Consider the following 576,716-nt stretch of genomic DNA (forward strand, 5'->3'; position numbering starts at 1 on the left):
GATTAAGGTTGCAAATCGTTTGCTTAAAATATTTATTTTCTTGGGAAAACATTTACTTTATGGAAACTTTTGCGTCATCGTGATCTTTTTAAAACAAGTAGATTTTATAAAACGAACCCTAGTGCTAGCCAATTTAATAATCCCCAAAATATAAGTAATTAAAAGAGCGACCTTATTACAACTTTAAGCATAATAAAATAATCCAAAATAAATATTAAACTTATTTAAAATCGGCAATCAATCTTCATGGCCACTCGAATCCCTTGACTCCAAGTCCACCAATTCTAGGGCTCACCGCAAGGATGGAAGAGGAAGGGGGTGAGTTTGGGAAAACTCGGTGTATCAGAAACCCATCCAAAGCCCAATTCAGCTCGAGCCCATTGGGCTGAGCCCTATTCAGATAATAAGACACATGATGGTCAAGCCCTTTTCGAATCTGATAGCAAGGCCTTAGCCCTTTTTACATAACAGTGTGGCCCATAGGCCCGTTCAAGAATATGAGTAACAACGGTAATAATGAATGCAAGCCCATCCGGGAGACTACTCAACCCACCAACCGCTACACCGCCTGTACCAACCCTACACACCATGTGGGAATATCTCAACCCACCCAAATTTCACACACCACAGTTGCACAGAACGCTCAAATTTCAATCGATTGAGGCAAAGCCTCCAAGACGTGGATGAACCACTTTCAGACTTCCTCCATTAATACCCCAATCCCATGCAATGAGATATTAATAAATGCATATCATGCAAAATACAGTAGTAATCAATCAAGCAGTTCACCAATTTAAAACCCTAGGGGTATATCGGTAATTATGCTCTTTAGGGTAATTTGGTAATTTTGCTCTTTAGGGTAATTTCGTGATCTACGCCATTGCACAAGCTAATTCATAATTTTATTAGTTTTATTCAATTTGATTCCACCATCTACCTAACAAGCTAATTTGCCCATCTCTTACCCATATTGGTCCAGTAAGCCCATTGGGCCCGCTTTTGCCCATCGAGCCCCTTTTTCTGAAATACGCTAAAATGTCACGCGAACGTGCTTACCACCTTGCGGTGCCAGATCTAACAATTACTCTATGACTTGAGAGCATTCGCATACCCACATGACCATGAAATGCCGGAATTTTGGCATTTCGGCTTTTGCCGAATTGAACTAAAGAAGGGTGTTCGGTACACACCTGATTTGCGATATTCTTTGACGAGATCTCCTATGCGATTTCCCCTATAATCAACCACTTATAGATTAGACCATGTTGTATTAAACCAAATCGAAACTACCTATTATCATCACTTACACATTCGGCCACCATCCACAATGGCCCTTGGGTACCTTACCTTTGTCGCCAAAATCGATAGCTAGCTCCGAATCCGATTGCTCCAGTGATTCACGCTTTCAATCCCACACTTAAGAAGGCACTAACCAATGAAAGAAAACAACCGTTAAAAACCCTTAGAGCCACATGCCCAAATCGACAGCCTCTCTATATTTTAGGGACTTCGGCTTTTCCTAACTTTGTAAAATATAACCAGATCTGAGATGATGAACACTTACCCCTTACTCCTTTTTGATCTCCACGCAATCAGTGCGATTTATCTTTCAAACGATGGTAAAACTCGACTCCGGAGTTCGAAGTTTCGCTATAAGCCCCCAATTCTATGGTTTTTCGGCTTTTGTGTGATGAAGGAGATGATAATGCGGGCTACAACCTTGAAGTAGAATTGCGTCAGAATCCGAGATTAAGAAAAGATAATTGTAAATTAAGAAAAACAAAAGAACATAAAAGAACACGGCTTTGAAGAAATCGCACAAGCAAGTGATCACGTGTTTTCGCTTTTATGGATTCGCAAAAGTGTTGATGAATAGTAGGTATGATGAATAGTTTGAAGAAGAAAAATAGAAGAAGAAGAATAGGGAGGTGGTAGTTTTGCTAGAGAGGAAAAGAGAGAAAAGAACAATCCTAAGGTGTAAAAGCGTAAGAAAACGACACCAACAATACCCTAAGTGCGAAATACTAACAACATAGCCCCTGCCGATTTTTCCCTCTTCAATTCCCATAATTGACCAACTCCTAGCCTCATCCAAATCCTTAAATCTCTCCCTTATCCCTCCTTAATCCAAGCATTTAAACCGATCCAACTCTCCTCTAGCAGAATCCACGAACTCCAACACTTACCCTCCCCGCACTAAAAAATAAATGCATCTATTTGCCAACAAAGGAATCGATCCTTGCCTTCCCAAAGCTCAACACGCCACTTTTCTAGGAGCCTAGTGGCGTCACCCTTGCCACTTAGCCAAGGCTCTTTTTGTGATGCAAATTACCCATCACTCCACTTAAGGCCACTTAGCCAGAACCTCTAACTCCTAAGTCTAAAATTCTAAAAACTCAACTGGGTTTTGGCCAACTCATGGGCCTTCTATAAGCCCATTTACCTACTCAAAATACTAATTCCACATCCAATTACAAAATTTTAAAAATCTTTACAAAATATTGAAAATCGCGAATAAACTCGAAACTCAGGATGTTACAACTCTACCCTCCTTAAAGAAATTTCGACCTCGAAATTTTACCTTATCAGAACAGTTGAGGGTACTGTTGACGCATCGCCTCCTCAGTCTCCCAAGTAGCTTCTTCCTTGCCATGGTTTCTCCAAAGTACTTTCACTAGTGGAACTGATTTCCTTCTCAACATCTTGACGTCACGATCAAGTATTTGCACAGGTTCCTCCTCGAAAGTTAAATCGATCTGTACCTCGATTTCAAGAAATGGTATGATATAAGTTGGGTCGATCGATACCTACCAAAGATGGATACATGGAAAACGTCGTGGATACGATGCAGTTCTGGTGGTAACTCTAGCTGATAAGCCACTGGTCCAACCCGCTTAACAATCCGGTAAGGCCCAATAAACCGTGGGCTCAACTTACCCTTCTTACCAAATCTCAAAATTTTCTTCCAAGGGGAAACCTTCAAGAAAACCATATCCCCACAAATAACTCAATCTCTTTGCGCTTCAAATCCGATACGACTTCGCTCATCGGATGCCTCCTTTAACCGACCCTTATCGACTTAACCTTGCTTTCGGTTCCGCCACCAATTTCGGTCCAAGCACTCGTCGTTCACCCAACTCGTCCAACACGTCGGCGCACGACATCTTCGCCCATAAAGCGCTTCATATGGTGCCATCTGAATACTTGCTTGATAGTCTGTTATTGTACGCAAACTCCGCCAATGGTAAGTAGTCCTCCCAACTTCCACGAAAATCGATGATACAACCTCTCAACATATCTTCCGAACTCGAATAACCCTTTTCGATTGTCCATCTGCGTGGGTGAAAGCGGTGCTAAAATCCAATCGTGTTCCCAACGCTTCTTGCAACTTCCGCCAAAACCTAGACGTGAACCTAGGGTCTCGATCAGAAATTATAGACACTGGCACACCATGCAGTCGTACTACCTCCGCCACGTATAACTTGGCCAACTTTTGCAGTGAGTAGTCGGTACGAACAGGTATGAAATGAGCATATTTTGTTAACCTATCCACAACTACCCACACCGAATCTTTCTTGGTGGGTGTCAAAGGTAACCCACTCACAAAGTCCATTGTTACTCTTTCCCACTTCCATAGTGGAATTTTCACTAGTTGCAATAATCCCGACGGCAGTTGGTGCTCAGCCTTAACCTGCTGGCACGTCAGACATTTCCCCACAAATTCAGTCACCTCTCGCTTTAATCCGGGCCACCAGTACACATCTCACAAGTCTCGGTATAACTTATTCCCTCCAAGATGCATGGCACAGAGTCCACCATGAGCCTCTTTTAGAATTAACTGCCTCAATTCAGGTCCTTTGGAATACAAACCCTTCCACGAAAACACAGAACTCCTTCTTCGTTCAACCCGAATCCTTGTTCTCACCACTCTTAATTTTTTGGAACCAAGAGCTAATGAATCGTCCTTCAACTGCTTTTTCCTTAATCTGCTTTCGGTCCAAGTAGGCCTTATTTTGCGTTCGCCAACAAGCTTCCATCATCGTATAGACTTAATCGTGCGAACAAGGCTCTCAAATCCGTAACAACCCTTCAACTCAATGCATCCGCCACCACATTAGCCTTTCCGGTGGTACTCTATCGAACATCGTAGTCTTTAAGCAACTCCACCCACCTTCGTTGCCTAAGGTTCAACTCCTTACGAGTCAACAAATACTTTAAGCTCTTATGATCGGTGTATATGATGCACTTCTCCCCATATAAATAATGTCTCCAAATTTTAACGCAAAAATCACCATTGCTAGCTCCAAATCATGCGTGGGGTAATTCACCTCATGAGCCTTAAGTCGTCGTGATGCATAGCGACCACCTTGCCCTCTTGCATCAGTCGCAACCTGTAACACCCGTGCAGAGACCGCTTTCGAGTCGAACACAAGGTGTTAACGGACTTAATTCATTAATTAAACAGCTCATACAATTCATTTTAAAATTTCCAGACAAAGTGGCTAACTGCATCACAGTCGCTTTAAAAATCATATCTCGAGTTACGAAACTCAAAATCCAATTTCGTAATTTTTCCTGAAACTAGACTCATATATATATCTACTAATTTTTTTCTAGAATTTTTGGTTGGGCCAATTAGTACAGTTTATTAGTTAAAGTCTCCCCTGTTTCAGGGTTCAACTACTCTGACCTCAGTGTATTACGAATCAGATATCTCCCTATACAGAGCTTCAATGACTATGCCGTTTATCTCTAATAAAACTAGACTCAATAAGGAATCTGTACATATAAAGCATGACTTCTAATTATCTTTGTAAAATTTATGGTGAATTTCCAAAGTCAGAATAGGGGATCCAGAAATCGCTCTGGCCCTGTTTCACAAAAATTTAAACATCTCATAAAATATAGCTCATATACCTGTTTCGCTTATTCCATATGAAAATAGACTCATCAAGCTTCGATTCCATAACTTATTCATTATTTAATTCCATTTCTACTATTTTTAGTGATGTTTTAAACTCACGTCACTGCTGCTGTCTGAATCTATTTTATGGTAAATTTTACCTATTTCATGGTTTCCATGGATTAGCTAGCAATTTGACATACATAATACCAAATATGATCATGATTAGCCATTCCAATGGCTAATCATTACCAAGCATTTCTATTTCCATACCACTCAATAACCATATCATAAGACCATATATACAAAATGATTATAATGCTATACATGCCATACTCAAAATATACAAGCCATTATGCCAAGATGGTATACGGATAGTGTGAGCGTGCCTCCGACCGCTTCCGATTTCGAGCTGGCTTGTCAACACTACAAGGAATGAAAAGAGGGAGTAAGCATAAATGCTTAGTAAGCTCACATGCAAATAGCAAGTAACATAACCATATAAGCAAACATAAAACATCATTTGCATAATCATCACCAAGACATTCATATCACCTTTTCATTTATCATCTTACCATATTGTTGTTATATCGAGTTTTCAACCCGAGGGTTAAGTACATACCTGTTCAAAGTATCCATTTCACAACACTTACCAATACGTCCCTTTCATCTTGAGTATTCCTCCATTTGAGTAGAACTTTACCCGTTGAACACATCGAATATAATTCGGATACATGGAAAGTTTGCACATAAGTGCCACATATGTAGCCAAGCTACCATGTAACCCGCCCATAAGTGAACTCGGACTCAACTCAACGAGTTCGGATGCCTAGTTACATCTCACGAACTCGGACTCAACTCAACGAGTTCGGACGTCGCATCCATAAGTGAACTCGGACTCAACTCAACGAGTTCGGATGCCCAAATATCCCAGTGACATGTCACTTGTATCCTAATCCATTCCTAAGGTTCAACGGACCTTTTTCCTAATCATGTGTCTCAACCATCTTCTACGGAATGCCGATATCTGATACTCGGTAGTATTTCATATTTTCCAAGTATATCACATAATTTGACATATTATCAAACAATTATCACAAGTATAATATTTCATAATAATTATCATATCATTTAAAAACATTAAAACATTTAAAATAATAACTATGTTACCAACATTTACATATGAACTTACCTCGTATGCTAAAATGGCTATTTTACCATTTCGTCCACCACTTGGTATTTTCCCCATTTTAGCCAATTTCAGTTTTCCTTGCTCTATCATTTAAAATATAGTCTAATTAGGACTCACATTATTCAAATTGACCCAAAATCATATTTTGGAAAAATTACAATTTTGCCCCTAAACTTTTGCATATTTACACTTTTGCCCCAAAGCTCGTAAATTAAAATTCAGCCTATTTTCTTATGTTTTATGACATTCTGATCATTTTTCCTTCTATGGCAACATCAAATTCTCACTCTAACATGTACTTATGACTATTAGGTATTTTTACCGATTAAGCCCTTTTGCTCGTTTTCACTTAAAACCGAGTAGCATAAGTTGTCTAACATAATTTAAAACCTCATATTCTATCATAAAACACCAAAATACACAAATTTCACCTATGGGTATTTTTCCAAATATAAACCCTAGGTTAAATTATTGCTAGCATAAGCTAAATCGAGCTAAGGGACTCCAAAAGCGTAAAAATCATTAAAACGAGGCTAGAACGGACTTACAATCGACCTTGGAAGCTTGAAAACCCTAGCCATGGTTTCTCCTTGCTATATTCGGCCATGGGGTTGAAGATGAGCAAAATTGGCTTTTAATTTTGTATTTTAATTCATTTTACCCTAAATGACCAAAATGCCCTTACTACTAAACTTTCCAAAAATTCCATCCATGTCCAATTTTTGTCCATAGACTTAGAAATTGGTAAAATTACTCTTTAAGGACCTCTAATTAATAATCTAATTCAATTTTATGCAAAATACTTCTAGAACACAAGTTTTGCAATTTATTCAATTTAGTCCCAAATTTCAAATTAAGCACTTTATGCATAAAATTTCTTCACGAAATTTTCACACAATCATGCAATCATATCATAGACCTTAAAATAATCATAAAATAATTATTTATATCTCGGATTTTGTGGTCACGAAACCACTATTCCGATTAGGCCCAAAATCAGGATATTACACAACCTAACCCCACATGCGACGCATCGCTATATACGGTGAAGTCCTTCCCAGACACTGGTTGAATCAACACTGGCGCTTCAGTCAATACCTTTTTCAACCGATCAAAAGCTTTTTGCTGTTTCTCGGTCCAGACAAATGGTACTCCTTTCCTTATGAGCTTTGTCAAAGGCGCCGCCATCACCGAGAAACCCTCCACAAACCTTCTGTAGTAACCTGCCAACCCTAGGAAACTCGAATTTCCGATACTGACCTAGGTGGCTTCCATTCCAAAATCGCTTCAATTTTACGAGGATCCACCTTAATCCCCTCGGCAGAGACCACATGCCCTAGGAAAGTTACCTCCCTCAACCAGAATTCACACTTGCTAAATTTCGCATAGAGCTCCTTTTCCCTTAACACTTGCAGCACAATACGGAGATGCTCATCATGCTTCGCCTCCGTTTCAGAGTATACCAAGATATCGTCGATAAAGACGACTACAAACCGATCCAAGTAAGGTTGGAATACTCGATTCATCAGATCCATAAAAGCTGTAGGTGCGTTCGTTAGCCCAAATGGCATGACCACAAACTCATAATGTCCATATCGAGTTCAAATCTTTGTCTTATGAATATCCCTTCTTTACCCTTAGGCGATGGTATCCGAAGCGAAGATCGATTTTGGAGAATACCGAAGCTCCCTAAGTTGATCGAACAGTCATCAATCCTTGGTAGTGGATACTTATTCTTAATCGTCCGTTTGTTCAATGGCGATAATCGATGCACATGCGCATCGTTCGTCTTTCTTCTTCACAACAGGACCGGTGCTCCCCAAGGAGACACACTAGGCCTAATGAAGCCTCTATCTAATAGCTCTTGAATTTGAGCCTTGTTCCACCAACTCCTTGAGCCATCCTATAGGTGCAATAGATCTGGAGCTGTTCCGGTAACAAATCGATTCCAAACTCAACTTCCCGATTGGGAGGTAATCCAGGAAGCTCTTCCGGAAAAACATCCCGGAATTCCCTAATAGTTCTGATGGTCTCCACAGTCAGATCCTCAGTTTCAGCTTGACTTACCAACGCCAGATATGCCTCGCATCCCTTGCGCATCAGTTTCTCAGCCCTCAACGCCGATACTACATTGGATAAGTAATCCATTCGTTCTCGAATAATCATAACCTTTTCATTATTGACAGTTCTTAACACCATCCTCTTAGCTGCACAATCCAAAGTTGCCTTATGCTTGGTCAACCAATCCATCCCTAGTATCAAATCGAATTCCTCAAACAGTAACTCCATCAAATCCCCACGAAAACCCCGCCTTGAATCTCCGGAGGCACCTCCTTGAAGAGTTTCTCTACCTTAACAGATCGACCTAAAGGACTTATCACGACACCCCACATACGGTCTCCTCGAAGTGCACGCAAAGTGCCCCGTAAATGTTATATGCCACATACGAATGGGTTGATCCTCATCAATCGAGAGCGATATAAGGTACACCATAGATAACAACGTATCAGTTATGACATCGGTCGTCACCCTCCTCAGCATGACGAGCAAGATACACCAAAGCTGGCTGACGAGCATCCGCGTTACCAATACCCCTGCCGGGTGCCCCACGTCCACGGCCATTACCACCGTGACCTTGTCCACGACCTCTTGGCAGCGGCGGTCCCTCCCTCACAGGTTGAGCCGGTCGCTCAGCCCCTTGTTCGGCCACCTGAGCCTGAGTGGCCCTCCTAGGACAATCCTTAATCCTATGCTCCTTAGACTCACAATGAAAACAAGCCCCAGAACGCTTCCAGCACTCTCCTTGATGCATTCTGCCGCAATCTCCACAAGCTTGCGGTCTACCTGTGTTCACCAGAACTGCTCGAACCGGTTCCTCCATCCTAGCTCTCTTAACATTCCGCTTTCTGACACCCGGTCCAAAGATCCCTCTGAATCGATTCCGATCCTTATCACGATTCCTCCGTTCGGTTTGCTTCACTTCCTCGGCTATCTTAGCCTTCTCTACTAGTGTGGCGAAATCTCGCTCCCTCTGCGGAGCTATGAGCACCCTTAACTCATCTCTAAGGCCATCCTCAAAACGTACGCGGCGCTCGTACTCAGTGGAAACGATGCCATTTGTGACATCCCTAATTTGACCCTAGTCGGGAAGTGGTGTCGGGACCATTAAACCGAGTCTTATAAGTAATTAAAAGTTATATTCTATGTTTATGATGTTAGCAAATGCATGTGTGAAAGTTGCATGCATTAATTTGATCATTTTTATGTGAATTTATTAAGATGGACTTATATGAAACATTGTTGAAAAGTGATAGGCCAATCTTCAATGGTCTAATAGTATATGCATGCAAAAGAATGGTTTTGCATGTCAATTTACCCAAAGAGAAGGAAGTGGCCGGCCATGGTGATGAAGATGGGCAAAAGAAAACATGTCTTAAACATGTTTTGCTAGTGGTGGATGTTAGAAATAATAAAATAAGAGCATGGGTAAAGAAATGAAAAAAAAATGAGTGTGGATGCTTTCCCCCCCTTGTGCCGTACATGAGAGAAACAAAAACAAAGAAAAAAAAAATTTTTGTTCATCTATTTTCACTCTCCTTTTGGCCGAAAATACTAAGGATAAGGAAGGAGTTTTGCTTCATACTTGGTTTGGAAGAGGATTAGGAAGAGGTTGGCTATACTTGCATCAAGAGTAAGGTATGTTTGAGGTTGTGCCATGAGATTCATGCATGTTTTTGGTTGCTAGATTGATGTTCTTGTTAGCCCATGGTTCAAATCTTTGTTATGTCATGGGAATGAAATTCGGCCCAAGTGAATATGGTGATAAAGCCATTGCATGCTAAGTGTGAAGCTTGATGATGATGCATGCAAAGATGGATTGTCTACTCTTGAAATTTCTTTGTAGCCATCTTGAGTAAGACTTTGAGTTTTCTTTTTGTTTAACCATGATTGAAGTTGAAAGGGCATGATTGTGATGTATTCGCCATGATGCATTCATGAGCATGGTTCATGCTTCTTGCATGATAGTTAAAATTTGTGTTTTGGATGGCTATGGGCACCTTGAAATTGACCATGCACATATATGTATATATATGTTTGCACATGATGTTTTGGTTATGAAGTAAGTGATGAATATGTTTGTTTAAAGAAGAAAATGTTGAAGAATGTTTGTGAAATTGCAAGTATAATCGGCCATATGAGTGCTTGATGCTATATTATAAGTATTGAGCCACAATATGTAAAACATTAACTAGTAAAATGCATGTTGTTTTTTGATGTGGTATTAAGTGGATAATTGGCCTCAAATTGGACATGTATATTCGCCTTAGGTAGCCTATTGATGGCCTTAGCTTTTCCTTGATGCTTGAATGAATTGTATTGAATTGCTTGATGTAGTATAAAATGTGCATGACCATTGTGTATTCAAGCTAAAGGGTGGCCATATGACCATTTAAACTCCTTGTCATATTCGCCATAAGCTAGCATAATGAGGTTTTAATAAATTAAATTTGTTTGAATTAGCTCAAGAGCTTAGAGGGCCACAATTGGACAAGGGAAGGAAAAAGTGATCGAATAGCCGTAAAAGCCGTTCGACAACATCCGAGGTAAGTCCTCAAGAAGTGACCCTACTTGAATTATGTGAAATGAAATATGGATGTGTAATGATTATCGATTTATGTGTGTATGAGTATTTGAATGATACGGGCTAAGTCCCGAAGGCAATTATGCTAGTGATTACCTTTGTGTTTGAGCCTTAGTGTGAAAATGAAACATGAATGTCTAATGATTATTGATGTATGTGTGCAAGAGCAATTGAATGATATCCGGGCTAAGTCCCGAAGACATTTATGCTGGAAATTATATCCGGGTTAAGACCCAAAGGCAATTGTGCTAGCGGCTACATCCGGGCTAAGACCCGAAGGCATTCGTGCACGTGGTTATATCCGGTTGTATTCCGAAGAAGCTTGGGCTGGAGGTGAGTGTTGGTTGCTGTAATAAATTCAATTAGTACGCTCGAAAAGCCCAAAGAATAAGGTATGTTTATATGTGCATTGGAAAAGTCGACATGTTTGAGCAACATTCGCTCAATCGACTAACGAATATCAACTATTGAAGTGGTTGATACCTTGTGAAAGTATATAATGATGAAGTGTGAAGTAAGAATGATTATGTGAATGTGTATTAATGAAATGATGCATTTGGCTATGTGAATGTATTGCTTTAATTAAAGCTGATTTTATTCCTTGAGACTTACTAAGCATAAAAATGCTTACCCCGTTGCTTTGGCTCTCTGTTTTATAGATTTTGCTCGATAGCAATCGGATTCGGGATCATTAAAGTCGAAGTCATCTACACTATCAAAGCCTCCATTTTGGTATAATTTTTGGTTGAACTTTGAAATGGCATGTATAGGACTACCCCTTGTCGGTTCAATTGTGTTGTGATGTATATGTGTACGGCCATGCGAAAATGGCTCGTAGAAGTCAAGTACGAACTTGGACCATTTGTGATTTGTATATATATATATATATATATGGTTTCATGATGTAATTATGGATTGGAAATGGGAGTGTTGGTCACATGATCAGCCATTGGAATGGCTAAAATGGTCATAGGTGAACCTATGTATGGCAAGACTAGTTGGATCATGGAGACTACAAATAGATAAGACCTACCTTGAAAACAGATGCTGGCAGCAGCAGTGGAGTGGTTTTGAAAAATCACCAAAATTTGTAGGAATGGTATTAAATAGTGAATAAGTTATGTAAATGAACCTTGATGAGTCTACTTTCATATGGAAGAAACGAAACGGTCATAGGAGTTACATGTTAAGAGATATTAATGCTATTGTGAGACAGGGCCAGAACGGTTTCTGGGTCCCCTGTCGCAACTTTAAAAATTTAGTATAAATTATCCAGAAAGAATCAGGAGTAATGCCTTATATGTACAGATTCCATTTTGAGTCTAGTTTCATTAGAAAGAAACGGCACCAGTATTAAAGCCCTGTACAGAGAGATATTCAAGTTGTAACGCGCAAAGGTCAGAGCAGTCGATCTCTGTAACATGGGTGACTTTAACTAATAAATTGTACCAATTGGCCTGATCAAAAATTCTAGAAATAAATCCATGGATGGATATATGAGTCTAAATTCAGGGAAAATTTACGAAAACAGTTTCCGAGTTTTGAAACTCGAGATATGATTTTAAGGCGACAGTGACGCAGTTTTCCAGCCTGACTGGAAATGTCAAATTGATGGGCTAAACATGTGGATTTGGCTTGTTAACCCCTCGTGTCCGATTAATGGCGATGGTCTTGGGTTCGGGTGTTACAATTTTATTGGTATCGAGCCACGGTTTAGTCGATTCTAGGACTACCGTGATGTGTTTGGGGTCTAGCTATACATGCCATTAAATGATGAATCGATAGTGTGGTGATTTCGACAATTTGACTTTGTGTTGTTTATAGTAATGGATCCCGATCCCAACCGAAGCGATAGCTGATGATGTGGAGAGTATGGCGCTGCTCGCGCAAGGGACAGCGCCGGCGGACTCTCAACCTATGGCCAGCAATCCGAATGATGAGGCTAGGCAAGCCTTTTATAGTGTGATGAATGAATGGTTTAACCAATACATTCGAACTAACACTACTGTTCCACAACCTCCATTCCCGACAAATGCAACCTCACCTACAATACCTCCCAGAATCGACCAAATAAGGTCAAGTAAGCCCCAATCGATAGGATTCAAATAATGGGGCCACTGAATTCAAAGCTACGGATGATGATGATGCCGAGCGAGCTGAATTTTGGTTGGACAACACTATCCGGTGCTCGATGAGCTATCTTGCACACCGATGAGTGCCTAAAGTGTACCATCTCCTTGCTACGCGATTCCGCCTACTATTGGTGGAGTACTCGACTTCGTGGTGCCTAGAGAGCAAGTGACTTGGGAATTCTTTCAAACCGAGTTCGAAAAAAGTATATCGATCGAGATTCATCGACCAAAAGCGAAGGGAATTTCTTGATCTTAAGCAAGGTTCTATGTCGATTCGACTACGAACGAAAATTTGTGAGGCTTAGCCGTGCGCGAGAATGCATTTCGTCCGAAGCTATTATGTGTAAACGCTTCGAGGATGGGCTGAATGATGATATAAGGATGCGGTTTGGGTCGTGGTAGATAGATTGACTAAGTCGGCTCACTTTGTCCCCGTACGTACGGATTTTTCAATGGACAAATTAGCCGAATTGTACGCTTCTCGATTGTGAGATTACACGGGTGCCTATTTCCATCGTGTCGGATAGAGATCCGAGATTTACCTCGCGATTTTGGAAGAAAGTTGCAAGAAGCTTTGGGTACCAAGTTGCATTTCAAGACCGCCTTTCACCCCCAAACCGATGGTCAATCCGGCGGATAATTCAGATACTTGAGGATATGTTGAGATGTTGCATCCTCGAGTTTAGTGGTTCATGGGAAGCGGTATTTGCCGTTGATTGAATTCGCTTACAACAACAGCTTTCAATCAAGTATTAAGATGGCACCCTACGAGGCTTTGTACGGTCGTAAATGCCGTACACCATTGTTTTGGACTGAGCTCGGTGAAAGCAAGATTTTCGGGTGGATTTGATTAGAGATCTTGAATGAAAGTGAAAGTAATCCGTGAAAGTCGAAGATAGCCTCCGATCGTCGGAAGTCGTGACGCGGATCTGAAGCGTAAGGATATCGAGTATCGTGGGTGATAAAGTGTTTCTCAAGGTATCGCCTTGGAAAAAGATACTCGATTCGGTACCGTAAGGGCAAGTTGAGCCCGAGGTTCATTGGGCCATATGAGATATCCGGCGAGTCGGTCCGGTGGCATATCGTTTGATTTTGCCCCCGAACTCGAAAAGGTTCACAATGTCTTTCATGTTTCGATGCTTGACGCTATAGATCCGATCCATCGCACGTGATTAGTCCATCGAAATTGAAATTCAAGCTAATATGAGTTATGAGGAAGAACCGATTCGTATCCTATCACGGAAGTGAAAGAGTTGCGAAACAAGCGGGTTCCGCTAGTGAAAGTGTTATAGCTCAAGCACGGGATAGAAGAAGCTACTTGGGAGACCGAGAACTCTATGAAAGAGCTATATCCAAACCTATTTACGGTAAGATTTTCGGGACGAAAATTTCTTAAGTGGGGAGAGTTGTGACATCCCTAATTTGACCCTAGTCGAAGTGGTGTCGGGACCATTAAACCGAGTCTTATAAGTAATTAAAAGTTATATTCTATGTTTATGATGTTAGCAAATGCATGTGTGAAAGTTGCATGCATTAATTTGATCATTTCTATGTGAATTTATTAAGATGGACTTATATGAAACATTGTTGAAAGGTGATAGGCCAATCTTCAATGGTCTAATAGTATATGCATGCAAAAGAATGGTTTTGCATGTCAATTTACCCAAAGAGAAGGAAGTGGCGGCCATGGTGATGAAGATGGGCAAAAGAAAACATGTCTTAAACATGTTTTGCTAGTGGTGGATGTTAGAAATAATAAAATAAGAGCATGGGTAAAGAAATGAAAAAAAAATGAGTGTGGATGCTTTCCCCCCTTGTGCCGTACATGAGAGAAACAAAACAAAGAAAAAAAAATTTTGTTCATCTATTTTCACTCTCCTTTTGGCCGAAAATACTAAGGATAAGGAAGGAGTTTTGCTTCATACTTGGTTTGGAAGAGGATTAGGAAGAGGTTGGCTATACTTGCATCAAGAGTAAGGTATGTTTGAGGTTGTGCCATGAGATTCATGCATGTTTTTGGTTGCTAGATTGATGTTCTTGTTAGCCCATGGTTCAAATCTTTGTTATGTCATGGGAATGAAATTCGCCCAAGTGAATATGGTGATAAAGCCATTGCATGCTAAGTGTGAAGCTTGATGATGATGCATGCAAAGATAGATTGTCTACTCTTGAAATTTCTTTGTAGCCATCTTGAGTAAGACTTTTAGTTTTCTTTTTTGTTTAACCATGATTGAAATTGAAAGGGCATGATTGTGATGTATTCGCCACGATGCATTCATGAGCATGGTTCATGCTTCTTGCATGATAGTTAAAATTTGTGTTTTGGATGGCTATGGGCACCTTGAAATTGACCATGCACATATATGTATATATATGTTTGCACATGATGTTTTGGTTATGAAGTAAGTGATGAATATGTTTGTTTAAAGAAGAAAATGTTGAAGAATGTTTGTGAAATTGCAAGTATAATCGGCCATATGAGTGCTTGATGCTATATTATAAGTATTGAGCCACAATATGTAAAACATTAACTAGTAAAATGCATGCTGTTTTTTTGTATGGTATTAAGTGGATAATTGGCCTCAAATTGGACATGTATATTCGGCCTTAGGTAGCCTATTGATGGCCTTAGCTTTTCCTTGATGCTTGAATGAATTGTATTGAATTGCTTGATGTAGTATAAAATGTGCATGACCATTGTGTATTCAAGCTAAAGGGTGGCCATATGACCATTTAAACTCCTTGTCATATTCGCCATAAGCTAGCATAATGAGGTTTTAATAAATTAAATTTGTTTGAATTAGCTCAAGAGCTTAGAGGGCCACAATTGGACAAGGGAAGGAAAAAGTGATCGAATAGCCGTAAAGCCGTTCGACAACATCCGAGGTAAGTCCTCAAGAAGTGACCCTACTTGAATTATGTGAAATGAAATATGGATGTGTAATGATTATCGATTTATGTGTGTATGAGTATTTGAATGATACCGGGCTAAGTCCCAAGGCGATTATGCTAGTGATTACCTTTGTGTTTGAGCCTTAGTAACGAAAATGAAACATGAATGTCTAATGATTATTGATGTATGTGTGCATGAGCAATTGAATGATATCCGGCTAAGTCCCAAGACATTTATGCTGGAAATTATATCCGGTTAAGACCGAAGGCAATTGTGCTAAGCGGCTACATCCGGGCTAAGACCAAGGCATTCGTGCAAGTCGTTCTATCCGGGCTAAGACCAAGGCATTCGTGCACGTGGTTATATCCGGTTGTATTCGAAGAAGCTTGGGCTGGAGGTGAGTGTTGGTTGCTGTAATAAATTCAATTAGTACGCTCGAAAAGCCCAAAGAATAAGGTATGTTTATATGTGCATTGGAAAAGTCGACATGTTTGAGCAACATTCGCTCAATCGACTAACGAATATCAACTATTGAAGTGGTTGATACCTTGTGAAAGTATATAATGATGAAGTGTGAAGTAAGAATGATTATGTGAATGTGTATTAATGAAATGATGCATTTGGCTATGTGAATGTATTGCTTTAATTAAAGCTGATTTTATTCCTTGAGACTTACTAAGCATAAAAATGCTTACCCCGTTGCTTTGGCTCTCTGTTTTATAGATTTTGCTCGATAGCAATCGGATTCGGGATCATTAAAGTCGAAGTCATCTACACTATCAAAGCCTCCATTTTGGTATAATTTTTGGTTGAACTTTGAAATGGCATGTATAGGACTACCCCTTGTCGGTTCAATTGTGTTGTGATGTATATGTGTACGGCCATGCGAAAATGGCTCGTAGAAGTCAAGTACGAACTTGGACCATTTGTGATTTGTATATATATATATATATATGGTTTCATGATGTAATTATGGATTGGAAATGGGAGTGTTGGTCACATGATCAGCCATTGGAATGGCTAAAATGGTCATAGGTGAACCTATGTATGGCAAGACTAGTTGGATCATGGAGACTACAAATAGATAAGACCTACCTTGAAAACAGATGCTGGCAGCAGCAGTGGAGTGGTTTTGAAAAATCACCAAAATTTGTAGGAATGGTATTAAATAGTGAATAAGTTATGTAAATGAACCTTGATGAGTCTACTTTCATATGGAAGAAACGAAACGGTCATAGGAGTTACATGTTAAGAGATATTAATGCTATTGTGAGACAGGGCCAGAACGGTTTCTGGGTCCCCTGTCTCAACTTTAAAAATTTAGTATAAATTATCCAGAAAGAATCAGGAGTAATGCCTTATATGTACAGATTTCATTTTGAGTCTAGTTTCATTAGAAAGAAACGGCACCAGTATTAAAGCCCTGTACAGAGAGATATTCAAGTTGTAACGCGCAAAGGTCAGAGCAGTCGATCTCTGTAACATGGGTGACTTTAACTAATAAACTGTACCAATTGGCCTGACCAAAAATTCTATAAATAAATCCATGGATGGATATATGAGTCTAAATTCAGGGAAAATTTACGAAAACAGTTTCCGAGTTTTGAAACTCGAGATATGATTTTTAAGGCGACAGTGACGCAGTTTTCCAGCCTGACTGGAAATGTCAAATTGATGGGCGAAACATGTGGATTTGGCTTGTTAACCCCTCGTGTCCGACACTGGCGATGGTCTTGGGTTCGGGGTGTTACACCATTAGCATACCAACTCAATCGTAGAAACTCCGCCTCATATTCAGCAATGGTCTTATTTCCCTGAGTCAGATTCAGGAACTCCTTTCTGCGTGCATCTACATAGCTAGCTCCAACATATTTTGCCTTAAAGGTCTGTTTGAACAGCTCCCATGTTACCCTCTCAGCTGGGGTACCTTCTCTCACAGTAATCCACCATTGATACACTTCATCCCGCAGCAACGACACTGCCCCTTTCAACTTCTGCTCTCCTGAGCAGTCCAGGTCGTCCATGATCCGCTCTGTGGCTTCCAACCAGTACTCAGCCACATTTGGGGCCACTCCAGATCGCCCTAAAATCTCAACTCCGTTGGCCAAGTCGTTGAAATGGACCCCCTATTCATGGGCCCGACGTTAGCTCCGGCCACCCTTTCCAAAACCCTCAACATGGCCTGAGACAAAGCGTCATCCCCTGCAGCCCGGTCATACGGCCCATTTTCATTAATCGGTGGTGGACGTACCCCGCCAGCTGGCATGTGTTCAGATGACGCAGATCCAGCTTGAGTGCTACCTTGGCCTTGACCACGGCCTCTTCCTCGAGTAGCCCTTGTACTCATAACGATTTATCGATTACGAATTTTATGACATTAGTTTCTTGGTTTCACTGTTTATTACTGAGAATATCTTATGAGCAGATAGAGTTTGAGTTATTTCGCATAATCATAATTTAGCTACGGTTTCGGTCTTGTAGTCCTAATACTACATCATCAATAGTTCTATCTCTAAGGCTCAAGACTATCTACGTTATTATTTACTGATGCAGTTCCATATAAATACTTAAAGCAGAAAAAGATCACTTACAGTTAAAAACCATGTTTTTGTTTACCGAAAATAAAAGATTTCATTTGGAAACACTTTTATTTTAAAACTATTGATTTAACCCCGTTTAAAAATAGAAAAACTTGAACATCTTGAAAATCTTACCATTTCCAAAATACCCTTCTTAGGCCCAAGTTTTTGAAAAGATTTTGGACCGATCCTGTACCGAGTTGTTGCAACCTAGGCTCGATACCACTAAATGTAACACCCCAAACCCGGCCGGATGTTATGACCGGATCGATGCGCCACATTGATGCGTTCAAAACACTTAGTTTGGAAAAATGAGTTGGTGTTGTAAAGACACTTTTAAAAGTAAGTTAAAGTGAATGGAAGCTGCGCACTGTAGGAAACCGGGAAGAAGAGGAGGTGAGTCCGTCGGATTGCTAAGTACCAAGCTCTCTTGGATCCAATCCTAGACATGCACACCGCCATTGCCACACTCTAACATCTCGTATAATTTTGAGAAAACCGTTTGATTATGACCACTTAAGAAAATGATTAAGGTTGCAAATCGTTTGCTTAAAATATTTATTTTCTTGGGAAAACATTTACTTTATGGAAACTTTGCGAGTCATCGTGATCTTTTAAAAACAAGTAGATTTTATAAAATGAACCCTAGTGCTAGCCAGTTTAATAATCCCCAAAATATAAGTAATTAAAAAGAGCGACCTTATTACAACTTTAAGCATAATAAAATAATCCAAAATAAATATTAAACTTATTTAAAATCGGCAATCAATCTTCATGGCCACTCTGAATCCCTTGACTCCAAGTCCACCAATTCTAGGGCTCACTGCAAGGATGGAAGAGGAAGGGGTGAGTTTGGGAAAACTCGGTATATCTGAAACCCATCCAAAGCCCAATTCAGCTCGAGCCCATTGGGCTGAGCCCTATTCAGATATTGATACAGTGAGGTCAAGCCCTTTTCGAATCTGATAGCAAGGCCTTAGCCCTTTTTACATAACAATGTGGCCCATAGGCCCGTTCGATAATATGAGTAACAACGGTAATAATGAATGCAAGCCCATCCGGGAGACTACTCAACCCACCAACCGCTACACCGCCTGCACCAACCCTACACACCATGTGGGAATATCTCAACCCACCCAAATTTCTACACACCACAGTTGCGACAAAGCGGCACTCAAATTCAGTCGATTGAGGCAAAGCCTCCGAAGACGTGGATGAACCACTTTCAATACTTCCTCCATTAATACCCCAATCCCATGCAAGCAGATATTAATAAATGCATATCATGCAAAATACAGAGTAATCAATCAAGCGATTCACCAATTTAAAACCCTAGGGTATATCGGTAATTATGCTCTTTAGGGTAATTTCGATAATTTTGCTCTTTAGGGTAATTTCGTGATCACGCTCATGCACAAGCTAATTCAAGTAATTTTTATTAGTTTTATTCAATTTGATTCCACCATCTACCTAACAAGCTAATTTGCCCATCTCTTACCCATATTGGTCCAGTAAGCCCATTGGGCCCGATTTTGGCCCATCGAGCCCTTTTTCGAAATACGCTAAAATGTCACGCTGAACGTGCTTACCACCTTACGGTGCGGATCTAACAATTACTCTATGACTTGAGAGCATTAGCATACCTACATGACCATGAAATGCCGAATTTCGGCATTTAAACTTTTGCCGAATTGAACTAAAGAAGGGTGTTGGTACACACCGATTTGCGATATTCTTTGACGAGATCTCCTATGTGATTTCCCTATAATCAACCACTTATAGATTAGACCATGTTGTATTAAACCAAATCGAAACTACCTATTATCATCACTTACACATTCGCCACCATCCACAATGGCCCTTGGGTACCTTACCTTTGTCGCCAAAATCGATACTAGCTCGAATCCGATTGCTCCAATGATTCACGCTTTCAATCCCACACTTAAGAAGGCACTAACCAATGAAAGAAAACAACCGTTAAAAACCCTTAGAGCCACATGCCCAAATCGATGACCTCTCTATATTTTAGGGACTTGGCTTTTCTTAACTTTGTAAAATATAACCGGATCGAGATGATGAACACTTACCCTTACTCCTTTTGATCTCCACGCAATCTGGTGCGATTTATCTTTCAAACGATGGTAAAAACTCGACTCCGGAGTTCGAAGTTTCGCTATAAGCCCCAATTCTATGGTTTTTCGGCTTTTGTGTGATGAAGGAGATGATAATGCGGGCTACAACCTTGAAGTAGAATTGCGGTCAGAATCCAGATTAAGAAAAGATAATTGTAAATTAAGAAAACAAAAGAACATAAAAGAACACGGCTTTGAAGAAATCGGCACAAGCAAAGGATCATAGGTTTTCGCTTTTATAGATTCGGCAAAAGTGTTGATGAATAGTAGGTATGATGAATAGTTTGAAGAAGAAAAATAGAAGAAGAAGAATAGGGAGGTGGTAGTTTGGCTAGAGAGGAAAAAAGAGAAAAGAACAATCCTAAGGTGTAAAAGCGTAAGAAAACGACACCAACAATACCCTAAGTGCGAAATACTAACAACATAGCCCCCGCCGATTTTTTCCTCTTCAATTCCCATAATTCGCCAACTCCTAGCCTCATCCAAATCCTTAAATCTCTCCCTTATCCCTCCTTAATCCAAGCATTTAAACCGATCCAACTCTCCTCTAGCAGAATCCACCTGAACTCCAACACTTACCCCTCCTGCACTAAAAAAATAAATGCATCTATTTGCCAACAAAGGGAATCGATCCCTTGCCTTCCCAAAGCTCAACACGCCACTTTTCTAGGAGCCTAGTGGCGTCACCCTTGCCACTTAGCCAAGGCTCTTTTTGTGATGCAAATTACCCATCACTCCACTTAAGGCCACTTAGCCAGAACCCCTAACTCCTAAGTCTAAAATTCCAAAAACTCAACTGGGTTTTGGCCAACTCATGGGCCTTCTATAAGCCCATTTACCTACTCAAAATACTAATTCCACATCCAATTACAAAATTTTAAAAATCTTTATAAAATATTGAAAATCGCGAATAAACTCGAAAATCAGGATGTTACAACTCTACCCTCCTTAAAGAAATTTCGACCTCGAAATTTTACCTTATCAGAACAGTTGAGGTCTTGTTGACGATCGCCTCCTCGGTCTCCCAAGTAGCTTCTTCCTTGCCATGGTTTCTCCAAAGTACTTTCACTAGTGGAACTGATTTCCTTCTCAACATCTTGACGTCACGATCAAGTATTTGCCTTTTTCTTTCTCGCTACTCTTTTCCTCTTTCATTTGGGTCTTGGCCGAATACTCTATCCCACCTTTCTATTTTTTTACCGTCAGTTAGCAAAGGGTGTGGTGTTCTGTTGGGTTGGACGATTGATTCTCTTCTCGCACTCTGGTGTTTTTGTGTTGGCTGAATATTGCTAGGTAACCTTAACTACTTTTTCCACCCCTTTCAATTCATCACTTTGATTGAATCCTCTTCTTACTACATTTATTCGTGTCGATTACTTCTTATTTTCCCTTCCAGATTAATCCCTATTCTTGGTTCTGTGTGTGTTACATCCTTAGTTTTTAATCTGCTCAGTCGTGCTGGTAAGTATGGTATGATTAGGATGGCATTATTATTACTTCAGTACGAGTCTAATATAGACAAGTGATGTCTTTTATGTTGGTGGTGGTCAAGTTGATTGGCACATCCCCTAGGAATCAAGGGTGCGACTATTGGGGCTTTGGTAAGATGATCGTGAACCAGCAAAAGCTGGAAAACTGTTACCATCGATTCCACATGGGCATGCGTTCGCTCATGTGGTTATCCATACACACAAGTGTGAGTATGTGATTGTAGAGACCACCACGAGCGATTTCATGGGTTTAGGTTGTTTTGGGTTGCAATGGGCCGAAATGGGCCATGTGGGCCTCATGGGCTTGTAGGCCCCACACGGGTAAACCACCTGGATGTGTGGAGTTTTGTGGACCTGGCTATGTAGTTCACACGGCCAAGGTCATTATTGGGCTTAATGGGCCACACGGGCGTGTGGCCCCACCTAGGCTGTGTTGTGAGCTTTAGGCCCATTTTCACTGTTTGATTGTTAAGGTCGCACGAGTCGCCTAAGACGACTACAAGCCTACTGATGGGTCGGTAAGTTCACTTAGACCCATGCTGATGGAATGACTATTATACCTGTAGAGGTAAGATGACTGATATACCCCTATGTTGTATATGATTGTATTCGAGCAAGAAATTTTGCATACACGTATATATTATGACACGACATTTTGCATAGGGGTGGGTTTGATATATATATTGGAGGAAGTGTACTGTATGGCAGCTTTACTGCAATTACTGGCAGCTCTACTACAACTACTGAACAGTGTCACAACCGGTGCTATATTTGGAGTGGAGGGATGGGTGGTCGATTTTATCCCCACATGGAGTGTTAGGCTGGACGGAGTGGAGTGTAGAGGATGGATGGGTAGGATCTTGGTTGTATTACTGATATTGTAACTGTAACGGGCTAAGGCCCACACTGATACTGTTATTGTATTGGGCTAAAACCCACACTAAAACTTGATTGTCATTGATATGGGCTTAAGCCCAAACTGTTTTGCCTACTATGTAACACCCCTATCCCGTATCCGTCGCCGGAATAGGTAAAGGGGCATTACCGGACTTGAAACTCATATCAGAACAGTAAAAATTTTTTCATTTTCTTGAAGTAAAGATCATTCAATTGGATAATTGCTAGACACAACCAGGGATAAAATTTTTAAAAAAAAACTTATAAAAGTAAACATTCAAAAGATGTCATATTCGCATAGCTTATATACATTAACCAAAATATCCTCCCACTACTAGTCTATTCTATACATGCCATAAGATAATCCAAAACATAGCAGTACCAAGCAGGTGGATAGTGATAGTGTGACTAGTTGTTGACGATCCCCGAGCACTGTAGCTTCCAAATGAGATCTATAAAACAGAGGAAACAAAGTAAACGGAGTAAGCATTACAATGTTTAGTAAGTTTTAAGCAGTGTCAACAGATAACAATCAAATTATAACATAGTTGTTCGTATTTTTATTTCACTCTTCCTTGGGCATACCATCCCTTTACCGAATATGCACATCTCATCATATATAATAGGCGATAAATTCTCACTTGATAGTGATCTCTTATAAACATAGGTACATTACATATTTTCACCTAACTTTCCACATTGACCAAATGCACAATAATCATAGAACAGTCTTATCTCTTTACTCACATATGCATCACATAACGACCTTGTGATTTAGTCCAAATCAAGCTTAAATATAATCTCAAAATACATACCTGACCAACTTAACGCATTGGACGTATTTATTACCAATTGTTACTGTGAAGTCGTATAATCTTATGCTTTACTCGAATCTTCAGCGAAACCTTTAGCTCGAATAGTCCCCATACGTAGTTATCGGGTCTTACCCGGACAAAATCTCTACACGTAGTCATCGAGTCTTACCCGGACATAATCTCCACACGTAGTCATCGGGTCTTACCCGTAATATCTTTCCGAGTTTCATGTACATTTAATCACATGTTACAACATTCACATCGACTGTCATATTTGTAATTCATTTGCCTCATCAAATATCTAATAATACACACCTTTCACATTTGGTCATTCGGCCACAATATACACACATCTCCTACATATTTCACATTAGCCATTCAGCTTTACTAAATATACATATCTCATACATATTTCACACTAGCCATTCTTCTTTACCACATATACATATCTCATACATATTTCACACTAGCCATTCGGCTTTACCACATATACATATCTCATATATATTTCACATTAGCCATTCGGCTTTACCACATATATATATATATCTCATACATATTTCATATTAGCCATTCGGCTTTACCACATATACATATCTCATACATATTTCACACTAGCCATTCGGCTTTACCACATATACATATCTCATACATATTTCACACTAGCCATTCGGCTTTACCACATATACATATCTCATATATATTTCACATTAGCCATTCGGCTTTACCACATATATATATCTCATACATATTTCACATTAGCCATTCGGCTTTACCACATATACATATCTCATACATATTTCACACTAGCCATTCGGTTTTACCACATATACATATCTCATACATATTTCACACTAGCCATTCTAACTTTACCACATATACATATCTCATATATATTTCACATTAGCCATCCGGCTTTACCACATATACATATCTCATACATATTTCACACTAGCCATTCGGCTTTACCACATATACATATCTCATATATATTTCACATTAGCCATTCGGCTTTACCACATATATATATATCTCATACATATTTCATATTAGCCATTCGGCTTTACCACATATACATATCTCATACATATTTCACACTAGCCATTCGGCTTTACCACATATATATATCTCATACATATTTCATATTAGCCATTCGGCTTTACCACATATACATATCTCATACATATTTCACACTAGCCATTCGGCTTTACCACATATACATATCTCATACAGATATCACACTAGCCATTTGGCTTTACCACACATATATATATTTATCTTGTACATCAATTTCAGCAATAGCTTATAAGCAACTCAAATAGTTTCATCAATGTTTACAACAAAATCACATATTCACTACAAGCTGTTTTCCTGAGCAATAGTCACTAAATTATTTATAACTGGAGCTGCAAAACTCAAAATCAATTGCCATTAATTTTCCCTGAATATAGACTCATATAACTTCCATCCATAAAATTTTCAGAATTTTAGGTTTGGCCAATCAATACCAGATTTTTCTTAAAGTTTCCCTGTTTCCTTTGTTTGACTAATCGACCAGTCTTTACTACGAATCAAATTTCTCATTGTACAGAATTCAAAATATGTTCTATTTGATTTCATTTGAAGCTAGACTCATTAAGGAGTCTAAGAATATAAATTTTATCTTATAACCATTTTTGTACAATTTATAATGATTTTCTAAGTACAGAACATGGGATTTCGGAGTCATTCTGACACTATCTAACACAACTTTAAATATCTCTTTATAGGAAATTTCTTTGCTTACACGGTCTCTTTTAGCTTTGATTACATATTTTATTCAGCCTATAATTCCACACCAACAATTTATAGTGATTTTCTAAAATCACGTTACTGCTGTTGTCCTAAGCAAATTATTACAATTTGCTCTTAAATTTCCAAGTCTGAACACTTATGAACTTACCATTTGAGTTTAAGACATATCATGGCCACATCATATCTTATTAAATCAACTCATTATGTCCTATTATGATTGAATTTACTCAACGTTTAATCACTTAAAACTTACCTCGGAAGTGGTCGACGACTAGATATCCACGGCTATTCGTTTACTTTCTCTTTTCCCCTATCCGACTTTGATCCTCTTTGCTTTTAAGCTTAAGTAAAACAATAGATTTGCTTAAGTACTTAACTAATATTATTCACTTAACAATCACATTTGGCAATCACATATCATTTAATCTATATCTAAAACAATAGATTTCAATATGTATCATATTTAATAAAACATGCCATGACTCGATTTCATGCTTATTTAATTTATATCTAATTCACATTCACAAGCAAGGAGTCACTTAATTTATCATGCTTCCTTATACATGAATTTAATCATATTGCGAATGTCCTTATGTGTACATGGTACATACATAAGGCATATATATATATATATACCTATATATGACCATTACAATTTAAACATTTAATCATAATCGGCAAGCTTTATTTCAACTATTTAAGGTGCAAACATCAATTAACAAACAAACATCATCAACCCATTTTTATTACATGTTTTCCCCAACTTAACACCCCCAAATTATCAAACTTTAACAAGTTTAAAACTCATCTAATGACCATTTATAAACTAAGGCATCAACCATTCAAATTCAACTCATCACAACATGGCCGAATACACATTTCTCCTACTTCCATTCTAAATAAAAGTTTATCAAGCTTCCATCTTCATTTAACTATGTACCATTTAGAACTATCAATACTTTACACCCTTTAACAAATTATAATCAATTGCCAAATGCATCTTTGACAATTTAAACCACGCAACTCAAATTCTTACAATTTAAGCTTAGAAATTTCTATTCATGTAAATTTTAGCAACATGGAGTCCATTAAACACTCCAAAATTCCATTTGAACAACAATTGTTCAACCTTCTAGCATAATTTCAATCTGACAGCAAGCATTATTTAACATTCAAATTTGTTTTATTAGACCATCCGAATAGCTTAATTAACACCAATTTATAGCCCCTTGAACAATGAATTAAACCCATTCGATTAGCAACAAAAACTAATATTTAACAACCATTGTTTTCTTTTATTTCAAACATGCAGCAGACCAATTCCTCCACATATTACAAACACATTCAAATCAGCATTTACATGCTGGAACAATTTGTTTTCAAGCTGCAGTTTCCAGCAGTCATTTATGCATTTAATTGTCAAATTGTTACGTCACTACTAACAACTGAAACTTAGTAAGAATAACATAATATGTTAGCTATTAGAATCAATTTATCAACCCCTAATCGGCATGAAAATAGAACCATTAATTTGTTCAAATTTTGGACAGCATAACGAAGGCACAAAATTGGACAGTAGTAATTTTTACAACTAATCAAAGAGCTTTTCTTTTCTACAACCCGCATTCATGCCTTCCAACCACAATCCATCATCATTTTTCTTTACAACAAAGTTAAAGATAGAGGGGAGCTTAGAAAGCTTACCAACTTAGGATACAACTCTTAAACAAGCTAAATCCTTAGTTTTCTTCAACATGCAAACTGTCTCCATTTTTCTTTTTGTTGCAGCCCTCTTCTTCTTCTTCGATGGATTACCGAGTTACTTGAAATTTCAGCTACCTAACTAGCTAAAATCATAGTTTTTCCTCCTTCTAGCCATCTTCTAAGCCAAAAATTAAAGCAACCCCAACTTTCTTCTTCCTCCCTCAAGTCACGGCAATGGAGGAGCAAGGGTGAGACAACTTTGGTTTCTCCTCCAATTAACTAGTATTTTATTATTTCTCACACAACATTTTAACACAAAATGTTTATAATATGTTTTAACCCATAGCATGGCCGGCCACTACCTAACATTTTGGGTAATTTGACATGCAAGTACAAGCATTTCCTAACATGCATTAATAGATCCTTATAGATTAACCTATCACATTTCAAAAGTGTCATACATAAGTCCTATTTAATAAAATTCACTTTCAATTAACAAAATTCAAACATGCAATTTTCACACATGCATAGATACATATAATAAGCATTAATTATGACGGTTAATTATTTTTTATGACTCGGTTTTGTGGTCCTGAAACCACTTTCCGACTAGGGTCACATTAGGGGTGTCACATAGGGTGGTAAGATTTTGTCGGATTAGGGTGAAACCTAATAAGGGGATCCATAAGTCGAGTTAATACAACACTAGGTGTTAATTAGAAAGAGATTTCAATTAATCAACCTAGGGTTAGACGTTATTAGTCCCGAGAGAGATAATAATATAACTTAGGGATTTCTACGGATCAAGTCAAATGAATAAATCATCTGATTCAGAGTCAAATAACAAGTGAAGTCTAGGTGGATTTTTCCTTGAGTATTGTCTTAATCAATCGAATTTTCCTAAAAGCTTTTCCCCAATTTCTCTCTGTGTACCCTTAGTTTAGTTAATTTAGATAAACAAATCCCTTAATTTTTGGGCTAGATAATAAAAAGAAAGTAATTACTAGTACTCGTGGTTCCTTTGGGTTCGACAATCCGTTCTTGCTGAAGCTATACTACTGTTTGATAGGTACACTTGCCTTCATCGTGATAATAGTTAGTTTCAAGAATGCTTAATTATAAATTTTTAAAACTTGTCGCAAATATCACGTATCAAGTCATCACACTAGCAAAATTTATATATGGCATGTATAGATAGACTCTTACACACACTACGCTAGTCCGAGAATAGACTAAACCATAGCTCTGATACCACTAAATGTAACACCACCTTACCCGCATTCAACATCGTAATAGGGTACAAGGCGTTACCAGACTTACAATACAATCATCCACACAATTCCGAGTCATAAATTTACATTCAAATTAAAACCATTTGCAATTAATCATAAAGTCCCTAATACGAGCCTACAAGGCCCAAAATATGCATTGAAAATGGTTTGGGACTAAACCTAGAACTTTAAAATTTTTTACAAAATATAGAAAACTTTTCCCTAAACAAGGGTCACATGCCTGTGTAGTTTGGGACATCCCGTGTGGGCAGGTCGTGTAGCTATACATACCCATGTCCCAACCCGTGTAACTCTCTGATTGTAGCCCATGAAAAAATTGAGGTCACATGGCCAAGTCACACGCCCGTGTGCTAGGCCATGTGGAAAATTAATTTTCATAAAATAGGTGTAGACTTCACACGGCCAAGGCACACTCTCGTGTTCGAGGCCGTGCCGTCCACACGGCTGAGACACACTCCCGTGTCTCTCCCCGTGTGCTCAATTTTGAGCATTCTGTTTCTTAAAATTTAGGTACAAGGGACACACAGCTAAAAAACATGCCCATGGGGCAAACCTTGTGTCACACACAGCCTAGACACACACCCGTGTGTCTACCAGTGTAGACAAAATAAAGGCTATTTACCAAGCCATTTGCCACCCTCATTTACACCTACATTTACACCAACTCAATAGCATAATTAATGGCATACTTAGGCAACCAAAACATTCACAATTATGACCAACACATGCCAATACAATAGCAATATCCATCATACTCACAACATTTATTATGCCCTAAATCAATCATGCAAATTTCACATTCATTAAGCCTCAATCTACTACTTTTAAGACACCTAGTTGTGCACAATTTTATCATCTCATCAATATATTACATTTCCAAACATTTCTCATTCATGCTATGAATCACATTCCATCATTCACCAAGCATACACTGACCATATCACCAAAGAAATTGGCATATATATGAATACTCTTAGGTTTACAACCATGTTAGCCAAAATAAGCCAATTAGCATGACAAGGTACCAAATCAACCAATAGTTATTACAAGCCAATACATTTGGCCAATCATAACGACACATATAACAAAATGACCAAGTCCCTATACATGCCCTACTTTGAAAATACTAAGATTATCAATATCCAAAATGAAAGTTTGATAGTGTCATTCGAATCTTCTACGATCTCCGATTCTGAGCTAGCTTGGCGACACTATAAAACATGGAAAATAAAAGAAGTAAGCTATATAGCTTAGTAAGCTTGTATGCAAGAAATAAGCAACCTTACCATGCATATAACATTCAAATAATATAACATAATTAAATGTAAATTTACCATAGTATCATAATTCATTTCATCACAAAACTTACCTCATTTTCATCATTTCAAGCATTTAATAAACATGAGCTTTACACACATACCTGAACCATCTCGAAATGAACTTACACATATTCTCATCTTTGACGTACCCGTGAACTACTCGGAATAACAATGTCGGATACTCGAGAAATTTGCACACTAAGTGCCACATATGTAGCCAATGCTACCTAAAATCTCATATCACATAGTTGCTCGCTCTCGAGCTATCAACAGGCCCGCTCACACAAGCTGAGTGTAACACCCCTAACTCGTGGCCGACGCCGGTGTCGGACACGAGGGGTTAACGAGACAAATCCTCTAAAAGTACCGACCAATTTGGCATTTCTGGACAGGCTGGAAAGCTGCGTCACCGTCGCCTTAAAAATCATATCTCGAGTTCCATAACTCGGAAACTGGTTTCGTAAATTTTCCCTGAATTTAGACTCATATATCCATCCATGGATTTATTTTTAGAATTTTTGGTTGGGCCAATTGGTACAGTTTATTAGTTAAAGTCACCCATGTTACAGGGATCGACTGCTCTGACCTCCGCGCGTTACAACTTGAATATCTTTCTGTACAGGGCTTTAATACTGGTGCCGTTTGTTTCTAATGAAACTAGACTCAAAATGGAATCTGTACATATAAGGCATGACTCCTAATTCTTTCTGGATAATTTATGGTAAATTTTCAAAGTCGCGACAGGGGACCCAGAAATTGTTCTGGCCCTGTCTCACGAGAACTTTAATAATTCCGGTATACTGCTCATATGGTCGTTTCGTTTCGTCCATATAAAAATAGATTCATCAAGGTTCAGTTCCATAATTTACTCACTATTTAATTCTACTTCTACTATTTTTAGTGATTTTTCAATCTCATCTCACTGCTGCTGTCCGCAACAGTTACTGCAGTAGACTATGCCAATTTCATGAATTTTTCCTTGGCCTTAATCATCCATCATACATGACACAAATTATGGCCACCTTGACAAAATTTGAGTTTCTAAGACTCGTGGCTATAGGTTCTAGCATCCCACTCGGCGACCACATAGGCCATTTTCACATGGCTTAAAGTTTACAATCCCACAAATCGACAAAATATAATAGCCTATACATGCCAAATGTTCTTCAACAACAAAAAAACGCAATACCACAAGGTTTCAGCGGTGTGATGACTTCAACGACGGTTCCGAGCACGCAACGAGACGAGTCAGAGACCTAAAATGGGTGACAAGAAAACACCGAGTGAGTTTACAACTCAGTAAGTCATAAGCATTCGTCAATCCACCGATAAAATTACTACTACATGTACAACAAATGAAACTAGGTACTCGTCCATATCGAATCTATACCATAATACCTCGAACCTTTCGGTCCAATCTCGTACCAATTCATACATCCACATTTCATATTCTACACAACAAGATAATCGAAGCATTTTTACACATTAACTCAATTTCCAGCACAACCATACAATTTCAATCATCACATAGATTTAAGGCTTACGAATTCAACCCCAAGCATGAACGTATTCTCTATTCGTCATGAGCTCGAGGTACTTACCCGATCCGCTGTCCGTGATCAACTCGATAATATCGCACACTCAGTGCCAATAGTGATGCAAAAGCATATAATAAGTCCGCACACTTAGTGCTATAAAATCAGCTCGCACACATAGTGCTATATAATCAAATTCGCACACTTAGTGCTGTACAAATTTTAAACCCGCACACTTAGTGCCAATCTTGTTACCGTGTCCATTTATACCCGCACACTTAGTGCCAAGACCAATACTTTATGCATTTTACTACCTTTATACATTCAACGATGGCATCATTCCATACACATACATTTCCACTTACACATCAATTCATTAAACACAATTGCATATATATTATGATCATTTAAATCAATACCAAATATATGCTTTATGACTTACCTCGGATGTTATCGCACGTCTTCAACGGCTATTCAATTACTTTGTCTTTCCCTTGTCCAACTTTGATCCTTTGAGTTCTTGAGCTAAATCAAACAAATTTACTTCTCAATCAAACACACACATACGGCAACCATATTTTGCTTTTAACACATTCGGTCACTTGGGTGACTTATTTAACTTTCAAACATTCATTTTCAATTCTTAGTTAAAATAATGCGAATACCATTAACTACTAATGCCACACACTCACGTATGCATAAAATTAATCCTTACATGACCTATAGCTAATTCGGTCATTCGTCTTTCAAGCTTATCAAGCTTCATATCATGCTTCCTTGGCGAATATACATATAAGCACAATGTAGCATTTTATTCATTTCATGATACATTCGGCCTTGGCATAATTTTCATTAAAAATCCCTATTAGCCACTTTTAAAATGCTAATGTTACAAGAAAGGTTACCCAAATTCACATTCGGCAACTACACATACACAAGCCAATTTTTCTTCCTATCATCAAATTTAACACGAATCACAAACTTAAACCCTCAATAGCTACTATGGTCGAATAGATCCTTTCAATTCCATTTAACTACCATAAATTTAAAGTATTTAAATCAAGTTCATGAGTTTCTAATGCAAGAATTAGGCCAACCTACTAACCTTAACACCCACATTGGCAAGTGACCACATGCACTCTCATAGCCAATTTCCATGTTACCAAAATCCTCAATACTCATATTCCCTTATTCAACTTTAATCTAAGCTCCCTACTCACAAAACACAAGGAATAGAAATCATCTTCTAAGTTTCCTACCTTAGTCGAATGGCCAAATCACCACAAGGATCTAAATACACACATGGGCTCAATCAAAGACCTATCCATCAACTAAATTTTATGAAATCTCAAAGAATTTACTTAAAACTTACCTCAATCAAACAAGTAGAAGACCGAATACCTAGCTTCTTCTCCCCCCTTTTTCTCTTCCTTTAGTTCATGACAAGAAGAACAAAACATAACCAAATTTCTCCTTTCTTCCCTTTATCAATTTCCCCTCTTCTATTCGGCCAAGACACCAAGGATGAGCAACAAAACTTTTTTTTTCTTTCTTTCTTTGCTTTTGTTTCTCTCATGTACGGCAAGGGGGGAAAGCATCCACACTTTTTTTTTTTGTTATCATCATTTTCCTTTTTTTCCATTTCTTTAATGCTAACTTTCTTATTTTATTGTTTCCTACATGCATCACTAGTCTAACATGTTGGAGACATGTTTCCACCCATAGCATGGCCGCCATCTTGCTTCATTTTGGCTAATTTGACATGCAAGGACAACACCTTCCCACATGTATTAATAGGCCACCTTACATTTGCCTAGCACATTTCTAAATTTTCTCACATAAGTCCTATTTGATAAAAATTCACTTACAATTAACAAAATCCAAACATGAAATTTTCACACATGCATGTATACATATAATGAGCATCAATTATGATGGTTAATTATTCTTATGACTCGGTTTAGTGGTCCCAAACCACTTTCCGGCTAGGGTCAATTTAGGGATGTCACAACTCTCCCCACTTAAGAAATTTTCGTCCCGAAAATCTTACCGTAAATAGGCTCGGGTATCGCTCTTTCATAGAGTCCTCAAGTTCCCAAGTGGCTTCTTCAATTCCGTGTTTATGCCACAACACCTTCACTAACGGGATTTTCTTATTGTGTAACTCTTTTACTTCACGCATCATAATGCGAACGGTTCCTCTTCATAGCTCAAATTAGGTGAATTTCAATCTCGGATGGAGCAATTACGTGCGATGGATCAGACCTATATCGTCGAAGCATTGAGACATGAAAACATTGTGAATCTTTTCGAGCTCGGGGGCAAAATCAAGCGATCTGCGATTGGACCGACTCGTTCGGATATCTCATATGGACCGATGAACCTCGGACTCAATTTGCCCTTACGGCCAAATCTAAGCACTTTCTTCCGGGGTGAGACTTTGAAATACCTTGTCTCCAACACGATATTCAATATCTTTTCTTTTCAAATCCGCATACGACTTTTGGCGATCCGAAGCAGCTTTCAAACTTTCACGAATTACTCGAACTTTTTGCTCGGCATCCTTAACCAAATCAACCCCGAAGATTTTTCCTTCACTAAGTTCGGTCCAGAATAATGGGGTACGGCATCTACGACCGTATAAAGCCTCGAAAGGCGCCATCTTAATACTTGATTGAAAGCTATTGTTGTAAGCGAATTCAATCAAAGGCAGATACCGTTCCCATGAACCGCTAAACTCAAGGATGCAACATCTTAACATATCCTCGAGTATTTGAATTATCCGTTCGGATTGACCATCGGTTTGGGGGTGAAATTGCTAAAATGCGTTTGGTACCCAAAGCTTCTTGCAATTTCTTCCAAAACGCGACGTAAATCTTGGGTCTCTATCCGACACGATAGAAATAGGTACCCCATGCAATCGAACAATTTGGGAGGCGTATAATTCTGCCAACTTATCGAGCGTAAAATCCGTGCGGACAGGGATAAAATGAGCAGACTTGGTCAGTCTATCAACAATGACCCAAACCGAGTCTTTCTTATTCTGAGTCAATGGTAACCCAGACACAAAGTCCATTGTTACTCGATCCCATTTCCATTCGGGTATCATGATCGGTGAAGTAATCCGATGGCACTTGATGTTCCGCTTTCACTTGTTGACATATCGGACACCTTGAAACAAATTGAAATGTCTCGTTTCATCTGGGCCACCAAAATTGGCGTTTGGTCATTGTACATCTTCGTACTCCCGGGTGGATTGCCATTCGGCTACAATGGGCTTCGTTCAAAATTATTGGAATAAGTTCAATTCTTTGGGACACACGACCCTTGAACCTCAAACAATCGTCATCATCGATTTGAAATTCCGAGTCCTTGTTCGGAACACACTCATCCCGTTTTGCAACCAACTCATCGTCGACTTTTTGAGCTTCACGAATTTGACGTATCAATAATGGTTTGGCTTTCAATTCAGCTACTAACACATTGTCGGGTAGGATAGACAAGTGTACATTCATCGCTCGCAAAGCAAATAGTGATTTCCGGCTTAAGGCATCCGCAACCACATTAGCCCTTCGGGTGATAATCAATGACGAGCTCATAATCCTTTAACAACTCGAGCCATCGCCTTTGTCGCGAGTTTAAGTCTCTTTGGGTCATCAAATATTTGAGACTTTTGTGATCCGAATACACATGGCACTTCTCACCAAATAAGTAATGTCGCCATATCTTTAAGGCGAATCGATGGCGACCAATTCGAGATCATGGGTCGGATAATTTTCTCATGTGGCTTTAGTTGCCTCGGCGCGATAGGCCACAACTCGCCCTTCTTGCATCAATCGCAACCCAACCCAAGTAGGGATGCGTCACTATAAATGACAAACTCTTTGCCGATTCGGGTTGCACTAGAATTGGGGCTTGGTCAAATAAGCTTTCAGTTGATCGAAACTTTTCTGACATTTCTCCGTCCATTCAAACTTAACATCCTTTTGGAGTAGCTTTGTCATTGGCGTGGCTATCGTCGAGAAACCTTTTACAAATCGTCGGTAATAACCGGCAAGCCCCAAAAAGCTCCTAACCCGGTAACATTCCTTGGTGGTTTCCAATCGACTATGGCGAATTTTGTTCGGGTCCACCACGACACCGATCACGGACACCACGTGCCCCAAAAAGCTAACCTCTTTCAACCAAAATTCACATTTACTGAACTTTGCGTATAACTGCTTATCTCGTAAGATTTGCAACACTAGCCTCAGGTGTTCAGCATGCTCAGTTTCATCTCTCGAATAGACCAAAATGTCATCGATAAATACAACTACGAACCGATCCAAGTATGGCTGAAAATTCTATTCATTAAATCCATAAACACCCGAGGGCATTAGTGAGCCCAAAGCGGCATCACCAAGAATTCGTAGTGACCATACCTCGTTCTAAAAGCGGTTTTGGGTATGTCCGATTCTCGGACCCTCAAATGATAGTACCCGACCTCAAATCTATCTTTGAAAACACCGAGGCTCCCTTTAATTGATCAAACAAATCGTCAATTCGTGGCAATGGATATTTATTCTTTATCGTCACTTTATTGAGTTGACGATAGTCGATGCACAACCTCATGGTTCCGTCCTTCTTCTTCACAAACAATATAAAGTGCGCCCATGGAGAAAAACTCGGTCGGCGAAACCTCTATCCGTCAATTCTTGCAATTGAACCTTCAATTCCTTTAATTCCGTTAATGCCATACGACACGGGGCTATTGAAATCGGCGTAGTACCGGTACAACCGATGCGAATTCCACTTCTCGAACCGGTGGCAATCCGGTAACTCCTCGGGAAAAACATCGAATACTCACAACCCACTTGGTACCGATTCGAGTTTCCTTTCCGTCTCTTTACTTCCAAACACATACGCAAGGTATGTTTCACACCCTTTTCACATACCTCCGAGCGGTCATAGAAGATATTATCATTGGCGCTCCTTTTAAATCGATGACTCGACTTGGACTACCTCATTATTTGCACTCCTCAAATCAATGGTTTTCCTTTGCGATCCACCTTTGCATCATGTACTGGTCACCAATCCATACCAAGAATAACATCGAATTCATTAAATGGTAAAAGCATCGGATCGGTAGGAAAAGCAGATTCTCGAATTATTAGGGGCATCTCTTGCACACTTTATCAACGAATGCGTATTGACCCAAAGGGTTTGACACTCGAATTACGAACTCGATGAGACTCAACGGTAGAGTCTTCTTGGATGCTAAAGTTTCACATACATATGAATGAGTAGGCGGGGTCAATCAATGCAATCACACTAGTATCAAAGAGAGTAAAAGTACCGGTGATAACGTCGGGGAGGATGCCTCCTCTCGTCTTGCTGGATGGCATATGCTCTAGCAGGAGCTCGGGTCTCGGATCGAACAGCCGTGTCGGTGGCTCCCCTCGATTACCACCCCTACCTCCTGAAACCCTCGGGGTCTACCTCTAGGCTGTCGCCCCACTAGATCTCGCACCTTGCATCTTATTCTTCTCATCTAGCTCGTGCAATCCCTAATGAAGTGGTCCTTGAACCGCATCCATAACAGCCCTATTAACAGACTTACCCCAACATTCACCTAGGTGTCGTCTTCCACATTGGGGGCATTTGGTCTCTCTTGGCGATTATTGCCCACACTAGCTCTGAAGTAGCTCGAGTCCGTCGATGGTCGGGTTCTAATGGAAATTCCCGATCGTCCTCGACTTCTTGGTGTCCTCCACGAACCTCTTTACTGCCGAGAACGGAGCTTTACTCGTCGATCTTTTACGGTAATCTCTTGCTTCAAATTCAGCCTTCTTCTTCTCCTTCCCAAGTTCTTCCGCCTTGCGAGCTCGTTCGACTAGTGTCACGAACTCCTTTATCTCCAAAATTCCCACTAGTAACTTTAACTCTTCATTCAATCCTTCTTCAAATCTTTTGCACATCGCAACCTCATCAGCCACACACTCCGAGCATACCGACTAAGTCTTACGAACTCATGTTCAGTATTGAGATCTGATCATCCGGCCTTGCTTGAGTTCCAAGAATTCCTTACGCTTCGATCGATGAACCGTTGACTAATGTATTTCTTTCGAAATTGGATTGGAAGAAATCCCAAGTAACTCGTTCATTTGGGACTATGGAAATTAAATTCCTCCACCAATAGTAAGTCGAGTCTCTTAACAAGGATATAGCACACTTAAGACATTCGTCGGTGTGCATGACGATTCATCTAACACTCTAATGGTGTTATCGAGCGAACTTCGGCCTTTTCGGCATCATCGGTAACTATGGCCTTGAACTCCTCCCCACGCTTCCTAATCAAGTCCACGGTGGTTTACTCAGCCTCACGGGATCGAGAATTGGAGGCATTGCGGGCTCTTGGGTGGAGTATTTAAATTCGGGAATGGTTGGACAGTAGGGTTGGTTCGGGCATATTGCGCGACCCACTCATTCATCATGGTGAAGAAGGCTTGTTTCGCCCCTTCATTTTGATTATTCGCAGATGATCGAGGCTCAGCAGGCGGTGTCCCTTGTGCAGGAGCAGCCGCTACACTTTCAACGTCATCCGCCAAGGGTCTCTCTACCCCGGGTTCCATTGCTAATCAAAACAAAAATTCCAACCGTCAGAAGTCATCACATTATTAAGTGCTAACAATTTGGCATGTATAGCTAGACTCACACGCGCTATGGTAGTCCTAGAACCGACTAAACCATGGCTCTGATACCAATAAAATTGTAACACCCCTAACTCGTGGCCGACGCCGGTGTCGGACACGAGGGGTTAACGAGACAAATCCTCTAAAAGTACCGACCAATTTGGCATTTCTGGACAGGCTGGAAAGCTGCGTCACCGTCGCCTTAAAATCATATCTCGAGTTCCATAACTCGGAAACTGGTTTCGTAAATTTTCCCTGAATTTAGACTCATATATCCATCCATGGATTTATTTTTAGAATTTTTGGTTGGGCCAATTGGTACAGTTTATTAGTTAAAGTCACCCATGTTACAGGGATCGACTGCTCTGACCTCCGCGCGTTACAACTTGAATATCTTTCTGTACAGGGCTTTAATACTGGTGCCGTTTGTTTCTAATGAAACTAGACTCAAAATGGAATCTGTACATATAAGGCATGACTCCCAATTCTTTCTGGATAATTTATGGTAAATTTTCAAAGTCGCGACAGGGGACCCAGAAATCGTTCTGGCCCTGTCTCACGAGAACTTTAATAATTCCCGGTATACTGCTCATATGGTCATTTCGTTTCGTCCATATAAAATAGATTCATCAAGGTTCAGTTCCATAATTTACTCACTATTTAATTCTACTTCTACTATTTTTAGTGATTTTTCAATCTCATCTCACTGCTGCTGTCCGCAACAGTTACTGCAGTAGACTATGCCAATTTCATGAATTTTTCCTTGGCCTTAATCATCCATCATACATGACACAAATTATGGCCACCTTGACAAAATTTGAGTTTCTAAGACTCGTGGCTATAGGTTCTAGCATCCCACTCGGCGACCACATAGGCCATTTTCACATGGCTTAAAGTTTACAATCCCACAAATCGACAAAATATAATAGCCTATACATGCCAAATGTTCTTCAACAACAAAAAAACGCAATACCACAAGGTTTCAGCGGTGTGATGACTTCAACGACGGTTCGAAACGCATAACAAAGACGAGTCCCGAGACCTAAAATGGGTGACAAGAAAACACCGAGTGAGTTTACAACTCAGTAAGTCATAAGCATTCGTCAATCCACTGATAAAATTACTACTACATGTACAACAAATGAAACTAGGTACTCGTCCATATCGAATCTATACCATAATACCTCGAACCTTTCGGTCCAATCTCGTACCAATTCATACATCCACATTTCATATTCTACACAACAAGATAATCGAAGCATTTTACACATTAACTCAATTTCCAGCACAACCATACAATTTCAATCATCACATAGATTTAAGGCTTACCGAATTCAACCCCAAGCATGAACGTATTCTCTATTCGTCATGAGCTCGAGGTACTTACCCGATCCGCTGTCCGTGATCAACTCGATAATATCGCACACTCAGTGCCAATAGTGATGCAAAAGCATATAATAAGTCCGCACACTTAGTGCTATAAAATCAGCTCGCACACATAGTGCTATATAATCAAATTCGCACACTTAGTGCTGTACAAATTTTAAACCCGCACACTTAGTGCCAATCTTGTTACCGTGTCCATTTATACCCGCACACTTAGTGCCAAGACCAATACTTTATGCATTTTACTACCTTTATACATTCAACGATGGCATCATTCCATACACATACATTTCCACTTACACATCAATTCATTAAACACAATTGCATATATATTATGATCATTTAAATCAATACCAAATATATGCTTTATGACTTACCTCGGATGTTATCGCACGTCTTCAACGGCTATTCAATTACTTTGTCTTTCCCTTGTCCAACTTTGATCCTTTGAGTTCTTGAGCTAAATCAAACAAATTTACTTCTCAATCAAACACACACATACGGCAACCATATTTTGCTTTTAACACATTCGGTCACTTGGGTGACCTATTTAACTTTCAAACATTCATTTTCAATTCTTAGTTAAAATAATGCGAATACCATTAACTACTAATGCCACACACTCACGTATGCATAAAATTAATCCTTACATGACCTATAGCTAATTCGGTCATTCGTCTTTCAAGCTTATCAAGCTTCATATCATGCTTCCTTGGCGAATATACATATAAGCACAATGTAGCATTTTATTCATTTCATGATACATTCGGCCTTGGCATAATTTTCATTAAAAATCCCTATTAGCCACTTTTAAAATGCTAATGTTACAAGAAAGGTTACCCAAATTCACATTCGGCAACTACACATACACAAGCCAATTTTTCTTCCTATCATCAAATTTAACACGAATCACAAACTTAAACCCTCAATAGCTACTATGGTCGAATAGATCCTTTCAATTCCATTTAACTACCATAAATTTAAAGTATTTAAATCAAGTTCATGAGTTTCTAATGCAAGAATTAGGCCAACCTACTAACCTTAACACCCACATTGGCAAGTGACCACATGCACACTCTCATAGCCAATTTCCATATTACCAAAATCCTCAATACTCATATTCCCCTTATTCAACTTTAATCTAAGCTCCCTACTCACAAAACACAAGGAATAGAAATCATCTTCTAAGTTTCCTACCTTAGTCGAATGGCCAAATCACCACAAGGATCTAAATACACACATGGGCTCAATCAAAGACCTATCCATCAACTAAATTTTTATGAAATCTCAAAGAATTTACTTAAAACTTACCTCAATCAAACAAGTAGAAGACCGAATACCTAGCTTCTTCTCCCCCCTTTTTCTCTTCCTTTAGTTCATGACAAGAAGAACAAAACATAACCAAATTTCTCCTTTCTTCCTTTTATCAATTTCCCCTCTTCTATTCGGCCAAGACACCAAGGATGAGCAACAAAACTTTTTTTTTCTTTCTTTCTTTGCTTTTGTTTCTCTCATGTACGGCAAGGGGGGGGGGAAAGCATCCACACTCTTTTTTTTTTTTTGTTATCATCATTTTCCTTTTTTTCCATTTCTTTAATGCTAACTTTCTTATTTTATTGTTTCCTACATGCATCACTAGTCTAACATGTTGGAGACATGTTTCCACCCATAGCATGGCCGGCCATCTTGCTTCATTTTGGCTAATTTGACATGCAAGGACAACACCTTCCCACATGTATTAATAGGCCACCTTACATTTGCCTAGCACATTTCTAAATTTTCTCACATAAGTCCTATTTGATAAAAATTCACTTACAATTAACAAAATCCAAACATGAAATTTTCACACATGCATGTATACATATAATGAGCATCAATTATGATGGTTAATTATTCTTATGACTCGGTTTAGTGGTCCCGAAACCACTTTCCGGCTAGGGTCAATTTAGGGATGTCACACTGAGAGTCAAGACGTAGCTACACGGTGCTGCTCACACAAGCTATCAAGTATCTGCAACATATGCCAGTATACTCAGCCAATGGTAGGACGTACAAGACCGGCACCCGGATCACATAATCATATAACACATAATGACCCTAGTGACATGTCACTTGTATCCTACCTTATTCCTAAGGTTCAAACGGGATTTCTTGCTTATCGATTAGTCATCGGACTCAATCATAGGATTAAGCTCATCCACATTTATCAAACATACAATTCATGCAATATTAAAGCAATGGAATACAATCATATTAAAACTTATTTTTAACATATGAACTTACCTCAGTACAAAATGGCTAATAGTTTGATTTAGTCCACAACTTTGTTCTTTACCCGATCTTGGTCAGAACCTCATCTTTCTTGATCTATAATACCACATTTAACTCATTCAATCATCACATTATTCAATTTAATCCCAAAAACACCTTATGGAAGAAATTACATTTTTACCCTTAACTTTTCAACTTTTTACATTTTAGTCCCTAGGCTCGTAAAATGATTTTCATTCAATTTTTTCATTACCCAAGCCTAGCCAAATATTATTAGTAATCATATGAGCCCAAATTTTTTATTTATTCACATTTTTACACATATTTTATCACTTTTACAAATAAGTCCCTATTTGACATTTTCATAAAAAATCACATGATAAATGTTGTTTACCTAACATCAAACATACATTTTCTACCATTAGACATCAAAATACACAAATATTCAACATGGGTAAAAAATTTAGACTTTGATTTTCTTTCAAATTAGTCCTTAAAATAGCTAGATTAGGTTACACTAATCTCAAAAATATAAAAATCATTAAAAACAGGATAAGAACGGACTTACAATCGAGCTTGAAAGTGGCCAAACCCTAGCTATGTCTTCTCTTGCGAAATACAGTTATGGGGGGACTAAATTGGGGAAGATGAAATCTTTTTATTAGTTTTATTTGTCTTTATTTACCAAATGACCAAAATGCCCTTCACTTAAAACTTTGAAATTTTATCTAACCATGTCCATTTTTGTCCAACTTAAGGTACAATGGTCTAATTACCATTTAAGGACCTCCAATTTAAAATTTCATAGCAATTAGACACCTCTAGCTTTTAGAACACACATTTTGCACCTATTGCAATCTAGTCCTGTTAGTCAAATTGGGCACTCTATCGATAAAATTTCTTAACGAAATTTTCACATGGTCATTCAATCATCTTGAAACCTAAAAGAAATGATAAAAATAAATATTTCTACTTTGGATTTGTGGTCCCAAAACCACTGTTCCGATTTGACCCAAAAATGGGTTGTTACAATTATAGATAACCGTTTTAATTCTGATAGTTTTTTGTTGATTCAATAGCCTTAACATAAGCATACCGGGGTGTGGTCATTGACCACATGAAGACTTTCTCTATAAATACCATAAAGGAAAATGATAAATGATCTTTCACCTTCTTAACAACCATAAGTACTTATCCTCAACACTCAATCTTCCTTGCCCTCATAGTTTCATTAAACCTCTCATCTCTTATTTTTTTTCAGCTCTCTACCACTTGGACCAAACTTTTAGTCACCAACCCTTAACATTTACTAGCTAGCTATATTCTTGTCTCAGCCTCTACCAGGGCCTTCTCCTCAGTTTTTAGAGAGATTCCTTTACAGCTCTACCAGTATATCCACCCATCTTGGTTGTTTTCTTTGCCTTTTTATGTCATTGTTGCTGCCATCCTTCTGGCTAAACCCTAATTTGGGACGTTACAATTCTCCTCCCTTAGGGATTTTTGTCCCCGAAAATCTTACCGGTAAAAAGATTTGGGTATTGGCTTCTCATTGTTTCCTCAGGTTCCCATGTGGCCTCTTCAACCCCATGTCGTTGCCATAACAATTTTACAACGGCAATATTTTTATTTATTAATTGTTTTACCTCCCGAGCTAAAATTTTAACTGGCTCCTCACCATAAGTCATGCCTGCTCGTATCTCCACATCTGTTGGTGAAATCACATGCGAAGGGTCTGATCGATATCGGTGCAACATAGACACATGAAACACATCATAGATTTTTTCCAACTCAAGCGGCAAAGCCAACCGATATGCTACTAGCCCTATCCTTTCGGTAATCTCATACGGTCCAATAAAGCATGGACTCAACTTGCCTTTCCGGCCAAATCCGAGAACTTTCTTCCATGGAGATACTTTCAAAAATACCTTATCACTGACTGAAAGTATACTTTCAAAAATACCTTATCACTGACTGAAAGTCGATCTCTTTCTGTTTAAAATCTGCACAGGATTTCTGTCTATCCGAAGCAGCTTTCAAACAATCACGTATTGCCTTTACTTTTTCTTCAGTTTCTTTGACTAAATCAACTTCGTGAATCTGATTCTCTCTGATTTCGGTCCAATATAAAGGCGTTCGACACCTACGCCCATACAATGCCTCATAAGGCGCCATTTTCAAACTCGACTGAAAACTGTTATTGTAGGAAAATTCTACCAACGGTAAATACTTTCCCAACTACCTTGGAACTCAAGAACATAACATCGTAACATGTCTTCAAGAATCTGAATTACCCTTTCAGATTGACCGCCAGTTTGCGGATGGAAAGCGGTACTAAAATTCAACTTTGTACCTAAAGCTTCTTGTAGCTTTTTCCAAAACTGAGATGTGAATCTCGAGTCCTTATCCAAAATAATCGATCAAAGGTACTCCATGAAGTCTCACAATTTCATAAACATACAACTCAGCTAGCTTATCGTGTGAGTAGTCGGTACGTACTGGAATCAAGTGAGCTGATTTCGTTAATTGATCAACTACGACCCAAACAGCATCTTTCTTTCTCAGTGACAACGGCAATCCCGTCACAAAATCCATAGTAATTCGGTCCCATTTCCACTCAGAAACCATCACAGACTAAAATAAACTCTGAGATGTGTCTTTTCATACCCGGCCACCAATACAACCTCCTCAAGTCATTATACATCATGGTACTACCCGGATGGATTGACATACAACTACTATGTGCCTCGTGAAGAATTTTCCCAATAAGCTCGTCATCTCTAGGTACACAGACCCTATTCTAGAACATTAAACAATCATCGGAACCAATCCCAAAATCTGATTCAACACCTGACTCACATTGAGCTCTATTGGTTTGCAAATCACTGTCACCTTTCTGAGCTTCATAAATCTCTTGGAGAAATGTCGGTCTAGCTCTCAGCTCCACTAGCATCGAGCCATCATCGGACACAGTCAACTAAGTATTCATAGCTCTAAAGACAAATAATGATTTCCTACTCAAGGCATCGGTGACCACGTTCGCCTTACCAGGGTGATAGTCAATCATGAACTCATAATCTTTTATCAACTCTAACCACCTCCGTTGCCGTAAATTCAAATCTTTTTTAGTCAACAAGTACTTTAGACTTTTGTGGTTAGTGAATACCTGACACTTCTCACTATACATGTAACACCCCACACCCGAGCCCTATGTCGAGATGGGATACAAGGCGTTACCACACTTAATCACATGCATACAATCATATCGACGTCATTAAGACTCGATCAAATTTAAAATTTTTTCAAACTTTGTTTAAAGACCTTAATATGGGCCTACGAGGCCCCAAACATACATTAGAAACCATTCGGGACCAACCCGGGTCCTTTAACTAACTCTAGAAAAATAACTCTTGAGACAAGGCACACACCCATGTGGAAGGGCAACACGCCCGTGTGCTCATTATAACATGGCCGTGCTAATGGCCCATGTGACACACACGGCCAAAGCATCTAGGGACACGCTCTTGTCCCATGCCCTTGTGAATTAAATTCTAAATTTGAACCTAAAGGGGTTTTCACACGGCCTAACACAGACGCCCGTGTCCTAGCCCATGTCTAAAAACATTGACATTCTGTTTCTGATGTTAGCATCCAATAAGAGGCACACGCCCATGGCCAGAGGCCGTGTCCTCCATACGGCTGAGACACACTGCCGTGTCTCTGCCCATGTGTTTACTACCATGCATTCTGACTTGCAAATTTTACGTGTAGGGGACACACGGCTGAACAACACGCCCATGGGGCTGACCGTGTGTCACACACGGCCTAGACACACGCCCGTGTGTCTACCCGTGTGGACAATATAAGGCTATCTACCAAGCCTTTGCCACCTTGAAACACAATCTATCATCAACCAACATATCAAAGTCTAACTTAAAATGATTTCTCAACCAAACAACCATAGCTAAGGCCTATATACATTTCTTATATTCAACCATACTGACAATTTCACATTCCTAAAAGACTATCTTGCATTCATATATAAACTTTCAATATTAGCCATTTTTCATAGCCTTATACAAAATGAATCAAACGCTAAAGTAAGGCAACACATTTGGCAAATTAACAATGACACAAAACTCAAAAGTCATGGTCCTATACATTCCATAATCAAAATAAAAGATCTAACTATACCAAGTGCTTCGAATGTAACACCCTTAACCCGTATCTGTCGTCGGAATGGGATTACGAGGTATTACTAATTCTAACACAATTCAGACCAGTTTTTTTATTATATACTTAAATAATTCATGTCAGATCTGTACAAATTTATAACCCAAATTTATAAGCAAAGTCCACATTATCAAGGTTATATATGAAATCTATATCATTAAGTAACATTGCATAATTAAAACATAATCCAATATATATATATATATATGAACATATAACGAAATAATTATTTCATTAATTGAGTATCAAACCTATTATTATATAACTTTTGCACATGTACAAATTAAACAACAAACGAAACAAATTTCAATACTATATTTTTCATTCATTTATGCGGCATTGATATAATAGTCAATATAAAATTTACATGTTATGCATATTAATGCAAATTAAAACATCTATTCAGATATATATGTATATATATATACTTAAGCACATTTAACTAAGCATTATGGCAAATCACATTTATAGTTTAATATACACCAAATATATATAAAAGGCGCAAACAAATTTTACCAAGTTCAAGCACATTACATCATACCATTATTAACCATTTTCGAACAAAAATAACAATTCATTTCGTATCAAATTCACAAGCTAAGAATTATATTTGAACATTATTCTAGATTACAAATAAACAACCAATTCACTTCACATCTATTCAACTATTGAATTAATCACATAAGATCATACCACACGTAATAATACCTTGACTAATTATTCCATTTCATAATTTTTATTTGGTCATTAATACACATACAAATAATTCACACCACTTCTATATAACTTAATAAACCAAATTTATAAGTATTAAGGCCAAATCAAAATATGCCAACTTCACAAGTTATACACCATGCTAAAATATCATACACAAGAATCATACCCATTTCATCTCATAAAATATGCCATAAAAACATATCATAATATTTAATAACATAAGCGAATATACATTACAACCATTATAACTTCTTTATCAAATTTTATAACAAACATAATTCATACTATTACATATATATCATAGCCGATTCACTCTACCACATCCAAAATCATCAAACAACTTCAATGCATACAACACATATCACAAATACCTTTCATCCATGACACATAGCAATATAACCAAAATGAACTTAAACCATAATCAAACATAACCGAATTCAAGCATGGAAGTTAAGCCATTTTCGTATGGCTTAATTTATACAAAACCAAAATCGAACATTTCAAAACATGATTCAGCCTATACATGCCATAATTTGAGTTTGATTATTTAAATACCGAAGCTGTAGATAGTGTGATAGACTTTGCTGATGATCCCCGAGCTTGTAACTTGAATCCAAAATCTATAAAATAGAAACACACATAAAAACACAGAGTAAGCTTTTGAAGCTTAGTAAGTCATAAGCAATTAAATATCCCAAAATTATTATCAACTTATTTAAACTAAACTAAATTATAGTATCATAATATATATAATATTCAAATATATGAAATTCATTATAAATATATATTTTCATACTCAATTATCACCCTGGCAGAATACTCATGAAGCCAAATTATCATTATTATAATTTATACTCCACAACCAACTAGTCACTGTAACTTACTTCACATATCCATTAACATATAAACTCATATGTTATCGCATAGTTTCATATGCATATATTAACCATGAAGCCGAATACATATAATCATGCATGCCTAATACTAAGTTTCGTTTCAATAATAATTTCAAGGCCAATTACACTTGATTACGTAAGCCCCTGTATCAAAATAATTCATCATATTCATATATTAAATATATAATCGGAATTACCTAATCATATATGCACATGTTTAAAGATTATTCAAGATAAACAAGTTACTAACTCACAAAGTCAAATACACATATCACATTTGCATATAGTCTTCATTTGCACCCTTTCAAAATTTGCAACGATTAATCAAGGAACTTACTTACTTCACCTCAAATAGGTAACGAGTTAAATCATACCTGGCATATAGCTCATTTTACACATTCGAACTAAATTTACCTTTGCCCGATGAACCATTCAGAATTGGATAGGACACTCGAATAATCACACAAATTGTACAATGCCAATGTCCCAAACGTGGTCTTACGTGTAGTCACATATCGATGCCACTGTCTCAGACAGGGTCTTACTCGTAAACACATATCGATGCCATGGTCTTACTCGCACACATCTATCGGAATCGTATGTCATGACATATGTATCCTAACTATTCCTAGGGTTCATACAGGGCTTTCAAACATCGTAACTCCGTCGGAACAAATTCGGAAATATAGTAGCCAAGCTTATTCACATTCGGCTATAGCATATACAAATTTACATATTTCATTTCAGCATATATATTTAGCATTTAATTAAAACTAAGTACATCTATTTGCTTATAAACTTAACTCGGACGATGAAAAACCGAAACGGAATAGCTAATCGACAACTTTAGTTTTCCCCCAATCCAAATTCGATTTTCTCTTTTCTTGATCTAAATTAATATAAATTAAACTTATTTAATCAAATATTCAATCAAATTCACCCAAAAACATATAAATGGGCAATTTACCATTTTACCCCTAATATTTACACTTTTTACAATTTAGTCTAAATTGCACAAAACACAAAATATGTAAAATTTGCACACACCATGCTTAGGCCGAATACTCCTAGTGTTCATACAAGTCCACACATTTCATTTATTTCACATTTTAGTCCTTAAATTTATTATTTTTTCAATTTATCCCTAATTACTTAAAATCATGAAAAATTCCAATACAAAACATGTTAATCTAAAACATATCTTTCATATTTCATCAACTATCATCATAAAGCTCAAATATTCATCAATGGCATAACTCAAAATATTCATGAAAATAAAAAACTCAAGCACGGGCTTTGTAGATAACATAGCAATTATCTCAAAAACGTAAAGTTATCAAAAACTGAGCTAATTACATACCTTGATTGAGCTTTACTAATGGCCAAACCCTAAACTTGTTTCTTTCTTCTTCATTTTTTATGTTTCAGTCAAAAAGAACATAAACCACTATGGCTTTTATTTTATCTTATATTATAACATATATTAATATATTATTTAATTTACATATTTAACTTATTATAAAATATGCAATCACTATGAATCATGGACATCACCATCCATGACTAATACATATGGTCATATTGAAACATAAATACCTCAATTTAAAAAGACAACAACAATTTGGCCCTTTTACAATTAACCATCAAATTTTTATTTTACGCGATTAAGTCCTTTTATTTAATCGGACACTCAAGCAACAAAATTAAATCACGAAAATTTCACACATATAAATTCACACATAATAAACACAAAATATAATTTTAAAATATTTTTCTGAATCGGATTCGTGGTTCCAAAACCACCGTTTCGATTAGGGCCTAAATCGAGCTGTTACATCGAATGATAGTGTGATCGATGCCTCCGACATCCAAAGATCCTTGAGCTAATTAGGTGGCACTATAAGAAAATGGAAAGGAGATGAAGTAAGCATAAAGCTTAGTAAGTTGCATGCAAATAATTATAATAGTAACTTTACCATTCATCATCATGCTCATAATACAAACGTAGGCATAAGCACAACTTACTCATCACTATCTAATAAAATTCACATAGCATATATTGAGCTCACATCTCATACATTTCAAATAGGTACCTATACCACTCATAACATGGTTATACTTTTCTTGTTTAACTTAAACTGTAACTCTCACCGTTGAACCATTTGGAATGCTATCGAATATTCATTAAGCCTCAAACATAGGGTATAATGCCAATGCCATGTCCCAGACATGGTCTTACACTGACTATCGAAATCGAGGCTGATGTTGTAATGCCCCAAAACTTTAGTAATTATTTTTGTGTTGTGTTACACAATTGTATATCTGTTTCAGTGGCTAAGTGTTCTGGGAAGTGTCTGATAAGTGCTAGGTTCAAGCCTGGGCATTTGCAAAAATTTTATTTTAATTGAATAAACCCTTGGCTTTAGAAAACTAGGCTTTTAAATAAAAATTGGGTAAAACTTGACACAAAAAGCCTGTTGGTCTAGGGGTAGTGGCATGTGGAGTGTTCCAAGGGTCTGAGGTTCGAGTCTTGGATTTCACAATGGATTTTATTTTGTTACAAGTGCTGTGGAAGTGTCCTAGATTGACCGAAATTGAGGTGTTTGAATGGAGTTTGAATGGGTGGTTGAGAAGGTTATGGTGGAGAGATTCTAGAAGAGAGTTAAAGGAGGAAAAAGTGGAATTTGAGATGTGATAGAGTTAAGCTGAAATTGAATAGTAGGTGCACAGGGATTTTCGGCTAAATGAGCTATTCACTAAAACGTTTGGTATTGTCTACTCTTTTGGTTCTTTTCTCTCCATTTCACATTTTGCCAAGTTGTTGTTCTTTTCATTTTCAATTCTGAAGCCGAGTAGTTCTATTTTGAGTACCTTTTAGGTGTAGTTGTTTTCGGTTTTACTCTCCTCTTCAACCCTTTTGTCCACAGACTTTCTTTTCCTTCACACCTTTTCCCAAATGGTTCTTTTCCTTTGGTCGAATATCTATTACCTTCCTCTCTCTCAAACTCTTTCAGTTTTAACCTTGGGTGATCAATTCTTATTTCTTCTTCCTTCTTCTCTCAAATTCAATTCAATCTTTGTTGGCCGAATACTTCTCTTTCATTTACGCTCTTTGTGCCGACTTTTTCTTCTACATCTTTTTTGTCGATCTTGGTGGTAAGTGCTGCTATTTAGATCTTTCTCACCCTTTCCCCTTCCTGTCGTATCTATAGTTCTCACCTAACACCTTCTTTTGCTGTCGACAATTGCTAGGTGTGTGGTTGCGCTAGCTCTGCCTCTGTCATAGCGGGCAATCTTTTTAGGGATAGTGGACCAATTGCCCTCTTTTCCTAGTTTCAGTTTTACACCTTCGGTAAGTGGTTGTACGCTTGGTTCAATTTATTTGGGTGTACTGTGTTAGTTAATAAGTTCACTCGGAACGCAGGTAATCTATAAAGGAGTTCGTAATCGGTCTCGTGTATCGATTTATGGGTGTGATCTTCATTAGTTCGACAAAGGCAAGTGTTAGTGAAATTTTTGCGATAAGTATTAAAAGGAGATGTTAACCCTATTATCATTGATTAATGGAATATTTTGATTGAATGTAGGCTTTGGGCTCGTGGGCTACTCGCACATCTTCGTCTAAGGTGTGTAATCACACTACCATAATCGTAAACCAGCAAAAGCCAGAGTAAGTGACCATCGACCCCACACGAGCGTGCACTCGTTCGTGTAGTAAACTGGATGAATAAACGGGGTCGTTTGATCGTAGAGGCCACCATGAGCGTTTTCTTAGGCTTAGGCTATTTTGGGCCACATTGGGCTGAAATGGGCCATGTAGGCCTTACATGGGTAAACCACACGGAAGGGCGGAGGTTTTTGGGCCTGGCTGTGCAGTTTACACAGCCAAGGACATTTTTGGGCTTTGTGGGCCCCATGGGCGTATGGGCTCGCATTATGGGCCTTGGGCCCATTTTCACTGTTTGACTGATAAGGTTGCACGGGTCGCATGAGATGACTGTGGACCTACTATTGGGTCGGTAAGTATACCTAGACCCCAAATTGTTGAAATTACTATTATGCCCCTATGAGGTAAAATGACTGATATACCCCTATAATATGTATGACTGTATTGTGAGCATGCCATTAGTATATTGCATATATGTATGATATTATGCCATGATGCATGACATATTGCATAGGGATGGGTTTATTATGATTGGAGGAAGTGTACTGTACTGGGAGCTTTGCTGCAATTACTGTTTAGTGTCGCAACCGGTGCTATATTCTGGAGTGTAGGGATGGGTAGGTTGATTTTATCCCTACATGGAGTGTAGGGCTGGACGGAATAGAGTGTAGAGGCTAGCTAGGTAGGATTTCTATTTGCATTTTATATTGATATTGTTACTGAATTGGGCTAAGACCCACACTGATACTGTTACTGAAAGGGCTAAGGCCCTAACTGAGATTGGACTGATACTGAAACGGGCTTAGACCCAGACTGGATTTGCTAAATACATGTTTGATTGTTTGTTTATTAAAGGATTACACACTGAGTTTCATAAACTCACCCTTCTACTTATCTGCTTAGGTAATTCTTAGGCAGATCAGTGCTGTGAGGGACTCGAAGGTGGCCACACATCTGCTCATGCCTCTATACTGGATTTTAATTTCTAAGTAATTTAAATTTGGGTTTTTTTTTGTAACAAGGCCTCTTTAAAGTTTTAACTTTTAATTTGGGATTTTTTACTTACATTGATATAAACTGCTAGATGTACGAAAAAGACGAGTTTCAAAAAGATAAATGGTTTCCAAAACACCACGTTTACATAACATAGTTTAGAAGCTTCTGCAACAAAACAATATTTTAAAAAGTAACTTCAATTCAATATGATTTTCATTATGCTAAACAACTTGAGTTTTACCAATAAACAAGACTTTCTAAATCATCGTTAGGAAAACGAAGAGGTTTTAATATAGAACGAATTTTATAACGAAATCATGTTTTTCAAAAAACACTTTAATATAGCCTCGTGAGACTCAGCCATAACGTCCAGGCCGAGTTTAGGGTGTTACAGACACCATGTCCCAGACATGGTCTTACACTAGCTCTCACATATCCGTGCCAATGCCATGTCCTAGGCATGGCCTTACACTGACACATCTTGTAGCTGATGCATGTCCCAGACATGTCTTACACTGGCTTACATCTCGAGGCCAATGCATGTCCCAGACATGTCTTACACTAGCTCTCGTCCCAATGCCGATGCCATGTCCCAGACATGGTCTTACACTGGCTCTAATAATGTGGCCGATGCATGTCCCAGACATGTCTTACACTAGCACACAAATAACCTGAATGTCATGGCATGAATATCCAATTTATTTCCTAAGGTTCAAACGGGAGTTCTACTATCTTAATATTCATCATACATAATCATTTCCACAACCAAGAAATTTATGCTATATCAATTCAAACACATATAATAACAATGTAGTTGTATTATTTACATACAACTTACCTCAGATTGCAAAATGTAGACGACTAGTTCGGCTTAGTCCACTTGTTTTGAGTTTCCCCGGTCTAGGCCCGAATTTTGTAATTCTTGATCTAAAATGATAAAAATTCATTCATTTCATCAACATATAAATCCAGGCACTCAAAAATTCACAATTGGGCAAAATAACCACTGTTCACAAAATGACCATTTTACCCTTGGGTCCGAAAATCAAATTTTATCACATTTTCTCACTAACCAATCCTAGCTGAATACCTTTTATAATAGAAGCAACCCAAAATTCTCATTATTTCACACATTTATCACCTATTTTACAACTTATGCAAAATGGTCCTTAGTTAGGGTTTCCGTTAAAACTACTTCACAAAAATTGTTTATTTCACAACCATAACTCATATTCTTCCATAAAAGTTCAGCAAACATCATAATCTCATTCATGGAAAATCCTTAGACTATCAACAATTTTGCAAAATGGTCCCCCTATTAGCTAGCTCATGTTATCAGGGTCCCAAAAACACAAAAAGTATCAAGAAAAGTCATTAAAATCACTTACTTGTAGAGATATTAAGTGGCTGAATTTTTTCAAGCTTCAAAACCCTCTTATGGTTGATATTTTCGGTGGGAAGAAGATGAGAGAAAATATGATATAATTCTCTCTTTGTTTTATTTTATTTTAGTCAATCTAGTCACCAAACCCACCAAACTTTGACTTTTTAACCATCTTTGTCTCCTATGGCTAACCAAGCCTCTTTAAAGGGTATAATTTCCCTTTAAAGACCCCCAATTTAGGTTATCTACCTATTTGACACCCTTATCTATCAAAAGAAGACTTTTGCACATTATGCAATTTAGTCCTTTTTCGCAATTAAGCTCACAAACGCTAAAATTAAACCACCAAAATTTTCATGCACCTTTATAAACATGCCATCACACATAAAATAATATTAAAAATAATTTCTCCGACCTAGGGTTAGTGGTTCTGAAACCACTGTTCTGACTAGGCCCAAAATCAGGCTATTACAATTCTCCCCCCTTAGGGATTTTCGTCCCCGATAATCTTACCGGTGAATAGATTCGGGTATTGGTCTCTCATGGTCTCCTCAGGTTCCCATGTGGCTTCTTTGACTCCATGTCTATGCCATAATACTTTAAGAAGTGCAATACTCTTATTCCTCAATCGTTTTATTTCCCGAGCCAAAATCTTAACTGGCACTTTTCTATAAGTCATGTCTGAGCTAATCTCAACTTCTGTCGGCGAGATCACATGCGAGGGGTCCGAATGGTAGCGACGTAACATAGACACATGGAATACATTATGTATCTTTTCTAACTCTAATGGCAATGCTAATCGGTATGCTACCAGTCCAATTCCCTCAGTCACCTCATAAGGTCCAATAAACCGTGGACTTAATTTGCCTTTCCTTTCGAATCGGAGAACCTTCTTCCATAGGGATACTTTTAAAAACATTTTATCCCTAACTTGAAACTTGATCTCTTCCGTTTCAAATCTGCATAGGATTTCTGTCTATCCGAAGCGGCCTTCAAACAGTCGCGAATCACCTTAACTTTCTCTTCGGTCTCTTTAACAAAGTCAACCTCGTGTATCTGATTCTCTCTTAGCTCGGTCCAATACAAGGGTGTTCGACACTTACGCCCATACAAAGCCTCTTTTTCTTTGTAAGTCTATCGACAACAACCCAAACGACATTCTTTTTCTTTGGCGTTAAAGGTAACCCCGATATGAAATCCATGGTTACCCGGTCCCATTTCCACTCAGGAACCATTACGAGTTGGAGCAAACCCCGAAGGTACTTGGTGTTTGACTTTCACTTGTTGACAAATTAGACACTTAGAAATGAACTCTAAAATGTCTCTTTTAAGTCCCGACCACCAGTACAATTTCTTCAAGTCATTGTACATTTTCACACTACCTCGATGGATAGACAAACAACCACTATGTGCCTCTCGTAAAATCTTCTAAATGAGCTCATTATCCTTGGGTACAAAAACTCTGTCTTGGTACATCAAGCATCTGTCGGTACTAATCCAAAAATCTGATTCAACACCTGACTCACACTGAGTTCCCTTGGCTTGCAATTCACCGTCGTTATTCTAAGCTTCGCAAATTTCTTGGAGAAACATTAGTCTAGCCTTTAATTCTAATAGAACTGAACCATCCTCTGACAAGGCCAATTGGGCATTCATTGCTCTCAAAGCAAATAAGGATTTTCTACTCAATGCATCTGCGACCACTTCGCCTTTCCTACATGGTAGTCGATAATCAAATCATAATCATTTATCAACTCTAACCACCGCTATTGGTGTAAATTCAGCTCCGTTTGAGTCATCAAATACTTTAGACTCTTATGGTCAGTAAATACTCGGCATCTCTCACCATACAAATGGTGCCTTCAAATTTTTAACGCAAACACAATGGCAGCCAACTCTAAATCGTGCGTCGGGTAGTTTCTCTCGTGTGGCTTTAGCTATCTCGAGGCATAGGCTATCACCTTGCCTTCTTATATGAGCACGCACCCTAACCCATTCAAGGATGTATCACTATACACCACAAACTCTTTTCCCGGTTCCGGTTGCATTAGAACTGGGGCTTCGATCAATAAGGTCTTTAGTTTCTCAAAACTCTATTAGCACTTCTCCATCCATTCGAACTTGACATCCTTTTGTAACAACCTTGTCATCGGAGTGGCTATCACAGAGAATCCATTCAAAAATCTTCTGTAGTATCCAGCTAAACCTAGAAAGCTTCGAACCTCTGTCACATTCCTCGGTGGTTTCCACTCAACGATAACCGAGATCTTACTCGGTATCAACTCTAATCCCATCACCCGACACAATGTGTCCTAGGAATCCAACCTATTTAAGCCAAAATTCGCTCTTATTGAACTTGGCATATAAATGCTTATCTCTCAAGGTTTGTAAAACCGTTCTCAAATGCTCTGCATACTCACTCTCATCACGCGAATAAATCAATATGTCATCGATAAAGACGACTATGAACTTATCTAAGTACGATTGAAAAATATGGTTTATTAAGTCTATAAAAACCATCGGGGCATTTGTTAAGCCAAAGGGCATGACGAGGAACTCATAGTGTCCATACCTCGTACGAAAAGCAATTTTCAGTACATCTTCCTCCTTAACCCTTAACTGGTAGTAGCTTGACCTTAAGTCTATCTTAGAAAACACGGTGGCTCCCTTCAAATGATCGAACAGATCATCAATTCTGGGCAAAGGATACTTGTTCTTCACAGTCACCTTGTTGAGCTGTCTGTAATCTATACATAACCTCATCGACCTATCTTTCTTCTCCACAAAAAGTACCGGAGCAGCCCACGGGGAAAAACTCAGTCTTGCAAAACCCTTATCAGTTAGTTCTTGCAACTGTACCTTCAGCTCTTTTACTTCCGTCGGAGCCATCCTATACGGAGCGATTGAGATAGGTGCTGTACCAGGGACCAACTCAATACCAAACTCAACTTCTCTAGTTGGAGGCAATCTGGGCAACTCTTCTGGAAACACATCCAGATACTCACATACCACCGGCACTATCTCAATTTTCACTTTAGATGCTTGGGTATTCAACACAAATGCAAGGTAAGCTTCACACCCTTTTCTAAAATATCTCTCCACAGTCATAGACGATATCACTATAGGTGAGTCATCTGATTCATTTGGTTCAACCCGAAGAACGTTCCTATCTTTACATTTCAACTCAATAGATTTCCTTCCACAGTCCACTACAACACTATGAGAAGTTAACCAATCCATTCTAAGGATTACATCGAATTCATCAAATGACAACAACATGAGGTTAGCTGGAAAACTATGACCTTTAATTGTTAAGGGACAATTTCTACATACTTGGTTAACTAGCACATGTTTGCCTAACGGGTTAGACACTTTTACTACAAATTCAGTAGGTTCAACTAACATATTCATACTGGGTACCAATTTCATGCAGACATAAGAATGGGTAGACCCTGGATCAATTAAAGCAACAACAGAAATATCATGAAAAAAAAAGTATCCGTAATCACATCTAGTGAAGATGCCTCTTCGTGAGCACGAATGGCATAAGTCCTTACAAGCGCTTGGCCCTTGGACCTCACAGCTGTCTCTCTAAGAGTACCTCTACTGCTAGCCCCACTACCCAGGTTCTTCTATGGTCTACCCCTCGAAGGAGCACTATTCGCCCTCATATCTTGCTTTTTCTCTTTGTCATCAAATTTTGGGCAGTTCCGAATGAAGTGGTCTAATGATCCACATTTGAAGCAACCCTTCTAATTCCCTCGACATGCACCGAAATGATACCTACCACATTATGAACACTCTAGCCTATTTGGTCGAGTACTACCAACACTTAAAATAGAAGCGGTTTGAGCTTTAGACGTCGTGTGCTACTTTTTCTTACTCTTGCTCGAGAACCCCACTGACACATTTGATCGGGTAGGAAACTCTCTTGATCTCTTAGATGAGGTTTACTGTGATTTTTCCATCTATCTTTTCCTTGAGTCTCAGGAATCGATGTCAGCTTTGCTCTTCTCTTTGGCCAATTCCTCGGCCTTACATGCTCTTCCACGAGCACCACAAATTCCCTCAATTCTAAGATGCCAACTAATAAACGGATATCTTTGTTCAATCCATCCTCAAATCTCTTACACATGATGGCTTTGATAGATACGCACTCCCTAGCGTATTTACTGAGCCTCACGAACTCACAGTCATACTATGTTATTGTCATTCGGCCTTGCTTTAGTTCGAGAAATTTTTTCCTCTTTTGGTCGATAAACCTCTGACTAATGTACTTCTTTCAGAATTCTTCCTGAAAGAATCCCCAAGTTACTCCCTCTCTCAGTACGACTAACACGAGAGTATTCCACCATTGGTAGGTCGAGTCTCGCAGGAGTGACACTGCATACTTCACACACTCCTCAGGCACGTACGATAGCTCATCAAATACCCTAATGGTATTTTCTAGCCAAAACTCTACTCTCTCCAGGTCATCATCAATATTCACCCAAAATTCATTAGCCTTTTGTTTTCAAATTCTGTCCACTAGAGGTTTCTCTCTCCCAGCCATCTCTGCTCCTTAAGGAGATATATGAATGGGTAAAGGAATTGGAGGAGGTGGAGGAGGTGGAGTATTCAAATTCGCACGAATGAACTCTGAATACCATGCGTCCACATGTAGAGGTAAGCTTCTCTAGCTCATCTACCCTGACTCATTGTTACGAGCACACTATCTACTGGCGCGATCCCTTCAGCAGGAACTGGTGCATTACTCTCCACGTCATCTGCCATAGCTACATCAAGATTCATTTACTATATAAATAAAAATACAATTCCTCTCATCAGGAGTCGTCACACTATCAATATACAATTATGGCATGTATAGCTAGACTCATACTCACGCTAGGTTAGTCCTATAACCGACTAAACCATAGCTTTGATACCACTAAATGTAACACCCCACACCTGAGCCCTATGCCGGGACGGGAAACGAGGCGTTACCACACTTAATCACATGCATACAATCATATCGATGTCATTAAGACTCGATCAAATTTAATTTTTTTTAACTTTGTTTAAACACTTTAATATGGGCCCACGAGGCCCCAAACATCCATTCGAAACTATTCGGGACCAACTCGGGTCCTTTAACTAACTTTAGAAAAATAACTCTTGAGACAGGGCACACGCCCGTGTGGTCATTATAACATGGCCGTGCTAATGGCCCATGTGTCACATACGGCCCAAGCATCTAGGGACATGCCCGTGTCCCATGCTCGTGTGAATTAAATTCTAAATTCTAACCTACAAGGATTTTCGCACGGCTTGACACATGCTCGTGTCTATCGCCTGTATCCCTCACACGGCCATGAAATGTCTGAGTCCTAGCCCGTGTCTAAAAACCTTGACATTCTATTTCTGACACCAGCATCCAAAAAGGGGCACGACCAAGGCACACACTCGTGGCCAGAGGCCGTGTCCTCCACACGGCTGAGACACATGGCCGTGTCTCTGCCCGTGTGTTTACTACCATTCATTCTGACTTGCAAATTTTACGTGCAGGGGACACACGGCTGAACAACACGCCCATGGGGCTGACCGTGTGTCACACACGGCCTAGACACATTCCCGTGTGTCTACCCGTGTGGACAATATAAGGCTATCTACCAAGCCTTTACTACCCTGGAGCACAATCTATCATCAACCAACATATCAAAGTCTAACTTAATATGATTTCTCAACCAAACAACCAAAGCTAAGGCCTATATACATTTCTTATATTCAACCATGCCAGCAATTTCACATTCATGAAAGACTATCTTGCATTCATATATAAACTTTCAATATTAGCCATTTTCCATGGCCTTATGCAAAATGAATCAAATGCTAAAGTAAGGCAACACATTTGGCCAATTAACAATGACACGAAACACAAAATTCAGGGTCCTATGCATGCCATAATCAAAATAAAAGATCTAACTATACCAAGTGCTTCGGATGATAGTGTGATCGATGCCTCCAACGTTTGAAGATCCTCAAGCTAATTAGGCGGCACTATAAGAAAATGGAAAGAATAGGAAGTAAGTATAAAGGTTAGTAAGTTGCATGCAAACAATTATAACAGTAACTTTACCATTCATCATCATGCTCATAATACAAAAGTAGGCATAAGCACAACTTACTCACCACTATCCAATATAATTCACATAGCATATATTGAGCTCACATCTCATACATTTCAAATAGGTACTTGTACCACTCACAACATGGTTATACTTTTCTCGTTTAATTTAAACTGTAACTCTCACCATTGAACCATTTGGAATGCTATTGAATATTTATTAAGCCTTAAACATAGGGTATAATACCGATGCCATGTCCTAGACATGGTCTTACACTGGCTCATCCATCAAGTTGATGTCATGTCCCAGACATGGTCTTACACTGACTATCGAAATCGAGGCTGACGCCATGTCTCAGAAATGGTCTTACACTAGCTCTCACATATCCATGCTGATGCCATGTCCTAGACATGGTCTTACACTGACAACTCTATACGTTCCGATGCCATGTCCCAGACATGGTCTTACAATGAAACATGTTGTAGCCGATGCATGTCCCAAACATGTCTTACACTGGCTTACATCTCAAGGACGATGCATGTTCCAGACATGTCTTACACTAGCTCTCATCTCAATGCCGATGCCATGTCCCAGACATGGTCTTACACTGGCTCTCATAATGTGGCCGATGCCTGTGCCAGACATGTCTTACACTGGCACACAAATAACCATGTCATGGCATGAATATCCGATTAATTTCCTAAGGTTCAAATGGGATTTCTACTATCTCAATATTCATCATACATAATCATTTCCACAACAAAGAAATTTATACTATATCAATTCAAACACATATAATAACAATGTAGTTGTATTATTTACATACAACTTACCTCAGACTGCAAAATGTAGACGACTAGTTTGGCTTAGTCCACTTGTTTTTCTTTTCTCCGGTCTAGGCCTGAATTTTGTAATTCTTGATCTAAAATGATAAAAATTCATTCATTTCATCAACATATAAATCTAGACACTCGAAAATTCATAATTGGGCAAAATGGACTTTCACAAAATGACCATTTTACCCCTGGGTCCGAAAATCAATTTTTATCACATTTTCTCACTAACCAAGCCTAGCTGAATACTTTTTATACTAGAAGCAACCCAAAATTCTCATTATTTCACACATTTATCACCTATTTTACAACTTATGCATAATGGTCTTTAGTTAGGGTTTCCATGAAAACTACTTCACAAAAGTTGTTTATTTCACAACCATAACTGATATTCTTTCATAAAATTTCAGCAAACATCATAATCTCATTCATGTAAAATCCCTAGACTTTCAACCATTTTGCAAAGTGGTCTCCCCATTAGCTAGCTCATGACATAAGGGTCCCAAAAACACAAAAAGTATCAAGAAAAGTCATAAAAATCACTTATTTGTAGAGATATTAAGTGGCTAAAATTTTTCAAGCTTCAAACCATTTTATGGCTGACATTTTTGGTGGGAAGAAGATGACAGAAAATATGATATAATTTCCTCTTTGTTTTATTTTATTTTAGTTAATCTAGTAACCAAACCCACCAAACTTTGACTTTTTGACTATCTTTGTCTCCTATGGATGGCCATGCCTCTTTAAAGGGTCTAATTGCCCTTTAAAGACCCCAATTTAGGTTCTCTACCTATTTGACACCCTTAGCTATCAAAATAGGACTTTTACACTTTATGCGATTTAGTCCTATTTCGCAATTAAGCTCACAAACGCTAAAATTAAACCACCAAAATTTTTATGCACCTTTATAAACATGCCATCACACATAAAATAATATTAAAAATAACTTCTCTGACCTCGGGTTAGTGGTTCCAAAACCACTATTTTGACTAGGCCCAAAATCGGGCTATTACAATACAAGTGATGTCTCCAAATCTTTAACACAAACACAATGGCAGCTAGTTCTAGATCATGTGTCAGATAATTTTCTATTCTTGTTCTTGTTTAAATTGGCTCGAAGCATAGGCTATCACCTTGCCTTCTTGCATAAGCACACAACCCAATCCATTTAAGGATGCATCACTATAAACCACAAATTCTTTCCCCAACTCGGCTTGTACTAATACCGGAGCCTCAGTCAACAATGCTTTTAATTTTTCAAAACTCTATTGGCACTTTTCTAAACATTCGAACTTGATATCTGTTTGCAACAATTTTGTCATTGGAGAGGCAATCATAGAAAATCCTTTAACGAACCTTCGGTAATAGTCGGCTAAGCCTAAAAAGCTTCTAACCTCGAATACGTTCCTCGACGGTTTCCAATTAACAGTGGCCGAAATCTTACTATGATCAACTTGGATCCCATCACCCGACACAATATGCCCTAAAAATCTGACTTCTCTAAGCCAAAACTCACTTTTTCTAAACTTAGCATACAACTGCTTATCTCTCAAAGTTTGTAAAATAGTCCTCAAATGATCGGCATGTTCAGATTCATCACGAGAATAAATCAGGATGTCATCAATAAACACCACAACAAATTTATCCAAATAAGGTTAGAAAATTTGATTCATTAAATCCATGAAAATTGCAGGAGAATTCGTTTGACCAAAAGGCATTACCAAAAATTCATAGTGACCATACCTCATCCAAAATGCGATTTTCAGCACGTCCGAGTCCTTAACTCTCAACTGATAATAACCATACCTCAAATCTATCTTGGAAAAAACTATGGCTCCCTTCAGTTGATCAAATAAATCATCTATCCTCGGCAAGGGGTACTTATTCTTTATAATCACCTTCTTAAGTTGTCGGTAATCAATACATAGCCTCGTCGAACCGTCTTTCTTTTTCACAAATAAAACTGGTGCACCCCATGGTGAATAACTAGGTCTCGCGAAACCTTTATCTGTGAATTCTTGCAATTGGGTTTTCAACTCCTTTAACTCAGTCGGAGCCATCCTATACGGAGCAATAGAAATGGATGCCATACCCAGAACTAGATCAATGTTGAATTCCACTTCTCTAATCAGAGGCTATCCAGGCAACTCTTCCGAAAATATGTCTGGATACTTGCATACTATCAGTATTGACTTAATCCTTAACTTTGACTCTTTTGTATTCAACGCAAAAGTAAGATAAGCTTTGTAATAGCCAATTTTGGCCCAGGTCAATAAAACAAAAATAAACCCAAACAAATAAATAATTAAATAGCCCAAAATAAATGTCCATTTGCATATTAAACCCAGCCTAAAAACCCAATAACCCAATCACTATAGGCAAGCTATAAGACTCATCTGATTCAACTCGAAGAATATCACCATTTTCACATTTCAGTTCAATAAATTTCCTACCACAATTTACTACTACATCATGAGCAATTAACCAATCCATACCAAGAATTACGTCAAACTCATCAAATGGAAAAAACATAAGGTTATCAGGAAAACAATGTCCTCTAATCATCAAGGGACATTTCTTGTATACTTTATCAACTAAAACATGCTTGCCTAACAGGTTTGACACTTTAATCATAAATTTCGTAGGCTCAACAGGCATATTCATGCTAGATACCAATTTCATGCACACATACGAATGAGTAGAACCATGGTCAATCAAGACAACAATAGTAGTATCATAGATAGAAAATGTACCCGTAATCACATCGGGGATGAAGCCTCTTCACGAGCGCGAATGGCGTACGTCCTTGCAGGAGCTCTACCCTTGGGTCTCACAGCAGACTCCTTAGGGCACTCTTGCTCACTCCATTACCCATATTCTTCTGCGGTCTACCTCGACTAGCACTGTTACCCGATCTTGCACTTTGATATCTCTCCTTTTCTGTCATCTCGGGGCACTCTCTAATAAAGTGGTCTGGGGAACCACACTTGAAACAAGTCATGTCAGCTCGACACTCACCGGGGTGACGTTCACCGTATTGTGGACATTCTAGTCTACTTGGTCGAGCATTACCAGTACTAGCAATTGAGGTGGTTTGGGACGTAGTACTCGAATACTATTTATCTATATTTCTGTTCGGAAACCCAATAGAAGCGGAGGAACGAGAATCAAAATCCCTCGACTTCTTCGATGTGGACTGAAACGACTTGCTCACTTGCTCATAGGCTTTTTCCTCAAACCCATCCTCAAACCTCTTGTACATAATGGCTTCAGTCAACACACATTCTTGAGCTGCTGAGTCTTACAAACTCAAGCTTGTATTCAATTACGGTTATTCTACCTTGCTTCAACTCAAGAAACTCTTTTCTTTTTTAATCCATAAATCTCTGATTGATATACTTTTTTCGAAATTCCTCTTGGAATTACCCTCTCCCTCGGTACTACCGAGACAAGTGTCTTCCACTAGTGATAAGCCGAATCTCTAAGCAGTGATACAACACATTTCATGCATTCTTCTAGTGTATTGTTTTTTATAAAATGTGGCAATCTTGGTGGCTTTCAAAAATTGGTTGTTAAAGTTCGATATGTGACAGCCCAAAATTGACCCTAGTCGGGATGTGGTTTCGGGACCACAAAACCGAGGCATAAAAATAATTTAAAATTTATTTTGATGCCTATGATATGTGTTAATTTGTGTGTGACATTTTTGATGTTTCGATTTAGTGTTATAAATGCGAATTTCACTAGAAAGGACCTAGTGGTGAACTTTGAAAGTATGATGGGGAAATGTGTGATGACTAGTTGCTCATGCATGCAAAAATAAGGGATTTCCATGTCAAATTTCCCCCCCCCAACATGAAGTGGCCGGCCATGGCAAGAGAGGATGGGCAAAACATGTCATGAAACATGTTTTGTTAGTGCATTAGGGAGAAATAATAAACAAAGGTGTATGGGTAAGAAAAGAATGAAAAAAAAAATGTGTGTGAGTGTGGTATTCCCCCCCATTGCCGTGAGTTGTAGAGAAAGAAAGAAAAATTTTGTTCATCCTTTCTTTGAGCCAAAACTAAGGAAGAAGGAGGATTTTTGCTTCATGCTTGGTTTGGAAGAGATCTAGAAGGAGATTTGGCTAAGTTTGCATCAAGATTAAGGTATGTATGAGGTTGTGTTAGGAGTTTCATGCATGTTTTGGTTGCTAACTTGATGTGCATGTTAGCCATGGCTCAAATCTTTGTTATGCCATGGAAATGGTATTTGGCCAAAGTTGTTATGGTGATAAAGCCATTGCATGCTAAGTGTGAAGCTTGATGATGATGCATGCAATGATGGATTGTCTACTTTTGAGTAAGATTTTGAGTTTTCTTTTGTTTAATCATGATTGAAGTTGAAAAGGGCATGATTGTCATATTCGCCATGATGCATTCATGAGCATGGTTCATGCTTCTTGCATGTTAGTTAAAATTTGTGTTCGGATGGCTATGGACACCTTGAAATTCGCCATGCTCATATATGTATATATATGTTTGCACATGATGTTTTGGTTATGAACTAAGTGATGAATATGGTTGTTTAAAGAAGAAGATGTTGAAGAATGATTGTGAAATTGCAAGCACATTCGCCTAGCACACATATGAGTGCTTGATGCTATATTATAAGTTTTGAGCTACAATATGCAAAGCATTAACTAGTAAAATGCATGCTGTTTTTGTGAGGTATTAAGTGCATAATTGGCCTCAACATGTACATGAATATTCGGCCTTGGGTAGCCTATTGAAGGCCTTAGCTTTTCCTTGATGCTCGAATAAATTGTATTGAATTGCTCGATGTAGTATAAAATGTGCATGACCATTGTGTATTCAAGCTAAAGAGTGGCCATATGACCATTTAAACTCCTTGTCATATTCGCCATAAGCTAGCACAATGAGGTTTTAATAAATTGAATTTGTTTGAATTAGCTCAAGAGCTAAGAGGGCCACAATTGGACAAGGGGAAGGAAAAAGTGATCGAATAGCCGTAAAAGCCGTTCGACAACATCCGAGGTAAGTCCTCAAGAAGTGACCTTAATTGAATTATGGGGAATGAAATATGGATGTATTGATTATTGATTTATGTGTGTATGAGCATTGAATGATACCGGGCTAAGTCCAAGGCGATCATGCTAATGATTATAATTGTGTTTGAGCCTTAGTAACGAAAATGAAATATGTATGTCCAATGATTATTGATGTATGTGTGCATGAGAAATTGAATGATATCCGGGCTAAGCCCCGAAGACAATTATGCTGAAAATTATATCCGGGTTAAGACCCGAAGGCAATTGTGCTAGTAGCTATATCCGGCTAAGACCAAGGCATTCGTGCCGGTTGTTAAATCCGGGCTAAGACCAAGGCATTTGTGCAAATCGTGATATCCGGGTTAAGTCCGTGAGGCCTTGGTGCGGGTTACCATAACGGGCTATGTCCCAAGGCGATTGAGCGAGTAGCGACATCCGGTTAAACTCCGAAGGTATGTGATTTGAAAATTATAAGCTTGCTGGAAAATTTCAGCAAATGCACTTGTGAAATTTCCCAATGACAAGGTAAGTGCGGTGTGTGCTTCGCGCGCTAGGAGTAAGAGCGTATGAATATCCGCTCCTATGATGGAACGAGTTATCGGCCTTAATGAAGCCGTTATTTGTGTATGAACATAAGAGTTGGGATGGTGAAGTAAGTATGATTATGTGAATGTGCATTAATGAAATGATGCATTTGGTTATGTGAATGTATTGCTTTAATTAAAGCTGATTATATTCCTTGAGACTTACTAAGCATAAAAATACTTACCCCGTTGCTTTGGCTCTCTGTGTTATAGATTTCGCTCGATAGCAATCGGATTCGGGATCAATAAAGTCAAAGTCATCCACACTATCAACGCCTCTATTTTGGTATAAATTTTGGTTGAACTTTGAAATGGCATGTATAGGACTACCCCTTGTTGGTTTAAAAATGTGGTGATGTATATGTATACGGCCATGCGAAAATGGCTCGTAAAAGGAAGCATGAACTTAGACTATTTGTGGTTTGTATGTATATATATGGTGTTATGATGTGATTATGGATTGGAAATGGGAGTGTTGGTCACATGATCAGCCATTGGTATGGTTAAAATGATCATATATGAACCTATGTATGGCAAGACTAGTTGGTTGATGGAGACTACAAAAATAGGTAAGACCTACCTTAAAAACAGATGCTGCCAGCTGCAGTGACGTGAATGTGAAAAATCACCAAAATTTGTAGGAATGGTATTAAATAGTGAATAAGCTATGTAAATGAACCTTGATGAGTCTATTTTCATATGGAAGAAACGAAATGGTCATAGGAGTTACATGTTAAGAGATATCAAAGCTATTGTGAGACAGGGCCAGAACGGTTTCTGGGTCCCCTGTCGCAACTTTAAAAATTTACTATAAATTATCCAGAAAGAATTAGGAGTCATGCCTTATATTTACAGATTCCATTTTGAGTCTAGTTTCATTAGAAACAAACGGAACCAGTATTAAAGCCCTGTACAGAGAGATATTCAAGTTATACCGCGCGAAGGTCAGAGCAGTCGATCCCTGTAACATGGGTGACTTTAACTAATAAACTGTACCAATTGGCCCGACCAAAAATTCTAGAAATAAATACATGGATGGATATATGAGTCTAAATTCAGGGAAAATTTACAAAACCAGTTTCCGAGTTTTGAAACTCGAGATATGATTTTTAAGGCGACGGTGACGCAGTCTTCCAGCCTGACTGGAAATGTCAAATTGGTGGGCAAAACATGTGAACTTGGCTTGTTAACCCCTCGTGTCCGACACCAGCGATGGTCTCGGGTTCGGGGTGTTACACGATAGTACTGTCGAATAACACAAAAATTTGATCTAGTCAGTGTGTTTTCAAGTTCCATCAGTTGAGGGTCGATTTAGTGACCGAAAAACTCAATTTTCAAGCTATTTTAGGGTGGTTTCGTGACCACATGAGTGGCCACACGGGCATGTGCCGATTCACACGGTCATGTGCTTTTAGGAGTTAGGGTTTTTTAGTAAATTTTGGTGCCACACAGCCGTGTGGTCGATTTGGGAATTTTGTCAATTTCCACACGACCATGTCCCCTAGGTACACAGGTATGTGCGATTGGGAATTAGGTATTTATCTTTATGGTGCCACACGACCGTATGGCTAATTTAGGGATTTAGGGATCCCACACGGGCGTGTGTTTTGGACACACAACTATGTCTAGTGGGTACACGAGCATATGAAATCCTCACATAGCCGTGTCTGTCCTGTACTCTAATTTAGCTCAACTGGACAGTGAGTTACACGGCCAGTTCACACAGTCGTGTCCCTGGTTTACACTGGCATGTGCCTCCGTGTGCCTTTCTCCACACGGGCATTTTGACCCTCACACAGCCTAGGTTTTTCCACATAGCTGTAGTATACGGCCGTGTGGTTCTAAGTCATTGATTTTGGTATTAGTGTATGTTTTGTTCCAAATATGATTCAATATGTTCCAACCCTTGGCTAGTCTTTAGTGAGGGTCATTACAAATTTGATCTGGGCTTCGACTTATGTGTTATCTGTGACTGTCGTGTGAGAGGTTTTATTCAAAATCTGATCTGTTGGGTATGTGTGTACATATTTCTTCTGTTTGATTGTCGATTGACGTGTTCATTATTTCTGTGGGATTAAATGCATACATACACTTGCATAAAGTAAAGTTTTGGGTGGGATTACGAAGAGAAGGGAGACTGATTCTGATCTGATCTGGCAGTTCTACTACAACTTATTCATACAGTGATTTATAGCATTGTACTGCATGCGCGTTAGCTTTGCTGCGTACTATTATATGATCTGGCAGTTTAAATTGTAACATGTCTATACAGCGAATTACCGCATTGCACTGTATAACAAATACGCCAGCTCTACTGTGTATTAATATCTGAGTGGCTTAGTCCACATATATGGTATGTAGGGTTGGATGGCCCTTCGAGATCCTATATGGTGTGTTTTGGTTGAATGAGCTTAAACAGCTCTTATGGGGTGTGATCGGGGGACAAAGAGGTGTGTTGGCTGGATGGGTGGGTTTTATTACTTTACTGCATTTCATACACATCTATTTGTGTGCTCTGGGTGTTAGACTATCTAACTGTATTCTGTCCGTCTGTGTGTGATTTGGTGTGCTTGAGTGTTATGTTCTGTTGGGACGTTAGTTCCAAGTTTTCTTTTTGACTCAGTGAATATCTGTAAATACGTTGCGCTATTGAATTGAATTCCGTGATTATATTTTTAGTCTCGATTCGAACTCACACTGAGCTCGAGTAGCTCACCCCCTTAGTGTTTCCCATTTTAGGTACTTTTCTGAATTTTGACGCTAGACTCGATATGCGGAGGTCTCAGACAGTCTCGGTGAAAAATAAATTTTCAGTTTGTATTTTTCAGTTTCTATTTTTTTAGTTGATTTTTGAACTGTGAGGTTTGTAAACACGGTGGCACTAGTTCTGTTTTTGGTTTTATATTCTGAATCATATTTTGTTCATAAATTAAACCTAACTTAAAATTTTTCTAATTGAAAACTAAATGGATAATTTTTTTTGGTTCGTAAAGAGATAGATATGTTTGTAAGGGAATTTAAGATAACTCGTATTGTAACATTTTCCTAAGATCACTTTGGTGATCAATGTAACATCCGGCATTCGGTCTAAACTTCTAGGCCGAGTTTAGGGTGTTACATTTAGTGGTATTAAAGCCAGGTTTGTAGAAACTCAGCCTATGTTTCTACATAATCATATGTGCATGTAATTGTTTTTGAAAAAAAATTGAAAAACTTTACCATGGTAAGCTGAAACGATTTGTGTTTTAGGAAATGTTTTACAGAAATGAAGTGTCTGAGACTCCAATGCTGGTCTAGGTAGAAATTTGAAACTGTAAGATTAGAAATGTAGAATTTTGTATTTATTCTGCGTTTGTCCTCTGAAAATGTAGATATTCTAAGTTAGGGACAACTAATATGGATTCTGAAGGTAAGCAAGGTCGTGAGGAGTCGTCTACTTCTTCAGGACATGAGTTTTTTCAAGAGTCAGAAGTCAATACGGTCCTGCCAGCTTCGGGTAGCGATAACCCGGAGGTTGGTACCGAGGCATGACTCGGGTGGTAAGAGAGGTGTTAGATAAAGTCTTCGAGGGTTTAGGGTTTAGGGAATAAGAAGGATCATAGTCCTTTGAGGTTGGAGCCTCAGCCTGCGAAGCGTATAAGAATGCAATTGGTGTTAGTAAAGGTCATGCAGATGGTTCTAGTAATAAGATGAGTGTATCGGTTTGTGGGCACTGTAAGAAGTGTCATTCGGGCTACTGTTGGAAAAATTTGGGAGCGTGTCTTAGATGCGGATCCATAGAACAATTGATACGAGAGTGTCCTCGATGATTTTGAGGTAGATATGGTGGTAAATGTTTTGATGTGTTGATTAGAGCATAGAAATTGTGTGTGACAATTGTGTATCTGCTTTAGTGGTTATGTGTTCTAGGTGTGTGTGAGAGGTCTTGAGTTCAAGTTTAGTGCAGTAGTGTTTTGGGACTAGAGAGCGCAGCAGGAGCATAGTAGAGTGGCTTGTGTTATACCCTCGCTCTATTAGTTGAAAATTTAGAGGACGAAATTTCTTTAAGGAGGGGCGAGTTGTAACACGCCGAATTTTGGGGTTAAAAGTTTTAAGCTTTTTAGGTTAGGGACAGTGAGAAGGTTGCGCTGTTGTGTTTAGTTACACGTTTTAGTGCCAAAATGGGCCTACTGGTTTGGTGGTTTGTTGTGTGTGTAACACCCCTTACCCGTATTCGATGCCGGGACAGGGTTGGAGGCATTTCCGGACTTAAACACATGCATTCATACAAAATCGAGACATGAATTTTTGTCCAAATTTTAAAGTTTTCATTTACATTCATATCATCTCTATTGGCCTACGAGGCCCACAACATCCATCGGAAGTGATTCGGGACTAAACCGAGAACTTTCGAAACTTTTACAACACTTAGAAAATTTTCATGTTTTGGAGAGTCAAACGCCCGTGTGGCTTGGGACACGTCCGTGTCCTCTGCACATGTAACTCTTTGTTTATGATGTCATCAGCAAAATAAGGTCACACGGTCGTAGCACACACCCGTGTGTTTAGGCTATGTGGTAAATTAAATTATCGAAATTAAGTGCAAACTTCACACGGCCAGGGCACACGCCCATGGCCCAAAGTCGTGTCCTCCACACGGCTGAGACACACGGCTGTGTCTCTACCCTTGTGTTTACTACTGGGCATTCTGTTTTGCATTAATTAAGGTGTAGAGGACACACGGCCGGACCACAAGCCCATGGGGTAGACCGTGTGTCACACACAGCCTAGACACATGCTCAGGTGTCTACCCGTGTGGACAATTTTTGAGGCTATTTTCCAAGCCAATTGCCCCTTTAATTTCACATACAAAAACATGACTTCAATGGAACCTCCCATGACTTAATTTCATGTACTTAAACCTTCATAAACATAGCTCATGTGTGACAACTCCTTATCACATTGTACTTGATTAAGACTCCGTATTATGGAAAAACCAATTTTACCAACACACACGTATACAAATAAACAATATTTCCTAGATTGCATGCATGCATTATCATATTAACTTATTCACACACTAAACTACCCTCATCATTCAACCATCAATAACCATGAGCCATATCATAATGACATTGGCATATACATACATAAATGAATTAGTTTAAAACCCAATATTCATTATGAGCCACATCACATGGCCTTATACAAAATGAATCAAATATCATCATAAGCCAATACATTTGGCTAAATCAATATGACATATAACAAAAAGACCAAGTCCCTATACATGCCATACTCAAAATACTTAAATTTACTATACCCAATAGATTATGTTGATAGTGTGAATGGAGCTTTGATGTCCTTTAATCCCTGAGCTAGCTTGGCGACACTATAAGGAAATGGAAAAGAAAGGAAGTAAGCATAAAGCTTAGTAAGCTTGCATGTAAATAATAAGTAATAAAAATATGCATTTTCATACACATACATAACTTAATTCATCTCATTCTCAATAATCATTGTAGTCATATCCTATCTCATTCAATTTACTTAATGTTCAATAGAACTCAATATAATAATTCCTTCATTCTCATCTTATCAAAGTTTTATCATTTCGTAATCTCAATAACTACGAGCTTAGCATACATACCTATACCCTTTCAACATGATCATACCTCTTCATTTCTTTGACAAATCCTTAGACTACCCGTTGAACCACTAGGAATGCTAAGGATACTCAAAAATTTTCATATACACAATAAGATACCAATGCCATGTCCCAGACGTGGTCTTACATAGAATTTCACATCAATGCCATATCCCAGATATGGTCTTATGTAGAATCTCATTTCAATGCCATGTCCTAGACGTGGTCTTTCACGAAATCTCATATCAACGCAATTTCCCAAATATGGTCTTACATGGTAATATATACCAATGCTGGTGCCATATCTCAGATATGGTCTTATACGGGATCTCATCAACCCAAATGTCATGATACTTGTACCCTAAGTATTCCTAAGGTTTAACCGCCTTTCATCACCTCAAATCCTTTTCGAACAACATTAATAATATTCACAAGTACAAATATACAATTCATGCAACATTAAATGTTAAATACATAATAAAATGTTGTATCAATTACACACAAACTTACCTCAGTACAAAAATGTAGCTAACTTTTAGATGTTCTTCCCTCAGTTTAGGTCCAGACTTCATTTTTCTTGATCTATAATAACAATTTCACTTATTTAATTATCACATTATTCAGATTAGTCCATAAATCATCTTTGAAAAAATTACAATTTTGCCCCTAATCTTTCACATACTTACACTTTTGCCCCTTAAGCTCGTAAAATGAAATGTGTCCAATTTCATTGTTACCCAAGCCTAGCCGAATCATATTCCATCTTATATCAGCCCACTTTTTCATCAAATCACATTTTTAACACCTATTTTTCCATGTTTTGCAAACAAGTCTTTTTAAGTGTTTTCATGAAAAATCACTTAGAAAAAGATGTTCATCCAACATCAAACATCCATATTCCTCCATTAATCATCAAAATACATGCATGAAACACATGGGTAAATTTTTGAACATAAATCCTAGTTCAAATAAAGGGTAGAAATGGCTAAATCATGCTTCAAGGATTTCAAAAATGCAAAGAACATTAAAAACGGGGCTAGGATTGACTTACTTTCAAGCTTGAAAAGTTGAAGAAACCCTAGCTATGGTGACTCTTAAAATTTGGCACAAGCTGTAACATCCTGAATTTGGGGCCTAGAAGAGTTGGGTTTTGAGTCTGGGATTCGAATAGAAGAAAACCTGAATAATTAGGAAGTTTTAAATATTATCGTTTAGAAAAAAATTTATTTTATTAAATTACCACTAGAAAATTTTTATGAAAATTATTATTATTTACTGTATTATTGATATTTGAAATTTTTATTATTAGATATATTTATAAAATTATTATTATTATTGGAAAGGAAAAAAAAATATTAGTTGTAACACCCTGATTTTCGGGATTTTTTTTGGGTTTTTGTGATTTTTAGTAAATCTTGAAATTTTCATGTTCTAAATATTAGAATTATGTTTAAATGTGTTAGTAGACCTTTAGAAGGCCAAAGACTAAGCTAAACACGGTAAAATATCAAGGTGGGATTTTTAAGTGAATAGGAGATTTGGTTAAGTGGGCTTTTAAGAAGAACTGCGTAAGTTATGACACAAATAAGGCCTTGGTAAAGTGGCAAGGTGACGCCACTAAGTTCCTAAAAAGTGGCGCCTGGGAAGGAATTGGAGGTCCAGGTTCAACTTGTAAGGTAGGCATATTGTTTTTCTTTTAATTTTTAGGCATGTACTAGGCATGTGATCACACAAGTAAATTTCGACAAGGGCCTTAGGGAGATGGGCGATTGCTCTAATTTAATATTAGGGTTAGGTTCTTTTCTTTTCTATCTTGGAGAATTAGGGTTAGCCACCTGAAAGCTTTCTTTCATCTTTTTTGAATTCTCACAAAAGCCGAAAACACAAGTCTATTTCTCATTGTGCCGAATTTTCTTCTTCTCTTTTCCTCCATGTTTTCTCTTCCTTTATGCTTCTCCTTCTAGCCGAAACCTTCTGACCATCTTATTCACCTTCTTTGTCGATCCCATCTTCCATTAAACCTTCATCACCAATCGCCATTAAAAGGTCGAAATCGAAAACTCCTACTTGTGTCGATTTCTCCAAAGCCAAATCCTTGATATTTTTGTTCCTTGTGATCAACATTCATCTTCTCTAAACCCTTAATATCTGTCGGCATCGTTACTCCAAGGTTATAGCCTCAACCCATCATCTTCTTCATCACCTAAAAAGCGAAATACCATAGATTTAGGGACTTATAGCGAAACTTCAGATCTTCTAGATTCGAGTTCTACCATCATTTAGAGGATAAATCGCATCGGATCTGCGTAGAAATCAAAGAGGAACAAGTGGTAAGTGCTCATCACTTCAGATCTAGTCTTATTTTACAACTTGAAAAGTCAAGTCCCTAAAATCTAGGGAGGTGTCGATTTGGGCATATGGCTCTAAGGGTCTTTAACTGATGTTTTCTTTCGGTGACTAGAGTCTTCTTAAGCGTTGAATCTAAGGCATGGTTCATTGGAGCAATCGGATTCGAGCTAACTATCGATTTTGGCAAAAGGTAAGGTTTCAAAGGTTTTAGGGATATGGTTCGATCATGGATAAGTAAGTTTTGGGGTTTAGTGATTATAGTTTGTAAATAAGAACTGTGCTAATAAATTGTAGGACATCGAAGGGATCTCGGAAGCGATCGTCGCAAATCGGTGTGTCTGAACACCTTTCTTAGTTCAATTGGCAAAAGCGAAATGCCAAATTCGGCATTTCATGGTCATGTGAGTATGCGAATGCTCTCAAGGCATAGAGTAATTGTTAGATCTGGCACCGCAAGGTGGTAAGCAAGTTCGTGTGACGTTTTAGCATATTTGGAAAAAGGGCTCGATGGGCAAAAGCTGGGCCCAATGGGCTTACTGGACCAATATGGGTAAGAGATGGGCAAATTAGCTGTTAGGTAGATGGTGGAATCAAATTGCATAAAACTGATAAAAATTACTGAATTAGCTTGTGTAGTAGCGTAGATCACGAAATTACCCTAAAGAGCAAAATTACGAAATTACCCTAAAGAGCAAAATTACCGATATACCCTAGGGTTTTAAAATGGTGAAGCGCATGATTGATTAATTTTGTATTTTACATGATATGCTTTTATTAATATCATTGCATGGGATTGGGGTATTAATAGAGGAAGTACTAAAAGTGGTTCATCCACGTCTTGGAGGCTTTGCCTCAATCGACTGAAATTTGAGCAGCGTTCTTCGCAACTGTGGTGTGTAGAAATTTGGGTGGGTTGAGATATTCCCACATGGTGTGTAGGGTTGGTGCAGGCGGTGTAGCGGTTGGTGGGTTGAGTAGTCTCCCGGATGGGCTTGCATTCATTATTACTGTTGTTACTCATGTTCTTGAACGGGCCTATGGGCCACACTTGTTATGTAAAATGGGCTAAGGCCTTGCTACTGTATTCTGAAAAGGGCTTCGGCCTACTGTGTACTTTTATCTGAAGAGGGCTTAGGCCCAATGGGCTCGAGCTGATTTGGGCTTTGGATGGGTTTCTGTATACACTGAGTTTTCCTAAACTCACCCCCTTCCTCTTCCATCCTTGCAGGTGAGCCCTAGAATTGGTGGACTTGGAGCTGGGCGGGATTCAGAGTGGCCATGAAGAGTGATTGCCGACTTTAAATAAGTTTAGCATTTATTGTGGATTATTTTATTATGCTTAAAGTTGTAATAAGGCCGCTCTTTTTAATTGATTTTATTTTGGGAATTATTAAACTGGTTAGCACTAGGGTTCGTTTTCTAAAATCTACTTGTTTTTTAAAAGAATCACGATGACGCCGCAAAGTTTCCATAAAGTAAATGTTTTCCCAAGAAAATAAATATTTTTAAGCAAACGTTTTGCAACCTTAATCATTTTCTTAAGATGGTCATAATCAAACGGTTTTCTCAAAATTATACGAGATGTTGGAGTGTGGCAATGGCGGTGTGCATGTCTAGGATTGGATCCGAAGGGAGCTTGGTACTTAAGCAATCGATGACTCACCTCCTCTTCTTCCTGGTTTCCTACCGGTGCATGACTTCCATTCACTTTAACCTACTTTTAAAAGTGTCTTCTACAACACCAACGAAGTTTTCCACCTAAGTAATACGGAATGTTTTGAACGCTTCGATGTGGCGCATCAGATCCGGTCATAACGTCTAGGCCAGGTTTGGGGTGTTACACAAGCGTAGAAAAGATGAATAGATTTTGGCTTTATTTTCCCTTTTAATTCATTTATTTACAAAATAACCAAAATGCCCTTAATGCCTTTCTTTCTAATTTTTCCTATTCATGCCCATTTTTGTCCAAAAATATAGAAATTGGTCAAATTGCTAGTTAAGACCTTATAATTAATAATCCATGGCAAATTTCATGCTTAAAGCTTCTAGAACTCCTATTTTGCATCTTATTCAATTTAGTCTTAAAAGCCAAATTAGACATCTTACACATAAAATTTCTTCATGAAATTTTCACACAATCATGCAAACACATCATAAAACTCAAAATAATCATAAAATAATTATTTTAATTTCAAATTTATGGTATTGAAACAAATATTCTGACTAGACCCTAATTCGGGATGTTATAGTGTGTTAATTGGTCTCTTGGTTTTGGGTTCAAGTCCTTGTGGGTGCGTTTTGTGAGAAATATTTTAAATTTTTTTTGTTAAATAGTAGTTTGTTTTAAGTTAAATTTATAACCGTTTATATTTATTTCTTTATGTTAATTATTATTATTTTTAGAAATTCTTTTTGCTGGACGTTCTCCCCTTTTCCTTGTTTTCTTTTTTTTTGTTCTTCATTATTTTTATTCTTCAAAACAGGTTTGCTTGTGGATTTTGGAGAGTCACTTCCTCGTCATCAAGTCAATGTTTGAAAGTCTCCGATTGCGAATCAAGTGTAGATTTTGAAACTTTCTATTTTATTTGTGAATTGTAGAATTGTTTTTGATAGAATGTGGCAATCTTGGTGGCTTTCAGAAATTGGTTGTCGAAGTTCAATAGTACTGTTGGATGAAATAGAAATCCATTCAGGTCGGTGTGTTTCTGAGTTCCATCGGTTGAGGGTCAATTTAGTGACCGAAAAACTCAATTTTCAAGCTATTTTAGGGTGGTTTCGTGACCAGATAGGTGCCCACACGGCTGTGTGCTTTTAGGAATTAGGGTTTTCGGTGAATTTTGGTGCCAAACGGCCTGGCCACACAGCTGTATGGCAAATTTGGGGATTTATGGATCTTACACAGGCGTGTGTTTTAGATACCTGACCGTGTCTAGTAGACACACGAGTGTTTGAAACTCTCACACGATTGTGTCTGACCTGTACTTAATTTAGCTCAATTGGACAGTGAGTTACACGGCCAGTTCACACGGCCGTGTCCCTAGTTTACACGGGCGTGTGCCTTTTCCACACGGCGTAGGTTTTTCTACACGACCATGTGGTTCTAAGTCATTAATTTTGGTATTAGTGTATGTTTTGTCCCAAATATGATTCTGTGTGTTCTGACACTTGGCTAGTCTTTAGTAAAGGTCGTTAGAATTTTGATTTGGGCTTAGGCTTATGTGTTATCTGTGACTATCGTGTAAGAGGTTTGATTCTAAATATGATCTGTTGGGTGTGTATGCGCGTATATTTGCTTCTTTCTGATTGTCAATTGACATGTTTATTATTTTTGTGGGATTAAATGCATACATACACTTGCATAAAGTAAAGTTTTGGGTGGGATTGCAAAGAGAAGACAGACTGATTCTTGTTTAATTTGGCAGTTCTACTGCAACTTATTCGTATAGCGATTTATCAAACTGTACTGCATGTGCGTCAGCTTTGCTAGGTGCTATTATCTGATCTGGTAGTTTAAACTACAACATGTCTATACAACAGATTACTGCATTGCACTGTATAGCAAATACGCCAGCTCTATAGCGTATTAATATCTGAATGGCTTAGTCAACATATATGGTCTGTAGGGTAGGATTTTCCTTCGAGGTCCTATGTGGTGTGTTTTGGTTAGATGAGCTTAAACAGCTCTTAAAGGATGTGATCAAGGGACGGAGACGTGTGTTGGCTAGATGGGTGGGTTTTATTACTTAACTGCATTTCATACGCATCTATTTGTGTGCTTTGGGTGTTAGACTATCTGGCTGTATTTTGTCCGTGTAACAGCCCGATTTAGACCCTAACCGAAACGGTGGTTTTGGGACCATGAATTTAAGTCAGAAAAATATTTTACAATTATTTTCTGTGTTTATTTTGTGCAAATTTATATCTGTGAAATTTTTGTGATTTAATTTTATTGTTTGAGTGTCTGATTAAATAAAAGGACTTAATTGCGTAACATGAAAATTTAGGGGTTATTTCTAAAAGGGGTTGAATTGTTAGTGGCTTTCTAAATTGAAGCCTTAAAGTGGTAAATAGGCCATATTTAATATTGTTGGATGGTAGTGGCCATAGTTTGTAATAGTTTTATGTTATAATAATAAGGTTATATAGGTAATTTAGTTAATAAACTTATATTAAATAAAACCAAAGTTGAAATACATGTTATTTCATTTGTTCATCCACCAAAACAACAAATAAGAAAGAAAAAAAATAACTAGGGTTCGGCTTCATTAAAGCTCAATCAAGGTAAGAGATTAGCTTGATTTTTGATAATTTTTACGTTTTTGAGATCGTTGCTAAGTAATCTTCAAGACCCATGCTTTAATTTTTTATTTTGATGAATATTTTGAGATATGCCATTGATGAGAGCTTGTGATTTTTTTTGTTTGATGATGAAATATGAAAAATATGTTTTAGATTAACAAGTGTTGTATTGGAGTTTTTAATGCTTTTGAGTAATTAGGATTAAATTGCAAAAAATAATAATTTGAGGGACTAAAATGTAAAATAAATGAATTATATGGGTTTGTATGGATATGGGTAATATTCGGCCTAACTTGGGTATACAGAAATGTTGTGTATTTTGTGTTTTGTGCAATAGGGACTAAATTGTAAAAAGTATAATGTCAGGGGTAAAATGGTAATTTGCCCATTTATGTGTTTTTGGACTAAATTGAATGAAAATATGTTTGAATAAGCTTAATTTGAATATGTTTAGATCAAGAACCAAAGAAATCAGATTTGGATCGGGGGAAAACGAAAGTTGTTGGCTAGCTGCCCTGTTCCGTTTTATAACGTTTGAGGTAAGTTTATAAGCAAATAAACGTACTTAGTTTTAATTAAACGTAAAATATAAATGCTTAAATGAAAGTTATAATTTTATTTATGTTATAGCCGAATATGATTAAGATTGATCACTATGTTTCCGAATTGGTTTCGACCGAGTTACTACATCCGAAAGCCCCGTATGAACCTTAGGAATAGTTAGGATACATATGTCATGACACAGGATTCCGATTTATGTGTGCGAGTAAGACCATGGCATCGATATGTGATTCTGATATATGTGTGCTAGTAAGACCCTGTTTGGGACAGTGGCATCGATATGTGATTACATATAAGACCACGTCTGGAACGTTGGCAATGTACGTTACATGTCTGATTATCCACGTGTCCTACCCAATTCTGAGTGGTTCATCGGGCAAAGACAAGTTGTGTTCGAATGTGTAAGATAAGTTAATTGGCCAGGTATGAATTAGATAAGTGCATTTGGCCTTGTGAATAGTATTAAAGTGAGTTTACTTTATATGTATGTATAAATACATGTATTTAGCTATCTAATTAAAATGTATATGAAATTATATGATGATACATGAGTTTGTGTATTTGTGAGCATGTGAACTAGGTTGATATTAATTATTTGGCTTTGGAAGTTAATTGTTAATTAGTTAACATGGATATATAAGTATTCGGCCAAGTGACAAATATGAATGAATATATATATTTATAATATAAATATTATATGATTAAATCTAAATGTTTTATAATAATGTGTTTTGGCTTAGTTTAATTAAATTGATGATATATTTTGGGTTGTTCATTTTCTTATGATTTACTAAGCTATAAATAGCTTACTCTATGTATATGTGTGTTTCTGTTTTATAGATTTTGGAGTCAAGCTACAAGCTCAGGGACTGTCAGCAAAGTTTCATCACACTATCAGCTATTTTGGTACCTTTATAAGTTAAACTTGAATTATGGTATGTAGAAGCTGGAATGTGTTTTGAAATGTTGAAATTCAGATATGTAAAGTTAAAGCCATGCGAAAATGGCTTATTTCTAAGTTTGGTTTTGATTGTGCTTGATTGTAGTTTAAAATGTGTTAGTTATTATGCTATGAAATGTGAATGAGTGGCATAGGTGATGGATCGTAGATGTTTTGAAAATGGATTAGTAGTGATATGAGTTTGAGCATTAAAATTGGTTAATGAACTTGAAAGTGGCATAAATGAATCGGCTATAAATAATATTTGTTTGGTTTGGATATGTTTTATACTAAAATCTGAACATGATATTTATATTTAGTTTTGACCTAGTATGTTTTTAGATTTAATGTTTAATATGTTAGGTGTGATAATTCGCTGATGGAAATTTTGGTGATATATGTGGGTATAAAATGATATGTTCGGTCATGGTATAAATATATGTACTTGTTCAAAGTATATTAATTGATTTGAACATGGTATTTATGTTATTATCGAATAAGTGATTAGTCAATTTGGTTCGGTTTGTATGGATGTGAAAATACATATATTAAATTTAAATAATTGATAAAATAGGTATGGTTGATAAATGGGTTTAATGTAGTGTTTGGATTATATACTTGTAAGACAAAAATGTTTGAAGTAAGGTGATTAATAATTCGGATATAATCTATGTTCTTTGCTAAGCATGAAACATTTGTATTTAGTAGTTTTATAAATCATAAGGGATAGTTTTATAAATGAACCATTACATGGTGTTAATATGCATAAATGTACGGCATTAATTGGGATTGTCACTTTATAAATATATATATTAAGATATGTGTTGGAACAACGTTTTGACATGTGATTGTAAGTATAAATTTAATTATTATTAGACATTTAAGTGATGCTTGAGCTTGGAATTTAGGAATGATTTCATTAATTAATTTAATAGTCAATATATACTCATGCATTATAATAATTGGATTATTCATTTAGATTTATAATCTATCTTTGTTAAGATCGGCATATGCTTTAATGTTTTAAATAATATATTACATATTATTGCTCATAAATGATATGACTGTATATATGTATGATGTGAAATGTTTTAAATTTAAGAATTGTGTTAGTTTATGAAATAAATTTTGACTGATCTTTGAGACTTATTCATGTGTATTTATATAATTTTTCGGAAATTGTGTTTTATTCTGTAATATTTAATGATCCTAATCCGGCGACGGATACGGGTTAGGAGTGTTACAGTCCGTCCGTTTGTGATTTGGTGTGCTTGAGTGTTATGTTCTATTGGGACATTAGTTCCAAATTTTCTTTCTGACTCAGTGAATATCTATAAATCTATTGCGCTATTGAATTGAATTTTGTGATTCTGTTTTTAGTCTCGATTCAAACTCACTTTGTGCTCGAGTAGCTCACCCCCTTAGTGTTTCCCCTTTCAGGTACTTTTCTGAATTCTGATGCTGATCTTGGTATGTGGAGGTCTCGAATAGTCTCAGTGAAAATAAATTTTTAGTTTCTATTTTCAGTTTCTAATTTGTCAGTCGATTTTTGAACTGTGAGGTTTTGTAAACACGGTGGCACAAGTTATGTTTTTGGTTTTATATCGTAAATCCTATTTTGTTCATAAATTAAACCTAGCTTAAAATTTTCTAATTGAAGAATAAATGGATAAATATTTTTGGTTCATAAAGAGATAGATATGTTTGTAAGGGAATTTAAGATAACTCGTGTTGTAAAATTTTTCCTACGATCACTTCGGTGATCAATGTAACATCCGAGATTCGGTCTAAACTTCTAGGCTAGGTTTAGGGTGTTACATTTTCAATCATGGTACTTCTTGTGGACTGATTCCACGATTAAGTATATTGTGAATTATCAAGAGATGCTTATGGACATAATTGCAATTACTATAGCCTAATTGTATATATCTGATTGGTCCCTCCGCTAGCTCAACAAAAGCTCGATCGAACTGTAGTTGAATCAGAAGTAAATTCAACGACTTTGAAAATAATTTAATTGATTCGATTTATTCGATGGGTAATTAAATTGGGTAGTGGTGAGAATTGTTCAACTAGAGAATTTGATTAAATAATTTTCTTGAAAAATTAATTTTAGAAAATCTCATTGATTTTTGAGAAATTAATTTTAATCAAGAAAAATTAAATTAATAAAATTAATTAAAATAAATATGACATTTATGGAAATTAATTTTCAAGTCAGACAATTGCCTCAACAGCCAATTGAACTTGAAACTTGAAGATCGAAAAGTGAAACCAAGAACCAAGTATCGTGATCGAGACCCAAAACTAGTTGAACTAGGTCGACGATCCAACCAGAGGCTGGACCAGATTGACCCGGCCATTACTGGTCTAGATCGAACCGGCAGCAGTCTAACTACCTCGGGTGTCATCAGGGTGCCACGCCTACGATGACATCACCAGGCACAGTGTGTCGGCAACTGTGATGGCGGCATTTCAGTGCTGACGGATGGTTGGCGGTGGTGATTCTTCTGTGGTTGAGCAGTGGGAGAACCACACCCCTATTGGGAATTTATCGGATAATTTTATTTCAAATTAACTATTCAAAAATAATATTTTTAATAAATTTAATATTAAATTATATTTAATACTTATCTTGAAGTATTATATTAATTTAATATTAAAGTAATTTTCTTAATATTAAATTAAATTAAATACTATAATATTTATCTTGATAAGTATTATATTTATTTAGTATTAAAGTGATTAATTTTGATATCAGTTGAACTCTCTAAACTCTCACAATAAAAAGAGATCCTTGAGTCTTTATTTTACATAGAATTGAATTCAAGAGAAAATTGTAGAGAGAAAAATCTATGAAGAAATTATTTTAGAAGATTTTTAGATTTGTTTTTCTTATTTACAACTTGGCCCAAAAATTTAGAGAAATTACAAAATTTCCCCACTAGTAATTTTGAGCAAAAGTTTTTGATTCGAAACGAATCCAAACTCAGTAAATGTGAGCTTGAATATAGCGAAGAAGACTACTTGTTCGAAGCGTTCATCCTAGACGAATCGAAAAGGTACAATTTTGATTAAGTGTTTATTACTCTAAATATCACAACCAAGTTCTTGTTTTTGGAAAAAAAATTAAAACTCTGGTCTTTCCTTTAAACTTATTTTTCGCTGCATTTTCGAAATTCGTTTTTCCAACGTGGTAGGAATAAAATAAAAGTAAAGAATTTGAAAAAAAATTATCATTTAATTGATTGGAATCCGATAAAGCCCAAGAGTTCAATCCTCTTCATTTACATAATCTTCAACAAGAAGAAAGAAATAAAACAACAAAAAGAAAATATATTCTAAAAAGAAAATAGAAAACCTAATCTAAAATGAAAAAAGAAAGAAAGAAAAACCCTAAACTATGAAAGTCTAATGTAACACCCCGTACCCGAGTCCGCTGCCGGAGTCGGACACGAGGGGTTAACGGCTTAAACCATTCACTTTCACAGTCCATTTTAAAAAAATTTTCCAGGCAGTTGGCTAACTGCGTCACTGTCACTTTAAAAATCATATCTTGTGTTCCAAGACTCGAAAACCAGTTTCGTAATTTTTTCCTGAAATTAGACTCATATATACATCTACAAATTTTTTTCTAGAATTATTAGTGAGGCCAATTAGTACAGTTTATTAGTTAAAGTCTCCCCTGTTACAGGGTGCGACTACACTGACCTTCATACATTACGACCTGGATATCTCCCTGTACAGGGCTTCAATACTGATGCCGTTTGTTTCTATAGAAACTAGACTCAAAGAGGAATCTATAAATATATGGCATGACTCCGAATTATCTCTGGTTAATTTACAATGAATTTCCAAAGTCGGAACAGGGAATCCAGAAACCGTTCTGGCCCTGTCTCACGAAAACTTAAATATCTCTTAACATACTGTTCATATGATCATTTCGTTACTTTCCTATGAAAATAGATTCACCAAGGTTCGACTACATAATTTATTCACTATTTAATTCCCTTTCTACTATTTTTAGTGATTTTTCACATTCACGTCACTGCTGCTACCAACATCTATTTTTAAGGTAAACTTTACTTATTTCATGATCCTCCATGGATCAGCTAGAGTTTGTCATACATATACCAAAAGTGATCATGAATGACCATTCCCATGGCTAACCGTTACCAACATTTCCATACCTCTTGACAAACAACATACAAGCGATTATAAAGCTATGATCAAAGTATATCTAAGCCATTTTCGCATGGCTATCCAAATTTACACAAAACCGAAGGGTACATGACCTACAACAAAAGGGTAGTCCTATACATTAACCAATATATCCTCTCACTACTAGTCTATTCTATACATGCCATAAGATATTCCAAAACATAGCAATACCAAACAGTGGATAGTGATAGTGTGACTAGTTGCTGACGATCCCCGAGCCTGTAGCTTCCAAATGAGATCTATAAAACAGAGGAAACAAAGTACACGAAGTAAGCATTACAATGCTTAGTAAGTTTCAAGCAGTGTCAACAGATAACAATCAAGTTATAACATAGTTGTTCGTATTTTTATTTCACCCTTCCTTCGGGTATACCACCCCTTTATCCGAATATGCACATCTCATCATGATCATAGGAATAGTCTCATAGATTGCTCTCGTATACATCACATAACTACCTTATGGTTTAGTTTAAATCAAGCTCACATATAAACTTGGAGTACATACCTGTTTAACCTTTCGCATTGCGTATATTTATAAGCAATTCTTATTACGAAGTCTTACCCGGTCATAATCTCCACACGTAGTCATCGGGTCTTACCCGGTCATAATCTCCACACGTAGTCATCGGGTCTCACCCGGAACATATTCCAAGTTACATTTAATCACATGTTACAACATTCACATTAGCCATTCGGCTTTACCACATATGCATATCACACATATATTTTACATTAGCCATTAGGCCTTATCACATATATATACACTTTCACATTCACCACATCGGCCATTAGGCCTTATCACATATACATACACTTTCACATTCATCACATCGGCCATTAGGCCTTATCACATATATACACTTTCACATTCATCACATTGGCCATACGGCCTTATCACACATATGCACTTTCGCATTCATCACATTGGCCATTCGGCCTTATCACACATATATGTATATCATACATATTTCATATTTTTCTTGTACATCAATTTCAGCAATAGCTTATAAGCAACTCAAATAGTTTCATCAAGTTTACAACAAAATCACATATTCACTACAAGCGGTTTTCCGACCAACAGTCACTAAGTTGTTTATAACTGGAGCTACAAAACTCAAAATCAATTGCCGTTAATTTTCCCTAATGTAGACTCATGTATCTTTCACCCATAAAATTTTCAGAATTTTAGGTTTGGCCAATCAATACCAGATTTTTCTTAAAGTTTCCCTGTTTCTTTGTTTGACTAATCGACCACTCTTCGCTCTGAATCAAATTTTTCAATGTACAGAATTCATAATGTGTTCTATTTGATTCCATTTGAAACTAGACTCATTAAGGAGTCTAAGAATATAAATATTATCTTATCACCATTTTGTACAAATTATAATGATTTTCCAAAAAGAGCAGGGATTCGAGTCATTCCGATTAACCGTGTCCGCACACTTTAAATATCTCTTTATAGGAAATTTCTTTGCTTCCACGGTCTCTTTTATAAGAAACTAGACCAACTAAGCTTCGATTATGTGACACCCCTAATGTGACCCTAGTCAGAGAGTGGTTTCGGGACCACGAAACCGAGTCACAAGAATAATTAGGTGTTATATTCCGTGCTTATTGTATGTGGAATTTGTATGCGTAAATATTTCGTGTCTCGATTTTTATTAATTAGGTGCAAATTTATAAGAAAGGACCCATGTGCTAGGACTTGAAAATGTGATAAGTGTATTTTTAAGTGGCCTAATAATGCATGAAGTGAAATAAATGGAGTTGCATGTCAATTATCCCATTTCCTAAGGTGGATGGCCGGCCATGACAAATTATGGGCAAGGGAAACATGTTCCCAACATGTTTTACTAATGGATGATGTTAGAAATAATAAAATAAGAGTATGGAAAAAAAATTAATGTTAGTAGGATGAGAAACAAAAAAAGTGTTCATCTTTCTCCATAGCCTTGGCGAATATCCTAAAGAAAGAAAAGAAAAAAATTGTTCATCTATTTTCACTTCTTGGCGAAAATACTAAGGAAAAAGGGGAGGATTTTTGCTTCATGCTTGGGTTGGAAGAGATCTAGAAGGAGATTTGGCTAAGTTTGCATCAAGATTAAGGTATGTATGAGGTTGTGTTAGGAGTTTCATGCATGTTTTGGTTGCTAACTTGATGTGCATGTTAGCCATGGCTCAAATCTTTGTTAAGCCATGGAAATGGTATTTGGCCAAAGTTGTTATGGTGATAAAGCCATTGCATGCTAAGTGTGAAGCTTGATGATGATGCATGCAATGATGGATTGTCTACTCTTGAGTAAGATTTTGAGCTTTCTTTTGTTTTATCATGATTGAAGTTGAAAAGGAGCATGATTGTCATATTCGCCATGATGCATTCATGAGCACGGTTCATGCTTCTTGCATGTTAGTTAAAATTTGTGTTTTGGATGGCTATGGACACCTTGAAATTCGCCATGCTCATATATGTATATATATGTTTGCACATGATGTTTTGGTTATGAAGGAAGTGATGAATAAGTTTTGTTTAAAGAAGAAGATGTTGAAGAATAATTGTGAAATTTCAAGCACAATTCGGCCTAGCACACATATAAGTGCTTGATGCTATATTATAAGTTTTGAGCCACAATATGCAAAGCATTAACTAGTAAAATGCATGCTATTTTTGTGAGGTATTAAGTGCATAATTGGCCTCAACATGTACATGAATATTCGGCCTTGGGTAGCCTATTGAAGGCCTTAGCATTTCCTTGATGCTCGAATAAATTGTATTGAATTGCTTGATGTAGTATAAAATGTGCATGACCATTGTGTATTCAAGCTAAAGGGTGACCATATGACCATTTAAACTCCTTGTCATATTCGGCCATAAGCTAGCACAATGAGGTTTTAATAAATTGAATTTGTTTGAATTAGCTCAAGAGCTTAGAGGGCCACAATTGGACAAGGGAAGGAGAAAGTGATCGAATAGCGAAAAAGCCGTTCGACAACATCCGAGGTAAGTCCTCAAGAAGTGACCCTACTTGAATTATGTGAAATAAAGTATGGATGTGTATTGATTATTGATTATGTGTGTATGAGTATTTGAATTCTACCGGGCTAAGTCCGAAAGGCGAATATGCTTGTGATTATATTTGCGTTTGAGCCTTAGTAACGAAAATGAAATATGTATGTCCAATGATTATTGATGTATGTGTACATGAGAAATTGAATGATATCCGGGCTAAGCCCGAAGACAATTATGCTGGAAATTATATCCGGGTTAAGACCCAAAGGCAATTGTGCAAGTGGCTATATCCGGGCTAAGACCCGAAGGCATTCGTGCGAGTCATTCTATCCGGGCTAAGACCCGAAGGCATTTGTGCACATGGTTATATCCGGTTATATTCCGAAAAATCTTGGGCTGGAGGTGAGTGTTGGTTGCTGTAATAAATTCAATTAGTACACCCGAAAAGCCCAAAGAATAAGGTACGTTTATATGTGCATTGGAAAGTCGACACATTTGAGCAACATTCGCTCAATCGACTAATGAATTTCAGTTATTGACTTGATTGATACTTTGTGAAAGTATATAATGATGAAGTGTGAAGTAAGAATGTGTATTAATGAAATGATGCATTTGGCTATGTGAATGTATTGTTGTAATTAGAGTTGATTATATTCCTTGAGACTTACTAAGCATAAAATGCTTACCCGTTACTTTGGCTCTGTTTTATAGATTTCGCTCGATAGCAATCGGATTCGGGATCAATAAAGTCAAGTCATCCACACTATCAACGCCTCTATTTTGGTATAAATTTTGTTTGAACTTTGAAATGGCATGTATAGGACTACCCTGTTAGTTTAAAAATGTGGTGATGTATATGTATACTGCCATGCGAAAATGGCTCGTAAAAGGAAGCATGAACTTAGACTATTTGTGGTTTGTATGTATATATTTGGTGTCATGATGTGGATATGGATTGGAAATGGGAATGTTGGTCACATGATCAGCCATTGGCATGGTTAAAATGATCATATATGAACCTATGTATGGCAAGACTAGTTGGTTCATGGAGACTACCAAATAGGTAAGACCTACCTTAAAAGCAGATGCTGCCAGCTGCAGTGACGTGAATGTGAAAAATCACCAAAATTCGTAGGAATGGTATTAAATAGTGAATAAGCTATGTAAATGAACCTTGATGAGTCTATTTTCATACGGAAGAAACGAAATGGTCATAGGAGTTACATGTTAAGAGATATTGAAGCTATTGTGAAACAGGGCCAGAACGGTTTTTGGGTCCCCTGTCGCAACTTTAAAAATTTACTATAAATTATCCAGAAAGAATTAGGAGACATACCTTATATTTACAGATTCTTGAGTCTAGTTTCATTAGAAGCAAACGGCACCAGCATTAAAGCCTGTATGAGAGAGATATTCAAGTTATACTGCGAAGGTCGAGCGATCGATCCCTGTAACATGGGTGACTTTAACTAATAAACTGTACCAATTGGCCCGACAAAAATTCTAGAAATAAATCCATGGATGGATATATGAGTCTAAATTCAGGAAAATTTACGAAACCAGTTTCCGAGTTTTGAAACTCGAGATATGATTTTTAAGGCGAAGGTGGACGCAGTCTTCGGTCGACCGGAAATGTCAAATTGGTGGGCAAAACATGTGATCTTGGCTTGTTAACCCTCGTGTCCGACATCGGCGATGGTCTCGGGTTCGGGTGTTATAATTTTATTGGTATCGAGCCACGGTTTAGTCGATTCTAGGACTACCGTGATGTGTTTGGGGTCTAGCTATACATGCCATTAAATGATGAATCGATAGTGTGGTGATTTCGACAATTTGACTTTGTGTTTGTTATAGCAATGGATCCCGATCCCAACCGAAGCGATAGGCGATGATGTGGAGGGTGTGGCGCTGCTCCCGCAAGGGACAAGCGCCATGGACTCTCAACCTATGGCCAGCAATCCGAATGACGAGGCTAGGCAAGCCTTTTATAGTGTGATGAACGAATGGTTTAATCAATACATTCGAACTAACACTACTGTTCCACAACCTCCATTCCCAACAAATGCAACCCCGCACCTACAATACCTCCGGTGATCTGACCAAATAAGGTCAAGTAAGCCCCAATCGATAGGATTGAAAACATGGGGCCACTGAATTTAAGGCTACGGATGATGATGATGCCGAAGCGAGCTGAATTTTGGTTGGATAACACTATCCGGGTGCTCGATGAGCTATCCTGTACACCGATGAGTGCTTAAAGTGTACCATCTCCTTGCTACGTGAGTCGCCTACTATTGGTGGAGTACTCGACTTGTGGTGCCTAGAGAGCAAGTGACTTGGGAATTCTTTCAAACCGAGTTCAAAAAGTATATCGATCGAGATTCATCGACCAAAAGCGGAGGGAATTTCTTGATCTTAAGCAAGGTTCTATGTCCGATTCTGACTACGAACGAAAGTTTGTGAGGCTTAGCCAGTGCTGCGAGAATGTATTTCGTCCGAAGCTATTATGTGTAAACGCCGAGGATGGGCTGAATGATGATATAAGGATGTTTGTTGGCATTCTCGAGATACGAGAGTTCGTAGTACTTGTTGAGCGAGCTTGTAAAGTCAAGAGCTTAGAAAGGAGAAACAAAAAGTCGATGTGGGAACCGGAGAATTCGAAGAGGTCCTCGGAAAGTCTCTTCAACAAGCATCGAAGAGATTTCGAGATGATGCGAGCCGGTCTAGAGGCGTTTCGGGCTTTTCTAGACGAGCACGCGATCGACCCCCTGTGACCACACGAGTCACTTCGATCGCCAGTGGTGGAAATGATCGCCGACAGAGGGCGGAGTGTGCACATTGTGGCAAATGGCATTCGGGGAGCTGTTGGTTTCGTGATCGCTCCTGCTATAAGTGTGGATCGACCGACCACTTTATGAAGGATTGCCCGAGGATGCTTGAACGGAATGTGAGTCAGAGTGGAAACCCGGGTGCTACCACTGCTCGAGGTAGGCCACCTAGAAATATGGGCAATGTTAGTGGCGGTCAGAGAGGATCTAGAGATGCTACCATCAGATCTGAGGCTAGTGCCCCTGTAAGGACTTATGCCATACGCGCACGTGAGGATGCTGCCTCTCCAGATGTCATTACCGGTACTTTTACTCTTTTCAATACAAATGTGATTGCTTTGATTGACCCTGGTTCTACTCATTCATATATATGTGAAACCTTAGCATCCAAAGAAGACTTTGCCTATTGAGTCTCTCGAGTTTGTAATTCGGTGTCAAACCCTTGGGTCATTACGTGCTTGTCAACAAAGTGTGCAAGAAAAGTCCCCTAGTGTTCCGAGGTTCTTGTTTTCCGCGGACTTGATGCTTTTGCCGTTCGATGAGTTCGACGTTATTCTTGGTTTGGATTGGTTGACCATGCACGATGCGGTTGTAAATTGCAAGAGCAAGACTATCGATTTGAGTTGCGCGAATAATGAAATAATTTGGGTTGAGTCTACGGACTTAAAGGGTTGCCACTGTAATATCGCGATGTTGGCCCGTAAATATGTAAGAAAAGGTGCGGCGTACCTTGCGACGTGCTTTCGATGACAAGGAATCGAAAAGAAACTCGAATCTGTGCGTGGTTTGTGAATACCCGGATGTTTTCCCCGAAGAATTGCCGGGTTTACCACCTGTTCGGGAAGTAGAATTTGGCATCGAATTGGTACCTGGTACCACTCCAATTTCGATAGCTCCGTATCGTATGGCACCAACGGAATTAAAGGAGTTGAAAGCTCAGTTGCAAGAATTGGTGGATAGAGGTTTTGCTCGCCCGAGTTTTTCGCCTTGGGGTGCGCCAGTGTTGTTCGTGAAGAAGAAGGATGGAACCATGCGGCTGTGCATCGACTATCGTCAGCTTAATAAAGCGACGATAAAGAACAAGTATCCGTTGCCACGTATTGATGACTTGTTCGATCAACTGAAGGGAGCCTCGGTGTTCTCGAAAATAGATTTGAGATCGGGCTATTATCAATTGCGAATCCGAGATTCGGACGTGCCCAAGACCGCCTTGAGCGAGATATGGTCACTATCGGTTCCTAGTGATGCCGTTTGGGCTCACTAATGCCCTCGCGGTATTTATGGATTTAATGAATCGGATCTTTAGACCATATTTGGATCGATTCGTAGTCGTGTTCATTGATGACATCTTGGTCTATTCAAGAAATGAGACCGAACATCTTGAACACTTGCGGTTAGTGCAGCAAATTTTACGGGATAAGCAATTATATGCTAAGTTCAAGAAGTGTGAGTTCGGTTAAGAGAGGTTAGCTTCTTGGGTCATGTGGTATCTGCATCGGGTATTCGAGTTGACGAATAAAATTTCAGCCATACTTAATTGGAAGCCTCAGAAATATTCTTGAGGTTCGAGCTTTTAGGGCTTCTTGGTTATTACCGACGATTTGTAAAAGGATTCTCAATGATAGCCACGCCGATGACGAAGCTACTCCAAAAGGATGTTAAGTTCGAATGGACGGAGAAATGTCAAAAAAGTTTCGATCAACTGAAAACTTATCTGACTGAAGCCCCAATTCTAGTGCAACTTGAGTCCGGCAGAGAGTTTGTCATCTATAGCGATGCCTCCCTACTTGGGTTAGGTTGTGTATTGATGCAAGAGGGTCGAGTTGTGGCCTATGCGTCGAGGCAATTAAAGCCACATGAGAAAAATTATCCGACTCATGATCTCGAATTGGCCGCCATCGTGTTCCCCTTAAAGATATGGCGACATTACTTATTTGGTGAAAGGTGCCATGTGTACTCGGATCACAAGAGTCTCAAATATCTGATGACCCAAAGAGACTTAAATCTGCGACAAAGACGTTGGCTCGAGCTGTTAAAGGATTATGAGCTGATCATTGACTATCACCCGGGAAAGGCGAATGTGGTTGCGGATGCCTTGAGTCGTAAATCATTATTCGCTTACGGCGATGAGCGATGCACTTGTCTGTCCAATCGATAGTGTGTTAGTAGCTGAATTGAAAGCCAAACCACTTGTTGATACATCAAATTCGAGAAGCTCGAGAAAGTCGACGACGAGTTGGCTACGCAAAGCGAATTTGAGTGTGTGCGAACAAGGACTCGAAATTTCAAATCGATGATGACGATTGTTTGAGGTTCAAAAGTCATCTGTGTGTTCCAAAGAATTGAACTCATTTCGATAATTTTGAATGAAGCCCATTGTAGCCGAATGGCAATCCACTCGGGAGTACGAAGATGTACAATGATTTGAAACGTCGGTTTTGGTGGCATGGTATGAAGCGAGACATCTCCGACTTTGTTTGAGATGTTTAATATGTCAACAAGTGAAAGCGGAACATCGGTGCCTTGAGATTACTTGACCAATCACGATACCCGAGTGGAAATGGGATCGAGTCACAATGGACTTTGTATCCGGACCGCCATTGTCGCAAGTAAGAGGATGCGGTTTGGGTCGTGGTAGATAGATTGACTAAGTCGGCCCACTTTATCCCCTGACGCACGGATTTTCAATGGACAAACTAGCCGAATTGTACGTTTCTCGGTTGTGAGATTACACGGGTGCCTATTTCCATCGTGTGGGATAGAGATCCGAGATCTACCTCGCGATTTTGGAAAAAGTTGCAAGAAGCTTTGGGTACCAAGTTGCATTTCAGCACCGCCTTTCACCCCAAACCGATGGTCAATCCGGCGGATAATTCGGATACTTGAGGATATGTTAAGATGTTGCGTCCTCGAGTTTGGTGGTTCATGGGAGCGGTATTTGCCGTTGATTGAATTCGCTTATAACAACACTTTCAATCAAGTATTAAGATGGCACCTACGAGGCTTTGTACGGTCGTAAATGCCGTACACCATTGTTTTGGTGAGCTTGGTGAAAGCAAGATTTTCGGGGTGGATTTGATTAGAGATCTTTGAGCAGAAAGTGAAAGTAATCCGTGAAAGTCGAAGATAGCCTCCGATCGTCGAGAAATTGTACGTGGATCTGAAGCGTAAGGATATCGAGTATCGGTGGGTGATAAAGTGTTTCTCAAGGTATCGCCTTGGAAAAAGATACTCGATTCTACCGTAAGGGCAAGTTGAGCCGAGGTTCATTGGGCCATATGAGATATCCGGCGAGTCGGTCCGATGGCATATCATTTGATTTTGCCCCGAACTCAAAAGGTTCACGATGTCTTTCAAGTTTCGATGCTTGACGCTATAGATCCGATCCATCGCACGTGATTAGTCCATCGAAATTGAAATTCAAGCTAATATGAGTTATGAGGAAGAACCGATTCGTATCCTATCACGAGAAGTGAAAGAGTTGCGAAACAAGCGGGTTCCGCTAGTGAAAGTGTTATGGCTCAAGCACGGGATTGAAGAAGCTACTTGGGAGACCGAGAACTCTATGAGAGAGCGATATCCAAACCTATTTACCGGTAAGATTTTCGGGGACGAAAATCTCTTAAGTGGGGGAGAGTTGTGACACCCCTAATGCGACCCTAGTCGGAGAGTGGTTTCGGGACCACGAAACCGAGTCATAAGAATAATTAGGTGTTATATTCCGTGCTTATTGTATGTGGAATTTGTATGCGTAAATATTTCGTGTCTCGATTTTTATTAATTAGGTGCAAATTTATAAGAAAGGACCCATGTGCTAGGACTTGAAAATGTGATAGGTGTATTTTAAGTGGCCTAATAATGCATGAAGTGAAATAAATGGAGTTGCATGTCAATTATCCCATTTCCTAAGGTGGATGGTAGGCCATGACAAATTATGGGCAAGGGAAACATGTTCCCAACATGTTTTACTAATGGATGATGTTAGAAATAATAAAATAAGAGTATGGAAAAAAAATTAATGTTAGTAGGATGAGAAACAAAAAAAGTGTTCATCTTTCTCCATAGCCTTGGCGAATATCGTAAAGAAAGAAAAGAAAAAAATTTGTTCATCTATTTTCACTTCTTGGCGAAAATACTAAGGAAAAAGGGGAGGATTTTTGCTTCATGCTTGGGTTGGAAGAGATCTAGAAGGAGATTTGGCTAAGTTTGCATCAAGATTAAGGTATGTATGAGGTTGTGTTAGGAGTTTCATGCATGTTTTGGTTGCTAACTTGATGTGCATGTTAGCCATGGCTCAAATCTTTGTTAAGCCATGGAAATGGTATTTGGCCAAAGTTGTTATGGTGATAAAGCCATTGCATGCTAAGTGTGAAGCTTGATGATGATGCATGCAATGATGGATTGTCTACTCTTGAGTAAGATTTTGAGCTTTCTTTTGTTTTATCATGATTGAAGTTGAAAAGGAGCATGATTGTCATATTCGGCCATGATGCATTCATGAGCATGGTTCATGCTTCTTGCATGTTAGTTAAAATTTGTGTTTTGGATGGCTATGGACACCTTGAAATTCGGCCATGCTCATATATGTATATATATGTTTGCACATGATGTTTTGGTTATGAAGGAAGTGATGAATAAGTTTTGTTTAAAGAAGAAGATGTTGAAGAATAATTGTGAAATTTCAAGCACAATTCGGCCTAGCACACATATAAGTGCTTGATGCTATATTATAAGTTTTGAGCCACAATATGCAAAGCATTAACTAGTAAAATGCATGCTGTTTTTGTGAGGTATTAAGTGCATAATTGGCCTCAACATGTACATGAATATTCGGCCTTGGGTAGCCTATTGAAGGCCTTAGCATTTCCTTGATGCTCGAATAAATTGTATTGAATTGCTTGATGTAGTATAAAATGTGCATGACCATTGTGTATTCAAGCTAAAGGGTGGCCATATGACCATTTAAACTCCTTGTCATATTCGCGATAAGCTAGCACAATGAGGTTTTAATAAATTGAATTTGTTTGAATTAGCTCAAGAGCTTAGAGGGCCACAATTGGACAAGGGAAGGAGAAAGTGATCGAATAGCCAGAAAGCCGTTCGACAACATCCGAGGTAAGTCCTCAAGAAGTGACCCTACTTGAATTATGTGAAATAAAGTATGGATGTGTATTGATTATTGATTATGTGTGTATGAGTATTTGAATTCTACCGGGCTAAGTCCCAAGGCGAATATGCTTGTGATTATATTTGCGTTTGAGCCTTAGTAACGAAAATGAAATATGTATGTCCAATGATTATTGATGTATGTGTACATGAGAAATTGAATGATATCCGGGCTAAGCCCGAAGACAATTATGCTGGAAATTATATCCGGGTTAAGACCCAAGGCAATTGTGCAAGTGGCTATATCCGGGCTAAGACCAAGGCATTCGTGCGAAGTCATTCTACCGGGCTAAGACCGAAGGCATTTGTGCACATGGTTATATCCGGTTATATTCAAGAATCTTGGGCTGGAGGTGAGTGTTGGTTGCTGTAATAAATTCAATTAGTACACCCGAAAAGCCCAAAGAATAAGGTACGTTTATATGTGCATTGGAAAGTCGACACATTTGAGCAACATTCGCTCAATCGACTAATGAATTTCAGTTATTGACTTGATTGATACTTTGTGAAAGTATATAATGATGAAGTGTGAAGTAAGAATGTGTATTAATGAAATGATGCATTTGGCTATGTGAATGTATTGCTGTAATTAGAGTTGATTATATTCCTTGAGACTTACTAAGCATAAAAATGCTTACCCGTTACTTTGGCTCTCTGTTTTATAGATTTCGCTCGATAGCAATCGGATTCGGGATCAATAAAGTCGAAGTCATCCACACTATCAATGCCTCTATTTTGGTATAAATTTTGTTTGAACTTTGAAATGGCATGTATAGGACTACCCCTGTTAGTTTAAAAATGTGGTGATGTATATGTATACGGCCATGCGAAAATGGCTCGTAAAAAGGAAGCATGAACTTAGACTATTTGTGGTTTGTATGTATATATTTGGTGTCATGATGTGGCTATGGATTGGAAATGGGAATGTTGGTCACATGATCAGCCATTGGCATGGTTAAAATGATCATATATGAACCTATGTATGGCAAGACTAGTTGGTTCATGGAGACTACCAAATAGGTAAGACCTACCTTAAAAACAGATGCTGCCAGCTGCAGTGACGTGAATGTGAAAAATGGTCATAGGAGTTACATGTTAAGAGATATTGAAGCTATTGTGAAACAGGGCCAGAACGGTTTCTGGGTCCCCTGTCGCAACTTTAAAAATTTACTATAAATTATCCAGAAAGAATTAGGAGACATACCTTATATGTACAGATTCCATTTTGAGTCTAGTTTCATTAGAAGCAAACGGAACCAGCATTAAAGCCCTGTACAGAGAGATATTCAAGTTATACCGCGAAGGTCAGAGCAGTCGATCCCTGTAACATGGGCGACTTTAACTAATAAACTGTACCAATTGGCCCAACCAAAATTCTAGAAATAAATACATGGATGGATATATGAGTCTAAATTCAGGGAAAATTTACGAAACCAGTTTCCGAGTTTTGAAACTCGAGATATGATTTTTAAGGCGAAGGTGACGCAGTCTTCCAGCCTGACTGGAAATGTCAAATTGGTGGGCAAAACATGTGATCTTGGCTTGTTAACCCCTCGTGTCCGACACCGGCGATGGTCTCGGGTTCGGGGTGTTACAGATTACATATCTTGTTCAGCCTATAATTCCACACCAACAATTTATAGTGATTTTCTAAAATCACGTTCTCGTCTGCTGTCCAAAGCAAATTATTACAATTTGCTCTTAAATTTCAAGTCCAAACACCTATGAACTTACCATTTGAGTTTAAGAGATATCATGGCCACATCATATCTTATCAAATCAACTCATTATGTCCTATTATGATTGAATTTACTCAACGATTAATCGCTTAAAACTTACCTCGGAAGTGGTCGACGATTAGATGTCCACGGCTATTCGTTTACTTTCTCTTTTCCCCTATCCGACTTTGATCCTCTTTGCTCTTAAGCTTAAGTAAAACAATAGATTGCTTAAGTACTTAACTAATATTATTCACTTAACAATCACATTTGGCAATCACCATTCAAATTCAACTCAATCACAACATGGCGAATACACACTTCTCCTACTTCCATTCTAAATAAAAGTTTATCGAGCTTCCATCTTCATTTAACTATGTACCATTTAGAACTATCAATACTTTACACCCTTTAACAAATTATAATCAATTGCCAAATGCATCTTTGACAATTTAAACCACACAACTCAATTTCTTACAATTTAAGCTTAGAAATTTCTATTCATGAAAATTTTAGCAACATGGAGTCCATTAAACACTCCAAAATTTCATTTGAACAACAATTGTTCAACCTTCTAGCAAAATTTCAATCTGGACAGCAAGCATTATTTTCTTTTATTTCAAGCATGCAGCAGACCAATTTCTCCACATTTTACAGCACATTCAAATAAGCATTTACATGCTGGAACAATTTGTTTTCAAGCTGAAATTTCCAGCAGTCATTTATGCATTTAATTGTCAAATGGTTACGTCACTACTAACAATTGAAACTTAGTAAGATTAACATAATATTTTAGCTATTAAACTCAATTTATCAACCCCTAATCGGCATGAAAATAGAACCATTAATTTGTTCAAATTTTGGACAGCATAACGAAGGCACAAAATTGGACGGTAGTAATTTTTTTTACAACTAATCTAAGAGCTTTTCTTTTCTACAACCCACATTCATGCCTTCCAACCACAATCCATCATCATTTTCTTTAAAACAAAGTTAAAGATAGAAGAGAGCTTGGAAAACTTACCAACTTAGGATACAACTCCTAAACAAGCTAAATCCTTAGTTTCCTTCAACATGCAAGCTGTCTCCATTTTTCTTTTGTTGCAGCCCTCTTCTTCTTCTTCGATGGATTACCGAGTTACTTGAAATTTCAGCTACCTAACTAGCTAAAATCATAGTTTTTCCTCCTTCTTGCCATCTTCTAAGCTAAAAATTAAAGCAACCCAACTTTCTTCTCCCCCAAGTCACGGCAATGGAGGAGCAAGGTGAGACAACCTTTTTTTTTTTTCATCACCCCTCTCTTTTCATTTCTTTAATACTAACCTCTTATTTTATTCTTTCTAACATAACACACTAACACAACATGTTTCCAACATGTTTCCACCCATAGCATGGCCGGCCACTATGCTTAATTTTGGGTAATTTTCCATGCAAACCCATCTTTTTCACAACATGCATTATTAGGCCACTTTACATTTGCCTAGCACATTTCTAAATTTTCTCACATAAGTCCTATTTGATAAAATTCACTTACAATTAACAAAATTCAAACATGAAATTTTCACACATGCATATGTACATATAATGAGCATCAACTATAATGGTTAATTATTTTTATGACTCGGCTTTGTGGTCCCGAAACCACTTTCTGACTGGGGTCACTTTAGGGGTGTCACATCTAAAGAGAGTGTTCAACCACCAAAAATCTAAAATCAAAGGCTTATAGAGTTGTATTTATAGCCTACTAACATGTAACCTATCATTCACCATTATATCCTTAATGTAACCTAACATTCACCATTATATCCTTAAATGAAAAATAGACTTAAGTTTGTTGGACATAAAAGTTCCCTTGCAGTTTTTTCACCCATCAGGCAGCGATATCGCGATACCCATAATAGTCTTGATATTGGGAGTCTTGGGGGTCTTGGTATCGCGATACCCATTACTCAGTATCACAATATCACCATAGTAGGCCTCAATTTTCTTCACTTCAGCACTAGTAGGGGTATCACGACTGCCATGCCTTGATATCACAATACCCCCCCTTCTAAGTGATGTTTTCTTCATGTTTAGGCTATTATTGGCTCTTTACATCACTCAATCTCATTGTTAGGTTCCCCATGACACAATTGGCCAAATTGGATCTAAAAAATGACATAAAACTACAAAAAACAATTTATTAACAAAAGAACTAAAAATAAATAAAACTAAAGAAAATACACCTAATTTACTTGAGAATAAGCTCTTTAAGTGTAATGGAGAGCCTAATTTGACATAACAAATTACGACAGATCAAACTCTCCTACATTTATATATTTGTTTGTCCTCAAGAAAACACCTAAGAAATATGCATAAAAAATTACCCTTGAACAATGATTGAATTTAAAAATCAATGAATGGATATTTACATTCTAATAAATTCTTTTACTATACAACTTAAGAATGATACATTGCAAATTCACAACTTTGGGAGCAAATCATTTTAGTTCAAAAAGTTACAAGATGTGACACCCCTAATGTGACCCTAGTCGGAGAGTGGTTTCGGGACCACGAAACCGAGTCACAAGAATAATTAGGTGTTATATTCCGTGCTTATTGTATGTGGAATTTGTATGCGTAAATATTTCGTGTCTCGATTTTTATTAATTAGGTGCAAATTTATAAGAAAGGACCCATGTGCTAGGACTTGAAAATGTGATAGGTGTATTTTTAAGTGGCCTAATAATGCATGAAGTGAAATAAATGGAGTTGCATGTCAATTATCCCATTCCCTAAGGTGGATGGCCGGCCATGACAAATTATGGGCAAGGGAAACATGTTCCCAACATGTTTTACTAATGGATGATGTTAGAAATAATAAACAACTAAGCATGGGTGAGAAAAGAATGAAAAAAAATGTGTGTGAGAGAGTAGCATCCCCCATTTGCAGTGCAACCAAGAAGAGAAAACAAAAAATTTGTTCATGCTTGCTCTCTCCTTTTGGCCGAAAATACTAAGAGGAAGAAGGGATTTTGCTTCATTTCCTTTGTTTAGAAGAGATCTAGAAGGAGATTTGGCTAAATTTGCATCAAGATTAAGGTATGTATGAGGTTGTGTTGGGAGTTTCATGCATGTTTTGGTTGCTAACTTGATGTGCATGTTAGCCATGGCTCAAATCTTTGTTATGCCATGGAAATGGTATTTGGCCAAAGTTGTTATGGTGATAAAGCCATTGCATGCTAAGTGTGAAGCTTGATGATGATGCATGCAATGATGGATTGTCTACTCTTAAGTAAGATTTTGAGTTTTCTTTTGTTTTATCATGATTGAAGTTGAAAAGGAGCATGATTGTCATATTCGCCATGATGCATTCATGAGCATGGTTCATGCTTCTTGCATGTTAGTTAAAATTTGTGTTTTGGATGGCTATAGACACCTTGAAATTCGCCATGCTCATATATGTATATATATGTTTGCACATGATGTTTTGGTTATGAAGGAAGTGATGAATAAGTTTGTTTAAAGAAGAAGATGTTGAAGAATAATTGTGAAATTGCAAGCACAATTGCCTAGCACACATATAAGTGCTTGATGCTATATTATAAGTTTTGAGCCACAATATGCAAAGCATTAACTAGTAAAATGCATGCTGTTTTTGTGAGGTATTAAGTGCATAATTGGCCTCAACATGTACATGAATATTCGCCTTGGGTAGCCTATAGAAGGCCTTAGCATTTCCTTGATGCTCAAATAAATTGTATTGAATTGCTTGATGTAGTATAAAATGTGCATGACCATTGTGTATTCAAGCTAAAGGGTGGCCATATGACCATTTAAACTCCTTGTCATATTCGCCATAAGCTAGCACAATGAGGTTTTAATAAATTGAATTTGTTTGAATTAGCTCAAGAGCTTAGAGGGCCACAATTGGACAAGGGAAGGAGAAAGTGATCGAATAGCCGAAAAAGCCGTTCGACAACATCCGAGGTAAGTCCTCAAGAAGTGACCCTACTTGAATTATGTGAAATAAAGTATGGATGTGTATTGATTATTGATTATGTATGTATGAGCATTTGAATTCTACCCGGGCTAAGTCCCAAGGCGAATATGCTTGTGATTATATTTGCGTTTGAGCCTTAGTAACGAAAATGAAATATGTATGTCCAATGATTATTGATGTATGTGTACATGAGAAATTGAATGATATCCGGGCTAAGCCCAAGACAATTATGTTGGAAATTATATCCGGTTAAGACCAAGGCAATTGTGCAAGTGGCTATATCCGGCTAAGACCAAGGCATTCGTGCGAAGTCATTCTATCCGGCTAAGACCAAGGCATTTGTGCACATGGTTATATCCGGTTATATTCAAGAATCTTGGGCTGGAGGTGAGTGTTGGTTGCTGTAATAAATTCAATTAGTACACCCGAAAAGCCCAAAGAATAAGGTACGTTTATATGTGCATTGGAAAGTCGACACGTTTGAGCAACATTCGCTCAATCGACTAATGAATTTCAGTTATTGACTTGATTGATACTTTGTGAAAGTATATAATGATGAAGTGTGAAATAAGAATGTGTATTAATGAAATGATGCATTTGGCTATGTGAATGTATTGCTGTAATTAGAGTTGATTATATTCCTTGAGACTTACTAAGCATAAAAATGCTTACCCGTTACTTTGGCTCTCTGTTTTATAGATTTCGCCGATAGCAATCGGATTCGGGATCAATAAAGTCAAGTCATCCACACTATCAACGCCTCTATTTTGGTATAAATTTTGTTTGAACTTTGAAATGGCATGTATAGGACTACCTGTTAGTTTAAAAATGTGGTGATGTATATGTATACGGCCATGCGAAAATGGCTCGTAAAAAGGAAGCATGAACTTAGACTATTTGTGGTTTGTATGTATATATTTGGTGTCATGATGTGGCTATGGATTGGAAATGGGAATGTTGGTCACATGATCAGCCATTGGCATGGTTAAAATGATCATATATGAACCTATGTATGGCAAGACTAGTTGGTTCATGGAGACTACCAAATAGGTAAGACCTACCTTAAAAACAGATGCTGCCAGCTGCAGTGACGTGAATGTGAAAAATGGTCATAGGAGTTACATGTTAAGAGATATTGAAGCTATTGTGAAACAGGGCCAGAACGGTTTCTGGGTCCCCTGTCGCAACTTTAAAAATTTACTATAAATTATCCAGAAAGAATTAGGAGACATACCTTATATGTACAGATTCCATTTTGAGTCTAGTTTCATTAGAAGCAAACGGAACCAGCATTAAAGCCCTGTACAGAGAGATATTCAAGTTATACCGCGCGAAGGTCAGAGCAGTCGATCCCTGTAACATGGGCGACTTTAACTAATAAACTGTACCAATTGGCCCAACCAAAAATTCTAGAAATAAATACATGGATGGATATATGAGTCTAAATTCAGGGAAAATTTACGAAACCAGTTTCCGAGTTTTGAAACTCGAGATATGATTTTTAAGGCGAAGGTGACGCAGTCTTCCAGCCTGACTGGAAATGTCAAATTGGTGGGCAAAACATGTGATCTTGGCTTGTTAACCCCTCGTGTCCGACACCGGCGATGGTCTCGGGTTCGGGGTGTTACAGATTACATATCTTGTTCAGCCTATAATTCCACACCAACAATTTATAGTGATTTTCTAAAATCACGTTACTGCTGCTGTCCAAAGCAAATTATTACAATTTGCTCTTAAATTTCCAAGTCCAAACACCTATGAACTTACCATTTGAGTTTAAGAGATATCATGGCCACATCATATCTTATCAAATCAACTCATTATGTCCTATTATGATTGAATTTACTCAACGATTAATCGCTTAAAACTTACCTCGGAAGTGGTCGACGATTAGATGTCCACGGCTATTCGTTTACTTTCTCTTTTCCCCTATCCGACTTTGATCCTCTTTGCTCTTAAGCTTAAGTAAAACAATAGATTGCTTAAGTACTTAACTAATATTATTCACTTAACAATCACATTTGGCAATCACCATTCAAATTCAACTCAATCACAACATGGCCGAATACACACTTCTCCTACTTCCATTCTAAATAAAAGTTTATCGAGCTTCCATCTTCATTTAACTATGTACCATTTAGAACTATCAATACTTTACACCCTTTAACAAATTATAATCAATTGCCAAATGCATCTTTGACAATTTAAACCACACAACTCAATTTCTTACAATTTAAGCTTAGAAATTTCTATTCATGAAAATTTTAGCAACATGGAGTCCATTAAACACTCCAAAATTTCATTTGAACAACAATTGTTCAACCTTCTAGCAAAATTTCAATCTGGACAGCAAGCATTATTTTCTTTTATTTCAAGCATGCAGCAGACCAATTTCTCCACATTTTACAGCACATTCAAATAAGCATTTACATGTTGGAACAATTTGTTTTCAAGCTGAAATTTCCAGCGATCATTTATGCATTTAATTGTCAAATGGTTACGTCACTACTAACAATTGAAACTTAGTAAGATTAACATAATATTTTAGCTATTAAACTCAATTTATCAACCCCTAATCGGCATGAAAATAGAACCATTAATTTGTTCAAATTTTGGACAGCATAACGAAGGCACAAAATTGGACGGTAGTAATTTTTTACAACTAATCTAAGAGCTTTTCTTTTCTACAACCCACATTCATGCCTTCCAACCACAATCCATCATCATTTTCTTTAAAACAAAGTTAAAGATAGAAGAGAGCTTGGAAAACTTACCAACTTAGGATACAACTCCTAAACAAGCTAAATCCTTAGTTTCCTTCAACATGCAAGCTGTCTCCATTTTTCTTTTGTTGCAGCCCTCTTCTTCTTCTTCGATGGATTACCGAGTTACTTGAAATTTCAGCTACCTAACTAGCTAAAATCATAGTTTTTCCTCCTTCTTGCCATCTTCTAAGCTAAAAATTAAAGCAACCCAACTTTCTTCTCCCCCCCCCAAGTCACGGCAATGGAGGAGCAAGGTGAGACAACCTTTTTTTTTTTTTCATCACCCCTCTCTTTTCATTTCTTTAATACTAACCTCTTATTTTATTCTTTCTAACATAACACACTAACACAACATGTTTCCAACATGTTTCCACCCATAGCATGGCCGGCCACTATGCTTAATTTTGGGTAATTTTCCATGCAAACCCATCTTTTTCACAACATGCATTATTAGGCCACTTTACATTTGCCTAGCACATTTCTAAATTTTCTCACATAAGTCCTATTTGATAAAATTCACTTACAATTAACAAAATTCAAACATGAAATTTTCACACATGCATATGTACATATAATGAGCATCAACTATAATGGTTAATTATTTTTATGACTCGGCTTTGTGGTCCCGAAACCACTTTACATTGGGGTCACTTTAGGGTGTCACATCTAAAGAGAGTGTTCAACCACCAAAATCTAAAATCAAAGGCTTATAGAGTTGTATTTATAGCCTACTAACATGTAACCTATCATTCACCATTATATCCTTAATGTAACCTAACATTCACCATTATATCCTTAAATGAAAAATAGACTTAAGTTTGTTGGACATAAAAGTTCCCTTGCAGTTTTTTCACCCATCAGGCAGCGATATCGCGATACCCATAATAGTCTTGATATTGGGAGTCTTGGGGGTCTTGGTATCGCGATACCCATTACTCAGTATCACAATATCACCATAGTAGGCCTCAATTTTCTTCACTTCAACACTAGTAGGGTATCACAACGCCATGCCTTGATATCACAATACCCCCCTTCTAAGTGATGTTTTCTTCATGTTTAGGCTATTATTGGCTCTTTACATCACTCAATCTCATTGTTAGGTTCCCCATGACACAATTGGCCAAATTGGATCTAAAAAATGACATAAAACTACAAAAAACAATTTATTAACAAAAGAACTAAAAATAAATAAAACTAAAGAAAATACACCTAATTTACTTGAGAATAAGCTCTTTAAGTGTAATGGAGAGCCTAATTTGACATAACAAATTACGACAGATCAAACTCTCCTACATTTATATATTTGTTTGTCCTCAAGAAAACACCTAAGAAATATGCATAAAAATTACCCTTGAACAATGATTGAATTTAAAATCAATGAATGGATATTTACATTCTAATAAATTCTTTTACTATACAACTTAAGAATGATACATTGCAAATTCACAACTTTGGGAGCAAATCATTTTAGTTCAAAAAGTTACAAGATGTGACACCCCTAATGTGACCCTAGTCGGAGAGTGGTTTCGGGACCACGAAACCGAGTCACAAGAATAATTAGGTGTTATATTCCGTGCTTATTGTATGTGGAATTTGTATGCGTAAATATTTCGTGTCTCGATTTTTATTAATTAGGTGCAAATTTATAAGAAAGGACCCATGTGCTAGGACTTGAAAATGTGATAGGTGTATTTTTAAGTGGCCTAATAATGCATGAAGTGAAATAAATGGAGTTGCATGTCAATTATCCCATTCCCTAAGGTGGATGGCCGGCCATGACAAATTATGGGCAAGGGGAAACATGTTCCCAACATGTTTTACTAATGGATGATGTTAGAAATAATAAACAACTAAGCATGGGTGAGAAAAGAATGAAAAAAAATGTGTGTGAGAGAGTAGCATCCCCCCCCATTGCCGTGCAACCAAGAAGAGAAAACAAAAAAATTTGTTCATGCTTGCTCTCTCCCTTTTTGGCCGAAAATACTAAGAGGAAGAAGGGATTTTTGCTTCATTTCCTTTGTTTAGAAGAGATCTAGAAGGAGATTTGGCTAAATTTGCATCAAGATTAAGGTATGTATGAGGTTGTGTTGGGAGTTTCATGCATGTTTTGGTTGCTAACTTGATGTGCATGTTAGCCATGGCTCAAATCTTTGTTATGCCATGGAAATGGTATTTGGCCAAAGTTGTTATGGTGATAAAGCCATTGCATGCTAAGTGTGAAGCTTGATGATGATGCATGCAATGATGGATTGTCTACTCTTAAGTAAGATTTTGAGTTTTCTTTTGTTTTATCATGATTGAAGTTGAAAAGGAGCATGATTGTCATATTCGCCATGATGCATTCATGAGCATGGTTCATGCTTCTTGCATGTTAGTTAAAATTTGTGTTTTGGATGGCTATAGACACCTTGAAATTGGCCATGCTCATATATGTATATATATGTTTGCACATGATGTTTTGGTTATGAAGGAAGTGATGAATAAGTTTGTTTAAAGAAGAAGATGTTGAAGAATAATTGTGAAATTGCAAGCACAATTCGCCTAGCACACATATAAGTGCTTGATGCTATATTATAAGTTTTGAGCCACAATATGCAAAGCATTAACTAGTAAAATGCATGCTGTTTTGTGAGGTATTAAGTGCATAATTGGCCTCAACATGTACATGAATATTCGGCCTTGGGTAGCCTATAGAAGGCCTTAGCATTTCCTTGATGCTCAAATAAATTGTATTGAATTGCTTGATGTAGTATAAAATGTGCATGACCATTGTGTATTCAAGCTAAAGGGTGGCCATATGACCATTTAAACTCCTTGTCATATTCGCCATAAGCTAGCACAATGAGGTTTTAATAAATTGAATTTGTTTGAATTAGCTCAAGAGCTTAGAGGGCCACAATTGGACAAGGGAAGGAGAAAGTGATCGAATAGCCGAAAAAGCCGTTCGACAACATCCGAGGTAAGTCCTCAAGAAGTGACCCTACTTGAATTATGTGAAATAAAGTATGGATGTGTATTGATTATTGATTATGTATGTATGAGCATTTGAATTCTACCCGGCTAAGTCCAAGGCGAATATGCTTGTGATTATATTTGCGTTTGAGCCTTAGTAACGAAAATGAAATATGTATGTCCAATGATTATTGATGTATGTGTACATGAGAAATTGAATGATATCGGGCTAAGCCCAAGACAATTATGCTGGAAATTATATCCGGGTTAAGACCGAAGGCAATTGTGCAAGTGGCTATATCCGGCTAAGACCAAGGCATTCGTATGCGAGTCATTCTATCCGGCTAAGACCCAAGGCATTTGTGCACATGGTTATATCCGGTTATATTCAAGAATCTTGGGCTGGAGGTGAGTGTTGGTTGCTGTAATAAATTCAATTAGTACACCCGAAAAGCCCAAAGAATAAGGTACGTTTATATGTGCATTGGAAAGTCGACACGTTTGAGCAACATTCGCTCAATCGACTAATGAATTTCAGTTATTGACTTGATTGATACTTTGTGAAAGTATATAATGATGAAGTGTGAAATAAGAATGTGTATTAATGAAATGATGCATTTGGCTATGTGAATGTATTGCTGTAATTAGAGTTGATTATATTCCTTGAGACTTACTAAGCATAAAAATGCTTACCCTGTTACTTTGGCTCTCTGTTTTATAGATTTCGCTCGATAGCAATCGGATTCGGGATCAATAAAGTCAAGTCATCCACACTATCAACGCCTCTATTTTGGTATAAATTTTGTTTGAACTTTGAAATGGCATGTATAGGACTACCCTGTTAGTTTAAAAATGTGGTGATGTATATGTATACGGCCATGCGAAAATGGCTCGTAAAAAGGAAGCATGAATTTAGACTATTTGTGGTTTGTATGTATATATTTGGTGTCATGATGTGGCTATGGATTGGAAATGGGAATTTTGGTCACATGATCAGCCATTGGCATGGTTAAAATGATCATATATGAACCTATGTATGGCAAGACTAGTTGGTTCATGGAGACTACCAAATAGGTAAGACCTACCTTAAAAACAGATGCTGCCAGCTGCAGTGTCGTGAATGTGAAAAATCACAAAAATTCGTAGGAATGGTATTAAATAGTGAATAAGCTATGTAAATGAACCTTGATGAGTCTATTTTCATATGGAAGAAACGAAATGGTCATAGGAGTTACATGTTAAGAGATATTGAAGCTATTGTGAAACAGGGCCAGAACGGTTTCTGGTTCCCCTGTCGCAACTTTAAAAATTTACTATAAATTATCCAGAAAGAATTAGGAGACATACCTTATATGTACAGATTCCATTTTGAGTTTAGTTTCATTAGAAGCAAACGGAACCTGAATTAAATCCCTGTACAGAGAGATATTCAAGTTATACCGCGCGAAGGTCAGAGTAGTCGATCCCTGTAACATGGGTGACTTTAACTAATAAACTGTACCAATTGGCCCGACCAAAAATTCTAGAAATAAATCCATGGATGGATATATGAGTCTAAATTCAGGGAAAATTTATGAAACCAGTTTCCGAGTTTTTAAACTCGAGATATGATTTTTAAGGCGAAGGTGACGCAGTCTTCCAGTCTGACTGGAAATGTCAAATTGGTGGGCAAAACATGTGATCTTGGCTTGTTAACCCCTCGTGTCCGATACCGGCGATGGTCTCGGGTTCAGGGTGTTACACAAGATAAACAGAAATAAAGGTAATATTATCAAAACAATAATTTTCATATTATTCCATTAAAATAAGGTATGATATGATGTACATATACATGAAAGAGTCTAACATATTCATTTCTTATTAAGTTCCACAAGTTTTGATTTTACAAACATTGATGCTAAGGTGATATAGGGCTTTTTGGCTTGTAATGTTCTGAGGCTTAGGTTGGTATGATTTCAAAGAAAAGATTAGCTTAAAATGGTTCAAGCACTATGAACAATATAACATGTGGCATTGCTCCCAATTCCCCCATATGTAATCATTAAGCTCACCGCCTTATTTCTCCTTCTCTCCCCTTCCTTATCTTTCCAATAATGTGGAAGAAATGATTTGATATTAGCTAGTATTTGTGCACTATGATATTGAAAACCTAATTTTATGCTATTTACTTGATTTCTCACTTTGAGCATGTTTTTTCAATTTTTTTTTCACTCACAATGCTTTTAGCTCTAACCATGCCTTTATTTACTAATATTTTTCCTTCTATGCACAATTTTTGATGAGAGTCTATACATGCCATACCGAACCATCTCTTCACTATTCAATCAATGCATTTTAAAGACCTCCAAAATGTTTCTACCTAACCCTCAATGTCCGTGGCCTAAAATCCATTCAATAGTGCAATTCAAGATTAAGGATTGTGAAGGGTTGAGTTTTTAAATCACTTTAGGCTCGAGGTCTAGAAAAAGTAGGTTTATCAAGCAAGGATAATTAAAAGCTCAAATCACAGGAACTAGGGATAACGTAGCATAACGATTGGTCATTTAGGGTTTAGGCTAATAAATAATGTCTTAGGTCATCCATTAACAATTCAATGAATATAAAACCAAAGCATGCTTCTATTTATTTCCATGAATAGTGTTGAATTCTAATGCATGCATTTACATATTTATCTACACACTTATTAATCATTTGGGAAAAATTTTCACACTTTTTTAACTACCTCTACTCTATTTGGCAATGTAACTAATTGAACTAAATAATTTATTCACAAAGAATAGAATCCATCAAGCATCATTCAAAGTTTGTACATTCAAATAATCAATTGCATAATAGTATACCTCAATTCACCAATTGTCAGTCCAATCATGTTCAAGCACCAAGTAAAAATTGAAATAAAACTAAGAGAAACACATAACCATAAAAATTGACTAAGCATGCAATTTTTCTATGAATGTCCCCCTTCTACATTCAAATTACACATTGTCCTCAATATGTCCCCTACTAAATATTTTTTGAGAAAAATCCCTTGATTTAAGACTGTGTGCAGCAAAATGGTGGAATAGTCCTCAAACTTTGTTAAAGCTCTCAATGTTGTGTAGTTCTTGGTCGAAAGACCTACACAGAAAAAAAAAATACACCAAAAATAAAATAATCAAAATATATAATAAAAATAAATAAATAAAATTTAAAAAACACATAAAAATTATTAAAGTCCTTCATTGTCGAGGCGAGCCATATCACCACTATAAAAGGACTGCATGAGGTCCTCGACACTTTGAATCGATGTTTGTTATTTATTGTCGAGACAGCAACCTCTCTCTTCGATTAAAAAACATTGCTTTCATCTTATATTCAATTGTCGAGATAGTCACATCATGAGCCACTTCTCTCTAAAGCCTAACCAATTCCGAAATTCATTTCGAGGTACTATAACTTCGGGAAATACAAACTCAATGTCATATAACGTCGTATTGTCCCGAACTGCAATTCCCACATCAAAAGAAAAATGCATGTGATCATTAAGTACATGGGTTGGTTCTTCCACAATAATATTAGTAAAGTGTGACGGCTCCTCCACACCTTCACTTAGTTCCTAGTTTAGCTCTTCCTCTACATCTAACTCTATTCCTACTCCTAATCCTATGCCCATCAGAGTAAAGACACCTTATTTGATTCTCATTAAAGTTGAGGGAAGCAATTCAAAGCCTTGTTGAGCAGCAAAATTTCAGCTTTCTTAATGAGATTTGTGCAAGAAAGCAAAGCAAAAAGAAGGAATGAAGGAAGCACGAGTAGAAAACACTGGATTTGTCTTCTTATTCTTTCTCTTTTTTACTTTTTATTTTGTTTTGCATTAATGAACATGATAGTCAAATATTTTTATGTTTTTAACTTAATCATAATGACTTAAATTTTTTGTTGTTAGATTGATTATGTTATTTAGCTTAGATTTGTTGAACTGTTGATAATGATGCTATGTGCCTTGGTTGTTCATTCAATAGGATATAATCATGACATGTTATATGCGCATTACGAATGTGTGGGTGCAATTGAATTAATTATTTAATCAGACCTCAATTGTAATTAATTGACACAATATTTTATTGGTGTAGGTTTGATCTTATTTATGATAAAATTAGGTCAAATTTAGTAATAATATTGAAAAACCTTTATTACATTGCATAACCCTAGAACTAATGTAATTAAACTATTTCAGAGAGAAATATTTTGTTACCTCACTTAATATGAATGACTACTTATGAAAATTACTAAGTTGATTTAGCATACACTTATATTAGAAAATTTTAATAATTTAATAAATAGCTAAGCCGTCATGGACTTTCTTAACATCATTACTGGGTTTTAATAATTCATAGTTAAAGAAGAAAATTAATCTAACACAGTTATGTTATTGAGATTTGTTTTTGTGAGTTGTTGTTTTTCTGTGTTTTCCTTTCATTTAATTTTACTTAGGTAATTTTTAGTTAATCAAATTAGTTAATTTAATTCACCCTTAATTATTTTCACTGCCAATTTGCTAAGTCTTTATTTCACAACATTTTCCTATATAGTCCCTATGGAGATAATACTCTATACTTACTACTTTATTACTTGTCAAAGATTGTGTGCACTTTCACATCACTCGCATTATCTCGAGACAATGCTCGTCCAATGACCTTTACATAATGTGTTACCCTCATATGATATCTTTAATCCCTTTGGGACAAATTTGTTATCCCAATATGATATATTTTATCTTATAATAATAATTAAATCTTCCTTCATGAAACTTCAATTACCATCAAATAGTAATTAAGCCATTCATCACAAAGACGAACGACCCGTGACCTGTAACAGCCCAATTTCGGTGAAATCGAAATATGGTTTCGAGACCACAAATCTGAGCCGAAAATAAAATTTAATTTAATTTTATTATATGATCTATATTATATTAGAAATTTCATGTGAAAATTTTTAAATTTTACCAATTATCTGTTTAATTACAGGAAGGACCAAATCGCATAAAATGCAAAAGTTGGATTCCAGTAGCTAGAAGGATCAAATAGCTATGGAATTCAAAACTTAATGTCCTTACATGGTAATAGACCATTAAAGAAAGTATGTAGATATTTTGGTATGACTCATCCATGGAAAAATAAAAAAGGCTAAGGACTAAATTGGAAAGATGAAAATTTATTAAATGACAATTTAATTAAATGAAAAAGAAAACAATTTTATATCATCTTCCCCAAATATTTCTATGGAAACCCTATGAGAGAGAAAGAAGACTTATCAAGCTTATTTGGGTAAGTAATCAAGCCCCATTTTTTTGTAATTTTTATATTTCTGAAACCAGGATAGTCTAATCTATCTATTTGGGGGACAAATTTGAAAAGTTATCAAAGTATGAAATTTGGTTCAGGGATGAATATGTTATAAATGTGAAATTTATGGTAGAAAATGAAAGGGCGTTGATAGATAAACAACTTTTACAAAGCAATTTTTTATGGAAACTTGATTTAGGGACTAAAATGAAAAAAATGATAAAACTCATGGAAAATTCTAAATTTTGTGAAATGTATGTGCTATAAATGTAGTATATAAATTTTAGTTAGGCTTGGAATAAGGAGTAAATTGCATAAATTTCATTTTCCGAGCCTAGGGACGAAATGGGAATTTATGAAAAAGTTAGGGGCAAAATGGTAATTTTACCTAGGATAAAAATTGATTCTACTTAAATATAAAATATGATAAATTGATGTCAAATTTACTCGTATAGATCTATATAGACCAAATTCGGAGCTAGAATGAGGAAAAGAGGAAAAAGTCGGATTAGTAGATTTTTCGTACACGAACAATTATTGAGGTAAGTTCGTGTAACTAAATTGTATATGTTTTTATGATTGAATTTAATGTTGTGTTTGTGAATTGTATAAATTCCATAAATATCTAAAATGATCTCATACTCATTATAGCCCGATAAATTAAAGGGCATGATCAATAATAATGCTCGATAAATGGTAAATGATAAAAATGTTACTTATATACTTGAAATGAATGTGGAATGTATCTATTTGAATTATATGTATGATTTAGATGTAGGAAATAAACAAATTTTTGTTAATACTTGAGAAATGTTAAATCTTGTTTGAATAAAAGATGAATCGATGGATAAATGTAATTTCTCGAAATGAATGAGGTCCTGCATTTGTTGCTGACGGGATTTAACTAACCTCATTTCTGAAAAGATTTAGCCCAGACGGGTAATCTTGATATAAGTCTTCTCGAGCATATGTTATGTATTGGATTTAGCCTAGACGAGTAATCTAGATCAAGCTCCTTAGAGCATATGTCATAAAAAGGATTTAGCCTGGACTGGTAATCTTGTTGTTTATATATATATATATATGGCTCAAGAGTGTACTCTCTAAAATAGTACCCTATAGGTACCATTGAATATTTGATGGATCCTAATTTGTACGCCATGAGTGTACCACCTGTGTATCCATCTATATTTCAAATAAATTCAACGGGTAAAGGTTCTTGACATGAGAAGATATGAAGAAGAAATGAGTTATTACACATATCAGCTTCAAATATGTGAAAATGACGATATGTGATAATTGATATATGGAAATATGAAATGATGATATTGTACAAGGAATTTATTTGATGAGTATGTACATATTTGATTATAGACTTGTCCATATCGTGACCTTGATATTCAGAGTAATATGAGTAAAGTTCTGACATGAAATAATCTGAATGAACTATTATGCAATTTTACTTATAATATAAAAGAGATGATTTATACATGTTAAATGAATACATGTTGTGAAAAACATATGTGCATGGAAGCTTGATGTTGTTGAGCCTATATATGTTTGATGATATTATGGAATATATGACTAACAAGGGCAATGAGAATGTGTGTAGGGCTTGAGGTCAAATTGATTGATTATGCCTTACATTGTTACCTCAAAATAGAATGAATGGTAAATTAAGTACCATGTTATACGAACTTGCTAAGCATTTTATGCTTACTTAGTTTTACTTCCTTGTTTTAGAGTAAATCGGAAGCTCATTGGATTGGAAGATCAGTAGAGATCACTCACACTATCTATCGGCCTATATTAGTATATATGGTAAATCAATTATGGTCATAATGGAATATATAGGTTATATTGGTCATATTGGCATGTAAATGTAAATGATGTTTGTAATCTAACCATTGGAATGGCTAGTAATGAGTCGTTTAGATATACTTGTAATGTTAAACTATGGTTGCTACCTATATGTTAAGTAGTTGATCAAAATATGTTTAATACATTGATTGAACTAAGGCAAGATTATGAACATGTATGCATGAATGATGTGCCATGATGAATGATGGAATTTTCCTATATTTGGATGCTTGAAATGGTTGGTATTTAGATATGTGATTCAAGTGCAGGTCATGGGTGTGATTTTGGGTGAGAAATAAAGTTAGGGAATGGCTTTATTTTTTCCACACGGGTAGACACACGGGCGTGTGTCTAGACCGTGTGTGACACACAACTCAGTATATGGGCATGTAGTTAGGTCATGTGTCCCCTGCACCTTGAATTCGAGAAAATAGAATGCTCAGAATTAAGCACACAGGTAGAGACACGGGCATGCATCTCAGCTGTGTGTGCTATACGACCTAGAACACGGGCGTGTGTCTTGGCCGTGTGAAACCTGCACTTAATTTCGAATTGAATTAATTAACCATATGGCCTAGCACACAGGCGTGTAGCATGGCCGTGTGCACAAGTCACGAGGTCAAACACGGCCTATAGCATGAGCGTGTCCCTTAGACCACACGGGCGTGTGAGCCGTGTAACTTGGAAAATGTTTGAAATGTCACGAAAAATTCTTAGAGTTCCCGATTAAGTCTCGACTCAATTCTAATACTCGTATTGAGCCTCGAGGGTCCAATTAAGGGACATTTTGAATAAATCTTGATTAATGAATAGTAATTTACATGAAATATCTGAAAGTGTTTCGAAAGTTCTCGGTAACGCTCCGTAACCCTATTCCGACAACGGACACCACTTTTACTTTTCATCTATCATGTAATGCCTACGAAAAGACATCATTTACCCATGTCTTGGCCATAAATTTCACTATTATGAATGATGCTACATACTGCAGAAGTCGTATACCTAATGCACTAGTTTTCGGTTCCTTATCTACTCAAACTCAAGCTTTTGCATACATCAAAGTATACGAGTTATGCATACATAGTCTATCATATACTCAGGATTAAGTTATGTCATACATGAATGTCAAAAGTGAATAAATCTATAAATGGGTTCAGGATCTATTTTTCTTGGGTTATGTTTGATGTACTGTTAGTCCAGTAAAGCACATCTATGTCTTTATTTTCTAGGAGCCCACTCCGATGCTCAAGACAAAGTATCTCTCCAATTGGACTTAATTGATGGCATATTAGTCTTTCAATCAGTTTGCTCATTTTTTATTAGAGTAAGGACAAGTTTAGTTTCATCTACTAATATAAGTTTTCTTTCTGCATTGCAATCCAACCACGTAATATCACTTAGTGTAACTCCCCAAATTTCTATAAATTCAGCTTTTGTGATGGTTGAGCATGGAAATATCTGAATAATTGGTTTTTTGTTATTTTGGGATTTAAATGTGTGGTTCAGAGGGTATGTGCTTAGGGGTGTGTTTGGGAGGTCCCAAGTTCGAGCCTTAACTTGGGCTAAATTTTGGTTTTTATTTGGATAAAGCTTGACTTTTGGTTAATGGGCTTATGAGAATTTATTGGCAGGAACTTAACAGAATGGGCCTGCTGGTCTAGTGGTTAAGTGGAGTGTCAGTCTACTTAGGGTCCTGAGTTCGAATCTCTGTAGTGGCTTTGGGATTATTTTCACTACAAGTTTCCGCTAAATTTTGGGCTTTATCAAAATTTTAAGTTTAGGGTTTAGTGAAATTAAGGGTTTGCGGTATGTCCTTGTTTTCCTTCTTTTTAACAAAAGCTTTTTCCTTTGCCGTTTTCTTCTCCCAAACCCTTGCTGCCAAAAATTATGTTTCTTTTTCCCCTCTCCTCCATTTTTCTTTCTTTTCGATTAGTGGTGACGTATTGCAAGTGGATTCGTCGGCTCGGTAAGTATGGTTTTATTAAATTGCGTGACTTTATTTAGAGATTTTTAAAAGGGATTTTATTTGTTGTTTAGGGGATTATCAAGGTTCTGTAGATCGCTAATCGGGTTCTAAATAACGAAGAATCACAGTTATTCGTTGAAGGTAAGTAGATCTCTCATTTCGAGAATTGCCTATTCTTAATAATCGGACTTAAGAGACTGATTTTGGGTTCGCTACGAGTGATTTTAGGCTTTGGAGTGCTCATTGTTGGATTAGCAGTGAAAATGAACCAAGTGTGTACTCCGATTACGCAAAAAACGAGTTTCGACGAAAGCCGAAAAGTGGCCTGTCGACACTACATGGGCGTGTGGTCTGCCCGTATGGTAGCCTGCATCGCGAGACACGGGCTTGTCACTGACGAGCTAGGTCATGGTGTGCCACACGGGCACAACGGACACGAGCATGTGAGGGCTTATAGGTCATGTGCGAGGTACAGGTACAGGCTCAAGCAAATGGGCCATGTGGGCCATACAGGAATGTGGGACCACACGAGTGAACCGCACGGGCGTGTGGGAATTAGGGCCAGGCCGTGTGATCCACACAGACAAAGCCAATTTGGGCCGTGTTGGGCTCACGGGCGTATAGGCCCACACGGGCAGGGCACACGGGTGTGTGAGCCCAATTTTGTTGAAATGTTCTGTAAGGTTGTACGGGTCGCCTAAGTTGACTGTGACCTGACTGTAGGGGTGGTAAGCGTTACTTAGTCCCCATACTCTGATTGGTTGCTGAAAAGTATATTAATATAAGCATGTGTATCTGTCTGATTCTGTATATCCACTCTGACATGATGTTGATATGATCTACTATCTGTACAATAGCCTGCCATGATATTTATGATGCATTGCATTGGTTTAGGATTGTTGTGGAGAGAAGGAAACCTGTTAGGCAATTAGCCTGTTATTTGACAGCGATGCTGTATATATATCTGCTATGTACTATTTTAGGTACCAGTTGGTGTGTAGGGTTGGATGGGTTGATTAAATCACCATACTTGGTGTGTAAGGTTGGGTGGGTCAATTCTATACCTACATGGTGTGTTAGGTTGAATGGAGATGGTGTGCAGGGCATGTTTTCTAATATCTGATCTGCTATGCATGTGATATCTATGCAGAAATATTTGTATTCTGTTATTTGTTTGTATGCATGCTGTTGTGGGGATGTACACACTGAGTTTGCGAAAACTCACCTCTTTATTTATTTATCTATTCAGGTAATCCCCAGCAATAGATGGATCGGTGTAACAGAGGGCTCGATGGTGACCACTAGTAGACATTTACGGATTTTTGAGTAACACTTTATTTTGACTACTTTATTTAAATATTTAATTTTGGTTTATTTTGGGGATTTTAAATTGTTAGATTATTGATTTATGAAATAATGATGTTTTAGCTTTCGCGTTAATGAAATGTTTTCACTTAACATTTGGAATAAAGATTTCACGATGTAAGTAAAGATAACAAATTGGATGATTTGTAACTTGCTAAGGTTTATCTAAAAAGCACTTCCATGTTGTGACAGCCCTAAAGTGACCCTAGTCGGAAAGCGGTTTCGGGACCGCTAAACCGAGTCACCAAATTATTTGAATGTGATATTTATTTTCTAAAATATGTGATTATGAATGTGTGAAAGTTTTAGGCTTCGATTTAGTAAATTGCATGTGAATTTAGTCAAAAGGACTTATGGGTGACATTTTTGAAATGTGATAGGCTAATCTACAAGGACCTAATAGTGCATGTAATCAAAAGGGAAGACTTGCATGTCAATTTTCCCCCCTAATATGTAGTGGCCGGCCATGAGCGTGGGTGGACAAGATGTTATGGCTAAAAACATGTCATAAACATGTTGGGGTAATGCATTATGTAAGGATTAATAAAATAAAGAGCATGGGCAATAAAATATTAGTGTTAGTAGGATGAGAAACAAAAAAAAAAAAAGGATGTGTGTGATTGTCCCCCCATTGCCATGAGTTGAAGGAAAGAAAAACAAAAAAAAAAAAAGTGTTCATCCTTTGGTTCATCCTTGGCCGAAAATTTTAAGGAGGAAGGAAGAAGAAAGGTTGAAGAGGTTCGGCCATGCATGTAACTAGGCTAAGGTATGTTTGATGATGTTCCATGAGATGCATGCATGTTTTAGTTGCTAGCTTGAGTTCTACCTAGCTCATGGTCTAAATCTTGCTATGTGATGGAAATGACACTCGGCCATGGATGCATCATTCTTGCTTGGTGTTGATGTTGTGTTGGTGAGATATCAAGTTATTTTTGTGACCAAGTTGAGATTTGAATTTTTGGAATGAGTAAGGTTTTCGGTTATGGTAAATATAAGGGTGATGGATGTTGTGTCATGCTAAATCTAGATGAACAATGTTAGTGCTTATATCTCGATATTCATGAGTTTCTTTCTTGGTTTTACCTCAAACCCATGAAGTATTTTAATTGGTGTTGTTAGAGGTTTCGGTCATGGGATTATAAGCTTGTTAGTTTTGATGGTGAAATTTATGCCTTGCAAGGGTAAATGGTGTCTTGATGCATTCGGCCATGGTAGAAAGTAGATGTGAAATGGTAGTAAGATGAAATGCAAAATGTTAGTATTTGATTACTAGTGTATAAATGCGTATTAGCGAGTTTTGAATTTGAAACGAAACGATATATAATCAATACAAGTAACCATACTTGTAGGAAGTATTAAGCATATAATTGGCCTCAACATATACATGCATACTCGGCCACATGAGAAGATTAGTGTTGCATGCATTCGGTTAGAGGCAAGCATATTGATGCCTTTATCTTGGTTAGGACAATCGGCTAAAAGGGAGTGTGGGTTAATATGTTGAGTTGATGCATGATTTCACATGTATGTGACTTTAATGTCTAATGTATAAATATGGGCTAAGTGCCTTGTGTTCCTCTTTTCGATGCTCAAATGATTAAATCAATTTATTTGTTTAATTAAGCTCAAGAGCAAAGGGATCTAAATCGATAAAGGGAAGGAAAAAGTGGTGAATAGCGATCGAAATCGTTCGACAACATCCAAGGTAAGTTCTTGAGTAATAGAGCTTAAATTATGATTTGATTAGATCATGTTTTAAGCAAATCAAAATCATGCTCTTTGTGTGTGGCTATAGAGCCGAAATTGCAAGTGTGATAAGTGTCTTGTGTTTGAGTTTTGCTAATGAAAATGAAATCTGAATGTGTCATGATTTATTGTTAAATGTGCATGGTTATTGAATGATGTCCGGGCTAAGTCCGAAGGCTTTGTGCTAAGTGACCATATCCGGACTAAGATCCAAGGCATTTGTGCGAGTTACTAATTCGAGGCTAAGCCCGAAGGCATTGGTGCGAGTTACTAAATCCGGGTTAAGTCCGAAGGCATTTGTGCGAGTTACTATAACGGGCTATGTCCGAAGGCATTTGAGCAGTAGCTATATCCGGTTAAATTCGAAGGTACGTGATTCGGGAATGAACGATCTTGATGTAAAAATTTCAGTTAATACGCTTGTAACATCCCAACATTGAGGTATGTTTCGTATGTGCTTTGAATTAGTTGAGCCCTTACAAATAAGTATTCGCTCAGTTGATAAATGAGCTACCGGCCTTTGGCTAAGTTGATCTTTGTGTATGAATATAAGGGTTGGTAATGTGAAGTAAGTATGATATTGAAAATTTGTGCATATGAAATTATTTGTTTAGCTACATGAATGCTATACTTTGGTTGTGTTTAAATTCTTTGCTCAAACCTTACTAAGCATTTAATGCTTACTCCGTTTCTTTGATTCTCTGTTCTATAGATTTTGGTTCTTCAGCTATCGGACTCGGGATTTTGAAGTCGAAGTCGCCCACACTATCAAAGCTCCTTTTGGTATACTTTTGGTTGAACTTTGAAATGGCATGTATAGGACCACCCTTTTGTTGTTGGTCATGAACCCTTCGGTATTGTGTAAATTTGGATAGCCATGCGAAAATGGCTTAAATATACTTTGATCATAGCATTATAATCGTTTTGTATGTTGTCCGTCGAGAGGTATGGAAATGTTGGCAACGGTTAGCCATGGGAATGGTTATTCACGATCACTTTTGATATATGTATGACAAACTCTAGTTGATCCATGAAGGATCATGAAATAGGTAAAGTTTACCTTAAAAATAGATGCTGGCAGCAGCAGTGGTGTGGATGTGAAAAATCCCTAAAATTAGTAGGAATGGAATTAAATAGTGAATAAATTATGTAATCGAACCTTGATGAATCTATTTTCATAGGATAGTAACGAAACGTTAATATGAACAGTATATTATGAGATGTTATAGTTTTTGTGAGACAGGGCCAGAACGGTTTCTGGATCCCTTGATATGACTTTGGAAATTCATTATAAATTAACCAGAGACATTTAGAAGTCATGCCATATATTTATAGATTCCTTTTTGAGTCTAGTTTCTATAGAAACAAACGCCATCAGTATTGAAGCACTGTATAGGGAGATATCCAGGTCGTAATGCATGAAGGTCAGTGTAGTCGCACCCTGTAACAGGGGAGACTTTAACTAATAAACTGTACTAATTGGCCTGACCAAAAATTCTAGAAAACAATCTGTAGGTGGACACATGAGTCTAGTTTCAGGGAAAAATTACAAAACTGATTTTCGAGTTTTGGAACTCAAGATATTATTTTTAAAGTGACAGTGACGCAGTTAGCCAACTGCCTGGAAATTTTTAAAATGGACTGTGAAAATGAGTGGTTTAAGCCGTTAACCCCTCGTGTCCGACTCCGGCAGCGGTCTTGGGTACGGGGTGTTACACATGTGACGCTGCCAGATTCAGCCATAGCGTTTAGGCCGGGTTTGGGGATATTACATTTAGTGGTGTTAAAGCCAAGTTCAAAACTCGGCTATGAATTTTGGGTTCCAAAATTGGTTTTAAAGAAACACTTTCAAATTTGGTTTGAAGAAAATATTTTGTGAAACAATTTGAAATATTTTGATAATAAGTAAGTGGTACACCAAGCCTCCAGCATTGATCCTATAAGTTCTTTGAAACTCTGATATGTACTGTTTGAGAGCATGCTTATACTGAAATTTTGTCTGTATCTGTCTAAAATATTGTGTATGTGTTATGAAACACTTTAGGTATTGTAAACTGAAAATCGTAGTTAGCTTACTACTCGTGATAACTAACTCTAAAACTCTGATACTGTTTTGCATAAAGTATCTGCTAATAATTATCTAAACTGTAAACTGATATGCATAAAACTTCTAAATACAGATCAATTTGATAATTACGATGAGCACACGTGTACTCATAGACGGGGTACTAGAGGCCGAGGTAGAGGCCGTAGAGGGATTCGAGCTGAGTCCTTTGCATCTGATATGATCCCTAATCTAGACACTAGCGAGATGCCAGTGTCACCTGTTACTAAGACAGGTGCTGAGTCTCAAGACCGTGCAGCTAGGGACAACGCATTGTCCCAGGCTATGCTGCGAATCTTGGAAAGGGTCGCTGGGCTAATGCTGGATCTGGAGGCCATGGGTCAGTTACAAAACGACTCCAGTCCAATGGGGCTGAGGTATTCAAGGGCATTGCTGGAGTTGCTCCTAATGTGGCTGAGTACTGGAAGGAGGCCACGAAGCGTATTATGGATGATCTAGATTTTACTACAGAGCAGAAGCTTAAGGGGGCTGTTTCGTTGCTTCGCGATGAAGCGTATTAGTGGTGGCTGACAGTTAGGGATGGCATTCAGCCTGACAGTCTGACGTGGGATTTTTTTAAGACGGCTTTGCAAAGAAAGTATGTGGGGGCTAGTTATATTAATGCTAGGAGTCGTGAGTATGAGCCTGAATCTTACTTAGGGAGATCGTTTGGTCGCCGAGTATGAGGGTAACTTTCTGAGGCTGAGCCATTATGCACTAGGCATGGTGGCAACTGAGTATGAGGGCTGTGTTCATTTTGAGGATGGCCTTAAGGATAACTTGAGGGTTCTTGTAACACCCCTAACTCGTGACCGACGCCGGTGTCGGACACGAGGGGTTAACGGCCAAACCCTCTCAAGATACCAACCAATTTGACATTACCAGTCAGGCTGGAAAACTGCATCACCATCGCCTTAAAAATCATATCTCGAGTTTCAAAACTCGGAAACTGGTTTTGTAAATTTTCCCTGAATTTAGACTCATATACCCATCCATGGATTTATTTTTAAAATTTTTGGTTGGGCCAATTGGTACAGTTTGTTAGTTAAAGTCACCCATGTTACAGGGACCGACTGCTCTGACCTTTGTGCGTTACAACTTGAATATCTCCCTGTACAGGGCTTTAATACTGGTGCCGTTTGTTTCTAATGAAACTAAACTCAAAATGGAATCTTTACATATAAGGCATGACTCCTAATTATTTCTGGATAATTTATGGTAAATTTTCAAAGTCACGACAGGGGACCCAGAAACCGTTCTCGCCCTGTCTCACGAGAACCTTAATATTTCTCAGTATACCGCTCATATGGTCGTTTCGTTTCGTCCATATAAAAATAGATTCATCAAGGTTCAGTTCCATAATTTACTCACTATTTAATTCTACTTCTACTATTTTTAGTGATTTTTCAATCTCATCTCACTGCTGCTGTCCGCAACAGTTACTGCAGTAGACTATGCCAATTTCATGAATTTTTCCTTGGCCTTAATCATCCATCATACATGACACAAATTATGGCCACCTTATCAAGATTTGAGTTTCTAAGACTCGTGGCTATAGGTTCTAGCATCCCACTCGGCGACCACATAGGCCATTTTCACATGGCTTAAAGTTTACAACCCACAATTCGACAAAATATAATAGCCTATACATGCCAAATGTTCTTCAACAACAAAAACAATACCACAAGATTTCAGCCGGTGTGATGACTTCAACGACGGTCCCGATCACGCAAACAATACGAGTCCGAGAGACCTAAAATGGGTGACAAGAAAAACACCGAGTGAGTTTACAACTCAGTAAGTCATAAGCATTCATCAATCCACTGATAAAGTTACTACAACATGAAACAATAAACGAGGCTAGGTACTCATCCATATCGAATCTATACCATAATTCCTCGGACCTTTCGGTCCAATCTCATACCAAGTCATACATCCACATTTCATATTCTACACAACAAGATATTTGCATATATATATTGATCATTTAAATAACACCAAATATATGCTTAATGACTTACCTTGTGTTGGGTAAAACAGTCCAAGTCGGCTACTCGATGACCTTCGTCTTTCCCTTGCTTGATTCTCCTTCTTTAACTCCTTGAGCTTAATCAATAAATCAACTAGTTTAACCCTCTTGCTAAACATTCATAATTCAATTACACATGCATATGTATGTTTGTATATTCGGCAACCATCCTCACTTATTACCCATTTGGTCAACAATCTAAGCCAAGATAAGGCTTCAATATGGTTGCCTCTAACCGAATACATGCACACCAATCTACTTCCTTTGGCGAATATGCATGTCTATGTGGAGGCTAATTTTACACTTAATACTACACAAAACAAACAGCATACATTTTCCTAATTAACGCATTACATATTGTAGTTCTATACACATCTCTCATTTATTTCATAACCGAAACAACATCACAAGCAAATAGACACCTTAAAATAGTATACATGTCATACCAATTCATCATGTGCAAACATATATTCATGTAGGTGCAATGGCGAATTCTCAAGTGGCTTATATCCAAATATACACACATATCCAAAGCTTAAATCTTACTTACCATGCAACATGCATGAATCATACTTATGGATACAACATGGCCGAATACCACAACACCATACCGTTTCAATTTGGTCATGGTTAAACAAAGAACTTAGTATCTCATTCAAAAATGCTAAAAGAAAATCTAAGAATCCTCAATCCACCATCACATGAATCATTATCAAGCTTGATATTTAGCATGCAATGGCATTAACACCATATTCACTTTGGCCGAATTTCATTCCCATGACATAACAAAGATTTGAACCATGGGCTAACAAGAACATCAAGCTAGCAACTAAAATATACATGAATCTCATGGCAAAACATCAAACTTACCTTAATCTAGGTACAAGTATGGCCAAACCTCCTCCTAAACCTCTTCCAAACCAACATGAAACAAGAATTCCTTCCTTCTTCCTTAGAATTTTCAGCCCAAAGGAAATGAAAAATGATGAACAAAAATTCTTCTTTCTTTCTCCACACTCACGGCAATAGGCATGCATGAGACCATTTTTTTCTCTTTTTTTTTTGTTCCTTTCATTATTAAATTCCCATGCTCACTATTTTATTTTTTCTTACATACACCATTGTCCCAACATGTTTTATGACATGTTTTTACCCATAATCTCTTGTCATGGCCGGCCACTAACTATTAGGGGGAAATTTGACATGCAAGTCCTCCCCTTTGACTACATGCACTATTAGGTCCTTATAGATTAGCCTATCACTTTTCAAAAGTGTCACACAAGTCCTACTAACTGAATTCACATGCTATCGGCTAAATCGAAGCTTGAAATTTTCACACATTCATAATTACATATTCTAGACAATAAATATTACGTTCAAACATTTCGGTGACTCAGTTTAGCGGTCCCGAAACCACTTCCCGACTAGGGTCAATTTTGGGCTGTCACAGTTTTGATAACTCCTCAAAAGGGGCGAGATTTTTCAGTCTTGGTCGAAAAGGCCAAGATAGTCGAGGAGGTTAAGCGCTCTGAGCGCCAAAACCGTGACAGAGGGAAGGCTAAGAGGGATGTAGAGGTTTCGAATGCTAAGGTGAGGCTTAGGAAAAAGGCAGATCTGATAGGCCCCTGAGAGTTAGGCCTACTGTTGCATCTGTTGGGGTGACGATTTGTCAATTTTGTAATAGACGCCATCCGGGCGAGTGTTAGAGGTCTACTGGAGCTTGTCTTAAATGTGGGTCTTCTGAGCATCGTGTTAAGGACTGTCAATTGAGGACTAATCAGATGCAACCTCTGGCTATTGAGACTACACAGCTACCGAGGGGAGTTCAGCAACCACCTAGGGGCCGAGGTCAGGCTAGGGGTGGTAACGATATGGGCCGAGGGCAGAGAGCACCAGGCCGAGGTGCTGGGCCGACTGAGGCAAGACAGCCTGCACTTATCTATGTTGCACGTCGTCGTAAGGATGGAGATGCTCCAGATGCCATCATGGGTGCGTTTTTAATCCTTAATATACCTTATGTTGCATTGATAGACATAGGCTCTACACATTCCTACGTTGCATGTTCTGTGTCTGAGGCTTTGGGAATACCGTATGAGAGCTTCTAGTGAGATTTTAGTGGTGAGTCCTTTGAGGCAGTTTGTTAGGGTTAGTAAACTGTTCAGAGACATTCCGTTGAAAGTCTAAGGAACGATATTTCTGGCTGATCTGATGGAACTTCCGTTTGGGGAGTTTGATTTAATTCTGGGTATGGATTGGTTGGTGAAGCATCGTGTAAGTCTGGATTGTGTTGAGAAGAGGGTGGTTCTAAGGACCGAAGGGGATAAGGAGATAGTCATGATTAGAGAACGACAAAATTATCTGAATAATGTGATATCTGCGTTGGTAGCGGAGAAGCTGGTGAGGAAAGGATGTGAGGCATTTTTTTCTTACATTAGTGTTTCTGATTCTGTGGACTTATCTGTTAAGGACATCCATGTTGTGAAGGACTTTCTAGATGTTTTTTTAGAGGAACTACCAGGATTGCCACTGAGCCGTGAGGTAGAATTTGGGATTGAGTTGATTCCTGGTACAGCTCCAGTGTCTATCGCCCCTTATTAGATGGCACCGAATGAAATGAGGCTCAAATACAGAAGCTGTTGGATCGTGGGTTTATTCATCCCAGTGTGTCTCCGTGGGGAGCGCCTTTTCTGTTCGTAAAGAAGAAGGATGGTACAATGAAGATGTGTATTGACTACCGTCAATTAAACAAGTTGACGATTAAGAATAAGTACCCACTTTCTAGGATAGACGAATTATTCGATCAGTTCAGAGGGGCTTCAGTGTTTTCTAGAATTGATCTGCGGTCAAGTTATCATCACTTGAGGGTGAAGGAGACTGATGTTGTGACAGCCCAAAATTGACCCTAGTCGGAATGTGGTTTCGGGACCGCAAAACTGAGGCATAAAAATAATTTAATGCTCATTTTGATGCTTATGATATGTGTTAATTCGTGTGTGACATTTTTGATGTTTGATTTAGAGTTATAAATGTGAATTTCACTAGAAAGGACCTAGTAGAAAACTTTGAAAGTATGATGGGGAAATGTGTGATGACTAATTAAAGCATGCATGCAAAACAATGGCCTTGCATGTCAAATATCCCTCTTTTTATAGGAGGTGGCCGGCCATGACAAGGGAGTATGGGCTAAACATGTCATGAAACATGTTTTGTTGGTGCATTAGGGAGAAACAATAAACAAATAAGTATGGGTAATAAAGAAAGAAAAAAAAATGTGTGTGAGTGAACCCCCCCCCCATTGCCGTGCATTGAAGAAAGGAAAAGAAAAAAATTTTGCTCATCCATTTCATTCTCTCTTGACCGAAAATACCAAAGAGGAAGGAAGGAATTTTTGCTTCATGTTTGGTTTGGAAGGGATTAGGAAGAGATTTGGCTATACTTGCATCAAGATTAAGCTCAAGGAGTTAAAGAAGGAGAATCAAGCAAGGGAAAGCGAAGGTCATCGAGTAGCCGACTTGGACTATTTTACCCAACACAAGGTAAGTCACTAAGCATATATTTTGTATTGATTTGAATAGACATAATGTCTATATAATTATGCCGAAAGGAATGATGAATTTATATACATGTATGTATGTGGTGATGGAAGTATTGAATGAAAGGAAAAGAGGTGAGATGTATTGAGTTGTTGATTTGGCACTAAGTGTGCGGGTATAAACATTTGTGATCATGAGAATGGCACTAAGTGTGCGGGTTTAAAACTTGTACAGCACTAAGTGTGCGAGTTTGATCATATAGCACTAAGTGTGCGAGTTGATTATATAGCACTAAGTGTGCGGACTCACTATATGCTTTTGAATCACTATTGACACTGAGTGTGCGACACTATTGAGTTGATCACGGACAGTGGATCGGGTAAGTACCTTGAGTTCATGGCTAATAGGCGCTATGTTTATATTTGGGGTTGAGCTTGGTAAGTTTGAACCTATGTGACAATGTAAATTGAAGTCACGTACATAAGAATTATCGTGGAATGAGTGAAAGGTCATGTAGATGTATGATTGTGACGAAAACAAAATGGTGTATAGAAATGCTTCAAATATCCTATTGATTAGTATATGGAATGTGAATGTGTAACTTGGTATGTGGTTGAATCGAATGGTCTAAGGAACTATGGTATAGTTCGGTTTGAATGGAGTAATTAGCCTCGTTCCATTTTGTTTCCTTTTGCGATAATGTTATTAATGGTTGGTAGTGCATTGCTTATGACTTACTGAGTTATATACTCATTCGGTGTTTGCTTGTCACCTATTTTAGGTTTCTTGGACTCGACTTTTTGCGTATTTGGGACCGTCATCGAAGTCATCACACCGACTAGCAACTTTTTGGTATCTTCTTCTTAGATGGTCTAAGAGAACATTTCGGCATGTATAGGCTATTATGTTTTGTTTGAACTTGGTATGTAAAATTTTGAATAGCCATGCGAAAATGGCTTATAAATGTTTTGAGCATAATGTTATAATCATTTGGTATGTATATGCTCATTAAGAGGCACGGAAATGTTTGGCAATGACCAGCCATTAGAATGGGTCATCATGATTATATTTTGGACTATATATGAAAAAGGGTGGTTGAATCATAGAAACTATGTGTTAGAGAAAGTCTACCCTAGAAATAGATGCTGGCAGCAACAGTGATGTGGATGTGAAAAATCACTAAAAATAGTAAGAATGGAATTAAATAGTGAATAAATTATGTAAATGAACCTTGATGAATCTATATTCATATGGAAGAAACGAAACGGTCATATGAGTTGTATGTTAACAGATATTTGGGTTTTCGTGAAACAGGGCCAGAACGGTTTCTGGATTCCCTGTTCTGACTTTGAAAATTCATTATAAATTAACCCGAGACATTTAGAAATCATGCCATATATTTATAGATTCCTTTTTAAGTCTAGTTTCTATAGAAACAAACGACATCAGTATTGAAGCCCTGCACAGGGAGTTATTCGAGTTGCAACGCACGAAGGTCAGTGTAGTCGACCCCTGTAACATGGGAGACTTTAACTAATAAACTGTACTAATTTGCTTGACCAAAAATTCTAGAAAAAAATCTGTAGATGGACATATGAGTCTAGTTTCAGGGAAAAATTACGAAACTGATTTTCGAGTTGTAGAACTCAAGTTATGATTTTTGAAGCGACTAGTACACAGATTGGCAGCTTGTCTGGGAAATTATCAATAAGTGGTTTGAAGTTTGTTAACACCTCGTGTCCAACTCCGGCGACGGTCTCGGGTTAGGGGTGTTACAGATGTACATAGGATGGAATTTAGGACTCGTTATGGGCATTACGAGTTTTCAGTCATGCCTTTTGGGTTGACTAATGTACCAGCGGCATTCATGGACTTGATGAACCGTGTGTTTTAGCCCTACTTGGATTAGCTTGTGGTGGTGTTCATTGATGACATTTTGGTGTATTCTAAGTCTGAGGACGAGCACGATGAGCATTTAAGAGTGGTTCTACAGATCCTTCGTAAGAAACAGTTATATGCAAAGTTCACGAAGTAAGAGTTCTGGCTTTGGGAAGTGACATTTCTGGGTCATGTAGTTTTTGCTGAGGGGATTTGAGTGGATCCTCATAAGATTGAGGCTACGTTGGATTGGAAACAACTGAAGAGTGTGTCAAAACTCCGCAGTTTTTTAAGACTGGCAGGGTATTACCGACGTTTTGTAGAGGGGTTGTCATTGATCGCAGTGCCGTTGACTAAGTTGTTGCGTAGAGGAGTTCCTTTTGTTTAGACTGACGCACAGCAGGAGAGCTTCGTGAAGCTCAAAACAGTTTTGACTCAGGCTCCAATTCTGATACAGCCTGAGCCTGGTAAGGACTTCGTGGTTTTCAGTGATGCGTCACATGTAGGTCTAGGTTGCGTCTTGATGCAAGATGGTAAGGTAGTTGCCTATGTGTCTCGATAGCTTAAGACTCATGAGGCTAATTATCTGACGCATGATTTGGAGTTGGCGGCAGTTGTCTTTGCATTAAAGATTTGGAGGCACTATCTGTACGATGAGAAGTGTACCATCTACACTGATCACAAGAGCCTCAGGTATCTCCTTACTTAGGAGTTAAATCTTAGGCAGCATCGATGGGTTGAGCTGCTCAAGGACTAAGACTGTAGTATTGAGTATCACCCCGATAAGGCCAATATGGTGGCTGATGCATTAAGCCGTAGGGCTGTGACCGATCTGAGAGCAATGTTCGCTCGATTAAGTCTTTATGACGACAGAAGTCTTCTGGAAGAGCTACAAGTGAAGCCGACATGGATTGAACAGATTAGAGCTAAGCAGTTCGAGGATAAGAATCTCGAGATGCAATTTTTTCAGGTTGAGACTGGGACTACTACAGATTTTAGGCTGAATAATGATGGGGTATTGTGCTTCCGAGGTAGGATCTATGTACCTAATGATGAGGATTTGAGGCTGTTGATTTTGAGGGAAGCGCATAGTAGTCCGTACGTTATGCATCCTGGTGGGAATAAGATGTATAAAGATCTCTGAGAGTTGTACTGGTGGCCAGGGTTAAAGCGTGAAGTGACCGATTTTGTTGCTCGTTGTTTGACTTGTCAGCAAGTTAAGGCTGAGCATCAATTACCTTCGGGTTTGCTACAGCCAGTTAAGATACTGATGTGGAAATGGGAGCAAGTAACGATGGACTTCGTTAGTGGGTTGCCCCTAACACCTACTAAGAAGGATTCTATTTGGGTCATCGTGGACCGATTGACCAAGACCGCACATTTCATTCCTGTTAGGACAGACTTCTCTCTATAGAAGTTGGCCAAGTTATACATTTCTAAGATAGTGAGGCTACATGGGGTATCTGTCTTGATCATTTCAGATAGGGATCCTCATTTTAATTCTCGATTTTGGCAGAAGCTTCATGAGGCTTTGAGTTCTCGTCTTGACTTCAGTATTGCATTTCATCCTCAGACAGATGGTCAGTCGGAGAGGATGATTCAGGTACTGGAGGATATGTTGAGAGGGTGTGTTATGGATTTCTGAGGTAGTTGGGAGGAGTACTTGCCCTTGGCAGAGTTTGCTAACAGCAACAGTTATCAGTCTAGCATACAGATGGCACCGTATGAGGCACTTTATGGTCGTAAGTGTCATACGCCCCTATGCTGGACTGAATTGGGTGAGCGACGAATTCTGGGTCTGGAGTTGGTATCAGAATCTGAAGATAAAGTCTGTTTGATTCGAGAACGTCTGAAAGCGGCTTTAGATAGACAGAAGTCCTATGCTGATCTAAAGAGGAAGGACATTGAGTATTTTGTGGGGGACATGGTTTTCCTTAGGGTCTCGCCATAGAAGAAGGTTCTGACGTTCGGTCACAAGGGTAAGTTGATCACTCGGTTTATTAGGCCGTATCAAACTCTAAAGCGAGTAGGGCCAGTCGCATATCAGTTAGAGCTACCTTCGGAGTTGGATCGTATACATGACGTGTTCCACGTCTCGATGTTGAGGCGCTACCGCTCTGATTCCACGTACATTGTGCCTGTAGAGGAGATTGAGGTTAGACTAGATCTGACGTTTGAGGAGGATCTGGTTCAGATCTTAGATTGCGACGTGAAGGTCTTGCGTAGGAAGTCTATTTCCTTGGTGAAGGTACTATGGCGGAATCATATCACTAAGGAGGCTACTTGGGAGCCAGAGGATTCGATGCGTCAGCAGTATCCTCACCTTTTCTGATCAGGTGAAATTTGAGGATGAATTTTCTTTAAGGGGGTAGAGTTGTAACGCCCTAAATTTCTGTAAATTTGGCTTTTGTGATGGTTGAGCATGGAAATATCTGAACAATTACTTTTGTGTTATTTTGAGAGTTAAATGTGTGGTTAAGAGGGTATGTGCTTAGGGGTGTGTTTGGGAGGTCCCAAGTTCGAGCCTTAACTTGGGCTAATTTTGGTTTTTATTTGGATAAAGCTTGACTTTTGGTTAATGGCTTATGAGAAGTTATTGGTAGGAACTTAATAGAATGGGCCTGCTGGTCTGGTGGTTAAGTGGAGTGTCAGTCTGCTTAGGGTCCTAAGTCAGAATCTCTGTAGTGGCTTTAGGATTATTTTTGCTGCAAGTTTCTGCTAAATTTTGGGCTTTATCAAAATTTTGAGTTTAAGGTTTAGTGAAAATTAAGGGTTTGTGGTATGTCCTTATTTTCCTTCTTTTTAACAAAAGCTTTTTCCTCTGCCATTTTCTTCTCCCAAACCCTTGCTGCCGAAAATTCTGTTTCTTTTTCCCCTCTCTTTCATTGTTCTTTCTTTTCAATTAGTGGTGACGTATTGCTAGTGGATTCGTCGGCTCGGTAAGTATGGTTTTATTTAATTGCGTGACTTCATTTAGAGATTGTTTAAAAGGGATTTTATTTACTATTTAGGGGATTATCAAGGTCTTGTGGATTCACCGTTATTCGTTGAAGGTAAATAGATCTCTCGTTTTGGGAATTGCCTATTCTTAATAATTGGACTTAAGAGACTAATTTTGGGTTCGCTATGAGTGATTTTAGGCTTTGGAGTGCTCGTGGTTGGATTAGCAGCGAAAATGAACTAGGTGTGTACTCTGATTACGCAGAAAATGAGTTTTTGCAAAAGCCGAAAAGTGGCCTGTCGATGCCATATGGGCATGTGGTCTACCCATGTGGTAGCCTGCATCGTGAGACACGGGCGTGTCACTGACGAGCTAGGCCATGCGTGCGCCACACGAGTGTGTGAGAGCTTGTAGGTAGTGTGCGAGGCACGGGCTCAGAAAAATAGGCCGTGTGGGCCACACACCACACGAGCATGTGGGAATCTGGGCCAGGCCGTGTGATCCACATGGGGAAAGTCAATTTGGGCCGTATGGGCCACACGGGCCCGTGGGCCCATACGGGTAGGGCACACGGGTTTGTGATCCCAATTTTGTTGAAATGTTCTGTAAGGTTGCACAGGTCGCCTAAGTCGACTGTAACCTGACTGTAGGGGCGGTAACCATTACTTAGTCCCCGTACTCTGATTGGTTGCTGAAAAGTATTTTAATATAAGCTTGTGTATCTGGCTGATTCTGTATATCTGCTCTGACATGATGTTGATATGATCTGGTATCTGCATAATAGCATGCCAAGATATTTATGATGCATTGCATTGGGTTGGGATTGTTTTGGAGAGAAGGAAGTCTGAGAGGCGATTAACCTGTTATCTAGCAGCCATGCTGTATATATGTATTTATGTTATGTAATATTTTACGGTACCAGTTGGTGTGTAGGGTTCGATGGGTTGATTAAATCCCAATACTTGGTATGTAAGGTTGGGTGGGTCGATTCTATCCCCACATGGTATGTTGGGTTGGACGGAGATGGTGTGCAGGGTTGGTGGGCATGTTTTCTGATATCTAATCCGCTATGCATGTGATATCTGTATGGCTAAGGCCGAAATATCTGTATTCTGTTATCTGTTTGTATGCATGCTGTTGTGGGGATGTACACACTGAGTTTGTGAAAACTCACCCCTTTATTTATTTTTCTGTTCAGGTAATCCCCAGCAATAGTTGGATCGGTGTGACGGAGGGCTTGATGGTACCACCGGTAGACATTTACGGATTTTTGAGTAACACTTTATTTTGACTGCTTTATTTAAATATTTAATTTGGGTTTATTTTTGGGATTTTAAATTGTTAGATTATTTATTTATGAAATAATGATGTGTTAGCTTCCGCGTTAATGAAATGTTTTCACTTAACATTTGGAATAAAGATTTCACGACGTAAGTAAAGATAACAAATTGGACGATTTGTAATTTGCTAAGGTGTATCTAAAAAGCACTCCTATGTGATGCCGCCAGATTCGGCCATAGCGTCTAGGCCGGGTTTGGGGGTATTACACTTAGTATTAGTTAAACATTAGATAACAGGTGAGCTAATATTTGCTTCCATTTTGCATTTCATGCAAAAACCATTGAGGACAATATAAAAAGGGTATTAATGTAAATGACGAATAATTTTATTAAATAAGTCTATTCAAAAAGGTACACGTTTACAAATGAATATTGTGTACCTAGGGCACTAGATCCAACAAAACATTGCTAAGTTGATGCTATGGATTGGATGCTGAGTTATTTCTTCAGACTTCAAGATCCACCTACACCTATGCATAAAATAAATGAATTGTACGTTGAGCGATGAAGCTTAGTGGTACTTCCATGATTCAAGTCATATAATTGAAAACATTAACATGCTAAGAATGAGAACAAGCATGTTTAAGTTGCTACCATTCCAATATCACCTATCCATATCACATATATAAACATATATGAATCATATATTCTCAAATTCAACAATTCTATAGAACATGTCATAAATTACTTCCTACTATCAATATACCATTTCAATTCAAACCATTTAACATATCAGTACCCTATTTTCGTATTGAATCTATTAATTCGGGATGTTTCCATATTGGCCCTCCAGGCTATATAAACCAATCCACATGGTCTTTCACATGCTATCTATAATTGCAATTCACATATAAGTTTTTATAATACCAATTCATATTATCAATTCAATTAAAATAAAAATTTTCCAATTTACCCATTATATTCCTTATTAACTTGACTCGGACTCGAGACAGATACACCAATTAACCAACCAACACACCAATATGACATCGACTGCCTCATCAGAATGTCCAAAGTAAATATTGCGCTCAATGCCTAATCGGTATAGTCGAAGAAAATGTGCTCCATACCTCATTAGACATCTGAAGTAATAATGTACTCCGCATCTAATCGATAAAATAAACTTGTACACAAATCTAATCCTATGGAATGTCAACTATATCTGACTCTACCTGAACAGCTAATAGAATACCAATGATCTAATTTCATTTTATAATCAATTCATATATCGATTCACAGCCAATATCATAATCTCATTTCAATTCATCACCAATCAATATATATATCCCATCTCACATAGCATGTTTCATTCCATATTCTTATAACATATCATGTATTAATTATATCATACTATTATCTATTTCATTCAATTTAGTCCATTTTCTAGACATTTAATATCATCTACTTCAAATTAATTCATACAAAAATATAAACTTACCTCGATGGTAAATCATACATTCGACATATATATTCAACGACCTTGAATCATAGAAATACAAAATGAATTCTTTTGTCAATCGTTAGCGAATCTCGCTTTTCTTTTCCCTCATGATGGCCTGATGTCATTTTTAGCTACGTTCAATAAATCAATAAATAAAGCAATATCAGATTTGATCCAATTCACATTCAAATACAAACTCAAACATATTTTTCATTTTGTTCAATTTTTTCCCTCTATGCATATCCTTCGATATTTAACATCAGATCAAAATTCGATTTCACATTCTTTCATTAGGGACCCTATACTTTTTAGTTATATCACAATTTAATGAATTGTTTTCAATTTATTCAATTTGGTTACTAATGTTACAAAGTTAACTAACAAGTTTATTTAGCTTTACAATTTAGTCCTTATCATAATCTAAACTTAATATCAATCAAATTCAAGATTAATTCATCAATTCCTCAACAATGGCATCTTGCTAAAAACTTAACCATTGAATAAATTGATACATGAGCTAGCTAAATCAAGCTCCCATGATCATAGGTCTATAAAAATTATATGAAAAAGGTTTTGTTACCTTACAATTGTGCTTGGCCCAATGTTGAATGAACTAAAAGCTTCTTTCTTTCTTTTTCTAAAAATGGACAATTGAAACAATGAAGAAGATGACAATCCTCCAGTAAGTTTACTATATATACCTAGATTGGTATTCTTTTATCTTAATTAACCATATTTAATCAGTTAATTAAGACACAATTAAGCATATAATTTTTTCTAAATGGAATTTATCATCATCATCCACTAACTTATCCAAAAATTTGTTTATTACCTTTTTTTGGTCCTTTGGATAATTACTATCTAGGTCCTTAAGTATTTTCTAAATTAAAACTCAATAGCACTGGACTTTTATAATTTAGTCCCTAATTTTTAATTAACCATTTCTCGGCTAAGTTACTTAATCAAATTTTATTATATTTTTATATTAACTTGTAAATGATTCTATTTTGTATTTACAAACTCGGTTTATGGTATGGTAATGAGGTTTCAAAATCGCATTTTCTGACACCATTAAAAACTTAGTCGTTACACCTAGTCTAATCAAAATTGAGCAAATCGATTGAAAGACTATTATTTTGTCTATCAAGTCCAATTGGGGAGATGCATTGCCTTGGAAGTCGACGTGGATGACTCCCAGAATATAGACATATAGATGTCATTGTCTGACCAACAATACATCAAATAATACCCAATTTGAATTTATCCTAAATTCATTTATGTATTTATTCACTTGTGACATTCATAGTGTGATATGCCTTAATCCTAAATGGATGATAAGCTATGCATGTGTGACTCGTATACTTTGATGTACTAAAACCTTGAGTTAAAATATATATGGAATCGAAGACTGGTACGTTAACTATACAACTTCTGCATGAAGTAGCATCATTCCACAATAGTTGCAAAAGCTTGATTTTTAGTAGTGTTAGAAATGGTGGTTTCAGGATCCTGTTCTCCGATGATCGAGTCTGATAATTATATTATTATATTGAATTTTTGTTAAATAATTTTGTTAATTGGATAATTAGTTAAGGTACAAGTGTGTTGATCCTAAACTAATAGTGTTGGAAAATAAGGTATCGGGACCTCATTTCAGTAAACTAAGCTCATAAATATTTTTATTAAATATTTTTGGAGTTATTATATAGATGAATTAAATTTTGGATAGGAAATTTTACCAACTTGCGATTATTTATGGTACAAGGACTAAATCGTAAAAGTTACAAAAGTTAAATCACTAGAGGTTTTAATTGTTAAAATACTTATTTTGTAATTGAACCAAAGTTCTAATTGATAATTAGACCATTTGGTTTTAGAGTGGATGGTTTTGGTGGTTTAAAAGCTAAATTAATATGAAAAATTAAGTTAAAATTATAATATAAAGATAAAAGCATAAAAGCATAAAATAATACAAAAAGTAAATTGGAATGAAAGAGAAGGGTATTCTTCATCATCCAACAAAAATATCAAAGTTGAAGAAATAAAAATCAGCCTTGAGTTTCAAGCTTTTCCCCTTCAATTAGTTAGGTAATTCAAGCCCTTTCTTGTAATTTTTATGTTTCTAAAGTCCCTAGAGCTTGATTTAGCTAACTCGTATGTCAATTTTTGAAATGTTTCCATTGATGAATATTGAATCTTTTAATATTAAATGGTTTGATTGTAAGCTTAGATATTATAAAGGACTAATTTGTAAAGTGAAATTTGTTAGTTTTGAGTGTAGGGACTAAAATTTAAATATTTTGAAAGTGACATGAATTTTTTGTAATTAATGATTTTAGATGGCTATAGAAGGATGAAATTGAAATCAGATTAAAAACAAATCTTAAATTTGAAAGATATAGCTATTTTAGTTTTAGGGACTAAATTGAATAAAATGAAAAAATTAGGAACTTTCAAAAGTGAAATTTAATTGATTTATACTTATAATAGGATGGTATAAGGTGATTGGAATTGATAAATTTTAATGAATTATTGTAGATCGAGAATTAAGTCAATTAGAAGATAATAGAGAAAATGAAAAATTGCATATTAGTCCACGACTCCTTGTTGTTTATAGAGGTAAGTTCATATGGGATTAAATTTTTATTTCATAATATAATTGTATTATTTTGTATTGTTTTCTATCTTGAATTGCTAAGTATATATATTGATGTTGGCATCAAATGGACTAAATTGAAAAAAATAAAATATATGATAAATATGAATATGTACGCTCTATGAAATGAACGGGAATGTAACACCCCAAATTTTTAATTTCAGCAATTGTGAATTTTTACACAATTTTGTATCTGCTTCAGTAGTTAAGTGTTCTAGGTATGTATGAGAGGTCCCAAGTTCAAGCCATGTCTTTGACAAAATTTTGTTTTCTTCTAAATCAAGCCCTATCTCTGGTCAGTAGGCTTAAGTTTAATTATTTGTAAGTACTTACTAGAATGGGCCTACTAGTCTGGTGGTTAAAGGGAGTGTTGGTTGGCAAAGGGTCAGGACATTGAATCCCTGCGTGAGCATAAGGACAAATATTTTTTATTTGCTCGTCGGTTGGAGAGTTTGAGTTGTATAAGAAATCTGAGTGGTGGAATTTTGGTAGAGAGAATTAAGAGGAGTTGGAATAGGAGGTTATCAGGATATTCATTTGGAGTGCTTTTACCAAAAAAAAAAATTATGCTCTCTCTTCTCCCTCTCTGCCGAATTTTCTATCTCTTTTTCCCTATCTTCCTTTCAATTTCTTGTTCAAGTCGTCTCTGTTGTGCAACAATTTTTTCGTTTGATCTGTAAGTTGCATATTGCAAGATTCCTAATGTTCTTTTGGAAAAACAGTAATTGAGGGGTTTTCATTTTGTGCTAGGGGGTATTCAAGAGGCTAAAGTTTCTCCATCGTCGTTGTAGTGTGCAAAATTCCTATTTCTCGATCGAAGGTAAGGTTTTTAAAGGTTTTGGGTTGAACATCTGATTATAGTTTCGTTTAAGTTTCGTTAGTAACACTGACTTTGGGTGATGGAATATCAATTTTTAGGTTCTGGAGTGTTCGTGGTTGCATTAGCATCGAATTGAAACTAGGTGTGTACGAGGTTTCAGCGAAAGCCAAAAACCTCATTGTCGATGCCACACGGGCGTGTGGTTGCCCGTGTGGTAGGCTGTGTGACGGACACGGACGCGTGTTCGACGAGGCTAGGCCGTGCGCACATGACACGGTCGTGTGATGGCCAGGCAGGCTATGTGTGACACATGGGCTAGGCTGATTTGGGCCATGTGGGCTACACAAGCATGTGGGCCCACACGAGTATGTGAGATTTTGGGCCATGCCATGTGATCCCCACGACCAAGGTAAATTTGGGTCGTGTGGGCCACATAGGCTTGTGGGCCCACACAGGCAGGCCACATGGGCGTGTGAGCCCATTTTTACTAAAATGATTGTTATAGTTACACGGGTTGCCCAAGTCGACTGTGAACCTTCAGTAAGGTCGTAAGCACTACTTAGACCTTTATCTGTGTGAAACCAACTATGTGAATTATGTACTGAGCATATTATAAGCATGTATACTGAACTGTATGTGTATCTGTTAGATCTGTAATAGCATGACATTTCATTGTATGTTGCATTACACTAGGGTGGGTTGATATTATTTGGAGGAAGTGTACTGAAAGACTCTTAAGCCTAATACATAGCATCTTAGCTACAAATTACTGTGTTGTGCTGCATTCGGTACTACCGAGAGTGTAGGGATAGGTGGGTTGATTTAATCCCCACATGGAGTGTAGGGTTGGACGGAGATGGTGTGTAGAGGCTGGTTGGGTAGGACTTTGTTACTGAATACTGCATGACTACTACTGATACTATGATGGGCTAAGGTCGTAATGCATACTGATACTGTGATGGGCTAAGGCCCTAATGCATACTGATACTGTGATGGGCTAAGGCCCTACTGTATATTTGATACTATACCAAGATAGGCTAAGGCCCAAATTGTTACTGATACTGAAAAAGGCTTAGGTCGAGGATTCTTTTAACTGTGCACTGTGATTTGTTATTGTTTGCTTTCTGTGGGATTACATCACCCTTTTGTTTAAATGTGCATAGGTAATCCCCAGATCTAGACGGATCAGTACGGCACAGAACTCGATGGGGACCACAGTTTCAGAGTGTTATGGTTTTCAATATGATTCTTTGTTTTATTTCTACTTTATTTTTATCGGTTAAACTTTTGGGTTGTAAATTGGACTTTTGCTTGGTTTTTGGGTTTTTGTTTTTCTTTAGTTTATGGATTTTAAACTTCTAGTCATAGGAATCCTTGGTTTTCAAAAGAAACAAATGTTTTACCGAGAAATACACAATTACTTAAACTGTCTAAAAAGCTTCTGCAACGAATAACGTTTTGGAACCACCGACTAAATGAGTAACACGATTTAGAAGCTAACAAGAGATAAAAAAAAGTATTCAAATGGATAATGGTTTTATCGAGATGGCATGATTTTTAAGCACCTTATCTTGTGACATCACTAGATTCGGCTATAACGTCTAGGCCGAATTTGGGGTGTTACATTTAGTGGTATTAAAGCCAGGTTGCAAAACTCGACTGTGGATTATGGGTTTTAAAATTTTGTTGTTAAAGAACTGATTTTTAACGATTGAAATATTTGTTCTGAGTGTGTGGTACACCAAGTCTCCGGCGTTGATCCTGTAAATACGCTGAACTATGATTTGTATAAACTGAAAATGCTACAAATAGTATATTCAGATACTACTATAGATAGACTGTACTGAAAACACTCAAGTTAGTGTATATTAAGACTGTAGTAAAACTGATAAACATTGATAGACATTGCGACGTATGAAAACAAACTTTAGACTTTTAATACTGCTTCACATAAAATATATGCTAATAACTACTAAAATTGTAACTGATTCATAAAACTTTTAATACAGATAAACGCGATTAGACGATGAACATATGAGGTACTCACGAATAGGGTACTAGAGGCTGTAGAGGGGCTCAAGCTAAGTCATCTTCTCTAGGCAGCATGCCAAATTTGGACACTAGCGAGACGCCAGTGTCACCTGTTACTGAGACTGGGTCACAAGACCGTGTGGCTGGGGACGACGCACTGTCCCAAGCCATGTTAAGGATTTTGGAGAGATCGCTGGGCCCAATACTGGATCTGGGGGCTGAGGGTCGGTTATGGAACGACTCTGGTACAACGGAACTGAGCTCTTTAGGGATGTCACTGGAGTCGCCCCTAATATGGCCGAGTATTAGATTGAGGCCACAAAGAGGATCATGAACGATCTAGATTGCACCCCAGAGCAGAAATTAAAGGGTGCAGTCTCGCTACTACGTGATGAGGCATATCAATAGTGGCTTACTTTCAAGGAAAATATGTGGGATCCAGTTACATGGATGCTCGTAGGAGGGAGTTTCTGAATTTAACTCAGGGAGATCGGTCAGTGGCCGAGTATGAGGCCGAGTTTCTGAGACTGAGCCGCTATGCAAGAGGTATGGTGGTGTCTAAGTACAAGCGATGTGTCCGCTTTGAGGATGGCCTCAAAGATAACTTACGGGTTTTGATAACTTCCTAGAGGGAGCGAGATTTTTTTCCCTAGTTGAGAAAGCGAAGATCACCGAGGAAGTTAAGCGCGCTGAGCGCCGAAGCTGAGATAGAGAGAAAGGTAAGAATAAAAGGGATTCGGAGCCCTCGGGTACGGTGTAGATGCCTAGGAAAAAGGCCAGAATTGATGGGCCGGTTAGATTTGGGCCCCCTGTTACTGCTACTAGATTGCAGCCATGTATAGACTATGGTAGACGCCATCTGGGCGAATGTTGGAGGAGGACTGGGGCTTGCTTGAGATGTGGGTCATTGGAGTACCGCATTAGGGAGTGTCTGCTGAGGGCAGATCAGATGCCTGCTCAGGGTACTGGTATTGCATAGCCACAGAGGGTAGCATAACAGCCACTGAGAGGCCGTGGTCAGGCTAGGGGTGGTAGTGGTATGGGTCATGGCCAGAGAGCACTAGGCAGAGGTGTCAGACAGACTGAGGCGAGGCAGCTAGCTCTAGTTTATGCTACTCATCACCGAGAGGATGGAGATGTTTCAGACATCATCATGGGTATGTTTCTTATTTTTAATGTACCATATACTGCATTGATAGATATAGGATCCACTCACTCCTATATAGCCTGTACTATGTCTGGAAATTTGGGGATCTTGGTTGAGAGCACTACGAGTGAGGTTACTGTACTGATTCCATTGGGGCAATCTATAAGGGTTAACAAGTTGTTTAGAGACATTACTTTAGAGGTTCAAGGAGAAATCCTTCTGGCTGATCTGATAGAGCTTCCCTTTGGGGAGTTCGATTTAATTCTGGGGTTAGACTAGTTGGTCAAGTATTGTGTTAGCTTGGACTGCGCGACTAAGAAGGTCGTATTAAGGACTGAAGAGGATAATGAGTTAGTCATGATTGGAGAGTGCCAGAATTATTTAACTAATATAATTTCTACACTAGTGGCGAAAAAGCTGGTACGTAAGGGATGTGAGACATTTTTGGCCTACGTAAGGGTTTTCGCTTCTGGAGACTCTATTGTAAAAGATATTCGCACAGTAAGGGATTTTTTGGACCTTTTTCCTTAGGAGCTACTGGTTTTACATTCGAATCGAGAAATAGAGTTTAGGATTGAGCTTTTTCCTGGTACAACTCCTATGTCTATTGCTGCTAACTGAATGGAACTGAAGAAGCTTACGGAGCTTAAGGCTCAGATTCAGGAATTATTGGATCGTGGGTTCATCCACCCTAGTGTGTCTCCGTGGAGAGGACCAGTACTGTTTGTTAAGAAGAATGATGGATCCATGAGGATGTGTATTGACTATCGACAACTGAATAAGCTGACCATTAAGAACAAGTATCCACTTATGAGGATTGATGATCTATTGGACCAGTTCTGAGGGGCTTCTGTATTTTCCAAGATTGATTTGCGATCTGGGTATCATTAGTTGAGGGTTAAGAAAGAGGATGTACATAAGACGGCATTTAGGACTCGTTATGGTCACTATGACTTTCTAGTTATGCCATTTAGACTGACTAATGCACCGACAGCTTTCATGAATTTGATGAACTGAGTGTTTCAGCCCTAATTGGATAGGTTCATAGTGATGTTAATTGATGATATACTGGTTTATTCAAGGAATGAGGATGAGCATGACGAGCACCTCAAAGTGGTTCTTCATACTTTGAGGGAAAAGTAGCTCTATGCTAAGTTTAGCAAGTACGAGTTCTGGTTATGTGAAGTAACATTTCTAGGTCATGTGGTGTCTGCTAAGGGGATTCGAGTTGATCCTCGAAAGGTTAAGGCTATACAAGATTGGAAATAGCCTAAGAATGTGTCTAGGATCTGCAGCTTTCTGGGCTGGCAGGTTATTACTGACGGTTTGTAGAAGGCTTCTCACTGATTGCAGCACCCTTGATTAAGCTACTATGTAAGGGTGTACCATTCGTCTAGTTTGATGCGCAACAAGAGAGCTTCGAGAAGCTCAAGACTATACTGAATAAGGCTCCTATTTTGATACAACTAGAGCCTGGAAAGGAGTTCATGGTTTATAGTGATGCATCACATGTCAATTTTGGATGTGTGTTGATGCAGAATGGTAAGGTGGTAGCATATGCGTCTCGATAGATTAAGACACATGAGGCAAACTATTTGACGCATGATTTGGAATTGGGCGCCATGGTATTTACACTAAAAATCTGGAGGTATTATCTGTATGGTGAGAAATGTATCATCTACACTAATCACAAAAGGCTCAAGTACTTCCTTACTCAGAATAAGCTAAATCTTAGGCAGCATAGATGGATTGAGCCACTTAAAGATTACGACTGCACCATTGAGTACCATCTTGGCAAGGCCAATGTGGTGGTCGATGCACTGAGCCGTAGAGAAAATACTAATTTGAGGGCGATGTTTGCTCGCCTAAGTTTATTTGATGATGGTAGCTTATTAGCTGAGCTTCAGGTTAAGCCGACTTGGATTGAGCAGATTAAGGGTAAACAGCTGGAGGATGAGTCTTTGGGTCTTCGGTTCTGACAAATTAAGAGTGGTAGCACTATGGACTTTAGGTTGAACTTTGAGGGTGTGTTGTGTTTTCGAGGCCAAATATGTGTGCCGAATGATTCTGATTTGAGGCTATCTATACTGAGAGAGGCGCATAATAGCCCTTACGCTATGCATCCTAGCGGGAATAAGATGTACCGAGATATTCAAGAGTTGTATTGGTGGCTAGACATCTGACATGCCAGCAGGTTAAGGCTAAGCATTAGTTGCCTTCGGGTTTACTGCAGCCGGTTAAGATTCCATTATGGAAATGAGAGTGAGTGATGATAGATATGTTGGTGGGTTGCCCCTAACGCCCACTAAGAAGGATTCTGTCTGGGTTATCATGGATCGATTGACCAAGTCTGCACATTTCATCCTAGTTAGATAGATTATTCTTTGTAGAAGTTCACAAAGTTTTATATTTCTGAGATAGTAAGGCTGCAATGGGTTTCGGTTTTGATTATCTCGGATAGGGATCCTCGCTTCATGTCTCGATTTTGAAAGAAGCTACATGAGGCTTTGGGTTAAAGGTTAGACTTCAGTACTGCGTTCCATCCTCAGACCGATGGTCAATCGGAGAGGGTGATTCAGATACTGGAGGATATGTTGAGAAGCTGTGCTATTGATTTCTAAGGCAGTTGGAAGGATGATCTGTCATTAGCGGAGTTTGCCTATAATAATAGCTACCAGTCTAGCATCCAGATGGCACCTTATGAGGCCCTATATGATCGTAAGTGTCGCACTCTCTTATGTTGGACTGAGTTGGGTGAACGAAGTGTTTTGGGTCCTGAATTGGTTTCTGAGACTGAGGATAAGGTTAAATTGATTTGGGATCGACTAAAAGCGGCATCAGACAGGCAGAAATCTTATGCGGATCTGAAGAGACGCGAAATTGAGTATTTTATGGGGGACTTCATATTTCTTAAGGTCTCACCATGGAAAAAGATTATGAGATTCGGTCGTAAGGGTTAGCTGAGCCCTAGATTTATTGGACTATACTAGATTTTGAAATGAATGGGACCGGTCACTTATCAGTTGGTGCTACCTTCAAAGCTTGATCGTATTCATAATGTGTTCCACGTCTCGATGTTGAGGCGCTACCACTCTAATCCCACACATATTGTCCTTGTTGAAGAGATTGAGGTTAGGCCAGGCTTGACCTTCAAAGAGGAACTGGTTCATGTTCTGGATTGTGACATTAAGGTTCTGTGAAAGAAATTCATTCCACTGGTAAAGGTTCTATAGCAAAATCATAGCTCTAAGGAGGCCACATGGGAACCTGAGGATTCGATGCGTCAGCAGTATCCTCACCTATTCTGATCAGGTAAATTTCGAGGACGAAACTTTCTTTTAGGGGTAGAGTTGTAACGCCCCAAATTTTTAATTTTGACAATTGTGAATTTTGACACAATTGTATATCTGCTTCAGTGGTTAAGTGTTCTGGGTGTGTGTGAGAGGTCCCAAGTTCAAGCCATGTTTTTGGCAAAATTTTGCTTTCTTCTAAATCAAGCACTATCTCTAGTCAGTAGGATTAAGTCTAATTATTTGTAAGTACTTACCAGAATGGGTCTGTTGGTCTAGTGGTTAAGAGGAGTGTTGGTTGGCAGAGGGTCAAGAGTTCGAACCCTGTATGAGCGTAAGGACAAATATTTTTTATTTACTCGTCAGTCAGAGAGTTTTAGTTGTATAGAAAATCTGAGTGGTGGGAGTTTGGTAGAGAGAATTAAGGGAAGTTGGGATAGGGGGTTATCAGGATATTCATTTGGAGTTCTTTTGCAAAAAAAAAAAAATTGCTCTCTCTTCTCCCTTTCTGCCAAATTTTCTATCTCTTTTTCCTTATCTTCCTTTTGATTTCTTGTTCAAGTAGACTCCATTATGCAATGGTTGTTTTCGTTTGATCTGTAAGTTGCTTATTGCTAGATTCCTAACATTTTTTTGGCAAAACAGTAATTGAGGGGTTTTCATTTTGTGTTAGAGGATATTCAAGGGGCTAAAGTTTCTCCATCGTCGTTGTAGTGTGCAAAATTCCTATTTCTCGATCGAAGCTAAGGTTTTTGAAGGTTTTGGGTTGAACATCTCATTATAGTTTCGTTTAAGTTTCGTTAGTAACACTGACTTTGGGCGATGGAATATTGATTTTTAGGTTCTGTAGTGTTCGTGGTTGCATTAGCATCGAATTGAAACTAGGTGTGTACCCGATTGCATAGAAAATGAGGTTTCAGTGAAAGCCGCAAACCTCACTGTCAATGCCATATGGGCGTGTAGTCACCCGTGTGGTAGGCCGTGTGATGGACATGGGTATGTGTTTGACAAGGCCAGGCCGTGCGCGCATGACACGGCCGTGTGATGGCCAAGCAGGCCGTGTATGACACACGGGCTAGCTGATTTGGGCCATGTGGGCCACATAGGTGTGTGGGATTTTTGGCCAGGCCGTGTGATCCCCATGGCTAAGGAAATTTTGGGCCGTGTGAGCCCATTTTTACTAAAATGACTGTTAAGGTTGCAAGGGTCCCCCAAGTCGACTGTGAACCTTCCGTAGGGTCCTAAGCACTACTTAGACCTTTATCTGTATGAAATCGACTATGTGAATTATGTACTGAATATATTAGCATGTATACTGAACTGTATGTGTATCCGTTAGATCTGTAATAGCATGACATTTCATTATATGTTGTATTGCACTGGGGTGGGTTGATATTATTTGGAGGAAGTGTATTGAAAGGCTCTTAAGCCTAATATTTGGCAGCTTACCTACAAATTACTATTATGTGCCGCATTCGGTACTACCTAGAGTGTAAGAATTGGTGGGTTGATTTAATTCCCACATGGAGTGTTGGGTTGGATAGAGATGGTGTGTAGAGGCTAGTTGGGTAGGACTTTGTTACTCAATACTGCATTACTACTACTGATACTATGATGGGCTAAGGCCCTAATGCATATTGATATTGTGATGGGCTAAGGCTATAATGCATACTGATATTGTGATGGGCTAAGGCCCTACTGCATATTTGATACTATACTGAGATGGGCTAAGGCCTAAACTGTTACTAATACTGAAAAGGGCTTAGGTCGAGAATTCTTTTAACTGTGCACTGTGATTTGCTATTGTTTTTTTTTTTGTGAGATTACACACTGAGTTCACGTAAACTCACTTTTTTGCTTAAATGTGCACAGGTAATATCCAAATCTAGATGGATCGGTGCAGCAGAGAACTCAACGGTGACTACGTTTTTGGACTGTTATGGTTGTCAATATGATTCTTGGTTTTATTTCTACTTTATTTTTATCGGTTAAACTTTTGGGTTGTAAATTAGACTTTTGTTTGGTTTTGGGGTTTTTGTTTTTCTTTAGTTTATGGATTTTTAAACTGCTAGTCATAGGAATCCTTAATTTTCAAAAGAAGCAAATGTTTTATCAAGAAATACACGATTACTTAAATTGTTTAAAAAGCTTCCGCAACAAATAACGCTTTGGAACCACTAACTAAGTGAGTAACACGATTTAGAAGCTAACAAAAGATAAAGAAAAGTATTCAAACGGATAATGGTTTTATTGATGTGGCACGATTTTTAAGCACCCTATCTTGTGACATCGCTAGATTCGGCGATAACGTCTAGGTCAGGTTTGAGGTGTTACAAGGAAAATGGCTATATAATTAGATATTTTGTACATGATAACATTATATGGCTTAAAATGTATATGATTGCACTTCGGTGCCCTTGACTGCACTTCGATGCCTATATTTACACATTAATGCCTCTGTTTGCACTCTGGTGCCTCTATTTGTATTTTGGTGCCTTTGGTTATAGTTTGGTACCTCTGTACAGCACGACGGTGCTTTCTGGTGTGGTATAGTTACCCAGGTATCCAAATTTATTTACTAATGTTCATCGGGCTATTGAATTAATAAAAAAGGGAAATGATTGTTAATTATTTTGAGATTATATTAAAAGGATATATGATGAATAATAGTATTGAATTGATGTAAAATGTTATATCAGGTTAATGACAACATGTGTTCTGAACGGATACATACATTTGTTAAAATAATGATGTTAATGGTATATTGATGACGATCCCGTTGCACGGCACTAAATCGAAATAGTAAGTAAGTGTTGGACTGATATATGATTTGAATGTCTAATGAGCTCACCTTATTGCTGCGAATTGGTATAACAGGCATAGGTCGTAAGTTAGTTGTTATGATGTGTTGAATTTAAGGTAAATTTACCATTTTAATACTTATGAATTTACTAAGGTTTTGTAATGCTTACTCGGTTATGTTTTTTTTGTTTTTTAGTTGTCTTTTGCGGAATGTGAAGATTGGAACAACTCAAAACTCACACTATCCAATCTTCACTTCAATAGTATTTTGATCATGTTTAGCTCGATTATGTGGCATGTATATAGGCTTCATATGTATATGTGTTTGCTTGAATGGTTGTGACTTTGATCTATAGGTAATGCTTGCCTTTTTATGGTCATATGTGGTGAACTTTAATGACTATAATGGCAAGATGTCAAGTAGAGTTTGAAGTATGCGATTGGTAAATTTTGAATATGAATTTATTGAGTTTGAATGTTAATGGGAATGTTGAACATTTATGTGTTGAATAGACTAGTTTGGAAATAAACATGTGGATGGTATCATATGCTTAAATGTTTGGTGAATGTACAAATTGAAATGTTATGTTTAGGTACCTAAGTGTGGTTTAAGGAGTGGTGGAATTAGAATGGTTAGTAATTTGCTTTGAGTATTTGTGAATGTTGAATTATGCAGGTTTGATATGTGTAGAAAGTACTTTGAATTGGTAATTGTTTTGTGTGTTAAAAATAACTCAAATGCTACATTTTTGGACTTCTGCCAGGAGGTATCGATACCTTTAGTTAAGGTATCGGTACTTGACTCAATGAACAGTACTTTAAAAACAAATAGAATATCAATTTGGTATCGATACTAAGGCAAGGTATCGGTACCTTTGAAAAAGTATTGGTACATTGGTCTATGTATCAATACCTTTTGACTTTTATTTTGATTTTTGACAATTTAAAGCTAAAAGTGGTATCAGTACCTAGTAGGGTATCAATACCTATACTTATATTTTTGAAAAATGCAATTTGGTCCTTTTTTCATACTTGAATCAATTTAAGAACATTTATAAGTTCAATTAAGTCCCATTTTTGTTTGTAAATCCTATTGTACATGTATGTTATGATATGATTTGGTGTTTGAATTGAATGAATTGATAAAATCTGTATGTGATTGCTTCGAGCTCGGGTCCGACAACTGGGTCGGACTGGGGGTGCTACAATAGTGGAATCATAGCCTATAAGAGTAAATAATATCCTCTCATTGGCATTACATGATTGATGAAAAAGGAACATGGTCATAGGACATTTGTCAGGACAAATGATTTAACTATTATGTATAAGGCTGTATTTGATAAATCATTGTAAATTTTCAATATTTAATATTTTAAATATGTTTGATAGCCATTTTAACTTTTTACTTAATATAAAATTTTCAACAAAAAATGTTGAATAAGATAAGTAGATAAGTAGCTACTTATCACTTAATGTAGAAAGTATTAAGTCGATTTTATTTTATTAAAATTGAAATAAATTATATTTCTTTAAAAATGAGATATTCAAATGAACATATTTTTATTTTATCCAAAACTATCCAAAATAATTTAAAATATTGTATTAATGAGATTAAATTAAAATAGATAATCTTTTAAAAATGAATGTTTATTTTATCAAACAAAATAATTATATTCAGTACTTATATTTACTAATATATCAAACAATTTTCTAATATAAATTTAACATTTATAAAATTTAGCAATAAAAATTCAGTGTTTAACTTTTTCAACACTTAAATTTTTAGTTTATCAAACACACCCTTAGTAATTGACTTTTTCATGTCAAAAGATGTAATGGAAATCATGAGATAAAATAAGATCATATTAAGAGAACAAATTTTATCCTAAAGAAATTTAGGATATCCTATAACACACTTATAACAAGGTTATTATACAAACACTTAATGAGTAGCTTTTGTAATAGTATATAATAAGGAGAGTTCAATCATGGTACTATAGTGAAATGATTTCATGATTAATAATATTGTAATTAATAGGTGAAGAGTCGAAACTTAATTACAATTTATTTTAGTTCTAATTATATATGTCCAATCGGTTCTTCCACTAGCTTGAGATAACTTGAAACAAATTGCATGTATAATCGATAATCTGGAATAAATGAAAACATTAAGTAAGAGAAATGGATCACACGTATTTACTACCCACAGTGAATGCATTCTCTTGTTGGGAACAAAATTGACTTAAAATTAATTTAATTTATTTAAATTATTATTTAATTGATTTAAGTAAATAATTGAAGTTTGAAATGAGAATTAAACTAATTAGTCATCGTAGATTTATTGAATGAGGCAATTAAATTCATTTCATCATAGGTTTTAATACAATAAAATTGTTATGAATTTAACGAAAAATAGTTATAGGGTTGGATAAATTATAAATTGTAGATAAAAGTCCGGATAACACATATAATTGTAACCTAATACACAAAAGGCCCAATAGGCCCAATTATATAAGAAGGGCATTAAACCTTAGTATTCCCTAGGGTGTGTCGCCACCCCTTCTGTTACAATTCCAATGGAACATTGTGTTTTTATTAAAATATTATTATTTAATTACACCTTATTCAAGCATAACTCTTGTACCATATTTTTATAAATAGAAACTATGAGCTAACCTAATTTTACCTTTTGAGATTATCGTTATTCTATTAGAAAATAGTGACAATTTATTTTTAGAATAAATTTTTTCTTTTATGAAAAGCTCATAATATCTAGTTCTTATAGAGACAATTAACTTTCCCACTAAAAGTTAAGAAAATTTTTAATTTTGTGCACTTGGTTTGTTTTGTTTGAGTCTACACTCTAAGCAATTCCGGGTTAAAGGATAGCAGAGAAGGCTGTTTAGTTAAAAACCGAGAAACAACTTAGGTCGCATCGTACTAAGCACAAATACTATTTTAGATAAAAGTTTATTACTAAAAATATCACAAGGATTGGTTTTAAGAAAAAATTTAAACTTTCTTTTTGCCTAAAAACACTATTTTCTAAATCGATTTTTTCAACAATTAATATCAGAACCAGATTGTGCTATGTATATAATATAAATCGATATCAAATTTTGTCTCTTTCTCTCATTATTTGACTAAATGAGATAAGAAATGGCATTATTAAATTGCATGCATGTTTGGGATTATTATGTATGTGAATGAATGTATATTTTATTTTATAAATGTTATAAAGTAATTTTGCCAAAGGTTGTGATTTCTAGCATTAAACTGGTTGTAATTTTGGTTTTTCATATTTATTAGGTTTGTAATTAGATTGTGGACTATCATTTTTACGTAGGATTTTTTTTTATTTTTGTAAAATTAAAAAATTCATGTGAGCCAGAAACAGACTAGGTATTTTTTTAACCTAAAACTTTTGGGAAACCCAAAAAAGTGAGGTCAAAGACAATGCAATGGAAACTAAAACCAAAATCGAACGAGGAAACGCTAGCCCGACAGGGTGGCTAGTTGGTGGTGGGCCAATGGTGAGCTAACCGACGATGGATGACAATAATATTTGGTAGTGGTGGACGCTCGGTCGATAGTGAGACCCACTTACCATTATTTTCGAGTTTTCAAGTTTTAGGATTATTTTTGGCAAACAGGTTTCTTTTGGAATTTGGGATGTGAAACCGACAAGATGTTTGGCTTTTACCTAGAAGGTGAAAAGAATGCTTTGAGAAAAACATTATAAGTTTAATTATTTTATTTTTCCTTAAGATGGAACTATGGAAATGTTTGATTGGTTAGTGTCAATTTAATTTAGAAATTTTATAGTATGTTATATGTGATTGTATGAAATTAAATTAACATGAAAGTTCATGCATATATAATATAAGCATGCCATATAGTTTAGGAAAAAGAATGTCATTTATAATTGTCATCGCATATGTAATCATTCATGATTGAAGCCGAAATAAAAATGTTGTATTGTTTTTTAAAATATTGAGTGGGAGAAATTCCTTAAAGAAGACCTACGACTTCCTTCAACAATCTTTATGTGATGTCATGATAATATATCGAGTCGATTTTACCAAGATAACATCCCAAGATGAGAGGAAGAAGAAAGAAAGAATGAAAATATAAAATAAAAGAGATATATAATGAGAAAGTAATTTTTTTGCCACATAGCTAATTTTAATTTGTTATATTTTTTAAAAAAAACTTAATAATTGAACTAACAAAATAATCAATTTGAGAAAAAATAGTTTAGGCACTAATTTGTAGGATAACTTTTATAAAAAAAAAAACTTAAACAATTTAGTTAGCAGAGATAACAACATGGGAAAAAATAGTTTAGATATCACTTTTGAATAAAAATATTTTAGGTACCAAGATAGAAAAATGACATAATTTAAATAATAGTCCGTGGGTTAATCCTTTAATTTTCTAAATAAAAAGAGAGTATTTCAAATTAATATTGTTTATTGATTTAATTAACACTCAAACTTAGTTTTCTAGGTTAATTATGAAATAAAAAGTTTCAATTCAATTAAAATAATAATATATAATTATTGTGCTTATTTTACTGAAAATAATTTTTAAAAGTTTGTCAAACAATAAAGATTTTTATGTTTCAAGATATCAAGATTTAAAAAGAAATTAATTTTTAAAAATTATGTTCAATAAAACCAACGTAACTTGATAACTGAATAGAATTTGTTAATACATTGTTTTAAATGGGCCGAGTTTGAGAGTCAAGAGTTGATATGAATGTATTGGAGTTTATGTAAATCTAAATTTTGGTTTCTCGAATATTTTCCAAAAGCGAAGCAGTAAATATCATCTATTGATGAGATCCAGAACAATAGAATAAAATCTAAATTTTGGATTTCTCAAGTTTCTTTTACAGTAATTTACTCTTTGGAATCTCTACACATTTATTAAATAAGGTTGATCAGTGCTTGATCTAGCTGTTCGCTCCTGCCCGTTTTCAATAATTTTGTTTAATATCAGAAGGCCTTACGTGTTCTGATATGTTTTCCGTCATTACAAGAACATAGTGAAATTGTAGTGCTTATATTTAGGATTTAATTTTTATATATTTTAAATTTTTTAATGATATTATTAGGTCTAAATAGTTAATATTTTTAATTATTTAATTAAAATTATGATGTAAATTTTTTAGAAACCTTTAAAAATTAAATTTCAATTTCAGCATGAAAAGTATATATAAAAGTAGATATGAATAAATAACCTCGAGCTTGAGAACCTAACATGAAAAAATTTGAACCTAAACTCATTTTAAACCTTTGATTAAAAATAAAAATTTGATCTTAAAAGGTCTAAACTTTAAAAAAATCTGAGCTCAAAAATTTGAACTTGGAAAAACTTTAACTTTACAAACTCAAGACTCACTTGAACTTAAACTAAAATTTAGTAATAGAAAAACAATCAAACTATAAGTAAATATTTTTATAAAAGCTTTAATAATTAGTTCTATTCAAATATTTTCTTAATTGATTAATATATAATGAAATAGTATTTTTGAGAAAATAAAATTACCTTATTTTTAAATTCTTTTTCTTTAATTATTTGACATTGCATTTAGCTTCTAATTCTTGAAATATAAATTTATATTGGATAATTTAATTCTTAAATTATATGATTTAAATCTAAGAAAAATTATATATTATCAAGAAATATACTTTGTTGGTATTCTTCATTTTTATTTTATATTTAGAGTTTATAGCTGTCACTCCCAATAAGTGTTAGAATAAAGATAGCAAGTATTGGGTGCAATAATAAGGTACATTGTATTGTTAAGGGAGCCACATATTTGAACCCTTGGAGCGACATTGTTGAGAGGAACAATTAAAAATTTTAAACATAAATCATAAAATGAGCATAAAAAATATGTAAAAAAAGATAATATTTTATTTAAAATATTGATAAAAAATAAAAAATTATAAAAATCAAAAGCTACATTAGGGTTTAAACTTTTATGAGACAAATAATTTTTATAATTAACCAAAGTTTAATTTTAAAGTTTTATTCTTAAAACATATAATTTGTGCCGTTAAATATTAGTACATGAAACTATCATATAAATTAAATATAGTCCAAAGATCATAATCATAATTTATCATAAGGCAATCTATACATAATACAACTTTTTGTCATTTGAAATAATAAAAAATTTATATAAAAACTATTTTTAATTAGTAAAGAAATAATTTTGATCATTATAATAAATAATTATAGTATAAATAAAATTATATAAAAGATTGAAGCCCCGACAAAACATTCTAGTTATATATTAATTTGACCAATAAATAAATTTAAGGGTAAATACGATGTAAAATTTTGGATTTCTCAAAAAAAAAACAATCCATCATTTTCTTGAGAAAGGTCATTACTTATTTGAAATAGAACAAGAAAAAACAAACGGAAAAAGAAATAGGAAAAGCATGTGACAAAGAAAAAAAATCCATCTCCATTAGAAAAAAGAAAAAATAGCGGTAACAGCTAAGCATAAGCAAATGACGCGTGGATCTTATTTCGTCAAAATTACAAAAAAAAAAAAGAAAAGAAAGAGAAAATGGCCGCCAGTGTGCAAAATAAATAAATTAATGAATCTCTAAACTTCACTTTTTTAATTAAAATTTCCAATGTATAAAAAGTATTAAAATAAACAAATATTTATAATAAAAAAGATTAACGAGTTCCTTGGAAATATTTTGGTTAAAATCGGAATTTTAATATATGTGAATTTTTTTCCAATTTATTTTAATATATTTATAGCCTCTTAAGATGAGTAAAGAAAGAAATGTCCATTTAATTAAATATTTGTTTACAAAAATTGTAGGCTAATGTTGAATAGTTTAAAGAGAAATAGAAAAGAAATTTGTTAAGACAATAACCTAATTAGTATATGGAGGACAAATTTCAAACCCATTCCACATTATTTATTATTGTAAACAAACCGAAATATGATTGAATTTCAAAACTTGAACATAGATGATGCTTCAATCAATTTACTTTGGTTCCCTTTCTTCAAAACATATTCCAAAGGAAACCCATGATTGGATCCACTTCTAAAGCAACTTAAACGTAAAGGACAAGTACTTTTTACCACTTCTTCTTTAGTTTACTTTGGATTCAACAATATTCAACAATCTTTCTTAAATCCACACCACAAAAAAAAAAGTTTAAATTATATTAAATTATTAATGTTGAAAATTTTTTAATATATAAGAAGTAAGAATAGATAAATGGTGGATAAAAAAATCATAGAGGTCTTTGTACTAAGAGTCGGATTGTATTTTGTCACTTCTACTAAAAAATGAGCAAACTAATTCATGTACTTTCGATCAAAGAGCAAATTAGTAGTTCTGTTTAAATTTTCATCTATTTCTACTCTTAAAAACTGATTCTTGCTGTAAATTTTTTTAGATATAAATATTATGCAAATCAAATCCCTAGAATTGCATAAACAATTATTTAGGATCTTTACAATAATATGATTTTTACAAATATAAAAATACTAGATGCATAATAGGAGTTCACCATTAACCCTGACAAAGAAGAACACGAAGAAGAACATCCGATAAATTTATTTCTCCCTCTTGAACTTTTCCTTTAATTACATAAACTGATAAATTGATGCAGAATAAGAGTTTGCCATTATCCGAATGAACGGATAAGATTTAACTTCTATTAAAAGTAAAACTCTTATCCCCATAAATTGGGTTACATAATTCTAGACTTAATTGCGTCCATAATAATGAGATTAAAAAATTTTACATTCTCCTACTTAGCCCAACGCAATAAAACAAAAACTTTAATAGAACAAAAATTGAACACACATAAAAATAACACTCATCATAATTACCATATTATAATGAATTGTGAATGTGAGTTATGATCGTTGCATATAGTTTTAGGAACGAGGGCCATGAAACCCTTAGAACAAGAGCACATTGACATATGTGGCCCATGGACGTTAATGTAAGAGGTGGTTACGAGTATTACGTAACATTTATAGATGATTATTCTAGATATGGGTATGTGTACCTAATGCACCATAAGAGTGAAACCTTTGATAAATTCAAGGAGTTTCATACAAAAGTCGAGAAACAACTAGGTTTACCCATAAAGGCACTTTGGTCTGATCGAGGTGGAGAATATTTATCGGATGAGTTATTAGGGTATCTCATAGAGACTGAGATGTTATCCCAGTTAACCATTGACCCGCATGCGCTTGTGCGCGGAAAGCAAACAATTTTATAAAGCAATTTAAAACTGCAGTTAACTAAAAGTGTACAGTATCAATTATAATATTTATAGTGTCAATGAGACACTCGAATATTCTAAGGATTGAACCTAAAGGATTGCCAAGTGGGTAAATGTGTTTATCAAGTTAAGTACAAGTTAAGTAATTACTAATATAATCGAGTAAAAAATTATTAATGCAAGTTCAAGTAAAAAATTGTTTATAAACTGAATTTAAATTACCAATTAAACTAACTAATCTAATTTCTTCCTTGTTGTTTTAGAAAATATAAATGATAAAACAATGGTCTATTCATTTATTATAATTAACTAAGCTAATAAATCTATACCGATTATATTGACTGTCACTCTTAGCTAGGAATCTCCTCTCGGTCTCATCCTAAACTAAAAGATACCACCTAGGTTCTTCTCTCAGTTTTACTTAAGCATATACATCTCCTCTCAATCTCACTACTGAGGACAATTATATCGAATTATCTAAGGATAAACTCTTCTCTCGATCTCGTTTATCTATATTTTCCACTAAAGTAATCAATTTAGTGTATTAAGCATTTCGATACAATTGAACAATCAATACATCAAACATAAACATTAACTTAACTAACAAATAACTAATCAACCAACCATCAACAAATTTAGCACATAATCAAACTTAAATTCCTAACAAGCATTTTATCAACCACATGGTAAGCATAAAATAAGAGTAAAGAGTATGAGAAATGTTCATTTAAAGAGTATGAGAAATGTTCATTTGATTGATTAATATCCAATGAAGTCCAAGAGTTTGATCATCTCCCCTTTACACAGTTTTTGTAACAATCCGTTTTTAGGTCAAATCAAAACAGTGGTTTCGGGACCAAAAATCTAAAGTAAAAATATTTATTTTATTATTTTAATAACGTTTAATACATGATAGATTAATTATGTGAAAGTTTCGTTAAGAAATTTTACTGTTTAAATGCTTAATTCGGTAAAAAGGACTAAATTGCGTAACACGTAAAAGTTGCATTCTATTGTTAAAACTGATTAAATTGCTATGATTTAGTAAATCAAGGGTTCTTATAATGTTATTATACCATGATTAAGGTTAGTGGACATTTATGTCTAGGGATTATATGATATTTGATAGTTTATAATAAGGTTATTAATGTAGTTTAGTATTAAATGTTTAAATTAAATAAAACAAAACCTATTTTCTATTGTCCATCTTCTTCACCACTGATTTTAAGGATATAAAAAACACCATTGAAGAGTTTTAAGCATTCGGTTGAGCAATCCCTAGCATGTAAGTTCATTTTTACTTGGTTTTTGATGATTTTTATGTTTTTGAGCTCGTTGCAGCTTAATCTAGCTAGCCCGTACCTTAATTTTTGAAATTTTTCATGATTTAGAACTGTGCCATTGTTGAATATTGAGTTCTTGATGTTTAATGATAGATTATGGAAGCTTGATGATAGTTTTACAAGTTTTATAAAGTGATTTTTGATAAAAATGTCAAATAAGGATTAAATTGTGAAAATGTAAAAAGTGGTAGTTAAAAGTGTGAAATAATGAAATATTTGGGCTGCTAGTAGCATATAGGAAATTCAGCGTTCATGGGTTATGGTCTAATTGTGTAATTTTGCATTTTTATGTGTTAAGGACTAAATTACAAAGTAGTCAAAAGTCTAGTGGTAAATTTATAATTTAGCCAAAAAGAATGTTTTAGGCTAAATTGAATTGAATGAAAGTTTGAATGAGCTAATTTGATATCATATAGATCAAGATAAGCAAATACCAAAATTAGATCGAGGGAAACAAAATGTAGACAAGTAGACGACGGTTATACGAGTTAATACGAGGTAAGTTCGTATAATTAGAATCAAACTTTTCTATACTTGTAATTGTTGAATTGAATGTATTTAATTGAAATACTTGAAATATGAATGCCTTGATGATATATTTTATTCATTACCGAGCCCGTTTGAACCATGTGAATTCATTGGATACGAGTGACGTGTTAATGAGATTACCGTATTAGTTGAGCTCCTGCATTTGTTGCGGACTCATCACAGCTCGTAAGAGCTTACCGTTTTAGCTCATTCGAGCTTACTGGTTTAGCTTGAAAGAGCTTACTGTCTAGCTTAATAGAGCTTACTGTTTTCAGCTCAATAGAGCTTACTGTTTATCAGCTCAGGAGGAGCTTACCGACCATGACTCGAAAGAGCATGTATGATGATGAATTGACCGATTATTGACATTGTTCACTCAGCTATCCTTTGAAGTTCTAATAGGTTCAACGGGCCTAAATACTATTTATACGGATAAGTTTCGGATTATAAGTGTTATTAATGTTATACATGATATATGAATCTAGAATGATAAGAAGCATTGTATTAATGGATGATATCATGTATGCTTACATTGACTAACACTTGATGAATACTTGTGATTAGGTGTTGGTTAATTGAATTGGTTACATATTTGTATTGCTTTGATTATGTATAAATGGTAAGTTTAATTCTGAATTATATGGGCTTACTAAGCTATAAGCTTACTCTGTTTCTTTTTCTATGTCTTATAGAGGTTCGTTAGTTCGCTCGTTTCGGACAAGTCAGAGTTACACATCACACTATCCAATTTTCGATTGGTATTTTGAACTTGTGAATATTTGTAAATATGGCATGTATAGGCTAGTTTAAATGATGTTAGTTATGATACTTGATAACTTGATTTTTGGTATGTTTTTGTGTATAAGCTAAGCCATGTGATTTTGTAACACCCCGTACCCGAGACCGTTACCGGAGTCGAACACGAGGTCCTAACCGACTAATTCATTTACTCTCACAGTCCAATTAAAAATTTTTCCAGACGACTGGCTAACTGTGTCACTGTCACCTTAAAAATCATAACTTGAGTTCCACAACTCGAAAATCAGATTCGTAATTTTTCCCCAAAACTAGACTCATATATCCATCTACATATATTTTTCTAGAATTTTTGGTCAAGCCAATTAGTACAGTTTATTAGTTAAATTCTCCCCTGTTGCAGGGATCGACTACACTGACCTTCGTGCGTTACGAATTGGATATCTCCCTGTACAGGGCTTCAATACTGATGCCGTTTGTTTCTATAGAAACTAGACTCAAAGAGGAATCTATACATATATAGCATGACTCCTAATTATCTCTGGTTAATTTACAATGAATTTCCAAAGTCAGAACAGGGAATCCAGAAACTGTTCTGGCCCTGTTTCACAAAAACCTAAATATCTCTTAACATACATCTCATATGACCGTTTCGTTTCTTCCATATGAAATTAGATTCATCAAGGTTCATTTACATAATTTATTCACTATTTAATTCCATTCATACTATTTTTAGTGATTTTTCACATCCACATCACTGCAGCTGTCAACCTCTGTCCTTAAGGTAGATTTTACCTACTTCATAATTTCCTTGATTCAACTAGCCCTTTTAGCATACATGGCACAAAAGATGATCACGATTAACCATTCCAAGGGCTAATCGATTCCAAACATTTCCACATCTCTTAATGAACAACATATAAAATGATTATGATACCATGCCAAAGTGTATACAAGCCATTTTCGCATGGCTATCCAAATTTATACAAAATCAAAGGGTCTATGACCAACAAACGAAAGAGTAGCCCTATACATTAACCAAAATATCCTCTCACTACTAGTCTATTCTATACATGCCATAAGATATTCCAAAACATAGCAGTACCAAACAATGGATAGTGATAGTGTGACTAGTTGCTGACGATCCCCGAGCCTGTAGCTTCGCAATGAGACCTATAAGGCAGAGGAAACACAGTAAACGGAGTAAGCATTACAATGCTTAGTAAGTTTTAAGCAGTGTCAACAGATGACAATCCAATTATAACATAGTTGTTTGTATTTTTATTTCACTCTTCCTTCGGGCATACCATCCCTTTACCGAATATGCACATCTCATCATATACAATAGGCAGATAAACTCTCACACTAATCCGATGTCACATAATCATAGGAATAGTCCCATAGATTGCTCTCGTATGCATCATATATAAACTTGGGGTACATACCTGTTTAACATTTCGCATTGCGTATATTTATAAGCAATTCTTATTACGAAGTCTTACCCGGACATAATCTCCACACGTAGTCATCGGGTCGTACCCGGACGTAATCTCCATACGTAGTCATCGGGTCTCACCCGGAACATATTTCTAAGTTTCATGTACACTTAATTACATGTTACAACATTCACATTAGCCATTCGGCTTTACCACATATATATATACACTTTCACATTCATCACGTCGGCCATTAGGCCTTATCACATATGTATACACTTTCACATTCATCACGTCGGCCATTAGGCCTTATCACATATATTCACACTTTCACATTCATCACATCGGCCATTAGGCCTTATCACATATATATACACTTTCACATTCATCAAGTCGGCCATTAGGCCTTATCACATATATTCACACTTTCACATTCATCACATCGGCCATTAGGCCTTATTATATATACACTTTCACATTCATCACGTCGGCCATTAGGCCTTATCACATATATTCACACTTTCACATTCATCACATCGGCCATTAGGCCTTATCACATATATATACACTTTCACATTCATCATGTTGGCCATTAGGCCTTATCACATATATTCACACTTTCACATTCATCACATCGGCCATTAGGCCTTATCACATATATATATCTCATACATATTTCATATTTTTCTTGTACATCAATTTCAGCAATAACTTATAAGCAACTCAAATATTTTCATCAAAGTTTACAACAAAATCACATATTCACTACAAGCAGTTTTCCTGAGCAACAGTCACTAAATTGTTTATAACTGGAGCTACAAAACTCAAAATCAATTGCCGTTAATTTTCCCGAATGTAGACTCATGTATCTTTCATCCATAAAATTTCAGAATTTTAGGTGTGGCCAATCAATACCAGATTTTTCTTAAAGTTTCCCTGTTTCACTGTTTGACTAACCTGACCAGTCTTCACTACAAATCAAAATTCTCATTGTACAGAATTCAAAGTATGTTCTACTTGATTTCATTTGAAACTAGACTCATTAAGGAGTCTAAGCATATAAATTTTATCTTGTAACCATTTTTGTACAAATTATAGTGATTTTCTTAAAACCGAACAGGGATTTCGGAGTCATTCCGACACTGTCCGCACAACTTTAAATATCTCTTTATAGGAAATTTCTTTGCTTCCACGGTCTCCTTTATAAGAAACTAGACCAACTAAGCTTTGATTACATATTTTATTCAGCCTATAATTCCACACCAACAAGTTATAGTGATTTTCTAAATTCACATTACTGCTGCTGTCCAAGCAATTTATTACAATTTGCTCTTAAATTTCCAAGTCCAAACACTTATGAACTTACCATTTGGGTTTAAGACATATCATGGCCACATCATATCTTATTAAATCAACTCATTATATCCTATTATAGTTGAATTCACTCAACATTTAATAACTTAAAACTTACCTCGAAAGTGGTCGACGACTAGATATCCACGGCTATTCGTTTACTTCCTCTTTTCCCTTATCCGACTTTGATCCTCTAGGCTCTTGAGCTAAATCAAATAATTTACTTCCCAATCAAACACAATCACACGGCATCCATACACATTTTAGAACCATTCTTAACATATTTACTACTCAAGCATGTAACTTAACAACTTAACCATTAGTTGCGAACCACAAACAAAACATATTCATCGTCAATATCTCAAACCTTACCATAACAACCAATATGCAAGATATCACATATACATAACTTAGCTTATGAGAACATATGTATTACATCATAAACACATCTTTTACCAATTACCTCACTTAAGCCAAATTTTATAATCAACCACAAAGAAAAATATACCACAAATCACACTTCCAAAATGAGCTACCTCATGGCGATTATACTTCATCATTAATACATAGATGAAACAATCAAAATCCCTTCCTTTATACCCTAGCCGAATGCTCCAATCATCCATCAAAATTTCATCCAAATTTACAAGAACAACAACCACATTCTTTGTTATCTACCATGAACGAAACCCATATTCATTCACCAAATATCAAAAATTTATCATCAATTTGACATATAAGGACATAACCAAATGTTTCTTGCAACACAAAACTCAAAAATTAACACATGGGTCATGTTATGAGCACCAAAACAAACTCATCTTCACAAAAATTCCAAAAGAATCACATGATATCATACCTTAATCTAACAACCACCATAGCCGATTTTCTCCAGCTCTTCCCCTTCCTTCCTTTCCTCTATTCGGCCAAGGATGTTCAAGAATGAACATTTTTTTTTTCATTTTTTTGTTTTCTTTCCTCCCACTCACGGCAAAAGGGGGGGGAGAACAAACACACACATTGCCCATGCTCTTTATTTTATTATCCCTTCCATAATGCGTTGTCCCAACATGTTTATGACATGTTTTTAGCCATAACACTTTGTCCACCCATGCCCATGGCCGGCCACTACATATTAGGGGAAATTGACATGCAAGACCTCTCTTTTGATTACATGCACTATTAGATCCTTGTAGATTAGCCTATCACATTTTCAAGTCCTATCATATGGGTCCTTTCTTATAAATTAGCACCTAATTGATAAAATCAAGGCACGAAATATTCACACATACAAATTCCACATACAATAAGCACAGAATATAACATCTAATTATTTTTGTGACTCGGTTTTGTGGTCCCGAAACCACTTTCCGACTAGGGTCACATTAGGGCTGTCACAGATTTGGCTTATTTGGTACCATGTTTTGGTTCTATATATGTGTGTTTGAATATGGTGAGTTTTGGCATGGAAATGTTTGAATGAAAATATGCAAGTACGTTATTGATATGTATTTATTAGATGAATGAATATTGCATGGTATTAAATAGCTAATTGCATAACAAGTTGAACTGGTACATATTGAATATGAAATGGTTATGAAATGTTTGAATGAAATGTTTGCTAATTGGGTTATGAAATATGGTCAAATATGCTTGTTAATGCTTGTATTTATAGAGTGGCAAAAATGGCTTTGTAAATGACCTATTTTTGTCCACACAGGCAGAGACACGGGCAGGTGTCACAGCCATGTGCGACACAAGGTTACGTTACATGGCCATGCATCCTCTGGGGTACCCTACAAATTAAGTCAGTATACCCTACAGGTTTGACACGGCTTAGACACACGGGCATGTCTATTGGCCGTGTGTGTCACACGGATTCACACATGGGCGTGTGATTGACCGTGTGACATAAGTCAATATACCTCCCTAAATGGCACATGGCCTAGCATACGGGTGTGTGAGGCCATTTCGAAGGGCGTACGGGTGTGTGGTTGGCCGTGTGACCCAAGTCAGTATCCTCTCTAGTTTTCACATGGCCTGGCATGCAGGCGTGTCCTCAGCCGTGTGACACAAGTCAGTATGTATGCCCTATTTCCACACAGTCTAAGACACGGGTGTGTCTATTAGCCGCATGAGGCACACGGCCTGTTCACACGGGCATGTGATATTTGAAATGTTAAAAATTTTATAAGTTCTAACATTTTATATGTTATCAGTTTAGTCCCAAATGCATGATTAAGACTTTGTATACTTGATTTAAGTATGTAACGAATGTGAAAGAGTTATATTAATTGAATTGTAATGTTATTTGATAAATTATCATTTTGAACTGAGTTATAAGTCCAGTAATGCCTCTTAACCTATTCCAGTGATGGTTAGGGTTAAGGGTGTTACAGTATTTGTAACACCCCGTACCCGAGACCGTGGCCGGAGTCGAACACGAGGTGCTAACAGACATAATATATTTATTTTCACATCCATTTAAAATTTCCAGACGGTGGCTAAGCGTGTCACTTGTCACCTTAAAAATCATATCTTGAGCTCCACAACTCGAAAATCAGTTTCGTAATTTTCCCTGAAACTAAACTCATATATGCATCTACAAATTTTTTTCTAGAATTTTTGGTCTGGCCAATTAGTACAGTTTATTAGTTAAAGTCTCCCATGTTACAGGGATCAACTACACTGACCTTCGCGCATTACGACTTGGATATCTCCCTGTACAGGACTTCAATACTGATACCGTTTGTTTCTACAGAAACTAGACTCAAAAAGGAATCTGTACATATATGGCATGACTTCTAATTATCTCTGGTAAATTTATAATGAATTTCCAAAGTCGGAACAGGGGCTCCAGAAGCCATTCTGGCCCTGTCTCACGAAAACCTAAATATCTCTTAACATACAACTCATATGACCGTTTCGTTTCTTCCATATGAAAGTAGATTCATCAAGGTTCATTTACAAAATTTATTAATTATTTAATTCCATTCCTACTATTTTTAGTGATTTTTCACATCCACGTCACTGCAGCTATCAGCATCTGTCTTTAAGGTAGGCTTTACCTATTTCATAGTTTCCATGATTCAATTAGCCCTTTTTGCATACATAGCACAAAGTATAATCATGATTAACCATTCCAATGGCTAATCGTTTCCAAACATTGCCATACCTCTTAGTGATCAACATACAAAACGATTATAGTACTATGCTAAAAACGTATATAAGCCATCTTCGCATGGCTATCCAAATTTACACAAAATCCAGGGGTGCATGACCAACAACAAAAGGGTAGTCCTATACATGCCATTTCAAAGTTCAACCAAAATTGTACCAAAAGGGGGCTTTGATAGTGTGAGAGACTTCGACTTCCAAAAATCCCGAGTCCGATAGCTGACGAGCCAAAATCTATAAAACAGAGAAACAAAGAAACGGAGTAAGCAATTTATGCTTAGTAAGTTTTGAGTCATGAGTTTAGACACAACCAAAGTATAGCATTTATGTAGCTAAACAGAAAATTTCCTATGCACAAATTCTCAATATCATACTTACTTCACATTACCAGCCCTTATATTCATACACAAAGATCAACTTAGCCAAAGGCCGGTAGCTCATTTATCAACTGGCGAATACTTTTTGTAAGGGCTCAACTAATTCAAAGCACATCTGAAACATACCTCATTGTTGGGATTTCACAAGCGTATTAACTGAAATTTTACAGCAAGATCATTCATTCTCGAATCACGTACCTTGAGTTTAACCGGATATAGCTACTCGTTCAAATGCCTTGGGACATAGCCGGTTATAGTAACTTCGCACAAATGCCTTGGTCTTAACTCGGATTTAGTAACTTCGCACCAATGCCTTGGGCTTAGCCCGAATTAGTAACTCGCACAAATGTCTTGGATCTTAGTCCGGATATGGTCACTTAGCACAAAGCCTTGATTTAGCCGGACATCATTGAATAACCATGCACATTTAACAATAAATCATGACACATTCAGTATTTCATTTTCATTAGCAAAACTCAAACACAAGACACTTATCACACTTGCAATTTCGGCTCAATAGCCACACACAAAGAGCATGATTTTGATTTGCTTAAAACATGATCTAATCAAATCATAATTTAAGCTCTATTACTCAAGAACTTACCTCGGATGTTGTCGAACGATTCCGATGGCTATTCGACCACTTTTTCCTTCCCTTTATCGGATTTAGTTCCCTTTTGCTCTTGAGCTTAATTTAACAAATAAATTGATTTAATCATTTGAGCATCGAAAAGAGGAACTCAAGGTACTTAGCCCACATATATTCATTAGACATTAAAGTCACATATGTACGGAATCATGAATCAAACTCAACACATTAGTTAATACTCTCCTTAGCGAATTTTCTAAGTCAAGATAAAGCCTTCAATATGCTTACCTATGGCGAACAACACATCAACCTATGTACTCATTCATGTGGCCGATTATGCATGTCTATGTTGAGGCCAATTATATACTCAATACCACACACAAATGGCATACCTTTTACTAACTAATGCATTACATATTATAACTCAATACGCATCCATCATGTACTCCATAACCGAAACACCACCATATGTAAGTATATACCTTGAGATATTGTATATGTCATACCAATATGTCATGTGCAAACATATATATATATATATATATATATATGTGCAAGAGCCGAATCTCAAAGTTGATTATAACTAAACATGAACATAAATCCAAAACAAAAATCTTACCTACCATGCAATAAGCATAAATCATACTTATGGATATACCATGGCCGAATACATCACAACACCATACCATTTCAATTTTGGTCATGGTTAAACAAAGAACTTAATGTCTCACTCAAAAATGCTAAAAAGAAAATCCAAGAGTCATCAATCCACCATCACATGTATCATTATCAAACTTCATATTTAGCATGCAATGGCATTAACACAAAATCCACCTTGGCCGAATATCATCCCCATGACATAGCAAAGATTTGAACCATGGGCTAATTAGAACTCAAGCTAGCAACTAAAAACATGCATGAATCTCATGGCACAACCTAAAACATACCTTAATCTAGATACAAGTATGGCCAAACCTCTTCCTAATCCTCTTCCAAACCAAACATGAAGCAAGAACTCCTTCCTTCTTCCTTAGAATTTTCAGCCAAAAGAAATGAAAAAGGATGAACAAATTTTTTTTTTCTCTTTTCTTCAACTCACGGCAATGGGGGGGGGGGAAACACTCACACACCTTCTTTCTTTTTTTTTTTTCCATTTCTTTATTACCCATACTTCTTATTTTATTTTTCCTAACATACCTCACTAACATAACATGTTTGTGACATGTTTCCACTCATAGCATGGCCGGCCACTACTAATTAGGGGGGAAATTTGACATGCAAGTCCTCCCTTTTGATTACATGCACTATTAGATCCTTATAGATTAGCCTATCACATTTCAAAAGTGTCATACAAGTCCTACTAGCTGAATTCACATGCAATCGACTAAATCGAAGCTTGAAATTTTCACACATTCATAATTACATATTCTAGACAATAAATATTACGTTCAAACATTTCGGTGACTCGATTTAGCGGTCCCGAAACCACTTCCCGACTAGGGTCAATTTTGGGCTGTCACAGTATTCAAGAATGAGGAAGAAAGGAAACAACAAAAATAAAATATAATCTAAAAAGAAAAGAGAAAACCTAATATAAAAATGAAAACAGAAGAAAACCTAACCCTAAAACTATGGAAAACTAAAGGAAACTATCAGCCAACAAAATCTGAAAACAAAGGCTTATAAAGTTGTATTTATAACCTATTAACATTTAACCTAACATTGACCATTATGCCCTTAAATAAAAAATAGACTTAAGCTTGTTTGGACATAAAATTGCCCTTGTTGTTTTTTTCACTCGTCAGGCAATGGTATCGTGATACCCACAACAGTATTGAAATGAGTGGTCTTAAGATGTCTCGGTATTGTGATACCCATTGCTCGATATCATAATATCATTGTAGCAGGCCTCGATTCTCTTAATTTCGGTACTATCAGGGGTATCATGGCTTTCATGCTTTGATATCGCGATACGCCCTTCTAGATGATATTTTCTTCACGTTTGGGCCATTGTCGACTCTCTACACACTCAATGAACTTGTTAGGTTCCTTATGGCACAACTAGTCAATTTGGGTTTAAAAAATGGCTTAAAACTAGTAAAAATGTTTTATTAACATAAAACCAAAAATAAAAAAAAAAAGTAACAAAAAAACATTTAAATTGCTTGAGAATAAACTTTTTAAGTGTAATGGAGAGCCTAATTTAACGTATCAAATTATGGTAGATCAAACTCCCCTACACTTAAATCTTTTCTTGTCCTCAAGCAAAAACCTAAGAAACATGCATAAAAGATGACCCTTGGACAGTGAATAGATTTGGCAATCAATTAATGGATATGTACAGTGTAATAATTTCTTCTACTGTACAACCTAAGGATGATATATTGCAAATTCACAACTTTGAGAGTAAATCATTTTAGTTCACAAAAGTTACAGGGTAAACAAAAATAAAGGTAATTTATGAAAACAATAATTTTCACATTATTCCATCAAAATAAGATATGCGGATATGATGTATATAATCTAACTTATTGATTTCCCAGTAAGTTTCACAAATTCCAGTTGAGTAATTGTCGATGTTAAGGTCACATAGGTCTTTTGGCTTGTAACATTCTAAGGCTTGGGTTGGTATGATTTCTAGGCAAAGATAAGCCCAAAATGGTTTAAGCACTATTAATAGTATAACACATGGCATTGCTCCTAATTCCCCCCGATATGTGATCCTTAAGCTCACCACCTTATTTCTCCTCTTTCGACTTCCTTTTCTTTCAAATAATGTGGAAGAAACGACTCAATATTGACTAGTATACACAACCTAACGAGTACTAGTGCACTGTGATAATGAAAAACAAATTTACTTGATTTCTCATTTTGAACAAATTTTCAATTTTTTCTATCTTTTCACTCACCATGCTTTTACCTTTAGTAATGTTTTTTATTTGCTCACTTTGGTTTTAATCCTCAACATGCTTTTATTCATTCATATTTCATTTTATGCACATATTGTAAGAGTTTATAAATTACATGCCATATCAAACCATCTATTCACTATCCACTCAAGTTCATTTCACAATCTTCAAAACATTTCTACCTAACCCAATGTTAGTGGCCTAACATCCATTAATAATGCCTTTCAAGAATTGGTGTAACAACCCATTTTTTAGTGGTGTCGAAAACAGTGGTTTTGGGACCAAAATTTCGACTAATGAGTTATAAATATTTTTAATATTTATAAGTCTATTAGAGCTTTGTATTAGAGTTTGATTCAATGATTTTGATTTTGAGTTGGTTAATTAAGTAAAAAAGACTAAATCATAAAATCCTGCAAAACTTAATCACTATTGATTTTTATTAGCTTAAATGTTTAATTGGTATTTGTATAAGGTCTTAAAGGGTAATTAGACCCTTTATAATGTAGGTGGATGGTTAGTGGTAAATTATGTTAAAAAATATGTGTTTTATAATATGGTTTTATAATTAAACATAGGTTAAAATACTAAAAACAATGTCATCATCTTTATTTTGGGTACTCTACCAAAAAACCAAAAGAAACCACCATTTTTGAAAGCTTGGAGGTTTGGCCAACTATATTCCCTTGCATGTAAGTGTTTTATTAATTCGTTTTTAGTAAGTTTTATGTTTTTGAAATCGTTATAGCTTAATCTAGCTAGCCTAGGAACTATATCATAAAACTGTTAAAGGTTTGAAAAGTCATCATTAATAGTTTTAGATGTTTTTGATGTTAAATGATTAAATTTGAAGCTGGATGTGGAAATAAGACTAATTTGTAATGTAACTTTAGTTAGTTTTCAACTTAAAGACTAAATTAATAAAATATGAAATTTAACAAGGATTTTTTTTGTGAAATTTAGTCATTTAAGGACTTTTAACGGATCATGTTTAATTTAGCATTAAGGTTTTAGGTCAAATTGTGAAAAATATGTAAGTTTAGATTATAAAGACTAAAAGTTTCGATTATAAAGACTAAATTGAATAAAAGGTAAAAGTTTAGGGTAATATTGTATGAATTAAAATTTTAGTAAAGGGATCATAAGCATGATTTAAGGTATTTAAATGGTTAATTGAATTAAAATTATCATATAGATCAAGAAACGGATCAACTGGTAGACAAATACGAAAAAAGAAAAATTACTAAGTAGTCCTTGGTGTTGTGGTTGCTGCTGATTCGGTTTAGGTAAGTTTGTTTAGTTTATAAACTGATTTAATTATTGTCTCCGTGAATTGATGTGTATGTTGTGATTGAGTTTTCTTGTATATTAATATTAATCAGTGGATGGATCAAAATGTAATGAACTTATAATTAAGGTATATGATTGAAAATGAGAATTATATGGTTGATTTCATGTGAATGTGATAATGTTTAAATACCTAAATGATAAGGTTATAAATTGAGGCCCGTATGAGCTTACTGAACGACTAAGATACAAATGATATGTCATTAGGGTTGTTACCATTATGTCTTATCGATGGCTAAGATCATGCATTTGTTGTGGATTTTTCATAGCTCGTGTGAGCAACATTGTGTAGCCTATCATCTCGACCCACAGCTCATGTAAGTAGGCCCATTTTACAACTCATGTGAGCATTATATTCACAGCTCGTGTGAATGTTATTCCCGCGTATCTAATGTTATTTCACTGTGATTTATCAGGTGGAAACTAGATATAAGTAAGGAATATATGAAATGACTATGGATTATATGATATGGATAATAGTGGCATGTAATGGTAAATTTGTAAGGGAAATATGATATGTATACTAAGTGTGGTTACTTGTATATGTTTATAAACGTGAAATAGTTATATGTTTCAAATGTAAAGTCACTAACCTTGTGAGATTTGTGATTTGTACAGGCAATCAATGAACATATGTTCTTGGTTGTGTACTTTATTTTCAATGTTTAAATTACATTAAACTTAGTAAGTTAAGTTAATTTTTTTGTTCGAACTTACTAAGCATTGTGTTGCTTACGTCTATTCTATTTGGTTCTTGTAGATCATCAGAAGTTGATGTTGGTTGGAAGTCAATTTGGAGCTCACACTACCCGTTCTTCAGCTCGGTAGATTTTTTATCATTTTATGTTAGGTTATAAGTGACATGTAAATAGGTATTTTGGTTACAAGTGTATATGTATAAGTTGGTGTTTTGAATTGGCTTGTAATGTAAGTCTCTAGTTTTGTTATTTTTTGAATTGAATTGGTAACTATGTTTTATGTCATGTGGTGAATTTTGATTATTGATTATGTAACCCGTTACTCTTATTCGAGGCTAGAACAAGGTACGAGGCATTACCGGGCTTATACACAAGTAATCATACAAAACCGAGACGTAAATTTCCATCCATATTTAAAACTTTCCACATACATTCATATCGTCCCTAAAATGAGCCCACGAGGCCCAAAACCTACATTGGAAGCAGTTCGGGACTAAACCAAGAACTTTAGAGAATTTCACAACACTTACAAAATTTTTCATGTTTTAAGAGCCACACGCCCGTGTGGGCAAGCTGTGTGGTCACGCACGCCCATGTCCCTAATCCGTGTAACTCTCTGTTTGTTACCAAAGAACAAACTGAAGTCACACGACCAAGTCACATGCCCGTGTGCTAGGCCGTGTGGTCGATTTAAAAATTATAATTTTTCATAAATTAGGTGCAGACTTCACACACCCATGCCTGAGGCCTTGTCAACTACACAGCTGAGACACACGCCCGTGTCTCTGCTCGTGTGTTCAATTCTAAGCATTCTGTTTTGCAACAATTAAGGTGCAGAGGACACAAGGCTGGAACACACTCCCATGGAGCAAGCCGTGTGTCACACACGACCTAGAGACAGACCCGTGTGTCTACTTGTGTGGAAAAAAATAAGGCTATTTACCAAGCTTTTTTGTCCCCTTTTAATGCACTCATCTGCACAACAAAACATAGTACAATCCAAGCAATTACATTCAACCAATTCAGCCACAATCAAGACATCCACACATCATTCACATGCTACCATTTATCACATACAAACATCACATACTTATCAACTTAAACCATGCAAATTTCCACATCCATGAAAACATCATCATATGTATATATACTTAAACCAATATTAGCCAAATTTCAATAGCGATTTACAAAATGAATTATCAACCAACATAAGCCAACACACTTGGCCAAATCAATTATGACACATAACAAAAGACCAAGTCCCCTATACATGCCATAACTCAAAATGTTGAATTCATTGGTACCCAAAATAATAAGTTGTTAGTGTGATGGAGTCTCCGACGATCCCCAAATTCGAGCTAGCTTGGTGACACTATAAGACAAGGGAAAAGAAAGGGGAGTAAGCTTTAAAGCTTAGTAAGTTCCTATGAAAATAATAAGCATCATAAACACATATTTAACATACAATTAAAATGAGATAAATTAACATAAATGTTATTATAAATCTCATAGTCAAACTTACTCAATCATAACTTTATCGAGGGTTTATCACATATTGAAGCCAATAGCCCAGCTATGGTCTTACACAAAGTCTCATATCGATGCCATATCTCAAATATGGTCTTACACGTAGTCTCATATTGATGCCATATCTCGGATATGGTCTTACACATAGTCTTGGTAACCCTAATGTCATGACATTTGTATCCTATTTATTCCTAAGGTTCAACTGGGATTTCACGCTCATCGAAACTTTGTCGAATACGTCCAAAGTTCAATCACAATTCATACAATAATAAAGCATTTAAAACATAATTAAAACAATGCATTACTTACATACGAATTTACCTCGGTACAAAATAGTAGAAATAGGACCTAATCGTCAAACACTTTGTTTTTCCCCTAATCTAGGTCCGAACCTCGTTTCTCTTGATCTATAATAGCAAATTTAACTCATTTATTATTCACATTACTCATTTTAGTTCAAAAATCACATTAGGGAAAAATTATGTTTTTGCTCCTAAACTTTGACATTTATTACAATTCGGTCCCTAGGCTCATAAATTGAAATGGATTCAATTTCTTCGATTCCTAAGTCTAGCCGAACCTCTTCATGCTTATAATAGTCCACATTTTCCATTCTTTCCCATTTTTACTACTCATTTTATAACTTTTTACAAATAGGTCCTTTTAGGCATTTTCATTAAAAATCACTTAGCAAAAGTCGTTTTTCAAACATCAAACTTGCATAATCTACCATTAAAAATCAAAATACACACATGTCTAACATGGGTCAAACCCTAGACCTTAATCATTTCTCAAATTAATGGTAGAAATAGGTAGATCGAGTGATAACGACTTCAAAAATGTAAAGAGCATTAAAAACGGGACAAGAACGGACTTACAATTGAGCTTGAAAGATGAACAAACCCTAGCTATGGTTCTCATTTGAAATTTTCGGCCAATGGTAGAAGATGAGCAAAAATTATCTTTTAATTTGATTATTAATTCTTTTATTAATTAAATGACCAAAATGCCCTTTTCTTAAAACATTAAAATTCTCTTACCTCATGTCTATTTTTGTCCAACTTAAAGTAAAATGCTCTAATTACCATCTAAGGACCTTCAATTTAAAATTTCATGGTAGTTAGATGCCTCTAGCATGTAAAACTAAACTTTTGTACTTTTTACAATTTAGTTCTTTTTGCTAAATTGAGTGCTCAAACGTCAAACTTTTCGAACGAAATTTTCACAAAATCATTCCATAAAATTGTAGACCATAAAAATGTAAAAAAAAAAAGTTTTAATACGTTTGATTCGTGGTCCCGAAGCCATTGTTCCGACTAGGCCCAAAATTGGGGTTGTTATAGATTATTGATTTGATGGTGCTTATATGGGAAATGTTTATGGTATGAGATTGATTTTATAAATGGTAATGAATATTAGTTTGCAAATGTTTGAATAGTGGTGCAAGTTGTGGCATATTGTTTAGGCACTTAAAATGTTTGAAAAATGCATTGTTTTAGGTATGTTTTGAAAATTTTTTAGCAGGTTTGAATGTTGTTATAATGAGACTTGTGGCAGAAGTGTTCTAACAATTAGTAACTTGCCAAAAAATGGACATTTAGGTTCTCATGGGCTGATACACAACCTGACACACAACTGTAACACCCACAACTCTTATCCGTTGCCAAAACAGGGTTACGAAGCATTACCAGACTTTACGGAATAAATAAGAACATTTTATAACATTTAATAAACATATCAGAAACCAATCATTAAATACTTATATTCTCCCTTGTATGAGCCCTTGCGGCCAAATATGCACCTTAGAAGTGAATCGGGACTAAATTAGAAACTCAGAGAATTTTTCGCAAAATCTTAAAATTTTCTTAAGGGCAAGGGACACATGCTTGTGTGGCCAAGCCGTGTAACTCACACGGTCAGGAGACACTCCCGTGTCTTAGGCCGTGTGGGCATTCGATGTGAGTCATACAACCGTGTCCCAGCTTGTAACCACACTCGTGTAACTCTCTAACTTAGGTCACACGGCCAAGCCACACACTCTTGTGCTAGGCCTTGTGGAAGGTGTAGGGGTCACACGGCCAAGCCACATGCCCGTGTGCTAGGTCGTGTGAAAAAACCTATGCATTCTGTTTTGAAATTTTAAAGTGCAGGGGACACACGACCAGACCACAAGCCCATATTCTAGGCCGTGTGTCACACACGATTGAGACACACACTCGTGTCTCTGCCCGTGTGGACGAAAATAGGCCATTTTATGGCCTCATTTCTCACCCATTCTTGACTTCAACCTACACACTTCAAATTTCATAATATAGACCATAAGAATATCTCTAAAACAACCAATTTCTAACTTTAATATGATCATATTATCACATATATTCTAATATTCTAATTGGATCATAAAACAATTTACACATGCAACTACTTATATTAACATGTTTTATCAATTTATTCATCTCTAAGCCTAGGATCTATCTATCCATTAACCATACTAGTACTATACCAAACATGATAGAACCATTTATATATAAGTTAACTTGAAATATAAACAAAATATAATTCTTAGCATTACACAACCATTTCAATCCCTATTCATGCCATATAAACCATAGTATGTATAGGAAAATCTACTGGAGCAAGTTAGATAGTGTGATCGGATCTCCCGGCTTCTCAAAAGTCTACAAAGAACATTAAACAACACAAGTAAGCTTAAAGAAGCTTAGTAAGTTCGTTGGCTTTAAACATAAATCTTACCGAACTTACTATAACAAATTATTCAAATAAATCATTCAATATACAATTCCTTCCAAACACAACTTCAATCAATGAATTCACTTTTTTCAAATCATTATCAATAATAACTTTAAATATTCAATCATTAATTCCAAACATCACTTACCAACTTTTTTCAAATTAGAGAACGTCTTACAGATATGAGTACATCGTATATGGAAGGGTGAAGGCTGCACAGAAGCACATAAGTTCTAAATGGAAACTCGTGAGGCTTGGTTGGGAGCTCGTAGGAGTTAAACGGAAACCCAAATGGGTTAAAATTGAAGCTTAAAAGAGCTGAACGGAAACCCATTAGGGTTAAATGGAAACTCATATGAGTTAACTGAAGCTCATAAGAGCTAAATGGAAAGTAAACACAAAAGTTCGCAACAAATGTTGAACCCCAGTTTACTTGGGTAATTTACCGACAATTCCTCCTTTGCACAAAATGACTGTATTCAATCCCGTGTTTCGCTCGCTTTGAACATTCAATTCAATTTCATAACTTTAACAGTAATTTTATTTTCAACAAATGATATCAATAAATACATAATACCATTCATCAATTTAACATTTAACATTTAAATTTAACCATATGAACTTATCTGGGTTAAGTTGCAAGATTTGTAGAAGTTCAAGGACTATTCTGCTATTTTCTCTTTTTCACGTTTGCCTGCGGGCTCTTGATCGAAAATTTAAAATTATTCATTCATTAGCATATATTTCAGTTTCAATTTACTTGAAAATTGATACCCCTTAATTTTTTAAATTACACAATTACCCCAATTTTGACAATTTTTGCAAATTAGTCCCTTACTAAGTAATCCATCAATTGAGCCATTTTTATCTCAATTGACAATTTATCTAAACATTCTAGGCTAATATAAAGCTCTTGATATCTAGAATTTCAACATCAAACCATAATTGTTAACCTTTTCACAATTTGGTCCTAAAATCAATATCTATTAAAATCACTTAATAAAATCATCATAAAATAAAATTAAAGCTCTAAATCCATACTAATTCATCATAAACATCCAGCATTCATCAATGGTAACTTTCAAAATTACCCATAAATTCAAAAACTAATGAATTGGATAACTGGACCTAATTGTAGAAGTCTTAAAAACAAAAAAAATTCAAGAAAAGAGCAAGAATTGAACTCACATGATGTAAAAATATGAAAAACCAGGTTTTGGAGACTCTTCTATGGTTGTTTTTGGCTGAAGATTGATGAAGAAATGTCTAGATTTTCAATTTAGTCTTTGTTTTGATTTTTATCTTAATTCCCAAATGACCATTTTGCCCTTAAATCATCCAATTTCAAGATTTTTCTCTTCACAAATCGTTTCAGCCATCTAATAAATTTCTAATTGTCCTTTTGGTCCTCTCTTATTTACCATTTAGGCTATTTAATCACTATCTCTTTAATTTTCAAGTTTTACACCTTTTTCAATTTAGTCCTTTTTAATTAATTAACTATCAAAACGTTAAAATTTTCTAACGAAATCTTAATAGTGACTTAATGACACTCTGTAAATATTTATAAAAGTATTTATGACTCAGTTTATAAAATTAAGGTCTCGATACCTCGTTTTCTGAACCATTCTACCTAATAAATCCTTCTAAAACACAAATCACCAATTCAAAAATCTTTTTAAAATCACACTTGACTTGTAAATAATAAATAATAAAATTTTCGAACACATTCGTTGGATTTAGTGTTCTCTAACCATTGTTTTCAACACCACTGAAAATTGGTCATTTATAACAGTCGTGTGCCATACACAAGTATATGGCACGATCATGTGGTCTGTGTGATTCTGGTTTCAATTGGAACACATGGCCACAATCTATTACATGGTCTTGAGACACGACCATGTGCCTCCACCAACATCGCTTTTAGCCTTGCACACGGTTAAACAACATGACTGTCGTGTGACATCTATTCTGTGTTAAACAACATTAGTCATTGCTTTGTTTTAAATTGTTTTATAACTTCTGTAAGCTCGATTTAACACTGATAAAATATGAATAACATGTTTTTGATTATAGGATTGATGTTTAACAATTGTTTAGGGATATTTTGCATCGATATAGTATGATTCTATTTTGTTTTGTATGGTAACATCCCGTAACCCTAATTCGGCGATGGAGACGGGTGAGGGGCATTACAATAGGGATGGTGAAATGTTTAGTTTTTAACTCCCTTTATGCTCGAGGTCTAGAAAAAAATAGGTTTATCAAGAAAATATAATTGAAGGCTCAAATTACGAGAACTAGGGATAATGTAGCATATAGGTTAGTCATTTGCTCTAGGCTACACAAGCAATACCTTAGGTCATCCATTAATATCTTAACAATCACAAAACTGAAACATGCTTCTACTTATTTCCATGAATAATGTTGAATTCTAATGCATGCATGTACACATCTATCCACAAACTTATTAATCATTTGGATAAAATTGAAAAAAAAATCACGAATTTTTAATTACCTCTCTTCTATTATATAATGTAACAAATTGAACTAAATAATTTACTCACGAAGAATAAAATTCATAAATGATCATTAAAAATTTGTACAACTCAAAGAATCTATTACACAAAAACATACCACAATTCACTAGTTGTTAATCTAATCATGTTCAAGCACCATGTAACAATTAAAATAAGAAAAAATAAAACAAAAACAGAACCATAAAAAAATAATTGACTAAACATGCAAATTTTCTATGAATGCCCCTAGACTAAAATTACACATTATTCCCAATGTTTATACCTCAAAAAAAGATAAAAGGATTACCAAACTTCCCTGAATATTGTGAGCGCTCATCAAGGTAGCTAGGGTCGTCCACCTCCTCGCTAAATATCGAGTTTGTCGTGTAATTCTCGAGTGAGTGGCCTACATATAAAAACACAAAACACACCAAAAACAAAATATGCAATAATGGGGATTTGGGCATCTCATTGTATTGTGTCTAATTGTATGTGCTTTCTGGATTTTTAACCCAACACTTTATAATTTAATCCAAACCAATACATATTTTTCTATTTTCTAAAATAAAGATTAATTTTCCAATTAAATAATTTTTTCATCCCAATTTGACACCCGGTAAAATTATGACAATTTTACCCCTGGTAAAATTACCAAGAAAATATATTCAAAATTTCACAACTCAACTTGTTCACTATAACCAAATGATTTATTTTAATTTTCAGGCTTTATATCTGCTAAAAAATATAAACTCATTCTTCTAGTCATTTCTAAGTAATCCATATATATCTGTAAATTGATAATTTCTCATTTTTATTTTCATTTCCATTTCCATTTTTTTAGAAATCCACATTCATTTCCAAATGATTTCATTTCTCCATTTCAGAGAAGGCCTAATCATTTTTGAATGTTTTCCATTTCTCTATTTCTATTCATTATGTTCATTTTGGTTCAATAGGCAATTCATTTCTGGTTTCAACGAGCTAGTAGAAGGATTGATTGCACATATGTAATCAGGGCTCAAATGATTTATAATTAAGTTTCGTCTTTTCGCCTGTTAATTGTAAACTCATTTAGTCATGAAGTCATTCCACTATAGTATCGTGACCGAGCTCTCCCTAATGACACAACATTACGAAAGCTGTGACAGCCCTAAATTGACCCTAGTCGGAAAGTGGTTTCGGGACCACTAAACCGAGTCATAAAAAATAATTAATTGTTATATTCTATGCTTACTATGTGTGTGCATGCATATGTGGAAGTTTCATTCTCTAATTTTACCAATTTTATGAGAAATTATTAAATAGGGATCAATGTGAAACATGGTGAAATATGATATGCTAATTTTAAATGGCTTATTAGTGCATGTTAACACAAGGGTGGAGTTGCATGTCAAATAACCCATTTCCTAAGGTTAGTGGCTGGCCATGACATGATGATGGGCAAAGAAAACATGTCCTAGACATGTTGGCCTAGTGCATTATGGAAGGAAAATAAAGAAATGAAAAAAAGGAAAATGATAAAAAAAAAAGTGTGGATGCCCCCTTGTTGCCGTGAGTTGAGGAAAAGAAAGGAGAAAAATTTTGTTGTTCATCCTTTCTCATTTTGTTACAATTGCCATGACTTGAGAAGAAGAAAAAAAGTGTCCATTCTCTCATTTTTCTTTGCATGGCCGAATGTACTAAGAAGAAAGGGGGAGCTTGAGAAAATCAGCCATGGGAGCTTACTAGACTAAGGTGTTTTGATACAAGAAGGTATGTTTTATGCCACTCTTGAAAATGCATGCATAGTTTGGAGGATTGGTTCAAATTTTTCCTTGAATCTTGGATCGAAACTAAGTTGTTAGGTGAGTTAAATTTCGCCAAGAATGTTGTATTTCCTAATTAGTGTTTTGATGTTGTTGTGATGAAAGCATGGAGATGAGTGAGTTCGAATGTTTAACAAAAGGAGATTTTTGTGCCATTGAGTTCTTGTTGTTATGTGTGTATGTGCATGAGTATTCGCCATGCTATAAAATTTATGTTGCAAAATGGTTTAATGCTTAATGTGATATATAATAGTACTTGTGAATGAGCTTGAGAGCACCTAAATTATTAGTTGGAAGTGCCGAATGTAGTCTTGGATGAATTTTAAAGAACAAAGAAATTTTGGGTGACTAGAGGTCAAGGACATTCGGCCAAAGGCTTGTGTGCTAGCAAAATTTGGCCTAGATGGGGTAAATGTTAAGTGTTAAATGCAATGGAAATGCTAGATTAATGTTGCACATTCGGATATAGTTAGGCATGTGATCTCATTTAGACGATTAGACATAAAAAGGGTGGTAATGAGGCTGAAAATTGTTGAATGGCTAGTTGGGTAATGAATGTAGCATTCGGCCATATGGGGTAAAAATGGGTCAAATGTTCGTGAAATAAAACTTTGTGAATTGATGAATTAATGATGATAGTATTGTTGATGTCATGTATATATGTATAAATATTTGGCAAGACGGTTAAACTAGTTAATTTATTGATTAGCTCAAGAAGCTAGAGGGGGAGAATCAAGCAAAAGCAAAGGAAAGAACATCGAATAGCCGAGTTGGAACCATTTTACCCAACACAAGGTAAGTCATTAAGCATATATTTGGCATTGTTTTAAATGATCATAATATCTATGCAATTGTGTTTAATGAGATGATATGTAAATGAAAATGTATGTGTATGGAATGATGACATTGTTGAATGTAAAAGAAATAGTGAAATGTGTAGAAAGTTTGCTTTCGGCACTAAGTGTCTTGGGCAATACGTGTGTACGGTGTGAGATTGGCACTAAGTGTGCATGCTGGAAATATATGGCACTAAGTGTGCATGCTGGAAATATATGGCACTAAGTGTGCATGCTGGAAATATATGGCACTAAGTGTGCATGCTGGAAATATACGACCTTTGGGTGTGCGAGCTCGAAGGGTATGGCACTATGTGTGCGGGCTTAAATCACATGGCACTAAGTGTGCGAAATCGAGTATTAAGCAACGTAAATGCGTACTCTATATATATATATATCTCCGATCGAACAATTATATGGAGGGTGTGTCTTCATCGAGTTGAGTATGGACAGCGGAAAGAGTAAGTACCTTGAGTTCGTGGCTAATAGATACTATGTTCATGCTCGGAGTTGAGTCGGTAAGTTTTAAATCTATGTGATGATTTCAATTGCATGATTGTTGCGGAAATGAAATGATGTATGGAAATTGCTTCAAATATCCTATTGAATAGTATATGAAATGTAAATGTATGACTTGGTATGAGATTGATCCGAAGGTCTAAGGAACTATGGTATAGTTCGGTATGGTTGGAACAATGGGCCTTGTTTCATTATTTCATTTTATGATAATTTTAGTAACGGATGGTTGTGAAATGCTTACGACTTCTGAGTTATAAACTCACTCGGTGTTTTCTTGTCACCCATTTTAGGTCTCTTGGACTCATATCGTTTATGTGCTCGGAACCGTCATTGAAGTCATCACACCGGCTGGAAATCTTTTGGTATTGTCTTCGTAGTTGAGCTAGGAGAACATTTGGCATGTATAGGCTATTTTGTTTGTTGAATCTCGGGTTGTAAACTTTAAGCCATGCGAAGATGGCCTATGTGGTCGGTTGAGTGTGAATCTAAAACCTATAGGCACGAGCCTTAGAAACCTTAATTTTGATAAGGTGGCCATAGTTTGTATTATGTATGATGAAATAGTTGGCCATGGAAGAATTATGAAATAGTCATTGTTTGCTTTAGTACCAGATGCTGCCAGCAGCAGTGAGGTGAGATGGGAAAATCACTAAAAATAGTAGAAGTAGAATTAAATAGTGAATAAATTATGAAATTTAACCTTGATGAATCTATTTTCATATGGACGAAACGAAACGACCGTATGAGCTGTATTTTAAGAGATATTCAGGTTTTCGCGAAACAGGGCCAGAACAGTTTCTGGATCCCTTTCTCCGACTTGGAAAATTTACTATAAATTATCCAGAAACAATTAGAAGTCATGCCTTATATGCATAGATTCCCCTTTGAGTCTAGTTTCATTAGAAACAAACGGCATGAGCATTAGAGCTCTGTACGAGATGATATCCAGGTCGTAATGCGTAAAGGTCAGTGTAGTCGAACCCTGAAACAGGGGTGACTTTAACTAATAAACTGTACCAATTGGCCCGACCAAAAATTCTAGAAATAAATCCATGGATGGATATATGAGTCTAGTTTCAGGGAAAATTGACGGAACTCATTTTCGAGTTCTGGAACTCGAGATATGATTTTTAAGGTGACAGTGATGCAGTTAACTAGCCTGCCTGGAACAGAAAAAGGAAAACAAAAAAAAAAAAATTTCCAAGAGAGGAATAAGTAAAGTAAGCCCGGTAACACCTCGTGGTCAAATCCGGTGACGGTCACGGGTTTGGGGTGTTACAAAAGCAATTATTCAGTGCTGGTCCAATGAACTTATCATAAGTATGTTGCCCTCATAGTATATAATTGATCTCTTTGGGATAATATCCATTCTCCCAATATGATCCTATGTTATCTTATGGTAACCATTAAATCTTCGTTCATGAAAATTCAATCACTATCAAATAGTGATAAAGTCATCCATTACAAAGACGAACGACTTGTGGCCACGTTTACATTTCATCAACCATTTAATGCCTATAAGAGGATATCATTTACCCATGACTCAGGTTATGAATTTCCATGTTGTGAATGGCACTACATATTGCAGAAGTCGGACACCCAACGCACCAGCTTTCAGTTCTTTATCTATTCGAATTTAGACTTTTACTTACATCAAAGTGTACAAGTCACACATACATTGTCCGCCATCCACTTAGGATTTATGTATGACACACTATGAATATCACAAATGAATAGATCCATAAACAGATTCAAGATCTATTCTACTTGGGTCCACTCTGATGTATTATCAATCTAGTCAATTCCATCTATATCTCTATCTTTTAGGAGTCATTCACTCCAATGCCCAAGACAAAACATCTCCTCAACTAGACTTGACAGAAAACATATTACTCTTTCAATCAATTTGCTCATTTCTGATTAAACTAAGGAAATGTTTAGGTTTGTATACTAATACAAGCAGTCTTTTTGTATTACGATCCGACCACGTAATACTACTAAATATTAGTTAAATAGTAGACAATCAGTGAGCAACATTTACTTACATTTTGTTTTGCGTGCAAAAGCCATGTAAGGACAATATGTAAAGTATTAGTGTAATTCATGAATAGTTTTATTAACCAATCTATTCAAAACATTACAAGTGTACTTAGACGAAAATACTACACTTAGGGCACCAAATCCAACACTCGACACCTTGAATCGTCATTTGTTCTTCATGACTAGAATAAGAACCCCTTGGTGTTTGAGCATATTATCGTTGCCTTATTTTTGACCTTCTGGATAGCCACATCGTGAGGCACTTTCTCTCAAAGCCTACTGAACTCTTCAACTCGTTCCAAGGTACTATAGCTTTGAGTATCATGAACTCAATGTCGCCATAAGTCGTAGATACCTAGACTTTAATTCCCATTTTGAATTGAAAATAAATATGTTCATTAAGTTCATCGGTTAAATCATCTTCAACAATAGTTGGAAAGTGTGCCAGCTCCTCTACACCTTTACTTAGTTTCCAATTTAGCTATTTCTCTATCTCTAATTCTACACCTACTCCCTCTCCTACTCTTATTCCTAAGCCTAATCCTATGTTTAACTCATCATGCTCAGTAATAGTGGAGTGGACCTTTTCCTTAAGCTCAATAATATCATGTTCGACCTCTTCCATCGGAGTGTTCATTACTGCTCGGCCTTGGACAACTTCCACTATTTTCTCACTTGGTATACTCGATGGGGCATTGCTTTGCATCCACTTGAAAATTTGGTCTAATCGACCATGTATTTGGTGCACATCAGCTTGCAACATATGCACACTTTTCTCAAGTTTACTCATCTGAATGGTTTGGTAGTGATCTTTATTAGGCTCTTCCAAATGCTTACCCCCATCCTCATAATACGAGAAATACAGATCATACATCGAGTTACTACCTATTTTTTATTGTAACCATCCTTTCCATACACGTAACCATAAGAATCATAATGATACTTGTATCCTTGCCTCTCATAGTTGTTGTCATAACACCAATGGTTCATTGAATCTCCATTTGCCTAACTCAATTGATCTTAATAGTTTTATTGGTCACCCGGCCACCTATATTCATAGTTATTAAACATGATTAAGCTAAATCTTCAGCAAGGCAAATGAAATTAAAAACATAAAAAAAACATTATATAGAAAAAAAACACTATCTAATTCCCTATTCTTTTGACTAATATCACTTCAAAAGTAACTAAGTTAACTACATATTTACACCGTCACAATCCCCAACAACGACACCAACAATTTGACCCTCAGGCACTTGTGCGTAGAAAATAAACAATTTTATAAAGTAATTTAAAATTGTGGTTTTAACTACAAGCGTACAGTGTCAGTAGGACACTCGAGTATCCCAAGGTTCGAACCCAAAGGATTGCCAAGTGGGTGAATATGTTTATCATGTTAATTATAACTTAATCAATTATTAATCTAATCAAGTTGGAAATCATTAGTGCAAGTTGAAATAGAAACTTGTTTATAAACTAAATTTAAATTATCAATTAAACTAACTAATCTAATTTTCTCCCATTTTGTTTTAGAAAATGTAAATGATAAACCAATGGTCAATTGATTAGTTAATCATTAACTAAGCTAATAAATCTATATCGATTATATTGATTGTCACTCTAAGTTAGGAAACTCCTCTTGGTTTCATCCTAAACTAAAAGATACCACCTAGGTTCCCGTCTCAGTCTTACCAAAGCATATTGATCTCCTATCAGTCTCATTGTTCGATACAATTATATCGAACTATTTAAAGATAAACTCTGCTCTTTGCCTCATTTATCTAGATTTTCAACTTGAGGTGCCAATTCTAGTCTATTAAGCATTTTGATATAATTGAACAATCAATACATCAAACATAAATATTAACTTAACTAACAAATAACTAATCAACCAACCATCAAAAAAATTAGCACATAATCAAACACATGGTAAGCATAAAATAAGAGTAAATAATTTGAGAAATGTTCATTTGATTGATGTAAATCAAATGAAGTCCAAGATTTTGGTCATCTCCCTTTTACATAGTTTCTAAAAATGAAGAAGAAAGGAAAATAAAATAAAATAAAATCTAAAAAGAAAGAGAAAACCTAATCTAAAAATGAAAAGAAAATAAAACCTAACCCTAAAACTATGGAAAACTAAAAGAAACTATCAACCATGGAAAACTAAAAGAAACTATCAACCAAAAAAATTTGAAAACAAAGGCTTATGAATTTGTATTTATAGCCTACTAACATTTAACCTGGCATTAACCATTATGCCCTTAAATAAAAAATAGACTTAAATTTGTTTTGACCTAAAATTGCCCTTTCAGTTTTTTTACTTGTCAGGAAGCAGTATCGCGATACCCACAACAGTCTTGAAATGACTGGTCTTGGGATGTCTCGGTATCGTCATACCCATTAATTGGTATTGCGATATCACTGTATCTGGTCTCAATTCTGTTCTTTTTAACACTATCAAGGGTACCACAATTTTCAAGTTTCGATATCGCGATACCCCATCTAGGTGATGCTCTCTTTACGTTCGGGCTACTATTGACTCTCTGCAACACTCAATTAACTTGTTAGGTTCCCCATGGCATGATTAGCCAATTTGGGCATAAAAATGACTTAAAAATAATAAAAACATTTTATTAATGATAAAACTAAAAATTAAGAAAAGTAATGAGAAAACATCTAAATTGCTCGAGAATAAAATCATTAGGTGTAATGGAGAGCATAATTTGTTGTATCAAATTGCGATAGATCAACTATGCTAGGCACTCCATAACAAAATGGCATGGTAGGTGGAAGGAATTGAACCTTGTTAGACATGGTTTGATCGATGTTATGTTATTCGAAGTTGCCAATTTTTATTTAGCGGTATGCATTACAAACGACTTCTTATATTCTAAATGATGTACCAACTAAGGTAGCATCTAAAACTCCATACAAATTATGGAACGATGGGAAGCCAAATCTAAATCATTTAAGGATTTTGGGATACCGAACCCACGTATTGGATAAAGATATGAGGAAGTTGGATTTAGGGACAAAACCATGTATGTTCTTGGGATATTCTAGAGGATAAAAGGGTGGTGTGTTTTAAAACCCAAAAGAGAAAATAATGATAGTGACAACTCATGTAACTTTTGGGAAATACACAAAGCTTGATTAAAACGGTTTCGGAATCAACTCCTAATAGTAGATCTACAAATGATCAGTAACATAGGGAGCTTCGCTGCTGTGGGAAGGTTTGTCGTAGGCTTGAGTTCTTCCAATCTTGCAAAAGTGTTCTAAACACTGAGTCTGCCGAACAGGAAGATGATGACCCACTCACATTTGATGAAGCGATGTAGAACATTGATTCCAAGCTTTGGAAAATAGCTATGAAAGATGCGATGGATTCTATGTAGTCCAACTCAGTATGAGAACTTATAGACTTACCAAACCCATAGGGTGTAAATGGATTTATAAGAAGAAAAGAAAATATAATGGAAAAGTCAAAACTTACAAGGCTAGACTTGTAGCAAAAGGTTACAAAAAAAGACGATATCAATTACAAAGAAACCTTCTCTCCGGTTGTCATGTTCAATTCAATTCGTCTATTGTTATCCATTGCGACGACTCTTGATTACGAGATCTAGAAAATGGATGTCAAGACAACATTCTTGAACAATTATCTTGAAGAGAGCATCTATATGATGCAACCCACCAGATATATAGTTAAAGGAAACGAGCATAAATTTTTCAAACTGCTTAGATGCATATATGGACTTAAGCAAGCATCTCACTCATGGGATCAAATATTTGATCAAGTGATCAAAACTTTTGGATTTGAGCAAAACGTTGATGAACCTTGTGTTTATGAACATATTGGGGATGGAAAGATGGTCTTTGTTGTTCTATTTTTCGATGACATACTACTCATTGGAAATGTAGTAGGGACATTGTCATCGGTTAAATTGTGGTTTACTTAACAGTTTAGCATGAAGGACTTAGGAGTAGCTAATTTTGTTCTTAATATTCGAATATTGAGGGATCAAAAGAACAAAGTGATAGCAATATCACAATAATCATACATAGACAAGTATTGGAACGTTATGCAATGAACAATTCTAAGAAGGCAACTCAACCTTCTATATCGGGATTTCATCTTTCTTTGGAGAACTGTAACACCCCTCACCCGCATTCATTGTCAAAATAGGGTTATGGAGCATTACCGAACTTATAACACAATTAAACATACATTTCTCATATATTTGTTTCCCAATTCAAATATAAAACATTCATATACATTCATAATGTTCGTAATATGAGCCTACGAGGCCCAAAACATGCATTCAGGGTGGTTCGGGACTAAACTGATAACTCAATAAATTTTTACAAAACTTTGAAAATTTTTCAAACTACAGGGGGCACACACCCGTGTGGCCCGGTCGTGTCTCTCACACTATCTAAGACACGCTCGTGTGGACATTCGAAATGACATCACATGGCCGTGTCCCAACCTGTGTAACACCACACACCAGTGCCCTACGCTCAGACGGAATACGAGGCGTTACTAAACTTAAACACATTCATTCAAATGTTTCTGTGTCACCAAGACTTGATCAAATTTAAAACTCTTTCAAACTTTGTTTAAGCTCCTTAATGTGGGCCTACGAGGCCTAAAACTTTCATTGGAAACAAATTGGAACCAACTTGGGTCCTTAAACTGACTTAATAAAAATGAATTTTGAAACAGGGCATACGCCCATGTGGTCATTATAACATGGCCGTGCTGATGGCCCATGTGACACACACGACCTAAGTATCTAGAGACATGCTCGTGTCCCATACCCATGTGAATTAAATTCTAAATTCGAACCTACAGGGGTTTTCACATGGCCTGACACACGCCTGTGTCCATTTGGGATGCTATCGAATATTCATTAAGCCTCAAACATAGGGTATAATGCCGATGCCATGTCCCAGACATGGTCTTACACTAGCTCTCACATATTTGTGCCAATGCCATGTCCCAGACATGGTCTTACACTGACACCTCTATACATGCCGATGCTATGTCCCAGACACGGTCTTACACTGACACATCTCATAGCCGATGTGTAACACCCCTCACCCGTATCCGTTATCAGGATAGGGTTCGAGGTATTACTGGAACTTTACATTTAAAACATACTGAATCGACTCACCAGGTTTAGCTCAGATCTGAAACTTTCAGGCATTCACATCTTGTCCCTTAAAAGGGCCTTCAAGGCCCTATATATACATAGAGATAGTTCGGGATAGGACCGAGAACATTTAATAACTTTAAAAAAATGTTCTTTATTTAGAAGTGTTACGCGCCCGTGTATGAGGGGCCATGTGGTCACCCACGCCCGTGTGGCCTAGGGCACGTCCATGCCTTTAACCCGTGGGCAAAACTGACTTTTAGGCACGGCCAAGACACACGTCCGTGGGCTCACCCCGTGTCCAACACTTGAGCATTCTGTTAAATTAACACGGCCTAGACACACGCCCGTGTGTCCTACCAGTGTGCTAATTGTACTTAAAGTTTTAGGTGTAGGGGACACACGGCCATACCACATGCTCATGGGGATGGACCGTGTGTCACACACGGCCTAGACACACACCCATGTATCTAACCATTTGGACCTTAATAGGCTATTTTCCAAGCCTTTAGTCACCTCTTTCTACTTCTTTTTCTAAATAGATACCAAATTCAAAGTAAAACATGATTAATACACTTGTAAGTGATCTTGATGAAGTTAGTTGTATGGAAACCTCATATCATTGGTTTCATACAAAGAGGTTATTTCCCATCTAGTATTTATGGGTTCTTATGTTATTGTAGCACATCCAAAATTTGGCTCGTTTTTGAACTCATTGCCAATTGTAGCAACCCATCAAATAAGTACATAAACATGCATATAAAGGCAGGTCATAGCCTACTTCAAAATATGCCAATTTTCATGGCGTTATACAAAAAGATGAATACATCTTTACATGTCTTCATTTGGAAATTCAAATGACACATATGACAAAATACTCAAAGCCTATACATGCCATTAACAAAGTAGAAGTGTCTTTAACCAAAGCTTGACTAGTTGATAATGTGTTGCTTCTCCAATCGTCTTCCAATCATTATGAGTCGTCGAGCTACGTAAAACGGGGAAAAGAGAGGGGGTAAGAATTTTCATGCTTAGTAAGCTTGAATAACCGAAAAGTAAACTTACCGAGTAATTAGCATACATCCACACTTAAATCATGAAACAATCAATTATGAAATGATTTCCTATCACATGCACTCAATCAATAAGTTAGTCACATAACAAAACATCATGTAATTAATATAGATGAGCTCATCATTCATCATCTTATTGACATACATCATATTAATCCCATTGAGTTTCTAGGAAATCTAGATGGAATACCCATTATCCGTCAATTCTTACGAATGATCATTTCACATATATGCACTCCCGCAAACCTCACATCTCATGGCAAGATTACCAATCCAGGCTAAATCCCCCAGATCATAAACTCATAAGGTGATGTCGGGATTACCAGTCCAGGCTAAATCCCTTATAGTGACAAACACCCTTAATGAGCTCGGATTTGAATTACCAGTCCAGGATAAATTTAGACCCTAAGAAGATTACCCGTCTGGGCTAAATCCTCAATGCACATATATTCTTCGGGAGGCTCAATCATTTAAGGAAAACCCGTCTGGGCTAGATCCTTTCCATACTCGGGATCACGGATTACCCGTCCGGGCTAAATCCTTACTGCCACACATGCAGGATCTCTTTACACATATCAATGAGGGTTTATCCATCAAATTCCCTTTGTCAACCTCATCCGAGACATTTTTCACATGTTACCATCAAATATGCATTTCCATGATATTTCATGCTAATAATAAATGCAATCATCATGCATTCATAAATTATTCAATTATGCATATTAGAGGTTTACTTTAAGTTATCCGAACTTACCTAGTATTCTTTTAGGGATTGTGTTTCGGTTATTCCAAAACCTTGCGTTTACCACGATCGACCTCTGGAATTTGTTCCTCAAGGTCTATAAAAGCAAAAATTAACTCATTAATATCCCATATTATACATTTCAAGTTTAATATCTACCCCCGGTCCAAATGACTATTTTGCCCCTAACCTTTGACATTTTTACGATATAGTCCCTAGGCTCGTATAATGAAACACATGCAGTTTCTATCTTACCCAAGTCTAGCCGAACACTTTTCCTTCTTATGGTAGCCCACATTGCCCATTATTTTCTCATTCTACCATGCATTTACATCTTTTCAAAATAGTCCCTATAAGGGTTTTTTCATGAAAATCAACTAGGAAAAGATGTTTAATACACATTCATCTTCCATATTCCTCCATAATCCATCAAAATACAAGCAACTCATGCATGGGTAAAATTTTAAACATGAACCTTAGCATGAAATATGGGTAGAAATGGAGAGAGCAAGCTACTGGGATTTCAAAAATACATAGAGCATGAAAAACGGGGCTTGGGAGCACTTACTATTGAGCTTGGAAAGCTTGAAACCTTAGCTATGGAGAACCCAGAATTTTTGGTTGGATGAAGGAGAAAATGGCTGATTTTGGCTTTATTTTTTTCCATTTTAATTCATTAAAATGACAAATGACCAAAATGCCCTTATGCCCTTTCTTTAAAATTTCATCCATGCAAGCCCATTTTTGTCCAAAAATTTAGAATTTGGGGAACTTGCTCTCCAAGACATTCTAATTCATAATCTAAAGCAATTTCATACAAATTGCTTCTAGAATCCAAGTTTTACAATTTATTCAATTTAGTCCCTAATTTCTAATTGGACACCTTATACTTAGAATTTCTTCATATAACTTTAACACATGCATATACTCATATTCTAGGCCTCATAATAATCATAAAATAAATATTTTGATGTCAGATTTGTGGTCCCGAAACTACTATTCCGACTAGGCCCTATTTCGGGATGTTACATTTCTCCCCCCTTAGGGACTTTCGTCCTCGAAAGTCTTACCAGAAAATAGATTCGGATATTGACTTCTCATTGTTTCTTTTGGCTCCCATGTGGTCTCTTCTACACCATGACGATGCCGTAAAACTTTTACAAGATCCACATCTTTATTTCTCAACTGTTTAACTTCACGAGCCAATATCTTAACCGGTTCCTCTCCATAAGTCATGTCTGGTCGAATTTCAATCTCAGTCGGTGAAATTACATGAGAGGGGTCTGATCGGTATCTCTTTAACATGGATACATAGAACACGTCATGAATCTTTTCCATTTCGGGTGGCAACGCCAAATGATAGGCTAATGGTCCAACTCTTTCGGTAATCTCGTATGGTCCGATAAATTGTGGATTCAGTTTACCTTTCCGACCAAATCTCAATACCTTTTTCCATGGAGATACTTTCAAGAATACTCGATCTCCAACTTGAAACTCAATTTCCTTTCTTTTCAGATCAGCATAAGACTTTTGCCTATCTGATGCTTCTTTTAAACAATCCTGTATCACTTTAACTTTTTCTTCAGTTTCTTGGATCAGATCAACTCCATGAATCTAATTTTCCTTGAGTTCTATCCAGTACAATGGAGTTCGACACTTCTTACTATACAAGGCCTCATAAGGTGCCATCTTCAAACTTGTTTGGAAGCTATTATTGTAGGCAAATTCTACCAATGGCAGGTATTTTTTCCAAGTAACCAGAAATTCGAGGATGCAACAACGCAACATTTCCTCGAGAATCTGAATCATCCGCTCAGACTGACCATTGGTTTGAGGATGAAAAGCTGTGCTAAAACTCAACTTCGTATCTAAGGCTTCTTGTAACTTCTTCCAGAATCTCGAAGTAAACCTCGGGTCTCTGTCTGAAATAATCGACAGTGGTACTCCGTGCAATCTTACTATCTCAGAAATGTAAAAATCAGCCAATCTATCTAGAGAATAATCTGTCCTTACTGGAGTGAAATGAGCCGACTTCGTCAATTTATCCACTACAACCCATATGGCATCTTTCTTTTTCGGAGTCATAGGTAGTCCTGTCACGAAGTCCATGGTAACTCTGTCCCACTTCCATACGGGGACCATTACAGGCTGTAACAAACTTGATGGCACTTGATGTTCAACTTTAACTTGCTAACATACTAGTCATTTCGATATAAATTCAGAAACATCTTTTTTCATACCGTTCCACTAGTACATCTTCTTTAAATCGTTGTACATCTTGGTACTTCCCGGGTGAACAGACAAACGACTGTTATGTGCTTCTTGCAAAATCTTCTGAATAATTTCATTTTCTTTGGATACACAAACCCTATCTTTGAACATCAAACATCTATCAGGACTGATTCGAAAATCTAACTTAACACCAGACTCATATTGATCCCTTTTTTCCTGCAAGTCGTCATCATTAAGCTGAGCATCATGAATTTCCTGCAGAAATGTCAGCCTAGCCTCCAGCTCAGCCAAAACTGAACCATCATTAAGCAATGTCAAACGAGTATCCATGGCTCTCATAGTATACAGGGATTTTCTACTCAATGCATTGGTGACCACATTCGCCTTTCCCGGGTGATAGTCGATATTCAGATCATAATCCTTAATTAATTCTAGCCACCTCATTTGTCTCAATTTTAATACTTTCCGAGTCATAAAGTATTTCAAACTCTTGTGGTCCGTGAATATACGGCAAGTCTCACCATACAAATAATGCCTCCAAATTTTTAAGGCAAAAACAATAGCGGCAAGCTCTAGGTCGTGGGTTGGATAATTCTTCTCGTAGGGCTTCAATTACCGTGAAGCATATGCTATCACCTTGCCATCTTGCATAAGCACACAACCCAATCCATTTAAGGATGCATCACTGTAGACCACAAATTCTTTTCCCGATTCAGGTAGCACTAAAACAGGAGCTTCAGTCAGCAATGTCTTTAACTTCTCAAAACTTTACTGACACTTCTCTGTCCATTCAAACTTAACGTCTTTCTGTAGTAGCTTCGTCATCAAAGTCGCTATCATGGAAAATCCTTTTACAAATCTTTGATAGTAACCGGCTAAGCCCAAAAAGCTTTTAACCTCAGTTACATTTTTAGGCGATTTCCATTCGACAATTGCAGAAATCTTACTTGGAACAACTCGGATGCCTTCACCCGAAACTATATGACCCAAAAATCCAACTTCCTGGAGCCAAAAATCACTCTTGCTAAACTCAGCATACAGTTGCTTTTCCCGCAAGGTCTGCAACACAATTCTTAGGTGCTTCGCATGCTCTATCTCATCTTTAGAGTAGATCAAAATGTCGTCAATAAACACAACGACGAACTTATCCAAATATGGCCGAAAGATCCGATTCATTAGATCCATAAACACAGCCGGTGCATTCATTAGCCCAAACGGCATAACAAGAAATTAATAATGGCCTCATTCTAAAGGCCGTCTTGGGTACATCCGAGTCTTTAATTCGCAGCTGATAATAGCCAGACTTTAAGTCTATCTTAGAGAATACGGTGGCTCCTCTCAACTGGTCAAACAAATCATAGATCCTTGGCAAAGGATACTTATTCTTGATAGTCACCTTGTTCAGTTGCCGATAATCGATACATAAACTTGTCGAACCATCTTTCTTCTTTACGAACAACATGGGGCACCCCAAAGTGAGAAACTTGGCCTAGAAAATCCTTTATCCGTCAGCTCTTGCAGCTGTGCTTTTAACTCCTTCAGCTCGGTAGGTGCCGTTCTATACGAGGCAATAGAAATGGGAGTCGTCCCTGGCTCCAATTCAATACCAAACTCTATCTCTCTTTCAGGGGACAATCGGAGTAATTCCTCCGGAAACACATCTGAATACTCACATGCTATTGGCACAGATTCAATCTTCAATTTAGTTTCCTTAGTGTTCAACACAAATGCAAGGTAAGCTTCGTATCTTTTCCTCATATATCTCTGGGCAACCATTGCCGTGATTACAACCGGCAACGAACACAATTCTCTTGATTAGACCCGTAGAATCTTACCATCCGGGAATTTTAATTTAATATACTTACTACCAAAATTTACAATTACATCATGTAAGCCTAACCAATCCATGCCCAGTATCACATCGAACTCTTCAAATGGTAACAACATAAGGATAGCCGAAAAACAATGACCATGAATCGTCAAAAGACAATTCTTACAGACTTTATCAACTAGGACTAATTTTCCTAATGGGTTCGACACTCTAATGATAAATTTCGTAAGTTCAACGGGTATGTTCATATTAGACACCAATATCATGCAGATATATGAATGTGTCAACCCCGGGTCAATTAAAGCAACAACACTTGTATCAAAAAGAGAGAAAGTACCCGTAATAACATCAGGAGCAGCGGCTTCCTCTTGAAGACGTATCGTATAAGTTCTTGCCGGGGCTCGAACTTCTGATTTTGCAGCATCTTTAGTCACGACTCAACTGCCACTAGCACTCCCAGTGTAGCTCAGAGGTCTACCTCGTAGAATGGGAGCACCCGACTTCGGAGCTATTTCCTCATCTTTTTCAGCTCATTTCAGGCAGTCTCTGAGGAAGTGATCAAGGGAACCACATTTGAAACACTCTGCTCTTCATTCGGCACTCTCCGAAGTGAAATTTGTTACAGCTCTTACACTTCAATTTTTGATCATCTACACTCCCCACACTAGTTACCATCAGGGAGGAAGACTTTTGACCTCGTCGTTTAGAGCTTCTCGATCTACCCTAATATCCCACTGACGAAATGGTGCGTTCATGCAGGCTCCTGGCCTTCTTCATGGAGAACGAGAGTGTTTTACCGCTAGACCTCTTGCTTGCAACTCGAGCCTCTCTCTTAGCTTGTTTTCTTTCATTATTAAGTTCCTCGGCCTTCTTGGCTCGATTGGCCAATGCGGCAAACTCCCGTATTTCTAAGATCCCAATCAACAATTTGATGTCCTCATTCAGCCTTCCTCGAAGCTTCCTTGAAGCGTTTACACATTTCCGATTCAGTTTGAACCCATTCAGTTGCGTACTGACTTAGTCGTACGAAGTCTCTCTTGTATTCCACTACAGTCTTGTTACCTTGTTTGAGTTCCAAAAACTCCTTTCGCTTCGAGTCCAAAAACCGTTGGCTAATGTATTTCTTCCTAAATTTTGCTTGGAAGAAATCCCAAGTAATATTTTCTTTCGGCACTACCGAGGATACTGTCTTCCACCAATTGTATGCAGTGTCCTTCAAAAGGGACACAGCACACTTCAAACATTCCTCGGGTCTGCATAACAAATCGTTTAGCACCGGCGTAGTATTTTCGAGCTAGAACTCGACTCTTTCAGCATTATCATCAACTTTCGCTCTAAATTCTTGAGCCCCATACTTTCTAAGCTTATCTACAGAGGCCTTACCGACTCTTACTGGTGCCATACCTTGTGGCACATCCTCATCAGGTTGATTAGGGGGCGGGAGAGGTCTTGTTATATTGGGGCAATTTCTTAGATAATCCCCAAACCATTCATCCATCATATCAAAGAAGGCAGCTCGTGCCTCTACTCAGCCTTCTGACATCAACCTTCTACTACTACTAGATACAGCTTGTTGTACGGAAGCTGGAGCATGGCTCTTGGCTCCCTCGGACTCATCTTGTGCTTGATTGGAAGACATTCACTATATTCAAAATAGTTTAAACAATTAGGAGACGTCACACTATCAACATTCAAATAATGGCATGTATAGCAAACTTTAACATCCTCTACGGTAGTCCTAGAACTGACTAAACCGTAGCTCTGATACCAATAAATGTAACACCCCTTACCCGTATCCGTTATTAGGATAGGGTTCGAGGTATTACCGAAACTTTACATTTAAAACATACTAAATCGACTCACCAGGTTTAGCTTAGATCTGAAACTTTCAGGCATTCACATCTTATCCCTTAAATGGGCCTTTAAGGCCCTAAATATACCTAGAGATAGTTTGGGATAGGACCGGGAACATTTAATAACTTAAAAAAAATCATTATTTAGAAGTGTCACACGCCCGTGTATGAGGGGCCGTGTGGTCACCCACGCCTATGTGGCCTAGGACACATCCATGCCTTTAACCCGTGGGTACCATTGACATTTAGGCACGGCCAAGACACACGCCCGTGGGCTCACCCCGTGTCCAAAACTTGAGCATTCTGTTAACTTAACACGGCCCAGACACACGCCCGTATGTCCTACCCGTGTGCTAATTTGACTTAAATTTTTAGGTGCAGGGGACACACGGCCATACCATACGCCCATGGGGATGGACCATGTGTCACACACGGCCTAGACACACGCCCTTGTATCTAACCATGTGGACCTTAATAGGCTATTTTCCAAGCCTTTAGTCACCCCTTTCTACTTATTTTTCTTAATAGATACCAAATTCAAAGAAAAACATGATTAATACACTTGTAAATGATATTGATGAAGTTAGTTGTATGGAAACCTCATATCATTGGTTTCATACAAAAAGGTTATTTCCCATCTAGTATTTATGGGTTCTTATGTTATTGTAGAACATTCAAAATTTGGCTCGTTTTTAAACTCATTGCCAATTGTAGCAACCCATCAAATAAGTACATAAACATGCATATAAAGGCAGGTCATAACCTACTTCCAAATATGCCAATTTTCATGGCCTTATACAAAAAGATGAATACATCTTTACATACCTTCATTTGGCAATTCAAATGACACATATGACAAAATACTCAAAGCCTATACATGCCATTAACAAAGTAGAAGTGTCTTTATACCAAAGCTTGATTAGTTGATAGTGTGTTGCTTCTCCAACCGTCTTCCAATCCCTATGAGTCCTCGAGCTTTGTAAAAAGGGGAAAAGAGAGAGGGTAAGCAATTTCATGCTTAGTAAGCTCGAATAACCGGAAAGCAAACTTACCGAGTAATTAGCATACATCCACACTTAAGTCATGAAACAATCAATTATGAAATGATTTCCTATTACATGCACTCAATCAATAAGTTAGTCACATAACAAAACATCATGTAATTTATATAGATGAGCTCATCATTCATCATCTTATTGACATACATCATATTAATCCCGTTGAGTTTCTAGGAAATATCGGTGGAATACCCATTATTCGTCAATTCTTACGAATTATCATTTCACATATATGCACTCCCGCGAACCTCACATCTCATGGAAGGATTACCAATCCAGGCTAAATCCCCCAGATCATAAACTCATAAGGTGATGTCGGGATTACCAGTCCAGGCTAAATCCCTTATAGCGACAAACACCATTAATGAGCTCGGATCTGAATTACCAGTCCAGGTTAAATTTAGACCCTAATAGGATCACCCGTCCGGGCTAAATCCTCAATGCATATATATTATTCGGGAGGCTCAATCATTCAAGGAACACCCGTCTGGGCTAGATCCTTTCCATACTCGAGATCACGGATTACCCGTTCGGGCTAAATCCTTACTGCAACACATGCAGGATCTCTTTACACATATTAATGAGGGTTTATCCATCGAATTCCCTTTGTCAACCTCATCCGAGACATTTTTCACATGTTACCATCAAATATGCATTGCCATGATATTTCATGCTAATAATAAATGCAATCATCATGCATTCATAAATTATTAAATTATGTATAATAGGGGTTTACTTTAAGTTATCCAAACTTACTTGGTATTCTTTTAGGGATTGTGTTTCGGTTATTCCAAAACTTTGTGTTTACCACAATCGACCTCCGAAATTTGTTCTTCGTGGTCTATAACAGCAAAAATTAACTCATTAATACCTCACGTTATACATTTTAAGTTTAATATCTACCCCCGGTCCAAATGACCATTTTGCCCTTAACCTTTGACATTTTTACGATATAGTCTCTAGGCTTGTATAATGAAACACATGCACTTTCTATCTTACCCTAGTCTAGCCGAACACTTTTCCTTCTTATGGTAGCCCACATTACCCATTATTTTCTCATTTCTTGCACACATTTACATCTTTTGCAAAATAGTCCCTATAAGGGTTTTTTCATAAAAATCAGCTAGGAAAAGATTTTTAATACACATTCATCTTCCATATTCCTCCATAATCCATCAAAATACAAGCAACTCATGCATGGGTAAATTTTTAAACATGAACCCTAGCATGAAATATGGGTAGAAATGGAGAGAGTATGCTACTGGGATTTCAAAAATACATAGAGCATGAAAAATGGGGCTTGGGAGCACTTACTATTGAGATTGGAAAGCTTGAAACTTAGCTATGGAGAACCCCAAATTTTCGGCTGGATGAAGGAGAAAATTGTTGATTTTGGCTTGATTTTTTTTCCATTTTAATTCATTAAAATGACAAATGACTAAAATGCCCTTATGCTCTTTCTTTAAAATTTCATCCATGCAAGCTCATTTTTTTCCAAAAATTTAGAATTTGGGCAAATTTCTCTCCAAGACCTTCTAATTCATAATCTAAAGAAATTTCATACAAATTGCTTCTAGAATCCAAGTTTTGCAATTTATTCAATTTTGTCCGTAATTTCCAATTGGACACTTTATACTTAGAATTTCTTCATAAAACTTTAACACATGCATATACTCATATTCTAGGCCTCATAATAATAATAAAATAAATATTTTGATGTCGGATATGTGGTCTCAAAACCACTATTCCTGCTAGGCCCTATTTCGAGATGTTACACAATGCATGTCCCAGACATGTTTTACACTGGCTTACATCTCGAGGCCGATGCATGTCCCAGACATGTCTTATAGTAGCTCTTGTCTCAATGCCGATGACATGTCCCAGACATGGTCTTACACTGGTTCTCATAGTGTGGCTGATGCATGTCCCAAACATGTTTTACACTAGCACACAAATAACCCGGATGTCATGGCATGAATATCCAATTTATTTACTAAGGTTCAAACGGGAGTTCCACTATCTCAATATTCATCATACATAATCATTTCCACAAAAAAGCAATTTATGCTATATCAATTCAAACACATATAATAACAATGTAGTTCTATTATTCACATACAACTTACCTTGGATTGCAAAATGTAAACGACTAGTTCGGCTTAGTCCACTTGTTTTGCTTTTCCCCGGTCTAGGCCCGAATTTTGTAATTCTTGATCTAAAATAATAGAAATTCATTCATTTCATCAGCATATAGATCTAGACACTCGAAAATTCATAATTGGGCAAAATGAGCATTTTGCCCCTAGACTTCAAAAAAATGACCATTTTACCCTTGGGTCCAAAAATCGATTTTTATCACATTTTCTCACTAACCAAGCCTAGCCAAAAACTTTTTATACTAGAGGCAGCCCAAAATTCTCATTATTTCACGCATTTATCACCTATTTTACAACTTATGCAAAATGGTCCCTAGTTAGGGCTCCCATGAAAACAACTTCACGAAAGTTGTTTATTGCACACCCATAACTCATATTCTTCCATAAAATTTCAGTTAACAACAAATATGCTTTTATGGAAAAACCCTAGACTCTCAACCATTTTGCAAAATAGTCCTCTTATTAGAAAGTTCATGTTACAAGGGGTCCAAAAATACAAAAACATCAAGAATAACCTTCTAAATGACTTACTTGCAAGAGATATTAATGGCTGATATTTTGAACTCTCCAAACCCCCTTTTTGATGCTAAAAATCGGTGAAGAAGAAGAAATAAAAAGATGAAGCCTTTTTGTTTTATTTTAATATTATCACTAGTTAAACTAGGTCACCAAAACCTCACCTAATTTTGACTTCCTTGTCTCATGGCCGGCCAAGCACTATTATAAGGTCTATTTTCCCTTTAAAGACCCCCAATTTACGATGCACGACAACTTAACACCCTCAACTATCAAATTAAGACTTTTTCATTTTATACGATTTAGTCCTTTTTCGCAATTAGGCTCCCAAACGCTAAAATTTCTTCACCAAATTTTTCATGCACTAATATAAACATGATATAACTTCAAAATAATAATAAAATACTTTCTCTAACTTTGGATTGATGGTCTCGAAACCACTGTTCTGACTAAGCCCAAAATTGAGCTGTTACAACATGTGTCCGATCTCGTGTAACTCTCTGACTTGGGTCACACGGCCAACTATACGCCCGTGTGACCAACCCCTGTGCCCTTCGAAATGGCCACACATGCCCGTATGCCAAGCTGTGTGCTAGGCTGTGCTAAACCTGTAGGGTATACTGACTTATGCCACATGGCCAAGTTACATGCCCATGTGCTGGGCCGTGTGGAGCATTCTAACTTGATTTCTAATTCAACACCAGGGAGACATGACCGTGTGCCACACACATCTGAGACACACGCTCGTGTCTCTACCTGTGTAGACAAAAATAGGCTATTTACCAAGCCATCTTGCCACCTAAATTTGCACACACATATACCAACCCAATTGGCACAAAAACACGGCATATAAAAACATTTAAATCAATCTCAACCAAGCTTAATTCATGCCAATTTTATACCATCATCCACAAGTTACACAAGTATCATTATTTTTCATTCAATTTCATATCAAGTGCATATTCACAAAACATCCATATGGTCACTTTCAAACATATATTACATGGCTATTACCATAAACATGCCATATCTCACAATTCAACCTTTCACCACAAGCATTTATATAACAAATACCAATCACATAACCAAGGCCATTAACACATATATATAAATCACCAAGCATGACAAAATAAGCCAATTCACATGGCTATAAACAAAACCCAGCACATATCATTTACAAGCCAATTCAAATGGCTAAATTCATTACCAAAATATATACCAAAATAACCAAAGCTCCTATACATGCTGTATATCCCAAAAACGTAGATTCAAAAATACCAAAATGATAGCTTGATAATGTGATGAGGTCTCTGACGGTTCTCAAATCCGAGCTAGCTTTGATTTCACTATAAAACACGGAAAGAAGTTATAAAGCTTATTAAGCTCGTATGAAAATAACTCCACTTACCAAAAATATACAATTCAAACATTTGGTCATATAAATATACAACTTATATAAATACACAAATCTATCAAATATTCAATCACAAGGTTAGATGTGAACTTCACAAGTTTCTTCGATTTAAAGCTTATACAATTCATGTACATCCCTGTACCATCTCGTATCAATCTTATACTCATCCATATATTTTATATACCCTTTGAACCATTTGGAATACTATCGGATACCCAGGAAACTCGCACCTTAAGTGCCACATATATAGCCGAAGCTATCTCAATCTCAGATCACATATAATGCCCACTCTCGAGCTATCAATGGGTCTGCTCACACAAGCTGATGGTCATGATGAAGCTACACGGTGCTGCTCACACAAGCTGATAAGAATTCACAACACATGCTAGATAACTCAGCCACCGATAGGATGTACGGACCAGCACCCAAATCACATAATCCCTAATGATATGTCATTTGTATCCTAATTTTCTCCTAAGGTTCAATCGAGATTTCATATTTGCCGAATCTTCATTGAATATGTCCACAAGGTCATATTCACAATTTATGCAATATCAAGCATTTAAAACACAAATATAATAATGCTTATTACTTATGAACTTACCTCGATTATTAAAACGACGGAACGGATCGACTAGTCGAAAACTTTGTTCTTTCCCCGATCTAAATCTGAATTTCACTTTTCTTGATCTAAATGTAATCAAAATTAACTTATTTAATTATCATTCTATTCAGTTTAGTCCAAATACACATTAAGAAACTTTACACTTTTGCCCCTAATATTTCAACATTTTTTTTACAATTTAGTCCTTATCTCACAAAAATACAAATTCATGCAATTCAACCTATACCCATGCTAGTCGAATTTCAATTAAGTCCCTAATAGCCTACATTTTTCATTTATTTCACAATTTAACCACAAAATTTCAACATTTCTCAATTTAATCCCTAAATGACAATTTTGTCAAAAATCACTTTACAAATGTTGGTTATCTAACAACAACCATATATTTTCTACCATTAAACATCAAAACACATGCTATTTCATCAATGGAAAAACCCTAAACCTTTAACAATTTTGAAAAATTGTCCCAGGGCTAGTTAGATTAAGCTGCAATGATCTCAAAAATATAGAAATTATTAAAAATGGAACAAAAATCATACCTAATTACAAGGAATGAAGATGCTGAACATTGAAGCTTAAGAATGGCTTCTTTTACACCCTAGTTCGGTTGGAAAAGATGACAAAAGAATAGAAAATTGTTTTGTTTTATTTATTTAACCTTTAATTACCAAATACCAAAATTAATCTTTAAAATTATTACAAATTTCAAAATTACCATGCCATTATCATCCACTATCACTTTAATGGGTTAATTACCACATAAGGAACTCTAATTTAAGATTCTATAGCTATTAGACACCTTTAGCTAATAGAACTCCACTTTTACACTTTACGCGATTTAGTCCTTTTTATCAAATTAAGCACTTAAATGATAAAATTTCTTAATGAAAATTTTACACAATCATGCTATCATGCTGTAAACACTAAAATAATAAAAAAATAAATATTTTAACCTCAGATTTTTGGTTCCAAAACCACTGTTTCGATTCGATTAAAAGCGGGTTGTTATAAGGACTATCCTAAGACATCAAATAAAAAAGAAAAAATGAAAAATGTTCCTTATGCTTCTACATTAAGGAGTCTCATGTATGCTTTGTTATTGAATACCTTCGGACATATTAATATCTAGAGTGTGAATATTGTAGCAAAAAATAAATATAAATGAGGCAGTGTTTGTACGTACGGGTCAGGTTGTAATATAGTTGCAACAGAGTAGATGTGTACTTAGAGGATCATACCCAAATGAGGCTAGTACTAGATCAAATTTAACCTAAAAACCAAAAAATCTAATTAGTACTTAAAATTGGTTATATTACAAAAATATAAATAATTAGAATTTTGAGGGTTTTTATAATAAAAGCAATAACAATAAGTAAATAAGTATCGAGAAATTAGAAAATTAGAATTGATCAAATCTAATTATGGGTGATTAGCTCGCTTTGGTAATCTTCATCAACTATCGCTTTGGATTCCTCGTCAACCAACTAGTCGATATCCTAGTAGGATCTTCTGATACGTCCACTAGAACAACAAGTTAGCAATGACTACTTATCTTCCAACGTCACATTCCAGACTGATTTGTGGTTAAGGTGTTCACGGATAAGCCATACCAATTTTAGGTTAATTCCCACCTTGATAACTTCCTAGGGTCATCAATCCTAGGGTTTAGGTTCTTCGTTTCCCAAAAAGCTGATCCGTTGAGTAATCTTACAAAATAGTTAACAAATCATACCTCCACTCGCTAATAGCCCATAGAAGGATTAAGAACAATTGTTTGATAAATTCTGTAAATAATTAAGAATGAAAGTGAATGTAACACCCTAAATTCTGAACAATTGATTGATAAATTCTACAAATAATTAAGTCTCTATATCTATGGTTAAGTGCTATGTTTATGTCTTTGAGATTAGGGGTTCGAGTCTTCTCGCTTGAAATTTTTTTGTTTATTTTGGTTTAATCGTTATCCTTGAACTCTTAATTTAAATTTATTTCTGTGTTAATCTGTGTCAAGAAAGAGCCTGCTGGTTCAATGGTTAAGCTTCTACATTTCCCTAGATTCTGTGTTCGAGTCCCTGTGTGACCAATGTGGAGGAATATCTTGTGTTATGTCATTAAGTTGGTTCTTATTTTTTACTTTTTTTTTGAATTTTTAATTAACTTATTTGTTTTCGTTTCTTATTTCTTTTCCTTTTCCTTTTTCCCCTTTTCTTTCCTTCTCCTTTCTTTCTCTATCGTTTCCTTCTAGATTTCTCCGCTTTTGCTTTTAATTTATTTCCATTAATCTTGCTACTACTCTATCGAAGGAGTTTCGTAATTTGTTTGTCTTGTTCGACTAAAAAGTATCAGTGTAAGTTTTATAGTTGAAATTCTATGAATGTTACTCTCACTCGTTGTTGTCAATTTGGGTGTCTCTTTATTTTAGGCAAAGGCCTTGAGAATAAAAATTTCTCCAACATTAGTAGTTTGTGAATTGTTGTAGTGCACATGGTAAGTGTTTGAATTTATGAATTGAGTTTTGATGTTGAATCTTTCGACGTGCCTTGGGTCTCATATGTAAATATAACATTTTAATTGCAAATAGTTGTTTATTTAGGTATTGGATTGTTGTTTCTGGTCTTTGGATTCACTTCGATTGCTTCTATGTCAGAATCGCATCAGGTGTGTAACAAAACTCGACTTTATGCAAGTTTTGAATGCTGATAAACAAAGCTGTTGATGCCACATGACTATGTGCCAGGTCATATGGTAGGCCATGTGGGTTACACGACCATGTGTCAAGTCATGTGATAGGCCATGTGACTTACTGTTTGTGAATTAGAGTCACATGAGCTAGGGACACCAGGTGCGTGTCCAGGTCATGTAATTCACAATTTTGGAATTAAAGACACTTGGTCTAGGGACACGAGAGTGTGTCCAGGCCGTGTAACTCATTATTTTGGAATTAGAGTCACACGGGCTAGTAACACGGGTGTGTGTGTAGGCCATGTGAGAGATATTTTTTGTTTTGAGTCATACAGACGTGTGCTTGGTCGTGTAACTTACTATTTTGAGCCACATGGTTGTGTTCCAGGCCATATGTGGAAGGGAGTGAGCCACACAGGTGTGTGCTTGGCCATGGGCAACGGGTTTTGGTCCCGCTATGCGGAGGTTCGAATCCTTTCGTCCCAGAGCATACTCTATTTATATATCAGAATAACCATATCCAAATCTAAATTGCTCTTTTTTTGTTTTTAATAACCGGGCCACACGGGCTAGTCTCTAGGCCGTACAAATCTACACAGGTGTGTGGGCTAAAATCTTAGATTTTTTGTTAGGGCTGTAAACTTCATTCCAATTGAACGTAGGCCTACCGTAGGGTTCGTATGGTCCAATTTGGGTTATAAAACCATTAACTGATAATCTATTTTTGTATAAACTATTATTATATATATCATCAAATTGTAGAATACTGAGTAATTGTATTCTGTATTAACTGAGTATAAATCTAAATCTCTAACACTGTGTGCTTTTGTCTATATCTGTAAATCTGCATTTGCATTGGGGTTGGGATTGAATAAGATGGAAGTTGTGGGTAGTTTGATAATCTACCTAGACTACTGGCTAAGCCACACATGTGTATCTGATTCTGGCGACTTGTCTCTTTCTGATCTGGCAGCTAGTCTGCAACATTTTAAACGTGATATACAGTCTCTATGTGGTGTGTAAGGATGGATGGGTACTTGATACCTTTTTTGGTGTGCAAGGTTGGACAGAGACGGTGTCTAGCAGATACTGGTAGGAAATCTACATTCTGTATTTGTATAGTAACTAAAATATTCTGTTTTGTTTTCATATCTAATTCTGATAATTGTTTGAACAATGAAATTGAAGATCTGTGTAACACCTTTAACCCATCTCCGTTGTCGGATTAGGGTTACGGAGCATTACCATGCAATTAGGAAACATATAACAATATAACATTTGATAAATAAATGACATTCAAAACATATCAATCATAAGCATTTTGTCCCTAAAAGTTAGCCTTCGAAGCCTTAAAAATAGCTTTGAGGCAAATCGAGACTAATTTGAAACAAAATAGAAGTTTTAAGAAAAAGTTGTAAAAATTAAAAAATAGGGTCACACGACCGTGTGGCTAGGCTGTGTGAAAATGCCCTAAGCTGTGTAACATTTGAACTAGGGACACATGGCCGTGTTCCAACCTGTGTCCCCACCTGTGTAACTCACTGAGTTTCCCCATACACCTGTTTTTCAGGCCATGTGCTAGGCTATGTAACTCACTGACTTGAGGCACTAAGAACCTCTAAAACAACACACAAGCCGTGTGCACCAAATTTAACCCAAAAATCATGTCTTTTTAAGACCAAATCACACCTATTCCACCACTCCAATTATGCACACATTTAATAGACCTAGGCACTAGTACAACATACCTAAATATACCAAATCAATTTATCTATATCATCCAACCAATATGCCATTCAAAGGCATCACATTTATACTAAACAATTAATCATAGAAATGCTTAAATGACCTCCTTTATAAGACATTAAGTAAATAAGCATTGCAACATGATTATATCCACTTCATTCAACAACTAACCATCAAGGTTTTTATTTGTAAAATATACGCATACTTGTTTCATCCATACAAAATATACCCTAAACAAAACACTCATCTCATTCTTAAACTATACCTATCAACATTTTAAAACCACATATTTATCTATATATAAATGCCACTACCCTATAAGATACAAAAAACTACCAACTTAGATGGATAGTGTGAGCTAGTTGATTGATCCTTCCAAAATGTCAGCAACAATTATCTAGAAAACAATCCACAAGAACCGGTAAGCTTACATAACTTAGTAAGGACATAGTATAACATTTAATTTAAATACAATTAGACACAGTTCTCATACTATTTGATTTAGGGTTACCAAAGTATAAACAAAGGCATGTATGCGCATTTAGGGGTACCAAAGTACAAACAGGGGAACCTATGTGCATTCAAGGGTACCGAAGTACAAACATGGGCATGTATGTGCATTCAGGGGTACCGAAGTACAAATAGGGGCACGTATATGAATTCAAAAAATAATTATCTATAAACATATTAATTAAAGAACAATAGTATAAGATTACAAGTAGAATTTTATTTACATGATGAAATACTATGGGCTTACCTACTATTTAATTCCGATCAACACGCAGGACTAATCCGTTATTTTCTTTTTTCCTCAGTTATTGTCTTTTTGATCCAAGTTTTGATTTGTATAATAATTAAATATAATATATTAATCTCATACACATATCACATTCCATTTAATGCATATGACCCTTAAATTTTCATTAATCACATTTTCCCTAAACTTTTACAGCTTTTACAGTTTAGTCTTCTAACCCAAAAATAATCAAATTAACCATTTTCTCAAGTTAACAATCACAGATGAATAATCTAGGCCCTTAAACAGTCCCAATTATACTTCTAAATTATCATCAAACCTTGAAATTTTGACATTTTAACAATTTAATCCTTAAATCAAAATCTAACAAAAATCACTAACCAAAGTAACCAATACCACAATCAAAACTTCAAACACATAGTTATCACCAAAAATATTCAAGTTTCATCAATGGAAACTTCTAAAATTTTTAACAGATTCAAAAACGAAGGTATGGGCTAGTTGGACCTAGTTGTAACTATCTTAAAAACATAAAAATTACAAAAAATGGGTGAAAACTCACTTACATGTAATCATTAACCTTGCCGAAACTTCCAAGCCTTCAATGGAGGTTTTCCAATTTGGTTTTTAGGTGGTAATTTCCACTAAAGAATACGACCATGTTTTTACCATTATTTTACTTAAGTTTAATTTATTAAATTACAAATTTACCCTTTATATAACATACATTTTAAGCCAATTCTATCCCTAAACCGTCCAACACTTGATAAAAAGGGTTTAATTGCTACATAAGTCCTCCCTCTTGTGATGATTAAGCTATTAAATCATCTAATTGCCATAATTAACAAGTTTTTCACCCTTTTACAATTTACTCCTTTTTCTTTAATTAGTTATCTAAACGTTAAAATTTCTTAACCAAATTTTAATATGACTCTAATGACTCCGTAAATGTTCTATAAATAATATTTACAAGTCAACACGACAGTAATTTGTGGTCCCCAAACCAATATTTTTCCATTACTGAAATATAGGTTGTTACAATCTCTTTTATAGTTTATGTTAAATAAAAACTATAAGATACATACCGAGCTTATGAACTCATTTTATCTGTTTGAATGAATTTCAGGTAACCCATTGACATAAACAGCTCTGTAACACCCCTTACTCGTATTCAACATCGAAACAGGGTACGAGGCATTACTGGACTTACATCGCAAACAAACATACAAATCGAGTCATGAATTTGCATCCAAATTAAAACCATTTGTATTCAATCATAAAGTCCCTAGCTTTGGAAATGGTTCGGGACTAAACTGATAACTCAGGAAATTTTTACAAAGCTTAGAAAATTTTCGCGATGAACAGGGGTCACACGCCCATGTGGTTTGGGACACACCCGTGTGGTCAGGCCATTTGGTCACACACGCCAGTGTCCCTAACCCGTATAACTCTCTATTTTGCAAAGCAAATTGAAGTCATACGCTAGTGTGCTAGGCCGTGTGGTTAATTTAATTTTCATAAAATAGGTGCAGACTTCACATTCCCAGGACACACGCACGTGCCTGAGGTTGTGTCCCTCACACGGCTGTGACACAAACCCGTGTCTCTACCCGTGTGCTCAATTCTGAACTTTTTTTTCAAAATTAATGTGCAGGGGACACACGGCCGAAACACATGCCCGTGGGGCAAGCCTTGTGTCACACACGGCATAGACACACGCCCCTGTGTCTACCTGTGTGGACAAAATAAAGGCTATTTACCAAGCCATTTGTCACCCTTATTTACACCTACTCATGCACAAGTTCAGTGGCATAAATCATGATATACTTAGGCAACCAAACATCTATAAAACAAGGCCAAATCATGTCATTTCATTGTCCACACTCAACTCATTTACAACACCATAATTTGTCAAACCAAATCATACCAACTCATATTCTACAAATTTCAATATGGCTACCAATAACATGCATAATTTTACTTAGTTTTCCTAGCATACCAATGAGCCAACCTTAACCATTCAACAACAAACCCATTAAGCCATATTTAACCATTTATCAAGCATTTATAAACCACATCACATAAGAGATACTTTCACATGCATGCATATATAAAAATATATAAGCTTACAACCAATTCAACCAAAATAAGCCAAGTTTCATGGCCAAATAACACATCAAGCCTTGATAATTACAAGCCAATACATTTGGCCAAATTCTTGATGAAAGATATAATAAAATGACCAAGTCCTTATACATGCCATATTCTCAAAATGTTTAAAATCATCAGTACCCAAAATAACAGTTTGATAGTGTGATACGATCTCGGACGATCTCCAATCTTGAGCTAGCTTGGTGACACTATAAAACATGGAAAATAAAACGGAGTAAGCAATATAGCTTAGTAAGCTCGTATGAAAGAAATAAGCCAACCTTACCATGCATTAACATGCAAGTAATTTAACATAAGATAATGCAATTTAAAAAAATCTCATGATCATAATTCACTTCCATTACAACTCACCTTAAAATCATCATTTCATGAATCAATATTCATAAGCTTTAAGTACATACCTGTACCATCTCTAATAATTTCATACTTAGTCTCATCATTGTTATACTTAATGAACCATTCAGAATAATAAATTCGGATACTCGGGAAAACCTTGCACAAAAGGTGCCACATATGTAGCCATTGCTACCTCTATCTCATATCACATATATGCTCGCTCTTGAGCCATTAAAGGGCCTGCTTACACAAGCTGTTAGTCAAAACGTAGCTACTCAGTGCTGCTCACACAAGCTGTCAGGTAACTACAACATATGCCGGTATACTCAGCCACTGGTAGGGCGTACAGGACTAGCATCCGAAATCGCATAACATAAAACCTTAGTGACATGTCACTTGTATCCTAATTTATTCCTAAGGCTTGATTGGGATTTCTCGCTTGTCAAACGTCGTCAGATGTGCCCATAAAGTCATTTACACAATTCATGAAGTATTATAGCATTTAAAATACAATTATAATAAAGCTTTTTTAACATACGAACTTACCTCGGTTACAAAAACAGCCAAAAGGATCTATTCGTCAGTTACTTTGTTTTTCCCCCGATCTAGACCGAACTTTATTTTTCTTGATCTATAATACCACATTTAACTTATTTAATCATCACATTATTCAATTTAGCCCAAAAACACATTATGACAAGATTTACATTTTTGCCCTTAACTTTTCAATATTTTACAATTTAGTCCCTAAGCTCGTAAAATGAATTTCTTTCAATTTCATCACAACCCAAGCCTTGTCGAATATTATTTATACTCATAACAGCCCACATTTTTCATTTAGTCACACTTTTCTACACATTTTATAAACTTTTACAAATAAGTCCCTATTTGACTTTTTTAACGAAAATCATTTTAGAAAAGTAGTTTAACAGACAACAAATATGTATTTTCTACCATCAAACATCAAAATACATGCACATCCAACATGGGTAAACTTTTAAACTTTAATTTTCTTTCAAATTAGTCCTTGAAATAGCTAAATCAAGTTACAACGATCTCAAAAATATAAAAATCATTAAAAACGGGACAAGAACGGACTTACAATCGAGCTTGAAAGCTTGGCCAAACCTTAGCTATGGTTCCTCTTCAAATTTTTAGCTAAGGAATGAAATTGAAGAAGATGGAGATGTTTTATTTAGTTAATTTTGTCTTTATTTGACAAATTGCTAAATTGCCCTTAATGCATAACCTTAAAATTTTACCTAGCCATGTCCATTTTTGTCCATACAAAAATATAATGGTCTAATTACTATTTAAGGACCTCAAATTTAAATTTTCATAGCAATTAGACACCTTTAACTTATAGAATTCAATTTTTGTGCTTATTGTAATTTGGTTCTTCTAGTCAAATTGGGCACTCAATCTATAAAATTTATTAATGAAATTTTCACACAATTATTCTATCATGCTGTAGACCTTAAAGAAATAATAAAATAAATATTTCTACTTTGGATTCGTGGTCCCGAAACCACTATTTCGATCTGACCCAAAAATGGATTGTTACAACTCTCCCCCTTCAGGGATTTTCGTCTCCGAAAATCTTACCAGAAAAGAGGTTAGGGTACTATTTTCTTATAGCTTCCTCGAGTTCCCACGTAGCCTCTTTAACCCTGTGTCGTTGCCACAACTTTCACTAGGGCTATGCTTTTATTTCTCAACTGTTTAACCTCTTGAGCTAACACTTTGATCGATTCTTCACCATATGTCATATCGGGTTGAATCTCAATCCTATTGGAGAAATCACATGCGAAGGATTTGACCGGTATCATCGCAACATTGACACATGAAACACATTGTGGATCTTTTCCAATTCCAACAGCAAAACTAGTCGATATGCCACTGGCCCTATTCTTTCAATAATCTCATACGGCCCAATGAAACACTAACTCAACTTGCCTTTGTGACCAAATCTAAGAATTTTCTTTCACGAAGACACTTTCAGAAACACTTTATCACCACCTAAAATTCAGTATCCTTCCATTTCAAATTCGCATACGATTTCTGTTGATCCGAAGCTGCTTTTAAACAATCACGAATTACTTTCACTTTCTCTTTAGTTTCTCTAACCAAATCAACTCCGTGAATTTATTTTTCACTAACCTCGGTCCAGCACAACGGAGTTCGACACTTGCGGCCATACAATGCTTCATATGGTGCCATCTTTATACTCGATTAATAACTATTGTTATAAGTGAATTAGACCAACGGTAGATATTTCTCCCAACTACCTTTGAACTCTAAAACACAATAGTGAAGCATATCGTAGAGAATTTGAATCACTCTCTCAGATTGACCGTCAGTTTGAGGATGAAACACAGTACTAAAATTCAACTTTGTATCCAACGCTTCTTGCAATTTCTTCTAAAATCACGACGTAAAACTCGAATCTTTATTCGAAATAATAGAAGTAGGCACTCCGTGCAATCTAACAATCTCAACAATGTATAATTCAACTAGTTTATCAAGTGAATAATCGGTACGTACCGAAATGAAATGAGCTGATTTTGTCAATCTATCCACAAGGACCTATACAACATCTTTCTTTTTCGGAGTCAAAGGTAACCCCAATACAAAATCCATCATAACTCTATCCCATTTCCACTCGGGTATAGTCACATGTTGAAGTAAACCCAAAGGCACTTGATGTTCGGCTTTCACTTGTTGACAAATCAAACACCTTGTTACAAACTCTGAAATGTCTCGTTTCATGCCTGACCACCAATACAACTCCTTCAAATCATTATACATCTTTGTATTTCCAAGATGAACAGATAGATCTGGTCAGGAGATAGCAAGTTACGTTCTTAGTTATCTAAATGAACTTGATGGGGTTGGTAAAAATATCCTCAATGCTTCTAAGGTAGATATTAAATGGAATCATCCACCTGGGCAGGTAGTGAAAATCAATTTTGACGGTGCATATGACTAGAGGAACCACCAATCTGCATCGGGGATAATTGTTAAAGATAGTAAGGGACTCGTTCTCATCTCAAGTACAGAGATCAACAGAGGGGTGGCTTCTGTTTTCGCCGTCAAAGCTATCGCTTGTCGACGAGCAACTTTGATAGGCCTCGACATGCAAAGATCAGAAATCATCATAGAAGGTGACTTGTTATCGATAATAAAGAAATGTAATGCTACAGAGATCGATAAATCACAGATAGGGGCTTGTATACATGATATTCACAAGTTGAAATCCAAAGCTAGAAAGTTAAGGTTTGAATATACCCCGAGATCAGAAAATGGTTTAGCCCATATTTTAGCAACAGAATCGCTAAAAAGGAGAGAAGAGATGTATCTGGTCGAAATCATTCCCAGCTATGTTGAAGGTAAGGCAAGATGCGAGAGTGTACGAGAGCCGGATTGAAAAAAAGAGGAGATGGAAGGACAGAGGAATATTTCAAAATGACTAGATCAATAGTCTTAGTGAATAAAACTCCCCTCGGTAATCGATTTTGCCATTAAAGAGTGAATTGAAAGATGCGACAAAATTGTCAGGCAACAGACTTTCTGATTGGGCATAAGGACGGTGGCATTAATAGCATTCCAGATTTTTCTTTTTTTTTTCCATAAAAACCAAATTTTTATTTCCTTTCCGGGCCAGCTTGTTTTGGGCCAATTGTCATGTTTGGTTTATTTTTCTATAGACCTTGCTTTTGTTTTATATTCAAGCCTAATCCAATTTTTTTATTCAAATATATAAGCTTACAACCAATTCAACCAAAATAAGCCAAGTTTCATGGCCAAATACCACATCAAGCCTTGACAATTACAAGCCAATACATTTGGCCAAATTCTTGATGACACATATAACAAAATGACCAATTCCTTATACATGCCATATTCTCAAAATGTTTAAAATCATCGATACCCAAAATAACAGTTTGATAGTGTGATACGATCACCGACGATCTCCAATCCTAAGCTAGCTTGGCGACACTATAAAACATGAAAAATAAAACGGAGTAGGCTATATAGCTTAGTAAGCTCATATGAAAGAAATAAGCTAACCTTGCCATACATTAACATGCAAGTAATTTAAAATAAGATAATGAAATTTACCAAAATCACATGATCATAATTCACTTCCATCACAACTTACCTTGAAATCATCATCTCACGGATTAATAATCATAAGCTTTAAGTACATACCTGTACCATCTCGTAATATTTTCATACTTAGTCTCATTCTTGTTATACCTAATGAACCACTCAGAATAATAAATTCGGATACTCGAGAAAACCTTGCACACAAGGTGCCACATATGTAGCCATTGCTACCTCTATCTCATATGACATATATGCTCGCTCTCGAGCTAGTAACGGGCTTGCTCACACAAGCTATCAGTCAAGACGTAGCTACTCGGTGCTGCTCACACAACCTATCAAGTAACTGCAACATATGCCGGTATACTTAGCCACCGGTAGAACATACAGGACCAGCACCTGGAATCACATAACATAAAACCTTAGTGACATGTCACTTGTATCCTAATCTATTCCTAACGTTCGATTGGGATTTTTCGCTTGTCAAAACATCGTTGGACGTGTCCATAGAGTCATTTACACAATTAATGAAGTATTAAAGCATTTAAAATACAATTATAATAAAGTTTTTTTAACATACGAACTTACCTCGGTTACAAAAACGGCCAAAAGGATCTATTCATCAGTTACTTTGTTTTTTCCCTAATCTAGACCCGAACTTCATTTTTCTTGATCTATAATACCACATTTAACTTATTTAATCATCACATTATTCAATTCAGCCCAAAAACACATTATGTCAAAATATACATTTTTGCCCTTAACTTTTCAACATTTTACAATTTAGTCCCTAGGCTCGTAAAATGAATTTCTTTCAATTTCTTCACAACCCAAGCCTAGCCGAATATTATTTATACTCATAACAGCCCAATTTTTTCATTTATTCACTCTTTTCTATACATTTTATAAATTTTTACAAAGTCCCTATTTGATGTTTTTACCGAAAATCACTTTATAGAAGTCGTTTAACAAACAACAAACATGCGTTTTCTACCATCAAACATCAAAATACATGCACATCCAACATGGGTTAAATTTTAGACTTTACTTTTCTTACAAATTAGTCCTTGAAATAGATAAATCAAGTTACAACGATCTCAAATATATAAAAATCATTAAAAATGGGACAAGAACGGACTTAAATCGAGCTTGAAAGCTTGGCCAAACCCTAACTATGATTCCTTTCCAAATTTTTGGCTAAGGGATGAAACTGAAGAAGATGAAGATGTTTTATTTAGTTAATTTTGTCTTTATTTGATAAATTACTAAAATACCCTTAATGCATAACCTTAGAATTTTACCTAGCCATGTCTATTTTTGACCATACTAGAATATAATGGTCTAATTACCATTTAAAGACTTTCAATTTAAATTTTCATAACAATTAGACACCTTTAACTTATAGAATTCAATTTTTGCACTTATTGCAATTTAGTCCTTCTAGTCAAATTGGGCACTCAATCGATAAAATTTCTTAACAACATTTTCACACAATTATTCTATCATGCTGTAGACTTTAAAGAAATAATAAAATAAATATTTCTACTTCGGATTCATGGTCCCAAAACCACTGTTCGATCTAACCCAAAAACGGGTTATTACAAGCTAGGCGTGGTGGGAGTTCGGTCAACCTTATTTAGTATTTTACCGTTTTAATTAAACTTATCCCATAGTGTGTTTTATATTGGATTTTAGATTTCAACTTTGAATTTCTCAGTGGTTTCAAATATTTAAATGGTTTCTGATTATTAAACTTAAAATAGTTAAAATTGGGATTTTTTGTGCTGATTTGATATGGCTTTCCAAATTTGGTCTTAAGGTCTAGGCCAGGTATGGGGTGTCATATTTAGTGGTACCAGAGCTAGGTTACCAAACTCGGGCTGTGCTTTCTGGGCTCCCATTTTTTTGAAAAGTACGATTTGAAATGAAATGTTTATCTGGTTTTCTTTGAAACTGATTTTATAACAGATCGAGTCTCCGATGCTAAACGTGTAAATCTTTCTACTTTAGTTATGTTATTCAACTAGTAAATACTGTAGTGTCTGAACTTGTGGATTTAGTTAAAGGCTATGGAATAAGATATCTAATGAGAACACTAAACTGATTTGTAAACACTCCTGTACAAAAACTAATAGGTGTTGTTTCTCTGCTTCGAGATGAGGCTTGCCAGTGGTGGTTAGACGTTCAGGAGGGCACATAGCCCAAACACATCACTTGGGATTTCTTCAAGAAAGCCTTCCAAAGCAATTATGTTGGGGAGAGTTATGTAGAGGCTTGTAGACTCGAGTTTATGAGCCTAGTTCAGAGTGAGAGAACTGTGGCCGAGTATGAGGCTGAGTTTCTAAGATTGAGCTAGTATGCTTGCGGTTTGGGTCTGAATCACTATGAAAATAGTATCAGGTTCAAGGAGGGACTAAGATATGATTTTAAGGTCCTGATCACTTCTCAGAAGGAGCAAGTATTCGAGGTCTTGGTTGAGAAGGTAAAGATAGCCGAGGAAGTGAAGCACAGTGAGTGTGAGAGGAGGGACCGTGAGAGAGGTAGTGGCTATGGTAGACGCCATCCGAACGAGTTTTGGAGGAAGTTAGGAGCCTATCTGCATTGTGGGTCGATGGAGCACTGTGTTAGGGACTATCCCTTTTATTTTGATCAGGAGAAAGCTTCGACATAGGCTCCAAATCTGGCTTCAGTTCAATCAAAGAGGGTAGTTTCGCAGCCACTTGGGGGCCATGGTTTGGCCCGGGGTTGTAACGATTTTGGTAGTGGTAAGAGAGCACTGGGCAGAGGTGCACATCAGACTGAGGCACGACAGCTTGCTTTAGTGTATGTAGCTAGGCGCCACGAGGATAGAGACAACACTGGTGTTATAGCAGGTACATTCTTTATCCATTTTGTTCCATACTTTGCTTTAAAAGACATTAGTTCTACACAATCGTCTATATGTAGCACTATTTCTGTGAATTTAGGCATATCTGCTGAGGGTACTTCTAGAGAAAGTTTTGTAAATATCCCCTTAGGTCAGTCAGTTCGAGTTAATAAAGTTTATAAATAGGTTTCATTAGAGATTCAGGATGTTGTGTTTCTGGCTAACTTGATGGAAATACGATTTAGAGAATTTGATCTTATTTTGGGAATGGATTGGTTCGTGACATCGAGTCAGTCTAGACTATGGCTCTAAGAGGGTAACTCTGATATCTGATGTTAATACCGATATTGTTATGATTGGCAAGCATCGATATTATCTCTTTGATGTAATCTCCATTCCGGTAGCTAAAAAGCTAGTTCAAAAAGGTTGTGAGACATATCTAGCCCTTGTGTCTAATTTTGGTTCTCAAAAACTTTCTGTTAATAATATTAGAACTGTAAAAGAATTTCTGGATGTTTTCTTTGAGGAGTTACCGAGGATACCTCTGGATAGGGAGGTCGTATTTGGCATTGAACTATTATCGGGCACCACTCTGTGTTCATTGCTCTTTATCGCAGGGCACTTAAGGAGCTTATGTAATTAAAGCCCAACTTCAGGAACTTTTCGATCGAGGGTTCATTTGACCGAGTGTGTCCCTGTGGGATGCACCAGTTTTGTTTGTCAAGAAAAAGGACGGCATGATGAGAATGTGTGTGTATTATTGTCAGCTGAATAAGTTAACGGTAAAGAATAAATATCCACTTCCAAGGATCAATGATCTGTTCGATTAGTTTTGTGAGGCATCGGTATTCTCCAAAATTGATTTTCATTCTGGATACCATCAACTCAAGTTGAAGGAGAAAGATATGTATAAGACTACTTTTAGGACTCATCTTGGGCATTACAAGTTCCTGGTTATGCCCTTCGGGCTGAGGAATGCTCCGGCTGTGTTTATGGATCTGATGAACTGTGTATTTCAGTTGTATTTGGATCAGTTTCTAGTAGTATTCATCAATGATATTTTGATTTATTCGAAGACTGATAGTGAGCATGACGAGCATCTTCGGATAGTTCTATAGATACTCCGCTAGAAAAAATTGAATGCTAAGTTTAACAAGTGTGAGTTCTATTTGCAAGAGGTTACTTTTTTGGGGGATGTTGTGTCTACCGAGGGGATCTGAATTGATCCTAAGAAAGTTGAGGATATGATCGAGTGGAAACATCTGACGAATGTATCTGAGATTATAACAACCCTTACCTGTATCCAACACCGGAATGGGGTTCGATGCGTTACCAGACTTAAACATAAACATTCATATATCCAATTTAAAACTTTTCAATTACATGCAAATTGTCTCTTATAAGGGTCTGTAAGGTTCGAAACATACATCGAAAGCAGTTCGAGACTAAACCAAGAACCTTCAGAAGCTTTAAAACACTTAGAAAATTTTCTTGTTTTGGAGAGTCACACACCCGTGTGAGTAGCCCGTATGGTTACACACCACTGTGTCCTCAACCTGTGAAACTCTCTGACTATGACGTAATCCACAAAATAAGGTCACACAGCCAAGTCATACGCCAGTGTGACCAAACTGAACACATACAAAATTTTTTGAAACTTAAATAAATTTTCTAAGTTACAGAGGTCACATGCTAGTGTGAATAGGCAGTGTGCTTCAAACGGCATTAGACACGCTGTGACAACTCGAATTAGGGCCTAATCGGAATGGTGGTTTCGTGACCACAAATCCGAGATAGAAATAATTGTTTTGAAATATTTATTAGGAGGTCTTAAATAGCAATTCTACAAATTTTAAGTTCATGGACAAATTTAGGACATGGAAGGAATTTTTGGAAAGTTTAGTAGTAAGGGTATTTTAGTCATTTTGATATTAAATGAAATAAAATGGGAAAAATAACACAAAATAGTCATCTTCCCATTTAGTTGCTGCCAAACTTCACTCTCTCCATAGCTAGGATTCTTCAACTTTCAAGCTCCATAGTAAGTGATTCTAAGCCCGCTTTTAATGTTCTTTACGTTTTTGGAATCCGGAAGCTCGATTAAGCTTATGCTAGTAATAATTTAACCTAGGGTTCATATTTGGAAAAATACCCATAGGTGAAATTTGTGTATTTTGATGTTTTATGATAGAATATGAGGTTTTAAATTGTGTTAAATAATTTGTGCTACTCGGTTTTAAGTGAAAACGAGTAAAGCAAGATAATCCAGAAAATACCTAATGTTCATAACTATATGATAGAGTGGGAATTTGATGTTGTTGTAGAAGAGAAAATGTTCAGCATATCATAAAACATAAGAATAAGGGCTGAAATTAAATTCCGAGCCTAGGGGCAAAATTGTAATTTTGTAAAAGTTAGGGGCAAAATGTAATTTTTCTACAATGTGATTTTTGGATTGAAATAAATAGTATGAGTATTAAATGAGCTAAATGTGTTATTATAGATCAAGAAAGGCTGGCCCGACCTCGAACGGGGAAAGAAAAAGTTTTGGACTAAATTGCAAAATTTCCATATTTTGCACCAAGGTAAGTTGTATGTAAATATTACAATAATTTCATGTACATTCTTATATTTCAGCCTATTATATAAATATACTAGCTGATGTTAAAATATAAATTGACTATGGGAAGAATGGAAATAAATAGAGAGAGAGATCCGGTTGAACATTCTGAGAGATCGAATGAAATAGAGGGCGTAGCTAGGTCACATGTATGATCTTGAGTGCACATCATGTGTACAAGAAAGCTACGAGACACCTGTAGTAGCTAGGTCACATGCGTGATACGAGATGTATCCCATGTAGACAAGAGAGCTACGTGAAAGATAAATGTAGCTAGGTCGCATGCGTGATTCCAAGTGAAGGACACCATGTAGACAAGAGAGCTACGTGAAAGATAAATGTAGCTAGGTCGCATGCGTGATTCCAAGTGAAGGACACCATGTAGACAAGAGAGCTACGAGACAAATCGGCTAGGTCGCATGAGTGGTACTAAGTGTTCCCCATGTGTACAAGAGAGCCGAACTAAATGAAGTATGATGGTGGGGTGTGTCTTTCAAACCGTTAAATATCGAGGATTGATCCGAATTGTTCAACGGGATGGTTTTGTGGTGACATTGTGGTTTGGACCTACACTTATAGTGAATGAAATGTGGTGAAAATGAATTGTGGCATATACATATATACGATAAAATGAGGTTAGCATAAAGAATGTGTGAAAGAGTGAAATTAGTATTAAAACTGTTTTTAGATGGCAGCAGTGACGTGATTTTGAAAAATCACCAAAAATAGGAGGAATATAGTTAGAGGTTGAATGAGATGTGAAATTAAAGCTTAATGAGTCTACTTTCATATAAAAGAAGCAGGGCAAGCAAAGGAATTCTATATTTTGAGATATTTACAATTGTAACTGACTTGCTCAGGATGAATACGTGATCCCCTGTTTCCACTTTGAAAAATCATTAAAAATTGTACAAAGCAAACTAAGAAATATAGTTTACATTCCTAAATTCCTTATTGAGACTAGTTTTAAATAAAACAGACTTCAGGGTTGTTTGAGTTATGTACTGAGAGAAATTAAATTCGTAGTGGACAGAGGTCAGGCCAGTTGAGCTGTGTAACAGGGGAAACTTTAACTAATAAACTGTACTAATCTGCTGAACCAAAAATTATAAAAAAAATTTAGCAAGAAGCTTTATGAGTCTAGATTCAGGGAAATTTTACGGATATGAATTTCGAGTTTTTTAACTCGAGTTATGATTTATTTAGTGAATATGACACAGCAGAGACAGCTTAATCAAGTGGAATAAGTAGTGAAGTTAAAGTAGACATACTTGAATTGTTGTGTAAACATGTTAGATTCTTAAATTAGTATTTACATACTACTTACTAAGCTATAAGCTTACTTCGTTTTCTCTCTTTTGTCTTATAGTGTTCTCCAGCTTGCTCAGGAGTCAAGGATCGTGAAGATCTACCCGCACTATCATACTTTGGGGTATTTGAACTAAATGTTTTGAATTATGGCATGTATAGTAGGCAAAAAAATTATTTTGTTATGTGTCATATTTGTCTAGGTTTAAAATATTAGTTACAGTACTCGACCAGTTACTTTGTACAAGCCATAAAAGTTGGCTAATATTGTTCAAGATATATGTTATACGATGCATTATCAAATGGGATGACATATTTCTATCTTGGTATATGTTATGTTCTGGTAATACCTTGTATCCTGTTCCGGCGACGGTAACGGGTAAGGGGTGTTACATTTAGTGGTAATACCTTGTAACTAAGTGTTTGATCTGTCAACAAGTAAAAGCTGAACATCAAGTACCTTCAGGATTGCTTCAACCGGTAATGGTGCCTGAGTGGAAATGGGACAAGATTACCATGGATTTTGTAACCGGTTTGCCTTTAACTCCTAAAAGAAGGATCTTTGTTTGGGTAGTGGTTGATAGATTAACAAAGTCAGCCCACTTTATACCAAGACGCACCGATTACTCACTTGATAAATTAGCCAAATTATATATTGCTGAAATTGTGAAGTTGCACGGAGTACCTATGTTTATAATATCAGATAGAGATCCAAGATTTACCTCGAGATTTTGGAAAAAGTTACAAGAAGCTTTGGGTACAAAATTGAACTTTAGTACCGCATTTCATCCACAAACAGATGGTCAAACGGAAAGAGTAATCCGGTACTCAAGATATGCTTAGATCTTGTGTTTTAGAATTTGGAGGTAGTTGGGAGAAATATCTATCTTTGATTGAGTTTGCCTACAATAAAGCTTATCAATCAAGTATACAAATGGCACCGCATAAAGCCTTATATGGTCGTAAGTGTCGGACTCCTTTATATTGGACCGAGCTTAGTGAGAAACAGATTCACGGAGTTGATCTAGTTAAAGAAACCGAAGAGAAAATAAAAGTAATTCGGGATTGCTTGAAAGCTGCTTCAGATCGACAAAAGTCATATGCGATTTAAAAGAAAAGAGATTGAATTTCAAGTGGGTGATAAAGTGTTCTTGAAGGTGTCACCATGGAAAAGATTCGAGATTTAGTCGAAAAGGCAAGTTGAGTCCGCGTTTTATTGGGCCGCACGAGATTCTTGAGAGAATTGGACCAGATGGCATATCGGTTGGCCTTACCGGCAGAGTTAGAAAAGATTCATAACGTTTTCATGTATCAATGTTGCGACGTTATCGTTCGATCCTTCACATGTGATTTCCCAACGAAATTGAGATTCGATCGGATATGACCTATGAGGAGGAACCAATAAAGATTTTGGCTCGAGAAGTTAAGCAGTTAAGAAACAAAAGTATAGCCTTAGTGAAAGTATTGTGGCACGACATGGGATAGAAGAGGCTACGTGGGAACCGAGGAAGCTATGAGGAAACAGACCCAAACCTCTTTACTAGGTAAGATTTTTGGGACGAAAATCTCTAAAGGGGGAGAATTGTGACAACCCGAATTAGGGCCTAATCGGAATGGTGGTTTCGTGACCACAAATCCGAGATAGAAATAATTGTTTTGAAATATTTATTAGGAGGTCTTAAATAGCAATTCTACCAATTTTAAGTTCATGGACAAATTTAGGACATGGAAGGAATTTTGGAAAGTTTAGTAGTAAGGGTATTTTAGTAATTTTGATATTAAATGAAATAAAATGGGAAAAATAACACAAAATAGTCATCTTCCCATTTAGTTGCTGCCGAAACTTCACTCTCTCCATAGCTAGGATTCTTCAACTTTCAAGCTCCATAGTAAGTGATTCTAAGCCCGTTTTTAATGTTCTTTACGTTTTTGGAATCCCTAAGCTCGATTAAGCTTATGCTAGTAATAATTTAACCTAGGGTTCATATTTGGAAAAATACCCATAGGTGAAATTTGTGTATTTTGATGTTTTATGATAGAATATGAGGTTTTAAATTGTGTTAAATAATTTGTGCTACTCGGTTTTAAGTGAAAGCAGTAAAACGACATAATCGGTAAAAATACCTAATGTTCATAACTATATGATAGAGTGGGAATTTGATGTTGTTGTAGAAGAGAAAATGTTCAGCATATCATAAAACATAAGAATAAGGGCTGAAATTAAATTCCGAGCCTAGGGGCAAAATTGTAATTTTGTAAAAGTTAGGGGCAAAATGTAATTTTTCTACAATGTGATTTTTGGATTGAAATAAATAGTATGAGTATTAAATGAGCTAAATGTGTTATTATAGATCAAGAAAGGCGCTGAGGCCGACCTCGAGCAGGGAAAGAAAAAGTTTTGGACTAAATTGCAAAATTTCCATATTTTGCACCAAGGTAAGTTGTATGTAAATATTACAATAATTTCATGTACATTCTTATATTTCAGCCTATTATATAAATATACTAGCTGATGTTAAAATATAAATTGACTATGGGAAGAATGGAAATAAATCTGAGAGAGAGAGATCCGGTTGAACATTGGAGAGATCGAATGAAATAGAGGGGCGTAGCTAGGTCACATGTATGATCTTGAGTGCACACCATGTGTACAAGAAAGCTACGAGACACCTGTAGTAGCTAGGTCACATGCGTGATACGAGATGTATCCCATGTAGACAAGAGAGCTACGTGAAAGATAAATGTAGCTAGGTCGCATGCGTGATTCCAAGTGAAGGACACCATGTAGACAAGAGAGCTACGTGAAAGATAAATGTAGCTAGGTCGCATGCGTGATTCCAAGTGAAGGACACCATGTAGACAAGAGAGCTACGAGACAAATCGGCTAGGTCGCATGAGTGGTACTAAGTGTTCCCCATGTGTACAAGAGAGCCGAACTAAATGAAGTATGATGGTGGGGTTGTGTCTTTGAAACCGTTAAATATCGAGGATTGATCCGAATTGTTCAACGGGATGGTTTTGTGGTGACATTGTGGTTTGGACCTACACTTATAGTGAATGAAATGTGGTGAAAATGAATTGTGGCATATACATATATACGATAAAATGAGGTTAGCATAAAGAATGTGTGAAAGAGTGAAATTAGTATTAAAACTGTTTTTAGATGGCAGCAGTGACGTGATTTTGAAAAATCACCAAAAATAGGAGGAATATAGTTAGAGGTTGAATGAGATGTGAAATTAAAGCTTAATGAGTCTACTTTCATATAAAAGAAGCAGGGCAAGCAAAGGAATTCTATATTTTGAGATATTTACAATTGTAACACCCCTTACCCGTTACCGTCGCCGGAACAGGATACAAGGTATTACCAGAACATAACATATACCAAGATAGAAATATGTCATCCCATTTGATAATGCATCGTATAACATATATCTTGAACAATATTAGCCAACTTTTATGGCTTGTACAAAGTAACTGGTCGAGTACTGTAACTAATATTTTAAACCTAGACAAATATGACACATAACAAAATAATTTTTTTGCCTACTATACATGCCATAATTCAAAACATTTAGTTCAAATACCCCAAAGTATGATAGTGCGGGTAGATCTTCACGATCCTTGACTCCTGAGCAAGCTGGAGAACACTATAAGACAAAAGAGAGAAAACGAAGTAAGCTTATAGCTTAGTAAGTAGTATGTAAATACTAATTTAAGAATCTAACATGTTTACACAACAATTCAAGTATGTCTACTTTAACTTCACTACTTATTCCACTTCGATTAAGCTGTCTCTGCTGTGTCATATTCACTAAATAAATCATAACTCGAGTTACAAAACTCGAAATTCATATCCGTAAAATTTCCCTGAATCTAGACTCATAAAGCTTCTTGCTAAATTTTTTTTTATAATTTTTGGTTCAGCAGATTAGTACAGTTTATTAGTTAAAGTTTCCCCTGTTACACAGCTCGACTGGCCTGACCTCTGTCCACTACGAATTGAATTTCTCTCAGTACATAACTCAAACAACCCTGAAGTCTGTTTTATTTAAAACTAGTCTCAATAAGGAATTTAGGAATGTAAACTATATTTCTTAGTTTGCTTTGTACAATTTTTAATGATTTTTCAAAGTGGAAACAGGGGATCACGTATTCATCCTGAGCAAGTCAGTTACAATTGTAAATATCTCAAAATATAGAATTCCTTTGCTTGCCCTGCTTCTTTTATATGAAAGTAGACTCATTAAGCTTTAATTTCACATCTCATTCAACCTCTAACTATATTCCTCCTATTTTTGGTGATTTTCAAAATCACGTCACTGCTGCCATCTAAAACAGTTTTAATACTAATTTCACTCTTTCACACATTCTTTATGCTAACCTCATTTTATCGTATATATGTATATGCCACAATTCATTTTCACCACATTTCATTCACTATAAGTGTAGGTCCAAACCACAATGTCACCACAAAACCATCCCGTTGAACAATTCGGATCAATCCTCGATATTTAACGGTTTCAAAGACACAACCCCACCATCATACTTCATTTAGTTCGGCTCTCTTGTACACATGGGGAACACTTAGTACCACTCATGCGACCTAGCCGATTTGTCTCGTAGCTCTCTTGTCTACATGGTGTCCTTCACTTGGAATCACGCATGCACCTAGCTACATTTATCTTTCACGTAGCTCTCTTGTCTACATGGTGTCCTTCACTTGGAATCACGCATGCGACCTAGCTACATTTATCTTTCACGTAGCTCTCTTGTCTACATGGGATACATCTCGTATCACGCATGTGACCTAGCTACTACAGGTGTCTCGTAGCTTTCTTGTACACATGGTGTGCACTCAGCATCATACATGTGACCTAGCTACGCCCTCTATTTCATTCGATCTCTCCAATGTTCAACCGGATCTCTCTCAGTATTTATTTCCATTCTTCCCATAGTCAATTTATATTTTAACATCAGCTAGTATATTTATATAATAGGCTGAAATATAAGAATGTACATGAAATTATTGTAATATTTACATACAACTTACCTTGGTGCAAAATATGGAAATTTTGCAATTTAGTCCAAAACTTTTTCTTTCCCCGCTCGAGGTCGGGTTCCCGCCTTTCTTGATCTATAATAACACATTTAGCTCATTTAATACTCATACTATTTATTTCAATCCAAAAATCACATTGTAGAAAAATTACATTTTGCCCCTAACTTTTACAAAATTACAATTTTGCCCCTAGGCTCGGAATTTAATTTCAGCCCTTATTCTTATGTTTTATGATATGCTGAACATTTTCTCTTCTACAACAACATCAAATTCCACTCTATCATATAGTTATGAACATTAGGTATTTTTACCGATTATGCTGCTTTTACTCGCTTTCACTTAAAACCGAGTAGCACAAATTATTTAACACAATTTAAAACCTCATATTCTATCATAAAACATCAAAATACACAAATTTCACCTATGGGTATTTTTCCAAATATGAACCCTAGGTTAAATTATTACTAGCATAAGCTTAATCGAGCTTCCGGATTCCAAAACGTAAAGAACATTAAAACGGGCTTAGAATCACTTACTATGGAGCTTGAAAGTTGAAGAATCCCTAGCTATGGAGAGAGTGAAGTTTCGGCAGCAACTAAATGGGGAAGATGACTATTTTGTTTTATTTTTCCCATTTTATTTCATTTAATATCAAAATGACTAAAATACCCTTACTACTAAACTTTCCAAAAATTCCTTCCATGTCCATGAACTTAAAATTGGTAGAATTGCTATTTAAGACCTCCTAATAAATATTTCAAAACAATTATTTCTATCTCGGATTTGTGGTCACGAAACCACCATTCCGAGTAGGCCCTAATTCGGGTTGTCACACACGCCCATGTGTCTAGACCGTGTCAAATTAGGGCATCCATGCAGACTTAATCACATAACAACAAGACATGCCCGGGTGCCTTAGCCGTGGTTGAAATTGACCTGGGTCACATGGCTAGCCACACGCCTGTGTGGCTTAGCCGTGCTCAAGACTGACTTAATATCGTAGGTACCCTAGGGGACACACGGCCGTGTAACATGACTGTGTGTCGTACATGGCTGAGACACACGCCCGTGTCTTTGGCTGTATGGACAAAAATCAGCCATTTGAAAAGCCAATTTGCCACCCAATTTGGGTCAAACCTACAAGCATCAAACCAAGCACATTTGCACTATAATTTCAGCCAATTTCAATACCAAAACTTACATCATTCATGCCATATTATTATTAACCAAATTCAAGCTTATAATCTATACTCAATTATATCAAATCATAAGCCAAAGTCATATTAAACCATATGTTACCAACATCACAATTTCTTATCCATCTTCATGGCAAACTGATACCAAATTTAACAATTAAGCACATACCAAATTGACCATTTCATTTAATCATTCATATGCATCAAATCATACCATTTTGTTACCACATAAACCATAACAAAACCAAACCATAATCACATCCATTATCAAGCCATATCACTTGGAAAAACATATATTTATATCTCAAAACATACTCACATACCTATAGCCTATACATGCCACATAACCAAATCTCAAAACATTATTTACCAAAATGATAATCGGATAGTGTGATGACGTCTCCATCGACTTCCAATCTGAGAAGATCTTCGGAAATATATAAACATAGCAAAAACACACAGAATAAGCTTCGAAAGCTTAGTAAGCCATAAGCAAATAAATCTTCACAAAATCATGTATATAATTCAACTTGAATAAGCCAAATTTACTTAACTTCATACACATATTCAACCGCTTATCTTATATAATCCAACATCACCACATTAAGTAACTTCATTATGCTTATTTATTGGTGAACATATAAACCATTCTTTTAATTTCAAATAACGACCATTAGATAATTCATATAAATTACGCTTGCACAATTTCATTACATAACCAATTGAAACATGGTCATTTATTACATTTTATGCATAAAAATATATCAATTTCTTTTTATGCATTTCAAAACCCAAATAAACATAACAAATCACACATCCAAACCATGTTCCTTTTTTCCATAATTTTCATGTCTGAAACATAGGACCACAATTTCGTATAACGAGCATATATAACATATCGGTCATTATCATATATTTCACATATCGTCATTTGAATCATACTCACATTTCATATCATAATTTCATATACAAATCACATGTACCTAAATCATATATGGCAAAACACAATTACAATACCACATTTTCATATAATTCATTTAATCATAGTTCACTAGCTAGTATCCACATCTCATTTTCACATAGATCATATATCAACTGATCATAATCATACTCACTTTCATTGCTTAATTTCATATACATCGCAACATACTTGATTCGGATTCACATTCATATACTTATTTATTTCTCGGAATGCCCGTTGAACCGTTTGGAATCAATAAGGATACTCGGATAGCTCATAAGCTCGTACAATGCCAATGTCCTAGATGTGGTCTTACATGTAATCAAACATCGATGCCACTGTCCCGGACAGGGTCTTACACGAAATCATATACGATGGCAATGTCCCAAACGTGGTCTTAGACGTAAATCACAAATCGATGCCAACATCCCAGACGTGGTCTTACACGATAACACATATCGGAATCCTATGTCATGACATGTGTATCCTAACTATTCCTAAGGTTCATACGGGGCTTTTGGACGTCGTAACTCGATCGGTTCAAGCTCGTAAATATTGCTTCCATGGTTAATTCAATTCAACATATACATATACAAAAGTAGTAATTCAATTCGACACTATGAATATATATAAAATTTAATTTAACGGCATTTATTTACTTATGAACTTACCTCGTGCTAACACAAACGGACCGGAACGATTATTCGATAATTTTTTACTTTCCCCGATCCAAATCCAATTTTCTCATTTCTTGATCTAATTCAATACAAATTCAACTTATTTAATCATATATTCAATCAAATTCATCTAAAAACACATAAATGGGCTAATTACACTTTTTCCCCTGACATTTTACATATTTCGCAATTTAGTCCATATTTCACAAAATCAAAAAATATTCCTAATTCATTTCAATCAATGCTTGGCCGAATATTCCTACACTTTATATAAGTCCATATATTTCATTTATTTCATATTTTAGTCCCTCAAAATATCATTTTCACAATTTAGCCCAAATTACTCAATTTCATAAAAAATTCAAAAACAAAACTTAGTAATCTAACACATATCTTTCATTTACTAACATAAAACTTCATAAAACTCATAGTTTCATCAATGGCATAACTCAAAATCATTAACAAGATCATAAATTGAGACATGGACTTGATAGTATACAGAGCAACGATTACAAAAACATAGAAATTATCAAAAACTGAACAAAAACGGACCTTTAATCAAACTTGGAAGTAGTCAAACCCTAAAACACCATGGAAGCTTTCTTTTCTTTCTTAATATTCAGCCAACAATAGGATAATGAAGCCAATTTTTGATTTTTTTTATCTTTAATACATATTAATTATCATAATTACTATTATATCCTTAATGAATTTCATTTATAAACATAAAATAAATGGCTATAATGGTCCACTTACTCTTCCAAAGGTCTATTAACATTATTAAGGCCTCACAATTAAGAAGACATAGCAAATAAGCACTTTAACAAAGGTCTATTAAGTCCTTTTCACAAATTAAGCACACAAATGATCGAATTTTTATACGAAATTCTCACACATGCTAATTCACATATAATAAGCATGAAAAATAATATTAAAATATTTTTTCGACTAGGGTCTAAACCGGGCTATTACAAGTCTCCCCTCTTAGGGATTTTCGTTTCCAAAAATCTTACCAGAAAGTAGTTTAAAGATTTGTTTCCACACAGTACATTTCAATTTCACACATAACTTCAGATTTCAATCTCTTTAATCACACAATTGAAATTCCGATCTTTCTTTTGCTATACATCATATCAAGCTGAAACTGTTTCTAACTGCATTGAATTACTTTCATATTTTGCTCAATTTTTCTGATGGCATTAATCTCATGAATCATTTACTCACAAAGCTCACTTGATCCTGAACAACGGAGTTAGGTAACTGCCACACATGATACCTCGTACAATGTTTAGGTAACTGCCACACATGATACCTCGTACAATGTCACTTTTATACTCACTTGATAGTTTATCAAATAGCAACAATCTTTCTTAGTTGTTTTGAAACTCTAAAACACAGTGACAAATAAATATTTCTAGAATTTTCAAAACAACCTCATACTCACAGCTTATTGTAATTTCTCCCAGAATTACCATATGAATTTTAGATATTAATCTAAAACAATGATGACTGGCACCATGTGCAAACTGAAAGTCTCTGAAACGAACAACTTAGCTGATTTATCAGAAGAGAAATCTATGCATATATTTATTCAGACAGTTAACAGTAATTCAGATAACATCTATCTTTTTCAATGATAAAAGATAAATCCCGATACAAAATTCATCAAAATTCTATTTCACCATTACTCAGATATAAAAACATGTTGAAATAGTCCTGAAGATGCTTAATAATTAACTTTAACTTGTTGATAGCAGACATTTAAACGCGAGGTCAAAAATATTACATTTTATACCCATTTATCAATACCACTTTCTCAGATTATCATGCATCTTGTTACTCCTGTATGATTAGTCTAATTGACAATGTGAGCCTCTTGCAACACTGGTTATACAATCCCAGAGTTTCTTGGTATACATACTCTATTTCAAAGCAACAAACAATCATCAATTCCGCATCTAAAGTTCCGAATCAGAAATCAATTTATGCTGAACCCCTTTTTAACTTCTAATTTGATAACACATTTCTAAGTTTCATGAATTCACTTAGTAAGCATCAATTTAACTTCTAATCCAGCTAACATATAATCATCCTCTGATAAGATCAATCATGTATTCATCGTTCATAAACACACAAAAGTTTCTTATTCAGATCATTCGAAACTATAATTATTTCCCTCGAATAATAATATTTACTTACAGAATCAAATGTTTTTTGACGATTCAAGCTAGCTTTGTTGTGCCAAGTTTGTATCTCACTCTGTAACATCAAACATTTTAAATTCTTGTAACCATCAAATATGTCACATAACTCTTTTCATACAGCTTTAACTGTATGGAATCTCATGATATCTCTGTATACTCTATTATTAGAACACACTTCAAATAGTTTATTGACACATTACTGAAGATCATAAACTTTTTCTTTAAATTAGACCGAACCAGTACTGATGTTTCGATTGACAATATGAAAACTTCAACAATTGAACTAACTTTAATTTACCATAACATTTCTCAGATAAAATTTTTTGGATAGATATAATTCTGTTTCAGGTCTTCAAAAATACGAATTTTTCCTCCAGACTATCCCTCAATTCACACATGAGCATTCATAGTTTATTTCCAATCCGGTGAATAGATTCAAACACATATAACCCAATTATCTTTTCAATCAAATAATTCAAATCAGACTAACCACTAAATCGGCCTTTCCGAAGAAATCTTTTCTTCTCATTAAAAGGATAACCCCAAACCTATCTTTTACAGATTTGATCTTGATCTTCTATCATTTTCACTTTTGCCGATTTCGAACCTTTCACGAGAACTAGAAAAGAGTTTATAATAAAGTTGTCTCATATATTAATCATCGAAGTTCTGAATTATACTGAAGTCGCCTTTTTCAGATAGAAATCATAATGTTATAATAAGACCGATATCTCACCCATAACAATAGATAATATCTCGGCTGTTAATAAAGCATTTGAACCCAGAAGAAAATCAAATATGATTTGAACAGCAACCAATACAGAAACACAACTTTTATAACTCTAAAAATGGTACTGCAATACTTCCCAAATTTTAGAATAGAAATTATTATTATAATAGATATAGCCATTTCTGTCAAATAGATATCTCTTATAGATAATCACATAGAATTATAAGAAAACTAGAATAGCGAATTTTCAACATCCGTAACTACACAGAATATCAGAAAATTACAATCCATATAGAATGATATCAACTCCGATGATATCCCAGAAAATGTCCAAAAAGAACATTATTACTCATAAATACTGAAATCCTCAGTAACAAAAGCAATATAATCTTCGCATATTTTCAATAGAACTATAGCCAGCAGAAACAGAGTATTAGCATCATACAGATTTTACTGTCGAGTTTTATATCCACACAATGGAATAAAAACCAGAGAAAGATATAGCAATGTCAAACATAACTCAAACAAACCAACGATACTTTCGTCTATTTATATGTTTAACTAATATTCTCATACGATAAGAATTCCTTCTCAAACTAAACAGTCACATATACTTCTAAAGATAATTGTACACATAGAATGCCCAGAAGAAGTCATAGTAACTTCCCGACTATAACTACTATACACAACTATCAATACAATTCAACCATTATTCAACTAACTAATTCTGTCATCATTAAGTTCATATTATCACATCAATAATAGAAATCAATCCAGAGAAGCTTCTAGTTAATACTTTCCTTAGATAACTTACCTGAATAGGTCATTTAATCGGAGTTAACTTCTTCTGTAATGGTGACTTTACATAATCTGAATAGTCTCCAGAAATATCCAATATCTCTTTTAATATTGTCTTCATTTGCTAATTTATTCACTTTTCTGACCACATTATTAATCTTCCAAACACAGACTTCTGTAACTCCACACTCATGAACTTATTCAACCAAATCTTACAGATTTCGTTTTTACATTTCATTGATAAGGGGGGTAAGGGTAATAAAGCCTCAAATTTAGTTTACACATAAATCCACATAACACATACTATCATAAATAGTCAGTTCATTTCTAATTTCACATTTTCAAATCATCTAATAAACTTTTTCTTTTAATCACTTTTGTTCTTAACACATTGTTCATATGCCAACTCAATTTACTAATTCACAATCAAAGCATTTCAAATAGCAATCATAACTCAAATATCATATCTCATATGCTCATATAATCATAACATTTATTAATAACAAAATGTCATACTCTTTGATCCATAACTTTATGAGTTTCAACTCATAATCAACACATTTCTATTCAAACATTTGAGTATACATTTCGTACTATCAGAATTAGTTCGGTTGGAAAACTTATCTATCTCATCAAAATAATTTTCATCAGAGTTGGGAGATATCACACTATTGCAGGTTAAAAGTGACATGTATAGCTAAACTCATATATGCTATGGTAGTCCTAAAACCGACTAAACCATAGCCCTGATACCAACCAAATGTAACACCCCTAACCCGTATCCATCGTTAGACTAGGGTTAAGAGGTATTACCGGACATATAAGAACATTACAAAATCATAATCATACATCATCATATCATAGAAATTCATACACAAATAGTCCCTTTAGAAGGTTTACGAAACCTTAAACATGCATTGGAGAAGGTTCGGTGTGACAGCCCAAAATTGACCCTAGTCGGGAAGTGGTTTCGGGACCACAAAATCGAGGCATAAAATAATTTAATATTCATTTTGATGCCTATGATATGTGTTAATTTGTGTGTGACATTTTTGATGATTTGATTTAGGGTCATAAATGTGAATTTCACTAAAAAGGACCTAGTAGTGAACTTTGAAAGTAGGATAGGAAATGTGTGATGACTAATTAAAGCATGCATGCAAAACAATGGTCTTGCATGTCAAATACCCCCTTTTATAAGTGGTGGCGGCCATGACAAGGAGGATGGGCAAAACATGTCATAGACATGTTTTGTTGGTGCAATATGGGAGGAAAAATTAAACTAAGGTGAGGAATAAAGAATTGAAAAAAAAGGAGAGAAGGTGTAATCCCCCATTGCCGTGAGTTGAAGGAAAAGAAAGAAAAAAAAATTTGTTCATCCTTTCTTTGAGCCAAAACTAGGAAGAAAATACAAAGAAGAAAAAGAAATGTGTGTGTTCATCTTTGAACATCTTTTGGCCGAAAATTGATGGAAAAAGGGAAGAAGAGAGTGAAGCATTCGGCTATCCTAGGTCACTATTAAGGTAAGTTTGATGTTTTGCCATGAGATTCATGTATATTTTAGTAGTTAGCTTGAGTTCTAACTAGCCATGGTTCAAATCCTTACTATGTCATGGAGATGATATTCGGCTAAGGTGAGATTGTGTTGATATCATTTGCATGCTAAAAGTGAAGCTTTGCAATGGTGCATGTGATGGTGGATTAATGATTATTGAATATTCTTTTTAGCAATTTTGAGTGAGAGTTTGATAGATACTATGAGGTTAAACTTCATGACATTGTAAGCTTGTAAGCTGGATGATGAAATTCATGCTTTGTGAAGGTAAATGGTGTAGAAGGAGCATTCGGCCATAATGAAGATATATGAGATAGTCATAATCAGCCTTATGATTCGGCTCTTGCATGTATCTATATATATATATATGTTTGCACATGATGTATTGGTATGACATATATACTATCTCAAGGCATATAATTACATATGATGGTGTTTCGGTTATGAAGTAAATGATTGATGCGTATTGAGTTACAATATGGAATGCGTTAGTTATAAAATGTATGTTGTTTTTGTGTGGTATTAAGTGTATAATTGGCCTCAACATGGACATGCATATTCGCCACATGAGGGGAATTGGTGTGCATGCATTCGGTTAGAGGCAAGCATATTGATGCCTATTCTTGGCTTAGAAAATTCGCTAAGAGGAATATTAACTAATGTGTTGAGTTCGATTCATGATTTCGTACATATGTGACTTTGATGCCTAATGAGTATATATATTGGCTAAGTACCTTGAATTCTCTTCGATGCTCAAATGATTAAATCAATTTATTTGTTAAATTAAGCTCAAGAGCAAAGGGAGCTAAATCCGATAAAGGGAAGGAAAAGGTAGTCGAGTAGTCGTCGAAATTGCTCGACCACGTCCGAAGTAAGTCTTCGAGTAATGACCCTACTTGAATTATATTGAAATGATTTGTCATATTATGGCGGACAGCCGAATGTGCGTAGGGACTAAGTTATAAAGTTAATTGAAATCATGCTCTTTGTGTGTGGCTATTGAGCCGAAATTGGAAAGGTTTGATAAATATTTTGTGTTTGAGCCTTAGTAACGAAAATGAAATATGGATGTGTCGTGATTATTGATATATGTATACATGAGCATTTGAATGATACCCGGGCTAAGTCCCGAAGGCATTTATGCTAGTGAATATATCCGGGCTAAGTCCCGAAGGCATTTATGCTAGTGATTATATCCGGGCTAAGACCCGAAGGCATTCGTATGAAGTTGTCATATCCGGCTAAGACCAAGGCATTTGTGCAAGATACCAAATCCGGTTAAGACCAAGGCAATTGTGCTTGTGGTTATATCCGGCTAAATTCCGAAGAAGCTCGGTTTGAAGGTGAGTGTTTTGGTGCGGTAATAAATTCAATTAATACGCTCGAAAAACCCATATGATAAGGTATGTTTACATGTGCATCGGAAAAGTTGATTCGTTGAAATAGTGTTCGTTCGATCGACTAACGAACTTTCGGCTCTTAGATAGGTTGATACCTTGTGTGTGTATATGATTATCAGAATGTGTATTACTAAAGTGATTCATTTAGCTATGTGAATGTAATACTTTAGTCAAAGCTGATTTCATTACTTGAGACTTACTAAGCATTAAAATGCTTACCCCGTTGCTTTGGCTCTTTGTTTTATAGATTTTGCTCGTTAGCTATCGGATTCGGGATCATTGAAGTCGAAGTCATCCACACTATCAAAGCCCCCTTTTTGGTACAAATTTTGGTTGAACTTTGAAATGGCATGTATAGGACTACCCTTTTGTTGTAGGTCATGTACCTTTCGGTTTTGTGTAAACTTAGATAGCCATGCGAAAATGGCTTATATCGTTTTAGCATAGTATTATAATCGATTGTATGTTGATCATTATGAGGTATGGAATTGTTTTGAAACGATTAGCCATTGGAATGGTTAATCATGATCACACTTTGTGCTATGTATGCAAAAAGGGCCAATTGAATCATGGAAATTATGAAATAGGTAAAGTCTACCTTAAAGGCAGATGCTGTCAGCAGCAGTGGTGTGGATGTGAAAAATCACTAAAAATAGCAGGAATGGAATAAATTAGTGAATAAATTATTTAAATTAACCTTGATGAATCTACTTTCATATGGAAGAAACGAAACGGTCATATGAGTTGTATGTTAAGAGATATTTAGGTTTTCGTGAGACAGGGCCAGAACGGTTTCTGGACCCCCTGTTCCGACTTTGGAAATTCATTGTAAATTAACCAGGGATAATTAGGAGTCATGCCATATATGTATAGATTACTCTTTGAGTCTAGTTTCTATAGAAACAAATGGAATCAGTATTGAAGCCCTGTACAGAGAGATATTCAAGTTGTAACGCGCAAAGGTCAGTGTAGTCGACCCTTGTCACATGGGAGACTTTAACTAATAAACTGTACTAATTGGCCCGACCAAAAAATTCTAGAAAAAATATGTAGATGGAAATGTGAGTCTAATTTTAGGAAAAAATTACGAAACTGATTTTCGAGCTTTGAAACTCAAGATATGATTTTTAAAGCGACAGTGACGCAGTAACCAGCTTGTCTGGAAATTTTTAAATGGATTGTGAAAATGATTAAGTCAAGTTTGTGTGCACCTTGTGTTCGACTCCGGTAACGGACTCGGGTACGGGGTGTTACATTCGGGACCAAACTGAACACATACAAAATTTTTCAAAAATTAAATAAATTTTCTAAGTTACAGAGGTCACATGCCCGTGTGAACAGGCCGTGTGCTTCACATGGTATTAGACACGCCCATGTGTTTAGACCGTGTCAAATCAGGGCATTCATACAGACTTAATCACACAGCCGAAAGACATGCCCATGTGCCTTGGCCGTGGTCGAAACTGACTTGGGTCACACAGCTAACCACACACCCATGTGCCTTGGTGGTGCTCAAGACTGACTTAAAATCGTAGGGTACCCTAGGGGACACACGGTCGTACAACATGACCGTGTGTCGCACACGGCTGAGACACTTTCCCGTGTTTTTGCCTGTATGGACAAAAATAGGCCATTTGAAAAGCCAATTTGCCACCCAATTTGGGTCAAACCTACAAGCATCAAACCAAGCACATTTGCACTATAATTTCAGCCAATTTCAATACCAAAACTTACATCATTCATGCCATATTATTATCAGCCAAATTCAAGCTAATAATCTATACTCAATAATATCAAATCATAAGCCAAAGTCCTATTAAATCATACGTTACCAACATCTCAATTTCATATCCATCTTCATGGCAAACTTATACCAAATTTAACAATTAAGCACATACCAAATTGACTATTTCATTTAATCATTCGTATGCATCAAATCATACCATTTTCTTACCACATAAACCATAACAAAACCAAACCATATTCACATCCATTATCAAGCCATATCACTTGGCAAAACATTTATTTACATCTCAAAACATATTCACATACCTATTGCCTATACATGCCATATAACCAAATCTCAAAACATTATTTACCAAAATGATAATCGGATAGTCTGATGACGTCCCCATCGAGTTCCAATCTGAGCAGATCTCTAAAAATCTATAAACGTGTGATGACGTACCCATCGAGTTCCAATCTGAGCAGATCTCTAAAAATCTATAAACATAGGAAAAACACACAGAATAAGCCTCGAGAGTTTAGTAGCCATAAGCAAATAAATCTTCACAAAATCATGTATATAATTCAACTTGAATAAGCCAAATTTACTTAACTTCATACACATATTCAATCACTTATCTTATATAATCCAACATCACCACATTAAGTAACTTCATTAGGCTTATTTATAGGTGAACATATAAACCATTCTTTTAATTTCAAATAACGACCATTAGATCATTAATATAGATTAAGCTTGCACAATTTCATTACATAACCAACCGAAACATGGTCATTTATTACATTTCATGCATAGAAATATATCAATTTCTTTTTACTCATTTCAAAACTCGAATAACCATAACAAATCACACATCCAAACCATGTTCCATTTTTCCATAATTCTCATGTCTGAAACATAGGACCACAGTTTCGTATAACGAGCATATATAACATATCGTTCATTATCATATATTTCACATATCGTCATTTGAATCATACTCACATTTCATATCATAATTTCATATACAAATCACATGTACTTGAATCATATATGGTAAAACACAATTACAATACCACATTTTTCATATAATTCATTTAATCATAGTTCACTAGCTAGCATCCACATCTCATTTTCACATAGATCATATATCAACTGATCATAATCATACTCACTTTCATTACTTAATTTCAAATACATCGCAACATACCTGATTCAGATGCAGATTCATATACTCATTTATTTGTTGGAATGCCCGTTAAACCGTTCGGTATCAATAAGCGTACTCGGATAATTCATAAGCTCGTACAATGCCAACATTCCAGACGTGGTCTTACATGTAATCAAACATCGATGCCACTGTCCCAGAGAGGGTCTTACACAAAATCAAATACGATGCCAATGTGCCAGACCTGGTCTTACACGTAAATCACAAATCGATGCCAACGTCCCAGTCGTGGTCTTACACGATAACACATATCAGAATCCTATGTCATGACATATGTATCCTAACTATTCCTAAGGTTCGTACGGGGCTTTCAAATGTCGTAACTTGATCAATTCAAGGTCCTAAATATTGATCCCATGCTTAATTCAATTCGGCATATACATATACACATGTAATAATTCAATTCCGCACTATTAATATATATACAATCGAATTTAACAACATTTATTTACTTATGAACTTACCTCGTGCTAACACGAACGGATAGGAACAATTATTCGATAATTTTTCACTTTCCCCGATCCAAATCCAATTTTCTCATTTCTTGAGCTAATTCAATACAAATTCAAGTTATTTAATCATTTATTCAATCAAAGTCACCTAAAAACACATAAATGGTCTAATTACACTTTTACCCCTGACATTTCACATTTTTCTCAATTTAGTCCATATTTCACAAAATCACAAAATATTCATAATTCAATTCAATCAATGCTTGGCCGAATATTCCTACACTTTATATAAGCCCATTTATTTCATTTATTTCATATTTTAGTCCCCCAAAATATCATTTTTATAATTTAGCCCAAATTACTCAATTTCATCAAAAATTCAAAACAAAAACTTAGTAATCTAACACATATCTTTCATTTACTAACATCAAACTTCATAAAGCTCATAGTTTCATCAATGACATAACTCAAAATCATTAACAAAATTAGAAATTAAGAAATGGGCTTGATAGTATATAGAGCAACGATTACAAAAACATAGAAATTATCAAAAACTGAACAAAAATGGACCTTTAATCGAACTTGGAAGTACCCGAACCCTAAAACACCATGGGCGCTTTCTATTCTTTCTTAATATTCGGCCAACAATAGGATAATGAAGCCGATTTTTTTATTTTGTCATCTTTAATACATAATAATTATACTAATTACTATTATATCCCTAATGAATTTCATTTATAAACATAAAATAAATGGCTATAATGGTCCACTTATTCTTCCAAAGGTCAATTAACATTATAAGAACCTCACAATTAAGAAGACATAGAAAATAAGAAATAGAATGCCACTTTTACATTTTACGTGATTAAGTCCTTTTCACAAATTAGGCACACAAATGATTGAATTTTTATACAAAACTTTCACACATGCTAATTCACATATAATAAGCATGAAAAATAGTATTAAAATATTTTTATGACACAAATTTGTGGTCCTGAAACCATTATTCTTATTAGGGTTTAAATTGGGCTGTTACACATGCCCGTGTGTCTACCCATGTGGACATTTTAGAGGCTAATTGTAACATCCTTATTTTTGGGTTTTTTGTAATTTTCGAGAATTAGGTAAAGTTTTTAAAATTTGGTATTTGGTAGTGAAAATTCATAATTGGAGTATGTAAATGGGCTTATGGAAAGCCCATGTGACGACCAAAACCCAGAAGAATTTGTGAACTTTGGACTTAGGGAGTTAGGGGCTTTGGATAGATGGCTTTTATTAAAAGTTGTGGGTAAAATGTATCACAAAAGAACCCTTGGAAAAGTGGCTAAGTGACGCCATTAGGGAGCTAAAAAGGTGGTGGGTAAGTGGTTGGGGGAAACCTGGGTTCGATTCTCTGTAATGACAAATGTGATGTTATTTTTATGCTTTGTACATGCAGAAGTTTGAAGCCGAATGGAACTCTGTTGGAGAGAGTTTGAATCAGTTGAATGCTTGAATTAATGAGTGATAAGGGGAGAGATTTTAGGGATTTGGAAGAGAGATTAGAGTTGGCCGAATAGAGGGGATTAGGGAGGAGAAATCAGCTAAGGGGATTTTGAGGGTAGTATTTCGGCATTAGGCTATAGTTATACCGATTTTCCTCTATTTGAGCACCATAGAACCATTCTTTTCTTTTTTATTTTCTTCTCTAACCAAAACTGCCACCCTTCCCATTAATCTTTCTTTCTTTTCTTCTCCAAAACCAGTCTACTATTCCTTTCTTTCCATCTACTACTCCCTTTCTTATCTTCACTTTTGCCGAAAAGCCACAAAAGCCGAAACCTGTGAAACTTAGTGGTGCCAATTTCTTGCTGACCAGAAACCTTCTATTTCCTTCACTTTTTGGTGGTCAACTCCTTCATCTGCTAAGCTTTAATCAGTTCAAAAAGGAAGATTGTGGTAAGTATTCATACTCCAATCGATTCAGTAGTATAACTGTTGACAAACGCTGAAACCCCTATAGTTTAGGGAGGTTGCAGATTGAGATATAGGCCTTATTGGGCTTTTTCATTTGATTTTTATGGTTTGTATAGTGGGGTAGATACTTTGGAGGAGCAGCAAGGCTTGGGGTATCGATTTGGAAAACTTGGATCGAGCAGCGGACTCGGTGAAGGTAAGTGACTTATAGTTGTTAGGGATTCTTTGGCCGATTTTGGTAAGGTAAGATTTGGGTTTGATTAGCATGATTTGTAGACTAAGAATGGTGGTAAATAATTGTAGGTTGTCGTGGGAGACTTTATTGGTGAACGTCACAAAACAGGTATGTAACGAACCCTCTTTCGTAGTTTAAATTGATATATACCGAAAAGCTGAAATGCCAAAATTCCGGCATTTCGAGGACTTGTGAGCAGCGAAAGCTCATAGGTTAGTTAGATATGCTAAGTTTGAGGATCGGGATCATTGGAACAGGTAAGGGCACGATTTTCTGCATCACGGTAAGTTGGGCCCCGAGGGGCTAAAATTGAGCCCAATGGGCTTTCGGGCCCATTTGGGTAAGTTTTGGTAGAAAATAAAATCCAGAAAAATTGCACATTGAGACAGTTAATACCATTATGGAATATAGGCTAAATAAGCTTAGATGACTAGGTCGGCTAAGTAGGGCCCATTAGGGGTTTTTGGCCCAATAACTCGGTTTTGCTAGGAATGGGCTAGAATCGCTGCTTAAACACTTGAAATTGTTGATAACTGACAATGAGTATAGAAAACCCTAATAATTGATTACATAATGAAATTACCCTTATAATGTGAAAATGACCATTTTGCCCCTAGGTGAAAATGACCATGATACCCCTAGGGATATGCTATAATTAAGATGCATGTGATACTGATTTGTACATGATATGCCATGATATGTTCACATATGCATGGGTTGGGTTTTATATAAATGGAGGAAGTGTTAAATGGGCTTTGCCCCAGTTTACCGAAAAGGGCTTTGCCCCAGTTATTAAAAGAGGCTAGGCCTCCGGTTATATGATAAAGACTATCTTTGCCGGTGGAGAGTTTGGTTGGGTGGGTTGAGTTATTCCCCACATGGAGAGCTTAGTTGGTACGGGTGGAGAGTAGCGGATGGTGGGTTGAGTAGTCTCCCCAAATGGGCTCTCATATGTTCAATATCATGGCACATCATGTCTTTTTAGTGTCATCTTATTTACACATTCTATTAGCCATACCTTTTAAAAATATTCCACACCAATTTCATGCATAAACAAGATTTTTCATTTTAATTCCAAGTTACAAACTATATACTATGATCGTCTCAAGTCATTAAGTCATCCCTTAATTTCAGGCATCTAATTCACATCTCACCATATACCCATCAAACAATCACATAAAACATCGTCAAGGCATTAGCACATGCATGCATGAACAATTAGGTTTCACGACCCAATAATCAAATATAAGCCATATCTCATGGCTATTACAAAATGAATCATCAATATTATAGGCCTTTTACAATTCGACCAAAATAACATGACACATATCACAAAATAACCAAGTCCCCTATACATGCCATATTCAAAATATCAAATTCACTATACCTAAATGTTCTTTTGATAGTGTGATTGAATACTCCGACAACTTCTGATCCCTGAGCTAGCTTGGCAAAACTACAAAGGATAGAAAGGAAAGGGGGTAAGCATTAAAGCTTAGCAAGTCCATATGCAAATAATATGCAATGAGAACAAGTAGATATCATACAACATCTGATAGCATAAATATAAATATTGTTCATCATTCAAACCTTTTTGGACTTATTCATTGTGTATATATTTCCTTATCACGAATCATCATTTACCAAGGTATTACTCATAAGCATAGTGTATATACCTATACCATTTCGTAGTATAGCATACAACCATACCCTTTTTAATATGCCCTCCTTAGGACTTTCATTACATTATCCATTGCAGTACCCGTTGAACACTCGGAATAATATTGGATACACAGAAAACCTTGCACTTGAGTGCCACATACACATAATAGAGATACCTCAAAACATGTAATGCTCATAATAGAGCTACTCACATACTCGCACAAGCTGTCAGTTAGGGCGTAAGTACACTGGCTGCTCACACGAGCTGTCAGGTATCTGACACACTCAGGACTACCTATCGACTGGTAGGACACCCAAGACTAGTGCCCAGAACCAAATTACATGTGTCATAAACATCATGAACTCAGAGCAACTCAATGAGTTCAAATCATATACTTTTCTAGTGACATGTCACTTGTATCCTAAACTATTTCTAAGGTTCAAACAGGATTCTTCCTTACATGTACATTACATCTCAACCGCACTTACTCGTGATGTCGTGGATAACGAACATAATATCATTCATACTTTTATAACCACCATTAGGCATAACATCCATAATAAAAATAAAATATTTACCACATAATATCAATACATCAAAATATGCTATATTGTCACATTATTTACACATGTACTTACCTCGGTACAAAATGATGAGAAACGAGCCTATTCGTTGTAAACTTTATTCTTTCCTCGATCAAGACCCGAATCATGTTTTTCTTGATCTATAATGCCAAATTTAACTTGTTTAATAATCACATTGTTCAAATAAATCCAAAATTCATACTTTAGTAAAATTACCTTTTTACCCTTAATTTTTCACTTATTTACAATTTAGTCCCTAGGCTCGTAAAATGAAATGCATGCATTTTCTTTGTAACCCAAGCCTAGCCAAACTTTCCTTGTACTCATAACAGCCCATACTTTTCATCAAAATTAGATTTTTGTCACTTATTTTACACCTTTTACAAAATAGTCCTTTTTAGTGGTTTTCATGAAAAATCACTTTTGTGAAAGATGTTTATCTTACACCAAACTTTCATCTTCCTTAATTAAACATCAAAATACATGGGTAAATTTTTGAACACAAACCTTACTTCAAAATAAGGGTAGAAATAGGTAAATCAGGCTACGAGGACTTGAAAAATGTAAAGAACATTAAAAACGGGCTAGGGAACACTTACTATTGAGCTTGAAAATGTCAAAAACCCTAGCTTTGGAGTGCTTAGAATTTTTTGCAGCCACATGAAGGAGATGAGCACATTTTTTCTTTGATTTTCCCTTTTTATTCTTTTATTTACCAAATGACTAAAATGCCCTTAAGGCCTTCCTATCAAATTTTTCCTATGCATGTCCATTTTTGTGCAAAATTATAGAAATTGGTCAAATTGCTAATTAGGACCTTCTAATTTATAATCTAAAGCAATTTCATGCTTAAGCTTCTAGAACACAAGTTTTGCATCTTATTCAATTTGGTCCCTAAAGTTTAATTGGACATTTTATGCATAGAATTTCTTCATGAAAATTTCACACAAGCATGCATACATATCTTGGACCTCATAATAATCATAAAATAATTATTTATATCTCGAATTTGTGGTCTCAAAACCACTGCTCTGACTAGCCCCTAATTCGAGATGTTTTAGAGATCTAGAGTTTCCTTGGATTGGCAAGTTACTATCAGAGGTTTCTTGAGGGGTTCTCGCTTATCGTAGCTCTTTCGACTAAGTTGTTGCGTAAAAATGCACCATTTTGTGTGGCCTGATGAGCAACAAGTGAGCTTCGAGAAACTCAAGTCTGTTTTGACGCAGACACCTATTCTAGTACAGCTTGATTCTAGTAAAGAGTTTGTAGTTTATAGTGATGCTTCGTACGTCGATTTGGGATGCATCTTGATGCAGGATGGTAAGGTTGTAGCTTATTCATCCTAATAGCTTAAATCAAACGAAGGCAATTGTCCCACGTACGAACATGAGTTGGTTGTAGTTGTCTTTGCTCTGAAAATCTGAAGGCACTATCTGTAGGTGATCATCTACATCGGTTATAAGAGCCTCAAGTACTTTCTAACTTAGAAGGAGTTGAATCTCAGGCAACCTAGATGGGTTGAGTTGCTTAAAGATTATGATTGCACGATAGAGTACCATCTCGGTAAGGCCAACGTTGTGGCCGATGCTCTTAGTCATAGAGCAATGACTGATCTAAGAGCAATGTTTGCTCGTTTGAGGTTGTTTGACAATGGCAGTCTTCTGGCTGAGTTACAGGTGAAATCGACCTGGGTTTATTAGATTCAATCTAAGCAGATGAATGATGAGTCCCTAGTTTATCGTTTTTGATAGGTTGAGGACAGTGGGACTTCTGGTTTTGGATTAAATAGTGATGGGATTTTGTGTTTCAAGGGTCGGATTTGTGTGCCTAACAATGTTGAGTTGAGGTAGTCAATTCTATGGGAAGCATATAGTAGCCCTTATGCTATGCATCTTGGTGGAAATAAGATGTATAGTGTAAGAACCCTTTTTTAGTGAAATAAAAAAATGGTTTTGAGACCACAAATCTAATGAGTAAATTATTATTTTATTATTATTTTAACGTTTACAGGATGTCAAAAGGCTCATATTAAAAATTTGTTAAGAAATTTTGATGTTTGTATGCTTAATTACGTGAAAAGGACTAAAACATAAAAAGTATAAAAGTAGAGTTCTAGTTGTTTAAAGGGTCAAATGGCTATGAAACTTTAATGTGAGTGGACTTTGATGGTAATTATACCATTTATAATGTTAGTGGACAAAGATGAAATTGGTGTTTTATTTAGTTAAAATTAAAGGTTAAAATTGTAATTAATATAATAAACTTAAAACAAATAAAAGAAAAATAAGCTGTAACACCCCAAACCCGGCCCAGACGTTAAGTTTGGCTCGAATCTGGCGTGTCACATTGAAGTGTTTTTCGAAAACCATGTTTCCATTAAAAACCCTTCTTAATAATTAAAAACTTATACCCTTTTTAAACCTTGTTAGAAAACCTTAGCTAAAAAACATTCTTAACAACTTTGTAAAAATCTTGGTAGTTGCGAAAGCTTAATTTAAAAACAATTGCGGATACCTGATGTTTTGAACAACAGTAGTTGCTTTGGAAAACCGTGTTCTAATACTAGCAATTATAAGAATAATAAATAAAATTCCAAATTTGAAATCCAAAAAATTACAACGGTTTTACTACAACCCACATAAAACATTTAAAAGTAATAATCAAAACTATAAAATAAACAGTGTGTGGCTTCCTCCGAGCCCCTCGCAGCTCCGATCCGTCTAAGGCTGGAAATTACCTGAAAGGTTAATAAACGGGGTGAGTTTACGAAAACTTAGTGTGAAATCCCCTACTATAAAAAGGAACAGTCAGTCATATAAAATAATTAAAAGTCTGGCCCCAGCCTTACTTACAGTTTCAATATCAATTGGACCTTAGCCCACTATAACAGACAGTACCAGATGGGCCTTAGCCCATTACAGAATAAGAAACATTATCAGAACTAGAATCAAAATGAGAATCGTAATCGGATCGGTGATGAATCGAATCGTAATCAGTGATGTAATTAGAATTAGAATCGATGTCGTAATGTAATCAAAATCAGAATGTGAATGCAATCCCAACCCAATCCAGCCATATACACCCCCGTACCAACCTTACACCATGTGGGGAGTCTACTCGACCCACCCAACCGCTACACACCATAGAAATTGCAGCGAGGCTGCTAGATATTGTGATGAAGTCACCAGATACAGATATTGTGGCTAGGACACCAGAACAGATATATATATATATATATATATATGTGGCGAAGCCACCAGATTGCAGCGAGGCAGCCAGATATTGTGACGAAGTCATCAGAACAGATATATGTGGCGAGGCCACCAGATTGCAATGAGGCTGCCAGAACGCTTCCTCCATCAATATAAACCCGTGTCCTGTGCAACAGATATACATGTCATGGCATACAACATACAAAATTAGAATATCATGCCCATACTTGAATCAAACAGTCACAGTCAAGTCATTCATATCACCAACATATATTCACAATCAAATTCGTCAACCACACAGTCCAAGTCAGTCACTTGCCCACAAGGGCAAAACAATCATTTAACACCCTAAGGGTAAAATGGTAATTTTATAAATCGAGGGTAAAACGTAAATTAAGGGTAAAATAATAATTTTGTAAATCGAGGGTAAAACAGTAATTCTATAAATCGAGGGTAAAACAATAATTTTGTAAATCGAGGGTAAAACAGTTATTTTGTAAATCGAGGGTAAAATGGTAATTCTATAAATCGAGGGTAAAACAGTAATTTTGTAAATCGAGGGTAAAACGATAATTCTATAAATCGAGGGTAAAATAGTAATTTTGTAAATCGAGGGTAAGAGGGTAATTCTATAAATTGAGGGTAAAACAGTAATTCTGTAAATCGAGGGTAAAACAGTAATTTTGTAAATCGAGGGTAAAATAGTAATTTTGTAAATCAAGGGTAAAACAGTAATTCTGCAAATCGAGGGTAAAACAGTAATTCTATAAATCGAGGGTAAAACGATAATTTTATAAATCGAGAGTAAAACAGTAATTCTATAAATCGAGGGTAAAACAATAATTTTGTAATTCGAGGGTTCTTTGATAATTTTACATGTCAAGGGTATTTCAGTAATTTTGCAAACTGAGGGTATTTCGGTAATTTTACAAATCGAGGATATTTGGGTAATTTTATAAATCGGGGGTACTTTGGTAATTTTACAACTGGGGGTATTTCAGTAATTTGGTAAACTAAAGTATTCTAAATAGGGATAACAATACGAATGAACCTAAAACCCTTCTCGGCCCAAATGGGCCCACACGCTCGTGTGGCCCTTTTAGCCCAAATCTAGCCATAGATATGAGATTCACCTAGCCTAGTCCAATATTTACTACATAATCAAACAACTTATCCAATTGGGCCCGTAGGCCCATTGGGCCCACATGGCCCCTTTCTACCATCATGACCGAAATAGCCATCCTACAGCTAGAGTAGTGAGAAATACACACCTGATAGGAGACTAGAGTTAATCCACACTCCGAGCACTCTTAGCCGACGCCCAACCCAAACGAGCACGCCATGAAGCGAAAGGGATCAGCCAAGAAAGGTACCTTTACTCTCCTCATGGTTCTCTCTATTTAAAGCCAGCTTTGCATCCACTCTTATGTTAGCTTCCCGATGTGGGATCCCTCTATCATCAGAGTTTAAATTCAACACCAACTCTTGCCGCCCCTTGTTAGCAAAATAAATGCTCTTTGATTGCCATGAGTTTCTAACCCTGGACCTCCTTGCCAACTCTATGACGCCACCTTCCTACCCCTTATGTGGCGCTACTTTGCCACTAGACCACTAGACTTTTTGTGGCACAATTTCCCCACCAATATTCTTAAGGCCTACCTACTACACCCAGGGTTTGATTCACCTTAAACCAAAATTTTTGCTAGAGTCCAGATTTGAACCCAGGACTTCTCCAACACTTCTCAGTACACTTAACCACTAAAACAAGCCTTCATTAACGAAATTTACATGCACAACAAAATATTATAAGCTGCCTTCAACCGCTCCCATGCTCAAGGCCCAAAACTTCTAGGCCTAAATTCTAGGTGTTACATAAGCACTCATCTTCTTTCTGCTTTTATTCCACCAAAATTAAAGGAAGAAGAAATTGTTTTTAGGATTACTTGGTTTGACAACTATAATAGCTTGCATATCAAGTTAGACTACGTATGGATCTAGATAGGGAAAACCTAAAGCCTCGGATTAATCAATCTCGTTTCTACACCCTAGTCGTTGAGGTAAGTTCGTATGCAAAGGCTACTATATTCATGTTATTCAATTGTATATTATCATGTATTCATAATTTTATTAATCAATATATATCCAAAGAAATGCCACGACAGTTATCGGGTCCCAGTTGAACCTTAGGAATTTGTAGGATACAAATGACATGTCATAAGGGATTCATGTTCCGGGAGCTAATCTTGAATGTCCTACTGTTAGCTAAGGTCATGCATTTGTTGCAGATACTCCACAGCTTGTGTGAGTAGCATCCTGTAGCTTACATTCTGACCCACAGCTCGTGTGAGCAGTCCCATTTTACAGTTCGTGTGAGAAATGATGTAAAAGAAAGGTTATGGTTATATGTTTTAGCACACTTCATGTAAGTTTTCCTGAGTATCTGATGATATTCTAAATGGTTCAACGGGCAACAAATAGGATTAATGGTAAGCTTTCAAATGGAATTATGCTTATGTTCATGTAAATGAAGAATGGATTCAATGATGTATGTTCATATGGAAATGACTTACCTTATGTTTAATTAAAGTAAATTATGTTTAAATGCACTAACTTATGTATTGATGATGATGCTTAGGCTTGTCCCAAGCTTGTGGTTAGATTACATTATTCTTATACTAAATGTTATATGAAAGAAATGGTAAGTTATATTTCATGTTTTACGAACTTACTAAGCATTATGTGCTTACGTAGTTTTCTTTCCTATGTTGTATAGATAATCAGAAGCTCGATCAGCTTGGAAGCTTGTCAGAGATCTATCACACTATCCAACATAAATATTGGTAGTTTTTGATGCTTTGTCCAAGGTTATAATGTCATGTATAGGTGGACTTGTATTGGTATCTAGTTGAATGTTAGTTGATGATTTTGGCATGTATAAGTTGTTTGGTTTTGGTATCTTTTGATGCTTGCCAAATTATGTCATTTTGGGTACTTGTGATGAATGAATGGTATGGCCAAAATGGTATGTGATGAATTGGTTTCAATATGGCCAAGATATGGTATGTTTTGAGATGGTATTGAACTAGGTGTTTATGATTGAAATGTGGAAAATTATGCATGTGTAGGTCAGCTTTGATGTTTTCTTGTGAGGTGCCTTGAAATGGCATATTGGTTGATTGATTTAAGGCTATTGAATTGGGCATTATATCCATGATTTAGTAAGGTTTTGGTGTCTTGATGATGTGCATAAAAATTCCTTTAGGTGTATGCATGGTTTGGTGTTGGAAATGACTTGAATTTGACAAATTCATGTCTACACGGCCCGAGACACGGGTGTGTGACTCAATTTTGTGTGACACACGGCCATGTGTCCCCTGTAGTTTTTATTGCATACAAGCCAAGTAGTTACACGGCCTAGGACATGGCCTAGCACACGATGTGTGGGGCTATTTCAAGAGTTACATGACCTGACACACAGGCGTGTGACACGGCCATGTGACCCTACTCAGAGAGTTACACGAGTGAGGACACGGGCTAAGTCATGGTCGTGTTTCCCTAGTTCGAAAGTTACACGGCCTGAGACACGAGCATGTGTCTCAGCCGTACGAGGCACACAGCCGTATGACCCCTGCAGTCAAATCTATTCTAACTTTTTCTTAAACTTTCCAAATACTTCCAATTTATTCCCGAATTATTTCTAATGTATTTCTAAGGCCTCGAGGGCTCGATTTAGGGATGATATGTATGTGAATGAATGATTTATGTCATATTTGTATTAATGTATGAAATGTATATTTTAATGATCCATTTGTACAGTAATGCTCCATAATCCTATTCAGGCGATGGATACGGGTTAGGGGTGTTACATTTAGGGATCTTCGAGATTTATACTGGTGGCCTGGGTTGAAACGGGTTACTATATTTGTTTCTCATTATCTGACGTGTTAGAAGGTTAAGGCTGAACAGCAACTGGCATCAAGTCTGCTACAACCGGTTAAAATTTCCTATTGGAAGTGGGAGCGTGTGACTATGGACTTCGTTAGTGGGTTTTCGTTGACACCCACTAAGAAGGATTTGATTTGGTCATTGTAGATAAATGGATTAAGTCTGCTCATTTTCTTCCGGTCGGGACTGACTATTCTCTTCAAAAATTGGCTAAACTATATGTTTCTGAGATTGTAAGGATATACGGAGAGCCGACTTCAATTATTTCTAACTGAGACCCTCACTCACATATCGATTTTGGAAAAAACTTCACGAGGCATTGGGCACTAGATTGGATTTTAGTACTGCATACCACCCTCAGACCGATGGGCAGTCTGAGTGAGTTATTCCGATTCTAGAGGATATGTTGCAGAGTTATGCAATTGACATTTGAGGTAGTTGGGAAGACTATCTATCACTAGCTGAGTTTGCGTATAACAACAGCTTCCAGTCTAGCATTCAGATGGTAGGTGAATGTCGAGTATTGGATCTTCAGTTTGGTTGTAAAGGTAGGTTGAGCCCGAGGTTCATTGGACCTTATTGTATTCTGAAAGGTATTGGACATATCACTTATCAGCTAGAGCTACCTCTTGAAGTAGACCGGATACATGACGTGTTCCACATCTCTATCCTGTGACGGTACCAGTTTGACCCCTTTCATCTTGTCCCAGTTGAGGAGATTAGGGTGAGACCAGATCTAACGTTTGAGGAGGAACTTGTTTAGATTCTGGATCGAGACAAAAAGGTCTTGAGGAGGAAAACTGTTCCTCTGATTAATGTTCTGTGGTAGGATCATGGCACTGAGGAAGCCACTTGGGAACTTGAGGATTCGATTCATCAGCAATACTCTCATTTGTTTAAGTCAAGTGAATTTCAAGGCCAAAATTCTTTTAGGAGGTGAGAGTTGTAACGCCCCAAATTCTGAAAAATTGTTTGATAAATTTTGCCAATAATCAAGTCTCTGTATCTATGGTTAAGTGCTTTATTTATGTGTTTGAGATCAAGAGTTCGAGTCTTCTCGATTGAATTTTTTCTGTTTATTTTGGTTTAATCCCTATCCTTGAACTCTTAATTTAAGATTATTTCTATGTTAATCTATGTCAAGAATGAGCCTACCGGTTCAACAATTAAGCTTTTGTACTTCCCTAGATTCTGTGTTCGAGTCCCCGCGTGGTTGACGTGGAGGAATAATTTGTGTTATGTCGTTAAGTTGGTTTTTATTTTTTATTTTTTTTGTTCTAAATTTTTAATTAACGTAGTCGTTTCCATTTATTCTTTCTTTCCCTTTTTCTTTTTTCCCTTTTCTTTCCTTTTCATTCCTTTCTCCATCGTTTCCTTTTAGATTACTCCTCTTTCACTTTTAATTTTTTTTCATTAATCTTGCTACTACTTTGTTAAAGGAGTTGCATATTTTGTCGTGTTCGACTAAAAAGTATCTGTGTAAGCTTTATGGTTGAAATTCTATGAATGTTACTCTCACTAGTTGTTGTCAACTTCTGTAACATCCTGAATTTGGGGCCTAGAAGAGTTGGGTTTTGAGTCTGGGATTCGAATAGAAGAAAACCTGAATAATTAGGAAGTTTTAAATATTATCGCTTCGGAAAAAAATTTATTTTATTAAATTACCACTAGAAAATTTTTCTTGTATTTATTATTACGGATATTTTAAATTTTTATAAAATTTTAATTAGTATTATGAGATAAAATTATTATTGTTAGAAAAATATTACTGTATGTATGTTTGAAAATTTTATGAAAATTATTATTATTTATCAGTATTATTGATATTTGAAATTTTATTATTAGATATATTTATAAAATTATTATTATTATTATCGGAAAGGAAAAAAATATTAGTTGTAATGCCTTGATTTTCGGATTTTTTTGGGTTTTGTGATTTTAGTAAATCTTGAAATTTTCATGTTCTAAATATTGGAATTATGTTTAAATGTGTTAGTAGACCTTTAGAAGGCCCAAGACTAAGCTAAACACGGTAAAATATCAAGGTGGGATTTTAAGTGAATAGGAGATTTGGTTAAGTGGGCTTTTAAGAAGAACTGCGTAAGTTATGACACAAATAAGGCCTTGGTGAAGTGGCAAGGTGACGCCACTAAGTTCCTAATAAAAGTGGCGTGTGGAGCTTTGGGAAGGCAAGGGATCGATTCCCTGTGTTGGCAAATAGATGCATTTATTTTTTTAGTGCAGGAGGGGTAAGTGTTGGAGTTCGTGGATTACGCTAAAGGAGAGTTGGATCGGTTTAAATGCTTGGATTAAGGAGGATAAGGGAGAGATTTAAGGATTTGGATGAGGCTAGGAGTTGGCGAATTATGGGAATTGAAGAGGGAAAAATCGGCAGGGGGCTATGTTGTTAGTATTTCGGCACTTAGGGTATTGAGTGGTGCCGTTTTTCTTCTGCTTTAACACCTTAGGGTTGTTTTTCCTCTCTTTTTCCTCTCTAGCCAAACTACCACCTCCCTATTCCTCTTCTTCTATTTTTTCTTTCTTCTTCTTCAAAACTATTCATCATACATGCTATTCATCAATACTTTTGCGAATCCATAAAAGCGAAATCCTGTGATCATTGCTTGTCCCGATTTCTTCAAAGCCGTGTTCTCCTATGTTCTTTTGTTTTTATTAATTTGCAATTATCTTTTCTTAATCCTAGATCTCGACCGCAATTCTACTTCAAGGTTGTAGCCCACATTATCATCTTCTTCATCACACAAAAGCCGAAAAACCATAGATTTGGGGCTTATAGTCGAAACTTCAAGACTTTGGGGAATCGAGTTCTACCGTCATTTGATAGATAAATCTACACTAGATTGCGTGGAAATCAAGTGGGAGTAAGGGGTAAGTACGTATCATCTCAGATCCGTTCTTATTTTGCAAAGTTAAGAAAAGTCAAGTCCCTAAAATTAGGGAGGTCATCGATTTGGGCATATGGCTCTAAGAGTCTTTAACTCGATGTTTTCTTTCGGTGACTAGAGTCTTCTTAAGCGTTGAATCTAAGGCGTGGTTCATTGGAGCAATCGGATTCGAGCTAACTATCGATTTTGGCAAAAGGTAAGGTTTCAAAGGTTTTAGGGATATGGTTCGATCATGGATAAGTAAGTTTTGGGGTTTAGTGATTATGGTTTGTAAATAAGAACTGTGCTAATAAATTGTAGGACATCGAAGGGATCTCAAAAGCGCCGTCGCAAATCGGTGTGTACCGAACACTCTTCTTTAGTTCAATTTAAAAAGTTTAAATGCCAAATTCGGCATTTCATGGTCATGTGGGTATGCGAATGCTCTCAAGTCATAGAATAATTGTTAGATCGGCACCGCAAGGTGGTAAGCACGTTCAGCGTGATGTTTTAGCGTATTTTCGGAAAAAGGGCTCGATGGGCCAAAAGCGGGCCCAATGGGCTTACGGACCAATATGGGTAAGAGATGGGCAAATTAGCTGTTAGGTAGATGGTGGAATCAAATTGCATAAAACTGATAAAATTACTAAATTAGCTTGTGCAAGAGCGAGATCACGAAATTACCCTAAAGAGCAAAATTACCAAATTACCCTAAAGAGCAAAATTACCGATATACCCCTAGGGTTTTAAATTGGCTGAACTGCATGATTGATCAATGTTGTATTTTACATGATATGCTTTTATTAATATCTGTTGCATGGGGTTGGGGTATTAATGGAGGAAGTACTGAAAGTGGTTCATCCACGTACTGGAGGCTTTGCCTCAACTGACTGAAATTTGAGCAGCGTTGCTGCAACTGTGGTGTGTAGGGCTGGGTGGGTTGAGATATTCCCCACATGGTGTGTAGGGCTGGTACGGGGCAGTGTAGCGGTTGGTGGGTTGAGTAGTCTCCCCAGATGGGCTTGCATTCATTATTTCTGTTGATACTCATGTTACTGAACTGGGCCTATGGGCCACACTGTTATGTTAAAAAGGGCTAAGGCCTTGCTACTGTATTCTGAAAAGGGCTTCGGCCTACTGTGTACTGTTATCTGAATAGGGCTTAGGCCCAATGGGCTCGAGCTGAATTGGGCTTTGGATGGGTTTCTGTATACACTGAGTTTTCCCAAACTCACCCCCCTTCCTCTTCCATCCTTGCAGGTGAGCCCTAGAATTGGAGGACTTGAGTCAAGGGATTCAGAGTGGCCATGAAGATTGATTGCCGATTTTAAATAAGTTTAGCATTTATTTTGGATTATTTTTATTATGCTTAAAGTTGTAATAAGGTCGCTCTTTTTAATTATTTTTATTTTGGGGATTATTAAACTGGTTAGCACTAGGGTTCGTTTTATAAAAACTACTTGATTTTTAAAAGATCACGATGACGCATAAAGTTTCCATAAAGTAAATGTTTTTCCAAGGAAATAAATATTTTAAACAAACGTTTTCAACTTAAACATTTTCTTAAGACGGACATAATCAAACGATTTTCTCAAAATTATACGAGATGTTAGAGTGTGGCAATGGTGGTGTGCATGTCTAGGATTGGATCCGGGAAGAGCTTGGTACTTAAGCAGTCCGACGGACTCACCTCCTCTTTTTCCTGGTTTCCTACCTGGTGCACAGTTTCCATTCACTTTAACCTTCTTTTAAAAGTATCTTTTACAACACCAACTCAGCTTTTCCAAACTAAGTGTTTTGAACGCACCAATGTGGCGCATCAGATCCGGTCATAACATCCAGGCCGGGTTTGGGGTGTTACATTTAGTGGTATCAGAGCCTAGGTTGCAACAACTCGGCTGTGGATCGAGTCCGAAAATATTTTCAAAAAAAATTAGGCCTAAGAAGGGTATTTTTGGAAAGGGCAGATTTTTCGAAGATGTTCAAGTTTTTCTATTTGTTAAACGGGGTTAAATCAATAGTTTTAAAATAAAAGTGTTTTCAAATCAAATCTTTTTTTCGATAAACAAAAACATGGGTTTTATGGATCGATCGAAGTGGCACATCTGAATCCCGACACCAAGTCTGTAAGTATTTCATTCCTCATATTACATCGTATTAAGATATTATTGTAGATAGAATCGAGACCATATCATGACATTATAACTAGGGCAACCCTAAAAACTCTAGAATATCGAGGCGTAGCTAGGCTATGATTACGTGAAAATAGAAACTTGAAAATACTATCTCTCGCATAAGACATGTGAATAAATAGTAAAATTTTTGAGATCTTTGTAGTTAATTGATATGTGTACTGGTAATGTAGAGTATTGATATGGATTTTGAGGGTAAGAAAAGTCCGCCAACTTTGGGTAGCGGTAACTCAGAGCTTGGTACTGAGGCACTGGCTGAGTTAGTAAGGAAAGTGGTAGAGGAAGTATTGGATACAAAAATTAAGGAAATTAGGGAAGCGCTTCAAGCAGGGTGCTTGGAGTGTAAGAAAGGCAAGGATTCTAGTTCTCAGAAAACCAAGCCTCGTTCTGTGAAACATGTTAAGGCACGACCAAACTATCCAATCTGCAAAGATCGCAGCGGACGTCATTCGGTGAATGCCATAGGAAGACAGGAGCATGTCGTAGATGTGGGTCCAAGGAGCATCGAGCTCGGGATTGCCAAGTTTATTTTATTTAAATATATGTTACGAGTTGTATGCGTGCCTGATAAACGTTTCCTTATTTCGGTAATTAGATGTTCTGGGTCGTACTAAGAATTATTTTTAATCAGAGTGCGCAGTGAAAGCATAGTGGTTTGACTTGAGTAATACGGTTAGTTGATAGTTTGAAATTTCGAGGACGAAATTTTTTTAAGGAGGGTAGAGTTGTAACATCCTGAATTTGGGGCCTAGAAGAGTTGGGTTTTGAGTCTGGGATTCGAATAGAAGAAAACCTGAATAATTAGGAAGTTTTAAATATTATCGTTTCGAAAAAAATTTATTTTATTAAATTACCACTAGAAAATTTTCTTGTATTTATTATTATGGATATTTTAAATTTTATAAAATTTTAATTAGTATTATGAGATAAAATTATTATTGTTAGAAAAATATTATCAGATGTATGTTTGAAAATTTTATGAAAATTTTTATTATTTCTTGTATTATTGATATTTGAAATTTTTATTATTAGATATATTTATAAAATTATTATTATTATCGGAAAGGAAAAAAATATTAGTTGTAATGCCTTGATTTTCGGATTTTTTTGGTTTTTGTGATTTTAGTAAATCTTGAAATTTTCATGTTCTAAATATTGGAATTATGTTTAAATGTGTTAGTAGACCTTTAGAAGGCCCAAGACTAAGCTAAACACGGTAAAATATCAAGGTGGGATTTTTAAGTGAATAGGAGATTTGGTTAAGTGGGCTTTTAAGAAGAACTGCGTAAGTTATGACACAAATAAGGCCTTGGTGAAGTGGAAGGTGACGCCACTTAGTTCCTAATAAAAGTGGCGTGTGGAGCTTTGGGAAGGCAAGGATCGATTCCTGTGTTGGCAAATAGATGCATTTATTTTTTTAGTGCGGGAGGGGTAAGTGTTGGAGTTCGGTGGATTACGCTAAAGGAGAGTTGGATCGGTTTAAATGCTTGGATTAAGGAGGGATAAGGGAGAGATTTAAGGATTTGGATGAGGCTAGGAGTTGGCAATTATGGGAATTGAAGAGGAAAAATCGGGGGGCTATGTTGTTAGTATTTGGCACTTAGGGTATTAAGTGGTGCCGTTTTTCTTCTGCTTTTAACACCTTAGGGTTGTTTTTCCTCTCTTTTTCCTCTCTAGCCAAACTACCACCTCCCTATTCCTCTTCTTCTATTTTTCTTTCTTCTTCTTCAAAACTATTCATCATACCTGCTATTCATCAATACTTTTGTCGAATCCATAAAAGCCGAAATCCTGTGATCATTGCTTGTGCCGATTTCTTCAAAGCCAGGTTCTCCTATGTTCTTTTGTTTTTATTAATTTGCAATTATCTTTTCTTAATCCTAGATCTCTGACCGCAATTCTACTTCAAGGTTGTAGCCCCACATTATCATCTTCTTCATCACACAAAAGCGAAAAACCATAGATTTGGGGGCTTATAGCCGAAACTTCAAGACTTTGGGGAATCGAGTTCTACCGTCGTTTGATAGATAAATCTACACTAGATTGCGTGGAAATCAAGTGGGAGTAAGGGTAAGTACGTATCATCTCGGATCTGTTCTTATTTTGCAAAGTTAAGAAAAGTCAAGTCCCTAAAATTAGGGAGGCTGTCGATTTGGGCATATGGCTCTAAGAGTCTTTAATCGATGTTTTCTTTCGGTGACTAGAGTCTTCTTAAGCGTTGAATCTAAGGCGTGGTTCATTGGAGCAATCGGATTCGAGCTAACTATCGATTTTGGCAAAAGGTAAGGTTTCAAAGGTTTTAGGGATATGGTTCGATCATGGATAAGTAAGTTTTGGGGGTTTAGTGATTATGGTTTGTAAATAAGAACTGTGCTAATAAATTGTAGGACATCGAAAGGGATCTCAAAAGTAGTCGTCGCAAATCAGGTGTCTACCGAACACCCTTCTTTAGTTCAATTCGGCAAAAGCCGAAATGCCGAAATTCCTGCATTTCATGGTCATGTGGGTATGCGAATGCTCTCAAGTCATAGAATAATTGTTAGATCTAGCACCGCAAGGTGGTAAGCACGTTCGCGTGATGTTTTAGCGTATTTTCGGAAAAAGGGGCTCGATGGGCAAAAGCGGGCCCAATGGGCTTACGGACCAATATGGGTAAGAGATGGGCAAATTAGCTTGTTAGGTAGATGGTGGAATCAAATTGCATAAAACCGATAAAAATTATGAATTAGCTTGTGCAAGAGCGAGATCACGAAATTACCCCTAAAGAGCAAAATTACCGAAATTACCCTAAAGAGCAAAATTACCGATATACCCCTAGGGTTTTAAATTGGTGAACGCATGATTGATCAATGTTGTATTTTACATGATATGCTTTTATTAATATCTGTTGCATGGGGTTGGGGTATTAATGGAGGAAGTATTGAAAGTGGTTCATCCACGTCTTGGAGGCTTTGCCTCAATCGATCGAAATTTGAGCGTTGTCGCAACTGTGTGTGTGTGAAATTTGGGTGGGTTGAGATATTCCCACATGGTGTGTAGGGCTGGTGCAGGCGGTGTAGCGGTTGGTGGGTTGATTAGTCTCCCGGATGGGCTTGCATTCATTATTTCTGTTGATACTCATATTATCGAATCGGGCCTATGGGCCACTTTGTTATGTTAAAAGGGCTAAGGCGTTGCTCTTGTGATTCGAAAAGGGCTTGACATCGTGTCGTTATCTGAATAGGGCTTAGGTCCAATGGGCTCGAGCTGAATTGGGCTTTGGATGGGTTTCAGATATACTGAGTTTTCCCAAACTCACCCCTTCCTCTTCCATCCTTGCGGTGAGCCCTAGAATTGGAGGACTTGGAGTGGGTGGGATTCAGAGTGGCCATGAAGATTGATTGCCGATTTTAAATAATTTTAGCATTTATTTTGGATTATTTTATTATGCTTAAAGTTGTAATAAGGTCGCTCTTTTTAATTATTTTTATTTTGGGGATTATTAAACCGGTTAGCACTAGGGTTCGTTTTTAAAAACTACTTGATTTTTAAAAGATCACGATGACGCCGCAAAGTTTCATAAAGTAAATGTTTTTCCAAGGAAATAAATATTTTAAACAAACGTTTTCAACTTAAACATTTTCTTAAGACGGACATAATCAAACGATTTTCTCAAAATTATACGAGATGTTAGAGTGTGGCAATGGTGGTGTGCATGTTTAAGATTGGATCCGGGAAGAGCTTGGTACTTAAGCAAATCCGACGGACTCACCTCCTCTTTTCCGGTTTCCTACCGGTGCATGATTTCCATTCACTTTAACCTTCTTTTAAAAGTATCTTTACAACACCAACTCAGCTTTTCCAAACTAAGTGTTTTGAACGCACCAATGTGGCGCATCAGATCCGGTCATAACATCCAGGCCGGGTTTGGGGTGTTACAACTTTGGTGTTTCCGCTTGTTTGTTCTATATCTCTTTTTAAATGCTCAATTGGTTCTATTTTAGGCAAAGGCCTTGAAAATAATGATTTGTCCAATGTTAGGACTCTGTGAATTGTTGTAGCGCTTGTGGTAAGTGTTTGAATTTATGAATTGAGTTTTGATGTTGAAGCTTTCTACGTGTCTTGGGCTGCATATGTGAACTATAGCATTTTAAATGCGAATAGTTGTTTATTTGGGTATTGGATTGCCATTTTTAGGCTTTGGATTCACTTCGATCGCTTCTACAATGGAATCGGGTCAAATGTGCAATGAAAACTCAATTTTTTGCAAGTTTCAAATGTCAAAAAATAGGGTTTTCGACACCACACGGTCGTGTGTCAGGCCATGTAACTCACTATCTTGGAATTAGAGTCACACGGGCCAGGGACACTAGCGTGGGTCTAGCTTGTGTGAGACTTATTTTGTGTTTTGAGTCACATGGGCGTGTGCTTGGCCGTTTGCTAGATTGTGCAACTCATTATTGTGAGCCACATGACCGTGTTCTGGGCCAAGTCACTGGCCGTGTGTGGCAAGGTGTACACCCCTAAACCCGAACCCATCGTCGAAACAGGGTTGCAGAGCGTTACTAGAGTTTTCAGAATATTTACAGATAATTCATAACAATCACTATTCATTTCTCGAGATTATTCATAATGTCCCTTAAATGGACCATCGAGGCCCAATATGAGCTTTAAAATCAAATCATGATTTAATTGGGAACTTTAAAAATTTTTCATGAAATTTCAAAAATTTTCAAAGTTACAGCGTTCACACGCCCGTGTAGTCTAAGGGAAACTCCCGTGTGACCCAGGACACGCCCGTGCTGTAGGCTGTGTTTGAAACTAGGTAGCTTTCTGACTTGTATCACACGGCCAGCCACACACCCATGTGCTAGGCCGTGTGGTTAATATAATTTTTCAAAATTAGGTGCAGGTTTCACACGGCCAAGACACACGCTCGTGTTTCAGGCCGTGTCGTACACACGACTGAGACACATGCCCAAGTCTCTGCCTGTGTGCTCAATTTTGAGCATTCTATTTTCTCGAATTTAAGATGTAGAGGACACACGGCCTAACCACACGCCCATGTACAAGGCCGTGTGTCACACACAGTCAAGACACAGGCCCGTGTGTCTACCCGTGTGGACAAAATAAAGCCATTTCTAGCTTCATTTCTCACCCAAAATCATACCAATGGCCTGTACTAGAACGTACTTCCAAATACCAACCATTTCAAGCATTGGATTCAATCTAATTTTAACATCTAAATATGGTATAACAATAACATACGAATATGTTTATAATCTTACCTTGGTTTAACCTAGGCATTAACATCATTTGACCACATACACTACACATAACACATGCGTGTTTATCATAATAACCTACTTTATAATTCCAAAATAAACCATTACTTTATAATACACTAGGTAATCCATCCAATTTATCAGATTCAACATGAAGTAATTCACTACTCTGACATTTCAATACAATATATTTTTGTTTACAATTCACCACTACATCATATTGGGTTAACCAATCCGTTCTCAAAATCACATCAAATTCATCAAATTGCAATAACATCAAGTCAGCCGAAAAACAATAACATTTTACCATAACGGACAATTTTTACAAACTTTATCCACCATAACACACTGGCCCAGGGGGTTTGAAACTTTAACCACAAATTTAGTGAATTCAACAGGTAAATTTTTAACAGACACTAAGTTTGTACATATGTATGAATGTGTGGAACTAGGATCAATCAAAGCAGTAATATCATTATCAAGTAGAGAAAATGTACCAATAATGAAATCTGATGCAGAAGCATCTTGTCTAGCACGAATACAATATTTTCTTGCCACTGTTCCTGCCTCAGATTTAACTGTTGTATCTCTTGTAGTACCTCGAATACTACTGACATTGCCGGGGTGACAAGGTGGTCTGCCCCTGTCAGCTTCAGAAAGAACCCATTCTCTAGCATACTTACTCAACCGGACAAATTCTCGTTCATATTCAGATACAACCATATTCCCCTATTTGAGCTCTGTAATAGCCCATTTTTCCCGGCCCATTTCAGTATTTAAAATAATAAACCCCCAAAAAATAAAAATAAAACAAAGTCTAAGTCCAATACAAAATTACAAACATATAATTTGGCCCAATCAGGATGGCCCATTACTTGAAAAGATTTAAGGTCCATCTATAAGCTTGACTCATATGGAAATATAATCTTTAAGGATATGCAATCTTAGATATGATAAGGATATGCAATCTTAGATATGATATGCAATCTTAGATATGATACAATCTTAGATATGATATGCAATTTTAGATATGATATGCAATTTTAGATATGATATGCAATCTTGAAGATATGATCTTGTAATCTTGGAGATTTAATTTGTAGATATCATTTAATCTTAACCGTTGATGTAATTGATCTGTACCGTTGGATTTGAGGAGGCTCAACTATAAATAGAGGCCTCTCCCTTCATTGTAACACACTTGAGTTTTGGGAAGCAATAAGAATTCTTTAAGAGCATTCACTCAAATTTCTCTCCCTCTTACGTTCTTACTCTCCGTGGTTTGTTCTTATTTTATTCTTCGTCTATCTTAGTTTTTCAACCTTTTTTTATTTTAATTTCTTCATTATTCAAATATGTATATTTATTCCTATCTTTTATACATTTGATTATGTATTTTATATATTATAATATTTAACCTTTTTATATAGTTTATTTTCAAATATATATTTTCTATGCATGTATATATATTATATTATCATTTCATGTATTTTGAACTATTGCATTATATTTTTGTAATTTGTAAAAGTTCTATTTATTCATTTTTTAGTGTATGTCATTTATCTTATTTGTGCATAGTTTCATTTTTTTATATGCTATGTTTAATTATTTCTTTTATGTGCTATTTTATGATATATATTGTTGTATAATTTTTGCATGTATTATGTTTTTCTTTTAGTTTACTCATGTTTTTATTTGTTTTTTATCTTATATTCACTCTAGTATGATTTTTTTCATTAAAGGTATGTTCATGTTATTTAGTTTTGTCTTAATGATATTATTTATGTTTGTATGGAAATGTTAGAATATTTTGTACATCTATGCTTCATGATGCATTAATATGTCATCCTAAAACGTCATTTAAAATAATATTCCAAGGTTTTTTATTAAAAATAAATAAAAAGCAATGCTTGATGTTTGGAAACTTTGAGAAAGATAGTGCCCTAACTTACTGGGTTGCGACTTTTCTCATTGAATTCGAATAGTCAAGCACCCTTCTAAGTGATTTTGAGTTTTCAAAACTTAAACAATTATTTTGAGATTTCAAAACACAGTGTCCTAACTTACTGGATATGGCGTTTTCTTGTTTCGAGATAGAAATTTTCAAAAGATGAGCTTAGTTTCGAAGGTTTTAAAATGTTGCGTCCTAACTTACTGGATGTGATGTTTTGACTCGTTTAAAATAAGTGAGCCTTAATTTTCAAAATTAAGACATTCTAATTAAAAGAGGTTTGCATCTTAAAACTTTCAAATTTCCGACATTAAAGACACTTGATAATCAATTAGGTACCAATTTTTAGGCGTTACGAGGGTGCTTACCCTTCCTCGTATGTAACCGACTCCCTAATCCATTTTCTTGACTTTCGTAGACCAAAATTAATGTTTTAAAACAAAACATTTTATAAGGTGATCCAATCACACCTAAAAAGATTGGTGGCAATTCCCGTTTTCGTTTTTCTTAAAGTCGATTCCTATTTTCCAAAACTCAATTTAAAAATGGTTTCGATAGCTTGGTGACTCCACTAGGGACTAATAAGAGAGTCAAGCCATGTAATTGATTATCTCTTGTCTTAATGTCGGAAATTAAAAATTTTAAAATTTAATCCTCTTTGCATTACATGTGTTTGTATTATTGCATGTGTTGCTATATTCTAATACGCATTGCATTTGCATGACCATTGTGGTCACACCCTTAAGTGGGAGTGAGAAGCTACGCCTTCGTGAGGTTTTTGCCTCCGTACAGGATATTGGATCACTTTCGGGATACATCCGTACCTATGGTTTCGTGAGATTTTCATCTCTGTGTAGCCATAGGGAAATGTATTCCCCTGAACTGAACTCGATTCAAATGAGCCTATAATGGGTGAGGATCGAGGAATCTGCTGGTTCGGGTACTTCAAACTTTAGAAACAAACCACATATAGAAAAACAGTAAGAGCTCAATATAGATAGAATTATACTTAGGTTATCTTTGTGTTTATTAATATCATATGATCTTGTTGTTTTCTTTCTTTTGTGCATGTCATTTTGCATTTAAAAGGTATCGATTCACGGTCAGTTTCTAAGTTAGAAAGTTTTATTATGGAGAACGGATTTCTTGATAGAATGGAGGGCAACGCTAACGTCCATAAATGGTCAAAGGAAACGCTGAAGGATACACATCAGAATTATGTGGTTACACTCGCATCAGCGTGGCGCAAAATAATCTCTAGGAGTTAAAGGAAATATGGGATCAATGGAGTAATGAAGCCAAGCAGTTACAATAACTAAGGGGACTTGCAGTATTTGCTTGACAGGAGGATAGATGAGCAATTCAAAGTGAGTGTGGCAGTATTGATAGACACTTCTACCATTATAGCATTTCTCTTTCATATGAAGACGGTTTCCATGTGGATGGTAAGGGTATTGGAAGGAAAGTGATTGATAGAGTGCATGAGACCTACAAAAATGAGTTGGATGGAAAGAATTTTGCCTATGATGGTAAAAAGCTCGTTTGCTATAGGACCACTACCAAACAACAAGCTTGAGTTTACTATTGTACTTATCAGAAACAATGGAAATGCAAACCCCGATGGCCTGGATAGCTCAAGTAAGCGTGAAAGAAAGCGATTAAAAAAGACCGTATCGTACAATGACCTTTAGAGATTAGCTATGCTGTGAAGGTACTGAGGCAGGATGCTCTGCGTGGGTAGAAATTTAAAAGCTCTCAAGAAACATTGAGGATATAGGATATTATTTTAAGGTAGCACACTGTAGAACGGGATACCTACCTGTTCGCTAATCTATCTCAAAATAATCAGAACAACTTCATAGGTATTGGAGGAGGTGCCCTTAGCTACACGGATTACCCCACAGGTGAGGTCGTAGCTCAAACTCAAGAGGAAGCTGATTATTTACAGACATTGGCAGCATAGGCTGACATATTGAGCACCAATATGAGCTACAATTTGATCGTGGCTAAGAGTTTGTTTTGTTGTTAAAACTTTAGGCATTAGGGCAAAAGCGTATTTGTAATCTATTTATATGTAAAGATATTCTTTTTCTAAATAAAGTTTTCTAAATGAGATTAAATCGAGATCGATACCTTTTGCATTGATTTGCATCTTATAGCATTTCATTGCATCATTTGCATTCAAAATTATAAAAAGACCCTAATTAGTTAAAGTTATTAAAAAGAGAAAGAAAAAGAGAGAGAGAGAGAAGAGGGTCAAGGCTGAGTGAAAAAGAAGTTGAATGGGAATTAACGATGTTCCCTTACATATCCCCGACTTTTGTGTCAGGAGGGATAGCTTACCTGGAGAAGGGGGTTTGGAAATGAAAATCATCCCATCAATGTCAAACATGAGGAAGGGACTGAACAAAGAAACCTTGAGGGTATTCGCCCTTACGAACCGGGAAGTTTAAACAATTGGATTGCAGAAGAACTTCCTGTAATCTTTAGGAATTTTACAGAGTAATATTCAGAACACTCTTGTTGCTCTAAAGCCTAGGTGTAATGAGATTTCTTTTGAGAAGTGGGCTCATTTTTAGACATTTTATTTTCAATAAAACATACTTTTATTATTTATCCGAGTAAATATTCTTTCATTCTGATTCTTTTGACCTTTGACATTCTTTATAAATTTTCATTTCATGTAAATAGTCATTCTTGAATTCATTTATTCCTTGTATATTCTTTTGTGTGCCTATCATAGATCCCTAGTTATCAATGACACGGACAACGATACTACAGATTCAGAGTTCCTTTTGAGTGTGATATGTGTTTAGAGGAATCTCAGTACTTTGAAGGTGATAGAAATTGTGACTTGTTTCTGAATTTGTTAAAAATGGTTTTTACCCCATGAAGTGGTGGTAGGAAATATAGCCTTAGAGGAAGGAAAGATTGCGAAATTGGAATTAGCTGAGGAGACAAAACAAGACCTTGTTGAGACTATTATGGGAATTAAAAAATGTGGTCCAAAGACGCATGCAGGAGGATTTGCAATTGCCAGGATAAACATGAGGTTTTGGGGCATTGTTAGTCTACCATGGAAAGGGATCGCATCAGTTGTACAATGAATGCCAAATTTGAAGGAGTCAAGACTTATGAGGCATGTATGTTATGGGCCTGAGCTCGTCAAAAGTTTCAAGCTGACAATGACTCATCTTTGTGGACGTCAACTACTCCATTAAGAGGGGGAGATAGCTTCATATGCCAATATTACAAAGTCAAAAGTCATCCATTTCAAAAAAAAAAAGATTATATAACTGCATAATGCCAAAAGTTTGCAGTCTATTCAAAGATAATGCGCCATACCACAGTACAACAAAGGTTGCCAAAAGAAAAGAAAAAGAAGAAAAAAAACAAATTACAGAAGATGGCCGAGACTGGTAAAAATTGGCATAAGAAACTACCGCATACTCTCTATGCTTACACTGGGGCAAACACCTTCAATTCTAGTTGTTTCAAAGGTTCCAACCATCATCCTTGGAATGGGTGCATTGTTTGGCTTTCCTGAGCAGTCTGATGTGCCGTCAATGGTTAGCTCCAGGTGGTGGCCATTGATTTCCAACTATGGGGCATCAGGCCGTACATAGTCTCTAAAGCTTAAAATGATAGATTATTTCATCAAAACCAATTTCTGACAAAGTAGATGACGGTATCATGAAGGAAGCTCTCTTAGACTTCTATACAAGTTCAGGGAAGAGAAAACCTGATCAAATCATTATTTTCAGGGATGGGGTTACTGAATCTCAATTCAATCAAGTTTTGATCAAGTTATTGAGGCTTGCAAGTTCCTTGACGAGAAGTGGAACCTTAAAGATTGTGGTTATTGTTGTACGAAAAACCATCATACCAAGTTTTTTCAGCAGGGATCTCCTAACAATGTGCTACATGGTACTGTCATTGACAACAAAGTATGCCATCCAAAGAATAATGATTTTTACCTTGGTACCCATGCTGGAATGATTGGAATCACGAGGCAGACCCACTATCATGTTCTCTTAGACCAGGCTAGGTTTTCGGCTGATGATCTGCAAGAGTTTGTTCATTCTCTATCCTATATGTATCAAAGGAGCACCACAGCCATATTTTTTGTGGCTCCTATTTGCTATGCTTATTTGGCAGCTTCACAGTTGGGGGCAATTTATGAAGATTAGGGATGCTTCAGAAACATCATCGAGTCATGGTGGGATGTATGCTCCGAGAGTAATCTCTGTACCTCAGCTTTTCAGGTTGAAGGATAAAGTCAGCAACTTCATTATTGTCTACTAAGAATCATTGAACCATCTTTTTGTAGGGTTTGACAAACAACAGCTAGGACTGCTGCTGGGGCAATCCCTTTCTCATGGGTTTATGAATCAAGATTTTTCCTCCAAGCTTTGATGGAGTCAAGAATTGAATACCTCTAGTAAACTTAACTTGAATGTATTCATCCTAAGCAAATGTACCAAGAATGGATGACACAGTCTTATAACAAAGAAGGTTCATCTAAAAGAATTTCATAAAGGAAACCTTGTGCTAAAAGGGATCCTTCCCATGCAAAAGGATGCTGAGTTGGGAAAGGCCATATGTTGTGAAGAGGGCTTTCTCGAGAGGTGCACTGATTTTGACAAGAAATGGATAGGAAGAATTTATTTGATCCAGTGAATTCGGACTCGGTCAAGGAGTACTTTGTTTGAAGGAGAAGGGAAGCCAAGGTGAAAACCCGCAAAGGGCACTTTGGGACTTCTATTTCAAAAAAAAGGAAAAAAAAGAAAAGAAAAGGAAAAAATAAAATAAAAAGAAAAAAGAAAAAAAAATGGAGAGGCCAAGGTGAAAACCCGCAAAGTGCTCCTTGAGACCAAAGGGATTTTGAGTTGAAAACCCGAAAGGGCAGCTCAAATTTGGAAAGTCATGCAGTGACCTTGCTATATCGGATTCGACGAGAAGTGAAGTATGTTACATATCAAGGCATCAACGAATTACTTTGGATCTTTTAAACACATGTTGAACTCAAGAAAGTCTTCATGGAGCTGGTGTATAGACGCTCAAGCGGCGATATCTGGGGCATCGATTTACATCCTATTTACTATCTTTGGATTCTTTTCTTCTCAAAGATATGTTCTCAGGTTAATCTTTTTGCATTCCTTCCAATAATTTGTCCAAATCTAATTATCCTCAGGATCAATTTATTTGTCTCCCATTATTCATAAAGCATGTTGCATTGAAATAATGATAGATGAACTAAAATATCTTCACAAACGAAGTTTTGCATATTACTCTGGAAATTTCTAGATAATACAAGAAACTGAAACAAGACAATTGTTTAAGGAATTCCCATATGTATGGGTTGGAGATACTTGAGAGATTTTCTTCTTCAGTCCAAAAGGGGGTTAGACGTTTTAAGCAATATTGATCTTAAGAAAGGATCATTTCATAAACATCTTCAGTGGGTCGTAACATTCGGGGAATAGTACAGCAAACCAAATTGATGGAGAAGATTCGAGGCATATGAGAAGAGTATGATTGATATGTCGAGAAGAACGAGATAGAAAGCTCGATAGATGAATGAGTGATGACGTCCGAAATAGGAGTTATTTTCATAAACATTTTGCATCATAATATGTCTAATTAAGAGCATTTGACTCATTTCGATCATGGCATCTTAATTATTTGGCATAAGCATAAATTCGAAATCAATTCTCTGGTGGATTCCCAGATGGACAATGTAGCAAGATTGATTGAAAATTACAAAATTCAGTGCCTTAATCCCTTAAGCAGTAGGGTAACAGGTTAAATTTGCAGATCTTATCTCCCTAAGTAGTAGTGGAGCAGATCGAAGACTCGCTTTAATCCCTTAAGCGGTAGGGTAACAGGTTAAATTTGCAGATCTTATCTCTCTAAGCAGTAGTGGAGCAGATCGAAGACTCGCCTTAATCCCCTAAGCAGTAGGGTAACAGGTTCACAGATCTTATCTCCCTAAGCAGTAGTAGAGCAGATCGAAGACCCGCCTTAATCCCCTAAGTGGTAGGGTAATAGGTTAATTTGCAGATCTTATCTCCCTAAGCAGTAGTGGAGTAGATCGAAGACTCGCCTTAATCTCTTAAGCAGTAGAGTAACAGGGTCGCAGATCTTATCTCCCTAAGTAGTAGCGGAGCAGATAGATGACGACTCGCCTTAATCCCCTAAGCAATTGGGTAATAGGTTAAATTTGCAGATCTTATCTCCCTAAGCAGTAGTGGAGTAGATCGAAGATGCACCTTAACCCCCTAAGCAGTAGGGTAACAGGTTAAAGTATAGCAGATCTGACCTTCAAGTGTTTACACTGAAGCAGATCCAAGATGATTTGGCATATCTGTATTGTCAGAGAACAAATTGAAGAAATAGATTTGGCATCTCCATATTCGACGGAGAGCAGATCGAAGACATAGCAGATCTGACCTTCGAATATTTTCACATTAAAGCAGATCCAAGATGATTTAGCATCCTTGTGTTTACAAGGAGCAAATCGAAGACATAACAGATCTGACCTTCAAGTGTTTACGCTGAAGCAGATCCAAGATGATTTGGCATCCCTGTGTTTACAGGGAACAGATTGAAGACATAGCAGATCTGACATTCCTGTGCTTATAACGAAGCAGATCGAAGATTTCAGCATGGCATCCCTGTGTTTATAGGAAACAAGTTGAAGATAGTAGATTTGGCATCTCCATATTCGACGGGGAGCAGATTAAAGACATAGCAGATTGACCTTCATATGTTTACATCGAAGCAGATCCAAGATGATTTGGCATCTTGGTATTGACAGGGAACAAATCGAAAAGTTAATTTGGCATCTCTGTGTTCGATGGAGAGCAGATTGAAGATATCAACATGACAATCCTGAGTTTGCAAGGAGCAGATTGAGGACCATGAAGTCTGAAGCTGATGAGACCGGGCAAAATGGGTCCTTTGATAGTCTTTGCTCTATTCTCGTTACACGACAATGAGTAAAGAGGGGCAGCTATAATAGCCCATTTTTGCCCGGCCCATTTCAGTATTTAAAATAATAAACCCCAAAAAAATAAAAATAAAACAAAGTCCAAGTCCAGTACAAAATTACAAACATATAATTTGGCCCAATCGGAATGGCCCATTACTTGAAAAGATTTAAGGTCCATTTATAAGCTTGACTCATATGGAAATATAATCTTTAAGGATATATAATCTTAGATATGATATGCAATCTTAGATATGATACAATCTTAGATATGATATGCAATCTTAGATATGATATGCAATCTTGAAGATATGATCTTGTAATCTTGGAGATTTAATTTGTAGATATCCTTTAATCTTAACCGTTGATGTAATTGATCATCAGTTGGATTTGGGGAGGCTCAACTATAAATAGAGGCCTCTCCCTTCATTGTAACACACTTGAGTTTTGGGAAGCAATAAGAATTCTTGAAGAGCATTCACTCAAATTTCTCTCCCTCTTGCGTTCTTACTCTCTGTGGTACTCAAATTTCTCTCCCTCTTGCATTCTTACTCTCTGTGGTTTGTTCTTATTTTATTCTTCGTCTATCTTAGTTTTTCAACCTTTTTTTATTTTAATTTCTTCATTTTTCAAATATGTATATTTATTCCTATCTTTTATAAATTTGATTATGTATTTTATATATTATAATATTTAACCTTTTACATAGTTTATTTTCAAATATATATTTTCTATGCATGTATATATATTATATTATCATTTCATATATTTTGAACTATTGCATTATATTTTTATAATTTGTAAATGTTCTATTTATTCATTTTTTAGTGTATGTCATTTATCTTATTTGTGCATAGTTTCATTTTTTTTATATGCTATGTTTAATTATTTCTTTTATGTGCTATTTTATGATATATATTGTTGTATAATTTTTGTATGTATTATGTTTTTCTTTTAGTTTACTCATGTTTTTATTTGTTTATTATCTTGTATTTATTCTAGTATGATTTTTTTCATTAAAGGTGTGTTCATGTTATTTAGTTTTGTCTTAATGATATTACTTATGTTTGTATGGAAATGTTAGAATATTTTATACATCTATGCTTCATGATGCATTAATATGTCATCCTAAAACATCATTTAAAATAATATTCCAAGGTTTTTTTTTAAAAAAAATAAAAGGCAATGCTTGATGTTTGGATACTTTGAGAAAGGTAATGCCGTAACTTACTGGGTTGCAACTTTTCTCGTTGAATTCGAATAGTCAAGCACCCTTCTAAGTGATTTTGAGTTTTTAAAACTTAAACAGTTATTTCGAGATTTCAAAACATAGTGTCCTAACTTACTGGATATGGCGTTTTGTTATTTCGAGATAGAAATTTTCGAAAGACGAGCTTAGTTTCGAAGGTTTTAAAATGTTGCGTCCTAGCTTACTGGATGTGATGTTTTGACTCATTTAAAATAAGATAGCCTTAATTTTCAAAATTAAGACATTCTAATTAAAAGAGGTTCGCATCTTAAAACTTTCAAATTTCCGACATTGAATACACTTGATAATCAATTAGGTACCAATTTTTGGGCGTTACGAGGGTGCTAACCCTTCCTCGTACGTAACTGACTCCTGAATCCGTTTTCTCGACTTTCGTAGACCAAAATTAATGTTTTAAAACAAAACATTTTATAAGGTGATCCAATCACACCTAAAAAGATTGGTGGTGACTCCTGTTTTTGTTTTTCTTAAAGTCGATTCCCATTTTCCAAAACTCGATTTAAAAATGGTTTCGACAAGCTCTAAAAATTCTTTCTTTTTCTAATCAGGAATCTTTAAATAACATACTTCTTTCTGAATTCTGTTTGGAAAAATTCTCATTTAATATTTTCTCTAGGTACCGCCGAAGTTATGGTATTCCACAGATGATAACCTGTATCCTTTAGTAAAGACACTACACATTTCAAACATTCAGCGGGCGTACAAGATAATTCATCTAAAACCCGGATGGTATTTTCCAACCAAAATTCAACCCTTTCTTGATCATCATCTGCAGTAACTCTAAATTCTTTTGCCTCATGCTTATGGATTTTATCTATCGGAGGCTTACCAGTTTTAACATGTTCAGCACCCTGTGGCATCTCAGGAACCGATTGAGGAGTAGGTGAGGGAAGTCGTTGTACAATGGGGTTTGTTCTTAAATACTCAATAAACCATTCATCCATCATTTGAAAGAAGGCCTATTTTGCCCCCTCACTTTGGCCCTCAGATATGGGCCTTTCACTACCATATGCAGATGCAACTCTTTGAACTGAAGCTGAAGTATTGCTCCCAGCTTCCTCGGATTCAGCTCTAGCTTAATTGGATGACATTACTATATGAAAAACAAATTTAAAATGATCAGTATACATTATTTGACCACATACACTTAACATAATACATGTGTGTTTATCATAATAACCTACTTTATAATGCCAAAATAAACCATTACTAGCCATTCCAATGGCTAGGTTACAAATATCATTTTCAAGCCACTAATGGCCACATATTCTATACATGCCATTATATCAAAATGATTTTTTCTATATATACCTAAAATAAGCTAGTGTATAGTGTGATGATGCTCCAACTGATCTCCAACCTTCGCTAGCTTCCAGTGTAACACCCCAAACCCGGCCTGGAAGTTTGGCTCGAATCTGGCATGTCACATTGAAGTGTTTTTTGAAAACCATGTTTCCATTAAAAACCCTTCTTAATAATTAAAAACTTATACCCTTTTTAAACCTTGTTAGAAACCTCAACTGAATAACATTCTTAACAACTTTGTAAAAATCTTGGCGATTATGACTTGATTTAAAACAATTGCGGTTATGTGATGTTTTGAACAACCATAGTTGCTTTGGAAAACCGTGTTCTAATACTAGCAATTATAAGAACAATAAATAAAATTCCAAATTTGAAATCCAGAAAATTGCAACGGCTTTACTACAACCCACATAAAACATTTAAAAGTAATAATCAAAACTATAAAATAAACAGTGTGTGTGGCTTCCTCCGAGCCCCTCACAGCCCTGATCCGTCAAGGCTAAAAATTACCTAAAAGGTTAATAAATAGGGCGAGTTTACGAAAACTCAGTGTGAAATATCCTACTATAAAAGGAACAGTCAGTCATATAAAAGAATTAAAAGTCTGGCCCAAGCCTTACTTACAATTTCAATACCAATTGGGCCTTAGCCCATTATAACAGACAGTACCAGATGGGTTTTAACCCATAACAGAATAAGAAACATTATCAAAACTAGAATCAGAATCAAAATCAGAATTAGGTGACAGAATCAGAATCAGAATCAGAATCAGTATCAGGTAATTGAATCAAAATCAGAATCAGTATCAAGTAACAGAATCAAAAATTAGAATGTGAATGCAATCACAACCCAATCCAGCCTATAACCAACAGCTACACTCCACCCGTACCAGCCCTACACTCCATGTGGGGAATAGCTCAACCCACCCAGCCCTACACTCCACAGTTGCAGCATTACTGCTCAGTTATCAGATATTGTGACAGAGTCACCAGATCTGAATATTGTGGCGAGCCACGAGCAGATATTTGTGGCATAGCCACCAGAAACAGATAATGTGGCAAAGCCACTTAACAGAATACGTGGCACTAAGCCATCGATAACTGCATTATGTTAGGCACATAGCCATCAACTAGGGTAACATAACCGGCACACAGCCTTAGGTAAATGTGATCGACACAGAGTCGTCAATAACCATATATTGGCACATAGCCTTAGGCAAATACGTTTGGCACATGACCATAATCGAGTTGTACGATTGCCATATGTAGGTTGACACAAAGCCATAATCAGAAGGCTTTAAGCCATCAGTAGCTGTATCATGTTAGGCACATAGCCATCAACGACGGTAATATAGTCGGCACACAGCCTCGGGTAAATATGATCGGCACTCAGCCATTGATCAGTCCACAGTCGTCTTGGGTGACCCATGCGACCTTATCAAATCAGTACGAATATACGGCTCTAAAGCCTTCGGTGGATCCACAGTCGTCAAGCAACCATGCAATCCTAACAGATCAGATCTTCCTCCGTACAAAATCCCAACCCATGCAACATGTCATGTATGCAGAATGTCATGCCCATATTTGAATCAAACAATCACAGTCAAGTCATTCATATACAAACATATATTCACAATCAAATTAAATCAACCACACGGTCCAAGTTAGTCACTTGGCCACAAGGGCAAAACAGTCATTTAACACTTTAGGGGCAAAATGGTAATTTTACCCCACAAGGTATCTCGGTAATTCCACCCTACAGGGGTATTTTAGTAATTCTACCCTATAGGGGTATTTCGATAATTCTACCCTACAGGGGTATTACAATAATTCTACCTACGTGGTATTTGGTAATTCTACCCTACGAGGGTATTTGGTAATTCTACCCTACTGTGGGTATTAGATAATTCTACCTTCTGAGGGTATTAGGTAATTCTACCCTACTGGGTATTTGGTAATTTTACAAACTAGGGTATTTTGGTAATTTTACAAACTAGGGGTATTTTGGTAATTCTATCCTACAGGGGTATTTTAGTAATTTCACAATCAAGGGTAAAACGGTAATTTTTTAAACTGGGGGTAAAATGGTAATTTTGTAAATCGAGGGTAAAACGATAGTTTTGTAAATCGAGGGTAAAATGGTAATTCTATAAATCGAGGGTAAAACGGTAATTTTTAAATCGAAGGTGAAACGGTAATTCTATAAATCAAGGGTAAAATGGTAATTCTACAAATCGATGGCATTTCAGTAATTTTGTAAACCAGTGGTATTTCTATAATTTTTAGAAAGTCAAGGGTATTTTTGTAATTATGTAAATCAGGAGTATTTTAGTAATTTTACAAATTGAGGGTATTTCGGTAATTTCACAAACCAGTGGTATTTTGATAATTTTACAAACTAGGGGTATTTCTGTAATTTTACAAACCAGGGGTATTTTGGTAATTTTATAAACAAAGGGTATTTTAGTAATTTTACAAACCAGGGGTATTTTGGTAATTTGGTAAACTAAAGTATTCTAAACAGGGATAACAATACAAATGGCCCTAAAGCCTATACTCGGCCCAAATGGGCCCACACGCTCGTGTGGCCCTTTTAGCCCAAATCTAGCCACAGATATGAGATTCACCTAGCCTAGTCCAATATTTACTACACAATCAAACAACTTATCCAATTAGGCTCGTAGGCCCATTGGGCCCACATGGCCCCTTTCGGCCCATCGCGGCTCGAAGTAGCCATCCTACAACTAGAGTAGCGAGAATTACACACCTGATTGGAGACTGGAGTTAATCCACGCTCCGAGCACTCTTAGCCAACGCCCAACCCAAACGAGCACGCCATAAAGCGAAAGGGATCAGCCAAGAAAGGTACCTTACTCTCCTCATGGTTCTCTCTATTTAAAGCCGACCAGCATCCACTCTTATGTTAGCTTCCGATGTGGGATCCTCCATCATCGAGTTTAAATTCAACACCAACTCTTGCCACCCCTGTTAGCAAAATAAATGCTCTTTGCTTGCCATGGGATTCGAACCCATGCCTCCCCTTAAATGCTCCACACGATACTTGCCACTAAGCCACAAGGCTTTTTGTGTCACAATTTCTCCAAAAATATTCTTAAGGCTTGCCTACTACACCCAGGGTTTGATTCACCTTAGACCAAAATTTTTTCTAGAGTCCAGGTTTGAACCCAGGACTTCTCCAACACTTCTCAGAACACTTAACCACTAAAACAAGCCTTCAACTACGAAATTTTCACGCACAACAGAATATTATAAGCTGCCTTCAACCGCTCCCATGCTCAAGGCCCAAATTCAGGGTGTTACATCCAGGCACTATAAAAACAAGGAAAATAAAACTAAACAAGCATTACATGCTTAGTAAGTTCATATAACAGGAATTAAAACTTACCAATTTACATTTATTAACATTAAGCATTCAATGACATGCTTTTTCATCAATTTGGCAAATTTACCTATACACATACACTCAATCAAACAAGTTAGTTACATAAATGTTCATATAAGCAACAAATAAGCATAGATGAGCTCATCATACTATATTCTTTCAAGACATCATTCATTTTGTCTCATAATTCTCATATCATGTCAAGTATTTTATCCATTAAATCATTGAAATTCTGTTGGATATCCAAACAGTACACTCAAGGGTGTACAATTTAATAACCGACTAATTCATATTCAAGAGTACCGCTTCGGGCACCTAATCGGAAGCACACTCCCGAGCCTCATAACATATAACAGGATTAACAGTCCAGGCTAAATCCTTTTTATAATATATGCTCAGAAGAGCTTAATTAGGATTATCAGTCCATGCTAAATCCTAATTATAACATATGCTCGAGAGGGATTATATCAGGATTACCAATCTAGGCTAAATCCCATTAGCAACAATGCAGGACCTCATTCAGTAAGGAAATTTCGTTTATCCATCAAAATCCAATATTCAAACGGAATTTAACCCTTTTCAAACAATCTTAAGCATGTAATCATTTCTTATGTTATAACATTCAAATTAACTTACACAAATATAAAACACATTCCATACAACATGACATTCAATTTATCATATTTACAAGCTCAATTAAGTTACACAAACTTATCTCGACACTTGTTCGCGTATATAAATCTACTAATCTGAAACTTTCTCTTTTCCTCGATCTAGCTTCAAATTTGTGTTATCCGGATCTATATAAATGAATATATTCATCAATTGATAACATTTCACATTCAAGTGGACTCAATTTACATCCTAGGCAAAATTACCATTTTGCCTCCAACTTTTCCAAAAATTCCAATTTCGTCCCTAGGCTCGGAAAATGAAATTTATGCAATTTACTCCCTATTCCAAGCCTAACCAAAATTTCACTATAAAATTTACAGCACATACATTCTATAAAATTCAGAATTTTTCTTCAATTTTCATAACTTTACATTTTAGTCCCTAAATCTTATTTTCATCAAAAATCACTTTGTAAAAGTTGTTTATCTACCAACAATCTTTCATTTTCTACCATAAATTTCAAATTTCAGCATATACATCCATGACATATTTCCATACTTTGATAACTTTTCAAATTAATTCCCAACTAGATAGATTAAGCTATCCCGGTTTCAAAAATATCAAAATTACTAAAACGGGACAAGAAAACTTACCCAATTAAGCCAAGAAAGTTTTTTCTCTCTCTCCTAGGGTTTCCATGTATTTTGGGGATGAAGATGACATAAAATAAGATGATATTTCTTTTATATTAAAATTCAATTTCCAATTTAGTCCTTGCCCTTTTTCTAAATTTCCATGGATGAGTCACCAAAAAAAATATCTAAGTTTTCTTTAATGGTCTAATTTCCATATAAAGATATCAAGTTTTGAATTCCATATCTATTTAATCCTTCTAGCTACTAGAATTCAACTTTTCCATTTTATGCGATTTGGTCCTTCCCGTAATTAAACACATAATCAGTAAAATTTTATTTTCAGAATTTTCCCATGACTTTTCTAACATAATACAGACCATGTAATAAAATTAAAATAAATTTTATTTTTGGCTGGGATTTGTGGTCCTAAAACCACTATTCTGATTTCACTGAAATTAGGTTTTTACACAAGGGGTGAGCCACACGGACCAGCGTTGTAGGCCGTGTGAATCCACATGGGTGCATGGGCGGAAATCTTGGATTTTTCATTAGGGCTGTAAATGTCGTTCCAATTGAACTTAGACCTACCGTAGGGTTTTTATGATCCAATTTCGGTTATAAAACCATTAACTGATAATCTATTTTTGTATAAACTATTATTATATATATCATTAAATTGTAGAATAGCAAGTCATTTTATTCTGTATTAACTAATAATAAATCTGAATCTATAACACCAAGTGCTTATGTCTATATTTGTAAATCTACATCTGCATTGGGGTTGGGATTGAATAAGAAGGAAGTTGTGGGCAGTTTGATAATCTTCCATGACTGGTAGCTAAGCCATACATGTGTATCTGATTCTGGCGACTCGTTGCTTTCTAATCTAGTAGCTAGTCTGTGACATTTTGAATATGAAATGCAGTCACTATGTGGTATGTAGGGATGGATTGGTACTTGATACCTGTTTGGTGTGTAGGGTTGAACAGAGATGGTGTGTAGCGGATAGGGTAGGAATTCTGCATTTTGTATCTATCGTAATCTGCATCTGTGACTTGTAACACCCCGAACCCGAGACCATTGCCGGTGTCGGACACGAGGGGTTAACAAGCCAAAACCACTTATAGCACCGACCAACTTGACATTCCCAGGAAAGCTGGAAAACTGCGTCACTGTTGCCTTAAAAAGCATATCTCGAGTTACAGAACTCGGAAACTGATTCCGTAAATTTTCCCTGAATTTAGACTCATATATCCATCCCTGGATTTTTTTCTAGAATTTTTGGTCGGGCCAATTGGTACAGTTTATTAGTTAAAGTCACCCATGTTACAGGGGTCGACTACACTGACCTTCGCGCGTTACAACTTGAATATCTCTCTGTACAGGGTTACAATACTGATGACGTTTGTTTCTAATGAGACTAGACTCAAAAAGGAATCTTCACATATAAGGCATGACTTCTAATTCATTCTGGATAATTTATGGTAAATTTTCAAAGTCGCGACAGGGGACCCAGAAACCGTTCTGGCCCTGTCTCACGAGAACTTTAATATCTCTCAGTATACTGTTCATATGATCGTTTCGTTACTTTCATATGAAAATAGACTCGTCAAGGTTCGATCACATAATTTATTCACTATTTAACACAATTTCTACAAATTTTGGTGATTTTCACATCCACGTCACTGCAGCTGGCAGCCTCTGTTTTAAGGTAGGCTTTACCTATATTGTAGTTCCCATGGACCAACTATAGTCTAGTCATACTTAGGTCCACATATGATCATATTTAGTCATTCCAATGGCTGATCATGCGACCAACACTCTCATTCCAAACCATAATCACATCATGAAACCAAATATAATTACAAACCACATATGGTCAAATTCCATACTCCACTTTTACGAACTATTTTCGCATGGCCGCACATATACATCACAAAGTACTTAAAACAACCGAGGGTGGTCCTATACATGCCATATCCAAAACTCAACTAAAGGAGTACCAAAAAGGCTTTGATAGTGTGGTTGACTTCAACTTCTATGATCCCAAATCCGATCGCTAACGAGCAAAATCTATAAACAGAGAAACAAAGAAACGGAGTAAGCAATTTATGCTTAGTAAGTTTGAGCCATAATATACACACAACCAAAGCATAGCATTCAAGTAGCTAAACAATAATTTATATGCACAATTTCTCAAAGACATGCTTACTTCACAATCCCAACTCTTATATTCATACACAAATAACGGCCTAGTTAATGCCGATAGCTCATTTATCATTAGAGCGAATATTCATACGCACTTACTCATAGTGTGCGAAGCACACACAAAACGTACCTTGTTGTTGGGAATTTCACAAGTGCATTAACTGAAAATTTTCCAGCAAGTTCAAAGTTCTCGAATCACATACCTTGAGTTTATCCGGATATAGCTACTCGTTCAAACGCCTTCAGGACATAGCCCGGTTATGGTAACCCGCTCAAAGGCCTTCGGGACTTAACCCGAATATCACAATTTGCACAATTGCCTTCGGGCTTAGCCCGGATATCATAACTCGCCCAATTGCCTTCGGGCTTAGCCCGGATATCACTCGAACATTCATACACATCTTTGTTTCAATTTCATAACACAACTTTTATGCACAATTCACTTAGCAAAAATATCATTTCGGCTCAATGGCCACATACAAAGGCACAATTTCGATTGCTTATTACTTCATTCAATCGAATCAAAATCTAAGTTTCGATACTCGAAAACTTACCTCGGACGTGGTCGAACGATTTTGACGGCTATTCGACGACTTTTTCCTTCCCCTTATCGGATTTAGCTCCCCTTTGCTCTTGAGCTTAATTTAACAAATAAATTGGTTTTATCATTTGAGCATCGAAAGAGGAATTCAAGATACCTTAATCTTGATGCAAGTATAGCCAAAATCTCCTTCTAGATCTCTTCCAAACCAAAAAATGGAGCAAAAATCCCTCCTTCTTCCTTAGTTTTGGCTCAAAGAAAGGATGAACAAAATTTTTCTTTTCTTTCCTTAGGACATTCGGCCAAGAGCAATGGTGAAAGATGAACACTTTTTTTTCCTTTTTTTTTTCTCATACTCTTATTTTATTATTTCTAACATGCACCACTAGCAAAACATGTTTGAAACATGTTTTCTTTTGCCCATATTCATCACCATGGCCGGCCACTATAGTCAAATTTGGGGAATTTGACATGCAAGGACAACATTTCCTAGTGTGCATCAATAGGCCACTTCCACATTTGCCTATCTCAATTCTAAATTTTCTCACACAAGTCCTTTCTAGTGAAATTCACCTTTATAACACTAAATCAATCATCAAAAAATGTCATACATGAATACTCACATATTATAGGCATCGAAATAAATTTTAAATTATTGTTGAGGCTGAGTAAGCCACCTGTAGATTTGATTAGGAAGCGCGGGGCTGAAGAGTTCAGGGCCGTAATTACTGATGATGCCGAAAGGGCCGAGTTCTGGCTTGACAACACCATTCGGTGTTTGATGAACTGTCATGCACACCGATGAATGTCTAAAGTGTGCTATATCCTTGTTGCGGGACTCACCTACTATTGGTGGAGGACCTTGATTTCCATAGTTCCAAACGAACGAGTTACTTGGGATTTCTTTCAAACGGAGTTTGAAAGAAATATATTAGTCAACGGTTCATTGATCAAAAGCGTAAGGAATTCTGGAACTCAAGCAAGGCCGCATGACAAGATCTCGAATACTGAACATGAGTTCGTAAGACTCGATCGGTATGCCCGGAGTGTGTGGTGATGAGGTTGCTATGTGCAAGAGGTTTGAAGAAGGGTTGAATGAAGATCTAAGATTACTAGTGGGTATTTTGGAGATAAAAGAATTCGTAACACTAGTTGAACGAGCCTGCAAGGCGGAGGAACTTGGAAAGGAGAAGAAGAAGGCTGAATTTGAAGCTAGAGACTATCGAAAAAGATACTCAGGTTCGGCCGTAAGGGCAAGTTGAGCCCGAGGTTCATTGGACCATATGAGATATCAGAGCGAGTCGGTCCAGTGGCATATCGCTTGATTTTGCCCCCTGAACTCAAAAAGGTTCACGATGTCTTTCACGTTTCGATGCTTCGACGCTATAGATCCGATCCATCGCACGTGATTAGTCCATCAGAAATTGAAATTCAAGCTAATATGAGTTATGAGGAAGAACCGATTCGTATCCTATCGCGAGAAGTGAAAGAGTTGCGAAACAAGCGGGTTTCGCTAGTGAAAGTGTTATGGCTCAAGCACGGGATAGAAGAAGCTACTTGGGAGACCGAGAACTCTATGAAAGAACGATATCCAAACCTATTTACCGGTAAGATTTTCGGGGACGAAAATTCCTTAAGAGGGGGGGTTGTGACAGCCCAAAATAGACCCTAGCCGGAATGTGGTTTCGGGACCACAAAACCGAGGCATAACAATAATTTAAAATTTATTTCGATGCCTATAATATGTGAGTATTCATGTATGACATTTTTTGATGATTGATTTAGTGTTATAAAGGTGAATTTCACTAGAAAGGACTTGTGTGAGAAAATTTAGAATTGAGATAGGCAAATGTGGAAGTGGCCTATTGATGCACACTAGGAAATGTGAGTCTAGTTCCAGAAAAAAATTACGAAACTGATTTTCGAGTTCTAAAACTCAAGTTATGATTTTTGAAGCGACTAGTACACAGATTGGCAGCTTGTCTGGAACTTTTCAATAAGTGGTTTGAAGTCTGTTAACACCTCGTGTTCGACTCCGGCGACGGTCTCGGTTCGGGGTGTTACATGACTGAAATATTTTGTTCTATTTTTCGTATTTGAATCTGAGAACTGTTTGAACAATTTAACTAAAGATCTGTTTTATAGTTTATCTTAAATAAAAACTATAAGTTATACACTGAGCTTATCAACTCATTTTGTCTGTTTGAATGAATTTCAGGTAACCCATTGACATAGGTGACTCAGTGTGGCAGGAGCTCGGTCATCCATATTTAGTATTTTACTATTTTAATTAAACTTATGCCATAGTTTGTTTTATCTTGGATTTTAGATTTCAAGTGTGAATTTCTATGTGGTTTCAAATACTGAAGTGATTTCTAACTATTAAACTTAAAACAATTAAAAGTCGGATTTTCTGTTATGATTTAATGTGGTTTTCCAGATTTGGTCTTAACGTCTACAAAGTTTGATTGTCTCCACAAATCAGATTTCTCGAGATTAAACAAAGAACAAACTTAAAGTAAATCTAAAAGATAAGAAATGAGAAAATATAATCTAAAATTAAAAGAGAGATTCTAAGCTAAGTAATTGTCATCCATAATGTGTGTCAAATGAGCCTATTTATACATTTCAGGTGGTCATCGTCCTTATCCCTAGGTTAGCTAATGTTTTCAAGCTTTAAGTTTGATTGTCCAAACCAAAATGCCCCTGGCTCATGTTAATTCCTCTCCACAGTCAATGTCGTGACACATCAAGACCTATGTCATGACAAAGGAGTCAGTGTACTCCTCTTTAAGATATCTATAGGGGTATGTCGTGACACCCTTAAATTGTGTTGCAACATCAAAGGCAGTCTTGTGATTTCTCCATTGCACTCCATTTGTTGTGACATAGTGACCAATATCGGTTTAACATGCCTTCTAATGGTTTCCTACACACTTATAAAGTTCATTAGCTCACCTTTAGGCCTCATTCGACCCCTAAGATCAATAAAAGACTCAATTTGCACATTTTATTGAAATTAATTGAACTTTATCAAAAGATAAGTAAAACCTAATGATAATGCTTATTTTCAAGATCTTAAAGTGCGAAAATTAGTTTTATCTACTACACCAAATTACAGTAGATCAATGGAACATAAACCCAACAACTCAGATTCTTGATTTCCAGATTTACTTACTTTATAAGCTATAATAGATCTAGATCAACAATCAAGTGCTATTATTGATCTTCACAATTTGGATCTATAGCTTTAAACATTCCCAAACACAAAAAGAAATATTGAGTTTCAACCATGCTTTGAACACAACTGGTCATCTACTACATAAATTAAGGAAGTAGCTAAAAGAAAATGATCAGATGTGTTGAAACCATACTTATGCCATCCATCTTAACTCACGACAACCAGAATGCAGAGATTAGGCCTCAATGGAGAATAGAGAAGAGAAAATAAAGGGAGAAGAGTAGAAAAACAAAGAAAGAATAGGAGAATGGTGAGAGGGGTGGCAAAGGGATGTAAAATTTCTCAAAAGAAACCAAAAACAAGTATAAAATTAAGTTTTATGCTAGGGTTTCAAACAAAGGGCGACATTCTAATGATTCTAGGCAAAAATTATACAAATGAAGGGACTCAAACTCAAGTCTCATGGTCAATTTCACTAACTCTATACAACTAGGCCAATTACTCATTCTTGACATAATTCTACAAACTTAAAAACAAAAATTTTTGTATGCTACAAATCTTCTCCATTACAAGAAATTTCGACCTTGAAATTTACTGGTTTCGAAAAGCTGAGGATATTTGACAAATTGAGTCCTTTGGTTCCCAAGTAGATTCCTTAGTATCATGGTTCAGCCAAAGGACCTTAACCAAAGGAATCTATTTCCTCCTCAAAAGACATATCTGACCTAACCTCAATTTCCTCAATCTAGACAACATGTACAAGGTGAAATCGCCATTGTCTCAACATCATGACATGGAATACATCGTGAATGTGATCTAACTCAAGAGGCAACTTAAGTTGGTGGGCTACAAGACGAATTCTTTTAAGTATCTGATAGGGTCCAATAAACCTAAGGCTCAGCTTTCCTTTTTGACCAAACCTGTAACACCCCTAACTTGTATCCATCACCGGAATAGGGTTATGAGGTATTACCGATCAATAAACAACATATAGCATACATTTTTCAACATAAAGCATTCATTCTCATAAATCATTTAACACAACCATATTGTCCCTTATAAGGGCCTACGAAGCCTTAAACATGCTTTAAAAGTGGTCCGCGACTAAATCGATAACATATGAAATTTTTGGAAAACTTAAAATTTTTCATCAACACAGGGGTCACACACCCGTGTGAACAAGCCATGTACCTCACACAACTTCAAACATGCCCGTGTTTCAGGTCGTGTGAAAACAGGGCATACATGCTGACTTGTATCACACGGCTAAAGACTCACCCGTGTGCCAGGCCTTGTAAAAACTGGAGAGTATACTGACTTATGCAACACGGCCAAGTCATACGCTCGTGTGCTAGGCCATGTGCCAATTAGGGGGTATACTGACTTGTACCACATGGCCAGTCACACGCTCGTGTGTGAGACCGTGTGGGGTATACTGACTTTGTTTTAAACTTAACAGGAGGGAACACACGACCATGTAACATGATGGTGTGTTGCACACGGCCAAGACACACACCCGTGTGAACAAAAATAGGCCAGTTGCAAGGCCAATTTGCCACCCCAACTCATGCTCATCTAAACCACCAAAATGATACCATTTCATTATTCAATTAGGCAGCCAAAATCATCAACCAAAAGCACAATTCATATAATATCCATTTCAACCAAATTCAAACCATACCTCATCAAAGCATTTCTCAAGTATTTAAACTCCATAATTAAATTAATCATACTCATACTAAACATGCCAAAATAAGCCATCACTCATGGCTCTATATGTAAACCAAAATATATACATTTACAAGCCATTTTCTATTAGTCAAACACACATCAACATTAACATCATTTACAAGCCAACTCTCATGGCTATAATGTAACACCCCTATCCCGTAACCGTCGCCAGAATAGGTAAGGGGCATTACCGGACTTGTAACTCATGTCAGAACAGTAAAATTTTGAACTTTTTCTTGAAATAAAGATCATTCATTTAAATAAGTACTAAGCACAGCCAGAGATAAAATTTAAACTTCACTACGTAAACATTCAAAAGATACCATTTTCGCATGGCTTATATATACATTAACCAAATATATTCTTCCCCCACTAGTCTATTCTATACATGCCATAAAATAATTCTAAATATAACAATAACAAGCAGTGGATAGTGATAGTGTGACTAGTTGCTGACGATCCCCAAGCCTGTAGCTTCGCAATGAGATCTATGAAACAGAGAAAACAAAGTAAACGGAGTAAGCATTACAATGCTTAGTAAGTTTTAAGCAGTGACAACAGATAACAATCAAATTATAACATAGTTGTTCGTATTTTTATTTCACTCTTCCTTCGGGCATACCATCCCTTTACCGAATATGCACATCTCATCATATACAATAGGCAGATAAACTTTCACATAAAAGTGAGCTCATGTGACATAGATATGTTGTATGATTTCACATATTCTCTCACACTGATCCAAAGTCACATAATCATAGGAATAGTCTCATAGATTGCTCTCATATGCATCACATAACTACCTTATGATTTAGTTCAAATCAAGCTCATATATAAACTTGGAGTACATACCTGTTTAACCTTTCGCATTGAATATATTTATATGCAATCCTTATTACGAAGTCTTATAGCTCTAACCTCTAGTCGGATTATCGGCGAGACCTTTAGCTCAGACGAAATCTCCACATGAAGTTATAGGATCTTACTCGGACAAAATCTCCACACATAGTCATTGGGTCTTACCCGGACATAATCTCCACACGTAGTCATCGAGTCTTACCTGGAATATAGTTCCAAGTTTCATGTACATTTAATCATATGTTACAACATTCACATCGACTGTCATATTTGTAATTCATTTGCCTCATCAAAAATCTAATAATACACAACTTTCACCGTTTGTCATTTGGCCACAATATATATATATATATATACACATCTCATACATATCTCACATTAGCCATTTGGCTTTACCACATATCCATCTCATACACGTTTCGCATTAGCCATTCAGCCTTACCACATATATTCATGTTCACATTCATCACATTGGCCATTCGGCCTTATCTCATATATGCATGTTCACATTCATCACATTGGCCATTCGGCCTTATCACACATACGCATGTTCACATTCATCACATTGGCCATTCGGCCTTATCACACATACGCATGTTCACATTCATCACATTGGCCATTTGGCCTTATCACGCATATATATATACAGGTTTACATTCATCACATTGGCCATTCGACCTTATCACACATATATATACGGGTTCATATTCATCACATAAAATGCTAAATCAAAATATAAATTTTCATGTATTCACATCACAATTATCCAAATATACTTCACATACCACATATACTTTCACGTATACACATTGTCTTGGCTGAATCTACATCTATCATTTTCCAATATCACGATTTAGAATTCACGTATGGGTTTAATCAATAGCTTATGAGCAACTAAAACAAGTTTATCAAGGTTTAAAACATAATCTCAAATTCAGCACAAGCTGTTTTTCCTGAGCAATAGTCACTAAATTATTTATAACTGGAGCTACAAAACTCCAAATCACTTTCCGTTAATTTTTTCTGAATATAGACTCGTATATCTTCCATCCATATAATTTCCAGAATTTTAGGTTTGGCCAATCAATACCATATTTTTCTTAAAGTTTCCCCTGTTTCACTGTTTGACTAATCTGACCACTCTTCACTACGAATCAAATTTCTTATTTTACAGAATTCAAAATGTGTTGTATTTGACTTCATTTGAAACTAGACTCATTAAGGAGTCTAAGCATATAAATTTTATCTTATACCCATTTTTGTACAATTTATAATGATTTTCTAAAAACAGAACAGGGGATTTCAGAGTCATTCTGACACCGTCTCACACAACTTTAAATATCTCTTTATAGGAAATTTCTTTGCTCACAAGGTATCTTTTATAAGAAACTAGACTAATTAAGCCTTGATTACATATTTTATTCAGCCTATAATTCCACACCAACAATTTATAGTGATTTTCTAAAATCACGTTACTGTTGCTGTCCAAAGCAAATTATTACAATTTGCTCTTAAATTTCCAAGTCCAAACACTTATGAACTTACCATTTGAGTTTAAGACATATCATGGCCACATCATATCTTATTAAATCAACTCATTATGTCCTATTATGATTGAATTTACTCAACGTTTAATCACTTAAAACTTACAAAGGAATCAAACTCATATACTTAAGAACTTACCTCGGAAATTGCCGAGCAGTTCTGATCGACTATTCGGTTAGGTAGCTTGTTCTCTTTTTCGAATTAGACTCCTAAGCTCTTGAGCTTGAATAAACAAATTTAATCTATTACAAACCAATTATACAAACTCATGGCTGAATATAACAAGAAGACTACTAGACACTCATTGCTCTATTATTAACCTTACTTAATTATAAACGCATTCGGCAATTTGATAATTAAGTTCATATCATGGTATCATAACTCAACATTTATCAATATATCATTAACAAAATATGCTCATGTCAAATTTACTCCCAATCACATCTCAAAATTCAGCAAGCTTAGAACTCATTTAATAATTAAATTCGGTAGCTTAATCACTTTGCTAACTACTTATGCATATAATTCAATGATTTTTACATCATCTTACAATCACCATTATTCAAGACTTTGAGATTTCCACAAATGTTCATCTAATGCCTCTAGGCCGAATGTAATATTGCATCCAAATTCACATAGTTTTTTTGTTATATCTAATTCTAATGTACATAATCATAACTCAATTCAACATTATAAACCATTATCACCCATTTAGCCGAATATACCACATTAATTTTTTAACATTACCCATGTAATTACCTATAGGTTCTTATACCTTAAATTCACACATTTAACCTTTTAATGCCTATTGATCATTCCTTTGGTCTTAACCTAAATGACAGCTCTCATTCTCCATATTTCAACCGAATTTTTTTATAGCATGAAGACTTTCATACATTTATAAAAACTTTCATAACTCATTTGGCCTTATCAAGAACCATTTAACACGCAAGGAAAATAATCATAGAGGAAGAAATTAACATTCTAAATAGACTCAATCTTTGACCGAATGTACAAGGTGCCTCTAAGCCACTCATCTAAAAATCTTTACCCCATTCTAGTCATTCCCCATTGTTCCATGCAACATGAAAATAACCCTAATTCCAACACTTAATCATCGGCATATTGCTCAAATCACCATAAGAAATCTCAACTTTCTTGACATTACCAAGAGTGCATCCACAATTTAACTTAGCATATTATAAAGCCAAATCAACAAATTCAAAGCTTACCTCCTAATAGCTAAAGATGAATGCCGAATTGCTCTAGGTAAGTTTTCCCTTCTTTTTCATCTTTGTTTCGGCTGGAGAGTGGTATGAGAAGAAGATGAACACCATCCTCCTTCTTCTCTTTTATTTAATTCCTTTTATTACAATTATTAAATCATTGGTTAATACAAAATTATTTTAATTTTGAATTAGTGGAGCATTATCTTTCCTTGGCCGGCCATTATGTTTATCATGGGCAAATTGACATGCAAAACTACTCTTTTCAATGCATGTACTATTAGACCATTATAAGATTAACCTCTCACTTTCCAACAATGTTTCATATAAGTCCATTTTAATAAATTCACATAAAAATGATCAAATTAATGCATGAAACTTTCACACATGCATTTACTCACATCAAAAACACAGAATATAACTTTTAATTTCTTATAGGACTCGGTTTCGTGGTCCTGAAACCACTTTCCGATTAGGGTCAATTTAAGGCTGTCACAACTCTCCCTCCCTTTAGGGATTTTCGTCCCCGAAAATCTTACCGACAAATAGGATAACGTCCTCTTATTGAATTATATCCATATAAACGTTAGCTCATCGATAGCAATTGTAATTCATTACTGATTTCACATCGATCTATAAAATCATTTTCTTATCTTAAAACAAGTACATAAACATTTCTACAAGTATGCACATATATCTCATTTTCTTGATTTCATAAGCAATAATCACTTAATTTAATTCACAAATGCATTTCAAACACATTTAAAGCACATATTAACATGTATAATTCACATCATCAACCCACATATTTGTAACCCACATTTTCATTCATGTATAAGCTGTAATGTGACCGAAAGTACACATATACTCAAACATCCCAATAAATATCCTTTATAACTCCATCATATCTCACTATTCAACTTAACCTATTTCCAACAGGAAATCAACTTCCACATACTTGAACATTGAATTCATTTAGCACATTCAATCACCATTAACGATACTCGTATACAATCGATTTGGCATAAAGCCTCATATAGTATACCGGCATGGGATTTATTTTAGCACATAACCCATATATCCAAAATTATCAGCATTCATCAAAAATTCTTACAGACTTTCAAATGTCGAACTTAATCGAAATAATTTCTTGAATATGATTAACAAAAAAAAAAATAGGGGTCATTTAGCAATAGCACATATGACTTCATATACCAAGCATTCCATAGACTAAATCCGTAACACATTTATAACATGAATTCATTTCTTAACAACATATCCACCATCTTTTTACGTATTCACTTATTTAGTATACATAACATAATATAATATGAACTCACAAATTTTTACTTTCATTTGATTTTCACATACCTTCCGTACATACCTGTATCACTTATTCTGATCTTACTTTATTTATCATCTTAAATATACCCGTTGAATCCTTCGAAATCATTACGGATACTCATTAAGCACATATAGCTCTTACAATGCCATATTCTAGATATGGTCTTACATATTCTCACATATCGAGCCGATGCCATGTCCTGCACATGGTCTTACACACTATCTCAAATCAATGCCTTCGTCCCAGACGAGGTCTTACATGAATTCCACTTCACACACTTAGTGCCCACTGACCGATCTCGCACCCATAGTGCTCGGTTAAAGGAATTCGCACACACACAGTGCCTCTAATCATTCACACACATAGTGCTCTTATTCATTCGTTATTACACATTGAAATGACTTAACCAAGTCTATAAACATCATGTATGTACACTTTTAAACATATCATCTCATTTAAATTTGAATTCGTATAGTAATGAACACTTAAACTTTGCTCAAATTACCGGCACGAAGCCTACTAGGCACGAAGGCCCGAATACACATCACCAGTATGATTGCTCTTCGGGACCTAGCCCGGATATAACACCTGCACGAATGCTCCTCGGGACTTAGCCCGGATATATCACTAGCACGAATGCTCCTCGGGACTTAGCCCGGATATATCACTAGCACGAATGCTCCTCGGGACTTAGCCCGGATATATCACTCTCAATTCTCATGTACATATACACATATAGCAATACACATTAGTATATCATTTACATTACTTGAATACAAACACAACATGCTTATCGACCATTCAACTTCCAGTTCCATAGCCACATACAAAAATCACATTTATAGTCATAACACTCTTTCAAAATTGCATCACTTATACCCTTATAATTCAATCCAAATCGAAATTCAAATACGAGTACATGATACGTACCTGATCAACTTAATAATTTAGGCATATCTAAGTGAAGTTATATCGCAAATTCTCATAGTCAGAAGCTTGTTACAGCTCGATCGGGATCAAGATTCATTACAATACAGCAAACACATTTTAATAGCCAAAAATCATCACACTATCATTTTATCACTTTATGGCATGTATAAATAGACTCACGCGTGCTACGTTAGTCCTAGAATCAACAAAAACGTAGCTCTGATACCAATAAAATGTAACACCCCTATCCCGTAACCCTCGCCAGAATAGGTAAGGGGCATTACCGGACTTGTAACTCATGTCAGAACAGTAAGATTTTGAACTTTTTCTTGAAATAAAAATCATTCATTTAAATAAGTACTAAGCACAGCCAGAGATAAAATTTAAACTTCACTAAGTAAACATTCAAATGATGCCATTTTCGCATGGCTTATATATATATTAACCAAATATATTCTTCCGCCACTAGTCTATTCTATACATGCCATAAAATAATTCTAAACATAACAATAACAAGCAGTGGATAGTGATAGTGTGACTAGTTGCTGACGATCCCCGAGCCTGTAGCTTCGCAATGAGATCTATAAAACAGAGAAAACAAAGTAAACGGAGTAAGCATTACAATGCTTAGTAAGTTTTAAGCAGTGACAACAGATAACAATCAAATTATAACATAGTTGTTCGTATTTTTATTTCACTCTTCCTTCGGGCATACCATCCCTTTACCGAATATGCACATCTCATCATATACAATAAGCAGATAAACTTTCACATAAAAGTGAGCTCATGTGACATATATATGTTGTATGATTTCACATATTCTCTCACACTGATCCGAAGTCACATAATCATAGGAATAGTCTCATAGATTGCTCTCATATGCATCACATAACTACCTTATGATTTAGTTCAAATCAAGCTCACATATAAACTTGGACTACATACCTGTTTAACCTTTCGCATTGAATATATTTATATGCAATCCTTATTACGAAGTCTTATAGCTCTAACCTCTACTCGGATTATCGGCGAGACCTTTAGCTCAGACGAAATCTCCACATAAAGTTATCGGATCTTACTCGGACAAAATCTCCACACATAGTCATCGGGTCTTACCTGGACATAATCTCCACACGTAGTCATCGGGTCTTACCCGGAATATAGTTCCAAGTTTCATGTACATTTAATCATATGTTACAACATTCACATCGACTGTCATATTTGTAATTCATTTGCCTCATCAAAAATCTAATAATACACAACTTTCACCATTTGTCATTTGGCCACAATATATATATATATATACACATCTCATACATATCTCACATTAGCCATTTGGCTTTACCACATATCCATCTCATACATGTTTCGCATTAGCCATTCGGCCTTACCACATATATTCATGTTCACATTCATCACATTGGCCATTCGGCCTTATCTCATATATGCATGTTCACATTCATCACATTGGCCATTCGGCCTTATCACACATACGCATGTTCACATTCATCACATTGGCCATTCGGCCTTATCACACATACGCATGTTCACATTCATCACATTGGCCTTTCGGCCTTATCACGCATATATATATACAGGTTCACATTCATCACATTGGCCATTCGGCCTTATCACACATATATACACGGGTTCACATTCATCACATAAAATGCTAAATCAAAATATAAATTTTCATGTATTCACATCACAATTATCCAAATATACTTCACATACCACATATACTTTCACGTATACACATTGTCTTGGCTGAATCTACATCTATCATTTTCCAATATCACGATTTAGAATTCACGTATGGGTTTAATCAATAGCTTATGAGCAACTAAAACAAGTTTATCAAGGTTTAAAACATAATCTCAAATTCAGCACAAGCTGTTTTTCCTGAGCAATAGTCACTAAATTATTTATAACTGGAGATACAAAACTCCAAATCACTTGCTGTTAATTTTTCCTGAATATAGACTCGTATATCTTCCATCCATAAAATTTCCAGAATTTTAGGTTTGGCCAATCAATATCAGATTTTTCTTAAAGTTTCCCCTGTTTCACTGTTTGACTAATCTGACCACTCTTCACTACGAATCAAATTTCTTATTTTACAGAATTCAAAATGTGTTGTATTTGACTTCATTTGAAGCTAGACTCATTAGGGAGTCTAAGCATATAAATTTTATCTTATACCCATTTTTGTACAATTTATAATGATTTTCTAAATACAGAACAGGGGATTTCAGAGTCATTCTGACACCGTCTCACACAACTTTAAATATCTCTTTATAGGAAATTTCTTTGCTCACAAGGTCTCTTTTATAAGAAACTAGACTAATTAAGCCTTGATTACATATTTTATTCAGCCTATAATTCCACACCAACAATTTATAGTGATTTTCTAAAATCACGTTACTGCTGCTGTCCAAAGCAAATTATTACAATTTGCTCTTAAATTTCCAAGTCCAAACACTTATGAACTTACCATTTGAGTTTAAGACATATCATGGCCACATCATATCTTATTAAATCAACTCATTATGTCCTATTATGATTGAATTTACTCAACGTTTAATCACTTAAAACTTACAAAGGAATCAAACTCATATACTTAAGAACTTACCTCGGAAATTGCCGAACGGTTACAGATCGACTATTCGGTTAGGTAGCTTGTTCTCTTTTTCCGAATTAGACTCCCTAAGCTCTTGAGCTTGAATAAACAAATTTAATCTATTACAAACCAATTATACAAACTCATGGCTGAATATAACAAGAAGACTACTAGATTCTACTAGCCACTCATTGCTCTATTATTAACCTTACTTAATTATAAACGATTCGCAATTTGATAATTAAGTTCATATCATGGTATCATAACTCAACATTTATCAATATATCATTAACAAAATATGCTCATGTCAAATTTACTCCCAATCACATCTCAAAATTCAGCAAGCTTAGAACTCATTTAATAATTAAATTCGGTAGCTTAATCACTTTGCTAACTACTTATGCATATAATTCAATGATTTTTACATCATCTTACAATCACCATTATTCAAGACTTTGAGATTTCCACAAATGTTCATCTAATGCCTCTAGGCCGAATGTAATATTGCATCCAAATTCACATAGTTTTTTTGTTATATCTAATTCTAATGTACATAATCATAATTCAATTCAACATTATAAACCATTATCACCCATTTAGCCGAATATACCACATTAATTTTTAACATTACCCATGTAATTACCTATAGGTTCTTATACCTTAAATTCACACATTTAACCTTTTAATGCCTATTGATCATTCCTTTGGTCTTAACCTAAATGACAGCTCTCATTCTTCATATTTCAACCGAATTTTTTTATAGCATGAAGACTTTCATACATTTATAAAAACTTTCATAACTCATTTGGCCTTATCAAGAACCATTTAACACGCAAGGAAAATAATCATAGAGGAAGAAATTAACATTCTAAATAGACTCAATCTTTGACCGAATGTACAAGGTGCCTCTAAGCCACTCATCCAAAAATCTTTACCCCATTCTAGTCATTCCCCCATTGTTCCATGCAACATGAAAATAACCCCTAATTCCAACACTTAATCATCGGCATATTGCTCAAATCACCATAAGAAATCTCAACTTTCTTGACATTACCAAGAGTGCATCCACAATTTAACTTAGCATATTATAAAGCCAAATCAACAAATTCAAAGCTTACCTCCTAATAGCTAAAGATGAATGCCGAATTGCTCTAGGTAAGTTTTCCTTCTTTTTCATCTTTGTTTTATTTGGAGAGTGGTATGAGAAGAAGATGAACACCATCCTCCTTCTTCTCTTTTATTTAATTCCTTTTATTACAATTATTAAATCATTGGTTAATACAAAATTATTTTAATTTTGAATTAGTGGAGCATTATCTTTCCTTGGCCGGCCACTATGTTTATCATGGGCAAATTGACATGCAAAACCACTCTTTTCAATGCATGTACTATTAGACCATTATAAGATTAACCTCTCACTTTCCAACAATGTTTCATATAAGACCATTTTAATAAATTCACATAAAAATGATCAAATTAATGCATGAAACTTTCACACATATATTTACTCACATCAAAAACACAGAATATAACTTTTAATTTCTTATAGGACTCAGTTTCGTGGTCCGGAAACCACTTTCCGATTAGGGTCAATTTAAGGCTGTCACATATAATCACAACCAAAATACCACATCTAGCCTATACATGCCATATATCATATACACATAACTCAAAAGTACCAAATAGATGTCCGATAGTGCGATGATGTTCCCGATGACTTCCGGATCTGAGCTAGCCTTGAACCACTATAAAACATCGAAAGTTAACACGAAGTAAGCTTCATAGCTTAGTAAGCTCGCCTGTAAATAACTTAATTCATCGAATAAATCTAATTCAACCAATTTCACATTAATTACAAACCTTTCTCATGTCTTAAAACATGATTAAATACCATCTCATTGAACTTTTTCTATTTAATACTCGAATAGGTTATGTACATACCTATATCGCCTTGTACTAACCTCTTTCTCAACCATATCATTCATTTACCCATTGAACCATTCGGAATAGAAATTGAATACTCAATAGTCTCATATGATAAGTACCTATACGATGGCTCGTAGCCAAATCAAGGTAACCTATCCGAAGAATAATTATCATTGCCTGAAGCCAAATCATCCGATATGCATGGCTCGAAGCCAAATTGGTATAATTCGCACCCGAAGTGCTAACATCATGGCCAGAAGCCAACTCAACTTATTATCTAATAACAAGACACTAGTATCCAATTCTATTCCTAAAGTTCAACCGGGGTTTCACACCTTCCGTTTCTATCATCGAATGCATTAGTAGAGTCATTTTCATAATTCAAACATTATCCAAAATCTCATTATTACAATTTATACAATATCAAAGCTTTTAACATAATTTTTTAATGAAATTACCACATAAGAACTTAGCTTGATATGAAAACAGCGAAATGAGTTAATTACTCGATAATCTTACCTTTCCCCTGATCTAATTCTAGATTCCTCTTTTCTTGATCTAAATATAATCAAAATTAACTTATTTAATCAACCATTCATTCAATTTAGTCCAAAACATGCATTTAGGCCTATTTACATCTTAGCCCCTAAACTTTCACATTTAATCCATTTAGCCCTTAATTCACAAATACACAAAATTCACACAATTCAAAAAAACCCATGCTTGGCCAAATTACATATAGGTCCTTATCAGCCCAAAACTTTCATTTATTTCACATTTTAACCACTCAATTTACATATTTCACAATTTAATCTCTATTATGCATTTTCATCAAAAACCACTTTACAAAACATGAAAATCTATCATCAAAAATTCATATTTCATCTTCAAACACCAACGAACACAAAGCTCATCAATTCCAACTCTTAAAATCTTTAACAGTTTTGAAATCTAAGGTACAAGTTAGCTATAATACGAAGCAATGATCTCAAAAACGTAAAAATCATAAAAAACTGAGCTCAAAACACTTACCAAATTAGACTTACAAGTGCCGAACCCTAAAACTCAATCTAAGGCTTTCTTCTTCATCAACATTTGGCCAAAAAGAGAGAAAGATGGACAAAAATCATTTTGTTTTTATTTATTAACCTTTAATAATTATTTTACCATTTTAACCTTACTAATTATTCTTTAAAAACACATAAACCATAGACATAAATGTCCACTAACCTTCCAAATGGTTTAATTACCATTTAAGGCCATCATATTTAAAAGCCAAAGCTATAACACCCCCTTACCCGAGACCGTCGCTGGAGTCGAGCACGAGGCGTTAACAGACTTAAATTATCACTTAAACAATTTCAAACAATTTATTTCACCTTTAGTAATAAACTGCCCATCTGCGTCACAATCGCTAAAAAAACTCATATCTCGAGTTACGAAACTCGAAATTAAAATCTGTAAATTTTACCTAAAACTAGACTCATATATATATACTAATGTTTTTCCAGAATTTTTGGTCAGGCCAATTAGTACAATTTATTAGTTAAAATTTCCCCTATTTTAGTGTTTGACTGCTCTGACCTCTATTCACTATAAATCACTTTTCTCTCTGTACAGAATTCAAATGATTATGTAGTTTGTTTCTATTAAACGTAAACTCACTAAGAAATCTATACATATAAAGTATGACTCCTAATTATTTTTTTACAATTTTTAGTGAATTTATAAAGTTAGAATAGGGGATTCAGAAATCACTCTGACCCTATTCCACCAAAACTCAAATTTCTCATAAAATAGAACTCATTTACCTATTTTGTTTCTTCCATATGAAAATAGACTCAATAAGATTCAATTTAATATTTTATTCATCATCTAATTCTATCTCTACTATTTTTAGAGATTTTTAAAACTCACATCATTACTGTTGTATGATACTGTTTTATAACAAATTTCACCTTTTTATGAATTTTCATGGATTAGATAGCACATTAAGTATACATAACACCAAATATGATCTTGATTAGCCATTCCAATGGCTAATCATTACCAAACATTTCCTTACCACCCAATAGCCATATCATAAGATCATATTCACAAAATGATTATAATGCTCTACATGCCTTACTCAAAATATACAAGCCACTATACCAAAATGGTCCACGGATAGTGTGAGTGAGCCTCAGACCGTCCCAATTTCTGAGTTGGCTTGTCAAAACTACAAAGAATGGAAAGGAGGGAGTAAGTATAAATGCTTAGTAAGTTCACATGTAGATAGCAAGTAACATTGTGATATCCCGAATTAGGGCCTAATCCGAATAATGGTTTCGGGACCATAAATTTGAGATAGAAATAATTATTTTATAATTATTTTGAGGTCTATGATATGATTTCATGATTGTGTGAAAATTTCGTAAAGAAATTCTATGCATAAAATGCTTAATTTGAAGTGAGGGACTAAATTGAATAAGTTATAAAATTTGCATTCTAGAAGTTTCTAGTATGAAATTGCTTTGAAATATTAATTAGGAGGTCTTAAATAGAAATTTGACCAATTTCTAAGTTTATGGACAAAAATTGGACATGGATGGAATTTTTGAAAGTTTAATAAGGAAGGGCATTCTGGTCATTTTGATATTAAATGAAATAAAATGGGAAAAATAACACAAAAATGATCATCTTCTCCATAAGTTGCTGCCAAATTTTTCTCTCCACCATAGCTAGGGTTTCAACACTTTTAAGCCTTAATTAGCAAGGAAAATCAAAATTCGGGCTAAAATCGGCAAAATACCAAGTTGTGGACAAAATGGTAAAAATGACCATTTTCGCATACGAGGCAAGTTCAAATGTAAATATTGTAATGTAACCGTTATTTTAAATCATTTAATGCTATTTATACGATATTATGATTGTTATCGTGCAATTCTATGCTTTGTGGTCATTGTTGGACAACATGCAAAAATTTTATGAAAAATGTGAAAAATGTGAAAGACTACCGAAGTATCGTCATGGGTATTCCAAGGAGAATGGTAAAGGAGTACGAACAAGGAAAGTCCCATTGAGCCTTAGGAATAAATTCGGATATTTGGGCATCCTAACTCGTTGAGTTGAGTCCGAGTTCACTTTTGGATGCGAACGTCCGAACTCAATGAGTTGAGTCCGAGTTCGTGAGATGTAACTAGGTGTCCAAGCTCGTTGAGTTGAGTCCAAGTTCACTTATGGATGCGAACGTCCGAACTCGTTGAGTTGAGTCCGAGTTCGTGAGATGTAACTAGGCATCTGAGCTCGTTGAGTTGAGTCTGAGTTCACTTATGGATATGAACGTACGAACTCGTTGAGTTGAGTCTGAGTTCGCTTATGGGCGGGTTACATGGTAGCTTGGCTACATATGTGGCACTTATGTGCAAACTTTCCATGTATCCGAGTTATATAAATTCTAGTGAAATGGAAAAATACTCAAGATGCAAGTGACATATTGGTAAGTGTTGTGGAATGGGCACTTTGGACAGGTATGTACTTAACCCTCGGGTTGAGACTTGATACGACAACAATAATGTAGTAAGACGATGAATGATGAATAGAAATGTGATATATGTTTTGGTGATATTATGCTAATGTTGGTTGGTATAATTGCTTTGTTAAGTTATTTGTTATTTGCATGTGAACTTACTAAGCATTTATGCTTACTCCTTCCCTTCCATTCCTTGTAGTTTTGACAAGCCGGTTTGGAGATCAGGACGGTCGGAGGCACGCTCACACTATCAACGGACCATCTCGGTATGGTGGCTTGTATATTTTGGAAATATGGCATGTATAGCATTATAATCCTTTTGTGTATATAATCTTATGATATAGCTCATGGATGGCATGGAAATGTTTGAAAATGATTAGCTATTGAAGTGGCTAATCTAGATTATATTTGATAACACGTATGCTTTATGTGCTAACTAATCTATGGAAATCCATAAAATGGTGAAATTGGCTATAAAACAGAATCACACATCAGCAGTGATGTGAGTTTGAAAAATTACTAAAAATAGTATAGATAGAACTAGATGATGAATAAAATATTTAATTTAAGCTTAATGAATATATTTTCATTTGGAAGAAAAAAAATAGGTAAAAGAGTTTTATTTTATGAGATATTTACGTTTTGGTGAAACAGGGTCAGAGAAATTTCTGGATTCCCTGTTCTGACTTTATAAATTCACCATAATTTGTGTAAAAATAATTAGGACTCACAATTTATATGTATGGATTCCTTATTTAGTCTATTTTTAATTGAAACAAATTTCATAGTCATTGGATTTCCGTACAGAAATAAATTTGATTCGTAGGACACAGGGGTCAGAGTAGCTGAACCCTGAAACAAGGGAGATTTAACTAATAAAATGTACTAATTGGGGAGACCAAAAATTCTAGAAAAATATTATTAGATATATATATGAGTCTAGTTTCAGGAAAAATTTATGAATCTTAATTTTGAGTTTCATAACTTGAGATATGAATTTTTAAGCGAATGTGATGCAGTTAGCCAGCTTGTCTGGAAATTTTAAAAATAAATTGTTTGAGCTGTTTAATTAATGAATTAAGTCCGTTAACACCTAGTGCTCGACTCCGGCGATGGTCTTGGGTACGGAGGCGTTACAAACATAATCATGCAATCCAACATAAAACATCATTTGTATAAATATCACTAAGACATTCATGTTACATTTGCATTTACTATCTTACCACGATTTCATCATACCAAGTACTCAACCCGAGGGTTTAAGCGCATACTTGTCCAAATTTTCTCATTCACCACACTTACCAACATGTCACCTTCGTCTTAAGTATTCTCCTTATTCACTTAATATTCACCCATTGAATACATCGAAATATAATTTGGATACACGGATTGCATGCACATAAGTGCCATACCCGCAGCTAGACAAACTCAATAGCCTGCAGAAATTATGTAGCCAAGCTACCATGTAACCCGCTTATAAGCGAACTCGGACTCAACTCAACGAGCTTAGGTGTTCGCATCCATAAGTGAACTCAGACTCAACTTAACGAGCTCGGAACTCAAATATCCTAGTGACATGTCACTTGTATCCTAATCTATTCCCAATGTTCAAACGGGATTTTCCTCAATCACACATCTTTGCCATCTTCCACGAAATGTCGGAACCGATACTTGGTAGCATTTCATATTTATCAAGTAGCTCACATAATTTGCATATTACTAAATAATAATCCACAAAGCATAATATTTCATGAAAATAATCATCATATCATATAAATAACATTAAATTACTTAAAATGAAAATTATGTTACTACATTTACACATGAACTTACCTCGGTACAAAATGTTAGAAATCGAGCCTATTCCTCGTAACCTTTATTTTTCCCTATCTTGTTTCTCTTGATCTAAAATAACAAATTTAGCTTATTTAATACTCACATTTATTAAAACATTCCTTGACTCAAACTTTGGAAAAATTATATTTTTGCCCCTAAACTTTTACATATTTACACTTTTTCCCCAAGGCTCGAAAATTAAACTTCATCCTATTTTCTTATGTTTTATGACATTCTGATCATTTTTCCCTTCTATGGCAACATCAAATTCTCACTCTAACATGTACTTATGAACATTAGGTATTTTTAATGATTATGTCATTTTACTCGTTTTCACGTAAAATCGCTTAGCAAAAGTTGTTTAACACAATTTCAAGCTTCATATTCTACCATAAAACATCAAAATAAACACATTTCACCTATGGGTATTTTTCCAAATATAAACCCTAAGTTAAATTATTGCTAGAATAAGCTTAATCAAGTTACCGGGACTCTAAAAACGTAAAGAACATTAAAAACGGGGCTAAAATGGACTTACAATCGAGCTTGGAAGCTTGAAAAACCCTATCTATGTCTTCCTCATGTGAAATTGGACCAAGGGGTTGAAGATAGACAAAAATTGGCTTTTAATTTTGTTTTTAATTCATTTTAATAACTAAATGACCAAAATGCCCTTAATTAAAAACTATGGTGTTTTATCTTCCTTTAGGTATTTTTGTCCAAACTAGTATAATGGTCTAATTACTATACAAGGACCTCCACTTTAAAAACCTATTACTCACAAGTACTTAGTACCTTTGTGAACTAGAACACACATTTTACAAATTTTGCAATTTAGTCCTAAATATCAAATTGGACCCTCTATCGATAAAATTTCTAAACGAAATTCTCACACAATCATGAAATCATGCCATAGACCTTGAAATGATAATAAAATAATTATTTATATATCAGATTTGTGGTCCTGAAACCACTATTCCGATTAGGCCCCAATTTGGGATATTACAAAAGCCATTAGACACCTTTAACAAGTAGAATGCAACTTTTGAATTGTATGCAATTTAGTCCTTTTTCTCAAATTGACTATTAAAACGATAAAATTAGCTTACGGAATTTTCACACATATCAAATAAGATACTTTAAATACCAAAAATAATATTAAAATAATTTTCCAACATCAAATTTGTGGTTTCGAAACCATTGTTCCATTTTAGCTAAAACCAGGCTGTTACAAAACCTCAGAACCTTTCTCCATAGAGAGATCTTAAGGAAAACTGATCACCCATACTGAACTGATTATTCTTTTGATTCAAATCAACATAAGACTTTTGTCTATCTGAGACCACCTTTAACCTGTGCTGAGTCAAGCGGACACTACCTTCAGTCTCTTAAACCAAATTCAGTGCCAGCATGTTCTCACCCAACTCAATCCAATATAAGGGTGTAGACACTTAAGACCATAGAGAGCCTCGTAAGGTGCCATCTAAATACTAGATTGAAAGTTGTTAATGTAAGCGAAATCAGCCAACTACAAATGCTCCTCCCAACTACCTTGAAAATTAATAACACAGTTTCTCAGCATATCCCCTAAAATCTAAATAACCCTTTCAAACTAACCATAGGACTGCGAATGGAATGTTGTACTAGAATCCAATTGGGTACCCAATGTCTCATGCAACTTTTTCCATAATAGAGACGTAAAGCGAGGATCTCGACCCAAAATAATTAAAACTGGTACCTCATGCAATTTCACTATTCCAGAGATATAGAGTGTAACACCCCTAACCTGTATCCGCAATTGAAATAGGGTTACGGAGCATTACCAAAACTTTCAGAATGTTTTTCAGATAATTCATGTCAATCATTGATCATTTTCTGAGATTATTTATAATGTCCCTTAAATGGACCCTCGAGGCCCAATATGAGCATTAGAATCAAGTCGGTATTTAATTGGAAACTCTAAGAAATTTTCGCAACAATTCAAAAATTTTTCCAAGGTGCAGGGCTCACACGCCCATGTGGTCCAAGGGACACGCCTGTGCTGCAGGTTGTGTTCAACCCCGTGTAACTCTCTAACTTGTGCACACGGCCATGCCACACACCCGTGTGCTAGGTCGTGTGGTCAATTAAATTCTTTCGAAATTAGGTGCAGGTTTCACACGACTAAGACAAATGCCCGTGTTCTAGGCCGTGTAGCACACACGGTTGAGACACACGCCCATGTGCTTAATTCTAAGCATTTTGTTTCTTAAATTTAAAGTGTAGGGGACACACAACCTAACTACACGCCCAAGTACCAGGCTGTGTGTCACACACTGTCTAGACACACACCCGTGTGTTTGCCTTTATGGACAAAATAAAGCCATTTCTAACTTCATTTCTGACACAAAATCATACCAATGGCCTGCACTTAAACTCACATCCAAATACCAACCATTTCAAGAATTCAAATTAAGCAAACTCTATAATTCAACATGGCATGTCATTACATGCATACTTGTTTATAATCTTACCTTGGTATATTCCATATATTAGGCATAATTTGAACAACCATTTAGCATGTATGTAACTACCATAGTATGACATTACAAGTGTATCAAAACAACCATTACTAGCCATTCCAATGGCTAGATTACAAAACACATATTTAAGCCATCTATGGCCAAGTTAGCCTATACATGCCATTATACCAAAATGATTTTACTATATATACCCAAAATAAGCTAGTGGTTAGTGTGATGATGCTCCAATGATCTCCAACCTTCACGAGCTTCTGAGCACTATAAAACAGGGGAAAATAAAATGGAGTAGGCATTACATGCTTAGTAAGTTCATATAACAGAAACTAAACTTACCAATCCCGTTTATTAATCTAGGCATACAAAATCAAGTTTTCCATCAACTTGGAAAAATTTCCTAAACACATGCGTCCAATCAAACATGTTAGTAAAAAAATTTACATATACAAGAAGTAACATAGATGAGCTCATCATGCGATATTCTTTCAAGACATTAACATTTCATCTCATAATTCTCTCATCATGCCAAGAGTTTTGTCTGTTGAAGCATTGAAGTTCAGATGGATACTCAAGTAGTACTCTTGAGGTGTACGATTCAATAATCCATCAATGCTTATTCAAGAGTGCCCATTAGGCCACTTAATCAAGGAACACATCTCGAGCCACATATCGTATAACATGATTACCAGTCTAGGCTAAATCCTTTACATAACGTATGCTCAGAAGAGCTTAATTAGGATTACCAGTCTAGGCTAAATCCTAATTGTAACGTATACTCGAGAGGTATTATATCAGGATTGCCCATCCGGACTAAATCCTTTTTATAATAAGGTTAATATGATTACTCGTCTGACTTAAATCCTGTGTACAACAAATGCAGGACATCATTCATTTTGGGAAATCACATATATTCATCGGAATTCAATATTCAAACTGGACATAACCCTTTTTCACCATTTCAAGCATGTATTCAATTTTTCATTATAGAAATCAAATAATACACCTCAACGTAAGTCACATTTCATAGAAACACAACATTCAATTAAACATATTTACATGTTCTATTAAGTTACACGAACTTACCTCGACACTTGTTCACGTATAAAATCTACTAATCCGAAACTTTTTCTTTTCCTCGATCTAACCTAAAATTTGTGTTGCCTGGATCTATATAAATAACTTTAGTCATCAATTTCACACATTTCATATTCATTTGGACTTAATTTACGTCCTAGGCAAAATTACCATTTTGCTCTTAACTTTTCCATAAATTCCAATTTCGTCTTTAGGCTCGAAAAATGAAATTTATGAAATTTACTCCTTATTCAAAGCCTAACCCAAATTCCATCTCAAAATTTACAGCACATGTATTCATAAAAATTCAGAATTTTTCAAATTTCACAACTTTACATTTTAGTCCCTAAATCATGTTTTCATCAAAAATCACTTTGTAAAAGTTGTTTATCTATCAACAACCTTTCATTTTCTAACATAAATTTTGAATTTTCAGCATATTCATCCATGACCCAATTTTCATACTTTGATAACTCTTCAAATTGATCCCTCAAATAGATAGATTAAGCTATCCCAGATTCTAAAATATCAAAATTACTAAAAACGGAACAAGGAAACTTACCCAATTAAGCCATGAAAGTTTCTTCTCTCTCTCCTAGGGTTTCCAATGTATTTTTAGGTTGAAGATGACATAAAAATTAAGATGATATCTTTTATAATCTTTTTAATTAATTAATTATTTTAATTTCCAATTTAGTCCTTGTCCTTTTTCTAAATTTACATGGATGAGTCACCAAAATATCTACATAATTTTCTTAAATGGTCTAATTGCCATATAAGGACCTGAAGTTTTGAATTCTATAACTATTTAATCCTTCAAGCTACTAGAATTCAACTTTTGCATTTTATGCGATTTAGTCCATCCCATAACTAAGCACATAATCAATAAAATTTTCTTATCAGAATTTTCACATGACCTTTCTAACACATTAAAGACCATGTAATAAAATAAATAAAATTTTATTTTTGGATCAGGTTTGTGGTCCCGAAACCACTATTTCGATTCACTGAAAAATGGGTTGTTACAACTCTCCCTCTTAAGGATTTTCGTCCTCGAAAATCTTACCAGTAAAAAAATTCGGGTATTGCTTCCTCATATATCTTTCAATTTCCCAGGTAGTCTCTTCTATACCTTGTTGTTACCTAAGAAATTTTACTAATGCTACCTTTTTATTTCTTAACTTTTTTGTTTTTCGAGATAAGATTTTGATTTGTTTTTCACTATATGTCATATTAGGCTGAATCTCTACCTCTGTTGAAGAGATAACATGTAAAGGATCAGATCAGTACTGCCGTAGCATAGACACATGAAAAATATTATGAACCTGATCAAGTTCTGGTGGTAAAGCTAATCGATATGTAATCAGCCTGATTCTTTTTGTAATCTCATATGGTCCAATGAACTGTGGACTTAGTTTTCCTTTATGACTAAACTGGAAAACTTTCTTCCAAGGCGATACTTTCAAGAATACTTTGTCACTAATTTGAAATTATATTTCTTTTCGTTTCAGATTAGCATAAGACTTTTGACGATCAGAGGCTGCTTTCAAACTGCCTCAAATTACTTTCACCTTTTCCTTGATTTCACGGACTAAGTCAACTCTGTGTAAAACTTTTTCTTACTGAGTTATGTCCAATACAATGGAGTTCTACATTTGCGACCATACAAAGCTTCATACGGTGCCATTTTAATACTAGATCGATAACTGTTATTATAAGAAAATTCAACTAAAGGCAATTACTTTTCCCAGTTACCTTCAAACTCAAGTATACAACACCGAATCCTATCTTCCAAAGTCTGTGGATGAAATACAGTGCTAAAGTGTAACTGCGTACCCAGAGCTTCTTACAATTTGCTCCAGACCTGAGATGTAAACTGAGGGCCCCTATCTAAAATAATGGAGAAAAGCACTCCATGCAATCTGACAATATCTAAAACATATATATCAGCCAATCTGTCCAAAGAATAATCCATGCATACTGGAATAAATTGTGTAGACTTTGTCAATCGATCAACAATCACCCAAATGGCATATTTCTTCTTTGGATAAAGAGGTAATCCTGATACAAAGTCCATAGTAATTCTTTCCCATTTCCATTCTAGTATTGTAACTGGATGTAATAGTCCAGAAGGTAACTGATGTTCAGCTTTTACTTGCTGACATATCAAACATTTAGATACAAACTCAGAAATATCCCGTTTTATTCCTGGCCACCAGTAAATCTTTTTCAGATCATTATACATTTTATTGCTACCAAGATGAATACACATGTTACCATTGTGAGCTTTATTCAAAATCTTTTGTACTAGTTCTGAACTTCTTGGTACACATACCTTGCCTTTAAATAATAGACAATCATCGGTCCCGATCTGAAATTCTGAGTCAAGAGTCGATTCATTTTGTATCTATTTTACTTACAACTTACTATTATTTTTTTGAGCTTTAGAGATCTCCTACAAAAACATTGGTCTAGCTTTTAACTCATTCATAATTAAACCATCATCAGATAGTGACAATCTGGTATTCATTACTTGTAAAGTATACAAGGACTTTATGCTTAGAGCGTCTGCTACTACATTGGCGTTTCTTGAATGGTAGTCAATAACAAGAAAATAATCTTTCAGTAATTCAAGTCACCTGCGCTGTCTCAAATTGAAATCCTTTTGAGTCATCAAGTACTTCAAACCTTTATGATCTGTGAATATGTGACATTTTTCATCAAACAAGTAATGCCGCCAAATTTTCAATGCAAACACTATGGCTGCCAATTCAAGATCATGTGTTGAGGGTAGTTTCTTACATGAGGTTTTTGTTGTCTTAAATCATATGCTACGACTTTACCTTCTTACAACAAAACACAATCCAAACCATTCAATGATGCATCACTGTATACTCTAAATTTCTTACCCGATTCTGGTTGAACTATGCAACAGCCCGTTTTTAGTCAAATTGGAATAGTGGTTTTGGGACCACAAATCTGAGGTCAAAATATTTATTTTATTATTATTTTAATGTTGGCAGCATGATAATGTGATTATGTGAAAATTTCATTAAGAAATTTTATCGTGGTTGGTCAATTCGATAAAAAGGATTAAATCGCGTAAAGCGTAAAACTTGAGTTCTAATAGCTAAAGGTGCCTAATAGCCATAGAACCTTAAAGTTAAGCTCCTTATGTTGTAATTAGACCATTTAATTTGTGAGTGGACATATATAGACACATATTAAGGTGTTTTAAATGGTTTTATAAAGGTTATAATTGTAAGTTGGTAATTTAACTTAAAATAAATGAAACAAAACCAAATTAATTGTTTGTATCATCTTCTCCACTATTTTTCGAAGAGAAGAATCACCATTTTAGGGCTAGCATTCGGTTAAGGCATTTTTACTCAATTAAAGTATGATTTTTGTCACGTTTTTAATGATTTCTACATTTTTAAGATTGTTGTAGCTAGCACTAGCTAGCCTATGGACTATTTTGTAAAACCGTTAAAGATTTTGAATGATGCCATTGATGAATAAGCATGTGTTTTGAAGTTTCTTGATAGTTTATGAATGCTTGTTAATAAATATACAATTTTTGTTAAGTGATTTTTGAGAAAAATGTAAAATAGGGATTAAATTGAGAAATGTGTAAATTGTGTGGTAGAAATGTGAAATAAATGAAAAATATGAACTGATAGGGGTATAATGGTAATTCGACTAGCATGGGTTAGTCTTAAATTTCATGAATTTGTAATTTTGTTTAATAAGGACTAAATTGTAAAAATGTGAAATTTTTTAGGGCTAATGTGTAAAATAGCTTAAATGCATTCTTTGGACTGAATTGAATAAATAGAGGAATAAATAAGTTGATTTTGTTTTTATATAGATTAAGAAAAGAGGAATTCGGACTTAGATCAAGGGAAAAGCAAAGTAAATAAATAGTTAGTCTGTTTCGTCATTTTCGTACACGAGGTAAGTTCGTTTAATTGAACTTAAATGTGTATTTATTTAATTGATGAATGGAATTGAGATTTTATTTATCCTATTAGTTAAATTTGAAGATCTTAAATTAAATGTACGGTTAAATAAGATAAGTTGTCGAATAAGACCATAGCTAGGCTATAGAAATCAGAAAATAAGACCATAACCGGGTTATGCCATGTGAATGTAAGACCACAGCAAGGCCATGGCAATGTATGTGTAAGATCATAGTTGGAATATGGCATTGAAAAATTGATGTATTCGTATCGTAAGCATTTATAAGTCGGAGTGGTTTGGTAAGAGAATTGGTGAGAAATAGATACGTATCGGTACAGGTATGTACAGAAAACTATTCAAGTATTGAGTTAAAAGAAGTTCAGGACTTATGAGTTACTATGTGCTTAAACTTTATGTTAACTCATTGATTGATGCTTTAAATGCTATTTATGTTATATATTTTGAACTACTAATGAATGATGAGATTATTTCATATTTACATACAAACATACTAAGCTTTATAGCTTACTTTATTTATTTTTTCCTATGTTTTATAGTGTTTTGAAGCTAGCTCGGATCAAGGAATCATCAGGGACTTCATTGCACTATCGAGCATCTATTTTGGTACTTTTGAGTTGTGTATATATGGTATATGGCATGTATAGGCTTTGGTCATTTTGGTTGTTTGATGGAAATGTATTTTGGCTATTAGAGGTAGCTTATGAAGGTTATGTAGTTTGTTATGGTTGATGTTGAATTATAATACTCAAATGTTTATTATGGTATGAGGTATTTATTTAGTTGAGATATGTTTTTTGTGGATTGGTTTTGGATGATGAATTAAATGAATTATGGTACATGATATATATATGTGAGTTATATCTAGTAAAGCAAGATGAGTTGATAGGTATTGAATAGATAAATGGCATTGAATTGAGTATTGAAATAGTTTAAATAGATATAGTATGATTTTTATATTGGTTGAGGACTTTTGGTTGCAAATTTGTGTTTTGAAATGGTACCATTTGAGTTATATAGGTACATGCAAATTTGGTTGACAAATTGGCTTAGTAAATAGCCTATTTTTGTCCACACAGGCATAGACATGGGCATGTGTCTCAGCCGTGTGTGAGACACGGTCATGTTACACGGTCGTGTGTCCCTTGGTGTTGAATTTGAAATCTAGTCAGTATGCACCACATTGCCTTACACACGGGCGTGTGACTTGGCTGTGTGGCATAAGTCAGCATACCCTACAGGATTGGCACAGCCTAACACACGGCCTGGTACACGGGCGTGTATGGCCATGTGACTTAAGTTAGAGAGTTACACGGGGTTGGACACAGGCTGGGACATGGCTATGTACACCTATTTCGAATGTCTACACAGCCTGTGACACGGGCGTGTCTGGTGATCGTGTGAGACAAACGGCCTGGCCACATAGCGTGTGTCCCTTATTTTTAAGAAAATTTTATAAGTTTGATAAAATTTATATAAGTTATCGATTTTGTCCCGAACCACTCTCAAAGCATGTTTAGGGCCTCGTAGGCTTGTGTTAGGGACAAATTGATTGAGATTGAATGATGAATGGTTGAATTGATTAAATGTTTGGGAAAAATATTTATAATTGTACTGTAAGTCTGGTAATGCTCTGAACCCTATTCCTGTGTTGAATACGAGTGAGGGGTGTTACATTTATTGATATCAAAGTTACGGTTTAGTCGATTCTAGGACTAACATAGTGTGTGTGAGAGTCTAGCTATACATGCCATATATAACTTGTGATAGTGTGATGAATCTTGACATTATAAACTATGTTTTCATATAGTAATGGATCCCAAATGAGCTGTAGCAGATGATGTTGAGAGTAATGCGCCAGCTCCCGCTCAAGAGACAGCGCCTTAAAAATTCATAAACATGCCCCACAGTCCCTCAAGTTATTGATCCTATACGATTGAACATCTGATAAAATTCGTAAGCATGAGGCTAATGAGTTTAGGGCTACCGTTGACGATGATCCTGAGAGAGCTGAATTCTGGCTTGAAAATACAATCAGAGTATTTGATTAGTTGTCGTGTATACCCGAAGAGTGTACTTTTAGAGAGACACTACGTATAAATGGTGTAATACTTTGACATCAGTGGTATTGAAAGAATGGGTTACATGGGATTTTTTTCAATCTGAGTTCAGAAAGAAATATATCTGCCAGAGGTTTATTGATAAAAAATGTAAGGAGTTTCTAAAATTAAAACAGGGCCGTATGTTCGTGATAGAATATGAACCAGAATTCATAAGGCTTAATAAATATGCCTGAGAATGTGTTTCAACAGAAGCTATTATGTGCAAAAGATTTGAAGATGGATTTAACGAAGATATCATATTCCTAGTCAAAATTCTAGAGTTGAAAGAGTTTGTGGTACTCATAGATCGTGCTTGCAAAGCTGAAGAACTGGGCAAAGAAAAGAGAAAGGCTAATTCTGAAGCTAAAGATTTGAGAAAGAGATTGATGAATAAACCCTATTACTCTTTATCCAAGAAATCACGAAATGTTTATAGTCGATCAAATGCATCAATGGAGTACTCTAATTAAGATCGTGGGAAACAATTTACGAGTTCAAAAACCCCAGTTATGTCAATGGCAAGTGTGGGTAATACTGGATCGAATAAACCTGAATGTGGATGATGTGGAAAATGACATTTTGGAGAGTGTAGAATAAATGACAAAGCCTATTTTATATGTGATTCGCATGAACATTTCATTCAAGATTTTCCTGAGTTGGAATAGAAAGATAAATCTCAGAATGAAAGATCAAGCAACACGACTGTGAGAGGAAAACCACCCCGTAATGTTAGAAATGTGAGTGGTAGTAGAGGTGCAACACGAGATACTGCTGTGAGATCTGAGGCTAGAGCACCTTCCAGAACCTATGCTATTCATGCTCCTGAAGAAGCGTCATCTCGAGATGTTATTACTGGTACATTCTCTCTTTATGACATTGATGTAGTTACATTGATAGACTCCGGATCAACTCATTCATATATATGTGTGAATTTAGTGTCTAGTAAGAATTTACTTGTTGGTTCTACCGAGTTTGTTATAAAAGCATCGAACCCCTTAGGCAAATATGCCCTGGTTGACAAAGTTTGCAAGAATTATCCATTAATGAATCAGGGTTACTGTTTTCTGACTGATTTGATGTTGTTATCATTTGATGAGTTTGATGTAATTTTGGGTATGGACTGGTTGACATTGCATGATGCAGTAGTAAATTGTAGACGAAAGACAATTGAGTTGAAATGTTAGAATAATGAGACTCTGAATTGAATCAAATGATCTAAGTGGTTTACTAGCTAAAATTTCAGTGATGTTAGCTGAGAAATATGTGGAAAAGGGATGCGACGCATATCTTGCATATTTACTCGATACAAAAGTGTCAGAATCAAAAGATTGGATCAATACTAGTTGTTTGTGAGTATCCAGATGTGTTTCTAGAAGAGTTACCGGGTTTGCCACCGATCAGAGAGGTTGAATTTTCTAATAATTTAGTACCAGGAACTTTATCGATATCTATAGCTTCGTATAGAATGGCTTTGACAGATTTGAAAGTGTTGAAAGCTCAGTTGCAAGAATTAACTGATAGAGGATTCGTACGATCGAGTTTCTCACCCTAGGGTGTACCAGTGTGGTTTGTAAAGAAAAAGGATGGTTCAATGAGAATGTGTATAGACTATCAATAGCTCAACAAAGTGACAATCAAGAATAAATATCCTCTACCGAGAATTAATTATTTGTTTGATCAGTTAAAAGGGGCTACAGTGTTTTCTAAGATTGATTTAAGATCTAGCTATTATCAGTTGTGAGTTAAAGATGTTGATGTACTGAAGACAGTGTTCAGAATGAGGTACAGACATTATGAGTTTTTGTTATGCCTTTCGGATTAACTAACGCTCCTGCAGTCTTTATGGATTTGATGAATCAAATTTTCAGACTGTATTTAAACAGACTTGTTGTACTTATTGATGATATTCTGATTTATTCTCAAGATGAATCTGAGCATGCCGAGCATTTGAAAATAGTGTTACAGACCATGAGATACAAGCAATTGTTTGCAAAGTTCAGCAAATGTGAGTTTTGGCTCCGAGAGGTTGGATTTCTGGGGCATATCGTTTCAGCTGAAGGTGTTAGAGTTGACCTGTAATACCTCAAACCCGGCCCAGACGCTATGGCCGAATCTGGTGTGTCACATTGAAGTGTTTTAGCGAAAATCGTGTTTTCATTGAAAACCCTTCTTAAAATAAAAGAAACCTTAATTAACAAAAAAACAAACTCCTTAACATCACTTGTTTGAAGCATATGTTTTTATGAAAACATGTCATTTAAAAATTGAGTTGCGGAAGTGTAGAAAAACATACTATAGTTTAAGAAACCATGTTCAACTTCTTATAATTACATCGCATAAAAATAATAAACCAAATAATTCAAGTAATAATAACACCATGAAAACCTTATTATAATCTGGTCTGAAACATACCTAAAAAGAAATAAAAACTTAAATGCTTAAAAAAACAAAACAAGTCCGAATTATTTTGCTAGCCGGCCACCCAGAGTTCCTCCAAACATTGAACCTTCTACTGAGCATCATCTGAAAATAAAATAAAAGAGGGGGTGAGTTTTTACAAACTCGGTGTGTACAACCCTCGACAAAAACAAGCATTAAAAAAAATCATTCATCAATCATGCAATGTAATCCCATCCAAATTATCCATCCGCTACTCACCAGCTCCGTCCCCCGTCACACCATGTGGGGATATAAATATCGACCCACCCAGCCCACACACCATGGTAGCCCGATTGCGGAACTACCTTCATTTACATATTGGGCTTCAAAAGCCGTCGGTGAATCCATGATTGTCAAGCAACCATGTGATCCTCATATACTTCCTCCGTTCCATAATCCCCACCCATATGCAACCTAAGTAGAATATCATATGTACGCATGTCACATCCATAAAACTTACATTCTACACTTAGGGGTATTTTGGTCATTTTCGCCCTTAGGGGCATTTTAGTAATTTTCCCTTAATTACGGTTTTCACTTACCTTGGCCCGTTAACAAGTCCTATGAGCTAAGATGAACAAACACTATGCACCAAGTAGCATTCCAGAGAAGAGGAGGTGAGTCATTTAGACTGCTTAAGTACCAAGCTTTCCCTAGATCCAATCTTAGACATGCATATACCCGTTGCCACACCTTAACCCTTTAACTTGTCCACGGTCGCAATATATTAATTAAGTCTTATGTGGATACATATACTAGGCCCAAAACCCCTTACAAAGCCCAAACAATTTCACATACCTGTATCTGGCCCATTAAGCCCAACATATTCATATGGCCCATTAGGCCCAAATCACCTGTATATGGCCCATTAGGCCCAGTCACATTCATAATCATCCTCACATACAAGTTCCTATCACATAGCATCAACATTCAATTTTTGCCTATTATGGGCCCAACAGCCTATCAGACCCATTTAGCCCATTCCGGCCCATATGGCCAAATCACAACCCAAGTCCACGAAATCGCTCATGGGCCTCAGGCAACCTATCAATCTCCCCCTTATGAGTGTTCGCGCACTCGCAAGACTACCATAGCCAAACTTTCGGCTTTTCGGCATTTCGGCTTTTACCGATACATAATGTGTGTGCAGTGTATGTACACAGTATGTACACACCTGGTAAGCAAACGTGCTGCGATTCCCTTAGTCCAAACCTACAAACGGTATCACCCTTCTATTAATCGCATGCTTAATACATATCCTTACTAAAACCAAAACCTCACATTATCCTTACCTTGCGCGATCAGCCCTTTCTAAAATCACTAACCATAATCAACTCCTAGATCAAAACCGCAAACACCTAAAGAGCAATTCGGCAGAGAGCTAAGATCCGAGACCCGATACTAATTCCCTACTGATAAAACGTAATTTATACATATTTTTACCCCATGTTTAATGTATTTCATGGATGATTTCTCATTAGAATTAGTGAATTCGATGATCCTAATGCTTTAATTTCATGTTTTATACTTAGAAGAGCATAAAAGAGCGAAAGGAATGAGAAACGGGCCAAAAACGGAGAAAATGAGCCAAGGTACGAAATCAACACGGCCTGGACCTCCTTACACGACAGACCACACGGTCGTGTCAATTTGGCAGGCTCGAGCACGGCCTAAAGTAATCGAACACAGGCGTGTGCCATGGGTTTGTCCCTGTCGAGCCCAAGTTAAGTCCAATTCGGAAAAGGCCACTTTTGAGGGCTTTTAGGCATTCCAAAGCCTATAAATACACCTTAGAGGAGGAAGAAAAGAGAGGCGGAGAATAGGGAGTAAGGAATTACTCCAAGGAAGCCGATTCATCCATCTCAGAAGCCAGATTCATCATCAAGACTGAAGATTTCTCCTCAATTTCCCTTCAGGAGTTTTGGGTTTTATTTATGTTTTGTATTCTCTATTCTTCTGAGATGTTTTCCTATTTAGTTATGAACTAAATCCCCTAAATACCTAAGGGGAATGAAACCTAAGACGAATCTTGTTATTATTTTCTGAATCGTATGATAAGTATTTAACTTGTTCTTAATTCTTGTTTTAATATCCCAGGATACTGATTCAAGATAAGCTCTTATTCAGAGGAGGAATAGACTCTGTCTAATAGTACATTTATCATAATTAAGCGGAGTTGATTGAGCGCCTAGAAATACGATGACAAGATTTTACCGGATTAGGGTGAAACCTAATAAGGGGATCCATAGATCGAGTTAATGCAACCCTAGAGTGTTAATTAGAGAAAAGTCTCGGTTATTCAATCTAGGGATTAGACGTTATTAGTCTTGAATAGGGATAATAACATAACTTAGGGATCTCTACGGAACAAGTTGAATGAATAAATCATTCGATTCGAAGCCAGAATAACAAGTAAAGTCTAGGTGGATTTTTCCTCAGGTATTGTCTTCATTCAATCGATTTTCCCAAAAGTAATTCCCCAATTCTTTTCTCTGTGCATTCTTAGTTTAGATAATTAGTTAATTAAAACAAAACCCCATTATTCTTAGGCTAAATAATAAAAAGACAGTCATTATTAGTACTTTTAGTTCCTTTGGGTTCGACAATCCGGTCTTGCTAAAACTATACTACTGTTCGATAGGTACACTTGCCTACATCGCGATAATAGTTAGTTCAAGAACGAGTAATTATAAATATTTAAAACCTATCACGAAACCTCACGATCAAGTTTTTGGCGCCGTTGCCGGGGAACTAAGATATTAGGAACGCTTAATTTTTGTTAATTTATCCATTTATTTTTCTTGCAATTTAATTTAATTTTATTATTATTTATTAACTTACTTTTTCCTTCTCTTGGCTGGTTTTCATAGTTTATGACTAGAAGAAACCCGTCGGGACCATTACTTTTTGATGAAGAAATAGATCGCACAGTGTGTAGAAACCAAAGAGAAATAAGACGAAGCTTAAGATACACGAAGAACGAGCAAGAAGACGATACTCAACCCCCAACCGAAGAGATGACTAAAATCCAAGGCAATCAGCTCTTGCAATTGCGGCTAATCAAAATCCTGCTCCACGTATTATGTATGACTATGCTAAACCTTCTTTAACAGGAACTTAGTCAAGTATAGTTACACCTGCTATTGCTGCGAATAATTTCGAACTGAAACCTAACACAATTCAGATGATACAGCAGTTTGTTCAGTTTGATGGTTTGCAGGATGAGGATCCCAACACTCACTTGGTGAATTTTTTGGAATTTTGCAACACTTTCAAAATTAATGGCGTTTCTAATGATGTCATTCGCCTTCGGTTATTCCCTTTTTCACTGAGAAACAAAGCTAAACAGTGGTTAACTCATTAGTACGAGGGTCTATCACTACTTGGGAACAAATGATCGAAAAAATTTTACTAAAATATTTTTCGCCGGCTAAAACGGCTAAGTTAAGTAATGATATCTCTTCTTTTGTGCAGATGGACTTTGAAACACTTTACGATGCATGGGAGAGGTACAAGGATCTATTGCGAAAGTGCCCTCACCATGGGTTATCTCTATGGCTGCAAGTTCAAACGTTCGACAATGGTATGAATCCCTCGACAAGACAGATGATTGACGCAGCTGCTGAAGGAACCATCAACAACAAAACACCTGAAGAGGCTTATGAATTTATTGAAGAAATTTTACTAAATAACTATCAGTGGCAAGTCATGAGGACTAAGCCAACAAAAACAGCAGACGTTTATAGTGTCGACTCAGTTACTATGATATCAAATCAGGTAAAACTTCTCAATAAAAAGATTGATGGTTTACTTGGTTCTACGCAGGTACATCTAGTAATGAGTGTGACTCAAGTGGAGGAGGTGTGCATACAGAATATCAATCCTTCAATCCTACAACCGAAGAGGAACAAGTCAACTATATGGGTAACAATAACTTTAGATCTCAAAATAACTCATACAGTAATACTTATAATGCAGGTTGGAGGAACCACCCAAATTTCTCCTGGGGTGGTCAAGGGAATCAAAAGCCACAAAATCCTCAGGGTTTTCAACAGCCACCTTATCAACAAGAAAAGAAACCGAACCTTAAGGAGGTGCTCTCTAAATTCATCTCGGTGTCAGAAACCGTTTCCAAAATACCGAGATAGCACTTAAAAATCAACAAGCATCGATCCAAGGACTCGAAACTCAAATAGGCCAGCTATTTAAACCAATCTCCGAATGACCATAAGGTAGCTTACCAAGTAATACTGAACCTAACCCAAGGGAACACCTCAACGCAATTAGTACTCAAGATAATGAAGGATTCATTGCGCTTGAGCCAGAATTGATGCAAGAAACTGTGGTGAGCAAAGGTAAAAGTGAGGTAAGTCATAACAAAACAGTGAATGAAGAAAATAAACCTCGTGTAACACCCCCTAACCCCACGCCGTCATCAGAATAGGGCTACGAGGTATTACCGGACTTAAACACTAACATTTATACAAAACTTAGTCATACACTTTACATTCCAGATTAATATTCATCAAATTACATCATAAAGTCCCTAATATGAGCCTACGGGGCCCAATATATGTTTTAGAAGTGATTCGAGACTAAACTAGCAACTTTAGAAATTTTTCCTTAGAGATAGGGGCACACGCCCGTGTGACTTGGGACATGCCCGTGTGGCCTGGAACATGCCCGTGTGCTGTAGCCATGTGGTACATAGCTAGCTACTGACTTAAGCCCACGGCCAAATGACATGCTCGTGTGTCGAGGTCATGTAATATTTAGGAGGTTACTGAGTTTCTTACACGGCCATAAGGCACGCCCGTGTCCCCTGACTGTGTGGCACCATATAGGCTTGATTTAAGCCAATTTGCCACCCCTTTTTGAGGTAATTTTCACATGCCAAATATATCTATTTCATGCGCAAACATTTACTAATAGTTCCTAAATCAAATATCATTCATTATCCCATTCAAACTTAGCAAATATACATTCCTTCATTCATTACCTCTTAAAAAATTTATACCACAATTTATATCAAAATTATACAACATTATCATACTAGTCAAACTCATAAAAGTTTAACTTTCAAAATATGCATATTTCATACCATACTTCAACAACTTTCATGTTTATACACTATCATATACAAAATAACACCTTAACAACCTAGGTACATGCCATACTACCAAACGAAAAGTATTCACCACTTTAAGTCCGGGATTGGCTTGGATGCTGAGTCCTTAACTTTCTTTCATACCTAGACCTGCGCACAGAAACATACCATACTCTGAGTATACACTCAGTGGTATTTCTATAAACAAATACTTAAACAATAGTAAGCTATGTATATACATTGTAACATAACTTTTTATTTCATAATCTTATTAGCTTCATCACTTACCTTTAACTTATAGCTCTTACATGTATTTAAGTAATTCTTTTTATACTTTTCATATCATTCAATATCTTTCAATACTTGTATAACAGTCATATAATCAATAGCAGTCAGTCTTTGTCTTTAGTACTTTCAATTACCCCTATTAACATAACTCGGACCTAGATGGATACATGGATCCAACCCACACACCGGGGATAATGTATAGTGTTTCATTGGTCAAAACCGGAATACACCGTAGGGTAACAATAACAGTAGCAGTAACAGTCATAGTCAGGTACAAAGTACCTCTTCGGAACGAATCCGGAATAGTCACAGTAGTCGACACATATAGTGTGTCATCGACACACAGTCGGAATATCCCTGAACACTTCCAATCCTATGGCTTGCCAATTATATTCGACTAGCCCGACACTGTTAATAGGGTATTCAAATCATATCATTATAATACAGAAGTAGTAACATTTTCCATCATATCATTTATTATACATTCTAACTACTAAGAATAGCAATTACATTGTATTAAATCATTAATTATAGTTTATATAAATACAAACTGATTTTTCTCGAGTTTACTCGATATCCTCGTTCACTTTCTCCTTTCCCTTTTTCGATGATATTTCCGGTGCTACGTTGGCTACATAAAATTTAACATTTAAAATTATCAATATATGTTATTTAATAACACACTCTTTAATTTTCCATGTAACTTGTACTATATTTCCAATTAGGTCCTACCACCATAACCATTCTTTGTCTTCAAAATAAATCCTATATTTTCATTCAATTATCATTTTAAACTATTCCAACTCTTAAATTTTTAGCATAAAACACTAATTATAACATCTTCTCAATTCAATCCCTATTATTGCAAGACCTATATTTTCTTTCACAATTTAATCCTTCTCCCACTTCTAACTTTAATTTCCATTAAATTAACACTTAATTCTTCCATTTATTCAACTTAATAATCATTTAAAAATTCAATAACTTTCTAACTTTCAACATAACTCAAGTAGTATTCTTTCCTAGGATTCCATAGACATCAAAATTACAAGAAAATGGATCAAATTGACTTACCAATCAAGCTTGGAACTCTAAAACCCTAAATTTTCCTTTTCTTTTTCTTTCCCTTTTTTCTTTCTTTCTTTCCCTATTCTGTTTCGTTTTTCATTCTTTCTTTTATTTCTTTATTTTATTTCTTTTATTCATTCTTTATTTTATTATATTATTATATTATTATATTATATTTAGTAATAATTATTTTTTACTTATATAATAAGTAAATACATATATACTCACACATTTGTACTAATTAAATTAATACACATGTATTTATACTTACCATACACTTGTCACCTTATGGTATAATTTCTAATTTAATCCCTTGAATTTTCTCTATGCTACAATTAAACTCTTACACTATATTCAATCTAGTCATTTCACTAAATTAGCCTTAATTAAGCTAAATTTATTTAATTAAAATCTAATTAACCTCACTACTAGCTTCGTAAATATTTCTAATAAATATTTACGAATTTATTTTACGAAAGTTATAACCCGAAAATTCAATTTTTCGATGACCTTAAAATTTGGGTCGTTACACCTCGTGTTTCATACCCTAACGCAACAAGGAAAGATCGCTCGGATGAACAATTCGGTAAATTCCTTAAACTTTTGAAAAAATCACATATTAACTTACCGTTTATTGAAGTTCTGTCGCAGGTGCCGAATGCAATGAAATTTTTAAAAGAGCTTTTAATAAATAAGCATAAGTTGGATGAAGCGTCACATGTAGAGCTAAATGCAGTCTCCTCAGCTATTCTACAGAATAAGCTACCCCACAAATTGAAAGATCCAGGGAGTTTTACAGTTCCTTGCTTAATTGGTAGTTTAGATATAAATCATGCATTAGCTGATTTAGGGGCTAGTATTAACGTCATGCCTTACAAAATGTTTAAGCACCTAGGTCTTGGGAAACCTAAACAAACTAGGATGAGCATTCAATTGGCAGATTAAACTATTAGATTTCCTAGGGGTATTATTGAAGATGTACTAGTGAAAGTAGATAAGTTCATATTTCCCGTTGACTTTATTGTTCTAGAAATAGAAAGGATAATAACACCCCTTCGATTTTAGGGAGGCCCTTTTTAGTAACTGCTAAAACAATTATTGATGTCGGCACAGGTGAGCTTACACTTCGTGTGGAAGACGAAACAATCACCCTTTAAGCTCGTAATTCTGGCATCACATCGAACATTGAAGGTAATGGTCCACACCAGTCTTCTAAAACTGACAATATGACACAACCTACTTTGCAGAAGTTGTGTTTCAAAGAAGTTCACGAGCCATGTTCCAGCAATGATAGAGGACACATTCATGAAGAACGAAGGCTATGGATAGAGGAGCTAGACGAATGGTGAGCACATAAACCAAAAACACACGATAAACCAAAATTACGCCAGAAGGAGTTCGATACCTCTCCAAATCAACTTAAGGCTAGTGATAAGGTCTTATTAGATGCCACAGATCCCCATATTGTCACTACCACACCGAATGAGGAAATCCCTCTTACAGTACTCAGTATTTTTCCATTCGGTACGGTGGAGGTGAGTCATCCCAAGTTCGGCACTTTTAAGGTAAACAACACCTGACTAAAACCTTATTTTGATGAGATTGATAGCAGGAATGAGGAGTATAAACTCCTCAAATCACCATGACCATTCACTGAAGAGGTAATGTGACAACTCTAAAGTGACCCTAGTCGGAAAGTGGTTTCGGGACCGCTAAACCGAGGCACCAAAATATTTGAATGTGATAATTATTGTCTAGAATATGTAAATATGAATGTGTGAAAGTTTCAAGCTTCGATTTAGTCGATTGCATGTGAATTCAGTTAGTAGGACTTATGTGTGATACTTTCGAAATGTGATAGGGTAACCTATAAGGATCTAATAGTGCATGTAATAAAAAGGGGGGACTTGCATGTCAAATTTCCCCCCCTAATTAGTAGTGGCCGGCCATGCTATGAGTGGAAACATGTCACAAACATGTTATGTTAGTGATGTATGGTAGGAAAAATAAAATAAGAAGTATGGGTAATAAAGAAATGGAAAAAAAAGAGGAAAGAATGTGTGAGTGTTTCCCCCTATTGCCGTGAGTGAAGGAAAGAGAAAAAATTTGTTCATCCTTTTTCATTTCTTTTGGCTGAAAATTCTAAGGAAGAGGGAGGAGTTCTTGCTTCATGTTTGGTTTGGAAGAGAATTAGGAGGAGGTTCGCCATACTTGTATCTAGATTAAGGTATGTTTGATGTTGTGTCATGAGATTCATACATGTCTTTAGTTGCTAGCTTGAGTTCTAATTAGCCCATGGTTCAAATCTTTGCTATGTCATGGGGATGATATTCGGCCAAGGTGGATTTTGTGTTAATGCCATTGCATGCTAAATGTGAAGCTTGTTAATGATACATGTGATGGTGGATTGACGACTCTTGGATTTTCTTTTTAGCATTTTTGAGTGAGACATTAAGTTCTTTGTTTAACCATGACCAAAATTGGAATGGTATGGTGTTGTGATGTATTCGGCCATGGTATATTCATAAGTATGATTTATGCTTATTGCATGGTAGGTAAGATTTGTGTTTTGGATTTACGTTTATGTTTGGTTATAATCAACTTAGTAATTCGGCCCTTGCACATATATATATATATATATATATATATATATATGTTTGCACATGATGTATTGGTATGACATATACAATATATCAAGGTATATATTTACACATGATGGTGTTTCGGTTATGGAGTAAATGATGGATGCGTATTGAGTTATAATATGTAATGCATTAGTTAGTAAAATGTATGCCATTTGTGTGTGGTATTGAGTATATAATTGGCCTCAACATAGACATGCATATTCGCCACATGAATGAGTACATAGGTTGATGTGTTTGTTCGCCATAGGTAAGCATATTGAAGGCTTATTCTTGACTTAGAAAAATCGGCTAAGGAGAATATTAACTAATGTGTTGAGTTTGATTCACGATTCGTACATATGTGACTTTAATGTCTAATGAATATATATGGGCTAAGTACCTTGAGTTCCTCTTTTCGATGCTCAAATGATTAAATCAATTTATTTGTTAAATTAAGCTCAAGAGCAAAGAGGAACTAAATCCGATAAAGGAAGGAAAAAGTGGTCGAATAGCCATCGGAATCATTCGACAACATCCGAGGTAAGTTCTTGAGTAATAGAACTTAGATTATGCTTTGATTAGATCATGTTTTAAGCAAATTAAAATCATGCTTTTTGTGTGTGGCTATTGAGCGAAATTTGCAAGTGTGAAAAGTGCCTTGTGTTTGAGTTTTGCTAATGAAAATGAAGTACGAATGTGTCATGATTTATTGATAAATGTGCATGGTTATTCGAATGATGTCCGGGCTAAGTCCCGAAGGCTTTGTGCTAAGTGACTATATCCGGACTAAGATCCGAAGGCATTTGTGCGAGTTACTAAATCCGGGTTAAGTCCCGAAGGCATTTGTGCGAGTTACTAAATCCGGGTTAAGTCCCGAAGGCATTTGTTCGACTTACTAAATCCGGGTTAAGTCCCGAAGGCATTGGTGCGAGTTACTATAACCGGGCCATGTCCCGAAGGCATTTGAATGAGTAGCTATATCCGGTTAAACTCCGAATGTACGTGATTAGGGAATGAATGAACTTGCTGTAAAAATTTCAGTTAATACGCTTGTGAAATCCCAACAATGAGGTATGTTTTGTATGTGCTTTGAATTAGTTGAGCCCTTACAAATAAGTATTCGCTCAGTTGATAAATGAGCTACCGGCCTTTGGTTAAGTTGATCTTTGTGTATGAATATAAGGGTTGGTAATGTGAAGTAAGTATGATATTGAGAATTCGTGCATGTGAAATTATCTGTTTGGCTACATAAATGCTATACTTTGGTTGTGTCTAAATTTATGACTCAAACTTACTAAGCATTAAATGCTTACTCCGTTTCTTTGATTCTCTGTTTTATAGATTTTGGTTCTTCAGCTATCGGACTCGGGATTTTGAAGTCGAAGTCTCCCACACTATCAAAGCTCCTTTTGGTATACTTTTGGTTGAATTTTGAAATGGCATGTATAGGATTACCCTTTTGTTGTAGGTCATGTACCTTTTGGTTTTGTGTAAATTTGGATAGCCATGCGAAAATGGCTTAAGTATACTTTGGGCATGGTATTATAATCATTGTATGTTGTTCATTAAGAGGTATGGAAATGTTTGGAAACGATTAGCCATTGGGACGGTTAATCATGATCATATTTTGTGCTATTTATGTTAAAGGGCTAGTTGAATCATGGAAACTATGAAATAGGTAAAGCCTACCTTAAAGACAGATCTTGGCGGCTGCAGTGACGTGGATGTGAAAAATCACTAAAATAGTAGGAATGGAATTAAATAGTGAATAAATTATGTAAACGAACCTTGACGAGTCTATTTTCATAGGGAAGTAACGAAACAATCATATGAACAGTATGTTTCACTAAAAATAGTAGGAATGGAATTAAATAGTGAATAAATTATGTAAACGAACCTTGACGAGTCTATTTTCATAGGGAAGTAACGAAACGATCATATGAACAGTATGTTAAGAGATATTTAAGTTTTCGTGAGACAGGACCAGAATGGTTTCTGGAGTCCCTGTTCCGACTTTAGAAATTCATTATAAATTGACCAGAGATAATTAGAAGTCATGTCATATATGTACAGATTCCTTTTCGAGTCTAGTTTCTATAGAAACAAACGGCATTAGTATTGAAGCCCTGTACAGGGAGATATCCAAGTTGTAATGCACAAAGGTCAGTGTAGTCGTACCCTGTAGCAGGGGAGACTTTAACTAATAAACTGTACTAATTGGCCTGACCAAAAATTCTAGAAAAAAATTTGTAGATGTATATATGAGTCCAGTTTCAGGCAAAAATTACAAAACTGATTTTCGAGTTGTGGAACTCAAGATATGATTTTTAAGGTGTCAGTGACACAGTTAGCCAGCTGTCTGGAAAATTTTAAAATGAACTGTGCAAATAAGTGGATTAAGCCCGTTAACCCCTCGTGTCCGACTCCAGCGACGGTCTCGGGTACGGGGTGTTACAGGTAAGTCGAGCTTAGACTATAAATAAGCACTTCTTGGGAGGCAGCCCAGGCACTAACATTATTAATTTCTTTAAATTTTGGTATTTAACTCCTAACCAACTAATAAAAATCTTGAATATAGGTGTTTCCACAGAGACATGGCCAAGCACACGGGTGTGCCTAAGGCCATACGAAAATAGGGAAAAAGAATTCCCTAACACGGGCTGTGATAAAATGCCACGGCCGTGTGACATGGCCGTGGTCGAGCCTGTCAAAACAACACGGGTGTGCGACACTCCTGTATGGAAAAACCATGGACGAACCTATTAAAACAGCACGTGTGCCCCAAAATCTATAAATACCCTACACTATTCACTTTCTTCTCCATTCAAAAACCCTAACTCTAGCCGCTGCAACTCCACCCGGTCCCCCTGCCACGCCCGTGCGCCGCCTCCAACTTCGTTTTTAAATCTCAATCTCTCTCCCTTAGCGTTTGTTTACTCCTTTCACTTCTATTTTACTTATTATTAATGCTTATTATTACAATAATCTCCATTACTTTTGAACTAGTTTTCATTTTTGTTCATTACTTTATCATTTAATTTGCATTTTTAGGTTATTTATTATACATTTCGAATTAAATCAAGTTGTTAGACACACCTCATATCCATGACATTACTATGCTTATTTTCATGCTATTATCATGCCAATGTCTATCATTTCAATTGCATTCCTAGGTTAGTTACCATACAATTTATGTTAAATTGAGACTAGGAAAACCTTATACCCATTACATTTCTATTCTCATTCTCATTATTATTGTGGTTGAGTTTGCTTCATATTAGTAGTCTTGGCTGAAATAGTTTACTTCCCCTTCGAATATGTTTACCTATTATTATTATTCTTTATATTACAGGCTTTCAATGTCACCTTCAAGAAGAAAGAAAACACTGCGGGTCCGACCGCAAAAATTTGTCAGCCTCTCTTACAGTTTCCACGAGGGCCCCAAGAAGATCTCTTCCAAATACTTTAGGCCCGACCTTTAGCAGCGGGCCGCTGCATCGACTGGGCTACCATAGAACAAGTTCAGATGGCTGACGTGATTCAGGCTCTCCTAACCACTGACCCTTGGGAGCTATTCTTCAGGATTATCGAGTCGACATACCTCGAGCTCACGATGGAACTATGCTCAACGTTCCATCTTTAGACCGTAATAGTGAGGTTTGATGATCCCGGCACAGTCCAGTTTTGCCTAGGCGGATTAATCCACCAGCTAAGCACCCCAGAGTTTGGTGCTGCACTAGGCTTATAGATAGAGGAGTTCAGGGAGGAGAATGAACTACATGCTCTCAGTCGCCACATACATTTCTCTCCCTTGAAGTGTTGGCACACGTTGGCCCTTAGCACGGCCTCCTACAATCCTAGCCGCTCCAAGGCATCAGTTCTCCCACCATCCCTGAGGTATTTACATGCTATTTTAGCTCACACGATTACAGGGAGGCGAGACAGCACTGGCGTTGTCAACACCCACGATGTCTATTTCTTAAGGTGCATGTCACGAGGGCACGTCATCGACCTTGCCTATTTCATTGCCCTTAGGATTCAACACCAGACGGAGCGGTATCGGAAGGGGGTCATCTCCATTGGCCCCTACGTGACCCAGCTAGCGCGACACTTCGGGCTCTTCAACACCGCGGCCCAAGAATCGTTCCTCACCCTCATCAGCCAGATGTCCCCAGAAGGCATCTCGAGCATACTTAGCATGAGGATGATCGAGAGGCGCCGAGGAACCTACCTTCCCCAGTATCGTCTCACCCAATCTATCGAGGAGGAAGCCTACGAGGACATTCCTGATGATGTCCCCCCACAGCATGAGGACCTACCGACTCAGCCACCACCACCCTCTCGTCCAGTTCATGCAACGGCTTCATATGCTGATATCTCTGAGCGCTTCACTTGATTCAAGCATCAGTGTTTTCAATGATTTGACAACATTGATGCTACTCTACAGCAGATTTGTCAGCACCTCTACATCTCATCGCCAGTCCCACCTCGCGAACCATCCAGCGATGAAGATGTTTAGAAATATTTATTTTATTATTTTATGTTTTTAATTTTTATTTTTATTTTTTAGCAGATTTTAGAGTTTTATTATAAATTTTGGTTTTTCTTTATGAGTAATTATTCTTCCTAATATCCACTAAAAAGTTCCTGATTTTATCACAGTTATATAGATCTCTTAAGCTCATCATCACATAAGAACTAAAACTCCACCGGAAAAGGTTCTCCACGACTGCCATGTCCTGCTCAACCACGACCATAGCTACCACTAGATATAATATTCTTTTGGGGCAGGACTTATGGCCTAATGAACCTCTACGACCGTCGGAGTATCCTCCTCCACTCTCAAACCAATCACTCTCCAAAACTCTTGTTCGAGGAATTCATCAAACAAGAAGTTTCACTTCTCTCCCTATCTTATTTTTATACTCTAATAACTATCTTTGTACATTGAGGGCAATGTACATCTTAAGTGTGGGGGGGGCATTCATTCATTATCAGAAAAATCCCTGAATAATCATCTTATTCTCTTAAAAAACTCTCATATCATATTTAGGATAAATTTTAATTGATTTATGATTTTGATTGATATATAAAACATAGGCATTTATGCATTGATTGTTTAAACTTTAAGACATTAGGGAATCAAGCATGATAAGTTGATTTTTAAGAATTTAAAATTATAGGTTGCTTCCCCAAGTCTAGGTATTACTTTGAATTGGAATTCACGAGTCTAAACATCAAAAAGCCATAATTTTTGTGAGATATTTAAGCCTTTTGAGCATCTATTAATCCTTTCATGCTCACTTTTATTATTGCTTTAAAAGGCCAAGATTGAACTGTTATTCTAGAACTTGCTTGATTATGCATGTCGAGACCACACCATTTGATTTGATATATCAAAATGATTAAGGCACTTAGTATTAAGCCACTCATGCCATGAAAAGCCTACCTCCACGATTAACCCCTAGTAAACCCCCTTGAGCCTAACAAGCCATTTCTTGTATACCCTTAATATTAACCTTTAACACATTATTGTTGAAATCCCCTAAATTAATCCCTATTTTTTGTCAAGATTTGAGTTGAATGGATTGCTTAGCTATGTTTTGTTCTTAATAGTTAGTTTATATTTATTAACTTATTCTTTCATTAAAAAAACTACGTATACATATCTGTAATTTCATATTCTGAGAAGAAGCTCTATTGTACGCAAGATTTGATTTTCATGCAAGCCTATGGTAATGACTTTTCATTATTGACTATTGAGTGCTTCATTTATTGTCCTTAAACGCCTCGAGTGATTTGAGTGAACCTGTAGTGAGGATGTGAAACTCTGTGGTGTTCTGAATCAAAGGTAATTACTTAAATGAGGGGAGACACCCATGTTTGCATGAATAAAATGCTCAACATGGAATGTTTGGAACTTTTATGTTCTTTTGGTTGACTTCTCTATGTATGATTACTTATGGATTAATGTGAGATATTAGCGATAGAAATTATAAATTGAGAAGAATTTATTTTGATTATGAGTTGAGAATTTTGCTTGAGGGCAAGCAAATGCTTAAGTGCAGGGGTATTTGATAAACCGTAATTTATACATATTTTTACCCCATATTTAATGCATTTTATGGATGATTTCTCATTAGAATTGGTGAATTCGATGCTCCTAATGCTTTAATTTCATGTTTTATACTTCGAAGAGCATAGTAGAGCGAAAGAACTGATAAACGGGCAAAAAACAGAGAAAATGGGCCAAGGTTCGAAATCAACACGGCCGTGTCAATTTGGCAGGCTCGAGCACGGCCTGAAGTAATCGAACACTGGCGTGTGCCACAGCGTGTCCCTGTTGAGCCCAAGTTAAGTCTAATTCAGAAAAGGCTACTTTTGAGGGCTTCTAGGCATTCCAAAGCCTATAAATACCCCCTAGAGGAGGAAGAAAAGAGAGACGGAAATAGGGAGTAATGAATTACTCCAAGGAAGCCAATTGATCCATCTCAGAAGCCGAATTCATCATCAAGACTGAAGATTTCTCCTCAATTTCCCTTCAGGAGTTTTGGGTTTTCTTTATGTTTTGTATTCTCTATTCTTCTAAGATGTTTTCTTATTTAGTTATGAACTAAATCCCCTAAATACCTAAGGGGAATGAAACCTAAGACGAATCTTGTTATTATTTTCTGAATCGTATGATAAATATTTAACTTGTTCTTAATTATGTGTTCTTAATTCTTGTTTTGATATCCCAGGATACTGATTCAAGATAAGCTTTTATTCAGATGAGGAATAGACCTTGTCTAAGAGTACATTTATCATAATTAAGCAGATTTGATTACGCACCTAGAAATAGGGTGACAAGATTTTGCCGGATTAGGGCGAAACCTAATAAGGGGATCCATAGATCGAGTTAATGCAACCCTAGAGTGTTAATTAGAGAAAAGTCTCGGTTATTCAATCTAGGGATTAGACATTATTATTCTTGAATAGGGATAATAACATAACTTAGGGATCTCTACAGAACAAGTTGAATGAATAAATCGTCCGATTCGGAGCCAAAATAACAAGTAAAGTCTAGGTGGATTTTTCCTTAGGTATTGTCTTCATTCAATCGATTTTCCCAAAAATAATTCCCCAATTCTTTTCTCTGTACGTTCTTAGTTTAGATAATTAGTTAATTAAAACAAAACCCCATTATTCTTAGGCTAGATAATAAAAAGACAGTCATTACTAATACTTTTAGCTCCTTTGGGTTTGACAATCCAGTCTTGCTAAAACTATACTACTGTTCGATAGGTACACTTGCCTATATCGCGATAATAGTTAGTTCAAGAACGAGTAATTATAAATATTTAAAACCTATCACGAAACCTCGTGATCACCTACCAAAGTTGATTGAAAGAGTGAGGGACAATAATCGATACCTAGTAAAGAAAACCGATTGGAAGAACAACACTTACACTAGATTTGACCGAAGTAGAAGGAGTAGTGATTGCACCAAGGGTATTCGACCAAAGAGGTTCGGCCCTTTACGATTTTGTATGGAAAAAGAGGGTTATTCGGCTCCAAGGAAAAAGAAAGAAAAGTCAGGAATGAGGTAGAGGAAGAATAGAATTCGACATGAGGAAGGCGAAAAAGAAAAGAAAGGCAGAGGGTTTTCGGCTTTTAGAGAAAAGAGTTTCTGGTAAGAGGGTGAAGGAAATTCGGTCATTAGCTTCATACCCTAGCATTCGGCACTTATTTATAAGCCTTATAGCTGAATTTTCCCATGCCCAATTCTCCATTCGGATCCATCACTTCTCCCTTCTCATCTCCTCGTTTTTCTCCCTGATAACCCCTTGATCCTTTCCTTAACTTTCTCTCTTGAACACTTCCCTTGGAGTCCACTTTCATGCCACTTCCGTTCTTCTAGAAGGTCAAAATTAAACTTCTAAAAACAATAAGCTAGGATTTGAACCTTGGACCTCTTTGCTAGCTATTAACGCCACCTCCCTACACTCTAAGTGGCATCACTTAGCCACTCCTCTACTACGCTCTTTGCTACTATTTTCCCCTATCTTTATTTAAAAGCCCAACTACTTGCCAACCCTGATTCTTTTAATAATTAACTTATAATTTCTTCTACCCCTTAATTTGAACTCAAACCTTGACCAAGACCTACCTTTGCATAATTAGCATTTAACCGGAATTATTAAGCATAAAAAGAAAAATTCAAGATTTCAGGATTTTTAGATTTTGGGATTTTTGAGGCGTTACAATTGTACCCCCTAAAAGAAATTTCGTCCTCTAAATTTCCAACTACTAACACAGACTACCACACCACACTTTCACTGCGCACTCTAATTTTAACTTAGGTAAATAGCACACTATGGGTAAGTACGTACCACTATTCGCATTTGGAGCGTCTTCATCCTCTTGACGACGTGCTGCATAGACCAAAGCTGGCTGCCTCACCTCAGTATGACCAGTACCTCTGCCTGGTGCTCCACAACCCAAACTGTTTCCACCCCTGGCCTGATCACGGCCTCTTGGCTGTAGCTGACCACCCCTCGATGGCTGTACACCACCTCGGTCCACGACTGACACCTGATCTAACATTCTAGGGCAATTCCTAATCCTATGCTCCATAGATCCACAAGCTAGACAAGCTCCCGTCCTCTTCTAACACTCGCCTACATGACCTTTCCCACAATCAGCACAAAGTGGCACCCCTAGATTAACAGCAGGGGGCTCTGCTCTATCTGGCCCATTAACTCTGGCCCTAGCCCTAGGCATCTGTCCTACACCAGGAGTCTCAGCCTCCCTCTTATCCCTAACCCTTTCTTTCTCCCAATTTAAGCGCTCAGTGCACTTTACCTCCTTCGCTATCTTTGCCTTCTCCACCAACTCCTAGAAAACTCGCTCTTTTTGTAGAGCTATCAGTACCCTGAGGCTATCTCTATGTCCATCCTCAAACCTCACACAACTCTCATACTCCATTGCCACCATTACTCTCACATACCTACTAAGGCGTAAAAACTCCGCCTCATACTCCGCCACCGATTTGTTCCCTTGGGTCAAATTTAGGAACTCCTTCCTTCTAGCATCCACAAAGCTTGCACTCACATACTTCCCTTAGATTCCAGCTTTGAAAAACTCCCAAGTGACTCGCTTCAGTTGGGTGCCTTCTTTCAATGTCAGCCACCACTGGTTGGCTTCTTTCCTAAGCAGTGACACTGTTCCTTTTAAATTTTGCTCAGGTGAGAAGTCCAAGTCCTCCATTATCCTTTCAGTGGCCTCCAACCAATATTTCACCACATTAGGAGCCACGCCAGCCACACCCTTAAAGATCTCAGCCCCGTTCGAACGAAGTTGCTCTGGAATGGACCCCCGATTTTTGCTGCCATTATTGGGCCCAATGACCCTTTCTAAAATTCTCAGCATTGCCTGCGACAATGCATCTTCTCCCACGACCCGATCATACGGTCCATTCACAACCACAGGTGAGGCCAGAGCCTCTTCTACTCCAACATTGGGTACATGGCCCGATGCCGATGATTCAGCCCTAAAACTTCTATAGCTTTGGCCACAGCCCCTTGCACCTCTTCTAGCACTCATTGTCGATTCGCGTATTATCTAGATTAGAAATTTTATGAAGTCTTAGTTAGTTTCAATAACTAACCCGATGTTTTATGGAAGTAATTAAAGAGAAGATTATTTTCAAAAATCCTCTACAGTTTCAAGTTCCTGCGAGCTTTGTTTCCATTCTAACAAAATCATCTAGAATAGCCCTGTAACTATTTATTGTATAATAGTTTAAATAAATTTAAGAGTAAAAGTACTTACTTGGTTCAATGTCCGAGACTTGGTATGCCGCTCAGCAAGACTTCCTTTTTTCCAAAACATTGTGATCCAATCAAAAAAATATATTTTTTAAAACACAAAAAGAAACCAAGTAATAAGGCCCAATTTACTGCCTGAGTTTTGCAACCTGGGCTCTGATACCACTAAATGTAACACCCCTAACCCGGCCCAGACGCTATGACCGAATTTGGTGTATCACATTGAAGTGTTTTAGCGAAAACCGTATTTTCATTGAAAACCTTTCTTAAAATAAAAGAAACATTAATTAAAAAAAAAACAAACTCCTTAACATCACTTGTTTGAAGCATATGTTTTTATGAAAACATGTCATTTAAAAATTGAGTTGCGGAAGCATAGAAAAACATACTATAGTTTAAGAAACCATGTTCAACTTCTTAAAATTACATCGCATAAAAATAATAAACCAAATAATTCAGGTAATAATAACACAATGAAAACCTTATTACAATCTAGTCTGAAACATACTTAAAAAGAAATAAAAACTTAAATGCTTAAAAAAAAAACAAGTCTGAATTATCTTGATAGCCGGCCACCCAGAGTTCCTCCAAACATCGAACCTTCTACTGAGCATCACCTGAAAATAAAATAAAAGAGGGGGTGAGCTTTTGCAAACTCAGTGTGTACAACCCTCGGCAAAAACAAGCATTAAAAAAAACATCATTCATCAATCATGCAATGCAATCCCATCCAAATTATCCATCTGCTACACACTAGCTCTGTCCCCTGTCACACCATGTGGGGATATAAATATCAACCCGCACACCATGGTAGCTCGGTTGCGGAACTACCTTCATTTACATATTGGGCTTTAAAAGCCGTCGGTGAATCCACGAATGTGAAGCAACCACGCGATCCTCATATACTTCCTCCGTTTCATAATTCCCACCCATATGTAACCTAAGCAGAATGTCATATGTACACATGTCACATCCATAAAACTTACATTCTACACCTAAGGGTATTTTGGTCATTTTTTCCCTTAGGGTCATTTTGGTAATTTTCCCTTAATTACGATTTTCACTTAACTTAGCCCGTTATCAAGTCCCGTAAGCTAAGATGAATGAACACTATGCACCAAGTAGGATTTCAGAAAAGAGGAGGTGAGTCATTAAGACCGCTTAAGTACCAAGCTCTCCCTAGATCCAATCCTAGACATGCATATACCTGTTGCCACACCTTAACCCTTTGACCTGTCCACGGTCGCAATATATTAATTAAGTCTTATGTGGATATCATACACTAGGCCTAAAACCCCTTACAAAGCCAAAACAATTTTCACATACCTGTATCTGGCCCATTAAGCCCAATCATATTCATATGGCCCATTAGGCCCAAATCAACTGTATATGGCCCATTAGGCCCAAATCACATTTATATGGCCAGTTAGGCCCAGTCACATTCATAATCATGCTCACATACAAGTTCCTATCACATAGCATTAACATTTAGTTTTTACCTATTATGGGCCCAACAGCCCATCGGGCCCATTTAGCCAATTCCGGCCCATACGGCCAAATCATAACCTAAGTCCACGAAATTGCCCGTGGGCCTCAGGCAACCTATCAATCTCCCCCTTACGAGTGTTCGCGCACTCGCAAGACTACTGTAGCCAAACTTTTGGCTTTTCGGCATTTCAACTTTTGCCGATACATAATGTGTGTGCAGTGTATGTACACACCTGGTAAGCAAGCGTGTTGCGATTCCTTTAGTCCAAACCTACAAACAATATCACCCTTCCATTAGTCGCATGATTAATACATATCCTTACTAAAATCGAAACCTCACATTAACCTTACCTTACGCGATCAGCCCTTTCTTAAATCACTAACCATGATCAACTCCTAGATCAAAACTGCAAACTCCTAAAGAGCAATTTGGTAGAGAGCTAAGATCTGAGATCCGATACTAATTCCCTACCAAAGTTGATTGAAAGAGTGAGGGACAATAACCGATACCTAGCAAAGAAAATCGATTGGAAGAACAACACTTACACTAGATTTGACCGAACTAGAAGGAGTAGTGATTGCACAAAGGGTATTCAGCCAAAGAGGTTCGGCCCTTTACGATTTTGTATGGCAAAAAAAGGCTATTCGGCTCCAAGGAAAAAGAAAGAAAAGTCAGCAATGAGGTAGAGGAAGAATAGAATTCAACACAAGGAAGGAGAAAAAGAAAAGAAAGGCAGAGGGTTTTCAGCTTTTAGAGAAAAGAGTTTCTGGTAACAGGGTGAAAGAAATTCAGTGATTACTTCATACCCTAGCATTTGGCACCTATTTATAAGCCTTATAGCCTAATTTTCTCATGCCCAATTCCCCATTCGGCTCCATCACTTCTCCCTTCTCATCTCCTCGTTTTTCTCCCTGATAACCTTTTGATCCTTTCCTTAATTTTCTCTCTTGAACACTTCCCTTGGAGTCAACTTTCACACCACATCCATCCTTCTAGAAGGTCAAAATTAAACTTCTAAAAACACTAAGCTAGGATTCGAGCCTTGGACCTCCTTGCTAGCTATTAACGCCACCGCCCTACACTCTAAGTGGCGTCACTTAGCCACTCCTCTACTAAGCTCTTTGTTACTATTTTCCCCTATCTTTATTTAAAAGCCCAACTACTTGCCAACCCTAATTCTTTTAATAATTAACTTATGATTTCTTTTACCCCTTAATTCGAACTCAAACCTTGACCAAGACCTACCTTTGCGTAATTAGCACTTAACCAAAATTATTAAGCACAAAAAGAAAAATTCAAGGTTTAGAGATTTTTAGATTTTGTGATTTTTGGGGTGTTACATGGCCCGAACAAGATTTCTGCAATTATAGATTCGAAACCCCCAAGAAATGTATCTGAATTCTGAAGTTTTTTGGGACTAGCTGGTTATTATCGATGTTTTGTGAAAGAACTCTCTATGATTGCAACACTACTGGCTTGGTTACTTTAGAAAGATGTAAAGTTTGCATGGTCTGAAAAGTGTCAGCAGAGTTTTGAACAGTTGAAAGCATTATTGACAGAGACACTAGTTTTAGTATAGCCTGAGTCGGGTAAAGAATTCGTAATTTACAGTGATGCATCGTTGAACAATCTAGATTGTATATTGATACAGGATGGCAAAGTAATAGCTTGTGTTTCTAGATAGTTGAAGCCGCATGAAAAGAATTATCCATAGCACGATTTAGAGTTGGCTGTGATTGTGTTCGCATTAAAGATTTGTCGACATCAATTGTTTGGTAAGAAATGCCACATTTATACAGATCACAAGAGCTTAAAATATTTAATGACTCAGAAAGACTTGAATTTGCGACAACAAAGATGGGTTGAATTACTGATAGACTATGAGCTAGTAATTGATTACCATCTCTGGAAAGTGAACGTAGTTGCTGATGCTCTGAGTAGAAAGTTATTATTTACTTTACGTGTGATGAATTCACAGTTAGCTTTGTCTGATAACAGTTTGATTGTAGCTGAGTTGAAAGTGAGACTATTATTTCTTTAGCAAATTTGCGAAGCTTAGAAATATGATCGTGAATTGCAGGCTAAAAGAGTGCAAAGTATGTTGACTAGTGATTCAAAGTACCAAATTGGAGCCGATGATTGCTTAATGTTTCAAAACAGAATCTGTGTACCGAAAAATTCTGAGCTTATTTAGAAAATTTTGCATGAAGCACACAGTGGATGCCTATCTATTCACCCCAGAAGTACCAAAAGTTCAATGATTGAAGAAGTCGTATTGGTGGTCGAGTATGAAACAAGACATTTCCGAGTTTGTATCAAAGTGTTTGATTTGTCAGCAAGTGAAAGCTGAGCATCAAGTGCCTTCAAATTTGCTTCAGCCTGTGATGATACCAGAGTGGAAATGCGATAGAATTACGATGGATTTTGTATCAGGATTGCCTTTGTCTCTGAAAAAGAAAGATTCTATTTGGGTTGTTGTTGATCGATTAACAAAATCAGCACATTGCATCCCAATACGTACATATTTTTCACTTGATAAATTAGTTAAGTTGTATATTTCTGAAGTCGTTAGATTGCATGGGGTGTCAGTTTCAATTATTTTGGATAGAGATCTGAGATTTACGTCACGGTTTTGAAAGAAATTGCAAGAAGCTCTAAGTAGAAAGTTGAATTTTAGTGTAGCTTTTCATTCGCAAATCGATGATCAGCCTGAGAGAGTAATTTAGATTCTCGAAGATATGCTCAGATGTTGTGTTTTAGAGTTTGAAGGCAATTGGGAGAAATATTTGTCGCTGGTTGAATTTGCGTGTAATAACAGTTTTCAATCGAGCATAAAGATGGCACCATACAAAGCTTTGTATGGTCACAAATGTCGAACTCCATTATACTGGACCGAACTTAGCGAGAAACAGATTCACGAGGTTGATTTGGTTAGAGAAACCGAAGAGAAAGTCAAAGTAATTTGCGACTATTTGAAAACAGCTTTAGATCGTTAGAAGTCGTAATCGTATTTGAAACGGAAAGATATTGAATTTCAGATCGGTGATAAAGTGTTTCTGAAAGTATCTCCATGGAAGAAAATCCTTAGATTCGGTCACAAAGGTAAATTGAGTCCACATTTTATCGGGCCGTATAAGATAATTGAAAGAATAGGTTCTGTGGCATACCGGTTAGCTTTACCGACTGAGTTAGAAAAGATTCACAACGTGGTTTATGTATCAATGTTGCATCAATATAGATCGGATCCATCACATGTAATTTCTCCGTCAGAGATTGAAATTCAACCTGATATGAAGTATAATGAAGAACCGATCATAATTCTAGCATGTGAGGTTAAACAGTTGAGAAATAAAAGCATAGCTCTCGTGAAAGTACTTTGGCAATGACACGGTATTAAAGAGGTACATGGGAGCCTGAGGAAGCTATGAGAAAATAGTACCTTAACCTATTCACCGGTAAGATTTTTGGGGACGAAAATCCCTAAAGGGGGAGAGTTTTAACAACTCGTTTTTAGTCAAATCAGAATAGTGGTTTTGGGACCACAAATCCAAGGTCAAAATATTTATTTTATTATTATTTTAATGTTGACAGCATGATAATGTGATTGTGTGAAAATTTCGTTAAGAAATTTTATTGTATGGTTGGTCAATTCGATAAAAAGGACTAAATCGCGAAAAGCGTAAAACTTGAGTTCTAATAGCTAAAGGTGCCTAATAGCTATAGAACCTTAAAGTTAAGGTCCTTATAATTAGACCATTCTATTTGTGAGTGGACATATATGGACACATATTAAGGTGTTTTAAATGGTTTTATTAAGGTTATAATTGTAATTTGGTAATTTAGCTTTAAATAAATAAAACAAAACCAAATTAATTGTTTGTATCATCTTCTCCACCGATTTTTGGAAGAGAAGAAACACCATTTTAGGGCTATCATTCAGCTAAGGCATTTTTACTCAATTAAGGTATGATTTTTGTCTCGTTTTTAATGATTTCTAATTTTTTGAGATCGTTGCAGCTAGTAATAGGTAGCCTAGGGACTATTTTGTAAAACTGTTAAAGATTTTGAATGATGCCACACAAGTTTTGTTACGTGATTTTTGAGAAAAATAAAAAATAGGGATTAAATTGAGAAATGTGTAAATTGTGTGGTAGAAATGTGAAATAAATGAAAAATATGGATTGATAAGGGTATAATGGTAATTCAGCTAGCATGGGTTAGTCTTAAATTTCATGAATTTGTAATTTTGTGTAATAAGGATTAAATTGTAAAAATGTGAAAGTTTTAGGGGATAATGTGTAAAATAGCTTAAATGCATACTTTGGATTAAATTGAATAAATAGCGGAATAAATAAGCTAATTTTGATTATTTATAGATCAAGAAAAGAGGAATTCAGACTTAGATCGGGGAAAAAGCAAAGTAGTTAAATAGTCGGTCCGTTTCGTCATATCCGTACACGAGGTAAGTTCGTATAATTGAACTTAAATGTGTATTTATTTAATTGATGGATGGATTGAGATTTTATTTATCCTATTAGTTAAATTTAGAGATCTTAAATTAAATGTACGGTTAAATAAGACAAGTTGTCGAATAAGACCATAGCTAGGCTATAGAAATCAGAAAATAAGACCATAACCGGGTTATGGCATGTGAATGTGAGACCACGGCAGGGCCATGGCAATGTATGTGTAAGATCATAGTTGGAATATGGCTTCGAAAAATCGATGTACTCGTATTGTAAGCATATATAAGCCGGATCAGTTTGGTAAGAGAATTGGTGAGAAATAAATACGTATCGATACAGGTATGTACGGAAAACTGTTCAAGTAACGAGTTAAAAGAAGTTGAGGACTTATGAGTTTCTATGTTCTTAAACTTTATGTTAGCTCATTGATTGATACTTTAAATGCAATTTATGTTATCTATTTTGAATTGCTAATGAATGATGAGATTATTTCATATTTACATGCAAACTTTCTAAGCTTTATAGCTTACTTTGTTTTTTTTTCTATGTTTTATTGTATTCTAAAGCTAGCTCGGATCAAAGAATCGTCAGGGACTTCATCGCACTATTGGGCATTTATTTTGGTACTTTTGAGTTGTGTATATATGGTATATGGCATGTATAGGCTTTGATAATTTTGGTGTGTTTGATGGTGTGGCATAAGTCAGTATACCCTACAGGATTGGCACGGCTTAGCACACGGCCTGGTACACGGGCATGACTGGCCATTTTTAAAGCACATGAGCATGTGTGTTGGCCGTGTGACCCAAGTTAGAGAGTTACACGGGGTTGGGCACGGGTTAGGACACGACCATGTTCTCCTATTTTGAATGTCCACATGGCCAGTGACATAAGCTTGTCTGGTCTCACACGGCCTGGCCACATGGGCGTGTGTCCCCTGTTTTTAAGAAAATTTTATAAGTTTCATAAAAGTTCTATAAGTTATCGGTTTAGTCTCGAACCACTCTCAGATCATGTTTAGGGCTTCGTAGGCTCGTGTTAGGGACAAATTGATTGAGATTGAATGATGAATGGTTGAATTGATTAAATGTTTGTGAAAAATATTTATAATTGTGTTGTAAGTCTGGTAATGCTCCAAACCCTATTCCTGTGTTGAATACGGGTGAGGGTGTTACAAAATAACACTAGAGGTTCTATCAATAAAGCTTTTAATTTGTCAAAACTCTGCTGGCATTTATCAGCCCACTAGAATTTCACATCTTTTTGCATAGATGGGTCATCGGAGAAGCTATCACTGAAAAACCTTTTACGAACCTCTGATAATAACCAGCCAGAAAACTTTACGCTTCAGACACATTCTTTAGTGGCTTCCAGCTAACAATGGATGAAATTTTATTCGGGTCCACCCTGACACCTTTAGCAGATACTATATGCCTAAGAAAACTAACTTCTCGTAGCCAAAATTCACATTTACTAAATTTGGAATACAATTATTTCTCTCGCAAAGTTTGCAACACTATTCTCAAATCCTCTGCATATTCATTTTCATCTCGGGAGTAAACCAAAATATCATCTATAAATACCACCTCAAACCTGTCTAAATATGGGCTGAAAATTCTGTTAATCATATCCATAAACACTACAAGTGCATGTTTCAAACCAAATGGCATCACAAGAAACTCATAGTGTCCATACCTAGTTCTAAAAGCTGTCTTTGGCACATCTGAATCTTTTACCCATTATTGATAGTAACCAGAACGGAGATCAATCTTCAAAAATGCAGTGGCACATTTTAGCTGGTCAAACAAGTCATCAATACGAGGAAATGGATACTTGTTCTTTATTGTAACTTTGTTGAGCTATTTGTAATCAATGCACAACCTCAACGATCAATCTTTCTTCATTACAAACAGAACCGACGCACCCCAAGGTAAGAAACTAGGTCGAGCAAAACCTTTGTCAATCAATTCTTGCAACTGTACTTTTAGCTCTTTTAATTCAGTAGGAGCCATTTTGTAAGGTGCTATGGATATCGGTGTTGTACCCAGAACAAGATCTATAGAGAATCCTACTTCTCTATCTAGTGGTAAACCAGGTAACTCTTCTGGGAATACATCAGGAAATTCGCATACAACCGACATTTGACTGAATCTTTGACTCAGATACTTTAGTATCCAACACATATGCGAGATAAGCATCGTAACCCTTTCTAACATATTTCTGTGCTGAATTGCGAAAATCACATTAATTAATCCATCCTGTTTATCATATTCAACATGAAGTAATTCACTCTCTCTAACAATTCAATACAATATATATCTGTTTACGATTCACCACTGCATCATATTGCATTAACCAATCTATTCCCAAAATCACATCAAATTCATCAAATGGAAATAACATCAAGTCAATAAAAAAGTAATAACCTTTTACCATCAACAGACAATTTTTACAGACTTTATCTACCATAACACACTGGCCCAGGGGGTTTGAAACTTTAACCATAAATTCCATGAATTCAACATGTAAATTTTTAACAGACAATAAGTTTGTGCATATGTATGAATATGTGGAACCAAGATCAATCAAAGCAGTAATATCATTATCAAGTAGAGAAAATGTACTAATAATGACGTCTGGTGCTGAAGCATCTTCTCTAGCATGAATAACATATGTTCTTGCAAGTGCTCATGCCTCAGATTTAACTGTTGTATCCGTGGTAGCACCTCGACTACCACTAACATTGCCTAGGTGACGGAGTGGTCTGCCCCTCAGGACAGGATTACTCGACTTTGGAGCTGGTTTTATTTCTTTTTCAACTCTTTCTGGACAATCTCTGAGAAAATGGTAAAATGAACCACATCGGTAACAAGCTCCACTTCTCAAATGGCATTCCCTAAAATGAAATTTGTGGCAATTCTTACACATTGGTTTGGGATTACCGACATTACCCACACTAGTTACAGATGGCGACAAAGACCATGAGTTAGAGCGTTGAGAACCTCACTTTTTTCCAGAAAACCTAGTAGAGGTAGTAACACGATCATAATACTTCTTTATTTTCTTAGAAGCAGATGATTGTGGCTTGCCCATAATCATTTTTCTAAAAACCCGAGCCTCTCTTTCAGCTTATTTCTTTTCTTTACTCAATTCCTTAGCTTTGTGTGCTCAATCGGCTAACACTGCAAATTCCCTTATTTTGAGAATTCCAATCAATAACTTGATATCTTCATTTAAACCCTCTTTAAAGCATTTACACATCTCTACCTCAGTTAGAACCCATTCTCTGGCATATTTTCTCTATCGAACAAATTCTCAATCATACTTAGATACAATCATGTCTCCTTACTTAAGTTCTAAAAATTCTTTCTTTTTTCTGATCTATAAATCTCTGACTAACATATTCTCTTCTGAATTTAGCCTGGAAGAATTCCTTTGTAACGTTCTCTCTCGGTACAATTGAAGTTATGGTATTCCACTAATGATAAGCTGTATCTTTCAATAGAGATACTGCACATTTCAGACATTCAGTAGGAGTACAAAATCATTCATCAAAAACCCAGATGGTATTTTCCAGCCAAAATTCAACCCTTTTTGGATCATCATCTGCGGTAGCCCTAAATTCTTCCGCCCCATGCTTATGGATTTTATCTACCAGAGGCTTACCTATTCTAGCGGGTTTAGCACCTTGTGGTACCTCAAGAACCGGTTGAGGAGCAAGTGGGGGAGGTCGTTGTACAACAAGGTTTGTTCTTAAATACTCAGTAAACTATTTATTCATCAATTGAAAGAAGGCCTATTTTGCATACTCATTTTGGCCTTCAGATACGGGCCTTTCACTACCAGATGTAGATGCAACTCTTTGAACTGAAGCTGAAGCATTGCTCCCAGCTTCCTCGGATTCAACTCTAGCTTGGTTGGATGACATTACTATATGAAAAACACATTTAAAATGATCAGGAGACATTACACTATCACGAATTATATAATCGCATGTAAAGCTAAACTCATGTTTACTACATTAAATCCTAGAATCAACTAAACCGTAGCTCTGATACCACTAAATGTAACACCCCTAACTCATATCTGTCATCAAAACAGGGTTACGAAGCATTACCAAAAATTTCAAAATGTTTTCCAGATAATTCATGTAAATTATTGTTCATTTTCTAAGATTATTCATAACGTCTCTTAAATGGACCCTCGAGGCCCAATACAAGCATTAGAATCAAGTCGGAACTTAATCAAAAACTCTAAAAAAATTTCGCGACAATTCAAAAATTTTTCCAAGGTGTAGGGCTCACATGCCCGTGCGGTCCAAGGGACATGCCTGTGTGACCCTAGGACACGCCCGTGCTGTAGGTCGTGTTTGACCCCGTGTAACTCTCTTACTTGTGCACACAGCCATGCCACATGCCCGTGTGCTAGGCCGTGTGGTCAATTAAATTTTTTTGAAATTAGGTGTAGGTTTCACACGGCCAAGAGACATGTCCGTGTTCTAGGCCATGTAGCACACACGGCTGAGACACACGCCCGTGTCTCTTCCTGTGTGCTTAATTCTGAGTATTCTGTTTCTTAAATTTAAGGTGCAGGGGACACACGACATAACTACATACCCAAGTACCAGGCCGTGTGTCACACATGGTTTAGACACATGCCCGTGTGTCTGCTTGTGTGGACAAAATAAAGTCATTTCTAGCTTCATTTCTCACCAAAAATCACACCAATGGCCTGTACTTAAACTCACATCCAAATACCAACCATTTCAAGCATTCAAATTAAGTAAACTCTATCATTCAACATGACACATCATTACATGCATACGTGTTTCTAATCTTACCTTGGTATATTCCATATATTAGGCATAATTTGAACAACCATTTAACATGTATGTAACTACCATAGTATGACATTACAAGTATATCAAAAAAACCTTTACTAGCCATTCCAATGGCTAGATTACAAACCACATATTTAAGCCATCTATGGCCAAGTTAGCCTATACATTCCATTATACCAAAATGATTTTACTATATATACCCAAAATAAGCTAGTGGATAGTGTGATAATGCTCCAATAATCTCCAACCTTCGCGAGCTTCCGAGCACTGTAAAATAAGGGAAAATAAAATGGAGTAAGCATTACATGCTTAGTAAGTTCGTATAAAAGAAACTAATCTTACCAATCCCGTTTATTAATCTACGCATACAATATCATGTTTTCCATCAACTTGACAAAATTGCCTAAACACATGCATCCAATCAAACATGTTAGTCAAAAAAAATTACATATACAATAAGTAACATAGATGAGCTCCTCATGCAATATTCTTTCAAGACATTATCATTCCATCTCATAATTCTCTCATCATGCCAGGAGTTTTTTCCATTGAACCATTGAAGTTCCGATGGATGCACAAGTAGTACACTCGAGGTGTACAATTAATAATCCATCAATTCTTATTCTAGAGTGCCTATTAGGCCACTTAATCAAGGAACACACTCTCAAGCCACATATTGTATAATAGGATTACTGGCCCAGGCTAAATCCTTTATATAACGTATGCTCAGAAGAGCTCAACCAGGATTTCTAGTCCAGGCTAAATCCTAATTGTAACGTATACTCGAGAGGTATTATATCAGGATTATCCATCCGGGCTAAATCCTTTGTATAATGAGGTTAATAAGATTACTCGTCTGCGCTAAATCCTATCTGTAACAAATGCAGGACCTCATTCATTTCAGGAAATCACATATATTCATCGGAATTTAATATTCAAATGGGACTTAACCCTTTTTCACCATTTCAAGCATGTATTCGATTTTTCATTATAGAAATCAAATAATACGCCTCAATGTAAGTCACATTCCATACAAACACAACATTCAATTAAACATATTTACATGTTCGATTAAGTTACACAAACTTACCTCAACACTTGTTCACGTATAAAATCTACTAATCCGAAACTTTTTCTTTTCCTCGATCTAACCTTGAATTTGTGTTGTCTGGGCCTATATAAATAAATTTAATCATCAATTTCACACATTTCATATTCATTTGGACTTAATTTACATCCTAGGCAAAATTACCATTTTGCCCTTAACTTTTCCATAAATTCGAATTTTGTCCCTAAGCTCGAAAAATGAAATTTATGCAATTTACTCCCTATTCCAAGCGTGACTGAAATTTCATCTCAAATTTTACAGCACATGTATTCATAAAAATTCAGAATTTTTCATCAAATTTCACAACTTTACATTTTAGTCCCTAAATCATGTTTTCATCCAAAATCACTTTGTAAAAGTTGTTTATCTATCAACAACCTTTCATTTTCTAACATAAATTTTGAATTTTTAGGATATTCATCGATGACCCAATTTTTTTACTTTGATAAATCTTCAAATTGATCCCTCAAATAGATAGACTAAGCTATCCTGGTTTCAAAAATATTAAAATTACTAAAAACGGGACAAGGAAACTTACCCAATTAAGCCATAAAAGTTTCTTCTCTCTCTTCTAGGGTTTCCATGTATTTTTAGGTTGAAGATGACATAAAATTTAAGTTGATATCTTTTATCATATTTTTAATTAATTAATTCTTTCAATTTCAAATTAATCCTTGCCCTTTTTCTAAATTTCAATGGATGAATCACCAAAATATCTACATACTTTTCTTAAATGGTCTAATTACAATATAAGAACCTCAAGTTTTGAATTCCATAGCTATTTAATCCTTCTATCTACTAGAATTCAACTTTTGCATTTTATGCAATTTAGTCCATCTCGTAATTAAGCACATAATCAATAAAATTTTCTTATCAGAAATTTCACATAACCTTTCTAACATATTATGGACCTTGTAATAAAATAAAAATATATTTTATTTTTAGATCGGACTTGTGGTCCCGAAACCACTATTCCAATTTCACTGAAAAATGGGTTGTTACATAGAGTTTAGCAAGCTTCTGAAGGGTGAAATCTGTACGAACCGGTATAAAATAAGTGGACTTGGTTAGCCTATCCATAATGACCCATATTGGATCTTTCTTAGTAGGTGTTAAGGGTAACAAACTAACAAAGTCCATGGTTACCTTCTCCCATTTCCACTGAGAAATATTGGCTTCAATAACCCAGACAGAACCTGTTGATAAGTTAAACACTTGGATACATAGTCTATTACCTCTCGCTTTAGTCCAGACCACCAATACAATTCCCTCAAATCTTGGTACATCTTAACACTACTAGGATGCATAGCATAAGGGCTACTATGCGCTTCTTAGAGTATGGACTGTCTCAAATCCCATTTATCAGGCACACAATACCTATCTCTGAAACATAAAACACCTTCTGAAATAATCTCAAAGTCCTTACTCAAACTATCCTTAACCTACTTAACCAAGGTATTAAAGAAACACCCAATGTCTGTTTATTCTTAATATCCTGAACCAATGTAGACATCACCTGTAACCCAGCTAAAATACCCCGATCATCATACAAACTCAGTCGGGTGAACATAGCTCTTAATTTAGACATTGCCCCTCAACTTAAAGCATCAGCCATCATATTGGCTTTTCCAGGGTGATACTCAATCTTGCAATCACAATCTTTTAACAGCCTGATCCATCAACATTATCACAAATTGAGCTTGATCCATCAATATTATCAGAAATTGAGCTCTTTCTAAGTGAGGAGATATTTAAGGCTCTTGTGATCCGTGTAAATAATACACTTTTCACCTTACAAGGAGTGTCTACATATATTAAGGGCGAAGACAATAGTTGCCAACTCCAAGTCAAGAGTTGGATAGTTGCACTTATGAGGCTTGAGTTGTCTTGAGGAATAAGCTACCACCTTGCCTCATTGTATCAAAATACAACCAAAACCAATGTGAGATGGACCGCTGTAGACAACATAATCCTTACCAGATTTTAGTTGAATCAAAACCGGGGCTTGAGTCAACATGGATTTCAACTTTTCAAAACTGAATTGCTAATAATTTGTCCATTTAAAGAGAGTGTTCTTCCTTAACAGCATAGTCGAAGGAGTTGCTATCAAGGAAAAACCTTTCACAAACCTTCGATACTATCCTACCAAACCGAGAAAACTCTAAATATCTGAAACACTCTTCCACTGTTTCTAATATAAAATGGCTTTAATCTTCTTTAGATCCACCCAAGTACCCTTTAGTTGACACCACATGTCCCAAAAACATAACCTCTTTCAACTAGAATTAACATTTGCTAAGCTTAGGAAAAAGCTTCTTTTCATGAAGAATTTGTAGAACTACCCTCAGATGCTCATCATGTTCAAATTAAGACTTGGAATACACCAATATATCGTCAATGAACAAAATGGAGAACTGGTCAATAAAAGGATGAAAAACCCAATTCATTAGATCCATGAATGCAGCTAGAGTATTCGTCAATCTGAAGGGCATAACTAGGAACTCGTAGTGACCATAACGAGTCCTAAATGTTGTCTTAGAGACATCAGATCCTTTCACTTTGAGTTGATAATACTCAGACCTCAATTCAATCTTGGAAAAAAATAGTAGCACACTAAACTAGTCAAATAGATCATTGATCCTGGGAAAGGGGTACTTATTCTTTACTATGAACTTATTCAGTTGTCTATACTCAATGCACAATCTAAGCAACCCATCTTTCTTTTTAGCAAAGAGAACTGATGCACCCTATGGAAAAATGTTAGGTCGTTTGAAACCTCGGTCCAAGAGCTCTTAAAGTTGGACCTTCAGTTCTTTCAATTTCTTAGGTGCCATGTGATAGGGAACAATGGACAACGGTGTTGTACCTGGCAGTAACTCAATTCTAAATTCCACCTCCTGATCTGGAGGTAACCCTGGTATCTCCTCGAGAAAGACATCGGGAATTCCTTAATCATATAAATGTTGTCTACTATAGAACCAACTACACTCGCATCTCGAACATAAGCCAAAATAATTGGATAGATAATTTCAGCACTCACCAACCATAACAATTTCCATTCTGGTCACTGTCTTTAATGTTACCCTTTTCTTTGCAGAATCCAAACTGACTTGGTGCTCAACCAACCAGTCCATCCCAAAAATCACATCAAACTCATTAAAAGGTAGTTTCATCAAGCCTGCCAAAAAAACTTCCCATTGGATCAACAAAGGACACCTCTAATAAATTTTGTTTACAGTTACAGATTGTCCTAGAAGGCTAACTATAGTAATAGTCCTAGAAGTTTTCAATACATAAATCCCAAATTTAACTGCCATATTACATGCAACATATGAGTGCGTAGATCCAATATCATCACTACAAAATAAGAAACTGACTGGATGGAGAATGTACCTGTTATCACATCAGCTACAACTCTGTCCTCTCGGTATCTAGTTATATACATAAGAGCAAGATGCCCAGTCTTAGCTCAGTTTCCACCCTAACCTGGTGCCCTTTTCCCTTGATTATCATTATTCCCATTACAATTCTAACCATAGCCCTTCTGTGGAAACTGATTATTGTCACATGGGAATATGATATGTGAATTGTGCAAGTATACACATCAAATCAAGTAACAAAGTGATAACTCAAATTGTCTTGATCGTCTATTTAACATCACAGCAATAACATGCAAACATACACTATTGATGCAAGTATAATAGACATATGTGAGTCTGTCAGATATCGATCCCACAAGGATGGGTGTCTTTTGTCTATAATGTCAGTACAATAACTAGATATAAATGAGATGAATTGTGAGGATAATTGTCGATGCAATAACTTTAAAAACAACAAAATAAAATATAATGATGATAAACTGGGATCCCCAACATGAATCTTCAGTAGAATACTAAGTGCTCACAAGGTATAAAAGTATAGGTGATTGTCAATGCAATAAAATTCAATGTATATCTTACTCAGCGTTACTCATCCATTTAATCTCAGACTTAACTATGCATATTAACCTCACCTTTTGATGATGGCAAAATGCCACTATTAAGAACAAGTGGACTAAATTCCTCTAATCCTCACTCAACTTTCGTTGTAATGCTTGTTGGCTCAAACTGTCACTGCACTTTCTAGTGTTAGTGACTGCAATAACACTTGCGTGTAACAAAAACATTTAAACCCCAAGATTAAACAATAAAAGCAAGATTAAATAGGATAACATTTCACCAAGAATTAATAAGTACTTTCATACAACTAGAAATTAGAGAGTAATCACCAGCATTTAGAAAGAAATAAGAAAGACTCAAATGGACAATACTATCCTTAAATAACTCAACTGAATCTCTCTATTCCCTCTTGTCACATACTTAGGTCTCCTCGTCAGGAGCTAGTTTGCATTTGGTTTTCACGTTGGCTCACCCGTGAAAGGTTTAAGCTGCCATGGCCACAAGCTTGAAGGTCGAATGATGAAGATGATGATGTAGAAAAACCACTTTCGAAGGCTCTTTTTTCTTCTCATGTCCACCTTTTATGTCCTCCCCACAATATAGGTGTCCTTTCCTTAGAATTATTCTATCCTTATTCGTACAGGTTGGTTATACCAGACTGGATAGTTACGTATCAGGAAAGCTATCAGGTGCGACGACAATTGTAAGCGTAATATTGAATTCACCCATGTAGCGACATACGGACATCTGTCAAGTGCGGTGACAATTCTAGATGCAATCTAGAATTAACTCATGCAGCAACATTAATGCAATAAGATAGCAAAATTAAGGATAAAATAGGCTAGGATTCACTGAGTTATAAAATGTAATTTACTAAACTAAAAATGCTAGAATGTATGCTAAAGAAAACTAAATGGGAACAATTTAACCAATAAGTAAAGGGAAAAATGTAACACCCCGAACCCGAGACCGTCGCCGGAGTCGAACGCGAGGTGTCAACAGACTTCAAACCACTTATTGAGAAGTTCCAGACAAGCTACCAATCTGTGTGCTAGTCGCTTCAAAAATCATAACTTGAGTTTTACAACTCGAAAATCAGCTTTGTAATTTTTTCTGAAACTAGACTCATATTCCCATCTACATATTTTTTCTAGAATTTTGGTCAAGCCAATTAGTACAGTTTATTAGTTAAACTCTCCCATGTTACAGGGGCCGACTACACTGACCTTCATGCGTTACAACTCGAATAACTCCTGTGCAGGACTTCAATACTGGTGCCGTTTGTTTCTATAGAAACTAGACTCAAGGAGGAATTTATACATATATGGTATGACTCCTAATTATTTCTGGTTAATTTATAATGAATTTTCAAAGTCGGAACAGGGAATCCAGAAACCGTTCTGGCCCTGTTTCACTAAAACCCAAATATCTCTTAACATACAACTCATATAACCGTTTCGTTTCCTCCATATGAAAATAGATTCATCAAGTTTCATTTACATAATTTATTCACTATTTAATTCCATTCCTACTATTTTTAGTGATTTTCACATCCACGTCACTGTTGCTGCCAGCATCCTTTTCTAGGGTAGACTTTCTCATCGACACATAGCTTCTATGATTCAACCACCCTTTTTCATATATGGTCCAAAATATAAGCATGATGACCCATTCTAATGGCGGTCATTGCCAAACACTTCCATGCCTCTTAATGAGCATATACATACCAAAAGATTATAACATTATGCTCAAAACATTTATAAGCCATTTTCGCATGGCTATTCAATATTTTACATACCAAGTTCAAACAAAACATAATAGCCTATACATGCGAAATGTTTTCTTAAACCATCTAAGAAGAAAATACCAAAAAGTTGCTAGACGGTGTGATGACTTCGATGACAGTCCGAGCACGCAAAAAGGATCAAGAACCTAAATAAACAACAAATAAGCACACCAAATGAGTACATAACTCGATGAAGTCGTAAGCACTACTCTACCATCAACAATAATAATCATAAGTGAATAATCAAATAATACAAAATAGATGTTTCCAGCCATAACAAACTATACTGCAATTTCTAAACTTTTTAGTTCGATCTCATGCCCAATCCTTCAACCAAATCAAACGCCAAGTCAGCCCAATCGATTTGGATCCGTTTCCTCAAGTTGGAACAACAATGCACTAGATAATTTTATCGTACACCGTACAATCCCAATTCGATGTTTAGTTAGTAACTCAATCACTTACCTCGTTCATGGACAATTTATTTCCACAACCGAATGTGGCACACATAGTGCTTATTATGTTCGCACACATAGAGCTATAGCAAATCACACACGTAGTGCTATAGTAAATCGCACACTTAGTGCCATAGTAAATCGCACACATAGTGCCATAGTGAATCGCACACATAGTGCCATAGTAAGTCGCACACATAGTGCCATAGTGAATCGCACACATAGTGCATTTGAGATAGCCTCATGCCTCAACCTTCCAATCGGCACACATAGTGCCACATAGTCTTGCACACATTATGCCTTATGTCAATTCATCATGGTAAAGCAATTTACTAAATTCAAATTGTACATATAATCATATTAATAAGTAGGAGAATCACTCAAAAATATCTATCAAGGAGTTCTCACAACAAGTGCTTAAAGACTTACCTTGTGTTGAGTATAACGGTTCCGACCCGGCTACTCGATGTCCTTGGCTTTGCCCTTGCTTGTTTCTCCTTCTTTAACTTCTCGGGCTTAATAGATAAATAAACTAGTTTAATCATCTTGCTATACACTTATAGTTTCAATTACACATGCATATGTATATTTGTAGATTCGGCAACCTCTCTTACTAATTACTCATTTAGTAGTTTATACACATGATTAAAGGTAACATCATGAATGGGCATACTTATATATATATATATATATATACATACCCGATTGTGCACAAAACAATTTGACTCAACCTCACCTATGTACTCCCTTTGATGGCGAATATGTATATATGTATAGTGTCATCTATAACATCATCTAAACACCTAAATTCTTCTAATGCACACTTGACCAACCCCTTTTTTTTCCAATCTAGCATAGCTTCACCTCCAACAAAAGACTAACATCTTCATTTTCATGCTAACATAACAAGCAACTTAGTTCATCCACACAACTAACATGTCAATAGCATCAAGGTATCTACTAATTTTTTTGTCAAATCCCAACTCTCCAACAACCCCAAATCCCACCATGGGTTAGATAGAATTCAAACTAACAACCAACAATACACATGAATTTAAAGGAATAACTCCAACATACCTCAACTTGGATACTAGTATGGCCGACTTCTCCAAAACTTTTCTCTTTTCCTTTCACTTGGTTTTTCGGCTAAGAGGTAGCAAGGATGAACACTTTTTTTTTGTTCATTTTCCTATCATTAATCTTTATTTCCTCTATTTTAATATCTTACCAACATTAAATAATTATAACAACATGATCTTGGAAAGATGAAGCCATGCTTGGTCGGCCACTCAACTTAGTTTGGGGCATTTTGACATACAAACCCAACTTTTCATAATTCCATACTATTTGGTCCTCACTTATTTACCTATCAAATTTTCTAAGTCTCTCAACTAAATCCTTTCGAGCAAGATTCACATTCCTAAGATAAAAATTGAATCACCAAATTTTTATACTAGTACTACCACACATATAAGGTATGCAAATAAAATTTTAACTAAATTTTATGACTCGGTTTTGTGGTCCCGAAACCACATCCCGACTAGGGTCAAATTTTGGGTGTTACAATTCTCCCCACTTACGAAATTTTCGTCCCGAAAATCTTACCGGTAAATAAGTTTGGGTAACGCTCTTTCATAGAGTTCTCGGGTTCCCAAGTGGCTTCTTCCATCCCGTGTGCGAGCCATAACACTTTTACTAATGGAACCCTTTTGTTTCGCAACTCCTTCATTTTCCGAGCTAGGATACGAATCGGTTCTTCTTCATAACTCATATTGGCTTGAATCTCAACCTCTGATGGACTAATTACGTGGGACGGATCAGATCTATAGCGTCGAAGCATCGAAACATGAAAGGCGTCGTGAATCTTTTCAAGTTCGGGGCAAAATCGACGACACATAATCGGACCGACTCGTTCGGATATCTCATATGGCCCGATGAACCTCGGACTCAATTTGCCCTTGCGCCCAAATCGAGTATCTTTTCCAAGGCAAAACTTTAAGAAACACTTTATCTCCCACGATACTCAAGGTCTTTTCGTTTCGAGATCCGCGTCACGACTTTCGACGATCGGAGGCTATTTTGATTTTCACGGATTACTCTTACTTTACATTCAGCATCTTTAATCAAATCCACTCGAAAATTTTGCTCTCACCGAGCTCTGTCCAAAACAATGGTGTACGGCATTTACGCCCGTACAAGGCCTCGTAAAGCGCCATCTTAATACTTGATTGGAAACTATTATTGTGGCGAATTCAATCAAAGGTAAATATCGTTCCCATGAACCACCGAACTCGAGGATGCAACATCTCAACATATCCTCAAGTATCTGAATTATTCGCCGGATTGACCATCGGTTTGGGGGTGAAAAGCGGTCTTTGAAATGCAACTTGGTACCCAAAGCTTCTTGCAATTTCTTCCAAAATCGCGAGGTGAACCTCGGATCTCTATCGACACAAGTAAATCGGTACCGTGTAATCTCACAATCTGAGAAAGCGTACAATTCAGCTAATTTATCCAATGAAAATCCGACGACAGGGATAAAGTGAGCCGACTTAGTCATCTATCAACAACAACCCAAATCGCATCCTTCTTACTAGTCGACAACGGCGGCCGGACCTAAAGTCCATTGTGACTCGATCCCATTTCCACTCGGGTATCATGATCGGTTGAAGTAACCCTGAAGGCACTTGATGTTCCGCTTTCACTTGTTGACATATTAAACATCTCGAAACAAAGTCGGAGATGTCTCGTTTCATACCATGCCACCAAAACCGACGTTTCAAATCGTTGTACATCTTCGTACTCCCCGGGTGGATTGCCATTCGGCTACAATGGGCTTCATTCAGAATTATAGAAATAAGTTCTGAATTCTTTGGAACACCTGACGACTTGAACCTCAAACAATCGTCATCATCAATTTGAAACTCTGATTCCTTGTTCAGAACACACTCAGCCCGTTTTGCAAGCAACTCCTCATCAACTTTCTGAGCTTCCCGAATTTGATGAGCCAACAATGGTTTGGCCTTTAATTCGGCTACTAACACATTGTCGGGTAGGATAGACAAGTGTACATTCATCGCTCAGTAAAGCAAGCAAGTGATTTCGGCTTAAGGCATCCGCAACCACATTAGCCTTTCGGGTGATAATCAATGACGAGCTCATAATCTTTTAACAACTCGAGCCATCGTCTTTGTCGCAGATTTAAGTCTCTTTGAGTCATCAAATATTTGAGACTTTTGTGATCCGAATACACCGCACTTCTCACCAAATAAGTAATGTCGCCATATCTTTAAAGCGAATCGATGGCCGCCAATTCGAGATCATGGGTTGGATAATTTTTCTCATGTGGCTTTAATTGTCTCGGCGCATAGGCCACAACTCGACCTTCTTGCATCAATACGCAACCTAACCCAAGTAGGGAGGCATCACTATAGATGACAAACTCTTTGCCGATTCGGGTGTACTAGAAGCTGGAGCTTTCGTCAAATGAGTTTTCGGTTGGTCGAAACTTTTCGACACTTTTCCGTCCATTCAAACTTGACATCTTTACGAAGCGGTTTTGTCATGGGTGTGGCTATCATCGAGAATCCTTTTACAAACCGTCGGTAAGTAAGCGCAAGTCCCAAAAAGCTCGAACCTCGGTAATATTTCTTGGAGGCTTCCAGTTAAGTATGGCTGAAACTTTGCTCGGGTCGACTCGAATACCCGTCTGAGATACCACATGACCCAAGAAACTAACCTCTCTTAACCAGAATTCACACTTGTTGAACTTAGCATATAACTGCTTATCCCGTAAAATTTGCAACACTAATCTCAGGTGTTCAGCGTGTTCGTTCTCATTTTGTGAATAGACCAAAATGTCATCAATGAAGACAACTACGAACCGATCCAGATATGGGCTGAAAATTCGATTCATCAAATCCATAAATACCGCAGGGGCATTAGTAAGCCCAAACGGCATCACTAGGAACTCGTAGTGACCATATCTCGATCTCAAGGCGGTCTTGGGTATGTCCGAATCTCGAATTAGAATGGCGATAATAGCCCGATCTCGGATCTATTTTCGAAACACTTGAGGCTCCCTTGAGTTGATCGAACAAATCATCGATCTGTGATAACGGATATTTGTTCTTTATTGTCGCTTTATTAAGGCGGCGATAGTCGATACACGACCTCATGGTTCCATCCTTCTTTTCACAAACAACAACTGGCGCGCCTGTAGGCGAAAAACTTCGGCGAGCAAATCCTCTATCCACCAATTCTTGCAACCGAGCTTTCAACTCCTTTAATTCCGTTGGTGCCATACGATACGGAGCTATCGAAATTGAGTCGTGCCGGTACCAATTCGATGCTAAACTCTATTTCGAACAGTGGCAAACCCGGCAATTCTTGTGGAAAACATCCGGTATTCACAAACCAGCGCACGATTCGGGTTTCTTTTCGACTCCTTGTCATCAGTACATACGCAAGGTGCGCCGTACCCTTTTCTTACATATTTACGGGCCAACATTGCGATATTACGGTGGCAACCCCTTTAAGTCCGTAGACTCAACTCGAATTATCTCGTTATTCGCGCACCTCGGATCGATAGTCTTACCTTTGCAATTTACAACCGCATCGTGCATGGTCAACCAATCCAACCCAAGAATAACGTCGAATTAAGGTGAGCGACAAAAGCATCAAGTCCGCCGGAAAACAAGAACCTCGAAACACTAGGGGACTTTTCTTACACACTTTGTTGACAAGCACGTAATGACCCAAGGGTTTGACACCGAATTACAAACTCGATGAGACTCAATAGGCAAAGTCTTCTTTGGATGCTAAGGTTTCGCATATATAAGAATGAGTAGAACCGGGGTCAATCAAAGCAATCACATTAGTATCGAAAAGAGTGAAAGTACCGGTGATAACGTCGGGGAGGATGCCTCCTCTCGTCTTGCGGATGGCATATGCTCTAGCGAGCGCTGGTCTCGAGATCGAACAGCCGTGTCGGTAGCCCTCTCGACTACCACCCCTACCCCTGAAATTCTTGGTGGTCTACCTCTAGTTGTCATTCCACTAGGTCTCGCACCTTGCATCCTATTCTTCTCATCAAGCTCTGTGCAATCTCTAATGAGGTGGTCCTTGAACCGCATCCGTAACAAGCCTTATTGGTAGACTTACCCCAACATTCACCTATGTGTCTTCTCCCACATTGGGAGCATTCAGTTTCTCTTGGCGGTTATTGCCCACACTAGCTACCAAGTAGCTCGGGAGTCCGTCAATGGTCGTGGTCTAATGGAAATCCCCGATCGTCCTCGATCTATTGGTGTCCTCCCGAATTTCTTTACAGCCGAGAAGCGGAGCTTTACCGTCGATCTTTTGCGATAGTCTCTAGCTTCAAATTCAGCCTTCTTCTTCTCCTTTCCAAGCTCCTCCGCCTTGCAGGCTCGTTCAACTAGTGTTCTGAATTCTTTTATCTCCAAAATACCCACTAGTAGTCTTAGATCTTCATTCAATCCTTCTTCAAACCTCTTGCACATAGCAACCTCATCAGCCACACACTCCGGGCATACTGATCGAGTCTTACGAACTCATGTTCGTATTGAGATCTTGTCATGCGGCCTTGCTTGAGTTCGAGAATTCCTTACGCTTTTGATCGATGAACAGTTGACTAATATATTTCTTTGAAACTCCGTTTGAAAGAAATCCCAAGTAACTCGTTCGTTTGGGACTATAGAAATCAAGGTCCTCCACCAATAGTAGGTGAGTCCATAACAAGGATATAGCACACTTTAGACATTCATCGGTGTGCATGACAATTCATCAAACACCGAATGGTGTTGTCAAGCGAACTTCGGCCCTTTCGGCATCATCGATAATTACTGACCTGAACTCTTCAGCCCGCGCTTCCTAATCAAATCTACGGTGGCTTACTCAGCCTCACGTGGTCGATGGCGATGGCATTACGGGCTCTTGGGGTGGATTATTCAAATTCGGGAATTGTTGGACAGCCGGATTGGTTCGGGCATATTGCGCGACCCACTCATTCATCATGGTAAAGAAGGCTTGTTTAGCCCCCTCACCTTGATTATTCGCAGATGACTGAGGTTCAACAGGCGGCGTCCCTTGTGCAGGAGCAGCCGCTACACTTTCAACGTCATCCGCCAAGGTTCTCTCTACATCGGGATCCATTTACTAATCAAAATAACAAAAAAAAACATTTTAACCGTCAGAAGTCATCACATATTTAAGCATTAACATTAAGGCATGTATAGCTAGACTCATACGTGCCATGGTAGTCCTAGAACCGACTAAACCATGGCTCTGATACCAATAAAATTGTAACACCCGAACCGAGACCGTCATGGGAGTCGAGCGAGGTGTCAATGAACTTCAAACCACTTATTGAGAAGTTCCAGACAAGCTGCCAATCTGTGTGCTAGTCGCTTCAAAAATCATAACTTGAGTTTTACAACTCGAAAATCAGCTTTGTAATTTTTTCTGAAACTAGACTCATATTCCCATCTACATATTTTTTCTAGAATTTTGGTCAAGCCAATTAGTACAGTTTATTAGTTAAACTCTCCCATGTTACAGGGGCCGACTACACTGACCTTCATGCGTTACAACTCGAATAACTCCCTGTGCAGGACTTCAATACTGGTGCCGTTTGTTTCTATAGAAACTAGACTCAAGGAGGAATTTATACATATATGGTATGACTCCTAATTATTTCTGGTTAATTTATAATGAATTTTCAAAGTCGGAACAGGAATCCAGAAACCGTTCTGGCCCTGTTTCACTAAAACCCAAATATCTCTTAACATACAACTCATATAACCGTTTCGTTTCCTCCATATGAAAATAGATTCATCAAGGTTCATTTACATAATTTATTCACTATTTAATTCCATTTCTACTATTTTAGTGATTTTTCACATCCACGTCACTGTTGCTGCCAGCATCCTTTTCTAGGGTAGACTTTCTCATCGACACATAGCTTCTATGATTCAACCACCCTTTTTCATATATGGTCCAAAATATAAGCATGATGACCCATTCTAATGGCTGGTCATTGCCAAACACTTCCATGCCTCTTAATGAGCATATACATACCAAAAGATTATAACATTATGCTCAAAACATTTATAAGCCATTTTCGCATGGCTATTCAATATTTTACATACCAAGTTCAAACAAAACATAATAGCCTATACATGCGAAATGTTTTCTTAAACCATCTAAGAAGAAAATACCAAAAAGTCGCTAGGCGGTGTGATGACCGATGACAGTCCGAAACGCAAAAAGGATCAAGAACCTAAATAAACAACAAATAAGCACACCAAATGAGTACATAACTCGAGAAGTCGTAAGCACTACTCTACCATCAACAATAATAATCATAAGTGAATAATCAAATAATACAAAATAGATGTTTCCAGCCATAACAAACTATACTGCAATTTCTAAACTTTTTTAGTTCGATCTCATGCCCAATCCTTCAACCAAATCAAACGCCAAGTCAGCCCAATCGATTTGGATCCGTTTCCTCAAGTTGGAACAACAATGCACTAGATAATTTTATGCGTACACCGTACAATCCCAATTCGATGTTTAGTTAGTAACTCAATCACTTACCTCGTTCATGCACAATTTATTTCCACAACCGAATGTGGCACACATAGTGCTTATTATGTTCGCACACATAGAGCTATAGCAAATCGCACACGTAGTGCTATAGTAAATCGCACACTTAGTGCCATAGTAAATCGCACACATAGTGCCATAGTGAATCGCACACATAGTGCCATAGTAAGTCGCACACATAGTGCCATAGTGAATCGCACACATAGTGCATTTGAGATAGCCTCATGCCTCAACCTTCCAATCGGCACACATAGTGCCACATAGTCTTTGCACACATTATGCCTTATGTCAATTCATCATGGTAAAGCAATTTACTAAATTCAAATTGTACATATAATCATATTAATAAGTAGGAGAATCACTCAGAAAATATCTATCAAGGAGTTCTCACAACAAGTGCTTAAAGACTTACCTTGTGTTGAGTATAACGGTTCCGACCGGCTACTCGATGTCCTTGGCTTTGCCCTTGCTTGTTTCTCCTTCTTTAACTTCTCGGGCTTAATAGATAAATAAACTAGTTTAATCATCTTGCTATACACTTATAGTTTCAATTACACATGCATATGTATATTTGTAGATTCGGCAACCTCTCTTACTAATTACTCATTTAGTAGTTTATACACATGATTAAAGGTAACATCATGAATGGGCATACTTATATATATATATATATATATATACATACCCGATTGTGCACAAAACAATTTGACTCAACCTCACCTATGTACTCCCTTTGATGGCCGAATATGTATATATGTATAGTGTCATCTATAACATCATCTAAACACCTAAATTCTTCTAATGCACACTTGACCAACCCCTTTTTTTTTCCAATCTAGCATAGCTTCACCTCCAACAAAAGACTAACATCTTCATTTTCATGCTAACATAACAAGCAACTTAGTTCATCCACACAACTAACATGTCAATAGCATCAAGGTATCTACTAATTTTTTTGTCAAATCCCAACTCTCCAACAACCCCAAATCCCACCATGGGTTAGATAGAATTCAAACTAACAACCAACAATACACATGAATTTAAAGGAATAACTCCAACATACCTCAACTTGGATACTAGTATGGCCGACTTCTCCAAAACTTTTCTCTTTTCCTTTCACTTGGTTTTTCGGCTAAGAGGTAGCAAGGATGAACACTTTTTTTTTGTTCATTTTCCTATCATTAATCTTTATTTCCTCTATTTTAATATCTTACCAACATTAAATAATTATAACAACATGATCTTGGAAAGATGAAGCCATGCTTGGCCAGCCACTCAACTTAGTTTGGGGCATTTTGACATACAAACCCAACTTTTCATAATTCCATACTATTTGGTCCTCACTTATTTACCTATCAAATTTTCTAAGTCTCTCAACTAAATCCTTTCGAGCAAGATTCACATTCCTAAGATAAAAATTGAATCACCAAATTTTTATACTAGTACTACCACACATATAAGGTATGCAAATAAAATTTTAACTAAATTTTATGACTCGGTTTTGTGGTCCCGAAACCACATCCCGACTAGGGTCAAATTTTGGGCTGTTACAAAAAATTATGTTCTTTCTAGTGCTATCACACCCCCAAACTTGAGTTTTTACTAGTCCTCAAGTAAAACAAAAACTAGCAAGGCTACAAAAAAAAAATTACTAAGGCAAATGATCATTCTAGCAATTTGAACCCTCTAAATTCCCAATGGATGAATGAAATTTAGATGAAAGAATATTGAGTCGACAATTCATAAGCATGAATGGATAAGGTTGCAACTTCATCAATGCTAGCATCATGCTTCAAACCCTAAGTTCTATCTACCATTACAATATTTATTGTATAATACTAAGTATATATATACATTTTTTTCGAAATAAGGGATATCGTTGCATTACCGTACCCTTGTTCTTGAGAAGTAACGATGGGGTGCAACAAACCCCTAGGGAGTACGCAATTGCACCAACACACACTCATGCAGCAACAGCCTTTGGCCAGATTAGTTTTTCTAACACTTGTATTGGAGTGTTCCCTTTTTAACATCCCATACTACACCCACTTTCGAGTGTCTCTACTTTATAACTATATATACATGTAAGCAGTTGTACAAAGCAGATTCATTCAAGATTTAAAGAATGATAGCAGTCATCTATTACTAATGCAACCTATGTAACAGTCTGGTTTAGAGCCTAGTCGAAATAGTGGTTTCGGGACCATAAATTTGAGTTAAAAAATATTTTAATATTATTTTCCGTGCTCATTATATGTGAATTAGTATGTGTGAAAATTTTGTACAAAAATTTGACCGTTTGAGTGCTTAATTTGATAAAAAAACCTAATCGCGTAAAATGTAAAAGTTTCTTACTATTTCATTAAGTGCCTATTTGTGGTGGCTTTCTAAATGAGAGGTCCTTATGTTGATATTTGACCATTGTAAGCTTGAATGGACAATTATGGCCTTTTATATTAATGTTATAAATGTTTATTATTAAGGGCAAAATTGGTATTTGGTAATTAAATGATTTATAATAAAACAAAGCCATGAAAATGGATCATTTGTGTTCATCCATAACTAGAAATACAAAGAAAATAAAAAAAAATAACCATCTAGGGTTCGGCTATGCTAAAGCTCAATTGAGGTATGATTTTCGATTGGTTTTTGATAATTTCTATGATTTTGTAATCGTTGCTTTGTATACTCTCAAGCCCATCTCTCAATTTCTGATTTTGTTGATGATTTTGAGTTGAGCTCTTGATGAAATTATGAGTTTTGTGAAGTGAGTTGATAGGAAATGAAAGATATATGTTAGGTTATCATGTTTTGTCTTTGAATTTTTGATGAATTTGAATAATTTGGATTAAATTGAGAAATTTGTAAATTAAGGGATTAAAATGTGAAGTAAATGAAACATATGGACTTGTATTAGCTATATGAAAATTCGGCTAGACATGTGTATAAAGAAATTATGTGTATTTTGTGATTTTGTGAAATAGAGACTAAAGTGTCAAAATGTGAAAATGTGAGGGCTAGTTTGTAAAGTGCCCTAAATATGTGTTTTTGGATTGATTTGAATGAATGTGAAAGTAAATAAGCTAAACTTGAATTGATATAGATCAAGAAACAAAGAAAACGGAATTAGATAGGGGAAAGTCAAAAGTCATCGAGTAGCCGATTCTATTTATTCGAATTCGTACGAGGTAAGCCTATAAACAAATAAATGTATTTGAAATGGTTTATTTATACTTATATGTTATTGAACAATGATGAATGGCTTTATGCTTTGAATATGAGACATCCGAGAAAGTAACAACAAAGTTTCGACGTCCAAAAAGCCCCGTACGAACCATAGGAATAGTTAGGATAAATATGTCATGACATAGGATTCCGATATGTGTTATCATGTAAGACCACGTCTAGGACGTTGGCATCGACTTCTGACTTACGTGTAAGACCACGTCTGGGACGTTGGCATCGTATTTGATTTCTTGCAAAACCCTGTCTAGGACAATGGCATCGATATTTGATTACATGTAAGACCACATCTGGGAGGTTGGCATTGTACGAGCTTTCTGAGCTATCCGTGTATCTTTATGATTTTGAACGATTCAACGGGCATTTTGAAAGAATGAATTATTATGTGAACATGTATCTGATTCAGGTACGTTTGAATTGAGTATCATATTTGATGATGAAATGTAAGTATATGTACCTTTGTGAACATATGGTATAATTATGTGAAAATATGTTATATGAGCAAATGGATTGGAAATATGTAAATTGTATGTCAACTATGTGGTATATGTTAGTATCTTGGCCATGAAGTATATGTATTTTATGATGTTTATATGTTTAAGTTGATAATTTTATTTGTATATGGCTTACTAAGCTTTTGAAAGCTTATTTTGTCTGTGTTTGCATTGTTTTATAGATATCGTAGCTATTGGGAGCTCAGGGATCATCGAGGATCGTCACCACACTATCGAACCTTGCTTTGGTATCTTTTGAAAGTGTAAATATTGAAGTATGGCATGTATAGGCTAGAAGTAATTCGATTATGTTTTGTGATAAGTATATATTTAGCCATGTGATCTGGCTTGGTTTTGGTTTGATTTTGGTATATGATATGTGATGCAAATTATCCTTATGTGTTGTGTTCTTTAATGGCCAAGTGAATTGATCAATTTGGTAAGTTTTGGTGTGTGCTCATATAAGGATTTGGTAAGATTTTGATATGAGAGTGAATGAATTGAAAAGAGGTTATGAAAAAATTATTAAATATGATTTTTTCTTATGATTTGGCATGTTTTAGTATGGCTATTAAATATGAAATTGGTTGATAATGTTATGGCATGAATGGTATATGTTTTGGTTGAGAAATGGTTGAGAATTTGGTATAAAATGTTGTGGTTTTGATGATCTTAGGGAGGACCCTTAATGGGTGGCAAATTGGCCTTGTTAATGGCCTATTTTTGCCTACACGGGCAGAGACGCAGGCGTGTGTCTCAATTGTGTTGCTCGAGGGCCATTCCAAAATGAGCCTGGGCAGACCACACGGTCGCACACACGGGCGTGTGCTAGGGCGTGTGGCCAAGTCAGTTTCGACCACGGGCTAGACACACGGGCGTATGACTGGCCGTTTGACCCAAGTCAGTAGCCTCCCTAATTTTCACATGGCCTGGCACACGAGCTTGTCATGTGGTCGTGTGGACAAGTCAGTATGTATGCCCTATTTTGACACAGCCTAGAACACGAGAGTGTTTAAAGCTGTGTGAAGCACACGGCCTGTTCACACGGGCGTGTGACCTGTGAAACTTTGAAAGCTTGTTTAGGTCTTGAAAAATTTTGTATGAGCTCGGTTTAGTCCAGACCACTTTCTAATGTATGTTTAAGGTCTCGATGACCTATATAAGGGACTCTATAATGATGTTTGACTATGTTTGTGGATGATGTTATTGAATTGTTCGTAAAATATTTTGTTTTGTCCGGTAATGCCTTTAACCCTGGCCGGTGACGGATACAGGTTAGGGGTGTTACATTTTGTTGGTATCAGAGCTACGATTTAGTCGATTCTAGGATGAACATAGCGTATGTGAGTCTAGCTGTACTTACCATATTTATGAACTGCGATAGTGTGATAAATCCTGACAATGAAAATGTGTTTTTATATAGTAAATGGATCCCGAACGAGCCGTAGTTGATGATGTCGAGATCAATACGGTTGCTCCCGCGCAAGGGACAGCGCCCTCTGACTCTAGATCGGCTACAAGTAGCCATGATAGAGAGGCTAGACAAGCTTTCTATCAAATGATGAATGATTGGTTCACCCAATACATTAGAACTAATCTGACTGTTCAACAACCCCCAACCCCGGCTAATCCTCTACAAGTCCCTGCTATGTCACAAGTTAATCCGAATCAGTTGAATAAGCCTCCAGTTGATAAGATTAGAAAATATGGGGCCGAAGAATTCAGTGTTACTACAAATGATGATGCTAAAAGAGTCGAATTCTGGTTAGAGAATACGATAAGAGTATTTGATGAATTGTCTCTGACTCCAGATGAATGCATAAAATGTGCCATTTCACTTCTGAGAGATACGGCGTATCACTGGTGGAAGACTTTGATATTTGTGGTTCCAAGTGAGCGAGTCACCTGGGATTTCTTCCAAGCTGAATTCTAGAAGAAATACATCAGTTAGAGATTCATAGATTAGAAATGTAAAGAGTTTCTTGAACTGAAGCAAGGTTGTATGTCTGTTACAAAATACGAGTGAGAACTTGTAAGACTGAGTCAATATGCTAGAGAATGTGTTTCAACTGAAGAAATAATGTGCAAAAGATTTGAGGATGGTTTGAATGAAGATATTTGTTTGTTAGTTGGGATTCTAGAGATAAAAGAATTTGTTGTGCTTGTTGAACGAGCCTATACAGCTGAAGAGCTCGGGAAAAAGAAGAAAAGCTAATTATGAAGCTAGAGACATGAGAAAGATATCTACAAGCAAATCATTTCAATCTGCGTCAAAAAAATTCCGAGATGATTATAGTCGTTCAAATGATAATGTGGGACATTCGAGTAGAGATCATGCTAGATCACATTCGAGCTTCAAAGCTATAGCTAAATCTGTTGCCAGTGTTGGAAATTTTCGATCTGATTGACCCGAGTGTAAACATTATGTGACAGTCCTAAAGTGACCCTAGTCGGAAAACGATTTCGGGACCGCTAAACCGAGTCACCAAATTATTTGAATGTGATATTTATTGTCTAAAATATGTGAATATGAATGTGCGAAAATTTTTAAGCTTCGATTTAGTTAATTGCATGTGAATGGAGTATATAGGACTTATGTGAGAAAATTTAGAAATGTGCTAGGCAAATGTAAAGTGGCCTAATAATGCATGTTATAGAAATGGTGGGTTTGCATGTCAAATTGCCCAATATTTGAGCTAATGGCCGGCCATGCTATGAGTGGAAACATGTCACAAACATGTTATGTAGTGATGTATGTTAGGAACAATAAAATAATGAGTATGGGTAATAAAGAAATGGAAAAAGGAAAAGAATGGTGAGATTGTTTCTCCCCCTCCCCATTGCCGTGAATGTAAGGAAGAAAACAAAAAAAAAAGTGTCCATCTTTTCTCATTTCTCTTGGCGAATGTTCTAAGGAAGAAAGAAAAACAAGTTGTGTTCTTTGGTTCTTCTTGGCCGGATTGAAAGGAAGAAGAAGAGAGTGAAGCAATCGGTCATCTTAGGTCACTATTAAGGTAAGGAAGTTTGTACTAGCTCTTGAAATTTTAGTTGATATTGAGTGAGATATCAAGTGATTTTTGTAAACCATGACGAAATTTTGATTTTAGATTGAGTAAGGTTTTTGACTATAGTAGTTAATAATGGTGAGTTTTGTTGTTTCATGTTAAAGTTAGGTGAATGATGATGATGGATGAGTGTTTGAACCATAAAAAGAATTGGCTACCTTGTTATGAACTAGGGCGAATGTGAGTTGGTTGTGGTTGAATATTGCATGCTTGGTAGAATGGTGGATGAAAGTGCGAATGTGGTCTTTGGTTTGGCATGAAGTGATAATAAAGGTTTAAAAGATAGCTTAGGTTAATTGATACTCACTAATGAGTTCGAATGGAAGCTTTGTTAAGTGTGAAATGAGTGGTAGAGAGAGAATTATGGACTATTGCGAATGTATGTTGGATTGATAGAGTATCCAAATTGATTTTATGTGTGTATGCATGACCGAATATAATCGACCACATGAATGAGTACGTAGGTTGATGTGTATGTTCGCCATAGGTAAACATATTGATGGCTTTATCTTGACTTAGAAAATTGGCTAAGGTGAATATTGGCTAATGTGTTGAGTTGATTCATGGTTTCATATGTATGTGACTTTAGTGTCTAATGTATATATATGGGCTAAGTACCTTGAGTTCCTCTTTTGATGCTCAAATGATTAAATCAATTTATTTGTTATATTAAGCTCAAGAGCAAAGGGGAACTAAATCCGATAAAGGGAAGGAAAAAGTGGTCGAATAGCCATCGAAATCGTTCGATAACATCCGAGGTAAGTTTTCGAGCAATGAGACTTAGTTTATGATTTGATTAAGTCATAATGTATGAGCATAACAAATATATAGTGATATGATGATTTTTACTTGAATTATATGTTGAGTTAATTAGTCTATACGTATGACGGGTAGCCGTATGTGCATAGAGATCGTGTTATAAAGCAAACTAAACCATCTTTGTTTGTATGTGGCTAGTGAGCGAAATGGGAATGCTTAATACGTGACTTGTGTTTGAATTCTAATTATGAAAATGAAATTAGATGTGTCATGATTTATTGATATGTGCATGAATGTTCGGATGATAACCGGGCTAAGTCCCGAGAGCATTTGAGCTAGTGGCTAATTCCGGGCTAAGTCCCGAAGGCATTCGAGCGAGCTACTATATCCGGGCTAAGTCTCGAAGGCGTTTGTACGAGCTATTATATCCGGGCTAAGTCCCGAAGGCATTTGTGCGAGTTATTATACCGGGCTAAGTCCCGAAGGCACTTGTGCAAGTTACCATAACCGGGCTAAGTCCCGAAGGCATTTGAGCTAGTGGCTATATCCGGCTAAACCCCGAAGGTACTTGGTTTGAGAACGAGTGATCTTGCTGTAATAAGTTAGATTGATACGCTCGTAAAACCAAACGATGAGGTACGTTTCGTATATGCATTGGGGTAGTGATTCCGTTTAAATAATATTCGCTCAGTAAATTAATGAGCTTAGGCCTTAGCTAAGTTGATCTTTTGTGTATGAATATAAGGGTCGGTAATGTGAAGTAAGTATGATATTGAGAATTTGTGCATATGAGAGTATCCGTTTAGCCATATGAATGCTATATTTTGGTTGTGTCTAATTTCATGGCTCAAACTTACTAAGCATGAAATGCTTACTCCGTTTCTTTGATTCTCTGTTTTATAGATTTTGGTTAAATCACTATTGGACTCGGGATTTTTGAAGTCGAAGTCGCCCACACTATCAAAGCTCCTTTTGGTATATTTTTGGTTGAACTTTGAAATGGCATGTATAGGACTACCCTTTTGTTGTAGGTCATGTACCTTTCGGTTTTGTGTAAATTTGGATAGCCATGCGAAAATGGCTTAAGTATACTTTGATCATAGCATTATAATCATTTTGTATGTTGTCCATCGAGAGGTATGGAAATGTTGGTAACGGTTAGTCATGGGAATGGTTATTCATGATCACTTTTTGTATATGTATGACAAACTCTAGTTGATCCATGGAGGATCATGAAATAGGTAAAGTTTACCTTAAAAATAGATGCTGGCAGCAGCAGTGATGTGGATGTGAAAAATCTCTAAAAATAGTAGGAATGGAATTAAATAGCGAATAAATTATGTAATCAAACCTTGATGAATCTATTTTCATAGGAAAGTAACGAAATGCTCATATGAATAGTATATTATGAGATGTTAAAGTTTTCGTGAGACAGGGTCAGAACAGTTTCTGGATCCCCTGATCTGAATTTTGAAAATTCATTATAAATTAACCAGAGACATTTAGAAGTCATGCCATATATGTATAGATTCCTTTTTGAGTCTAGTTTCTATAGAAACAAACGGCATCAGTATTGAAGCCCTGTACAGGGAGATATCCAAATCGTAATGCATGAAGGTCAGTGTAGTCGCACCCTGTAACAGGGGAGACTTTAACTAATAAACTGTACTAATTGGCCCGACCAAAAATTATAGAAAAAAATCTGTAGATGGACATATGAGTCTAGTTTCAGGGAAAAATTACAAAACTGATTTTCAAGTTTTGGAACTCATGATATGATTTTTAAAGTGACAGTGACGCAGTTAGCCAACTGCCTGGAAATTTTTAAAATGGACCGTGAAAGCAAGTGATTTAAGTCTGCAAACCCCTCGTGTCCGACTCGGGCAACGGTCTCGGGTACGGGGTGTTACACATTATGGTAAAAGACATCCTGAAAATTGTAGATTATATGATCGGGCTTGCTTCAAATGTGAAAATTTAGATCAGTTCATCTGAGATTGTCCAGAATCAGTTAAGCAAGATATTGTGCACAATCTGAGACCGAGTAACACCCCAACTCGAGGTAAACCTCCCAGAAATCTGCAAAATGTGAGTGGAAGTCAAAGATACTACTGTTAGATTCAAGGCTTGCGCACATGTCAGAGCCTATGCCATTAGAGCTCGTGAGGAAGCTTCGTCTTCAGATGTGATTACGAGTACTTTTACTCTTTACGGTACTTCTGTGATTGCTTTGATAGATCCTGGATCAACGTATTCTTATGTATGCATGAATTTAGTGAATAGTAAGACATTTATTGTAGAGTCTGCTGAATTCGTAATTAAAGTATCAAATCCCTTAGGTAGATGTGTCCTCTGCAAGAAATACCTGTTAATGTTTTGAGACATTTGTTTTCTGACTGATTTGATGTTATTACCCTTTGATGAGTTTGATATAATTCTGGGTATGGATTGGCTAACTTTTCATGATGCTATTGTGAACTGCAAACAGCAAACTATTGATTTGAGATGCAAGAATGATGAAATAGTTTGAATTGAATCTAGTGATTTGAATGGATTTCCTACTGTGATATCTTCAATGAAATCTTTGAGTATTGTGAGACAAGGTTGTGAAGCTTACTTTGCCTATGTGATTGATTCGAAAGTGTCGAAAAAGAAAGTTGAATCATTACCTGTTGTCTGTGAATTCCCTAATATGTTTCCTGAAGAACTTTCGGGATTACCTCCAATTCGAGAAGTTGAATTTGGTATTGAGTTAGTACCCGAACTACTCCGATTTCGATAGCTCTGTATAGAATGGCTCCGACCGAGATAAAAAAATTAAAGTTCAGTTGCAAGAGTTGATCGATAGAGGGTTTGCTAGACCGATTTTCTCACCTTGGGGTGCTCCTGTTCTGTTTTTGAAAAAGAAAGATGGTACTATGAGAATGTGCATAGATTATCGTCAGTTGAACAAAGTGACTATCAAGAACAAGTATCCTCTGCCTTGAATTGATGATTTGTTTGATTAGTTGAAAGGAGCTACTGTGTTTTTAAAGATAGATTTGAGATCGGGTTATTATCAATTGCGAGTAAAAGACTCAGACATTCTGAAAACTGTATTTAGAACGAGGTATCGCCACTATGAATTCTTAATTATGCCTTTCGGATTAACACATGCACCTGCTATCTTTATGGATTTGATTAATAGAATTTTTAGGCCGTATTTAGATCGATTTTTTGTCGTATTCATTGACAACATATTGATTTATTCGCGTGATGAATTCGAGCATGCCAAACATCTGTGAATAGTGCTACAGACTTTGCGAGATAAGCAATTGTATGTGAAGTTTAATAAATGTGAATTCTGGTTACGAGAAGTTAGTTTTCTAGGTCATATTGTATCAGCATCAGGTATCTGAGTTGATCCGAGCAAAATTTTAGCTATTTTGGATTTGAAGCCTCTGGAAAATGTCTCTGAAGTTCGTAGTTTTCTGGGACTTGCTGGTTATTATAGACAATTCGTAAAAAGGCTTCTCTATGATTGCAACTTCGTTAACAAAATTGCTTCAAAAAGATGTGAAATTTGATTGGTCTGAAAAGTGTTAGAAAAGTTTTGATCAGTTGAAAGCACTATTGACTGAAGCTCCAGTGCTAGTATAACCCGAATCGGGTAAAGAATTTGTGATCTATAGCGACACTTCGTTGAACGGTCTGGGATGTGTTTTGATGCAGGAAGGCAAAGTCATTGCTTATGCTTCGAGAAAGTTAAAGCCGCATGAAAAGAACTATTCGACGCACGACCTTGAGTTAGCTGTAATTGTGTTTGCTTTGAAAATATGGTACCATTATCTGTTTGGTGAGAAATGTCACGTATATTCTGATCATAAAATTTTGAAATATCTGATGACTTAGAAAGTTTTGAATCTGTGATAGAGAAGATGGCTAGAGTTACTGAAATACTACGAGCTTGTTATTGATTATCATCTGGGAAAAGTAAATGTTGTTGTCGATGCTTTGAGACGAAAATCATTATTTGCTCTACGTGCGATGAATGCTCATTTGGTTCTGTCTAATGATGGTTTGGTATTAGTCGAATTGAAAGCGACACCATTGTTTTTAAACAGATTATTGATGCTTAGAAAGTTGATAATGAGATAATATCAAAACGAACTTAGTGTGATTTAGATTCTGATTCAGAATTCAGAGTTGATAAAGATAAGTTTCTGAGATTCTGAGATTGAATTTGTGTTCCGATAAATTCAATATTGATTTAGATGATTTTGAATGAACCTCACAACAGTCATTTATCTATTCATCCGGGTAGTACAAAAATGTATAATGATTTGAAACAGCTTTATTGATGGCATGGTATGAAGCGTGTTATCTCTGAAGTTGCTGCGAAATGCTTAATCCATCAGCAAGTTAAAGCTGAACATCAGGTATCATCCAGTTTGTTACAACCGATTATGATTCCGGAATGGAAATGAGATAGAGTGACAATGAATTTTGTTTAGGGTCCCCTATCTCCAAGAAAGAAAGATGCAATTTGGGTTGTAGTTGATCGATTGATGAAATCAGCCCATTTTATTCTGGTACAATTCAATTACTCACTTGATAAGTTAGCTGAGTTATACATTTTCGATATTGTGAGATTGCATGGTGTGCCATCATCTATTGTGTCAAACAGAGATCTGAGGTTCATATCACGATTTTGGAAGAAATTACAAGATGCTCTAGGTGCGAAATTACATTTCAGTACTACTTTCCACCCGCAAATGAATGGTCAATCCAAGCGGATTATCCAGATTCTAGAGGATATGTTAAGATGTTGCATTCTTGAGTTTGAAGATACGTGGGAATAGCACTTGCCATTGATTGAATTCGCTTGTAATAAAAGTTTTCAATCGAGCATTAAAATGGCACCGTACGAAGCCTTATATGGTCGTAATTGTTGTAAACCTTTGTATTGGACTGAGCTCAGTGAGGATAAGATACAAGGGGTTGATTTCATAAAAGAGACTGAACAAAAAGTAAAAGTGATCCAAGATAGTTTGAAAGTAGCTTCCGATCATCAGAAATCTTATTCAAATTTGAAAAGAAAAGATATTGAATTTGAAATCGGGGACAAAGTGTTTTTGAAAGTATCCCCATGGAAGAAAGTACTCTGATTTGGTAGAAAAGGAAAATTGAGTCCTAGATTTATCAGGCTGTATGAAATTACCGAGCGTATCGGGCCAGTTGCTTATCATTCGTTGTTGCCACTTGAGCTAGAAAAGATACATAATGTATTTCACATATCAATGCTTCGACGTTATAGATCTGATCCTTCAGATGTGATTCCTTCGTCTGAGATTGAGATTCAGTCTGATAAGACCTATGAAGAAGAATCGATCTGTATCTTAGCTCATGAGATTAAAGAATTGAGAAATAAGAGAGTTCCGTTAGTAAAAGTATTGTGGCATCGACATGGTAGCAAAGAGGCTACATGGGAGCCTAAATATGCTATGAGACAGCAATATCTGAACCTATTTAACGATAATATTTTTGGGGAAGGAAATCCCTAAGGAGGAGAATTGTAACAGTCCGGTTTAGAGCCTAGTCGAAATAGTGGTATCGAGACCATAATTCTGAGTCAAAAAATATTTTAATATTATTTTCGTGCTCATTATATGTGAATTAGTATGTGTGAAAATTTTGTACAAAAATTTTGTACAAAAATTTGATCGTTTGTGTGCTTAATTTGATAAAAGGACCTAATCGCGTAAAATGTAAAAGTTGCTTGTTGTTTGATTAAGTGCCTATTTGTTGTGTCTTTCTAAATGAGAGGTCCTTATGTTGATATTTGACCATTGTAAGCTTGAATGGACAATTATGGCCTTTTATATTAATGTTATAAATGTTTATTATTAAGGGTAAAATTGGTATTTGGTAATTAAATGATTTATAATAAAACAGAGGCATGAAAATGGATCATTTGTGTTCACCCATAGCCAGAAATACAATGAAAATAAAATAAAAATAACCATCTAGGATTCGGCTATGCTCAAGCTCAATTGAGGTATGATTTTCGATTGGTTTTTGATAATTTCTATGTTTTTGTAATCGTTGCTTTGCATACTATCAAGCCCATGTCTCAATTTCTGATTTTGTTGATGATTTGAGTTGAGCTCTTGATGAAATTATTAGTTTTGTGAAGTTAGTTGATAGAAAATGAAAGATATATGTTGGGTTATCATGTATTGTCTTTGAATTTTTTATGAATTTGGGTAATTTGGATTAATTGAGAAATTTGTAAATTGAGGGATTAAAATGTGAAAAAATGAAACATATGTACTTGTATGAGCTATATGAAAATTCGGCTAGACATGTGTATAAAGAAATTATGTGTATTTTGTGATTTTGTGAAATAGAGACTAAAGTGTCAAAATGTGAAAATGTGAGGGCTAGTTTGTAAAGTGCCCTAAATATGTGTTTTTGGATTGATTTGAATGAATTTGAAAGTGAATAAGTTAAATTTGAATTGATATAAATTAAGAACCAAAGAAAACTAAATTAGATCGGGGAAAGTTGAAAGTCGTCGAGTAGCTGATTCTGTTTATTCGAATTTGTACAAGGTAAGCCTATATATAAATGATACATGATATTCGTGACAGGTTTTAAAGATTTATGAAAGAATCATTCTTGAGACTAACTTATTATCACGATTAAGGCAAGTGTACCTATCAAACAGTAGTATAGTTTAGCAAGACTGGATTGTCGAACACAAAGGAACTACGAGTACTAGTATTTACTTCCTTTTTATTATCTAGCCTAAAAATTAAGAGGTTTGGTTATCTAAACTAATTACTAACTAAGAATGCACAGAAAGAAAATTTGGGAAAATACTTTTGGGAAAATTCGATTGATTAAGACAATACCTAAGGAAAAATCCACCTAGACTTCACTTGTTATTTGGCTCTGAAACAGACGATTTATTCATTTGACTTGATCCGTAGAAATCCCTAAGTTATATTTTTATCTCTCTCGAGACTAATAACGTCTAACCCTAGGTTGAATAATTGAAATCTCTTTCTAATTAACACCCTAGAATTGCATTAACTCAATCTATGGATTCCCTTATTAGGTTTCACCCTAATCTGGGAAAATCTTATCACCCTATCTCTAGGCGTGCAATCAACTCCGCTTAATTATGAGAAATTTACTCTTAGATAGAGTCTATTCCTTCTCTGAATAAGAGCTTAACTTGAATCAATATCCTGGAATATCAAAACAATAATTAAGAACACATAATTAAGAACAAGTCAAATATTTATTGTACAATTTAGATAATAATAATATCCGTCTTAGGTTTCATTCCCCTTAGGTATTTAGGGGGTTTAGTTCATACTTATGAAAGAAAACATCTCAAAAGCATAAAGATAACAAAACATAAGAAAACCCAAAACTCCTGAAGGAACTTGAAGGGAGATCTTCAGTCTTGATGATGAATCCGGCTTCTAAGATGGATCAATCGGCTTTCCTTGAGTAATTCCTTGCTTCCTACTCTGTGTCCCCTTCTTAAGTGCCTTCTCAGGTGTTTAAATAGGCTTTTGGATGCCTAAGAGCCTTAAAAATTGGCCTTTTCTGAATAGGACTATACTTGGACTCGGCAGGGACACGCTCGTGTGACACGCTCGTGTGCATCGTGCTTCAACCCTGCCAAATGAACACGGCCATGTGACACGCCTGTGTAAGGAAGTCCAGGCCGTGTTGATTTTCCACGTGGGTCAATTTTCTCCGTTTTCGGCCAGTTTCTCACTCTTTTTACTCTCTTATGCTCTCCTAAGTATAAAACATGAAATTAAAGGATTAGGAGCATCGAATTCACCAAATATAAGGAGAAACCATTCATAAATGGGCTAAGCATGGGATAAAAATATGTATAAATTACGGTTTATCAAATACCCCCACACTTAAGCATTTGCTTGTCCTCAAGAAAAAATCCTCAACTCATAATCAAATTGCTTGTCCTCAAGCAAAAATCCTCAACTCGTAATCAAAATAAATTCTTCTCAATTTATAATCCCTATCAATAATATCTGAAAATAATCCATAAGTACTCATACATTGAAAATTCAACTAAAAGTACATCAAAGTTTCAAACACTCCAAGTTGAGCATTTTATCACGAAAACATGGGTGTCTCCCCTCATTTAAGTGATTACCTTTGATCAAAATATCACAGAGCTTAACATCCTCACTAAAGATTCACTCAAATCACTCAAGGTGTTTAAGGACATCAATGAAAGAACTTATTAGTTAATATGAAAATTTATTACCATAGGCTTGCTTGAAAAATCAAATCTCCGCCACTATATATCGAGTTGATGCATCAATCAAAAAGGTCTTTTTAGAGGGTTGTAACGTGGCTTTGGTTAGGGGGTGTGGTCATAAGCTGAAAGAAGATGTTAGAATCAAGATTGAATTGAAAAATTACCTAGCTAGAAAAATAACTAATCATCAGTTGAATACAAGTGAGCTTCTTCTCAGAATATGAAATTAACATTCAAGCTCAAAAAATGACGAATTACTACTAATATGTATGTAAGTATTTTTTTTTCAAGAACAAGTCAAATATTTAGAAGCGAAAAACATAACTAAGAAATTTGTTCAAATCAAATCTCGAACAAGATTGGGATCAAATTAGGGGATTTCAACAATAATGTGTTATGGGTTAATATTGAGGGTAAATCAATTAATGGCTTGTTAGGCTCAAAAGGGGTTCACTAAGGGTTAATTATGGAGGTAGGCTTTTGTGGAGTGAGTGGGTTAAACTTAAGTGCTTTTATCATCTTGACATATCAAATCAAATGGTGTGGTCTTGACATGCATAATCAAGCAAGTTCTAGAATAACAAATCAAAATTGACGCACTCATAATGAAAGTGAGCATGAAAGGAATAAAATATGCTCTAAAGGCTCAAGATATCACAAAAATTATGGCTTTTTGATGTTGAAACTTGTGAATTTCAACTCAAGAAAATACCTACTTAGGGAAACAACCTAAAAGTTTTTAATTCTTCAAAAATCAACTTATCATGCTTGATTCCCTAATGTCTTAAAGTTTAAACAATCAATGCATAAATATCTATGTTTTAATTCAAGACATATCAATAAAAATCATAAATTAATCAAAATTCATTCTAATAGGGATATGAGTGATTCACGTGAGAATAAGACAAAATTCAGGGATTTCTAATGATGATATAAAAGACCCCCCACACTTAAGATGTACATTGCCCTCAATATACAAAGAACGATATATTGACAGAGATAGATTTATAATCATAAGATAGGGAGAGAGAAGTGAAACTTCCTGAATGATGAACGAACTCCTTGAATTGGAGTCATGGAGAATAAACGGCCAAAGCAATGATGAGGGTGGAGGAGGATACTTCGGTGGTAGTAGAGATTGGGTTTCGCAAATGCTGTGCCAAAAGAATATTATATCTCATGTTGGCTATGGTCGTAGTCGAGCAGGGCATAGCAGTCGTGGAGAACCTTTCCCAGTGGAGTTTTAAGTTCCTAAGTAATAGTGAGCTTTGGAGCTCTTTATAACCGTGATAGAATCAGGAACTATTTTAGGAAATATATAAAGAAGAATAATTACATGTAATCAAATAGCCGAAATTAAAAATTGTAAAATAATAATTATAAAACCTAATAAAAATAAGCTTAAAGAAAAATAAAAATAGTCTTAAAATAGAATAAAAGTAACAACATAAAATAATAAATAAAAGTTTTTAAACATCTTCATCGCTAGATGGTTCGCTAGGTAGGGGTGGTAATGAGATGTGGAAGTGCTGAAAAATCTACTGTAGAGTAGCATCAATGTTATTGAAGCACTGAAAACACTACTGCTTGAATCGAGTAAGGCGCTCAAAAATGTTAGCGTATGAAGCCGCCGCATGAACTGGACGAGAGGTGGGTGGTGGTGGAGACGGTGAGTCCTCATGACATGGAGGGACATCATCAGTAATGTCCTCTGGATCCTCCTCCTTTGTGAACTGGACGAGACGGTACTGAGGAGGGTAGGTGCCACGTTGTTTCTCGATCATCCTCATACTTAGCATGCTCGAGATGCCTTGTGGGGACATCTGGCCGATGAGAGTGAGGGAGGATGATTGGGCTGCTGTGTTGAGGAGCCAGAAGTGTCGAGCCAGTAAAGTCACATAGGCCTGATAGAGATGATCCCTCTCTTGTGCCGCTCTGTCTGGTGGCGAATGGCGAGGGCAATAAAGTAGGCGAGGTCGATGACATGCCCATTTTCCATACTCCATAAGAAATAGGCGTCATGGGTGGTGACGATACCGGTGCTCTCTCGTCTCCCTGTTAAAGTGTGAGCCAATATGGTGTGTAGATACCTCAAGGATGGAGGGAAATCCGATGCCTTGGAGCGGCTAGGATCGTAAGTGGCCGAAGCAGGACGAGGTCCCTCCAGTATTTTGAAGAGGAGTAGTGGATGTGGCGGTGGAGGGTGTTGAGTTCATTATCATCCATGAATTCCTCCGTGTATAGCCCAAGTGCAATATCAAACACAGGTACGCTCAACTGGCGCAGTAGACCACTAAGGAAGAACTGGACCATTCTAGGATCGTCGAAGTTGGTCATAACGGTCTAAAGATGGAACGTCAGCAGAGTTCCATTGTGAACTCTAGATACGTTGGCTCGACGATCTCAAAGAAGAGCCCCCACGGGTTAGTCTTCAAGAAGGCTCGGACTACGTCAGCCAAATGAATCTGTTCAAGTGCGGCCCAGTCAATGCAGCAGCCCACACCTAGGGGTCGGGCCCGTAATATCTGATATAATTCCTCCTGGGGTCCCAAGGGAACCTGGAGGAACAAGTGCCTAATCTCCATGGTAGGACCAGAGGATGACGTTGCTCCTTTCCTCTTCTTCAAGGCGAGAACAGTAGTCTTCTTACTACGTGAGGATGACATTGTACCTGCGTTGAAAAATCAAAGTTCAACCAATACGTCCCAAAAATAGCACAAAAGCACAAAACTAAATAGGAATATTTCATGAGACTTACGTAATGGATGAAGTAAACAAAACTACTAAATATATCAAGCTATAGGATTATGGGAATAATGTAACGGGAATATGAATGAATGCATGTGGGTAAGCATAAATTTCATGGAACAAGGAAAAATAAAATAGTATAGCATAATGTAGTAACTAAAATGACAAAATTTTTATAAACAAGCATGAGTATTTTAATATTCTAACTATGAATATTCATTCAAAATAGTTCAATAGAGCAGAGAAATCATGAAATAAGCAACATATTTAAAGAAAATAGAAAGAAAAGAGTAAACAAACACAAAAGGAAGAAGCTTGGGGCTTTGAAATCGGTGTTGTAGATGGCGCACGGGCATGGGGGTAGGGCGTGTGAAGTTGCAACGGCTAGGGTTAGGAATTTTTGGGAAGGGAGATGATGAATAGTGAGGGGTTTATATAGATTTGGAGGCACACGGCCATGGGACACACTCTAGTGGCCCAATTTTTGCCCGTGTGTTTCTCGAATTTTGAATTTGGGCACGTCTGACATTTGGCCCACGCCCATGTTCTTTGGGTGTGTGGGTGCAAACAGCTTCGTTCGCTTCTCCCACAGTCGTGTACATAGGTCCACGCCTGTGTTCGTTTTGACAGTGTCGACCACGGGTGGATGGCACGGGCGTATCGCACGCCCGTGTTACATTCTCAGTTTCAACCATGGTTTCGAGGCACGGACATGTCTCACGCCTGTGTTGTTTTGGTAGTTTCGCCCATGACTATATCTCACGGCCGTGGCAACTTATTACATCCCGTGTTGGAAAAAAATCTTGCCCTGTTTTCACACGGCCTAATGCACGCCCGTGTGTCTGGCCGTGTTGGCTTTAGCAAGCCTGCGTTCCATGATTTGGTTAGTATGTTAGATGATAAAAACTAAAATTTAAAGAAATTAACACTGTTAGTGCTCGGGTTGCCTCCCGAGAAGCGCTTATTTATAGTCTAAGCTCGACTTACCTCTCTTTTGCATGGTTAAGGTGGTGCGAGGAGTTTACACTCCTCATCCCTAATATCAACTTTATCAACATAAGCTTTAAGACGAGTATTGTTTACCTTAAATATGTCGAATTTGGGATGAATTACCTTGACTGTACCATATGGGAAAATACTGAGTACCGTAAGAGGAATTTCTTCATTAGGTTCAAAAGTGGCAATGCGAGGATTTGCTGCATCTAGTTGTACTTTGTCTCCAACCTTAAGTTGATTTGGTGAGGTATTGAGCTTGTCTTGGCTTGGTTTCGATTTATCGGGTATTCTCGATTTCTGTGTTCGCCACTCATCTAGCTCTTCGATCTGTAGCCTTCGTTCTTCATAGATAGGTCCTTTGTTGTTGTTTGAACACGATTCATATGTGTTCTTCGAAACTATTTACTGGATAAAGGGTTTCACCATATGATCAGTACTAATAGAATGATTTATAAAACCACCTTGAATTTTTGATGTGTTACTCGAATTACGAGCTTGAAGGGTGATTGTTTTGTCTCCCACACGAAGTGTGAGTTCACCTGTACCAACATCAATAATGGTTCTAGCAGTTGCTAAAAAGGGTCGTCCTAAAATTAAAAGTGCGTTACTATCCTCTTCCATGTCTAGAACAACAAAGTCTACTGGGTATATAAATTTATCAATCTAAACAAGAACATCTTCAATGATACCCCTAGAAAATCTAATGGTTTTATCAGCCAATTGAATGCTCATCCTAGTTTGTTTGGGTTTCCCAAGACCTAGCTATTTAAACATTTTATAAGGCATAACATTAATCCTCGCCCCTAAGTCAGCCAATGCATTATGAACATCTAAACTACCAATTAAACAAGGAATCGTAAAACTCCCTGGATCCTTCAATTTTTTGGGTAGCTTATTCTGTAATATGGCTGAGCAAACTCATTCAACTCCACATGCGACGCCTCATCCAACTTTCGTTTATTTATTAAAAGCTCCTTTAAAAACTTGACTGTGTTTGGCATCTATGAAAGGGTTTCAATAAACGGTAAGTTAATATGTAGTTTCTTTAAAAGTTTAAGGAATTTACCAAATTGTTCGCGTGATCAGTCTTTCCTTGTTGCATTGGGGTATGGCACACGAGGTTTATATTCTGTACTCACCAGCTTTGGCCATTTTGGCCTACCTCATTCTTACCTTTACTTACCACCGTTTCTGGCCTTGGTTTTGCAACTAATCCTTCCTCATCTTGAATGGAAATCACGTTGAGTTGCTCCCTTGGGTTAGATTCAGTGTTGCTTGGTAGGCTACCTTGTGGTCATTCGGAAATCAACTTGGCGAGTTGTCCAATTTGAGTTTCGAGCCCCTGGATTGATGCTTGTTGATTTTTGAGTGCCGTCTTGGTATTCTAAAAATGAATTTCTGACACCGAGATGAATTTGATTAGCATCTCCTCAAGGTTCGGCTTCTTCTCCTGCTGGTACGGTGGTTGCTGAAAGCCTGGAGGGGGTGGTGGTCTCTGATTTCCTTGGCCTCCCTACGAAAATTTGGGTGGTTCCTCCAACCTGCACTGTAAGTATTGATATAAGGATTGTTTTGAGATCGAGGATTGTTTGAGATCGAGGACTGTTACCCATGTAATTTAACTACTCGTTCTCCTTGTTGTGGCCAAAAGGTGGGTATTCTGAACTGCTTGATCCACCTCCACTTGCTTCGCACTACATTACTAGGTGAACCTATGAAGAACTAAGAAAACCATCAATTTTCTTATTCAAGAGTTCTACTTGATTAGAGAGTATGGTGACTGAATCGACGTTATAAACGTCGACTGTTTTCGTTGGCTTTGTCCTCATGACATGTCACTGATAGTTATATAGGGACATCTCCTCTATAAATTCATAGGCATCTTCAAGTGTCTTATTATTGATGGTTCCTCCAGCAGCTGCGCCAACCATTTGTCGAGTCGAAGGATTCAGGCCATTATGAAAGGTTTAAACCTGTAGCCAGAATGGTAACCCATGGTGAGGGCATCTTCTCAAGAGTTCCTTGTATCTCTCCCATGCATCGTAGAGTGTTTCTAAATCCATCTGCACAAAAGAAGAGATATCATTACGTAATTTAGTCATTTTAGCCGGTGAAAAATATTTTAATAAAACCTTTTCGGTCATTTGTTCCCAAGTAGTGATTGACCCCAGTGGTAACGAATTCAACGACTTTTTAGCTTTGTTTCTCAATGAAAAAGGGAATAATCGAAGGCAAATGGCGTCATCAGAAATGCTATTAATTTTAAATGTATCACATAGTTCCAAAAAGTGTGCCAAGTGAGCGTTGGTATCTTCGTCCTGCAAACCATCAAACTGAACAAATTGCTGTGTCATTTGAATTGTGTTAATTTTTAGTTCAAAAGTATTTGTAGCTACAGCAGGTCTAACGATGCTCGATTCAGTTCCTGTTAAAGAAGGTTTCGCATAATCATACATAGTGCGCAGAGCAGGATTCTGATTAACAGCAATCGCAGGAGGTAGCGGATTTTCTTGGTTTTCAACCATCTCCTCGGTTGTGGTTGAAGTATCGTCCTCTTGCTCTTCTGTGTATCGTAAGCTTCTCCTTATTTCTCTTCGGTTTCTGCGAAACTGTGCGATCGATCTCACTATCAAATAGTAATGGTCCTGACTAGTTTTTTCTGGTCATAAACTAGAAAAACCTGTCAGAAGAAAAAAAATGAAGAATTAGAAAAGAAAATAAAAATTTAAATTGCAATAAAAGTAAAATGGCTAAAGTAATAAAAATCGAGTGTTCCTAATATCCTAGTTCCCCGGCAACGGTGCCAAAAATTTGATACGTGATATTCATAACAGGTTTTAAAGATTTATGAAAGAATCGTTCTTGAGACTAACTTATTATCACGATTAAGGCAAGTGTACCTATCGAACAGTAGTATAGTTCAGCAAGACCGGATTGTCGAACCTAAAGGAACTACGAGTAGTAATATTTACTTCCTTTTTATTATCTAGCCTAAAAATTAAGAGGTTTGGTTATCTAAACTAATTACTAATTAAGAATGCACAGAATCCCGACTAACAATCTGATGTCTTCATTTAACCTATCTTCGAATCTCTTACACGTAATTGCCTTTGTGGAAACACATATTTGAGCATATTTACTGAATCTCGCAAACTCTCTTTCATACTCGATCACTGTCACTCTACCGTGTTTCAACTCCAGAAACTATTTTCGCTTTTGATTGATAAATAATTGGCTAATGTATTTATTTCTAAACTTGGCTTGAAAGAATTCCCACGTAACCCGTTCTCTCGGCACCACAAATATCAAAGTATTCCGCCATTGATATGCAGTGTCTCTTAGAAGTGATACGATACATTTTACACATTTAGCTGGTGTCCAAGATAGTTCATCAAATACTCTACTCGTATTCTCAAGCCAAAACTTGGCTCTCTTAGGATCATCGTCAACTTTAACTCTAAACTCTTCAGCCCCGTACTTTCAAATTTTATCAACTGGTGGCTTACTCAATCATAAAGGTTCCAAACCTTGAGGAGCTACGAGGACCGGTTGGGGAATAGGTGGGGGTGAAGGTTGCTGAGCAGTCAAATTAGTTCAGAAAAACTCAATAAACCACTCGTTCATCATTTGGAAGAAAGCTTCTTTGGCCTCTCCTCTCTAACTACCCGATACGGGTCTCGACTCAGATTAAGCTACTTTGTGAATGGAGGCTAGCGCATTACTCTCAACGTCATTAGCCACTGCTCGATTGGGATCCATTACTATATGAAAACACGTTTTAAACTATTTGGAGATATCACACTATCACAGGTTATATATGACATGCATAGCTAGACTCTCACATACGCTACGTTAATCCTAGAATCATCTAAACCATAGCTCTGATACTAATAAATGTAACACCCTTAACCTGTATGCATCGCTAGAATATGGTTACGGAGCATTACCAAACTTATAACACAATTGAACATACATTTCACATACATTTTTCCATTTCAAATATAAAACATTCACAATAATACATAACGTCCCTAATATTTGCCTACAAGGCTAAAAATATGCTTTAGAAGTGGTTCGGGCATAAATGGGTAACTTAGAAAATTTTTTAAAATACAGGGGACACACGTCCGTGTGGCCCAGTCGTGTGTCTCACACAGCCAAAGACACACCCGTGTCACAAGCCATATAGACATTCGAATTGGGATCACATGGTCGTGTCCCAGCCTATGTCCAACCCTGTGTAACTCTTTGACTTGGGTCACACAGGCAACCACATGCCTATGTGACTAGCCCGTGTGCCCTTCGAAATGGCCTCACACTCCTGTGTGCCAGGCCATATGCTAGGTCGTGCCAAAACTATAGGGTATACTAACTTATGCCACACGGCCAAGTCACACATACGTGTGTTGGGCCGTGTTGAGCATACTGACTTGATTTCTAATTAAACACCAGGGGACAAACGACCGTGTGAACTAATCGTGTGTCACACATGGCTGAGACACACGCCCGTGTCTTTGCCCATGTAGACAAAAATAGGCTATTTACCAAGCCATCTTTCTCACCCAAATTGCAACCACCTAAAACCATCAATTGGCATATAGAATAGCTTCAATAGACATTCAAAACAATCTCAACCAAGCATAATTCATGCCATTTCAATACCATCAACTACAAGGCACACAAGTACCACAATATGCTATTCAATTTTATATCAAATTCACACTCTCAATTTACTTAACTGTTTAACTTCATATATGCACTTTCTTACCTCTAATCACATACATACCAAATCTTCAAATTTTAACCATATAGTATTTCAAATACCAATTCACAGCAAGCATATAAATGGCAGTATTATCACCAAATATACCAAAATAAGCCAACTCTCATGGCTATATACAGAACCAAACATTTAACATTTACAAGCCAACTCAAATGGCTAAATTCATTACCAAACCATAAGCCAAAATGACCATAAGTCCTATACATGCCATATAACAAAATACATAAGTTTCAAAGGTACCAAAGTGAAAGCTTGCTAGTGTGATGAGACCTCGACGATTCCCAAATCTGAGCAAGCTTCTATATTCATTTTAAAACACGAAAAAGAAAATACAGCAAGCTATAAATCTTTGTAAGTTCGTATAGTAATAAAATCAACTTGTCATAAATACACAATTCACACTATTGAATATATCAATATACAACTCATATTAATCCACAAACCTATTACATAATCATTCATAAGGTTAGATGTGAAATTCACATATTTCTTCGATTCAAAGCTTATATAGTTCATATTCATACCTGTACCATCCCGTACCAATCTCATACTTATCCATATCTTTGAAATACTCGTTGAACCATTTGGAATACTATCAGATACTCAGAAATCTCACACTCTAAGTGCCAATACATAGACGAAGTTATCTCAATCTCATATCACATATAATGCTCACTCTCGAGCTATCAATAGGTCTACTCACATAAGCTGACGGCCATAACGTAGCTAGACGATGTTGCTCACACAAGCTAACGAGAATCTGCAACACATGCTAAATAACTCAGCCACCGATAGGATGTACGGACCAGCACCCAAATCATATAACCCTTAATGACATGTCATTCGTATCCTAATATATTCCTAAGGTTCAACCGGGTTTCATATTTTTCGAATCATCGTCAAACATATCCGTAAGGTCGTATTCACAAATAATTCAATTATAAAGCATTTAAAGCACAATTATATTAATGATTATTAACGTACAAACTTACCTCAAATGCAAAAACGACAAAATGTGTCGATTAGTCCAACACTTTATTTTTTCCTCGATCTAAATCCGAACTTTTCTTTTCTTAATCTATATGTAATCAAATTTAGCTTATTTAATTATCATTCTATTCAATTTAGCCCAAAATGCATCTTACGAAAACTTCACACTTTTGGCCCTAACGTTTCAACATCTTTACAATTTAGTCCTTATCTCATAAAAATAAAAATTCATGCAATTAGGTCCCTACCCATGCTAGCCGAGTTTCATATAGTCCCATAGCAGCCCATATTTTTCATTATTTCACAATTTAACCACAAAATTTACACATTTCACAATTTAATCCCTAATTGGAAATTTTGCTAAAAATCACTTTACAAATGTTGTTTATCTAACAACAAGCATACATTTTCTATCATCAAACATCAAAATACACCTACATTCATCAATGGAAAATCCCTAAACCTTTAACAGTTTTACAAATTAGTCATTGGGCTAGCTAGATTAAGCTACAACGATCTCAAAAACATAGAAATCATTAAAAACGGGACATAAATAAACTTACATGCAAGGATGAACCCTAGCCAAAATTTCAAGCTTCAAACATGTTGTTTCCTTAGTTGATTTTCAGTGGAAGATGTAAACAACAAAGATGATAACTTTTTTTTAGTTATTTTACTTAATTTATTTTATTCAATTACATTTTTACAATTTATTTTATTCAATTACATTTTTTACCTTAACCTTAAACCATTAAAAAACACTTAATTAATATCCATAAATGTCCACTCATATTTCATATGGTCTAACTACCACATAAGGACCTTCATTTTAAATTTCTATAGCTATTAGACACCTATAGCTAATAGAACTCAAGTTTTACACTTTACGGGATTTAGTCCTTTTTATCAAATTAAGCATTCAAAGGATAAAATTTCTTAACAAAAATTTCACACAATCATACTATCATACTGTAGACCTCAAAATAATAATAAAATAATTATTTCAACCTCGAATTTGTGGTCCTAAAACCACTGTTCTGATTTGACTAAAAACGAGCTGTTACAAGCATTCTTCGATGTCCCTAGATTCTTTTTCTTTCACATTATCAAAGACCTACAAATGGGTGGGGATGCCAATGGTCTTTCTCAATCTTCTAAGTCTCCATCCGAGGAAGACAGGTCATAATTGTGAATGATTGGTGGAAACATAAGGAATTCTGGTAACCGGTATGGGCTCAATTGGCCTAATGTGGCTACAATAGAACTATTTCAGGCTCTATTATAAGCATAAAACAAGTTTTGGGATCTCTCCATATCTTCTACTGTAGTGACAATCTTATCTTCCTGTTGTTGATGGAATTTACCATTTTTTTCGACATCCTTTAGTTTACGCCATAAAGATGTCTCTGCATTTAGGTTAGTTCTTTTGCTGCCGGCTTTGGCTTTGCCTTTTCTTGTCTTGCTGGTCTCTGCCTCCTTCAGTATCGACATGTCTTTGCCTCGAGTCATTGTTCTATAGAGTCTTCATTGCTTGGGCCCTTATTTTCCAATATTTCCTCACCAACACGGGGTACGATTCCTTTTTCCTGGCACAATAACATCACCAGTGATGGGAAAACTAAGATCTTACTCTACCTTGCAGCGCAGTTAGCTATTTCATGGTGAAGTATTGCACCCATATCAATTTTTCGGCCTTTGACGATAGAATGTATCAGACACATTCAGTCTAGGGTGACTGTGGTGTTATGAGTGGAGGACTTTAGTCAATAGTTGACAAAGTGTGTAACGCCCCATACCCGAGACCGTCGCTAGAGTCGAACACGAGGTGTTAATAGACTTAATTCATTACTTAAACAGCTCAAACAATTTATTTTTAAAATTTTCAGTCAAGCTAGCAATCTGCATCATAGTCGCTTAAAAATTTATATCTCGAGTTCCAAAACTCGAAATCCAATTCCGTAAATTTTACCTAAAACTAGACTCATATATCTATTTACTAATTTTTTTCTAGAATTTTTGGTCTAGAAAATTAGTACAGTTTATTAGTTAAAGTCTCCCTTATTTTAGGGTTTGATTGCTCTGACCTCTGTGTATTACGGATTAGATATCTCCTTGTACAGAGTTTCAATGACTATGCCATTTGTTTCCAATAAAACTAGACTCAATAAGGAATCTGTAAATATAAATCATGACTTACAACTATCTTTGAAAAATTTATGGTGAATTTCCAAAGTCAGAACAGGGGATCCAGAAATCGCTCTGGACCTGTTTCACAAAAATTTAAACATCTCATAAAATATAACTCATATACCTATTTTGTTCCATCCATATGAAAATAGACTCATAATTATTCAATTCCATATTTTATTCATCATCTAATTGTATCTCCACTATTGTTAATGATTTTTCAAACTCACATCCCTGTTGCTGTCTGAATCTATTTTATGGTAAATTTTACCTATTTCATGGTTTCCATGGATTAGCTAGCAATTTAGCATACATAACACCAAATATGATCATGATTAGCCATTCCAATGGCTAATCATTACCAAGCATTTCCATACCACTCAATAACCATATCATAAGACCATATATACAAATTGATTATAATGCTATACATGCCATACTCAAAATATACAAGCCATTATGCCAAGATGGTATACGGATAGTGTGAGTGTGCCTCCGACCGTTCCCGATTTCCGAGCTGGCTTGTCAACACTACAAGGAATGAAAAGAAGGGAGTAAGCAGAAATGTTTAGTAAGCTCACACGCAAATAACAAGTAACACAACTATATACGCAAACATAAAACATCATTTGCATAATCATCAACGAGACATTCATATCACATTTTCATTTATCATCTTACCATATTGTTGTTATATCGAGTTTTCAACTCGAGGGTTAAGTACATACCTGTTCAAAGTATTCATTTCACAACACTTACCAATACGTCCCTTTCATCTCGAGTATTCCTCCATTTGAGTAGAATTTTACCCGTTGAACACATCGGAATATAATTCGGATACATGGAAAGTTTGCACATAAGTGCCACATATGTAGCCAAGCTACCATGTAACCCGCCCATAAGCGAACTCGGACTCAACTCAACGAGCTCGGGCGTTCGCATCCATGAGTGAACTCGGACTCAACTCAACGAGTTCGGATACCTAGTTACATCTCACGAACTCGGACTCAACTCAACGAGTTCGGATGCTCAACCATCCTAGTGACATGTCACTTGTATCCTAAGCTATTCCTAAGGTTCAAACGGGCATTTTCCTTGATCACACATCTTTGCCATCTTCCACAGAATATCGAAATTGATACTTCGGTGATAGTTCATACTCATCAAGTAATTCACATAATTACATATTATTCAACAATAACCACAAAGCATAATATTTCATGATAATAATCAGCATCATATCATATAAACAACAGTCAATTGCTTAAAATGACAATTATGTTACTACATTTACACATGAACTTACCTCGTATGCGAAAATGGCTACTTTTACCATTTCGTCCACAACTTGGTATTTTTCCCCATTTTAGCCCAAATTTTAGTTTTCCTTGCTCTATCATTTAAAATGTAGTCTAATTAGGACTCACATTATTCAAATTGACCCAAAATCATATTTTAGCAAAATTATAGTTTTGCCCCTAAACTTTTGCATATTTACACTTTTGCCTCAAAGCTTGTAAATTAAACTTCTTCTTATGTTTTATGACATGCTGATCATTTTTCCCTTCTATGGCAACATCAAATTCTCACTCTAACATGTACTTATGACTATTAGGTATTTTTACCGATTAAGCCCTTTTGCTAGTTTTCGCTTAAAACCGAGTAGCACAAGTTGTCTAACATAATTTAAAACCTCATATTCTATCATAAAACACCAAAATTCACAAATTTCACCTATGGGTATTTTTCCAAATATAAACCCTAGGTTAAATTATTGCTAGCATAAGCTTAATCGAGCTCTAGGGACTCCAAAACGTAAAGAACTTGAAAAGCGGGCTAGAATGGACTTACAATCGAGCTTGGAAGCTTGAAAAACCATAGCCATGGTTTCTCCTTGCTATATTCGGCCATGGGGTTGAAGATGAGTAAAATTGGCTTTTAATTTTGTATTTTAATTCATTTTACCCCTAAATGACCAAAATGCCCTTACTACTAAACTTTCCAAAAATTCCATCCATGTCCAATTTTTGTCCATAGACTTAGAAATTGGTAAAATTGCTATTTAAGACCTCCTAATTAATATTTCAAAACAATTTCATACTAGAAACTTCTAGAATGCAAGTTTTACAAATTATTCGATTTAGTCCCTAATTTCAATTTAAGCACTTTATGCATAAAATTTCTTCACGAAATTTTCACAAAATCATGCAATCATATCATAGAACTCAAAATAATAATAAAATAATTATTTCTATCTCGAATTTTGTGGTCACGAAACCACTATTCTGACTAGGCCCAAAATCAGGATATTACAACTCTCCCCCCCTTTAGGGATTTTCGTCCCCGAAAATCTTACCAGAAAAGTGGTCTTCACTTTTAACCTCATATTCGGTGCCAAAGAACTTTCACTTAGGCTGTACCTCCAATACATCTCTTTAATTTCTCATATGATCTAAAAGCTTACAGTCTCAACTCTCAACTGCTCTTAAATTTTCAACCCTTCTCAGTTTCCCATGATATCATGACATAAAACCCAGATCTCAACTTGATTTAATGGAGACCGGAATTCCAAGAAATCCAACAATCAAAGAGACCTGAAATTCCATGAATCTGATGAGTAGGAATTCATTCAATACATATATGATTTATAGATCTCGCCAAACATTTAACAATAGGATACATCACATTTTCCTCTTTCCACCATGGAAATATTTCTGACATGGCCTCAAGAATAATCCTTCTCATTTCCATCCCAATATCAACACTGACAAGGATAATTTTGATAGATCCCAATGTTCGGCTTTAACCCCTTTAACAACTCCGATTTTATGTAACATCGAATGCTCTAAACTATCACATTACCTCACTGTCTTGAAACACATCACAATTCATACAACAGTACATTACTGAAAGTCAGGAAGTCTTCACTCAATGTAGACTAGTCTAGTTCAGACGCTTCGGTTACCAATATTCTCATCTATCCAAACTTTGTCAACATGTAATAAACTTTTCAGCTTTCACAAGACGAAAACCTTATCATTCGTAGTGATTTTAACTAATATCCAACTCTTTCTAATAAATATACACTTCTCGTTCAGACTATTTACACTTTTATCCGTACAAAATGAAATTCTATTATTAGACTTGAGAAAAATAATCCTGAAATAATTGTCACATGAAATCTTTCGAATAGATAATTCACCATACCGACTGAAACTCGCGCTTTTATCACTTATGCCTTTACTGATGTCAAATCTTTACATAGAAATTAGAAAAAAAAAACCCAATACTAAAATCACCACATTACCAATATCAAATTAGAAGTATAGTCATATTTGACATGATTATCATGAGCTGAAGAACGTACTTCGAACATGAGTCATAATTGACAAATTATGGAACAAAGATAACAAGAAAACCAAATAAAGAAATCCAGAATAAAGAGATCCAGGATAAAGAAACCCAAGATACGATACTATGCCGGAGAATCGAAAACCAAACTCATAGAGAAAATACAGAATACCCTGATAATTCTTCAAAGAAAGAAAGTCCAGACGAAAACATCATTTAATCCCACTGAAATCAAATATAACAAGAACAATATATCTTCCCATACATATATATCAGATGAAGCATCAAGTAGAAGAAACAGAATCATAATATCATATGTATTCTCTCATCAATTCTTATCAGACGAAATGAAATAGAATACCTGATGAAATAGAGCAATATAAATTATAAACCAGTCAGACTACCAATGCTTTCATCCAACACCAGAATTAGAAGACATTCCTATATAACAAGAATTTCTTCAGAAGATCAATAGCCATAGAAATATTTTTGAGAACGGGTAAACACATAGAACATCTCAAAAGAGATCGCTAAATCTGTCCAAATCATAATCTGTCACACTCGGATAGTTCACATTTCAAATATCATTTCCCCAACTAGTTCTGCCGTCACAAATTTCATATTAAACCATTCACTAAAGAAGGCCAGTTTTAAATAAATTTCGATTTACACTTTTCTCGACCTTGCACCTGAGTAATTCGATTTACCGAAGATAATTCCTTCTCTAATTGGGATAGTGCATAACTCCAATAATCTTTACGTCTATCTGATACTTTACTAGCTCTGACTTTACTTATCAGCTCATTTTCAATCTCTGATCATACTTATAATTATTCTATCACTAAACTCTTTGGGTTCTCAACCGGAAACTTATTCAATACAAATCTCATGAAATTCCATTATAAGTACCACTTCGGTAAGGGGGAGGGGTTGTAGGACCTCTGACTCAACTTTCTTATACATACACATATGACATAACTCCCATCATCATAGCAACATCATCAAAATCATGTCATTTATTCAGGAAATGCAACATTCATGTTGGCTTACACAAATTTTCCTATTGTCCATTTAGACAATATACTTATGCATACATTCTATGTTTTCTAGATAGCTTTACTTATCCATTCATTTAACTAAATTAAGTCATGCTCATGACATCATATAAGACCAAACAAACATAGATATTTGCATCACAATCACAACTTTCATTTCGTGCATCATCATGTACATATCATTACAATCATATAATTCAGTCCAACAATTTAACATAGATAAGTTCATTTCATTATAATCTTTTATCTCATAAAAATTATATATCATTAGCATTCATCAACATTCGACGTCCAAATCAAGACAAGGACATTTTCATTCATATCATAATATTATTACTTTTATTCATACCTCTACTACTTTCTATTTATTCCGTTCATCTTATCAGGTAAGCCATATACACTACATCATATGAGCATGAAGCAAATATGGATATTTATCACATATGTATCATAAACTTTTATTCATACTTTTCTGAACCGAGACTTATCATAATCATAATTTTACTCAAATATCTTCACATAACATTGAACATGGTCGGCGCAGCTCGGTTGGAGAGTACCCTGTCTAAATAAGACGATACTCATACGCGTCAGAATACATCACACTATCACAGATCAGTGGCATGTATAGCTAAACTTTTACACATGCTAGGTTAGTCCGAAAACCGACTAAACCTGCTCTGATACCACCAAATATAACGCCCCGTACCCGAGACCTTCTTCGGAGTCGAGGTGTTAATAGACTTAATTCATTACTTAAACAGCTCAAACAATTTATTTTTAAAATTTTAAGTCAAGCTAGCAATCTGTGTCAAAGTTGCTTAAAAATTCATATCTCGAGTTTCAAAACTCAAAATCCAATTCCGTAAATTTTCCCTAAACCTAGACTCATATATCTATTAACTAATTTTTTTCTAGAATTTTTGGTCTAGCAAATTAGTACATTTTATTAGTTAAATTCGCCCCTATTTTAGGGTTTGACTGCTCTGACATCTGTGTATTACGAATCCTTGTACAGAGTTTAAATGACTATGCCGTTTATTTCTAATAAAACTAGACTCAATAAGGAATCTGTAAATATAAATCATGACTTATAATTATCTTTGAACAATTTATGGTGAATTTCCAAAGTCAGAATATGGGATCCAGAAATCGCTCTGGACCTGTTTCACAAAAATTTAAACATCTCATAAAATATAACTCATATACCTGTTTTGTTCCATCCATATGAAAATAGACTCATAATTATTCAATTCCATATTTTATTCATCATCTAATTGTATCTCTACTATTTTAATGATTTTTCAAACTCACATCACATTGTTGTCTGCGAATCTATTTTATGGTAAATTTTACCTATTTCATGGTTTCCATGGATTAGCTAGCAATTTAGCATACATAACACCAAATATGATCATGATTAGCCATTCCAATGGCTAATCATTACCAAGCATTTACATACCACTCAATAACCATATCATAAGACCATATATACAAAATGATTATAATGCTATACATGCCATACTCAAAATATACAAGCCATTATGCCAAGATGGTATACGGATAGTGTGAGTGTGCCTCCGACCGCTTCGATTTCCGAGCTGGCTTGTCAACACTACAAGGAATGAAAAGGAGGGAGTAAGCATAAATGCTTAGTAAGCTCACATGCAAATAACAAGTAACACAACTATATACGCAAACATAAAACATCATTTGCATAATCATCACCGAGACATTCATATCACATTTTCATTTATCATCTTACCATATTGTTGTTATATCGAGTTTTCAACCCGAGGGTTAAGTACATACCTGTTCAAAGTATTCATTTCACAAAACTTACCAATACGTCCCTTTCATCTCGAGTATTCCACCATTTGAGTAGAATTTTACCCGTTGAACACATCGGAATATAATTCAGATAGATGGAAAGTTTGCACATAAGTGCCACATATGTAGCCAAGCTACCATGTAACCCGCCCATAAGCGAACTCAGACTCAACTCTACAAGCTCGGGCGTTCGCATCCATGAGTGAACTCGGACTCAACTCAACGAGTTCGGATGCCTAGTTACATCTCATGAACTCGAACTCAACTCAACGAGTTCGGATGCTCAACCATCCTAGTGACATGTCACTTGTATCCTAATCTATTACTAAGGTTCAAACCGGCATTTTCCTCGATCACACATCTTTGCCATCTTCCACGGAATATCGAAATTGATACTTTGGTGATAGTTCATACTGATCAAGTAATTCACATAATTACATATTATTCAACAATAACCACAAAGCATAATATTTCATGATAATAATCAGCATCATATCATATAAACAACATTAAATTGCTTAAAATGACAATTATGTTACAACATTTACACATGAACTTACCTCGTATGCGAAAATGGCTATTTTTACCATTTCCTCCACAACTTGGTATTTTTCCCTATTTTAGCCTGAATTTTAGTTTTCCTTGCTCTATCATTTAAAATATAGTCTAATTAGGACTCACATTATTCAAATTGACCCAAAATCATATTTTGGCAAAATTACAGTTTTGCCCCTAAACTTTTACATATTTACACTTTTTCCCCAAAGCTCGTAAATTAAACTTCAGCCTATTTTCTTATGTTTTATGACATGCTGATCATTTTTCCCTTCTATGGCAACATCAAATTCTCTCTCTAACATGTACTTATGACTATTAGGTATTTTTACCGATTAAGCCCTTTTGCTAGTTTTCGCTTAACACCGAGTAGCACAAGTTGTCTAACATAATTTAAAACCTCATATTCTATCATAAAACACCAAAATACACAAATTTCACCTATGGGTATTTTTCCAAATATGAACCCTAGGTTGAATTATTGCTAGCATAAGCTTAATCGAGCTACTGGGACTCCAAAAACGTAAAAATCATTAAAAATGAGGCTAGAACGGACTTACAATCGAGCTTGGAAGCTTGAAAAACCCTAGCCATGGTTTCTCCTTGCTATATTTGGCCATGGAGTTGAAGATGAGCAAAATTGGCTTTTAATTTTGTATTTTAATTCATTTTACCCCTAAATGACCAAAATGCCCTTACTACTAAACTTTCCAAAATTCCATCCATGTCCAATTTTTGTCCATAGACTTAGAAATTGGTAAAATTTCTATTTAATACCTCCTAATTAATATTTCAAAACAATTTCATACTAGAAACTTCTAGAATGCAAGTTTTACAAATTATTCGATTTAATCCCTAATTTCAATTTAAGCACTTTATGCATAAAATTTCTTCACGAAATTTTCACAAAATCATGCGATCATATCATAGACCTCAAAATAATCATAAAATAATTATTTCTATCTCGGATTTTGTTGTCACGAAACCACTATTCTGACTAGGCCCAAAATCAGGATATTACAAAGTGAAACCAAATTTTACCTTGCTCCGTCGGGAAGTGACGATGCATCGTATAGTTCTTTTGACTGGAACCCATTCAAATTGCTCCCTCGATACACAAGTCTCTCACCAACAGGTCTCATTTTTCATCTGTAATGTCATCTATAAATAGAGAGTGTTCGTCGACATCGACCTTAATGTTGTACAGCTCGTTGATGTTTGTAGCCTCCCATGGTATTAAACCTTCTCGAACAAAATAAATTCTAGCTCATGATTGTAGAGATTGGCATAAAGCTCACGTACCAGTGAAGGTGAGTAGCTTCTAGGATGGTTGCAAAAAGTTTCCCACTTTAAGTTTGAGATGGTTCTGGAGACTTGTTTACCCAAATCTTGTTGTGACAAAAGAGAAATGCCCTGCTCGGGATGAAAGTTACACTTCAATATGTTGTTTTGAAATCTTTCCTTTGTCACTTTATTCAAAAAGACTATTGGTTCCTTTGTCTGTACTAGCATGGGGGATTCCAATACACGGATTGTAAGAGTAAAGGATGCTTGTTCCCCAGTAGATTTGGTGGCTTTCTTAATTGAGCCTCTTGTTTTTGGTATCTTTTGTTGAGGGAAAACATTTTAAAGGTAAAAAGATAAGATTTTTAGAAAAGAAATGAAATAAAAATGGTTGTTTGAAGGCATTACAGTCGGTATAGTGAGGGAGAATTTATAGTGAGTAAAAGTGGAAGATGGAGAGATGTGTTATTCTATGGAGAGATATAGGGCTGGTTAGAAGAGTTGTGCCCAATAGAAATTTTGTTCCCTTATAAGATTAAGCGACTAAATGAGTTTTGATCCAACGTTGGAATCTGGCTTTCCCTGAATTTTGAGGAGCTATAAATGGTAATTCAGACGTATGGAATGTGTTGACAGTAAGATTTCAATACATCAATCATAGTTCCTAAGTATTCTACAAAAAATAAGGAATACAAACTGTAACAAAACATACATAAAAAAAATAAAATAAAATCATAGAGTACTGATGAAAAAAATTAAAACTTTTTGACCAATTTAATGGTTTTTGCCTATTTTTGATCATTGTTGCCAAAATAGTGTTTTAGCCTCTATCCATTTACTTTGATCTGGTGTCTATCATGTAAATCTCAAATTGTGACTACACCATGAGGAAATACAGTGACAACATCAAAAGGTCTAGACTAATGGGAACGCAATTCACCTAGGTGCAATTTGAGTTGAAAATTGAATAATAAAACCTATTGACATGCGATAACTTGTTGCTATAAAATAATCTTATCATGCCATCATTTGGTCTTTTCCTTGTAAATTACAGCATTTTCATAAGCATTTCTCCTAATCTCCTCTAGTTCAGTGATATCCAACAATCTTTTCTTTCCAGCCGCTTCATAATCCATGTTCACTTGCTTAATTGTGCATATTGCTTTGTGTTCCAATTCGACTGGCAAGTGACATGCTTTCCAAAAAACCAATTGATATAGTGACATCCCTAAAGAATTTTTGTATGTTGTCCACCATGCCTATAAAGTGTCATTCAATTGGAAAGACCAATCTTTCCTCGAAGGGTTTACAACCTTCTCAAAGAATGTTCTTAATTTGTTGATTAGATACTTCAACTTGTCCATTGGTTTGTATATGATAAGTAGTAGCCATTCTATGATTAACTACATATCTCCTCAGTACGATCGCCACTTGGTTGCAATGAAAGTGTGTACCCTGATCACTGATCAATGTCTTTGGTGTGCCAAATCGGGTGAGTATATGCTTGTGAAAAAATTTTAGCGTTGTCTTCGTATCATACTTTGGGATTGCAATAGCTCCCACCCACTTCGAGATGTAGTCAATAGCTATTAATATGTACAAGATTCCAAATAAACTCCCATAAAATCCATACCCTAAATATCAAATAATTCAACTTCCATAATTGGCTGCTGTAACATTTCATTGCATTAGGATATAGAATTGTGCACTGACACCTATCAAATTGATTCACAAAATTGTGGGCATCTTTGAATAATGTCGGCCAGTAGAATCTTGATTGGAGAACTTTAGCAGTAGTTCTCATACCACTGAAATGACCTCCATAAGGAGTATCATGACAATGCTTCAGGATTGACAGCACCTCCTCTTTCGGAACACAACATTGAATAATGTTGTCATTCCATATCTTGAACAAATACGGTACGTTCCAATGATACTTCATTACATCATGAAGAAATCTTTCTTTTTTATGGCCTGTGACACCCAATTGGAGTTTTCCACAAACTAGATAATTAATAAAAACTGCTTACCAAGGGGTTGCATCTACAGCAAATAACTTCTCATTTAGGAATGCATCGACAATTTGAAGTATGTTTTCGTCTTCGCTGCCAACTTCCAATCAAGATAGATGGTCTACAACTTGATTTTCTGAACCTTTACGGCATTTTATCTTGATGTCAAATTCTTGCAACAACAATATCCAACGTTTTAGTCTTGGTTTGGCATCCTTTTTAGCAAAGAGATATCTCAACGTCGAATGATTAGTGAATACAGTAACCTTTGCGCCGACAAGATAGGAATGAAACTTGTCAAAAGCAAAGACAATAACCAACAATTCTTTCTCTATGATGGTATAATTGAGTTGAGCCCCTGTAAGAGTTTTTCTAGCATAATAGATAGCGTGAAACATTTTTCCCCGTTATTGTCCTAACATTGCACCTGCAACAGAGCCGATTCATCGCACATTACTTCAAAAGGTTGAAACCAATCGGGTGCAACGGCAATGGGTGCATTCAATAGCTTTTTTTTAACTAGATAAAGGCATCCAGACATGCATCATCAAAGAAGAATTTTTTATTCTGTTCCAGCAATGAGCATAAGGGCTTTGCAATTTTTGAAAAATCTCTAATAAACCATTGGTAAAACCCCCGCATGTCCTAAAAAATAATAAACCATTGGTAAAACCCCCGCATGTCCTAAAAAATTGCGAATACCTTTGACGTTTTTTGGTGGAGGTAATTTCTGAATGATTTCCACCTTAGCTTTGTCTATTTTAATGCCTTGATTAGAGATGCGGTGCCCTAACACAATGCCTTCAGTTTCCATGAAATGACATTTTTCCTTTTTTAATACAAGATGTGTGTCCTCACATCACTTCAGTACTTTATCCAAATTGTCAGCGTAATGATCAAAATTATTCCCATAGACTGAGAAATAATCCATAAACACCTCTAAAAAGTCTTCAATCATATTTGAAAATATTGCCATCATGCAGCTCTGAAATATGGCTGGTGCATTGCAAACACCAAAAGACATACAGGTGAAGGTTGTTTTCTCCTAATCCTCCTGTGCAATAGCAATTTTATTGTACCCAAAATAGCCATTTAAAAAGAAATAATAGTCTTTTCCAGCAAGTCAATCCAGCATTTGGTCAATGAAAGGAAGTGGGAAGTGATCTTTCTTTGTGGCCGCATTCAATTTGCGATAATCCATACAAACTTGCCATCCCGTGGGAATACATGTAGGAATTAATTCATTCTTATCGTTGTGAACCACAGTGATGCCACTTTTTTTAGGCACGCATTGCATTGGACTTACCCAATTGCTATAAAAAATCAGGTAAATAATTCTAGTATCAAGCCATTTTATGATTTCCTTTTTGACAACTTACTTCATCTTCTCGTTTAATCTTCTTTACTATTCACTCAATTGCTTGCCTTCATCTTCCAACTTGATCTTGTGCATGCAAAAATAAGGACTAATACCTTGAATATCGATAATACTCTTAGCAATAGCTCTTTTATGTTGCTTGAGAATATGGACCAATTTCTCTTCTTGAGTTGCGTCTAGGGTTGCGGAGACAATAATTGGAAGAGTATTGTTATCACCTAGAAAGACATATTTAAGATGATAAGGTAGTGGTTTCAATTCCAGAATAGGAGCTTCTTTAATAGATGGTTTGAAAATTGGGGTTGTTCTATTGGCTAGGTCTAAGGATTCAATTTGCCATTTATGCTTGAGTTCAAATTATGAGCTTCAACCATGCTGTCACAATCGGCTAAGAATTCAGCATCAGATGTCACTACAAACTCTTCAAAGAGTTCTATGATTTGGCCATTGAATTCTGCCTCAATTAGATCATCTAGCACATCAACAATATGGCATTCCTCTTTGTCCTTACATTCAACAGATTCAAAAACACTGAAGGTGACTTGCTCAGCATTAAGTTGCATGGTTAGTTCACCTTTATACACATCAATCAGAGTTTAGCCGGTGGCTAAAAATGGTCATCTCAAGATTATGGGAACGTTCTTGTCTGCCTCGCAGTCAAGTATGATAAAATTAGCTGAAAAAATGAATTTATCCGCACGAGCTTAGACATCTTTTATTTGCCCTTCAGCTTGAGCCAAGGATCGATCTGCAAGTTGTAATGTCACTACAGTAGATTTCATGTGACCAATTCCCAACTTTTTGAAAGTGGATAGTGGCATTAAGTTAATGCTATACCCCAGGTTGCATAAAGCCTTACCCAAATAATGATTTCCAATTGAACATAGGATGGTAAAGCTCTCAGGATCCTTCACTTTAGGGGGCAACTTGTTTATCAAAAAAGCACTATAGCCTTTTTTGGGTGCAATAGTTTCAATATCAGTAAGCTTTTTCTTCTTTGACAGGAGGTATTTATAAATTTCCCATAACTTGGAATTTGCACCAGAGCATTTACTAAAGGAATGTTGATTTGCAGTTGCTTCAGTGTATCCAAGAACTACTGATACTGCTTGTCATGCTCATTCATCCTGAATCTTTGTGGCAAAGGTAAAGGAATGGATATATCTGCTTGTGCCAACACCTTTGATTGCCTCGACAGTTTTGAAGGTCGGACAATAGGCATTTGAGTTACAATTTGTGGAACTTCTTTGTCTGATGCATTTACAAATTCTTTAGATTCAACCTTCTCACTAGTGATCACGCTATTTGCATCTTGAGGTGCTATAGTAGAGTTTATAAACGGTTCACTAGTTTGTTTACCACTCCTAAAAGTGCTAACCTTACAATGTTCTTTCCCCCTTGGACTAGGACTTTTCGTGTCACTTGGTAATGAACCTGGTGGTCGAGTATTCAGATTTGAAGTAAGTTGTCTTAACTGTGCCTCAAATGCTCGAATGGAAGATGATTTCCTTTGGACTATAGCTTCAATACGAGTAATATGCTCCCGCATTAACTCCTCAAGAGTTGCTAATGGGTCAAAAGTAGAAGCTTGAGTGTACGGTTGTTGTCGATGGCCCTAAACTTGTTGATTTGGTATTGAAGAGTGTTTTGTGGCTGCATCAGATTTTGGTGTGGATGTGTCTAGCCTTGTTGTGGATGCATCGGAGTGTGCTGATTGTAGTTCTACTGCTGTTGATTGTGGTTTCCTTGTCTGGGATTATAATTGCCCTGAGTAGATGTATTCCCATATCTGAATGTCGTGGCATTTTGTCCAACATTCTCAATTCCCCAAAATAGTTGGTTGCGTGCAAAGTTGTTGTAAGAATTTCCATAAGAATTGTTACAAATGTTGTAAGAATTTCCATAAGAATTGTTACAAATGTTGTAAGAATTTCCATAAGAATTGTTGCAAATGTTACTAAACAGACATTTTCTATATGTTGTGGACAGTCTTCATAACTATAGCTGTCACTACAAATCTCACAAGAAAATGTAGGAACATCAACTTGCTGAGCGACTTGTATAGGTGTAACGCCATTTGTCCCTTGCATATTTTTAATCATGTTTGTGAGAGAAGAAACTTGAGCACTTAATGCGGTTATTGTATCCAATTCAATAACTCCTAGAGTAGTTTTTGCTTATGCAGTTCTAGAAACAGGGTATTTATAATTATTCTGAGCAATTCTCTCAAGAATTCTCATAGCATCATTATAAGTACAATCGAGTAGAGGTCCATTGGCTAATACATCTAAAAGTTTCTTATATGTGAATTTTGCCCATTATAAAAAAAATCTCAATTTGCATTTCTGGTTGAATGTTGTGCATGGGACAATGTCGGAGTAAAGTTTTATAACATTTCCATGTGGTGTGAAGATTTTCATCATCCAACTGATGATAAGCAGTAATATCATTTCGAAGATAGGCATTCATTATCGACGGGTTAAGTTACAAAACAAATTGTGTTGCTAGTGTATCCAAGAAGTAATTGATCCGGCAAGTAGTCCAAAAACACAAGTACATGCTCTTCCCTATAAAGAATAAGGAAATAATTGCATCTTCAAGGCATCATCAGGAACACCTTGTTGACTCAAGAAAGCACAAATCAATAAAAAAGATTTAAGATGTTCTCTTGCATCTTTATGTGGCAGTCCAGCATATTCTCCATTATAATTTAGCATTTGAAACATTACTAGCTTGAGTTCAAAATTTCCATATTGGATTACTAGCCTAACAACTTCTGGATGCAAATCATCCAAGACAGGTACTACAAAATCTCATATAATCCTCTTTGTATGCGAGCATCTTGCAGCAACAATGGGTTATTAACATTTTCCTACTGCATCGGGGGTATGGTTGCATTGTTCCATAGTAGAGCCATATTTCTTTATTCTCGAAGCCTATTCTGAACAGTCCTTTCAATTTCTAGATCAAAAGCGGCAAGAAAGTTTGAATTTCTTCAAGTCATAAAACACCTAAAATGAAGTTAAGGAAATAGCAACAAAGAAAAAGAATCAGTTAGTGAATACTAAATATTATATAAGGAAAACAAAGTGCAAAAACACACAAAAACAAAAATAAACATCAAACAAACACCATCCCTAACAACGGCACCAAAAACTTGATTAGCTATTTAATGTTACAGCAATAATGTGCAAGCATACACTCTCGATGTAAGTATAGTAGACAGATGTGAGTCTCTCGGATATTGATCCCACAGGGATGGGTGTCTTTTGTCTATTAATGTCGGTACAATAATTGGATATAAATGAGATGAATTGTGAGGATAGTTGTCAATGCAATAACTTTAAAAAAACAAAATAAAATATGATGATGATAAACTGGGATCCCCAACAAGAATCTTTAGCACTCACAAGGTATAAAAGTATAGGTGATTATCGATGTAATAAAATTTAATGTATATCTTACTTAGTGTTACTCCTCCATTTAATCTCAGACTTAACTATGGATATTAACCTCACCTTCCGATGATGGCAGAATGACACTATTAAGAACAAGTGGACTAAATTCCTCTAATCCTCACTCAACTTTCGTTGTAATGCTTGTTGGCTCAAACTGTCACTACACTTTCCAGTGTCAGTGACTATAATAACACTTCGATGTAAAAAAAACATTCAAACCCCAAGATTAAACAATAAAAGCAAGATTAAATAAGATAACATTTCACCAAGAATTCATCAGTACTTCCATACAACTAGAAATCAGAAAGTAATGACCAGCATTTAGAAAGAAATAAGAAAGACTCGAATGGAGAATACTATCCCTAGACAACTCGATTGAATCTTTTTATTCCCTTTTGTTACGCACTTAGGTCTCCTTGTCAGGAGCTTATCTACATCTAGTTTTCACGTTGGCTCACCCGTGAGAGGTTTAAGCTTCCATGGCCGCAAGCTTCAAGGTCGGATGATGAAGATAATAATGGAGAAAAACCACTCCTGAAGGGCCCTTTTTCTTCTCATGTCTTCCTTTTATGTCCTCCCCTACAGTACAGGTGTCCTTTCCTTAAAAGTATTCTATCCTTGTTCGTACAAGTTGGTTATACCAGACTGGATAGCTCACATAATTTTGGTTCTTATCCGGGCAGCTGTCAGGTGCGATGACAATTCTTAACACAATTTGGAAATAACCCATGCAGTGAGATACGGACATCTGTCAGGTACGGTGACAATTCTGGATGCAATCTGGAATTAACTCATGCAGCGACTTTAATGCAATAAGATAGCAAAATTAAGGATAAAATAGGCTAGGATTCACTGAGTTAAAAAATGCAATTTACTAAACTGAAAATGTTAAAATGTATGCTAAAAATAAATAAATGGGAACAATTTAACCAATAAGTAGGGGAAAAACCTAAGTTCTATCTAGTGCTATCACGTTCCCACAAGGATCAGATTAGGTATAGAAATGGTGAAGTTATGATAATGATTAATGTTATGGAAAAACTGAGTTAAGTATACATTGATAGATTAAAATAATAAGGATAAGTGCGAAATGTATACTGACTAATATTAGAGAATGCTAAGGCAAAGAAAGAATAAAAATGCAATGGCAATTACGAGAATGATTACGTAAGTGAATAAATAAATAACTAAGAATGCAATGGTAAAGATGCTGTAGTAATGGATTGAAGGTCTACGATGTTGATTTACAATGTTGGAAGGTTGAGCACCTTTTTTCAACAGCAAGGTCTCAAGTTACCTAGCCTGTGACTATAGGCCTTATCACGGTACCCTGTACTATTTTGTCTTCATTCCATATGATCGTTGCCCTATGTCTAGAGTCTACTACAAGTATCTTTGAGTACTTGATCATATCATTCAATTACGATCCAACTAATCATACCTTTTTAGAATCAAATTCAGTTTTGTGGGCATACAACATATTCATCTATGTCTAGAGAATATACGCATACACTTGGGAAATAAAACAATTGAATGAAAAAGTAAATTAAGTCGAATATATGCTTTAACTATAAAAGAAAATAAAAGTTTCCATCATGTAATCCCAACCCTATGAGATTTAGCTCATGGATCGGTGATTAAAATTCAAGTTTGAAATAACACCCAACATCGTTTTGATCAAATTAATTCACAAAGAACAAAATAAGAAATAATGGAAAAACTTATGAAGATGGTTGTCGCCAAATCAATATGCACTCCAGCAGCACAGTGTCCTATTATGGCTGAGAGTGACTACCTTCAGTCTCCCCTTTTTCGTCTCTACTCAGCCACTACCCTTAATTGTTGCCTCTGGATCTCCACATTTAGGGCATTCTCCCTCGGCTTTTTATAGGTTTTTTCTTCCTAGAATAACTCTAACAGCCCAAGATATCTTCTCCACTTTTTTAGGTAGATTTTTCTAGTACAAGTAAAGTTGGGCTGAAACTGGTATGCGTTGAATGTTGACTCAATCATCTTCCTAAATTGCCACGACATACAATATGAAAAACTATCCAACCTTTACCCCGGCCAAACCTTCACTCCTTTATTTCTTTCTCTATATCATGCACTTACCAAACTCCCAAACACAACCCTTCAACATACAATTAAAAGTATCTTGCATCTAAACATAGTTCAGGCTCCTAATGTAAATGATAAAAATACTAATACAAATATTTAATAAGGTCTAAATTCATGAAATATAACTCTTTTTAAGATTCATCACACCGACAAACTAGGGTTATTGCTTGTCCTCAAGAAAAATGCGCATGAACGCATGTATGCAGCAATATTGCCAGTGCATGTACCCATCTTGTACTATCAATCTATTCAAAGACTAAGGTATACATCAGTTCTCGACCATCTTCTCTCATTAAAAACCTATTCAAGTTTCAAAGGTTTGATTTAACAAAGGTAGTGTAGAAAATTGCTTCTAAAAATAAGATTTTCTAAGTTTTGTATATGTTCTAGTCATAGAAAATATCTCCTAGCTTACTCAGCTCATTTTTTATCCAAACTCAGGTCACTTTTGCTCAAAGCATACTTGTACAAGTTTATTATTTTTTCTTTTTTTAAAAGTAAAATATATGTTTATTAAGGGATTTAGCATGTCACAAAATTCTTTGACTTGGTAATCACAATAGAGCATACACCAAATTACCTAGTACATAATCATGTCACAATTTAAATAGAAACCACTCTTGAAACTTAAGGCTTTTGACTTAGAAGATGGATGGAGTATTGTAACAGGCCTTTTTTGGGACAAATCGGAACAGTCATTTCGGGACCACAAATTCAAAGTAGAAATATTCATTTTGTTATTATTTTAAGGTCTACAGTATGATTGAATAATTGTGTGAAAATTTTGTTAAGAAATTTTATCGATTGAGTGTCCAATTTGACTAGAAGGACTAAATTGCAATAGGTGCAAAACTTGAGTTCTCTATGTTGAAGGTGCCTAATTGCGATGAATTCTTATATTAGAGGTCCTTAAATGGTAATTAGACCATTACATTTTAGTATGGGCAAAAATGGACATGGTTAGGTAAAATTTTGAATTTTTTATTAAGGGCATTTTAGTCATTTGGTAAATAAATACGAAATTAACAAATAAAAGATGTCATTTTCTTCAATTTAGTCCCCTTAGCCGAATTTTACAAGGAGAAGGCATAGCTATGGTTTGACCAACTTCCAAGCTCGATTATCAAGAAAAGTAAAGTTCGAGTTTAGACCAGGGAAAGAACAAGGTTGTGGACTAAATCGAACTAATAGTCGTTTTTCCGACCAAGGTAAGTTCGTATGTTAAATAAGATTTAATATAAGTGTATTTAAATGTTTTAATGTTGCATAAATGGTATGATTGATTGTGTGGACGAGTTTAACTTTACGGATGAGTTTGAAGATAGTTCGATAAGCAAGAAATCCCATTTAAACCTTAGGAATAGATTAGGATACAAGTGACATGTCACTAGAGTTACCATGTGTTATGCGATTATGTGATCCGGGTTCTGGTCTCGTACTTCCTACCATGGTTGAGTATACCAGCATATGTTGCGGTTACCTGACAACTTGTGTAAACAGCACCAAGTAGCTACATCTTGACTGACAGCTTGTGTGACCAGGCTCGTTGATTAGCTTAAGAGCGAGCAATTATATGATATAGGATTGAGGTAGCATTGGCTACATATGTGGCACTTAGTGTGTAAGATTCCCAAGTATTCGACATTATTATTCTGAGTGGTTCACAGGTATGTCAAAGATGAGAATAAGTGTAAATTTGTTACGAGATGGTATAGATATGTACTCGAAGCTTATGATTATAAATTCGTGAAATGAAGATTTCAAGGTAAGTTGTGATGGAAGTGAATTATGATCATGAGGTTATGGTAAATTATGTTATCTTATGTTATATTACTTACATGATTAATGTATGGTAAGGTTACTAATTTCTTCATACGAGCTTACTAAGCCAAATAGCTTACTTCATTTTATTTTCAATGTTTTATAGTGTCACAAAGCTAGCTCGGGATTGGAGATCGTTGGAAGTCGCATCACACTATCAAACTGTCTTTTGGCTACCAATGATTTTAAAACATTTTGAGAGTATGACATGTATAGGGACTTGGTCATTTTGTTATATGTGCCATTTGATTTGGCCAAATGTATTGGCTTATATTTGTTTAAGGTGATTTGGTATTTAGACATGTAATTGGCTTATTTTGGCTAAAACGGTTGTAAGCCCATTTATATAAGTATATGTGTTAATACCTTCTTCTTCTTTTTTTTGTTTTTCAATGAGTTGTTATATGTTTATTATGGTTAAATGACTTGTTGTGAAATGGATGAGATGGGTCCTTTGGTGTGCTAGAAAATCTAAGTAGAATTATGCACGATAAAAGTATTCATGTTGATACTTGTGAATGTGAGTTTGGTATGAATTGATTTGGTAAAATTATGCTATAGTAAATATGTTAAGTGTTGGTAATGAATGATATGATTTAGCCTTGATTATGGATGTTTTGGTTGCTTAAACATGCTATAGATTATGCTATTAAACTAGTGTGTGTAGGTGTAAAAGATGGTGCCAAATGGCTTGGTAAATAGCCTTTATTTTTTCCACACAGGTAGACACACAAGCGTGTATCCTAGCCCTGTGTCCCCTGCACCCTAATTTTGAGAAACAGAATGCTCATAATTGAGCACACAGGCAGAGACATGGGCATGTGTCTCAGCCTTGTGAGGGATATAGCCTCAGGTACGAGCGTGTGTCTCGACCGTGTGAAGTCTACACCTATTTTATGAACATATAATTTACCACACAGCTTGGCACACGGACGTGTGACTTAGCCGTGTGACATCAATTTGTTCATGCATTGCAAAACAGAGAGTTACACGGGCTAGGGACACGGGCGTGTATGACCACAAGGGCGTGTGACCCCTGTTCATAACAGAAATTTTCTAAGTTCTATAAAAATTTCCTAAGTGCTCAGTTTAGTCCCAAACCACTTCTAAAGCAGGTTTCAGGCCTTATAGGCCCGTATTAGGGACATTATGATTGAATGCAAATGGTTTTAATTTAGATGAAAATTTATGTCCCGGAATTGTATATTTGCTTGCTTTGTAAGTCTAGTAAATTCTTGTATCTTATTCTGGTGTTGAATACGGGTAAGAGGTGTTACATAAACAACTACCCCCTTAGCTACTCAACCTGTTACTACAGTGGAGTGCCCCTAATTTATTTACTTTCTATTACATACTCTTACTGAAACTCACCTTTCTACTCAACAACACAATGAAACAAACAAAGTGGTGTTAACCTACTCGACAATTCTAAGCATTGGAGTGCTTTCTATCCTTTAGTTATTAATGCCAAGGAAAAACAACTGAATTTGGTTTTAAAAGTCCCTAAGTTCATTAGAAAATACTCACTAAAACCCGAAAAAGATTATGTATAAAACATCTCATTTTTAGGAATTAATTTTCCAATCTAGATTCACCGAATTCACTGTCACATGTTTTAGGTGTATTGAAGAAACTAATCTCATTATCGAATATCATAATTATAGATTGTACTCCTCATAGACAAGCAATACATAATAGTTACGTTGCCGTGGCAAAACAGATTCAATTGAACTAAAACGATTATACTAAAGTGACCATACGTACGAAATATAAAATGCAGCCTAAATGCACAACACACCCCTAAACCTAAGGGATGCATTATCCTCAATGCATGACTAAATATTTAAGAAAACAACCAAAAGAATTTTTTTTACAAAAAATGCCATAGCAAAAGAAATGAATTGCAGGATGCATGAAAGTAAGAAAAAGACTTAGCTGGCTTGGACTAACATGTAGGTACTTCATTCTGCCTAACGAATGGATTTTTAGGCACTGACCTTGTATCACCATTTCCTCTTTTTAGGCATAATATCTTCCCATTCCTCCTCAGTTTTTGTGAGTTTATCGAACAAACGATCAATTTCACGGTCTAGTATGGTGACGGGAGTTGTTGGTGATGGTGGAACAGGTTCCTTACCCTTAGTGGTGGTGGTAGTGGTAGCAGTATCATCTTTTTTTGCTTCTTTTTCCTTCTCAGCATTTTCTAATTGCTTCAAGGAGTGCACAAATTTATGTTCAGGAGAGCTACGAGAAACTGGAGGTGTTGTCATGGGAGTATGCATAGTAGAGGAAGTGGTGGCATGACACTACTGAGTTGCCCTAGAGGCATCAATGCCTTGGATATTAGCAAATATGGTCCTGGTTAACCCACCTTTGTTAGGGGTGATATCCTCCTCCGTATTGAGAAGGACTTGGGAAATTCGACATAGGCCAGTAATAAGTGAGGGGAAATTTAAGCTACTCGCATTCTTCTCAGTACACCTATGAACTTTTTGAAAAATGATCCTCCCAACATTAATCTTCCTCCCTTTTATAATGGAATGCAACAAAAGCATTCTTTCTTTCAAAAAATTGGTATTGTGCGTAGACGGTATAAGTCAACTTCTTAGAAAATGATACCAAAATTTTACAATAGGCTTCAACAAAGCCCTCTTGATAGCATAACGTTCCTGTCTGGAAACAGTCCATCGTGTTCCGTCAATACATAAATCTTCCAATACCTGATTTAAACTCTCAGCAATAATACTTTTAGCAAATGGCATATGTTCCTCCTGTATACCTGCAAGACCAATCTGTGCATTAATATGGTCTTCGTTAGAAGGAACGAAAGTACCTATTACGTAGATAAAAGGGGAACCCGGAGAGTTGACATAGGCATAAAACTCTCAAACAATTTTCCCTAAAACATCTTTAGGGTGCAAACAACAAATATTCCACCTACGTTTTTCTACTATTGAAGATATAAATTCATCGTATCCCATGTGTGGTTCGTCTTTAAACAAGAACCTTTGCTCAAAACAGAAAAGATGCTTCTTGATGTTGCTTTTAAATTTTGTGGCTGTAACAGTGATTAAGAATGTCTTTGGCTAAGCAGCACCAACCCTTAATGATTCAGCAGTTTTCACATAAGCCATGGGAGAAATCTGGAAGAAATCTTGGAGTAGTGGAAGAAAAGATATGAAATATTGAAAAGAAAAACAATTATAAAAATGAAAACTTTAAGAGAACTTAAGAGACGTGAGTAGTTGATGAGAGAAAAATAAGGGGATAGTGATGACAGTTTAATAAAATTGAAATGTGCTAAGGAAGTTGTGTGACGTGGAGTAGGAATGAAGAAAATTAAGAAGGCTTTAAGAGGGAAAAATGTGAAGTGCTCTAATTCCAAAAAGTTGAACTTCTCTTCTATGGACTCTCCCAATAAAAAATTTGGATCAACTAAAAAAAAAACATCTTTCCCCTTGGACTTATCTACCTAGTCAACCTCATGTTGTCTACTACCCAGTTCGTCACAATGTTACGACAAACTCCTCTTAATATCGCAACTGCTCAATTCCCATTTTTTTTATTTTGCCTCTAAAAATTGTAGAAAAATTTTCAAAAATAAAAACAGAAATGAAAATAATATTAAATAAGTACTAGAAATAAAATTAAAGTAAAGCAATTAAAGAAAAGAAAGATGAAAAAATTGTTATCTCAAACATCTAGGAGACCAATGGATTGCTTGTCTTGATCCACATAAGCACCCCAATAGTGTTTTAAACATTTCTCGTTAGCCTTAAATGTAACCCTCATTTTCAACTCTTTGATATTAATAGCTCCAGAAAGATACACTTTAAGTATTTCAAAAGGACATGACCAACGAGACTTTAATTTACCTAGAAATAATTTGAGCCTAAAGTTAAATAACAACACCTATTTTCTAGGTTCAAATTGTCGAGGCATGATTCTTTTATCATGCCAATTCTTGATGTTTTCCTTGTACAGCTTAGCATTCTCATATGCTTGTGCTCGAAACTCCTCCATTTTATTCAATTTTAACAACCTTTTTATGGCTAGCAGCGACCCAATCTATGTTCAGCTTCTTAATAGCCCAAAAGGCTTTGTGCGCAAGCTCAACAGTAAGGTGACATGACTTGCCATAGACAAGCTTAAAAGGTGACATCTCCAACAGAGTTTTGTATGTGGTACGATACGCCCACAAAGCTTCATCTAACCTGGTAGACTAGTCCTTACAAGTAGGATTCACCACCTATTCTAAAAATAATATAATTTCTTTGTTCAAAATTTTAGGTTGTCCATTTGTTTAGGGGTGATATGCCATGGCAATCTTATGCTTCACTCCATACTAATGCAAAGCATTGGCTACCAACTTGCAGTCAAAATCTCTAGGTGTACCAATTCTTGTAAAAATGTTATTGTGTAAAAACTTCATTATTGACATTGCATCATTGGAAGGAAGAGCAACAGCCTTGACCCATTTAGAGACATAGTCCACTGCTAACAGTATGTATACCTTGCCCACTGACGGTGGAAATGGACCCATAAAGTCTATTCCTATACATCAAACAACTCAATCTCCAGTATACTTTGCAATTGCATTTCATGTCTCCTAGACAGATTCCCTTTTCTCTGACAACGGTCGCATGACTGATAGATAGAATTCATGAGCATCCTTGACCAAACTTGGCTAATAAAATCCTAACTGAAGTACTTTGGCAGTAGTCCATATCCCTCCGAAAGAGTAAATTAAGTTGAATATATGCTTCAACAATTAAAAAAAAATTACATCATACAATCCAAACCCTATCAGATTTAGCTTATGGATTGACGATTAAAATTCAAGTTTGAAATAACACCCAACATTATTTTGATCAAATTAATTCATGGAAAACAAAATAAGAAATAATGGCAGAACCTAGGAAGATGGCTGTCGCCAAATCAATCTATACTCAACAGCATAGTGTCATATTATGGCTGAAAGGGACTGCTTTGTATCTCCCTTTTTTTCGTCTCTACTCAACCACTACCCTCAATTGTTGCCTCCGTATCTCAACACTTAGGGCTTCCTTCCTCATCTTTTTATAGGCTTTTTCTTTCTAGAATAGCTCCAACACCCACGATATTTTCTCCTTTTTAGGCATATTTTTCTACTACAAGTAGATTTGGGTTGAAATAGGTATGCGTTGAATGTTGACTCAGTCATCTTCTTGAATTGCCATGGCATACATGTATTTTATAAAATTCAAAATTTTTCTTCAATTTACACAACTTTAAAATTTAGTCCTTAAATCACAATTTCATCAAAATTCACTTTGTAAAAGTTATTTATCTCTCAACAACCTTTCATTTTTTACCATAAATTTCAAAATTTTCAGCATATTCATCCATGGCATAACTTCTATACTTTGATAAATTTTCAAATTGATTCCTCAAATAGATGAATTAGACTATCCCAGTTTCAAAAATATAAAAATTACTAAAAACGGGGCTGGAATACTTACCCACTTATGCCAAGAAAGCTTGTTTTCTCTTTCCTAGGGTTTCCATGGAATATTTGGGCAAGAAGATGATATAAAATGATTTTATTTCTTATTAATTATTTATCATCCATTAATTTTTCTCTTTTCCAATTTAGTCCTTGCCTTTTTTTAATTTTTTCATAGATGAATCATAAAAAATATCTACTAACTTTTCTTTAATGGTCTAATTACCATATAAGGACCTCAAGTTTTGAATTCCATAGCTATTTGATCCTTCTAGCTACTAGAATCCAACTTTTGCATTTTTTTCAATTTGGTCCTATCCGTAATTAAGCATAAAATCGTTAAATTTTTCTTATCAAAATATTTTTATGACATTCCTATCAAAATATTAACCATGCAAAAAAATAAAAATAAATTTTCTTTCCGACTCGGATTTGTGGTCCCTAAACCACTGTTCTGATTTCACTAAAAATGGGCTGTTACAGAAATGGCTAACAAACTCCAAATGGTTTTTGAAGAAAACCTCTAATTTGCCAATTTTTTTGGAAAATGTAGTTGTTTCTTAGGTTAAGTTAAAACATTCATTTTTTGAGGTCATTCTATCTTTAGAATTCATTATACTAATAAAGGTAAGCATCTTTGCAAAATCATATCATTGATGACCTATTTCATAAAACCATGAACACACATGTTACAGCGGAAATAAACCATGTTATATTTTTCTTAGACAAATAGCATGCATTTACCGATTATTAAATCTGAACTATTCAAACATGGATGCATGCATAAAATACTTCCCTAAAACAAAGTTGCCAAGCCATAGTCCAGTTTAGTAAATTACAATCCATAAAGAAAAGGAAAATTTATATAGAGAAACTTTTTATTAAAAAAATTTTTATATTCGAGAGTCGTCCACATGCCGAATCCGATCCTAGTTTTGAGCATTACCTGAGAAGTAAGAAACTAAAGGGTGAACTTAAGAAAGCTCAATGTAAGTCTAAGAAAAAGTAAACATGCCAACAGTCGATATCACAAAAGTCACAGTATAGAGTTCATATAGTTTATCATGGCATAACAATTTTTATATATGGCATGCTTAGTGAAATGGTGCAATAATCCTACCCATCCATCCATTACAAACCACAAGTTCCCCAAAGCCCTTTTACCAAACTCCAAACAGTGTGAGCTAGTGCTCGATGTGGATATACCACTAGAAGAAAAAATGTAGATAAACTGCCATTATAAGTGCAGTAATGCTGCCAATGTTGTGGTCAAGCCACCAGTAAAATAGGATAATACACTGCCAGTAGTTGTGAATACACAACGATTTTTGTAGAGAAAAGTTGCTAGTAATGCCAATAAATCACTCAATTTCCTCAATACTCCAGTTTAGTTCACTGACAACAATAATGCCGACTTTAATTATCGTCAATACTCCATAAAACTCTTCTGTCCTCTAATAAACCCAACCTCATGCAATGCATAATGGCATACCAATCATGTAGCATAGCATGCTAGACAATACATTAATAATAATGGTATCAATTACATAGTCAACATTCTTCGGTTTAACAGTTTTAGAGACATGATTTTCAGGAACACCCTATTAACAACAACAATCAAAGAACATTTCCATACAAGCAACTTCATACCAATCACGACCATACAATCAATTAATTGGTACTAAAGTCTCAATCATACTTACAGAGGCTCTAACATGTAGGGAATTACTCAAGGATTAAAATGAAGCATATCACAAAACAATGAAAAAATAGTGAAATAAGGGGTCAGACGACCGTGTAAGGAGGCCATGAGAAGGGTGTAAACCGTGTTACTAAGGTACAAGGCCGTGTGGGCAAATCGTGTAACTCACTGTCACTGTGTGCAAAATGATAACTTTTCCCAACAGTGGTCATACAGTCATGTGTCAGCTATGTAACTAGAAACATGAAAATATACACACTTTTTCATGCCCTTTTTAACTCAAATTCATGTAGCTTCGGTAAAATTCTTGTCGAAAAATATATAATAATTATAAAATAATTAAATTGCACTCAAATTATGAACATGATGAATTTTAATTAATTTTATATCAAATTTTTATTATTTTTTATTATTTTCGATAGATTTACACAAGGGTGAAAAATGGCTCAGCAAACACTGCTGGAAGCACAAAACCGAGAAGTAATTTTAAAGCATCAAGGAGAATTTATTTTTCAGCCTAAGACTGTCCAAATTATATGTATTAATTCATAATATAATTAATTTTAATTTTAATCCAATTTAATTTGGGTTAAATAAATTATTATTAATTAATTATGAAAAGGGGCCCAATTGAGCTGAACCGAGAAAACTGATCCAACTGAGCACTGGGCAGCCCAAAACCATCCCACATGCTGACCCAATCAGCTTGCTTGCCAGATTATTGGTCTTGAAAAATGGCTCTTGAAGACTCCTTCAAATTGCATTCAAACCCTCCACTATTTATGCCTTTCTAGATTTGCCTCTACCTTAAAATGGCATGCTTGAAATCTTCAAACATGCCACATGTGTGGCCGGCCATGGGGGAAGTCTTTGGCTGCTGATTTTGGCTATTTCTAGCAACCTTCTCAACCTATAAACACCCCCTTTTCTGCTTACTTCAAACACATCACAACCTTTCTCATCTCTTCACTTCTCTCTTATTTTTTCTCTATTCATTTCCTTTACATTATTCTTCATTCCCTTGCCGATTTCACCTCTTGAAAAAGAGTCATTCATCCACCATTTGGAGTAGCATTCAAGTGTTTCTAGAAGCCTTAGTTCAACAAGAACAAGCGGAGAGAAAGGAGCAAAGCAAACTAGTCAAGCCTCGAAGAAACACTGGATTTGATTCTTGTTCCCTATCCTTTTAATTTTGTTGTTGTTATGATGAACATGTATATGAATATTGGTGATATTGATGTGTTTAATTTAATTAATATGGCTTAAATTTAATTCATTTCAGGTTGATTGCATTTCATCTACTTGAGTTATTAAAATTGTGTCTGTGTTGTTATAGGCCTCGGTAAGATGTTTGATTAAGTAAAACCAAGTTATTCTTGCATTACAATTGTAAGGTAACTAATGAATTAATTATTTAAACAGATTGAAATTGTAATTAATTGACAGTGCAAGTTTAACCATTTAAGGTAGCTGAGGATTAAATTAGCGACTGTATCTAATGATACATTAACGTTTCATAACTTGCAAGATTATTGTGATTAAACTGTTTCAAGCTAGAAATACATTGTTCCCTCATGTAATCTTTCATGTGCTTATGAGATTGAATTGATTGTTTGAATTGGCATAGAGATATGTACAAGAGATTATTTTGATTTCATAATTATGTATGTGCATTAACACATTTGCTTATTAAAATTTGTTTAATCGGTAGAATTGACATAAAGATATAGTCAAGAGATAAATGGATTTTGGCAGGTAAGTATGTTTATAAGTTAGCAAATTACCAAGTTGCCGTGAATTTATTCGTAACAACATGAAAATGAGCTTAATAATTCTAAGGTAAGAAATGTAATTAATCTAAGATAATTATGTCATCTTGATTAAATTAATCTTTTGAAATTGTGCATTGGAGCTTTATTTTATTTTTATTTATTTTACTTAGTTAAAAATCCTAGTTTTAGTTAAAAATCCTAGTTTTCAATCACCTTCTCGAATCAAAATATTTTTCTTCATCAATGTGTTTTAAATTGCATTCATAAATAATTCTTCCTGTGGAAACGATAACTCGACATTTACTTGTCACTTTATTACTTGTTGCGATTGTGTAAACTTGCACATATTCGTTGTTCTAGTGACCCTTTCCAATCCATGTGGCCCTACTTTAACCCTAGCAAAACAGTGGCACATGATCATGCAAATCACCAGTGTGGTAAAAAATCCACACTCGGTTTTCCATCTTTTGGCTAGAATATACAACTGAAATTCGTAATTCGACAACAAGATCACAAATTCATTGCTTCCACAACCCAAATTTAGCTAGATCTAGTATGGATCTATACATAACAATAAAAACAACCGATTGAATTCGATTAGATTAGTAGAACATCAACCCAACAACACAAATTCGTGATTTCCAGATTTACTTACTCTATAAGCCTAAAACAAATCCACGATCAACAATCTGGTGCTATTACATCTTAACAGTTTGGATCTGTACCTTTAAACATTCCCAAACTCAAAAAGAAATAGTGAGTTTTGGCCATGTTGTGAACACCACTAGTTAACTACTATAGAAATTAAGGAAGTAGCTAAAAGAGAACTATTAGATGTGTTGGGACCATACTTATCCTATCCGTCTTAACTTGCGACAATCGAAATGCAGAGATTAGGACTCAATAAAGAAAGAAAGAAGAGAAAACTGAGGGAGAAGAGTAAAAAAATGAAGAAAGAAGAGGAGAATGGTGAGAGGGTGACAAATGGGTGTAAAATTTCTCAAAAGAATTTGAAAACAAGTATAAAATTATGTTTTATACTAGAATTTCAAAAAAGGGGCGACACTCTAATGTTTCTGGCCAAATTTTTCTATAAGAAAAAATTATACGGATGAAAGAACTCGAGCTCAAGTCTCAAGGTCAATTTCACTAACTCTATACCTCTATGCCAATTACTCATTCTTGAAATAATTCTACAAACTTAAAAAAAATAATTTTGAGATGTTACAGACTCAGTGTTTAAAACACTACCGCCAAATTGAAAGAGCTTAGGCCGAAAAAAGACCATCCCACTACAACAAAGTACCTTATGCTATTAATCATTTACAGATCTATTATTAAGAGTTGTTTTTGAAAACGTCACTGTAGGGGTTTGTGTATTTCTCGAAAGTTCCTCAAGTACTTCTTTACTTCGAGGTTTAAAATAATTCATGTAACATTCCTCAAGGAAAGTATCATGAGTTGACACTATCACTCTTTACTCTTTCTTGTTATAAAATAAGCTGCCATATGTTTCCCAAAGACTCTCTAGCTAGTAGAGTCTTACTAAACAAATCCATAAGGTTTATCTTATGAATTTTTTTAAGAACTGTTTCATAACTCAAAAGAGATCATCACTAGTGGTCGTAGGTCTTATATAAGGACCTTTTCTCTCTCAATATTTTAAAAACATGCAAGATTTTTTATGTCCATTTTCAATCGTGAAGATTAATAAATGCATGAAAAGTACATTTGGCAATCTTTTCCTAAACCATATGGTATTCTTATCATACGTATGCATGAAAATACTTTGTAGTCAATTTAAATATCATCATGTTATCACAAAAAAGTATAAAAATTAAATAACTTGAATAGCCAAAGTTTCCATGACTCCATCCTAGAAAATAAAAAATAAAATTACAATCATTACCCCAAATCATACTTTGGGTCTTCTAGGTGAAAGCCAAATATCTTGATTTTTGGGAATTTCCCAAAAACCACAAATGACTTGAAAAGTATTGAATGGGTTTGATGTCAAACTGTTGTTCCCATTACAGGCTTCCACTTTTACCATAGTTGACATTACCGTTCCATCATTGAGCAGCTATTGCGATATAGTCAGATTGTAGTCGAGCCATTGTCAATCTCTATCTTCAACCACTTGCATCCACTGTCGAACCATCGTTGGTCATTTTTTAGATGGTTGGATTGAGTTTGCATCATGAAACACCCCAATTCATCTGTCTAACTGGCGAATGGAGATGTTACTAGAAAACATAAACCATTTTGAATGGGACAAAAACATTGATTTTAGTAACTAAGTTAATCAATGATTTTAATAAAAAAATCTAAAATCGATGTTTAGCGAAGTAGTATTTTTAAAAAAAAAGCCTAATGAAAATAAAGTTATGCCTTCCAAAATGTCACTTAGCGGATTAAAAGAATTAAGGCTTAAATTAAGGGAAAATAAGAGTATGCCCAAATTCACATATCATAAAAGTATGTAAATTGGTGAAGTGTCATCATTTGATATACACAACAATTATATTTAAAAAAATTCAAATTTTGCCTTTACATAGTTCAAATACATCAGACTTAGACCATAGGCCACCTCAATTTGAAATAAATGTTATGACAAAACAATAGATGGCTCGCAAAAGAGTCCGCTAGTTGGCTAAGTCCATTCAAAAGTCTACTCTTTCTATAGATCCTAAAATGGTAAGAAAAACTAGATAAGTTCATAATGAACTTGGTGAGTTCCAAGGATAAATAATAAGTTCTTACAACACTTAATAATTCCTACAGTTTACACACAAATACACCAATATGGTTATGTATGATCCATTGGTGGATTCATACCACCAGACAATTAGGGTGCATTTGCGGACACTATCCGCAACTACAATGCAATCACCAGTAACTTAAATTTCACACAAATATTAGTTACGTCTAATCACAACACGGACAAGGTCATCACAACTGAAGTTAGTTCACATGTGGACACTTCTATTGTTAAGCATAAATCATGCGAATACTTTTCACTGTTAAGCATTTTTCATGTGAATACTCATTCATTTAAGCACTATTCACATGCATTAACATTGCGTAACACTTACATGCTTTGCATGGACTATTCATGTAACACCCTATAACTGACCCGATTGTTGGTTTTGAGCTACAATGTGTCAAATTCATTGCCGAAGCAACTATGACCAATTTGCAACTAATTTATACAATTAATATGACTAAATAAAATGAATATGCATTCCTTAAACATACTTAAGAAAATATGAGTTATATTTATATATATGCATCTAATAGCATTCAAAAGATCAACCATATATATAAATATTAGTACTAGACTAGGAAACTCAAATTTTGATTGTAACATTATTTAATATTGCAAAACCTCACCTATTAGTTACATGCCAAATATAAATAAGGTAGGAACAAACAAACATTCTTGAGACTGGGATTATGGATGGGATGCTGAGGTCGATGCTCAAAAATCTCAAATTTAAATCTAAGCATAGAGAGAATAAACCATACACTGAGTAAAACACTCAATGGTATTTCCATAATTTAGGTATGTAATATTAGTATAACCAATTCTACCCTAATTAAAACTGGTATATCTACACATATATATCTACAACATTCTTAATACTTGGAGTTAGTAAACTTTACATATTCAATTTAAACATGTTGAACACACAAATCTAACAACAATTCTTCTCACTTAAATTCAATTTACATAAACCTATCATTCTAGTTATAATAGTAAACATTTCAATCCTATAATATCCAACATGCCCTTGTCAATCCTAATTTTGAATCACCATTTCTAATATTGCTTAGTTCATTCATTTCATTCAATACAAAACCATTTCATTCTTTATTATTACTCTTTCTTATACGAGGGCAACTACTGACAATTACATTGTAGATAAAACATAAATACATCCATTTTATATTATAAATTCGTACACCATGTGATGCACAATTGAAACTAAGCTTCAATGAGCTTACGAAGGCTCTTATGTTGACTTGAGCATGAAGTAGGACCTATTTGAAAAGTTTTCAAAATATAAGCAAATGTATCAATACCCAAATATTAGGTACTAATACCACACTAGGCTTCGATGTTTCAAAAATTACTTTCCCAATTCATAAGGTATCAATATTAAAATCAAAGTACTTATAGTTTTTAATAGGTATCGATATCCTATCTTAGTATAGTATCGATACCAAATTGGTATTCATTTTGTTTTGTAAAAGTCATAAAAAAAATGTTTAGTATCGATACTTAGGATTTGGTACCAATACCCTTATTACTAGTATCGATCCTTAATCTCCTATCAATATCGTTTTATCATTCTGTAAATTTTAAAACATTTTTTATTTGGTAAAGTATTGATACTTTAAAGTATCGATACTAATTACAAAAGACCAAAAGTAACACATTTTGTTACCGTTTTATGCTCAAACCAAAACAAAACTCAGTGGTGCTTATAGGCACCCATCAACTTGCATAAACTTAATTCAAGGCATACCAAAATGCCACATTTTAACCTAAAGCAATCAACATTATTAATATACCTCTAAAGGCACAAAATTTATAATTTTTGTCGCACCCCAAACCCAACCGACGTTACATTAGCCACCGAAATAACTCTTCAGCTAACGACCACCCGATGCACACCCTAACCATAGAACACCTCATTTATGACTAATTAACTATCATTTCTTAATATGGAAGCAATTTGTGAACCATTTTTAAACTTTTTCTAAGTATTTAAACTTAAAGGTATTTTGGTCTTTTTACCGCCTAATGTTAAACCATCCTTATTTTATTTCTAAATAATTATTGACCTTCTTTTAATCAAATTATGCAAGCTCTAAAATTTTCAGCTTAATTCGAGTTCATTTAATATGTCTAATTCAAGTTTTATTATTAGAGACTAAGTCGTAACTTTTACAAACTTATAGTACATTTTCCAAATTAAAAGTTAAGAGTGTTTCTACCAAATATTAGCAATTACAAGTCTAATCCTAAAATATTACCAACTTTCCCGATCATTAAATGCTTCAATTAATCTAATCAATTTTTAGGACTAATAAATTAAGCAAATTAGAAAACTAGATTAAAAAACCAAAAATAAACCCCAAAAAACCACACGATCGTGTCCCCAGCCCATGTGTCGTTTAAAAACCTGTGTTTGGATCACAAAAAACTTTTAGGCTGATCGCATACGCCCGTGTGGAATTTTCACACGCTCGTGTGTGATCACACCCAACCTCCATAGCCCATGTGTAGACCACTGCACCTGTTTTGTAAAAAAATCGTTTTAATTTCCCGATTTTACATATTTTACTTACCCATTAAACTTGAAATAGATACAATCACTTACCATATACATCCACACATCTCCAATTTAATTTATTTACAACAAATATACAATTATTAGTCGAAATTTAACATCCAATTACATGCATAGCAAACACCAATTAATTGACACAAGCTACATACCTTAGTTGCAAGCAACCCACTCCATGGTAAGCTTCAATTAAACACTGTTAGTATAAAATACATGCATCATACATCGTGTTATCAACCATCGTACAAACACTCATCAACATACCATAAATCAATCATAAATTAGACATAAAATCATATGTTAAAGCAATTATAAATCACTAAAATTAAAGTCCAAAATTTAATGTCCAATGTCCATTATAGGTAAAATAACACTAGTCCCAAAAGCATAACAATGCCCCTATATAGTCTCTAATGCAAATTTCATAAGCCACTATCAAGCCTTATTCTTGGATCACCTTTGCACTCGCTTCTCGACTCCTTACGGCTAGAAATTCTCTGCACGAGATGTGAGGGTGTAAGCTTAAAAAGCTCAGTGAATGATAGTAAAAACATCAAGTAATTTGCAACCAATCATGCATAAATCAAAGCAATTAAACATTAAAGTATCATTCATAACATGTAAACATTTCACCATAACATCACATGCTATTTCAAGAATTAAGAATAAATTTCTCCATGGTATGAAAAATCATCTTTTAACACATAATCATTCAATTATTTGGCACAATTAATCAATTATATTGGCATAATACATCCATGAAAATAAGTAAAAGTGTGATCATACATTGGATAAATGGATCTCCAAACTCCAACAAATCAAATACAGTCCTTCGAATTGAGCAGGCCAAAGCCACACACTCCCTTATAGTGCCTTAAATAACCCGATGATTAGAGACTCAAGCTCAACACTCTGTTATCTACTCCAAACAAATCAGTCCACCAAGAGTCATATGCTCACAAATCACAAATAATGGTGAGTACTCATAAATCCTATGGCATGCCAACTATATCTGTAACATCTCTAACCCATATCTATCGCCAAAATAGGGTTACGGAGTATTACTAAAAAAACAAAACAGTAAACCATTCAAATCATACATTAATACAAACATAATCAAATTTCATTCAAATACATTCATAATGTCCCTTAATCGAGCCCTCGAGACCTTAAATATACTATAAAAACAATCCTGGACTAAATCGAAAACATTTCGAAATTTTAGGAAACAGTGGAAAACTTTGGAGTGCAGGGGTCACACGGTCCTGTGGCTAGGCCTTGTGACTCACACGGATGAGACACACGCCCATGTCTCAGGCCATGTGGAAATTTGAAATAGGGACACACGACCGTGTCCCATCCCGTGTTCATGCCCGTGCAACCCCTCTAAATGACCTAATCCAACCAACACACCAAAGAGAGAGTATAACACGAAAGTTTGCAACAAATGCTGAACCTCAGTTTACTCGGGAAATATACAAATAGATCCCTCCAATACCATCTCCACTCCAAACCACCATAATGCACCAAAACACAACTATACACTATCCTGCGTTCAAATCAAGCCAAGGATCAAGTTCAATATTAAACCTCAAATTACCATCCATCATCATCAATTAAAAATAAATATATAAATTGTATCATGTTAGACTACACAATAATTCATTTTGATGTTAAATTGTAAACCATACGAACATACCTGGACCAAATTGTAAGAGTTGCAGAAGTTTAGGGACTATTCCAAAATTTTTCCTTTTCCACAAGTATCTACAGGATCTTGATCTAAAATGTAAAATTCTTTATTTATCAACATATATTTCAATTCCAAACTATTTTATAACCAATACCCTTTTATTTTTCATAATTACACATTTACCCTAAACTTTTACAATTTTTGCTATTTAATCCCCTAACCTTAAATTCATCAAATTAACTATTTTTTTTTTCTCAAATCAATATTTTATTCAAATTTACTAGGTCCTCAATTAGCCCTTAACAAACATCTAATTCACTATTAAACTCTAATATTTTGAAATTTTCATAAATTTAATCCTAAAATCATAATCTAATAAAAATCACTTTACAAATTCATCAAATAACATAATCAAGGCTCCAAATACATGGTATTCATCAAAAACATTCAATATTCATCAATGTTTAAAAATAGAGGTACGGGCTAGCTGGACCTAGTTGCAACGATCTTAAAAACATAAAAATTGCAAGAAACCGAATTAAAATAGACTTACATGCAAAACCTTTGAGTTAGCCAAAGTTGAAGCTTCAAAAATGGATAAATTTTCTTTTGTTTTCGTGAAATATGGGAAGATGATGATGAATTTTTAGTTTTGTTTTTTTTAATCTTTAATTTAATTATTAATTTATATGTTTATCCTTAAATATATCTTTATAAAATAACCGTTTAAAGACCCATTATTGTCCATCGATGTTCTAATGGATTAATTAATCATTAAACCCTTTTTTATTTCATAATTAAGCTATTAAATCTATGGAATTCAAAATTAATTAAATTTTGCCCCTTTTTCAATTTAGTCCTTTTCTTTTAAATAACTATCTAAACGTTAATATTTCTAAACTAAATTTTAATATGACTATAATAACTCCTTAAATATTCTAAAAATATTAATTACGAGCTAACATGACGAAAATTTGTGGTCCCAAAACCACTGTTCTGTCACCACTGAAAATTGGGCTGTTACAATTCTCCCCTTAGGAAATTTCGTCCTCAAAATTGTTACCTGAAAATAAATTTGGATGTTGTAGTCTCATTGATTCTTCGATTTCCCAAGTAGCTTCTTCTGAACCATTTCGATGCCACAAGACTTTTACTAACAGTACTCGCTTATTCCACAGTTCTTTGACTTCCCGAGCTAAAATTCTCACTGGCTCCTCCGAGTACGTTAAGTTCAGTTATAGCTCAATCTCACTATGAGGAATCACATGTGAAGGATTAGATTTGTACTGTCTCAACATCGATACGTAGAATACATTATGGATTTTCTCGAGTTGAGAGGGAAAAGTTAATCTATAAGCTACAAGGTCGATTCATTCAACAATATCATATGGTCCTATAAATCTTAGACTTAGCTTTCCTTTCCTACTAAAACGCAACACTTTCTTCCACGGAGAAACTTTCAAGAATATTCGATCGCCAACTACAAATTTTATATCTTTTTTTTCAGATCCTCATACAATTTCTGATGATCAGATGCAGCTTTCCAAGAATCCTGAATAATCCAAACTTTGCCTTCAGATTCTCGGATCAAATCAACTCCCACCATTTTGGATTCACTCAGCTCAGACCAATACAACGATGTTTTACATTTTCTCCCGTAAAGAGCTTCAAACGCTACCATTTTGATACTAGATTCATAATTGTTATTACAAGCAAATTTAGCTAACAGTAGATACTTTTCCCAATTACCTTCAAATTCAAGTATACAACATCGCAGCATATCTTCCAGAATCTAAATCACTCGTTCTAAATGCCCGTCAATCTGAGGATGCAATGTTGTGTTGAAATTAAGCTTAGTGCCTAAAGCCTCGTGAAGTTTTCTCTAAATTCTTGATGTAAATCTCAGATCTCAATCTGAAATAATAGATTTTGGAACTCCGTGTAGTCTCACAATCTCAAGTACATATAGTTCCGCTAATTTCTCAAGTGAAAAGTCTATTCTGACTAGAATAAAATGTGTCGATTTAGTCAATCTGTCAACAATTACCTAGATCGAATATTTCTTTCTCAGAGTTATAGGTAAACTAGATACGAAATCTATCATGACTCGATCCCACTTCCATTAAAGAATCAAAACAGGTTGTAATAAACCCGACGGTACCTGATGTTCTGCTTTTACATGCTGACAAATCAAACATTTTGCTACAAAATCACAAATTTCCCAATTCATACCCGGCCACTAGTACATCTATTTCAAATCACCCTACATCTTTGTCTACCCGGATGAATAGAATATGAATTACTGTAAGCTTCAAAAAGAATATCATGTTTCAAATCTAGATTATTAGGAACACAAATTCTATTACGATAACGCAATGTACCATTATCATCAACACTGAATTCAGTACTCAAGTTATTCTGAACCATTTGTTGTTTCAATATCAATTTCGGATCTTTATCTTGCAATTTTCAATTTAGTTGTAGAAATAGGTGTTTTATTCTCAACTCTGCTAATGCAGAACCATCTTCATTCAAAACTAAATGAGCGTTCATCGCTTGAAGTGCAAACAATGATGACTTTCAATTGAGTGTATCTGCAACAACATTAGCCTTTCTCGGATAATAATCAATAAGCAGATCGTAATCTTTCAATAGCTCTAACCATCGTCTCTGTCTCAAATTCAACTCTTTTTGAGTCATCAAATACTTTAAACTTTTCTGATCTGTGAACACATGACATTCCTCGTCGTATAAATAATGTCTCCAAATCTTCAAAGTGAATACAATTGTAGCCAGCTCGAGATCATGAGTAGGATAATTCTTCTCATCCGACAGTAACTGTCGAGAAGCATAGGCTACTGCATTTCCTAACTGCATCAGTACAGAACCCAAACTATTGAGAGATGCATCACTATAGATAACATACGCTACTCTAGATTCAGGCAGAGTCAAGATTGAGGCTTTCGCCAACATGCTCTTCAGTTGATCAAAACTCTATTGGCACTTATCGAACCAAACAAACTCAATATTTTTCTGTAATAATCTGGTCATCGGCGAAGCAATAATCAATTTTTTTAACAAAACGTTGATAGTAACTTGCTAAACCCTAAAAACTTCACACTTCTGAAACATTCTTTGGAGTCTTCCAATTCATCATAGCAGAAACTTTACTCGGATCAACTCGAATCCCGTTGGATGATACTATGTAACCTAAAAATCCAACCTCTCAAAGCCAGAATTCACATTTACAAAACTTTTTGTACAACTGTTTTTCTCTCAAAGTTTGTTGTACAATTCTCAAATGTTGAGCATGCTCAAATTCTGTCTTACAATAGATCAATATATCGTTAATAAACACAACAATGAATCTATTCGAATGAGGTTGAAAAACCCGATTCATTAAATCCATAAAAGTAGCAAGGGAATTAGTCAAGCCGAATAGCATTACCAGAAACTCATAATGACCATAACGAGTTCTGAAAGCAGTCTTTGACACATTGCAATCTTTAAATTTCAATTGATAATACCTGGATTTGAGATCTATCTTTGAGAACACTGTGGCACCTTCCAATTGATCAAACAAATCGTTGATACATGGCAAAGGGTATTTACTTTTGATCATAACTTTGTTCAACTGTCTGTAATCTATACATAATCCCAAAGAATCATCTTTCTTTTTCACAAACAATACAGATGCACCCTAGAGAGACATGCTCAGTTGAATAAACCCTCGATCTAATAACTCTTGCAACTATGCTTTCAACTCCTTTAGTTCAGCTGGTGCTACACGATAAGGTGACATCGATATCGATTCAGTACTAGGAACCAAATCAATCACAAACTCAACTTCATGATCAAAGGGCAAACCTGGAAGCTCTTTAGGGAAGACGTCAGTAAACTCACTAACCACTGATAACTTATCTATCTTTGATTCTGAATCTCTGGTATCATGAATGTAGGTTAGAAATGCTTCACTACCTTTACGTATCAATATCTAAGAAGAAATAGCTAAATAAACAGTCTCAACTAAAATCATCTCTCATGTCTAACATTTCAAATCAATCCATTTCTATCTACAGTTCACTACAACATCATGCAACCATAGCTAATCCATACCCAAAATAACATCAAATTCCCAAAAGGGCAACAACATCGGATCAGCAAGGAATTCACAGCCTCTAACTTTCAATGGACAATTACGACAAACTAAATTAACTATCACACTCTGACTTAGTGGATTAGTAACTTGAATATCATAATCAGTAGACTCAACAAGTAATTTCGTTTCTATTACTAATGCAGTGAAAATATAAGAATGAGTTGACCCAAGGTTGATCAGTGCATACACAATAACATCACAGAGATAGAATATACCAGCAATCACATTAGGAGCAGCAACTTCCTCTCTAGCTCGAATAGCATAAGTGTGAACAGGTGCTCTAGTCTCTGAATGAACAACAATGTCATTAGTCCCAACACGAGCAGTTCCAACAGCACTATTCTGGCCCAAACATCTACTTTTTTGAGATGTTAATATTTGCTTGTCATTTTGATCTTCATTTTCTTTTAGTTGTTTAGGAAAATTTTGAAAGAAATGATCAGTTGAACCATATCTATAACAAGCTATCATCTTAGTCCTACACTTGCCAGGATGATATTTCCCACAATGTCTACAACTGGGCTTTGGAGCATTTCATACACTTCCCACACTATCAACCGGTTTAGTAGGAACTATAAAATCATGTTGAATAGTCTTGTTTCTATTTAGATGCTACGACTGTGACATCCCAAAATTGACCCTAGTCGGAAAGTGGTTTCGGGACCACTAAACTGAGTTATAAAAATAATTAACCGTCATAGTTGATGCCCATTATATGTACAAACACTTGTGTAAAAATTGAATGTTTGGATTTTGTAATTGTAAGTGAATTTTTTTTTCAAATAGGACTTATGTGAGAAAATTTAGAAATGTGCTAGGCAATTGTAAGGTGGCCTATTAATACATGTGGGAAAATAGTTGTCCTTGCATGTCAAATAACCCACTTCCTAAGGTGAGTGGCCGGCCATGACAAGGTTATGGGCAAGGGAACATGTTTCCAACATGTTTTGCTAATGGTTGATGTTAGAATTGTTATTATATTGGTGTTGTAGGAAGAGAAACAAAAAAAAAAGTGTGTGTGTGGTTACCCCTCCCCATTGCCGTGTATTGAACAAGGAAAACAAAAAAAAAGAAAATTTTTGCTCATTCTATTCTCCATTGCCGTGACTTGAAGAAGGAAGAAGAAGGGATTTCTTTTGTGCATGATTCGGCTTGGTTGATGCTTAGGAAGAGGTAAGCACTTTGAAATCCTTGGAAATTTAGATATAAACGAGGTGATTAGTTCAAGTTCTATTCATCCCATGGATTAAATTTGGGTGTTTGGAGGCTTGGTATTTGGCCAAGTAGTTGAAGCTCTTGGTACATATACTTTTAAATGGAGGTTGAAATTTGGTTGTTCATGGGGAGGGTGCGAATGTGGCCAATGAAAGGCCTTGATGAACTATATATGTGGCTTGGGTTTATGATATTCGGTTAAGGGATATTGTGCTAGCAAGGTTGGTTTAATATATACATGTAAGTTACTTTGTATTTGATGTTTAGAAAAAAAAATAGTGAAAGGCAAAGTTAATGATGTTGGATAAATTTTAGTAGAGTTGTGCTTAGGCATTCGGTCATTGATGAGCATTGTTGTAACCTAGTTGTAGTTGCAACTCCTAATCTTGAGATGGAATTTGTACACATCGTTAAGTAAATGGTTAGGGCGAATGGGACTATGTGTTTGAAAGAATAAAATCGATACTATAATTGCTAGTATAAGTATTCGGCCATTCAATCAAGGGTATAGGTGATGTTAGACCAATTTTAGCACATTCGGCTATATAAGTATACCCAATTATGATATTGCCTTTGATTGTATGAAATCAACTAAAATGGGTGGTTAGTAAGGATGGTTATCTAATATACGAATATGTATACGTGTATGTGCGATTGGATTATTGATAGAATAGTAAATTGCATAAGGCTATTGGCCGAATAGCCAAGAACATAAGGTAGCAAGATAAAAATTTTACCATGTCGTTCCGCATGTTATATTATCATTAGAATGTGGATACCAACATATGTACCCAAGCGATTGAATGAGTTGATTTATTTGTTTAAGCTCAAGATCCTAAAGGAGAGGCGTCCAACAAAGGGAAATCGAAGGTCAACGAGTAGCCGACTTGGAATTATTTGCCCAACACTAGGTAAGTCATTAAGCACATATGCTTGATATTGCTTAAATGATTGTAAAATCTATGCAATTGTATTTAATGGGATGCTATATATATATATAAATGAAATTGTATGTGTATGGAGTGATGACAATTGTTGAATGTAAAAGAAATAGTGAAATGTGTAGAAAGTTTGCTTTCGGCACTAAGTGTGCGGGCAATACGTGTGTACGGTGACGAGATTGGCACTAAGTGTGCATGCTGGAAATATATGGCACTAAGTGTGCATGCTGGAAATATATGGCACTAAGTGTGCATGCTGGAAAAAATACGACCTTTGGGTGTGTGAGCTCGAAGGGTATGGCACTATGTGTGCGGGCTTAAATTGCGTGGCACTAAGTGTGCGAAATCGAGTATTAAGCACTGTGTGTGCGTACTCTATATATATGGAGGGTGTGTCTCCATCGAGTTGAGTATGGACAGTGGATCGGGTAAGTACCTCGAGCTCATGACGAATAGAGAATACGTTCATGCTTGGGGTTGAATTTGGTAAGCCTTAAATCTATGTGATGATTGAAATTGTATGGTTGTGCTGGAAAATGAGTTAATGTGTAAAATGTTTCGATTATCTTGTTGTGTAGAATATGAAATGTGGATGTATGACTTGGTGCGAGATTGGACCGAAAGGTCCGAGGTATTATGGTATAGATTCGATACGGATGAGTACCTAGCCTCGTTTGTTGTACATGTTGTAGTAACTTTATCGGTGGATTGATGAATGCTTATGACTTACTGAGTTGTAAACTCACTCGGTGTTTTCTTGTCACCCATTTTAGGTCTCTCGGACTCGTATTGTTTTGCGTGATCGGGACCGTCGTTGAAGTCATCACACCGGCTGAAATCTTGTGGTATTGTTTTCGTTGTTGAAGAACATTTGGCATGTATAGGCTATTATATTTTGTCGAATTGTGGGTTGTAAACTTTAAGCCATGTGAAAATGGCCTATGTGGTCGTCGAGTGGGATGCTAGAACCTATAGCCACGAGTCTTAGAAACTCTAATTTTGATATGGTGCCCATAATTTGTGTCATGTATGATGGATGATTAAGGCCAAGGAAAGATTCATGAAATTGGCATAGTCTACTGCAGTAACTGTTGCGGACAGCAGCAGTGAGATGAGATTGAAAAATCACTAAAAATAGTAGAAGTAGAATTAAATAGTGAATAAATTATTAAATTTAACCTTGATGAATCTATTTTTATATGGACGAAACGAAACGACCATATGAGCAGTATACTGAGAAATATTAAAGTTCTCGTGAGACAGGGCCAGAACGGTTTCTGGGTCCCCTGTCGCGACTTTGAAAATTTACCATAAATTATCCAGAAAGAATTAGGAGTCATGCCTTATATGTACAGATTCCATTTTGAGTCTAGTTTCATTAGAAACAAACGGCACCAGTATTAAAGCCCTGTACAGAGAGATATTTAAGTTGTAACGCACAATGGTCAGAGCAGTCGATCCCTGTAACATGGGTGACTTTAACTAATAAACTGTACCAATTGGCCCGACCAAAAATTCTAGAAATAAATCCATGGATGGGTATGTGAGTCTAAATTCAGGGAAAATTTACGAAACCAGTTTCCGAGTTTTGAAACTCGAGATATGATTTTTAAGGCGACAGTGACGCAGTTTTCCAGCCTGACTGGTAATGTCAAATTGGTTGGTACCTTGAGAGGATTTGGCCGTTAACCCCTCGTGTCCGACACCGGCGACGGTCACGAGTTAGGGGTGTTACAATTTTATTGGTATCAGAGCTATGGTTTAGTCGGTTCTAGGACTACCATAGAGCGTGTGAGTCTAGCTATACATGCCAAATGTTTAGTGCTTAATAATGTGATGACTTCTGACGGTTGAAATTTTTGTTTTGATTAGCGATGGAACCCGGATAGAGACCCTTGGCGGATGACGTTGAAAGTGTAGCGGCTGCTCCTGCGCAAGGGACACCGCCTGTTGAGCCTCAGTCATCCGCGAATAATCAAAATGAAGGGGCGAAACAAGCCTTCTTCACCATGATGAATGAGTGGGTCGCGCAATATGCCCGAACCAATCCGGGTGTCCAACCATTCCCGAATTTAAATAATCCACCCCAAGAGCCCGTGATGCCATCAGTTACTGATCCTGTGAGGCTGAGTAAACCACCTGTGGACTTGATTAGGAAACGTGGGGCCGAGGAGTTTAAGGTCGTGAGTTACCGACGATGCCGAAAGGGCCGAGTTCGCTTGATAACACCATTAGAGTGTTTGATGAACTGTCATGCACACCCGATGAATGTCTTAAGTGTGCTATATCTTTGTTCGAGACTCACCTACTATTGGTGGAGGACCTTGATTTCCATAGTCCCAAAGGAACAAGTTACTTGGGATTTCTTTCAAACGAATTCGAAAGAAATATATTAGTCAACGGTTCATCGATCGAAGCGTAAGGAGTTCACGGAACTCAAGCAAGGCCGTATGATCAGATCTCGAATCTGAACATGAGTTCGTAAGACTTAGTCGGTATGCTCGGGAGTGTGTGGCTGATGAGGTTGCTATGTGCAAAAGATTTGAAGAAGGATTGAATGAAGAGTTAAAGTTACTAGTGGGAATTTTGGAGATAAAGGAGTTCGTGACACTAGTCGAACGAGCCTGCAAGGCGGAAGAACTTGGGAAGGAGAAGAAGAAGGTTGAATTTGAAGCAAGAGATTACCGTAAAAGATCAACGAGTAAAGCTCCATTCTCGACTGTAAAGAGGTTCAGGGAGGACACCAGTAAGTCAAGGGCAACTACGGGAATTTCCATTAGAGCCCGACCATTGACGGACTCCCGAGCTACATCGGTAGCTAGTGTGGGCAATAATCGTCAAGAGAGACCTGAATGTCCCCAATGTGGAAGAAGACACCTAGGTGAATGTTGGGGTAAGTCATTAACAAGGCTCATTATGGATGTGGTTCAAGGACCACTTCATTAGGGATTGCACGAGCTAGATGAGAAGAATAAGATGCAAGGTGCGAGATCTAGTGGGGCGACGACTAGAGGTAGACCCCGAGGGTTTCAGGAGGTAGGGGTGGTAATCGAGGGGAGCCACCGACACGGCTGTTCGATCCGAGACCGAGCTCTGCTAGAGCATATGCCATCCGCAAGACGAGAAGAGGCATCCTCCCGACATTATCACGGTACTTTTACTCTCTTTGATACTAGTGTGATTGCATTGATTGACCCCGCTCTACTCATTCATATGTATGTGAAACTTTAGCATCCAAGAAGACTCTACTGTTGAGTCTCTCGAGTTCGTAATTCGAGTGTCAAACCCTTTGGGTCAATACGTACTCGTTGATAAAGTGTGCAAGAGATGCCCCTAATAATTCGAGAATCTGTTTTCCTACCGATCCGATGCTTCTACCATTTGATGAATTCGATGTTATTCTTGGTATGGATTGGTGACCGTACATGATGCGTTGGTGGACTACAAAAGGAAAACCATTGATTTGAGGAGTGCAAATAATGAGGTAGTCCGAGTCGAGTCTCATCGATTTAAAAGGAGTGCCGGCGATAATATCTTCTATGACCGCTCGGAGATATGTGAAAAGGGTGTGAAACATACCTTGCGTATGTGTTGGAAAGTAAAGAGACGAAAAGAAACTCGAATCGGTATCGATTGGTTTGTGAGTATTGAGATGTTTTTCGGAGGAGTTACCGGATTGCCACCGGTTCGAGAAGTGGAATTCGCATCGGTTGTACCGGCACTACGCCGATCTCAATAGCTCCAGATCGTATGGCATTAACGGAGTTAAAGGAATTGAAGGTTCAATTGCAAGAATTGACGGATAGAGGTTTCGCTCGATCGAGTTTTTCTCCATGGGGCGCACCAGTATTGTTTGTGAAAAAGAAGGACGGAAGCATGAGGTTGTGCATCGACTACCGTCAACTCAATAAAGTGACGATAAAGAATAAATATCCGTTGCCACGAATTGACGATCTGTTTGATCAATTAAAGGGAGCCTCGGTGTTTTCAAAGATAGATTTGAGGTCGGGATACTATCAGTTGAGGGTCCGAGAATCGGACATACCAAAACCGCTTTTAGAACAAGGTACGGTCACTACGAATTCTTGGTGATGCCGTTTGGGCTCACTAATGCCCCTGCGGTGTTTATGGATTTAATGAATAGAATTTTCAGGCCATACTTGGATCGGTTCGTAGTTGTATTTATCGATGACATTTTGGTCTATTCGAGATGAACCGAACATCTGAACACCTAAGGCTAGTGTTGCAAATCTTACGAGATAAGCGATTATACGCAAAGTTCAAGAAATGTGAATTTTGGTTGAAAGAGGTTAGCTTTTTGGGGCACGTGGTGTCCGCATCGGTGTCGTGGTGGACCCGAACAAAATTTCGACCATAGTCAATTGGAAACCTCCAAGGAATGTTACCGGGTTAGGAGCTTTTGGGGCTTGCGGTTACTACCGACGGTTTGTAAAAGGATTCTCGATGATAGCCACACCCATGACAAAAGCTGCTTGAAAGATGTCAAATTTGAATAGACGAGAAAAGTGTCAAAAAGTTTCACCAATTGAAAACCCATTTGACGAAAGCTCTAGTTCTAGTACAGCCCGAATCTGGCAAAGAGTTTGTCATCTATAGTGATGCCTCCCTACTTGGGTTAGGTTGCGTATTGATGCAAGAAGGTCGAGTTGTGGCCTATGCGTCGAGACAATTAAAGCCACATGAGAAAAATTATCCAACCCATGATCTCGAATTGGCTGCCATCGTATTCGCCTTAAAGATATGGCGACATTACTTATTCGGTGAGAAGTGCCATGTGTATTCGGATCATAAAAGTCTCAAATATTTGATGACTCAGAGAGACTTGAATCTGCGACAAAGACGATGGCTCGAGTTGTTAAAAGATTATGAACTCGTCATTGATTATCACCCGGAAAGGCTAATGTGGTTGCGGATGCCTTAAGTCGAAATCTTTGTTTGCTTTTCTGAGCGATGAATGTACACTTGTCTATCCTACCCGACAATGTGTTAGTAGCCGAATTAAAGGCCAAACCAGTGTTGGCTCATCAAATTCGGGAAGCTCAGAAAGTTGATGAGGAGTTGCTTGCAAAACGGGCTGAGTGTGTTCTGAACAAGGAATTAGAGTTTCAAATTGATGATGACGATTGTTTGAGGTTCAGAAGTCGTCTGTGTGTTCCAAAGAATTCGGAACTTATTTCGATAATTCTAAATGAAGCCCATTGTAGCCGAATGGCAATCCACCCGGGGAGTACGAAGATGTACAACGATTTGAAACGCCAATTTTGGTGGCCCGGTATGAAATGAGACATTTCTAAATTTGTTTCAAGGTGTCTGATATGTCAACAAGTGAAAGCGGAACATCAAGTGCCATCGGGATTACTTCAGCCGATCACGATACCCGAGTGGAAATGGGATCGAGTCACCATGGACTTTGTATCCGGACTGCCATTGTCGGCGAGTAAGAAGGATGCGATCTGGGTTGTTGTTGATAGATTGACTAAGTCAGCTCATTTTATCCCTGTCCGCACGGATTTTTCGCTCGATAAATTGGCAGAATTATACATCTCCCAAATTGTTCGATTGCATGGGGTGCCTATTTCTATCGTGTCGGATAGAGACCCAAGATTTACGTCGCGATTTTGGAAGAAATTGCAAGAGGCTTTGGGTACCAAGCTGCATTTTAGCACCGCTTTTCATCCCCAAACCGATGGTCAATCCGAACGGATAATTCAAATACTCGAGGATATGTTGAGATGTTGCATCCTTGAGTTTAGTGGTTCATGGGAACGGTATTTACCTTTGATTGAATTCGCCTACAACAATAGTTTTCAATCAAGTATTAAGATGGCGCCTTACGAGGCTTTATACGGTCGTAAATGCCGTACCCCATTATTCTGGACTGAACTTAGTGAAAGTAAAATCTTCGGGGTTGATTTGATTAAGGATGCCGAAGCGAGAAAGTTCGAGTAATTCGTGAAAGTTTGAAAGTCGCCGGATCGCCAAAAGTCGTATCGGATTTGAGAAGAAAAGACATTGAATATCAGGTTGGAGACAAGGTATTTCTCAAAGTCTCACCGTGGAAGAAGGTGCTTAGATTTGGCCGTAAGGGCAAATTGAGTCCGAGGTTCATCGGTCCATATGAGATATCCGAACGAGTCGGTCCAGTCGCGTATCGTTTGATTTTGCCCCCTGAGCTCGAAAAGATTCACAATGTTTTCATATCTCGATGCTTGACGATATAGGTCGATCCATCGCACGTAATTGCTCCATCGAGATTGAGATTCAGCCTAATTTGAGCTATGAAGAGGAACCGGTTCGCATTATGAGGCGTGAAGTAAAAGAGTTGCGCAATAGGAAAATACCGTTAGTGAAGGTGTTGTGGCATAAACACGGAATGGAAGAAGCCACTTGGGAGCTTGAGGACTCTATGAAAGAGCGATACCCGAGCCTATTCACCGGTAAGATTTTCGGGGACGAAAATTTCTTAAGTGGGGGAGAGTTGTGACATCCCAAAATTGACCCTAGTCGGAAAGTGGTTTCGGGACCACTAAACCGAGTTATAAAAATAATTAACCGTCATAGTTGATGCCCATTATATGTACAAACACTTGTGTAAAAATTGAATGTTTGGATTTTGTAATTGTAAGTGAATTTTTTTTTCAAATAGGACTTATGTGAGAAAATTTAGAAATGTGCTAGGCAATTGTAAGGTGGCCTATTAATACATGTGGGAAAATAGTTGTCCTTGCATGTCAAATAACCTACTTCCTAAGGTGAGTGGCCGGCCATGACAAGGTTATGGGCAAGGGAACATGTTTCCAACATGTTTTGCTAATGGTTGATGTTAGAATTGTTATTATATTGGTGTTGTAGGAAGAGAAACAAAAAAAAAAGTGTGTGTGTGTGGTTACCCCTCCCCATTGCCGTGTATTGAACAAGGAAAACAAAAAAAAAGAAAATTTTTGCTCATTCTATTCTCCATTGCCGTGACTTGAAGGAGGAAGAAGAAGGATTTCTTTTGTGCATGATTCGCTTGGTTGATGCTTAGGAAGAGGTAAGCACTTTGAAATCCTTGGAAATTTAGATATAAACGAGGTGATTAGTTCAAGTTCTATTCATCCCATGGATTAAATTTGGGTGTTTGGAGGCTTGGTATTTGGCCATGTAGTTGAAGCTCTTGGTACATATACTTTTAAATGGAGGTTGAAATTTGGTTGTTCATGGGGGAGGGGGTGCCAAATGTGGCCAATGAAAGGCCTTGATGAACTATATATGTGGCTTGGGTTTATGATATTCGGTTAAGGGATATTGTGCTAGCAAGGTTGGTTTAATATATACATGTAAGTTACTTTGTATTTGATGTTTAGAAAAAAAAATAGTGAAAGGCAAAGTTAATGATGTTGGATAAATTTTAGTAGAGTTGTGCTTAGGCATTCGGTCATTGATGAGCATTGTTGTAACCTAGTTGTAGTTGCAACTCCTAATCTTGAGATGGAATTTGTACACATACGTTAAGTAAATGGTTAGGGCGAATGGGACTATGTGTTTGAAAGAATAAAATCGATACTATAATTGCTAGTATAAGTATTCGCCATTCAATCAAGGGTATAGGTGATGTTAGACCAATTTTAGCACATTCGCTATATAAGTATACCCAATTATGATATTGCCTTTGATTGTATGAAATCAACTAAAATGGGTGGTTAGTAAGGATGGTTATCTAATATACGAATATGTATACGTGTATGTGCGATTGGATTATTGATAGAATAGTAAATTGCATAAGGCTATTGGCGAATAGCCAAGAACATAAGGTAGCAAGATAAAATTTTACCATGTCGTTCGCATGTTATATTATCATTAGAATGTGGATACCAACATATGTACCCAAGCGATTGAATGAGTTGATTTATTTGTTTAAGCTCAAGATCCTAAAGGAGGCGTCCAACAAAGGGAAATCGAAGGTCAACGAGTAGCCGACTTGGAATTATTTGCCCAACACTAGGTAAGTCATTAAGCACATATGCTTGATATTGCTTAAATGATTGTAAAATCTATGCAATTGTATTTAATGGGATGCTATATATATATATAAATGAAATTGTATGTGTATGGAGTGATGACAATTGTTGAATGTAAAAGAAATAGTGAAATGTGTAGAAAGTTTGCTTTCGGCACTAAGTGTGCGGGCAATACGTGTGTACGGTGATGAGATTGGCACTAAGTGTGCATGCTGGAAATATATGGCACTAAGTGTGCATGCTGGAAAAAAATACGGCACTGGGTGTGCGAGCTCGAATGGTATGGCACTATGTGTGCGGGCTTAAATTGCGTGGCACTAAGTGTGCGAAATCGAGTATTAAGCACTGTGTGTGCGTACTCTATATATATGGAGGGTGTGTCTCCATCGAGTTGAGTATGGACAGTGGATCGGGTAAGTACCTCGAGCTCATGACGAATAGAGAATACGTTCATGCTTGGGGTTGAATTTGGTAAGCCTTAAATCTATGTGATGATTGAAATTGTATGGTTGTGCTGGAAAATGAGTTAATGTGTAAAAATGTTTGATTATCTTGTTGTGTAGAATATGAAATGTGGATGTATGACTTGGTGCGAGATTGGACCGAAAGGTCCGAGGTATTATGGTATAGATTCGATATGGATGAGTACCTAGCCTCGTTTGTTGTACATGTTGTAGTAACTTTATCAGTGGATTGATGAATGCTTATGACTTACTGAGTTGTAAACTCACTCGGTGTTTTTCTTGTTACCCATTTTAGGTCTCTCGGACTCGTATTGTTTTGCGTGATCGGGACCGTCGTTGAAGTCATCACACCGGCTGAAATCTTGTGGTATTGTTTTTGTTGTTGAAGAACATTTGGCATGTATAGGCTATTATATTTTGTCGAATTGTGGGTTGTAAACTTTAAGCCATGTGAAAATGGCCTATGTGGTCGTCGAGTGGGATGCTAGAACCTATAGCCACGAGTCTTAGAAACTCTAATTTTGATATGGTGCCCATAATTTGTGTCATGTATGATGGATGATTAAGGCCAAGGAAAGATTCATGAAATTGGCATAGTCTACTGCAGTAACTGTTGCGGACAGCAGCAGTGAGATGAGATTGAAAAATCACTAAAAATAGTAGAAGTAGAATTAAATAGTGAGTAAATTATGAAATTTAACCTTGATGAATCTATTTTTATATGGATGAAACGAAACGACCATATGAGCAGTATACTGAGAAATATTAAAGTTCTCGTGAGACAGGGCCAGAACGGTTTCTGGGTCCCCTGTCGCGACTTTGAAAATTTACCATAAATTATCCAGAAAGAATTAGGAGTCATGCCTTATATGTACAGATTCCATTTTGAGTCTAGTTTCATTAGAAATAAACGGCATCAGTATTAAAGCCCTGTACAGAGAGATATTCAAGTTGTAACGCGCGAAGGTCAGAGCAGTCGATCCCTGTAACATGGGTGACTTTAACTAATAAACTGTACCAATTGGCCCGACCAAAAATTCTAGAAATAAATACATGGATGGGTATGTGAGTCTAAATTCAGGGAAAATTTACGAAACCAGTTTCTGAGTTTTGAAACTCGAGATATGATTTTTAAGACGACGGTGACGCAGTTTTCCAGCCTGACTGGTAATGTCAAATTGGTTGGTACCTTGAGAGGATTTGGCCGTTAACCCCTCGTGTCCGACACCGGCGACGGTCATGAGTTAGGGGTGTTACAACGACACTGAGCTAGCTCGACTAAGATCTTCTTTAATCTTCTTTTCGGTGATGCAGAAAATGACTTAGAAGAACTTCTCTTATGAAACTCTCGAATCTGTCTACCCCGTTGTATCTTGCAGTTTTAAACTTCTTCTGTAACACCCTTTACCCATATTCAACGTCAAAATAGGTTACGGAGCATTACCAGAATTTCAGCAGATTTAAACATACTTTTCATATACATTTAATCAAATCATGCAATCATCATTCAATCTCAATCAATTTGTCCCTAATACGAGCTTACGAGGCCCTAAAATATGTTGGGAGTGGTTCGAGACTAAACCGACATCTTAAGAAACTTTCACGAACTTTGAAAATTTTCTCAACATAGGGGACACACGCCTGTGTGGTCAGTGTCACAGGCCGTATGGACATTCAAAATGGGAGTACATGGCCATGTCCCAGCCCGTGTCCAACCCTGTGTAACTCTCTGACTTGGGTCATACGGCCAACACACACACCCATATAGCTAGCTCGTGTGCCCTAAAAATGGCCATACATGCCCATGTGCCAAATCGTGTGCTAGGCCATGCCAAACCTGTAGGGTATACTAACTTATGCCACACGGTCAAGTCACACGCCCGTGTGTGAAGCCGTGTGGAGCATACTGACTTGATTTTCAAATTCAACACTAGGGGACATACGGTCGTATAACAGGACCGTGTGTCACACAGGACTGAGACACATACCCGTGTCTCTGCCCATGTGGACAAAAATAGGCTATTTATCAAGTCAATTTGCCACCCAAATACAAATACCTACATTTAACCAATGGGCACCAATTCAAAGCATCAATAAGCATTTTAAAACAATCAATTAATGCCTAGTTCGTGCATGATCTAAACCACTTTTCTCAATACACAAATCTTAAACTATACCATAACATTTATACTAAATTTCATATACAATTCAACTAACTAAACCTTTCTCAAACATACATCATTTTACACCAAATCACAAGCGTAATCATTCTCAATCCATCAACCATTAGCTACCATAAATGTTACAATCAACAAGCCATTCCCAAGAAAACATGAACCATATCACTAGAAGGTATTAATACATATATATACATCACATAATTGCCAAAATAAGCCAACTTACATGGCTAATATAAAACCAAACACTTATTATTTACAAGCCAACACAAATAGCCAAAATCATGCTACATATACCAAAATGACTCAAAGTCCCTATACATGCCATATACTTAAAAATACCAAAGTTCATATGTACCAAGTGAGAGGTGGATAGTGTGAAGAAAACTCCAACTGTAACACCCCTTACCCGTATCCGATGCCGAGACAGGGTTCAAGACGTTACCAGACTTAAACATAACATTCATACAAAACTGGGCCATAAAATTTGGACCAAATCAAATTCATCCAATCACATACATATCATCCCTTATAGGGCCCACGAGGCCCAAAACATACATTGGGAGTGGTTCGGGACTAAACCGAAAAATTTTGAAACTTTTACTACACTTAGAAAATTTTCATACTTGAGAGAGTCACACACCCGTGTAGGTAGGCCGTGTGGTCATACACATGCCCGTGTGGCTTGGGACACGCCCATGTCCTCATCTTCTGTAACTCTCTGTTTATGACGTCATGCACAAGTTGTGGTCACACGGCCTAGTCACACGCCCGTGTCTCGGGGTCATGTCTTTCACACGGATGAGACACATGGCCATGTCTCTGCCCGTGTGGCCAACGAAATGGCTATTTACCAAGCCATTTTTGCCCTCATTTGCACACTCACATACACACTTTCAATAGAACTTAACATGGCACAATTAAGCTACCAACACAATTATTTACTGCTCATAACAAAACTATCCACTTGATTCATAGTCAATAAATTATTTATATCTTGAGCTACAAAACTCTAAATTAAGATCTGCTTGTTTTTCTGAAACTAGACTCAAATATCTTCCTACCATAAAATTTATAGAATTTATGGTTTAGCCAATAAGTACAGTTAATTCTTCAAATTCGTCCCTGTTCTGTTGTTTGGCAATTTCGACCTTTCTTCACTAAAAATTAATTATCTCTTAGTATGGGATTCAGATGATGTTCTTGTTTTTTTATCATGAAATTAGACTCATTAAGAAATTAAAAATATAAATTTAAACCCCATAAGTATTTTTATATAATTTTTAATGATTTTCCAAAGTTAGAATAGGGGAATCTAAAATTATTCTAACCTTGTCTCACAAAAATTCAAATATCTCATACAATAAAATTCTTTTGCTTACACCGTTTCTTCTATGTAAAACTAGACTCAATAAGATTTAATTATTCAACCTCTAATTTGATTTCCAAGATTTTTGGTGATTTTTCAAAGTTGAACTACTGCTGCTGTCCAAAACAGTTTTAATGCTAATTTTACTCTTTCATGATTTCTTTGTATTAACTTTCATTTAGACATACATAACACCAAAACATATCCATAACTAGCCATTCCAATAGCTAGTCATTAACAAATATTTACATGCCATTCACTGGCCAATATAAACCAATTTACATGGCTACACATTACATTAAACCTTTAACCATCACAAGCTAATATATTTATCCAAATCAAAATGACTCATACACCAAATGACTAAGTCCCTATACATGCCATAAACTTAAAAGGTTCGTATTCACTTTTACCCCACGATGATAGCTCTATAGTGTGATAACATCTCCGGCGATCTCCAACTCGAGCTAGCTTATTAACCCTATGAGACATGGGAAAGGAAAGGGGAGTAAGCTTCAAAGTTTAGTAAGTTCATATGTAAATAAGAACAACTATTAGCATTTATTTACTTTATCCATCCATGATGATACTATTATGACAATTTGCATTAAATCCCATGCTTACCACTTATTCATAATGCTTACTCTTTTATCTTACACACACTAATTATATTGTCTTGTCATTAGGCTAGCAACCATAATCTCCTCATTATAGCATATCACATTATTAACAAGTTATTCAATTTGCTTAACAACACACACATCATTTATGAGTAATCATAATTTCAACATATAGCTTAACCATCTTTCACATATCTATTGAATCACAACTTAAGTATATACATCGTACTATATCCGAACTCAATTAGGCTTATAAGCGTAACACATGATTATTTTCAAATCTTATCATACATCCATTTATCATAATGGTAGATCATTAGTCACATGACTATCAATATTTTACAAGCATAACTTTCTCGTTACATTCTTACCATATATTCATAGTATACCAAGACCTTTACTCATGGGTTATAAGTACATACTTGTACTAACTCGTAGCACATTCTCATATTTCCTCATCATTGACTTACTTGTCACATAATTAACTGATTTACCCGTTGAACACTTGAAATATTATCGGATACACGGAAAGCTTGCACATAGTGCCTCCTACGTAGCCACTTGCTACCTCATATCACGTATCACACATTGCTCGCTCTCGAGCTAATCACGAGCCTGCTCACACAAGCTGATAGTCAAGACGTAACTACACGGGCTGCTCTAACAAGCTGACAAGACCAGCACACGGATTCACATAGTCACATATACACATAATCTCATAAGCTTATAATCACATAGTTCCTAGTGGCATGTCACATTGTATCCTAATTTATTCCTAAGGTTCAAATGGGATTTTTCTCGATATCACATATTCGTCGAACTCGTTCACAATAACATGCTCATAGGCTGTAACATCGTTCATACACTTGTCATAATAATTAATCATAGCGAATCATACATAAATAAAAAATTCAACATGGTATATCATTGCATTATTTACATAAGACTTACCTCGACACCAAAAATGGCAAAGAGGGACCTAATCGTCAATTACTCGTTTTTCCCCCATTCTAGGTCCGAACATTGTTTTATTTGATCTATAACATCAAATTTAGCCCACTTATTAGTCACATTATTCAATGTGACCAAAAAATAATACTATGGCAAATTTATGTTTTTGCCCCTAAATTTTGTCATATTTACACATTTGCCCCTAGGCTCGTAAAATGATTTTTATTCAATTTCCTTGTACTTTAAGCCTAGGCGAACCATTTTCATAACTATAATAACCCAGAATTTCCACTAGACCACACTTTCACTATATATTTTATAACTTTTACAATTTAGTCCTTTTAAGCATTTTCACGAAAAATCACTTAGCAAAAGTTGTTTCTCCAACCATAAACATGCATAATCTACCATTAAACATCAAAATGTAGAAATTTATAACATGGTTCAAACCCTAGACCTTCATCATAACTCAAATAAATGGTAGAAATAGGTAGATCTTGTTACGAGGATTTCAAAAATGTCAAACTCATTAAAAATGAGGCAAGATTGGACTTACAATCGAGCTTGGAAGCATGAAAAACACTAGCCATGGTTTCTTCATGTAAAAATTGGCCAAGGAAGAAGATGGACACTTTTATTTTGTTTTTAATTCATTTTAATTACAAATGACCAAAATGCCCCTAACTTAAAAATATTTTATTTCACCTATTTCATGTCTGTAATATCCCGAATTAGGGCCTAATCGGAATAGTGGATTCGTGACCACAAATCTGAGATAGAAATAATTATTTTATGATTATTTTGAGGTCTATGATATGATTGCATGATTGTGTGAAAATTTCGTGAAGAAATTCTATGCATAAAGTGCTTAATTTGAAGTTAGGGACCAAATTGAATAAGTTGGAAAACTTGCATTCTAGAAGTTTCTAGTATGAAATTGCTTTGAAATATTAATTAGGAGGTCTTAAATAGAAATTTGACCAATTTCAAAGTTTATGGACAAATATTGGACATGAATGGAATTTTTGGAAAGTTTAGTAGTAAGGGAATTTTGGTCATTTAGGGGTAAAATGAATTAAAATACAAAATTAAAAGCCAATTTTGCTCATCTTCTTCACCATGGACGTGTATACCAAGGGAGACTCCATGGCTAGGGTTTCCAAGCTTCCAAGCTCGATTTTAAGTCCGTTCTAGCCTCGTTTTTAATGATTTTTACGTTTTTGGAGTCCCAGTAACTTAATTTAGCTTATGCTAGCAATAATTCAACCTACGGTTCATATTTGGAAAAATACCCATAGGTGAAATTTGTGTATTTTGGTGTTTTATGATAGAATATGAGGTTTTAAATTATGTTAGACAACTTGTGCTACTCAGCTTTATGTGAAAACGAGCAAAAGGGCTTAATCGGTAAAAATACCTAATAGTCATAAGTACATGCTAGAGTGAGAATTTTATGTTGCCATAGAAGGGAAAAATGATCAGCATGTCATAAAACATAAGAAAATAGGATGAAGTTTAATTTCCAAACCTTGGGGCAAAAGTGCAAATATGCAAAAGTTTAGGGGTCAAAATGAAAATTTTTAAAAATATGATTTTTGGACCCGTATGAATAGTGTGACTAATTATTAGGCTAAATGTGATATTATAGATGAAGGAAATCAAGATTCAGGCTTAAATCGAGAAAATACGAGGTTATGGACTAGAATGGTAAATTGTTGTTTCTGGATCGAGGTAAGTTCGTATGATAATAATAATGCAATGTTATGTTTGAATTATATTTCTTACTATTATTGCATATATTTTATGATTTAATATATTGGAAAAGTTGATGGAATGGTGTTTATGATGTGGAAATATGACATGAAAGAATGTTACATGAAATGCAAGAAAATGAAGATACATGACAAGTGATATATGAAATATGTGATATATGTTATGTAAATTCTTAAAAGCTGATTTGATATTTGAGTTGTGTCTTATTATACTATGAATGGACAATTGGTACTATGGATAGTGAGATCGACACTTCGAGTAAATTCGTACATAAATAATCTATCGATTCTTTTTATGTTATTATATTTTGATGTCATATGAAATGTGGCTGCCTATCAAATGGTTATTTGATGTAAATTATGAATTTAAATTGATTACGGGCAATTTAGTAAAATGTTGAAAAGTGAGGAATTTCCCTATTGAACCTTCGGAATAAAAACGATACGAATGATCTATTGTGAGGTCGCATGTGTAGTACTAAGTGCAGGCTACTACGTGTATCAGATGGTTAGGTCACGTGTGTAGTACTAAGTGCAGGCTACTACGTGTACCGGATAATTGGTCACGTGTGTACTACTAAGTGCAGGCTACTACGTGTACTGGATAATTGGTCGCATGTGTAGTACTATGTGCAGGCTACTATGCGTACCAGATAGCTTTGGCTACAAGTGTGAAAATATGTGCAGGCAATTGAGTATCAGTTATTATTCCGAAGAGTTCAACGGGAAAATCGATTAAGTAAAAATACAATTGAACATGATTATATGATGAATAAGTGTAGGTATATGTTTATGAAAAATTATGGGTAATGTGCCCGATAATTGGGTGAATTTCGATAAGACGAAATGGATTAAGTGGAATTATGTAAGAATGAATTTTAGTGGTAAAACAGTGTTGGACAGCAGCAGTTGCATGGCTTTGAAAATTCACTAAAACTTGTGGAAGTTGAATAAAAATGCAAATGATATATGAAAATAAAGCTTAATGAGTCTATTTTCACATGAAAGAATCAGGGGAAGAAAACGAATTCTATATTGTGTGATATTTGAATTCTTGTGAAACAGGGTCTGAATGAATTCGAGATTCCCTTTTCTGACTTTAGAAATTCACCATAATTTTTAAAAACATTATTAAGAATCATAACTTACATGGATGGATTCCTTATTTAGTCTATTTTTAAAGGAAACAAAATTCATGGTCTTTGGAATTTTGTACATGGAGAAATTTGGTTCGTAGTGTACAGAGGTCAGAGTAGTCATACTCTGAAACAAGGGAGACTTTAACTAATAAACTGTACTAATTGGCTAAACCAAAAATTCTGGAAATTTTATGGGAGAAATATATATGAATCTAGTTTCAGGGAAAATTAACGAAACTAAATTTGGAGTTTTTTAGCTTTAGATATGAATGATTTAGTAACTGTAACTCCAGAAAACAGCCTGTCCTGAATATGTGTAATTGTACAATTATAGTGTTTTATCTTGAAAAACATAGTAGTAATTGCTTATTATTTTCATATGAACTTACTAAACGTAAAGCTCACCTATCCTCTCCATTTCTTTAGTATTGGCAGGTCGGCTCAGGGTTGGAGATCGTCGGAGGCAAAATCACACTATCAAACTATCATTTTTGGGAAAATTAATTCAAATATTAGAAATATCAAGTGAGTGGCATGTATAGGAAGTTGGTTTGTGATATGTATTTTTATTATGATTTTGACCATACGTATCAGTCTGCATTGAGTTATCGTATAAAATCATGAGATGTGGTCCATATCCACTATGGTTTATAAGTTTAATTAATCATGGTATGTCCTATGTTTTGATGTGATGATATAGTTAGCTTTGTTTGTTATGCATGTGTTCGAAAAGTTTTGAATTAAATGAAATTTTATGGCCCGATTTTCGTCTATGTGTATTGTTAAGTCTGGTAATGCCTCGTACTCTATTCCGGCCTTGGATACGAGTAAGGGGTGTTACATTTAGTGGCATCAGAGCTATGGCTTAGTCGGTTCTCGGACTAACCTAGCATGTGTAAAAGTCCAGCTATACATGCCACTGATCCGTGATATTGTGATGTCTCCCGACGCGTATTAGCACCGTCTTGCTTAGGCAGAGGTACTCTCCAACTGAGCTGCACTGACCATGTTCAATGTGATGCGAAGGTGTTTGAATAAAATTACGATTATGATGGGTCTCAATTTAGAAAAGTATGAATAAAATTTTATGATATATATATATATATAAGTGATAACACGTGAGATGAAAGGTCATGTTGTGATAAGTATCCATACTTGCTTGATGCTCATATGATGTAGTGCACTTGGCTTACTTGATAAGATGAGCGGGATAAATAGAAATTTGTAGAAGTATGAGTAAAAGTTCCTAATATCATGATATGAATGAAAATGTCATTGCCTTGATTGAACGTTGAATTTTGATGAATGTCAACGATATTTTTTATGAGATAAATGATTATAATGAAATGAATTTATCTATGTTAAATTGTTTGGACTGAATTATGTGATTGTAATTATATGTATATGATGATGCACGAAACGAAAGTTGTGATTGTGATATAAATATCTATGTTTGTTTAACCCTTATATGATGTCATGAGTATGATTTGTTCGAGTAGATGAATGGATAAGTCAAGCTATCCAGAAAACATAAGATGCATGCATAATTATACTTGACTAAATGAGATAACTTGAAAGTGAGCATTAAATCAATATGAATGTTAGTTACTCGAAATGAATAACATGATTGAGATATGATTGCTATGAAGAAAACTGTGTTACATGTATATGTATATGAGAGTTGAATCAGAGGCCCTACGACCCCTTTCCCCTTACCAAAGTGGTGTTTTATAATGGAATTTCATGAGATTTATACTGAATAAGTTTCCGGTTGAGAAACCAAAGAGTTCAGTGCTCGAATAATTATAAATATGATTAGAGATTGAAGAATGAATTGATAAGTAAAGTCAAAGCTAGAAAAGTATCAGATTGGCATAAGGATTATTGGAGTTATGCACTGTTCTAGTTAGAGAAGAAATTTATTTTGATAAATCGAATTACTAAGGTACAAGGTTGAGAAAAGTGCAAATAAAAATTTATTCAGAACTAGTCTTCTTTAGTGAAAAGTAATATGAAATTTGTGATGGCAAAAATAGTTGGGGAAATGATATCTGAAATGTGTAATATCTGAGTGTGACAGTTTTGGTTGGACAGATTTTAGCAGTTTCTTCTAAGATGTTCTATGTGTTTATCCGTTCCCAGAAATATTTCTATGGTTATTGATCTTTTGAAGAAATTCTTGTTATATGGGGATGCTTTCTAATCCTGATGTTAAATGAAAGCATTGGTAGCCTAACTGGTTTATAATTTATATTGCTCTATTCCTTCGGGCATTCTATTATATTCTGCCTGATAAAAAAAAAATTGATGAGAGAATATGTATGATACTATGATTATGTTTCTTCTACTTGATGCTCCATTTGATATGTATATATATGGGAAGATACATTGTTCTTGTTGCATTTGATTCCAATGAGACTAAATGATGTTTTCTACTGGATTTCTTTTCTCTGAGGAATTATCGGGATCTTCTATATTTTCCTATGAGTTTGGTTTTCAATTTTCCGGCATAGTATCGTATCTTGGGTTTCTTTATTCTGGGTTTTTCTATCTTGGATTTCTTTATTCGATTTTCTTGTTATCTTTATTCCATAATTTGTCAACTATGACTCATGTTCGGAGTGCATTCTTCAGCTCGTGTAATCATGTCAAGTATGGCTATACTTCTGATTTGATTTGGGTGATGTGGTGATTTCAGTATTGGGATTTTTCTAATTTTCGTGTAAGGTTTGACAACAATAAAGGTATAAGTGATAAAAGTGCGAGTTTCAATCGGTATGGTGGATTACTTCTCTCAAGTAAGTCAATTATAGTTAATGTCTTCAATTGAGATATTTTGGTACTTGAGCTAATGCAATTGAGACGGTTTTGATTAACGTAATGAATGAATAGTAAAGGATGGCATGATGAATTGTTTTGTAACTAGAAGAAAGGATTATTTTCGAGGTTATATCAGAATTATTTCCGTAGCGGAAAGAGGAAAATGTGATAGTGAGTAGCAAACTAAAAGAGTACAGTGAGGATTGACTTCTAATAATGAATTTCAGAATATATGAGAAATTAAAGAGATATATTAGAGGCACCGCCTGAGTGAAAGTTCTTCAACACTGAATATGAAATTGAGGAATCTAAGTGAAGATGCTTTTCTGGTAAGATTTTCGGGGACAAAAATCCCTAAAGGGGGGAGAATTGTAATATCCCGAATTAGGGCCTAATCGAAATAGTGGTTTCGTGACCACAAATCCTAGATTGAAATAATTATTTTATGATTATTTTGAGGTCTATGATATGATTACATGATTGTGTAAAAATTTCGTGAAGAAATTCTATGCATAAAGTGCTTAATTTGAAGTTAGGGACTAAATTGAATAAGTTGCAAAACTTGCATTCTAGAAGTTTCTAGTATGAAATTGCTTTGAAATATTAATTAGGAGGTCTTAAATAGCAATTTGACCAATGTCAAAGTTTATGGACAAATATTGGACATGAATGGAATTTTTGGAAAGTTTAGTAGTAAGGGCATTTTGGTCATTTAGGGGTAAAATGAATTAAAATACAAAATTAAAAGCCAATTTTGCCCATCTTCTTCACCATGGACGTGTATACCAAGGGAGACTCCATGGCTAGGGTTTCCAAGCTTCCAAGCTCGATTGTAAGTCCGTTCTAGCCTCGTTTTTAATGATTTTTACGTTTTTGGAGTCCCAGTAACTTGATTTAGCTTATGCTAGCAATAATTCAACCTACGATTCATATTTGGAAAAATACCCATAGGTGAAATTTGTGTATTTTGGTGTTTTATGATAGAATATGAGGTTTTAATTATGTTAGACAACTTGTGCTACTCAGTTTTAAGTGAAAACGAGCAAAAGGGCTTAATCGGTAAAAATACCTAATAGTCATAAGTACATGTTAGAGTGAGAATTTTATGTTGCCATAGAAGGGAAAAATGATCAGCATGTCATAAAACATAAGAAAATAGGATGAAGTTTAATTTCCGAACCTTGGGGAAAAAGTGAAAATATGCAAAAGTTTAGGGGTCAAAATGAAAATTTTTAAAAATATGATTTTTGGACCCGTATGAATAGTGTGACTAATTATTAGGCTAAATGTGATATTATAGATGAAGGAAATCGAGATTCGGGCTTAAATCGGGAAAATACAAGGTTATGGACTAGAATGGTAAATTGTTGTTTCTGGATCGAGGTAAGTTCGTATGATAATAATAATGCAATGTTATGTTTGAATTATATTTCTTACTATTATTGCATATATTTTATGATTTAATATATTGGAAAATTTGATGGAATGGTGCTTATGATGTGGAAATATGACATGAAAGAATGTTACATGAAATGCAAGAAAATGAAGATACATGACAAGTGATATATGAAATATGTGATATATGTTATGTAAATTCTTAAAAGCTGATTTGATATTTGAGTTGTGTCTTATTACACTATGAATGGACAATTGGTACTATGGATAGTGAGATCGACACTTCGAGTAAATTCGTACATAAATAATCTATCGATTCTTTTTATGTTATTATATTTTGATATCATATGTAATGTGGCTGCCTATCAAATGGTTATTTGATGTAAATTATGAATTTAAATTGATGGACAATTTAGTAAAATATTGAAAAGTGAGGAATTTCCCGATTGAACCTTCGGAATAAAAACGATACGAATGATCTATTGTGAGGTCGCATGTGTAGTACTAAGTGCAGGCTACTATGCGTACCCGAAAATTGTGATCACGTGTGTAGTACTAAGTGCAGGCTACTACGTGTATCAGATGGTTAGGTCACGTGTGTAGTACTAAATGCAGGCTACTACGTGTACCGGATAATTGGTCACGTGTGTACTACTAAGTGCAGGCTACTACGTGTACCAGATAATTGGTCGCATGTGTAGTACTATGTGCAAGCTACTATGCATACCAGATAGCTTTGGCTACAAGTGTGAAAATATGTGCAGGCAATTGAGTATCAGTTATTATTCCGAAGAGTTCAAAGGTAAAATCGATTAAGTAAAAATACAATTGAACATGATTATATGATGAATAAGTGTAGGTATATGTTTATGAAAAATTATGAGCAATGTGCTCGATAATTGGGTGAATTTCGATTAGACAAAATGGATTAAGTGGAATTATGTAAGAATGAATTTTAGTGGTAAAACAGTGTTGGACAGCAGCAGTTGCATGACTTTGAAAATTCATTAACAATTGTGGAAGTTGAATAAAAATGCAAATGATATATGAAAATAAATCTTAATGAGCCTATTTTCACATGAAAGAAACAAGAGAAGCAAAAGAATTCTATATTGTGTGATATTTGAATTCTTGTGAAACAGGGTCTGAATGAATTCGAGATTCCCTGTTCTGACTTTAGAAATTCACCATAAATTTTCAAAAAATTATTAAGAGTCATAACTTACATGGATGGATTCCTTATTGAGTCTATTTTTAAGGGAAACAAACTGCATGGTCGTTGGAATTCTGTACAGGGAGAAATTTGGTTCGTAGTGCACAGAGGTCAGAGTAGTTGTACTCTGAAACAGGGGAGACTTTAACTAATAAACTGTACTAATTGGCTAAACCAAAAATTCTGGAAATTTTATGGGAGAAATATATATGAATCTAGTTTCAGGGAAAATTAACGAAACTAAATTTGGAGTTTTTTAGCTTCAGATATGAATGATTTAGTAACTGTAACTCCAGAAAACAGCCTGTCCTGAATATGTGTAATTGTACAATTATAGTGTTTTATCTTGAAAAGCATAGTAGTAATTGCTTATTATTTTCATATGAACTTACTAAGCGTAAAGCTTACCCATCCTCTCCATTTCTTTAGTATTAGCAGGTCGGCTCGGGGTTGGAGATCGTCGGAGGCAAAATCACACTATCTAACTATCATTTTTGGGAAAATTAATTCAAATATTAGAAATATCAAGTGAGTGGCATGTATAGGAAGTTGGTTTGTGATATGTATTTTTATTATGATTTTGACCATACGTGTCGATCGCATTGAGTTATCGTATAAAATCATGAGATGTGGTCCTTATCCATTATGGTTTATAAGTTTAATTAATCGTGCCATGTCCTATGTTTTGATGTGATGATATAGTTAGCTTTGTTTGTTATGCATGTGTTCGAAAAGTTTTGAATTAAATGAAATTTTATGGCCCAGTTTTCATCTATGTGTATTGTTAAGTCTGGTAATGCCTCGTATTCTGTTCCGGCCTTGGATACGGCTAAGGGGTGTTACAATGTCCATTTCTATCCAAAAAATTAATCAATGGTCTAATTACCATTTACAGACCTCCAATTTAAAATTTCATAGCAGTTAGACACCTCTAGCTTCTAGAACTCAAGTTTTGCAGTGTTTACAATTTAGTCCTTTTGACTAAATTGAGTGCCCAAACGTCAAAATTTTCGAATTAAATTTTCAAGAAATCATTCTGTGAAATTGTAGACCATAAAAATATAATAAAAATAAATTTTTCCTCGTTGGATTTGTGGTTCCAAAACCATTGTTCTGACTAGGCCCAAAATTGGGCTGTTACACCAACGATCCCCGAATCCGAGCTAGCTTTGAATTCACTATAAACCATAGAAAAAAAATTGATGTAAGCTATAAAGCTTAGTAAGCTCGTATGAAATAAACTTGTTATAATCATATACACATATTTCAACAAGTGACTATAGTTATAAGAATTCAAATCAACTAACAAACCTTTCCATTTCTAACTCACAAAACTATATACTTTCATCACAACTTTTTCAATTCAAAGCCATTATGATTTATTCATGATACCTGAACCATATAGTACCAATCTCATACACATTCTCGTCTTTCTTTTACCCGTTAAACCATTCGGAATAGAAGTTGGATACTAAAGGGTCTCACACTATAAATACCTATACCATGGTCCTAAGCTAAAGCAAGGTAACTTATATCCGAAAACTGATATCCTAACCCTAAGCCAAATCAGCTGATATGCATGACCCGAAGCCAAACCGGTATATCATGCACCCGAAGTGTAACACCCCGTACCCGAGTCCGCTGCCGGAGTCGGACACGAGGGGTTAACGGCTTAAACCATTCACTTTCGCAGTCCATTTTAAAAATTTTCCAGGCAGTTGGCTAACTGCGTCACTGTCACTTTAAAAATCATATCTTGAGTTCCAAAACTCGAAAAGCAGTTTCTTAATTTTTCCCTGAAACTAGACTCATATATGCATCTACAGATTTTTTTCTAGAATTTTTGGTCAGGCCAATTAGTACAGTTTATTAGTTAAAGTCTCCACTGTTACAGGGTGCGACTACACTGACCTTCATGCATTACGACCTGGATATCTCCCTGTACAGGGCTTCAATGCTGATGTCGTTTGTTTCTATAGAAACTAGACTCAAAGAGGAATCTATACATATATGTAATGACTCCTAATTATCTCTGGTTAATTTACAATGAATTTCCAAAGTCAGAACAGGGAATCCAGAAACCGTTCTGGCCCTGTTTCACGAAAACCTAAATATATCTTAACATACAACTCATATGACTGTTTCGTTTCTTCCATATGAAATTAGATTCATCAAGGTTCATTTACATAATTTATTTACTATTTAATTCGATTTCTACTATTTTTAGTGATTTTTCACATCCACATCACTGCAGCTGTCAACCTCTGTCCTTAAAGTAGATTTTACCTACTTCATAATTTCCTTGATTCAACTAGCCCTTTTAGCATACATGGCACGAAAGATGATCACGATTAACCATTCCAAGGGCTAATCGATTCCAAACACTTCCACATCTCTTAATGAACAACATACAAAATGGTTATGATACCATGCCAAAGTGTATACAAGCCATTTTCGCATGGCTATCCAAATTTATACAAAATCAAAGGGTCTATGACCAACAAACGAAAGAGTAGCCCTATACATTAACCAAAATATCCTCTCACTACTAGTCTATTCTATACATGCCATAAGATATTCCAAAACATAGCAGTACCAAACAGTGGATAGTGATAGTGTGACTAGTTTTGACGATCCCGAGCACAGTAGCCGCAATGAGACCTATAAGGCGGAGGAAGCAGAGTAAGCGGAGTAAGCATTACAATGCTTAGTAAGTTTTAAGCGGTGTCAACAGATAACAATCAAATTATAGCATAGTTGTTCGTATTTTTATTTCACTCTTCCTTGGGCATACCATCCCTTTACCGAATATGCACATCTCATCATATACAATAGGCGGATAAACTCTCACACTAATCCGATGTCACATAATCATAGGAATAGTCCCATAGATTGCTCTCGTATGCATCATATATAAACTTGGAGTACATACCTGTTTAACCTTTCGCATTGCGTATATTTACAAGCAATTCTTATTACGAAGTCTTACCCGGACATAATCTCCACACGTAGTCATCGGGTCTCACCCGGAACATATTTCTAAGTTTCATGTACACTTAATCACATGTTACAACATTCACATTAGCCATTCGGCTTTACCACATATATATATACACTTTCACATTCATCACGTCGGCCATTAGGCCTTATCACATATATATACATTTTCACATTCATCACATCGGCCATTAGGCCTTATCACATATGTATATAGTTTCACATTCATCACGTCGGCCATTAGGCCTTATCACATATGTATACAGTTTCACATTCATCACGTCGGCCATTAGGCCTTATCACATATGTATACATTTTCACATTCATCACGTCGGCCTTTAGGCCTTATCACATAGGTATACAGTTTCACATTCATCACGTCGGCCATTAGGCCTTATCACATATATTATTATGTACAGACTTGGTCTTGGCCGAATCTACATCAATCATTTTCCAACGAATAATTCAATTTCACGCCATACTATCATTTCATATTCGAATACTCATAAACTTACAATTTCACAAATTTTGATATCAAAGATCCATCTAACACTCATGTATCATTTTACAATATCACAATTTAGAATTCAAGTATGGGATCAATCAATAGCTTATGAGCAACTAAAACAAGTTTTTATCCATGTTTACAACAAAATCACATATTCGCTGCGAGCTGTTTTCCTGAGCAATGGTCACTAAATTATTTATACCCAGAGGTAAAAGACTCCAAATCACTTTCCGTTAATTTTCTCAGAATGTAGACTCATATATCTTCCATACATGAAATTTTCAGAATTTTTGGTTTGGCCAATCAATACCAGATTTTTCTTAAAGTTTCCCCTGTTTCACTATTTGACTAATCTGACCACTCTTTGCTACGAATCAAATTTTTCATTGTACAGAATTCATAATGTGTTCTATTTGATTCCATTTGAAACTAGACTCATTCAGGAGTCTAAGCATATAAATCTTATCTTATAACCATGTTTGTACAAATTATAATGATTTTCCAAAAACAGAACAGCGGATTTCGGAGTCATTCCGACACTGTCCCGCACAACTTTAAATATCTCTTTATAGGAAATTTCTTTGCTTCCACGGTCTCTTTTATAAGAAACTAGACCAACTAAGCTTTGATTACATATTTTATTCAGCCTATAATTCCACACCAACAATTTATAGTGATTTTCTAAAATCACATTACTGCTACTGTCCAAGCAAATTATTACAATTTGCTCTTAAATTTCAAGTCCAAACACTTATGAACTTACCATTTGGGTTTAAGACATATCATGGCCACATCATATCTTATTAAATCAACTCATTATGTCCTATTATGATTGAATTTACTCAACGTTTAATCACTTAAAACTTACCTCGAAAGTGGTCGACGACTAGATATCCACGGCTATTCGTTTACTTCCTCTTTTCCCTTATCCGACTTTGATCCTCTAGGCTCTTGAGCTAAATCAAACAATTTACTTCCCAATCAAACACAATCACACGGCATCAATATACATTTGAGAACCATTCTTAACATATTTACTACTCAAGCATGTAACTTAACAACTTAACCATTAGTTGCGAACCACAAACAAAACATATTCATCGTCAATATCCCAAACCTTGCCATAACAACCAATATGCAAGATATCACATATACATAACTTAGCTTATGAGAACATATGTATTACATCATAAACACATCTTTTACCAATTACCTCACTTAAGCCAAATTTTTATAATCAACCACAAAGAAAAATATACCACAAATCACACTTCCAAAATGAGCTACCTCCATGGCCGATTATACTTCATCATTAACATATCTCATTTTGAATCATATAATCAACATTTGTTCAAGACATCAAACCTCTTTAATTTTGGCTATTACTAATATAAACATTCACAAATCATATTCTTAGGAAGACCGATTTCTTTCCATAACACACTCACCATCAATACATAGATGAAACAATCAAAATCCCTTCCTTTATACCCTAGCCGAATGCTCCAATCATCCATCAAAATTACAAATTTTAGCATGGGCTAAGTAAGAACCATGATTATTTACCTAAAACAAGTTAAAATTTCACCATTTGACATAATATACTAACCTTCTTAATGACTCAAGTGACCAAAAATTCTTCCCTCCTTTGTTTCTTCTATTCGCCATGTTGAACAACCAAGAAAGAATTTTGTTTCTCCTCCCTTTCTCTAGTCACGGCAATGGGGGGAACATGGATGAGACAACTTTGTTCTCATCACCCTCCCTCCATTTCTTTATTACAAACCCTTTGTTTTATTCTTTCTCCCATAACACACTAACACAACATGTTTCCAACATGTTTCACCCCATAACATTTTGTCCATCCTCATTCTCATGGCGGCCACTACATATTAGGGGAAAATTGACATGCAAGTCCTCCCTTTTGACTACATGCACTATTAGATCCTTGTAGATTAGCCTATCACATTTCAAAAGTGTCACACAAGTCCTTTTGACTAAATTCACATGCAATTTACTAAATCGAAGCTTAAAATTTTCGCACATTCATATTCACATATTTTAGACCATAAATATCACATCCAAATAATTTGGTGACTGGGTTTAGCGGTCCCGAAACCGCTTTCCGACTAGGGTCACTTTAGGGCTGTCACACGAAGTGCTAATATTATGGCCCAAAGACAACTCAATGTATCCCCTAATGACATGTCACTAGCATCCTAAACTATTCTTAAGGTTCAACCGAGATTTTAAATGTCAAATCGTTGTTGAATCACTATCGTTCATATCCACAATCTCGTATTCATAATTTATGCAATATCAAAGCATATGAAACTCATTTTTATTGAAATTTATCATATATGAACTTACCTCGAATATGGAAACGAAGAAATAAGTCGATTAGTCGATAACTTTAGTTTTCTCCCGATCTAGATCCGAATTCCACCTTTTTATCTAAATATATTTAAAATTAACTTTTTATATCATCTATCTAATCAATTTAATCCAAAACACATATTAGGGATATTTTACACATTTGCCCCTAAACTTTCATATTTTTTTTACAATTTAGTCCTTATTACACAAAATCACAAAATCATGAAATTTCTTCAACATCCATGATTGCTGAATTACAATAATGTCCCTATAGCCAATATTTATCAACTTTTCACACATTTAACCACACATTTTCATATTTTCACAAATAAATCCCAATTTTGCATGTTTACTAAAAATTACTTAACAAAACTTATACAATTCATACAAATATTCGTAATATATCATCAAACATTAAAACACACATATATTCATCAATGGCATCATTCAAAATCTTTAACAGTTTTGCAAAATAGTCCCTAGGCTAGCTAGTACTAGTTGCAACGACCACAAAAACATAGAAATCTTTAAAAACGAATCGAAAAGACGTACCTAATTGATAGAATTGAAATTGCCGAACCCTAGCTCCTGTTTTTCTCAAAGAATCAATTTTGTTTTCTCTTTTGGAGAAGATGAATACAAATTATGTATTTTGTTTTTATTTAACTTTTATTAACCAAATTACTAAATTAACCTTAATGAACATTAATAATCTCAAATTTACCAGGCCACTATCATCCACTATCATTAATGGACTAATTACCACTTAAGGACCTTAAATTTAAGGTTATATAGCTATTAAAAACCTTTAGCTAATAGAACATAACTTTTTCACTTTACGCGATTTAGTCCTTTTATCAAATTAAGCATTCAAACAATAAAATTACTTCATGAAACTTTCACACAATCATTAAATCATGCTGTAAACATTAAAATAATAAAATAAATATTTTTAATTCAGAATTGTGGTCTAAAACCACTGTTTCGATTTGAATAAAAATGGGTTGTTACATCGTCCACTTTCTGTGCACGATCAGATAAAACAACAAATTCTCGAATCTCATTACCTCCGATCATCATTCAAATTTCATCACTGAACCTATATTAAAGACGGATACACATTTCTTTTTCAGTAGGTACAATCTCTCGGGCATACTTATTGAGATATACAAACTCTCTCTTGTACTCGCCCACTAATTTCTTTCTTTAACGTAGCTCAAGAAATTATCTTTTTTTCTTCTCCAAATACCCTTTCCCGACATATTTCTTTTTAAACTCGATCTGAAAGAAATCCCAAGAACATATTTTTAAGGGGTGGAGGTCATTGAGCCAGATTTTTCATTTGCATAAACTCGTTGAACCACTTTTTCATATACCCAAAGAACATATTTTTAAGCTCATGTTCCTGAGCAGGAGGAATTGGAATATTAATATTCGTCCCATGATCAAAAGTAAATACATTACTGTTAACCTCATCATTACCAGCACGATCAGATCCGGCTGACATCTTTATAATCTATGAGAAATTGAAGGTTAGATCAGGTCAAACACATCACATTATTACAGATTTATATGGCATGTAATTCTAGACATTCAACATGCCACATTCATTCTGAGAGTTGACTATACTGTAGCTCTAATACCACTACATGTAACATCCCTAACTTGTGTCTGTCACCGAAACAGGGTTACAGAGCATTACCGGACAAACAGGATAGTAAATCGTTCAAATCATACATTAATACAAACATAATCAAATTTCATTCAAATACATTCATAATGTTCCTTTATCGAGCCCTTGAGGCCATAAAAATACTATAGAAACAATTCGGAACTAAACTAGAAACATTTGAAAATTTTAGGAAAAAGTGGAAAAATTTGGAATGTAGGGGTCACACAGGCGTGTGGCCAGGCCATGTGACTCACACGATTGAGACACACGCCTGTGTCTCATGCCATGTGGACATTCAAAATAGGGACACACGATCGTGTCCCAGCCTGTGTTCATGCTCGTGTAACTCATTGACTTAGGTCACATGGCCAAGCCACACCCTCGTGTGACAAGCCGTGTGCTAGGCCATGTAACAGTCTAACTTGCATGGCTTAAACCTATAGGAGACACATGGCCGTGTTGCATGGCAGACGGGCGAGACATAGGCCCTTGTCTCAGGCCGTGTGGACCTAAAATGTACCTTAATCAACAAGTTTACCATTTCAAACTTACTTAAAACCTAAGAAAACTATACCAATCAAAATACCTATCCAAATTGACTCAAATCATGTCAAAAGCATACCAAAATCAACCTAATTTAGTGCCTAACCAATGTACCCTCATTGGTACCACAAGTATATATATTTATATCAAAACATAACATCAATTCAACCTATTAACTCATTCAAGATTTCATTTATAATCACCAACTCAATCATACCATATCTTATCTACTTAGCAACAAATTCATCACATACACTTTTATCCATTCCAACAAGTATCAAATGGACATACTAACACATATTGATAAAATACTAAAAGTTGGATAGTGTGACTTGTACACATATTGATAACCAAAGCAATTTGTACAACCAAATTCATATTTAACTATTTATATAACCAAAACATTAGTGTCATCATTCAACATATTACATGCCATATAATATGAAGTAAACGTTCAAAAACTACCAAATTAAGTTGGATAGTGTGACTTGTGTGTTGATCGGATTGTCCAACCTTCTGAGTATCTATAAGAATAAAGTTTTAACACAATTAAACTCAATGAAGCTTAGTAAGTTCGACGTATTAAATCAATAAATCTTACCGAATGAATACAACAAATCAGAAAGTGATATAACAACCATGAAAGTTTCCTATCATCCACAATCTCAATTGGTAATTCATAACTTATCAATTCAAATTTCAAGTATATATGAAAAATTCATCATAATTACTCAACAAATTAACTTACTGAGATTTTCAACTCAAAGAACGGCTTACGGATAGAAGTACATCATCAGTCTAACCAAACACATCAGATGCCCATAAGAACTAATCCAACCATTAAGAGCTAAACCAACCATCACACCAATGCTCATAAGAGCTAATCCAACCAGCACACCAATGCTCATAAGAGCTAAACCAACCATCACACCAATGCTCATAAGAGCAAATCCAACCAGCACACCAATGCTCATAAGACCTTATCCAACCAGCACACCAAAGAGAGAGTATAACACAAGAGTTCGCAACAAATGTTGAACCTCAATTTACTCGGGCAATATAAAAATAGATCCCTCCAATACCATCTCCACTCTAAACCACCATAACGCACTAAACACAATTATACTCTATCCCGCGTTCAAATCAAGCCAAGGATCAAGTTCAATATTAAACTTCAAATTACCATCCATCATCATCAATTAAAAAAATATATATAAATTTTATCATGTTAGACTACACAATAATTCAGTCTGATGTTAAATTCTAAACCGTACGAACTTACCTGGACCAAATTGTAGGAGTTACAAAAGTGTAGGGACTATTTCGCATTTTTCCTTTCCCACGAGTATCTACGGGATCTTGATCTAAAATGTAAAATTCTTTATTTATTAGCATATATTTCAATTACAAACCATTTAATAATTAATACAATTTTATTTTTCAAAATTATACATTTACCCTAAACTTTTACAAATTTTGCTATTTAATCCCTTAACCTTAAATTCATCAAATTATCCATTTTTTGTCAAATCAATGATTTATTCAAATTTACTAGGTCCTCAACCAGCCCTTAACAAACATCTAATTCACTATTAAACTCTAATATTTTTAAATTTTCACAAATTTAATCCTAAAATCAAAATCTAATAAAAATCATTTTACAAATTCAGCAAATATCATAATCAAAGCTCTAAATACATTGTATTTCTAACACCCCTAACCTGTATTCGCCTCCGAAATAGGGTTATAGAGCATTACCAAAGTTTTGAGATCAAACAAACCAAAAATCACAAACATTTCAAATCATATCGATAATCATATTAAAACCAATCCAAATTATACATGTTGTCCCTTATACGAGCCCTCGTGGCCCTAAAAACATGTTAGTAACAAGTCGGGACTAAATCGGAAACTCAGAGAATTTTTCAAAGAATAGAAAAAATTTTCAACACAGTAGGGGTCACATAGCCAAGTGGCCAGGCCATGTAGGCATTCAAAGTAAGGACACACAGCCGTGTTTCAGCCTATGTCCGTGCCCGTGTAACTCACTGACTTGGGTTACACGGCCAAGCCACACGCCTATGTGCCTAGCCGTGTGCTAGGCAGTGTAACATCCTGACTTGCAACCCTTTTAAAGCTACAAGGGACACACGGCCGTGTTGCCTGGCCACATGTCACACACAGCAAGACACACACCCGTGTCTCTGCCTGTGTGGATGAAAATAGGCTATTTTACAAGCCATTTTTCTCACTCAATTTGGAATGTACCTATACCCAAAATTTTACATATATACAAGCTATAACAAGGCACCAAAATCATGTAAAATCAAGCTATATGCATATGGTATATTAATATACAACCAATATGCCTGTAGGCACCTCAAATGTCAACATATAAACATGCAACCATGTACTTAATTTAGCCAAATAATATTCACTATCTTTTAAACTAAATTTGTTTCAACATATGCCATTAAATTTTACCTAGCAACCAAACACCGAGAAGATCACATTTGTATCATTCCATTACTTTCACCAATAAAATTATATGCCATTGAAAACAAATATACCAAATCCACATTTAGAACATATCACATAACCTATATAACATGTCATGTCAAACTAGTCTTTCATCTTTAATTATTCAAACACTTAACCAAATACAAATACTAGCCTAACAACTTAAATTCATCAACAATAAACCATTCATAAGTGATTTCATTCGTACCAATTTATCAAGTCAAAAGATACATATGTACAACATAGAAAACAAAGTATCCAAACATACAACGTAATAATTCACTTTTATACCAAAATGAACTAGACACAAATACATATATACTTATAGCCACATATATATGCCACAATCCCAAAAGAGTTCAAAATCCACTAACGATGATGGATAGGTGAGGCAAATTTTTTATCTGTCCCAAGTCAGCAAAAGTAATATACAAAATGATAGATAAACTCGTACAACCTTATAAAACTTAGTAAGTACAGAGAAATTTATTTAACTTAACATTTAATGAATGAACTTATATTTTACTTAATAAATGTTAAGAAATCTAATCACAACACAAAAGTGCTATCAGGGGTACTGAAGTACAACAGGGGCACGTAAGTGCGATCAAGGGTACCGAAATACAATAGGGGCACGTATGTGTGATCAGGGATACCGAAGTACAACAGGGGCATGTAAGAGTGATCAGGGGTACTAAAGTACAAAAGGGGGTACATATGTGCGATCAAGGGTACCGAAGGACAACAGAGGCACTTAAGTGCGATCAAGGGTACTAAAGTACAACAGGGGCACGTATGTGGGATTAGGGGTACTGAAGTACAACAGAGGCACGTATGTGTGATCAGGGTTACAATTATATATAATAATTAATTACTTGATTACAAAATACAAATACATAAAGAAATCAAATGATATAATTTAATTACTATGAACTTACACCGACAACTATCGCATAGGAGTATGATTGGTGAATCTGCGATTTTTGCCTTTCCTCGATTTAGATCCGGTTAAGATTTATCTTGATCTAAATAAATAAATTCAATCAATTTAATAACTATTCTATTCAATTCAATCCAAATTCAAAGGTTTGCAAACTTACTCTTTTGACCTTAAACTTTTGATTTCTTTTCAATATAGTCCCTAGCTCATAAAAATGAAAATTCATGAAATTCAACCACAACCCATCATAGTCGAATATCAATTAGGTCCCTAACAAGCCTTATATTTCATTTATTTCACCATTTCACCATGTATAGTTTTCTATTTTTCAATTAAATCCCTATTTTTCAATTTCATAAAAATCACTTAACAAAAGTATTTTATCTATCAACAACTAACCATTTTCCCTTGTTTTACAATTTGCTCCTTTCCTTCCAAAATTCTGAAAATATTGTTTATTTGCTGTAACACCTCTTACACATTTCCCTTGTTTTCAAATTAGTCTCATTTAATTAATATTTTAAATCACCAAATTAAACCCCCATTTTAAATTATTTTAAATTCCTATTTAACCCAAAATATTTATTTTTATCCAAAAATTATTTAAAACCATAAAATTAATTTTTCTAAATAAAATATTTTTATTTTTCTGATATTATTTACTAATTTTAGATGAAATTAAGCTAACTAATTAAGCATAAAAATCACTAATTAACCCGATTAATTCTCAATTTTCACTCGGAACCCAGTAAACTTACCCGAAACTACTAAATCTACTTTCAGGGCCTTATAATTTCCATGTATACAAATCATATCAATTTCTTCTACTAACCAAACATGCAACTAACCATTCTAATTTCAAACAAGTCATTAAAGATTAACAATACCTTTTTACCATGACATAACAGTCTACGTACTACCAATTCTTCGACAATTAATACCTTTCACATTCACTGTAACCTCAAGCATTTCATCACCAAATTTACCATTCATATACTTAATCTATAACTTAACACACTGCCAACATTCATATTTATGTACACACCATATAACCATTCAAAATCATAGTCACACTATAACTAAGTAATGTATTGCATTTGGCCCCTATTCCATAACAAGCCAACTTTAACCTACACCAAAACATGTTCAATTATACACAATGACCATTTCTTTCCTCCTAACCAATTCCAATACCATATCCATACTAACATATACAATCCAAGGCCTATTCAACACATACACCAACCCTATATCATCAGCATTACAAACCAATAGTGCAAATCATTTAAGTTTTGCTCATTCCTACCTAGTTTTCTCTAAATATTAATATTCAACCTTTCATAATATACCAAGCATAAGTAAAAGATTCAAAACTTAGCATGAACACATTACCATTGCACATTTTATATCATGATAAGTTATGGCAATTTAGATTGCATATACTCATATACTTAATTAACAAATATAAACCTTAAGTCTAACACCAAAGATTCAACCTATTATCAATCCATTTATCTAAACATTCCAAACATAGCAAAATACAAAGGACTCTACTAAGTACATACTATATTATATACAATTGAGATTCGTATCCAATTTCATACAATAATTTAATTATACAGCTTTCTATTCCTTTCCCATTTAGTCCCTATTTCGATAATAAATTTCAACCATAGCATTTCACTCAATAATTATTATTAATTTACCTCAACCTTTTACAATACATTATATCATAAATAAACAATAAATTAATTAATTTCGGGTTTTAGAAATACAAACCGAAAGCTTGCATCATTCGTCATCGACTTTAGCCTTTCATTTCCCTTTTGATGATCCTGCGTCGATTTTAGATGCAAGTGGTTGAAAGTTTGAAGTTGTAAAACCAAAATTTCTTTCTTGTTTTTTTTTTCGTGAGGAAGATGAAGGGAGAAAGAATAAAAATTTATTTTTTTTCTAAATATAATATTATAATTATAATTATAATTTAAACATAATTTTAAACAATCATCATGCCAAACCATCCACTAATTCTTTTATGGTCTAATTGCCATTTCAAGTCTTGGTTTAATTACTATTTAAGTCCCTTAGCAATTAAAAATATATAATGATTAAATTTTACTATTTTTATGATTTAGTCTTTGTACCATAATGAATCAGTGATTCGATAAAATTACCTATCCAAATGGTTTATGGAAACAAGGTCTTGATACCTCATTTTCCAACACTACTGACTTTAGGGTCATTACACTTATACCTTAGTTAATAAAATTAAACAAAATAACTACCCAAAATTTAATTTATCTCTATACTAGCCTCGTAAATATTGAATATTGATAATTACGAACACAGTTTGTGAAAATGGCATTTCACAATCGTAATTTTTGACACCACTGAAAACTGGCTTGTTACAGTTCATGGACCCTTTCCTTGCATTATCTTTTGATCCACGTATCGCTTCGAAGAGCCACAATTTAATATTCATGGAAATGCTCCATTGAGCTAGTATTTCATATCCAACCGAACCTCCACAAATCCTCCTAGTTAATTCAAACACTTACGTGTTCCCCTACAAGGTCAGGGTATTCACCAATTGCAGTTTGCATTTGCGTGCCCTACTAGAGGTAAATCTCATATCATATCAACATCTCCATACATTTCTCCCATCTCATCTCAACAATTTCCACCATTCCCCCTTTCCACCATTCCACATATGGAGCTTGTGTGCCAAGGAAGAGTATTGATTCACATCCTTTCATGCATAAACTATCTACATCATTTTTGTTCATTAACATAGACGTGCACGATTAATTTTAAATAAACTTACTTACTTAGAAGACAACCTTAACAAGAAATTAGTTGGGATTTAACATGAACACAAATGAAAGGATCTCACCGGAGATTACAAGGATGCCTTGCCTATTCTATGGGTTCTTTCCCTTTTGCACTAGGGTCTTTTCTCATTTCATTAGCTAAATAAAATCAAACACTCTATTAAGTATAGAAACAACAAAACTTTTAATGTAAACAAAAAAAAAAGAATCAGAAACATGCAAATATTAACTAGAAGGAAGTTTCCTTCCCTCTGACTTTCAATAAAAACCCTTATAAACGGTTCCCACAACCCTATAATTCTCTAGTATTAAACTAAAGGACTCAAGAATTTACCAACAATTTCTTGAAAAAGCCAGTTACTAATCAAGCTGAAGGCTGGTACGTTCTCCAAACAGCTAAGAACGCACACTAGGTTTCTTCTAATAGAATAAGGATGAACTGAGAAATAGAAAATAAAGTCCTTCTCTATTAAGCTTTCACCCTATTTATAAAGGAATTATCCCGTAATTCCTCTATAACTAGTTACTTAATCACTTTACATGCACACACGATTCCACTAATCAAACCTCATTAACGAGGCTCTACAAGTGTCATGCAAAACGACACATTCTTTACTAAGAGTTTGACACATAACTAATACGTGTCTGTAACGCTAGGGTTTGTGCAAGTGTACATAGTCGTTATCAAGTAATAAGTAAGTATAAGCGTTAGATCTCCATAGGGACTATATATGTCAATCAATATTTTTCAAAATTAAAGTTTTACAATTTGGTGATAAAAACACAATTTTGAGTGGTTTGATGTAGAAATAAATAACTAGATGCAAATTATCCTATATGCAAATTAATTTAAGTATGATGAATAATTAAAATGTATAAGGTAGATTTAGCAGCAAATTAACAAGATTCAACAACAATAACATGAACAGGATAGAATAATTATATCATTTGACTTGGTTCATTTTCATCATGTTCACAATGTTCTAGAACATATACCATGGCAACTTGATCTTTCAATAACTTTGAAACCAGTATTAAGTCCTTTTGGAATCTTCTACTTAGAAAAGCATGCATACTACTATAATCATATTGAACTAAGAGTTTCTTAAAGTTTATGTGAAGTAACAGGGATGGATTAGGTTTGAAACAATTTAATCACCTAAACCTAAAAGTAATGCAAGGTAATAGATCTCTCTCGAGTTATTACAAACCTTTAATTTAATCGAGTTAGGATCTAAATTAAGCATTCACATTTCAATTATTGCGTCCATAAATCGTCATCTAGCTAGGATTAATCAACTAATTCTAATGCATTCAATCACATTTTAATGAATAAAATACGTGCACGATTTTAATTGAAAGTATGAACGATTAAGACACAGAACATCATGAATATAAAACAAATGAACTTCATCAAATTAATGTAACCATTCTAGCTAAACAAAATTAAGTTACCATTGTTAATGAAAAAATAACAAACCTAATTGCAAACGTGTTGAACAACAATAAAGATTAAGGAATAAGAAACTCTAAAGTAATTTCGACAGTCCTCCAAATTTTGATCGAGTTAACTTCTTTTGATCCTTGTAATTGCTCCTTCACAAGATGCTCTTCAAGGTGGCCAACCAAGAGAGAATTTTCTCAAGGAATTGCTAGCTAAAAGAAATAAGATGGTTAATGCGTGAGAGGGAAAAGAAAGAATGTGAATTGAGGGATGATTCAGGGTTTACTAAATGATGAGGGATGTAACACCTTAAACCCAGCCTGGACTTTATGGTTGAATCGGCGATGTTACATTGAAGTGTTTTTCGCAAAGTGTGATATCGTTGAAAAACCCTTCCATTGTTATCTTCGTTGTGTGATCTTAGTGATGATTAGAAAACATGTCTCTCATTTTTCATTTGCGTCTCAATCAAAAGGTATTACTTTAAAGTTTCTTTGAATGCCAAGATATCGTTTATAGCGGAAATTTTCTAAAACAATTATGTTTTTGTGTTTATTTTGTAAAAACATTGTTTCTTTTTAAAACTCAAGTTCCTAATACTAGTAGTTATAACCAAAGCAAATTAAAAACCCAAATTAAAAATAAAATCCAAAGAGGCTTTATTACAAATAAAATACCCAAGATAAAATTACTTATAAATTTTAAAATTAAATACAGAAGTACGTGCCGTTGTGTGGCCACCTGAGTCCCTCGCAGCACCGATCTGCCTAAGTCTGGGGATTACCTGTACAGATAAACAGATGGGTGAGTTATGAAAAACTCAGTGTGAAATCCCATATCAAATAATCAAACAGTGAGTATATACAGTCTGGGCCTAAGCCCAATCCAGTGACAATTCAGTATCGGTTAGGGCCTTAACCCATTACAGTATCAATATTAGTATCAGTTGGGTTAGAGCCCATTTCAGAGACAGTACAGTACAGATATGCAATCAAAGATCCTACCCAACTAGCCTGTACACTCCATCTCCGTCCAACCCTGCACTCCATGTGGGGATATAATCAACCCACCCATCCCTACACTCCAAAATAGTACCGGTTGCGGCACTAAATAGTATTTGCAGCAGAGCTACCAGTACAGTACACTTACTTCAATCATAATATAACCCATCCCCATGCAACATATCATGTCGTGTCATAACATCATACGTGTATTCAATATGTTTAAAGTGACATGCTCAATTATAATCATACATCTCATAGGGGCATAATAGTCATTTTATCAATTAAGGGTCCAAGTACACTTACCGGCCCAACAGTAGGTCCACAGTCGCCTTGGGCGACCCGTGCAACCTTAACAGTCAAACAGTGAATATGGGCCCAAGGCCCATAATCCCCACACAGCCCATTTCGACCCATCATGGTCCAATACGACCTCGGCCCATGAAATCGTTCATGGCTGGTCTCCACGATCACACACACAAATTTAGCCATACAGACTACCACACAAGCAAGCATACGCTCATGTAGCGTCATCATTCACTTATTCCGGCTTTTGCCAATTTACAATTAGGGCAGTGTTTTTACACACCTTGCTTCTATTTATCGAGAGAAGAGACTGCTCGCACCTTTAAAACATACACTTAAACAATAATCATTAATTACTCACTTAGTCCAGTACTCAATTGAATACATACAACTACTCCAATCGTTAACCTCACAACAACATACCTTCGATCAAGCCACAAGGGGAGTTCCGTCCACCCTAACGCCAACTACCTTTGAAGAGTCCCTATGTACCAACCAAAAATAGGTAAACACTTAATCAACCAACATCAAGATAACACTATACTATTACACTTAGATCAGCTAATCAACAACCACTTACCCTTTTCCTCCTTATCAGTCGACAGAGAATGATCACGTAAGCCCTCGGTTACAACCTGAAATACAGCCAACCTCCTGTTAACGACTATTCGAAAGAATAGTTTGGACCAAAATCGAAAGCTAATCTTACCGAAATGAAAAATTGAGAACTTGTAATTACCACCAAAATCGACAGAGAGCAATGAGCGAAGGGTTAGCACAGTGTGGCAAAAAAAAGGGTAGTATTTGGCCAAGCACAACCGATTGAGGGAGCAAAAGAAGAAACAATCAGTCAAAGAGAAACTGGTTGAGAGAAAGGGAGAGGAAAAAAAGGAAAGAATCAACAACAGCCAAGAGCTAAATGTCGCAAGAACTTGAGAAAGGGGAAGGGGAGTATTCGGCCAAAAACACAAGGGAACAAGGAAAAGAACGATTGCTATAGAAGTAAGGGAGAAGAAAAATTAGTTAGTAGGGGCACTGCACTGATGAGCAAAACCGAAATAGACCTAAAATGAAAGGTACCAGAGTGATCCCTTAGCAGAATTCAGCCACCAAGAAGTGAAGTGAACAAAAACTGTCCCAGAAAATGAAAAAGAATGAAAATACTAACAAAAGTCGAACCTGAGAAGTAAAAGTTCTAATTCGGCACACACTCTTCCACTCCCTTTAAATTCTCTTAATTTTCTGCCCAAATCACTCCTACGATCACTTACCCAAATCCCCACTTATCCACATCCCTCAAAAACCGAAATTCCCTCCTGCAACCTCTTAAAATTCGGCCACAACTCCCCACACTCCTCAAACACTCAAGTTTTGGTCAAACCACAACACTTCCACAGCATCAGCAGCAAAATAAAACACTCCTTGCATCAACAAGACTCGAACTCCTGACCTTAGACATAAGTAACATGCCACTTATCCCCTAGACCAGCAGACCTTTCTCTGTCATGTTATACTTACATTTATTTAAGAACCTACTGACTAGAGATAGGGCTTATTCAAATTAAAAAACAAAACTTTTTCACAAGCCAAGGCTTGAACTTGGGACCTCTCAGATACTCCCAAAACACTTAACCACTGAAGCAAATACACCCTTGTGTGTATCGCAACCTTACAAAAATAAATACTTAGGATTTTAGGGCGTTACAAGGGATGATGGATGAGGGATGTAAAGGGTGGTATATATAGTAGAGGGATGGCTAAGGGGTTTATTAAAAATAGCATAAATATCCCTTAGGTTTCTCTCACTCTTGGTCGGCCATGAATTGTGGAGAGGGGAGGTTGTTGGTTGCTTGATTCATGCTTGATTTCATGCATGAATCAGGCAAGGAGGTGGATAGTTTCATGGATAATTGTTAGGAGCTGATTTTTAATTGTTTTGCGAGTGTAAAGACCTCTAAATAAATCTCCCAAAAGCTGATTTAGGGCTGATCATATGTCCTTGTCCAATTAGGCTTCTTTTCGTCTTGCTTGGACAATTTTATGACCCGATTAATTGCCAAACTTGTCCTTCAATTAAACCAGCTTGAACTGGATCCAAGTGACCTTCTCTTGACCCAAATTGCATGCCATTGTCATCCAACTAAAGTAGAATAAAGATCATGTCTATGCAAAATTAAAATAAGCTTTTCAACTTATTAACTCCATGGTCCCACTGCAATAATAAAATATAGGAATTTTATAACTCCCTAAACATAGCCTAGATGGCCGAATCTCGAAAGTTACATTAACAACGCTTGAAATTATTTACTTTCCGAAATTGACTAGGGTTGAGGTATTTTGTGAAAACTTAAAAAAAATTAAATATTCAATGATTTTGTTTCTTTGAAAAATACTTATTAAAAATATAATCTTTTGAAATTAAAGTGCGGCATTATATTATAATGTCATTTTAAGTTATTTGAAAATAAATATTTGAATTGTAATTTTTATTAAAAATGTTTCGGGTAAAAATATTTTGCAGCAGACTTTAATAAAACTACTTAGAAAATTACAAATTATAATTTTGTTTTAAACCACATAAAATCATAAATAATTTAAATAAACTCCATATTTTAAAGTAGTTGAAATCGCATAATTTTTTCATGCATGCATAGCAATTCTAAGTTATAAAATAACCACCAACCTAAAATAATAATAATAAAAAGTGTCCAAAGTCCACAAATAGAAACCACATAGTTTAAAAATCCATTATTAAATGTCCATAAAATAAACCATCTGAAAGACTCCATCGAATGCTGAATCCAAGCCCGATGTTTGAGTATTAACTGAAAGCTTATAACACTAAAGAGGGTGAACTTTTAAAGCCTAGTGTGGGACTTTTAACAAATAAGGGTAAATAAGCACATAATCATCAATCAAGTAAATATTCACTTTATGCAAATAATCATAGTGATTCTATTTTATAAAACATTTAAGCAAATTTATTTAAAACATCCTACCCATCATCGCTACACACCACAATCGAGTCCCCAGAACTCGTCCATCCAAACACTCCAAATTTGTGAACAGTGTCACAATGATGCAGATAAACTGGTACTTAATAATATTGTTGACAAGCCTCCACTTTTCCAAATAAACTGTCACTTTTTCCTCCTTTCACATATCCCACCCCATGCATATGATATGCCGACAAAAATCACTTTTTCACTATAAAAATCAATTTTTCACTTTGGCATGTGAGACATGTTCATTATATCACTTATTACTTAAAATCACATAAGCATGCTTAACAGCAATCACATATTTACATAATATATATATATATATATATATATATCAATATTTCACATTTTATAAATCATGTGAAACTCACATATGCCATAACATCACATAACATGATAATGAGATTTTCATACATTTTATATCAATAATAATCAAGATCACACATCATACAAATCACAAAAACAACGGTTTAGTTTCACTTACTTGGATATTCCAATTTCATAGGTTTTTATTCCTCTTTTTGAATATATAGAGTATTTTTTATAAGCACCATTTAATAATACTAATAAATTTTTAACAACGTGAAACATATTTTAATATTTTTAATTAATGCATAACCCACACATGATTGTAAATCCGATGTGTTACATCTCTCTAAGGCGCCTACACTTGGATCTATCTAATGGATCACTTTGTCACACAAAAAGTAGTCCTTCATTAAACTTTATCATGATCATCGTCAGAGATAGGTTTATTAAACAAATCTCCCATTTGACACTTACCCTTATGAATTAAGAATTGTAATTCCTTTCACGAGTTTGACAATTGTCCGTGTTAATGTCAATTGGCCCTTTAAAAATACATCATAACTAAAAGATAATAAACAAGGGAAAAGTTCACCATAACTCTTATGAATATTTGATCAAGAGAGAAACAGTAAGGGAGGAGTGGTTCCCATTAAACCCTTGTACTTACTCTATCTAGGTTGAAAAGGAGAGATCGGTGGATTGTCTCGATTTTGATCCGGGAAAATTAAACGATCTAAAGTGGGGGTTGATTAAGAGTAAGCTTACAAAATAAAGACTTAGAATTAAGAAACTAAGTGAAATTAATAGTTTAGTATTTTATTTACTAAAAGAAAAGATGTAGGTTGAAAAATGATGTAGAAAAGAGGAGGAAACACAATCGTCGACGGTGGTGCTATGGTGGCTACGACAACTGTGGTCCAGTGATGGAGGTGGTAGTTCATCGAAGGAGAAGAAAAGAATATGGGTTCAGTCAGTTACTAAAAAGATGAGAAAGGAGAAGAGAGAAAAATAAGAAAAAGAGAGGAGTTGCGCGGTGGTGGAGGGTGGCGCTAAGGGCGACAATGGAACAAAAAGAAGAAGAGAAAAAGAGGATGGGTGATGAAGTAGTGGTGTTTAGATCGAATAATGGTGGCTAATGGTGGAGGAAATGAGGCTAAAATCAAAATACTGGTGGTTAAAAGTGGTGTAAAAGGGGGAGGGGAAGAGAAAAGAAAGGAGCAAATGAGAAGAATGGCAATGAAAAGGAAAAGAATGAAAAGATGGAACAAAAGGGTGTTCTCCATCTTGTCTAAGTTTAATGAACATTACACAAGGTAAGGGTGAAGAGAATGGTATGTTGAGGGGACAAAAGAACAAAAAGGGGATCATAGGAGTGAAAGGGGGGCTTAATGAAGGAATATTGACTCACACATAAGGAAGGAATCTTTCCCCATGCATGGTAACTAGGTTGGATGGCAAGGAGTGTTCACACTAGCTAATGTTGTCAAAAAAACTAAATAAATATGTAGGAGTGGGGAATTGAACATAGGACCTTTAGGAAACTAATTAAGCTCTTAACCACTTGACAACTCACTTTCTTATTATCATTTTAATAGAAAATATTTAAAAACATGGGATGACCTTCGCTAAGAGTTTAAAAAAATTTTGCACCAAGTAGAAATTAATAAGAGGGAATGGATTCGAACTCAAATCATCAAGGACAACTCCATCACTACTCAATCACTATAATTGATATTTATTTATTATCAAATGTGCTAAGATCATCCAAAAAATTTCAGACGTGACCATTCTCGGTTCATTAACCCAATTTCTACTAACCTGATTTTTGGGATGTGACGAAATTAATATGTAACATGAAATAATTAAATTATGCACAAATTTGATACATAAAAGCATAAAATTACATACTTTATTAAATCATGCACATTATCTTAATATAAACAAAAATGACCCAATTAACAATCAAATATTCCGAATTAACATAATTTTTCAAGTAAAAAGGTGTCATAACAACCATAAAAATCGATATAATTTAGAGTTTACAGTGTCCCAACTACCCCGGTTAAAATATTGAACAATTAACTCAGCTATAAAAGAACCCGCCACTGGAGTATTCACTCACAAAAGAACTCGCCAATGTAGGAGTTCGCTAACACAAGAGAAGCAAAATTCTTCTAGATTATAGATCACAGCCAAAAAATTCGTCGGACGATTTTTCCCAAAATCAATCTAATCTTGTTGATTAGATGACTAATTTTGAAGAGTACACCACCGTGTTAGCTAGCCAAAATACGAATTCTAATAGTAGGGATGTAACACATCATCTCAACTAGTCTTGGATGTGTCTCAGTTCACTAGGATTCGTTAAAAAATTCGATTACATAATACTTATTTTTGTTTTCGGCTCACTTAAATTATTCTAAAAACAAACAAATAAAATAATTCCTACATGGAGATGATAGTCCATGATCTAATTACATATCCCCAAAAAATATTAAGATAATAATTACAACCACTTTAGTTTATAAGAATCACAAATTTGACAAAATTAATTTATTATATATGTAATAAATACATTCATTCACATACATAACCCAAAACATACTAATAATTATAAGAATATCACATCTTATCAAAAATCAATCAAACATGAAGGACAAAATTTTGCTATCAATTTATTTTATAAAAATAGCATAATCTAGCTCTGATACTAATTGCTAGAAAATATTATGTTTAAAAACAATTTTTTTCCACAGTAAAAAATTAAAAAATTAAAAATGATGTCAATTTGTGATATTTATAGTAATAAACATTTCTCGGAAAGTACATGTGCTTTGCACGAGACAAATCCTAGACGTTCCCGGCTTTCAACCGAATAGCCTTCTCTGCTATTTTCGTACCATGAATCACTTGTGGGCTCGAACAATCAAGAATCAAGCACAAAACTAAAAAGTAATTTTCTTCCTTTCAGTAGGAAAGTAAATCTCTCCCTATAGAAACCGATTGAATTTATACTTAGAAAATAAATCTCACAATTTTTGGCAGAATAACAATATATCAAAGTTGTGCGTTTTTATCCTACCAATGCCATTTATTTATAGAAAGAGATTGAAGATGTAACACCCCTAACTCACGTCTGTCGCCGACGGGGTTACGAGGTATTACCGAAGAAAAACATAGTATTCGTACATTCACACAATTCCATAGATCTTATTCGTAAAATAAAATATATTAAATTATTAATCACACTGTATGCATGAATTATAATCCCCAAGTTCAAACGAATTCAAATCAAATATTAAACCTTTGACTTCATAATTATTTACAAGTACTACTTAACTAGATAAAACATTTCACATAGCTTACTATTCAAATCATGTACAACATTAAAATTGGCTATTATAAAGAAAAATAAAATAAAATAAAACATACTTGGCAGTTCATTTAAAAACCAAACATGCCTATTTGCTAATTACAAAGCCATACGCATTTGACCATTTTAATATAACTAATTTTAAGAACACATACCAACCATTAGTGTATTAATTTCCATATCATCTATCATTTGTAGAATATAACCGCATAATTAAAACACCAATTATATCTTACGAATAATTCACATCCTATAATAGCATATTAATACATCCAAATATCATAATAACTTGATATAACTCAATCAATTCATATATCCACAATGACATATGCGCAAATTTAAAAGTATATATGTTCTGTTAATTAACACCCTATAGCCGAACATATATATATATCAATTATGCAAATTATAATCTATACTTATCAAATGGATTAAAATTGCAACTAAACCATCAAACCAAACCTATCAAAACATCTAACCAAGAAGATTTTAAACCAAGCATAACATATAATAACTAAGTCATTTTCGCATGGCTTAAATACACTTCTCATTCATATTGGATTCAAAAGATAGAATAGCTTATACATGCCATAAGTTTAAACTTAAGCTTTCAAGAGTACCAAAATATAGACGATAGTATGATGAGCTTCACTGATGATCCCGAGCACGTAACAATCTCCAAAATCTATAAAATTAAGACAAGTAAACACATTCTCAAAGTAAGCTATTTTAGCTTAGTAAGTTATAAGCAATTTGAACAATTTAAAAGACATTAATAGCTCAATTTGAGTAACCAAGTCCTGCTACTAAAATCACATATTCAACCAAACTTGACTACCAATATATCTATCAATCAATCAAGTTTAATCTCTAACATGTTCGAATATACATAAACTCTAAAAAAAAAATAATTACTTAACACTTCCCATCTTACCATTTAATACCTAGTCGAATGTTCACTCACATATAAAATAAATAATCAAACATCATATAATATATATATATATCATATCATTTTATTATTATTATTATTTATTTTATTTTATTCTTTCAACTCATCCATCTCTCATTTTTCCAAATCTATCATACATATTATATTTATTACTACCAACCATATAATTTCAAGTTCAATAATATCAACCACAAAGGTTTGATTACGTACCTGCATTATTACGAACATAAATATTACACTACTACTCTTGCATTTGATAATTAGATCGTCTGATCATTTTCTTTCACCCGTTGTATTCGCACACTTAGTGCTATTGTTTAACTAGAAAAACCATGAAATTGCACACTTAGTGCTTAATATTTTCCTTCGCACACTTAGTGCTCGATAATCAAACTCGCACACTTAGTGCTCATTAACCAAACTCGCATGCTTAGTGAAATTTTCATATTTATTATTCTTATTTGCGTTCGGCAACACCAAGATTTTATATATTTCAACTCGGCTCACACAAATATATAAATTATATTTATTTAAACCAACAATAAATATTTACTTAATGACTTACCTCAGATATCGACGGACAGTTGAATTCGACTACTCAACGATTTTTTTATTTTCCCCGATCCACGTCTGATATTTTTGGTTCTTGATCTAAAAATTTCCAAATTAATCTCATTCAAATAGAATTTCATTCATTTAGGTCCAAATACACATGATTGAGAAATTTACCAATTTACCCCTAACATTATGCACTTTTACAATTTAATCCAATTTTCTCAAAACACAAAATATGAAGAATTTGCATATACAATGCTAGGGCCGAATGTTCACTAAGCTTATATAAATCCTCCCATTTCACTAATTTCATAATCTAGTCCTTCAATTTAGTATTTTTTTCAATTTAACCCCAAATGCTCAAAATTACCAAAAATCCCAATACCAAAATATTAATCTAACACATTTATTTTATTTTCTCACATCAAACATAAATTTCATCAAACTATTAACAATGACACTTCATGAATATATCATCAATTTCAAAATTTCAAGCATGGGTTTTATAGTATTCAAAGCAACTATCTCAAAAGTGTAAAAATTAACAAAAACCAAACTCAAATCACTTACCTAATTGAACATGCAAGGACCGAAAATATCAAAGCTGAAGCTTTCTTTTCTTTCTCTTAGTTTCGGCCAAAAAAAATAAAAGAAAGATGTACACTTTCATCTTTTATTAAATATAATATATTAACATATATTAAAGTATACCATAATGCCATAAATTATAATAAACAATTCAAGTCATTAATCCATGCATATTGGTCGGCCACTAATTCCTATTTATGGCCAAATTGCAACCTTAATATTACATAATATAAAAACAATCATAATTTGACCCTTATACATTAACCCTTAAATTTTTCATTTTAAGCAATTAAACCCTTTTTTATCAATCGACCTCCAAACACTAAAATTTTTAAATGAAACTTTCACAAAAGCAACTTCACACATTTTAAACATAGAAAGTAATATTTAAATATTATTCTAACTTAGATTCATGGTCTCGAAACCACCGTTCCAATTAAGGTCCAAATTGGGCTGTTACAGAAGAATCCTGATTTAATTAGTAAAATACAAATAATACTTATCTAATAGAAAAACAGGTCTCTTGCTTCTATTAAGAGAGAGGGGCAGCTAACTATAGTTAATTTTACTAGGGTTGTTGCCCCTTATACACATTATGAGGGGTTTTGTACCTCTCATGTATTGGGTCCAATTATACGTGTTTTCTAGACTTTTAACCTAACACTTTATAATTTAATCCAACCCAATACATATTTTCTTTTTCCCAAAATAAATATTATTTATTAAATTATGTTAAATTAATTAATTTTCTAATTAAATGATTTTTTAATCCATTAAAGTCATGACAATTTTACCATAAAATAACCTATAAAAATATATTTAATTTTCATATTCAATGGATTCACAATGACCAATTAATTTAATTTCATTTTGAACTTCAATTATTTACTTAAATATAATTTGAAAAACTTAAATTAATTCTTACGTCATTTCCATACTTAGTGAGAAACCACAATAATTTTTCAATGTAATTCATTTCTCTAACATTATCATTTCCATCCATTTATGTTCATTTGATTCTCCATGCAATTCATTTCGTGTTTTAACGAGCTAGCGGAGGGACTGATTGAACATATATAATTACGGCTCAAACGATTTATAATTAAGTTCTAGTTTTTCACCTATTAATTATAAACTAATTTACTCACGAAGTCATTCCACTATAGCATGACTGAGCTCTCACCAATTATATACCATTACGAAATCTACTCGATCGGTGCTCGTCTAATAACCTTGTCATAAGTGTGTTGATATCCTTAATCTCTTTGGGAACAATCCGTTCTCTCAATATGATCCTATTTTATCTAGTAGTCACCATTACATCTTCCTTCATGAAAAATCAATTATTATCGAACAGTAATTAAGTCATTCATCACAAACAACTCATGGCCACATTTACTTTTCATCAATCATGTAATTCCAATGAGAGGATATTGTTTACCCATTTCTTAGGCTATGAATTCTATTATTGTGAATGATACTACATACTATAGAAGCCGTATACTCAATGCACCAGCTTTCAGTTCCTTATCTATTTAAACTTAGGTTTTTACTTACATCAAAGTATACGAGACACGCATACATAGTCCACCATCCACTCAAGATTAAGGTATGGCACACAATGAATTTCACAAGTTAATAAATACATAAATGGATTCAAAATCTATTTTACTTGAGTCTTTTCTGATGTATTGTAAGTCCAATCAATCACATCTATATCTCTATCTTCTAGGGGCCATTTGCTCTAGTGCCCAAGACAAAACATCTCCCCAGTTGGACTTGATAGATGACGTATTAGTCTTTCAATTGGCTTTCTCATTTACAATTAGATTAAAGACATGTTTAGGTTCATGTACTAATACAAGTTGTATTTTCGTCTTATGATTCGAACACGTAATACTACTTAGTATTAGTTAAACATTAGATAACTAGTGAGCTAATATTTGCTTCAATTTTTCTTTGAGTACAAAAACCATTGAGGAAAATACACAAAGAATATCAATTCAACTCGTGGATAATTTTATTAAACCAATCTTTTCAAAAAAATATAAGTAAACAAATGAAAATACTACTCTTAAAGCACCAGATCTAACATAATCCACACTAAGAATTTAGAAAACCTTCCTAAGGTCAAGATCCATTTTGCCAAGATAGTGCTAGGTATTTGATCAGGCGGATCCACACCATTTTTGTCTCAATCTCAATTTCAAAAGAAAAACTTGAAGCAAAAATTCATAGAATACTTTTTGTACTATTTTTCTTTTTGTTTGTTCATGAAAAGAGAAACCCAAAAGAAAAACAACAACTGCACAAGATGTGTGGCTAAGTTGGATTATATAGGCTAGGGTTTTACTCAAGTTTTGATTAATTACACTTTAAACCCTTGAACATTATTGAACTATTCAATTTTATTCCTTTCTCATTTTAATTTCTAAATTCCATTATTGTGTGTGACCCATTAGGCTTACAATTATGTTGGAAACAAATACAATTTATTTCAATTAAGAAATAATTATATTTGTTAATAAATTATATTTTTACATCATAAGCGAGATATAGAAACCCATCATGACCCCCAATTATTAGATGAGTCAAAATATATTTTTGACAAAACTTTTATTGTTCGGTATCTGTGTAATTTTATCCATGTATCATATATCTCGAATAAGCTAAAAGTCATGGCACAATGTCTAACTTTGCTTATCCATGTTAGTCTTGCAACTCTTTGTATTAGCCCTGATTAATTGCCTTGACCAAGGACTTGCAATTAATACGAGTCAAAAGCATGTAGGATATATCTATTCATATCACTTAGGTTGATGGATCCTCTCTGGACCACTCCACCACCTTTGTATGCCTTATGTCATATACCCAAAACATCCTACCTTAAGCATTTTTTGATACTAACCCACTTCATAATGAATCGAAGAATGAAACTCAACATACAAGGTGAGTTAGTGTCACATGTCTAAGGATTACTTACACTACCAACACATGAAAGTATTTCCATAGACACTTGAGTGAGATACCAAATGGAACTGTCATGTGGGTCATGTTCAATGTATTTGTTCTCATAACAAGCACCCACATGTTATGCTTAAGTATCATATACTTCAACTTATGAAATTAGTTTCATGCATCCTATGCAAAAAGGCTTAACATTTGCCAAACTTTGAGCATTATCAATGCCTCAATCCAATAATACAATGTCCAGGTTCAATTTAGGAATCACAGCTTTAATGCATAGAGATCTCATAGTTATAACTCTTTATAATTCCCTTACATAGTCTAATGTGTTCCATGGGATTTATCTACACAAGTATTAAATATCATAAACTTCACTCATGGATAAAGAAATATTTCAATCTATTATTATAAAACTATAATAGTTTTAATACAATTAAATATTCTTTAGATCTTACAAGCGAATCACGATTAGCTTGTAGGGATTACAGTAACAAGTGTTTCCTCTTCCACAAAGACCGCAACCATGAACAGGACATTAAAGAATGTGTCCACCTTAAGAATCATATCAAAATGGATATCTTAAAAGGATTGTGAAACAAATTCTCGAGGATGCAGGTTAGGGAATCATTGGAAGGAAAGAACAAGCTGAGAAAGGATTGAAAAAACATTGATTGAAAAAGTCAGACCAAGAAGACTATCTGACATGAGAAAGGCCTTGATCTAAGGGCACAACAAAGCTAGAGGTGATGTGGTAAATAATAGAAGGAAACCTCATAAAAATGAAGAAACCTTGAGTCAGGGGATTAACACTCAAAAGGAATGTCAGAAATTCCATAACCCTTTACCAAAAACTATAGAAAGATAAACAATAAGCAATTCATTAACAATAGGGACAAACCTTGTATCAAGCTTTCCCTTTTTTATAAGAATTGTGTTCAAGGTCAATATTCATCCTAAAGATATTGTCATCGCTATGAGATACTCCAAAGCAACTCACAGAGGGACCCTCCTAAAAAGGCTTTAAGAAATTTGAGGAGTCCTTCACATACTAAAGATCATCATTGCCAAAAGTATCACAACTAAAGTTGAGCATCCATTCAGGAAATATAAAAAACAAACAAATGAAGGTCAAATTAATGACAAAAAAATAAAGAAATGAAGCCTTAAAGCAAAGAAAAAGATCCCCAACTAAAAGGATTGGTACTCCCAACAAAAGATACCTTAGACACACCTCGACTTTCAAAAAGCCACAAAAGGAGGAATGTAGAAGACGTACAAGATAATTCATTAAAGATGAGGACATTTACCAAGTTAGTCCCGATGTTACCTGCAAATAGAAAACAAGTTACCATGCTTTAAGGAAATGAAGACTAAACCAACCCATAAACCTCGAGAATATTTATACATTTCAAACTGATGAGGGATTGAGTGTTAGAGAGTATAAGCCTAGAGGACATCTTGTGAAGTCCATGAAAAAAAGTCTCGTGCTAGAGGTACACCACCTAACTCCCAAGTTGCCACCAATACCATTAAATAGCAAGCTCACTTGCCATTTGTAAATACTGTATAAGTGATCCAATCACAGGGTTTATTTATCTACTCGTTTTTCTATAAAAATTCTTCAATTTGGTCACATATCGAACTTAAGCTTTGTAGTGTACCCCAAAGGTAAAATCTAAAACCTCTTGCACACATTGACCCTAATTTCCCTCTTATGGGTTTATTGAGTTTGAAGAGTCTATAAGCCATTGTAACTGCATACAAACCACAGATCAAGTCTTTCAACCTCCAACACCACATGCCCAAATAGCCTCGAAATCATATCCACAACACCCTTGTTCTCTAGGAAGAGTCTAAAAACTTTAAAGCGCCCATATATTACTAATAACCTTGGGATCAAACCTCTCTAAGCCATAAGGACCTCCAATGCTTAAAATCAAGCTTAGATACCAATAGCTCAATTTTCCACCCATAGTTTCTCTCTACCTCAAAAGCTTGAGCCAAGGAGTTTAGGTCCATTCATCTTAAAAGAGTCAGAGGAGTCTACAAGCCCCCTTAAAATCCTTACATATCCCCCTTAGATTGCCTAACATGTTGCCTTCTTAGGGTCTTTATGGTCCACTCTTCATCAAACCTTAGAGTTACAACTCTCTAAAATCAAGAGGAGTTCAAGAAATCTATACCCTACATCCTCGCCTATCTCTCTCGCATTTTTTGGGTTTCTTTCCCTTAGATATTTGCGAAACCACTAATCCTTCCACCAAATATTCTAAGGAGTTCGAGGAACCTACAAGCCCTCTTACGGTCCTTCCACAACCCCTTTGGTGTCTAGCATGTTCACTCATAGAGTTAAGGGAGTGCATTAAATTTTTTCAGTCGATTCAATCATTTTTTTATTAAATGAATTAATTGACAAAAATCTACTCAAATCTATTAGGTCGAACTACAACTAGATAACTGACTTAACTAAATCGACTTTAGGTTGGTCGGTTTGATCGATTAACTGACTTAATTGAATTTTTTGGTGAATAAAGCATTATACTAAAGTAATTAAGTAAATTAAACAAACATAATGACATTTCAAATTAAAGCAAATTTAAAAAGAATTTACAATCCAATGCAATACTTTAATCACAAAATTATATAACAAATGTAACACACAGGCTTTATCCACAGTTGTATGTGTTAGGATCTAATGCCCTTAGTGTAGTATTATCGTCTATATGTACTTGTATTTTTTCCAAAAAAATTAGTTTAATAAAATAATCATTAGTTTCATTAAATCTTCGTATATTATCTTCAAAGGTTTTGTATTGGCTCACTGTGTATCTAATGTTTAACTAATATTAAGTGGTATTACATGGTCAAATCATAATTTAGAAAGATAACCTATATTAGTAGTTAATCTAAACACATCCTTAGTTTAATCAAAATTGAGCAAATCAAGTAAAAGACTAATATGATACCTATCAAGTCCAATTGAGGAGATACCTTATCATAGGTATCGGAGCGAATGACTCCTAGAAGATAGAGACATACATGTGATTGACTGGACTTACAGTACATCAAACATGACCAAAGGAAAATAGATCCTAAATCTGATTATGGATTTATTCACTTGTGACCATCATAGTGTGACATACCTTAATCCTAAATGGATGATGGAATATGTATTCGTGACTTATATGTAACCTAATGCCCTTAGTGTAGTATTTATGTCTATATGTTCTTGTATTTTCTTTTTCTTTTTTTTAACAAATTGGTTTAATAAAATATCCAATTGTTTCATTAATATCTTTGTATATTATCCTCAAAGGTTTTTGCACTAAAATTGAAATGAAAGCAAATATTGGGTCATTGTGTATATAATGTTTAACTAATATTAAGTGGTATTACGTGGTTGAATCGTAATATTGAAAGACAACTTATATTAGTAGTTAACCAAACATGTCCTTAGTCTAATCGAAATTGAGCAAATCAATTAAAAGACTAATATTTTGTCTATCAAGTCCAAATTGAGGAGATACCTTGTCATGGGTATTGTAGCGAATGACTCTCATAAGATAGAGACATACATGTGACTGACTGGACCCAAGTAAAATAGATCCTAAATTATATTATAGATTTATTCACTTATGACGATCATAGTGTGACATACATTAATCCTGAGTGGGTAATGGACTATGTATTCGTGACTCTTATACTTTGATATAAATAAAAGTCTGAGTTCAAATTGATAAGGAACTGAAAGTTGGTATGTTGGATACAAGACTTCTAGAGTATGTAGCATCATTCCACAACAGTGGAACTCATAGCCCAATAAAGGGTATATGATTTTCTCTCATTGGTATAACATGATAGATGAAAAGTAAACATGACCACGGGTCATTTATCTTTGTGATAAATTATTTAATTGCTATTTGATAGTAATTGACTTTTCATGAAAGAAGGTGTAATCATTACCATGAGAAAAAAATAATATCATATTGGAAGAACAGATTTATCCTAAAGATATTAAAGATATCCTATGAGAGTAACACACTTATGACAATGTCATTGAATGAGCACTTGATAAGTAGCGTTCATAATGGTATAAAATAAGGGACAGCTAAATTATGATACTTCAGTGGAATGACTTCATGACTAAATAATATGGTAATTAATAGGCGAAAATGTTGAAAAAAATCAATTAAGAAAATGGTTTTACAGTTACAGAGGAAGATTTAAAATTTTTCAAAAACCAAGCCATTTGTGATATTTGTAGCAATAAAGTTGAATAATATTTGTGCTTTATGTAAGACAGATTCGAACTAATCTTAGCTTTCAACCAAATGGCCTTCTCTATTATCCTTATACCTTGAATTGCGTCAAGTGAGGGCTCAAGCAACACGAACCAAATCATAAAAAAGTAGATTAATTACTTTCAGTGAGAAAGTAATTTCTCTATATAAAAATCGGTAAATATTGTAATTTCAAAAAAGAAGAACTTATTCTTAGTTAATAAAATTTCACTACTTTATGGCAGAATAACAATAACTTTATAATAAATTAAGTGTGCTTTTAGATACAAGAATCATAATTGAACAAGCTCTTGATAAATAATATTTATTTAATAGAAAATGCACTCTTACTCTAACTAGAGTAAGAGGGGCAGCACACCCTTGTAAACATTATTAGGATTGTTGCCCCTAATGTTGTATAAGGAAATTTTATGCCTCTCATGTAGTGGGTTCAATTCTATGTACTTATTGGACTTTTAACCGAGCATTTTATAATTTAGTCCAATCTAATACTTATTTTCTATTTCAAAATTAAATATTATTTATTCAATTAATTTAATTAACTAAATTTAATTTTTCAATTAAATAATTTTCACAATCCAATTTTAATTCCATTTTCAAACTTCAATTATTTAATTATAATTAATTAAATAATAATTCAAAAACCTTAAATTAATTTTCATGTCAATTTTGTACTTAGCGAGAAAACATATTCATTTGTGCATGAGATTCATTTTTCTTACTTCATCATTTCTATCCATTTCTATCCATTTGGTTCTACATACAATTCATTTTTTGTTTCAACTAGCTAGCGAAATGACCGATTGGACATATATAATTAGCAATCAAATAATTTATAATTAAGTTCCAACTTTTTACCTATTAATTATAAACTTATTTAGTCAAGAATTTGCTCCATTATAGTATTGTGACTAAGCTCTCTCTAATTATATACTATTACAAAAACTACTTGATAAGGACTCGCCCAATGACCTTGTCATAAGTTTGTTACCATCATAAGATATCATTAATCTCTTTGGGATAAATTCGTTCTCCCAATATGATCCTATTTTATCTCATTATAACCATTACATCTTCCTTCATGAAAAGTCAATTACTATCAAATAGTAATCAAGTCATTTATCACAAGGACAAATGACCTGTGACCACTTTTACTTTTCATCTATCATGTAAAGTTGATGAGAATATATCATTTACCCATTACTTTGGCTATGAATTCCACTGTTATGGAATGATGTTACATGCCACAGAAGTCATATACCTGATCTGGCATGAATTCCACTATTATTTACATCCTTTTTACACATAACTTTAGCTTGTTTAATAGCTAAATCAAAGAATCTTAGTATATATTTAGGTTTTCATACTTAAAACAGTCATTTATGCTTTCTATGTAGTTTTTATTACATTTTATATATCTAAATAAGGTTACATGGTCTTATAAGTCAATTCAAGAGATAAAGATGCATATTCGGGCTGAAACTGATGCCTATGTCGTGACATCAAGACACTGATGTCTCAACATCGAAGACAAAAGCCATAAACAAGTTCTGGAGTAAAACTGACACTGATGTCGCAGCATGGCCCTCTTATGTCCTGATATACCCCCTGTCTTATGTTGCAACATTGCAGGCCTGTGTTGAAACATTGTAACACCCCGAACCCGAGACCATCGCCGGTGTCGGACACGAGGGGTTAACAAGCCAAGTTCACATGTTTTGCCCACCAATTTGACATTTCCAGTCAGGCTGGAAAACTGCGTCACCGTTGCCTTAAAAATCATATCTCGAGTTTCAAAACTCGGAAACTGGTTTCGTAAATTTTCCCTGAATTTAGACTCATATATCCATCCATGGATTTATTTCTAGAATTTTTGGTCAGGCCAATTGGTACAGTTTATTAGTTAAAGTCACCCATGTTACAGGGATCGACTGCTCTGACCTTCACGCGTTATCACTTGAATATCTCTCTGTACAGGGCTTTAATACTGGTGCCGTTTGTTTCTAATGAAACTAGACTCAAAATGGAATCTGTACATATAAGGTACGACTCCTAATTCTTTCTGGATAATTTATAGTAAATTTTTAAAGTTGCGACAGGGGACCCAGAAACCGTTCTGGCCCTGTCTCACAATAGCTTTAATATCTCTTAACATGTAACTCCTATGACCATTTCGTTTCTTCCATATGAAAATAGACTCATCAAGGTTCATTTACATAGCTTATTCACTATTTAATACCATTCCTACAAATTTTGGTGATTTTTCACATTCACGTCACTGCAGCTGGCAGCATCTGTTTTTAAGGTAGGTCTTACCTATTTGGTAGTCTCCATGAACCAACCAGTCTTGCCATACATAGGTTCATATATGATCATTTTAACCATGCCAATGGCTGATCATGTGACCAACATTCCCATTTACAATCCATGGTCACATCATGACACCAAATATATACATATACAAACCGCAAATAGTCTAAGTCGATACTATAAAGTCAAATTGTCAGAAATCACCACACTATAGAGTCATCATTTAATGGCATGTATAGCTAGACCCCAAATACATCACGGTAGTCCTAGAATCGACTAAACCTGGCTCTGATACCAATAAAATTGTAACACCCCGAACCCGAGACCATCGCCGGTGTCGGACACGAGGGGTTAACAAGCCAAGTTCACATGTTTTGCCCACCAATTTGACATTTCCAGTCAGGCTGGAAAACTGCGTCACCGTCGCCTTAAAAATCATATCTCGAGTTTCAAAACTCCGAAACTGGTTTTGTAAATTTTCCCTGAATTTAGACTCATATATCCATCCATGGATTTATTTCTAGAATTTTTGGTCTGGCCAATTGGTACAGTTTATTAGTTAAAGTCACCCATGTTACAGGGATCGACTGCTCTGACTTTTGCGCGTTATAACTTGAATATCTCTCTGTACAGGGATTTAATACTGGTGCCGTTTGTTTCTAATGAAACTAGACTCAAAATTGAATCTGTACATATAAGGTAAGACTCCTAATTCTTTCTGGATAATTTATAGTAAATTTTTAAAGTTGCGACAGGGGACCAAGAAACCGTTCTGGCCCTGTCTCACAATAGCTTTAATATCTCTTAACATGTAACTCCTATGACCATTTCGTTTCTTCCATATGAAAATAGACTCATCAAGGTTCATTTACATAGCTTATTCACTATTTAATACCATTCCTAAAAATTTTGGTGATTTTTCACATTCACGTCACTGCAGCTGGCAGCATCTGTTTTTAAGGTAGGTCTTACCTATTTTGTAGTCTCCATGAACCAACTAGTCTTGCCATACATAGGTTCATATATGATCATTTTAACCATACCAATGGCTGATCATGTGACCAACACTCCCATTTCCAATCCATAATCACATCATGAAACCATATATATACATACAAACCAAAAATAGTCTAAGTCGATACTATAAAGTCAAATTGTCAGAAATCACCACACTATAGAGTCATCATTTAATGGCATGTATAGCTAGACCCCAAACACATCACGGTAGTCCTAGAATCGACTAAACCTGGCTCTGATACCAATAAAATTGTAACACCCCGAACCCGAGACCATCGCCGGTGTCGGACACGAGGGGTTAACAAGCCAAGTTCACATGTTTTGCCCACCAATTTGACATTTCCAGTCAGGCTGGAAAACTGCGTCACCGTCGCCTTAAAAATCATATCTCGAGTTTCAAAACTCGGAAACTGGTTTCGTAAATTTTCCCTGAATTTAGACTCATATATCCATCCATGGATTTATTTCTAGAATTTTTGGCCAGGCCAATTGGTACAGTTTATTAGTTAAAGTCACCCATGTTACAGGGATCGACTGCTCTGACTTTTGCGCGTTATAACTTGAATATCTCTCTGTACAGGGATTTAATACTGGTGCCGTTTGTTTCTAATGAAACTAGACTCAAAATTGAATCTGTACATATAAGGTAAGACTCCTAATTCTTTCTGGATAATTTATAGTAAATTTTTAAAGTTGCGACAGGGGACCCAGAAACCGTTCTGGCCCTGTCTCACAATAGCTTTAATATCTCTTAACATGTAACTCCTATGACCATTTCGTTTCTTCCATATGAAAATAGACTCATCAAGGTTCATTTACATAGCTTATTCACTATTTAATACCATTCCTACAAATTTTGGTGATTTTTCACATTCACGTCACTGCAGCTGGCAGCATCTGTTTTTAAGGTAGGTCTTACCTATTTTGTAGTCTCCATGAACCAACTAGTCTTGCCATACATAGGTTCATATATGATCATTTAAACCATACCAATGGCTGATCATGTGACCAACACTCCCATTTCCAATCCATAATCACATCATGACACCATATATATACATACAAACCAAAAATAGTCCAAGTTCATGCTTCCTTTTACGAGCCATTTTCGCATGGCCGTATACATATACATCACCACATTTTTAAACCAACAAGGGGTAGTCCTATACATGCCATTTCAAAGTTCAAACAAAATTTATACCAAAATAGAGGCGTTGATAGTGTGGATGACTTGACTTTATTGATCCCGAATCCGATTGCTATCGAGCGAAATCTATAAAACAGAGAGCCAAAGTAACGGGTAAGCATTTTTATGCTTAGTAAGTCTCAAGGAATATAATCAACTCTAATTACAGCAATACATTCACATAGCCAAATTCATCATTTCATTAATACACATTCTTACTTCACACTTCATCATTATATACTTTCACAAAGTATCAATCAATTCAATAACTGAAATTCATTAGTCGATTGAGCGAATGTTGCTCAAACATGTCGACTTTCAATGCACATATAAGCGTACCTTATTCTTTGGGCTTCTCGAGTGTACTAATTGAATTTATTACAGCAACCAACACTCACCTCCAGCCCAAGATTCTTCGAATATAACCGGATATAAGCATGTGCACAAATGCCTTGGTCTTAGCCCGAATAGAATGACTCGCACGAATGCCTTCGGGTCTTAGCCCGGATATAGCCGCTAGCACAATTGCCTTCGGGTCTTAACCCGGATATAATTTCCAGCATAATTGTCTTCGGGGCTTAGCCCGGATATCATTCAATTTCTCATGCACACATACATCAATAATCATTGGACATACATATTTCATTTTCGTTACTAAGGCTCAAACACAATTATAATCATTAGCATAATCGCCTTCGGGACTTAGCCCGGGTAGAATTCGAATACTCATACACACATAAATCAATAATCAATACATCCATATTTCATTCCACATAATTCAATTAAGGTCACTTCTTGAGGACTTACCTCGGATGTTGTCGAACGGCTTTTACGGCTATTCGATCACTTTTTCCTTCCCCTTGTCCAATTGTGGCCCTCTTAGCTCTTGAGCTAATTCAAACAAATTCAATCTATTAAAACCTCATTGTGCTAGCTTATGGCGAATATGACAAGGAGTTTAAATGGTCATATGGCCACTCTTTAGCTTGAATACACAATGGTCATGCACATTTTATACTACATCAAGCAATTCAATACAATTTATTCGAGCATCAAGGAAAAGCTAAGGCCTTCAATAGGCTACCCAAGGCCGAATATTCATGTACATGTTGAGGCCAATTATGCACTTAATACCTCACAAAACAGCATGCATTTTACTAGTTAATGCTTTGCATATTGTTGCTCAAAACTTATAATATAGCATCAAGCACTCATATGTGTGCTAGGCCGAATGTGCTTGCAATTTCACATTCATTCTTCAACATCTTCTTCTTTAGACAAACATATTCATCACTTAGTTCATAACCAAACATCATGTGCAAACATATATATACATATATGAGCATGGCCGAATTTCAAGGTGTCCATAGCCATCCAAAACACAAATTTTAACTAACGTGCAAGAAGCATGAACCATGCTTATGAATGCATCATGGCCGAATATGACAATCATGCTCCTTTTCAACTTCAATCATGATTAAACAAAAAGAAAACTCAAAATCTTACTCAAGAGTAGACAATCCATCATTGCATGCATCATCATCAAGCTTTACACTTAGCATGCAATGGCTTTATCACCATAACAACTTTGGCCAAATACCATTTCCATGGCATAACAAAGATTTGAGCCATGGCTAACATGCACATCAAGTTAGCAACCAAAACATGCATGAAACTCCTAACACAACCTCATACATACCTTAATCTTGATGCAAACTTAGCCAAATCTCCTTCAAGATCTCTTCCAACCCAAGCATGAAGCAAAAATCCTCCCCCTTTTTCCTTAGTATTTTCGGCCAAGAAGTGAAAATAGATGAACAATTTTTTTTTTCTTTTCTCTCTTTAGGATATTCGCCAAGGGCTATGGAGAAAGATGAACACTTTTTTGTTTCTCATCCTACTAACATTAATTTTTTTTCCATACTCTTATTTTATTATTTCTAACATCCACCACTAGCAAAACATGTTTAAGACATGTTTTCTTTTGCCCATATTCATCACCATGGCCGCCACTTCCTCTCTTTGGGTAAATTGACATGCAAAACCATACTTTTGCATGCATGTACTATTAGACCTTTGAAGATTGGCCTATCACCTTTCAACAATGTTTCATATAAGTCCATCTAAATAAATTCACATGGAGATGATCAAATTAATGCATGCAACTTTCACACATGCATTTGCTAACATCATAAACATAGAATATAACTTCTAATTACTTATAAGACTCGGTTTAACGGTCCCGACACCACTTCCGACTAGGGTCAAATTAGGGACGTCACAACTCTCTCCCACTTAAGAAATTTTCGTCCCGAAAATCTTACCGTAAATAGGTTTGGATATTGCTCTTTCATAGAGTTCTCGGTCTCCCAAGTAGCTTCTTCTATCCCGTGCTTGAGCCATAACACTTTCACTAGCGGAACCCGTTTGTTTTGCAATTCTTTCACTTCCCGTGATAGGATACGGATCGGTTCTTCCTCATAACTCATATTAGCTTGAATTTCAATTTCTGATGGACTAATCACGTGCGATGGATCGGATCTATAGCGTCGAAGCATCGAAACATGAAAGACATCGTGGACCTTTTTGAGTTCAGAGGGCAAAATCAAACGATATGCAACTGGACCAACTCGCTCGAATATCTCATATGGCCCAATGAACCTCGGGCTCAGCTTGCCCTTACGGCCGAATCTGAGTATCTTTTTCCAAGGCGATACCTTGAGAAACACTTTATCACCCACCTGATACTTGATATCCTTACGCTTCAAATCCGCGTACGACTTCTGACGATCGGAGGCTATCTTCAGACTTTCACAGATTACTTTCACTTTCTGTTCAGCATCTCTAATCAAATCCACCCCGAAAATCTTGCTTTCACCGAGCTCGGTCCAAAACAATGGTGTACGGCATTTACGACCGTACAAGGCCTCGTAGGTGCCATCTTAATACTTGATTGAAAGCTGTTGTTGTAAGCGAATTCAATCAACGGCAAATACCATTCCCATGAACCACTAAACTCGAGGACGCAACATCTTAACATATCCTCAAGTATCTGAATTATCCGCTCGGATTGACCATCGGTTTGGGGGTGAAAGGCGGTGCTGAAATGCAACTTGGTACCCAAAGCTTCTTGCAACTTTTTCCAAAATCACGAGGTAAATCTCGGATCTCTATCCGACACGATGGAAATAGGCACCCCGTGTAATCTCACAATCTGAGAAACGAACAATTCGGCTAATTTGTCCATTGAAAAATCCGTACGTACGGGGATAAAGTGAACAGACTTAGACAATCGATCTACCACGACCCAAACCGCATCCTTCTTACTTGCTGACAATGGCAGTCCGGATACAAAGTCCATTGTGACTCGATCCCATTTCCACTCGGGTATCGTGATTGGCTGAAGTAATCCTGAAGGCACTTGATGTTCCGCTGTCACTTGTTGACATATTAAACATCTCGAAACAAAGTCGGAGATGTCTCGTTTCATACCATGCCACCAAAACCGACGTTTCAAATCATTGTACATCTTCGTACTCCCCGGGTGGATTGCCATTCGGCTACAATGGGCTTCATTCAGAATTATCGAAATGAGTTTCGAATTCTTTGGAACACACAGATGACTTTTGAACCTCAAACAATCGTCATCATCGATTTGAAATTCCGAGTCCTTGTTCGGCACACACTCAGCCCGTTTTGCAGCCAACTCGTCGTCGACCTTCTGAGCTTCTCGAATTTGATGTATCAACAGTGGTTTGGCTTTTAATTCAGCTACTAACACACTATCGGATCGGACAGACAAGTGCACGTTCATCGCTCGTAAAGCGAATAATGATTTACGACTCAAGGCATCCGCAACCACATTCGCCTTTCCCGGGTGATAGTCAATGACCAGCTCGTAATCCTTTAATGTACTCGAGCCAACGTCTTTGTCGCAGATTTAAGTCTCTTTGGGTCATCAAATATTTGAGACTTTTGTGATCCGAGTACACATGGCACCTTTCACCAAATAAGTAATGTCGCCAAATCTTTAAGGCGAACACGATGGCGGCCAATTCGAGATCATGAGTCGGATAATTTTTCTCATGTGGCTTTAATTGCTTGGACGATAGGCCACAACTCGACCTTCTTGCATCAATACACAACCTAACCCAAGTAGGGAGGCGTCGCTATAGATGACAAACTCTTTTTGGGACTCGGGTTGCACTAGAATTGGGGCTTCATCAAATAAGTTTTCAGTTGATCGAAACTTTTTGGCATTTCTCCGTCCATTCGAACTTAACATCCTTTTGGAGTAGCCGTCATCGGCGTGGCTATCGTTGAGAAGCCTTTACAAATCGTCGGTAATAACCGGCAAGCCCCAAAAAGCTCGAACCTCGTAATATTTCTGAGGCTTCCAATTAAGTATGGCTGAAATTTTATTGAATCGACTCGAATACCCGATCGCAGATACCACATGACCCAAGAAGCTAACCTCTCTTAACCGAACTCACACTTGCTTGAACTTAGCATATAATTGCTTATCCCGTAAGATTTGCAGACTAACCGCAGTGTTCAGCATGTTCGGTCTCATTTCTTGAATAGACAAAGATGTCATCAATGAACACAACTACGAATCGATCCAAATATGGTCTGAAGATCCGATTCATTAAATCCATAAATACCGCAGGGGCATTAGTGAGCCCAAACGGCATCACTAGGAACTCATAGTGACCATATCTCGTTCTGAAGGCAGTCTTGGGTACGTCTGAATCTCGGATTCGCAATTGATAATAGCCCGATCTCAAATCTATTTTTGAGAACACTGAGGCTCCCTTCAGTTGATCGAACAAGTCACCGATACGTGGTAACGGATATTTATTCTTTATTAAGCTGACGATAGTCGATGCACAGCCGCATGGTTCTATCCTTCTTTTTCACGAACAACACTGGCGCACCCCAAGGCGAAAAACTCGGGCGAGCAAAACCTCTATCCACCAATTCTTGCAACTGAGCTTTCAACTCCTTTAATTCCGTTGGTGCCATACGATACGGAGCTATCGAAATTGGAGTGGTACCAGGTACCAATTCGATGCCAAATTCTATTTCTCGAACAGGTGGTAAACCCGGCAACTCTTTGGGGAAAACATCCGGGTATTCACAAACCACGGGCACAAATTCGGGTTTCTTTTCTGATTCCTTGTCATCGAGCACGTACGCAAGGTACGCTTCGCACCCTTTTCTTACATATTTCTGGGCCAACATTGCTGATATTACAGCTGGCAACCCCTTTAAGTCTGTAGACTCAACCCGAATTATCTTGTTATTCGCGCTCCTCAAATCGATAGTCTTGCTCTTGCAATTTACAACCGCATCGTGCATGGTCAACCAATCCAAACCAAGAATAACGTCGAACTCATCGAACGGCAAAAGCATCAAGTCCGCCGGAAAACAAGAACCTCGGAACACTAGGGACTTTTCTTGCACACTTTGTTGACAAGCACGTAATGACCCAAGGGTTTGACACCGAATTACAAACTCGAGAGACTCAATAGGCAAAGTCTTCTTGGATGCTAAGGTTTCACATATATATGAATGAGTAGAACCGGGGTCAATCAAAGCAATCACATTTGTATTGAAAAGAGTAAAAGTACCGGTAATGACATCCGGAGAGGCAGATCCTCACGTGCGGCGTATGGCATAAGTCCTTGCAGAGCACGAGCCTCGGATCGATGGTAGCATCTCTAGATCCTCTCGACCGCCACGACATTGCCCATATTTCTAGGTGGCCTACCTCGGCGATGGTAGCACCGGGTTTCCACTCGACTTACATTCTGTTCATGCATCCTCGGGCAATCCTTCATAAAGTGGTCGGCCAACCCACACTTATAGCAGGAGCGATCACGAAACCAACAGCTCCCGAATGCCATTTGCCATAATGTGGACACTCGCCCTCTCTCGGCGATCATTTCCACCATGGCGATCAAGTGACTCGTGTGGTCACAGGGTCGATCGCGTCCTCGTCTAGAAAAGCCCAAACGCCTCTAGACCGGCTCGCATCATCTCGAAATCTCTTTGATGCTTGTTGAAGAGACTTTCCGAGGACCTCTTTCGAAATTCTCCGGTTCCCACATCACTTTTTGTTTCTCCTTTCTAAGCTCTTCACTTTACAAGCTCGCTCAACAAGTACTACGAACTCTCGTATCTCGAGAATGCCAACGAACATCCTTATATCATCATTCAGCCCATCCTCAAGCGTTTACACATAATGGCTTGGACGAAATGCATTCTCGCGTCGGCTAAGCCTCACAAATTTTCGTTCGTAGTCGATGAATCGACATAGAACCTTGCTTAAGGTCAAGGAATTCCTTCGCTTTTGGTCGATGAATCTCGATCGATATACTTTTTTGAACTCGGTTTGAAAGAATTCCCAAGTCACTTGCTCTCTAGGTACCACGAAGTCGAGTACTCCACCAATAGTAGGCGGACTCACGTAGCAAGGAGATGGTACACTTTAAGCACTCATCGTGTACAGGATAGCTCATCGAGCACCGGATAGTGTTATCCAACCAAAATTCAGCTCGCTCGGCATCATCATCATCCGTAGCCTTAAATTCAGTGGCCCCATGTTTTGAATCCTATCGATCGGGGCTTACTTGACCTTATTTGGTCATCACCGGAGGTATTGTAGGTGTGGGGGTTGCATTTGTCGGGAATGGAGGTTGTGGAACAGCCGTGTTAGTTCGAATGTATTGATTAAACCATTCGTTCATCACACTATAAAAGGCTTGCCTAGCCTCGTCATTCGGATTGCTGGCCATAGGTTGAGAGTCCGCCGGCGCTGTCCCTTGCGCGGGAGCAGGCGCCACACTCTCCACATCATCAGCTATCGCTCGGTTGGGATCGGGATCCATTGCTATAAACAAACACAAAGTCAAATTGTCAGAAATCACCACACTATAGAGTCATCATTTAATGGCATGTATAGATAGACCCCAAACACATCACGGTAGTCCTAGAATCGACTAAACCTGGCTTTGATACCAATAAAATTGTAACACCCCGAACCCGAGACCATCGCCGGTGTCGGACACGAGGGGTTAACAAGCTAAGTTCACATGTTTTGCCCACCAATTTGACATTTCCAGTCAGGCTGGAAAACTGCGTCACCGTCGCCTTAAAAATCATATCTCGAGTTTCAAAACTCGGAAACTGGTTTTGTAAATTTTCCCTGAATTTAGACTCATATATCCATCCATGGATTTACTTCTAGAATTTTTGGTTCGGCCAATTGGTACAGTTTATTAGTTAAAGTCACCCATGTTACAGGGATCGACTGCTCTGACTTTTGCGCGTTATAACTTGAATATCTCTCTGTACAGGGATTTAATACTGGTGCCGTTTGTTTCTAATGAAACTAGACTCAAAATTGAATCTGTACATATAAGGTAAGACTCTTAATTCTTTCTGGATAATTTATAGTAAATTTTTAAAGTTGCGACAGGGGACCCAGAAACCGTTCTGGCCCTGTCTCACAATAGCTTTAATATCTCTTAACATGTAACTCCTATGACCATTTCGTTTCTTCCATATGAAAATAGACTCATCAAGGTTCATTTACATAGCTTATTCACTATTTAATACCATTCCTACAAATTTTGGTGATTTTTCACATTCACGTCACTGCAGCTGGCAGCATCTGTTTTAAGGTAGGTCTTACCTATTTTGTAGTCTCCATGAACCAACTAGTCTTGCCATACATAGGTTCATATATGATCATTTTAACCATACCAATGGCTGATCATGTGACCAACACTCCCATTTCCAATCCATAATCACATCATGACACCATATATATACATACAAACCAAAAATAGTCCAAGTTCATGCTTCCTTTTACGAGCCATTTTCGCATGGCCGTATACATATACATCACCACATTTTTAAACCAACAAGGGGTAGTCCTATACATGCCATTTCAAAGTTCAAACAAAATTTATACCAAAATAGAGGCGTTGATAGTGTGGATGACTTGACTTTATTGATCCCGAATCCGATTGCTATCGAGCGAAATCTATAAAACAGAGAGCCAAAGTAACGGGTAAGCATTTTTATGCTTAGTAAGTCTCAAGGAACATAATCAACTCTAATTACAGCAATACATTCACATAGCCAAATGCATCATTTCATTAATACACATTCTTACTTCACACTTCATCATTATATACTTTCACAAAGTATCAATCAATTCAATAACTGAAATTCATTAGTCGATTGAGCGAATGTTGCTCAAACATGTCGACTTTCCAATGCACATATAAACGTACCTTATTCTTTGGGCTTCTCGAGTGTACTAATTGAATTTATTACAGCAACCAACACTCACCTCCAGCCCAAGATTCTTCGAATATAACCGGATATAAGCATGTGCACAAATGCCTTGGTCTTAGCCGGATAGAATGACTTCATACGAATGCCTTCGTGTCTTAGCCGGATATAGCCGCTAGCACAATTGCCTTGGTCTTAACCGGATATAATTTCAGCATAATTGTCTTCGGGCTTAGCCGGATATCATTCAATTTCTCATGCACACATACATCAATAATCATTGGACATACATATTTCATTTTCGTTACTAAGGCTCAAACACAATTATAATCATTAGCATAATCGCCTTCGGGACTTAGCCCGGTAGAATTCGAATACTCATACACACATAAATCAATAATCAATACATCCATATTTCATTCCACATAATTCAATTAAGGTCACTTCTTGAGGACTTACCTCGGATGTTGTCGAACGGCTTTTACGGCTATTCGATCACTTTTTCCTTCCCTTGTCCAATTGTGGCCCTCTTAGCTCTTGAGCTAATTCAAACAAATTCAATCTATTAAAACCTCATTGTGCTAGCTTATGGCGAATATGACAAGGAGTTTAAATGGTCATATGGCCACTCTTTAGCTTGAATACACAATGGTCATGCACATTTTATACTACATCAAGCAATTCAATACAATTTATTCGAGCATCAAGGAAAAGCTAAGGCCTTCAATAGGCTACCCAAGGCCGAATATTCATGTACATGTTGAGGCCAATTATGCACTTAATACCTCACAAAACAGCATGCATTTTACTAGTTAATGCTTTGCATATTGTTGCTCAAAACTTATAATATAGCATCAAGCACTCATATGTGTGCTAGGCGAATGTGCTTGCAATTTCACATTCATTCTTCAACATCTTCTTCTTTAGACAAACATATTCATCACTTAGTTCATAACCAAACATCATGTGCAAACATATATATACATATATGAGCATGGCGAATTTCAAGGTGTCCATAGCCATCCAAAACACAAATTTTAACTAACGTGCAAGAAGCATGAACCATGCTTATGAATGCATCATGGCGAATATGACAATCATGCTCCTTTTCAACTTCAATCATGATTAAACAAAAGAAAACTCAAAATCTTACTCAAGAGTAGACAATCCATCATTGCATGCATCATCATCAAGCTTTACACTTAGCATGCAATGGCTTTATCACCATAACAACTTTGGCCAAATACCATTTCCATGGCATAACAAAGATTTGAGCCATGGCTAACATGCACATCAAGTTAGCAACCAAAACATGCATGAAACTCCTAACACAACCTCATACATACCTTAATCTTGATGCAAACTTAGCCAAATCTCCTTCTAGATCTCTTCCAACCCAAGCATGAAGCAAAAATCCTCCCCCTTTTTCCTTAGTATTTTCGGCCAAGAAGTGAAAATAGATGAACAAATTTTTTTCTTTTCTCTCTTTAGGATATTCGGCCAAGGGCTATGGAGAAAGATGAACACTTTTTTTTGTTTCTCATCCTACTAACATTAATTTTTTTTTCCATACTCTTATTTTATTATTTCTAACATCCACCACTAGCAAAACATGTTTAAGACATGTTTTCTTTTGCCCATATTCATCACCATGGCCGGCCACTTCCCTCTCTTTGGGTAAATTGACATGCAAAACCATACTTTTGCATGCATGTACTATTAGACCTTTGAAGATTGGCCTATCACCTTTCAACAATGTTTCATATAAGTCCATCTAAATAAATTCACATGGAGATGATCAAATTAATGCATGCAACTTTCACACATGCATTTGCTAACATCATAAACATAGAATATAACTTCTAATTACTTATAAGACTCGGTTTAACGGTCCTGACACCACTTCCCGACTAGGGTCAAATTAGGGACGTCACAACTCTCCCCCACTTAAGAAATTTTCGTCCCCGAAAATCTTACCGGTAAATAGGTTTGGATATTGCTCTTTCATAGAGTTCTCGGTCTCCCAAGTAGCTTCTTCTATCCCGTGCTTGAGCCATAACACTTTCACTAGCGGAACCCGTTTGTTTTGCAATTCTTTCACTTCCCGTGATAGGATACGGATCGGTTCTTCCTCATAACTCATATTAGCTTGAATTTCAATTTCTGATGGACTAATCACGTGCGATGGATCGGATCTATAGCGTCGAAGCATCGAAACATGTGATGAGAATAGTTTAACAAGAACGAAGAGACAAGGCTAGTGTGTGGTGGCTTAAGGTGTTTGCTGAGGAAGAGTAATGAAGGGCAAGAATGGGAGGATATGTTTTTTCTTTATTTGGTGGAGGTTATGTATTGTTATTCTTTGGGTCTGGTGGGGAATGGCTATTACGAGAGAAGATGGAATGAGGGATGAATGGGATTTCGTCAAATGATGGATCCAGTGAATCAAACTAATGAATGATTGTTTACCATTGAATCAGCCAGTAACCGTTTAATTATTCATGCCTACCAAATGCAGCGTAAGTGTTTAGTATTACTGTTAAAAAGTACTTTTAAGAAATAAAATGTCTATTTTAGACATGATATTATAAAGTAACAAATATGCATTTAGATAATGTTCAAATTAGTTAATATTATGATATTTTAGTAAGAATATAAAAATAATTTATTATAACTTATTTGTAATATTTAAATATATGAAATATAAATTTTAAATCTTTTAAGCAATTAATATTAATTATTTATAAAATTTAATTAGAATATATAATATTTTAAATATTTAAATATAACCATTAAATATTTTTAATTAATGATTTTAACACATTTGTATTATTTTATTCTAAAATGTAATTTGAATATATAACTCATATTAAATATTAACATAACATAGAAAACATAAACCTAACAAATTAAAATATTACATGTCTTTGGATTAAAGTTTGAAGAAGGGTAATATTTATATTTAATATTTATATACTAAATATAAATATTAAAAAATTACATTAGCATTTACAATTTAAAGTGAATTCATGAAACTAGAAGCTATAACATCTCATGTTAATTCCATTTCAAAACCACTTGAATTGCTTGATTCACCACCATCATCATCACTTTCTCCATCATGCACATCTTCTGGATCAATAATATTCTCATATGCTCTATTAATATTTTCGTATTCCATAAAATTTGTATCATTTCGACCGACATGTTTTCAGATAAAATTGTGTACTGCCGTTGTAGCAACAACGATTATCGTTTTCTTTTCAAAACTATAACTCGGCATATCCCTTAAAATACCCAATTTTTTTAAAAAAAAATCAAAAGTTGGTTCAATCACACTACATAATAATGAATGTGAATGACTGAATATCTCTTCTTTACCAGATATAGATCTACCTCTATGAAAGTCAAGAAAATGATATCGTTGTCCTCTATATGGTCCAAGATAACCTTTCATTTGAGGATATCCAGAATCAACAAGATAATATTTTCCTACATGCCATAATATGATAAATAATTAATTCAAAAGTTGTTTATTTTTTAAAAAATCATCAATTAAAGAACTTATAATGTATTATTTTAAAAAAGAAATAAATGAAATATCTTACCATTTGGTGGGTGCAAAAATTTGTATTTTGAATCTCGAATTACATCAAGAAATATTCTAGTGTCATGCGACGATCCTTCCCATCCAATCATAACAAAGGCAAAACACATAATAAAATCACATATTGTCATACCATTCTAAGTCAGGACACATTTTCTTCCAATGTAGGGAAATTGTTCATTTGGTGGAAGAATAGCGATAATATGAATACCATCAATTACACCTATTTAATCCTGAACAAATAATCATATTAGTTTATGCATATTTTAATCAATAAAAATTATTAAAATATAATAATATAATATTAAATTTTAACCCTAAAATGTAGCATATATCTAGAATCATTATGTATTTATTCGGGTATTAAGCTAAAAAAAATCATCGGGTGCAATTAGATCAATGACCATCTTTGAAACTTTCTCAAGTACAATTGTAAAGTATCGACTTATTATTGCTCCAGACCTTTAAAGTCTTTCTTAACATTGAGAAACTTTTGCACCAGTGCCCAAGATGTACAAAAAAATTCCCATATTTCACTAGAAGATATGTGTCTTGAAGTTTGAAATTTGTATCTTGTCTCCAAAACTCTAAACAAACTTATGAATACAATTTTTGACATCCTAAAATTAATTAGACAACGTAATCTATGACCGTCAAGGATCTCTCAGATTCATGCCTCACCTGATTGTTTTGAATCCGTGCATGGTTGCTTCAATATAAACTTCTCATAATATAATTGCAAAGAAGAAGATGCAACAACAAATAATCGGTTAAAACATTCCATTCGTTATAAAATCTCTTTCTTCTCCTTTTCATCATTACTTTCATCACAGCTGGAATTGTCAACAATACTCATCACCTGTGAAAAATTTTATATCTAAAATCAAACATAAACAACTATTGATAAAATTAGATTACACATAAATAAATAGAACATAAATTCAATAACCAAAAACCAAACATAAATAACTACTGATAAAAACTAGTTTAGCATTGTTGTTTAGTCGCATAGTAGATATCTCTAGACCCTAGAAGGCTAGAAAATTTTCAACTCTCCTCCATTTCGTCTTAAGTAGAGGTGATCATGGGCTTAGTCGGGCCAGGTCCAAGCAAAAAAATTAAGTCCATTTGTTAGGCCTAACCCTGATAAAAATGCTAAAACCTAGGCTCGACCTGGCCCGCCAATATTAAATTTTTTATATTATATTATTTTTACATATATATAATACATCAAAAGTACTAAAAACATTAAAATAAATATTTCCGAACAAATTAGAAATAAATTTTAAAAAATATGTATATTTAAATAATACTAAGATAAATGCAACTTAACAAGAAAATGTCTCTAAAATAATAACAAATTTAACAATAAAACAAGTGTTATATAATATCCAAATAATAACAACAAAATAGTAGCAATATAATAGTGAAATGGTAGCATAATAGGGAGAAAACAACAAGAAAATATCATTAAAATAACAAAAAATAGCGTATCTTTTTTGTCATTTAGTGAATTCGGGTCGAGTCAGGCCAGGCCGGGCTCAGGCAAAAAATGTCTTGCCCTAGGCCCAGCTTATTTTTAAAAATGGCCTTATTTTTTGCCCAAGCCCATTTTTCGAGTCTATATTTTTGCTCAAACGCTCTCACTTTTCGGGCAAGCCTTCAGGTCCGGCAGGTGGCCTGGCCCATGAATAGGTCTAGTCTTAAGCAACAAAACTCTAATGTTAGGATTAATTGATAAAAACATAATTTGCTTGTCCTTATTGAGTAATAAGTTCAGTGAGAAAAAGTATAGTGGACTAGCTTCTGGAACTTCCTCTGACATACTATCAAGTACTTTGACTGCTTATGGAATATCATATGGATCCATACTAGAGTCAAACTAAATATGGCTTGACTCATATTGTCAGCTGCACTGCATAATTTTTCAATTTGATTGGACAATCTTACAGCCCCTCCAATTTGCTTTAAGGATTTCTTCCTTCCAGTTTTAAAATGTGAAGTAGAAATCATAGGTGTTTTTCTTTTTCGACTATTTCCATCAATGTGAACATCATTTCTCACATTTTCTTCCTCATTCTCTTTAGGTATGTCATTGTCAACATCCTGAAAAAATTCACTACGGAGTGTAGTAGAAGAAGGTGTCCATGCTTTATCACCAGTTGCAATTACCCCTATGAACATCTAATCCAATTTCCTTTCAAATTCAGGGTCAATGCCCAATGCTTTAAATTTTTTAACTTTAGGCACAACCTACGTATAAATTGGTAGTTTAATAAGAAATTATCAATAACTCATAAATAAGAAAAAAACAAAAATGTTAAGAATTATTAATGTACCTTTAGCCTACTCTCCCACCAATCATTTGATACATCAACGGTTCTTTTTATAAGACTCCACCCTAGACTAGTATCTCTCCTTTAAGTTTCTTCCAAGCCTTCCATTCTTTTTTTCAAGGCACCCCACCTATTTTTAAGTTGTTTTTGTGAATAAGCCTTACCTATTTCTTTCTCGAAGTTGGTCATTATTTTCAACCATCCATCTTTTGTGAAATGAGTACCAGGTCTATTGTCTTTCAATATCTCTTTAATACAAATATCATAGAATATTTCTATCAATCTCTTATGCCACATTACTTTGACCTTTTCACTAATAACTTCAATTGCTGAAGTACTCATCTATTCTCACCAAAATTTTATGTGCAGAATTTATATAAAAATTATCTTCTACCTGCCCTTTTGACACAACAGATCAAAAATTTATGTGCAGAATTTATATAAAAATTTACATAATTTCAGTGCAGGCTACAGTGAAAGAATGGCAGAGCAGGAATTGGTGAGTTCAAAATTAAATACTTTCATAGAACAAACATCAAATTACATAAATGAAAAGCGCAAATATAGTAAGCTAACTAGGGTATCAAGAGAATGGAATGGAACCTTCAACATGGTGTTTTTGAATAAAGCAGACACAATAAACAAAGTTGTATAAGAATTGGAATATGAAGATGCTTTTTTTAATAGGTCCAAGCAGTCTTATATATAAAATTATTACTACATCTCTTTCAACTTTCATTTCATTACATGTAAAATTTTTGTCTTCTAATTATGTTTGTTTTTTTACTTATGGCTTTGGATAAAAGAAGTTTGGTTGGGAAGTAAATGGACTGAGAGCATTAGTTGGTGAGATATAAATGCCAGTCAGAAGATGTTTTGTTGGTTACCAATGGCACCTTGCTCATTAAATGTGAAATTTTTCATGAAGGGGAAAAATACAAACCTTTATACTCGAGAGTTTTCACTCATAATTTTTTCGTCCCTTTTGTTGTTGCAAATAACAATACATGTTTTTTTTTTTTTTGCAATAAAATTTGGAAAACTTCTGATGAGATTGAAGCAGACAAGCTTTTAAGTGTAATACATAACTCTATGAAGGACATCATTAAGAAAAGAGAAGAAAAAGTGAAACTTGGAGAAATAGACAACTATGGCACTGATTTTCTTAGATTACTTTTATAAGCATATCAGGATGTTGATGAAAATAAGAGAATCCAAACAGACTAACGCCACCGTTGTAGGAAATTTCATTAAATAATAATTATTATCAAAGTGATTACTCCTTTGCAATATCCTAATTCATTTCATTTTTCTAATATAATTTTAAAATTGAAAAAATTTGCTATCATCACAATGTCTAGTATATTAGATATAAGGTTTATCCACAGTAGTAATTTACGAAATAACAATCATATAAATAATTACATGCCATAAAGAGAACATCAAAGCTTATAACATACAGTGAAAGGATTCTTATCTAAAACTAAAGTGGCTAGCCTGGCCAACAGAAATATGAATTACTTGTTGATTTCCAAGTCAATATCACTGTAGCTCTTGCCAAATTCAAAATAAGGTTTTCTATAACTACCACTATATCCAGCTATCTTCCAAATCTTGTATTCCACAAGCTATAAACACTAGATGATAAGGTATGTTCTTTTGAAACAAATTGCAGTCAAATGCTCATCATAGAAGGTTTGGGAATTGCTTCTAGGAAAAAAAAGTGGTCCATTGAGTCTAAACAAGAACTTTTAAAGGCAAGAATATGCAAATTCAAGTGTTAAACAAGATTGAAAAAAAGGAACTTCTAATCGTTTATGTTCTTTGAAATGAACTTTTAACCGTGTATGTTCTTTGAAAGTTTTAGCATAGCATAAAACAAAACTCTAAAAGGTATTGATGGGATACAATCCAACAAATCAAAGGAGAAAATACCATCAAAAGAATCAAAGTGAAAAGGGGAAAAACGAAAAACCCAACAAAAGAATCAAACTCAGTAACCAAACAGAAAACCCAAGAAAATCAAAAGTGAAACGAGAAAGTTAACCTGAAATGGGGAGCAACCAAACTTAGCAGCAACAAAAAAGAGCTTAACTTGAAATAGGGGAAAACGAGAAAGTTAGATGAGGAGTTGAAATGAGAATATGGGATTAGGGGAGTAGAAAGAAAGAGGGGGAGAGAGCAACAAAAACCTTGGAGAAAATGGAAGAAGCAAAGAAAATGAAAGAGAAGATAGAACCAGAGAAGGGAAAGTACCATGTGTTGGAGGGTTGAAAAAGTAATTAAGTTTTGAAAGTGATTTTGGGAGAAGAAAAACTAAAAATTTTAGCTTCTCCATTTGGCCAAAAGTACTTTTGAAAAGTCAAAAATTTCAATCAAAAGTTGCTTGTTTAACACAACTTTGCTTCTAAATGTGCTTCTCCATAGCAATGCTAAACAAGGCCTTAATTAATTTTCTCCTAATTAAACTAAATTTTTCTTTCTTTTCCAATCCTAACTAGTATTTTGTTTCTTTTCCATATGTAACGCTCCTAACCCATATCCGTTGCCGGAATAAGGTTATGAGGTATTACTTGACTAAACAAAACTTCTATCAAGTTATAACTAAAACATTTCAACACATTAGTTCAATTATAAGGTTTCTCTAAACAAAATAAGCGAGCCATCTTCGCATGGCTATAATGTATACAAAGTCAAAATATCATTCTACCTATAGTCTATCCTATGCATGCCTTAAATCATGATGACATACCATCTTCTTAACTCACATAATGACTCGATAGTGTGATGATATCTTCGGCTCTTCCAACTCGAACTAAAGGATAAACCTATAAGGAATGGAAAAGAGAACACGGAGTAAGCTTCAATGCTTAGTAAGTTTTAAGCAATGCAAACAATTAATTTACTTATAGATCGATTATTTCAAATTTTTAAGAAATTATTCCTAGGTAATTGCCATTTCGGCCAAGCATCCATGAACATAATGCATATTTAGCAAATTCACCTCACTTGAATCTGAACTCAATTAAAACAAAATATTGAAACTAGACTCATTAAGGAGTCTGAGAATATAAATTTTATCTTATAATCATCATTGTACAATTTACAATTATTTTCTAAAGACAGAACATGGGATTTCAAAGTCATTTTGACTCTGTCTCACTCCACTTCAAATATCTCATTATCTAAAATTCTTTTGCTTACACGGTTTCTTTTATAAGAAACTAGACTCATTAAGCTTTAATTTCATAATTTATTCATCTTCTAATTCAATTTCCATAATTTATGGTGATTTTCCAAAATCACACTACGATTCTTGTCCCAAGCGATTTATTACAAATTTGCTCTTTCACACATTCCTTGCATTCAAATTATCTAAACATGTATATCATGTCATTCAAGATCGAACTCATATAACATAGGCATTAAAATGCTTCACTATCACTTTAGTTCAATTGAAACGAATGAAATACAATATCATATTCACATTTAATTTTCCAAGATCGTAATCACCTAAAAATAAAATCATATACTTCCACAAACCTTTCCACAAGGACCAAGTGTTTATATTTGAATGTAAACATAGAATCACTTCACATAACTTCACACATTTATCGAATATATCACAATCACATTTATAGTCATAACACTTATTCACAGATGCATCACTTTATATATTTATAATTTAATTCAAATCAAAATCGCATACTGCATACATGATACATACCTGGCCAACTTAATATGTAATGCACTTTCAATTTGTCAACTTAGTGTAGGATCTTGTAATTGTATACTTTTATCAAATTCATCGGCACTTGGCCTACTAGGTATAAAACCCGAAATTATATTACCAGACAAAGCTCGGGACTTTAACGAATACATTTCCCAAGAAGCTCGGGACTTTGGCGGATACATTTCAAAGACGAAGCTGCGGGACTTTAGCGGATACATTTCAAAGACGAAGCTCGGGACTTTGGCGGATACATTTCAAAGACGAAGCTGCGGGACTTTGGCGGATACATTTCAAAGACCGAAGCTCGGGACTTTGGCGGATATATTTCAAAGACGAAGCTGCGGGACTTTAGCGGATACATTTCGATGTCTTGCATATTTGTTCACATGTTAACACATTTCACATAACATTTCACATTAGCAATTTAATTGCTTCATTCGAATATAAGCACAAAATGTACACCTACCTTTTAACTTTGGGTTCAATAATCATACACAAGGAACACATAATCTTTTCATTATACTAGTTTCACTTTTAATAACCATTCGACTATATACAAACAAGTACAATAAAATTGTATACACATATTACACACTTTCACATCATCACTTAATAGTCATTCGCCACATTATATACATAAATCATCCATTTCATATTGGCTTTATAGCGAAATTCAATATACTTATTGCAAATCGAACTTATAAACATCAAATAATTACTTATCATATTATATAATCTTAAGCGCAAACAAATCAAATATAATTACTTAAGGACTTACCTCGGAAGGCGATAATCGGAACGAGACGACTAGTCGACCATTTTGATTTTCCCCGATCCAAGTCCGAATTCTACTTTTGCCAATAAGAGTGCTCGATCCTCACGAACACCGTTGTCCACCTCGATGATTTTGAACCGGCCAGAGTTGCATCACCAATCCGGATGTCACAATGGGGTAATACCAAGTTCCATAACAGTTCCACGGTTTGATGCAAGGATAACACGCATCCAATAGAAAGGATCAACACTGTCGTAGAGTGTATTCCATATAGTGGAAGTCGATCGCACACCAAAAAGATGAAGAGGAGACGACGGTCAGATGACCTTCTCTCTAAAAGGAATTTTCTGTCAAGACTCTAAACTTCAGTAGAAATGAAAGAAATGGTCTAACCGGATGCAGATCTGAACCCTCCTCCCATATTGACTATTCGGATCTGAATTACACCATTAATTCAGCAGTAATTTTTTTAGTTAAGGAACTTGCAACAAATATAATGCATTTAAGAGTATATGAAAACAAAAGATGAAAGATGAGCGAGATATTAATGATGCGGAGTAACTACACCTCTCATTAATAGTAATAATAAATAAATAATGCGCATGAATTCACCGAAAGAGTTCAAACATTTTCCTCCACTTTAGCAAATAATTAGAACACAAACATAGGTGATTCCTACACGTTAGTATTCGACTTGATATCAATCTCTAAGTTGTTCATCCAATTCCTACAATTACAATAATTATCATTTGAAAGAACTGCGGTATGAGGACTGGAAAACCGTTTTGTATAGGCGACCATATTTATATAAGAAAATCAAGCGAGACATGAAAGGAACACACGTCCGTGGAAATGAAATAAATTAAAATGTTAAAGCCAAAGAAGCTATAATGAGCAGATTGTCATTCTCGTTAAATTATAACCACTATTAAACTATTAACTTAACAAACGACCTATTAATCCAATTTACAAATCGAGACTAAAGTTAACGGTAATGAAATAAAATAATGCATGATAACAATCATTAAAAAAACGATTGGTTCAAAACAACTAGAGTAAAATGAAAACCAAAATTAACTCAAGCCTATAAATACATCGATCAAAATACAAGCGAACTACAACTCCGTGAGTAAATCGGTAAATCAAAATTTGAAACTAACATTCTATAATATTTTATACATGCAAATCCAGATCCAGAATCAACCCAACAAATCGCTTTCAAGGAAAGAATTTCTCAATAAACAAACAAGAAATGACAACAAAAAGAATAGAAAGAGACAAAGTGGAAAACTAAAATGAAAAGAACCGGAGGCATATGGTGTGGATTCCAGAGCGGATCCGAGGAGATCGAAAATCAACAAGGGGTCCCGGAGGTAAAGTTGTTCATTCCTTCAAAATTGAATTGGATTTTAGACCTCTATTTAGGTCTCTCTTTTTTTTTTATTATAATTACCAAATACCATATTTAACCTTAATATACATTAATAATTTCCATTATACCAAGCCATGGAATTCCACTATCAACAATTATGGAATAATTACCACTTAAGGACTCCCACTATTTAATTCCATAGCTATTTAATATCTTTAACTTATAGAACAAAACTTTTACGCTTTGCGCGATTTAGTCCTTTTTGCTTAATTAACTATCAAAACAATAAAATTTTTCAACGAAACTTTAATATCATCTTATTGCCACTCCGTAAATATTTATAAAAATATTTACGACTTGGTTTATAGAAATGAGGTCTCGATACCTCATTTTCTAAACCCACTCGACCTTAGGGTCATACCACTTGAGCTTAATAAATCGCTTATAAAACAAAAATCACAATATCAAAAACCTTTTTTAAACTCACAATTAACTCATAAATATTAAATATAATATTTACAAACCTACTCATCGGATTTAGTGGCCCCAAAACCACTGTTCTGATTAACCCTAAAAACAGGCTGTTACAACTCTCCCCCCTTAGGGATTTTCGTTCTCGAAAATCTTACCAGGAAATAAATTAGATTTACTTTCACCAGGCGCATCAATTTCTCACCTAGCCTCAGATTTCTCAACTTTTCAATCTCATAAGCTAAGATTATGATCTGCTCTTTGCTATACATCATAGCAAGCTGAGTTTCTACTTCTGTAAGAGATACTATAGATAAATGATCTTATTTGTATCATCACATCATATATATAAGAAACACATTACGGGTCTTCCCAAGTTGTACTAATAATCTCATTCAATCCGATGAATTGCGAACTCAACTTCTCTTTATAGCTAAATCGAAAAATTCTACTCCCACTATAATACTTTCACAAATACTCAATTTTCTAATTGAAAATTCAATGCTTTTGCACATCAAGCCCACATATATTTTACGCTAATCAAACCGCTTTTAGGCGGTCACGAATTACTTTTATTTCCTCACTCTTTCCAATCACATCAACCCCGAAATTCTTTTTATCAAAATTCAATTCAATACAACAAAGTTCAAGAATTGCAACCATACCCTCTCATACAATGCTATCTTAACATTCATCTCATAACCATTATTATTATACGAAAACTTAACCAATAATAAATGTCTTTCTCGGTTGCTTTCAAGTTCTAGAAAAGCAGTGTGACAAAGTAACTCCATACTCAAAGCTCACATGAGTTTATTTTAGTAACATGATATAATCCTCGTGTCTCCATTTGAACAATAAAAGCGGTACTCTTTTAGTACTCCCATGCGGAAAGATAATCACCACGTGCTAGATGTCACAATTGTTGTAAAATCTCTAGATTTCTCAATACACGAACTCTATCTCGACAAAACGAATGATTGTCGGTTCCAATCTAAAATTCTAAATCAGAAATCAATTTACGTTGTACCCTTTTTAACTTGTAATTCAACGATGACCTCTTAGCCTCACAAATTTGCTTATTAAACATCAATTTAGTCTCTAGCTCACCAATAACTACTCATCATTTGATAAGATTAATCACATGATTGTCGATCGTAAAACACATAAAGATTCTCGCTCCGAACCTCAAGACTATAATTATTTGCCCGAAGAAAATGTAGTAACTACCGACTATAACCACTCGCACTCACTATCATTTCAATTCAAACATTATCCTCTTGTCTAATTCTATCATCACCGATTTCACAATATCCCATTACTAATGAAATCAATTTAGAAAAACTTCCAGTTAATACGTTCTTTAGACATCATACCTGCATACTTTCATCTCATCGAATTCAACTTCTTCTTTAACAGTGAATTGGCATATAACGAATGGTCTTCAACATGATCCAATATCTTTTCTGTTACTGTCTTCACTTGCGGACTCATTCTCTTATATGATCACAATACTAATCTTTCAACCGCGAAACTCTGTAATTTCACACTCGTAAGCGTATTTAATCCATATAGTACGGATCTCATTACAATGCTTTACTGATGAGGGGGTGAGGGTTGTAAAGCCAACAATTTTAACACTTACGTAAGCATACACATCACACATACTATTATGAACGAATAGTTCATTACTAATTCTGCATTCTCAAACATCTAGCAATAATTTACTTATGATCACTTGGTACTTAACACATAGCTCATACGCTAAATCAAATCATAAATTCTAAGTCAAAATATTCACACAACCATCATTTACCCACATCACAACTCATATACTCATATAATTATAACATTTATCAATAGCAGAATATCATGCACTCTAATTCATACCTTTTATGAGTTTCAACTCATCACCAACACATTTTCACTTAAACATCTGAGTATAACATTCTGCACTATCAGAATTAACTCAGTTGGAAAGCATATCTGTCTTACAAAACAACTTCGTTAGAGCCGGGAGATGTCACACTATGACGAGTAGTAATATGGCATGTATAGCTAGACTCACACATGCTAGGTTAGTCCGAGAATCGACTAAACCATAGCTCTGATACCACTAAATGTAACGCTCCTAACCCATATCCGTTGCCGGAATAAGGTTATGAGGTATTACTTGACTGAACAAAACTTCTATCAAGTTATAACTAAAACATTTTAACACATTAGTTCAATTATAAGGCTTCTCTAAACAAAATAAACGAGCCATCTTCACATGGCTATAATGTATACAAAGTCAAAATATCATTCTACCTATAGTCTATCCTATGCATGCCTTAAATCATGATGACATACCATCTTCTTAACTCACATAATGACTCGATAGTGTGATGATATCTCCAGCTCTTCCAACTCGAACTAAAGGATTAACCTATAAGGAATGGAAAAGAGAACACGGAGTAAGCTTCAATGCTTAGTAAGTTTTAAGCAATGCAAACAATTAATTTACTTATAGATCGATTATTTCAAATTTTTAAGAAATCATTCCTAGGTAATTGCCATTTCGGCCAAGCATCCATGAACATAATGCATATTTAGCAAATTCACCTCACTTGAATCTGAACTCAATTAAAACAAAATATTGAAATCACAAATAAGATCATAAGAACTCGAAAAGTATCTCATTAACTAGTTTTAACCATGTTTGCAACAAAATCACAAATTAACTACAAGCTGTTTTCCTGAGCAATAGTCACTAAATTATTTATAACTGGAGATAAGAAACTCCAAATAAACTGCCGTTAATTTTTTATGAAAATATACTTATATATCTTCCATCCATAAAATTTTCAGAATTTTTGGTTTTACCAATAAATACCATATTTTTATTAAAGTTTCCCCTATTTTACTGTTTGACTATTCTGACCACTCTTCACTACAAATCAATTTTCTCATTGTACAGAATTCGAAATATGTTATCGTTTACTTCATTTGAAACTAGACTCATTAAGGAGTCTAAGAATATAAATTTTATCTTATAATCATCATTGTACAATTTACAATTATTTTCTAAAGACAGAATAGGGGATTTCAAAGTCATTTTGACTCTGTCTCACTCCACTTCAAGTATCTCATTATCTAAAATTCTTTTGCTTACAGGTTTCTTTTATAAGAAACTAGACTCATTAAGCTTTAATTTCATAATTTATTCAGCTTCTAATTCAATTACCACAATTTATGGTGATTTTCCAAACTCACACTACAGTTGCTGTCCCAAGCAGATTTATTACAAATTTGCTCTTTCACACATTCCTTGCATTCAAATTATCTAAACATGTATATCATGTCATTCAAGATCGAACTCATATAACATAGGCATTAAAATGCTTCACTATCAGCTTTAGTTCAATTGAAACGAATGAAATACAATATCATATTCACATTTAATTTTCCAAGATCGTAATCACCTAAAAATAAAATCATATACTTCCACAAACCTTTCCACAAGGACCAAGTGTTTATATTTGAATGTAAACATAGAATCACTTCACATAACTTCACACATTTATCAAATATATCACAATCACATTTATAGTCATAACACTTATTCACAGATGCATCACTTTATATATTTATAATTTAATTCAAATCAAAATCGCATACGCGTACATGATACATACCTGGCCAACTTAATATGTAATGCACTTTCAATTTGTCAACTTAGTGTAGGATCTTGTAATTGTATACTTTTATCAAATTCATCGGCACTTGGCCTACTAGGTATAAAACCGAAATTATATTACCAAGACAAAGCTCGGGACTTTAACGGATACATTTCCGACGAAGCTCGGGACTTTGGCCGGATACATTTCAAAGACGAAGCTGCGGGACTTTGGCCCGGATACATTTCAAAGACGAAGCTCGGGACTTTGGCCGGATATATTTCAAAGACGAAGCTCTGCGGGACTTTAGCCCGGATACATTTCCAGTGTCTTGCATATTTGTTCACATGTTAACACATTTCACATAACATTTCACATTAGCAATTTAATTGCTTCATTCGAATATAAGCACAAAATGTACACCTACCTTTTAACTTTGGGTTCAATAATCATACACAAGGAACACATAATCTTTTCATTATACTAGTTTCACTTTTAATAACCATTCGACTATATACAAACAAGTACAATAAAATTGTATACACATATTACACACTTTCACATCATCACTTAATAGTCATTCGGCCACATTATATACATAAATCATCCATTTCATATTCGGCTTTATAGCCGAAATTCAATATACTTATTGCAAATCGAACTTATAAACATCAAATAATTACTTATCATATTATATAATCTTAAGCGCACAGCAAATCAAATATAATTACTTAAGGACTTATCTCGGAAGACGATAATCGGAACGAGACGACTAGTCGACCATTTTGATTTTCCCCCCGATCCAAATCCGAATTCTACTTTTGCCAATAGGAGTGCTCGCTCCTCACGAACACTGTTGTCCACCTCGATGATTTTTGAACCAGCCAGGAGTTGCATCACCAATCCAGATGTCACAATGGGGGTAATACCAAGTTCCATAACAGTTCCACGGTTTGATGCAAGGATAACACGCATCCAATAGAAAGGATCAGCACTGTCGAGAGTGTATTCCATATAGTGGAAGCTGACGCACACCAAAAAGATGAAGAGGGAGACGACAGTGCAGATGACCTTCTCTCTAAAAGAATTTTCCTGTCAGCACTCTGAACTTCAGGCAGAAATGAAAGAAATGGTCTAACCAGATGCAGTACTCTGAACCCTCCTCCCATATTGACTATTCAGATCTGAATTACACCATTAATTCAGCAGTAATTTTTTTTTAGTTAAGGAAATTGCAACAAATATAATGCATTTAAGAGTATATGAAAACAAAAGATGAAAGATGAGCAGATATTAATGATGCCGGAGTAACTACACCTCTCATTAATGGTAATAATAAATAAATAAAGCACATGAATTCACTGAAAGAGTTCAAACATTTTCCTCCACTTTAGCAAATAATTAGAACACAAACATAGGTGATTCCTACACAGTTAGTATTCGACTTGATATCAATCTCTAAGTTGTTCATCCAATTCCTACAATTACAATAATTATCATTTCGAAAGAACTGTGCAGGTATGAGGACTGGAAAACCGTTTTGTATAGGCAGCCATATTTATATAAGAAAATCAAGGAGAGACATGAAAGGAACGCACGTCCAGGAAAATGAAATAAATTAAAATGTTAAAGCCAAAGAAGCTATAATGAACAGATTGTCATTCTCGTTAAATTATAACCACTATTAAACTATTAACTTAACAACGACCTATTAATCCAATTTACAAATCAGAGACTAAAGTTAACGGTAATGAAATAAAATAATGCATGATAACAATCATTAAAAAAAACGATTGGTTCAAAACAGCTAGAGTAAAATGAAAAACCAAAATTAACTCAAGCCTATAAATACATCGATCAAAATACAAGCAGAACTACAACTTCGTGAGTAAATCTGGTAAATCAAAATTTCAGAAACTAACATTCTATAATATTTTATACATGCAAATCCAGATCCGGAATCAACCCAGTAAATCGCTTTCAAGGAAAGAATTTCTCAATAAACAAACAGTAAATGACAACAAAAAGAATAGAAAGAGACAAAGTGGAAAACTAAAATGGAAAGAAACGGAGGCATATGGTGTGGATTCCAGAGCAGATCTGAGGAGATCGAAAATCAACAAGGGGTCCCCGGAGGTAAAGTTGTTCATTCCTTCAAAAATTGAATTGGATTTTAGACCTCTATTTAGGTCTCTCTTTTTTTTTTATAATTACCAAATACCATATTTAACCTTAATATACATTAATAATTTCCATTATACCAAGCCATGGAATTCCACTATCAACAATAATGGAATAATTACCACTTAAGGACTCCCACTATTTAATTCCATAACTATTTAATATCTTTAACTTATAGAACACAACTTTTACGCTTTTATAATTTAGTCCTTTTTGCTTAATTAACTATCAAAACAATAAAATTTTTCAACGAAACTTTAATATCATCTTATTACACTCGTAAATATTTATAAAATATTTACGACTTGGTTTATAGAAATGAGGTCTCGATACCTCATTTTCTAAACCCACTTGACCTTAGGGTCATACCACTTGAGCTTAATAAATCACTTATAAAACAAAAATCACAATATCAAAAACCTTTTTTAAACTCGCAATTAACTCATAAATATTAAATATAATATTTACAAACCTACTCATCGGATTTAGTGGCCCCAAAACCACTGTTCTGATTAACCCTAAAAACGGGCTATTACACCATATTTCTTCTTTCTTTTCTTTCATTCTCATTTCTTTTGCATCATATTTCACGTTATTTTTTTGCTAAATATTTTCTTTGTTTCCCGAATCAAAATCTATTCTCGATTTAATACATTTTTCAAGCAGTTTCATAGTCGCCATTAGAAACATTCTTAATCCTTGCCAAGAATCGGTAAGTTTAATTCAATCCCGATAATTAATCCTAAATTCTCATAGTATTTACATTTGATATAAATCTTTCGTTCGAATTAATAGATCTTATACAAGTCTTGTCGAAATTCTTAGTAATCTTTGATTAATCTCAAATCCAACCATTAATTCTTGTATAAATGTTGTTTGAAGGACTCATTACAGGTGCATCAGATCATATTTGAAAGTGAGGGACATCGTTCGAGATCTTGATGAAAGGTATATGTTCTTTTACAAGTGAATTGGGGCAAACTGTACCTCGAAATAAGGTCGCACGGGTGTGTGGGCCACCCGTGTGGACAACACAACCCCTCACATAGGCATGCCCCCTAAAACCCTAGGTTTTTCGATTCTCACATGGCCTAGGATCCTCTATACAACTTGCCACACAGTCGTGTCTCTCTTATAGGATCCTCCATACAACTTGCCACACAGCTGTACGGTCATATACCCTCTACACATGATCCAAGGCATTCCACACAATCCAATCACATAGCTGTGTGTCCCCTGTATCTCAAACTTTACAATTTTAGCCTAGAATTTTATGCTTTGATCAGTTTAGTTCCTAATTGATTCCCGAACTATTTTAGTATATTATATTATTCAATTATGTAACACCCCGAACCCGAGACCATCGCCGGTGTTGGACACGAGGGGTTAACAAGCCAAATCCACATATTTCACCCACCAATTTGACATTTCCAGACAGGCTGGAAATCTGCGTCACTGTCACCTTAAAAATCATATCTCGAGTTTCAAAACTCGGAAACTGATTCCGTAAATTTTCCCTGAATTTAGACTCATATATCCATCCATGGATTTATTTCTAGAATTTTTTTTCGGGCCAATTGGTACAGTTTATTAGTTAAAGTCACCCATGTTACAGGGATCGACTGCTCTGACCTTCGCGCGTTACAACTTGAATATCTCTCTGTACACGGCTTTAATACTGGTGCCGTTTGTTTCTAATGAAACTAGACTCAAAATGGAATCTGTACATATAAGGCATGACTCCTAATTCTTTCTGGATAATTTATAATAAATTTTTAAAGTTGCCACAGGGGAGCCAGAAACCGTTCTGGCCCTATCTCACAATAGCTTTAATATCTCTTAACATGTAACTCCTATGACCGTTTCGTTTATTCCACATGAAAGTAGACTCATTAAGGTTCATTTAAATAATTTATTCACTATTTAATACCATTGCTACAAATTTTGGTGATTTTTCAAAACCACACCACTGCTGCTGCCAGCATCTGTTTTCAAAGTAACCATTACCTATTTCATGATTTCCACGATTCAAATGGCCCTTTTGCACACATAGCACAAAGTGTGATTATGATTAACCATTCCAATGGCTAATCCTTTCAAACAATTTCATACCCCATAATGATTATCATACAAACTATTATAGAATCATACTAAAACGATATAAGCCATTTTCGCATGGCTATCCAAGCTTACACAAAATCGAAAGGTACATGACCTTCAACATTAGGGTAGTCCTATACATGCCATTTCAAAGTTCAACCAAAATTATACCAAAATGGAGGCTTTGATAGTGTAGATGACTTCGACTTTAATGATCCCGAATCCGATTGCTACCGAGCAAAATCTATAAAACAGAGAACCAAAGCAACGGAGTAAGCATTTTTATGCTTAGTAAGTCTCAAGCAATAAAATCAGCTTTAACCAAAGCATTACATTCACATAGCCAAATGAATCATTTCATTAATACACATTCACATAATCATACTTACTTCACCATCCCAACTCTTATGTTCATACACAAATAACGGCTTCGTTAAGGCCGATAACTCGTTCCATCATAGGAGCGAATATTCATACGCTCTTACTCCTAGCGCGCAAAGCACACACAACACATACCTTGTTATTGGGAAGTTTCACAAGTGCATTAGCTGAAAATTTTCCAGCAAGCTTATAATTTTCAAATCACATACCTTCGGAGTTTAACCGGATATAGCTACTCGTTCAAACGCCTTCGGGACATAGCCCGTTATGGTAACCCGCACAAAGGCCTTCGGGACTTAACCCGGATTTCACAATTTGTACAAATGCCTTCGGGTCTTAGCCCGGATGTAGTCACTAGCACAATTGCCTTCGGGTCTTAACCCGGATGTAATTACCAGCATAAATGTCTTCGGGACTTAGCCCGGATATCATTCAATTGCTCATGCACACATATACATCAATAATCATTTCCCATTCATATTTCATTTTCGTTATTAAGGCTCAAACACAAACATATCACTAGCATAATCGCCTTCGGAACTTAGCCCGGGTATCATTCAAATACTCATACACACATAAATCAATAGTCATTACACATCAATTTTTCATTTCACATAATTCGAGTAGGGTCATTTCTTGAGGACTTACCTCGGATGTTGTCGAACGGCTTTGACGGCTACTCGATCACTTTTTCCTTCCCCTTATCCAATTGTGGCCCTCTAAGCTCTTGAGCTAATTCAAACAAATTCAATTTATTAAAGTCTCGCTTGCTAGCCTTGGCCGAATACACATATCATTGATTCAACATCACATAACTAAGCACTTTAGTCAATTTTCTTTAATTACGCACACATTCGGCCTTAGCTCACAACAAGGTAGCCGATTACCTAAGTCAAGAATAGGCATCATTAAGCTTGCCTCTAACCGAATGCATGCACAATAATTCCCTCATGTGGCCGATTATGCTTAGTCATTCTTGCATAAAATCAAAAATAAATTGCAAGATTTTCACATCATATGTGTACTAGGCCGAATGTACATGCAAATTTCACAACATTCTTCAACAAACTTCTTCTTTAAACAACATATTCATCACTTTCTTCATAATCAAAATATCATGTGCAATCATATATACACATATAAGTGCAAGGTCAATTTCAAGGTGTCCATAGCCATCCAAAACACAAATTTTAACTAACATGCAAGAAGCATGAACCATGCTTATGAATGCATCATGGCCGAATACATCACAATCATGCCCTTTCAACTTCAATCATGGTTAAACAAAAAAAACTCAATGTCTTACTTAAAATTGGTACAAAGAAGTTTCAAGAGTAGTCAATCCATCATTGCATGCATCATTAGCAAGCTTCACATTTAGCATGCAATGGCTTTAACACAATAACAACTTTGGCCAAATGCCATTTCCATGGCATAACAAGGATTTGAACCATGGCTAACATGCACATCAAGTTAGCAACCAAAACATGCATGAAACTCCTAACACAACCTCATACATACCTTAATCTTGATGCAAATTTAGCCAAATCTCCTTCTAGATCTCTTCTAAACCAAGCATGAAGCAAAAATCCTATCTCCTCCTTAGTATTTTCGGCCAAAAGGAAAGAACAAGGATGAACAATTTTTTCTTGTTTTTCTTTCACTTGCACACGGCAATGGGGAAAGGATGAGCTATTTTTTGATTTTTTGTTTCTCATCCAACATCATTAATTATTTTATCATTTAATTCATCATGCATTAACAAAACATGTTTCAACATGTTTTCTTTGCCCACAAACCATGTCATGGCCGGCCACTAGCTTGTTTTGGGGAAATTTGACATGCAAGTCCATAGTTTTGCATGCATGCTTTAATTAGTCATCACACATTTCCTATCGTACTTTCAAAGTTCACTACTAAGTCCCTTCTAGTGAAATTCACCTTTATAACACTAAATCAATCATCAAAATGTCACACATGAGCACACACATATTATAGGCATCAAAATAAATTTTAAATTATTTTTATGCCTCGGTTTTGTGGTCCCGAAACCACATCCCGACTAGGGTCAATTTTGGCTGTCACAACTTTCCCCACTTAAGAAATTTTCGTCCCGAAAATCTTACCGTAAATAGGGTTGGGTATCGCTCTTTCATGGAGTTCTCGGTTTCCCAAGTAGCTTCTTCTATCCCGTGTTTGAGCCATAACACTTTCACTAGCGGAACCCGCTTGTTTCGCAACTCTTTCACTTCACGTGCAGATACGAATCGGTTCTTCCTCATAACTCATATTGGCTTGAATTTCAACTTCGATGGATCAATCACGTGCGATGGATCGATCTATAGCGTCAAGCATTGAAACATGGAAGACGTTGTGAATCTTTTCGAGTTAAGGGGCAAAATCAAACGATACGTTAATCGGGCCAACTCGTTCGGAGATTTCAGACGGCCCAATGAATCTGGCTCAACTTGCCCTTACTACCGAATCGAGTATCTTTTTCCACGGCGAAACTTTAAGAAACACTTTATCTCCCACCGATACTCAATGTCCTTTCGCTTCAAATCCGCGTCCGACTTTCGACGATCGGAGGCTATTTTCGACTTTCACGGATTACTTTTACTTTCTGCTTAGCATCTTTAATCAAATCCACTCGAAAATTTTGTTTTCACCGAGCTCGGTCCAAAACAATGGTGTACGGCATTTACGCCCGCACAAAGCCTCGTAAGGCGCCATCTTAATACTTGATTGAAAACTATTGTTGTGTTTAATTCAATCAAAGGTAGGTACTGCTCCCATGAACCATCGAACTCGAGGATGCAACATCTCAACATATCCTCAAGTATCCGAATTATCCGCCGGATTGACCATCGGTTTGGGGGTGAAAGGCGGTCTTGAAATGCAACTTGGTACCTAAAGCTTCTTGCAATTTCTTCCAAAATCGCAAGGTGAACCTCGGATCTCTATCCGACACAATGTAAATCGGTACCCGTGTAATCTCACAACTGAGAAACGTATAATTCAGCTAGTTTATCCAATGAAAATCCGTCCGCACAGGATAAAGTGAGCCGACTTAGTCAATCTATCAACAACAACCCAAATCGCATCCTTCTTACTTGTCGACAATGGCGGTCCGGACACAAAGTCCATTGTGACTCGATCCCATTTCCACTCGGGTATCTTGATCGGTGAAGTAATCCTAAAGGCACTTGATGTTCCGCTTTCACTTGTTGACATATTAAACATCTCAAACAAAGTCGGAGATGTCTCGTTTCATACCATGCCACCAAAACCGACGCTTCAAATCGTTGTACATCTTCGTACTCCGGGTGGATTGCCATTCGGCTACAATGGGCTTCGCTCGTAATTATCGAAATAAGTTCAATTCCTTGGAACACACAGACGACTTCGAACCTCAAACAATCGTCATCATCGATCCGAAACTCCGATTCCTTGTTCAAACACACTCGACCCGCTTTTGCAACCAACTCATCGTCGACCTTCCGAGCTTCACAAATTTGATGTATCAATAATGGTTTGGCTTTCAATTCAGCTACTAACACGTTGTCGGATCGAACGGACAAGTGCACATTCATCGCTCAGAAGTTTAATAATGATTTACGACTCAAGGCATCCGCAACCACATTCGCCTTTCCGGGTGATAGTCAATGACCAGCTCATAATCCTTTAACATTCGAGCCAACGCCTTTATCGCAGATTTAAGTCTCTTTGGGTCATCAAATATTTGACTTTTGTGATCCGAGTACACATGGCACCTCTCACCAAATAAGTAATGTCGCCAAATCTTCAAGGCGAATACGATGGCGACCAATTCTAGATCATGGGTCGGATAATTTTTCTCATGTGGCTTTAATTGCCTCGACGATAGGCCACAACTCGACCTTCTTGCATCAATACGCAACCTAACCCAAGTAGGAGGCGCCACTATAGATGACAAACTCTTTGCCGATTCGGTTGCACTAGAATTGGGGCTTCGGTCAAATAAGTTTTCATTGATCGAAACTTTTTCGACATTTCTCCGTCCATTCGAACTTAACATCCTTTTGGAGTAAGCCGTCATCGGTGTGGCTATCGTTGAGAAACCTTTACAAATCGTCGATAATAACCTAGCAAGCCCCAAAAAGCTCGAACCTCAAGAATATTTCTGAGGCTTCCAATTAAGTATGGCTGAAATTTTATTCGGTCGACTCGAATACTCGATGCAGATACCACATGACCCAAGAAGCTAACCTCTCTTAACCGTAACTCACACTTCTTTGAACTTAGCATATAATTACTTATCCCGTAAAATTTGCAAAGACTAACCTCGTGTGTTCAAAGATGTTCGGTCTCATTTCTTGAATAGACCAAGATGTCATCAATGAACACAACTACGAATCGATCCAAATATGGTCCAAGATCCGATTCATTAAATCCATAAATACCGCAGGGCATTAGTAAGCCCAAACGGCATCACTAGGAACTCATAGTGACCATATCTCGCTCAAGGCGTCTTGGGTACGTCCGAATCTCGAATTCGCAATTGATAATAGCCCGATCTCAAATCTATTTTCGAGAACACCGAGGCTCCTTCAGTTGATCGAACAAGTCATCGATACGTGGTAACGGATATTTGTTCTTTATCGCCGCTTTATTAAGTCGACGATAGTCGATCATGACCTCATGGTTCCATCCTTCTTTTCACAAACAACACCGGCGCACCCTAAGGCGAAAAACTCCAAGAGCAAAATCTCTATCCACCAATTCTTGCAACCGAGCTTTCAACTCCTTTAATTCCGTTGGTGCCATACGACACGGAGCTATCGAAATTGAGTGGTACCAGTACCAATTCGATGCCAAATTCTATTTCCGAACAGTGGTAAACCCGCAATTCTTCGTGGAAAACATCCGGTATTCACAAACCATTGGCACCGATTCGGGTTTCTTTTCGATTCCTTGTCATCGAGCACATACGCAAGGTACGCCGCACCCTTTTCTTACATATTTCGGGCCAACATTGCCGATATTACGCTTGGTAACCCTTTAAGTCCGTAGACTCAACCCGAATTATCTCGTTATTCGCGCACCTCAAATCGATAGTCTTGCTTTTGCAATTTACAACCGCATCGTGCATGGTCAACCAATCCAAACCAAGAATAACGTCGAATTCATCGAACGGCAAAAGCATCAAGTCCGCCAGAAAACAAGAACCTCGGAACACTAGGGGACTTTTCTTGCACACTTTGTTGACAAGCACGTAATGACCCAAGGGGTTTGACACCCGAATTACAAACTCAGTAGACTCAATAGGCAAAGTCTTACTGGATGCTAAGGTTTCACATATATAAGAATGAGTAGAACCAGGGTCAATCAAAGCAATCACATTAGTATTGAAAAGAGTGAAAGTACCAGTAATGACATCTGGTGAGGTATGGCATAAGTCCTAGCAGGAGCACGAGCCTCGGATCTGATGGTAGCATCTCTAGATCCTCTCTGACCGCCACTAACATTGCCCACATTTCTAGGTGGCCTACCTCGAGCAGTGGTAGCACCTGGGTTTCCACTCTGACTTACATTTTGTTCAAGCAACCTCGGGCAATCCTTCATAAGGTGGTCGGCCGATCCACACTTATAGCAGAGCGATCACGGAACCAACAGCTCCCGAATGCCATTTGCCACAATGCGACACTCGCCTCTCTCGGCGATCATTTCCACCATCTGGCGATCAAGTGACTCGTGTGGTCACAGGGGTCGATCGCGTCCTCGCCTAGAAAAGCCCGGCGCCTCTAGACCGGCTCACATCATCTCGAAATCTCTTCAATGCTGTTGAAGAGACTTTCCGAGGACCTTTTCGAATTCTCCGGTTCCCACATTAACTTTTGTTTCTCCTTTCTAAGCTCTTGACTTTACAAGCTCGCTCAACAAGTACTACAAACTCTCGATTTCGAGAATGCCAACGAACATCCTTATATCATCATTCAGCCCATCCTCGAAGCGTTTACACATAATAGCTTCGGACAAAATGCATTCTCGCGCATACCGGCTAAGCCTCACAAATTTTCGTTCGTAGTCGTGAATCGACATAGAACCTTGCTTAAGATCAAGAAATTCCTTCGCTTTTTGTCGATGAATCTCGATCGATATACTTTTTTCGGAACTCGGTTTGAAAGAATTCCCAAGTCACTTGCTCTCTAGGCACCACAGAAGTCAGAGTACTCCACCAATAATAGGCGGAATCGCGTAGCAAGGAGATGGTACACTTTAAGCACTCATCGGGTGTACAAGATAGCTCATCGAGCACCCGGATAGTGTTATCCAACCAAAATTCAGCTTGCTCGGCATCGTCGCTATCCGTAGCCTTGAATTCAGTGGCCCCATGTTTACGAATTCTGTCGACTGGGGGCTTACTTGACCTTATTTGGTCAGTTCGGAGGTATTGTAGGTCGGGGTTGCATTAGTCGGGAATGGAGGTTGTGGAACAGCCGTGTTAGTTCGAATGTATTGGTTGAACCAATCATTCATCACACTATAAAAGGCTTGCCTAGCCTCATCATTCGGATTGCTGGCCATAGGTTGAGAGTCCGCCGGCGCTGTCCCTTGCGCGGGAGCAGGCGCCACACTCTCCACATCATCAGCTATTGCTCGATTGAGATCGGGATCCATTGCTATAAACAAACACAAATTCAAATTGTCAGAAATCTCCACACTATCAATTTATCACTTAATGGCATGTATAGCTAGACCCCAAACATATTACGGTAGTCCTAGAATCGACTAAACCGTGGCTCTGATACCAATAAAATTGTAACACCCCGAACCCGAGACCATCGCCGGTGTCGGACACGAGGGGTTAACAAGCCAAATCCACATATTTCATCCACCAATTTGACATTTCCAGACAGGCTGGAAATCTGCGTCACTGTCACCTTAAAAATCATATCTCGAGTTTCAAAACTCGGAAACTGATTCCGTAAATTTTCCCTGAATTTAGACTCATATATCCATCCATGGATTTATTTCTAGAATTTTTTGTCGGGCCAATTGGTACAGTTTATTAGTTAAAGTCACCCATGTTACAGGGATCGACTGCTCTGACCTTCGCGCGTTTCAACTTGAATATCTCTCTGTACAGGGCTTTAATACTGGTGTCGTTTATTTCTAATGAAACTAGACTCAAAATGGAATCTGTACATATAAGGAATGACTCCTAATTCTTTCTGGATAATTTATAATAAATTTTTAAAGTTGTGACAGGGGACCCAGAAACCGTTCTGGCCCTATCTCACAATAGCTTTAATATCTCTTAACATGTAACTTCTATGACCGTTTCGTTTATTCCACATGAAAGTAGACTCATTAAGGTTCATTTACATAATTTATTCACTATTTAATACCATTCCTACAAATTTTGGTGATTTTTTAAAACCACACCACTGCTGCTGCCAGCATCTGTTTTCAAAGTAACCATTACCTATTTCATGATTTCCACGATTCAAATGGCCCTTTTTGCACACATAGCACAAAGTGTGATTATGATTAACCATTCCAATGGCTAATCCTTTCAAACAATTTCATACCCCATAATGATTATCATACAAACTATTATAGAATCATACTAAAACGATATAAGCCATTTTCGCATGGCTATCCAAGCTTACACAAAACCGAAAGGTACATGACCTTCAACATTAGGGTAGTCCTATACATGCCATTTCAAAGTTCAACCAAAATTATACCAAAATGGAGGCTTTGATAGTGTAGATGACTTCGACTTTAATAATCCCGAATCCGATTGCTACCGAGCAAAATCTATAAAACAGAGAACCAAAGCAACGGAGTAAGCATTTTTATGCTTAGTAAGTCTCAAGCAATAAAATCAGCTTTAACCAAAGCATTACATTCACATAGCCAAATGAATCATTTCATTAATACACATTCACATAATCATACTTACTTCACCATCCCAACTCTTATGTTCATACACAAATAACGGCTTCGTTAAGGCCGATAACTCGTTCCATCATAGGAGCGAATATTCATACGCTCTTACTCCTAGCGCGCAAAGCACACACAACACATACCTTGTTATTGGGAAGTTTCACAAGTGCATTAGCTGAAAATTTTCCAGCAAGCTTATAATTTTCAAATCACAAACCTTCGGAGTTTAACCGAATATAGCTACTCGTTCAAACGCCTTCGGGACATAGCCCGGTTATGGTAACCCGCACAAAGGCCTTCGGGACTTAACCCGGATTTCACAATTTGCACAAATGCCTTCGGGTCTTAGCCCGGATGTAGTCACTAGCACAATTGCCTTCGGGTCTTAACTCGGATGTAATTACCAGCATAAATGTCTTCGGGACTTAGCCCGGATATCATTCAATTGCTCATGCACACATATACATCAATAATCATTTCCCATTCATATTTCATTTTCGTTACTAAGGCTCAAACACAAACATATCACTAGCATAATCGCCTTCGGAACTTAGCCCGGGTATCATTCAAATACTCATACACACATAAATCAATAGTCATTACACATCAATTTTTCATTTCACATAATTCGAGTAGGGTCATTTCTTGAGGACTTACCTCGGATGTTGTCGAACGGCTTTGACGGCTACTCGATCACTTTTTCCTTCCCTTATCCAATTGTGGCCTCTAAGCTCTTGAGCTAATTCAAACAAATTCAATTTATTAAAGTCTCGCTTGCTAGCCTTGGCCGAATACACATATCATTGATTCAACATCACATAACTAAGCACTTTAGTCAATTTTCTTTAATTACGCACACATTCGGCCTTAGCTCACAACAAGGTAGCCGATTACCTAAGTCAAGAATAGGCATCATTAAGCTTGCCTCTAACCGAATGCATGCACAATAATTCCCCTCATGTGGCCGATTATGCTTAGTCATTCTTGCATAAAATCAAAAATAAATTGCAAGATTTTCACATCATATGTGTACTAGGCCGAATGTACATGCAAATTTCACAACATTCTTCAACAAACTTCTTCTTTAAACAACATATTCATCACTTTCTTCATAATCAAAATATCATGTGCAATCATATATACACATATAAGTGCAAGGTCAATTTCAAGGTGTCCATAGCCATCCAAAACACAAATTTTAACTAACATGCAAGAAGCATGAACCATGCTCATGAATGCATCATGGCCGAATACATCACAATCATGCCCTTTCAACTTCAATCATGGTTAAACAAAAAAACTCAATGTCTTACTTAAAATTGGTACAAAGAAGTTTCAAGAGTAGTCAATCCATCATTGCATGCATCATTAGCAAGCTTCACATTTAGCATGCAATGGCTTTAACACAATAACAACTTTGGCCAAATGCCATTTCCATGGCATAACAAGGATTTGAACCATGGCTAACATGCACATCAAGTTAGCAACCAAAACATGCATGAAACTCCTAACACAACCTCATACATACCTTAATCTTGATGCAAATTTAGCCAAATCTCCTTCTAGATCTCTTCTAAACCAAGCATGAAGCAAAAATCCTATCTCCTCCCTTAGTATTTTCGGCCAAAAGGAAAGAACAAGGATGAACAATTTTTTCTTGTTTTTCTTTCACTTGCACGGCAATGGGGAAAGGATGAGCTATTTTTTGATTTTTTGTTTCTCATCCAACATCATTAATTATTTTATCATTTAATTCATCATGCATTAACAAAACATGTTTCAACATGTTTTCTTTGCCCACAAACCATGTCATGGCCGGCCACTAGCTTGTTTTGGGGAAATTTGACATGCAAGTCCATAGTTTTGCATGCATGCTTTAATTAGTCATCACACATTTCCCTATCGTACTTTCAAAGTTCACTACTAAGTCCCTTCTAGTGAAATTCACCTTTATAACACTAAATCAATCATCAAAAATGTCACACATGAGCACACACATATTATAGGCATCAAAATAAATTTTAAATTATTTTTATGCCTCGGTTTTGTGGTCCCGAAACCACATCCCGACTAGGGTCAATTTTGGGCTGTCACAAATTAAGTCCCTGATAATATGAATTATGAATTGACTGGCCGTATTTGTATGATGTTTATATATATTTGCATGAATTGTGAACAATACGTATGGCTATTATTTTGGTGTTTGTGATTGTAAGTATAGTATGCTTTATGACACCGTTAAACCAATCACATAAAATGCATGAATATTTCTGTTGAGTTGATTTGTCACAGGATATTAATTGCTACTGAATTGAACTGTTATGAGCATATTGTTTGCTACTATATTGTTATGTTAAAAGCATATTAAATACTACTATATTGATCTGTTCGAACATGCCATATTACATTGCATGGGGTGGGACATTATGAATGGTGGAAGTATCAGCAGTTTATCTGCATTTATTTGTTGTGTACTCATAGCAATAGGCAGATTCCATTTGTGATGGTCTTGCTGTCTCTCCACAGCCATAGGTAGATTCCATCTGTGACATTTTTTCTGTGCATTCATAACCTTTTGATAGATATCATCTGCAAGCATGTTGTGGCTCCATGGCCATTGACAGATTTTACCTTCATTATTTTGTTGTGTACCCACAGCCATAGGCAGATTCTATCTGCGGTGTTTTGTTGTGTTCCCCCAATCATTGCCAGTTAATCTGCAAATTATTGGTGGTTAATCCACAACCCGGTGTATTGGTGGTTGGAGTTTTTGGGAACTCCTATTGTGGTGTGTAGCAGTGGGGTATGATCTATTCTATTAAAACTGAAATTGTATGGCATCTATAAAATCTTGTGCATAAAAATCTGAAATTTCTAATATGACGTATACGTATATATATGTATATTTTGGGCAACCTAAAAATTTGTTATTCTAAAATTTCTATTGTGAGTTATGTGATATCAATGATGGTTAAATTGAAAAATTGATACTCTAATTGTTGTTTGATTTCGATTATTTTATGCAATATTATTTAATGTGCCTTACCGACTGTTTGCACTGATTTTCTTATGAATGAACTCACACTGAGTGTCATAGCTCACTTCCCCTTAAATTTTCATCCTTACAGATAACCCACCAGGTTAGGATGCAAACGCGAGATCCGAAGGGTTCCGGCTCGATTTCTATTTGTTGAATCATTTAAGCTTATTAATTGATTTATTCTATTATTCAAAGTCTGTACAACTTTATTTTGAATTGTGACATGGGACTTAGGATTTGGGTTTGTTTTTATTTTGCATGTCATTTAATTTAAATTTTAGGATATTGAGTTATGATTATGCATGAAGCCCAGTTTTTATTAAAAACAAATAGTTATTACTTTTCCGCTGCTAAATTGTAATTAAGATTTTGAGTAATAAATTTATTGGCAATTAACTAAGTTTTCTTCCAAAGATAAACAAATGTTTTAAAATGACTATTTTCAAAACTCTAATAGTTTATTAGCTCACTTCGGTGGCTAATGTAATCTTCTGAATTTGAGTCTAACGTCTAGGCTGGGTTAGAGAGTTACAAATTATATCTATAAATTAAATAAATATTTATATTTTTAAAAATATAATAAATTATACAATTAAAATATATTATAAATGTAGACAAATTATTAAAGAAGTTTAGTTTTATAAATTTATTTGTTTAAAAATAAAGTGAAAATATATTGTAAATAAATTTGACATTAGCTTTTGAGGATTTAAGGTATTAATAATTAGTGGATAAATAGTGATAAACAAAATGAGTATAAAAGTTGTTAAAAATAAATTTTAATTTAATTGATTCTAATAGGTTAAAATATTTGATAACACATGAAATTTATTTGGTTTAAGTTTAATTATTAGGAAAATAGGAATGAAATTTTTAATAATAAAACATAAACTATTTCACAAAAGATTTTCATTGATGAAATAAAAAGAACATGTTAAAGAAATCAAATAGCATAAATAGTTAAACATATATTTATTTCTATACGTTTGATTATGGCTATAAGAAAATATACAGTAATAATTTTCTTATAACATTAATATATGTACATTAAATTCATGTTTAATTATGTGATGTAATTATAAAGTATAAAAATATAAATATTTTAGTTATTGTATTAACAATAAAATGTAATCCCGTAAATTTTTATTTAAATACAATACAGATAAAAATTTATTTTAGTTTAATTAATTTTGAGAAAATTTTGTAACAATTGAAAGATAATCTTGAGATGTATTCTATACTGATTAAGAAAATACAATATATTTTTAATTAAAATTTATCTAACCCTTTTAAATTTCACTTATTATTAAAAAGATGTCAACATATATTTAATTTAATTCTAAAGAATCTAATATAGTAATTTTATTTATTTAAAATTATTAAAAGATAATAATTATTCAAATGTGAGTTAAGTCTAACTTTGGTCTTAAACCTTATAAGGCATATATAATATGTACGATATAATAAGTGAAGTTTGGGATTAATTTTTAAAATTACTTCAACATTCAAGAATATTGAGATAGTTTAGCTTTTTTCTTTTTTAAGAATTGTGGGTTGGTAATTATGATAACACATTGCACTTACCTCAATACCCATTATAATATTGAGGTTTTTTAAACATATTTTTAGGATTCGTGTGGGAATCCTGTACTTAGCTTATACAAGTTAGTGTTTTTATTTTTACCCATACATCTTCCCTTTTTATGTTGTCCAAAATATTCATTCAAAATTCTAATCAAAATCTACAAACCTTAAACATATTCCAATTTTTTCATTGTTATGGTTAATGTTACTAAAATTGTCTTTCAATATTATGTTGTTGTTGTTAAGCATATTAAATTTGTAAGTATTATTTGGTGAATTTTTTATTATCATTTGCTAAATATATTTTATAAAGTTATGTGATTGTTTTCACTTGCTATTGTAGTAAATTAGCGTTATTTTTATTAGATATTTTGTTACTAAAAATTATTCAATTTGTTATCATTGAACATCATGTATATAATAACTTGATATTTTATACACTCAACTCACAAGATGTCGATCCAACTTATCATAATACTAAGAATTATTAACATGTTACATATGTTTTTAATTTAATATTGTAAATATATATTATAATTTATTAATGAACATATTTTCTATATGTACAATTATCTAATATACAAATGTAAAGACTATAAAATATGCGTGCATTATATATATATATATATATATATATATAAATTATTATACTAGAAACTCTATTGCATGCGTATACATGTAGAAAGCATGTAGTTAGAATATAGATGTATGTTTAAAGTACTCTCGAATAATATAATTAATACATGCATGGATGTAGTGAAATTTATTAAATTCCATTCATCGAAGCTATCAATTTTCAAGTTTAGAAAATCAATCAACTTGTGATGACTTTTTTGATGGAACCCAAGCATTTCTGGGTTGATATGTATCATAGCAATTAAATATATATCTCTTAGCTTTGAAACGCACTTTGAATCACTCAATTTCGAATTTAAGAACTCAAATTATGATTGTTTTAGTGAAGATTGTGCAAGTAAAATTTTTGGACTGAATTATTACAGAAATTACAAGTTTCAAGCTTTTAATTCGAGTCTAAATCATATTGGCTTTGATTTTTAAGCTTAATTTTATCATATAGGAGTCAAATATTGTATTTATTAGGTTTTATTATCTTTTATTTATTTATTATGAAATTTGGATTTTTTAAGTATTTTAAGTTATTTAGGAGTTTTATGTTTCTTAATTAACAATAAAGTTTAGTTTAAAACTACTTTTTTTAGATTAATTAGAGTTTCAGTATAGTTGCGAGATTTATTTGAATGTACTTAGTTAGCTTATATAAAGGTTTCCTTATTGTTCATAAAGGATACAATTGTTTTCATTAATAAAGTTTTCAATTCTGCGAGTTAGTTTCTTTGTGCGAGATTTTTTTCTTGTGATTTTTAGAAGTAATTTTCTTCTCGATTTTCTTCAAGGAGTCATGAGAATTCATTCTTCATCCTTCAATTTGTCAAAAGATTATTTCTTGGAGGGTTGATTAGAGTCGTTAATTGAGTTTGTTGAGATTTATATCTCAAAGGGTTCAATTGGATACTTATCCATCTATCCATCATATCCATCGGGTTTTTTTCAATCTATCTTCCACTTTTAGGTTTTTTTTTCTTTATTTAGTTATTACTTTGAATATTTATTCTTTATTCTTAAATTTCTTATTTTTTTATTTTTATTTTTTGTTTTTCTTGTTTTTTTTTTAAATTTGTTTAGTTTATTCTTTTCAGATCCTATAACACCCCAAACCCGGCCTGAGCATTATGGTCAAATCTGGCAATGTCACATGAGAGTGTTTTTGAAAACGCATTGACCTTAAAATTGACCCATTTATTAATTTTACTTAGTTCGGGAAAACGTGTTTTAATTGATTTGATTTTAAACTTTTCTTTTGCGCGAAAGCTTTTGAAAACCCAATAAATTTTTGGAAACCCTTTCATGTACAAAAACATTAGCTTTTAGGAAAATCGAGTTTAGTCTAAAATCCCATAAACAGTTTAAAAATCCAAATAAAGTCCATAAAGTCCTAAATTACATCAACCAACCCAGAACATAATTAAAAAGAAATGAATGCCAAAACTAAATTTAAAACAGTCTAAATATGGGCGGCCACCATCGAGTCCTCCGCTGCACCGAACTGTCAAGTCTGGGGTTTACCTACACATATTAAACAGAAGAGGGTGAGTTTTCGCAAACTCAACGTGTTATCCCCTCAGAAAATATACACAATAGCAAAAATCAGACATACATCCAAATATCAGATAACTCAGGCCTGAACCATTTACAGAACCGGTGTAAACCTTAGTCCACTCAGATACAGAATCAGATATGAATAAGTCTTAGCCCATCTCAGATATATCATGCATAACAGAGCAGAATAATAAAGTCCTACCCACCAGCCTCTACACACCAACTCTGTCCAACCCTACACATCATGTGGGGATAAAATCGACCCACCCATTGTAATACCCCGAAAATTTTTACAATAAAATATTATCCGTGATATAGTAAAATAAGGAAATAAAGTGACAAAAAGGGAATTTTTGAGTTATGTCAATATTGGGAAGTATATTATGATATATTAATTCAAGAAAGGACTAAATTGCAAAGATGAGAAAAGTCTTGTTGAACAAGAGTAAATACTCAAAATTTAAGGGATTAAAGTGTAAATATAAAAATTTTGAAGGACTAATGGTGCAAATATTTTAAGGGTGAAATGATCTAGAAACCAAGAAAAATTGATGAATTAGGACCAAATTAAATAGGTGAAAAATTATGAGGGACTAAATCGCAATTTTACCAAATTAATTGATGACTCATGGATGGAATTCTAAAAGATCATGAAGGGCAAAATGGTCAATTAGTAAGAGAGAGAATTCTAGAATGTAATGATTATGTTGATGATATTTTAAATTAATTAATTAGATAAATATTATTTTATTAATATTTTTATGAGATGTTTATTATTATTATTGAGAAAAAATAAAATAAAATAAAATAAAAATAAAGAACACACAAATTTTACGTGGAAACCTTTTTGGGAAAAAACCACGGGCACAGGAGAAGAAAATTCACTATGTCGAAAAATTGAATCTATACAAGAGGAATAGACTATGTCTATTTATAGGCTTGTAAAGCCATATTCTAGTAGGATTGAAACACCTTATCCTAATCAATATAAAATAGATGGAATTTAATAAGGTTTAAAAAACCTTATTCTAAAATAAAAGAAGTCTAGTTCTATATGGATTTTACTTTTATTTTATATTCCATCGTATTTTATTTAAATAAGAATTTGGGTCACTTAATTCTAATAATCTCCACCTTAACACAAATTCTCAATGAACAAGTTCTTCATCGCGAACTTTCAATAAACAAGTTCTCCACCTCTTCCAAAAAACCCCTTAAGGGTTTGACTTCAACAATGAACACCAACCAAGTCTAAGCAATGCTCAAACTTGGTTATAGGAAGTGACTTAGTCATCATATCTGCAGGATTTTCATGAGTACTAATTTTGCTCACAACAATATCACCACGAGCAATAATATCACAAACAAAATGATACCGAACATCAATGTGTTTTGTTCTCTCATGAAACATTTGATCTTTTGCAAGAAAGATGGCACTCTGACTGTTACAAAATACTGTGCTGATTTGAAGGTCTTTATTGAGTTCACTAAAGAGTCCCTTCAACCAAATAGCTTCTTTACAAGCCTCAGTAATCGCCATGTACTCGGCTTCATGGTAGACAAAGCGATCAGAGATCGCAAAGTGGCTTTCCAACTGATTGCACAACCTCCGATTGTAAAGACATAACCTGTGAGAGATCTTCTTTTATCAAGGTCTCCAACGAAATCAGCATCAACATACCCTATGACTCCATCTTTAGTTCTTCCAAACTGTAAGCAAACATCAGTAGTACCTTGTATGTATCTTAGAATCCACTAAACTGCTTTCCAGTGTTCTTTACCAAGATTCGCCATGTATCTGCTAACTGCACTGACTGCATATGATAAATCTGGATGTGAACAAACCATAGCATACATGAGAGTTCCCACTGCACTAGAGTATGGAACATGTGACATGTACTCAATCTCATCATCTGATTGTGGAGACAAAACTGATGAAAGTCTAAAATGGGCTGCTAAAAGAGTACTAACAGGCTTAGCACTCTGCATATTGAACCTGCAAAGAACTTTCTCAATGTACCCCTTCTGACTTAGGTACAATTTACTTGTTTTTCTATCTCTGAGAATCTCCATTCCAAGTATCTTATTTGCTAGTCCTAAATCTTTCATCTCAAATTCTTTACTTAGTTGGGTTTTGACATTTCTTATCTCTCATTTATCTTTTGCTGCTATCAACATGTCATCAACATAAAGAAGTAGATACACAAAAGAACCATCACTATTTTTCTTAAAGTAAACACAACTGTCAAAACTACTTCTTTTGAAATCATGAGAAGTCATAAAGGAATCAAACCTCTTGTACCACTGTCTTGGTAACTGTTTCAAACCGTAAAGGGACTTTTTCAGCAAGCAAACATAGTCCTCTTTTTCTGAAACTATAAAACCCTCTGGTTGTTGTATGTAAATATCCTCCTCAAGTTCTCCATACAGAAATGCAGTTTTTACATCTAACTGCTCAAGCTCCAAATCATGCATGGCCACAATACCAAGCAAAGCTCGAATTGAGCTATGCTTAACAACTGGAGAGAACACATCTGTGAAGCCCACTTCTGGAATTTGACTGTAACCCTTTGCAACAAGCATTGCTTTATATCTGGGTTCTTCAACTCTTGGAGTCCCTTCTTTCTTTTTAAACACCCATTTACAACGAACAACCTTTTTACCTTTAGGAAGTTTCACAAGGTCCCATGTTCTGTTTTTGTGGAGTGATTCCATCTCTTCTTGCATAGCAAACATCCATTTTTCTGAGTCTTCACAGCTAACCGCCTCAAAATAATTAGATGGCTCTTGATTCGCATCTATATCTTCAGCCACGTTTAAAGCATAAGTAACTAGATCAGCCTCGACATACTTCTTTGGAGGTTTAATTTCTCTTCTAGTTCTGTTTTTGGAGATAGAGTATTGTGGTGAAGAAGCAACTCTATTCTCAATTTTTGTTCTGGCTTGAGGAGTTGACTCTGTATTAATCTGATGCTCCACCTGCTTTTGATTTTCTTTATTGGAAGAGTCTTTAAGAGATAAGTTAGGTAGCATAGCAGTTTTATCAAAAACAACATATCTGTTAATCATAACTTTTCTATTTTCAGGACACCATAACTTATACCCTTTTACACCAGCTTTATAACCAAGAAAAACGCATTTAATGGATCTCGGTTCCAATTTTCCATTATCAACATGAACATACACAGGACACCCAAAAATCTTTAAATCAGAATAATAAGCAGGATTACCATACCATACCTCTTGTGGAGTCTTTTTCTCAATGGCAACGGATGGAGATCAGTTGATTAAAAAACATGCAGTTGAGGCTGCTTCTGCCCAAAATGACTTCGATAAGTTGGCATTTGATAACATACATCGAACCTTCTCCATGATTGTTCTGTTCATTCGTTCTGCAATGCCGTTTTGCTGTGGAGTATGACTAATTGTCAAGTGTCTCATGATCCCTTCTGACTTGCACAATCTATTAAACTCATCAGACCAGAACTCTAAGCCATTGTCTGTGCGAAGGTATTTTATCTGTTTTCCCGTCTGTTTTTCAATCATAATTTTCCAAGACTTAAATGCGAAAAACACATCGCTTTTCTACTTCAAGAAGAATGCCTAAACTTTTCTGGAAAAATCATCAATAAAGGTTAGTATATAATTAGCTCCACCTCTCGAAGGCACTCTGGATGGCCCCCACAGATCAGAATGAATATACTCCAACATTCCCTTCGTGTTATGGATTCCTCTAGTGAATCGAACTCTCTTTTGCTTCTCAAAAACACAGTGCTCACAGAAATTTAGTTTGCAAATTCCTTGCCCATCAAGAAGTCCTCTTTTACTCAATTCTAATATGCCAGTCTCACTCATATGCCCTAGGCGCATATGCCAAAGTTTAGTAATATCATCATCTAACAAGGAAGAGGAAGCGACAGCTGCATCACCAGTAACAGTAGAACCCTACAAAACATATAACTTGGAAGTTTTTCTTTGCCATTTCATCACAACAAGGGAACCTTTGGAAATCTTTAAAATCCCACTTTCAGCTGTATATCTGTACCCTTTTGAATTAAGAGTACTTAATGAAATTAAATTTCTCTTCAATTCTGGAACATGTCGTACCTCACTAAGTGTTCTGACAACTCCATCAAACATCTTAACTTTAATTGTTCCAACACCTGCGATTTTACACGAAGCATTATTTCCCATCAAAACAACACCTTCAGACACTGTTTTTTAAGTTGTAAACCAATCCCGATTGGGACTCATGTGGAAGGTGCAGCCTGAATCAAGTATCCATTCCTCGCTTACTTTAGAATCATTGACAGAAGCAACTAGAAGTTCACCATCGTTGTAATCTTCTACAACATCAGCTCTACCAAAATTTTCTAGTTGTTTTCCCTTTTGATTCACAGCCTCCCTTTTAATCTTATTTTGTAGCTTATAGCACTCAGATTTAAAGTGCCCTTTCTTCTTGCAGAAGTTACAAGTTTTACCTTTGTTTGAAGACTTCAATCTACCTTTAGATTTACCACGAGGATTTCGTTCCTGTGTCCTACCACGATCATCATCAACATTCTGATCTTGTCTCCCACGAACAATGAGACCCTCTCCCTGAGAGTCGGGTTTAACCAAAAGATGCTTTATCTTATCATACGAGGTTAAAGAATCATAAACCTCATCAATTGTGAGAGACTCGCGGCTATATAAAATCGTGTCTCTAAAGGTTGAATAAGACGGGGGCAACGAACAAAGTAGAATCAACCCTATATCTTCCTTATCATACTGAACCTCCATGGCCTCCAAGTTTGAGAGAATTTCTTTAAATACTGTTAAGTGTTCGTGTACAGACGCACCTTCCTCCAAACGATGAGCATAAAGATGCTGCTTCATATGCAACTTGCTTGTTAGAGTTTTCGACATACATATTTGTTCTAGCCTCTTCCATAATGCAATGGCGATCTTCTCTTTCATCACATCCCGCAAAATTTCATTGGACAAATGCGATGTAATTGTGTTAACGCCTTTCGATCCTTACGCTTCTTCTCTTCATCTATTAATGTCGAAGGCATCTTATCTATCCTAGCGTGGCATCCTCCAGATCCATCTGTGCAAGAATCGCTTGCATTTTAATTTGCCACAACGCAAATCTGGTGTTGCGATCCAACAATAAATTTCATACTTCAAAAACGCTATTATCGTGATCGAGATGAATAACCCGTAAGCTCTGATACCAATTTGAGAAAAAATAAAATAAAATAAAATAAAAATAAAGAACACACAAATTTTACGTGGAAACCCTTTCGGGAAAAAACCACGCAAGAGGAGAAGAAAATTCACTATGTCGAAAAATTGAATCTATACAAGAGGAATAGACGTGTTCATTTATAGGCTTGTAAAGCCATATTCTAGTAGGATTGAAACACCTTATCCTAATCAATATAAAATAGATGGAGTTTAATAAGGTTTAAAAACCTTATTCTAAAATAAAATAAAAAAGTCTAGTTCTATATGGATTTTACTTTTATTTTATTTTCCATCGTATTTTATTTAAATAAGAATTTGGGTCACTTAATTCTAACAATTATATTATTATTTATTTAGTATAAAAGGAAGGAAAGATGAAGAATTATCATCACATTTCCTTTTCCATGCAAACCAACGTAAGAGAAGAAGAAGAAAAGAAGTTTACTTTCTTTACAATTTAGTCTTTTCACCAAAAATTCATTATTTTCACCTAAAAATTGAAAGAATTTCCATAGCCATCAAGAGAGAAAGATAGCAAAAAGATGATGGGGAGCAAGAATATCAAGTTGGATTCAAGAAATAGAAGCTGGAGGAGAGAGAGAAATCAAGTTAAAGATTGAAGTTAATAAGAAAAGGTAAGAACATCAGGATTTCAATATATTTTTAAGTTTAATATTGTTGAAAAAGCATGGAATTGATGTTGATTTAGAGTTTTATTATATATGGTCTTATGTTCTTGTCATGTTAATGAAGAGAAAATAAGAGAAAGTGATGAGAAATAGTGTAGAAAAAGAAAATAAGGGTGTTATAAGCATGGTAATTAATATCTTGCACTAAAATGCTTCGGACAACAAAGAGTCTAACTTTGAAAAATCACCAAAAATTTTATAAATCTAATTATAGGATTAAAATATGAAATTAAATCTTATTGATTCTAGTTTCTTATAGAAGAAATTATGTAAGTAATGGAATTGTAAATCATGAGATATAATAAATTTTGTGAGACAAGATCAGAATGATTTCGAGTTCCCCTGTTTTGAATTTGAAAAATAATAAAAAATTGGATAAAAATAATTATAGGCTTAAATTTATATTTTTAGAATCTTGAATGATTCCAGTTTCAATATAAATAAACGGGAACATCATTTGAATTCTTTACGAGGAGATAATTAATTTTTAGTGAAGAAGGGTCACAACTGTCAGACAGTAGAATAGGGGTAACTTTAAAGAATAAACTGTACTTATTGACTAAAAAAAAATTCTAAAAATTTTATGGTAATAAGATATATGAGTCTAGTTTCAGGGAAAATTATCAGATCTTAATTTGGAGTTCTAGAGCTCCAGATATAAATAACTTAGTGACTATGACACATATGGACAGCTTGAATATTCATAAAAGTAAATAATAAAGATTATAGATAATGTTACTTACAAGTGTGTTATATACATTAAGGATGTGGAATGGAGAGGAGGAGGAGGAAAATATATATGAATATTCAGCTAGCATGACTGATTTGCATGTTTTAGGCTTAAGGACTAAATTGAATAAAAGTAAAACTTCAGGGGGCAATTTTGTAAAAAAGTCAAAATGACCAAATTGAAGGGAATGAATTGTTTTATTATCTAAATTAAAAAATTGAATGAAATTGTCAATTTAAGATCGGGTGAAAATTGGGAAAATGGTAAATTACCAAAATGTCCCTGAATCTTGACATTTCTACAATTTCGCTAGGTAAGTTCGTGTAACTTGAATTATATTCTTAAATGCTTGAAATGTATGTTATTGATGTGAAAATAATTTGAATGTTCATTGTATGAAAATTTATGAAACATTGATATATTTGATAAAAAGTGGAAGAAATCCCGGTTGAATGAAAGGAAATTTCGATGCATCTCTGAAAAAGAATTGACGGTAAAAAGGATCTAGCCTGGACGGGTGATCCTATCCTGATATAGCCCTCCCGAAGAATACATGTAAATGGATTTAGCCCAGACGGGTAATCCGAATTAGGGTCTGAATTTAGCTTAGACTAGTAATTTAGATCCAAGCTTATTAGAGTAATTGTCGTTATAGGGGATTTAGCTTGAACTGGTAATCCCGACAATACTCTATGAGTTTATATTACAGGGGATTTAGCCTGGACTGGTAATTCCACTGTAAGGATGAGGTTCGCGGGAGTGTGCTCTCTGATATGAAATGTGTAAGACCATGGTTGAAAGATACCATGGCAACCTGATATGAAATGTGTAAGACCATGGTTGAAAGATACCATGGCAGCGTGACATGAAATGAATAAGACCATGGTTGAAAGATACCATGGCAACATGACAGAAAATGAGTAAGACCATAGTTGAAAGATACTATGGCATCATGTCAAAGATAAATAAGACCGTGGATGGGAGACGCGATGACATCTATTGAACAATTGATATTCAGGTAATATGAATCAGATGACGAATGGTTATATGAAATGGTTGTGTGAAATGTTTACAAAAACTGGTCATATGGAAATATATGTACAAAATAGTTGTATGAAATAATTATGAAGATAGATAAACAAAATAAGAATAAGTACATGGAATATAATTTATGTTAAGTTTGATATAAACTTTACCGGAATAAATATATATAAAATATATGGAAATGATGGAGCATGAAATATTGATATAATTAAATGATTGATATATACTTATGAAGAAATAGTAAGAGAATGATATGTTTCATTACATGTATATATATGATTATCTTTGATATGTTGATACAAGGAAATTATGTAAGTAAAGACAATTATTAAACTTAAGTGTGACATGTCGAGAAAATAAGTATATAAACGTTGAATTTATATGAAATATATGCAAGGATACTAACAATGATGTTGTTTGACGCTTAGACAAGTGTCAAGCTATTGATTGAATGGTAACATGTTTAATTATAAGAAGTATTGAAATGGTAAGTACTTAGATGAAAATAAAATTTAAGATTTTGCGAAATTTTTTTTATGATCCCGATTTAATTCCAGTTGGTTTTTAATGTATGTTTGGGGCTTCGAGGGCCCAATAGAGAGACATTATGATTATATTCAAAATATGAATAATAAATGACTCAGAATTATTTGAAAATATTCAGTAAACTCCGGTAATGCCTCGTACCTATTCTGACAATTGATACGGGTAGGGGGGTTACACCCATCCCTATATACCATGCTATACCGAGATGCAACACATAATCAAATAATTGCAGTTCTGCTACCAGATATCATGCTTAGAAGCCATTCAGAATACTTCTTCCATATAGTATAACCCAACCCCGATGCAATGTAGCATACAATACATGACGTGCAAATATGCAATTAACAGATCATACATACAAATCAGTCTACATGCTAAGAGTAACATGCTAGAGCACATATATCACATAGTCAGATCACGTAATCACGGGTCAAGTAACTCTTACCGAGCCTACAGTACGTCTCAGCCGACTTAGGTGACTCGAACATCCTTTCAGAGTATTTCAGAAAGTTGGGCTCACACGCCCATGTGGCTGCCCGTGTGGGCAACACGGCCCAAATTGGCCTTGGTCGTGTGATTAGAATTTTACACACCCGTGTGACCCACACGGCCTAATTTGCCGAGCTCGTGTCTTGCACACGGCCTCACCGGTCATCACACGATCGTGTCATGCACTCGTGTCTTGCGCGCACGGCCTAGCTCGTCGATCACACGCCTGTGTATTGCCACACGACCTACCACACGGGCGACCACACACCCGTGTGGCTCGATAGTTTTATTTTTTGGCTTTCGTCGACTCTCATTTTCTGTGTTTTTGGGTACACATCTGATTTGTTTTCAATGCGTAATCATTCCCGAGCAAGCCCAAACCTATAATTGAACACGTTTTACTTAGTTAATCCCTTAAATAATCGAATTGAACCAAAACCCCAAAACGGATTAGACACTTCCTGAGCGTAAAACCCTTTCCTTGCGAACCACGAATGCTTCCCACTACGATTCGATCACTAGAACAGCCTTTCACACCAGATTTCCCATTGTCAAAAAAGTTAACAAAAATCCCAATTATTAACCTAAAAACCAAAGCTTCAAGGCACCAAAACCACTTACTGAATGTGCAACCAATTGAAGAACAACGGAAACGATTGAAAAAAGGAAGATAAAAACAGAAAGGAAGGGGAAACAGTGGAATTCTCGGTAGCAAAGATGAGAAACGGCAGAGTCTTTTTTTTCTTTTCTTTGGGAAATGAGGGAATATCGGTAATCGGGAAATAAAAAATAAAATCACGATAACTCCCCCAATTTACTCCACCAACCCACTACATCCAACTACCTAGAATTTTTGTTTGACCGAAAAGCAGAAATTAATTCCAATGCTTACACAGAGACTCAAACACAAGAGCTCCATCACACTAACACTCCACTTAACCACCAGACCAGCAGGACTATTCTGATATGAAATTACAAATAGTTTAAATAGTTTAATATAAGCCTACTGCCTAGAAGTTAAGGCTTAATTCAGGAAAAGGCCAAAAATTTACCCAAGTTGTGGTTTGAACTTGGAACCTCTCATACACACTTAGAACACTTAACCATTAAAGCAGATACATAATTGTGTGTCATAAATTCACAGAAACAAGAATATAACTTTTGGGGCGTTACAAATCCAAATATTTCTTTCTCAAGTCGAACAACTTGAATACGGTCCCCTTCTTCTGCACAATCCCTTATCAATAACTTATTTTAAATAGGAAATGCCAATTTGCATATTTTTATTGTTCTTTTAATTAAAAATGCTAAAGTACTCTCCAATAATATAACTTATTTTAAATACAAAAAGTTATTTTTGTAATTTAAAAATCGAGTTGATGTCCGGTTGACTTGTGACACCAACTCAGTCAAGAATTTTGTTAATAGTATAGATACTAAAAATATAAAAATATGTCTTGGTTTGTCTAGAGCAATGGTTAAAGCGCTTATTAGACATTCATTTGGCATAGGTTCGAACTATGTTATCTCCACCCTCCCAATCTTAATATTGTATCAAAAAGTATAAAAAGATGTATAATTTTTTACTAAAATATTTTATTGAGTTAATATCACAGTCAATCACGAATACAATTTCAATAATATTTTTATAAGGGTGTTTTTATTATCTATATATATAATAAAAATAACTTATTGATGGGATGGGTGGAATTTTACTATCTCTAATTCAAATTTGAACTCCTATGATTGGCTTAATAACTGAGGGATATTCAATTATAAAATTCACACGAATTCGAGCCTTTTAAGAAAATAAGTAAAATAACTAATTGAATAGTACCAAAAAAAAATTGGAGTCTAAAAAAGTGACAAGCTAGTCAAGAAAACATTTCCCTTAAAACAAAAATCGGCCTAACTATTTTGCCTTATTTGAAAGATTTAACTTATAATTGGTATTTGGCTCTAATTAAATGAATTTTGACCGAAAATGGTATGCAATCAAGAAAATGGACGTCTAGTTTCTTCGTTGAAAAATAAGCACAGAAAATAACAAGTAAATAATCATAATTTTTTCATAAAAAACTATATACATGTTATTTTATTTTATCTTTATTAGTTTTATTTTTTTATTGAAATTTAACTTTTAAAACTTTATTTTTTCGTAAATTATATATTTATGTTTTTATATGATAAAATTTACTAAATAGATAAGGAGGACTCAACTAAAATAGTATAAAGCTATTTAGTTTACATGTTTTTTTAATTATATAATTTGTATTTGTGTAATTTTGATTGTTATATTTTTTATTTATGTTTGTGCACATTAAATTTTGAGTAAATTATATATTTTAAGATCTTATGTTTGAGTTCTCTCTAAATTTATTCTAATTTAAATCTCACAATATGTTGATTGTCCAAATTTATTTTAGTTTAGATGTATAAATATTTTAGGTATCAATAAAATTATACATTGTAACATTGATATTGACTATAGTGATTTTAATATATTAATTGCAATTATGATTATACTTATAATTTTTTTAAAATTATATATATCTCAATTATTAAATATGTAATCTCCTTAACTTGGTCTAGACGTTAGACTCAAATTCGAGAGATTATATCAATCACTAAGACAACCTAGTATGATTGGAGTTTATAAATTAGTCATTTTAAAACATTTGTTTATCTTAGAAAAAACTTTGCCTATTTTTAAGAAAACTAGCTAGTTAACATGGTCGTGTGGTCGTATGGTTCATGAATTTCCCTACTGTTTAGAAGTGCACATGGTCATGTGGTCCACATGCCTGTGTGGGAGGCCGTGTGACCCCAAACCTATACACGATCACCACTGATTCACTTGGAAAAGGCACATCTTTCACCATGGGTCTAATTGAGAATTTTTCATATCAACATATCAATATAGCAATTTAGAATTTTTCAGTTTGTTTGCAAATGCTTATGAATGACAATGCAATATCAATTTATCAGAAAAGATCCTACCCAACTCTGCTACACACCACAATAAGAGTTTCTCGTAACTCATCCATCCCTACACATCACTATGTGGATAAACCACTAGTAATTTGTAGATAAACTTCTAGTAAAAATTATGGGTAAACCACTATTATTTTCAGATAAAAAGTTTCCAGATAAACTGCCAGTAAGTTGCGGATGAACCACTTGTGCTTTCATATTATTAAAATTCCAGTACTTCTTCCGTTTATATCGTCCCACCCCATACAATGCAATATGACATGCTTGTAACAGAACAGTGCAGAAACAATAGACATGCTTAACATGTATTCAATTCAACATTAGTAGTAGACATGCTTAACATGCACTCAGTAAGGAATAAGTAGTAATAACAGTAACAATTTATCAGAATTATAATGATAGTAGACATGTAACTTTCACATATCATACATTGTAACCGTAGCAATTCAAACATTAAATCACATATTCCATAATAATATTAAAGACTCAATTGAGTGAATAGAAACTCTTAAAACAATTCAGGGACTATGTAGTGACAACTGAAAATATCACAAAATTCTAGGAAAAATTCTAAAAAAGGGGTCACACGGTGTGGTTAGGCCGTGTGAGAGCCTTGTGACTGTGTGGAAGGGATACACGGCTATGTGCCTAAGTTGTGTAACAGCCTGATGTCTTGTGGAAAATAATAAAATACCCTACAATAAGGACATGACTGTGTGGCGAGCCGTATAACAGGCTTGAGGCCGTGTGGTTCACGAATTACCCTACGATTTATAGGTGCACATGGTTGTGTGGTCCACACGCCCATATGGGAGATCGTGTGGCCCTAAACCTACACATGATCACTACTAATTCACTTGGAAAAGACACACACCTTTCACCACAGGTCCGATTGACGCTCCTCATGATCAATTCTAATCCGATTCACCTAGATACGATCCTTCAACGAAAATTACACACAATTAACTATTGGCATCAAGATTTGGAAAGATTTGAAAAAGATTGATTAATCGAAAGAAAGATTTACGTTGGTTATTCGTACAACGGAATTACAAAATCTAATAATTGAAACAAAGTAACTTATCAATTCTTGGCAAAGATAACAAGTGTTATTGATGACAATTCTCAAAAAGCAATAGAAATTAAATGATCGAGGAGCAATTCGATAGCGAAAAGAAAAATCATTAACAGCACAAAGAAGGAAATAAGATGCAAGAATGAGAGAAGAGAAAAGAAAAAGAAAAGAAGATGAAGATGAAGAACAAATTCTATTAGGATTTGAAAAAGGGCAATGTGAAATTCTAATTAGGAAAGAATTGGTTAAATACCTAGGATTTGTAAACCTTAGGGCCAACACAAGTAATTTACCCTATGCTTGTTGAAATTCACAAAAATTAAAAGGGGTAAGAGGCGCTAGTAACTCTTTTAAGTACAAAAGCATAAAGATAACCTTTTAAATCAAGACGTGACCACTCTCGATTTCACAAATTTAATTCTACTAACTTGATTTTTAGAATGTGACATAAATTGTATTATTTTATAAACTGGAGTTGTTATTTGAATAAAATTTAAACATAAAATATAGGAAAAATAGTGTTAATTATAATTATAATTAAATTAAATTAAATTTATAATTATTAGTTAAAAATTGACACAAAAGGTTGTGTTAATTTAATTTTTTTAAATTGTGCTAATTTTATTAATCTAAAATAGAGTTATTACTTAAATATATATCTAAGCATATTAACAATCATTTAATTGATATTAGAGTTATATACCAATTCAAATTTAAATTTAGCTTTATAAATAACATCCAATAGTTAATATTAATAAGTTAGGATTATATAAATAAATAATCGGACATTAAATGTTTATGGAAAAGGCAATATCGAATCACATTCGAACAACAATGACGTGAAGAGTGATCAAATATTATTTTAACGATGATAAAGTAATATAATATTATGAAATTTTTTTATAAAAATCTATAAGTTTTTATATTATGTGAAACAAACACTCTTAAAATCTTTTTTTTAAATTGTGAATATTTTTCGTAATTATAATGAACTATTATTAAAATTGTTACATGTTGTTTTACCTTATTTTTAAATTTTTTCAAATTAATATTATAGTTTATTTTATAGTTCCAAATTTATATATTATTTAAAAATAAAAAAGTTAGCATTATTAATGATAGGTAATAGTAATTAAAATACGTTATTTAAAATTTAATTAAAATTAAATGTTTAAAATCATTTACATTAAAAACTAGTAATAATATACATATGAGACTTTAGATTTTATTATATTGCATGATTAAGTTGTTCATCTATTAAATTATTAATATTTTTTGTTGCAAAATCATATATAAAATTATTGAAGCATGCAAAATAATTAATTTTATATTAGTATCGCAATTTGAATTTAGATGAATAATTTGACTCATAAATTGATTTAAGCTAAATTATAATAATTATTAAAATAAATGCATTATTAAAAAATTTAATGAATTAAGGATTAATATTTATGCACTATCGGTGCATAAGTCAAATACACCATCAATTAATAATAAAATGAGATATAATAATTATTGTAAAATAAAACATATAGAAGGATTTGGAAAATAAATACTATTAACCTTATTAAATATAATTAAATATTAACCATAATTAATTTATTCTTATTTTGGATTTTAGGTTTCAAGTTTCAAGTTTAGTTTTTTTTTTGGTTTTTGGATTTAGGATTATAAATTTGGGATTTTAAATTTCAAATTTTATGTTTTATTTATTTATTTATTTTAATAATTATAATTAATATTTGTTCTATAAACATGTAACAACTCGATTTTGGGCTTAGTCGGAACAGTGGTTTCGAGACCATCAATCCGAAGTCGGAGAAAGTATTTTATTATTATTTTAGGGTAATATATGTTTATATTAGTGCATGAAAAATTTGGTGAAGTAATTTTAGCGTTTGTGAGCTTAATTGCGAAAAGGACTAAATTGCATAAAGTGTAAAAGTTTTATTTGATAGTTAAGGGTGTTAAATTGCCATGTATCTTAAATTAGGAGTCTTTAAAGGGCAAATAGACCCTTAGAGAGAGGCTTGGCTAGCCATGAGACAAAGAAATTAAATGGTCAAAGTGTTAGGTATTTGATGACCTAATTATGTGATAAAATAATACTAAAAAGCTTAGCCTTCATCTTTTTCCTCCATCCTTTCTTCTTGACCGAAAATATCAGCCATTAGAGGAGTTTTTGAAGCTTGAAATTTCTTTCACTTAGTCTCTCTACAAGTAAGTATTTTGAGGGCTTTTCTTGAATATTTTTGTACTTTTGAGATCCTTGTATCTTGAGCTTTCTAACAAGGGGACTATTTTGCAAAATGGTTGAAAGTCTAGGGTTTTGCCATGATAGTAGACATGTTGTTTTCTAAAATTTTATGGAATAAAATGAATCATGGTTGTGTAATAAACAACTTTTGTGAAGGGATTTCTCATGAAAACCCTAAAAAGGACCATTTTGCATAAGTTGTAAAATAATTGATAAATGTCTGAAATAATGAAAATTTTGGGCTACTCCTAGTATGAAAAGTATTCGGCTAGGTTTGCTTAATGAGAAAATGAGATGTGTCAGTGTAAGACCATGTCTGGGACATGGCATCGGTACGTATAAAGGTGTTAGTGTAAGACCATGTTTGAGACATGGCATCGGCACGGATATGTGAGAGCTAGTGTAAGACTATGTCTGGGACATGGCGCTGGCCTCGATTTTGATAGTCAGTGTTACACTATGTATGGGACATGGCATCGGCATTATACCCTATGTTGAGGTTTAGTGACTATCCGATAGTATTCCAAATAGTTCAACGGTGAGAGTTATAGTTTAAGTTAAATGAGAAAAGTATAACCATGTTGTGAGTGATACAAGTACCTAAATGAAATTCATGAGATGTGAGCTTAGTATATGCTATGTGAATTGTGTTAGATAGTGACGAGTAAGTTGTGCTTATGCCTATTTTAATGTTTTGAGCATGATGATGAATGGTAAATGTAACACCCCTAATCGTATCCATCGCCAGAATAGGGTTCTGAGGTATTACTGAACAAAAGCACAACTCTGAACATTCACAAAAGTCATATTCATATATGTAAACGAATGTCTAATTAATTGTTAATCATGAATTTATTAATACATAATATAAAAAAATACAAATCATATAATGAACATTGTAATGATATTCGAATATCTAGTAAACAACAATCATTTTAAGTCATATTTCTATACATGTATAAATTAAATCAAATAAAATCTAACACATGGCATTTTAGTCATTAACTTATACGGCATTAATAACCCATAAATGGTCAAATAAATTTCAATAAATAAATAAAACTTATACACATTTTAATCATAATGAAATAGAACTATTGCCGAACATCAATAATGATGCTAATTAAGCTTAGTTCATATACTAAAAGTATACTTAATCATTTTTTTATAGTTAACCATTTTATAACATAAGTAGCGACTTGAATTGCACTCATTTTACATGCCAAAACGTATATACACAACTAGTCTTTTTATCACCAATTCGGACATTTAAACTTTTCATAAAACACATATACTCTTGAATATCACCTGTCTAATACATTTTATACCTTAGCTTAATAACCATTATTTACCTTGTGGCCAATGCATAAAAACCAAACTCCTTAACATTACATAAATTGGACATACCTTCTATATAAGTCCAAGCCAAGGTCAATTGTATACATAACCGTGAGCATTATAATCAACCGTATTCATTATCTCATTTTAACAAAGCATATCAACCAACTTCACACATATTTATATATATAAATACCATAGCCGAATCAGCTAATATACATACGAACATGTATATTTATTTATACCATGACAGATACATCATATACTTAGATATATAAATGTAAAAGCCGAATCATCAATCAATTTATTCAATACATAAATCCAGTATCACACCAAATATACTTGTCAACCAAATTTAACTATTACTATCATCATAAGTCATAGCAGAATCATTTTAACTAAGAGTGACACATCAACATAATTCATACCATATGTATATCATGTCCTACTCTTTCAAACCACATCCAAATCATCAAGCAACTTCAACGTATAAAGGCACATATCACATATACTTTTATCCATGAATAACTTTAGCCGAACCATTCACATGCACATCCTAAGTCGTCAACCATTTTTAAAGCATATAGTACCTAACACAAATATTATACATTCATAACACATAACCTCATGACTAAAATGAACATAAACCATACTTAGCATAACCGAAATCAAACATAAAAGATTAGCCATTTTCACATGGCTTAGATTACACACAACCAAAATCCAACATTTCAAAACGTAATCCAGCCTATACATGCCATAGGTCCGAATATTCTGCTTATAAATCCGAAGATAGTCGATCGTGTGATAAGCTTCTTTGGCGATTCCTGAGCTCGTAACTTGAATCCAAAATCTTATACTTTTACATATAACTTATTTATGGCTATATACATATATAAATTATCAAAGCATCTTTCGGTTTCAAAGCTCAATCATTAAATGACCACGTACATGTATACACATAAACATATACTCATGAGTTAAAATATAGCTTCTTAAGCATAAGCATATCAATGACTGAATGAACATTTATATATATATGGATGCAATAACAAACTATGATTCAATGGCTAAGCCAAAACATCTTTATCATACCAAATACATGTACACTTATATGCATATACTCGTAAGTCAAAATATAACAATTACACATATATGTATTTATATCAATGGTCGAACATACCACCAATTACACATATTCAAAAATCATTTCAATAATACTCATATTATTTATTTACAAGGCCGAATACATTTTTCACATTCACTTGCATCCTTCCTTTACTTCAAATATGAGTTGCAAGAAATATTAAGTAACTTAATTACCTTGTTCAAGTAGGTGATAAACCAATTCATACCTGATCACTTTAGCTCATTTTGCACATTCGATCACAACTTATCGATGCTTGATAAACCATTCAGAATTGGATAGGACACTCGGATAATCACACATATCGTACAATACCAATGTCCCAGACATGGTCTTACATGTAATCACATATCGATGTCACTGTCCCAGACAGGGTTTTACTCGCACACATATATCAGAATCATTTTTCGATGCCAACGTATAAAACATGGACTTACTCGCACACATATATCGGAATCACATATCGATGCCAACGTATAAACCATGGACTTACTGGCACACATATATCGGAATCACATATCGATGTCATGGTCTTACTCGCACATCACATATCGAAATCACATATCGATGTTAACGTATTAAACGTGGTCTTACTCGCGCATATATATAGGAATCACCCATCGATGCCATGGTCTTACTCGCACATCACATATCGGAATTCACATGTCGATGCCTCATATACATCCTTGTATCAACTTTAAATTGGTTTGCATATGTTCATTAACAAAATTATCATTTACTACCAAGATCACAATATCATTATATAATCGAATATACATATACATATATATATATATATATGTCCATGATTTATACTTTAACATCACATACATAACATATCTTATTTAGCCGAATATAAACTTGCAATTTATATGCAAATAATCAATATTTTAATATGTATAACTCATGTCACCACTTTCAATACTAGAACTCATTCATTACTTTATCATCAAACGTAAATTATTTTCATTACTCAATGCCGATTCATAATTTACTTCATATTATTACAACTATTTATTGATCACATATATATTAAAATTTAACCACATCTATTTGCTTATAAACTTACCTTGGACGATATAAAACGGAACGGGACAGCTAGTCGACAACTTTCGTTTTCCCCCGATTCAAATCCGATTTCTTTGGTTCTTGGTCTAAACATACTCAAATCAAGCTCATTCAAACATATATTCATTAAATTTAGTCCAAAAACACATAAATGGGAAAATTACCATTTTACCCTTGATATTTACGCTTTTTACAATTTAGTCCCTATTGCATAAAACACAAAATATGCAAAATTTCAACACACCCATTTTAGGCCGAATATTACCCACATTCATACAAGTCCATATATTTCATTTATTTCACATTTTAGTCCCTCAAATTATTATTTTTTCAATTTAGTCCTAATTACTCAAAATCATCAAAAATTCCAATATAAAACATGTTAACCCAAAACATATCTTTCATAGTTCATCATCAAACAACAAAAATCAAAAGCTTTCAACAATGGCATAACTCAAAATATTCACCAAAATAAAAAATTCAAGCATGGGTTTAGTAGTACTCGAAGCAATGATCTCAAAAACGTAAAAATTATCAAAAACCGAGTAAAAACGAACCTTGAATCAAGCTTGGAAGGTGGTTGAATATTTGAAAGCTTCAAAACCCATTTTCTTTTCTTTTGTTTCGGCAAGAACATGATATAAACACTAAATGGCTTTTAATTTTTATGTTATAATATAACATATATTACTTAATGTTTAATTTACATTTTTAACCTTAATAAATTACTATGGAAACTACATAATATATGCCTAATGCTGTCCATTCATTTAGACAATGGCATAATTGCAACATAGAACCTCCATATTAAAAGAACAACAACAATTTGGCCTTTTTACAATTAACCTTCAAATTGTCATTTTATGCAATTAAGTCCTTTTATTTAATCGGGCACTCAAACGACAAAATTAAATCACGAAAATTTCACAGATATTAATTCACACATAATAAACACAGAAAATAATTTTAAAATATTTTTCTGACTCGGACTCGTGGTCTTGAAACTACCGTTCTGACTAGGGTCTAAATCACGCTGTTACAGTAAAGTTGTCGTTATATTTATTTTCATGCAACTTACTAAGTTTTATGCTTACCCGAGTTCTTTCCATTTTCTTATAGTGCTGCCTAATTAGCTCGTGGATCAACGGACGTCGGAGGCATCGATCACACTACCGATCGAAGCACTTGGTATAGTTAGATCTATTTATTTTGTTATGGCATGTATAGGACCCTGACTTTAGAATTTTGTGTCAATGTCAATTGGTCAAATGTGTTGGCTTACTTTAGCATTTTAATTCATTTTGTATAAGGCCACGAAAATGGCTAAAGTTGAAAGTTGTTATATGAATACAAGAAGTTATTTCATGAATGGGTAATTTGTTGGTTGTTTTAGTAAATATGAAATGTGTAAAGGCCTTAGATGTGGTTGTTGGAATGAGGAATCATATTATGATGATCTTTAGCATGATGGATGTTGGTATTTTGTGTTTCAGGGTGGCAAAGGGCTTGGTAAATAGCCCTATGTTGTCCACACGAATAGATACACGAGCGTGTGTCTAGGCCGTGTGTGACACACAGTCAGCCCCATGGGTGTGTGATTCAGTCGTGTGTCTCCTGCACGTAAAACTTGTAAGTCAGAATGCATGGCAATAAACACATGGGCAGAGACACAGCCGTGTGTCTCATCCGTGTGAAGGACACGGCCTAGCACACGAGCGTGTGCCTTGGCTGTGTGACCCTTAAGGATTGCTGACGTCAGAAACAGAATGTCAAGATTTTTAGACATGGGTTAGGACACGGGTGTGTCATGGCCTTGTGAAGGACACTGGCCATAGACACGGGCGTGTGTTAGGCCGTGTGAAAACCTCCGTAAGTTTGAATTTAGAATTTAATTCACACGGGCGTGTCCTTAGATACTCAGGTCGTGTGTGTCACACGAGCCATTAGCATGACTGTGTTATAATGAACACATAGGCGTGTTACCCTTTCACATGGGTGTGTGTCCTGTTTCAAGGGTTATTGTTTTTAAGTCGGTTTAAGGACTCGAGTTGGTTCCAAATGGTTTCCAATGAGAGTTTGAGGCCTCATAGGCCCACATTAAGGATTTTAAACAAGGTTAAAAAAAGTTTTAAATTTTATTAAAGTCTTGGTGACTCGGAAATGATTGTATGCATATGGTTAAGTATGGTAATACTTCGTGCCTAGTCCCAACCTCGAACTCGTGTAAGGGGTGTTACAAAACCCTTCAGGATTTTTTATCTTACACAAATGATTATGCATTATTTTATTATCAATTGATAATACATTAAACCTATACACTGTATTTTTTCATAAATTAACACCAATATTAACTAATAGTAACAATTTTGCGCCCACAAAAGCATACCTTTTCACACAATCATGACATCATCGAAGGGTTTTGATGAGGTTATATTTATGATATTTTTATTTTCCAATTTCCCTTCTCTATTTATACAAATCCCTTTCCCTGCTTTCAACTAAACTAAGCCACCTTCTCTATCTCTCCCTTCTTTTTCTCGAGAAACAAACAACACTTGGTTTTTATTTTCTTCATTTTGGCAACCATGGAAAACAATGAGAGAGGTTCAATCTCTCCAATCTCAATTCCAACCACGTTTTCTTATTCTCCATCGTCGTCGCCTTCTTCACCACTTTCTCAGTTTTCACCAAGTTTTCCTTCTCCAGACTCTCAATCTTCTTCACCACCATCACCGCCGCGAGCAGCAGCAGCTTCTCCTCAGCTTGTTCTCGGCCCTTGTGCTGCCTGCAAAATCCTTCGCCGTCGCTGCGTCGACAAGTGTGTTTTGGCTCCTTATTTCCCACCAACTGAGCCTTCTAAGTTCATCATTGCTCATAGAGTTTTTGGAGCTAGCAACATCATCAAATCCTTGCAGGTACCCCCCCCCTTTTTTTCCCTTGTCAAATTCCTGTTTAAATCTCATTATCAAATGACTTTATTTTAAAAAAAATCAATATATTGATTTCCTCAAATTAAAAAAGGAAAAAAGGGTCACAGTGTTGATTGTGAAAAGGTCTAAGCCACGATTACAATTCACATGCAATGAGGAAATCTTGACTTCAATTGCCAATAAAATGTGCAACTTAACGGTTTATACAAGTCGGTCAAGATTACAATATATATTCCATTAAATTTATCATGTTTATTATGTTTTGTGTGAAATAGATAATAGAATTTAAAATGTGTATTTTAATATCTCTATTTCTTTTCCGATTTCTTTTATATAAAAAATACAAGTACTAACAATATAAGGGGAAAAAAAATCAAAGTTGACTAGCCAAGGGCATGCATCATATTGTCAACCAAAGGCATGATTGCCAGATTTCCAAATAAATTTTAACTTGGTAATTTTCCAAAAAAGAAAAAGAAAATTCTCTTCTTTAAAACATTGGATCTCCAATCAATTATGCTAACAAAACTGAAACTATTCTCAGGAACTACCAGAGTCCCAAAGAGCAGATGCAGTAAGTAGCATGGTGTACGAGGCCAGTTCTCGGATTCGGGATCCGGTATACGGGTCTGCCGGAGCGATTTTCCAGCTTCAAAAGCAAGTGAGTGACCTCCAAGCACAGCTGGCCAAGGCACAAGCTGAGGTTGTGACCATGCAATGCCAACAAGCCAATGTGTTAACCCTAATCTTGGAAATGTCACAATCTAAAGAAACCATTGACACCACTTGTTTTCTAGATGATACTTGTGTTGTTTCACCTTGGGAGCCTCTCCGGACTTGAAGAATAGTTGAGAATTTTCAGTAAAATAATTAATTACGGTGTTATCTGGATTTTCCTTTAAATATTTGTGTTGAATACATATTCCGATATAAATATAAAAAAAATACATTTATGTCGGATATATACCTATATGGGAATGGGAATATAGGTTAGTTATGGGAGATATGTAGCCTTACCTTTTTTTTCAATCGATCTTGTTGACCTAAAGGTACCTTTGGAAATTGATTTCATATGAAGGTTTCTCTATATTTATAATTTCTAATCTTTTTAATGAAAAACGCATGACCGTCTTTATCCCTATGTCTACTGTTTTATTAAAGCAACTTTGGTTACCTAATTTTATATTCTAGATATAGATTCTCGTATGGTTACTTGTCAAACTAGCTTCCTCTTTTCCTAAATCTTCACTCATTTTAGTTTTATTATCCAATCTCCAGCTATACTCATGGTGTCACATTATCTAACTACATTCTATATAAACATCTAAATATAAATATAATAAAAGTCTTACTTTAAAATACAAATAAAAAAAGTTATATAATTGCATCAACCAACCCCATTAGTTATGATTGGGAGATTTTTTTTGACTAATTTAAAATAAATAGAATTGTAAAATTTGATATTCCAACCTCAAACTCTTAAATTGAAAGACAATATATAGTTTAGTGTATTTAAATTTTATTTTTACAATAACAACTGTACCAATTGAATTGCATTAATATTCCATCATTTAATTAATTCATTACGCAATATTTTTTAGTAGGGATTAGAATCAATTGTTTTTGCCGATTGAGTCTTAGTTCAATTGGCATCGATATTGTTACCAGTGTAGGAGAACGTAGGTTCAAGTACGTTGAAATATATTATCCTCTTATTTAAGGATTGGGATGGTCTATGGATAGTATTAAATATTATATTAAAAAAAAAGGAAAGATTAACTTAATTAGAGAAACCAGGAGATGAATAATTTATCATATAAAGGAAATTTATACAAATATAAAAATATTTCCTCCTCAAAAGCAAAATTTTCATTCTATAAAACTTTTTTCTCTTTTGCTTTTATTATTCAGAATTAAAAAAGTATAAATATTTAAAAAGAAAAATCAAGGCGAAAATCGGTACTTTCTATATTATTTAAAAAAGAAAAAAGAAAAAGGATCTCCCATCTTAATTATATTAGTTCCTAAAGGAATAAATAAATAAATAAAAACGCGTTTTGAGCTCTTAGCTCCTTGATTGCACTTTTACCATAACACGTGCGCCCGACATGTCTGGTTGAGTTTCTACTCAGAAAGAAAAGATACAAACATTTTACTATTCATTTATGTTGTATAAAAATATGATAAAATTCCACAAGTTTTTTAATTAAATTTTCATTAATTCAAAATTATTAACATCAAGCTGATAAAACAAGAATAATAGTAATATAAATATAATTAGAGGGATTACTTTTTTCCAAAAAACTGATTTCTCAAATTTTATAAAATAAAAAAGGATGGCCTTTATATTTTGAACCTCTATTCTTCTCATCACATTCTCAAACCAATATTTCAACATGAAAATTGATGGTGTTAGGTGTGCTAATCAATAACCATTTAATTAAAATTAGGGTTCATTTGTAGGAAATAATGACATTCACACTATAAATAGAAACATTTAGGTTAATTAAGGATAAATCACACTAAAAATCAAACATTTTAATGAATATTAATTTGCTCTTACTAATCAAATTCTCTTTCATGCAAGCAACAAATTGCATTATAAATGTGAGTTGTGAACTCCATAAGCTCTTATTTTCTCGTTGTCGTGTAACGAGAACATAGCAAAGACTTTTAAGAAAGACCAATTTTGTCTGGTCTCGTCGAGTCTTGACTTCTTTAGTACTCCTCTTCTTCAGGGAGCCTCATTTCAATTCACTGCATCTTGTCGCTTTGATCCACCCTACCGTGACTTCAGAGAAGTGAGGTTTGTGGTTTCAATCTGTTCCAATGTAATTTCAAGGAGAAGAGATTTGTAGCTTCGGTCTATTCCGCTAGAACTTAAAGGAGATAAGAATTGGTAACTTCAACTTGCTCCACTACAACTTCAAGAAGATAAGGTTGGTAGCTTCAATCTGCCCCGCTTCAACTTTAGAGAGATAAGATTTGCCATGATGACTTCCATCCGTCCCAATGCAACTTCAGTGTTATAGGATTTGTGACTTGTGGCTTAAATCTGTTCCTCTGCAACTTCAGGGAAATAAGATTTTCTATTTTTAGTCTGCTCCACTGCAATTTCAGGGAAATAAGACTTGTGGCTTGAATCTGCTCCACTACAACTTCAAGGAGACGAGATTCACCATGGTAACTTCAATCCGTCCCACTGCAACTTTAGGAGTATAGGATTTGTGATTTGTTGCTTTGATCTATTCCACTGTAACATAAGGGAAGTAAGATCCACTATCTTTAGTCTGTTCCGCTACAACTTCAGGGAGATGAGACTTGTGGCTTCAATCTGCTCCACTAAAATTTCATGGAGATAAGATGCTACATGGTGACTTAATCCAACCTATTGCAACTTCAGAGGTACATGATTTGTGACTTCACTGGTCTGTTACACTGTTCTCTTGGGAACAGGACCTGTAAAATCTGTTTGATGGGCCTATTTATGTCAAATGATTAGGATGTCATGATCAGAATAAATCAAATACTCCTAACTAGACGTGTGTGAATGATATTTACATGAATGTAAAATGTCATTTTCGAGAATGATCCCTTTTTAATGCTTAAGTTGTCATTGCTCATTTTTTCAACGGGGTTCTATCATTGATATGCTACCGCGCCTTCTTACTTGGCTGGTGTCTTTGACAGAAGATTTGCAGAGATAGCCATAATTTGGACTATCCTTCCTCCAATGTTTCCAACTTTTGAATTTGGGTTAGTTCTAACTAGTAGTCCTGTTTTAGGTTCTTATACCATTTATAAACTTTTTAGAGTAATATACAGAACTTCTTTTATATGAATATTATAAGTCCAAAAATTATTACTTTAATGAAAAATACTTGAAAAAAACTATCCCAATGAACAAGATAGAATTTTATTAAGAGAAAAGCTCGAAGTGGGTAAATTAATCAAGATTGAAAATTTTGCTAAGGTACAAAATGAATAAAATGAAAATAGGTGCCCCAAATATTGCAGCACGAGCTTCTCTATTCAAACTTCTCGAAGACCATTTCGAGCTAGATATGTGTTTAGGGGATCTAAAGTATTTGTCAATGCCCCAAGACGTAACACTCCCCTTTCTTGTTAATTCTAAGAGGATGAGACTACCACCTGCCCCATTTTCAAAATTTGAGCCGCCGTTTTCGGGTTTTCAACTCAAAACCCCTTTGGTCTCAAAGTGCCCTTTGTGGTTTTCGCCTTAGCCTCTCTATTTTTTAGAAGGTCTCAAAATGCCCTTTGCGGGTTTTCGCCTTGGCCTCTCATTTTCTTTCTCCTTTCTGTTTAATCCAAGTCGTGACCCACTGCTCACTCATTACGGTGATATTCATTAATTTCTTCACAAAATTCGGAACATTGGCAGCTTTAGAATAGGCCTTGTCAACCTGAACCCTTGGACAACGTAGTAGGGGTGACAGCCTTAAAACGACCCTAGTCGGAATGTGGTTTCGAGACCACAAAACCGAGGCATAAAAATAATTTTAAATTTATTTTGATGCCTATAATGTGTGTTAACTCATGTGTGACATTTTTGATGTTTTGATTTAGAGTTATAAATGTGAATTTCACTAGAAAGGACCTAGTAGTAAACTTTGAAAGTGGGATAGGGAAATGTGTGATGACTAGTTGATCATGCATGCAAAAATGAGGGGTTTGCATGTCAAATTTCCCTAAACTAAAGCCTAGTGGCCGGCCATGACAAAGAATCATGGGCAAAACATGTCATAAAACATGTTGGGTGAATGCTTGATGTTAGAATTAATAAAATAAAGAGCATGGGCAAAGAAAGAAAAAAAAAGGTCTTATCCATGCCCCCCCTTGCCGTGAATGAGAGAAAGAAAACAAAGAAAGAAAAAAAAAATTTTGTTCATCCTTTTCATTCTCTCTTGACCGAAAATCCTAAGGAAGAAGAGGAAATTTTGCTTCATTTTGGTTTGGAAGAGGAGTAGGAAGGGTTTGGCTATACTTGCATCAAGATTAAGGTATGTTTGAGGTTGTGCCATGAGATTTATGCATGTTTTTAGTTGCTAGCTTGATGTTCTTATTAGCCCATGGTTTAAATCTTTGTTATGACATGGGAATGATATTCGGCCAAGGTGGATGTTGTGTTAATGCCATTGCATGCTAAATATCAAGCTTGATAATGATACATTGTGATGGGGGATTGAGGACTCTTGGATTTTCTTTTAGCATTTTTGAGTGAGACACTAAGTTCTTTGTTTAACCATGACCAAATTGAAACGGTATGGTGTTGTGGTGTATTCGGCCATGGTAGATCCATGAGTATGATTCATGCATGTTGCATGGTAGGTAAGATTTGAGTTTTGGATATGTGTTTATATTTGGATATAAGCAACTTGAGATTCGGCCCTTGCACTTACATGAATATATGTTTGCACATGATGTATTGGTATGACATATATACTATTTCAAGGTGTATATTTGCTTGTGATGATGTTTCTGTTATGAAGTAAATGAGAGATGTGTATTGAGCTACAATATGTAATGCGTTAGTTAGTAAAATGTATGCTGTTTTTTTTGTGTGGTATTAAGTGTATAGTTGGCCTCAACATGGACATGCATATTCGGCCACATGAGGGGAGTTGGTGTGCATGCATTCGGTTAGAGGCAAGCATATTGATGCCTATTCTTGGCTTGGAAAATTCGGCTAAGGAGAGTACTAACTAATGTGTTGAATTCGATTCGTGATTTCGTACACATGTGACTCTAATGTCTAATGTATATAAAGGCTAAGTACCTTGAGCTTCACTTTGATGTTTGAATGAATTGTATTGAATTGCTTGTTGTGATTAAAAATGTGCATGACCATTGTGTACTTGAGCTAAAGGATGGCCATATGACCATTTAAACTCCTTGTCATATTCGGCCATAAGCTATCATAATGAGATTTTAATAAGTTAAATTTGTGTGAATTAGCTCAAGAGCTTAGAGGACCACAGTTGGATAAGGAAAGGAAAAAGTGATCGAATAGCCGTAAATCGCTCGACAACATCCGAGGTAAGTCTTGAGTAATGACCCTACTTGAATTATATTGAAATCATGCTCCTTGTGTGTGGCTATTGAGCTGAAATTGTAAAGGTTTGGTAAATATTTTGTGTTTGAGCCTTAGTAACGAAAATGAAATATGGATGGGTCGTGATTATTGATATATGTGTACATGAGCATTTGAATGATACCCGGGCTAAGTCCCAAGGCATTTATGCTAGTGATTATATCCGGCTAAGACCAAGGCATTCGTATGAATTGTTATATCCGCTAAAGACCAAGGCAATTGTGCAAGTCACCAAATCCGGTTAAGACCAAGGCAATTGTGCTTGTGGTTATATCCGGTTGAATCTCAAGGTACGTGACTGAAATGAGCAATCTTGCTGTAAAAATTTCAGTTTATACACTTGTGAAAATTCCAGCAATGAGGTATGTTCGTATGTGCTTGAATTAGTTGATTCCTTACAAGTAAGTATTCGCTCAGTTGATAAACGAGCTACCGGCCTTTGGCTAAGTTGTTCTTTGTGTTTAAACATAAGGGTCAGTAATGTGAAGTAAGTATGATTATGAGAATGTGTATTAAATAAGTGATTCATTTGGTTTTGTAAATGTAATACTTTAGTCAAAGCTGATTTCATTACTTGAGACTTACTAAGCATTAAAATGCTTACCCCGTTGCTTTGGCTCTCTGTTTTATAGATTTTGCTCGTTAGCTATCGGATTCGGGATCATCGAAGTCGAAGTCATCCACACTATCAAAGCCCCCATTTTGGTACAATTTTGGTTGAACTTTGAAATGGCATGTATAGGACTACCCTTTGGTTGTAGGTCATGTACCTTTCGGTTTTGTGTAAACTTGGATAGCCATGCGAAAATGGCTTATATCGTTTTAGCATAGTACTATAATCGTTTGTATGTTGATCATTATGAGGTATGGAATTGTTTTATAACGATTAGCCATTGGAATGGTTAATCATGATCACACTTTGTGCTATGTATGCAAAAGGGGCCAATTGAATCATGGAAATCATGAAATAGGTAAAGCCTACCTTAAAGGCACATGCTGACAGCAGCAGTGATGTGGATGTGAAAAATCACTAAAAATAGTAGGAATGGTATTAAATAGTGAATAAATTATGTAAATGAACCTTGATGAATATACTTTCATATGGAAGAAACGAAATGGTCATATGAGTTATATGTTAAGAGATATTAAAGTTCTCGTGAAATAGGGCCAGAACGGTTTCTGGATCCCCTGTTCCGACTTTGGAAATTCATTGTAAATTAACCAGAGATAATTAGGATTCATACCATACATGTATAGATTCATCTCTGAGTCTAGTTTCTATGGAAACAAACGACATCAGTATTGAAGCCCTGTACAGGGAGATATCTAATTCGTAATGCGTGAAGGTCAGTGTAGTCGAACCCTGGATTAGGGGAGACTTTAACTAATAAACTGTACTAATTGGCCCGACCAAAAATTCTAGAAAAAAATATGTTGATGGACTTATGAGTCTAGTTTCAGGGAAAATTTACGAAACTGATTTTCGAGCTTTAAAACTCAAGATATGATTTTTAAGGCGACAGTGATGCAGTAACCAGCTAGTCTGGAAAATTTTTTTATGGACTGTGAAACAATTAAGTTAAGTCTGTGTGCACCTTGTGTTCGACTCCGGTAACGGACTCGGGTATGGGGTGTTACAGTAGGGCTGTATATTCTTCCACTGTGGGCACCAAATCTAGGTTCCCGAAGGTAAAACAATTGTAGGCTGGATCCCAGAATTGGGCCAAAGCTCAAAACAGATACTTGTCTACCTTGATGTCGAGTAAATAGGGTAGATCACCATAATTATCGTAGAATAGCTGCTTAATTTCATCACCCCATTGGGCCCACATTTCTTCAATTCTCGGAGATCATTCTGTGTCACGCTGATATGGGTGAAGTCTTATAACTCCTACGTGTAGCCCTTCGCCAAGCTATCTCCTTTCTCTAATTGCATTTTCTTCGACCATTTACAGACAGCTGCATTATCCTCCACTTTATCAAGAAATTCATTCTCCATGACAAGCTCTCTATTTAGTAATCGAACTTGAACTGACACCTTTTTTATGATAAAATGTCGTGCAGTCACAAGTAAAACAACATAAGTCAGTACAATTCATATTAAAGCAAGCAAGAAATAATAAGCATAGCACCTATTCGGACAACCGCTAATGGTTTGGTGTTGCTCTACCTAGGGTGGGCTCCTATGGGTCACTACATATGGTTCGGTTCTAAAGACAAGGTACTTGAACTAGCAGATTCCTCGATCCTCACCCATTATAGGCTCATATAGACCAAGTTCGGTTCAATGGAATACATTTACCTATGGCTATATGGAGATGAAAATCTCACGAAGACATATGTACGAATGTATCCTAAAAGCGATCCACTATCCTACATAGAGGTGAAAACCTCACGAAGGACTAGTTTCTCACTCCCACTTAAAGGGTAAGACCGAGCAGTCATGCAATGTAATATGCAAAAACATCTAATAACTCGAACCAATAAAGCAGATATTTCAACTAATATAACAAAGATGATAGATGAAATGCGATGAAAGAATCGTATTTTAAATCAAATTTTCCATTTTCAACGAAAAGACATAAATTAATCAATTTACAGCTTGACTCTCAAATCCCCAGTGGAGTCGCCAAGCTGTCGAAACCCTTTTTTTTTTTAAACGGGGTCGGCATTTATTTTGAAAAGAAAACAAACATGGGAGTCGCCACCAATCTTTTTTATGAGGTGTGATCGGGTCACCTTACGATTGATCGTTTTAATAAAATGTTTTGATTTACTAAAACAACAATTTTGGTCTACGAAATTCGAGAAAACGGGTTCGAGAGTCGGTTACGTGCGAGGAAGGATTAACACCCTCATAACGCCCAAAATTGGTACCTAATTGATTAATTAATATCTAAACGCCGAAAGTTGAAAACTTGAAAAGAATTTAAAAATACGATCCTTTCTTTTTTAATGTTGATTTTTACAAAGAATTTACTTGAATAAATCGAAACAGATGTTAAAGACCTTCTTGTCCTGAAGTAATAAGATGCCACATCCAGTACGTTAAGACACGACATTTTAAACCCTCGAGAATAAGCTTGTCTTTCGATTTTTAAAACTCATGCATTTTAATTTTAAAAGGATATTCGGTCATTTAGATCAAACGAAAAAAAAAAATCAAAACCCAGTACGTTAGGGCACGATCTCTCGAATTTCTAAACACGAAATATTGCCTTTATTAAAGAATCCATCTTTTTATGAATTTAGGTAAAATTTAATGCGACATTTAAAAATAAAAAAAAATAGCATTCGGATAAGACATTATACTTATGGATGACAAAGATATCAATATACTAATGAATGGTTTATTATTCATAATAACAACAATCCTATAATGCAATTTAACATCAATATTAACAATCAAGATAAAATGAAATAAACAAATAAATAATAACGATGATAACAATGATAATAAAACGAAACGACATACCAAAAGGAAAATACTAAAAACATAAATGAGACAAGTAAACAAATAAATAAGTACGTAAACGAATGTAAGGAAAATGGTTTATAAAAATTTTGAACATAAAAGTTAAAATAGAATGTAAATAAAATTTAAAGCTGCAAATTTATAATAGAACGCATGTAAATGGATAATAATAGATAAAATAATAATTATAATAGTAATGATGAATGATTAGAATATTAAAAGTAAAGTAATAAAAAATAAAAATAAAGGCATGGATGAAAACAAACAAGTCAATAGGAAAAATAAATGAATAAATGAATCAAAACTAATGCAATTCGATAAATAAATAAAAATGTTTGAAAATAAATAAATAAATGAAATACTGAATTAAAATATAAGTGTAAAATTAAAAATAAAAGTAAGGGATAAAAAGTAGGCTAAATTGCAAATTAAACAAAATTTAAGGGGAGAAATCAGAATAAAAACAGTGTTAGGCCCAAATCATAACCCGTAGATAATATTGAGGACCGAATGGGGAAATATACTCTGCTCTAAAAATGACGTCGTTCCTTATGGGACCCAAATAAAACTGAAAAAGAATTCAGGGGTAAAATCGAAAGATAAAAGAAAGTTAAATGGGGACCCAATCGAAAATAGCCTCAAAAGCGGAAGGACTGAGGGCACAAATAGACCATTGGTCCAAAAACACGCGGATGCTAAGCGGGTTAGGGTCGAATTTCGGGTCATAGGCTCAAAACAACGCCATTTTGAGGCCACTGAAACAGGCCCTACGCAACGTCGTTTGCTATGGCTAATAAACGTCAAATTTTTTTTTAGACTTCATTCTTTCCGTGTTTTTTTAAAAAAAGGGGAAAGGGGTTTTGGTTTCTCTCTGGGGGAAACCTAGAATCTAGCTAAGGGGCACGGCGAGCCTCAGCTGTGGTTCCACTGTAGCTCCGCAGTAGATGGCGGCCGGGGTATCCAAAATCAACCCTTTTCAACCCCCCTTTGATCCCTCTTGTCCCCCTTTCTTTTTTAAAGACGCTAAAAAATTTTAAAATCGATTTGGTTTAGAAATAGAAGGGAAAAAAAAGCAAATGAAAACACAGCAACCTCCACGCCATTTGAAACCTCATTAGAACCCCTATGGGTTATTAGGTTTTAAAATATTGGCAGCGTTTGACGGAGGGGAAAGCAAAATCGATCGGTAAGGTTTCTAATGTTTCTCTACTTATTTCAAAAAGATAAAAGAAGCACCTTTTTTTTTTAAACTTTGCACTCTGATTTTTGATTGCTATTGTGCGCGTAAAAATACAAAGAGGTTGTTCATGGCTTTATAGCCGAATATTAACTACAACAATTTTCTTTTTTTTTTTGTTCTTTTGTTCTTATGTGCTGCTATTCTCTGCTGTTGTTTGTCTGTTTTTTCGCAGGTACGGAAGAGAGCTGGAGTGGTATCTTTGCCATGTGTGGTAGTACAACAGAGGCGGTTAGCGCGTAATATTGGACAAAGGGGCTAGGTTTTTTTGTTGTTTTGTTTTTTTTCTTTGTTGGGCTAGGGTTTGTAATTGGATTGGGTTGATTTTGGGCTTTGAATTTTGTTTGGTAATTGGGCTTGTATTTTTGTAACAAAACTGGACTGTTTTATTGGGTGCGGGCAAAAATTGGGTTTTACAATATGGGACAAATCATATATTAAATTCTTGGATTGGGTAATATGTTGTTCGCAAATAACATAAAATCATAATTTATTAATATCACAACTAGTGCAATTTTTGGGTTCATAAAAATCAGATTGGATTTATTCAATTAACAATTTATTAAGTAAAAATAATCAAATTATAATGAAAATTTTTTATAGGGAATAAAAATGATTTCAGTTTCTTTATTAAAGCGAATCTTTTTAAGTCATAAATTTGGTAAACACTACAATGTAATCTTTTTAAATGGGATCCTAACACGTCTCACCTTTGGAATAAAATATTATATTTTAGCGATAAGTGTGAGGTTGTGGTGAGTAGAAATAATTTGATTCGAAAAAATTAAATTTCTGGTTAATTAAATCGAGTTATTTAAATTTTTCGAGTCAGCTCGAATAAGTAATTCGAATTTCAAGTTCGAGTCGTGTTGAACTTTACAATTCTAATAACTCAAATAATTTGAATAATAGATTGGTGTAAATACCCTTTTGGTCTTTGTTAATCTTGAAAATGAACAAATTGGTCTCTCCTTAACAAAAATTAAAAAAAAAATTAAAATATTTATAAAAATTTCAAATTTTATATTTTAAAAATTTATAAATTTTTAAAAATTCTAAATATAAAGAAAATAAAATTTTAAAATTTTCTAAAATAATAATTATTCAAGTTTATCATAATAAGGTATCTTTTTTTTCTTTTTTTTTTTTTACTTTAAAAGGTTTTCAAATATATATATGGTTTCAAATTTATGTGCTCTAACATGTATTTAGTTATACTGTAATAATATTTTAATTTTACATATTTAATTCTTAAGTTAACTGAACAATTTCATTTGATTCGACTTGACTCGAATTTCGTTTCACTCAACTTGATTCGAAAAAATTTTAAATCGAGTTAAGATGATAAAATAGGACCTGTTAACTTAATTAACTCAAAATTTTTTATTCGATTTGATCGAATGCTCACCCCTAATCCATGCAACTAGTTATCACAGTAAAAGAAGATAAAAGAAATGGTGTCATCCCTTCTAGCTGTTTGCTTTCTCTATTAATGGTAATATATATATATTTTTAGTATTAATGCAAAACCTATTAAACACACAAGTGCGGGAGGAAGGAGGAAGGAGAATAAAGCATTTTTTTTTTGTTTTTTTATAAATTATATCAAAAGTTGTGAAATTTTGTAATTATTTTTTTACTGCGTGTTAGAACCGTAAAAATCTAATGTAAACTTAAAACTATAAATTAGGATCTGTCATATCAAATCATTAAAAACAAAACTATATGAGGAAGTGTACATGAAACCATTGTTGGAAATTCCCGAAAGTTTTAATCTTTTAGGAAAATAATTTCTCTTTGTATAACTATCGATGGGATGGAAAAGAAATATATATATATATATATATATATATATATATATATATATCTTGGGGACCACTACCTCTTTTTAAAATAATTGATCATTAAATCAATTTTGGGTATTTATAATTTGGCCCATCATCAAATTATAAATACTACTTATGGTATCTACACATTATTTCCATGACACTTTAAGACATATGACACTTATAACATAATTGGTCACTTAATTTTGTATCACACTTTATAATAGTATTATACATTATACATATGTGCCCATAATTGAGAATCTTAATCCAACAATCTCCCACTTGGGCAACATATGTTTCCTAATTGTACAACCATATGAGCTCAAAATTTGATATCATATATAACAGGTATTCTATAACAATATCATCCATCGACTATCCATATAGGATTAAAGCATTAATCATGACTAAACTCGTCAATGGTCACATATACAAATATAGTCAAATGACATAGATCAATCATGAATGTGTAGCATAGAAATTACATGCAATGTAAACCAAAGATGTCTATTTCCAACTAGTCATCTTTAAATTTAAGTGAGGTCAATATCAAATAAACTGAATAGTTCTTTTCTTTGGGTATCCAAAAAGTTTAAGCTCGTGCTCGCATAACGACCGCCAGCTGGCTCCCCCATTGTACTCTGATCCATGACAACATAACGGTTGTCGATTGAGACCTCTACGTAAATTTCCACTAGTGACCATATAAAGCAAAATATCTTGAAACCAGATTTCCGCAGGATATGTTTCAGAGGTAATGGTCTCATCTCGGTAAGATATATGAAATGTGAGCTTCTTAGAACAATATCACATCACCGATAACTCAAGAATACCTTAAACCAAAAATTTTATTAATGACAAAAAATTTTAACACTGAAGCGGGGAAGAAAATCGAGAGAGAGAAATATTGTAAAGTGGAGGGATGAAGGCTGAGAGAGATGATGTTTTATACGGATGATGGAGCATGGAGGGGGAACCCCTTTTATAGGCGTGGGGGAGGGGTGAAATTGCAAAGAAAAAAATCTTTGTGGTCGAAAACACGTCGCAGGACTAGTGTTTTCATTGAACATCTTCAAAATGTACTTAAAATCGTCTAAAAACTTCTCGAGGTTAAAGTACTTTTTTGCAGGTTTTAGTGTAAATGTTAAAAAAACTCATCCAGCTAGGCAAGCTTTCCTATCATGTCAGTGGGGAAGCTCGCCTAGCTAGACAAGTTTTCTTTACATTTCCATTAAAGCCTACCAAAAAAGTACCTGATCCTGGGAATCCCGAGTAAAATTTGAATCACGTTTTGAGACATTTAATACCCTTTGAAGCACACATCTGATAAAATTATTTGATCTGTGAAATGTGTTTTCGAGCACTAAAAAGAGTTTCATTATTCAATGAAAATGCGTATTCAGAAACAAATTTTGAAGTACGCATTCCTTCTCTCCTTGTTCTATTCTGCTATTAAAGTATTGAAATATTTAGAACTTAGGCACGCATCAAATTCATAACTAACATTGAAGCGTTGAGTTGTGAGTGTCGTTTGCATTTATTTAGATTACCATTTGAATTTTTTTTTCAAAATATCTAATTCATTTTAAATTGAGCTGATGGAGCTAGTCCATATTCAACCACTTTTGCAGCTAATGTTGGAACCGAAGCTGAAATAGAAAGTCCTACTATAACGCCCCGTACCCGAGACCGTTGCCGGAGTCGAACACGAGGTGTTAACGGTTACTTAAACAGCTCATACAATTCATTTTAAAATTTCCAGACAAGCTGACTAACTGCATCATAGTCTCTTTAAAAATCATATCTCGAGTTCCGAAACTCGAAATCCAATTCTGTAAATTTTTCCTGAAACTAGAATCATATATCTATCTAGTAATTTTTTTTCTAGAATTTTTGGTCAGGCCAATTAGTACAGTTTATTAGTTAAAGTCTCCCCTATTTTAGGGTTTGACTACTCTGACCTCTGTGTATTACAAATCATATATCTCCCTGTACAGAACTTCAATGACTATGCCGTTTGTTTCTAATAAAACTAGACTCAATAAGGAATCTGTAAATATAAAGCGTGACTTCTAATTATCTTTGTAAAATTTATGGTGAATTTACAAAGTCAAAACAGGGGATCCAGAAATCGCTCTGGCCCTGTTTCACAAAAATTTAAACATCTCATTAAATATAACTCATATACCTGTTTTGTTCCATCCATATGAAAATAGACTCATAATTCTTAAATTCCATATTTTATTCACCATCTAATTGTATCTCTACTATTTTTAATGATTTTTCAAACTCACGTCACTGCTGCTGTCTGAATCTATTTTATGGTAAATTTTACCTATTTCATGGTTTCCATGGATTAGCTAGCAATTTGACATACATAACACCAAATATGATCATGATTAGCCATTCCAATGGCTAATCATTACCAAGCATTTCCATACCACTCAATAACCATATCATAAGACCATATATGCAAAATGATTATAATGCTATACATGTCATACTCAAAATATACAAGCCATTATGCCAAGATGGTATACGGATAGTGTGAGCGAGCCTCCGACCGTTCCCGATTTCCGAGCTGGCTTGTCAACACTACAGGGAATGAAAAGGAGGGAGTAAGCATAAATGCTTAGTAAGTTCACATGCAAATAGCAAGTAACGTAACCATATAAGCAAACATAAAACATCATTTGCATAATCATCACCAAGACATTCATATCACATTTTCATTTATCATCTTACCATATTGTTGTTATATCGATTTTTCAACCCGAGGGTTAAGTACATACCTGTTCAAAGTATCCATTTCACAACACTTACCAATACGTCCCTTTCATCTTGAGTATTCCTCCATTTCAATAGAACTTTACCCGTTGAACAGATCGGAATATAATTCGGATACATGGAAAGTTTGCACATAAGTGTCACATATGTAGCCAAGCTACCATGTAACCCGCCCATAAGCGAACTCGGACTCAACTCAACGAGCTCGGGTGTTCGCATCCATAAGTGAACTCGGACTCAACTCAACGAGCTCGGATGCCTAGTTACATCTCTCGAACTCGGACTCAACTCAACGAGTTCGAACATTCGCATCCATAAGTGAACTCGGACTCAACTCAACGAGTTCGGATGCCCAAATATCCCGGTGATATGTCACTTGTATCCTAATCTATTCCTAAGGTTCAAACGGGCTTTTTTCCTCGATCTCACATCTTTTCCGTCTTCCACAGAATATCGGAACTGATACTCGGTGATAGTTCATACTCATCAAGTAATTCACATAATTACATATTATTCAACAATAACCACAAAACATAACGTTTCATGATAATAATAAGCATCATATCATATAAACAACATTAAATTCCTTAAAACAACAATTATGTTACTACATTTACACATGAACTTACCTCGTATGCGAAAATGGCTACTTTTACCATTTCGTCCACAACTTGGTATTTTCCCCATTTTAGCCCGAATTTCAGTTTTCCTTGCTCTATCATTTAAAATATAGTCTAATTAGGACTCACATTATTCAAATTGACCCAAAATCATATTTTGGAAAAATTACAATTTTGCCCCTAAACTTTTGCATATTTACACTTTTGCCCCTAGGCTCGGGAATTAAACTTTATTCCTTATTCTTATGTTTTATAACATGCTGATCATTTTTCCCTTCTATGGCAACATCAAATTCTCACTCTAACATGTACTTATGACTATTAGGTATTTTTACCGATTAAGCCCTTTTGCTCGTTTTCACTTAAAACCGAGTAGCACAAGTTGTCTAACATAATTTAAAACCTCATATTCTATCATAAAACACCAAAATACACAAATTTCACCTATGGGTATTTTTCCAAATATGAACTCTAGGTTGAATTATTGCTAGCATAAGCTAAATCGAGCTACCAGGACTCCAAAAACGTAAAAATCATTAAAAACGAGGCTAGAACGGACTTACAATCGAGCTTGGAAGCTTGAAAAACCATAGAGATGGTTTCTCCTTGCTACATTCGGCCATGGGGTTGAAGATGAGAAAAATTGGCTTTTAATTTTGTTTTTAATTCATTTTAATAACTAAATGACCAAAATACCCTTACTACTAAACTTTCCAAAAATTCCTTCCATGTCCTAATTTTGTCCATGAACTTAAAATTGGTCAAATTGCTATTTAAGACCTCTTCATTAATATTTCAAAACAATTTCATACTAGAAACTTCTAGAATGCAAGTTTTGCAAATTATTCGATTTAGTCCCTAATTTCAATTTAAGCACTTTATGCATAAAATTTCTTCACAAAATTTTCACACAATCATGCAATCATATCATAGACCTTAAAATAATCATAAAATAATTATTTCTATCTCGGATTTTGTGGTCACGAAACCACTATTCTGACTAGGCCCAAAATCAGGATATTACACCTACTACACGATTGTGCGGTGAGTTCACTGGTTTGTTACAAAGCTCCTATTATGTGAGTTCACTGAGTTCACTGGATCCGACGATGGTGCATCAAATCTTTTGGTTGAAGATGACAATAAAGCACAGATGAGGAAGAAGATGTAGTGGAATGCATCAATTCCATACTACCTCGCCAACATACCCTTTGAATAGTAGATACAATCATATGACGAGGGTCTACAGTACAGGCACACGACAACGAACCTAACTGAATGCATCAGTTCTATATTTAAGGGGATGCGTCATTTGCTTATAACCTCAGTTATAAAAAAAACATACTCTTTTGAAGAAGTTGCCTACTCCTCACCTACACCGATAGCAGATAAGGCTTACCAGCGACTTTGAACCAAGTCATGTACTCCAAACAGGCCATCATGTCTGATGAGCAAAATTGTTCGCGAATGGGTAAGAATTTTATCTTACGATCCCAAATGTCTATGTACTCCTTCTTGTAATCTTGTCAATTCTTGTCGATCTTCTCCAACATATCTAGCTTGTGCAATGCTTCCATGTCTCGTGGTGGCGGCGAAATTTTTTACCTCCGCCCGAACTATCGCATCACTCAATCTGATTCATGCATCTTCACCATCGCGTACACTATCAATGGCACCTTCGTGTCCCACATACTCTAAATGGCCAAAAATTCTAGCAGGAAATATTCTATAATATCCAGATCGACGTATTGCATCCATTCAAACTCTAGTGCACAATTATAAATTCTATTATGTATGAGATTTTAACTTCCAAATCATTGCATAATTATTATAGGCTTGAAAAAAATCAGTAACTTTGTAACACCCCAAACCCGAGACCGTCGCCGGAGTCGAACACGAGGTGTTAACAGACTTCAAACCACTTATTGAGAATTTTCCAGACAAGCTGCCAATCTGTGTACTAGTCGCTTCAAAAATCATAACTTGAGTTTTACAACTCGAAAATCAGTTTCGTAATTTTTACCTGAAACTAGACTCATATGTCCATCTACAGATTTTTTTCTAGAATTTTTGGTCAAGCCAATTAGTACAGTTTATTAGTTAAAGTCTCCCATGTTACAGGGGTCGACTACACTGACCTTCGTGCGTTACAACTGGAATAACTCCCTGTGTAGGGATTCAATACTGATGACGTTTATTTCTATAGAAACTAGACTCAAAGAGGAATTTATACATATGTGGTATGACTCCTAATTATCTCTGGTTAATTTATAATGAATTTTCAAAGTCGGAACAGGGAATCCAGAAACCGTTCTGGCCCTGTCTCACGAAATCTTGGATATCTCTTAAAATACAGCTCATATGGTCATTTCGTTTCATCCATATGAAAATAGACCCATCAAGCTTCGAGTACGTAATTTTTTTAGCTATTAATTCCACTTCTACTATTTTTAGTGATTTTTCGATCTCATATCACTGCTGCCGTCCGCAACAGTTACTGCAGTAGACTATGCCAATTTCATGAATCCTTCCTTAGCCTTACTAATCATCCATCATACGTGACACAAATTATGGCCACCTTATCAAAATTAAGGTTTCTAAGACTCGTGGCTATAGATTCTAGCATCCCACTCAAACGACCACATAGGCCATTTTCACATGGCTTAAAGTTTACAACCCAAAATTTAACAAAACAAAATAGCCCATACATGCCAAATGTTCTCCTAAGTTGACTAAGAAGACAATACCAAAAATTGCTCGCCGGTGTGATGACTTCGTTGTGATTCTGAACACCCAAAAGGAGACGAGTCCAAGAAACCTAAAATGGGTGACAAGAAAACACCGAGTGAGTTTATAACTCGAGAAGTCATAAGCATTCCACAACCATCCATTAATACAATTATCATAAAATGAAATAATGAAACAAGGCCAAGTGTTCCACCATACCGAACTATACCATAGTTCCTTAGATCTTCGGATCAATCTCATACCAAGTCATACATTTACATTTCATATACTGTTCAATAGGATATTTGAAGCAATTTCCATACATCATTTCATTTCCGCAACAATCATGCAATCAAATGAACTTTCATCTATTCCACGATACCTTATTTACGGAATGCAATTGAAATCATCACATAGATTTAAATCTTACCAACTCCACCCGAGCATGAACATAGCATCTATTAGCCATGAACTCAAGGTACTTACTCTTTCCGCTGTCCATACTCATCTCGATGAAGTCACGCCTCCATATAAATGTTCAATCGGAGATATGTGTAGAGTTCGCACACATAGTGCTTAATACTCAATCACGCACACTTAGTGCCATGTGATTCAAGCCCGCACACATAGTGCCATATAGTCCAAACTCACACACTTAGTGCCATACATTACAAGCTCGCACACTCAGTGCCAATCTAGCCCCCGTACACATCTATTTCTCGCACACTTAGTGCAAGCAAACTTCCTACACATTTCACTATCTCTTTTACGTTCAACAATATCATCTTTTCATACACATACATTTGTATATATTTCATCTCATTAAACACAATTTCATAGATATTACAATCATTTAAGCAATATCAAATATATGCTTAATGACTTACCTTGTGTTGGGTAAAATAGTCCAAGTCGGCTACTCGATGACCTTCGTCTTTCCCTTGCTTGATTCTCCTTCTTTAACTCCTTGAGCTTAATCAATAAATCAACTAGTTTAACCCTCTTGCTAAACATTCATAATTCAATTACACATGCATATGTATGTTTGTATATTCGCAACCATCCTCACTTATTACCCATTTGGTCAACAATCTAAGTCAAGATAAGGCTTCAATATGGTTGCCTCTAACCGAATACATGCACACCAATCTACTTCCTTTGGCGAATATGCATGTCTATGTTGAGGCCAATTTTACACTTAATACTACACAAAAAAACAGCATACATTTTCCTAATTAACGATTACATATTGTAGCTCTATACACATCTCTCATTTATTTCATAACCGAAACAACATCACAAGCAAATATACACCTTAAAATAGTATATATGTCATACCAATTCATCATGTGCAAACATATATTCATGTAGGTGCAATGGCGAATTCTCAAGTGGCTTATATCCAAATATATACACATATCCAAAGCTTAAATCTTACTTACCATGCAACATGCATGAATCATACTTATGGATATAACATGGCGAATACCACAACACCATACCGTTTCAATTTGGTCATGGTTAAACAAAGAACTTAGTATCTCATTCAAAATGCTAAAAGAAAATCTAAGAATCCTCAATCCACCATCACATGTATCATTATCAAGCTTGATATTTAGCATGCAATGGCATTAACACCATATTCCCTTTGGCGAATTTCATTCCCATGACATAACAAAGATTTGAACCATGGGCTAACAAGAACATCAAGCTAGCAACTAAAATATACATGAATCTCATGGCAAAACATCAAACTTACCTTAATCTAGGTACAAGTATGGCCAAACCTCCTCCTAAACCTCTTCCAAACCAACATGAAACAAGAATTCCTTCCTTCTTCCTTAGAATTTTCAGCCCAAAGGAAATGAAAATGATGAACAAAATTCTTCTTTCTTTCTCCACACTCACGGCAATGGGCATGCATGAGACCATTTTTTTCTCTTTTTTTTTTGTTCCCTTTCATTATTAAATTCCCATGCTCACTATTTTATTTTTTTCTTACATACACCATTGTCCCAACATGTTTTATGACATGTTTTTACCCATAATCTCTTGTCATGGCCGGCCACTAGCTATTAGGGGGAAATTTGACATGCAAGTCCTCCCCTTTGACTACATGCACTATTAGGTCCTTATAGATTAGCCTATCAATTTTCAAAAGTGTCACACAAGTCCTACTAACTGAATTCACATGCTATCGGCTAAATCGAAGCCTGAAATTTTCACACATTCATAATTACATATTCTAGACAATAAATATTACGTTCAAACATTTCGGTGACTCGGTTTAGCGGTCCCGAAACCACTTCCCGACTAGGGTCAATTTTGGGCTGTCACAAACTTACCTTGGCTTTGGAGTGTTGATCTAACAACAGTCGGATATCTTCGAGCTACTCCAATAGTCCCACGTAACTTGGCCCATAATTCCACCTATTCAAGCGATATGTTAATTCAAACATATAATAAATAAACAACATCTACTATATTAACTACATATTATTATCAAATGATTTTACATTGTCATCAATGGGAACGTATAATGGTCGCTCACTTGGGGACATAAAAATGGAGGTCGCTCACTTGGGGACATAAAAATGGAAGCCATCACCATGCCTATGACAGCAGTAAGAGTAGACAACCACTGATTGACATCTTATCCGATTTCATCACCCGACACAACTCCCAGTACAACATGGCCAAGACAGCTGATCTCTAACTAAGTCCTTTGCATTCTTTGAAGTCAACTATGTGTAAAGCCACCTTATATGTACCAAATTTTATGATTTACTAGGCATTAAAATGCCCTTGTTTAACCTCGGGATGAATACTCAGACGTATTGTTCTTTAACGACGTCGAGCACATTCGGAGGAAGATATTTGAAACTAGTTTCCAACCACTTCATACCTATCTGACCACCTTGAAACTTGTTCGACACCTTCCCCAAAAATCCCTTGCAAAGGTCCTTTTACGGGGAAAGACTGTTGACCTCGTGATGATTAGCCCATCCTCTGGTGAACCGAGTTGTAAAGCTACATCATTGAGTGTGATTATACACTTACCGCATAGAAGAAGAAAAGTGTATGCCACAGGCCTCCATCTTTCCACCAATGCGCTGATGAGTGTAGATCGAGTTTGCATCCATGAGCATACGAGATGCAGGAAGAATCCCGCGTCTTGCCACGAATTCCGATGTCTGTGCTCTTTGACAAGTTATGTATGAACCCCTTCAAAACATGATCGTCTATTTATTTATATTGACAAAATAAATTATTTTAAAGTATTTTAAAAAATAAAAACTTTAAATTTAACTTAATTATAAATAAAAAAAAATTAAAATTTTGTCTTACCATTAACGCTTGAGCGATAGAAATGTGCTTGTCATCGAAACAAATCAGAGAGCTTGTCATTCGTGAAAATTTAATTGAAATGAATAATATACGGAATAATTAAAAAAACTATATTGTTTTCAAACAAGTGTATCAAAAAATTTAGAACAAAATTTGAGAAAATTGAGAGAATTGAGAGTTTAGAGAGAATAAAGAGAGTTGAAAAAATGAAAAGAATGAAAAATGGCCTAGTGTTAATAGGGAAAAAAATTACCATTGGCCTTTAAAAAAATTTATTGTTGCCAATGTTGAAAAAATCATTGGGGAAATGACTGTTGGAGAAAAGTGCGTCCAAATGGGCGCACTTTTACACTCTCTTAAATAATGACTTATATCTCTAATTTAAAAAAAAAAAAAACCTAAAAGGCAAATAAAAAAAAACAACATATAAGCCTAATTTATCCGGTATATCAATTTCAACTATTTGGATTCAATAGTGACCAATTAAAAAAAAAAAGGCAAGCAGGTTTGGCTGACTGGGCAACTTATGTGGCACAAAACGCATTATTTCCCTAAATAATTTGACATTCGTACTATTTTCAAGATAGTCAATACCATATTGGTGGACGTACTGTTTTTAACTAGTACTGATACGTATTGATACGATTCCATTCTGGTGTACCATTTCATGTTTATCGCTAATTTTTGTAAAATATTTGATATATATTTATATATATAAAGTATTTACAAATATCAAATAATTAGATGAAAATACTTATAGAAAAAAACTTTGATTGAAGTAATAAAAAATTAAAAATATTGATGGTATAAATTCAAATCTCACCTTATATAAATTTTAAAATACCAAATAATAATAAAATACTAAAATATTTTTAATAAACTTGATAGTCTTATTTCCATAATTATTTTCCCAAAACGTAACGTTGGTTCAGAAAACCTATAAAGTTGGATGTTGACTTTTATTTGATTTAAAAGACCTGTTATTATTTAATTGTTACTTCAACATAATACAATAAAAGCAAATTTTTAATTTTTAATTATACTTAGTATACTGGATTTTAATTGAATCGATTGTTTTTGATTTTCTTGAAAATAACATAACATGCAAGAAAATCAATCTCTTTCAAAAACACAAATTAAGCTTATTCTAAGTTTAGTCTATTTCTAAATGAGAAGAATTTCGACATACGTACTACAATTATTTCCATAAATTTGTAATCATAAAATAAATAAATACATTGATTTTTATTTAATAATTAAATCTTATTTCACCGTATATTTTTAAACTATGCCTTTCATTTTAAATCGTTATATTATACTCAACGTCGATAATGGTAATAAGAATAATCACAAAGCAATAAGAAAGAAAATTAAGAATACACAGATTTTACGTCAAAAATCTTTATCGGGAAAAACCACGAGTAGAAGAGGAAAAATTCAATATGTTGAAAAAACACACGATATAAGAGGAATTCGACTAAATCTATTCAAGGGTTAAACAACCCTATTATAATCAATGTCTAATAGAGGAAGTATCATTTTATACAGATTCAACTTGTGCGGCATGGTCTATACCGCAGGGGCGGAGTCCTAGTCTAGTTTGGTGCTTATTTCCTTTATTTTATTTATTTAACAAGTAACGAGATTCGAGTCACACAACTCTAACATGTTCTTCAAACTTCAAACCATTCTATTTATATTTCTAAACTATCAAATTATATCAATCATATCTTTTTGTTATTAGAATAATTAATTTAATCATTAAATGATACATCGGATCTTATGTTGCATAAGTTAAAATGAAAATTCTAAAGAAAATATATTGTAAAAATCTTAATTTTTAGATTTTGAAAATTTTATAGAAACCTTAACATTCACTCTCTTTTTCAATTTTACTCTTCTTTTAGTTTTTATTTTATTACATAAGATTTGATGTGATGCTTAATAGTTTTAATATTGAAAGGATTTAATTGATATAATCTTAATAATTTGAGAATGTAATTAGAACATTTTAAAGGTTGGGGACAAAATTAAAATGAGTTCATAATTTAAACATATCTAGTGAAATTAACTCATATTTAAAATTAGAAAATTGCTCTTAACTAGATGGAGAATTTTAATTCCTGTATTGACTCAAACTTGTTTTCACTTGTGAGAACGACTATGAGGAGACTATTTAAGCAATAAAAATTGGAAATTTTGTGAAAATTGGAAAATTTGTGTCTATTTAACCAATTTGTTTGGAAAAAGGATGCTTTCATTATTGTTTTTTTTTCCTAGTTGTAATTAATTAGTCTAGTCATCCCCCATTTTCTTTGGCTTTGACAATGATAAGTGGTGAATAATAAGTCCATGAATTTGAAAATATATATAATTTTTTCAGTGACAATTACATTTATTTGAAGCGTAAGTACAATTTTACTGTTTTTTTAATCTATAATTAAAATATTAGTACTGTAGAAATATACCCACACATTCAAAGAGAATTACTCAAATAAAAACTCATCACTTTCTCTCTTGAAAATTCCAACCCAACAGCCTTTAGTCGCTTGATTACTTAAATGATGGAAAATTGTATATGTTTGTTTGTCTTTTTTTCCTTTGGGATATTTTTAGGAATCTTATTAAAAATATTTGGTAATTAAAATTTTGAAAGAAACAAGTATAATTTTCCATCACTTGATTAATGTTATAATTAAAAATAAGTTGAAAAAATTGGATCTGATATACAATGTATCATCTTATTATTTTTATAAAAGCAAGTAATTACATTAGTATGAAAATTAAAAACATAAAAATTCAACTTTGAATTTTGATTGAATTTCTTAAAATACTAATTTAAAAAAAATTATTGTATTAGGTTATTTTTCGAAAAATTATGGGGCTAGACCGGAGCTGAAAGCATTTTCCTTTTAATTCTTTTTTTTAGAGTTAGGGGTTTGGTTTTTTAAAGTAGGGTTAGGTTTATGGTTTTGTGGATTTTAGGGTTTAAGTTTGTGTAGGGTTTTTTATTTTCTTAAGTTTTTTTTAAATATATTTTTTTTTACTTTTTTATAATTTTTTTAGATGTAAAGTTGATAATTATTTAATTTTATATTCAAATTATTTGAATTGTAAAATTCAATTCGATTCATAATCGAAACTCAAACGACTCGATTTGATTAAATATTAGTTCGTAATTTTTTCGATTTTTTGATTGCAACTGGGTTTTGATAAGTTTTTTTTATGGGAGGTTGAGGTCGATTAGATTTTTAGTGCATTATTTTCGAACTTTCAGAGCATTTTTCGATGCATTATTTTTGAACTTTCAGTGCATTATGAAAATAATTTCGAACTTTTAGATTTCTTCAGAAAATATATCCTAGGAATCGCGAGATATCTAATGGATGAGTGGGAAAAAGTGGGGAGTTGAAAGTGATAGAGGGAAAACACTCTACATAGGACGTGCTTTCAATGCACTATAAGAAAAAAAAAACACTAAAAACGCGTCTAGCTAGACATGTTTTCATGCCATGTTAGTTGAAAACGCATCCAGATGGACGTGCTTTCAATGCTTTTTTCTGACAGTGCACTATAAACACGTCTAACGTGGAGTGTTTTCTCTCTAGCACTTCCAACTCCCCACTTAGCCGAGAAAATTTTTTGAATCAATTGTCACTCACCCTGGCTCTATAAAAGCATGGCTTTCAGCATTGAGTGGCATAAGGCATTTTCAAGCAAAAAAAAAAAAAATTGTAAGAAAAGGAGGAAGTTTGCACATAATGTGTAACAACCTGGTTTAGACCCTAATCAGAATAGTGGTTTTGGGACCACAAATCTAAGTCAAAAAATGTTTTAAAACTATTTTTGGTGTTTATAGTATGTGAATTGATATGTGTGAAAGTTTTGTGTGAAAATTTTATCGTTTATGTGCTCGATTAAATGAAAGGACTTAATCTCGTAAAATGTAAAAGTTATGGTTTAAGTGATTAGGTGTTGAATTGATGTGTTCTTTTAATTTGGGGTCCTTATGTTGATAATATACCATTAAAATTATGGATAGACAAAAAAAACCTAAGGTTAGTGTATTTTAAATGAAATTAAAATGCTAATTTGGTAATAATGAAAATAAATGATAATATAATAAAACATAAAATTAAAACCATGCATGTTCATCTTATTCATGGCTGAATATTGATAGAAAAAGAAGCCATGGTTGTATAAACATTTCGGCACTTTGAAACTTTAAATTAGGTATGTTCTTTGCTCGGTTTTTTTATAATTTTTACGTTTTTATAATTTTTACGTTTTTGAGATCATTGCTTCGAATACTAGCTAGCCTATGCTTGAATTTTAAATTAGTTGTGGATTTTGTGATTTTCCATTGATGAGAGCTTGTTGTTTTTGTTGTTTGATGATGAAAAATAATTTTTTGTTGTTAGATTATTAAGTTTAATTAAGTGATTTTTTGGTAAAAACGTGTATTAAGTATTAAATTGAGAAATTTGTAAATTCAAGGGTCAAAATGTGAAATAAATGAAAGAAATGGGCAGCTAGGGACCTAAATAAAATTTGGCTATGCTTGGGTGTGGTGAAATTTTGAATATTTTGTATTTTGTAAAATAGGGACTAAATTGTGAAAAATGTGAAATGTTAGGGGCTAAAGTGCAATTTTCCTATTTATGTGTTTTAGGATGAGTTTGAATGAATATATGAATAAACAAGTTAAATTTTATTAATTTAGATCAAGAAAAGAGGAAATTGGATTTAGATCGGGGGAAATCAAAAGTTGTCGAATAGTCGTCCCAGTTCGTTCGTCTCTGTATGAGATAAGTTCGTAAGTGAATAAATGATGTTAAATTGAATGTATTTATTTTCTACATAGTTGAATTGAACTGTATGTATGTATAACTACATTGCCGAATTGAATTTAGTATGGAATGATTTGTTACGAGCATGAATCGATCGAATTACGACGTCCGAAAGCCCTGTACGAACCATAGGAATAATTAGGATACATATGTCATGACATAGGATTTCGATATGTGATTTCGTGTAAGACCACGCTGGGACATTGGCAAAAATTTGAGATTTACGTGTAAGACCATGTCTGGGACATTGACATTGTATATAATTTCGTGTAAGACCATGTCTAGGACAGTGGCATCGGTATTCAATTAGATGTAAGACCACGTCTAGGACGTTGGCATTGTATGAGCTTTTTGAGCTATCCGAGTATCCTTATTGATTCCAAATGGTTCAACGGGCAATGTTAAGACGAGACCGAATGTGAAATTGAACTAAATGGCTCAGGTACGAGTAAGGTTTAAATGTTCATGAAAGTAAAGGTAAGTAAAGTTTTACATGATTATATGAATTTACAAGCATGGTAAATGTATATGTGGTTAAGATTGCTTGATTCGGCCTAGTTTAATTGAATCATGTATATTGTTGAAACGATTTATTTGCTTATGACTTACTAAGCTACTTAAGCTTACTGTGTGTGTTCGTTCATTATTTTATAGATTTTGAAAGCTAGTTACGAGCTCAGAGATCGTCAAGGAACTTCGTCACACTATTGATCGTTATTTCGATATTTTAAAAGCTTGAATTATGAACCTATGGCATGTATAGGCTAGCATTTGTTTTGGTTGGTTTTGAAAGTAGATATATGTATAAGGCAGTCTTAATGTGTTTGAGTTTGAAAGTGTATATAAAAAGCCATGTGAAAATGGCTTGATCATTATGTTTACGTTCGGTTATATTTAATCATGGTTTAAGCTCATTTTGGTATGTTATACGTCTTGATTTGGGTAATGATATGAATAACTTATAACTAGCTCATTTAATAAGCTTGGTATATGGTTTGATTTGCATATGTTGTTAGTCTTGTGATTCAGTTTTGTAAT

General features: G+C 35.5%; 1 protein-coding gene, 2 long non-coding RNA genes and 2 other non-coding genes across 5 annotated transcripts; 3 read left to right on the top strand and 2 right to left on the bottom strand.

The window, feature by feature from the left end:
- Positions 1-178,102: 178,102 nt before the first annotated feature.
- LOC128291756 (uncharacterized) lies at positions 178,103-179,858 on the top strand. The gene is made up of 3 exons (XR_008281597.1): positions 178,103-178,140; positions 178,903-178,988; positions 179,839-179,858. It is a non-coding gene; the product is annotated as an uncharacterized LOC128291756 (long non-coding RNA).
- Positions 179,859-313,949: 134,091 nt separating this feature from the next.
- On the bottom strand, positions 313,950-314,056 carry LOC128292169 (small nucleolar RNA R71). The gene has a single exon (XR_008282154.1). It is a non-coding gene; the product is annotated as a small nucleolar RNA R71 (small nucleolar RNA).
- A 62,643-nt stretch (positions 314,057-376,699) lies between these two features.
- LOC128292187 (small nucleolar RNA R71) lies at positions 376,700-376,806 on the top strand. Its single transcript, XR_008282172.1, has one exon. It is a non-coding gene; the product is annotated as a small nucleolar RNA R71 (small nucleolar RNA).
- A 131,421-nt stretch (positions 376,807-508,227) lies between these two features.
- On the bottom strand, positions 508,228-510,091 carry LOC128291783 (uncharacterized). The gene is made up of 2 exons (XR_008281671.1): positions 509,678-510,091; positions 508,228-508,939 (listed from the first exon to the last, which is right to left on the bottom strand). It is a non-coding gene; the product is annotated as an uncharacterized LOC128291783 (long non-coding RNA).
- A 38,136-nt stretch (positions 510,092-548,227) lies between these two features.
- Positions 548,228-549,812, top strand: LOC108459708 (LOB domain-containing protein 1-like). Its single transcript, XM_017759108.2, has 2 exons — positions 548,228-548,678; positions 549,238-549,812. Exons 1-2 carry the CDS (start codon positions 548,349-548,351, stop codon positions 549,532-549,534), a joined length of 627 nt encoding a protein of 208 aa, XP_017614597.1. The 5' UTR covers positions 548,228-548,348; the 3' UTR covers positions 549,535-549,812.
- The last annotated feature ends 26,904 nt before the right edge of the window (positions 549,813-576,716 follow it).

This window comes from Gossypium arboreum, chromosome 4 (assembly GCF_025698485.1).
Source record: "Gossypium arboreum isolate Shixiya-1 chromosome 4, ASM2569848v2, whole genome shotgun sequence".
Taxonomy (NCBI): Eukaryota; Viridiplantae; Streptophyta; class Magnoliopsida; order Malvales; family Malvaceae; genus Gossypium; species Gossypium arboreum.

Coding starts and splice junctions, on each gene's coding strand:
- LOC108459708 (XM_017759108.2), top strand. CDS start 548,349: ATGGAAAACAATGAGAGAGGTTCAATCTCTCCAATCTCAATTCCAACC. Junction 548,679..549,237: donor ACATCATCAAATCCTTGCAG/GTACCCCCCCCC, acceptor AACTATTCTCAG/GAACTACCAGAGTCCCAAAG.